The sequence below is a fragment of the Hemiscyllium ocellatum genome, chromosome 7 (assembly GCF_020745735.1).
Source record: "Hemiscyllium ocellatum isolate sHemOce1 chromosome 7, sHemOce1.pat.X.cur, whole genome shotgun sequence".
Classification (NCBI taxonomy): domain Eukaryota; kingdom Metazoa; phylum Chordata; class Chondrichthyes; order Orectolobiformes; family Hemiscylliidae; genus Hemiscyllium; species Hemiscyllium ocellatum.
In genome coordinates, this window is record NC_083407.1 from 24,197,100 (window position 1) to 24,773,815 (window position 576,716).

At 40.0% G+C, this 576,716-nt stretch overlaps 4 protein-coding genes across 28 annotated transcripts; 2 read left to right on the forward strand and 2 right to left on the reverse strand.

Annotated features, from left to right (window-relative positions):
* The first annotated feature begins 1,821 nt into the window (after positions 1–1,821).
* On the forward strand, positions 1,822–33,123 carry arl5a (ADP-ribosylation factor-like 5A). Of its 3 annotated transcripts, XR_009644845.1 has the most exons (8): positions 1,822–2,213; positions 7,943–8,003; positions 15,193–15,340; positions 18,922–19,005; positions 24,319–24,470; positions 24,917–25,266; positions 31,084–31,276; positions 32,236–33,123. XR_009644845.1 is itself a non-coding variant. In XM_060827052.1 (7 exons), exons 4-7 carry the CDS (start codon positions 15,197–15,199, stop codon positions 24,963–24,965), a joined length of 429 nt encoding a protein of 142 aa, XP_060683035.1. In that variant the 5' UTR covers positions 2,011–2,213; positions 4,471–4,531; positions 7,943–8,003; positions 15,193–15,196; the 3' UTR covers positions 24,966–26,941. The 3 variants fall into 3 exon arrangements, 2 of the variants coding, with proteins under 2 accessions (XP_060683034.1, XP_060683035.1); XM_060827052.1 differs by lacking the exons at positions 31,084–31,276; positions 32,236–33,123 and adding an exon at positions 4,471–4,531 and having other exon boundaries at positions 2,011–2,213; positions 24,917–26,941; XM_060827051.1 differs by lacking the exons at positions 31,084–31,276; positions 32,236–33,123 and having other exon boundaries at positions 24,917–26,939.
* A 31,928-nt stretch (positions 33,124–65,051) lies between these two features.
* Positions 65,052–364,862, forward strand: neb (nebulin). 19 transcript variants are annotated; one of them, XM_060827054.1, is made up of 156 exons: positions 65,064–65,106; positions 65,727–65,853; positions 66,058–66,157; positions 75,513–75,581; positions 79,057–79,095; positions 83,717–83,746; positions 83,840–83,869; positions 84,513–84,542; positions 85,367–85,396; positions 85,488–85,613; positions 87,624–87,731; positions 88,535–88,639; positions 88,775–88,879; positions 90,106–90,210; positions 91,986–92,090; positions 93,910–94,011; positions 98,155–98,262; positions 99,079–99,195; positions 103,415–103,516; positions 103,606–103,713; positions 103,814–103,918; positions 109,360–109,458; positions 109,993–110,097; positions 112,774–112,881; positions 116,314–116,427; positions 121,340–121,537; positions 121,736–121,843; positions 124,236–124,334; positions 126,292–126,396; positions 128,045–128,152; positions 130,213–130,524; positions 135,509–135,715; positions 136,414–136,518; positions 138,387–138,494; positions 139,964–140,275; positions 141,158–141,364; positions 142,509–142,613; positions 148,774–148,881; positions 150,822–151,133; positions 153,977–154,183; positions 156,076–156,180; positions 158,707–158,814; positions 160,449–160,760; positions 163,382–163,588; positions 163,683–163,787; positions 165,161–165,268; positions 166,262–166,573; positions 167,244–167,447; positions 168,571–168,675; positions 168,763–168,870; positions 171,015–171,326; positions 172,864–173,067; positions 173,162–173,266; positions 176,624–176,731; positions 176,854–177,165; positions 179,480–179,683; positions 179,774–179,878; positions 187,282–187,389; positions 187,522–187,833; positions 193,933–194,136; positions 194,674–194,778; positions 194,872–194,979; positions 195,104–195,415; positions 198,646–198,849; positions 198,941–199,045; positions 201,368–201,475; positions 201,595–201,906; positions 203,245–203,448; positions 203,540–203,644; positions 208,495–208,602; positions 208,721–209,032; positions 210,249–210,452; positions 213,232–213,336; positions 213,430–213,537; positions 213,661–213,972; positions 217,407–217,610; positions 219,714–219,818; positions 221,460–221,567; positions 222,674–222,985; positions 226,101–226,304; positions 226,419–226,523; positions 227,495–227,599; positions 230,491–230,802; positions 231,987–232,091; positions 234,105–234,203; positions 234,301–234,402; positions 235,959–236,066; positions 236,443–236,754; positions 237,365–237,469; positions 237,576–237,680; positions 240,721–240,825; positions 241,947–242,054; positions 242,154–242,267; positions 244,685–244,882; positions 245,849–245,953; positions 249,222–249,326; positions 251,070–251,174; positions 253,513–253,620; positions 253,773–253,886; positions 254,482–254,679; positions 256,032–256,136; positions 256,262–256,366; positions 257,089–257,196; positions 257,277–257,384; positions 262,206–262,313; positions 262,412–262,516; positions 262,616–262,720; positions 262,820–262,918; positions 263,605–263,709; positions 268,824–268,928; positions 269,265–269,369; positions 269,786–269,890; positions 269,990–270,094; positions 271,486–271,590; positions 272,685–272,789; positions 278,818–278,922; positions 280,630–280,734; positions 281,887–281,991; positions 283,563–283,670; positions 284,368–284,472; positions 287,463–287,567; positions 289,221–289,331; positions 291,979–292,083; positions 293,371–293,481; positions 294,269–294,379; positions 296,276–296,377; positions 296,477–296,581; positions 301,628–301,726; positions 303,108–303,221; positions 305,579–305,683; positions 307,839–307,943; positions 308,699–308,803; positions 310,480–310,590; positions 311,047–311,157; positions 317,234–317,347; positions 324,964–325,068; positions 327,193–327,297; positions 329,423–329,527; positions 329,980–330,072; positions 332,742–332,834; positions 334,076–334,168; positions 335,546–335,638; positions 336,831–336,923; positions 338,299–338,391; positions 339,581–339,673; positions 341,149–341,241; positions 342,384–342,476; positions 343,500–343,592; positions 345,100–345,192; positions 346,315–346,407; positions 348,383–348,490; positions 354,987–355,170; positions 359,443–359,535; positions 360,105–360,251; positions 362,862–362,968; positions 363,990–364,862. In XM_060827054.1, exons 3-156 carry the CDS (start codon positions 66,086–66,088, stop codon positions 364,161–364,163), a joined length of 20,598 nt encoding a protein of 6,865 aa, XP_060683037.1. In that variant the 5' UTR covers positions 65,064–65,106; positions 65,727–65,853; positions 66,058–66,085; the 3' UTR covers positions 364,164–364,862. The 19 variants fall into 19 exon arrangements, with proteins under 19 accessions (XP_060683038.1, XP_060683049.1, XP_060683052.1 ...); XM_060827053.1 differs by lacking the exon at positions 280,630–280,734 and adding an exon at positions 280,980–281,084; XM_060827055.1 differs by lacking the exon at positions 65,727–65,853 and having other exon boundaries at positions 65,052–65,106.
* An 8,262-nt stretch (positions 364,863–373,124) lies between these two features.
* On the reverse strand, positions 373,125–468,423 carry rif1 (replication timing regulatory factor 1). 5 transcript variants are annotated; one of them, XM_060827075.1, is made up of 36 exons: positions 468,356–468,423; positions 462,941–463,069; positions 461,928–462,006; positions 457,377–457,473; positions 450,483–450,613; positions 448,902–448,993; positions 445,665–445,854; positions 444,854–444,946; positions 442,941–443,079; positions 438,935–439,086; positions 438,009–438,129; positions 437,740–437,913; positions 436,887–436,997; positions 436,372–436,437; positions 435,821–435,921; positions 434,686–434,772; positions 421,438–421,511; positions 419,622–419,802; positions 419,325–419,432; positions 417,115–417,264; positions 415,532–415,628; positions 413,967–414,246; positions 406,430–406,478; positions 402,850–403,052; positions 399,795–399,894; positions 397,559–397,684; positions 396,965–397,110; positions 396,385–396,474; positions 392,582–392,639; positions 387,463–390,576; positions 380,595–380,756; positions 379,388–379,465; positions 377,894–378,009; positions 377,308–377,461; positions 375,427–375,535; positions 373,125–374,313 (listed from the first exon to the last, which is right to left on the reverse strand). In XM_060827075.1, exons 2-36 carry the CDS (start codon positions 463,051–463,053, stop codon positions 374,099–374,101), a joined length of 7,356 nt encoding a protein of 2,451 aa, XP_060683058.1. In that variant the 5' UTR covers positions 463,054–463,069; positions 468,356–468,423; the 3' UTR covers positions 373,125–374,098. The 5 variants fall into 5 exon arrangements, with proteins under 5 accessions (XP_060683058.1, XP_060683061.1, XP_060683060.1 ...); XM_060827078.1 differs by having other exon boundaries at positions 436,372–436,434; positions 437,740–437,910; positions 468,273–468,363; XM_060827077.1 differs by having other exon boundaries at positions 437,740–437,910; positions 468,273–468,363.
* Positions 468,424–476,715: 8,292 nt separating this feature from the next.
* On the reverse strand, positions 476,716–528,367 carry tnfaip6 (tumor necrosis factor, alpha-induced protein 6). Its single transcript, XM_060827079.1, has 6 exons — positions 528,224–528,367; positions 520,520–520,657; positions 488,990–489,151; positions 484,998–485,226; positions 483,296–483,336; positions 476,716–480,442 (listed from the first exon to the last, which is right to left on the reverse strand). Exons 1-6 carry the CDS (start codon positions 528,312–528,314, stop codon positions 480,294–480,296), a joined length of 810 nt encoding a protein of 269 aa, XP_060683062.1. The 5' UTR covers positions 528,315–528,367; the 3' UTR covers positions 476,716–480,293.
* Between the last annotated feature and the right edge of the window lie 48,349 nt (positions 528,368–576,716).

Genomic DNA, 576,716 nt, shown 5'->3' on the forward strand with positions numbered 1-576,716 from the left:
GTTTTAGGAGTACTTGTGCATGAAACACAGAAAGCTAGCACACAGGTGCTGCAAGTAGTCAGGAAGGCTAATGGAAGCTTAGCTCTTATTTCAAACGGGTTGGTGTATAGAATCATAAATCCCTCCAGTGAAGAAAGAGGTCATTTTGCCCACTTAGTCTGCACTGAACCTGCAAAGAGCATCCCATTCAGACCAATACTCCACCCTATCCCTGTAACACCACATTTACCATGGCTAATCCAACTATCCTGCACACCCCAGGACACTACGATGTAACTTATTACAAGAGTAGGGAAATCTTATTGCAACAAGGTGCTCGTGAGAGCATATTGGAAGTATTGAGTAGTTTTAGTGCTAATAATGAAGAAAAACTTCTTATTTCATTGCAGGCTGTTCAGAGAAGAATCACTGGAATGATTTGATTGGATTAGATTCCCTACAGTGTGTAAACAGCCCTTCGGCCTAACAAGTCCACACTGACCCTCCGAACAGTAACCCACACAGACCCATTCCCCTACATTTACCCCTGACTAATGTACCTAACACTATGGGCAATTTAGCATACCAATTCACCTAACCTGCACATCTTTGGATTGTGGGAGGAAATCAGAGCACCTAAAGGAGACCCACACAGACATTGGGAGAACGTGCAAACTCCACACAAACAGTTGCTTGAGGCCAGAATCGAACCCGGGTCCCTGGTCAATGATCCTTGGTACAGATGGACTGTCTTATGAGCAACGGTTAATCGAACTCTATCATTGGAGTATAGAAGAATGAGAGATGATCGCATTGAAACATATAGAATTCTTGAGAGAAAATGTTTCCCCCCTGTGGGAGAGTCTAGGATCAAAAGACATGCTCTCAGAATTTTGTCAAGCCACTTTCCTGAAAGCAACCGCTGGTCAGCGACACATGTCCCAAAGCAAGTCTCTACCAGCCTTTATCTTCAATCTCATTTGATGGAGATGCCAACTACACATGTCCAGAAAGCGTGGACATTCATAAACAAATGCTCAGGGGAGAAATTTCCTTTCTCAAAAGACTGAGTCTTGCCACAATGATTCGTAGCTGCAAATGTGTTGCTGGTCAAAGCACAGCAGGTTAGGCAGCATCTCAGGAATAGAGAATTCGACGTTTCGAGCATAAGCCCTTCATCAGGAATATTATTCCTGATGAAGGGCTTATGCTCGAAACGTCGAATTCTCTATTCCTGAGATGCTGCCTAACCTGCTGTGCTTTGACCAGCAACACATTTGCAGCTGTGATCTCCAGCATCTGCAGACCTCATTTTTTACACAATGATTCGTAATCAGTCAGGGAAACAGGAGTAACTGGGTGAAAGGGAAGGTTCAAGTTAGGAATGTAGGATCCCCTTAAATAGCTGAGCGACCCAATGGTCTGACTGTCCTACTCCTGTTCCTTTTCCTTATGGTCTTATTTCAAAGTGCACACATCATGTGCGAGTTGGTGACGAAGAGGTACAAAATCACAGAGCGCAGTCAAATTTGGGGAGGCCATATATCAGTCAAGTGCAGCCCCACTAAACATGCATCCAACTTTCAGCGCGCAGGCGCACTCCCGTAAAGTTAAACCTGCAACGTCAGCGGTTGCGCGAGAGGTGTGACGGCGCGCAGATTGCAGGACCAGCTGGTGAAGCGGTGCAAATGGTCAGAGAAACGGGGCGGCCTGCGCGTGCGCGTTATTCTGCTTCGGGGCGGGTGTCAGGTGTCGACCGCCGGCGCAGCCGCAGTATGTGAAATAGGTTGGATGAGGCGGGGTCGGGAGAAAAGCAATGCAGGCTGCGCAGGCGCAATTGTGCGTCCGGCCCCGGGCTGGGTGCGCATGTGCAATCGGGGTCTCCCGGCGCTTAGCGCTAGCGGATGAGACGGAACGTGAGGGGCTGGTGGCGATGGAATTTGCTTCGGGAGACACGTCGCTGGCCGGCGGTTGCCATTAGGAAAGTGGCTTCGCGAACCAGACGGGTGGTCTGATATTTGTCTTTTCGCTCTGTAAACGGAGAGCACAAGGCGAGAGGCCGGAGTCCGGGACCACAGGCACCAACCTCCGCCGCCGCTGTTGTTGTCATTACAGCCGGGCTCCTGGGCAGGAGGCCCCGGCCTTGTCGCTGGCGAGACCGTTGCTACAGGCCCTGCCTGCCTGGAGAATGGGAATCATCTTCACCAAACTCTGGAGACTCTTCAACCACCAAGGTGGGGCCCAGACCTGGTAATCTGCCCGGGAGACTGCTGAGGATCTGTTACTGCTTACTCGACCCCTTCCTTTTGCACAGTCCAAGAGTGTGGCGTTGGAAAAACACAGCCGGTCAGGCAGCATCCGAGGAGCAGGAGAGTCGACATAAGCTCATCAGGAATGTTCCTGATGAAGCGCGTATGCTCGAAACGTCGACTCTCCTGCTCCTTGGCTGCTGCCTGACCGGCTGTGCTTTTCAAACACCGCACTCTCTTGTACTCTGATCTCCTGTATCTGCAGTCCTCACTTTTACCTTCCATTGCACACTTGGGTTTTTCACAGCTTCACAGTGTACTACTAGTGCACTTAACGCTGACAGTCCCGATAACAACTCAGAGATCCACTAGTTGTTAAACTTGATTCATTCAATACCCCATCTGTTATCTCTCGACCAATCGCATTCCTATCAATTTTAATCAATTATTTATTTCAATAAGTCTAACTTATAGGGTACATGTTATAAGAAATAGGACAGGGGAGTGCAGTTCGGCCCCTCGAGCTTGCTCTGTCATTCACTAGGTTCATAGCTTATCCAATATTCCTCAAGTTTACTTTCCTGCACTGTACCAGAAACCTTGATTCTCTTACTGATCAAGAATCTATCTGTCTGAACTTTAACTATACACAAGGACTCTGCCCTAACTCTGGCAACGAGTTACAAGGACTGTAAATCTCTGCAAAAAGAAATTCATCCTCTTCTCAGCATTAAATTGGTGTCCCTTTATTCTGTAGCTATTTATTAGACACTTCTGGGTAAAAACATTATCTCACTTGTATTTGATTTGTCATATATGATTCACTTAATTTCAGATCCATTGAGCTTCACTGGTATCGGAGATACCCAATCTGTTTCTATTTATTTAACTTTGGTCTAATTGAAATGGTGGAGCTGAACTTTTAATTAGTCTGATTTTATTACTTTCTGTTTCTGTTTGGCTATTCAAGTGCTAACTTTTATATAAGTATGAAAAGGTAAACTGAGTCATTATAATTTTTTGCCACTGCAATGCATTTTTATTGGGATGTGAAATACTTCAAATATTCCAGTGTTACACTTAGCCCTGTGTGAAATTGAAGGTGATTTTGTTATTTGTATTTTGACTTTCTCTGAAGTAAATAGGTTTTTTCCTTTTCTTTCAGTATAAAATTAAACTTCTGCTGGAACTGTAAATAAAAGTCAGAACAGTTCTCTATTATTAGTAATATTAATGAATTCTGTAGAAAATCAGAAATGAGTAACAGGAGTTAGAGGAAATGGAAGCATTGTAATAAATTTTGTCGATGTGGCAAAATAGATAAGACAAGTTCTGATTTGCAATACAGGGCAAATGATTGTCCTTAAAATTCTGGTTTATTATACTGCAATTGGTCACAGCCTGATAGCTGTAGACATCAAAGTGCAACTAATAATAACAGATATATTGCAGGCTGGGAATATATTTAGCTCAAATTGAAGTGTTATTTCCCCTTCAGAAAAAGAACCAGAAGTGATATCGCTCACTGCAACAGACCAAGACACACACACAAAGCAAGCGAGACGGAACACCAGCACTTCATTGGAGGCTTAGATGATGTTACCTAGCATGGTGACAAAATGCATGAGAACAAATCTACCAGTTCAGTGAGCTACTTACAGTCTGGTTATTTCCGCAATAGCTACTTTTTTTTAATGGAGAGGAGGGGTGTGGGTCTCTTTGCTTTACTTGTGCCCTAGCAAAGCCATCTTCACTCATCATCTCTTATTATGAAGTACACCACATTCAGACTCAAATGATCTGAACTCCAGAAGGTCATTCATAATAGGTTTGATTTTAAATTCAGAGGTGATCTGTTTGAGTTAGAGGCCCACATACAAATGATTTCCTTTAATTTCTTAACTGCTATAAATGAGCTTTTAACTAAGATATTTTCTACTTGTATTGATGCATTGTGCCACAATTAGTTTCCTGTAATATATGAGCTACATTTTACAGTAGAAATAATCATGTTATGGTTTTGCCAAGTTAAAGATGTAAAATGACAGAAATTGCTGATTGGATGTGGAATCAGATATTGGCATGTTCAGCCTAATGTTTGTGTGAGGCGACAAGAACCAATTCCCACTTTCCAGTTATTGGTTATTGTCCTCGTGAGTGATCGCATTTTAAGTTCCAAACTTAAGTATTTTAGAAAGGTGTGGGTTTCTAACTTCGTCACTCTCCAACTTTTGGGTTCCAGATCCTTATCAGCCTCTGGGTGAACACGTTTCTCCTTAATTCAGCTTCACTTCTCTTCCCAGGTAAACATCTCCTGTAACTTTAAAACAAATGTAGGTCTGGAAGTATCTGTAAAAAGAGATTAATATTTGGGATACTTTAAACTGACATTCAATAGCATTGGACACACAGAGGAGCAAACAAATTCTACTAATTGCAGATGAGAGGTTTATGGACTGTATATTGCTTATTTGATAAACAAAATTGGTGGATGTAAATGAACATCTATAAAGTAATATAAAGACATTTAAAACAATCTGTGCAGTACTATTGGCAAATTATTGTATATCATAATACAAATTCTTCCATTATTTAATGGTGTGAGTTAAATATGCTGAGCGTTGTTTGTTATATCTGAGAATAACAGTATATATTGTACAAGGCATAAAGGCATGATTGCTCAGGCACACATTATAAACAATGGTTTATGCTAGCTAAACCACTAAGTGGCACTATGAACTTTATATGACTATATTGACATGAATTAGGAGGCCACTTAGCCCCTCGAATCTACTCTGTCATTGAAGAACATCTTGGCTGCTCCAATTACTCCACCTTTCTTCAATAATCTTTCGACAACTTCCTTACCAATAATCTTTATATACCTGCTTTGAAAAGACTCTGTTCCTCAAAAGCAAGTAGAAGCGGAATCCTATGGCCTCCTCACCCTCTAAGGGGGACAAAATAATTCTTCTGTCTATGCATTTAAAGGGTGACCCTTATTTTGAAATAACGACCCATGGTTCTTGAATTTTCCAAAAAGAAAAGTCTTTTCACATCCAACCTGAAAGGATCCCTCAATATCTTGGTGTTTTAATCCGAAATCTTGGAAATCTTCTAAACTCAAGTGGATTCAAGCCCTGCCTGACAATCTATCCATTCAGGGACAACCTCTCCAAACTATTCCCAATACATTTACATCCTTTCTTAAATGAGACCAGTATTATACATGATACTAAAGTAATATTCAATTTAGTATTTTAATTTTCAGTTCATTGGTTTGCATCTATCTGCATACTACTGTTAGGTGTTATACCATCATTCTGGATTGAATTTAATCCTGAGTTAGAAGGATAATTTGAACATCAATTCACATTCTTCAAATGGTAATTTTGTCTTCTGTTTCTAAATCTATCATATTGGTGAAAATGAGAACCAACTGTTTGCTTTAATTATTATACTATGTAATATGCTACATTATTCTGATAACTTCATCTACCAAGTCTGTTCTGCCAATACACAAAGGAGGCTAAGGCTTGAAATGAGCTTTTTGGGGGTTGGGATCAAAAATTGATTTTTCAGATTAAACTTCAAAATGGAAATAAATAGCACTTGCTCGTGATAGACAGACAGCAGTCGACAACCTAATAAATGCATTTAGTTTCTTATCTTCTAAAGTTACTAAGGTGTGTCTGAAATGGAACACTGCACAAAGTCTGCATCACCTTGAATAATGAGCCAAAAAATAGCTGTTGAGTCTTGTAGTCATTGCAGATAGCTACTTTTAAGGGAACGTTTTGAGCTAGATAATTTTGGCAGTGTCTATTTAGTAGTTGTGTTTTTAAACAAAAAAGGTTCAAACACTTGGGAAGTTTACAATTTTCATATTTTGATTAAAATAAAAGAATTGAATGTTTAAAGTTTGATTATTAATCTAACTTACTTTTGAGTCAAGGAATTGTGTTTCATTGTCCTTCTGGATTTGAACCCATCATCTAAACTGACATGTAACTGAGGGTGTGTTCACTGCTGGAAGTATTATATCACCTTCAGGCTTAACTGATCGTTGAAAAAAAATCCTGGCAACCTAACAGCCTAACATGTTGAGTGCAAACTTTGACTGTGATGCGTAGTGATAATGTCAGTGGCCTAATTATCCAGAGGTGGTGGTGGTGAAGGGTGGGGGGGTGGAGAGGAGAGACTAGTTTGACTAATAACTCTTGGAATTGAAAGCCAGTCCCTGTAATAATGCTATAAAACTGACATTGCTGAAAAAATGTATTTGGTTTGCTAGTGTTCTTTGGGGGAAAGAAATCTGCCATTGTTCTGCCTCACTATTAAGCCATTTAGAATAATTGACAAGTCACCGTTTTGAACATTCAATAACAAGCTCCTCCCAGTCTGGAAGTCAATGATGCTTGACTTCAAGAAGAGCCTTTCTTTATCTATCCCTGAATGTATGTCATTTGGGAGTTAAGAAAACAGGACCTGACATAGAAAAATGCTTTTTGGTCATCTGGGCACAGTGTCCAGTTAATTTTGCAGGCGATGATTTCAAGAACATTGATTTGTTTTTAACTGGACATCATTGAATCTATGGAATGCAACCGAGATATTGCTGGTAGAATTCCTCAAACTCTGCACTGCTCATACGCAGTCCAGGTCTTGCTGCAAGAGTGTGGTGACAATAAAATGACTTTGGCTTGTGGAGGTCTCCATTGTCAAATGCTTTTTGCAGTATATAGAAGGCTGAGCAGGTCCAGTGATCGAATGCAGCCAATTTCTTTGTTCAAAGTGGCTGTCAAGGTAAGGGAAGTACTCAACCTATTACAGCATCTCATTCAACAGAGTGGAATACTTGATTGACCATGTCTTGTTGGTGTATTGTTTTGCCAATGTTCAACGATTGGCAGAGTTTCTAAATAGAAAGTTGGAAAGGTTAAGGGTGTCTTGCAAATGTAGAGTGGGTAGCAACATTGCAGTCTTCTGAAATATGGATCATGTAGTCAATTGTGGTCAATTTAGTTTTGGCATGGAGGTGACAGGTTCAAGTTTTCTATCCATAAACCAGAATACTAGAAAGCAACTGAACTGCGAGGTGAATAACTCTTTCAGGTAAATGATAAATCACATCTGGGCTATTACACAGCACCTGTTTTTATCTTGGTCTGGATTGTGTTTTAGATCTTCCCCTCAATGCTGCTGTGGTTATGTCATCATAAAGTAGTTGCATGATTATGAAGTTTCTTGAACACTGAAATTTTTGGAAAACATTCGTAAGAGTCTTGCGATTAACTGATGCTTTAGCAAAATTGAATGCAGTAAAGAGATTCTTATGTTCAAATTTTGAAAACTCTTTTGATAAAGCAATGTAAAACAAACAAAAAAAATGTAGCAATTTGGATTAAGGGGTCATAGATGGACATTTAGATAAGAGATAGCAATATTCCTTACAGAGATCATAAACTACCTATGAACATAGTTTTGATCTTATTTTGATGAAAAGATCTTTAAATCTGATCCCTTGGTACCCACTGATGGTATTGAACTGTCAGACTAATTAACATATCTTTCTGTTTGACCGTTTGTTTCTAAAAGTATTTCCAATACCTATTCACCTACTGGAAAATCTGACATTTTTCATGTTAGTTTTTGAAACAGTAATGTTGATGTCTTTGAAATTCACTAAGATTGTTGATTCATTTCTCTTTCAGAACATAAAGTAATTATAGTTGGGTTGGATAATGCTGGGAAGACAACAATTCTTTATCAGTTGTAAGTATTAAGAAAACCCGAGAACACTTTCAGCTCTCTCTTTGAATGCAAATGTGTGGTGGATAATGTCCTTTCCTATTTTAATTTTTCAGTTTTCAAAGTTAAACTTTATTCTAAAAAGCTCAAGTTGTTGCAGTTATGTTTTGGGTAAAACAAACTAGAATTTAAGCATTTTGTTTTCTAAAAAGAAAAGTTGTTTCTAATTTAATTTTATGCATTTGGTTCAAGGTATAATTATTCAATATTTTTGCTGGCGGTCTAAGCTTTCACCTGTTGAATGTTGGTATTAAAGCAACATTACGACAAAGCTTCTTATCGTCAGGGCTAGTGTTCTTAACCCTTATCTATAAAACTTATTTTTACATTAAATACTTTTAAATACTGCAAGTTTGCCCAATATATTTGTATTTCTCTGCTGCTTCCTGTTTTTCTCATTTTTTAATGTTCAATTTCTTTTACTTAATTCATCTTTTCTAAACTTTACTTCCATATAAACAATGGTCTAATCTTTTTGTGAGACATAAACTGTTGTAATGGTATATCAATGTTTAAGGACCCACTTTGCAGGGGAGAAGTCCCAGAAATTTGGCCTGAATATCACATTTCATGTGATTTTAGTGAATTAATTGCTATTCTCTTTGTTGAAGCAGTGGAATAACTATTGTCAATTCTAATCATTCTTTAAGTTGAATTAATGCGACTGTAATTGCCACTTTGACTGCAGCAGAATAGCCCCAATGGCTGAGTGCGTTTGGAGTTTCATATTTATGTAATATGTGCAAATTTCTTTTGAAAAGCATTTCCTATTAATTTTATAAATTACATATCTTGTGCAAATATTTATTTGTTGCAAATGTTGCTTTGACTGTTACTGTCTTTAAACAATCTTAATATTAGCATGTACTCAATTGATACCAATGCACTAGCATTGCAGTTCTCCTGCTACTAATATTTCCTGTAATAGCGAGAACACTTTGTTAGTCATACCATTCAGTCCGAGCATCAGGATCAACTTTACTAAAAGAAACCCACATTTACTGTTTTGTTAATTACTTTTTCTCATTAATAGTTATTGATATAGAAGTGTAGGCATTTGTTTAGATATTCAGCAGGAAGTACTGTAGAATCTCAATTATCCGAACATCAATCATCTGAATTTTGGATTATCCAAGCACGATCTCAAGGTCCCGTAAAAACGGCATTGAGCAACTCACCATTCCGTTATCAGTTAAATGGCATTTTGGTTTGCATTGCCGGATAACTGAGAAATGTTTGGAAAACTGGCACTCATAAATTGCTGCTTGTTTCCGGTTATCCAAATAATCAATTATCCGAACAAAATACTCTCTGCCTGTTTTGTTTGGATAATTAAGGTTCTACTGTGTACAGGATGTGATACAGCAATTTCACTTGTGTCAATAACTATTACAAGTAACAGTAATCAGCAAAACAGTGAATGTGAATTTAGAAGTCTTCTTTTCTAAATCCGCATTCACTGTTTTGCTGATTGCTTTTTCTCATAATTATTGATATAGAAGTTTTGTTCCTCTATCACATTCTGTACGCTTCCTTCTAAATGTCAAAAAAAAGTGCAGTTCCAAACTAAATTCCAATTTGTATGCATGGAATTCTTACTATTTAGGTCAGGGCTTCCTAAATTGTGGGTCGCAATCATTGTTGGGATAGTGAAATGAAACTCTGGGGGCAGCTTTAAAGTAGCAATAAGTGTCATTGACCTTGATTAGAATGCTAACAGCCCCTTCTAAATGTTTTTTTTAATGGTATGTGTGACCTAACTTTGAGGCTGAATTTCTGCTCCAAAAAGGCTACAGAAAAGATCACTTTTTTTTCTCTCTCAAATCCATGTTAAACATATCCCTCCTTATAATGGATTTATTTCCTTCATAGCTACATATCATTTAAATAAATTATTTCATGAAGTATGCTGATTAATAGAATAAAGATTTCGCTTAACCTAGTGCAAACAACAAAAATGTGGATTTGTCTGCTATTTTTATATGAAGTGCAAGTGGATTAAGTTCAACAAAATTAAATGCAATTATATTGTTACAGCTGAAATGCAAATTTTGTTGCGGTATTTAGTTTATGGTCATGTCCTGATTGTTTGTAGTACCTGCTGATTCAGTTTAGATATCAGTAATCATTTTCAAATAAAAGTGGAAATTCATAACTATTGACACTATATTTTATTTTCTAACTCCGCTGGTTTGTTCATTAATAAGAGAATCTTGTTAAAATGGATACAGATCCCTGATAACAAAGTATATCTAATGGAAAACTCTTTTGTCTCCATGTTACTAAACATATGTTATTTGTATTGCTGTGTCTAATTTGCAATGATATTTGCTGCAGTATGTTCTGATAAGTTTTTTCAGAACATTTAGGGTACCTTTTCCACTTGAGAGCCAAGCTGTAAAATGTCCTTTGTAGCCCCTATAGACCACAGCAATTGTGTTACTCTCATCAACACTCCTTACATTGCAGAAAATTTGTCAAATGTGGCCTTCCCTAAACAAATCCTTGCTGATTAACCATGGTTAATCTGTGTATCCTCAAGTGCAGATATTTTCTTTCCCTTGAATTCTTTATATCTTTACCACCATTTTCCACTTGCCTGGATGAATGTGACTCCAACAATGCAAGGAGAAGCCACGGAGGGAAAAATAGTTCTCTTGATCGGCACCCTGGACACCACCTTCCACATCCACTCTGTTCAGTACCAGTGACCACTAGTAGAAGTGTGTACCATCGACAAAATGCACTGCACGCAGCTCACTAAGGCTGCTGTGACAGCACCTTTCTAACCCATAAACTCTGATACCCAGAAAAACAAGGCTGGCAGATGCATAGGAGCACCACAAATCCATTCCAGCTACACCCAATCCTGACATGGAACGATATTACTACTCCTTTGCTTTCACTGGATCAAGATCCTGGACATTCTTTCCTAATGGCATTGAGTGTTCTTACACTGAGGTTCAAGAAGGCACTCAGATGGGTAATAAATGTTAACTGCATCTCGTGATTGAATTAAAATAAGAACTGCTCAATTTCAAGTTTGTGCCGAGTTTCCCATTTGCATCCAAGTAGGTTTTCAGTGAGGTAAACCTGATTGTAAAAACATTTTTGAAGAGCAAAGATAAAATGCCATGCATCTTCCCAGATGAATTTAAAGTGTACGAATATCAAAGATAAATGAACATACTTTTTAATTATATATTTGTAGCATGACATTTTAGATTAGATGAGTTCCTGATTTTTAATCATGTTCATGAGTGCACCTGGTTTCCTTTTTAAATAGGATGGGTGAAGAAAAAGTAATAAAATGGGTTGTTGTTTCTCCCATGGTTACTCAGATATTCCAGGGAACAAGATGATCGATCTGCTTTCCAGGCAGCAAGTGGTCATTCTCTCAGGATGGAATTGTGCAAGGAAAATGTTTTTAGAAGGGTGTGGGACTCGTATAGAATGATAAACTGCGTCATGGGCTCCTTATTGAAAGCAATAATCCTACTGCATTCATAGAATTACACCAATATTGTTTACGTGGTCAAATAAGATCCACTGTGCTTGTAGCTAGATTGGATTACCTGATCTTTGGCAAACGCGCTCTCATTCCATGACGTTTGAATAGTATTTGCCAGCATTCTCTGTGACATGGATATAGTTGTTGAATGAGATACTTATCTGGTACTCATCTTGCCTGTTTTCTTTTCAGCTTGATAGCTTTGTAGTAATACTTAGTTTTTGGCTGAGTTGATGGTGAAATAATTTTGTATGATTTAAAAGAATGGGAAATATTTCCCATCTGAAGCTTTCTCTCATTTGCTTATTTTTCTTCTTGCATTACTTTGCACATACTAGATTTCAACCACTCATAAACACCTAATGATGAGCAGAATAACCTGTAACTGCAAAATAATATAAATGCACACTTATAATAGTTAACACTGAAAAAATTGCTGTTTGTAACTAGAATTCCTAAAAAAAAGTAAAATATTAAATGCATGCTTGTCATAGTTAAACGGCCGGGGAAAAGAATTGCAAATTTTCTTCGGTTCAATGGATGTAGTGTGCCGGTCAGACTACTTTGAGTTTCATACACGCCCCAAGAAAAATTAGATTGAGAACTACATTTCGGGTATGATCCTTTTATCAATTTTGGTATAATGTCGTATTTGCCCATTTTTCACACTGGTTTGTACAATGAGTGGCTAAAGTCTTTTTGTTGAACTCTTGAAGTTGTGCAAAAACATTTTAGTTCTCATGGAAATATACTACATATATGTTTTGACTTCCCCTGTACAGGCTTGCATAAACTTAAGCAAATTGTACAGTAGGATAGGCAATAGTACTGACTACCTCAAATAATGTTCACAATCCAAACGTTAATATTGCTTGTTAAGAGATCTTGGTCAACTTGGAATGTTAGGGAAAAATCGTCTCTTTCTGCACTTCAGCTTGTTACTCTCTGATTGTCTTGCTTTGCAAAACAAAATTGACAGATTTTCATGTTTCCTTCTGAAGGAAGATCATCTGTACATGTAACAATTTTAAAAAATATCTTAGGACGTATTGGAAATAATCTTGGGATTTGGCAAAATTGTGTAAAAATAAGTGCTTACCACAGCCCATCAGCTCTGTATATAGCTTTTATTTGTTCATAGGTCATCACTGACTTGGCCAGCATTTATTGTTCATCTCTAATTTTCATTGCAAAAGTTATTGGTGAGCTATTGCCTTAAATTGCTGCAGTCAAATTGAGTAAAAACACCCACAATACTGGGAGGAGGGGAAGTCTGGGATTTTGACTCAATGGTAGCGAAAGCCAGAAGGACTAAGTGAATGATCTGTTTCTGCCTTCTGCTGAGGGCTTCAGTATCACAGATGCCACTCTTCAACCAATTGATTCACTGCATGTGATGTCAAGCAATAGCTGAAGGTATTGGTACTACAAAAGGGTCATAAGAGTAATCTGGCAATAGTACTGATGACTTGTGCCCCAGAACTTGCATGCCCTGGACTCAGCCATTCTAGTACAGCTACAACAGCAATGTAGAAGTTCTGCTAATACATCTTTATTACAAAAAGCGCAATAAATAAAAGCCAACTAATTACTGCATGGTCAGTCTGCACTTCATCACTTTGCTGATGGTTGAGAGTGTTGGCCACAGTACTATAAAGCAGTGGCAAAAGAATAACCTGCTCGCTGAATTGCTGGTTAGCAGGTTTGATAACATCTGTGGGGAGAAAGCAGAGTTCATGTTTTGAGTCCAGTTACTATTGATCGTTACTGGATTCAAAACGTTAACTCTGCTTCTTTCCCACAGATGCCTACCGATGTGCTGAGTTTCTCCAGCAATTTCTGTTCTTATTTCACATATCCAGCATTTACAGTTCTTTGTTTTATTTCATTTATTCTCATTTTGGTTTCTGCCTAGAACATTCAACTCCTGATTTCATTGCAGACTTGGTCCAAATATGCACAAAAGGGTTAAAAGTCCAGAAGTAATATGGGAGTGACTGTCTCAATAACAAGGTAGCATTTGATCAGATGTGGCTAAAGGAGCCTGAACAGAATTGGAGTCAATGGGATTCGGGTCAATCCCACTGGTTGGAATCCTACCTAGCACACAGCAAGATGGTTTTGGTAGTTGAAGGTCAATCATTTCTTCAGGTATTCCTCAGGATTCCTCTTTAGCCCAAACATCTTCAGATGCTTTCTTAAATGACCTTCCCTTAATCATAAGGTCTGACGTGGCAAAATTTGCTACTGATTGCATAATGTTCAGAATCATTCGCAACTCCTCAGGCAATGAAACAGCCCATGCCTATGAACAGTTTGACCTGGATAACATCAAGGCTTGGACTGATAAGTGGCAAATTATATTCATGCCTCATGAGTGCCTATAATAATTTCCAATAGACAAGAATTCAGCCATCATTCCTTTAAGTTCAATGGCACTACTAATGCTGAATCCTCCATTATCAACATTGAGGTCACTATTCAGCAGAAATGGAACTGGACTAGCTTTATAAAATATTGTTACCTACAAGATCAGGTTAAAGGCTGTGAATTATGTGGCAAGTAACTTGCCTCCTATCCACAATCTATAAACGCAAATCAGGAGTGTAATTGAATACACTCCATCAATCTCCAAGGAGCTTGACACCATTCTGGAAAAAGCAGCCTGCCTGATTGGCATACTATTCACCTTCAAAGTTCTCACCCATTGAGACGTAGTGGCAGCAGTGCGTTCCATTTATAAGATGATGACGTACTTATGAAGGCTTTTTGATAGCATGCTCCAACCTCGTGACCTGTACCAACGAGGAGAAGGAGGGCTGTAGATGCGTGCGAACATCACTGTTCAAGTCCCTTTCAAGCCACACTCCATCTTGGCTTGGAGCTATGTTGTTGTTCCTTCACAATCGCTGGTCAAAATCCTGGAACTCTGTAACACTACTGTTGGTTTACCAACACTCAGCAGTTCAAGAAGGCAACTCACCTCTGCCTTCTCCAGAGTGGTTAGGGATGGATAGTAAATGCTGATCTAACTACATCCCGATAACAAATAAAGAAAAATCAAGTGGACAACTTTTTTTTTTAAATTCACTCGTGGGTGAGGGAATCACTGCCTGGCCAGCATTTATTGTCCATCCCTAGTTTCCCATGAGAAGGTAATGATGAACTTGAAGTTTCCATATACTGTAGATTGATGCCCAATGCCCTTAAGGAGGGAATTCCAGAAGTTTAACCTAATGATAATTAAGGAACAGCTATATATTTCCAAGTCAGGGTGGTGAGCGAAGAGAACTTTGCAGGTGGTGATGTCGCCATATATGTCTTGCCCTTGTCTTTCAAGACGGAAGTGGTCATGGGTTTGAAAAGTGCTGTCTAAGAATCTTTGGTGAATTTCTGCAGTGCATCTTCTGGATAGTACACATTCCCACTAGTGAGCATCAGTGGTGGAAGGAGTGGGTGCTTATGGATGTGGTGCCCATCAAGCAGGCTGCTTTGTCCTGGATGGTGTTAAGATTCTTGAGTGTTGTTGGAGCTGCACCCATTCAGATAAGTGGAGAGTATCACCCATCACACTTCTGACTTGTGTGTCTTTTTAAAGATTGTCACATTTGCTTATTTGTCATGGTGTATTTTTCTTTCCAGTTCCATGAATGAAGTTGTACATACATCACCTACAATAGGCAGCAACGTAGAAGAGATAGTGGTGAATAATACACATTTCCTGATGTGGGATATCGGAGGTCAGGAGTCATTGCGTTCATCGTGGAATACCTATTATACTAATACAGAGGTGAGATTCAATTTGGGGCTTTTTACTGATCTATCAACCCAAAACATCTTGTGTAGTCTGATGTTCTTTGATTGTATATTCTGTGAATTTTATTAAAGTTGTGCATTAAGATAAAGGTAATGAAGCCATTGTTAGTCCAATGTGTCTGCTAAGAATATGGGGAAGTTATCTTAAATAAATCTGTCTTTCTGTTGCCTCCTTATTATGCTTTTGTTTCATATTCCAACCCAATAAATCATCCAGATCTCATTCCTGTGTTATCTGTCCTATTCTGGAACCACTGAGTATAGATTCAGATCGTAGTTAACTCCTTTACTTATTAATATCATCTTGCACTATTCTACATTAATAACCATTTTTTCTTGATCAGTCTTGAATTCAAACTATCCAGATCTTCTAGTTTGATTTGTTTCCTTTGTATTGTGTACATTTTCAAACAAAGCTAGTTGGAGAAATATATCGCAAGCAGAATTCAAAGGAATATTCACAGATTAAATGAAAGTGCATGAATGTGACGGGGTAGAATGTGGGAAAATTTGGAATAATCCACTTTGGCAACTAAAAAAGCAGATCAAATTCTTTTTTTTCAAAACAAAAAGGTAAAAGATGTGCGCAGGATGGTAGGCAAACACAAAATTTAACATGCAGGTACAGCAAGAAGTTAGGAAGGCAATTGGCATGAAAGCCTTTATTGCAAGAAGACTGGAGTACAACGGTAAGGGAATTTGGATGCATTTATGTAGGGCTTTGGTGAAATCACATCTAGAGTTGTGTGGACAGTTTTGGCCAACTTACCTAAATGAAGATATATATGCTTTTATCTTCCACTCGTAGTTATAGTGGGTCTTAAAAGAAGAGTTTTTATTCATTCCATCCAATATTTCCCTCTTTGAAAAAAATCTAGGGAAACAGATGAAACAAAGTTACAAAAATTAAATCTGTATATCAAACATCTGCCTTGCTCTGAACAATTGCTGTCTAGATTAGAGTGGTGTTGGAAAAGCACAGCAACATCTGAGGAGCAGGAAACGACGCTTCGGGCAATTCTGAACAATTGCTATCAACTTTGTTTTAAATATCTCTCATCAATTTCTTTTCCTCCTTCCTGTTTGTTTGTTTTAATGCTTTTCTGTCTTTATTGGCTTAAATTCTCCCCATTACCTTATAAGCCATTTTATAAAGACATTAAATATGAGGACAGACTTTTGAGGCAAAGTATGACTTCTAGACTCAGAGTTTTATAGCACAGAAAGGAATCATCTCTCCAACTCCTCCATTCCAATCAGACATCCCAATCAGACCTAGTCCTATTTGCTTGTCTTTTGCCCATTTCCCTCTAAACCCTTCCTATTCATATGCCCATTCAGATGCCTTTTAAATATTGTAATTGTAACTGGCTCCACCCCTTTCTCTGGCAGTTAATTCCATAAACTCACCATTCTCTGTCTGAAAACATTGCCCTTGAGGTCCTTTTTAAATTTTCCACTCTCGCATCATACCTATGCCTTCTAGTTTTGGACTCCCCTACTCTCGGGGAAAAAAAACCTGACTATACACCCTATCCATGCCCTTCATGATTTTATAAATCTGTATAAGCCACCCCTCAGGCCAGGGGAAAAAATGCCGCAGTCTATTCAGCCTCTCCTGACAGCTGAATCCCTCCATTCCCAGCAACATCCTTAAATCTTTTCTGCACACTATCAAGAATAACAACACCATTCCTATCGAAGGTTGACTAGAATTATACGCAGTATTCCAAAAGTGGCCTCACCAATGTCTTATACACCCACAACATGACATCCTAACTCTTCTATTCAGTGTTACGAACAATGAAGGTAAGCATGCCAAATGCTGCCTTCACCACCCTGCGACTCCATTTTCAAGGAACTATGCACCTGCACCTTTAGGTCCCTTGGTTCGGCAACACTCCCCAGGACTGATGGTTTTTACGTAACAGGAAGGCTGCTGAAGGATTTGAGCATGCTTGGCAAGTGGGCAAAGAAATGACAGGTGGAATACAATGTGGCCAAGTGTGAGGAAAATTTTGGTAGGAAGAATAGAGGCATAGACTTATTTTCTAAATAGGGAAAGGCTTCAGAAATCCGAAGCGCGAGAGAGACTTAAGACTCCTAGTTCAGAATTCTTTTGTTTAACATGCAGGTTAGTTTGATGATTAGGAAGGCAAATGCAATGTTAGCATTCATTTCAAGGGGACTAGATTACAAGAACAGAGATGTTTTGCTCAGGCTGTATAAGGCTCTGGTCAGACCGCATTTGGAATATTGTGAGCAGTTTTGGGCCCTGTATCTAAGGAAAGATGTGCTGGCATTGGGTGGGGTCCAAAAAAGGTTTACAAGAATGATCCTGGATGGAGGACTTGTCACATGAGGAACAGTTGAAGACTCTGGTTCTGTACTTGGAGTTTGGAAAGATGAGGGGGTGACTTCTATTCTGAGAGTGGCCTGGATGTGGCGAAGATGTTTTCAGTAGTAGGAGAAACTAGGACCCAGGGGCAAAACCTCAGGGTGAAGGAGCTACTCTTTTTAGAACCTGAGATGAGGAAGACATTCAACTAGAGGGTTGTGACTGTATGAAACTCATTGCTTCAGGGGGCTGTGGAAGTTATTGAAGTATTTAAGACTGAGATAGATACGTTTTTGATTAGTAATGGGATCAAGAGTTAGAGGGAAAAGGTGGGAGAATGGGATTGAAAAACATCAGCCATGATCAAATGGCAGAGCAGATTTTGAGCTGAATGGCCTAATTCTGCTCCTATATCTTATGATTACAATTTACCATGATTTGAAAGCCTAGCTATTACAGTAACCTTTTGGTTGTGTCTTTGACTCATCTAATCTGCTTCTCACTCAATTAGATACGTGGAATAAACATTTTAGTTTGTTAAATCCTAATCCTATCATATTTTATCTTAAATTAATTGGTAGATGTATTAATTCCCAGCTGGAAATCAGCCAGACACAGCTGACCCATTAAGAAATTTGATTCTAAAATAGAAATTGCTGGAGAAACTCAGCAGTATCAGCACCTCGAGTGGCAGCATCTGTGAAGAGAAAATAAAGTTAATGTTTTGAGATCAGTGACCCTTCATTGAAATTTGACTTTCTGGGCAGTTTTTAAAATGTCTTACTCTGCATTTAACATGTAACCACCAGCCAAGCTGCACAGTGGTGCAATAAGATTTTCCATGCTGTCAGTTAAATGTACTTGTTTTATTTATTTATGGGATGTGGGTGTTGCTGGCTGGCCAGCATTTATTGCCTGTCCCTGATTACCCTTGGTGTTGGTGTTGAGGGTTTACCCTTGCCATGAAAATAAAACATTAATCACCAATATAATTCATGTTTTTTGGAGGATTGACCCACTCACTTGATTTGGGTATGAATTAAAAATCTCACCCTTTCTGAGTTGGTCCTTTGCAGACTCAGAAGCTTCATGCTAGCTTAGCTTTGTATACTTGCAAGATCTGCCCTAAGCTGGTTCTACAGTTGGTTTATAAGTAGTGTAATTATATTATAAAGAAAAATCAATGCACTCATATTTTTGCTCTTAATGTGTTTCAGTTTGTAATCGTGGTTGTAGACAGTATGGACAGGGAGAGGATAGCAATAACCAGAGATGAGCTTTACAAAATGTTGGCGCACGAGGTAAGGAAGCATTTTGATTATCTGTTTAAACTGTCCAATTCAAATAAGGAACTTAAGAAAAATTGTAGATTGCTTGGAAATAGTAAAGAAGGTAAATTAAACATTCCTCCTCTATCCCATAGAAATGCCTTTTTTTTAATGCATTTTTCTATGTCATATTGCCTGAAACTGTCAATACATATGAGTGTGTTTTTAACATCAGTTATGGAAATAACATTAAAGGAGTCCAAGCACTTCGCAATTCAATGTATTTCCCTTGTTCAGTCTTCTCTGGTTATTTACTGAATGTTGAATTTGTTTATTTATTCAAAGCAGTAAAATGTCCAGTTTAAAATTGTTCCCCAATTTGGTCTGAAGGTCATAATTGAAATGGATTATATACATTTCTCTTTATGCTATGAAAGTAATATGTCTTCATTCTGAAATTGCGCTCCATCTACAGATAGAATGTCTTTTTTTTCCCATCAGATTATTTCTTTCTTGTTCCCTTTTAAGTGTTTCCCAAAAAGCATTTTTCTAACTTTTAAATTTGCATTCACCTGTCTGTGAATCTTGCACTCTCAAAACATCCATTGTGTCACATGCAAAAGTGCTGCATTAGAAAGTGCCCTCAGTTACAGTCTGTGTCATACATACAAATTCATATGTAGTTGAAATGAGGCTTTGTCACTGTAATTTGACATTTATTTGACTAAATGCAAATGAATCTAAAGATATATGATTCAATTAATGTTTAGTAGTGAGAAATAAGCAAGCAGTAGCAAATTGCAATCAAGTCCCTAAATTCCCTCAACCTACATACCAGGAGCAACTTACTGTAAGCTAACTTACTCAACTTGTACCCCCACTAATGTTTTAGTTGGGTCTAAACTTTGATCATCTGCCATATTGGATATTTTGTGTATGTTTATTAATATTATCAGGGTATCATGTTCTCTTGATTTCTTTCTTGAAAGCCCAATTTCAAGTCCAGGTTTTCATCAAATCAATGACACAGAAGGACAGTTCAAAAGAAGAGGGTGTTCGAGTTGTTTACCATGAACACCAGACTGGAGAGGATCAGAAATTGAGGAATTTTGTTTTGAATAAGATGGCTGAGACCTCTCTATGCTGGAGCTTGTAAAGGTTTCTGTCTCAATGGAGAGATAAAAATTGTGTCTTTATGTGGGGGAAGAGGAGAAAGTGAATGTGAAGATCGTAGTACAGAATTGGTTGAGGGAGGGTGACCGAAAGTGAAAATAAAATTGTTGAAAATAGGATCGCTACCTTTGCAGCTTATGAAAGGGAAATATTTGTCACAGAAAATTGATTCTGTTGGAATAGAATTGATACTATTGGTAATTAATTATTTTTCCTGTGATGTTGATAAATGTAACCTCTTCCTTACAGGAATTTCTTTAATCTTGTATTAGTTCCTCAGGATGTCCTAAGGTGCTTCATGACCAGAGACTGTAGTGTCAGTGAACATAGCTGTCAATTTTTAAGTTCTGAGATCTCTGAAACAGCAGCTGAAATGAATGAATGACTGATTTGAAATGAATATTTATTGCATTCATCTGATACTACTTTGGCAATTCTGTTCACATTTTATTTTGATTAATTTTGTCCCAGAATGACAGCATTTCCTTAGTGCAACAGTCAAAGCAAACCAAGTTTCTGCACTGTTCTCTAATCCAGAAGTGGGCCTTAATCTACAGGCTTTTCACTCTTCTAAATATCGTTAGCTGATACAGCCCATTATTTTAAATTATAATTCATATTTTTAGCTCAAAGTTGCTTTATTTAGCCAATTGGGAGTTCAGTTTTTTTGTTCAGAGGAGAAATTATTAGGAAAGCACAAGACTGAAATATGGAGAGAAGTGTTAAGTGTGGAAATTACTAATTGTATACAAATCTATATATGATTTGGAGATGCCGGTGTTGGACTGGGATGTACAAAGTTAAAAATCTCACAACACCAAGTTATAGTCCAACAGTTTAATTGGAAGCACTAGTTTTCGGAGCAGCACTCTGAAAGCTAGTGCTTCCGATTAAACCTGTTGGATTATAACCTGGTGTTGTGAGATTTTTAACTTTGAGTCTATATAAATTTGTTGCTTTGGTCTGGATTAACTGGATCCTAAAATACACTGAACTCACTCCAGCCTCAAATAAGTTGGCGTTAATAAGCCTTATTTTAAAAGTTATAAATAGTATTAGATTTTAACATGTACCCCTGATGGCTGGTTACAAATAAGGGTTGTTCTGCAGTTTTATCTTTTTAATGGGGAGAGAATAGGACAGAATTTGGGAAGGTTGCAACTTCATGCTATTTGGAAGCCATAATTCAAATGCTCATGAGATGTTAAGTCTTGAGCCACTCTTTTTTTATTTCATCCCTGAGCATGGTCTTGAATACAAGGTTTTAACTTTTTAACATGCACCTTTTGGATTGACGCTGCATCTTGGTGGTGGGGGGGGTGGAGTGGTGGGGGGGTTGGAGGGGAGGGTGGTGGGGTGGGGGAGGGGTGGGTGGTGGAGGGGGTGGGTGGTGGGGATGGAGTGGGTGGGGGTGGGGTGGGGGGGGGGGGGTGGTGGTGGGTGGGGTGGTTGGTGGTGGGTGGGGGGGTTTTGACCGAACAAAATTGAAGGAATAATATTTCCGAGTCAGGACGGCGAATGGCTTGAAGGAAAAAATGCAGGTGGTGGTGTTCCTATGTATTTGTTGCCTTTGTCCTTCTAGATGATAGTAATTGTAGCTTTGGAAGATACTGTCTTAGGAGTCTTGGTGAATTTCTGTGCGTTTGTAGATGGTAAAAATGCTGTTGCTGGTGAGGGAGTGAATGTGGTTGTGATGCCAGTCAACGAGGCTGCTTTGCTCTGAATAGTTCCAAGCTTGTTGTATTGTTGGGGCTGCACTCATCTAGTCTAGTGGGGAATATTGTATCACACTTGTGCCTTGCAGATGGTAGACAGGAGAGTCAGGAGATGTTCTATGAGTTGCTCACTGCCAGGTTCCTAGACTCTGACCTTCTCTCGTAGCTGCAGAATCAAATGACGAATTTAGTTCAGTTTCTAGTTAATGGTAATTCCCATGATATTATTAATGGGGATTCAATGATGCTATCACCATTGAATGGCAAAGGTGATGGTTTGATTCTTTTTTGCTTAAGGTAATCATTACCTGACACTTAGCTAATGTTGGAATTTTTTTGCCCAAGTTTGGAGATGGTCCAGGTCTTACTGCAACAGTCCAAACATAATATCTGAGGAGTCCTGAATGATGCTGAACATTGAGTATCAGTGAGCTAATGTGAAAGAAATCAGTCTTTCTGACCATGTGATGGAGAGAATGTCATTAATGCAACAGCTATAAGAGCAGATGATATAATAGGTTTTCTCTATGTTAAAATGTTTCTATGCAAGTTGGTGGTTTGGTCAGACATTTAGCATTGAACTTAATGTTGATTTGATTCTAGGCATTCATTTTGAGAATATGACCTTACTCAGCAACGCCATCTTGCTATTTTACATCTGCAGTTCTGATGTAAAGACGAATTTTTGAATATATGAATGGACGTCCTATGATCAGTATTAAAATATTGAGAAAATAAAAGTTAAGAATCACACAACACCAGGTTATAGTCCAATAGGTTTAATTGGAAGCAGTAGCTTTCTGAGCACCGCTCCTTCAAGTGATTGTGGAAGACATAATTGTAAGACACAGAATTTATCGCAAAAGTTTACAGTGTGATGTAACTGAAATTATACATTGAAAATACCTTGTTTGTTTGTTGAGTCTTTCATCTGTTCAAACTCCATGATTTGTTTCACTTCTTTCATGTGTAAATTACAAAACTTTTATTTTAAAAGTTGCATTCTCAGATTAACTAACAATTGGTGTTAGTGAGACAATATGTTGAAGTTGTTAGCCCCCTGTGTTCTCTGCCTGTGCCGTGATGTTCAGACTGATTCTAATCTAAAAAGTGAGATAAGAGTCTTACATGAATTCATGCAGTTTTTGAGCAAAGTACAATGTAACTCTGCAAGTACAAATTCACCCCACAAACGTATATGTATGTGAGTGCACGTGGGTCTTTGTGTGTCTGTCTGTCTGGGATGGGGGGGTTGAGTGTGAGAGAGAATGTATATATGTGTGTGTATGTGAGTGTAGAGTGCCTTAAGTCTGTGAGGGGGTGCATGAGAGTGTGGGAGTGTGTGTGCCTGTAGGGGTGTGTGTGTGTGTGTGTGTCTGGAGTGGGGGGTTGAGTGTCTGAGAGAGAGTGTGTATGTGTTTGTGCGTCAGTGTACAGTGGTCTAAGTCTCTGAGAGGGTGCATGTGGGAGTGTGTGTGCGCGCGCATGTCTGTGTATATGTGTGTGTATAGTGCAATGGTGGTCACTTGTAGTGTGACATGAACCCAAGGTCCCGGTTGAGCCCTCCCTTTGGGTACGGAATTTAGTTATCAGCCCTTGCTCGGCCACTTTTTGCTGCTGCCTGGCCTGAAGTCTGCCTTGGAGGATGTTCACCCAAAGGTCTGAGGTTGGATGTCCTGGACTGCTGAAGTGTCTCCCAACTGGGAGTGAACAGTCCTGTCTGTTGATTGTTGTGCGGTACCTGTTCATCCGTTGCCGTAGCCTTTGCTCGGTTTCCCCAATGTACCATGCCTCAGGGCATCCTTGCCTGCAACGTATAAGACAGACAACATTGGCTGAGTCACATGAGTACCTGCCACATACATGGCAGTTAACCAGAGAATGCAACTTTTTTAAAAAAAGAAATTGTGATTTACACATGAAAGAAGTGAAACTATCATGGTATTTGAACATATGAAAGACTCAACAGACAATCAAGGTATTTTTCAATGTATAATTTCAGTTACATCACACTGTAAATTTTTGCTATGAATTCTGTGTCTTACAATTGTGTCCTCCATAACCACCTGATGAAGGAGCAGCACTCTGAAAGCTAGTGCTTCCAATTAAACCTGTTGAACTATAACTTGGTGTTGTGTGATTTTTAACTTTGTACACCCCAAACCAACATCAGCGTCTTCAAATCAAGAATATACAATGTAGAGAACATCTATAAAAGAATGAAACTACTTTTTTCTTCCCTTTGCCACATTGAATCTTGAAGCAACCAGTGTACTGTATTTCTTTCATATTAGCTTACATGTGATAGCCCAGAGTTTTAAGGAAAGTAGTTCACAATGCTTTTACTTCAGTCTTCATTGGGGTCTGTTCTTAAAAGTTAAAACTTGAAAATCAAGTCTGTAGAAATAACAAGATATACTGTTGAGAATAAAACAATATTTTGTGTTTTGCAATTCAGGATTTGAAGAAAGCAGGACTGCTGATCTTTGCCAACAAACAAGATGTTAAAGAATGCATGACTGTAGCTGAAATTTCTCAATACCTTAAATTGACCTCAATTAAAGACCATCAATGGCATATTCAAGCTTGTTGTGCTCTAACAGGAGAAGGGTGAGTGGTTAGAATTGTACTATTTAGGTGTTTTCTTTTATCTGTGAACTATATGACAGAATTAAAATCTAGGATTGGACACCATAGGCTATGGGCAACTGTTGGGAAATAGTATTAAGATAGATGGCTGTTTCTTGCCCCACATCATGATGGGCAGAATGGTCTCTTTCAATGATGTAAAAAAAATCTGTCTGATATCTGTTGACATTTTTAGTAGTGCTCAACTGTTCTAAAGTGACTATTTGTAATAATGTCTTTATGGGGGTTAGCTATGGATAGGAGCTTGCTTTTTGTAGTATTCCTATGCACCTAGTTTGATTTTTTGTTCAAGGTACTGTGCATGTGCTTTCTGGGTGAGGGAAGAGAGGAGACTAATCTCAATTTATTTTTCTGTAATTAACCATATTGAACAATATTCCTAGTAAGTGCTTTGTCTACCTTTGCAGGTTATGTCAGGGATTAGAATGGATGACATCAAGACTTAAAGTCAGATGACCTCCATGGATGAGGATGCATGGACCATTAATTTCTGAACTGTATATTTCTTCCAGCGTTAACAGCTCCATGCTTGCTGGATTTATTGGTATTTATTTTTTCGACTGAATAAAGTTTACTACTTTCACACTTGCTTCAAGTACAAGTTTGGAAAGACTTTCCTTAAGGATCAAGATTGAGTTCAAGACTCCAAATTCAATTGATCATTTGTAGCTTTTCTTTTAAAGATGGCTGTGATTAATTGACACTTTTTTTGTTGGAACCAGCACATTCTGCTCAGGGTAGAGTTTTATAATATTTGGTAAGTATTCGGAGGGGAAGAAGTAAATTTGTATTTCAGCATCATCATATTAATTGCCATTTACTTTGTTAAATAAAAGAAACTATGATCTTAATGAATACTGTTATAATGTTCACAACTGGAATCAGCAAGTTCTGGCTGAGCTACCTGTTGCTGTTTTGATCTGGTTATGAATGACATTGCTGTGCTGTGAAGAAACTCAAATATTATAGCCATTTTTGTTGTTTAAGTGAACAAGCAGAATGTTTTATATTATTTTCACTAAACTACATAGGAATGCTTTGGAAATGAATTGCATGATGTAAGAAAGATTAATACTAAAGCCACTAAAAATATTATCAATGTTTAACTGAGAAAAAGGTGTACAAGTAATTTGTTTTAAATCCTCTTCTTGATTATTTACCTAAACACTATTTCACATAAATTATATTAGTGCAATTATAACAGAGAATTTGGCAAATTTTTAATACTTTTGCATACCTTCATACTGAATGTGATAGTTTAGCACAATGAAACTTTGATCCTGCAAAATTTGAAAATGCACTTCGGACTTGGTGATCTTGTTCTGTACTTTCATCAAAGTGAAGATGTGCTTTTAGATTTTGAAATCAAATTTTTCTTTTAGTAAAATGGGATTTGAAACTTGAGGAGATCTGGACAATATTGAAACTGTCAAAGGTGGGATGAAAGTTAGTGTAATGTTTTAACCTGCTTTCTTATAGCTTTATTTGAATTCCCAGCAGAAGTTATTTTCTTGTAATTTAAAAACATTTGGCAATTTTGTGGTACCAGGTTGATTGGAATTGGTATAGAGAATATCCCTTGGGTCCCAATTATAATCTGATAGATCTTTTTTTAAAGTTGTATCAAGCTAGTACATAGCAACTGGGTATGAAATCAAGACTTGAAATTATCTGTTTTTAGCATTTGTGGCCAATATAACTTTGCACAGAAGCTTCTTTCAGGGCTTTGAATTATGTGGAAGGCTGAGATGCTAAATTATTTGTGGTACTGAAAGATGTCGGTCAGAAAGTGGAAAGCTCAATCCCAAATGCCTGAACCCAGAAGTTTTGTGTTATGTTTTGGCCCGGGTAGTGGGATGTTGTTGTGATACATAGTTATTGAATAGGATATCTTGTATTAAACTCTAAATGGAAATGTTGTTTCTAATATATACATATATTTGTATATGGTGATTCTCCTTACTGATATGGGCAGATCTATTTTTCTGATCTGTAACTAGCATCCAAATTGCAATGTTGCGTATTTACTATATTATTTAAAAAAAGAACTTGTGCATATCTTCAAATTTCAGCACGAGAAGGAACAAGCACATTTTAAAGCAAATGCTTGTACTAAAGGCTTATTTATTCTTCTCTCAAGTGTTCAATGCACATTTCATTAGATGAAAAATGTTCCAGATTGGTAAGAAGACATTTAATGTAAAATGATCAGCCTTCCTTTGGTACCAGTACATTACTGATAATGGTTTATGGAATAAGTATTCCACTTCACAGGGCGAGACTGATTTTTATTTTTTTTCTACAATTATTTGTGAAACCAGTGATGTATATTGTAAATCTGACTTCGTGAAAGCAATCAATATGATGAGTAAAATTGGATTTCACCAACTCCGATGTGCTATAATTTGTTTTACATACAGGTGAAAAATAACGTACCAATGACATTTTATTCATGTTGCATATTCAATACATATTTGTGGAAATGCAAGCTAATATTATGATTTTGACATCTGCATTCTGGTATCAATTTGAATTGAGTTTTCAAAAATATCAAAAAAGTTTGATTTTCCTTTTTCTTGAGAGGTAGACAACACAATATAATACGGAGTAACCTTGATTATCCGAACAAGACGGGCAGGGAATATTTTGTTTGGATAACTGAGTGTTTGGATAACGTTTTTACAGGACCATGACATCTTGTTTGGATAATCTGAAATTTGAATAATTGACGTTTGGGTAATCGAGGCTGCCGTGTATACAGTTATCAGTATTATTTTCATTGTGGATTTTGGAATCAGTCTGGCCTGTTAGCCAAACTGGATTTTGGTGGTTGGCACCCTTTCCTAAGGGATATAACTGAACCCGTTATGATTATCCAGCAGTTTTATGGTTGAGAACTTTGCAGGGACCTACAATTCAATACTGATAGCCTTCATACAAATTTGGAAGTCTGAATATGATTTTGCATTGGAGTATGCCTTTGTGCATGGGAAATTGTCTTGCTAACTTGACTGAATTCTTTGAAGAGGTGACAAAGAAGTTTGAAGGCAGAGTAGTAGATGTTTTCTATATGGACTTCAGTAAAGTGTTCGACAAGGTTCCACATGGTAGACTGGATCATAAGGCTAGATCACATGAGGGAGCTAGCCAATTGGATGCAAAATTGGCTTGAAGGTGGAGACAGAGTGGTGATGGAGGGATGTTTTTCAGACTAGAAGCCTGTGACAAGTGGTGTGTCTCCAGGATCAGTGCTTTTTCGTTGTTTATGTAAATGATTTGGATGTGAATATAGGAGATATGGTTAGTAAGTTTGCAGATGACATCAAAATTGATGGTCTAGTGAATAGTAAAAAAGATTGAGTACAATGGGACAGCGCTCAGGTGGGCAAGTGGGCCAAGGAGTGGCAGGTGAAGTTTAATTCAGATAAATATGAGGTGTTGTAGTTTGGTAAAGCAAACTTGGCAGGGCCTTGGGAGTGTTGCCAAACAGACCTGCAGGTGTAACTGTACAGTGCCTGGAAAGTAGAGTCACAGATGAGGTGGTGAAGAACACATTTGGCATGCTTACTCTGTTATGAACAATGAAAATATAAGAGTTGGGATGTCATGTGGCTGTACAGGACATTGGGTGAGGCCACTTTTGGAATAATGCATACAATTCTGGCTGTCCATCTACAGGAAAGATGTTGTTAAACTTGAGAGGGTGCAGAAAGGATTCACAAGGATGGTGCTGGGAGTAGAGAGTTTGAATTAGAAGTTGAGGCTGAATAGGCTGGGGCTTATTTTCCATGGAGCATCGGAGGCTGAGGGGTGACCATATAGAGATTTATAGAATTGTGGTGAGTAGCCAAGCTTTATTGCTTTAGTAGAGGAAGAGTCCAAAACTAGAGGACACAGGTTTAACCTTAGAACCCCTACAGTGTGGAAACAGGCCATTTGGCCCAACAAATCCACACGGACCCTCCGAAGAGTAACCCACCCAGACCCATTCCCCTACTTTATTACGGTACATTTACCTCTGACTAATGTGGCTAACCAAATATTCCTGAACACTATGGGCAATTTAGCATGGCCAATTCACCTAACCTGCACATCTTTGGATTGTGGGAGGAAACTGGAGCGCCTGGAGGAAACCCATGCACACATGGAGAAAATGCGCAAACTCCACACACAGTTGCCGGAGACTGGAATTGAACCCAGGTCTCTGGAGCTGTGAGGCTGCAGTGCTAACCACTGAGTCACTGTGCTGCCATTTAAGGTGAGAGGGAAAGATTTAAAAAGGACCCGAGGGGTAACTTTTTTCACGCAAGGGGTGATGTGTGTATAGAATGAATTACCAAAGGAAGTGATGGAGGCTGGTACAATTACGACATTTAAAGGGTACATGAATACGAAGATTTCAGAGGGATATGGTCCAAATGCTGGCAAATGGGATAGCTGGTCAGTGATTTTGACCAAAGGGTCTATTTCCTTTGCTGTATGACTCCATAACTTGCATCACATTTTAATTACATAAAATATTTGACTTGTTTTTAAATTGCAGAGAAACCAGATTCCATTTTTGTGATTAACAACTAAATACTGGCCAATTGACATTGCGTGCTGTCAAGGTTTCAGATTTTTTCACTTCTTTCATCAGATGAGTGTCCCTCAGCATGTCTTTGATCTTCTGCTTCTGCACATACGCTAGGATAGATAACTTATTATGTCAGCTACACAATGTAAAAACAAGCTATTAGTTCCATTCAGTCCAGGTGAATCACCTCCTTGCTTTCCACAACTAAATGTATCAACATAAGTCTCATTTACTTCACTTTAGTATAGTTTCCAGCATCCCCTTAACCACAGCTAAACTCTAGATCTATACCATTTAGCCATTTCCTGTGCTATATTGTTTCACATCATCTCCACTCTCCAGATTAAGAAGTCGATCTTAATTTTCTGACAACTGAACGCCATGTAAAAAATATAACATACAATCCTGATGCTGCCACAGGTTTTAAAAGTTTAAACATATTATTTGCTAATGTTAGATCAAAATGTGCTAAGAGAGCATGAATTTCAAATTGGGTTAAACTTTCGCAACCTTCTGATTGGTGTTATCAATTAAGTCACTTATTTTAAAACAAAACCTGTTCACTTGTACTTCAAATGTGCTGCCTTGAGAGTTTTTCAACAAATTGAATACTGTAACTTGTACAGAAAAGATAGTTGTATTACATTCAATTTTTTTCTCTGCTAAATTAGTAATTTGACTAGATTGGAAAAATTTCACATCTAACATTACAGCACAATCCCTCTGCATTTTATAAGCTAGTTACTATCTAAGTCCTTGAATTTATCTTGCTTTTCTAGTACTGCAGATCAAGTTGGTAAACTTATGATTTATGTTAGATCTGTGTTCAGTGTGGATGCTAACTAGATTTTAATTAAGACTCCCTTATTGAATTGTTTTTGGTAACATTCTGCAGAAAGTCATTAAAGCTTTATTCATTGTTTTCAGCTCAGGAAAAGGAAAACATTAAAACAAAAGTCTGGAATCATTCCAGTGTACAGTATTTTGATATGTGAATGAAGAAAAAAAAATCAAACTGAATTTTTCTTTTAAAAAAAGTAACCAAAAGTATTTGGTTCACATTTACTCAGCATTCTATCTCAAGTTTGTTTTATTTCAAAACATAGAAACTTACAAAAAGATGATATGCCCACAAGGAAATGATTTTTTTTGGAGGCATGGTTGGGTTATGTAATTGGTTGGGGTAGAAATTTAGTTTTCCTGCATTCTGCATCTGAATCACCGGATATGATCTTGAAATTCACTGACCTCAACCATAAGCAATCCAGCTGTTTTTTTTTAAAACGAGATTTACGAGTGGATTTATGAATCCTCTAAACAATGGCACTTCTGACAATGTAGCACTGTTTGAGTTAAATATCTCAGGTCCTGGAGAAAATGTGGAACTTGACTAAGGCATAGGTATTGTCAAGTGGCATTTAGAATGAAAATGTCTGTAGAAAATTGAGAGCGCGAAGAATAGACTTAATATCATCTGATTTTTTGAGTCTCTGTATAATGTAAAAACAGAATCATTTTTCAGGCTGAAACACACAGCTGGCATTTAACACAGTCAATTATATTGTAGACTAATCGGAGTGGACAAATCTATCTTGGTAGCCACATTGACAGATTGAAAGAGGTAATGGTAAAGCTGCCATACTTTTGCCATACGGCTGTTTTCTCATTCGAGAGAGATGACTAGTGGTGATTCATCCTGACACTCAGCATACCTCAGGCAAGGGGAGAGTTTGAGCAAGAGTCATTCATGGTCACCTCAGTTGGCATGGGATTTGTCCTCAGTTTGAGTTACAAGCCACAATGTCCAGCCAACTGAGCTAAACAACCTCTTGAAAGATGTGAACAACTATATTTAATCTTTAGGGTTAATCTGTAAGGTGTTTGGAATGAGTACACATTTTTCTTTGCATAATGAGCTGAACACCTTGCTTCTTTAATGCAAATTTGAAGCTTCGGTTCCATTAGCATTTTACGATTTACACCTACATTTTTTTTAAGCTCCTGAGGTGGCAACATTTACCAAAGCTTGATGATTGCTGTGTTGAACTGGAACGGATGCGTTTTGTGGGAAAGCAGTTTTGGAATCTTGGAAATTCTTGAGATTTGAACATCACTGGCAAGGCCAGCATTTGTATCTGATCCCTAATTGTCTTTGAACTGAATGGCTTGCTAGTGATGAATTCTGACTGTGGTAAGTTGAACAAAAAACATTTTGTATTATCGACCCTTTTGTATCTTTAGGCCTCCCCACCACATACTTTCTAAAACTAGAGAAAATGAAATAGAAATCCAACCTGCAGATAGGTTAAGTTATTCTAATAGATAATAACGGTATCAAACTGTATTTAAGACCTGCTCCACCATACTTTTAGGGCTCCATGTATGTAGATTACGAGGATAAGGAGATTGTATTGACCCAAACATTACCTCTATTCTGTCACTCCAAGGATGCTGCCTGACCTGCTGAGTATTTTTGACATTCTGTTTCTCGTTTACTGGATATGAGGTAGAAAGATTGGATCAATTTTCTGCCTAACGTTTTTATAAAACATCTGCACTGTATGTAATTCTTCGATTATCAGAAGATACAGTTTTTGTTTGCTTGTTTTGTAGAATCTGTCCAATGCATTGCACAGAGATCCAGAGGAAGACGTCTATCAGATGTTTAAATAATTTTCTGTAAATTACAAGAAATACCCTCAAATATTGCCTATGTAAATGTGTGTATTATCTACATATAAGGATTGCACATGGTTAAACATGTGATAGACTTAACTAGCTCAAAGTTTATTTTTAAATTCTCTCTTTCTCAGTAAATGTTGCTTCTTTTGCGTATACAAGTTCTGGTATTTGAATAAAACCTAAAATGCTGTTGTAATGTAGATCATACTTTCTGTCCTGCAAGGGGTGCACCAGCTTTATATTTTTTTAAGAAACAGAAAACACAAAGAAATCCTCCAAAAATTTCTCCACTTGTGTCCAGTGAGGGTATTCAATGCCTTTGTGGTCTTTTTTAAGTGTAGTTCAGTAAAGACATCTCTTGTGAGACTTCAACAAAAAATGTAATTTAAAACTACTTCATAATGAGCATGAATGATTTCTGTTACTGTTTCTTGGTTTACAAATCACTTAAATGAGGTCTCATTTCAGATTGCCTACTGCAACCTTTCTGCTTTCTACGATCTACTGTAACTGTTAAAGCTATCACATGCAAAACTAAGCTTAACTTCTGGCACAACCTGCTGAAACGTGCTGTATAGCAGTTGGAAGGATGTACTAGCAAGCAAGAAATTGTGAACCACATATTAATAAAATAAATACAAATTTAATGTAGTAAATGAGTCTAATTTGAACATACTTAACATGTTAAGTGTAACTTATGATTCATTTGGATCCTAAATCTACAGAAGGAAGTTTATTATCTATGTGAATTCACTTTATGACCGGTATTTGTTTCTCCTTAATAAGGGACCTGTTGTCACCCCGCAGTTTCTCCTTGTCTGGAATGTACAAAAAGAGCCTGCAGTATGCAGTTCCTCTGTAGCAGGAACACCATGAGCCAGTAGGAGGCATTATAGCCAAATCCAATTTCGCTGTCAGACATGCGTACAGTTTTAATCATGCCATTAACTTGTAATCAAGGGAAACTGTGATTAAAAAATAGTTGATGTCAAAATGGAGGTGGTAATCTGGTATATTTTAATCATGTGAGTAGCAAGAATTTAGTCTCTAAGCCATTTAGGTTGATCAAGTAAACAAACTAAGGAGCTTCATTCTAGCTACAATTTGAATTTGTATGCTGTCAAAATCCAGTGGATTTATGGTTAATTGCTTATTAGCAATCTATATAATCACTCCTTTGGCAACACTGCCTGCAAATACTGTTGATTTGTGTAATACTTGTAATATTTGTGTAAGGGTGAATAATTTTGTGGGTACCTGGGAGTTTGTCCTCCAAGTATTCCGTCTCTTAAAAGACAAGCTAATTCTTTCAGCAAAACTGTACTGCCAGTAAAAGCTTTCTAATTTATTATCTGTTCTGTAAGTATTGTACTGTTAAATACTTCAATGTTTTTTGCTTCTGTTTTTTTTTCAATAAATACGAACTGGTATTTTTAGTCTGTGCATTTTTCTGCCACTTCGACGAATATGGTAAACATCCCACATACTGAGTGTAAATTGTCATTATTATTTCTAGTGCTGAATTAACACCAGAAAGCTAGCATTATTTTATATATATATTAGTGAGTTGGAGTTCTTTTTGTTAACGTGACTTCATTTTGAGAAAAGCTTTGAATTGCTATATTGTTAGGTCTAAACTGAATTTACATATGTTTCTAGTTTTGCTTTTAAGTCCAATTTCAGGACAATTCTATAAATTTTCAATTCTGGAATTGTGAAATTTCTTAATCAGCAATCTGGAAATCTTTCTCTTACAGTATACGAAGACATCCCACTCGAGGTATTTTACTAATGTGATACGATATTGTAATACCAACAGTTAAATGGTAATTTGAAGTGGTAGTACTACCGTTAATTGCATAAGATGAATTAAGCTGAAACCAGCTTATAATTAAAAATTTAATTGATGTGTGGTATTTTTGACAGTATTCTTTAAAACATCAAATGACGGTAGTCCTCATCTGTTTAACTCGGATAGTTAGAAGTATTAGCCTACATTATCAATGTCTTGAATTGGACCTATTTCTTCTTAGTTACCTAACTAACCTTCAGCCATACATATTAAAACATTTAACTGTTTACTGTGTGCCTCTCCAGTTAATTCAGTACATCTTAATCTGTGGATGAAGATGAAGTACAGTAATGTACAGTAATGTGTTTTACTGCTTAGTTTGGAGTTGAACAAAAGGAATGATGAATTTCTTTCGAAAGATAAAAGGTGCTTGTTGCAAAATGAAACTGCGTTCTTTGTTCAGTACTTTATATAATTGAGAGACTAGTTAGAGCAAATTTCATGTAGATATTAAGTTGTTGTAGTAAAGTGCCTTGTTTCTCAAGGAAACTGCCTACAAATGAAATATTTTCTGCAACAAGTTGCTTAAGCATGAACTATGAAAAACTAATTATGAAATGGGAGCAGAAGTAGACCATTCGGTTCCCCTAGCCTATGCCAGCATCCCAAAGATCAAGGCTGATCTGATTTTGTTATAAATCACCCACCTGCCCTCCAACTCATGATTTCCTTGCCTAACAGAAATCTATATACTTCTGACTTTAAAATGTTCAAGAAATCACAAGAGGAAACATCTTCCCATATTCACTCTAAGACCCTTCAGGGTCTTGTATATTTCAATCAAGTCACCCCTCTTCTAAATTCCAGTGGAAACAAGACCAGTCTGTCCAACCTTTCTTGTAAGATAACTAATTTATTGTGATTCTCAATCTAATAAAACTGAACTGCTTCAAATGTTACTCTGCAAGTCACTCAAAATTATGATTTCTACTCCAAGAAAATAACTTGGATATTTACGTTGAGAAAAGGGAATCAGGCAAAGGTCCCTTATGTTTGATTAACTAATAAAATCAGTGCCGATCTTTCTTCTGAACTTCCCTTTCAAGCAATTTCCTGATCAAGCATCTGAATTCAATGGGTTTCAAAAATCTATTGATCCCAGTCCTGAACCTATTCCAAGTTTGTGCAACGGTCTAAAGCTGAGAATTATATAGACAATAGATGGTATCAGTAATAACATTTGCAAATTTGCTGATGATACTAAGCTGGGTGGCAGGATAAAATGTGATGAGGATGTTAGATTACAGGGTGACCTGGACAAGTTAGGTGAGTGGTCAGATGTGTGGCAGATACAGTTTAATGTGGATAAACATACGGTTATCCACTTTGGTGGCAAGAACAGGAAGACGGATTACTACCTAAATGGAATCAATTTAGGTAAAGGGGCAGTACAGAGAGATCTGGGTGTTCTTGTACACCAGTCAATGAAGGTAAGCATGCAGGTGCAGCAGGTAGTGAAGAAGGCTAATAGCATGCTGGCCTTCATAACAAGAGGGATTGAGTATAGAAGCAAAGAGGTTCTTCTGCAGCTGTGTAGGGCCCTGGTGAGACCACACCTGGAGTACTGTGTGCAGTTCTGGTCTCCAAATTTGAGGAAAGACATTCTGGTTATTGAGGGAGTGAACGTAGGTTCACGAGGTCAATTCCTGGAATGGCAGGATTACCTTACACTGAAAGACTGGAGTGACTGGGCTTGTATACCCTTGAGGTAAAAAATGAGGTCTGCAGATGCTGGAGATCACAGTTGAAAATGCGTTGCTGGTTAAAGCACAGCAGGTCAGGCAGCATCCAAGGAATAGGAAATTCGACGTTTTGGGCATAAGCCCTTCCTCAAGCCTTCCTGATGAAGGGCTTATGCCCGAAACGTCGAATTTCCTATTCCTTGGATGCTGCCTGACCTGCTGTGCTTTAACCAGCAACACATTTTCAATTGTATACCCTTGAGTTTAGAAGACTGAGAGGAGATCTGATTGAGACATATTAAGATTATTAAAGGATTGGACACTCTGGAGGCAGGAAATATGTTTCTGCTGATGGGTGAGTGCCAAACGAGAGGACACAGCTTAAAAATACGGGGTAGACCATTTAGGACAGAGATGAGGAGAAACTTCTTCACCCAGAGAGTGGTGGCTGTGTGGAATGTTCTGCCTCCACTGGGCAGTGGAGGCCCAGTCTCTGGATTCATTTAAGGAAGAGTTGGATAGAGCTGTCAAGGATTGTGGAATCAAGGGTTATGGAGATAAGGCAGGAAAAGGATACTGATTAAGGATGATCAGCCATGATCATATTGAATGGTGGTGCAGGCTCAAAGGGCAGAATGGCCTACTCCTGCACCTATCGTCATAATAATCAGTGAACAATCAAAGCTTTTTTTCCCATCCTTCCTTGGTTGTGGAGATCAAAACTGAATGGTCAATATGGACTCCCCAAAGTTCTGTATAATTGTGGAAAGACCTACTAATTATTCTGCACAAAGCTCCTATCAATTTGATTCCTAATTGCTCCTTGTTTAATATGCATGCTAACTTGTTTCATGTAAAGAAAATTCAAATATCTATGAACACCAACATTTAAATAGTTCTTCGTGATTAGAATCTAATAGGGAATTAGAAATCGAGTTCAGAAAATGTGTTTCCCCAAAGAGTAGTAAGAATTGGAACTTGTCCACATTGGAAGTGGTTGAATTGGATAGTACAAATGTTTTAAGGAAAAGCCAAGTAGCAATGAAGGGGAGAATGAAATGGATGGTTACACTTGTTGGTTACATTAAAAATAGGAGAAAAGTTGAGTAAGCATCTTCATGCATGGTTGGGCCAAATGGCCTATTTGTGTTGCATTATCCTACATCATTTCTCATTCTTTCCTTTTTCTATTTCTGCTACTTAAGTAATCTCACATTTCACTTCATTTCGATTCTATGCATGAACTTAATGCCAATCAAGTTATAAATCTGGCTTTTGTTTTGGATACTGATTTGAGTTCTCTTCACAAGTTACTTAAACTTTTTATTGTCAGTGATCTTGCATATATTGCACTTTATCTAATCTTTTTAAATAAAACAAAGTTGCCATAGTCCCATAGGACTTCTCTCTCAGTAGACTGAGACACCTGGTAGTGGTTTAATCTTAGGGTTAGGGTCACCACACCTCAGATGAGGGGAGAGTTTGAGAAAGAGAATCCATCATGGTAACCTCAAACAGTGCAGGAATTGCTGTTGGCATCCCTTTCCATTGCAAACCAGCATTCCAACTAATTCAGCTAACCAATCCCAATGTTTAAAATAAATTGTGAATAATTGATGAAGGGCTTTTGCCCGAAACATCAATTTCACTGCTCGTTGAATGCTGCCTGAACTGCTATGCTCTTCCAGCACCACTGATCCAGAATGTGAATAATTAAAGCCGTCTACCATGCTACTAGTAACAAACTGACAATGACCTGCTAATTCTTACATTCTCACATTAAATGTAATGGAAAGAAATGGTCCAGAGTACAGATATTCAAATCAAAATACTAGTATTACAAGTTAATAAGCTAATTAAAATAAGCAAACAGATCCAGCATTGATTTCTCGATGGTTAGAACTGTAATGTAGTAATGTGCTCAACTTGTGTGGAACCTTTGGTAGACCATAATTAGAATGCTATGCACAAGTCTAGACATCCATTTGTTAGTTTTGCTATTATCTTTGAAAATACTTTGAGGTTATACCCAACAAAAAAAGAGATGTGGCTTTTGGAAAAGTGAGAACTCCCTAACATCATAAAATAATTTGCTAAGGGAGATGAAAAGAGACTACTTCCACTGGGGTGCTCCAAAACTAAAGGTTATACATTGACAAAGAACAAAGAAAATTTACAGCTCAGGAACAGGCCCTCCAGGCCTGAACCGATCCAAATGTACTGTCTAAACCTGTCGGTCAATTCCTAAGCATCTGTATCCCTCTGCTCCCCACCTACTCATGCATCTTAGATGAATCTATCATGCCTGCCTCTACCACCTCTGCTGGCAACGTGTTCCAAATGCCCACCAACCTCTGTGTGAAGTACTTGCCGGGTGTATTCCCCCTTAAACTTTCCACTTGTCACTTTGAAAACATGACCTTTCGTTGCTGAATCCTTCACTCTGGGAAAAAGCTAGTCTCTATCCACTCTCTCTATACCCTTCATGATTTTGTAAACCCCAATCAGGTCCCCACCTCAATCTCCTTTTTTCTAGTGAAAATAAATCTAACCTACTCAACCTCTCTTCATATGTTCCATACCAGGCAACATCCTTGTAACCCTTCTCTGCACCCTCTCCAAAGCGTCCACATCCTTTTGGTAATGTGGCGACCAGAACTGCACACAGAATTCTAACTGTGGCCGAACCAATGTCTTGTACAATTTTAACATGACTTGCCAGCTCTGATACTCAATACCCTGTCCGATGAAGGTAAGCATACTATATGCCTTCTTGACCACTCTATTCACTTGTGCAGCAACCTTCAGGGTACAATGGACCTGCATTCACAGATCTCTCTGCTCATCAACTTTTCCCGAGGCTCTTCCATTCATTGTATAATTTGCTCTAGAATTAGACTTGCCTAATGTATCACCTCACATTTTTCTCGATTGAATGCCATCTGCCACTTTTTTGACCAACTCTCCAGTCAATGTTTATCCTCCTGTATTCTCTGACAGTCCCTTATGCTTTCTGCCACTCCACCAATCTTTGTGTCATCTGCAAACTTGCTGATCATACCAACAGTGCCCTCTTCCAGATCATTGATATATATATTACAAACAACAGTGGCCCAATACTGACCCCTGTGGAACACCACTGGTCACCTTTCTCCATTTCGAGAAACTCCCTTCAACTACTACTCTGTCTCCTGTTGCTCAACCAGTTCTTTATCCACCTAGCTAGAATACCCTGCACACCATGTGACTTAACCTTCTCCATTAGTCTACACTGGGGAACCTTATCAAACACCTTACTAAAGTCCATGTACATGACATCAACGGCCCTTCCTTCATCTAACAACTCGGTCACTTTCTCGAAGAACTCTATCAACTTGGTAAGGCACGATCTCCCCCGCACAAAACCATGTCGCCCATCACCGATAAGATCATTCCTTTCCAAATATCACTGGATCCTATCTCTCAGTACCCTCTCCAGCAACTTTCCTACCACCAATGTCAGGCTCACTGGTCTGTAGTTACCCAGAATATCCCTACGACCTTTCATGTACAGGGGGACAACATGAGCAACCTTCCAGTCCTCCGGCACCTCATCTGTATTTTAGGATGCCACAAAGATCTGTCAAGGCTCCAGCTATTGCCCCTCTCACCTCCCTCAGCAGCCTGGGATAGATCCCATCCGGTCCTGGGGATTTGTCCACCTTAATAACCTCTAGCATACCTAACACATCTTCCCTACTTATGCCAACATGATCCAAACTAATCAAACTTCTATCTCTAATCTCAAGATTCATCATGTCCCTCTCCTCAGTGAACACTGATGTAAAGTAACCATTCAGAATCTCACCCATTCTCTCAGGTTTGGCACACAGCCTTCCTTCGTTATTCTTTAGTGGATCAATCCTTTCTCTGGTTACCTGCTTGCTTCTTATATAAGAATAAAATGCTTTGGGATTTTCCTTAATTCTGCTCGCTAAAGCTATTTCATGACCCTTTTTAGTCCACTTGATTCCTTGTTTAAGACTTGTCCGAATCTTCCAATATTCCTCCAGGGCCTGGTCTGTCCTCAGCTGCCTAGACCTTATGTACGTTTCCCTTTTCCTCTCGGCTAGTCATACAATTTCTCCTGTCATCCATGGTTCCCAAACCTTGCTCTTCCTGTCCTTTGCCTTCAATGGGACATGCCTATCCTGCACTGCCGCTAACTTGTCTTTGAAAGCCTCCCACATCTCAAATGTGGACTTCCCTTCAAATAGCTGTGTCCAATCCACATTTCCGAGCTCCTGCCTAATTTTGATATAATTAGCCTTGAGTAAAAAGTGAGGTCTGCAGATGCTGAAGATCAGAGCTGAAAATGTGTTGCTGGTTAAAGCACAGCAGGTTAGGCAGCATCCAAGGAACAGGAAATTCGACGTTTCGGGCCAGAGCCCTTCATCAGGAATGAGGAGAGGGCGCCAGGCAGGCTCAGATAAAAGGTAGGGGGGAAGGGCGATGGAGGTGGGATAGGTGGAAGGAGGTCAAGGTGAGGGTGATAGGCCGGAGAGGGGGTGGGGGCGGAGAGGTCAGGAAGAGGATTGCAGGTTAGGAGGGCGGTGCTGAGTCCAAGGGAATCGACTGAGACAAGGTGGGGGGAGGGGAAATGAGGAAACTGGAGAAAACCGAGTTCATCCCTTGTGGCTGGAGGGTTCCCAGGCGGAAGATGAGGCGCTCTTCCTCCAACCGTCGTGTTGTTATGTTCTAGCGGTGGAGGAGTCCAAGGACCTGCATGTCTTCGGTGGAGTGGGAGGAAGAGTTAAAGTGTTGAGCCATGGGGTGGTTGGGTTGGTTGGTTCGGGCGTCCCGGAGGATTAGCCTTGGCCCAGTTTAGTACGCTTCCCTTAGGATCACTCTCTTCTTTATCTCCTAGTATTCTAAAACTTACAGAATTGTGGTCACTGTTCCCAAAGAAATCCCCCATTGCAACTTGTACCACTTGTCCTGGCTCGTTCCCCAGGATCAGGTCCAATGTGGCCCCTTCCCTCGTCGGACTACTGCTCTAGAAAACTCTCCTGGACACTTCGTACAAATTCTACTCCATCCAGATCTCTGACGCTAAGTGTATCCCAGTCAATGATGGGAAAGTTAAAATCTCCAATCACCACTACCCTTTTTCCTCTACATCTATTCATAATCTGTTTACCTATTTGTTCTTCTAACTCGTGCTCAATGGTCCGTAATACAGCCCAACAATGTAACTGCACCCTTCTTATTTCTCAGCTCCACCCATAATGCCTCACTACCCAAGACCACCTTTAGCACAGCTGTGATATCATCCCTGACCAGCAATACAACTCCACCCCCTCTTTTACTTCCCTCCCTGTCCTGTCTGAAACATCTCTGTCCTGGAACATTGGTTGCCAATCATCATGCCCTTCCTTCAACCAAGTCTCTGAATGGCAATAACATCATACTCCCAGGCACCAATCCAAGCCCTACGTTCATCTGCCTTACACACTATATTCCTTGCATTAAAGTAGATGCACTTCAGGCCACCAGTTCTTTTGCGCTCACCTGCTCTCTGCCTATTCTTCCCTTCATTACTGCGATCTTCATAATTCTTACAGTCTCCAGTCTCCACCTCGCTGCCTAGTTGTTTTCTCTTCTGGTTCCCAATCCCCTGCCACATCAGTTTAAAACCTCCCCAACAGCAGTAGCAAAAACTTCCCCAAGGACATTGGTTCCGGTCTGGTTCAGATGTAGACCATCCCTTTTGTAATAGTCCCACCTTCACCAGAACCGGTCCCAATGTCCAACAAATCTGAACCCCTCCCTCCTACACCATCTCTCTTAGTCCTGCCTATTTTTTCATTTCGACACTGGCTAGCACGTGGCACTGGTACTAATCCCAAGATCGCTACCTTTGAGGTCCTCCCTTTTTAACTTCTCTCCCAGCTCCCTGAATTTTTTTTCAGAACCTCATCTCGCTTTCTACTTATCAGTGGTGCCTATATGCACCAAGTCAACTGGCTGTTAACCCTCCCCTTTTAGAATGATCTGCAGCCAATCAATGACATCTCCGACTCGAGCACCTGGGAGGCAACATACCATCCAGGAGTCCCGTTTTCAGCCACAGAACCACCTATCTACTCTCCTCACAATAGAATCCCTTATGACTATGGCCCTACGAGTCTTTTCCCTGCCCTTCTGAACAGCAGTGCCCACCACGGTGCCGTGATCTTGACAACTGCTGCCCTGCCCTGGTGAGCTACCTCCCCCAACAGTGTCCAAAACGGCATATCTGTTTTGGAGGGAGATGACTGCAGGGCACACCTGCACTGCCTTCCTCTTTTTCTGTCTTTTCTGATGACAGACCGTAAGGAAACGAAGAGGGAATAGTAAGGATGTGGAACTGGCCACCGTGAGGAGTCATTGAATTGAATGATAGACAAGTTTTAAGTTAGAAGCTTAAACATTAAGGAGATAAAAAAGGTTACAGGGATTGGTTTATATGAAGAAACGAGGAAGGTGGCATATAAATATTGGCATAAACCAGTAGTGGCAATGGTCTGTGGGTGGTATAAATTCTGTAATTTACTTGGAAAGTATGTAGTTTACAGTTACTGTGATGTTCTGTTGCTACAGCTAACTTCCCAAGTGTACAACCTTTCCATGTTCAGGACAAGGATGCACACTGAGTGGTCACATTACCCTCTTGAAACCTTTTTGTTATTTCACCCATTTTGTGGTATGATTTGCTTTACCATGAGATTATAAATAAGGGTTGGAAAACCCATTCTCTTTAAAGAATAATCTGTAGTATTTTGACAACTTGTTGAAAAGTCTAATTTGAATCTTAGAATGAAGAGAACAGAAATGACCTTCAGCATTACTGGACTAACCATAGCCAGCTTTCCATCTTGTGAATATTTGCTTCCATCATTTCAGCTGTCATTTATTGTCTCAATCTTGTGGCCGGATGTCACATTCCAATCCTATTCTGCTCTTTCTATTTTAAATTACTATGATAAATAACAATACTGACATCATAGTCTGCTGAGCAAAATAGATTTCTATGCCATGGTTATCTGAACTCTGATGGGGAGAATCATGATGACTATTGGAAGAATGGTGAATCATTCATACATTTAAAATATTAATCTGTAGATCTCCACTTTTTGTCCAACTTTAAATCTTTGTATGTAGCATTTTTCCATTCCGTAAAGTGTTTCTTTTCATTCAAAATACAAGAATCCATCAGCTTTAGCTTTGTACTGTTTGGAAGCCTTTGTGTCTTAGTTACTGTTATTCTCATCTATTAATAACAAAACAATTTTATTGAGTTGATAGTACAGTCTGAGAGCTATGTACTTACACTCCAAATTCGGGCACTTCACTATAGGTTTTCCAATGTTCTGGCTGGATTGTTTTACATCTTTATGTTTACCTGATTTAGGAACAAGTGACTCTCGGATCTGCTGGGTTTCCCATTATATTGTCACTTGTCCAATTCAGGACAAGAACTGCAGTCAGGGATGCCCTATAGAGTAGCAACACTTGAGGCTCATCAACACAATTTCAACAAAACATAGGCAGTAGAAGCTGCCCAAGTATTTAAGTAAAATAATGCCAATTATATAGGCCTTTTATTGCCCTTGAAGCTTACTCCACTATTTGCTACAATCATAGCTGACCCTGGGCTTCAACTTGACTTTTCCACCTTAATATCTTGAGAGATCAAAAGTCTGTCTATTTTAGCCTTAAATATAAGCAATGATGGAACATTAATAACCTTCTCAGGTACAAAATTCCAAATATATATGTCGAACATTTCTCATCTCATTTGTGACTGATAGCTCACTTTGTCTGAGATCCATTCTCTATTCTAAATTCCCCAGCAGAAACAACCTCTGTCTACTTTGTCAAGCCCCTTGGGATTCTTGCGCATTTTGCAAAAGATCATTTCTCTTCCCTTAACTCCAGACAATGTGGGTCCAATTTACTCACCCTGTCATCACAAAACATCCCTCAGAGGAATGAAGTGAATGTTTGTTATTGTCTTCCTGTACATCCTTTCTTAACTATGGAAACCAAACATTTGTATAAAAATCCTGTATGATTGTGTGAACACTTCTTTATTTCTGTTGCTCATTACTCCCCTTGTAATGAAGGTCACTGTACCATTCACCATCCTAATTGATTATTGGGTCTGCATGCTGCCTTCGCAGTTGCTCATACAACTACATCCAAGTCTCTGAATATCAACATTTACATGTTTAATGGTTTGAAAAATATCTATAACAGTGCATAACCTCACACACTATCTTAAATTTGCCACATTGTCCACTCACTTAACCTGCCCTTTATCCCCTTGTAGCCTTTTTGTCCTCCCAAATTACACTGTACCGTATTTTGTATTGTAAGCAAACTTATGTATGCTACTTTCATAGAAACATAAACATAGAAAAAAAAGTGCAGGAGTAAGCCATCCAGCTCTTCACTACTGTGCCACTTAGACTGTGACCCCTAGTTCTGAACTTCCCCACCGTCAGGAACATTCTTCCCACACCTAGCCTGTTCAGTCCCATACAGGAGACAGCAACGGATACAATAAATGATATTGGTGGATGTGCAGGTAAAACTTTGATGGATGTGGAAGGCTCTTTTAGGGCCTTGGATGGAGGTGAAGGAGGAGGTGTGGGCACAAGTTTTGCAATTCCTGCGGTGGCAGGGGAAGGTGCCAGGATGGGAGGGTGGGTTGTTGGGCATGGACCTGACCAGGTAGTCACAGTGGGAACGGTCTTTGCGGAAGGCGGAAAGGGGTGGGGAGGGAAATATATCCCTGATGGTGGGGTCTGTTTGGAGGTGGTGGAAATGTCGGCAAATGATTTGGTTTACGCGAAGGTTGGTAGGGTGGAAGGTGAGCACCAGGGGCGTTCTGTCCTTGTTACGGTTGGAGGGGTGGGATATGAGGGCGGATGTGCGGGATGTGGACGAGATGAGTTGGAGAGCATCTTTCACCATTTGGGAAGGGAAATTGTGCTCTCTCAAGAAGGAGGCCATCTGGTGTGTTCTGTGGTGGAACTGGTCCTCCTGGGAGCAGAATTGGCAGAGTCAGAGGAATTGGGAATATGGGATGGCATTTTTGCAGGAGATAGGGTGGGAAGAGGTGTAATCCAGGTAGCTGTGGGTGTTGGTGGGTTTGTCAAAAATGTCAGTGTCAAGTCATTAATGGAGATGGAGAGGTCCAGGAAGCGGAGGGAGGTGTCAGATGGTCCAGGTAAATTAAGGTCAGGGTGGAATGTGTTGGTGAAGTTGATGAATTTCTCAACCTCCTCGCGTGAGCGTGAGGTGGTGCCAATGCAGTCATCAATGTAGCGGAGGAAGGGGTGGGGTGTGGTGCCGGTGTAACTATGGAAGATGGACTGTTCTGTGTAACCAACAAATAGACGGGCATAGCTGGGGCCCATATGGGTGCCAATGGCTACCCCTTTGGTCTGGAGGGAGTGGGAGGATTCAAAGGAGAAATTGTTAAGGGTAAGGACCAGTTCGGCCAAACGAATGAGTGTCAGTGGAAGGGCACTGTTGGGGACGTCGGGAGAGGAAGAAACAGAGGGCTTGGAGGCCCTGCTCATGGCAGATGGAGGTGTAGAGGGATTCGATATCCATGGTGAAGATGAAGCTTTGGGGGCTGGGGAAACGGAAGTCTTGGAGGAGGTGGAGGGCATGGGTGGTGTCTCGAATGTATGTGGGGAGTTCCTGGACTAAGTGGGTGTCGAGGTAGATCAGCCTGGTGGACCTTTGCTGGACTCTGACAATAGCGAGATTGTCCTTCCTCAGACTAGGAGATTAAAACTGAACACAGTACTCAGGTTGTGGCCTCACCAAGGCCCTGTACAACTGCAGCAAGGCATCCTTACTCCAATACTCAAATCCTCTTGCTACAAAGGCCAGCATGCCATCAGCTTTCCTCAGCACCTGGTGCAGCTGCATGTCAACCTTCAGCAAGGGTTCAGAAGAGATTTACCAGGATGTTGCTGGATATGGAAAGTTTGAGTTATAAAACTGGGACATAGAACTTTGAGAGATGATCTTATTGAAGTTTCTTAAAATAATGAGGGGTATAGATAGAGTTAATGGTAGTTGTCTTTTCTCCAGGATGGGGGATTTCCAGATTAGGGAGCACAGTTTTAAGGTGAGGGATTTTGAAAAAAAAAACAAGGGTTTTTTTTTACATAGAGTAGTTTGTGGAATGAACTTCCTGAAGGAGTGGAGGATATGGTTATAATTATTACATTTAACAGAATTTGGACAAGTACTTAAAGAGAAAAGGTTTGGAGGGATATGCGTCAGGCAGGTGGGGCTAGTTTAGTTTGGGATTATGTTTGGCATGGACTGGTTGGACCAAAGGGTCTGTTTCTGTGCTATATGACTCCAATGATTCCACCATAAAACCCAGGTCGTGTTGCACCTCATTTTCTCCTAAACTGCTGCCACCATTTAGATAATAATCTGCCTTCCTGGTTTTGCCACCAAAATAGATAACTTTGCATTTATCCACGTTTAATGGTACGTCACCCTGCAGCCTCTTAGCATCCTCTTCACAGTATACAGTGACGTACAGCTTTGTGTTGTCCGTAAATGTGGAGGCATGGCCTTCATTTCCTGTGTCCAAATTGTTAATGTACATTGTGAGCAGCTGGGGGTCTCAGCACTGAAGCCTGTGGTACCCCACTCATCTGAAAAGGACCCATTTATTCCAACTCTCTACCTCCTGTCTGCCAGCCAGCGCTCTGTCCATGTCATTGCATTACCTCAGATAGCACGTGCTTTAATTTTCCTTGCTAATCTCTTGTATGGGTCCTTGCCAAAAGCCTTTTCAAAATCCAGATACACAACACCCACTGATTCTTCTTTGTCCACTGTACTGATCACATCCTCAAAAATTTCCAGAAGATTTCTCAAGTATGATTTCCCTTTAGTAAAACAGTGTTAACTTGGACCAATCCTGTCACCGCTTTCCAAGTGCCCAATTGTCACATCCTTAATGATTGATTCCAGCATTTTCCCCACCATCGATGTCAAGTTAACCAGCAAATAATTACCATTTTCTCTTGCCCTCCTTTGTTAAGAAGTGGAGCTACATTAGCTACCATCTAGTCCATTGGAACTCTTCCAGAGACTGCACAATGCTGGAAAAAAGTCACCAACACATTCACCACTTCAAAGATCACTTCCTTAAGTACTCTGGGATGAGGAGTGTCAGGCCCTAGGGCCTTGTCAGGCTTTTAACCCCAACAATTTTCCCAATTCCATTTCCTGACTAATAAGGAATTCCTTAAGTTCCTCCTTCATGCTTGATCCTCTGTCCCCTGAAAATTATTTGTGTCCTTATCAGTGAAGACAGATCCAAAGTAGTTGTTCAACTGGTGAGTCACTTCTTTGTTATCCATTATGAGTTTACTTGATTCCAGCTGCAAGGGACGTACATTTGACTTCACCAGTGTTTTTCTCTTCACATATCTGTAGAAGCTTTTGCAGTCAGTTTTTATGTTTACTGCAAGCTTTCTCTCCTATTCTACTTTTCCCTTTACAAATTAAACCCTTTGTTCTTCTCCGCTAAATTTTAAAATTACTCCCAAGTCCTCAGGTGCTGCTCTTTGTAGCCAATGTATATGCCGCCTCTGTGGCTTTAACACGATCCCTGATTTCCCTAGTTAGCTGTGGTTCCCTGTTTTACCCCAGGCAGGGATGGACAATTGTTGAAGTTCATCCATGTGTTCTTTAAATGTCTGCCATTAGCCTATTCATCATCCGCCTCTTAAGCATCCTTGAACAGCTTATTCTAGCCAATGCAAGCCATCAAAGTTAGCTTTAACCTCAAAGCAGAGGCTTTCTGTGTCTTCTACTCGGTCATTAAGGTAGATCTTAAAAAGTTGAGTTAACAGACTGCTAACAGTAAAGTATCTTACAAATGCCTACTTTTTGCTTCTTGACTATTAACCAATCCTGTATCCATGCTAATAAATTACATCTAACTAAAAAAGCCCTTATCTTGCAAATAAACCTAGCATATGACACTTTATTGACTGCATTGAACAATCCCTTTATTTAGCCTAATAAATTCCTCTTCAAAAACCTTTAAGAAATTGGTCAAACATTTGTTGACTCTGCCTCATTGTGCCATGATTTTATAAGTATATTATTAAGACTTCCTGAAGATTTGTTCTTATTTTAATTGAAAATGTATGTTCTTACTTCTCTTTGCACTACCTCCACCAAATTAATGTTTCTGAATGCTTAGTATTGTTATGTTCTTTGGTTTATCATGGAATTGATATAGAAAAAAGGAGCAGCTCACAAGATATAGGTCAAATAAGAATTTTGATGAAAAAGATTTTACTGAAAATAGTGATATAATGTTCAATAAAAGTTTGACTTTTAAGCAATTATTCTTTGCATTTCAACATACGCTAATACCTATTCTATTTATAATTTATATTGTTCATACATTTCACTTAGAATCTGATTTACAACGTGTTGCCGTTGACACTGAAAACCTGGCTGACAAAGTTAGGTTGGTCTTTTTACTGCCTTTTAACCACAATTCCAAGTGATTTCAATTGTGCAGGGACAATTAAACAATGGAGAGCCAATGAAAGTAATGCTCAACATGCAACAAATAAAGTAATTTAGGTATCTTAAATTTTACTTTGAAATAACTAAAGAAAACCTAGAAGCAAGCATTTCCTGAAAACAAAAAAGTAGTGCTGAAAATCGCAGCTTCATCAAAGTCATCTAAATTTGAAATGTTCGCTTGCTCTCTCCCCATGATATTGCCTGACCCACTTGTTTCCAGCAAGCTTTTCTTGTCCATTTTCAAAAGAAAGAGCAAGAGATACAAGCCAGTTATTTATTCTATAGGTTAATCAGGTGCTAACTGCCAATATTTTTAATTTGTCATTATCTTAAAAATATTTTTAAAAAGGAATTTACAGCTTAACAACCAATTATTCAATTCCAATAGTCTATTCCACTGATTTTGATCCACACAGGTTTCCTTTGCCTCTCTTCATCTCCACATACCAGTATTTCTTTCAAGTGTTTATCTACCTTCTGTGTTAAATATGCCCTGATACATGGTTCAATTTACTTGTAGAAAGATCCATATTCTTGCTACTCTTTGGACTCTCCTTTTCAATCTTACTATTGACTATTTTGCACCTTCGCCCTCTGGTTTTGATGATAGGTATTTTATTTATGGACTGCAGCACATACAAGTGTCTATATATGTAAGCTTGCCATCTCATATATTCCATTCCAAGTGACCCAGACCATATATTTAGAAGTGCTTAAGAACATTGCTTCTTGAGAACTGTTAATATTAGTGCCCTTGCTTATTCCCATGGAGTGGCAAGATTAGCTTACGCTTCCTACCTTTGTCTGGGAACTTTGCCAACTCTTTAAACTAAAATATCAGATAAAATCTTGATTAATTTCTACAATTGAAACTGCCGATTGTGTATTAATGTTGGGGTTGGCCAACAATGTAAATCTTTGAAAAATCTTACTTATATTACTAGTTTGGTCTATTCTTTTTCTTTTACCCACAATTCCAAGAGATTTCAATTGGACAGGAACAATTAAGCAGTGGAGCCATTTAAAGTAATGCTCATCAGGCAACAATTTTAAAAAAAACGAGAAGAAAGCTTTTCCTGCCCAACTTGAACAGAGAGATGAAGAGACACAAGCTAGCTTTGATTCCAAACCAGTTATTCATCCTGTAGATTATTAGGTGCTAACTGCAATGTGGTTTGGCTGTAGAATGAGTGTTTTATGAGAAGGCATGCAACCCATTGTGGGTTGATTCCATTTACTTTTAGCTTTCATGTGGTTACTTTTCTTGAAAGTTAAAGCCCTGTCGCTTGCACAATTGATTTACTACATGGTATTTTGAATAGAGAGGAAAATGTTGTGGACATTCAATCAAGTCATTTTTAGTCCTGTGGTTAGTTTTTAGTTCATAGCACCTCAAGAGTCACAATCAATAGTCCGGATGCAAATATTTGAACAGTAGGTTCAAGCTATGAAACTGGTATGTCCATTCATACAATATATAGCACAGAGAAACATTAATCCCATAGTGACAATAGGATGCATTTAAAAAAATCTCAAAAAAAATCATTTAGTATATTCTGCATAAAACAAACATTTAATGCAAATCAACAAATATCCATCATGCAGACCTTTTGAAATATCAATTATAGTAATCACAAGCATTCAAAACATCTTTATCATGTGGAAATAAACCTTGTGCAATAAACAGACCAATCTGTCAGACTTTTTTGTGGGTTCAGATGTTTTTTACAGACTAATGGATACCTAGGCTCTTAGTCGAGCCTCCATATGCATTCTTGGTGTTTTTAGAGTTTTACAGCATTTCTTCTATCTTCACTTAAAGCCTAATCTTTATTTTTCACTGCAGGGGTGCAAACAGAAACATAACTGCTAACCCCTCTGGAATGTCCCGAGATTGTTCGGCATCAGTCTGAATATCTTTTAAAAATGCTGTCTTATAGTTAATCTTTGCCTCCAATTTATGCTGCCTAAATCTTCTTCCATTATCCCTGCTAGTTTTCTCTGTTCTATTATTCTATTAATTTTCTTTTTTTAAATTCCAGTTTTCTGAACTGTTTTAAATCATTAGCCAAACCCTAATTCTAAGTGATCTTTTGCATCTCCTGTATCCATCTCACCTACACTCATAGCAGTCTTTACTACAGGTTTTCTGTTTGTAGTGAAACTTACAATCTGATCCATATTTTCCTTTGGAGTTCCCTTTTCAGACTCACTCTTATGAATGACAGCAAGTCCCACGGACTTCACTTTCCAGCATTCTGAATGAAGATATCCCACTTTACTAACAGGGAAATACTTTGGATTTTCACCCATTGAGGAATGGTCACCGGACCTGAAATGTTAACTCTGATTTCTCTGCACAGATGCTGCCAGACCTGCTGAGCTTTTCCGACAATTCCTATTTTGATCCCTGATTTACAGCATCTGTGGTTCTTTTGGTTTTCGTTTTGGATTTTCACCTCACCTTCAGCACCTTCTTTTCTGATCTTGAGGCATGCTGAGAGATCCTTCCTTTAACGAAAACACAAATTGCTGGTTGCATCTGGGGAAAGAAATAGATTTAATGTTTCAGGTCCTGAGACCCTCCTTTCATTATCTTGGCTTTTTGTCTTCCTTTCGCTCTTTTTTAGTTTATGGATCAGATTATCATCAGCAGCTATTATTATTGTCTGTCTAGCTATGACTTCAAAATTTATTCAACCCCATAATAAGTAATAATGATTTGAGGAACACTGTCTACAGCTGACTACTCACATTAAATGGTCAATAACAGCCAACTCTGCTAGATTCTCTGTCATAAAGGCAGAACTGATTAGCAATACTTTAGAGTTGATCAAATGCTATGAAGGTTCAAACTTCTGTCATTGCAAATTCTGTGAAGCCCACACTCAAATGTACATGAAATTAAATCTCACAAAGATGAATTCAACATGTACTGATAGAGAAGTCAGCAGCCTTTCTGGTTAGGCTGTATTTTATTTGTCTGTCCCAAGACTAATAGGCCTGAATGAGTAGATGCAATTTTGTAAATGATGGCAGATATCTCTTAGTGAAAGTAATGTTGCTCAAAAATCTGTGGCACTCTAACAAAGCTAATAGGCAGACTCATTGATCATCTACAGAAATCCTAGTTATGGCTGCTGTCAGAACTCTGGGATAGTGCCCTGGAAATCAAGCCCCACAATTGCTGCAGTCATCACAAATATGGAAAGATTTAATCAAGCTATGCTGGTGAGAAACTAGACAACTCTGAAAGTCAGAGTGGGTACTGGGCAGTTCCAGTTACCTCTTGGTCCTGTGGATCTCTAGCCTGGACAGAATTCACCAATATCTCAGCTTATACTTCATGGACAGCAACTGCCTGCAGCCACCACCACCCTCCCCCCAACTCAGTCCAAAGAGTTTGGCTTTAGACACACACCAGCCTCAGCAAACCATCATGGTTCATCTCCAGTCCACTTAGAATTGAGTTCTCCATTTTAATACTGTCCTCCAGAATGTACTGGCACTACTCATTGTTGCTGCCAGGAAACTTTCCACAGCGATAAACATCCATTTCAAGAATTGGATCAGAGTATTTCTCAGAGCTCCTCGCTTGCTCGCTTTATGGTTACTTATTTTAGACCTACTCGGATGCTCGCATCATCTATTCCTTGCCTTTTTTCACTCTGTGTTGCCTTACCATTTAGTACAGCCACAAAGCCAGGCACCTTGGCATGATTGTCAGCAGTGACCAGGTAAAGAATGTGGATGTGCTGCTATCCGGCTCTGTGCTACATCAGAGTTATATGAGTCATAGAGATGTACAGCATGGAAACAGACCCTACGGTCCAACCCATCTATGCCGACCAGGTATCCCAACCCAGTCTAGTCCCACCTGCCAGCACTGGCCCATATCCCTCCAAACACTTCCTATTCATATACCCATCAAATGGCTCTTAAATGTTGCAATTGTACCAGCTTCCACTGCTTTCTCTGGCAGCTCATTCCGTACATGTACCACCCTCTGTGTGGAGAAGTTCAACTAAATGGCCACATTTCAAAATCCAAGGCAGCAGTATTTTCTCTAATACTTTGTTGAACTATGCAGATCTCTGATGTCTGTGCATGACAGTGAAGGAGATATTGATGAGCTGATATGCTGATTAGAGTACATGGAGGCTGTACATCCTCGAGGGAATACTGGAGGGGGACTCTCATCAGTCAGGGGTAGCATTTGATCTCAATCCAGTGGTATGAACATGGTAAGTCAGCCATTTGGGTCAGGGAGTCTATAAATCAATATAGCTTAGAGAGTGAGCCAAGGTCAGTCCTGCTGGCCTAGTGCAATCTATCCTGAGATTTGTGCTAACTCAGACAGGGAACTGCTCCATGGCAATCAGTCAAGGCTACCTGTCCAAGTTGGTCGGTGGGAGAACAGGGACAATATGTGGAAAACCCTAGTCTTTCCTAGGGGCCACAGAATCATACAGCACAGAAAGAGACCCTTCAGCCCAATCCATGCCAAACATAATTCCAAAAGAAAATAATTCGATCTGCTTGCTTCTGGCCCACATTTGTGAAAAAAATTTCCCCCATGTCTTTTTTAAATCTCTCTTCTCTCAGCTTAAAAATGTACCCCCTAGTCTAAATCCCCCATCCTAGGGAAAAGACAACTACCATTACCTCTATCTATACCCCTCATTATTTTACAATCTTCTATAAGGTCACCTCTCACCCTCCTATACACCAGTGAGGAAAGCCCCAGCCTTTCTTTATAACTCAAACATTCCATACCCGCAACATTCTGGTAAATCTCTTCTGAACACTCTCCAGCTTCATAATATCCTATGTTCAAGAGGAGTTATTAGGGGCCAGGGCCGTCATCTGTGGGGAACGGATGCAGTGGACTGGGAGGGGGAGCTGAACATATTGGGCGGCATAGTGGTTAGCACTGCTGCCTCACAGCGCTAGAGACCCGGGTTCAATTCCCGCCTCAAGCGACTGACTGTGTGGAGTTTGCACATTCTCCCCGTGTCTGCGTGGGTTTCCTCCGGGTGCTCCGGTTTCCTCCCATAGTCCAAAAATGTGCAGGTTAGGTGAATTGGCTGTGCTAAATTGCCCGTAGTGTTAGGTGCAGGGGTAAATGTAGGGGAATGGGTCTGGGTGGGTGCGCTTCGAAGGGTCGGTGTGGACTTGTTGGGCCGGAGGACCTGTTTCCCACTGTAAGTAATCTCATCTAATAGTGGGAGGTGTGATGAAGTTGCTTCTTGGCTTTTCTTTTCAGAGACATCATAAACAACAGACACCGTAATATCTGGGGTTTTAGGGTCAATTCGTTTACAGCTAACAGATACTGCCTCAGGCAGATGGCTTTCTAGTTTTAAAAAAGAACACCTGTACAATGAAAGGGAAGTGGTTTTCAGCTTTTTCTCTGGTTTGGTTTGGCTTTAGCAGTAGTGTCGAAAAAGCTGCTGGACCCAAAGAAGCAGTTCCAGGCTGGTACTCTCTCTCTAACTTCTGTCCTGTAAGAATCTGTGTTTGATTTTATCTTTTGTGCCAAGGGCTGTTTATGGGGAATGTTGCAAGTATTGGAACAGCATCATTATGTTGGGATGATCTATTGGGTTTTTAGAGGGGTAAAGTTATTTGGTATTCTGTTATTTGTATTTCTGTCAGTAATTTTGTAAATAAACTCTGTTTTGTTTAAAACTAAGTGGTTTGACCATTGGCATTTCTCCTGGAATATCCCCGTTACAACTGCTTAAAACAACTAGCAAGGTTAGCCTCTGGGCGACCTTCTTGAAATGTTTTGAGAGGTTCGGCCTAGTCCATAACAGAGGTGATCGTGCATTGAAGGATGTGGATGATTGCAGTGGGAAGGGGGATGGTGAGAGTGGAGATCATCAACGATAACAACAACCTTAATGGGATAGAGCAGTACATCATGATGTTTGGCATGGCTAAGCTGCAGTGAGATGACAGTATAAACTAAAGAGTTAGGCAGAGATGTACAGAAGCTCCGTTTTGATGGAGTAAGCAGGGAGTGAAAGGAAAGAAGGAACTTTGGAGAGTTGGGAGTGGCTAGTTGGTTACTTCACTGATTCTGCAGCTCACTCTGCTAAACATGATTGTGTGCCAACTCCAATCCTTATCTGAATTTCAAAGGTGTGGTTGAATGTGGAAAATGGCTGCAAAGACACTCACTATTTCTTCATGGGAAATGAACATCATTGGCTGATCCAGCATTAATTGCCTGTCCCTCGTTGCCCTTGAGAAGAAGGTGATAAACCTTTTTGAATGGCTGCAGCCCACTTGCTATAGGTAGACCCATATTGCCATTAACGTGGGAGTTCTAGGAGTTTGGTCCAGCAACACTGAAGAAACAGTGAGAATTTGTGGTGGTGAATGGCTTGTAGTTTGCAACTTGGTGATGGTTCAATTTGTTTGCTGCCCTTGTCTCTCTAGGTCATAGTGTTGGGTTTGGAAAGTGTTGTCTCAGAAGATTTGTTGAGTTTCTGCAGTGCATGGGTTGTCCACACAGCTGCCACTGAATGTCGATGGTGGAGAATGGCTGCTTGTGGATGTGAAGCAAATTGAAGTGGGCTGGTTGTACTGCATGGTGTCAAGCTTCTTGAGTGTTGTTGGAGCTGCACCCATCCAGGCAAGTGGAGAGTAATCCATCATACTCCTGACGTCTGACTTGTAGAAGGTGGACTGCCTATTTGCTCAAATACAAGCTTCCAGGTTAAGACAAAACTTCTGGTCTAAAATAAATGCTTTTGCTAAGGCCAAGTCAGAAGAAATTGTAAACAATTTGTACTTTAACTAATATTATACATATGTGTCATAATTAAAAAGTTACCTGACCATTTTATTGAAGTATTTAGAGATCTCATGATTAATAAACAGAAGAGGCAGATCATACTTTGTTGGATTATGAAACCTTCTTTGTCTCTCATCATTTTCACCCTTGACAGCTCTACCTCCTTATTACACTGCATTCAGTATATGTATCGGATGGAAGCCAGCTTTAAGCCATCTTTAGCCACAGTGCCAATGCATCTTTTCCGACAGTAGCAAGGCCCAGACGGCTGCCCCTGTCAATCATGAAAAAAGAACACAGAGAAGTTCTCTTTCAAAAAAACACTATGGTGAGATTATCAAAGATGAAGACATCCTGAATTGTTTATGCTTGTGCAGTCAGTAATCAGTCAACTTGGGAATCAGACTCCAATAATCATTCAGAATATCAAATCTAAAAACTTTTTGATTCTAAACTGAATGCAAACAGCATGGTCTTGATCTCTGAACTCAAACCGAGTTATTTATAAACTCATGCAGCAATGAATTACATTATTTTTATGTAACAGTCTGTAGAGAAAGTTTGGGCAGAGGAGTTTCTGTACTATGTATTTGACAAGTATCTACATGGTAGCGCTGATTTCTAACTGCTGATGTACTTCAACACTGACTATTAACGTATTGCATAGCTATGAGTATATTTTTGTAATGACAAGAAAAAGGTACCCAAAGCAAATAGTAAAACAATTTTTAAAACATTATAAACCTCAGCATAAAAACCATTCAAAGCATTTAGACATCTTTGAGAAACCTTATAATTTTATAGAGGGCAACTTACTAATAGCATTCTTTTGTCACTGATACATGAAGGTTCCAAATGTTAAGGCTCTTAAAATAATTAGATGAATTTCAGGGTTACTCGAGGCCACAGTGCTTCTTGATAATGTTGATCTGCAGTGTCAGGATTTTCATTGTAAAATCCAGATTTAGACAAGATGCAAGTAATTAACCGATACTAGCAGATCTCCCTTGGTGCTGCTGAAAGTGATGTACGATATTAACCTGACAATGTGAGATTGGTGAAGTGATTATAAATGGTGACAGCAATTGGGCTCTAGATAGAAAACTCTTAACACTTTACAAATTAATCTCTTCCATCATTGCATATGGAGACATTGAATATCTTCTGTGAGCATGAATGAAAGTTATTAAGGCACCCATTCTGCAGATATTAACTACACTAAAATGTCCTGCTAAAACTATTAGAATTCATGAAACTTGAAATGGTGTAAATCAGCAGAAACAATTGCAACCCAAGTGCTGAACCCAGACGGAAATATTTGAAGATATATGGAAATATACTTCACAGCACAGAAACAGGCTGTTCAGCCCAAGAGACCACACCAACATATTTACTCCATCTTTTCTCATTTAACTCCATCTGCAGAATCCTCTATTCTCTTTGTTCTCTTATTCTTATGTAGCTTCCCTTTAAATCAGTGCTTCACAAACTATCTTTCAAAATGGTCCCATTTTAACACTTAAAAATTAAGGTGCCAAACAGAAACATTAGAGTAATAAAGTATCAAATTAACATTCAGTATATAATTGTTAAAGTTTGTGTGTTCTCGATCAACATTTAAACACATCATACAAAACATGCATGTGTGCTTTTAAAGTAATTTGTAAAAACATGGTTTTACCTACTCACTGGTTCATTATTTTGAGCTGTTCTTGACTGATCAAGAGCACCATCAAGTTCCCTAAATGCCATCTGGATCTCATTGATTCTAATGTAACACAAGTGAAATAAACTTAATGTTCTACTACTACATTGACTATCTTTGCAGCTACTTCCTTTTAAATCCAAGGGTACAACCATTAATCTTTAGCCCCATCAATTTTCAAAGTACTTTTTCTTTAGTGATAGTTATTGTGATTTTCTCTGCCCTACCTTTAGCCCCTTCATTATTTATATGTATAAAATGCTATTAGTATCTTCTGCAATGAAGACTGAGGCAAAATATTTATTTAACACCATTTCCTGCCTCCCCATTATTAGTTCCCCAGTCTCATTCTTTGACATACCAATGTTCATTGTTGCTTCTCTCTTCCTTTTTATACATTTGAAGATGCTCTTACTATCTGTTTTTATCTTACTTGCCAGTTTACTCTTAGTTTATTTTCTCCCTCTTAATTATATTTGGGTTCCATTTTGGTGCATTTTTAAAGCTTTCCCAGTTCCCTGATTTACCAAATATCTTTGGAACACATTGTATGTTATTTTCTTTCAATTTGATATAATCCCAACTTCTCTGGTTCTTCATGTTTGGTTTGCTCATTCCTGATGAAGGGCTTTTGCATGAAACTGCTCCTCCGATACTGCCTGACCTGCTTTAATCTTGACTCATGTTTGGTCTATCCCTATCCTAGTATCCATCTTCCTCGCTGGGATTTATGTGAGTCATGAACTTTTCTTTTAAACTGGTCATTGTTCGTCAACTGTCTTTCCGATTCACTCCCTTCCTGGGTCGACTCCAATCCCAAGTCTACCCTTATTCCCATGGAATTACCCATATTTAAGTTTAGTAATTGATTCCAACACACGTTTCTCTCTCTCAAATTGCTAGATTCTACCATGGTATTGTCACAGTTCCCTTTTAGTTTGAGGTCATTTATTAAACCTGCCTCATTACACATTGCCAGGTCAAAAATAGCTTGACCCATGGTTAATTCCACAACAATTTGCTTTAGGAAACTATCCTGAACGCACTCTATGAATACGTCCTTACAGCTTCATTTGCTAATTTGTCTTACCCAATTGATATGAAGATTAAAGTCATCCATGATTAATATGGCTTTTTTCATATGTTCTCATTACCTTCGGATATATTCTCTGTGCTATAAAACAGTTATTGTTAGGAAGCCAAGAGTCCTACAGTGTCTTCTTCCCTTGTTGTTTCTTTCCTCCAACTATCTGGATTCTATATCATTAGATCCAAGATCATTTCTTGCTAATGTACTAATTCCATCTTGTACTAACAATGTTACCCCCTTCATCCTTCTCTTCCTGTGTTTTTCAAAAGGTCACATACCTCTGAAGGTTCATTTTGATCTTTTAATTCTCACTCCACAATGATTGTCAGACCATATCCATTAACCCCATTTGTGTCATTAATTTACCTTATTCCAAATACTACATGCATTCAAGGGCCATTGATTTTGTCTTATTAGCATTTGTTTTCCCATTTGTTCCTATTTGCCTTTTTTACACTTATATACTGTGTCTCTTTCTGTCCCCTATTTGTCAAAATAGTTGTCCCACAATACTGTTTTATCCCTTTGTTGTGAAAACTTACAGTTCCCTTGTCTCAAACCTTCTCATCCTCTAATTAGTTTGAAGTCTCTCTACAGCCTTAATTATTTGATTTGTCAGGACTTGTTCCCAGCACAGTTCAAGTGAAGACCATTATTCCACCAAAGCAGATCTTTATATATCAGTACTGGTCTCAGTGCTTCATTGCCAAAACCTAACCAACTGATGCCTGGAGGAAGAATGCCTCATCTTCTGCCTTGGGACCTTACAACCACACAGGATCAATGTGGACTTCACCAGCATCCTCATTTCCCCTCTCCCCTACCTAATCCCAGTTCCAAGCCTCCAAACTCGGCACCACCCCTTGACCGGTCCTACTTGTCCATCTTCCCTCCTTCCCACCTATCCGCTCCATCTTCCCCTCCAACCTATCACTTCCACCCGCACCTTCATCGATTTATCACATTCCTAGCTACCTTCTCCCCAGCCCCACCCCCCATCCCCTCTCAGCACCCTGGTCCACAAGCCTAATTTCTGATGAAGGACTTATGCCCGAAATATCAACTCTCCTGCTCCTCTGATGCTGCCCGACCTGCTGTGCTTTTTCAGTACCACACTCTTGACTCTGATCTCCAGCATCTGCAGTCCTCACTTTCTCTTAGCTTGGAAAGAGGAAAGGCTTATTGGGATGTTATGACATTGGAATCCCAGGTAAGCCAGCCTATGGGTTCACCCTGGATCTAGAATCATCAACTCGTGACATGAACATTCAGAGACATGGAGAAGATATTAGCCCCTTTGGAGGTTAACGTTCTGCATCCAACTAATTGGAGCTAACAATGAGAAACAGTTGCTTCCTCGTACATGTATCTATATATAACACCACAGTATCGATAATCAATGTCTCCATGTGGATTAAGGTACGAAGGGTGAATCTCAATCTGCCAACCCAAAATTTCCCCTGCTGTTTTGTTTCTGAACAAGAAATAAATCTTAGATAGAACCAGTAACTTGCAAAAACATCAGTTAAAAAGATCCTGCAGATCAAAGAAATAGAAAGAAAAAAAGCAAAAAAGTCAGACAAGTGTGCCCCATATTACCGGGTACATAATGTCAGTCAGAAAACTTGGTTGAGGATGTTGGTTCTCTTAGTAGCTGCCAAAGTTTGATATCAACTTTTCTAATAACTTTAGCGTGTTAACTATGATATGCAATCAAGAACTTAGGGAATGAAACTTGTACTTTAAAAGTAGATAGGTAAGTTAAAACTTAGTTGAAAGAAGTCAGTAAGGATGTTTCCTTCTCAATAGGGGACCAGTTAGAAATCTGAACCTTCTTTAAATCTGAATTTATTAGTATTTTCCATGCAACATGAGTGCCACAGCTGAATTTCACCTTCTACAAATGTAAACAAATCTCTAGCATATAAAAACAAAAGGAAAGGTAACAAGAATCACTGAGGTCACCATTTCCTATTGAATTGGTATTAACAGTATAGCATCTGGCACCATATATATACTCTATTATCAATGTATTGTTTGGGAAAACAAGAAGCTTTTGGTCTTAGAAAGAATGGTTAACTAACCCAAAGATAAAGATGGGCAAGGGCTCAATGGTCACTAAGGTGTGTGAGAGAGAGAGAGCAAGAAATGAACAAAGATGTACTATTAAAATCTGTTACCATCAAGCACCGCAAAACCTCAGAACTCCAAAACACATAGGGTGAAGGTCTCAGTTTCTGCATTTTACAGAACAGCTTCAGGATTGGTAAAGCATTCTCAACTGCAATGGGTCATAAATTTCCTTTCGTTGTCATTAAATACTGTTTCATACTTAAACTGCTGCTTCTTAAACTCAATAAACTTGCAAATAATTGAATGTCAATATTGTAGGTAACTGTGAAACCCCTGGCCAAAGCCAAAAGAGCTGTGAAACAGGGGTAGAAGTTTTAACAATACATTCACAGTGATGATAATGAGAGAGCAGCATAGCATCTGACAGTGACTCAGCTCAGGCTTGGAGGGCCGAAGGGCCTGTTCCTGGGCTGTAAATTTTCTTTGTTCTTTCTTCTTTGAATCCTACTTGATTGCTGGGAACATGGACGTCCTGGCATCATCACCTGAGCAATTGCTACCTTCTCCCATGAAAGCAAAGATCTTGATGGAGAAAGATGTCGGGCATCCTATCAACCATCTTGGCTGTCTTTGGTACATTATGGCTGTTTTCTTCTGGAATAAGACAAAAAGAGGAATGGAATGAGATTAAAGTAGCTGCCAGGAATGGTAGTGTATGTTGGGAAGGGAGTGTGGGGGCAAGGTGATTGGATGTCCCGAGTCAGTAGGCAGCATAGCAAGCATGCAAGGTTAGTAGTGTGGGGCTTTGGGGCAGTGAGAACGAATGAGAGAAGATGTTCCAGCAAGAGTGGTGATGAGAGCCTTGGTGGGAGGTGGGTGCACTGGCAGAGTTTGCAGGAATATGGGGTTTTCTGTAGAAAATCTTCAAATTATCAACAAAAGACAGGATTGATTATGATAACTATTCCACTAGTTAGTGATTCTGGAACTAGGCGTGTAGCCTGAGAATTTGAGCCTGACCTTTCAGGAGAGAAGTTAGGAAGCACTTCTACACGCAAAGGGTGGTAGAGGTTTGGAATGTTCCTCCAAAAATGGCAGTAGATGCTGGATCAGTTCCTAGTTTTCAATATGAGATAGATTTGTTTATTTTTAAAATCAAGCAGCGTTATTAAGGGATATGGGCCAAAGGCAGATATATGGAGTCGGGCCACAGAGCAGCCATGAACTCACTGAATGACTGAACAGGCTTGAGGGGCTGACTGGCCTAATCCTATTCCTAGAGAGAAGATGGTGGTCATTTCCCTCACTGAGCATTGAAGGTCATTAGCCATGTTGCAACATTACAGGGTTTTGTCCCCACTGTGGACACTGCACTGATCTAGGTGGCAATTTCAGGCCAGGATCTCGTGCTGTGGTCTCCTCAGATGGACCTGAGGGAAGAGCACAGCCTTCTTCCACCCTACCACGTATAGTAGCCTCTCCAGGTTGGCAAATTAGGGAGCTAACGTCTCTTCCTCAAGTATCTGAGTAATTCTTCACACCCAGGATCTGTAAAGGGCAGTTCCCAATTGACAGCATGTGACCTGATACATGGCTACATTTTAAACGTACTGCTGGGATTCACAGGCAGTCCCTGTAATGCTGAGTACATCCACCATTGCTGAACGTATGACAGCATGAGTGGAGTACAATACAGGGTGCTGCAATACAGGGTGATGGGAGCTGCAGAGAAATTCCTGGCTTTGTGGAGTACTGCATGGGAAAACATACTAGAGTTCATGGGTAGGAACACTTCATGAAATGTAGCTGATTTTTGGTAAAATTCAGTCCATTCTGAGAGACAGTTACAAGCCACTGAGGTTTTGGATAAGCTCTCTATATTCCCTGGCAGCAGAACACTCAATGCATCATCATTCCTACCATCCCCTCACATTTACAATGCAGGCCAGTGAGCTGGTTGAAGGAGAAAGTTAGGGGTTCAGCTCTGATAGCCTCAGCCGGAGTGCTGCTTCTGCCCTTTGGGTAACAATTTTCATTGGTATTCAGAAGAAGGCCAGCAGTGCCTTAATTGGATCCAGTAGCAAGGTTTAAGAGGATAAGGATTAATCTTTTCTTCAACTAGTTTATTTCACACCAATAATGCACAATAATATGATCTGGAGAGAGTGAGAGAGAGGCCAAGAGAAGAACAGGGCAAGTGTTGCTGCCTGGCCGTTATAAGGGCCATTCTCAGGGGAGGGGGAGCTTGCAATTCCAATCACCCTCTCTGCAACCCCAGGTGGGGGTGACCCCATAGTTTTGGGGCCACTGCCTTAAATGCATCAAAAGTATTGACCATTTATGTATTATCTATGTCTACACAACCACTCCCTCTAGTAGTTCTACATTGTCACCACTGCCTAACGGTAAACAAGTTACTGTTCATGACCAGCATGGTAGCACAATGATGAGACCGCTGCCTCCCGGTGCCAGGGATCCAGGTTTGATTCCAGCCCTCTGCTGCCTGTCTGTGTGGAGTTTGCATATTTTCCTTGTGTTTGTGTAGGCTTCTTCCAGGTGCTCTGGTTTCCTCCCACAGTTGAAAGATGTGCAATTTAAGTGGATTGGCTATGCTAAAGTGTCTAGGTGAAAGTTGGTCCTGCAGATGCTGGAGATTAGAGTCAAGATTAGAGTAGAGCTGGAAAAGCCCAGCAGGTCAGGCAGCATCCAAGGAGTAAGAAAATCAATGTTTTGGGCAAAAGCCCTTCACCAGAAATGAGGCAGGGAGCCCCCCCATGCTAAGGTGTCCCAAAGTGTCCAGGAATGCGTAGTCTAAATGGATTAAGCATGGGGTTATGGGATATGGTAGGAGGCTAGGTCTGGATGAAACATTTTTCAAAGGATTGGTATGGACTCAATGGGCTATATAGCCTCCTTCTGCACTGTCGAAATTCTATGAAGCCTGCTGGATTTTCTATATTAATGGCACCTAGTCAAGCAGTTCCTCACTAATCCACTTATTCCAAGAAAAAGATTTCATCATATAGAAGACCTCTTTTAACTCATTCTTTAGTCACCTCATCAAGAAAATGTGATCGAGTTTTCTCAACAGATATAAACTTCCCAATCCCATTTCTTGATATTCTTGTAAATCCTCTCTTTTAACAAATAGGAGTTTCAACTCATTCAGCTACCTTTCAGGTGCACATGTACAGTGCACCTGACCAGTGCAGCTTCAAATTTTTAATTTTTAACCTTGGCTAAATCTCCTTTAAAAAATTAATGAAATCAGGTTGTTATATGAAGGCAGCTTCTTAGTTCATGCAGGAATCTACAACAAGAGAATCTATAAAGTCACATTCTGGCGAGTGTGCACTCATGCTTTTAGGCAGGTGGATGTTGATCAATTAATTAATTTCTTTACTTGTCCTATGTTAAATAAATTATGCCTCAATTGCAGACTAAACGTTGATCTGTTAAGAATGTGTACTCAAGCTGCCAATCAAGTAGAAAGGTAGTCCTGTGGGCAATATATGGTGTATTCCTGTAGATCTGAGTAGGGACCGAGGGTGACTCTCTACCACTTAAAAAATGAACAGATAAAAGAGGCACACTATTTTCTAGGAGACATGCAGCCTGCCTTTTTGAATAGTTGTGGTGCTGAATCTGACCAAATTACCAAACATAGGACATAAAAATTTGACAGTCATCTAATTTAAGTAATTTGCAAGATCTAAAACTCCCCCCTTCAATGCTCCATCTCCTTCTTTAAGGCACATCTTAAAACATACAACTTAAACCAAGCTTCTGAACACTTATTCTCATTACTCTTCATATGGCTTGATGTGATGTTTTGCCTAATAATGCACATGTCCAATGGCTTTGGATGTAGCTCTTGTATTATGGCAGTGAATTGAGAATAGTCAACTGAGAAGTTAGATCATAGTGTTGGCCATTAGCTGTACCCCACCACTGCTTTTGTTTTTAAAAAACATAATTTGCTCAACTTGAACTATATTATCAATGTTTTGGTTACATCTAGTCATTCATAGCCATTCAATGCAACTGCACAATCTCAAAAGGTATAAGCTAGAAAGATTTCAGCAGATGACACAAATCCCTGTCATAGGGTATCAAGAATGGGCAGCATTGATCAGGACTAGCTGTCATCAATTCACCTGAAAATAATTCATTCATAAAATACTATCTCCAAACAGACAAACAGAAATCATGTCCAAACCATAGACCATGTAAAAAATGGTGCAGTTGGGGTGATATGGCATGTTTGAAAATCTAAAGAAAATGAAAGAATGGCATCCTGAAAATAAACAAATACATTTTCTGAAGAGCATTGGGGTGGATGGAATTGTCCAGTGGAAGAGACTAAATAACTTAGAATTTCCTGTCACATTGCTACTAATTCACTAATCCAATTAATTATACTTAACTCAAACATTCCAGAAATTGTGGGCAGCACGGTGGCACAGTGGGTGGCACGGTGGCACAGTGGTTAGCACTGCTGCCTCACAGCGCCTGTAGACCCGGGTTCAATTCCCGACTCAGGCGACTGACTGTGTGGAGTTTGCACGTTCTCCCCGTGTCTGCGTGGGTTTCCTCCGGGTGCTCCGGTTTCCTCCCACAGTCACAAAGATGTGCGGGTCAGGTGAATTGGCCAAGCTAAATTGCCCATAGTGTTAGGTAAGGGGTAGATGTAGGGGTATGGGTGGGTTGCGCTTCGGCGGGTCGGTGTGGACTTGTTGGGCCGAAGGGCCTGTTTCCACACTAAGTCTAATCTAATGTAAGTCTAATCTAAAAATCTTTTTCCGACTAAGTGCACCATATTTATGGAAACAAAAGAAAGTGCTGTGGATACTGGAAATACTCAGCAGACCAAGTGGGCATCTATGAAGAGAAAGAGTTTACCTTCCTTTAGATCTGAAGGAATGTCGTTGACCTGAAGCATTCATACGGTTTCTCTCTGCATACATTGCCTTATCTATTGACAGTTCCAGCAATTTCAGTTCAAATTTTACATTTGTTGAACTTATTTCCATCCATCTTTTACATGCAACTACTGGATCATAAAATGTGGCAAAATTAAACATTAGCAACATGAAGAGAAATGATGAAACATTGTTAAGTTTAATGTTTTGAACTCACTGCCTTATACTTAATATACCAATGAAAATGATGAATTGTAAAATTTCAGAGGGAAACTCTCCACTGCTGCAAATTTGAAAAGAAAGCAACACTTCCCTGGAAGCTTCAGCCACTGAATTTGCATTGTCTGAGGTCATCCGAGCTTTTGACCAGCATCACTGGTGTCCCTCCTCGGGTTTGCTGAACAGGTGGCTATTAAAGGGGTCACTAGGTATATTTAGCAGCTGAAACTTGAGTAAAATCGCTTGGTGATTGGTCTGCCAGTTCACATGTTAATTTAGACGCTGATGCAGCTTGTAGCTCTTGCCCAGCGTTTCTTGGGAGGGGAACGTTGGGGAGGCTGTAGCTGCTGGGGAAAATTACTTTTAAATATCACCGGTAAGATTTTGTGATTTGTCTTCACGTCCGGATTGTAAGATGTTCGTGCAAAGAGGTGCTATACTTACTATGTGCTTTAATTACTATACAGTATATCTGATCAGGACAGAATCGATTTGGTCTTCAATTAGTGTACAGTAAATCTTTGAAGTTATTATTCCTTTGTTTAAGGATATTTCCAACATGGTGTAACAGCCACTGCTTTTGTTGTAATTGTGGAATCGTGTAGAAGATACTGCTTATTTTATTAGAATATTAGAACATCCAGAGAGTTAAAAAAAAGTTCAACGGACTCTGTTCCTAAATTTAACTCTGTGCACTTTGCTTGCCTCAGAAGGAATTGCAACTCAGCTAGCTAAACTAAACCAGCCAATCGCACAGTACCATTAACCTATGTGACAAATTTCTCGAAGCATAGGAGCAGCTGTTGCAAACCCTTGCTACTTGATCTAAACACTTCCCTCCCCTCCCCATGTATTGTGCCATCCATGGAGACTTAATAGTGACAGTGCAAGCAAATCATTCCTTGAACAAAACTTTGCAAATAAATACTTAGATCTTCATTTTATTTAGTTATTTGTCATCAGCACTTAACTTACTTTCCCCCCTCCTTTTTACAGCTGTAAATTTAAGAGTGCAGAAACTGAGGGGAGTACAATCCTACGGTAATTGGACAGTGTCAAGTCTCATTTCTATGAGGTCGTTAGGTATACTTTTTTGCTGACGCCCAGCAAGTATTTTTGTACGGTATGTCTGCCATACATTATTTGTCTATCTAGATGTGTATATAGAGCACCTCAAGGGTTGATTCTTTCTGGATCCCATGACGGAGTCCTTTAAGATAATTTACATTTGCAGATTTTCGTTAATGCATCTTCTTTGACTTACCTGTGCATTTTAATCTTCCATTTGGTGCATTGTACTAGAATCTAACACCTTGCTTTGCTTTAGGACACTCAATCAGTGATAAACAGTAAAAATGGAAGACGATGAGGGAGAATATGAGGAATATGAAGAGTATGAGGAGTATGAAGTGGAGGAGTATATTACGGTAAGAAATGTAAAACGGTTGTGAGAAACAGGATCAGCTAGGAGAAAAAAAAGCAACAAATCTTCTTTCTTTATGTAGTCAAAACTGCAGTTAGTGAACACTTAAAGAGCTATTTTCTAACTATATAGTCCACCAATCAACATAGTCATTTTGATACTGGTTAAATCTTTATAGTAATGATTTTTTGAAAACCATTAATGGTAGCGCAAGTACACTCTCAAGTCTGGCTGTCCAAACCTCGTGATCAGAAAATGGGACTGTTTTATGATTGTTCCCCCCCCCCCATTCTAAATTGGTTGCACTAATGTTTGAAAGTTGTAGAGCCATGCAACTTACTAAATTCATTGTATTTTCTCAACAAACCTGGTCAGAGGTGGTATTACACACCTTTGGAACAGGTGGGACTTGAACCCTGGCACTGCTGCACCACAAGAGCCCTTTTTATGAAAAACTCCATTTTTCTAATCCACCTGTTCAGAGGTGTTATTACACAGTTCTAGAGCAGATGGAACTTGAGCACAGTCCTCCCAGTCTGGAGTATGGACACTACCACTGCACTACAGAGCCCTTATTGAAAAAGTACCTTTAATCAGCCTGTTCAGAATTGCTATAATTCATCTCTGGAACAGGTGGGACATGAATCCAGGCCTCGCAAAAGCTCTTATTAATGGGTCAGAAATCAATTAATATCCGCTGTAATACTGCCATTAAGCTGAAGTGCTTTGCAATCAGGTCATTTGGTTTCCTTCCAGCGCCTTGGGGTTCCGATCTGCACCAATTTATAACTGAAAACGGCCAAGTTTCAGAATTATGCATTGCCTCCTTTCTGAAGCCGTTGGTTGTTATGAATAAGTCTACCTGCATTTAATCTACAAAAAATTCACGTTAATGATCAAGTACAGTTATATGTAATCTCCTGCTAAAATTGGGAGGTTGACCTCAACAATTAAGCGATATCTTTTCCCCTAACAGCACAAAAATGTTTCTTCACATCAACAAACAGCAGTCATGTTGCTATTTCTGTATACAGACTCCAACCCCCCAATAGCAGCAACTCTTTATCTAACAGCTCTTAAATAGAAACGTACGCTTCATGTGAAAACAGAACTGAATAAGATTAAACAAAAAATGGATAATCCCTCACCTCAACAATTAAAATAAAGTTACATTTGCCTCAAGGCACCGAAATAAAAACTTCAAGTCAAGTTATTTTAATTACTCATTGCTGCTTTCTCAGTTCGTGCCAGAGTCATTCGCTGGACTCAGATAGTTTAGCAGTCAGCATTTAATAAAAGGCACGCTGAACATGCAGAAAGAATTCAGCATCCGTGTTCAATCCGGCTGAGCACTCACTTCTCAAGTGGTTGATAGGGTAAAAGCTGCTCTAACAGATCTGGAATAAAATAATCGGCGATCAAATCCAACGGGGAACTAACCGGTCTTCAGTATCGTTATATTTTACATACATATACCCTGCCTCAGAATTGGGCGATGTCCAAAAATCAGACTTTTTAAAAAAAGCTGGACCACGATTTTAAAAGTTATGAATAACGAAGAAAATAACTTAGGGGCCTTTTAGGCTCGGCTAGATGGTACTTTTGGCTTGGCGCCACACTGACTAGTTGTTGGTCTTTTCAGGCATTCCAAATACTCCCAATGACCCTTGACCTGACCCGAACTCCCCCACCCCCCAACACATTTCCCCATCCTCTCACCACTCCCATCCGTATTCCTGCACGGATTCAGTCCCAAGTTTATTTTAGTTTTGAAAAACTGCACTTGTATTGATTTTAGATAAATAATGGACAGTCATAGAGATGTACAGCATGAAAACTGATTCTTTGGTCCAACTTGTCCATACTGACCAGATATTCTAAATTAATCTAGTCCCACTTGCCAGCGTTTAGCCCATGTCTCTCCAAACCCTTCCTATTCATGTACCCACCCAGGTGCTTTTTATATGCTGTACCACTTCCTCTGGCAGCTCATTCCATGCACGCACCACCCTCTGTGTGAAAAAAGTTGCCCCTAAGCTTCCTTTTAAATCTTTTCCCTCTCCCTTAAACCTAGTTATAAATCACATAACACCAGGTTATAGTCTAATAGGTTTATTTGGACTATAACCTGGTGTTGTGTGATTTTTATCTTTGTGCAACACTGGCACTTCCACATCATGGCTACCCTTAAATCTATGCCTTTAGTTTTGGACTCTCCTACCCTGGACAAAAGGCCTTGGCTATTCACCCTATCCATCTGCCACATGATTTTATACAGTAATGTAAGGTCACCCCTTAACCTCAAGTTCAGGGAAAATAGCCCTAACCTTTTCTCTCCCAGCAGCTCAAACCCTCCAGCCCTGGCAAAATCCTTGTAAATCTTTTCTGAGCCCTTTCAAGTTTCATAACATTTTCCTATAGCATGGAGACCAGGATTGATATTCCAAAAGTAATCTAACCAAAGTCCTGTACAGCCACAACATGACCTTCCAACTCTTATGCTCAATGCTCTAACCAATTATGGCAAGCACACCAAACACTTTCTTCATTATCTCATCTACCTCCAATTCCACTTTCAAGGAGCTATGAACCCAGCACTCCAAGGTCTCTTTGTTGGCAATACTGCCTAGGACTTTTCCATTAAGTGTATAAGTCCTGCGCTGATTTGCCTGACCAAAATGTAGAACCTCACATTTATCTAAATTAATCTGGTCCTTCTCAGTTCATCGGGCCATCTAATCAAGGTCCCATTTTACTCTGGGGTAACCTTCATGGCTGTCCATGACACCATATTCATTATTTATCAGGCATAAGTGATCAAATCTTAATTTCTGCCTTTTTTGACAGTGTGCTAATATGTTTTCATAATATTCTGCGATAACTGAAATTTATACTCGGTCAACTTCCTCAATATTTTTAAAATCACTGTTTATTGGCATGGTGAGACTTTGTTTCCTTCTATCTTGTAGACTGCTAATTTACAGCAAAAATCAATCTTTAACTAAACCAATGAATATACATTTGATTTTTCAACCTATATATTTTTACATGCAGTTTGAAATTTTCTGATGAATTATAGGGGCAGCCAATCCTTGTTAGCAGGAGTTTTATTAGATTATTCACTTTAGAAAGCAGGACCATTAGTGATGAATTGACACACTGATAGAGTAATTTCTCCAAATATAAAGCTCACACCAATGGCACAGAGTTCTCCTGTTTAACTCTTGCTATTTAAGTGTACAGATTAATGTTGTATTGAACTGTTAGATGCACTTTGGAGGTTGGTGTAGACTTGATGAGCTGAATGGTCTCTATCTGCACTGTAGGAATTCTATGAATTGGTGGTAGGATTCTGTAATTGACTGTAACATCATGGATTTAGGAAGGAAAACAACTCATGACAATTTTCACTGGTCACCAGGAAGTGACATCTAGTGGAAAATATATGCACGCAGTCAGTGTTTGGCGACTGATCAGGCTCAGTTGTAATTCCCTCAAGAATCAAAACTGCTCACTGAAATTGTCTGCATTCTAATGAACAGGTTGGGAGAAATTACATTGGGCATTTCAACCTTAGAAGAGGACAGAAAGAAATTTGGTCAAAATTATTAATCACCCCTCCCAAATGCAGTATTTGGTGCTGGAATATACCAGCTTTCTTTCTCCCACTTTCTCCTCCAGGAATAAAAATGACAATTGGAACATTGCAACTATTGCTTCAGGTGAAATTAGGAAATGTAGCATAGGCTGAGAATTAAACTTAGTCCCACTAATTCTATAGTACAATATACTACAAATGCAATAATCCACAATCAACAAATCACAGTATGGTGTACTGTGTTTATTTTCAAACACAATAACTAATAAAAATGATAATTGAAATGTATAGAATTCATAGAGTGCTGCATGGATTAGATGGTGTAGGGTTTAATCTTCTGATGATCTAGAGCTGGAGATCATTCAAGTTAATCAATCACATATAGGATTTGAAAGTTTGGAAATCTTTGGAATTCTGCAGCCCAGAGGACCTTGCGTATATCTATTGCGCACTTTCGTAACTGAGATTGTTGGATCTTTAAGCATAAAGGATATGGTGATAGGGGGAGAATGTGGAGTTATGAAGTTCAGCCGTGATCTTGAATCATATGGAGTACTCTTAATCCTTTACCTTATCTTATTAATATGCTTGATTTTTCTCACGGCAGTTATCTAGCTAATCCTTCAGTTCCATTAAGATATACAATCAATGTCAGGGCAATGGGATGGACAATACATTTTGAAATTGAATTTTTCAAGATACAGCCAAATACAAAATTTGAGAGCACTTTTGCCTATCAGGCCATCATAGAAATTGGGAAAAAGGTTAGTCAATTGTATTATTCAAAAATGAGAGCACAGAGAAATATTAGTCTTGCAAATGTTGAGAGGTGGATAAAGTAATAGGACTTATAATAGGGTATATTTTGGTTATGTCAGAAATCTGTCATAATAACATTGTCTTCTAGAAAAAAAATGCCATATTTAGCATAATCAGAGTCAGGGAGTCATGCAGCATAGAAACAGACCTTTCAGCCCATCAAATCTGTGCTGACCACCAAGAACAAGAATAACGATTGGCAGCCCTTATAATATATTCTGTTCAAAATCAAAACTAACAAGATTAATCCAAATAAAAAAGTGATGCTGATAAAGAACTGCGATTAAGTGTTCCCAAATCCAAATGTAAAAGTTGTGAGAATATTTTAAGAACCAAGTGAAAATATGTTAATCTATGTTGAGCTAGTTTTCCTGTTGATTGTGTTGATGAATAAAAAAGCTTTATTCATTTTATTGTATATGTATTGTTTAGCACCCCACTTGCTTGAATGAAGGTGTCATAAGTCACCGCATGCCTCCATTGTGATATGTGTACTTTTTATCTGCTCATTATGCATTTTTCCATACCCAGGATACTGGTAATCTTGTAATCATTTTCCCAGCTACATTCTCCATCATTCAAATAATAATCATAATCATGGCCTTTTGTTGAACACTTTCACATTACTTTCAGAGAAAAGTTTGCAGTGTTGTATCAAGCAATAAATGTTGTCCAAGTCAAAGATTGTTTTTCATACCATCAGCATGATGAGTGGCTCATTTTCATCCATGCCAAATTTGTTCCATGTTGTCATTGTCATCTTGATGATGGCTGAGAACCAGCTCTGGAGCGAGTCCATGCAGTCTTGTTAACTAAATGAATTTGAAATTGCAGCCAGTTACACGACAATGTTTCAAACTTAAAACTGAGTGGGAGATTCTAGTCTAGTGACAGGAGATTGTAGAAAATATGAGTCAGCCTCAGGCCAGTTATAATGAGCTAAATCCACCAAAAATAGACTTGGATACACAATTACACCAGCTTCAAAATGACTGATGTGAATCAGGTAGCTTGCACTATGGGGATTACAAAAGGTCATCTGAACAGTCTATCCATATCCCAGTTCAGCTACTGACAGCATAACAAAATAACTCATGCAGTTGATATTTTCTTCATGATCTACAGATTTTTTTTAAACCAGCTTGTTCAGAGATATTATTACACATGCTTGGAGTAGGTTTGACTTTAAATCAAGCCTCCTGGCCTAGAGGTAGAGACACTATCAGTATACCACAAGGGCTCTTAAATTTGCATTCGATCCACAGTTCCCATCCGAGCAATAAGCAGTCATTCCTTGACTGGGGATCAAACATGGGCCGTGGTGATAGCACCAAATTCCAACCATTAGACCATCAGAAAAACTCTTCATGATTGATGACAGACCAAATGTTATTAATTATAGCTGGGAAAATTGCTGATTTCAGCCATTTAAAGCATTGTCTGCTTTAATTTAATTGAATAAACCTCATTTTATTTTCAATAAAATGACATTATTTCATGCAAACCAAAATAATAAATGAAGCTGCTCAGCAATATTTTGTATGTGTTATTTTATCTAAACATCAAGATTTTAACTAATTTTACAATGATTACAACATATAATTAGATAGCTTTAGATATGTTCTATTGATTAATTGCCTGCACTGGAATAATCCCTTCCCACTGATAATTCTAAAGTTTTGATAAACTTGATTTCTAAACACTCTCTAAGTTGCAAAGTTCAAAGTTCAAGAACCATGCCAGGGCTTGAACACAACAATCCAGGCTGACATAGTTTTGCAATGCTGTGGGAGTGCTGTACTATCAGAGGTGCTGTCTTTTGGATGAAGTGTTAGTCAGAGGCACCATGTGCTCTCTTAGATGTAAATGTGGGCGGCACGGTGGCACAGTGGTTAGCACTGCTGCCTCACAGCGCCTGTAGACCCGGGTTCGATTCCCGACTCAGGCGACTGACTGTGTGGAGTTTGCATGTTCTCCCCGTGTCTGCGTGGGTTTCCTCCGGGTGCTCCGGTTTCCTCCCACAGTCACAAAGATGTGCGGGTCAGGTGAATTGGCCAAGCTAAATTGCCCATAGTGTTAGGTAAGGGGTAAATGTAGGGGTATGGGTGGGTTGCGCTTCGGCGGGTCAGTGTGGACTTGTTGGGCCGAAGGGCCTGTTTCCACACTGTAAGTCTAATCTAATCTAATCCCATGGCATTATTCCAAAGAAGAGCAGGAGAGTTATCCCTGATATTGCGGCCAATATTTATCCTTCAATCAGCATCCCAGCAAAACAAATTATCTGGTCATTATCACGTTGCTGTTTGCGGAAGTTTGCACTGTGCAAGTTGGCTGCTATGTTTCCTATATTACACCAGTGTTGACACTTTAGAAGTTCTTCATAGGCCTACCAAATATAATGGCCAATCTCCATTCCTACTAGTTGCAGTATGCTCATTTCTCTCATTGGGCAGAGAGAAAAAAATTAATTCCCAACCTGCCCATGTCTCAAAAAAAATGGTACTTTTTGAACTATTTTGGGACACTCTGATGCTAAAGGTGTCTATTAAATCTGCTTTTTGAGAGGATAATTGCCTGTAGTTCCCAGGGATGGGGGATTTCAGTTATGTGAGAGCAGAGGTAATCAACGTGTGATTTAACAGAAGTCATCAAAATTATGAGGGGTGTTGATAGAGGGAATAAAAAGAAACTGTTTCCACAAATGAGAAGGTAGTAACCAGAGAGCACAGATTTATGATAATTAGCAAAAGAACCAAAGGGGATATTATCAGAATTTTGCTTTGTACATCGAGTGCTGTGATCTGGAATGGTGGAAATAGATTCAGTAGTATCTTGAAAAATTTGAGGAATTAATAAGCAAGAGTTAACTGTATCAAAATGCCATCACATGGTTGATGAGCCAAATGTCCATTCAGTGTTGTAAGGTTCTGTGATTGTCTTTGCATTCAGTTTAGCACAGAAAGTAAATCTTCACTCATTATCTTCAAATATAGGGGCCCACATGATATTGTATTGAACTCTCATTCTTCTGTCTCCCTTAGTGTAAGTCAAGAGCATTTTTGTCTTGTTGAAAGTATACTCCAGAGATTGCTTCTTAGTAATAAAGAAAATGTTGCTGTCAATATAGTTCAATCAGCCATCAAGCCATAGAGCTTTTATGGCACAGAAGATTATTCAGTCAGTGGAGTTTCTGTATAGGAATCCAATCCGTTCCATTCCTCTCTTAGCTAATTTCCCTCAAGTACCATCTTTATTGAATCATTCTACCTATTATTGTTTATAAAACTTTGCCCATCTCTGAGGTGAAATAGTTCAGTCTATACTTGCTAGGAGAGACCGTATAACCTTTCTTGAATAAATATCACTTCCCATTTTTTATCCCTTTGGCACCTTGAAATGTTCAATAGAAATTGGAAAATTAAGGAAAACCTTTCTTCATTTCCCCCAGCCCATTAGATACATGAATAAAAGAACCAACGCATACTTAAAGATAAGCGATTAACACGATCAATTGTATGTGATCTAAACTGGAACAATAAAAGTGTCTGACTGTGACCTCAGAAGCTACATCCTTTCTTTTGTAATACCAGGAGTTACTGCAGTTCAACTGAGTAGTCATTAATTTCAATCACTCCGTAGCAAGTTGTAAGCTTATTTTAATAAATCTTCTGGCACCAGGGGAGGGGAATAAGATGTTCATTTAAGATACATTTTAAAAAGTCATCTCCGTCACCAATAATATTCAGGAAAGGAAACCTGTAGATTCCCGGTCCATACTAAATGGTTGCTTCTTATAAGCGCGCCCAGTCATTCGATTGCAAACAGTAAAAGAAAGAACTGGTATTTTATATAGTGACTTTCACAACCTTAGGACACAACAAAGCACTTCAAAACCATCAAGTGCTCTTTAAGAATTTTGTTTGTAGGAAATCTGATTTTATGCACAGACAGGTCTAAAAGCAGCATTGAGAAAAATGACAAAATAGTCTGCTTAGTCAGGCCCATTGAGGAATGATATTGTCCCAGAGGCCAAGAATAATTCCTTTGCTTTGCTGAAACAGTGAACCTTTTATGTTCACCTGAGAGAGCAGATGTTTAAAGACTCATCTGTTGGTAATGTAGCACTGATGATCCAGCCGAACTGTTCTGCTCAAGTCTCTGGAAAAGGCCTTTAACCCCAAACCTTTTGATAGAGATCTGAGTAAGGCTGCTGAACTGGAACAAATACATTTTTATCACCATGAAAGGATGGGTAATAAAGAAAGCCTTGAAAGAATTAAGCACATCCCTAACAGATTGCTATAATGGAAACCAGAAAAAGCTTTTAAAAGACACTGATGTTTTATCAGATGTTCGTATTTATATTAGCCCTCATGGAATTACATGAAGAATACAAGATGAAAATCGATGGTTAATCCAATGTAGCATTTTGCATGTCTCCCACATGAACAAAACTGCTAATCATGTGTACCCACACTCCCCATGACAATTTGATTTCTCATTCTTTCAACCAACTATCATAGCCTATTCTGAAAAGTTGACCTGATCTCGCTTCAGTGTCATGGAAATCTGAATTGCTCTCCTCTAAGGTCTGTTGAGCTGAGGTCAGCTGAAATGATAAAAGTAAAATTAATAAGAGTTTTTATCAGCCAAGCATATTCATTAATGAAGGGCAAAGTTGTGTTAGTAGAGTTTTGATACAATACATCCACCACTCAATCTATTGATGGAACAGGTTCATGGGTTGAATAGCCTACCATTGACTCTATAATCCTAATCACAAATGGATGCAATGCAAGTATCCCCAGGCAGTTTGAAGAATATCAATTACAATAAGTCAATCTTGAAGGCTTTTAATGGACTCGCACAGAGTTGGAAAATAATGGGACAAAGTGATAACTTTTTTTGTCTTTGATTCTCTGTGGGATTTGGCCTGTTGTAGTACCATACATATGAAGGTGAAAAGGTGATAAAGGGAAAAGAGATTACAAAGGTTACAGAGGTAACAAAGGTAATTGCCTGTACCCTGTATGTTACAGGCATGCATGAAACAGTTGGTTATGTGGGCTGCTGAGTTAAAAATAGTGGCTGAAGTGAACTGTCTAGCTGGAAAAAAACCAAATTTGCCAACTTGCATGAGAACTTGCTGCTAGTTGTTTTATCATTATTCTTTCCTGAGAAGCACCAGGTGCGCAGTTAAACAGGCTACTATTGATATGTCCGATTCAGATGCTATCTGACTGAAACCCTTACTCTGAAGCCATATGCTTTGCTGATCTTCAAAGCCACCAGAGTGATACACAACACGAGCCAAATGTTAGCATTTCTATGTGAATAAATTAGTCTCCAACAGAACAGGTTGTGAACAGAATTAAGTAAATTACCACGTTCAAATGCACTTTCAAGTCACTTATTGATTACGATCATCATCACAATTTCCTTATGAGCAATTCAGACCAGTTTCCCAATTCAGATAAATGAATGGAATGTTGTTGTTTCAACCATTGTTGTGAAAGACTTGGAATTTACTTGAATCAGCCTTTACTCCTGGTGTAATCAGCCTATGAAAACCAACAAAAGAGAAGTGAATGAAGAAGATTGAATGAACTGAAAGATAGAATGTCACAATGTGGGTAAGAGTTCAATCCGAGAAATGCATAGCATAACAAACTTCAGAGATCTTCATGCAAGCTGATAGATGTTGGTCCAACCTTAGGTGGTATCTTTCCACTGTATACATCCTGTAATAGTGAACACTCTCTCATTGGTGCCGCATTGTAATGTGGTGCTGGTCATACCGGGTAAGTGAAGACCTGATTTGTGATTTCCTAAATGACCTGCTAAAACATTTGGAAACTAATCTGTTTAGAATTGAAAATGCTTGCAGTATCGGACTGTGTCTGATGAGCAGCATTATGTCTTCACAATAAGCTGCATGGATAATGCTTGATGGATTGTCTGGCTAGAGACCAAGATTCTAGTTTATGGTTTGAAATATTGTAGAAGAATTCCTCTGAAGAATTTTTTATCCCCCAGATTTTAAAATGTGTGCATTATTGCTTACTTTGGTTTCAGGCTCACTCTTATATGGCTGGACTATGTAAATTTACAACGTAGTCTTTACCAAGTTGGAAATTAGCTGAAAATGTGTTGCTGGTTAAAGCACAGCAGGTTAGGCAGCATCTCAGGAATAGGGAATTCGACGTTTCGAGCATAAGCCCTTCATCAGGAATGAGAGAGAGTAGCCAAGCAGGCTAAGATAAAAGGTAGGGAGGAGGGACTTGGGGGAGGGGCGATGGAGGTGGGATAGGTGGAAGGAGGTCAAGGTGAGGGTGATAGGCCGGAGTGGGGTGGGGGCGGAGAGGTCAGGAAGGAGATTGCAGGTTAGGAGGGCGGTGCTGAGTTGAGGGAACCGACTGAGACAAGGTGGGGGGAGGGGAAATGAGGAAACTGGAGAAATCTGAATTCATACCTTGTGGTTGGAGGGTTCCCAGGCAGAAGATGAGGCGCTCCTCCTCCAGCCGTCGTGTTGTAATGTTCTGCTGGTGGAGGAGTCCAAGGACCTGCATGTCCTTGGTGGAGTGGGAGGGAGAGTTAAAGTGTTGAGCCACGGGGTGGTTGGGTTGGTTGGTCCGGGCGGCCCAGAGGTGTTCTCTGAAGCGTTCCGCAAGTAAGCGGCCTGTCTCCCCAATATAGAGGAGGCCGCAGCGGATGCAATAGATGATGTGTGTGGAGGTACAGGTGAACTTGTGGCGGATATGGAAGGATCCCTTGGGGCCTTGAAGGGAAGTGAGTGTGGAGGTGTGGGCGCAAGTTTTACATTTCCTGCGGTTGCAGGGGAAGGTGCCGGGGGTGGAGGTTGGGTTGGTGGGGGGTGTGGATCTGACGAGGGAGTCACGAAGGGAGTGGTCCTTGCGGAACGCTGATAGGGTGCACAATGTACTTGCAAGCAACTTTGTTGCACCTCAGCAATTTTTCTTAAATTGCATCCAATAATTCATAGAATAATTAGTATCAAACACTTTAATTGTCTTTGTATGGTATTGACTTAAAAATAACAAAAGAAGAACTGTACAGAAGTGCCAAAATTAGTTGGGGGAGTGGTGACAACATCTCAATCACTTGAAAAAAAAATTCAGACTAGAAAACCTTATTCTTTAAGGCTGATGAACAATTTCAGGAATAGTGTCCACATCTTTTATTCTAATTCTTTCATGGGATGTGGGTATTGCTGGGGAGGTCAGCATTTTGTAGTCCAGCCCTAATTACCTCCAAACTGGTAGAACATTTGAGAATACAGTTGATAAAGAGTCAACCAAGTTACTGTAGATCTGGATTCAGAACATATAAGGTGGCAGACTTCCTTCACAAAAGAGCATTAACGCACCAAATGAATTTTAAACAACAATCAATGATAGTTTCATGGCACTATTACAGAGAATAACTTTACATTCCAGAATTATCCACTGAATTTAAATTCCATCAGCTGTTGCAGTAGAGTTTGAACCCATGCCCACAGAACCTGGAATACTAGACATTTTCCTATGCCATCTCCCTGCTCAAGAAAAAGGCTAATATTAATGAAACAGCTGAAAAAAACGGCATGCCAAAAGTATTGGAAATTCAGAGCTCCAATCAGCTTTTGAGATATATGGATAGGTTAATGTATTAGATGTGCCATTTATTATTAGAATCTTGAGATCAAATGTTTCAAACATATGGGTTGATAGTGTTGCGTAATATTACTAACAAATACAGTGAACCTGATTTTACTCAAGCCCCATATCCTAACATTGTTAAAATAGCTGTCAGCACTGCATTATGAAATTTCCCTTGTCTTCAACTTTAAAAATCCTGAATGGCACATCTGTTGTCAACAGGTTAGAAACGAACTGAAAAATGTAAAGTAAAAATGAACTGAAATTAAAGAAATGAACTGAAAAATGTAAAGTAACCGTAGTCTTACCAGACCTTAAGACTACTCTCTTAATAGATAGAAAAAAAAGACTGGTGGTGGTTTATCCTGAGAGATATCATGCCTCAGGTATGGGAAGAGGTTGAGAAGCAGAATCTTCCATAATTACCTCAGCTGGTGCAGGAATTGAACCCACACTGTTGGCATCACTCTTTGTTGTAAACCAGCCATCCAGCCAACTGAACTTGGACAATGTGTTCAACTTGTTTATGATAAAGCACACAACAATTTCATCCCATTAGCCTTTCTATTCAGGTTTAATTACAGGTAATTTTCTCAGTTTTCAACAAAGAAAGTAAATAATATGTCAAAGTTTCCTGCTTTATGCTTCATAAAAATAAAATTGCCAGCATGGCAATTAAAAAATGAGTTTATTGAATGTTTTGTAACAGGCTGGGTATTGCATGGCTATTCTAAGTAGACTATCTGCCTATCAGCAAAAGTACTGCATGTAAATTAAATGTGACAATGTTTATTTCACTGCTCAGTCAACATGTCTCTTTCCTTGAAGGAGTCAGAGCCACAAACAATCATTCGAGAAGTGAGAACAGTAAGTAACAATTTGGATATTTTGTGAATATCAGCTTTTAAATTAAGTTTAATCTTTTTTTTCCTGCTGTAGATACTCTGAAAGAACTCTGCAGTAACCATGTTATGAGCTGCTGCAGCTAGGTCTATGGAACATGTTTCTTCCACAGACCCAAGATTGCCTGTTGTCCTTTCATGAATTCCAGACTATCTCCAGTCTTTGGTGCATTGGGTCTCTACACTGCACTCTTAGAGGCTGTACTGATGCTGCTCAGAATTCATTGCATCTCTAGCTAACTAGGATTAAGGCCCCCTCACTTGCAGTGATACTGAAAAGTCTTTATTTAGATTATGGTACATGTTTTACACAAATGTAGCTTTCTTGTAAGTTTCATCCTCTGCTCTTTTCAAGTCTCAATCACATGCTTCTCTTTGCTGTGCATTGCTAATGTCAGGTTAGTATGTATCTTCCATCTAAAGGCAAATAAATCTAATGATAGCGTCTGTCAACATCTATCCAGAAGTGGAGACAGTTGGAGGCAGGAATGGCTCCAATGGCGTGGACATTTGATGCCATTTATATGACAAGGTTATATAAAATTCTTTCTTGGTTTTAGAATCACTGGCCTCTATACAAACTGTTGAGTACATGCTCTGTGGTTAGTGATTGTCGTCTGCCATCTACAATTGTGTCATTTTAGGACTTCTTCCTTGTGGACTCTGGTATAATCAATCTGTGGTTTCATCAGTGAAGATGAAGATTTGTTTGTCAGCCTGATCCACTATTGCTCTGGATAGTGCATCAGCTATAACCTGGGCCTTAACTGGGATATAGATTGTCATGTACTCATATATCATCAATCTGATTCAGAATTTTGATATTCCCAATGGCATTGTCAATTCTTCTTGATTCTACCATAGTGGTCATGGTCTGTTTTATCCTGAAATCTCAACCCCATGAGACAATCCAAGAATGTTCACATACCAGTGTGATTACTAATGCCTCTTCCTCAGCGGTAGCATAGATCTGCTTCATTTCTGCCTATGATTGTGATGCAAAGTACACAGGTCTCCTGCTTCTATCATGCTGAACTTGAATGAGTACTGCACCTAATCCTATTGTAGATAATCTTGTGTTGTATTGAAATAACATGTCTGAGAAGAATAGATATTTATTAATCTCCTTAAAAGCTGTAGTTGCTCCCCCACTCCAGTGCGATTGTTACCCTTCCTTTAGAAGCACTCTTAATTGGTTGTGTAAGACTAGCTAGGGTAGAAATTAACTCTCTACTTAGTTAACACTTCTAAAGAATGGCAAACTATGATTGATACATTTCCATTGTGGAACTCACTTATGACTCTTGTCTTTTTGGGATCTATTGCCATGCCATGCTCTTGAGTCGCATGTTCCAAAATCATGATTTTCGTCTTTGAGAATTGACAGTTTTCCATAAGACCATAAGACATAGGAGTGGAAGTAAGGCCATTCGGCCCATCGAGACCACACCGCTATTCAATCGTGGCTGATAGGCATTTCAACTCCACTTACCTGCATTCTTCCCGTAGCCCTTAATTCCTCAAGACATCAAAAACTATCAATCTTTGCCTTGAAGACATTTAGCGTCCCGGCCTCCATTGCACTCTGCGGCAATGAATTCCACAGGCCCACCACTCTCTGGCTGAAGGAATGACTCCGCATTACTGTTCTGAATTGACCCCCTCTAATTTTAAGGCTGTGTCCACGGGTCCTAGTCTCCTTACCTAACGGAAAATATTTCCTAGTGTCCACCCTTTCCAAGCCATGTATTATCTTGTAAGTTTCTATTAGATCTCCCCTTAACCTTCTAAACTCCCAGGATCCTCAGCTGTTCCTCATATGTTAGACCTACCATTCCAAGGATCATCCGTGTGAATCTCCGCTGGACACACAAAAGTGCCAGTATGTCCTTCCTGAGGTGTGGGGACCAAAACTGGACATAGTACTCCAAATGGGCCTAACCAGAGCTTTATAAAGTCTCAGTAGCACAACGGTGCTTTTCTATGCCAACCCTCTTGAGATAAATGACAACATTGCATTCGCTTTCTTAATCACAGATTCAACCTGCATGTTTACCTTTAGAGAATCCTCGACTAGCACTCCCAGATCCCTTTGTACTTTGGCTTTACGAATCTTTTCACCATTTAGAAAGTAGTCCATGCTTATATTCTTTTTTCCAAAGTGCAAGACCTCGCATTTGCTCACATTGAATTCCATCAGCCATTTCTTGGACCACTCTCCCAAACTGTCTAGATCCTTCTGCAGCCTCCCCACTTCCTCAGTACTACCTGCCTGTCCACCTAACTTTGTATCATCGGCAAACTTCGCTAGAATGCCTCCAGTCCCTTCATCCAGATCATTAATATATAACGTGAACGGCTGCGGCCGCAACACTGAACCCTGTGGGACACCGCTTGTCACCAGCTGCCATTCCGAAAAAGAACCTTTTATCCCAACACTCTGCCTTCTGTCAGACAGCCAATCCTCAATCCAACCCAGTAGCTCACCTTGAACACCATTGAGGATAAGGCTGGCATTTTGTTGTGCTTGTAAGACTTCTCTGACTCTGTGGTCATGTTCCTTTCTGGTCTCACCATGGTCTAGTACGTCATCTATATGACAGCTTGTACATTGCTTGCTTTTAAGAAACTGTGACATGGCACACTGGAAGATTTCTCGAGCTGATAAATTTCCAAAAGATAGATGATTGAAATAAATTCATCCAAATAGTGTGGCAAAAGTAATTAAGAATCTTGACTTGTTATCTCGGGTTATTGACCAAAAAACTGTGCTTCACCTCCAATTTCTCGAGTCCTATTCTTTCACATTAGTACCACTGAGCTCCCTCTGCTGGACACTCATTGCATTTGTGATATTGCCTCGAACACATTCTTGTAAATCCTAATATGGGATTGTTTCTCCCTTTTTTTCCTATTTTGTCAGAATTTCTGGAGGTTAAGATACTATCTTTGGGTACTACATTGGAATGAGCCACAGTATTATTTCCAACAATTGATCAGTTCTGGACACTAAGCTTCGCTTATGTGGAATATTGCATCGATTACATGAGCTCATCTTTTGACTGAAGAAAATAGGACATTTCTCATCCCGGATGCCTGCAATGACCTGATCTCTTATTATTCAACATGTTCAGGAATGTTATTACACAGCTTTAGAGTAGACAGTACTTAAAGCCAGGCTTACCACTGCATCACAAGTCCCCACCCTTATCTCTTCTAAGCTTATTTTTAAGAGCTCTGCATTCACAGCAACCCACTAATGTCATTTACAGTGATTCAATCAGATCCTCTTGTTTCTGCAACCTTTCGTTAAATCATAGAATCTCTACAGTGTGGAAAATGGCCATTTGGCCCAACACTGACCCTCCGAAGAGTAACCCATCCAGACCCATTCCCTGACCCTATTACTCTACATTTACCCCTGACTAATGCATCTAACCTACACATCTCTGGACCCTATGGGCAACGTAACATGGCCAATTCACCTAACCTGCACATCTTTGGAATGTGGGAGGAAACTGGAGCACCCAGAGGAAACCCACGCAGACAAGGGGAGAATGTGCAAACTCCACACAGACAGTCACCCGAGGCTGGAATTGAATCCAGTTCCCTGGTGCTATGAGGCAGCAGTACTAACCACTGAGCCACAGTGCCACCCGATCTACTTGTTCTTACCTGTTCTATTACAGATTCCTATGTGGATTGAAATGCACATTAAATGCTTTGATTAGAGATTCAGTGGTGCATGAGAACATAATTGACTATAGGCTCAATTGCTTGTAGGTACATACTAGCCTGATAGTTTTGTTCTTTTATGTGCAACACTGATGCTACCTGGATCTCACCACCTACTGTTCTGCCATTGAATTCTTCCAACTTTCTGTTCATCATGGCGGGGTCTTCTTCTGCTTTGTGGACCATGATCTGGCTTCAATTCAATGATATTGAAGTTTCACATGTTGTCACCATACTTTGAGAGAACTCTGTGCTATCCATGCTTTGTACTACTGTAGCCAAGCGAAAGGATTTGCTTTTCCTACACATGCGAGGCTCTCTGGTTGACCTGTATGAATTCTATGCACTTTTGATTCGCGAGAGCATTGTGTGTCTACACTGCACTCTTAGAGGCTGCATTGTCTTGTCAGACTTCTACTGTTGAGTAGCTAGCATCTCCATTTTATTATATATGTCATTCATTTTTGAGCTTGAATTGGGAACTAATGGTATGTAGGTTTTGATCGAACCAGATTTCAGTCTGAAATCTGACCAGTCCAGGAACAACACCATCTGGGATCAAAACACTCCTAAGTCTCTCTCCTTATCAGTAAAACTGTAATCATTTTAATTATAATGTGGTATACATTATACTGAATGCTCCCCTTGAGTACATTTTCTCTTTTGCTCCCCTTCGAGACTCAGACGTATGATTCTCTTTGCTTTGCTGATGTCAGAGAAGCATGATCTTTTATATAATCATTATCATCATCTTTAACATCATCATCATTAACATATTCACACTCCATTATACTAAAGTAAACATGACCCATTTTTATTTATCTAATCAAAAACATTCTCCTTTCCCCAAGGTTTCTGAACCACAAACATTTATTCGAGAGGTGAGCATTATGAAAACACAATATTTGCAAGTACAAATATTATTAAATAATACCTTTAGTAAGGTGTTAAATGACTTTTATTCTCTCCTAAAGGTTTCACAACCACATAGAGTCACCCGACATGTAAGATATTAGCATTTTAAACATGTTAAAAGATTGGTAAATGGCCTAGATTTTGCTGTGAAATTGTTAGATCTTGTCATCATTGTATGTGTTAATTTTTATTTTGCTTTTGCTAACATGATTAAAAAGAGAAGGCACTAGTGCTTTTACTTAATGTTTTGCTGTCTTTGAGAATTGTTCAAAATACCTGACAGCTTAGCATGCTTAGTGACATAATTGATCCTGGATGCAGGAAAGCTCCATGAAGTGATTAAAAACCGAAAGAACTGTGGATGTTGTAACTCAGAAACAAAAATAGAAATTGCTGGAAAAGCTCAGCAAGTCACGCAGCATCTGTGGAAAGAAATCGGAGTTAACCTTTTTGGGTCAAGTGATCGTTTTTCAAAACTGATGATAGCTATGAAATTATTAGTTCATATGCAGAAGATGGGGTGGGGGAAGAAGCTAAAGAGTAAATGATAGGTAGGGATAAAGCCCAAAGAAAGAAAATAACTGTTGGACAGATGTTAACTCTAATTTCTCCTCACAGGTGCTGTCAGAGCTGCTGAGTTTTTCCAGCAACTTCTGTTTTTGATTCAGAATTAATGCTATTCCCATTGCAATAATTTATTCATCTACTAAAAGACAATTTTTCCTCCCATAGGTCACGCAACCATACACAGTGGTTGAAGAGGTGAGCATAAGTGACGTGTTAACTGAATATTGAAAGTTTGTTTTTTTTTAGTTAATTGTGTAAAACTAATATTATGAAAATGCTGGCTTATGTGCAGAAGAGAGGGTGAGGAAAAGGGGGTAAGGAGTAAACGATAGGTGGGGATAGAATGCAAAGAAAGAAAAGAACAATTCGACAGAAAAAGACATGGATAACGATTTGGTTAGAATGGTGAATGGCTGTTAGTGGAGATTGTTAATGGTTAAAGTGGGTTGTCTGTAATAACAGACTATGTAATAACAAGAACTGATACTGGAATCAAACTAACATTGGGAAGGGGAAATTCATGCCTCAGATCACTGCATCTTTTGGGTAGCTTTCATAAAGTTACCATCATTTTGCCATTGATTTTGGTGGTGCATTTGTTCATTCAAACAGAATTAACATTATAAAATAAAAACTAAAAGAACTGTGAATGTTATAAACCAGAAACAAAAGCAAGAATTACTGGAAAAGCTCAGCGGGTCTGGCAGCATCCACGGACATAAATCAGATTTAACTTTTCGAGTCGAGTGACCCTTCCTCAGAACTGATGGTTCTTATGAAACAATTAGTTCATATGTAGACGATGGGGTGGAGGAAGAGGTTAAAGAGTAAATGATAGGTGGGGATAGAGCCCAAAGAAAGAAAATAACTATTGGATAGATGTTAATTCTCATTTCTCCTCACAGATGCTGTCAGAGCTGTTGAGTTTTTCCAGCAACTTCTGTTTTTGATTCAGAATTAAAACTATACCTGTTGCAATCATTTATTCATCTATTAAAGGACAATTTTCCTTCCCATAGATTACGCAACCATACACAGTTGTTCAAGAGGTGAGCATAAGTGACACATTAACTGAATATTGAAAAATTGTTTTTTTTAGTTAACTATGTAAAACTAATATTATTTTATTCAATTTATTAGGTGGTTCATAAGTCTGGCTCAGGTCTGCCTGTCAGAGAAGTGAAAAGGAGGAAGAAGGTGGACAAGTCAAAGTTTACGACTCCTTACCTTGAACACAGCCATAAGATGAAGGACCTGTTCAGTTCGGTAAGAAGTCTGAATCATCCATTTGCTTTGTGCATCCATTTATTGGTTAAGTCTCAGAAGCACCAAAGGAGCTTTGCCCACTTTGGTCCAAGTTATTAAAGAAACAACTTATAGTGTTAAAGCACATTGAGTATGCAATTGGTACAATGAGAATTGCTAAGGGAAGACATCACTATAAATATGCTTTGTTTTTCTTTTGTAAAATAGTTGGCCAAATGACATGATTACAAATGAGAAGCTAGGAGCAGGCGTGGACCATTAACCCCTTTAAGCCCAAGGAGGCCTGCATAATAAGATTGGTAATTGCACAGTACACAGTCTGGATTGGCCTGTTCCCTGGCTGCTTTCTCAGTGGAGTGGTCTAAAAAACTGTCATGTATACACTCCAGGGAATGTTCCTCCACAATATCATTGCTAGTTTGTTTTATCCAATCTATGATTACAGTTGTACTCTTATTATATGCATCCCTCATTTCTTGTTTAACACCTTCCCTTAAATCTCCACTACTGTTTGGAGACCTATAGCAAAACCCCTCAAACAATTTTTTCCGCCCCTTGGTGTTTCGTATCTTCCTCCACACCGATTTTCACACCATGATTTGTTGTGACAATATCCTTCCTCACTATTGCATTGAATTCTTCCTTTATTAACAATGTTACTCCACCTTCCTCCCTTCATCTGTCCTTCCTTAATAATGAGTACCCCTGGATTTTCTCTTACTATCCTTGGTCACCCTGCAGCCATGTCTCTGTATTTGCAACTATATCATGACCATTTATATATTTTCATCTATCTTATTTCAAATGCTCCATGCATTAAGACACAGAGTCTTTAAAATCTAAGGTTTGTGGAATGATATCCTGCATATTTTAAAAGAAAGTCACTTGACACACATTGCAATTGCTGTTCACTCTATTATTTTTTTGAGCAGTGAATGAGGTTAATCAGGAAAGCAGGAGATAAGGGCATGTATATAGAAGGAAATTCAGTTGAAAACAAATAGCTGATTGGTCTATGGTGTGATAGCTACTTGCTGATGACAAAGGCTTTCTGCCTGCCAACAGCTATGTGATTGGCTCTCAGGCAACTGAACAGCTTGTGGGTGTAGATGTTTGGTCAGAGGACATCAGATCTTCAAAAGGGAAGCAATGCTCCTGTTCTTTGCAGTGAAAATATACCTCAAGCATGAAGAAAATCATTTTATTTTCCCTTATCACATTCTGTAAGCTGCAGTTATTAACAAAGTCTAACATACATGGTCTGAGTGCAGCCATTTGTACATTAAAGTTACAATTGTGATCCTTAAGGCTCTTGTGGTGCAGTGATAGTGTCCCTATCTCTGAGCCAGGAGGCTTGGGCCCAAATCCCTCCTGCTCCGGAGATGTATAATAATATTTCTGAACTGATTGATTAAGGAAAATATCTACAGTTGTGTTCCTACAGCCAATTGACAGGTCCTCTTTTAAAAACCTTGTTGAAAATTAAATCAGGCAGGGAAATGGGTGTGTAAAATGTCCGCTTTAATTTCCTCTGTTGGTCACCAATTGTTTTACACGCAAAGCATAATTTTTCATCTTGTAATTAGTGTTATCTTTTCAAAATAATCAAGTCATATATTTTTCCATGGATTAATATATAACCCATCTCCCTCCCCTAAGAACATTGACTATTGTCGAAGGGATACGAGACCTGAGCAGACCTGTGTTGTGATCTGCAATATGACAGCAGACCATTCCTGATTGTTTCTGCTGTGTCAAAGGCTTGGGTTTGATTAACACTCTGCAGCTTGTAGAATTTGTTAAGATGCTCACATTTCCCCAGAACCTTCTGGGCTATACAAGCACTGTCTGTAGTGTAATAATTTCCCCTGAAATGACCTTGTACCTCAGGGAGAACAGAAGCAAGGAGCATAAAAGCGAATGTTTAAGAAATACTTGTGTATTTTCCCAGCAATTGTCACCATATCAATGGATTTTTTTTTTCAAAACTGACAATGTTGTTATTTTTAGAACAAGTATAAGGAAGAATTTGAGAAGGAGAAAGGAAAGCCTTATGCTGTTATCCCAGACACTCCGGAGCTGAAGAGAATTCGGAAGGCTCAGGAACAGCTGAGTGAGGTGAAGAAAATAGATTTGACAAGGTTGGCTCGTCCATTTGGGCCAGTGGTTATCAAAATTGACCTATACATTGGAAAATGTATATTAACTAACGTTAATTAGTTACCGTTTTTTCTCCCTGTTCCATCACTCGCATTAATCTCTGCTCCACCGTGAACTAGAAACCTTTCCCGTTCATGCAGTACTCAACTCAATGTCCTTGCATCTACGTGAGATGATGAATATTCTCCAAATCAGACCTGTTTGAGATGGGAAAAGCTTTATGTAGTAACCTTGCCAATGGCTGCAGACAGCAATTCCTGAAGGGCAGGTTCTTCCATTAGAGCCAAACAGGAAATGGATACAAGGTAATACCCCTGCTGCATACTTATCATCCTTCAGCTCAGCAATGCCAATGGGAACCAAATACCAACAAAATGATACACCTAAATTTTGATGGAAAGGATCTCTCTCGAGAACTGTTTCTGCACATAATTGAGCTTGATTGGCCTGGGTAGATCATCGAATGGAGATTCATTCAAGTAAAAATCACAAAGTTTAACGTGCAGTTTTCTATTACGGTATTACTCCTACAACTCCATAAGATCATGGAGGTAGGAACAGGAGTGGTCTGTTCGGCCCATCAGGTCTGCTCTGCCATTCAATGAGATGGCTGATCTGATAATCCCCAACTCCACTTTCCTGCCTTATCCCCAAAATCCTTATTTCCCTTACTGATTAAAAATATGTCTACCTCAACCTTGAATATGCTCAATAATCAAGCCTCGGTAGCCTCGGATTAATTTGTTATTTAAATTATAAAGGTCAAGTATCGTTCAGATGGTGACAAGGCAAAGACAATGTGCCACGTTGATGGGACGGCCCGGGATATTGAACACGCCAAAAATGTTTCACAGTTGGTTAGCAAGGTAATATTGCCAACATTAGCTCGTCAACATCAAGACCGGGTTTGGGTTGCACCCTAAGTTATTCTTTTATGTAATACAAATTTATGGCATCTCCTCATCAGCTTAGTGACGTACCTGTTGAACTGTCTGCTTCAGGTGCTGTACAAACAGAAATGGGAAGATACCAAGGATGTTTATCAACTGCCACCAGATGCTCCAGAGCTTGTCCGAGCTGTGAAATTTGCTGAAAATTTCAGTCCGGTAAAGAAATCTAATCAAAATAAGCAGTATCAAATGCCTAGCAAATATCACTCTTGCAAACTTCTTCATCTTTTGCCAGAATTGTGGCATTGTTTTCTCACAAAATTCATTTTTCAAATGAATAACTAAGTTGCCCTGGTGGATAACAGAGGGGTTGAACTGATAGTGGAGAGGTTTAACTCTAGTGAGAGTCTTGCTGGATTGCCTGCAAACCAATGACGCCTAACTTTGAGAATTTGCAGTTTTATTGGATCGCCTTGTGAAGGTGAGGTCTCTGCCAGATCCTGCAAGACCCTTTGGTAAGAAGTTACTGTACCAAGGGAGAAGACTCACAGGTGACCCAGATCTCATTGCAGATCATTTACCTGCTCCTCTGGGGGCAACTGGCTGGTCCAGAACAAGCAGGTCTCTCTTGGGTTCAAGTAACTTTGGGGATCCAGATCTCTGAAAACATGTTAGAGTTGTGCTCAGAAAGCCTTTGTAAAGGTAAGTTTGGGTGAGGGTCTGGGGTGGGGGGAGGGGGAAGGTGTTCATGGGCAGCACATGTATTAAGATAGTTCTGCTACTTTGCTACCTGAAGGTTTTGCACCACCTGCCGCTGCACCTTTTCTCCCCCTTTATCGTTGTGAATCTAGAATCTTCTGTGGATGTGTGGGTGGGTGGAGGTGCTCCAGGATGATCTATAAGTTCTAAAACCATACTAAGACTTGCTCTTGTTTTGTATTCAGTACTCACCAGCTTTGGTGGTATCGATTCACTGTGGTTATGACCTTGGTATATCAGTGAGCTGTTGCCCCCATACATTTTCCAGGTCAAAATGTTTATGATTATCTTCTGGGGAGCCATTTCAAGAATATCAAAGAATGATAAAAGCAAAATATTTGCCAACAGTGAAATGTCTGCTACAGAAAATGCCCACACAATGAAAATTCAAGATCATGAATTGAGTCGATAAATGAAGATTATTAGACCAAAGTTTCCAGCTTCTTAATTCTTCAAAGGCAAATTCTGCTACTCAAGGCACCAATGAGCTATCTGATACCTCTCTGACCCTTACTTTGAACTGTTACTGTACCAGTTACAAGAAGTGTTTCAGTTTCAATATTGGCATTTATTTCATGAAAAAACAATTATTTTTGATGCCAAGTTGTATGCCACTGTTAGAGTTATAACTTTCATTCTACAATTAAGTTAAATTAATATTGACTGTTTTTCTCCCCATGAAGAAATTATATAAAGAGGCCTGGGAAGAAGAAAAGCCTTTCTATTACCCTTACACTGACAGTCCAGAGCTGAGACGGGTTGCCAATGCTCAGAAAGCTCTGAGTGATGTAAGTGACTTGAAAATGAAGTGTTTGGGGCTTTTGAGTGTGTCAGCTTTTAATGTAATGATCACAAAAATTAAAATGATGTTTGATTAGTTCTGCAGTTATCAACAAAGGAAGGACAATGAGGAAGAAATGCTTTACAAGGTTACAGAGACATGCAGGGCAGGAGGCCATTTGATATATCATTCCCGTGTTGGCTCTTTGAGTAAGAAATCCAATCAGTCTCGCTCCCCCAGTTCCTTTACAACCAACTAGAAAATGTCTCCTTTCCAACTACATCTCCAAAATCCTTTTAAAAATTGTGAGTGAGTCGAGTTTCGCACTCCATCATGAGTGCATTACATTGTGGAAATAAAATGGAAATTCATCCTTATAGTTGTAATAAGATAAAAGATTGAAGCTTGTGCTACCTTCTATTACTCTCAGGGTTTCATTCAATAATCTTTTAAAGTCCTAAATATGTTCACTTTAACCCTTCCGAGTTATTTCTCTGAAAAGCTGAAAATACCCAACCTTCTTTAGCTGCTAGTTTCTCTTGACACTCTCAAAGCCAGTCCATATCTACAAGGTACAAGGGGTGGCATGGTGACTCAGTGATTAGCACTGCTGCATTACAGTGCCAGGGACCCGGGTTTGATTCCGGCCTTGGGTGATTGTTTGTTTGTGTGGAGTTTGCACATTCTCCCTGTGTCTGCGTGGGTTTCCTACGGTTTCCTCTCACAGTCCAAAGATGTGCAGGTTAGGTGAATTGCTCATAGTGTTAGGTGCATTAGTCAGGGGTAAATGTAGGGAAATGAGTCTAGGTGGGTTTTTCTCTGGAGGATCGGTGTGGACTTGTTGGCCCGAAGGGCCTGATTCCACACTGTAGGGAACCTAATCTAATCTAAAAATCAGGAGTGTGGTAGAATACTTCCCACTTGCCTAGATCAGTGCAGCTCCATCCAGGACAAAGCAGCCTTCTTGATTGGTATACCACCTTCAACACTCACTCCACCCATCCTGGCAATAGGATGTACCATCTGCAAGATGTACTGCACCAAATTACCAAGGCTCCTTCAACTGCTTCTTCCACACATGTGACCTTCACTACCACGAAGGGCAAGAGCAACAGATGAATGGGAGCTCTGCCATTTGCAAGTTCCTCTCCAAGCCAAACACCACCCTGACTTGGAACCATATCACTGTTGTTGGGTCAAAATCCTGAACCTTCAATCATACCAGCATTTAGGATTTCCTCTAATTCGCGGACTGCAGCCGGCTACAGAAAGCAGCTCACCACCATTTTCTCCAGGGCAATAAATGCTGGCCTGGACAATGATGCCCACAACCCATGAATACATTTTAACAAATTGAGCAGTTTTGATGCTCTGTTTTCCATCCTCCTGACCTGAATATATCCTATCTGATCAAAACTGATGACAACACTCTAGTGATCAGTATACTGTACAATTTAACACAACTCCCATTAAAACTGTGCAGTTTTGTCAATATAGATGGTTGCTGTTCTACAATTATCTGACATATTATAACATCGCCACATCGCTTTCAAATTTACAATCAACTATTTCAGCTTTTTCTATTAAACACTTGTGTTGTTGGTTGCTTGGATCTGTGTGCAGGATTTATACAGTTTAGTACTAAATATAATTTTATTACTAAAATGGCAACTATCAAATCATTAAGCATTGGGAAAGAGGAACTATCCACATCTCAATGAGGAGTCCAAGGAGTCAAGCTATTTATTTTCATTCATAAGCCAATTTTCTCTTTCTACCCAGATTGAGTACAAGAAAAACCACAATGAACATCTGTCAAAATACACCTCATTGCCCGATCCACCAGATGTCGAGATGGCAAAAAAGGTTGTCAATCAGCTCAGTGATGTGAGTACCAGTTATAACAACAAATATAAGAACAAATACTATTCCAAGGCATGTGATAAAACTGGAATCGAGCAACAAATGGATGAGTTTAAGAAGGGGTTATTATACTGACTAATATTGTAGCGAAAGGGATATTTCAAAGCGGACTTTAAAGGTGGAGAGGCTGGAGGATGGTTGAGTAGGATGTATGATTGAGGGATGGAACTTTATCAAGGTTCCATCAATGATCCCTCGTCTGATGCATCCATGTCATGTCCCTTGATAACAAAATTCAGTGACATGGCTTCACCTTTCACATATGTGTTGAAAGTCTCACGTGTACCTCTGCAGCCTTTCTTTCCACTCTTGCATTGATCCTCTTCGTCCATCGACTGTCCAGTAGCCCGCCCCAATTTCCTCCAAAGTCATCGGCTTCAGATTCCAGCTCAAGCTCTCATTTCAATCATTTACAGTAACTAGAGAGGTGGTACTGTATAATTATACCCACTGGTGTTCACTAGAATGACAAGCATGTCAGATTCTGAGGCACTTTGATGGGGTAGATGTGGAAAGGGCGGTTCCTGTTACGGGAGAATCTAGAACTTAGGGCTACTGTTTGAAAATAAGGAGTGATTCTTTCAAAATAAAGATGAGGCAAAAATTATTTTCTCACAAAGTGTTATGAATGTTTGGAACTTCCTTCCTGAAGAGGCACTGGAAGCTGAATCTTTGAATGATTTTAAGGCAGAGTGGGATGGATTCTTGTTCAGTAAAGGAGTAAAAGTTTATTGGGTAGGTGAATTTTAGGTACAATCTGATTAAGCATGGTCTCGTCAGTCAGCTTGAGAATCCGCATAGACTACCTCTGCCCCTTAATTATATGACAATGGCATCAAATGTAAAGGAGAAGGATTGGTTGAGTGGATTGATAGCAGCAGAAGTAACTCAGCTGTTCAAGGCTAAGCAGTTAGTCAGGTTTAATTTTAATTGTAGTGACTGGAGTAGGATTCAACCAGCTCCTGGAGGTTTCATCACATGACCTGACCCACACTCCAGCTATCAGTTGGCCAACCCTTAAGAAATACTGACACACTGTCCAAATTGGAAAGCAAATTGTTTGAATGAACATATTTGGATTTTCCTCATTTGTGTCTCAAATGAACAGGTATTTAGTATGTGGGAGTTAACTTTGCATCTTCCAATATCCAGTGGGCTACTTCATATTGTAGATCTGCTTTAGGCAAAATTTGTCCAGAGAATACTTGTATTGATAGATGTGTCTTTTACATTAGTTGATTTTTTTTCAAACAAACAATCTGAAGTAGGAAGCGTTTGTTCAAGGAATGAACAATTGCTTCAAAAATGTGTAATGTCTCTGAACAGGTTAATTTGTAAATATCTACCAAGAATCTGATTTGGAGCTTTAAGATATGTGCATTGCTCCACTCTTTATTAATCTTAATCCAGTCTCTGGCATCTAATCATTAGGGTTATTTGAGTATCTTAATAATAGTTGAAATAAATATTCACAGATATTGTATTAGAACTGATTAGAATACCGGAGAGAGTGAACCTCATCCAACTTAATCAATCAAGCAAGAAACTATCTCAGATGTGTTTAACAATTGAAAATTCTCTAGTAATTCTTCTGCACTCCTGAAGAGTTATCAAGGAAAAATACCTTTAGATATTGGCCAAATTTAGATTATTTTTCTGTTGTCACTTTAATAAACTCTTTTCATGATTTTTGCATCCATTTTACAATGGCTTACATCAAGTCTGCTTTATTTCCCAAATATAATTAAGAATGACAATAATATGGCCTTCTATTTTCTTGCAGATTAAGTACCATGAAGACTACAACAAAAATAAGGGCAAGTGGAGCCAGACACCTTGCTATGATGTCGCAGTTGCCCGAATGAATGCTGACAATTTGAGCTCTGTAAGTACTCTTTTAATTTCTGTCCTGCTATTCATGTAAAATATGCTGAGGTGAAGAAGAAGATAAGGGAATTGGTATGTACGCTGTCCATTCACTAAACCAGCTCAATGCCAGGTTCAGTTTCCTCTCTGTTGATCTAATTGGCCTCGCATTGCCATAGGTTCCAACCAGAAAGGGAGAAAAACAATTTAAAGTTTTCATTTTGATCTCTATTATTGGGTTCAAAGGTATCTGTCTCCAGTGCATAACCTAATATAAAAATGTGTATAGATTGGCTCCAGTTGTATCCTTCACCAGTTAGTTTATCTGGAGAAGGAAAGGTGGAAATCTACAGATTGTAGGGTAGAACATAGAACAATTCAGCGCAGAACCGACCCTTCAGCCCTCGATGTTGTGCCGACCTGTGAACTATTCTCAGCTCATCCCCCGACATTATCCCATCATCATCCATGTGCTTATCCAAGGATTGTTTAAATCTTCCTAATGTGGCTGAGTTAACTACATTGGCAGGTAGGGCATTCCACGCCCTTACCACACTCTGCATAAAGAATCTGCCTCTGATATCTGTCTTAAATCTATCACCCTTCAATTTGTAGTTATGCCCTCTCGTACAAGCTGACGTCATCATCCGTGGAACAAGACTTTCACTGTCTACCCTATCTAATCCTCTGATCACCTTGTATGTCTCTATCAAATCTCCTCTTAATCTTCGTCTTTCCAATGAGAACAGACCCAAGTCTCTCAGCCGTTCCTCATAAGACCTTCCCTCCAGACCAGGCAACATCCTGGTAAATCTCCTCTGCACCTTTTCCAATGCTTCCACATCTTTCCCGAAATGTGGCGATCAGAACTGTACACAATATTCCAAGTGTGGCCGCATTGGCATTTTGTATATTCGCAGCATGATATTGCAGTTCTGGAACTCAATCCCTCTACCAATGAAACCTAACAACCGTACGCCGCCTTAACAGCACTATCAACCTGGGTGGCAACTTTCAGGGATCTATGTACATGGACTCCAAGATCACTCTGCACATGCATACTGCCAAGAATCTTTCCATTGACCCAGTCCTTTGCCTTTGTGTTATTCTTCCCAAAGTGAATCACCTCACATTTAGCTGCATTGAACTCCATTTACCACCTCTCATTTACCCAATTCTGCAGTTTATCCAAGTCCCCCTGCAACCTGAAACATTCTTTCAAACTGTCCACTACTCTACTGACTTCAGTGTCATCTACAAATTTACTAATCCATCCACCTATGCCTGTGTCTAAGTAATTTATAAAAATGACCAACAGCAGTGTGATCCCAAAACAAATCCATGTCACACACACTCATAACCAGACACCAGGCTGAATATTTTCCATTAACCTCCACTCACTGCCTTCTTATAGAAAGCCAGTTTCTAATCCAAACTGCTAAATCACCCTCAATTCCATTTCCCTACATTTTTCTCCAACAGTTTTACCAGTGGAATTTTATCAAAGGCTTTACTGAAGTCCATGTACACCACGTTAACTGCCCTACCCTCATTTACATGCTTGGTCACCTTCTCAAAAACCCAATGAGGTTTTTGGGACACGACCTGCCCTTGATGAAACCATGTTGACTATCTGAAAGCAAATTGTTGCTAGCTAGATGATTATAAATCTTATAATCCTTTCCAAAGCTTTTTCTACAACAAAAGTAAGGCTCACTGGTCTATAATTACCTGGGTCATTTCTACTGCCCTTGAACAAGGGCACAACATTTGCAATCCTCCAATCCTCTGGTACTAAACATGTCGACAATGATGACTCAAAGATCAAAGCTAAAGGCTCTGCTATCTCCTTCCTGGCATCCCAGAGAATCCTCGGATAAATCCCATCCAGTCCAGGAGGCTTATCTACTTTCACTCCTTCTAGAACTGATAACACCTGTTTGTAACTAACCTCGATCCTTTCTAGTCTAATATCTCGTATATCATTCTTCTCCTCTACAATATTCTCCTTTTCCTGAGTGAACACCAATGAGAAATGTTTGTTTAGCACATCTCCGATCTCGATAGGGTCCATACTCAACTTCCCACTTCTGTCTTTGACTGGCCCTATTCCTACCCTGGTCATCCTTTTATTCCTCATATACCTATAGAAAGCTTTAGGGTTCTCCTTTATTCTATTTGCTAAAGACTGCACGTGTCCTCTCTTTGCTCTTCTTAGCTCTCTCTTTAAATCCTTCCTAGCTGATCTGTAACTCTCCATCGCCTCATCTGTACCATCTTGTCTCATTCCTCTTCCGCTCAGCAAGTGATACAATTTCTGTAGTAAACAACGGTTCCCTTACCCTATCATTTCCTCCCTGCCTGACGGGGACATACCTATCAAGGACGTGCAATACCTGTTCCTTAAACCAGCTCCACATTTCCATTGCCTTCATTCCCTGCATTTTGCTACCCCATTCTATGCATCCTAATTGCATTATAATTGCTCTTGCCCCATCGATAACTCTTGACCTGTGGCATGTACCTATCCCTTTCCATCGCTAAACTAAATATAACTGAATTATGGTCACTCTCTGCAAAGTGTTCACCTGCCACTAAATCAAACAACTGGCCTAGTTCATTATCAAGCACCAGATCCAGCGTGGCCTCCCCTCTTGTTGGCCCTTTGACATACTGTGTCAGGAAACCCTCCTGAACACATTGGACAGAGTGGGATAAGGGTGTTTTGAGCTGAATATTTGGAGGAAGTGGAGATGTATTTAGAACAAAGAACAAAGAAGAACAGGAACAGGCCCTTCGGCCCTCCAAGCCTGAGCCGATACAAATGTACTGTCTAAACCTGTCGGTCAATTCCTAAGCATTTGTATCTCTCTGCTGTCCACCTACTCATGCATCTGTCCAGACACGTCTTAAATGAATCTACCGTGCCTGCCTCTACCACCCCTGCTGGCAACGCGTTTCAAACGCCCACCACCCTCCATATGAAGTACTTGCCGCGTGTATCCCCCTTAAACTTTTCGTCTCTCACCTTGAAAGCATGACCTCTCGTTATTGAATCCTTCACCCTGGGAAAAGCTTGTCTCTATTCACCCTATCTATACCCTTCACGATTTTGTAAACCTCAATCAGGTCCCCAATCAATCTCCTTTTTTCTAGTGAAAAAAAACCTAACCTACTCAACCTCTGTCACATATTTGTCTCACGTTGAATTGCAACTCAGAATCATGGAACTAGAAGGGAGAAGATTGACCAATTGTAACAGTGAGGAGGTATCATTATTGGCAGAGGACATGCTTGAGGAGTTCTGGGGACCACTCCTCTCCATCTTGGTCCACAAGGCCTAGAAAGTACAGGTAGCTCCTTTTTCTGTTTGAGTCCAGGGGAATTCCAGCTATCAGCAGCTCAATTTAAATCAGACTCTCAGTTGATCCTTGAAATGATGAGTCCTCCCTCTCCAGGACAGATACACAACACAATTCACTGCACTCAAAAATAAAGTAGTTGTGTATATGGGATTACTATCAGAGACTCCCTACAGTGAGGAAACAGGCCATTTGGCCAAGCAAGTCCACACCAACCCTTCAAAGAGTATCCCATCCAGACCTATTTCCTGATCGTTTCATTTTACATTTTTTCTGAATGCACCTAACCTATACATCCCTGGACACTACGGACAATTTAGCTTGGCCAATTCCTGCAACATAGCCTGCACTTCTTTGGGCTGTGGGAGGAAACTGGAGCACCCAGAGGAAACCCACACAGACACATGGAGAATCTGCAAACTCCACACAGACAGTCGTCCAAGACTAGAATTGTGCACGGCGGCAGCAGTATTAAACACTGAGCCACCATATCAACCATATGTCTGTAAAGTGAAGAAAACCAAATTTTAAGTCTATCTGAGATAATTAAGATTGAAGCTATGAAACATTCTTGCAGCACCCCTGTAAATCTATTCCAAAGACCTCATAATAATTCACAGTTTGAAGGTAAAACAAATGTGGAAGAAACAGGATTTTGTTTTATGCTGAATGATCTTATTAGTATAACCACACAATTTATTTGCTTTGATAATGGCTTCTCAGCTTCAGTTAGTAAACTATCAGATGATGATGTACCATCTGAAACAATAGCCTGATTTGTTTTTGTCCTTTTTAATTAGAAAAAATACAATGAGGGCTATGAGGAAATGAAAGACCAAATTTACTTCATGCAAACTGAAACTCCTGAATATGTAGCCAACAAGCGTACTCGGGAAGCTGCTAGTCCGGTAAGTGATTCCCGCTTGAATATATTCATCTAATGTTCTGACTGCCACTTCCTTTCTACCAAAATTAATCAATGCTCCTTCTATGGAAATTTGGAGCGGTATTTAGTGGAAGTAATAGGTGCCTCAGCTATTGGCTGGAGAGCTGATGAAAACTGCACATCAACACTTTTTTACTGGGTTATGAGTGAGGTTCAGATAAAACAAATTGATCTAATACAGAAAGTGACACAACACAATGAGATCATTGGTTTGCATTTGCAGCAAATATGAATGGTCAAGTGTGGGAAGAAGCATTTCATTTTGGGTGGGTTTTCAGGTAGCTGACCACATTGAGAAGGTAAACTTCAGAAGTATTTTGTTATTGGTATCCAATGCTCCTCTTTCATCTTTTCTATGATTAAGACTAGAAAGCTGGTTTCTTTGAAAGTTGTCCTTGTGCCTCATAAGTTCAAATCACATTAGATACAGTAGTTCCCCCTACTCGTGTGGGATACATTCCAATACCTACCACGGAAGTCAGAAAACGCGGATATGAGTGAATGCATTCATTTAAATAGGAAACGTACCTTCCCGGCAGCCTCCTGGTCCTTGGTTCTGGAACATTCCCTTTTATATGTTTGGGCCACAGTAAACTATGGATAAGTGAAACTGCGGTAACTGGAACCGGGAATACGGGGCCGTCCTGTATTGGCACCTCTGCACTTCAACCATCAGCTCATCTGTCTCCAAAAACACATGTTGGCTTTGTGCATTAAGTACCAGCTACGTTATAAGTGAAAGAATTCTATTAATTATTAGCCTCTCTTGCTTCTTTAGATCAAATACAGACAAGATTATGAGAAGACCAAAGATAAAACTGATTACAACACCCTACCAGCTACAGAAAATCCTCTGCTTCAGCAGTTGAAGAAAGCCGGTGATATAGCAAGTGACGTAAGTATTTACAAGCACAATGCATCTTTAAACAATGAGCACCATTCCTATTGCACATTATTATGGTGCAGAAAGGGGCCACTTGGTCCATTGTGCCTGTACCGGCTCTATTATCTGGTCTGTTTTCATTATCCCAGGGCTAATCTCCTGCCTGTTCCCCATGTCCCTACATACTATTACTATCCAAATAAAATATCCAATGTCATTATGAATGCCTCAATTGAATCTGCCTCCTCCACATTTGCAGGCAGTGCATCCCATACATGAACAACCCACTTCCTGAAAAAGGCTTTTCTCACATCGCCCTTGTTTCATTTGCACATTACTTTAAATTTAAGCCCTCTTGTTCTTTGTTTTTTTTAACAAGAAAAACAGCTTCTTCCTACTTACTCTGTCCAGCCCGCTCAATGGTTTTGAACACCTCAATCAAAGCTTCTCTCCTCCTCATTCTGTGCAGGGACAACTGTCTCAACATGTTCAATCTATCCTCAGGAGTTTCTCATACCAGGGACCATACTCGTAAATTGTTTCTCTCCAATGTATTCATATGATGTGGAACCCACATCAGTACTCAATATTCCTGCTGGGACAATCCCTAGACAATGCACCAGTGGAAAAAATACAGTTGACAAAGGAATAAAAATACAAAGGAGGCATGGAAAAACTAAAAATTGTTCATGCTAGAGGTCTAAAATAAAAGGCAAACAAGCTGAAAACACTCTGCAGCATTTACAGAGTGAGAATCAGAAATGACTATTCAAGTCAACGACAAACCATGGGAAGATGGAGGAAAGATTTTTAAAATTTATTTTTGTGGAATGTGGGTGTTGCAGGCTGGCCAGCACTTATGGCTTGTCCCTTGCTGCCCCTTGAGAAGGTGGGGGTGAGCTGCCTCTGCAATCCACCTGCTATGAGTTGACCCATAATGCCATAAGGGTGGGAATCCCAGGATGTTGACCCAGTGACAGTGAAGGAGTGGTCAACATAGTGAGTAGCTTGAAGAGGCATTTGAAGATGGTGGTATTCTCATGTATATGCTGTCCTTGTCCTTCCAGATATAAGTGATCATGTTTTGGAAGGTGCTGTCTGAAGATCCTTGGTGAATTTATGCAGTGTATCTTGAACTTAGTACACACTGCTGCCACTGCGCATTGGTGGTGGAGAGAGTGGATGCTTGTCGATATGGTGCCAATCAAAAATGCTGCTTGGTCCAGAATGGTGCCAAGCTTCTTGAGTGTTGCTAGAACTGCACCATCCAGGCAAATGGGAAGTATTCCATCACACTCCTGATCTGTGCCTTGGTAGATGGTGGACAGGTTTTGGTGAGTCGGGAGATGAGTCATTCACTCCTGTAATCCTAGCATCTATCCTGTTTTTATAGTCACTGTGTTTGTGTTGAGTCCAGTTCAATTTCTGGTCAATGGTAACCCCCAGGATATTGGTAGTAGGGGATTCAGTGATGATAACACCATTGAATGTCAAGGAACAATGGTTAGTTTGATGGTCATAGTCTAGCATTTGTGTAGTGCAAATGCTACTTGCTTCTTGTCAGCACAAGCCTGAATATTGTCCAGATCTTGATGCACTTCAACAAGGATTGCTTCAGTATCTGAGGAATCACGAATGGTGCTGAACATTGTGCTATTGTAAGCGAACATCCCACTTCTGATCTTATGATAGAAGGAAGGTCATGGAATGAACAGCTGAAGATGGGTATGCCTAGGACACTATCTTTAGGAACTCCTGCAGAGATGTCCTGGAGCTGAGATGACTGACCACCGACAACCATGACCATCTTCCTATGTGTCAGGTATGACTCAGCCAGTGGAGAGTTTGCTCCCTATTACCCACTGATTCCAGTTTTGCTAAGGCTCCTTGATATCATACTTGGTCAAATGCAGCCTTGATGTCAAGGCTGTTATCCTCAACTCACCTCTGGAATTCAACTCTTTTGTTCATGTTTGAACCAAGGCTGTATTAACATCAGGAGTGGAGTGCTCCTGGCGGAACTGAAACTGGGCGTCACTGAGCAGGTTATTGCTGATCAGGTGCTGCTTGATAGCACTGTTGATGACACCTTCCATCATTTTACTGACGATTGAGAGAAGGCTGATGGGGTGGTATTTGGTTGGGTTGGATTTGTCAGTTTTTATGTTTTTTATGTATAGGATATAGCTGGACAATTTTCCACATTGTCAGGAAGATATCAGTGATGTAACTGTACTGTAAGAGCTTGGCTAGGGGAATGTCAAATTCTGAAGCACCAATCTTCAGTACTATTGCTGGAATGTTGTCAGGGCCTGCAGTCTTTTCAGTATCCAGTGCCTTCATTTCTTGATATAACACAGAATGAAGCGAATTGGCTGGAGACTGGTATCTGTGATGCTTGGGACCACTGGAGGAGGCCGAGATGGATCATCCACGCAGCACTTCTAACTGAAGATTGCTGTGAATACTTCAGCCTTACATTTTTCACTGATGTGCTGTGCTCCTCCATCATTGAAGATGGGGATATTTGTGGGTCTTTCTCCTCCAGTGAGCTGTTGAATTGTCCATCACCATTCTCAAATCTGTTTATGCTGTATGGCATGCAAACGGTCCTGTTTGGTACTTTCACGAAGATGACACCTCATTTTTATGTATGCATCAAGCTGCTCCTGGCATATCCTCCTGTATTCTCCATTAAACCAGGTTTGATTCCTTGGCTTGATGGTAATGGTTGAGTGGTGGATGTGTTGGGTCCTAAGGTTACTGTTTTGTGCTGGAGTACAATTCTGCTTCTGTTGGTGACCCACAGTACCTCATGGATGCCTAGTCTCGAGTTGCCTGGTCTGTTTGAAGTCTATTCCGTTTAGCAAAGTGATAGTGCCATGCAACACAATGGAGGTTATTCTCAATAGGAAGGCAGGATTTTGTCTCAACAAGGACTGTGCGGTGGTTGCTCTTACTGATAATGGAATGGATAGCTGCATCTGCAGCTGTCCGATTGGAAAGGATGAGGTCAAGTATGTTTTTTTCCTCTTGTTAGTTCCCTCACCACCTTCTGCAGACCCAATTAGTAACTATGCCCCTTAGGACCCAACCAGCTCCATCAGTATTACCGTTTCCAAGCCACTCTTAGTAGTGTGCATCGAAATCCCCCACCTAGAGTATATTTTGTACCCTTGCCATCCTCAGTGCTTCTTCCAAGTATTGTTCAACATGGGGGAGTATCAATTTGTCAGCTGAGTAAGGTAAGTATGTGATAATCAGCAGGAGTTTTCCTTGAACATGTTTAACCTGAAGCCATGAAACTTCATAGGGTCCGGGGTCAATGTTGAGGACTCCCAGGATAATTCCCTCTCAACTGTATACCACTGTGCAAATACCTCTGCTGGGTCTGTCTTGCTGGGGGACAGGACATATCCAGGGATGATGATGATAGCGTCTGGGACATTGTCTGTAAAATATGATTCTGTGAGTACGACTATATCAGACTAGTCTGCGAGACAGATCTCTCAATATTGGCACTAACCCCCAGTTGTTAGGACCTTGCAGGGTTGACAGGGCTTATTCTGCCCTCATCTTTTCTGGTACTGAGGTCAAGGCCAGGTGATACATGTGATTTCATTTCTTTGAGACTTTGTAGTGATTGATACAAATCAATGGCTTGCTAGTCTGTATCAGAGGGCAATTGAGAGTCAACTACATTGCTGTGGGTCTGGGGTCACATGCAGGCTAGACCAGGTAAGGATGTTGCAAACCAGATGGGTTTTCCGACAATGGAGAATGGTTTCAAGGTCGTTTGTAGATGCTTTTTTTTTTATTGAATTAAAATTCGACCATCTGCTATGTTGGGATTGAAACCTGGGTTCCCAGAACACAAGTTAAGTTTCTGGATTAATAGTCTTGTGGCAATTCCAAACAGCCATCGCATCCCCAGTCAAAAGCTTGGTGGTGAGAGGTATGGGGAGATAGAAAGGTTTATGGGGAGCATTCAGAAGGTGCAGCTGAAACAGCTGAAGGATCTGCCATAATATTAAAGGTGGCGTTGGGTGCAGTTGATGAAGAAAGAACAAAGTGGGAGTCCAGACACACGTGGGAAGGTATGGTCACAGATATTGGTTGGGCTGATACATTGAGGAGTTTAAAGATGACAGTGAGCATTTTAATTTCTATTGAGTATCAAATAAGTAAATTCTACTTTGCAAACCTGTCACTCGTTGCTTTACTTTTGCAGAAGAAGTACAAGGATGATTACGAAAAGGCTCGCAAAAGTAGCATGAACTACTGTGAAACGCCAAAATTCAAAACTGACCAAACGCTGGCAAATCTCAGTGATGTAAGTATAGGAGTGGTCCACTAAACTAAGGGGTAAAGTACAGTATTTGAACTCAGCTGACATCGCTGCTCTGGATATTTCCATTTTAGGTCAAGTATAAACAGAGTTATGAAGATAATATCAAGGGGCATTATGTTGGCAGTCATGAGGATCCATACATGATTCACTGTATGAAAGTTGGAGCAATGAAGAGTGATGTAAGTAAACAAAATTTAGTTTGGGAACAACCAGTAAATTGATTATGGCTTATCATGTTACCTCTGCCAATAAATAATACTATATTATCTTCTCCTGAAGAAAAATTATAAGGCCGACTATGAGATGGATAAAGGAAGCTGTTATTTCCCTCAAACTGTTACCCCAGAGTATGAAGCGATGAAGAATTCTTACCAGTGTAAAGATGTAAGTATCTAAAAAGTGTATGATCATGAGCATCTCAATTCAACCACTTCATTCAGAATTCTCATTGTCTGTTCACAAAACCAGCTCCTATTGTTTCATTGAACTAGCGCTTTTGAAGAACAGAAGAGTTAACATTTCATGTGATTCTAAGAGTCAAGTGAGAGGGACAGCTTTTCCCTCACTGTAGATGAAGTTCAAAAAAGTTCAGATAACCAAAGATAGGATTGTGCGGAGTTCCTTTAGGACAAGCAAAGGGTTATGTGGGCAGCCTCAGTAATTCTTGTGGCCTGAGAGCCAATTTCTTTTTCCAGGCAAATTCAAGAAATTTTGGAACAAGTTTAAAGGAAACTCTAAGCTTTAAGTCTTATGCATTGTTAATGTTGTACCTTGGTTTCTCCAGTGTCATTTATCTTCGTTATTGTTTCTGCTGACTGCCATAAAGGAAGGAGGACATTGTAATTCAAGGCTTTCAAAAAGGAAAGATTAGATTACTTAGTGTGGAAACAGGCCCTTCGGCCCAACAAGTCCACACCGACCCGCCGAAGCGCAACCCACCCTTACCCCTACATTTACCCCTTACCTAACACTACGGGCAATTTAGCATGGCCAATTCACCTGACCCGCACATCTTTGGACCGTGGGAGGGAACCGGAGCACTCGGAGGAAACCCACGCAGACACGGGGAGAACGTGCAAACTCCACACAGTCAGTCGCCTGAGTCGGGAATTGAACCCGGGTCTCAGGTGCTGTGAGGCAGCCGTGCTAACCACTGTGCCACCGTGCCACCCACAGACTTTTGATAGAGTGATGATTGGTCATATTAACTGTGGCAATAAGCATACAATCAATGTCGATAATGGTCCTCAGCATTTCCTTGGACATGATCAATTTATTTAGCTCTTCTTTGTTATTGGTAGATCTGGAGTGAAAAGTTTGAGAATTTGTTGTTTAGAGGTAAATTCTAAGAATGCCGGAGGTGATATTCCATAATAATAATGCTGTCTTGGAATATCGATTGTAATCCATTTTTAGAAACTTCCAGGGGCTTGGTTAACATATGAATGTCATGTGACCTGTGGCAGCCATCTTGAAAATCAATGTGTCCTTTTCTTGAAAGAGAACATGCAAGTTTAACTTAAAAAAAGTGTAGTCATGTCTATTTGTACATGCATTTCCTAATGTTTTTCGTTACTGATTATGTTTCCTCTGGGAAGTCATAGACAATATGACATTTGGTATTAAACTTTAGAAAATGGTATTGATGAAGAACAGGAGAATGCATCAGCCTTCAACCCTGCTTTGCCAGTTAATAAGATCATGATTGATCTTCAGTCTCAGCTATACATTCCCAAATTATCTCCTTGAACCCTGATTCCATTTGCATCAAATGTCTAATCAGAGAGCTGTTTTACTTACTCCGATTTGTAATGACAATTGGGAAGTACAAACTACCATTTCTCGCCTGTAGGGATAAAGTTGTAGAATATTAAATTTGATCGGGTTCCACAAAAGACTTTGGCTCATTTTAATTATAATTGGTGTTTGGCTTGGAATTTTTTTATTTGACCAGTATAAAATGGAATGGAACAACAATTTTGACTTGAATAAACAAGTTAGATTTAGCACTAATCACAAAATCACCTGATTTTAATATTTGAAGTTTAGACCCAGGCTCTTTGGACTTTGTTTACATGCATTATTCTTTGTATGATATTTCAGTTGTGTTGGTTTTCTTATATCTTTTTGAACATGGAGAAGACTACTGTGCAAAATAAAATGTTAGATGCTTCAAAAATCACTGGTGGAAAGTAGGCTCCCTTATATTGGTTCAAGCAAATGATTTAGTGCAGAAAACATAGAACAGAGAACATAGAACATTACAGCACAGTACTAACCCTTTGGCCTTCAACGTTGTGCCAACCTGTGAAATCAATCTGAAGCCCATCTAGCCTACACTATTCCTTTCTCATCCATATGCCGATCCAATGACCATTTAAATGCCCTTAAAGTTGGTGAGTCTACGACTGTTGCAGGCAGTGTGTTCCATGCCCCAACAACTCTGAGTAAAGAAACTACCTTTGACATCTGTACTAAATCTGTCACCTCTCAATTTAAAGCTTTGTCCTCTTGTGCTAGCAATCGCCATCTGAGAAAAAAGGCTCTCATTGTCCACCCAAGCTAATCCTTTGATTAAATCAATTAATTCACCTCTCACCCTTTTTCTATCTGACGAAAACAGCCTCAAGTCCTTCAGCATTTCCTCATAAGACCTTCCCTCCATATCAGGCAATGCCCTAATAAATTTCCTCTGCACCCTTTTGAAAGCTTCCACATCCTTCCTATAATGCGGTGACCAGAACTGTACGCAATACTCCAAGTGTGGCTGTACCAGAGTTTTGTACAGCTGCAGCATGAATTCATAGATCTGAGACTTGATCCCTCTACCAATAAAAGCTAACACACCATAAACCTTAACAACCCTATCAACCTGGTTGGCAACTTTCAAGGTTCAATGGAGCTGGACACTGATCTCTCTGCTCATCTACACTACCAAGGATCTTACCATTAGCCCAATACTCTGCATTCCCGTTACTCCTTCCAAAATGAATCACCTCACACTTTTCCACATTAGACTCCATTTGTCACCTCTCAGCCCAGGTCTACAGCTTACTTATGTCCCTCTGTAACCTACAATATCCTTCGTCACTATACACAACTCTACCAACCTGAGTGGCATCCGCAAATTTACAAACACATCCTTCGCTGCCCTCACATAAAAATGACAAACAGCAGTGGCCCCAAAACAGATCCTTGCGTTACACCACTAGTAACTGAACTCCAAGATGAATATTTCCCATCAACTACCATCCTCTCTCTTCTTTCAGCTAGCCAATTTCTGATCCAAACTGCTAAATCACCTTCAACCCCATGTCTCCATATGTTGTGCAATAGCCTACAGTGGGGAACCTTATCAATTGCCTTACTGAAATCCATATACACCAAATCAACTGCTTTACCCTCATCCACCTGTTTGATCCCCTTCCCAAAGAACTCAATAAGGTTTGAGGCACAACCTCCCCTTCACAAAAACGTGTTAACTATCCCTAATCAACTTATTCCTTTCTAGACGATTATAAATCGTATCTCTTAACCCTTTCAAACACTTTACCTGTAACTGAAGTAAGGCTCATTGATTTATAATTACCAGTGTTGTCTCTATTCCTCTTCTTGAACAATGGAACAACATTTGCCATCCTCCCTTCTGGCACTATTCCTGTAGACAACGATGACATAAAGATCAAAACCAAAGGCTCGGCAATCTCCTCCCTGGCTTCCCAGAGAATTCTAGGATAAATCCCATCTGGCCCAAGGAACTTACCTATTTTTAAACTTTCCAGAATTGCTAACAACTCCTTTGTGAATCTCAATTCCATATAGTCTAGTAGCCTGTATCTCAGTATTCTTCTTGATGACATTGTCTTTTTCTAGTGTGAATACTGATGAAAAGTATTCATTTACTGCTTCCTCTATCTCCTCTGACTCCATGCACAACTTCCCACTAATATCCTGCTTGGTCCTAATCTTACTCTCTCAATTCTTTTATTCTTGATATACCAATAGAAAGCTTTAGGGTTTTCCTTGATCCTATCCACCAGTAACTTATTATGTCCCCTCCTGGCTTTTCTTAGCTCTCTCTTTAGGTCTTTCCTAGCTAACTTGTAACTCGAAAGTGCCTGAACTGAGCCATGATATCTCATCCTAACATAAGCCTTCTTCTTCCTCTTAACAAGAGTTTCAACTTTCTTAATAAAGCACGGTTCCCGCGCTCGACAACTTCCTCCCTGCCTGACCGGTACACACTTATCAAAGATCTGCAATAGCTGTTCCTTGAACATTTCAATTGTACCCATCCCCTACAGTTTCCTTCCCTATCCTGTGCATCCTAAATCCTGCCTAATTGCATCGTAATTGCCTTTTCCCCCAGCTATAACTCCTGCCCTGTAGTATATACCTATCTCTTTCCATCATTAAAGCAAACATAACCGAATTGTGGTCACTATCACCAAAGTGCTCACCTACCTCCAAATCTAATACCTGGCCAGGTTCATTAACCTGTACCAAATCTAATGTGGCCTCACTCATTGTTGGCCTGTCTACATACTGTGTCAGGAAAACCTTCTGCACACATTGGAAACAAACTACCCAATTAAAGAACTTGAACGTCCTTTCTGCAACCATAATACTGTCCTTGACTAACAGTGCCAAACTACCCCCTCTTTTTCCATTTTCTCTGTTCTTACTGAAACATGTAAATCCCAGACCTTCAATAACCATTCCTGCCCCTGCTCTACCTATGCCTCCAAATGGCCACACCATTGAAATCCCAAGTATCAACCCATGCTGCAAGTTCACCCACCTTATTTCAAATGCTCCTGGCATTGAAGTAGACACGCTTTAAACCAACTTTTTGCTGGCCGATACCTTCTTGCAACCCTGAAACCTTATTTCTGACCTCACTACTCTCAATCGCCTATATACTCCAACTAAAATCCCCCTGCTGAATTAGTTTAAACCCACCCGAAGAGCATTCGTAAATTCATCCCCCAGGATATTGGTCCCCCTCTGATTCAGGTGAAGACCGTCTTATTTGTGGAGGTCCCACCTACCCCAGAAAGAGCCCCAATTGTCCAGGAATACTTTGATTATACAGAACTTACTTTGCAAAATAAATACAATCCCATATTTTAAGTGGAGGTTTTCCTTCCTTTAAAATTATATGTTATGTTTTGCTGATGCTCACAGTTCTACAAAACATGTCTTAGTAAGTCTATTCAACTAAACACAGCTCTTTTTCGTTATCCAAGGGGAACAGCCTCTAATTCTATTATGTGCTATAACAGATCCTTTATGTGGAGAACAGCACCAACTAGTGGCCAGAGTATAGACTGACATGGGAGATAACTTGATCTTCCAATATTCAGAAAAGCTTATTCTTAAAATAAAACAATTAGATTATTTTAGCAATTACAATAAAACATGATGCAATTAAATGTTTGAAACCTAGCTCAATAGGAAAATATATTTGATGTAATGGATAATTTGCTTGATTGGCACATCTCTCCATGTTGAATCTAACCTTATGAGTAGCTTCATTATGAAAACCTAACCCAGCAGAATGTAGCTAAGTTTTCCTTGGCAAAGAATGGTATTACCAAAATTTAATGGGACCATTGGCAAAACTATATAGCTTTGGATCTCCTCATAATTGAGTCCATTGCTTAGTTGAAATAGAGAGATGGCCTCTGCCTAAATCCTCTTTAAAACAAAATAATTTATTGATTGGTATACCAATGTCCATCAATGAATTGGTGCTATCAGTTTGAACGGTATTTGTTCTAAACCATGTACAAACTGTTTTTGTTCCTTTATTTTAATTACAGCAAGTCTATAAGATGCATCCTGATAAAATCAAGTTTACTCAAGTGGCTGATTCTCCAGTGATGTTGCAAGCACAGCTCAATGCTAAACAACTGAGTGACGTGAGTATCTATAAATGCAGCAACTTTCTCACAAGTGTTATTAGTGTTAAATAGTTCTCCTGATTTTGGTCTCATACATTCTTACATATTTGACTTGAAATCTTCTATCAATTCTAAGACCTCTGTGTTTAAGCATTTGCACAATTTTGTGAGTATTGAAATTTATACAGGCTCAAACACTTGCAAGTATATTATTATACTTTCCACTTCATTACTACAATTAGTGATCTGAAGTAAAAATATCATCCACAATTTTTTGTTTTAATTAAGAAGGGAAGGTTTACATTAATCAAGTTTCTTCCAAATATGTGTTGCATGTGGGAAGTATTCAGTATGAACCATCTGTTACCAGTAACTCATAAAGTCAACATTATAGGTTATGTTGTCCAGCCACATACAAGTTTATATTTGCAGTCAATGCTTTTCAAATATTATGTGCTGTGGTCCAGTGCTGCATGAAGTATTTTAGCATGTTCCACATTATTGGCTCAATCATGTTTATCATCCTAAATTTCATTTTGTTATTTTCCACAGCTAAATTACAAAGCAGACTATGAGAAGAAGAAGTTCAAATGCACTATGCCTCCTGACAACCCCTTTTTCATCCAGTCAAGGGTGAATGCATACAACCTGAGTGATGTAAGTACTTTCAGGGCTTCAGATATTTCCTTTTATTCCAGTTTTCATTCTCATTCTATTGTAAATGGAGATTTCTGACTATGGGTGGATCTTGGTTTGCAATATGTCAGAAATACAATTGTTTTTGTAAAATCCCTCTTTAAAATAATTAAAATTATTATCGTAGTTAAAGCTTGGAGGTGTGGGATGGTTGGAAGATTGCAGGATGAGAAGAAAGTTGTTGATCAGGTCCCATTTTGAACTGGACACAATTATTCATTGACCTACTCTTGGGGAATCATTAATACCTGGATCACTTCAATGGGATGAAAATTGGGGAATTTTGGTAATGGTGGGCAATTTGAATCAGCTTATTCCTTCTGGGGATGCATATGCAAATCCCATTCCTTGTCCATCCCATTTCAGGAAACACAGGAGACAGCCTGAGTAACCTGGGAAAGGAGAGAGTGATAGCAAGCTTGGTTGACACTTTGTGACCAACTCCAGATAAGACGTGTGGTCAAGAACCAAAATAGAAAGACAGATGGAAAGCAAGTGGATATGGTCCCATACATTGGAAAGTTAACTGGGGATGTTTACTGAGAAGGCCTATTGCAAAAATCACAGTAGCTATATCAAATCACAAGATGGGTGTTTCAGAATATGGCTTCGGTTTCACCATCATGCTACACACCCACCATTAGCAGATTTTATGCTCTCCCATCAGCAGATTTGAAAGTGGGGAGATAGGTAACATATATGTTTGCTGTTTATGTGAGTTGAGCCCCTTAAGTTGCTATTAAATGGCCTCACCCCAGCATGCAAGTATTTCCCCAAATTGTGGAGGGCCAATACAGGAAAGCCTACTGACATTTTAACTGTATGTTAGAGGATTATAATGGGACCCAGGAAAATCCAGCCCTCTGTCTATAAGGTGTCTTTGAATCAATCTCATGCTTTGCTGTGGAATCTCCTGCTTTTAGTTGAATTCAAAATTATTTGACTAGAGGCTTGCTTTGTTGTCAAGGGGGAGTGATGAACTCATTCTAATTTTACATTGGCTTTAACACACACAGACTTGCAACCCAGCAATTTAGAATAGTTTCCAATGGCCTGTAAGTGATGTTTGACTTATAAACATGGTGACTGTGATCAAATTTATTGCTTTTTAAACATTGATATTACATTTGCATGGTACACATACCTTTTCTGATTTGTCTACTGCAAATTGTTCCCTGTCCTCATCTGAAGGATTTCGTTAGTTTTTTTTAATCCCTTTAACTCACTAAGTAGATCAATGACACTGATTTCAATCTGTCCAGGATACAGTATATCCTACTAAAATTCAACTTATTCTTGATTTTTGCTGAGTAATTGTAGTAAAGTATTAATTTAATATTTTATCAGTTGAACCTTCAGTTCCTATGTCCCTTTCAAAATGGAATTGTAACTCCACCTCTAAAAATTCTTACTCTGTGAATGTTTCAGTGTCAGATTTAACATTCAGCACTCTGCTGACCTCTGGAGCCCTTTAGACACATATAATGTCCTACTTCGCCTATTATGGCTTAACTCAGACACCTTGAGTTCATCTATTCCTTTTTCTTGTACTCTTTGTATGACTTTGTTGTAATATTGGTTTTTAATTCCCCTTAAACTTTATATTTATTTTACTTCCATATTTGGTCTTATAGAGTTTAAAATATGTTCTATGTTTTCTTAATCAAGAAATCTTGCAGGAAAATTCCACAATTAAATTATTTGAATTAATCTTCTGTGCTTTGAAATTTTCCATTGTAAAATCATATATTTTTTGGTTTGATGACCATACTCTTGACTTTTATTGAGTTGTCATTAATGGTACCCAAAATTTCCCCTGTTGACATTTTTCATCACTATGTGTTGGGACACATTTAGCTTCCACGCAAACTGAGAGTTCAAAAATGTGCATGTGAAGAATTTCAAGTACCACCTTGAGTCTTGCTACTCAGGGTAGATCACACACTGTAAAGCTACAGATTGACATTTAAATTTTGAAATCATTAACAATTGTTGAGCATTTAGGGCTAGGTTTTTTTAAAATTTAGTGTCAAAACTCTGATGTTTGAATCATGTCTGGTTCTGATATTGCATTCAGAAAGAAATAATTACCTGACACAATTTGGGAAGGAACAACCAGTTAGTGAATAGACAGTGAACTTGCCTTCCAATTAAAGAGGCTCCAGTGATACTTAGCAGCTACACAGTCCCTAGTGGGAGCTGCTGATGTAGGTCAGAGGAAAAGAAAGGGCACCCTGAACTTGAGGCATTCTTTGGGCACTTTTGAGGTAAAAATATAAGCAGATGAGAAAAGGTCAGAGTTGGCAGGTCATCCTCAGAAGGGGGAGGGCTTGCGTTGGGTGGACTGAGGCCTCAGCTGTGGACATCAAACACAGTATGGTGACTGAGGTGAGATCTAGCCCTGGGATTGTCCTAATATGCCCAATAATGGCCTCAATTAGCTACACATCAGTTGTAGGATGAGTAGATCCTGTGCCCTCTACCTGACCCTTTTGGAAAATGGTTTGGGATTGGAAAAATGCTGACAAAGTGGTAGCTAAGGGATGGGAAATCCCGGTCATCCCCAATTCAAGATCTGCCCCCAACACATTTTGTAAGATTGGCTATTACATTTATTATTTGTTTCTTTCTTGCTAGAATTGTTACAACTATGACTGGAACAGAGAAAAAGCCAAACATTGCAACATCAGAGAGGATTCAATCCCTGTTGTTGCAGCAAAGGCACATGCAGAGATTGCAAGTGATGTAAGTAATCCGGGTGATGTTTAACCTCAATATTTGGAGCCCAAGTGGAAAATTCTTTGAAAAAGCAATCAACAAAGAGGTGCTGTCACAGGGCACCATGCCGACCACAAGAAGTTGAGGTTAATAGGTTAGATGCATTTTAGGACTAGCGAGATAGACAGGGGAGATGGGAATGAAGGGCCATACTGGTGGGGTTAAGTGAAGTAGAGGTGGAAGATTTGGTTCAAATCTATGGGATGAATGCTTTCTCTGTTTACTGGCTCTAAGCGGCAAATCAGATTCTTGTAAGTTTGATTTGTAAAACTATGTGTTTGTAATAATTGGGGATTTTAATGTTCCACACATTGACTGACTGGGACTGCCATAATATTAAAGGTTTGGATGGTGAGAAATTTGTTAAATGTATTCAAGAAAATTACTTTATCAACATATAAATATTCCTACCAGTGAAGGAACAAAACTTGATCTTCTCTTGGGAAGTAAGACAGGGCAAATAATTGAAGTGTTAGTGGTCATAATTCTATTAGTTTTAAAACACTTATGGAAAAGGATAAGCTTTCGATAAAAGTCAAAGTTCTTAATTGGTGCAAGGCAAATTTTAATAGTATGAGGCAAGAACTATCAAAAGTTGATTTGAAGTAGACTGTTCACAGTTAAGTTAAAGGAACGACAGAAAACAGGGAGGCTTTCAAAAGTGAGATAATGAGAGTTCAGATGTATTTGTTCCTGTTAGAGTGAAAGGTAAGGCTGGTAAGATTAGGGAATAATGGATGAATAAAGATATTGAGGTTCTAGTCAAGGATAAAAAAGAATCATATGTTAGATATAGACAGCTGCGATCAAATGAATCTCATAAAGAGTATAAAAGACATAGGGTTATTCTTAAGAGGGAATTCAGAAAGGCAAAGAGGGATATGAGAAAGCCTTGCTAGATAAGGTTAAGCATAATCCAAAGAGCAAAAAAGCAACTGGAGAGAGAGTGGAACCTCTTAAAGATCAACGAGGTTGTCATTGTGTTGAACTTCAACACGTGAGAAAGATATTAAATGAATATTTTTGGTCAGCTTTTACTGTAGAAAGAAATGGAGGCTAGAGAACTCAGAAATAAATATTGATGTTTTGAAAACTGTTCACATTATAGAAGAGAATTGCTGGAATTTTTAGAAAACATAAAGGTGGATAAATCTCTGAGATTATGACCTAGTGTATCCCAGGATGTTGTGAGAAGTTTGGGAGGAAATTGTGGTGTCTCAAGAGAAGTATTTGTGTTATCTACAACCACAAGTGAGGACTGGAAGGTAGCTAATGTTGTGCCTTTATTTAAGAAATTTTGTAAGGAGAAGCCTTGGAACTATAAACCTGTGAGACTGACATCATTGGTGAAGAAGTTGGTGGAAGTGATTCTGAAAGATCGAAATCACATGCATTTGGAGAGGCAAGGACTGATTAGGGATAGGCAGATGGTTTTATTTGAGGGAAATCATGTCTCACAAACTTGATTGTGTTTTTTGAGAAAGTGACCAAAAACTTGAGGACAGAGCGATAGATGTTGCTTAGTTGGACTTTACTAAAGCCTTTTATGAGGTTCAGCATGGTAGAATAATTGGTAAAGTTAGATCACATGGAATTGAGGGTGAGTTTACCAATTGGATACAAAATTGGCTTGATGGTAGGAGATAGAGGGTGGTGGAGCAGGGTTTTTTTTTTGGACTGTAGGCCTGTAGCCTGGGGAGTTCCACAGGGATTGGCACTGGGTACTTTTTTCTATTTGTCATTTATATAAATGATTTTGGTGAGAATATAGATGGCATCATTAGTAAGCTTGAAGATGAGACCAAAATTGGTGGCATAGTGGGCAGTGAAGAAGATTATCTAAGATTGCCAAAGAGATGTTGATAAATTAGGTTAGTGGACTGAGGTGCAGCAAATGAAGTTTAATTTGGATAAATGTGAGGTATTGCATTTAAAACAAACCAGGCTTATACAGTTAATGGTGGGAACCTGGATAGTGTTGTAGAACAGAAAGACCTAGGGGTCCAGATAAATTTCAAAATATTATGTATGTCATAGGCAGAGAGGATGGTTGAGAAGGCATTTAGTATGCTTGCTTTCATTGCTCATACCTTTGAGTAAAGAACGTAGAACATAGAACAGTACAGCACAGTATAGGCCCTTCGGTCCTTGATGTTATGCCAGTGTTCTATCTTACTCTAAGATCAGACTAACCTACATACCCTTCAGTGTACTGACTTCCATGTGTCATAGGAATTGGGATGTCATGTTGAAATTTTATGGGATGTTAGTGAGGCCTCTTCTGGATTGCTGTATGCAATTCTGAGTGTCCTTAATAGGAAGAATATAATTAAAATGGAGAGGGTTCAGAAAAGATTTACCGGGAAGTTGTTGGGAATGGAGGGTTTGAGTCATAAAAATACTTTGGAACTTTTTTCACTGGAGTGTAGGAGGTTGAGGCATGACTTTGTAGAGGTTTATAAAATCATGAGGGGCATAGATAAGATGAATTGAAATTATTTTCCTGAAGATGGGGTAAGTTCAAACCTAGGGATTTTTTTAAGGTGAGAGGAGAAAGATTTAAAAGAGGGGCTACTTGTTTACACAGAATGGTTAGTGTGTGAAATGAACTGTCGGAGGAAGTAATGAATGTAGGCACAGTTACAACATTTAAAAGACATTTGGATAAGTACATGAATGGACCAAATGCAGGCAGAAAAGACTAGTTTAGGACTAGGGACATGGTTGTGTGGACTAGTTGGACCGAAGGGTCTGTTTCCATGCAGTATGACTCTATGACTCTGCTAGTTTTGCATTAGGTCATTTTTCATGGATGTAGGTTTGTTCGCTGAGCTGGGAGGTTCATTTCCAAACATTTTGTCACCCTACTAGGTAACATCTTCAGTGGGCCTCAGGCAAAGCAGTGTATGTGATTCCTGCTTTCAATTTATATGTTTGGGTTTCTTTGGATTGGTGATGTTATTTCCTGGTTGGTAGTTAACCATAGGAAATAACATCACCAACCCAAAGAAACCCAAACATATAAATACAAAGCAGGAATCATCTACGCTGCTTCGCATGAGGCCCACTGAAGATGTTACCTAGTAGGATGGCGAAACATCTGGAAATGAACCTCCCGGCTCAGCAAGTAAACCTACATCCAGAACCTCAACCTGAGCTGCAAATCCTCTCAAAACTCATCATATTTCATGAATACAACCATTATGTGGGAAATGTACTTTGTTTTGTGTTAAACTGTAAAATGTCTTTCCAGAATACTCTAATAATCTTGAAACTGATAATGGCCATTAAAATGGAATTAATGTTTGATTTCTTTTTATCTCATCTTCTCACTTGATACTCTTAAATAAGGTATTGAAATGAAATTCTCACCTTATTAACTCTGTGTCTACCTTTCAGGTCAAATATAAACAAAGCTATGAAAAGGCTCGTGGGAAGCACATCGGGGCTCGCTCAATAGAGGATGATCCGAAGATCTTACACTCTGTGCATGTGGCAAAGATGCAGAGTGAGGTGAGCAAAAGATCTGACTGGAAGATTCAAATGTGGACTTTAAACAAAAAAATAGCATGAGAAGCAAAACATTAAAACAAACAAAATAGTGCACTATTCGACCACTTGGGCAATCAAACCTGTTCTGCCATTCAGTAAGATCATAGTTGGTCTGCCTTTGAGAGAAAGGCACAACCCTTTGAGAGAAATTTAAATTTCTAACATTTCCATCTCAAATGAACAACTCTTAAGTTTAGTACAGTGCCACTTAGTTCTGGATTCACTGCTGCCTCACAGCGCCTGTAGACCCGGGTTCAATTCCCGACTCAGGCGACTGACTGTGTGGAGTTTGCACGTTCTCCCTGTGTCTGCGTGGGTTTCCTCCGGGTGCTCCGGTTTCCTCCCACAGTCACAAAGATGTGCGGGTCAGGTGAATTGGCCAAGCTAAATTGCCCATAGTGTTAGGTAAGGGGTAAATGTAGGGGTATGGGTGGGTTGCGCTTCGGCGGGTCGGTGTGGACTTGTTGGGCCGAAGGGCCTGTTTCCACACTGTAAGTCTAATCTAATCTAAAGAGAAAACATTCTTTCCGCATCTATTTTGTCAGAACCATTCACTATCGTGTATTTTTTCCATTAAGACACTCCTTACTCTTAGAGTCATAGAGTTGTACAGCACAGAAACAGACCCTTTGGTTCAACACGTCAACCAGATATCTTAAATTAATCTAGTCCCATTTGCCAGCACTTGGCCCATATACCTTTAAATCCTTCCTATTTATATACCCATCCAGATGCCTCTTAAATGTTGTAATTATACCAGCTTCCACCATCTCCTCTGGCAGCTAAATTCATACATGTACCACCCTTTGCGTGAAAAAGTTACCCCTTAAGTCACTTTTAAATCTATCACCTCTCCCCTTAAACCTATGCCCTCTAGTTTTGGACTCCTTCACCCTGAGAACACGACCTTTACTTATCTATGCCCATCATGATTTTATAAAACTCTATAAGGTCACCCCTCAGCCTCTGACACTCCAGGAAAAACAGCCCCAGCCTATTCAGCCTCTCTCTATAGCTTAAACCTTCCAACCCTGGCAACATCCTTGGAAATCTTTTCTGAACTCTTTCAAGCTTCATAATTCCAGTGGAAACAAGCCCATCCTGTCTAACTTAACCTTTTGAGACATGTTGAAGGGTATTCCAGAAGAAGGGAAAGTTTGAGGAGATGATAGCTTTCAAGGACACTGGGGTCAATGTGACATGCAAATAAAGGCTGATGGATTAATTATCCATGGTCCTTTTGCTGGCCTCCTTAGCCAAGCACAAAACTCACTGCACACAGGGTGTGCTTAAATGCTTTTGCAAGCATTTGCACGTGGATACAGTTCTGTTGTTGACTTACAACACAAAGCCTAGATTAGATTAGATTAGATTACTTAGTGTGGAAACAGGCCCTTCGGCCCAACAAGTCCACACCGACCCGCCACCCACCCATACCCCTACATTTACCCCTTACCTAACACTACGGTATTGGCATGGCCACTATTACCTACACTATTGGCATGGCCAATTCACCTGACCTGCACATCTTTGTGACTGTGGGAGGAAACCGGAGCACCCGGAGGAAACCCACACAGAAACGGGGAGAACGTGCAAACTCCACACAGTCAGTTGCCTGAGTCAGGAATTGAACCCGGGTCTCAGGCGCTGTGAGGCAGCGGTGCTAACCACTGTGCCACCGTGCCTACTGACACTTTACAGGCATGCCTTAACCAGAACTGCAAAGTTGAGAATGTCACATTATTCAAAACAGATTAATATCAAAAGAGTTATCCCTCTGGACAGTAAACTTAATACCAACATTTTTATTTCAGGTTGTAGTTGAATCACCCCCAAATCTCCTCAATTCCCAGACCGGTTTGTCTATTTTCCTGTAACTCTGATTTCTATTTTGACAGGTTGAGGTCAGGGTCTGATAGCTTGGCACCAAAAGATGGTGCAAATGCATTTGGGTTTAACATTTCAAAAGCCAAGTTCAGTTGCTGATATAATCAATCAGAAAAATGTGTTGCTGGAAAAGCACAGCAGGTCAGGCAGCATCCAAGGAGCAGGAGAATTGACGTTTCGGGCATAAGTCTTTCTTCAGGAATGAGGAAGGTGTGTCTAGCAGGCTAAGATAAAAGGTAGGGAGGAGGGGCTTGGGGGAGGGGCGTTGGGAATGGGAAGGAGGTTAAGGTGAGGGTGATAGGCCGGAGAGGGGGTGGGGGCGGAGAGGTCGGGAAGAAGATTGCAGGTCAAGAAGGCGGTGCTGAGTCCGAGGGATGGGACTGAGATAAGGTGGGGGGAGGGGAAATGAGGAAGCTGGAGAAATCTGCATTCATCCCTTGTGGTTGGAGGGGTCCTAGCCGGAAGATGTGGTGCTCTTCCTCCAGGCATCATGTTGCCATGGTCTGGTGATGGAGGAGGCCAAGGACCTGCATGTCCTTGGTGGAGTGGGAGGGGGAATTAGTGTTCAGCCAGGGGGCGGTTTGGTTGGTTGGTGCGGGTGTCCCAGAGGTGTTCTCTGAAACATTCTGCAAGTAGGTGGCCTGTCTCTCCAATGTAGGGGAGGCCACATCGGGTGAAGCGAATGCAGTAAATGATGTGTGTGGAGGTGCAGGTGAATTTGTGATGGATATGGAAGGATCCCTTGGGGCCTTGGAGGGAAGTGAGGGGGGGAGAGGAGGTGTAATCTGGGTAGCTGTGGGAGTCGGTCGGTTTATAGTTTACTATAAACCGATCAACTCCCACAGCTAGCTAGATTACACCTCCTCCCACCCTGACCCCTGTAAAAATGCCATCCCATATTCCCAATTCCTTCACCTGTGCTGCATCTGCTCCCAGGAGGACCAATTCCAATACCGAACAACCCAGATGGCCTCCTTCTTCAAAGACCACAATTTCCCCTCAGATGTGGTTAACGATGCTCTCCACCACATCTCCTCCACTCCCTGCTCCTCCACCCTTGAACCCCCCCCCCCCCCCTCCAATCACCACCAGGACAGAATCCCACTGGTCCTCACCTACCACTTCACCAAACTCCAGATACATCGTACCATCCTTCGTCATTTCTGCCACCTCCAAATAGACCCCACCACCAAGGATATATTTCCCTTCCCTCCCCAATCAGCGTTCCAGAAAGACCACTCCCTCTGCGACTCCCTTGTCAGGTCCACACCCCCCACCAACCCAACCTCCACTCCCGGCACCTTCCCTGGCCCAACCTCCACTCCCGGCAAGAAATGCAAAACTTGTGTCCACACCCCCCCTCCTTACTTCCCTCCAAGGCCCCAAGGGATCCTTCCATATCTGTCACAAATTCACCTGCACCTCCACACACATCATTTACTGCATTCGCTTCACCCGATGTGGCCTCCCCTACATTGGAGAGACAGGCCACCTACTTGCAGAATGTTTCAGAGAACACCTCTGGGACACCCGCACCAACCAACCCAACCGTCCCGTGGCTGAACACTTCAACTCCCCCTCTCACTCCGCCAAGGACATGCAGGTCCTTGGCCTCCTCCATCGCCAGACCATGGCAACACGATGCCTGGAGGAACCCTCCAACCACAAGGGATGAATGCAGATTTCTCCAGCTTCCTTATTTCCCCTTCCCCCTCCTTATCTCAGTCCCAACCCTCGGACACAGCACCGCCTTCTTGACCTGAAATCTTCTTCCCGACTTCTCCGCCCCCACCCCCTCTCTGGCCTATCACCCTCACCTTAACCTCCTTCCACCTATCGCATTCCCAACGCCCTTCCCCCAAGCCCCTCCTCCCTACCTATTATCTTAGTCTGATAGGCACACCTTCCTCATTCCCGAAGAAGGGCTTATGCCCGAAATGTCGATTCTCCTGCTCCTTGGATGCTGCCTGACCTGCTGCACTTTTCCAGCAACACATTTTTCAGCTCTGATCTCCAGCATCTGCATTCCTCACTTTCTCATAATCAATCAGAAGTAAATGGCATGTCAGAGGCTGAGGGATGACCTTATAGAGGCTTCTAAAATCAATAGGGGCATGCTTGGGAGAAATAGACAAGGTCCTTTCCCTGGGGTGGGTGAGTTCAGAGCTAGAGGGCATAGGTTTAGGGTGAGAGGGGAAAGCTATTAAAGGGACCTAAGGGGCAACCTTTTCATACAGAGGGTGGTGCATGTATAGAATGAGCTGCCAGAGAACTGGTAGAAGCTGGTACAATTGCAGCATTTAAAAGGCATCTGTTTGGATATATGAATAGGAATGCCATTCAGGGGTATGGGCCATGTGCTGGCAAGTGGGATTAGATTAGGTTAGGACATCTGTTCGGCATGGACGAATTGATTCGAAGGGTTTATTTCCGTACTTTATATCTCTGACTCTCTGACTCTAAGTAACGCTCATTACCTTTCAGTGATCAATTGGGCCTCCTTTTGAAAGCTGTCTGGACCGTATTTATATGTTCACTGAGTCCCAAGTAGCAAGACAGAAATCATCGCTTCAACAAGCAGCTAATACAGTTTTATTTAAAAGTCACAATGTATTAGTTCTTGTAAAATTCACATGACAGTTAAATTGACAATTCATGATTTGAACTGAGATGGGTTCTGCTCCTATCAAGAAAGTTGCATGGCTGCTTTCAAATCAGCTTTAGCAGAATAGACAGCATCAGAAAGATTTGACAGTCTTACTTTTGTATTGTATATTTAATACACTCAAATCTTAATTGTGGCTGAAGACAGCAAGCTGAACTCCCCTCAAGACCTTTCATAAGGTGCTGCATTATTGTCAGATCTTATCCCCATCTCTCTCAACTCCCTGTTTTGGTCAAGTGCAATTTGCCAATTCTGTCATGATTTGAGAATGTGTGGCGATCTGAAAAGCACAAAATTTACCTGTTTATTCTCTCATTTCAGCGTGCTTATAAAAAGGACTATGAAGACACAAAGACTAAGTATCATACTCCACTTGATATGATCAATGTCTCCCAGGCCAAAAAGGCTCAGGAAATTGCCAGCAACTCATTCTATAAGCAACCAATAAGTCATTACTGTATGCCTCCTGACAGTTTGCCTCTGAATTTGGCTAAGAAATCCTACAGTTTGCAGAGCGATGTAAGTATTTGGTTTAGTTGTTTAATTTAATTCACTTTGTTATTATTTGGGCTCAAGCTGTTTTTTCCCTATATTATTGGACTCACAGGTTCAAATTAGGGATCCAAAGCCCTACTGGGACTTGAATAGCAGTGTATTGATTATTGATAAGATTGATTATTAGTAAGTAATGTTCCTCTCTGTGTATTTGCTTAACAGAACGAGTATAAAGCTGATTATAATAACTGGCAAAAAGGCATCGGTTGGGTTCCTTTTGGCTCCTTGGATGTTGAAAAGGCTAAGAGAGCTATGGATATCCTCAATGAGGTAGGTCTCAATACTGGAGTATCTTTGTATTTGACTGTTCTAAAGCAGCAATTGAACACATTACATGAGCACAACGGTCATTCAGTAGAACTGCGAAAGGAAGAAACTCTCTCACTGTGGTGTAATAATGTATGTTGAGCTTAATAATACAAACGCTGCAAATGTGTTGCTGGTCAAAGCACAGCAGGCCAGGCAGCATCTCAGGAATAGAGAATTCGACGTTTCGAGCATAAGCCCTTCATCAGGAATAAGAGAGAGAGAGCCAAGCAGGCTAAGATAAAAGGTAGGGAGGAGGGACTAGGGGGAGGGGCGATGGAGGTGGGATAGGTGGAAGGAGGTCAAGGTGAGGGTGATAGGCCGGAGTGGGGTGGGGGCGGAGAGGTCAGGAAGAGGATTGCAGGTTAGGAGGGCGGTGCTGAGTTGAGGGAACCGACTGAGACAAGGTGGGGGGAGGGGAAATGAGGAAGCTGGAGAAATCTGAATTCATACCTTGTGGTTGGAGGGTTCCCAGGCGGAAGATGAGGCGCTCCTCCTCCAGCCGTCGTGTAGTTGTGTTCTGCCGGTGGAGGAGTCCAAGGACCTGCATGTCCTCGGTGGAGTGGGAGGGAGAGTTAAAGTGTTGAGCCACGGGGTGATTGGGTTGGTTGGTTCGGGCGGCCCGGAGGTGTTCTCTGAAGCGTTCCGCAAGTAAGCGGCCTGTCTCCCCAATATAGAGGAGGCCACATCGGGTGCAGTGGATGCAATAGATGATGTGTGTGGAGGTACAGGTGAACTTGTGGCGGATATGGAAGGATCCCTTGGGGCCTTGGAGGGAAGTGAGTGTGGAGGTGTGGGCGCAAGTTTTACATTTCCTGCGGTTGCAGGGGAAGGTGCCGGGGGTGGAGGTTGGGTTGGTGGGGGGTGTAGATCTGACGAGGGAGTCACGAAGGGAGTGGTCCTTGCGGAACGCTGATAGGGGAGGGGAGGGAAATATATCCTTGGTGGTGGGGTCCGTTTGGAGGTGGCGGAAATGGCGGCGGATGATACGTTGTATGCGGAGGTTGGTGGGGTGGTAGGTGAGAACCAGTGGGGTTCTGTCTTGGTGGCGGTTGGAGGAGCGGGGCTCAAGGGCGGAGGAGCGGGAAGTGGAGGAGATGCGGTGGAGGGCATCGTCGATCACGTCTGGGGGGAATCTGCGGTCCTTGAAGAAGGAGGCCATCTGGGCTGTGCGGTGTTGGAATTGGTCCTCCTGGGAGCAGATGCGGCGGAGACGAAGGAATTGGGAATATGGGATGGCGTTTTTACAGGGGGCAGGGTGGGAGGAGGTGTAGTCCAGGTAGCTGTGGGAGTCAGTCGGTTTATAATAGATGTCTGTGTTGAGTCGGTCGCCCGAGATAGAAATGGAAAGGTCTAGGAAGGGGAGGGAGGAGTCTGAGACAGTCCAGGTGAATTTCAGGTCGGGATGGAAGGTGTTAGTAAAGTTGATGAACTGTTCAACCTCCTCGTGGGAGCACGAGGCAGCGCCGATACAGTCATCGATGTAGCGGAGGAAAAGGTGGGGGTGGTGCCAGTGTAGTTGCGGAAGATGGACTGTTCCACATATCCTACGAAGAGGCAGGCATAGCTGGGGCCCATGCGGGTGCCCATGGCAACTCCTTTAGTTTGGAGGAAGTGGGAGGATTGAAAAGAGAAGTTATTCAGGGTGAGGACCAGTTCAGTCAGTCGAAGGAGGGTGTCAGTGGAAGGGTACTGGTTGGTGCGGCGGGAAAGGAAGAAGCGGAGGGCTTTGAGTCCTTCGTGATGGGGGATGGAGGTGTACAGGGACTGGATGTCGATAGTGAAAATAAGGCGTTGGGGACCGGGGAAGCGAAAATCCTGGAGGAGGTGGAGGGCGTGGGTGGTGTCCCGAACGTAGGTGGGGAGTTCTTGGACTAAAGGGGACAGGACCGTGTCGAGGTATTGGGAGATGAGTTCGGTGGGGCAGGAGCAGGCTGAGACAATGGGTCAGCCGGGGCAGGCAGGTTTGTAGATTTTGGGCAGGAGGTAGAAACGGGCGGTGCGGGGTTGTGGGACTATGAGGTTGGAGGCGGTGGATGGGAGATCCCCTGAGGTGATGAGGTCCTGGATGGTCTGGGAGATGATGGTTTGGTGGTGGGAGGTGGGGTCGTGGTCAAGGGGGCGATAAGAGGAGGCGTCCGCGAGCTGGCGTTTGGCTCAGCAGGTCAGACAGCATCCGAAGAGCAGGAGAATTGACGTTTCAGGCAAAAATCCTTCATCAGCATTCAGAAAAAAAATCCTTAATAATACAAACACATTAAAGGATACATGTACCTGAATATGATTTTACTATGAAGCATCCGATGGCACTAAACAGATTGATACCTTAACAAGAATCTTTCTTTATCTATAACAGAGAAAGTACCGCCAGCCACCAGCCACCATTAAATTCACTTCAATAGAAGATGCCCCAGAAACAGTCTTGGCAAAGGCTAACCAAGCACAGAGGAGTGATGTGAGTAGAGCACTTAGTAAATCTCTTCATCTCTGTTCTAAGGAGCAAAAAAATTTGAACCCTGGAGTACTTTGTAAAAATGGCTAAAACTGCTTTGCCTCTCATTCTAAAACATGCTGAAATTAAATGCTTGATTAATTGTTTCTCTGTATGGTATTTGTTCTTCTACTGGTATTCTTCACTCAATGTTTACTTGCATGGAAACTCTAATTCAACAAATAAGTTACGCTGTTAAAAATCAACTAGGTGAAAGTGAGGACTTCAGATACTGGAGATTAGAGTTGAGAGTGTGGTGCTGGAAAAGCACAGCAGGTCAGACAGCATCCGAAGAGCAGGAGAATTGACGTTTCAGGCAAAAATCCTTCATCAGCATTCAGAAAAAAAATCCTGATGTCAAAATTACTCTACATAACAAAAGCTTATACAAAGTAGGAGCAGAATTAGCCATTCAGCTTCTTGAGCCTGCCCTGCCAGACAATGAGATCATCACTCCATGACACTTCCATTTTCCCCCAACCCTTGACTCCCTTATCCATCAAGTTTTGGTCAAGCTTGGTCAATATAGTCTAATCCTCCACTGCTCACTTGGGAGTGAATTCTACTGACTAATGATCCTCTGAGGAAAAAAAATCTTTCTTATCTCCATCTTCAGTGTGAGATTGTTTAGTCTGCAAGTGTGCCACCCAGTCTCTCATTTGTCAGTGACAGGAAACAACCTCTTACCGTGTTAAGCTCCCCAGAACCTTGCATGTTTGAATAAGACCACCTCTCTTTTTCTAAATTTTAATGAGTATTGCTTAACAACTCAACTTTCTTCATAAGACTAGTCCTTCATCCCAGGAATCAGCCTCGTGAATCTTCTTTGATCTATTTTCAATGTTTCAGATGTATGTATGCAAATGCAAGTAACCAAAATTGCACACACCTGTCTCAATAATGCAGTTGTAGCAAGAGTTGCCTTTTTTCACTCTAACCCCCTCCCAATAAACACCAGCATTCTGTTTGCCTTCTTAATTACTTGCTGTACTTTCGAGCTGAATTTTTATTATTCATGAACAACAATAGCTATATCCCATGTACCATAGCATTCTGCAACCTCCGTCTGCTTAAACTACATACTGGTTTTCTACTCTTCCTGCTAAGGTGGACAAGTTCATATTTTCCCATATTATATTCCAACTGCCAAATTTTGTCCATCGACTTAAGCTACCTTTGTTGCTAATTCTTGTATCCTCCTCAGAACTTGTTTTCCAATCTATCTCCAGATCTTCAGTAAATATAGTTATAATACAGTTAATCACTTCATCACAACCATGAATATTGTTTATAACTGTTTGAAGACACAGCAGTAATCCTTTCAATACTGCACTCATTACAATTGTCAACCATAACTGATCTATTTATCCACATTCTCTGTTATGTTTAGTTGGTCAGCCTTGTACCCAATGCTAATATATCACACTCAACATCTTATGCTCTTCTTGTTTTGTCGTCAATGTTTCACTGTTGACAGCATCATAAATAATCACATTGTTGTCCTAAAATTCTGGTGGAGTTGCCTTCTGGAACCACTAGATAATGGTTAAGAGGAGGAACTGTGTTTGCTTTTCTCTTCTACAGAACATTTTCTCACCTATGCTTTAGATACGCTGATGAAGCACAGATCAAGCAACAGCTCCGAAACGTTTATGATCCGTGTGGCATGTTGCAGACTGATCAGTGCTACGTGGTTTTATACATTTGAAACTATTCCATGAGCAATGTAATAATGTGCAACAGACTCAAATCTCTGGAAGACTCAACAATTGTCTCGTCTCCTCATTTACCTGTACAATTAACATGCTTCATGTTTCAATGCTAATAGCCTGTTAACTTATTCTGATTATTAGTTTTGTAATGCTAACAATTTCTTAAAAATCACAGTCTCACATTTTTGAATTTTTGTTTTACCATTTAGGTAAACTACAAAGCCAAAGGAGAGAAGATCATTCACAAGTACACTTATCCACCTGATGTGCCAGAGTTTATTCAAGCTAGAGTCAATGCTATTAATGCCAGTGATGTAAGTATATTTGAGTGAATCTGTTCAAACACTGCAGCCACTTTTTCTACCAAATGGAGTTGAGGTTCTCCATGCCTTAACTGAATGACAGAGTAGGCTCATAGGATTCCATTTGTTGCATTACTATGTAGCAATAGTTGATTATGAACAAACAAGTGACAGTTTGTGGTACTTTATATTCAATAATATTCAAAGTGCAGCTGTTTCAATGTCTCAATAGTATTCAGGACATACACCTAACAAGCACACAAGGAAGTTCCAATATTTCAGGCATATTTCAAGAGTCAGACTCAGGTTCTCAGCTTATCCACTTGCCAGTTTCCATTGATGCCATTTCTTTTAATGCACAGGTAAATCACGGGCTGATAGCAAAGAAGTAGAAAGCCTGAGCCTTCAACTCCAGATATAGAAGGCATGGTTAAAAAAGCACTTGGCACGCTTGTCTTCATTGCTCAGTCCTTTGAGTATAGGAGATGGGAAGTCATGTAGAGATTGTACAGGACATTGGTGAGGCCTTTCTTGGGATAATGTGTTCAGTCTGGTTGCCCAGTTATAGGAAGAATATTATTAAGCTGGAGAGAGTTCAGAAGAGATTTACCAGGATGTTGCCAGGTATGGAACATTTGAGTTATACGAAAAGCCTCGAAAGGCCAGGACTTTTTTCACGGGAATGTAGCAGGTTGAGAAGTATTATAAAGTAATGAAAGCACAGATAAAGTTAATAGTAATTATCTTTTCTCCAGGATGGGGGAATCTTGAGACTAGGGGGGTACATTTTTTAAAGTAAGAGAGAGATTTAAATAAGACATGAGAAGCAGTTTTTTTTACTCCAAAGGTGGTTTGCATGTGGAATGAACTTCCTGTTTAAAAGATATTTGGAGAGGGCCATAAATAGGGAAGGTTCGGAGAGATTTGAGCCAGGAGCAGGCAGGGAGACTTAGCTCCGTGGATGCTGCCTGAACTGCTGTGGTCTTCCAGCACCACTAATCCAGAATCTGGTTTCTAGCATCTGCAGTCATTGTTTTTACTTTAGTTTAATTTGGGATTATATCAGGCATGGACTGGTTGCACTGAAGGGTCTGTTTCTATACAGTGACTCTATGGAATCAACATCAGAGATTTCAGAGGTTTAATATAAAAACCTAGATCTTAATTGTGTTAAAATATAGTTGGAAATGAAAACCTGGTATCAGTAAATGAAACCATGACACTGTCAGATGATCGGGAAAAGACAATTTATTCACCAATGTCCTGCAGGAAACAGTAAATACTGTCTTAAACAGAATTTAGTATGGTTGTCACTTAGTTCTCTCCCTGATGTGACATGGCAACCATTCCATTGTATCCAATCTAGAGATGGCCAGTAAATGTTGGCCTTGTCAATGGTGCCCACAATGCAGAAATGGATATTATTTTAAAAACTCTCCTCGTTGCACAAAACAATAATTTCCTCTTTTCTTTTAATGCTTTGGAGATATAACCAAAGGGGTTGATCACAATATGAGTTGGTAGAGGTCTTTTGACAGAATGATTACACAGCACACCAAATAATATACCAGCTCAGCCCAATATATGGCTTATTTCTTGTAGTCCTGAGTCTACAATGCGATTTTTAAAAAAATAATTTAATGATCATTTTCGTTTGCAGAATTGCTACAAAGAAGCATGGAAAAAGGATTTATCAAAGGGTTGTAGCATTACTTTTGACGCTATTCCAATTATTGCTGCTAAATCTGCCCGGCATAATGCTAGTGATGTAAGTATATAGTATTCATACTTTTAAATGTTCTTTATTATACTATTTCCCCTATAGTATTTTATTTTCCCAATTTTTATTCACCTTATATTGTGTGGTAAGGATAAATTGCAGAAACAAGAATGATAAAATTGATGTCATTGATCTTATACAAGGAGTGTAGGAGGAAAGAACAAAAAAGCAAAATTCACAAGTCTTATGGCAGATCAAAGGAGAGAATAAAATTTAGCCTCCTGATGTAGTCATTTGAAACAAATGTCCAGACAGAGTATTTGACAAAATTGTATTTAAGTCTTTATATAGGTGACAGGGTTAAACCGGACCAATTGTCAGCAAAAATTCTGGGATCATACCTGTTGGAAAGAAGGATTGAGTTCTATCATGATATTAATACTGCAGATGTTATCCACATGGGATAGGGGAGGGAGTTAGTGATAAGGGATCAACAGGGAGCAATGGAGAAGTCCATAAAGGAGGAAATAGGCATGGCTCAGAATCTCCTTAGTATTCCTTATGTTTGTAGTCACAATTTTGACTTCAATGTAGCAAAATCTGAGCATAAATGCATTTCTCTGTATTTTCACCAAAGTTAGAGGGTGAGGCTGGAGAGGTTTGGAGGAAATTTTCACCTCCTCTTTGGATGGAATAGGCTTATTGGACTGGGTGACCGTTATTTACTCCACATCCTCTAATGCATCATGTTCTTGAAAAGACATTCAAACAACCGTGTAGGCCCTTTTCAATGGTCTATCATCACTTGTCTCTTACATTTCCCTAGTGGATGTGAAGGTACAAAGGGATACTTCTCTGATCCACGGGGACCTTCAGAAAATGTGTGCTGGTGAACTCAGGCCTCATGTCACAGATCTATATCCAGTCTATGCTAAGTATAAATCTGGAATTAGTGCGCGGCACGGTGGCACAGTGGTTGGCATTGCTGCCTCACAGCGCCAGAGACCCGGGTTCAATTCCTGACTCAGGCGACAGACTCTGTGGAGTTTGCACATTTCTCCGTGTCTGTGTGGGTTTCCTCTGGGTACTCCGGTTTCCTCCCACAGTCCAAAGATGTGCAGGTCAGGTGAATTGGCCATGCTAAATTGCCTGTAGTGTTAGATAAGAGGTAAATGTAGGGGTATGGCTGGGTTGCGCTTCGGTGGGTCGGTGTGGACTTGTTGGGCCGAAGGGCCTGTTTCCACACTGTAAGTAATCTAATCTGATCTATTGGATCAAGTAATCATCCCTGGTCTTTCTGGTCACTCTTATTGCACTCTAAGCTGGACAGAATGGGTGTTGACTGTGAGCATTTATTTGAACACTGTGATTTGATGCTATTTGACAGAAATATTAGGCTGTTTAATATCTGCAATTTTCTGCTGCAATACTGTTTAAGACTGTACTCATAAGCAAGTTTAATCAAAATGAAAATTCAAGACTGAAGAAATATCCTATAATATCAGTTTTAGTTCACAATCCTCCAATTTTTGTAAAGTAATATACAACAGTGTTTGGAAAATATTTGTACCCTATTTTATAAAATACTACATGAACTAAAGGTGCAGTAGCATGGCAAATATAAACATTTCAAAGAAACATGCTAGGCTTATATTTGAAAAGCAACTTACAATGTAAATGTTACAATGTTTGTTGACAAAGTTAAAAAAATCACACAATACCAGGTTATAGTATAGTAACACCAGGTTATTTTAACACCAGGTTTAATTGTGAGCACTAGCTTTTGGGACACTGCTCCTTCATCAGGTGGCTGTGTCACAAATGTCAAAACCACCTGATGAAGAAGCAGCGCTATGAAAGCTAGTGCTTCTAAATAAACCTGTTGGACTACAACCTGGTGTTGTGATTTTCAACTTTTTCCACCCATGTTCAACACTGGCACCTCCAAATAATGTTTGTTGAGATGTTATTATTGATTGCTTACAGAAACCCAAGGCTGTTAATATTTTTATCTTTGTGTACATACTTTTTATTTTAATGGTGGTGTTGCTGAGATGAATACTTGTGCTGTACCACCTTCTGTAGTAACTTGAACAATTACCTTACAGGTTAAATACAAGAAAGCTTATGAGCAAGAGAAGGGAAAACATTTCGGCTTCCAGAGCCTCCAAGATGATCCAAAGCTGGTCCATTCCATGCATGTAGCCAAGCTTCAGTCTGACCGTGAATACAAAAAAGACTATGAGAAAAGCAAGACCAAATACCACACACCAATGGACATGGTCAACATTACCACTGCCAAAAAGTCCCAGGAAGTAGCCAGCAACAGTAACTACAAGCAGCCGATCCATCACTATACCTATCTGCCAGATGCCATGAGCTTGGAACTGTCAAAGAACATGATGAACATACAGAGCGATGTAAGTCACAATGTTAATTTTTGCTTTCTATTATTATAATATTTAAATATTTATCACTATTTGAATAGGTAAAAAGTACAGAAAGCTGGACCAGAGAGGGATTTGGAGGTCTTTGTGCATGAAACAACAAAAAATGCTAGAACAAAATTCAGTGGGTAATAGGGAAGGTAAATAGAATCTTGGCCTTTATTTCCAATGGACTGGAATATAAACATAAGAAGGTCTCGCTAAAGCTATACAAGACACCACTCAGACCACAGCAGGAATATTGTGAACAGTTTTGGTCCCTTTATCCAAGGATAGGTATACTGACACAGGAGGCAGTTCAAAGAAGGCTCACACGGTTTGGAGTGATTTCTCATGAGAAGAGGTTGAGTAGATTGATCTTGTACTCCTTGGTGTTTGGAAGAATAGGAGAAGATCTTATTCAATAGTATTCAAGATACTTAGAGGCTCAACAAGGTAAATGCTGAGAGATTATTTCTCCTTTTGAGAGAGGGGTCACCCATTTATGACAGATGTGGAGGAATTTCTTCTCTCAGTGGGTAGTGAATCTGTAGTAATCTTCACCATGCAGGGCTGTCGAGGTTGGATCATTAAGTATATTCAAGGATAAGCAGGTTTTTAATCAATAAGGGAATCAAGAGTTTTTTAGGAAAAGGCAGGAAAGTGTGGAGTTGTGCAATATTGTCTCTCACTGATCTTAATAAATGGAGGAGCAGACTCAAATTCAATTGGCAAATGATCCACTTCTGCTCCAACAACTTATGGTCTTTCTTTCTACTGCGAGCTAAGGGGGCTTCGATTTCCAAACAGCTCAATAATTCTTCAGCACTTTTGCTGTGCTCCATTGGTAGTGTGTGTGCTTCCATATGTAGGGAGAGATGTAAAATTAATAATCTGAGAACTTGAAAACCATAGCAGCAGAAATTGTTTTAAATAAAGTGAAGGCTGCAAAAGTTACTCATCTTTCTTTCCATAAAATCAGAGAATCAAATCTTGAAAACAGAAGTTTGCATAGATAGCTCTTGGTATTTTCCAGCACACTGAGAATTGCTCTGAGCTTGTGCTTTATCAAGATGGAGTCATAGAGTCATAAAGATGTGCAGCTCAGAAACAGACCCTTCGGTCCAATTTGTCCATGCTGACCAGATATCCTAAATTAATTTAGCCCCATTTGCCAGCAGTTGGCCCGTATCTCTCGAAGCTCTTCCTATTCATACACCCATCCAATTGCCTTTTAAATGATGTCATAGTACCAGCCTCTACCATCTTCTCTGGCAGCTCATTTCATATATGCGCCACCCTTCACATGAAAACGTTGTCCCTTAGGTCACTTAAATCATTCTCCCCTCACCTTAAACCTATGTCCTCTAGTTTTGGACTTCCCTACTCTGGGGAGGTGTAGACAGTTATTAATCAAGAAAACAGCTATCATTTGTATGTCACTGTAAATGTAGTAAAACATCTGAAATAATTTCTTAAAACCATTAACAGACAAAATTTGGCACTGAGCCAGAGGTTTTAGGGCAGTAGCAAAAAGTAGAAGAAATAAATAGTTGGAAAAGCCAGAAAACCATCTAAAAGAATTAAAAGAAGAAAAAATGTTGAATATGTGGAGGTTTTCGAGACAGTTCTAAAGCTGAGGCAGAGCAAACTGTAGTCTTGTCCACCAATAATGACATAAAAAAAATTAGGATGCACAGCTCCATAACTGGAGAAAGGTCAAGCTCTCACAGGATTGCAGAGCTTCAGGAGGTTTCAGAGATTCAAAGCAATGCAATAATAAACATAAATTACAACAGATTGACGAATCAAGTCAGTTCAAGAGAATGCAAACAGCAAGTCTAATAAGTTGCCTAGGGACCAAGTAGTTAAGGAAACACAAGCCAATGAGGAGGATACACTCAATTGCCCATAAAGGATGGACATGTAATCAAATAACTCTGACTTTAAATGAAAGACCATTATAACACACTGTATTAGTTCAAAGACGAGATAGACAGAAGTCATTAGTAATGACTTAAAGAATTGTGGAGAATTGGCAGGAAAGTGGAGTTGGCGCTGAGGTGAGATAAGCCATTATCGTGTTAAAGGATGGGGTTAAATTGCCGACTCCTGCTCCTGGTTCTTGTATTGGTGAGTGTATGAAAAATTATTTAACTGCATGTTTATTGAAAATAGAACAAATGCTTACTTGCTATGTTTGGTTTGTTCATTTCTACATGCAAAAGTCTCAAAGTCTTTTCTGAGGTATGTTAATGATATGATAGAAATCCTAACCAACATAATGAATTCTCAGTCTTGCTGGACAGGAGCAGATGTTATACATATTGTTAAATAGAATTCAATCCAAAAGGTATGACAGAAACAAAGCAAGACAATACAAATGGATTCTGAGATATTTATAAAATCATGAGAGACATTCATAGGGTGAATAGCTAAGGTCTTATCTCCAGGGTAATGGAGTCCAAAACTAGAGGGCATAGGTTTAAGGTGAAAGAGGACCAAAGTGGCAACTTTTTCGCACAGAGGGTGGTGTATGTATTGAATGAGCTGCCAGAGGAAGTGATAGAGGCTGGTACAATTACAACATTTAAAAGGCATCTGGATGGATATATGAATAGGAAGGGTTTAGAGGGATATTTGCTGTCAAATGGAACCAGCATGGACAGGTTGGACTGAAGGGTCTGTTTTGTACTGTACAGCTCTATGATTCTATGACTGAAGAGAAGCAGGGCCAATCTTGGGGTTGATGTTTACAGATCCCAGAGGATGGAAATCAGTTAAGGAAGATGGTCAAGACTGTAAATGTTGCTTTATTGTCTGAGGCCTAGAATATAAAAGTATGGAGATTGTGACAGAATTGTATAAAATACTAGTTATGTCACAACTACAGTACCATGTAAAAATTTGGTCGCCACATTATGAAAAGGATCTGATTACAGTTGAGGGAGTATGAAAATGTTTGCTTTGTTGTCAGGAATGGAGAATTTTAACTATGGAAAAAGATTGAATCGGCTGTGTTTTTTTTAATATGGAAAATGCCAAAGGGAGATTTAATTGATGTGAAGGATTTGAGTGAAGCAGAGGAGTAGCCTTTTCACTCCGAGTGTGGGTCTGGGTCTAGGACTTGTTGATTCTAAGGGTGACAGAGGCAGAACCCTCATTGCATTTAAATAACACTTAGATCAGCATTTGAGCACTTGAGGTTGTAACCTACAGGGCTGTGGACCATGAGTTGGAAGGTGAAATGAGAACAGATAGCTCTTGTTCAGTCAACACAGACACAAAGTATGCCTAATGGCCTTATGGGCACCATAAATTGTCTTATGTTTCTAATTCACTTTATGGTTAGGCCAATTAATTCTGTGAACTATAGACCGGTGAGCCTGACGTCGGTGGTGGGCAAGTTGTTGGAGGGAATCCTGGAGGGACAGGATGTACATGTATTTGGAAAGGCAAGGACTGATTAGGGATAGTCAACATGGTTTTGCGTGGGAAATCATGTCTCTCAAACTTGATTGAGTTTTTAAAGGAAGTAACAAAGAGAATTGATGAGGGCAGAGCAGTAGATGTGATCTATATGGACTTCAGTAAGGCGCTCGACAAGGTTCCCCATGGGATACTGATTAGCAAGGTTAGATCACATGGAATACAGGGAGAACGAGCCATTTGGATACAGGACATGCCTCAAGGGTAGAAGACAGAGGGTGGTGATGGAGGGTTGGTGGAGTGCCACAAGGATTGGTGCTGGGTCCTCTACTTTTTGTCATTTACATAAATGATTTGGATGCGAGTATAAGAGGTGCAGTTTGTAAGTTTGCAGAAGACACCAAAATTGGAGGTGGAGTGGACAGTGAAGAGGGTTACCTCAGATTACAACAGGATCTTGACTAGATGGGCCAACGGGCTGAGAAGTGTCAGATGGAGTTTAATTCAGATAAATGCGAGGGGCTGCATTTTGGGAAAGCAAATCTTAGCAGGACTTATACAGTTTAAGGTAAGGTCCGAGGGAGTGTTGCTGAACAAAGAGACCTTGGAGTGCAGGTTCTTAGCTCCTTGAAAGTGGAGTCACAGGTAGATAGGATAGTGAAGAAGGCATTTGGTATGCTTTCCTTTATTGGTCAGAGTATTGAGTACAGGAGTTGGGAGGTCATGTTGTGGCTGTACAAGACATTGGTTAGGCCACTGTTGGAATATTGCGTGCAATTCTGGTCTCCTTCCTATCGGAAAGATGTTGGGAAACTTGAAAGGGTTCAGAAAAGATTTACAAGGATGTTGCCAGGGTTGGAGGATTTGAGCTATAGGGAGAAGATGGATTGGCTGGGACTGTCTTCCCTGGAGCGTCGGAGGCTGAGGGATGGCCTTATAGAGGTTTACAAAATTATGAAGGGCATGGATAGGGTAAATAGGCAAATTCTCTTCCCTGGGGTCAGGGAGTCCAGAATTAGAGGGCATAGTTTTAGGGTGAGAGGGGAATGATATAAAAGAGACCTAAGGGGCAACTTTTTCACACAGAGGGTGGTACGGGTATGGAATGAGCTGCCAGAGGAAGTGGTGGAGGCTGGTACAATTGCAACATTTAAGAGGCATTTGGATGAGTATATGATTGGGAGGGTTTTGAGGGATATGGGCCGGGTGCTGGCAGGTGGGACTAGATTGGGTTGGGATATCTGGTTGGCATAGACAAGTTGGACCGAAGAGTCTGGTTCTATGCTGTACATTTCTATGACTCTATGACTTTATGACCTAAGCTCCTACCAATAGAGTGAATGAGGTTTACCACATACTGCTGTGGAAAACTCCATAATATTCTAAGACAGGTACTCTCTTGAACTCACCATTATTGGGAAAATGATGATCCATATCAAAGTCTCCTATCTCTTTGTCAAATACATGAGCAGTGTGATTAATGTCAATTTGGTAGCAGTTTTGCCATAATTAATATTCCACATTTAAATTGATTTCTTTTTTCTTAAAGAACCTGTACAAATCTGATTACAATAACTGGTTTAAAGGCATTGGCTGGAGTCCACTTGGCTCGATAGATGTGGAGAAAGTGAAGAAAGCTGGCCAAGTACTCGATGAGCATAATTACAGACAGCACCCAGGCAAACTCAAGTTTACCAGTGTGCCTGACTCTGTTGAAATGGTGCTGGCGAAAACCAATGCACGACAGCTTAATGATGTAAGTGGATCTTCACAGAATATCATTGTTTATCTTACTTTTCAATTTATCTGAGTATCCTTCAATAGCTTGTGCTTTTGTTAGCATAGTTCAGCTATAGGCAGTCTGGGAGTTCCTGCCCAATTTCTTTCCAATCATTGCTACTCAATGTTCAGTGAGAAGTATGCTTATTATGGGCAAGGAAAATCTTTAACAACTTCTCCCTCAAACACCCAGTAGCATATTGCATTTCCACAATGCTGCTTGTCTGAAGAGAACTGCCAAATCCTGAGAGAATCTGTTTAGCGAGTTGGAATTATAGCTTCTGCTCAGCTATGACCAGGATGAAAGACCTCTAAATTCACCTTCATGGAATACAGGTGTGATGCTACTGGTGGAACTAATTGGGTTTTCTACCGATCCTAATTGACTTTCAAGTCCTCATTGCATTCAGTTTGTACACATGATGACTCATTTAGTTCTTTGGTAGAGGAGGGTCTCTAGTGCTCATGTCTGTCACAGAAGCATTGTCTGGGGTTCCTTTGTTAAACACCTCTTCCTTATTATGTCACTATCCAAAATTTGCAGCAAAATCTATCACATTTGATGATGATCTAAGTGATTTTCCAGTCTCCCATCAAAACTGAGAATCCCCAGGCGAGTTACTGTGTGAAACACGATGTGCACGCAAGTTCTTATGACTTGATTTTACTTTATAGAAACTGTACAGATCTGGTGGAGAAAAGATCAAGCACAAGTATACTTTGCCATCAGATGTTCCACAGTTCATTCAAGCTCAATGGAATGCTTTCAACCTCAGTGATGTAAGTATTAGTCAACTTGAATTATTCCTCTAGTTTGTTACAAACTCTTCCCGCTAACCTTTTCAAAGACTAGGATACTAATCCGAATCAGGGTTAAGTGATCTTTGCCCTTTTACAACCTGTATTCTTGGTGTGAACGTTTGCAAAGCTCTTTCCCACATTAATTTTCAGTTTTCCTTCTGTCAAACTTTAAAAATTTAAAATTCTATCAAATGGAGTTGCATTACCACCATTGATATAATTCAGGACTTTTCTGTTAATCAACCTCTTCTGAGTGATCTTGTTGAAATTCTTGAGAATTACCATTACAATCTGATCAGCTCAATTGAATTAAAAGTATAATTTAACAATGGGTTATACAATTCTATATTAATTTATTCTCTATGAATGTATATTAGACCGCTGCAGAAAAATACCTTTCTGTAGAGGCAAAGTCAGCATTACAAAGGTCATATTTTCAATAGTTTTCATTCAGCATCAAAAGATCTAAGTTGTGTTTTATTAAGTTTCTTAACTTCAGTCTGTGACTCCTAACCAAGCTTAACGGGTAGATTTTAGCTACTAAAATGAACAATTTGATTTGGAAAATTTCTTCACTTGATGGACTTTTCTCGGTAAAAAAAATATGTTGAATCATAATGCGTTTTCATCCTGGATGGGAAGATTGAGGAGAGGTCAGTGGGTATGGAATGAAGACATACTCTCAAGACAGATACTAAATAGCCACAGGTTAGAAAGACTATCTAATTCTCTGGGACTTGGCCAGTTGTTTTAGATGATTTTCAGCCCTCGAGCCCTCATCCCTCGCAATCTTAACCTCCACCCATGCTACGTGGCCCCTTATAGCTCAATGTCAACTGATCTACCACCACTCCACCCCCACCCCAACCCCTGCCCCACCATGACCTTCATAACCCTCAATTTCAGAGAAATAGATTTAGCATTTCAGATCAATGTTTTGATGAGAGGTCATCAACTTAAAACATTATTTATGTTTCTCTGCACAGGTGTTGCTGGCTTGCTGAGTTTTTTTTAGATTAGACTTACAGTGTGGAAACAGGCCCTTCGGCCCTACAAGTCCACACCGACCCGCCGAAGCGCAACCCACCCATACCCCTACATTTACCCCTTACCTAACACTACGGGCAATTTAGCTTGGCCAATTCACCTGACCCGCACATCTTTGGACTGTGGGAGGAAACCGGAGCACCCGGAGGAAACCCACGCAGACACGGGGAGAACGTGCAAACTCCACACAGTCAGTCGCCTGAGTCGGGAATTGAACCCGGGTCTACAGGCGCTGTGAGGCAGCAGTGCTAACCACTGTGCCACCGTGCCGCCCTCGTTTTTTTTTCCAGCATGTTTTTTTGAAACAATTACTGAAAACTGTAGTTATTTATTATTTTGCAGTTTAAAAAACAGGACATTTAGAAAAAAACAGGATATTCAAAAAATAATTTGTATCATGACAGTCAAACAGAACTTATCTGGTCTTCAAGAGGATTATGCTGACTCCATCAATTTGTAATGCCCAGTCTATGGATTAAGGAACAGCTAAAGTGAAATCCATTTGAAATCAGCACTGAGCCTTTCACTCGCTGAAAATATCTGTGCTTAACACAGATGCACCAATGATCTAATATTGGCTACAGGACAAAATTTTAAGATTTTGGTTCTTTTCCAACTCTTAGCCAGACAAGGATACTCAGCTCAGGCAGAGATAAACTAAAGAAAAAGGTAAATCAGAAGGAGATAGAACACCGAAATTAATGCATGAAAACCTCCCCTAGTCTTTATTGCTATTTTCCAATATTTGAGACTTCAATAAACAGTGTATTCTCATTCAAGTTTCTCTAATCATTTTACAGAATTGCTACAAAGACAAATGGAAGAAGTCACTAGCTAAAGGATATCATCTTGAGCCTGACGCAATCCCTATTGTTGCAGCCAAATCATCAAGACGTATTGCTAGTGATGTAAGTGCCCAATGTCATTAGCTCAAGTGTGGCATTTTGTGTAAATACTCGCAGGTCTTCCTTAATTTCCCAAAGAACTGTTAAATGTGAGGAGGGGGTCGTGACTGAAAAACATAAATTAGGAAGAGTTGCAAGTTAAGGTTCTCTGGATGAATTAATGTATTGAATGTGGGTCAGCAGCATAATATCATGTGTTTTAAACTGAACTGGAAATGGAAAAAAAAGACTCAAAAGCTAAAATGACAATGTTAAAATACATTTCAGAATCTTCATGAGTGAACCATTAGAGATAAGATGGAAGGAGAGTTTGGCACACAGAACTTTACAGTGTATGTAAAAGGATATTGTTAACTGTAGGATGAAATCCCTGAAAGAAGATGATAGCCAATTTATAGATGATGATCAAATTGGGGAAGAGATGCTTAATAAATACTTTATATTGGGGTTGTCACTCAAATGTCTAAGAGTGAGATGAATACTGTTTTGCAGAAAAGGGAAATTGTAGCTAAAATAATCAGCCAAAAAGGAAAGAACAACACCATGGTTTGATGGATAGAGGTGAAAAACACAATTACACAGGCCCTAGGCATTGCCAAAATTTATTATGTAGAAATATGCTCTGGAAAACTGGAGATATGCCAACCTAAGTATTGATGATTGAGTGGATATTTGATCAAAATGTCACCTTGGGATTGCATACGATATACTGAGGTTATAATTGCCTGGTCCAACTCTTTCCAGGGTGAGAATAGAAAGTTCAGAGGGACTGGATGTAGATGGATATAGGAGGATACAGGTCATTCTGCTTTAACATGCATTTCAGGAACGTGAATTCGCTATAACACGATTGAGGAATTAGGGACACTGGTCCTAAAACGCAAAGTTTTAAAACCTCTGTTGGCTGTAATGCAATTACATCACCAACAATTAAGCACTTTTACTAAAGTGCAATTTTTCTATAGAAGAAAGCACAAGAACACAAACAACGCGTTATAAAAGTGTTACCCTACAGGAAAATGATCAATGGCTTTACAGGTATCCCCCGCTTGTTGAAATTTCCCTTTTTATGCCACTTTGCTTTTATGAAAGACCTACATTAGTACCTGTTTTCTCTAACTGAAAGAAATCCAAAAAGGATTTTTGATTTTATGGAAAAAGACAATTTTTCCCATATAAATTAATGCATCCTCGCTTTATGTCATTTTGATTTAGGAAAGGATTCATATTCTACTTTCGGATAGCGGGGGAAACCTGTAAATGTAACATTTGCTATTTCTTGCATTAAGTTTGCTTATTCTTGACAACTGCAATAACAAACCCCATCATGCCCATTATCTCTTTGAAAATTTACCTTTTTTATGATTCACAAGATGTCAAGGAATGGTGAATGTGCAGCTTTTGAAAAGAAAGCTCCAGTGAATGAATCTTAAAGCTCCAGTTTGTCACTAAATACATTATTATTGTTCCAGTACAAATACAAAGAGGCCTATGAGAAGGAAAAGGGCAAACACGTTGGTTTTCGCAGCCTGCGAGATGACCCTAAGCTGGTCCATTCCATGCATATAGCCAAGCTTCAGTCTGACCGTGAATATAAGAAAGATTATGAGAAAAGCAAGACCAAATACCACACACCGCTAGACATGGTCAACATTACCACTGCCAAAAAGTCCCAGGAAGTAGCCAGCAACAGTAACTACAAGCAGCCAATCCATCACTATACCTATCTGCCAGATGCCATGAGCTTGGAACTGTCGAAGAACATGATGAACATACAGAGCGATGTAAGTCACAAATTAAAGGAAAATTTTCTATCAGTCATGAGTGCAGCAACTGCCCACTTCCAGCCAAAATAGATGATCTTTTTTATCAAATATGCAGAGAAAATGCTAGAGTAACTCAGCAAATCTGGGGACAGAACAGTCCTAAAGAAGAATCATATTGGACTCAAAAACGCTGATTCTGTTTTCCAAACACAGTTGTTGCCAGCCTTGCGAGGTTTTTCTACCATTTTCTCTGTCAGTTTCAAATTTTCATAGCATTCAGAGAATTTTGCTTTTATTTCAATGTTCCTCAATAAATTGGCTTAACTCAGTCTTGCCTTTTGGCTGATATACGTTTAAAGCCTAAGTCAAAAGTTTGACTTGATCTTTGAGCTGGCAAAAATTGGTAAAGTGGCATGGGAAGACATTGGTGGTGTGTCAGCCATTGGAAAGAAGTCTTGCAGGATGCCAACTTGGTGCCAATTAAAGGCCACTTCCAACCTTTGTGACATTTTGCCAATAGGGCTGGGGTGCTCAGCTGAGTGGGAACACTGTTCACTGGAACCTGGTGGACTTGCATTGGAGAAAGGGGTCCTGCTATTATATGGCCCATGGAGGGCACCACCCCCAGCAGGTTTGGTTTTCACCAATGGCAAAGACACCATCTGACCACTAAGAATCCCCCAAACCCACTCCATAGTGGCTGATCTGTATTTGATATGCATTTACCTGCCTTAGTTCCATGTATATTCATGACCTTACCAAACAAAAACCTGTATCTTCAAAGCTCCAATTGTGCCTGCGTCATACTTTTTGATCATCATACTTTCCTGTAGATGCATCCTGTCCTTTTTAGTGCTGTGAAATTGGCTCAAATATTTCTGTAACTCTTTGTTTTACCAGAATCTGTATAAGCAAGACTATAATTCCTGGCAAAAGGGAATAGGGTGGATCCCAATTGGTTCGCTTGATGTGGAGAAGGCCAAGAAAGCAGGAGAGGTCTTGAATGAACGAAAATACCGTCAGCATCCAGACACGCTGAAATTTACCAGTCTCCCTGACTCCGTCAATATGGTTCTTGCCACAAGTAACACAAAACAGCTGAATGAAGTAAGTGGTTTTGTTCTTACACTCAGATCTGTGGCCTCCAATTGAGTGTTACTGATGGCACAATGCCAAAAGGTAATGATGTTGAAGTGTGAATATAGATTCTTATCGTTGCAAGCTGGATGCTTGAGATAATCATAGCAATATGAAGAAGGCTTGCCCTTGTATTTCCCATCCTGGGTCATTTTCATTGCTCTGGTTCAGGTCCAATCTTGGCTGGACTTAGAACTAGAAGGAGGGAAGGAAACATTTTGCTGTACTCCAGGCAGTCCTGAAATTGTATTTAGGCCACTGCTTAAAGTCCACTTGGATGTTTGGGGATGGTGAATAGTGAGGGAGAGTGGGAGGCTGGGAATGCCTCAAAAATGGTGAGATATTTGTCAATCTGTCCTGGCGTTATATCCAACAACTCTCATGCAAATCCCATTGGTATGTCTCTTGGGCACCGCTGGACCCTCCACAGTGGGTTACCCAATTATAGGAGAAAGTGAGAAGAAATAGGAATTTCATCTCTATTGAACGAGTACAGTGGACCTCTATCTATCCAAGCACACACCTAATACAGTCAATTTGGTAAATCCCAGGAAAACATTGAAATCTGATGTACTCTATCTTCATATTTGTTCCATCATTCCTACAGCCAGGGAACTCAATATATCCCAAGTCCTCTGTAACAGAAATCTCCACTATATTCCTTGGTTTCTATCAGGGAATTTTGAAAAAGGAAAGGATTTTCAAGTGACGACCTTGATTGTGATGACACATTTATAAGACCTTGTAATAAATTTCTGTAAAGAATCCTTATACTCAATTTGTATTGCAGCATATTTGTGGAAAATGATTGGGTGAATATTAGAAAATTAAATCTGTTGTCATTTAAGATTTCATCTAGCAGTGAAGGAGTATTTTAAATGGTCTTCTGGTTCTCTTCCAATGGTCCTGAAATAATTTGATTATTGAGGATTAATGAACATGAAAACTTTTTTTGTTATGAGGGAAAATTGGCAAATAAAGATATCTCAAATTAGATGTTGGTCTTTGGATTTGCTTTGACAAAGATGAATATATTAATATTAGTAGTTTTGTTTTTGCATAGTCCATCAGCTTTCATTCAACTGCTAATGATTTTCACACTTTTTGCTTTCAGTTTAACTATAGAAAGTCTGGCGAAGATGTGAAGCACAAGTATACTCTTGACATTCAATATCCACCATTCGTACAAGCTAAAGTCAACGCTCATAACCTAAGTGAAGTAAGTACCCAGAAGGATAGCATTGAAAGGGTTCATGTGAATATTTAAGAAAGAGTTAGGCCTTTTGCTTTACTGAGGAAAGGAATTACTTCATTCAGATGCTCGAGATGCTCTGAAGTTCTCTATCTCGGAGGATTATGGACGCTCAGTCATTCAGACAGTACAAGACAAATCAAACGATTTCTAAATTTCAATGGATATGGGGATAATAGTTTGGAGGTGGAAGATCATCCAGGATCAAGTTAAATGCTGGAGCAGACTCGGGGATCTAAATCAAAGAATCATTGAATCCCTGCAATGCAGAATGGTCACCTCCTGTTTCTAATGTCTATGCTCCTAGTTTTTTATTGACCAACTGCATATCATTTCTCAATAAACCTGCAATAACCCATTTCTGCAGCACAAAGGGCCACATTTGGCTTGAGGAACCTGGTGGTGAGTAGCTCAACTGATAATATCGCTGGTGCACATTAGAAAGAAAAGGTTGAAAAAATATGCATCACGAAGTGAAAAGGAATTTTGAACAAACTTAAAATTGGCATCCGAATGTGGAAAAGCAAAGTTTACCACATAATTGGAAGCTTTCTTGTGAATTATGGCCTTTCTGTAACTCCTGCATATCCATTATTCTATAAATAATCTCATTATTTGCTATAAATATCAACATAGCACAATATCAGAAAAAGTCCAACGTTCCTTCAGAAGGAAAGTTCATCAGATATTGACAATACATCAGAATGACCAGGTCAATAATGGGGTGTGAAGAATGAAAATGTCATTATTACAATGTATTTTTCTAGAAGTGAACTTATTAACTTATTAATATTAATGTTAACTTATGAATTTATTAATAAAGCAGTTGGTAATTGCACAAAGAAGAAATTGTACAAAATATTAATATCTTTCTAAATTTTTTAATTCACGAATAAACATACAAAAGTCATGAGCTGGGGAAAACCAATCAGTGCAACAGGTAAATTTATCTTTGCTGCCTGGTTGACAATGTAATCAGGCATATTGTCTACCATTGGAGAAACTAATTTTAGTTCATTGGAAACAGTAAACTGTAAATTAAGAAGGTTCTATAAAGGATGGATTATCATTCAGATGCGGAAGTCAAAAATCTACTCTATTAGGCATTTTAAGGAATCTTAGATAAATATTAGAAAACAGAAAATAAATAAACAGGTATCCAGGACATTCATCATTGATTTGCACTCAATGGGATTAGTTTAGGATAACTCGAACAAAATGCTAGCAGCTATGATGGGCCAATGGCCTCCTTCTGTGATGCAACGCTCAATGGTTCTACCTGGACTCTGTTGGCAAAAACTGAATAATTCCAATGTGGGAAAATGTCAACCTGTCTATTTTGGCAGCAAGGGTTAAAAAAAGAAACATATTACTTAAATTGTAAGGGATTGTAGATCTCTGAGTTGTAAATTCATCCAGGGGCCCTTGTAATTGATTCACAAAAACTTAATCTGCATGTGCACCAAGTAATTCAGAAAATGAATGTAATGTTATAGAGTCGTAGAAAAATGCAGCATGAAAACAACTCGTCCATGCTGACCAATTATCCAAAAATAATCTAGTCCCATTTGCCAGCATTTTGCCCATATCCCTCCAACTCCTTCCAATTCATATACCCATCCAGATACCTTTTTAAATGTTGTAATTGTCCCAGCCTCCACTACATCCCCCAGCAGCTTATTCCATTCACGTACCACCATTTGTGTGAAACACTTACCCCTTAGGTCCCTTTTAAATCTTTCCCTTCTCACCTTAAACCTATGCCCTCCAGTTCTGGACTTCCCTATCTTGTGGAAAAGACCTATCCATGCCACTCATGATTTTGTAAACATCTATAAGATCATCCCTCAGCCTCAGATGCTCCAGGGAAAACAGCCCCAGCCTATTCAACTTCGCCCTATCGCTCAAAACCTCCAACCCTGGTAACATCCTTGTAATTCATTTCTGAACCCTTTCAAGTTTCACAACATCCTTCCTATAGCAGGGAGACCAGAATTGCATGCAGTATTCCAAGAGTGGCCTAACCAATGCCTGTACACCTGCAACATGACCTCCCAACTCCTGTACTTAATGCTCTGACCAATAAAGGAAAGTATACAAAATACCTTCTTCACTATCCTACCTACCTGGAACTCTACTTTCAATGAACTATGAACTGCACTCCAAAATCTCTTTATTCAGCAACACTCCCCAGGACCTTGCCATTATGTGTTTAAGTCCTCGAGTAAAAAATGAGGTCTGCAGATGCTGGAGATCACAGCTGCAAATGTGTTGCTGGTCAAAGCACAGCAGGTTAGGCAGCATCTCAGGAATAGAGAATTCGACGTTTCGAGCATAAGCCCTTCATCAGGAATCTTGACGTTTCGAGCATAAGCCCTTCATCAGGATGAAGGGCTTATGCTCGAAACGTCGAATTCTCTATTCCTGAGATGCTGCCTAACCTGCTGTGCTTTGACCAGCAACACATTTGCAGCTGTGTTTAAGTCCTGTCCTGATTTACTTTTCCAAAATGCACCTCACATTTACCTAAGTTAAACTCCATCTGCCATTCTGTAGCCCTTTGGCCCATCTGATCAAGATCTTGTTGTACTCTGAGGTAACCACCTTCACTATTCGTTGCACCTCCAATTTTGATGTTACTTACCAATCATACCTCCTATGTTCACATCCAAATCATTTATATAGATGACAAAAAGCAATAGACCCAGCACTGATCCTTGTAGCACACCACTGATCACGGGCCTTCAGTTAGAAAAGCAGCCCTCTACCACCATCCTCTGTCTTCTACCTTTGAGCCATTTCTATATCCAAATGGCTAGTTCTCCTTGTATTCCATGTGAACTAACCTTGCTAACCAGTCTACCACGAGGAACGTGTTTGAACGCCTTATTGAAGTTCTTATAGATGACATCTACTGTCCTGTCCTCATCAATCCTCCTCTTTACTTCTTCAATGTACTCAATTAAGTTAGTGAGACATAATTGCCCATGCACAAAGCCATGTTGATTATTCCTAATCAGTCCTTGCCTTTCCAAATACATGTAAATCCTGTCCCTCAGGATTTCCACCTGAATGTTATTAATTATTGTGGTAAAAATTGGATACAATAGTTTGGAGACTGTGTGCTTCAGTTGTACACAAGACTATTGAAACCACAGCTGAAGTAATATATGCAATATTGATCAACTTATTTAAGGAAGGAAGTACAGAATGTTTAGACTACTTAGTGTGGAAACAGGCCCTTTGGCCCAACAAGTCCACACCGACGCGCAACCCACCCAGACCCATACCCCTATATTTACCTCTTCACCTAACACTACGGGCAATTTAGCATGGCCAATTCACCTAACCTGCACATTTTTGGACTTGGGAAGAAACCGGAGCACCCGGAGGAAGCCCACACAGACACGGGGAGAATGTGCAAACTCCACACAGTCGCCTGAGGTGGGAATTGAATCCGGGTTTCTGGCGCTGTGAGGCAGCAGTGCTAACCACTGTGGTGCCCATAGACTAGTACCTGGAGGAATGTGTTGTCTTAAGGGGAAAAGTTGGACAGGCTTGGCTTGTATTCTCTGGAGTTTTGAAGAATAAAAGGTGTCCTGATTCAAACATATAAGATCCTGAGGGGAGTTGGCAGAATGGAAAGGATATTTCCTCCTGTGGAAAAACCTAGAACCAGAGGTAACAAAAATAGAAACCCCTGGAAAAACTCAGCAGGTCTGGCAACATCTGTGGAGAGAAAGCACAGTGAACATTTCAGGTTCACTGGCCCTTCTTTAGAACAAAATCCTGTCAGAGAGAGGAGCAGAACTTCTTTAATATGGCCAGCAATTACTGAAGATTACCAACAGGTCTGGGAGATGTGGCAGTGAGTTAAACACTAAACCAAGAAACCATAGAACTGTGGAAGCTGGAAATTAAAAATGAAAACACCCAGCCCATCATCTGCTTTGCCATTCAATCATGGCTGATATGTTTCTCAACCCATTCTCCTGCCTTCTCCCAGTAACCCCTGATCTCCTTAAGAATCAAGATTCTAATTATCTCTGTCTTATATACACTGAGTTATTTAGCCTCCACAGTCTCCTGTGGCAGTGAGTTCCACAGATTCACCACCCTCTGGCTGAAGAAATTCCCTATCTTCTCATTTGTAAAAAAATTGTCACTTCACTCTGAGCCTGGGCCTTCTGGTCCTAGTTTCTCACACTTGTGGAAACATATTCTCCAAATTCATTCTATCAAGGCCTGTCAGTATTCTATATGTTTGAATGAAATTCCTCTCATTGTCCTAAAGTCCATTGAGTATCGACCAGTGTCTTCAACCATTCCTCAAATAGCAAGTGCTTCATTCCCAGGATCATTTATGTAAACCTCCTCTGGACCCCCTCCAAAGCTAGCCCATCTTCCTTTAGATACATATTTCAAAACTACTCATAATATTCCATGGTCTGACCAGAGCATTATACAACCTCAGCAGTGTACCTCTGCTCTAGTATTCTAACCCCTTTGAAATGAATGCTAACATTTGCCTCCAAACTATCAACTGAACCTGCATGTCAATCTTAAGAGGATCCTGAACTAAGACTCGTAAGTCCTTTTGTACTTAAGATTTCTAAAGGCTTTTCCAATTGGAAAATAGTCTACGTGTCTGCTCTTCTTACCAAAGTACATAACCTCACATGTTCCTACATTGTATTCCATCTGACACTTCTTTGGCCTTTCTTCTAGCCTCTCCACTTCTGTAGCTTCTCCGTTTCCTCAACACTACCTATTCCTCCACCTATGGGCAGCACGGTGGCTCAGTGGTTAGCACTGCCGCTCCCAGCACCAGAGTCCTGGGTTCAATTCCTGCCCGTCTGTATGGAGTTTGCACATTCTCCCTGTGTCTGCGTGGGTTTCCTCCGGGTGCTCCGGTTTCCTCCCACAATCCAAAGATGTGCAGGTCAGGTGAAATGGCCATACTAAATTGCCCACAGTGTTAGGTGCGTTTGTCAGGGGTAAATATAGGGTAGGGGAATAGGTTTGGGTGGGTTTCTCTTCAGAGGGGCAGTGTGGACTTGTTGGGCCAAAGGGTAAAAAATGAGGTCTGCAGATGCTGGAGATCACAGCTGCAAATGTGTTGCTGGTCAAAGCACAGCAGGTCAGGCAGCATCTCAGGAACAAAGGGCCTGTTTCCACACTGTAGAGAATCTAATCTATCTCTGTGTCATGCCTTGTATGCAGTGAACAAATTATTAGAAAATTAAGTGCAAGACATATCTGATTTTCTAAATCTCTAATTTTCCAGCTTGCGATAATTGCACCTATATTTGTAATAGATGAGTAACGCTCATATATTTCCGTCATATCAGGGAATATTATGACCCTTAGTCCTGTGCTGTTGGAGAGAAAGACTTGTTTTATCAAATTACATTTTTCCCTCTGCAATAACTAGAGTTTTTCTGGCTGCTTTACATCACCGTACTGTTCTCTACCCATGATAACAAGACAATGGGCGGCATGGTGGCTCAGTGGTTAGCAACCCGGCCTCACAACGCCAGGGACCAGGTTTGGTTGCAGCCTATGGAAAGCTATGGGTAATTTAGCTTGGCCAATTCACCTGACCTGCACATCTTTGGACTATGGGAGAAAACTGGAGCACCCAGAGGAAACCCACGCAGACAGTGGGAGAATGTGCAAACTCCACACAGACAGTCGCCCAAGGCTGGAATCAAACTTGGGAACCTGATGCTGTGAGGCAGCAGTGCTAACCACTGAGCCACCATGCCGTCCTAGTCAGGGAAAAATATAGGATATAGGAATGGGTCTGCGTGGGTTACTCTTCGGAGGGTCAGTGTGGACCTGTTGAGCCAAATGGCCTGTTCCACACTGTAGGTAATCTAATCAAACACAGCTAGATGTGGCACAGAGACTTCAGCATAAACCATCTGACAACTATTTAGTACAATTTACAATTCAGCATGAAATACAATGGTAACTAATTCTCAAGCTCTTCAAACTCCATGGTGTGTGACCATTTTGTGTATGACTTGATAAGAATGTCACATAAATGAGCTTATAATTCATTATGTTCCATAATTATTTAACCAAGCTAGCCTAAAATTATTCTTCTTGTTGTCTTTTCAAGCAACGCTATAAGCAAGCCTGGCTGAAGACAATAGCTCAAGGCCATGATATCCGGGAAGATGCCATTCCAATTGTTGCAGCCAAAGCTTCAAGAAACATTGCAAGTGATGTGAGTAAATTCATTGTTTAGTATAATTTAGACCATCTAATTCACTTAGGACAGTCCTTTCCTCAACTCAATGACATGGGTAAGAGAATCTATTAGTGTCCTATACAAAATAAGACTGTTCCCATTGGCTTCTGAAATAAGGAACATGGGTCTCAGATTTAAGGTTTTGAGTAACAGATGCAGGGCTGATATAAAGAAATACTTTTTTATGTAGCCAACAGTCATCATCTGGAACTTACTGCTAATGAGAAATGGTCAATGATTTCAAAACAAAATTGTGTGGTAATGTCAAGGAGATGAATTTGGGATAGTGAAGAAGAATGGGACTAAATGGATTGCAATTTGAACTGCTAGCATAGATGCGATAGACTGAATGGCCTTCTTCTCTGCCTTATCATAGTCTGTGAAATAGATTTTCAAAAGGCAGCTAGAATTTTGACACATGGAATTTAAGACCATGCAATGACATTGATTAAAAAAAGGTAATAGGAAGCAAACATCAGTTAAAAAGAATATTTCATTTATCAGATATCAACAAGTGATATTTGGCATTGATTGGTGCTGGCGAGGTGATCTGGAATTGGGTATAGTCAAAATGATAGCGAATTTGCAGTTTTTGCTGTAATGAATTGTGAAGCAAAGAAGAAAAATTATAAAGACATAGTTAACAGGTGGGACTATTGACAGCAAATCCAGTTTATATAATTTGGTCCTACAGTTTTAAACATAGGAATGGGAGGTGGGCATACAAATATAGTGTAGAATATATATATAAAACCTACACTGAATAGAAGTTAGCTTAAGGTCCAAAGAAGCTGCCAAAATGTTTAATTGGATGATGTTCTTTTCTCACATGAGGCAAAGCAGATAAAAGCTAGGCCAGATGTTATATTAAACAGTGGAATAATAATACTTACTATTGACATTGATAAAAGCCTACAAAGATCCAACAGTATCTGTGGCATGGATCTTACTTTTCTCTGATGCCCATTTAACTATGAGCCTAAGCCAAGCAATTTGGGTGGGGTCCCAAAAGCACAATCTGTGGTGGAGAGCTGAATCACCAACAGCAATGTCTGCACTTCTGTATTGCTTCACGTCTGGAATCCTGAAGCCATTGTCATGTTCAGTGGAGTAATGACAATGTAGGGTAACACTTCCACCGTTATTGCCATCAGGAGATCCAGACAGCATTTAACAAGGTGGTAATGAGAGGAAAACATTTGAAATCAAAATAAAAGCAATGAAAAGGGAGATTAGAAAGATTAGTTTGCATGGAAGGCAGTTGTCATTTCTACTTCTTTGCAATGAAATATTGCTAAAGAAAAGTTGATGATTTTTTTTTCCATTCAATTCAAATAGCTGCTTCAAATAATATAAAGATATTAAATAAAATGGGGAACAACTAAGATCTTGTGATTTAGAGAAGGGCTTATTTAGGGAAAAAAGCAATTGAATGAAATGTTTCCAAGCTGCAATGTGGAATGGCTTCCTGTTTCATTTTAATAGCTCTATACTCATGATGTCATTCCTAGTGAATTATTTAAATTTCAGTTTTGATGCAAATGTTAATCACAAATTAGTTTCATAGCACAGATGATACACGAAGCAATTCATATAGTGCGTCTTGAGAGTGAATAAACAAAAAAAATGCCCATAAAACCTGTTTGAATCATAACTTAAATAGGCAGAAAACAAGATGCATTGTACATCTCTCCACTGTAGAAAATGTATAATTAAGAAAAAATTAAACAATAAGAGCTCACTAGCATGCATTTAGGTTATCATTAGAGGTAATATTGCAAAAAATGCATTTTGTTGAAACTTTTCATCTTGTACACATTAGGACAATTCACAATAACGCTTAAGCACAGATATAACTGTGAATTGTATAGCACAATTATTCTTGATCATATTAACTTTCTACTTTCTCTTTATAGTATCGATACAAAGCAGCCTACGAGAAGGAAAAAGGTAAACAAGTTGGTTTCCGCAGCCTCCAAGATGACCCTAAACTGGTCCATTCCATGCACGTCGCCAAGATTCAGTCTGAACGTGAATACAAGAAAGACTACGAGAAGAGCAAAACCAAGTATCACACTCCACCTGATATGCTCAATATTACCTCTGCCAAGAAGTCCCAGGAAGTGGCCAGTAACAGCAACTACAGGAATTTAATCCACAACTACACCTATTTGCCAGATGCCATGAGTGTGGCACTGTCCAGGAACATGATGGACATTCAGAGTGATGTAAGCAAACCCACTTTACCACATGAAATAAATCTGTAATATCATTGAAATCCAGGATATCATCTGTCTCTGAGGATGAAATGCTGTCTCATTAATCTCTAAGTACTTAATTAAGGATGTGCAGAAAAGAGGAGATTTTAGAATTCAAGTAAAGATGTGGAATTTTATTTCCGTGTGGAGATTTGGGAGGCCAGGTTTCTTATCCTTGGCTGTCTGACAGAAGGCAGAGAGTTGGGATAAAAGGTTCTTTTTCGGAGTGGCAGCCGGTGACAAGCGGTGTCCCGAAGGGTTTAGTGTTGGGGCCACAGCTGTTCGCATTATATATTAATGATCTGGATGAAGGGACTGGGGGCATCCTCGCGAAGTTTGCAGATGATATGAAGTTGGGTGGACAGGCAGGTAGTACAGAGGAAGTGCGGACGCTACTGAAGGATCTAGACAGTTTTGGGAGAGTGGTCCAGGAAATGGCTGATGGAATTCAACGTGAGCAAATGTGAGGTCTTGCACTTTGGTAAAAAGAATAAAAGCATAGACTACTTTCTAAACGGTGAGAAAAAGCCAAAGTACAAAGGGATCTGGGAGTGCTAGTCAAGGATTCTCTAAAGGTAAACATGCAAGTTGAGTCCGTGATTAAGAAAGCGAATGCAATGTTGTCTCTTATCTCAAGAGGGTTGGAATATAAAAGCACCGTTGTGCTACTGAGACTTTATAAAGCTCTGGTTAGGCCCCATTTGGAGTACTGTGTCCAGTTTTGGTCCCCACACCTCAGGAAGGACATACTGGCACTGGAATGTGTCCAGCGGAGATTCACACAGATGATCCCTGGAATGGTTGGTCTAACATATGAGGAACGGCTGTGGATCCTAGGATTGTATTCATTGGAGTTTAGAAGATTAAGGGGAGACTTAATAGAAGCTTACAAGATAATACATGGCTTGGAAAGGGTGGACGCTAGGAAATTTTTTCCGTTAGGCGAGGAGACTAGGACCCGTGGACACAGCCTGAGAACTAGAGGGGTCAATTCAGAACAGAAATGCGGAGACATTTCTTCAGTGAGAGAGTGGTGGGCCTGTGGAATTCATTGTCGCAGAGTGCAGTGGAGGCCGGGACGCTGAATGTCTTCAAGGCAGAGATTAATAGATTCTTGATGTCTCGAGGAATTAAGGGCTACGGGGAGAATGCGGGTAAGTGGAGTTGAAATGCCCATCAGCCAGGATTGAATGGCGGAGTAGACTCGATGGGCCGAATGACTTTACTTCCACTCCTGTGTCTTATGGTCCTATGGTCTTATGGTTTTATCCTCAAAGCAAAGAGTGATATGGAGAGATTTAATACAGGCGTTCAAAATTTTAAAGGGTTTTAACAGGTTAATTAAGAAGGACCATAACCAGAGGAGACAGTTTTAAGATAATCAACAAAAGAACCAGATGGAAGATGAGGAGAAACGTCTTCACCTGACAAGTTATGTTCTGGAATTTAATGGCTTAAAGCAAGCTGGTTGATTTAATAGCATGTTTTGAGTCTTTCAGCCCTGTAGTGGGCTATATTCTCCTAGAGTGAGAAAGAGGCAGCTATTAATGGAGATGAAAATGCAAGACACACTTGTAACTTTTGATGCAACTGGGGAGGGTCTCAATTAAGTGAGTTGGCAGTGCTGTGGGAATGGGAAAGCTTCTTCTACGAAGACATCCTTGCAAGAGGATTCGCAGTAGGTTAAAATCAACTAGGAGAAAGTGAGGACTGCAGATGCTGGAGATCAGAGCTTAAAAATGTGTTGCTGGAAAAGCGCAGCAGGTCAGGCAGCATCAAAGGAGCAGAAGAATCGATGTTTTGGGCATAAGCCCTTCTTCAGGAATTTTTAAGCTCTGATCTCCAGTATCTGCAGTCCTCACTTTCTCTCAGTGCTGTGGGAATGCAGAGTTAATGACGTGGTAGTTTGGAATGGACAACAGCAAGTGAGAGAAGATGTTGCAGGCAACAGTACGAGTGATAAGAGTATTGGCCTTGGTGGGAGATGGATAGAGTAGCAGAGATAAAGTGAGAATTAAGCATTGGAAGGAAGATGGTGACACTTAGCCTGGCAGAGTGGAGAAGGGCATTGCTGAGCAATCTCTACATGTCTGAGTGTGCACTAATCCAGGTAGCAACCTCAGACCAGGTGCCATGGTTTCCTCTGGTCCTGGTAGAAAGGAACATTCTTTATCTGTATCACCCCATTCACCAGGACCATGCGGTCCCTGTCCATTAAATGAGGCATCAACTTTCCCTCTTTGTCAAGATTGGGCCAAATATCAGGAACAATGAAGGACAGCTCTGGACTAATAATGGTTTGGCCATAGGTGCAACACCTTTTCACAATAGAGCCAGCCCATTGCGGCAGTGGTGAGTTGCTCTTGTAAGGTGGTAGGATGGGGCAGAAATTGCAGGAGAGGAACCATAGTAATGGGTTAGGTAGTTAATATGGTCAGTTTTATAAAATACGATAAGAAAGCTCACTGGGCCTGTGGAGAGATACTCTCCTTGAGACCTGATAAAACCAATAGTTTGTCATGGAAGATGTAAGATTCAGCCCAACATTTCCAAGTTGCTTTGTTAATGAGTATTTTGTTCTATACTTCATCAACTATCCTCTAATGGGACTAACACTAATGGGACTCTGGTCTGAAAGCCAATTAATTCTTAATGTGGCATAATTTTCATCATGCAGCCAACTGTTATGGCTTTTTGTTTTGGATACTGGGCATTTGTCTGTGAGGATTTTAAAATACAAATAAAAGAATCTGTTAAATCTGCATGTTTGTACTATTTCACTCAAAGTGCTTTGTTCTGATTTCTCTTTGCAGAATAATTACAAATTGGATTATAATACCTGGTTTAAAGGTCTTGGCTGGGTTCCTATTGGCTCCTTGGATGTAGAGAAGGCAAAGAAAGCAACAGACATAGCAAGTGAGAAGAAATACCGCCAGCATCCAGAAAAATTTGCATTCACAAGCATCCCTGATTCTCTTGAAATGGTTTTGGCCAAGACTAATGCACAGATAATGAACAAGGTAAAGGTTACCCTGGACATAATCCTCCTCTGCATCAATTTTTAAAGATTTGAATTATGAATTTCCTCTTTCCTCTGAAGGACATAGGTCCTCAGGTGCAACTCAGCTAAGTCATTTGTTCTTCTCGTGCAGTTTCTGCATCTTCTGAATATATTGAGTAGCATACAATAACTCTGGTGATTCATTCCTAGCTCTAGGCAGCTAAGCCAACCGTATAGCTGCAACTGTAACTCTTCCTAGTACAAAAACAAGTCTTGAATTTATATAACACCACCTTCATGATCATCAGACATCCAAAGCACTTTATGTTCAACAAAGTACTTTTTGAAATGTAGTCACCATTTTAAGGTAGGGAGCCATAGTCAATTAAATCTAGTTATGTGTTACCTAAGGGAAACCATTCCGCAAGCATGGGGAAATGTGAGTAGGCAATCTTCATGAAAGACCATAACAATCTACAGAATTGAGTCCACATTATTGGCTTTACTTTGCATCACATCCTAGTCATCTATGCTACTGGCTCCAGTCCTTGTTGAAATGTAGGAAATAGGGCATTTAATTTGCACACCACAACAACCTTCACAAACAACAATTGATACTGACCAAACAATCTGCTTCATTTGTAATATTGATCGTAAGTTATATATTGTCCAGGGCACACACCGGGGATAACACCCCTGCTCTATCAGAGTACTGCACAGAAGTTTCCAATTCCATCTTCAGACAGATGAAAATATCAGTCTTATATCAATTTCATCTGGGGTGGCACTGTGACTCAGTGGTTAGCATTGTTGCCTCGCAGCTCCAGGGACCTGGGTTTGATTCGACCTGGGTTTGATTTGACTGTCTGTCTGTGTAGAGTTTGTACATTCTCCCTGAGTTTACATTGTTTCCTCTGAGTACTCCGATTTCCTCTCACAGTCCAAAGATGTTCATGCTAATTGGATTGGCCATGCTAAATTGCCCCATAGTGTCCAGGGATGTGTAGGTTATGTGGATGAGCTATGAGAAATGTAGGGTTACTGGGAGAGGGTAGGGGATAGGTCTAGGTGGGGCTCTCTTCAGAGGGTCAGTGTAGGCCAAATGTCTTGCTTCCACATTGTATGGATTCTATGATACATTAAAGAGTGCAGCTTCAGAACTGCACTGAAGTTCCAGCCTTGATTTTTGTCCTCAAGGTGAATTTGAGCCAAACACTCAAATGAGAGTTTTTGACTTATAGCTGACACAGACAGACACCGAGACAATTCTGGAGCCTAATGGTACGCTTGGGTTGGTGTCTTTTCTGGCTTTATCAATTGGATCACTCATGGCAGAGGTGGAAGGAGTGAAATTGGGAGAGACTGAGTCTGTTCTTCTGATATTACAGCTGAAAATGTGTTGCTGGAAAAGCGCAGCAGGTCAGGCAGCATCCAAGGAACAGGAAATTCGACGTTTCAGGCATAAGCCCTTCTTCAGGAAACAGAATTTCCTGTTCCTTGGATGCTGCCTGACCTGTTGCACTTCTCCAGCAACACATTTTCAGCTCTGATCTTCAGCATCTGCAGACCTCACTTTCTCCTTCTGATATTACAACAAATTATCCATGGTGAATGACACAGTTGTTGTTACATGAAATACTAAGAAATGCCTGACTGAAGATGAGTGCTCTCCTGATGTTGGAAGGATTCCTGCGCTACCTACACAACCTTCCAATTCCCACCACTCCACAGAATGACATGTTTGAGCTGAGAACTTATCTAGAGATCTAACTGTGGCAGGGAATTATGCTCTACCATAGGCTGAGCTGGAAGGTTCTCCTTGGTAAAGCATTCACAATTGCTGCTATCTTGAGTCCGATTCATTCAACTTTCTTTTAATATCATGGGAACCGTTCTTCTACTTTTTGACAGAAATTATACACTCAAGCTTGGGATGAAGACAAGAACAAAGTCCATGTTATGCCTGATACACCAGAAATTGTGTTATCCAAAGTCAATCAAATGAATATGAGTGAGGTAAGTCATCACTGAATTGTGACAAAAAATGAAAATAATCCATGACTTCTCCTGTGTCTGTGATCAAACTGTGATTGCTGATGAATCCAGCTGCTGAGGGATTATTTTTCAAACTTTGAAAGCTAACTTAGCGAACACTGGTGTTGAAATTGTAAAATTCATAGCTTAGCATGAATGGGATAAACAATACCAGGTAAAGTTGCATGTCGCGAGGTTTGAAGTCATCCATTTGGAAAAGATAAATTGGAAAATAGTCTTAGTAGTGAGATGCTGGGAATCTGTAGAGGAGCAAAGAGATGCATGACTCATTACGAAACCAAAAGGTGATAAAGTGGGTCACAAGAATGAGACCTTTACCAGGAGAGATGAAATCTAAAAATGAGGGAGTGCTTTTACGTTTTAGAATTAAATGGCAGGTAATATTTATTTGCCTTGAACAGCAGATTCACTGGAATGACACCAAGGTTGATCAATGAGGATCAATTGCCTTCTATTCCCTTGGGTTTAGAGGGCGATCAGTTCTAGTTCTCTAATAGCATGAAGAGATTTAATAAGACAGATATAGTTATTTTTCCTTTGGTGGAGGAATACCCAGCATACGTGAGGAATAAGAGGCGAAGGAATGGCCGATCAGGGATAGCGGAGGGAACTTGTGCGTGGAGTCTGAGCAGATAGGGGAAGCCCTAAATGGGTTTTTTGCTTAGGTTTTCACCAAGGAAAGGGAACTTGTTATAAATGAAAACTTGGAGGAGCTGGGATACAGTCTTGACCAGATCAAGATTGATGAAGTTGATATGCTAGAAATTTTGGAAAACATTAAGATTGATAAGTCCCCAGAGCCAGACCAGATTTATCCAAGGCTGCTCTGGGAAGTGAGAAAGGAGGTTACTAAGCCTCTGGCGAGGATATTTGCCTTCTCACTCTCCATGGGAGTCGTACCGGAGGATTGGAAGGAGGCGAATGTTGTTCCTCTTTTCAAGAAGAGTAATAGGGAAATCCCTGGCAATTTCAGATCAGTCAGTCTTACGTCTGTGGTCAGCAAAGTTTTGGAAAGAATTCTGAGGGATAGGATTTATGACTATTTGGCAAAGCATAGTGTGATTAACGGTAGTCAGCATGGCTTTGTGAGGGGCAGGTCATGCCTCACGTATGTTATTGAGTTCTTTGAGGAGGTGTCAAGATAGGTCGATGACGGTCAAGCAGTGGATGTGGTGTATATGGATTTCAGCAAGGCATGGTAGGCTCATTCATAAAGTCAGGAAGTATGGGATACAGGGAGATTTGGCTATCTGGATTCAGAATTGGCTGGCTGACAGAAGGCAGAGAGTGATTGTAGATGGAAAGTATTCTACAGTGTTGAGTGGGACTCTGTACTTGGGCCTCTGCTCTTTGTAGTTTTTATAAATGACTTGGATGAGGAGGTTGAGGGGTAGGTTAGTAATTTTGCAGATGACACAAAGGTTGGAGGTATTGTCGATAGTATGGAGGGCTACTGCAGGCTGCAGTGCGACATAGACAGGATGCAGAGCTGGGCTGAGAAATGGCAGATGGAGTTCAACCTGGATAAATGTGAAGTGATGCAATTTGGAAGGTCAAACTTGAATGCTGAAAATCTGATTTAAAGGCAGGATTCTTGGCAGTATGGAGGAACATAGGGATCTGAGCGTGCAAGTACATAGATCCCTCAAAGTTGCCACTCAAGTGGAAAGGGTTGTTAAGAAAGTATATGGTGTTTGGGCTTTCATCAACAGGGGGATAGAGTTTAAGAGCCATGAGATTTTGCTGCAGCTCTACAAGTCCCTGGTTAGACCACATTTGGAATATTGTATCCAATCCTGGTCACCCTACTATAGGAAAGGTGCAGAGGCTTTGGAGAGGGTGCAAAGAAGATTTACTAGGATGCTGCCTGGACTGGAGTGCTTGCCTTATGAAGAAAGGTTGAATAAGCTTGGACTTTTCTCTCTGGAGAGAAGGAGGAAGAGAGGAGACCTGATAGAGGTGTACAAAATAATGAGAGGATAGATAGAGTCAATAGCCAGAGACATTACCCCAGGGCAGGATTGACAGGTACGAGAAGTCATAGTTTGAAGATATTAGGAGGAAGGTATAAAGGAGATATCAGAGGTAGGTTTTATGCACAGAGTTGTGAATACATGGAATGCATTGCCAGTGGTGGTGATGGAAGCAGAGAAATTGGGGACATTTAAGCGACTGCTGGACATGCACATGGATAGCAGTGAGTTGAGGGGTGCGTAGGTTGTTACTATATTTTACATTAGGATTAAGTCTCGGCACAACATCATGGGCCAAAGGGCCTGTTCTGTGCTGTTCTTCTCTATGTTCTATGTTCTATGAAAGAATATAATGTTAAAAATTAACTCTAAGCCAGTTAGATGTGAAATTGGAAAGCGAACGTAATTCTTGAAGGATTCACAAGTATTTTAGGATAAAGCAGATTACGGGATCCAGTCCATCAAATAACGAACGTTAATATTGATTTCCTATATTCCTGCTCCTTTTTTTCAGAAATTATACAGATCTGGCTGGGAAAATGCAAAGAAGAAAGGCTATAACCTGATGCCTGATGCCATTTCAATAAAAGCAGCAAAGGCCAATAGGGATATAGCCAGTGATGTAAGTTTATTTTCTCTGATATTGTTACCAGATATCATCTGATATACAATTACGCCCTAGGACAGCTAAGTTTCAGTGTTGTATATGGTTTATATGACATGTTCCCATGCAGCAGATACAATTACAGTCATTGTACAGAGGATAATAGATCGTTTGGATTACAGGTCGCTCTGCTATAACACACATTTCATTAATGTGTGTTCACTATAATGATTGACAAATTGGGAACTCTATTTCTAAAGTTTAAACTTTTAAGTGTATACTTCTTATATGCGATTCCAGTTCCATTATTTTAAATGGTGCTACTGTTACAAGATTTTTTTATAACACATGGTTGCACAAGAACGGAACTACCACGTTATTGCAAAACCGACTGTATCTTATTTGTTTTAAATTGACCTTCGTTTGAAGTTGAATGATGACTGCTTGCAAAAACTGAAAAATATTTTTCCTTAGTTTTATTATAATTAATTTTTCAGTTTCAATTCTTTGGGGTTCAGAAGCCCCAGAATTTCAGAACCAAGGTATATTCTTGACGATTGTAATCTTTTGATTATGAAAGTGATATTTATGAAAGTGAGTGCTAAAATCCGAGCATTTCAGTGTTTACCTTTGGTTTTTACCTATCGGATTATTAAATTAATCAGGTTTTGAATCATAATTAGAATTTTATTAGATTTTAGTTTATTCCATTGCAGTTTACCCATGTTCATTTTCACCCCATGACATTTAGGCTAATCCATTGGTCTCAAGTAAATTGGGCTTTTACACAAGTACATATGGTAGAAATTGCAATACGTATATTCTTTGCATTTGATTGAATTATAGCATATAAACTTAATCCCAGCATTCTTATTTCTTATTTGCTTTGCACAGAAGTTCTTGATTTTTATTGGTGTTACCAATTGAAATGGCAGAATTAAAGTTTGTGAACAGAAATGTATGCTTGCTTAATAAGTCAACAACAAAAAAAAGCTTAAATAGATAAGAGATTTCCCTACTTTCCATTACTGCTGATGAACCTCACCCTACATCTGCTCTGCAGATCTGGAAGCCAGTATTGGAAATCAGTATACTGCCTGGGATCTTTTAGTTTTAAATATTAATGGATTAGAATTCTATGGTATCATAGTACCCTTTCCCAATGCATACCTCATAAATAATGATTTAGAGATGCTGGTATTGGACTGGGGTGTACAAAGTTAAAAATCACACAACACCAGGTTATAGTCCAACAGGTTTAATTGGAAGCACACTAGCTTTTGGAGCGACGCTCCTGATGACAATCAGCTGATGAAGGAGTGTCACTCTGAAAGCTAGTGTGCTTCCAATTAAATCTGTTGGACTATAACCTGGTGTTGTGTGATTTTTAACATCATAAATAATGTTTTTTTTTCTCTCTTGAACTCAACATAATCCCAGATACTGAGGTAGTAATCCCTAAAGATCCAAAAGCCTTTGAAATGAACGTGGCCATTACATCACGTATAGCAAATTTCACATCAGAAAACAGCATTATGGTTAGCTGAGAACAATATGAGGAAACAATTATGCAGACACAAGTTAAATGTAACAAACCTATTGTGCACAATAAGAGCTGTCTCAAGTAATACTTGTGCTGTGTTTTTTGTTAGTATAAATACAAGCTTGCCTACGAAAAGGCAAAGGGAAAACATATTGGTTTCCGTAGCCTGCAGGATGACCCCAAGCTCGTCCACTTCATGAATGTTGCCAAACTTCAATCGGATCGTGAGTACAAAAAAGATTATCAGAAGTCTAAGACAAAGTACAATACACCGATGGACATGGTCAGTATTACAGCTGCTAAACAGTCTCAGGACGTAGCCAGCAACATCAACTACAAGCGTCTCATCCATCACTATGTAATTCCTCCTGATGCAATGAACATGGAACTGGCCAGGAACATGATGAACATACAGAGTGATGTAAGTGATTAAAGTGAAATTATTAGACATTTATCAATTCGTGTTGTACATTTTATATCAATGTTTCATGTGCAGAAGAGGGAATGACTCTGTTAGCAAGGCAATGAATGCTTAATATGCACTATCAGCTCGGTTCCCTCTTTCCCATTAGATCAGTTAGTTAAGATAGTGAGTTGCTGAGCAACAGAGAGGATATTTGGACTCAACAACTGGTTTAGGGAATTCCACTGAGTGATTGTCTTCTTTCTTCGGAGTCAAGTAATTGTGGGTTCAAATTCTTTTCTTGCCTGTGCACATAATGTAAAGAGTATGGGCTGGGTCTTGGCAGGTGGGACTAGATTGGGTTGGGATATCTGGTCGGCATGGGCGCGTTGGACCGAAGGGTCTGTTTCCATGCTGTACATCACTATGACTCTAAACATTTCAGTGCAGTAATCAGCAGAGAAAGGACTTGCATTCATACTGTGCCTTTCATCTGCTCAGGATGTTCTGAAGCACTTTGCAAAATAAAAACCATATGCTTTTATTTGATGTAAAGTCACTGCTGACGTGCAAGAAGTAGTAGTGTGGTCATTTTTATGTTACTTGATGAAGTCTGTGTCTTTCAAAGTCTATGCAGGATCCCACTAATTATTTGAAGAAAAGTAAGAAGTTTCCCCAAGTTCCTAAGTGACATTTATCCCTCAAGCACTATGACTAAAAATTACTATAGAGATAATAAATGGACATCCTGTCTGCTTGCTCGAATAGATGTCAAAGATTTAACTAAATGTAGAAATGGTTAAAGAATAGTTTCTATATTAGACAAACTTGAAGTACATTGGTTGTTTTTCTGATAGAACAAATATGTCTATTTTCTTCATTCTGTCAGTGCTTTGTGGAGTTACGCAGAGTTGTTGTAGATCTTTCAAATATATCTGTTATGAAATTGTTAAAGTAAAATGAGGAAAGGTTAAAATGGATCTAAGGGCAAGCTCCATTTACAGTTGCTACTTATATCACTGTGTGAAATTAGTAAGGGTAAGGCTCTGCATATAGTACTCAAACGATATGTTGGGGCCAAAGGATCTGTTCTGCGCTGTATTGTTCTATTGTTCTAAACGTACACATCCCTAGGATTCCCATGCCATTGTGACTACTAATACTAGAAAATAACTGAACAAATAAGCAATTTTTTTGCAATCATTAAATTATAACTTTAGTTTTAGATGAAGGGTTTTGTCCTTCTTGCTGAGTTTGGACTAATGATTTCCATATGATAACCCCAACTGCCTGATGTAATCGTATCTGTTTTTTAGAGTCATAGAGAGTCAGAGTTTTTACAGCATGGAAAAAAAGGTCCTTTGGCCCATTGTGTCCGTACTGGCAATCAAACATCTATCCATTCTAATCCCGTTTTCCAGCACATGACCTGTAACCTTGAATGTTATGGATTTCAAGTGCTCACCTAAATAGTTTTAAAATAACTTGAGGGTTCCTGTTTCTACTGTGCTTTTAGCCTTTGAATTTCAGATACCTACACTTTCTGGGTAAAAGGTTTTTCTTTAGATTCCTTCTAAACCTCCTGCTCCTTACCTTAAAACTGTGCCTCTAGTTAATGATCCCTTTACTAAAAGGAAAGCTTTCTTCCTGTCGTCTTAATCTTCCCTCAGAACTTTGTACACCCCTTCCAGCCTTCTCTGCTCTAAGAAAAATAACCCCAGCCTGTCTAGTCTCTTTTCATAGCTGAATCACTCCGCCCAAGCAACATCTTGGTGAATCTTTTTTGCAACCTCTCTAGTGCAATCACATCCTTCCTATGGTGTGGCTATCAGAACACACAGTATTCCAGCTGTGGCCTCACCAACATTCTCTATAGCCCTAATATAATCTCTCTACTCTTGTATTCAATTCTTGATTAATAAAGATAAGCAGCATCTGCAGTCCTCACTTTCTCCTCCTAATAAAGATAAGCATCCTACATGTCATCTTAACCTGTTTATCTACCTGTCCTGTTGGCTTTAAAAATTCTACAGATGTAAATCGTGGCTATTAGATTTGCTTAAGATATAGACCTGGACAGGATGGTTTAATTGCAGCTAATCATAGTAGAAAACATGAATCTAGCATTTATGTGGTGTCACTACATTGGCACAACAATCTTTGCTGTAATGCACTACAGGACACAGTAATAACAAAGTGGGAATTTTATTCACACAGTGCGTGTACCTTTAATGACTAAAATTGAGAAGTGAAGTGGTCCTCCCTTAACCCAATGACGGGCAGCATCTATGATTTCAGAAAACTTCTGTTTCATTCTGAGTCATGGTGGAATAGGGCCAGATATTTTCCAAGGTGCTGTGATGAAAAATGACAGTCAAGGAAGCAAAGATTAAGAAGAAGACCTCAGTTACCCAACAAACTTGTCAATAATACAGAGTTTGCGGCATATTTATAATTGTCGACATCGTGCCAGCCTCTCTTATGTCAACTTTCATCCTTGCATTTGCTTTGGTGTCTCAACTCTTCTGTCTGACCTTCTTACTCTTTATAGTAATGAGTAATACTTTTACACAAGATGATTCATTTACATATTTTTGGCCTTGTGGCATTCTTGTAACCTTTTCTGTCTGTTATTTCAGCTTCTCTATAAGTCAGAGTACACTGGCTTTTTGAGAGGTATGGGCTGGATGTCCATTGGCTCACTGGAGGATGAAAAGAACAAGCGAGCTTCAAATATCCTGTGTGAGAAAAGATATCGTCAACACCCAGAGACTTTAAAATACACCATTGACATGGAATCCATGCCTATGGAGTTGGCAAAGGTCAATGCCAAAATCATGAATAGGGTAAGAAGATCTTTTCTTAAAAAACATTGATTGTGGAGGGCACTTCATTATCATTGAGAGCACTCATTACTTATCAACAATTATTATCCTGCAGCATTTGTACAAGGAAGCCTGGGAAAAAGACAAGACACAAGTCCATGTGATGCCAGACACACCAGAAATTGCTCTAGCTAAAGTAAACCAGTACAACATCAGTGAGGTAAGCAGAGTGCATTAACCTGAATTCCTCCCTATTGTCTTATATATTGGCTACATACAAGTGGATTGAAAGTCTGATTTAGCAATGTAAGTTACTCCAATTTAAGTTATTACAGGGAAAGTCAAGCAAGTGTGTACTTTAAAATAGATCCAGGAGTATTTGTCTGTAAGATGGTAGCCAATAAAAGTACTTCACATTAATAGTCCCCTTGAATACTCAGAAATAATATACCTGAGTAGACACAAGAGTCATTAACTTTCTGATTCAAAGATCCACTGTGAAATCAAATATCAATAGAAGACAATTTGTACTGAGTGTCACTGAAAAGCCAAAATTGGACCAGCTACAGAGGATGAAGCAACAATTTAATTATTCTCTTTCAGATTCCAGCAAATAAAGAAAAAGTAGAAAGAGTCACTGCCCCTATCCTCTGGAGAACCTGAAACAACAATATTTGAGTTTGAAACAAAATGAAAAAATAGTGACATGTAAAGGGCCTGAAATTACGTTGTTGTACTGTACCTGTCAGACATTTTTGCCCTGTCTGATGAACTGTTCAGTCACTGTCTGGATTTAAATTGTATGCCATTCTTCTAAAAATAAAGTGAAAATATCTTGGTGTGCATATACACAAATCCTTAAAGATGGTAGGACAACTTGATAAAATGACTAAAACCTGAGTATGTAGTAGAGACATAGAATCTAAAAACAAAGAGGTTATGCTAATACTTTGAGTTGCAAACTGGTTCTCAGCTGGAACATTGTGAATCAGCAGATCAGAGGATGATGTTTATCATGTTGTTAAAATGGAGGAGGGCCTCAGTTGTTAAGATTTTCAAAATGTTAGGACACCCATCCTACGAACATTGGAGATTCTGACATAACCAAAGAGATAGTGAGCGATTTTAATAGAAGGGTTGGAGAAAACCTGTTACCTCGGACCAGTGAACCAATAATACAATTCTTGGCAAAACATCTATAAGAGAAGAGAAATTTTCTTCACTTAAATTTGTTGGGCTCTTTCTGAAAAGGTGGAAACTGAGTCCTGAATTTAATTTAGAGGTGATTTAGACAGGTATTTGAAGATGAAGAACTAACCGGGTTATGGACGAAACATGAGAGCAAATGTTCAAAAAAGTTAGCACTAATACAATGGGTCAAATGGCCTTGTTTTGGTGCTGCAGATATGTATGATTTTCTGAAAATTTCACTTAAAAACTGACACAATAATGAATGACAGTGCAGTATGTTTAGTTCTATTTAGTAAAGATGCTTTGTCTCACCTTTTTGTACACTTCCTTGACTTGCTTGATTTAGTTTATTTTGTCTAGAAAAATCCAATAATTTTAGTTTATATTGTCCTCCTTTTATAGAAAATGTACAGGCAGAGCATGGAAGAAGATAAGAAGAAGGGACATGATCTCCGTGCTGATGCCATTCCGATCAAAGCTGCCAAAGCCTCAACTATTATTGCTAGTGATGTAAGTGTTTTGCAGTGGTCATGAAATCCATGACCTCCCTTTGTCTTATTTTGTACCAGCTCCTCCTCTATAAAAATGGTCTTGTGCAAGTGACTACCTGCATGATGTTGAGAATTCTTTCTTCTGCCCCCTTAACATTTTACATACAGTTGCACTTTGCTAGTTAGCGTAATGTGCAAGTGAATTAATCATATGGACTTTATTATTCAATTGCTTCAAATTACAAAAGGTGTGGTCATCTTTCCCACCCTGAAACCAACGGTCCCAGGCCAAACAGTAACCATTACACTGGTTAAGAGCAAAATCAACAGTGATTAAAGATTTTGCCTGAATTTTGTTCTGTTTGAACCAGTTTAAATTGAGGGAATTGTTCTGTTTCAATTTTATAATGTAGGTATGGATAGGGTAACAGGTTAAGAACCTGGCCACCAGTGCAATAAACAATATATTATGTTGCTATTCTTGAAAGCACCTCCTAAGTTTAAAATTCTCCAGTTCAGAGAGCTGTAGATGGTCACCAATTGAGTAAAATCAAGACAGGCATCACCAGATTTTGGATGCAAAGGGACATGGTGATAATGTGGGAAGATATAGTTGAGGCAGAGGTTGATCCATGATCATCTTAAATGATGAAGCAGGCAAGGAGAGACAATTGGCCCACATATTCTACTGTTCCTTATTTTTCTAAAGCATTTTAAAGGTATCTCTTTAACAAACATCACTATGATATAACCGACTGTTTGAGTGTGCAAAGTTTGGATATGAATCAACCAAGCTTTACAAAGCTTGTCAACTTCATAACTTTCGCCATAGTGAGCTGACATTATTTTTGAGTGAAACATTCAAGGTTTGTTTTCTGTTCAAAACTGGAGGAAAATAGTTTCAAAGTGCTGTTTTTTGGCCCAATCAGGGGAAAATGAGATTTGTCATAATTTGGATGGCTTTTTTTAAAACTTGCAAGTGTAATTGTTTTTGACCTTCACTTTCTTACAGTATAAATATAAACAAGCTTACGAGAAAGATAGAGGGAGGCAGATTGGTTTCCAGAATTTGCAGGATGACCCTAAGCTGGTCCATTCCATGCGTGTAGCCAAGCTGCAGTCTGAACGTGAATATAAGAAGGATTATGAAAAGACCAAGACCAAGTACCACATGCCATTGGATATGCTCAGTCTTATGACTGCTAAGAAGTCCCAGGGGGTAGCCACTAATGTGAACTACAAGCAAGAATTCCGCAATTTCACATATCTACCTGATGCCATGAACTTGGAACTTTCCAGAAAGATGATGAACATACAGAGTGATGTAAGCTCACTTTTTTTTTTGTCGACACTATTTTACAATTCTGAACTGAATTTAATATCTTCACTGACAATTCACGTCTGTGATGCTTATTTTTTAAACCTAGCCTGTCCAGTCTTTTGTGGGACTCTTAACATCATCCTCATTGTAACTTCAGCAAAATAAAATACAACTTCAGTGCATTTAATGACCAGTGTTATTTATTTTCCACTTATAATACGTGCTTGTTGTCAAATCCACTTATACCCACAACAATCTATAATAGGTTGCTACATTATTGTTCTGCTTTTATATCCTCAAACTGTTAAATAGAATGAATATATCTGCATTGCTCTTCATCAGAATAAATTGTACACTATTTTAAAAGTATAATAGTAAGAAATAGTAAACGTGTTATAAATTAAGGTTATATTATAGTGCATGGTAATAAAGGTTATATTAGACGCTAAACAAAATTAGGCTATATTTCAAAAATGGAATGAACTCTACAGTATTGTAGGATCAACTTTTATCGTCGCACATGAGAAATCCATCTACATCTCTGTATTGTAATTAATATACAATATATGTTCAGGTTAAACTTGATACTTTATATAACATTGTTTTGTCTTAATTTTATGGAACCAGTGTAGAATTTATAACAATTGAAGTGTTGCTGTCTCTGAATTGCTAGAACAATTATAAAGCCGACCTTCAATGGCTGAGGGGGATTGGTTGGAGTCCAATTGGGTCATTAGACGTTGAGAAGGCTAAGAAAGCAACAGAGATTGCAAGTGAGAAGAAGTACCGCCAGCATCCAGAGGCCTTCCAGTTCACAAGCCCGCTAGACTCTATTGAGATGGTCTTGGCTAAGACTAACACACAAATAATGAAAAAGGTAGGTATTTGGAAAATAAATATTTCAGTGTCATAGTCATCTTTCAATCCCTTTTTTTTAACAATACGCTTCCCAATTCTCCTGAAGATATTCACTCCTCATTTATACATTGTTCCATAATTACAAGTTTAAGTCTCCTCTCAGTGCCCATTACATCTGGGTGAGAGCTGGGGAACGGTGAGGAATCATTCTAGACGATGCCAATTATGTCTTTACCTGACATTCACCTAGACTGCAATCAGGAATAGGAATTCGGAGCTTTCTTTCCCACCCTGTTCTAATTGTAATATTCTTAAATATTTCATCACTAAGATTAGAGATGGAAGCTTCCCATGCTTAACATCTAGATATTAAGCAAACAAATCACGTGGCGGACTTTGGCTGGGGGTTTGGTGTTTGATACGTGCAGGAGCCATAATGATTCCTTTAGAGCTTTCTGCAAGATGTCGAGAAGTGCATTGATAGTTTCAGCAAATTATACAATGTGTCAAATGGTTTAAGATGGAAACAAAGAAACACCATTAGTCATGAGGTGTGGGTATTGCTGACTAGGCCAACACTTATTGCCCATCCCAAATTGTTCTTGAGAAGGTAACCTACCTTTTTGAACTACTAGAGTGCATTGGTATAGATACACCCTCCATCCAGTTAGGCAGCGAGATCCAGAATTTAGAACTAGTGATAATGAAGAAACTGAGGTATATTTCTAAATCAGGATAGCTTGTGGATTAGAAGGGAAGGTGTAGTGTTTTCCTGCATTTGCTGTTCTTGTCCTTCTCGGCAGTAATGATCGTGGTCTTGAAAGCAACTGTCAAAGGTGTCTTATTGAGTTAAAGTTTATAGTCGTAGAGTCATACAGCACAGAAACAGACCTTTCGGTTCAACCTGTCCACACTGACCAGACATCTAATCTGACTTTGCTGCTGCAGTGTATCTTGTCAGAACTACACTCTGTGGCCACTGTGTACCAGTGGTGGATGAAGTGAATGTTGAAGGAGGATTAGATATAATTGCAGTAATTTCACAATTGCTAAATCAATCCTGAGTCTGCAGTATCTCTTTTCAGAGCTCTTACAACAATTTCTAAAGAAACTCAGATGTACATTCCTTTTTATTTTCACAGAATCTGTATACAGATGCCTGGGAGAAAGACAAAACTAAGGTCCACGTGACACTGGATCATCCAGATATCTTACAAGCTAAGGCCAATGCTCATATGTTCAGTAATGTAAGACATTTTAAAATGATTCTAATTTAAAGAAAATAAAGATTTAAGTCCAGGATTGTAAGCACTAAATGTCTTCTCTCTTTGTAGAACATATATAAATTGGGCTGGGAACAATCCAAGAAGAAAGGTTATGACCTCCGACCTGATGCTATATCAATAAAGGCTGCAAAGGCATCTACAAATATTGCAAGTGATGTAAGTAAGAACAATTTTGCAAGTTTATAATGTACAACTTCTAAATAATTTATATAAAGTATTAGTTTTGAATGAATTATTATTAAAATCACAATAAGCTCGATTCAATCTGGTGATGTTAGGGTGGTGAACCAAGCAGTCTGGTATAAGGTTGTAATGGAGGCAGATAGGTCAAATCTGACTCCTGGTAGTTTGTCATTTTGCTTAATGAGTTAATTGCTAAGAGCAATAAACTAAGTTCGTTGAGGTCAGGTCCCAGAAGTGTGAAATAGTATCTTTGAAAATATTGGTTAAAAATATCTAATAAGGACAATTTAGTGTTCTTGTGGTGTAGTGGTAGTGTTCTTACCTCTGGGCCAGAAGACTTGGATTCAAGTTCCATCTGTCCCACAGGTGTGTTGTAGCAAATTCTAACTGATTCATTTTTCGGTCAATGTGGCACAATAACAATGTCCCTGCCTTTGAGCCAGGAGGCCGGGGGTCAAGTTTCATTGCTGCAGAGTTTATAATAAGATCTGTGAACACATTGATTAGCAACTGTCTAGAAAGATGAATTGAGTTAAGTGAGTGCCCGGTGGACTCTGCAGGGGCTAAGGTGCATCATCACCCTGGACAATGATGTTTTGATTTAATAAGTTAATTTTTTTTTTATATAAGCAAATGTTAACCATTTGATTATGTGTTTATTACATTGTCCCATCAGGGGATGTTTAACCATTTGATGGCTTGCTGTTTTTAAAAAAAGTAAGCAGGAAAAAGAACTACCTCAACCATATACCATTATAGGCTGATGCCCAGAGACCAATGTAAATTCATTAAAGATGTTTAGATCCATCTCTAACAATAATAAATGTGGTTTTCAACATTAATTCTCTTTGCTGAAGGCCTTTAAAGTTTTTCTTCAACAGAAGGTGGACGTTAAGTGTAGCATGTGCAAACTGAACTCAGTCCAACATGCTCTGCACCTAATCCTTTACTTTTTCATTTCTACTTAAATGCTTCATCAGCTTATTTAAACTGGTGATTCTGTTGCCTCAGGTACCTTGTCCTTCTTGTTTTATTATTGACTCTTCTCTACTCAAATGTTTATCCCCCATTTGAAACTTACACAAGTGGCCGGAGTGCCTATGATTTTGAATATCCTTGTTGCTCCTTCAACTCCATCTCTTAAATCTGGCTTTCCAGCAAAGAACTTCTTTTGCGTTAATATGGATTTTTGCTTAGCTCTACAGAGGTTATTTGTGATCATGTGCCCCTATTGAGGACTGCCATTTGAAGGAAATGGATCTCGTGAAATCTATACCAATGCAATCCATTAGTCTCCATCCATTGCAGTATTCCTGCATTGTCCTGAGTTTTTCCACCTGTAACAATCCTTTACCAATGGAGTACAAGTGGACAGATTCAACCCTTTAAATGCAGTTGCTACCAATTGTGCTGATCAACTATTCCAACTTGGTAAAATTCTTCACTTTTGAACTAAAGAACTTGGTAGGATCAGGCCTTATTGTCTGTTATATCAACATTCCTATCATAGTAACATAATAGAAACATAGAAACAATAGCATGGCCTACGTTATTTGGCCTTTCAAACTTTCTCTGTCATTCAGCAGAACCATAGTTAATCCTTTATTTCAATGCCACTTTTCTGCTGTTTGCACATAACTCCTAGATGTATTTAAAATTAAAAAAAAATTCAATGCCTGTCTTCCTTAGGAGCTTCCTTCTAAAAGCTCTCTCCTTTACCATCTCTTAAAAAGTGCTATCAATTTTTTTCAACTCATTCTCTGTTTTGCCATCATTACCAACCTAGTTTTCCTCATACTCGTGACTTTTCTGCTTCTGCTTTAGTTATGTTGCCATCATGGGCAAATATCTGTATTCCAGCTGAGTTTTATACTACATCTATCTAACCAGGCCTTTTGTGCTGAGGTGGTAGACCTGATTTTCTTGTAATGCACTCTGAGAAACTATTTTCTACAATTAGAATAAGATGATACTGGTGTATAACCCAAGTTGCCACAAGTATGCACATTTGTCACCATGAATGTAACTCTTCTGAGAAATGCGACCGTTTTGAGATTGCAAAATTGTTTTCATTTCACTGTGGGAAATACCACTAAATGTTCATAACTATTTTTCAGTACAAATACAAAACAGCCTATCGCCAGCAGCTTGGCCACCATATTGGATGCCGTAACATTCAAGATGACCCCAAGATGGTTTGGTCCATGCACGTGGCCAAGATCCAGAGCGACCGGGAATACAAGAAGAACTTTGAGAAGACAAAGACCAAGTTCAACATGCCAGTCGACATGCTGGACATCCTGTTGGCCAAGAAGTGTCAGACTCTGGTCAGTGACATTGATTACAGACGGTACCTGCACCAATGGACCTGTTTGCCTGACCAGACTGATGTGATCCAGGCGAAGAAGGCCTATGATCTGCAAAGTGATGTGAGTATCTCATCAATGGTATAATGGAGTTAGTCATTCTGTTCAAAACTTTTCCCCAATGTTGATCACTCTAAATTATAATGAAGTCATTCCAAATTTGAAAATTCTATACAATCAAGTCTTGGCACCTAAGAACCTCATATTCACTCTTCAACCTTTTTCCTTAATTTTAGCTCAGATAAGTTGATACATGAATGCGGGGACATCAGAATAGCCATTCAATTATGCCATAGTCATGTGGTTATTGGCAATAAATGCTGGCTTAGACTGTGATGCCCTCATCCTGTGAGTTTGAAAAAGATTCAGTAAAATCATGCCTGATCTGCAGTCTCATTCAATCTGGGCTATTCTTAATTCCATGAGTAGCTTTGAAAATCATAAAAAGACCATCTTTCTCAATTATTACATTTCAATTGATCTACTTCAATAGCATTTATGGGGGCTGAACTTCTCAATTCTCACTGCTGTTCACTTGTGTCAATACATGTTCTGCGATATCACCTCTGTATTCCCCACTTTTATTTTTATGCTTAATTGCCCTTGTTTTGGATTTGAATTGAAAAATGTGGTGCTGGAAAAGCACAGCAGGTCAGGCAACATCCAAGGAGCAGGAAAATCGAATGTCAAGCACAAGCCTGAAACATCAATTCTCCTGCTCCCCAGATACTGCCTGACCTGCTGTGCTTTTCCAGCACCAAACTCTTCAAGTCTGATCCCCAGCATCTGCAGACCTCACTTTCTCCTTGTTTGGGATTTCCCCAACTGGAAACATATTTTGTTCTATCAACCTCCTTAGGCTTTTGTTTCAACAGATACCTATCTAACTCAACTCATGACACTCCAGCCAAGAGTTTCACAAAAAAACAGGGAATTTTGTTTGTTGCAAATGAGGAATATTTTGACCCCGACTCTCTACTTTGTTACTTGGACCTCTGCAAGGCAGTGCTTTCTGACTGTCAAGTTAGGTCTTGGATCCAAAAAGAACCTACTCCATCATCCTCCTCCTTGCCACTGCATCCTGAAATTAAATAATGCACATTTGGGAAACACAGCAGAGGCAATGTGTCAAAAGCCAAAGTTGCTGGAAAAGCTCAACAGATCTGGCAGCAATTGTGAAGATAAATCTAAGTTAACATTTCGAGTTCAGTCACCCTTCCTCAGATCCTTCTGAGAAAGAGTCACCGGACCTAAGATGTTAACTTTGATTTCTCTGCACAGTTGCTGCCAGACCTGCTGAGTTTTTCCAGCAACTTCTGTTTTTGTTTCTGATTTACAGCATCAGCAGTTCTTTCAGTTTTTAGAGGCAATGCATTGTTCACTCACTTACCATTATTAGTATTATTGCACATTGGCATCAATATTATGTTGCAAAAACCTGTGAGTAAGGGTGGTGAACTAAAATTTGAGATGGCAGAGTGAAGTCCAACCTTCTCCTTTGTAATTGTCTGAGAAAGAATAAGGGGGATGGCAGACATTTTAGTTCACTATATATTTGCACAGTGGTGCAAGTAATCAATGATTTTTCATTACCTTCCAGCTTCTATACAAAGCAGACCTTGGGTGGCTAAAAGGTATTGGATGGTCTCCTCTGGAATCACTAGATGTGGGCAAAGTCAAAAGAGCTGGAGAGATCCTGAGTGAGATCAAATACCGCCAGCATCCTTCCAAGTTGAAATTCAACAGTTTATCTGATTCCATGGACATGACCCTGGCGAAGAATAATGCACATATAATGAACAAGGCAAGAGTATTTTACACATAAATGGTTTAGTTGATGTGGTAAACATAATCCCATGCCCTTGTTACTCTAATTACATTTCTTATATTTATAACAGCGACTTTACACAGAAGCCTGGGAGAAGGACAAGGTGAAGATTCATGTCATGCCTGACACTCCTGAGATTGAACAGGCCAAAACAAACACACTGAACTTTAGTAATGTAAGTGTCCTTTCTGATGTGCAAATTTCATTAACTTTTCACTCATCTGCATAATAATCAATATTGCATATAACAAGGGGAATATTAATGCATTTCACTCAAGGTGTTAGACCACTGACTTGCTGATTTCTCCAGGGGTCAATATAATTTTCTTTAGAACATAGAACATAGAAAAATACAGCGCAGTACAGGCCCTTTGGCCCTCGATGTTGTGCCGATCCAAGCCCACCTAACCTACACTAGCCCACTATCCTTCATATGTCTATCCAATGCCCGTTTAAATGCCCATAAAGAGGGAGAGTCCACCACTGCTACTGGCAGGGCATTCCATGAACTCACGACTCGCTGAGTTGGCTTTCCTTGATTTTTCTCGAGAGTTATGCTTAGATTTTCTACGATATATTTTTCATTTTCACAAACCCATTTATTAGGTTATTCTGTTACATTTTTGAAAATGCCACCTGTATTTGTGCTGATATATGGGATATATACTTTACACAGAAATGGAAGGAGAAGAATTAATTAATATCATAAATAATTATTAATCCTTCATTCAACTTAAAACTGCAGCATCAACAAAAGCGTTAATTTTCCAGACTCCAGTGTTTCAATTGACATGAGACAAATGCACATATTGTACAAACACTTTTTCAAAATAACCGACATACACATCTACACATAAACAAAAGTGACCCTAAATATGCTCTTTATAGACGAGTGAAGCCCAAGCTAATTTCCATTATAGATCCACAAAGCTGAAATGTTTTAATTAGGCAATTAGTATGCTTTTATTTACATCTCCAATCTCAATCTCAGATTTAAATTTAACAATTAACAGTGTTCATCATCATGGAATCTAATAAACATTTTTCCATTAGAAAGGATCAAGAACTTATGGAGCCTTAACATAAGGTTCCACATTCCTTTTTAAGAAATTCATTACCTCAGTAAATTGAGTTTGTTCTGGTGAGTTGAGAATTCCTTTGTTAATGGGTTTGAAATGACGTTTCCTCTTTTCAACCTTGTAGACTTCCTCTCCTCAACCCTTTTCTCTCTTTCTCTCTTCCTGCAGCCACATTCTTCCTAGTGTACAAGCCCCTTTTCTCAATATTCATGTCACAGCCTGCTAGCCCATGCCTGTTACCACAACTTCCTTCCCTAACCATCCCCCATATTCTTTGGAGCCTCCTTCTCCCCACATCTTTCTTTCAGTCTCCATGTCCTCCATCCAGAACCCCCCAATCCATTTGCAGCCTTCTTCCCACTTCCACAAAGCTATCCCTTTACCATGGCCTCTTCCAACCCCATGCCAAATTATAGAACTTCCCGTTGACACTTGCACAAAATACTGACTGACTATTAATCGTAGGCTACCAATAAACTCGATAATGACAATAGAATGTGTTACTAAAAATTCTTTAAAAATCAGTAGTTCTTGTATCACTTTCTAATACTTTGAAACAAATTGTTGTTTTTTTATGACCACAAAACTTTAAAAATGTCAACGATCCATTATCAATAGCTGAAATTTAGGAGCTTGGAAAATGTGAACTGTTGTGGAAATAAAGATTATGAAATGGACTGCAGAGATCAGGGAGCCAGAGCTACCTACCGATCAGAGATTCAGGTGTTCCATCAGAGTAATGGATGTTTGATCTCTCAGCCAACCCTCATGTTGGGTCGGATGAGGTGCCATTGGATGTGGTGGGGTTGCACTGTCTGGCATGTGACATGCATGTGAAATGAATGAGGGTATTGAGGAAGTGTATTGAATGAGGGCTAGGGGGTGTGATGATTTTCATTATAAAGTGAAAGAAGTTCCACTGAGAAGAGACCAGCATTTTACGCAGCCCAGATCAACACCTTGTAACCCATGTAGTTCTGCGCAGAACTTTCTCAAGTTAGCTGGTCGAATTTCAGTCCATTGCATAACCCTCCTACACCCTTGGCAGTAACGTGCCACCTTTCCAAACGCTTTCTCGAAAGACAGGTATATGAAGTCACCTGCCATGACCAACCTTGACAATGAAATTACAGGTCGTGGAGAGGGAATTCCAGAGCTTATACTATAGATGGCTGAAGGGACATCAGCCAGGTTTGGGGGTAAGGGAGCTAAGTGCAAAAGTAATAGAATTAGAGGAACACAGAGTTCTTGGTGAGTGGATGTTTCTGAGTTAAAATGCTTTGATTGTCTATAATATGCAGGGGATAGGGAATAACAACTGACATAATCTTACTGCAAATCCATCCATTTTGTAATGAGAAAAATGTTTAAAACTTAAAGCATTACAAAGCAATTGTATAAACAAACAGTTGTTTGCCAGATAGTCAGCTGAGGTTGACTTGAATTTATTGGATCTGACCTGACTAGCATTGTTCTGCTTCCAAACAAGGCTCCCTTCATGGTCTTGCTCCAAATACAACTTGCCTAAATGAGTTTTTCTTTCCATATGTTGATGACAAAGTGACTGACCTCCTGTTTAGATCAGAGTGGTGCTGGAAAAGCACAGCAAATTAGGCAGCATCCGAGGAGCAGGAATATCAACATTTCAGGCAAAAGCCCTTCAGCAGTCCTCACTTTTGCCTGCCCGACGGATCTCATGTTGACCATTCTGCATTCTTTGGTTTATGAAATGCATGATTGGTTTGTAATTCTTTCAGTTTGAGCTCTACTTCATTCCAAAATATTGTCAGTTTTCCCATAGGTGTCTAACCACAGGATGTCCAGCCTATTTACCTGTTTTATTTTTCGAAGTTCATACTGCCTCACGAGTAGTTGTGAGACCATTTGACAAATAAGTTTTTGTCTGGACCAAAATCATTTGAGTGAATGCAACAGTAGATTTTTTTTTTGTGGAAGTCCAAATGTTTTTGAGATTCATAACTCATTCCAAGAACTGGAGGATAGCAAATGTTGTTCCCCTATTCAAGAAGGGCAGTAGAGACAACCCTGATAATTATAGACCAGTGAGCCTTCCTTTGGTTGTGGGTAAAGTGTTTTAGCCAGCAGTGTTAAAACGTAGAAATATATTTTAACCAGATTTTCAAGTATCTAGATTACTTCCCCTTTTTTAACCTTGCTCTTCCCACCTCAATGAACAATTTGTTGATTCCTTCAATGATACTTGGCTGGGATGAGCATGTATTAGAGCTAAGGTTTATGTTTGTTTTGTCATTGTGTGGGAACCAACAGTGCCTGTCCCAACCTTGGTTATGCCTTTTTAACTGTAAAGTGAAATGGGGTCTCCACCTACAGCTTACAAATATCTTCCACACAGTTCGGCTAAAATCAGGAACATAAAAGAAAACCACTGTTGGTGTGATCCTGATGCTGAAACTATTATTTCTTCTTCTCAGAAACTGTACAGACTCGCTATGGAGGAGGATAAGAAGAAGGGCTATGATTTGCGCCCTGATGCCATTTCCATCAAAGCAGCAAAAGCATCCCGTGATATTGCTAGTGATGTAAGTGAACCTGCTATTTTGACTCATGGAGTTCAGTATTAAAAACAGAGATGCCCATTCCTGTTCTTTGAATTTAAAGTTAGTGATTCAATTAACCATTATTTGTTTGACCTCTGTTTCAGTACAAATACAAAACAGCCTATCGCCAGCAACTTGGCCACCATATTGGATGCCGAAACCTTCAAGATGACCCCAAGATGGTTTGGTCCATGCACGTGGCCAAGATCCAGAGTGACCGGGAATACAAGAAGGACTTTGAAAAAACAAAGACCAAGTTCAACATGCCAGTCGACATGCTGGACATCCTGTTGGCCAAGAAGTGCCAGACTCTGGTCAGCGACATTGATTACAGACGGTACCTGCATCAGTGGACATGTCTGCCAGACCAGACTGATGTGATCCAGGCAAAGAAAGCCTATGATTTGCAAAGTGATGTATGTATTGGAGATCAAGAGGAACAATTATTTGTGTGATAATACTATCCCACTGTAACAAACGTTAGAAATATATGCAGCTTTTACATGGTTATTATTAGGAACATCTTCAAGGTAATCCTGTATTGAAAAAAATAGTTAGAGCTTTGCTTTATTTATTCCATGAGTCCTTATTTTCTAAATTCAATCATATGTTGAAACGGAGATAGAGTCACAGTGCCGTACAGTATGGAAGCAGACCTTTGGTCCAACCAGTCCACACCTGCAGTGTTCCCAAACTTACACATCCCATCTGCCTGCAGTTAGCCCATATACCTCCAAACCTTTCCTTATCGTGTACTTATCCAAATGTCTTTTAAATGTTGTAACTGCACCTAGATCCACCACTTCCTTTGACTGTTCATTCCACACACTAACCATACAGTGTTAAAAAAGTCGCCCCCTCATGCCCTTTTTAAATCCTTCTCCTCTCACCTTCAGAATATGACCCCTATTTTAAATTCTGCCACCTTAAGGAAAAGATCTTTGCTGTTCACCTTATGTATGCCCCTCATAATTTTGCAAACATCTACAAGATCACCCTTCAACCTCCTACACTCTGCTGAAAGAAGTTCCAATCTATCCAGCATATTTTTATAACTCAAAACACTCCATTCCTAGCAACATTCAAGTAAATCTTTTCTGAACCCTTTCCAGTTTAATATTATCCATCTGATAACAGTGCATCCAGAACTGCACACAGTATTCCAGAAGAGGCCTCACCAATGTCCTATACAACCTCAACATGTTGTCTCAGCTCCTATATTTAAAGGTCTGAACAATGAAGGCAAGCATGCTAATGCCTTCTCAACCATCCTGTCTACCTGTGGCAAAAATTTCAAATAATTGTGTACCTGAGCCCCTAGTCTTCTCAGTTCTACAAAACTACCCATGGTCTTGCCATTAATTGTATAGATCCTGCATGGTTATTTACCTAAACGCAATCTCATTTGTCAAAATTAAACTCCATCTGGCAATCCTCAGCCAATTGACCCAATTGGCCAAGATCTCTTTGTAACCTTAGATAACATTCTTCGCTGTCCGCTATACCACCAATTTTGGTGTCACCCACAAACTTATTAAATATTCTTCCTACGTTCTCATCCATTTCATTTGTTTATATAGCAAATAAAAATGGACCCAGTACGAATTCCTGTGGAACACCGCTGTTCCGACAAAGAACCCTCCACCTTGTGTTTCCCACCATAAAGCCAATTTTGTATCCAATTGGCCAGTTCACCCTGAATCCCATGTGATCTAATGTTACTAATTAGTTGGCCATGCAGGAACTTGTCAAAGGCTTTACTAAAGTCCAACTCAACAATGTTTACTGCTCTGCCTTCATCAATCTTTTAGGTTACTTCCTCAAAATACTCAATCAAATTTGTGAGATATGATTTCTCTCATAGAAAACTATGCTGACTATCCCTAATCATCCCTTGCCTCTCCAAATGAATGTAAATTTGGTCTTTCAGAATCATCTGTTTTGATGTTAAAATGTGAACAATAATATATAATATAACATGCAGAGTTCAAATTTTCCAAAGATGACCCATTAAATTTAAAAATATCTCTTGACATCAATATGTCAATAAGTTATAAATATGCTTGACTAACCTTTGAAGGTAGACTTTATTCTCTACAATTTTTACTAAAATTCCTAACGCACAACTTGGTTATTTTTGATGCTGCAGAGGTGGATTCATCCTTGCATCAGGATGTTGGAATGAATTGTTGATTATTTCAAATATGAAAAAGTTATTTGGTTTATGAAAATCATGAGTTTTTTTTCTGTATGTCACCACAGGACCATTACTGATAGCACAGACTAAACACTAACTGTGGCCTGCTCCTCCTTTATCAGTATTTTTGTAAGCTTTTATTAACAGCACTGCTGTGCAATGTTGCCAGAATTCAAGTTCAGGAAAATTCCCTTTGAATGTGGAAAGTAGTTTTAAAACATCAGGCCACCCTTTTCATTTCCTATTGGTACTCCTTATAGCCCAAAGAAATTGACTCATTACAAATCCTAGCAAACTCTGAAGAAAGCATAAACTTATTTATAAATGTATTTTCTGTTACACAAATAAAGCGTGGTTCGGGACTGCAATCGAAATCAAATCGTTGATGAGAAAATCTTACAATTTAAATAGTATGCCTTTGCCCTCAACCATCCCTTCAACCTTTAACCATTTCACTTGTCGTTATTTAGATGTAACCTCACTAACACTTAAGTTGATGTGAAAACAGTAAATAACTTTTCATTGCTTTCCAGAATCTATACAAAGCAGACCTTGGGTGGCTAAAGGGTATCGGATGGTCTCCTCTGGAATCCCTAGATGTGGCCAAAGTCAAAAGAGCTGGAGAGATTCTGAGTGAGACCAATTACCGCCAGCACCCTTCCAAGTTGAAATTCAGCAGTTTGTCTGACTCCATGGACATGACCCTGGCAAAGAATAATGCACGTATAATGAACAAGGTTGGATCACTTTGCTTTTTAAAATTTCTTTGAAAATACTCATTTTTCAATTGACTTCTTTGTATACTAACACATGTGTATATTTTTCAGCGTGCGTACCTTGAAGCCTGGGAAGCAGACAAGACTAAAATTCATGTCATGCCAGATACTCCAGAAATAATATTAGCAAAACAGAATCAGATCAGCTGCAGTGATGTAAGTGCGTGCAACTATTTTGAAGAAGTAATTCTGTATGTTTCTCTATAGAAAAGGAATGGAGATTCAGGAGCTCAGACTGGTTTTACGTTCATTGATTAACAAAGATCTAGTCACTTTACATGCATGGGGTTGGACCAGAATTGTGCAAATCATGTTTTCAGAAGCCAGTGTTTCAACACTGATGTTGCAAATTTAATAATCTGCTAATTTGTTGGGTAGTGCTGGGAAAATTAGCCATGAATGTAATCTAGTTCACCATACTGAGTTGTATATGCATGAATACAAGTCATTACTGGGCTTGGAGGCACATAAACCTCTGTGTGTAGAAGAAGGAAGTTAAGATAGAATTCGTGAGAGGGCACAACTGTAGCATGTAAAGTTCAATGTTGGGAAATGCTAGGTTATTCTCTTTGGATTCAAACAGCACTATTTGTAATGTTTCCTTCAAAGTGAGAGCCCTGGAGAAGCAGCACAATGCAGATGTCTATGAATGTACATTATTGGTACAGTTAATAGTCAACTGTTAAATGTAACATTAATAGAATTAAAAAGGCAGTAGCTGCATAGATACAAATATGGTTTGGAGGTGGCAAGGGTAATAGAGTATACTGAGCAGTTCACTGAGACCTCCACCAGCAGATGGTGATGGTGCGGGAGGCAGATGGAACAGTTGAAGTGACTCTTTTTGGGAATAAAAATGTGTTGTTGATGAAAGCAGGACTGATAGGAAGGAGGAGCAGAAGGGCTTATTCAGCCCAGTGTAATCCTCCGACCTTGTTACATGTACATAGTGTAAATAGTTCCCTGCTTATCCTTAATGCCCCTTCCTGTTTGGAATGACCTGATGCTGATGAAATAACGAATCATTGCTTTTTGGTCTTTGAGCCTTCCATGTGTTCAAATCTCAGGGATGTTACATAAGGGATGGGAAGCAGAGAGGAATGGTGAATAGTTGTTATCTAGTCTGGGAATAATCGTACAGTCGAATTCCCCAAGTTTCAGTGTTGGGACATTCTTATTTTGAGCTAAGTTAAATGACCTGGATTTAGATAATAAACTGGCAGAGGATCCAAAATTCAAAATGTAGCAAAATATGAGGAGGTGGTAATAGATCTCAGGAGGACTTGGAAACAGGTGATCTGAGCAGACACATCACAAATTAAATATTGATTATTGAGAAGGGATATGACTTTGTAGAAGACCGAGAACAAGCAATATGAAATTAAAGAGGCATGCAAGAACAGGGAGACTGGGAAGTACATAATTCCTTGAAGGTGGCAGGACAAGTTAAAAATGCTCTTTTAATATTGCTAGCTTTATTATTGAATAAAGAATAGAAGTTATGTTAAACCTTTATCAATGCTAGTTCAGCCTCAACTAAGTACTGTTACGCTCTGAGTACTACACTTTAGAAATTGCGAAAGAAATTTCCTAGAATGGTAGATGGAATGAGGAACTTATGTGAAGAAACAGGAATAGCTGGAATTGGTCTCCTCAGAGCAGAAACACATGAGAGGAGGTTTGATAGAGTTCTTCAATTCCACGACTAACTTTGACAGAGTGGGAGAGGGAGAAACTGTTTCCAGTGCAAAATGGCCGCAGGTAAGAGGCCACTGATTAGGAAAAGCATGAATGGCCACAAGAGAAATCAATTTTAAAAAGCAACTTGTTTATAGGATCTGGACATTGTTGGCTAGGCAGCATTTATTACCCTTTCCCCAATTGCCCAGAATGCAGCTCAGAGTCATCCATATTCCTGCAGGTCTGGAGTCACATGGAAGCCAGACCAGGTAAGGATGGCAGATTTCCTTCCCGAAAGGACCCGAGTTCTTAACAATAATTTGCTATCATTAGGTGATTGCTTTGTAATTCCTTTTTTTCATTGAATTTAAATTTCAAATGAAGCAGTTTGAACTTATACCCTGAGAAATTAGCCTGCGGTTCTGGATTGATAGTGCACTGCATCCTTTAGGTTTTTTTTATATAACACATTGAGTTGTGATCTGAAATACATGGCCAGAAAGCCTGGTGAAAGAAAATCAAACAGTAGCATTCATAAGAGAACTAGATAAACGCATGAAGGATGAAAATACTGATCAGGCTCTTTGGAAAGAACAATTGGAAAATACTTAAAAAAAAAAGGACTGGTACAGATACAATGGCCCAAATGGCCTCCTCCGAAAGGAGCCTTCCACATCCATCAAAGTTTTACCTGCACATCCACTAATATCACTCATTGCATCCGTTGCTACCAATGCAGTCTCCTCTACATTGAGGACACTGGATGCCTCCTAGCAGAGCGCTTTAGGGAACATCTCCGGGACACTTGCACCAATCAACCACACCACCCTGTGGCCCAACATTTCAACTCCCCCTCCCACTCTGCCGAGGACATGGAGGTTCTGGGCCTCCTTCACTGCCACTCCCTCACCACCAGACACCTGGAGGAAGAATGCCTCATCTTCTGCCTCAGAACACTTCAACCCCAGGGCATCAATGTGGACTTCAACAGTTTCCTCTTTTTTCCCCTTCCCCCCCACCTCACCCTAGTTCCAAACTTCCAGCTCAGCACTGTCTCCATGACTTGTCCTACCTGCCTATCTTCTTTTCCACCTATCCACTCCACCCTCCTCCCTGACCTATCACCTTCATCCCCTCCCCCACTCACCTATTGTACTCCATGCTACTTTCTTCCCACCCTCACCCTCCTCTAGCTTATCTCTGCACACTTCAGGCTCTCTGCCTTTATTCCTGATGAAGGGCTTTTGCCTGAAATGTCGATTTTGCTGCTCCTCGGATGCTGCCTGAACTGCTGTGCTCTTCCAGCACCACTGATCCAAAACCTGATGGGATATATCCTAGGACGTTAAAAGAAGTAGCTAAAGTGATAGTAGACATACTGCTAGTCATCTTCCAACATTCTGGAAAAGTCTCAGGAATTGGAAAACTGCCAATTTAATACCTATATTTAAAAAAGGAAAGAGGCATAAAACAAGCAACTATAGGCCAGTTTAGCTTTCCATCTGCTTTGGGAAGTTATCAGCCTATTATAAAGAATGTAATAGAAGAGCATTTAAAAATATAGATAAACTTCCAGCAGAGTCAGTATGAATTAATGGAGCGGAAACAAATTCATGAGAATTCTTTGAGGAGCTAACAAGTAGGATAAAGGGGTAAGCAAAAGGACATAATATAATTGGATTTCTAAAAAGCATTTGATAAGTTACCACACAGTGGGCTACTTAATAAGATAACAGCCATTTGTATTGGAGGTCATATGTTAGCACGATTAAGGGATGTTTTTAAGCTAATACAAGACAGAGCTTTGGGCTAAGGGGGACATTTTCAGGATGATAACTTGAAGCTAGTCGAGTGACATGGATCAGAGCTGAATGTAATGTGGTAAAATGTGAGGTTGTGCTGTGTGGCCAGAAGAACAGAGGAGCTGAAAGGGAAAGCAACAGGAAGTATGGAGACAAATACAAAGATAAGCAGCAGGTTAACATGTGTGCAGGGTTTAAGTTCGAGGCAGACTAGAAATGAAGCAAAAAGGAAGGAGAACTTAGGACATATTACTGGAGATGGTGGAAATCATAAGGATAAGAAAATTTGCATTAAGGTACTTTACCTGAATGCTCATAGTGTTTGTAACAAAATTAACAGCACAAATCATGGTGAATGATTATGAGGTGGTAGGCATCACAGAGACATGGTTGCAAGGCTTTCAGGACTCGCAGTTAAACATCCAAGGATTTACAACTTATCAAAAAGACAGGGAGTGTGCAGCATGAAATTAAATCTGTGGCACTGAATGACATAGGGTCAGCTGATGTGGAGTCTGTGTGGGTGGAGTTGAGAAACCACAATAGCAAAAAACTGTAATGGGAGTTATGTATAGATCTCCCAGCAGTGGTCAGGATCAGGGGTGCAAGATTTATCAAAAATAGATTGGGCATGTCAAAAAGACAAGGTCATGGTGATCATGGGGGACTTCAATATGCAAATGGACTGCGTGAATAGTGTTGCCAGTGGATCCAAAGAAAGGGAATTCATGGAATGCTTACAGGATGGTTTTTTGGAACAATTTGTGATGGAGCCCACAAGGGACGAGCCTATGTAATGAGTCAGACTTTATAAAATATCTTAAAGTAAGGAAACACTTAGAAGGCAGAGATAATAATATGGTAGAGGTCAGTCTGCAGTTGAAAGAGAAAAGGCAAAATCGCATGTAATGGTGTTACAGTTAAATAAAGATAATTACATGGGCATGAGAGAGAAACTGACAAAAATCGACTGGAAGCAGAGCCTGGTGGGGAAGACAGTAGAGCACCAATGGCAGGAGTTTCTGTGTGTAATTGAATACAGAGATTCATCCCAAAGAAAAGAAAGATTATCCGTGGAGGGGTTGGACAGCCATGGCTAACAAAGGAAGTCAGGAAATGTATCAAAGAAAAAGAGAGAATCTATAAAGTAGCCAAGAGAAATCAGAAGATTGGGAAGATGACAAAAATAAACAGAAGATAGCAAAGAGAGAAATAAGGAAGGAGAAGATCAAATATGAAGGTAAACTAGCCAGTAATATTAGAAATAATAGTAAAAGTTTCTTTCAATACATAATAAACAAATGAGAGGCAAAAGTAGAGATTGGGCCGCTCCAAATTGATGCAAGAAGGTTAATGATGGGAGATAAGGAAAGAGCTGAAGAACTTAATACTCTCAGTCTTCACAGTGGAAGACATGAGTAATATCCCAACAATTAAGGAGAGTCAAGAGATAGGGTTGAGTATGGTAGACATTACAAAAGAGAAAGTGCTAGAAAAGCTAAAAGGTCTAAAAATTGATAAATCTAGCCCGGATGGGTTACATCCTTGAGGTCTGAGAGAGGTGGCTGACGAAATAGTGGAGGTGTTGGCTGTAATCTTTCAAAAATCACTGGAGTCAGGGAAAGTCCCAGATGATTGGAAAATCACTATTGTAACCCCCTTGTTCAAGGAAGGATCAAGACAAAAGACGGAAAATTGTAAGCTGATTAGCCTAACCTCGGTTGCAGGTAAAATTCGAGAATCCATCATTAAGGATGAGATTTCTAAATTCTTGGAAGTGCAGGTTTGGATTAGAACAAGTCGGCATAGACTTAGTAAGGAGAGGTCATGCCTGACAAACCTGTTAGAATTCTTTGAAGAGGTAACAAGTAGATTAGATCAGGGAAACCCAGTGGATGTTATCTACCTAGACTTCCAAAAGGCCTTTGATAAGGTGCCTATTGGGAGGCTGCTGAGTAAGGTGAGGGCCCATAGTGTTCAAGGTGAGCTACAGGCATGGATTGAAGATTGGGTGTTTGACAGAAGGCAGAGAGTTTGGATAAAAGGCTCTTTTTCAGAATGGCAGCTGGTCACAAGTGGGGTCCTGCAGGGTTCAGTGTTGGGATCATAGCCATTCACTTTATATAATAATAATCTGGATGAAAAGACTGAGGGCATTCTGGCAAAGTTCACCGATGATACACAGTTAGGTGGACAGGTAGGTAGTTCTGAGGAGGTGGGGAGGCTGAAGGAAGATTTACACAGTTCAGGAGAATTGTCCAAGAAATGGCTGATGAAATTCAATGTGAGCAAATGTGGGGTCTTGCACTTTGGAAAAAATACTGCAGGCATGGAATAATTTATAAATGGTGAGAAAATTCATATAGCCAAAGTGAAAGGGACCTGATAGTGCTCGTCCAGGATTCTCTAAAGGTTGACTTGCAGGTTGAGTCCATGGTTAAGAAAGCAAATGTAATGTTGTCATTTATCTCAAGAGGGTTGGAATGTAAAATCAGTGATCTGCTACTGAGACTTTATAAAGCACTGGTTCGGCCCATTTGGCGTACTGTGTCCAGTTTTGGTTCCCACACCTCAGCAAGGACATACTGGCACTGGAGCGTGTCCAACGGAGATTCACATGGATGATCCCTGGAATGGTAGGTCTAACATACGAGGAATGGCTGAGGATCCTGGGATTGCATTCATTGGAGTTTAGAAGGTTGAGGGGAGATCTAAAAGAAACTTAGAAGATAATGCATGGCTTAGAAAGGGTGGATACTAGGAATTTGTTTCCATCAGGCAGGGACACTAGGAACCGTGGGCACAGCCTTAGAATTAGAGGGGGTCAATTTAGAATGGAAATGAGGAGACATTTCTTCAGCTAGAGAGTGGTGGGCCTGTGGAATTCATTGCTACAGAGCATAGTGGAGGCCAGGACGTTAAATGTCTTCAGGGCAGAGATTGACAAATTCTTGACCTTGCAAGGAATTAAGAGCTTCAGAGAGAGTGCAAGTGAGAGGCTTTGAAATGCCCATCAGCCATCATTGAATGGTGGGGTAGACTCATTGGGCCAAATGGTCTTACTTTTATTCCTATGTCTTGTGGTCTTATGGTCTTATTTGAGTGGAGATAGACTGCCAAAAGCAAAAGGAAAGAGTGATTTGGGAATCAATGTGCATTAATTACAAAAATCTAATACCAAAGTTTAACAGGTAACAAGGAAGGCAAATGGAATGTTGGTGTTTATTTCAAAGGGAATGAAGTATGAAAATAAGGAAAAGTAGGGAATTGCTGAAACTTTGCAAGGCACAAGTCAGACTACAGTTAGAATACTGTAAAGGTTTTGGTCCCCTTTGCTGAAGAAAGATATATTGGCATTGGAGGCAGTCCAGAGAAAGATGACTAGGTTGATACCAAGTATGGAGGGATTGGCTTATGAAAAGAATTCAAGTAGGTTAGCCCTGTAATCATTGGAGTTTTGAAGAATGAGAGGTGACATTATTAAAACATGAAAGTTTCTGAAGGGATTTCACAGAGTCAATATGGAAAGGTTGTTTCTCCTTGTGGGAGAATCTAGGAACAGAGGGCATAATCTCAGAATAGGGGTTCGCCATTTAGGACAGGGATGAGATTTTTTTCTCTCAGACTGTAGTAAATCTGTGGAATTTCTTACCACTGAGGGCTATAGAGGTTAGGTAATTAAGTATATTCAAGGTTGAGATAGACAGATTTTTAATCAGCAAAGGAATCAAGCTCATGGGACAAGGGTAAGAAAGTGGAGTTGACAATGATCAGAACAATTATATCTCTGAATAGCAGAGCAGATTTGATGGCCTGAATGGCCTGCTTCTGCTTCTGTGTCTTATGGTCTTCTGATGTTTTGTGTACATAATAAATCAGTTCACTTTTGGATGAAAATTTAACAACCTGAAGAAACACAATACAAAAAGAGGAAGAAGTCAATACAGTGTGAAGGGAACGTCTGATGTTGAAAGACAGAGCCCACTCCAACCCAGCTCCAAAAAGTCAGGTTTAGAAAGTTGTTGGCAGATTGACAATTTTGGACTTTCACTGAACGTGTTACTATTATCCCCACAGAAACTGTACAGACTCGGTATGGAGGAGTCAAAGAAGAAAGGTCATAACTTGAATGCTGACGCCATTCCAATTAAGGCAGCAAAAGCATCCCGAGATATTGCGAGTGATGTGAGTTGAAACATTTATCTGGTTATGGAATGCTAAATTAGAACTGGCAATACTAAGCATTTTCCAATTGCATTTACATCAAATTAAATTTAGTAAATGATTGAGATTATTATTGCTTGACTTCTTATTCAGTACAAGTATAAAACAGCCTATCGCAAGCAACTCGGCCACCATGTTGGATGCCGTAACATTCAAGATGACCCTAAGATGGTTTGGTCCATGCATGTGGCTAAGATTCAGAGTGACCGGGAATACAAGAAGGACTTTGAGAAAACAAAGACCAAGTTCAACATGCCAGTCGACATGCTGGACATCCTGTTGGCCAAGAAATGCCAAACTCTGGTCAGCGACATTGACTACAGACGATATCTGCACCAGTGGACCTGTCTGCCTGACCAGAATGACGTGATCCAAGCCAAGAAGGCTTATGACCTGCAAAGTGATGTGAGTATATAAATTCTTAGTGATATGCATTGTACTTGCCTATTGTTAACAGAAAATTAGGTGGTTTTCTGAGCAGTTGGTATATTGTAGCAAATTCTATCTCTACAACTCAAATCTGTAGAAGTGAACATGTATGCTTCCTAATTTCAGACTGAGAAGATGGGCTGGATTGGGAATCAGGAGAGGTGACCAGCAAAAAGCAGGTGAAACTGCCTGATTCCCAAGGCAAGCTGTGTGGGAAGACTGGGGACTCGAGCACTGTGAAAGTTTAAATGAAGATTAAACATGAAAAATCTCTTCCACTCTCAAAGAATGAGAGGGGATATCATTGAACTCCATAAAGTTCAAACAGGACTAGATGTAGGAAGGATGTTCCCATTGATGAGAGAGTCTAGAACCAGGGTCACACTCTAAGGATATGGTGTAAACCATTTAGGACTGAGATGAGTAGAAATTTCTTCACCCAGTGAATGATGAGCCTATTGAATTCATTACCACAGAAAGCAGTCAAGACCAAATATTATATGATTTCAAGAAAGAGTTGGATATAGCACTTGTGGCTAAAAGAATCAAAGGATATGGGGAACAGGCTATTCATTTAGATGATTAGCCATGATCATTATGAACGGCAAACCCCACCCCAACCCTCGCCTCAAATAGCCCGTTACTGCCGCTATTTTCTATTCTTCTATGTGTCTATCCTCTTTTTTTATCTCACTCACCCTACCCGGTCAACTTCAACTTGTGCCACCTAATGCCCATACATGTTCCATGGCTCATCATGCCCTTCTGACAACCTTAGCTCTAGTCTCCATTCTTCATGGCTCCTGTAACTATTCTCCAAGGCCTTTTACACCCCACACCAATCTGGACCCATCTACCCATATCCCATGGCCTCTCATGCATGGGCTCCAAGTCATCCCAGAGTCCAGGATAACTGATGGAAACTCATATCTCTCACAGATATCCCTCCTTGCCCTTCTCTCTCCATTCCAAATCACCTGTTGTCTATTGTGGACATACACCAGAAGGCAGCCGAGGGTGTGGTGCTGGAAAAGCACAGCAGGTCAGGCATCATCCGAAGAACAGGAAAATTTATGTTTTGGCCCGATGAAGGACTTTTGCCCGAAACTTCGATTTTCCTGCTCTTCGGATGCTGCCTCACCTGCTGTGCTTTTCCAGCACCACACTCTCGACTCCAATCTCTAGCATTTGCAGTCCTCACGTTCGCCTGTACATCCGAAGTCATGCTAAAAGAAAATAAAAATATTATATCGCCACTGAAAAAAAATCCTTATAACATAAAAAAATTAAATGTATCAAAATCAATTTAACTAATCCCTTATGCAAACAGATATTTCAGTTAAGTGTTCACTTATCTGCATTGGTAAACACGTATTTATATTCTATAAGCAGTCAGAGCTATCCATCAAAACGTTCATTTAATATGCTTCCCAGTTTGAAAATGACAGCTTGCAAAATCAACCAACGTAATCCTAGAATGGCTGATGTCAACACAAAACATTAATGTTCTTCATGCTCTTTAAGGACAGCCCCTTCAGTTTTGCCTTTGTCAATCATAATCGCAGTTATCAGCAAAATGATGAAAAGGGTCGCTCACAGTAATGTAAAACAATACTTGCTCAGCAATAACCTGCTCAGCGATACTCAGTTTGGGTTCTGCCAGGGCTACTTAGCTCCTAGCCTAATTACAAACTAGGTCTAAACATGGACAAAAGAGTGGAATGTCAGAGGTGAAGTGAGAGCGGCTGCCCTTGACATCAAGTTTTGATTTAATATTTTGACAGAGACTAGAATCAATAAAATTTGACGGGAATAATTTGGAGTCATGCCTGGCACAAAGGAAGGTGGTTGAGGTTGTCGGAGATCAATCTTTTTAAACCCAAGACTTTATTGCTGGAGTTCCTCAGTGCAGTGTCCAAGGCTAAACGATCTTCAGCTGCTTTATTAATATCCTTTCCTTCATCATAGGGTCAGATGATTACACCATGGTCAGTGCCATTAGCAGCCTGAGACTGAAGCATTCCATGTCTATGTGAGACAAAGTTAAAAATCACACAACACCAGGTTATAGTCCAACAAGTTTAATTGGAAACACACTAGCTTTCGGAGCGACGCTCCTTCACCAGGTGATTGTGGAGGGCTCGATCGTAACACAGAATTTATGCAAAAAAATTTGCAGTGTGATATAACTGAAATTATACATTGAAAAATTGATTGTCTGTTAAGCCTTTCATCTGTTAGAATACAGTGATAGTTTCACTTCTTTCATGTGTAAATCACAAAACCCTTTTTTTAAAAAAGTTGCATTCTCGGGTTAGCTGTTAACAATGGTGATAGCTAGACAATATGTTGAAGGTGTTAGCCCCCTGTGTTCTCTGTCTATGACCTGATGTTTAGATTGATTCTGCCTCTTTAAACATTCACTTCCTTCACCACCAATGCACAGCAGCAGCAGTGTGTACCATTTGCAAGATTCACTGTAGTAATTGAAAATGTGTTGCTGGTCAAAACACAGCAGGCCAGGCAGCATCTCAGGAATAGGGAATTCGACGTTTCGAGCATAAGCCCTTCATCAGGAATGAGAGAGTGTAGCCAAGCAGGCTAAGATAAAAGGTAGGGAGGAGGGACTTTGGGGGAGGGGCGATGGAGGTGGGATAGGTGGAAGGAGGTCAAGGTGAGGGTGATAGGCCGGAGTGGGGTGGGGGGCGGAGAGGTCAGGAAGGAGATTGCAGGTTAGGAGGGCGGTGCTGAGTTGAGGGAACCGACTGAGACAAGGTGGGGGGAGGGCAAATGAGAAAACTGGAGAAATCTGAATTCATACCTTGTGGTTGGAGGGTTCCCAGGCGGAAGATGAGGCGCTCCTCCTCCAGCCGTCGTGTTGTTATGTTCTGCCGGTGGAGGAGTCCAAGGACCTGCATGTCCTCGGTGGAGTGGGAGGGAGAGTTAAAGTGTTGAGCCACGGGGTGGTTGGGTTGGTTGGTCCGGGCGGCCCAGAGGTGTTCTCTGAAGCGTTCCGCAAGTAAGCGGCCTGTCTCCCCAGTATAAAGGAGGCCACATCGGGTGCAGCGGATGCAATAGATGATGTGTGTGGAGGTACAGGTGAACTTGTGGCGGATATGGAAGGATCCCTTGGGGCCTTGGAGGGAAGTGAGTGTGGAGGTGTGGGCGCAAGTTTTACATTTCCTGCGGTTGCAGGGGAAAGTGCCGGGGGTGGGGGGTGTGGATCTGACTAGGGAGTCACGAAGGGAGTGGTCCTTGCGGAACGCTGATAGGGGAGGGGAGGGAAATATATCCTTGGTGGTGGGGTCCGTTTGGAGGTGGCGGAAATGATGGCGGATGATACGTTGTATGCGGAGGTTGGTGGGGTGGTAGTTGAGAACCAGTGGGGTTCTGTCTTGGTGGCGGTTGGAGGAGCGGGGCTCAAGGGCGGAGGAGTGGGAAGTGGAGGAGATGCGGTGGAGGGCATCGTCGATCACGTCTGGGGGGAATCTGTGGTCCTTGAAGAAGGAGGCCATCTGGGCTGTGCGGTGTTGGAACTGGTCCTCCTGGGAGCAGATGCGGCGGAGACGAAGGAATTGGCAATATGGGATGGAGTTTTTGCAGGGGGCAGGGTGGGAGGAGGTGTAGTCCAGGTAGCTGTGGAAGTCAGTCGGTTTATAGTAGATGTCTGTGTTGAGTCGGTCGCCCGAGATAGAGATGGAAAGGTCTAGGAAGGGGAGGGAGGAGTCTGAGACAGTCCAGGTGAATTTAAGGTCGGGATGGAAGGTGTTAGTAAAGTTGATGAACTGTTCACCAAAGATCCTAAGACAACATCTTCCTGATCTGCAACCTCTTCTACTAAGAAGGACAAGGGCAGCAGATGCATGGGAACACCAGCACCTCTAACATTCCCCTCAAGCCTCACACCATCTCAGCTTGAAACTACATTGCTATTCCTGCAGTGTTACTGGGTCAAAATCCTGGAGCTCCCTTCCCAACAACACTGTGGGTGTCTCTACATCCAAAAACTACCGTGGTTCATAAGGCACCTTACCACTCCTCCCGAGGGCAATTAGATTGGTCAATAACTGTAAAAGTCATATTCCATGAATGACTAAAAAAGAGTTTATACACTTCTTACACATAAGCATATCTAATATTTTACAATCCCAAAAGGTGTCTCACCTCCACCAAAAAATACTTTCGCTCTTTTAAAAGTGTCCTAGAATGAGATCCAAAGGGTCTTACCTTTCCAAGAGGATATCTTAGCCATTCAAAAGAATCACATTGAGAATAGACTCGCTGTTAACTGGTTTAACCTGCACAATCAGGGTTCCGTAGTCGGGGTCCAAAATCCAATTTCTTTGGAGTCATTTGGTCATTTCAGTGTCAAGCCCAGCCATCTCCAGACGCTACACTTGTGCAAACAATTTGCCCCCAGTCCTGGCCTCATGATAAAGAGTGATGGTAGGATTAGAGGTGGTGGTAGGGGGTGTCGAACTGGAGATTCAAAACTTCTTCCTCTTTTGCGACAGCTGAGAAATTGGAACCTCAGTCACTGTTATTGAATTTTTCATGCATTGAAGTGAATGCATGAGACTGCGTGGTATGTAATTAAATACATAGCAATGAAATTGTTCTGATTGTATTGCTAGTTTTCTCCATTAAGAACAAATTTTAAAAAGCCACTAAATAGTTTTATCCCAGTTTCACAACATAAAACTGATGATAATTCAGCAGCAAAATCCTTGTCCTTTTCGAAACCAGAGGGTAATTCTCTCTGCTCTTAGACTTACGATATTCCCTTCTGGAGCAAAGTGTGTTTTCCATGAATTGACTCATTTTCACGCCTGCTTTTGAGGTTTTTGATCCTGTACATTTTCTGAAGTAAGGCCTGAAGCACAGAAACACTTTAAGTAGGATCATTGCTCTCCTGATCAGCTTTGGCATTTTAAGCACCTCCCTGCTCCCATGTTGTGGCAAGAGCAGATCTTGCAGACTGAACCCTTAGTAGTGGAAAATTGCATTGACTTGAAAAAAAATCAAATGTGCTTCAGGGACAAAATTCATGGAGTATGCTATAGAACCATCACCTTTTTGATGATTTACCTAAGTTATCAGTAATGAGATATTGAGTCAGAGATGTACAGCATGGAAACAGACCCTTCGGTCCAACCCTTCCATGCCAACCAGATATTCCGACTCAGGCAACTGACTGTGTGGAGTTTGCACGTTCTCCCCGTGTCTGCGTGGGTTTCCTCCGGGTGCTCCGGTTTCCTCCCACAGTCACAAAGATGTGCGGGTCAGGTGAATTGGCCAAGCTAAATTGCCCGTAGTGTTAGGTAAGGGGTAAATGTAGGGGTATGGGTGGGTTGCGCTTCGGCGGGTCGGTGTGGACTTGTTGGGCCGAAGGGCCTGTTTCCACACTAAGTCTAATCTAATCTAATCCAACCCAATCTAGTCCCACCTGCCAGCACCCGGCCCATATCCCCTCAAACCCTTCCTATCCATATATCCATCCAAATGCCTCCTTAAATGTTGCAATTGTACCAGCCTCCACCACTTCCACTGACAGCTCATTCCATACATGTACCACCTTCTGTGTGAAAAAGTTGCCCCTTAGGTCTCTTTTATATCTTTCCCCTTTCACCCTGAACCTATGCCCTCTAGTTGTGGACTCCCCCACCCCAGGGAAAAGACTTTGTCTATTTACCCTATCCATGCCCCTCATAATTTTGTATAAGGTCACCCCTCAGCCTCCGATGCTCCAGGGAAAACCGCCTCATCCTGTTCAGCCTCTCCCTATAGAGTTAAATATTTCAGTAGTTTACAGCAGAGCTACTTGAAACCAATAAGTCTGAGTTAAGATACTACAACAACAGCTTGTTGTGTTTGTAATGGGCTATGTTTCTCCATTATTATGCTCACCTTCAATGATAGATTGCATAATCAGTGTTGCATTAAATTTTAGATCATTTTGGCAATAATTCAAGTAAATTGTGTTGGGTAGACTGGGCAAAAGTGGTATTTGATTGCAATGACTATTGGAAAATGTTTGACAATATAATCTAAGATTGTTTTATTTGTGTGACACAGCTCCAATACAAGGCTGATCTTCAGTGGCTAAAAGGCATTGGTTGGATCCCAACTGGATCTCTGGATGTTGAAAAGGCTAAAAAAGCCAGCGAAATTCTTAGTGAGAGAAATTACCGTCAACCCCCAAGCACTTTCAAGTTCAGCAGTTTGCTTGATTCCATGGCTTTAGTCCTGGCAAAGCATAATTCAAAAACTCTTAACCAGGTAATGTGCTTCTTAATGCAAGAAATTGCCTTCCTTATTGCACCTTCAAGTCTTTCCTATCCTTGATATGTGTGGGTGTTGGTGAGCACAGTTGGCTGATTGGTCTGTTTGTGTTTGTGATGTCAACTTTGTAGGTTCAATTCCTGCACTAGCCATGGTTTTCCTGAAGGTCCCACCTTCTCAACCCTACCCCTTGCCTGAGGCACATGTTCCTCAGGTTAGGCCTCACCATCAGTCATCTCCCATTAATGAGAGAGCACCCGTATGGTCCAGTAGAAAAATGGTGACTTTGTTTTTTACCTCGCAACCAGATTACTTTACAAATAACACATGGTACTGACAAATAATAAGCAGCTGTGAACAGTGAAAAAGTAAGTTACAACATACAGGATTATTCCCTCACTTTAATCTGTGGAGAATAAGAAGTATCATTCAGCATGTATATGTGGGATATATTTAATTGAAAAATTCATTTATGAATGTTTTATCTAGGTCACTGCATTAATTTTTTTACCTAATAATTTAATCTCTTTGCAGCGTTTGTACACTGAAGCATGGGAAAAGGATAAGCTGCAAATCCATATTATGCCAGATACACCAGAGATATTGCTGGCAAGTCAGAACAAGATAAATTATAGCGATGTGAGTAAATAAATTGTGTTTTTTGTTTAGAAAGCCTAACTACTCCACCTATTCCAATGTAATGTTACACTTATTTACAATTTCTATGCCTAGAAACAATATCGACTTGCACTGGAAGAATCAAAGAAAAAAGGATATGATCTACGCCCTGATGCCATTTCTATTAAGGCAGCCAAGGCTTCAAGAGACATTGCCAGTGATGTAAGTCTATTTGTGATAATTTTATTTTAAATTGATTTGATTAATTTTTGGGATGTTATTTCAGATTTTCCTTCATTTCTATTTTTGTCATTTTTAAGTATATTAATAATTTTCTTTTTAACAGTACAAATATAAAACAGCCTATCGCCAGCAGCTTGGCCACCATGTTGGATGCCGTAACATTCAAGATGACCCTAAGATGGTTTGGTCCATGCACGTGGCCAAGATTCAGAGTGACCGGGAATACAAGAAGGACTTTGAGAAAACAAAGACCAATTTCAACATGCCAGTCGACATGCTGGACATCCTGTTGGCCAAGAAATGCCAGACTCTGGTCAGCGACATTGACTACAGACATTACCTGCACCAGTGGACCTGTCTGCCTGACCAGAATGATGTGATCCAGGCAAAGAAGGCATATGATTTGCAGAGTGATGTGAGTACCTTGTTGAAACTGTGAAAATATCTTTGAAAATTCTTGAGAGGCTGGTCAGGAAATCTGAAGAATCATGAACATAATAGGGTATTGATCCTGCTCTGTTGACCAACTTACAATTAAAGGAGAGTGGTGAATATTTCATTAAATTGATGTTCTTATTGGGCCCATATCTAAGGAAGGAATTGCTGGTATTGGAGAGGGTCCAGAAGAAGTTTGCAAGGATGATCCCAGGGATAAAGAACATGTCATATAAGTAACAATTCAGGACTCTGAGTCTGAACTTGATGGAGTTTGAGGATGAGGGTGGGTGGGCCGGGATGGCGGCGGTGTGGACTCTCACTGAAACTTACATAACACTAAGATACTGGATAAAATAGACATGGAAAAGATGTATCCACTAGTAGGAGAACGAGGATGTGAGGACAGAGCATCAGAGTGAAAGGATGACCCTTTGAAACTGAGATGAGGGGGAGTTTCTTCAGCCAGAGGGTGATTAGTTTATGTAACTCATTATCTCATAAGGCTAAGCTATCAAATGCATTTAAGGCAGAGATAGGTTCTTGATTGTTAAGAGGATCAAGGATTATGGAGAGAAGGCTGGAGAATGGGATTGAGAAATAAATCAGCCATGATATATGGGAGGCATGGTGGCTCAGTGGATAGCACTGCTGCCTCACAGCACCAGGGTCCCAGGTTCAATTCCAGCCTTGGGCGACTGTCTGTGTGGAGTTTGCATATTCTCCCTGTGTCTGCGGTGCTTCGGTTTCCTCGTGCAAGCCAGGTGAATTGGTGATGCTAAATTGCCCCATAGTCTTAGGCCAATTAGTCAGAGGGAAATGGGTCTGGGTGTGTTACTCTTCGGAGTGTCGGTGTGGACTGGTTGGGTCGAAGGGCCTGTTTCCACATCTCATGATTGAATAGTGGAGTAGGCTCAGTGGACTGAATGGCTTATTCCTGCTCCTACACTGTGTGGTCTTATGGCCAATGGAGTCCAGTTTCTGAAGAAATGTCAGCTGGTAGAGTCAGTGATGGAATCCTGATATAGAAAGGTGACACAATTGATTGAAGTACTTCCTAATAGTACAAAAATAATTTGAGTATCTGCAGATGATTACCAGCAATGGTGGGCAATATATTTCCTTTCAACCAATATCCAATTGATCATTGTATTGAAGGCAAGTTTAAAGACAGGCCAAATTGGATTTTCATTGGTAGTGAATTCAAACTTTTGATTGGTATTGCTGGATCATCATTTGCTTTTGTATTTGTATGGCAACTTACAAATAATATAGATCTGAGCCTGTGTATTTTCAAATGAAGTTCAAAATGTTCTCCTTCAAATTATATTAAATATAAAGTTGGGGACAGAATTTAAGAAAAGAATTGAAGTTTGTTCTTGAATAGTTACAAAGTGACCAGTGGGAGATATACACACAGTAAGAAATACTATTAAACTGTTAATTGGGCCTATATTCCATTTTGAACATACAAAAAAAAACTATTTCAGAAATTGCTGAAGAAGGGTCACTGGACCTGAAACATGAACTGTTTTTTTTCTCCACAGATGCTGCCAGTCCTGTTGACTTTTTCCAGCAATTTCCATTTTTGTTTCCATGAGGTGCAGGTGCCAGTGGTTGACTGGGATGGACAAGGTTAGAAGTCACACATCACCAGATCATGGTCCCACAGGTTTATTTAAAATCTCAAGCTTTCGGAGCACTTTTCCTTCATCAGGTGAAGTGAAGAAAAGCATACACACACGGAATTTATAGCCAGAGAGATCAAAAGATCATACAAGTGGTGTGAGTGGAGTGTCAATAGACTGAGTAATAAGTCCTTTATTCCTGATGAAGGGCTTTTACCCGAAACATCGATTTTCCTGCTTCTCGGATGCTGCCTATGCTGCTGTGCTTTTCCAGCATCGCGCTAATCTAGACTGAATAATAAGTCTTTGCAGGTGATCATAAGTGTCAGGCAGTGTGAGTAAAGAATCAATAGCTGAATAGCAAGTGAAGGGATGACTTATCATCTGATTTATTGGGGCAGGGAGATAATTACAAAAAAATAAAAATAAAGTGGTGCTGGAGACAAACCAAATGGCTGGAATAATAGGTATAAGAGTCACATACCAAGGGTCTAACCAAAGTAACAGGTAATCCAAAACTGTGCAAACCAATTTAATCCCTTCTCTTGCTTTCAGGTATTGATATTACTCACACCATCTGACACTTAAAATTGCCTGCAGTAACCTATTATTCCACCTATTGACACTCCACTCACACCATTTGTATGATATTTTGATCTCCCTGCTGATTGATCACTCTGCCTATAAATTCTGTGTCTGTATGCTTTTCTTCACCTGATGAAAGAGCAGCGCTCCGAAAGCTTGTGATTTTGAACAAACATGTTGGACTATAACCTGATGTTGTGTGACTTCTGTTTTTGTTTCAAAAGACAAAGGGATTATTAATGTTTGGAAGCAGAGCAAATAGATGTCAAAAGGATGTAAATTAAGATGTGAAGGGGAGAGAATTAGTCCTTGCTACTGAGGCAAAACAAACATTGTACAAACATAAGAAAACTAAAGAACTGCAAATGCTGGTAATCAGAAACAAAAGCAAAAGTTTTTCAGATAGAAGAACTCAACAGGTCTGGCAGCATCTGTGGAGAGAAAGCAAAGATAATGTTTTGGATCCAGTAACCCTTCTTGACAACAAGCATGACAAGGCTGTTGGGGCAGGGTGACAGAATGTAAGAAGAACGGAGAACAAGCATAATGCAGTAAGGCTCTGAAGTTATTGACTTCAATATTGCGACCTGGCACCTATAAAATGCCTAAGCGGAAAATGAGATAATGTTCCTTGATCTTGCATTTGTGTTTCATTAGAACATTGTACCAGGCCTAGGACAAAATTGAAATGACATGTAACTGGGATATCAGGGTCATTCCTTTGGATAGAACAAAAGTATTCTTTAGATCTGAAACAGAGTTATATCATATTCAAAATGTGAGCCATCTATCTCTGTCTATCAATAGAACTTCTAACTTTCTCCAGCATTTTCTGTTTCCATTTCCCAGTTTCAACTTGCCACAGTATTTTGCTTTTATAGCCAAGGCACTGGTTGCATGGATGTTACTGGATGAACTCAAGTTATCTTCATGCTTTATATGTGTGATACCAGTTGTGAATACCAAGTTAGCAGTTATACTTTTCATTACCTTCCAGAATTTGTACAAAGCAGACCTTGATTGGCTAAAGGGTATCGGATGGTCTCCTCTGGAATCACTAGATGTGGCCAAAGTCAAAAGAGCTGGAGAGATTCTGAATGAGACCAATTACCGCCAGCACCCTTCCAAGTTGAAGTTCAGCAGTTTGTCTGACTCCATGGACATGACCCTGGCAAAGAATAATGCACAGATTATGAATAAGGTTAGATTTATTTTTTGATTAATTGACAAATATACTTTAAATGTCAACCATTAAATCACCAATCTTTGTACCTGTCATTCCTTTTCCCTAGCGTGCATACATCGAAGCCTGGGAAGCAGACAAGACTAAAATTCATGTCATGCCAGATACACCAGAGATAACATTAGCGAGAGAGAACCAGATTAACTGCAGTAATGTAAGTCTCTCAATCAATTTTTCATGACACTTTCTTGCTGTGTTAATCTTTGTTGCAAATATAATCCTGTTTATGCAAATTGTGCTGAAAATGCAGACAGCCAGATGATAAAGGTAAAATGGTAGAACCTCTCTCTAGCTACTTAATATCATTTAATTACGCTGATGTCTATCATTTAGCATCAACATGAAACAACACAGAACCTCTCATTCATCCTGTTCCTGTATACATATATAGGAGCAACACCCAATGGATGACCAATTAACAGGAGGGATACCAAACCTGAAATGTGATAACATTGGTGATTTTTGCCTTCCCTTACATGGAATATTACAGCGCAATACAGGCCCTTCGGCCCTCGATGTTGCACCGCCCTGTCTTACTAATCTGAAGCCCATCCCACCTACACTATTCCATGTACGTCCATATGCCAGTCCAATGACGACTTAAATGCACTTAAACTTGACGAATCTACTACCGTTTCAGGCAAAGCATTCCATACCCTTATTACTCTGAGTAAAGAAACTACCTCTGACTTCTGTCTTATACCTATCTCTCCTCACTTTAAAGTTGTGTCCCCTCGTGTTTGTTTTCAACATATTTGGAAAAAGGCTCTCCCTGTCCACCCTATCTAACCCTCTATTATCTTGTATGTCTCTACATTGGTAACAATTTGTTTACCTCTGTTGCTAAGCATAACTACGTGAGGTTCAGTGGGATTTCTGCCTCCAGGATGTGGTGAAGTGGGTTTTCTACCTACCAACTTGCTGGAACTGATTGAACAATCTCTTCTGCAATTCTAAGATGGGTTTCTGGAAGTTTTCCTGCTTGCATCAGGAGCCAGCCTTGTTTATATAGTTTGGAGATGTGGAAAAGTGGAGGCTGTAAGCATCAGCTACCGTCCAGTGTCTTGGGCAATACCAGAACCTTCTAAAATACATCAATTGAGGGAGTGAATTAATTAATCTTTATTGATTGGACTCCATTTAGTGGGGTGTGAGAAAGGCAGAATAATTAAATCATATAATATTTACAACACTATAAGCTGACCATTGGGTTTAGGCCAGTATTGTTTGTCTTGGGTTGTAAAGTTGAATCATATGCAGAGAATGCTGGAGAAACTCTCAGCAGATCTGGGAGCATCTGTAGAGAGGAACACAACATTTCCAGTCTGGTATGATTGAACTGAAAATTCATATTGGACTCAAAATGTTAACTCTATTTCTGCTCCAGTTGTTGCCATACTTGCTGAGTTTCTCCAACATTGTGTTTGTTTCAGATACCCACCATCTGGAGTCAGTTGCTTTTATGAGTAAATTTGGATCATCTGACATTATCTTCAGTTATCTTCCTTCCCCACCCATATATTGGCAGGACCTCTAGGCTGCCACTATCATTTGAATCATTCAATTAGAAAGATTCTTGGGCAGGGATTTGGCATTGTATATTCTCATCCAGTCTCATTGCAGTTGTCTACTTGAAATAAGACCCATGTTTATTGGGATTCTAAATCAAGTTCTGAACATTGTGGGAGCATGCCATCAACTGATGTGTGACAAGTAGAGAAAGAGATGGTGATCCTAGAAATGTGCAGGCAGTATATTCCAGTACAAGGGCATTGGGTGACTGTTAAGTTTCCTAAGTCTTGTTGATGGGCATGGGGTCAGATCTGAATCAAACCCACCTTCGTCCTGTTTTGGGTGGTCAAGTCAAAGGTGCTGATAAGGGCTGAAAATATGTTGCTGGTTAAAGCGCAGCAGGGATGAAGGGCTTCTGCCCGAAACGTCGAATTTCCTGTTCCTTGGATGCTGCCTGACCTGCTGCGCTTTAACCAGCAACACATTTTCAGCTCTGATCTCCAGCATCTGCAGACCTCACTTTTTACTACGTGGTGATAAGGGCACTGAGTACTTGCCGATGAATAAATAGATTGCTTTGGCCAGCAGTGCTAAAACCTAGAAATATATTTTAATCAGATCTCCATGTATCCTGACTATTTCCCTGTTTCACCTCATTCTTTCCATCTCAGTGAATGATTTGTTGATTCCTTTCACTATATTTGGCTGGGATGCACATATATAAGGGCTATGGCTTTTATTTGTTTTGCTTGCAGATCAAATTAGATGCCATTGTGTGGGAGCCAACAGTGCCCATCCCAACCTTGATAATGCCTTTTTAACTGCAAGTTGAAATGCAGTCTCCATCTAAGGCCATCAGCAAACTTATGAATCTCTTCAATATAGTTCGGCTGAAATCAGGAATATAAAAGAAAACCACTGTTGGTGTGATCCTGATACTGAAACTATTATTTCTTCTTCTCAGAAACTGTACAGACTCGCTATGGAGGAGGATAAGAAGAAGGGCTATGATTTGCGCCCTGATGCCATTTCCATCAAAGCAGCAAAAGCATCCCGTGATATTGCTAGTGATGTAAGTGAGCCTGCTTATTTTGACTCATGGAGTTCTATATTAAAAACTTCAGTCTATACCCTATCTATGAACTTATAGTCAATGATTTAATTAAACATTGTTTGACCTCTGTGTTTCAGTACAAATACAAAACAGCCTATCGCCAGCAACTTGGCCACCACGTTGGCTGCCGTAATGTTCAAGATGACCCCAAGATGGTTTGGTCCATGCATGTGGCCAAGATTCAGAGTGACCGGGAATACAAGAAGGACTTTGAGAAAACAAAGACCAATTTCAACATGCCAGTCGACATGCTGGACATCCTGTTGGCCAAGAAATGCCAGACTCTGGTCAGTGACATTGACTACAGGCATTACCTGCACCAGTGGACCTGTCTGCCAGACCAGAACGATGTGATCCAGGCAAGGAAGGCCTACGATTTGCAGAGTGATGTGAGTACCTTGCTAAAATTGTGAAATACCGTTGAAAATTATTGCAAACTTTATGGGAAAACTTGAGGAATTCTGTTTTTTTAATTATGAATTTACAAGGGTGCAGAATTGAGTCAGTTTGCTGTTTTATCAGAGATCTAAAAGTGAGTCAAAAATATTTGACAGTATTTACACAGTGATTGCGGTGACAAGCCCCAAGAACTATATCTAACTACTTAAGAAAACATTCATTACTTTGGTTTCAATTGCTTTCCGTGACAGAGAATTCCACAGGTTCACCACTGTCTGAGTGAAGATGTATCTCCTCATCACAGTCCTAAATGGATTTCCCTGTACCCTTAGAATGTGACCCCTGGTTTGGACTCCCCAGCCATTGGGTCATGCTTCCTGTGTTTTCCTTGTCAAGTCCTGTTAGAATTTAATAAGTTTGTAAATCTGTGCTGATTTTGTCCAATCCTGTCACCGTTTTCCGAGTGAGCATATTTCCTTCTATATAAATGAAAGCAACTGTTATAAATGAACTTGGATTCCTTAATTAAAATGCTACTCTATTCTATATTTAATTTAATTGAACGGAGAGCCACCTTTTGAACTTTTGCTTAAAAATTATTTCACTGCCAGGATAAATGAGATTAATTCTGATCGTTCTGATTTTATTTTTAGACTAAGGAGAAAAAGGATGAATCAGGAAATGTAGCTTTGTTGTGTAAGCTGTTATAATAGTAGAGAAATGGCTTGGAAAGTATAGACAAATGCTTCATGGACTCAGTTGTGTCATCCTGTGTAAATCAGAAACTAATGTTCTTTCAGCAACACTTCACGATCTGAGTAATTAACTTGTGCTGTCAATTCAGTAGAGGACTGAAGGAGTGTTCCCATTTTAATAAGCTATTAATCTGAGATCCAACATGCCTGTCAGTGAACTCGTGGGTTTAGTGAAAGAATGACAGGAAATTCAGAAAATGACCTGCCAAACTTTGCTTCCTCAAGCATCACTATCAAAACATTTCAAATGACCATTTGGCTTAATGCTTTTTTAAAAAAAAAAATTGTCTTAGAAAACAACAGTCATTACATTTCAAATGTCACGTTAACCTGTTTTTTTTTTCAGAAACTCGATAAAATGTTTTACAAATTCAAGCCTTTCATTAACACATCAATGAAGTTTATAATAGTTTATTTTTAATAATGATTTGTCCTACAGCCAGATTATTAATGATCTTAGTTGCACTGATGTTACTGGATGACCAAAACCTACTTCATGACATCTGTTTTATCAATTTCAAGCATCTAGTAGGCAGTTGTTCGTGGCACTAATGCCTTTTCATTGTCTTCCAGAATTTGTACAAAGCAGACCTTGGGTGGCTAAAGGGTATCGGATGGTCTCCTCTGGAATCACTAGATGTGGCCAAAGTCAAAAGAGCTGGAGAGATTCTGAGTGAGACCAATTACCGCCAGCACCCTTCCAAGTTGAAGTTCAGCAGTTTATCTGACTCCATGGACATGACCCTGGCAAAAAATAATGCACAGATTATGAATAAGGTTAGAATAATTTTTTGATTAATTGACAAATGTACTTTAAATGTTAACCATTAAATCACCAATCTTTGTACCTGTCATTCCTTTTCCCTAGCGTGCATACATCGAAGCCTGGGAAGCAGACAAGACTAACATTCATGTCATGCCAGATACTCCAGAGATAACATTAGCGAGAGAGAACCAGATCATCTGCAGTAATGTAAGTCTCTGAAACCATTTTTAATGACATTTCCTTGTTGTTTTTGTCATTGTTGCACATAGAGGACCATCCTGTTTAGGGAAATAGGGCTGAAACAGCACACAGCCAGGTCATGGAGTTAGAGTCTTGGATATTGATATTAAGTTATTTTGAGACTATCATTTATTTTGACCCACATTGCATGTCATAAACATATGGCAAAAAAGCTTTCCTTGAATCTGCTCTTAGATGCATATATCAATGAGCAGTGCTTAACCCCTAAGGTACCCAGCATATGTAAAGCATAGAATCCTTGCAGTGCAGAAAGAGGCCTTTCAGCTCATCAATTCTGCACTGCCTTCCAAAAAGCAGTCCATCCAATCCTGCCCCCTATCCTATCCCCATAACTCTGCATTTAGAATGGCTAATCGACCTCACATGCATTACATACAGTGGGTTTTGAGAAGATTTGTAGCTTATGTTGAAGATCTGGATATAAGTTAGCTCACTGAGCTGGAAAGTTTGTTTTCAGACCGTTTCGTCACCATATTGGGTAACATCAGTGAGCCTACGGTGAAGCACTGGTGTTAGTGACCTGCATTCTATTTATATGTTTCGGTTTCCTTGTGGTGGTGTCATCACCACAGGAAATGACATCACCAATCCAAGGAAACCTAAGCACATAACCAGAAAGTAGGTCACTAACACCAGTGCACCATCAGAGGCTCACTGATGATGTTACCAAGTATGGTAATGAAACATCTGAAAATGATACTTCCAACTCAACGAACAAGCTTACATACAGTTTAGCACAGCTAATCCAACAAACCTGAACATCTTGAACTTTTGGAGCAGACCAGAGCATGCAGCAGAAACCCATATAGGCAGGAACCTCCGCACAGATAGTCGCCCTAGGCTGGAATTCAACCTGGTTCCCTGGCACAATGAGGCAGCACTGCTACCATGCCACCTAAATAACACCCAGTTAATGTATAATTAACATCATGGGGCATTAAAGAGCTGAAATGTGTGAAAGAAGTGGTGACAAACAAGACGTATTTTTGCTGAGTCGCTCATTAGCAGTCTCTACCATATAATCACAAATAGGAAACACACAAATGTTGGTAAGAGCTCTGCTGCCAAACTATCATAGAGTCGTACAATACAGAAGAAGCCCTTTGACCCGTGTGTTGGAGTGGGCTTGCTGCCAATGCATCAAGTCTCTGCACTGGCTCAAAAAGCCATTGTAGTAATTTTCTGACTGGATTTCTCATTGGATTGCTGATTGTTTTCATGGCTGCATCAGGAGTCATCAGGACTTGGATTAATCAGGGTATTGTCATGGGAAGTGTAGCAAGGATTGGCAGTCTCCATGACGTGCCACAATCATATGATAAGTGAGTTTCAGTATGTGTGTGATATTAGGCATGTAGATCATTCACCATCTCAATAACTGTCAGACTGCATCAAACAATATGTGCCTTTGACCACTCAGAGTGAGCAATGTACTTATAACACTCAAATAACCAAGGCTTGCAAACCTCAGAATGCTGTATTCAATATTAGGCGTGATTCTGCAGTTGGCCAATATTTACTAGATAATAGTGATTATGCTAGGAGTTATTCCAGAAACCAATCTAAGATGATCAGTTGGGTTTACAATGAGTTTCATTTGTGTGTGTTAGATATTCCATATACGGACACACAGAACTCTGTTCCCTGTAGGCAAAAGGAATACCTATTTTACTTAGGAAGCTCAATATTCAGTTGATATCAAGACAAAGATGTGCAGATGCTGAAGACATGAAACAAAATAATTGATATTTCTTGATTCTACTTTCATTGACAGATGCAGAGGATTTTTGGGCTATTAAATCCTATGACATTTCCAACACTTCAGGAATGCTAGCCACCTGTTCTGGGATAGTATTTTTGAATTTGGGTGTAAATGAGTTATTAAAGTTGGGAACTTTGACAGGCATACACAATTTGCAAATTACTTTTCCTTACTTCCCCATCCATTATCATTTGAAATACACAATTGCTCACAAAGGATGGTTTCATAAGCGTGGATATAGTTTGCACATTCCCACTCCATTTGATATGGATTGCCCACCTCAGAATCACCACAAGAGTCTTAACCAAAGAGTTTAGAATTCAACTGCAATCCGTATCAGGTCTCCAACCTAAACTAATACAAATATTACACACATTCATTTGGCATCCGCTTAAGCAAAATAGAGGTCAATAGCAGAGATAGTTACTGGAAATTTTTTTAAAAATTGGCTCTTGAAATCTATGTGTCAGTACCTCAGCGCGAAAGACCTTAAGGTTGGAAGGTTTGACATATCTGAAGTCTATCTGGTGGGCTTGGGGATGGGGCTGCTGAAAATGCTGGAAGGTTTAGCTAAAGAAGCTCGATCTGATCACAGAATCATGGAATTATTACTGCGCTGCGGATGGCCATTCAGTCCAACACACCTGCATTGGCTCTATTACCTAATGCCAATCGCCTGCCTTTTCCCCATATCATTCCAATCCCCTTACTCTGTCCAGCCTGCTCATGATTTTGAAAACCTCAGTCAGATCTCCTCTCACCCTTCTTCTCTCTGAAGAGATCAGTCCCAACTACTTCAATCTGTTCTCATAGATAAAGTTTCTCATTCCAGGGACTATTCTCATAAATCATTTCTGCACTCTCTCCAATGTATTTGCACCTTTCCTATAATGTGGCATTTACAACTATACATAAAACTCCAGCTGAAGTCTAACAGTGTTTTGTATAAAATCAGCATCATCTCCTTGCTGCTATGCCCCTGTTAATGAAGCTGAGAAAACTGTATACTTTCTTTTACTGCTCTCTCCACCGTTAATCACCTTCAATGATCTCTACTGATGACGGGAATGCCATGATCCAAATCCTGAGGAAATGGATTCCTATATACAATATATAGGACCACTGCCCCTCTGTTCCCCTCTTTGTTCTGTTGGGAAATGAAGACAAAATTTGTTCAGTGTAGTTGCCTGCTATAAATCTATATCCATCGAACAACCATAGTTTTCCATTAATCCATGTGACTGAAGCCAGCTATCCTTAGATTCATTCTTGGAAATCATTTTTGAACCCTGTCTGAAGCTTTCAGAGCTTTAGTTTCCTAAAAGTGCAATGCCCAGAATTTGGCATTCTGGATTTTTTTTTCCCATTTTTATTCTAAGTGGCGATTATCTGCACCAACGTGAAATCCCGCTAGATTGAAAACTGATCCGGTACTTAAGCATGACTCAGTGGGCTTCCCAGCCAATTAGTCCCTGAGGTAACAATGATCAAACATCCCTGAAGTTGCTAACCAACGAGAGACCAGCAGACACCGTGTGAAGCACAGTGCTGGCTACACAGTGAGTAATGAAGACAAGGAGCAGTGGGAGGCTAAGTCCCATTTTAGAATCATAGGGACATGCAAGCATGGAAACAGATTCTCCTGTCCAACTCGTCCATGCTGACCAAATATCCTAACCTAATCTAGTCCCATTTGCTTGCACTAGGCCCATATCCCTCAAAACCCTTCTTATTCATATACCCATCCAGATACCTTTTAAATACTGTTATTGTACCAGCCTCCACCACTTCCTCTAGCAGCTCTTTCCACACATTCTGTGTGAAAAAGTTGCTGCTTAGGTCTCTTTTATATCTTTCCCCTCTCGCCCTAAGTCTATACCCTCTAGTTCTGGACTCCCCCATCCTCGGCAAAAGATCTTGTCTATTTATCCTATCCATGTTCTTCGTGATATTATAAACCTCTAGAAGGTCACGCCTCAGCTCCGATGCTCCAGGGAAAACAGCCTCTCCGTATAGCTCAAATCCTCCAACCCTGGCAACATCCTTGTAAATCTTTTCTGAACCCTTTCAAGTTTCACAACATCTTTCTGATAGGAAGGAGACCAGAATTGCATGCAATATTCCAACTGTGGCTTAACCAATGTCCCATACAGCCGCAACATGACCTCCCAAGTCCTAAACTCAATGCTCTGACCAATAAAGGAAAGCATACCAAACACCACCTTCTCTACTGCAAATGTGTTGCTGGTCAAAGCACAGCAGGTTAGGCAGCATCTCAGGAATAGAGAATTCGACGTTTCGAGCATAAGCCCTTCACCACCTTCTCTAGCCTATCTACCTGCGACTCCACCTTCATGGTAGAGGGGATTGTATTCAATTCTAATCACTTGCTGTTGTGCATAATAACGTTTTTAAATTTGTGCACGAGGACATCCAAATCCCCCTAAATCTGAGTTCTGTAATCTCTTACCATTTAGAAAATATGCTACTCTTTTATTCTTCCTGCCAAATAGACAAATTCACATTTTCTCATTTTTTACCCTTTACCACATCATTTGTCTACTCACTTAACCTGACCACACTTTTTTTGTAACCTCCTTGGGTCATCTTCACAACCTACTTTTGTACCTACCTTTGTGTTGCCAAGCATATTTAGTAACCATATTTTTTATCCATTCATCCAAGTCATTTGTATAAATTGTAAAGATAGATAAAATCTTCTCTGTCTTTGAAAGTGATACTTTGAGCATCACTTCTCTGCCATAGAAACAATATAAACCTGGCTGTCAGTCAGTGATGATCATGCATAAGGATGCATGATGACAGTCTTTTGAAGGGAAAATCAAATTGGGTGCCATTGCATAGGAGCCAACAGTGCTCAGCCCAACCCTGACAATGCCTCCTTAACTGTAAATTGAAATGGGATCTCCACCTATAGCCATCTCTCCTCTGTGGTTTTGTCGAAGTCAACAACACAGAAGGAAACCACTCTTATTTTGAACATGATGCTATAACTATTATTTCCTCTTCTCAGAAACTGTACAGACTCGCTATGGAGGAGGATAAGAAGAAGGGCTATGATTTGCGCCCTGATGCCATTTCCATCAAAGCAGCAAAAGCATCCCGCGATATCGCTAGTGATGTAAGTGAACTTGTTTATTTTGACTCCAAGAATTCTATATTAAAAAATGCCATATCTGTACCATTTCTTTGAACTTCTTTAATTCAATTGAACCTTATTTGTTTGACCTCTGTTCCAGTACAAATATAAAACAGCCTATCGCCAGCAGCTTGGCCACCATGTTGGATGCCGTGACATTCATGATGATCCCAAGATGGTTTGGTCCATGCATGTGGCCAAAATCCAGAGTGACCTGGAATACAAGAAGGACTTTGAGAAAACAAAGACCAAGTTCAACATGCCAGTCGACATGCTGGACATCCTGTTGGCCAAGAAATGCCAAACTCTGGTCAGTGACATTGACTACAGACATTACCTTCACCAGTGGACTTGTCTGCCAGACCAAAACGATGTGATCCAGGCAAAGAAGGCATATGATTTGCAGAGTGATGTGAGTACTTCGGTATAAATGTGAAAATTCCATTTAGGATTTCTGAGAACCTGTTAATTTTGGTAAATATCATTTTAATATTCAAAGATTCAAATATATGCATAGTTGTGATTAAATAGACCATTGCATGAGCTGACCAAAATGTGAAGATTTGAATTAAATTTTAAAATATCAACACTAGTTTAGTAATGCTAGTTATTACTTCTATAACATTAAAGTATTTAATATTTATTGTGTATCTTTGGATTAATAAATTTTACATTTTTTTGTTCTATTGTTGGATATGAATGTTGCCGGAAAGTCCAGAATTTGTTCCTATCACTGATTCCTCTTGAGAAGATGGTGGGTGTAGAACCATTAGCATGGTAGCTTTGGCAGTACCACCACCAGTTCTCTCTTCATTACAGCTCACTGTCAGCCTGCAACATGAGGGAGAAAACACCACAATGCTCAGGTGTCCTAGAAGGCAGCTAAGTTCTCCCATGGAAGTTGGGGACAGGCAGACGCCCCCTGTGGAGAGAAATGTGTGGTGGGTTCAGTCAGTTAAACAGAGGAATGGCTATTTCATGTGGTACTCCCATTGTAAAGGAAGGATGCTCCACAGTCTGCCTCCTCAACTTTGGGAATATTCTTGGGAGGTGCTAGTATTTATTTACTAGTGTCCCATGCAGCAGTAAGCTCTTTTGATGGTGAAAAAATGGGAGTGGGTCCTTGGTCTTAATTGGGCTTGTGGTTGGTTCCATTGGCTGTCCAAAGTAGCTCACTAGTACAACAAAAAAACATTAAGCTCCACTTCCAACCACACGACCTGCCCTTTCACTTCCCAGCCCATCTACAAAGAGCCGGGGGGTATTTATGCATTGAAGACGTGGACTAAATACACAAAAGGGACTGAGTTACAAACTTTGTTTTATCAGATTTTGATTAAGTAATCCTACACTCCATCAAACTAACAGTTCCAGGAGTAAGTTTTAGTTGTTTTGTAATGCATCAGTGTGAAAATACAAGATAAATAATTGTGTGTAATGTTCGATGCAAGATGCTCTGATTGTTAGACTGACACAAGATACTAATGTAGTTGAGGTTACTTTAGACTGAGTCCTCAGCAGATGCAGTTTGAAGATGTTCAACTTTAAATCTGTGCTATGTACTTCATCAATGGCTATTTTTATGTTCCTCTTCTCCATGTTAAACAAAATAACTCTTGTGACTTCAGCTGTCGTACAAGTCAGATTTGGAATGGCTTCGTGGTATTGGATGGAGTCCTGTTGATTCATTGGACATGCAGAAAGTTAAGAAAGCTGGAGAGATTCTGAGCGAAAAGAATTATCGGCAACCGCCGAGCACACTTAAGTTCTCAAGCATTCTTGATTCTCTTGAACTGGAATTAGCCAAGAACAATGCTAAAAATCTCAACAAAGTAAGTACCACCTTAACTTACTGATAGAAGCAAATATTTTTCCAGGGTGATTTTTTTTTTCCTCAAGATGCATTGATTTTGAAACTTATGGCAAAGACAAAATGACTTTTCATTTTAATATGAAGTCTTTGTAGCAGAAAATACACTAAAGGTTCAGTGCATTATTTTGAAATCATGTTAGTATTGTTTTAATCAGTACATTTATCTATTAGGCAATTTTAACATAATTTCCTAGACTGCTATTCATCAGTGTCATTTCAATGACTGGGGGACTTCAGAAATGTAGCAGCAATATTTGTCAGCAGGAGTCGTCAAAAATCAGTGGCTCTTCTGTCATGAGAATACACCAGAATGACTGCAAAGTAAGGACCCACACAATGTGGGCTCTTGCCTTAGGTGACAATCAAGTTAAAGTATATGTGCATCAGGGAGAAAGCAATAGAATATGAGAATAGAATTAGATGAATAAGGTTAGGAATAAGGTCAGTTGGGTGACAGGTGGTGTAAATTAAATATAAATTAATGAAATAACAATGGTCCCAGCTTAAAAAAAAGTACCCTCATCTGCCTCTTGAAAGGAAGTGATTTTGGAAGTGATTTCAATTTAAGTTCCATATTCCGAGCCTCACGATAACTTAGTGTATTCCTCAGCAGCATCTATGACCAGTGAAACTGGACATGTTAGTTCCAAAGTTGGCAGAACTGGGAGACTCCATGGGAGGAGATCTGGTCGAATATTAGCCCCTTTTAGTCAGGGGCCAAGGAGGACTGAAAAAAGAAAATCCACAGGAAGCAATCACAACTGCAGAGTGCATGCTCCTTAATGGACAAGTGCCGAGAGCACATGAACTGTACAGATGCTCCCCAACCTTCTGTGCATTACGTTGTCAGCCATGAAAGCATTAGTCGAGGCAGAGGTCCCACAGTGATGCAGCATGATCATTTTTGCCTCAAAATAAATTAATTTGCAACAATGTCTAAATCAAGGGTCAGGACAGCTGATCAAGGGAAGGAAATAATTTGAAGTGGCTGCAGTAACCAAATGAGCAGAGGAGAAGCGGGAGGGACTGAGAAGAGGAAAATTGGTTGGTAGGTTTAAATACAAGAGGAAATTCAGGACTGGATTTCAGCAGATCTGGGTCCAAAGTGACTGATTAGATGAAATATAATTGTAAAATATTCAGGAGGCAGAGGCACAGAACTTGGATTTTGGTAGATCAGAGAAGATAACCTAAAAGCTGAAAATGTGTTGCTGGAAAAGCGCAGCAGGTCAGGCAGCATCTAAGGAACAGGAGATTCGACGTTTCGGGCATAAGCCCTTCATCAGGAATGAGGGAAGTGTGTCCAGCAGGCTAAGATAAAAGGTAGGGAGGAGGGACTTGGGGGAGGGGCGATGGAGATATGATAGATGGAAGGAGGTCAAGGTGAGGGTGATAGGCCGGAGTGGGGTGGGGGCGGAGAAGTCAGGATGAAGATTGCAGGTTAGGAGGGCGGTGCTGAGTTCGAGGGATTCGACTGAGACAAGGTGGGGGAGAGGAAATAAAACTGGAGAAATCTGAGTTCATCCCTTGTGGTTGGAGGGTTTCCAGGCAGAAGATGAGGAGCTCTTCCTCCAACCGTTGTGTTATGTTCTGGTGCTGGAGGAGTCCAAGGACCTGCATGTCCTTGGTGGAGTGGGAGGGGGAGTTAAGGTGTTGAGCCACGGAGTGGTTGGGTTGGTTGGTCCGGGTGTCCCAGAGGTGTTCCCTGAAGCGTTCCGCAAGTAGGCAGCCCGTCTCCCCAATATAGAGGAGGCCACATCGGATGCAGCAGATGCAATAGATGATGTGTGTGGAGGTGCAGGTGAATTTGTGGCAGATATGGAAGGATCCCTTGGGGCCTTGGAGAGAAGTAAGGGAGGCGGTGTGGGCGCAAGTTTTGCATTTCTTGCGGTTGCAGGGGAAGGTGCCGGGAGTGGAGGTTGGGTTGGTGGGGGGTGTGCACCTGACAAGGGAGTCACGGAGGGAGTGGTCTTTTCGGTCTCAGTCGATTCCCTCGAACTCAGCACCGCCCTCCTAACCTGCAATCTTCTTCCTGACCTCTCCGCCCCCACCCCACTCCGGCCGATCACCCTCACCTTGACCTCCTTCCACCTATCACATTTCCATCGCCCCTCCCCCAAGTCCCTCCTCCCTACCTTTTATCTTAGCCTGCTGGACACACTTTCCTTATTTCTGATGAAGGGCTTATGCCCGAAACGTCGAATTTCATATTCCTTAGATGCTGCCTGACCTGCTGCGCTTTTCCAGCAACACATTTTCAGCTCTGATCTCCAGCATCTGCAGACCTCATTTTATCCTCGAAGATAACCTAAAAGGCTTTATGGTTTTTAAATGGGGGATTAATACAAGGAAAGTCTTGATCCAGGAACAATGATGAGCTGCTGATTAGGCAGAACAGAGCAGGGTAGGAACAGAAAGAGAGACCGTCACATCAAGGTAAGTTGGAGGCTGCAGTAGCAAAGGCAATGGGACTGAAAGTTGTAAAGGATCTTGGAAATTGGACAAAGGTTTGATAGGGAAACAAGGTGAACAATGCTACTTATTATTGGGAGGTCTATAATGCAATGCAGATTAATAATCCAAGATTTGCAAAATAAGTCAAATAGATGTTATTTGATGTGTTACTTAATACATAGTAAATCAGTATGACAAGAGCTATGCTCACCATGTATTTTGATATAATATATATTATAAGATTGTTGTTATCTGTCTCATTCCTTGATTTTCTTTTCTTACAGCGCTTATACACAGAAGCTTGGGATAATGATAAAACCACGATTCATGTCATGCCAGACACCCCTGAAATTAATCTGGCCAAAAGCAACTCAGCCAACATCAGCCAGGTATGAATCCTTGAGACTAAACTGAGATTTGAGTTTACTAAATGATCAGAAGCAAAATGCCCCAAGTTAAATCATGTACCTTTGTCCATTTAGAAACTATACCGTCAAGCATGGGAGGATTCTAAGCTAGATGGTTATGATTTGCGAGCTGATGCCATTCCAATCAGAGCAGCAAAGGCCTCCAGAGATATTGCAAGCATGGTGAGAATTGTTTGTCAGCTAGCATTAACCACTGAGAATTTTATTTGTAAACCAAATATCAAAATCATTGCTGGTGACTGAACAATGGATAAAGATAAAGTTACATTCTTTCTTCACAATCAGTACAAATACAAAGAAGCCTATCGCCAGCAGCTTGGCCACCACATTGGATGCCGTGACATTCAAGATGATCCCAAGATGGTTTGGTCCATGCATGTGGCCAAGATCCAGAGTGACCGGGAATACAAGAAGGACTTTGAGAAGACAAAAACCAAGTTCAACATGCCAGTCGACATGCTGGACATCCTGTTGGCCAAGAAGTGCCAGACTCTGGTCAGCGACATTGACTACAGACATTACCTACATGAATGGACCTGTCTGCCAGACCAGAACGATGTGATCCAGGCAAGGAAGGCCTACGATTTACAGAGTGATGTGAGTACTTCTCATTCATTTTTCTCTTTATGACTAAATAAGAAAATCAAACAGCATTTGATTAAAGATGAAACAGTAGCTTGAAAATGCAGAAATATATATAAAAGAGGAGCTTTGAAATTGACTGAATGAGAACATCAAATTAAAAGAATGAGCTATCACTCATTGTTTGAAAATAAAAATTGCCATAATTCACTTTATTGTGTGTCAAGATCTCTAAAATTTCTGATGCTTTACAATCACAGAAGCTCACAGTACAAAAGGATTAAACTTGACTCACCTTCTTGATTGTGGCTCCTTGCTAGATCAATCCAAAAATACATCCATCTCTCTCCTGTTTCATGCCTTTTGCAGCTTTAAGTATTTTTCTTATTGCCCCTAAAAGATATATTTGCTTTTACCCTAACTGTCTGTTGTGGCAGAGATGCCCATGTTGAACAACCCTTTGAGTAAACCCATTTTCCTCCTGTATCTCCTCACTTTCATAGCAGCAATCTTAATTTGAGCAATCACCATTCCAAACAGAGGAAATAGTCTATCCTCATAATCTCCTCTTTACCTTCTTTGCTCCACATCTCAACATCCTGCATCTGCCCTTTTACCGATAATTTCCAGTCCCTGTCAATATACTGTTGAATGTTTGATGTATATTTTATGAATCTGTGTGCTGCCTCATGGGCCACAATGAAAATACATCTGCTACCTATCTGCCCATCTGATTAGACATTCTGGTTCCTCTTGAAATCATGTTTGCCAAATCCACTACATTTACTTCACTACTAGAAATTTTCTGTGACATGTACTTTATGCTGAAGTTTAAATAATTTGTATATGTTGCAGTAAAAGTATTCCAATGCTGACTCTGGGTAATATCATTCCTTCCCGAGTACAACCAATACCCGTTTACCTTAATCCTTGATTTTGTGTTCGTCAACTCCGTTTCCTTTTGCACTGTTACATTTCTATTTATACCATATGCCTAAACTTTAGATCAAGTGTTGCACAAAATATATTATAAATTTATTTACATGACATTTACATTTGATTGGTGCTTTAAAAATTGAACACTATTAAAGTTGTCAGATGTAACTTGCTTTTAATCAAATAAAACAAGAAGGCTGAGTCAATGAGTGTATTTAAGACAGAGATAAATATGTTTTTGTTTGGTAAGGGAGTCAAGGTTTGCAAAGAGAAGACTGGTGAATGGGGTTGAGAAACAGATCAACTATGATCGAATAGCAGAGCAGAATCGATGGGCCAAATGGTCCAATTCTGCTCCTATATCTTATGGTCTTCTGGTCTAAAGAACTGCACATGCTGGAGCTCAGAAACAAAAATAGAATTTGCTGGAGAAACTCAACAGGTCTGGTAGCATCTGTGGAGAGAAAACAGAGTCAATGTTTTGAGTCCAGTAACTCTCCATCAGAACTTAATCTCTGCCCGTGATCATGGTCCATGGTCTGACAGCTGGCCTTTAATCAATCCAAGTCCATAACTGACCAGATATTTCTAAATATTTGTTAGTTGACTATCAAATTATGATGGATTATGAGAATTTGCTTACAGGTGTCATCAAAGTAATTGGCCCATGGTTATCTAATTTATCCTTCTGTTTATTGGTGAACAGATTAGTAACATTGACTATTGTCCAGACTAACAGAACTATTTTAATCTCTAAGCAAAATTTTCAGCAGAACTTTCTCAATATTTCAGAATTAATTCATTTTCTATACTTCAATTCAATAATTCATTTCCATCCCTGTCTGAATGTTCTTACTTCCACGACTGTGGCCCAGTTTTTGGTAAAATGATTTTGAAATTTCAGAACTAAGACACTTTAACTCATGGGATATGTCTATGGGATCATGCCAGGAACGAGGGAGGTTATGATAGGAGGGAAGTCTTAAGCATCACTTTCGATTCTGTTACAATCTCAGTTGATGTAACTCCTGGACAAGTCTGATGTCAGAATGAAATAGACTTGATAAGCCATATTTTGTTATTTTTCTATCTATAATGGCAGTCTTTTACTGAAACAAAATCTCATACACTCTCCAATGCCATCATTTCATAGTCACTTAAAAAGCAGGGATATTTTCCTTCCCCATCAAATCTGTAGGCTTGATATAGGTTTTTTTTTATCATTTCTGTGAGCTGTAAATTGTTTTTTGACTGACATTACTGAAAGCTTAGACTTTCTCAGATTCAAATAATCAACACAGGTTTCTAACCAAACACTCGTGGTGTGGATTTATTTCCGTGAACTGCAGTCTTTCAATGAGGTAACTTATTTCCTTAAATTCTCTGATTCTAGGAGAGATTTTTTTTCTTTATATCATTTTTTTGTTTTAGGTTTAATATAATTGCTTTATCTGCAGAACATCTTTCTTAGATAGAACATAAAACCTGGAGCAGGAGTAGGCTATCTGACCCTTCGAGCCTGCTTTGCCATTCAATGTTTTTGTGGCCTCTGCTCCATTTACCCACTCTTTTACCAAAATCTGTAATTCCTTTACTGTTCAAAAAATATCTTCCTTAGCTTTAAAACACATCCTCTTTTTTGCCTACTAGGAATATGCTAATTTTATTTCCTCGTGATCAAACAAATTATCATGGCTGTATTGTTGTCTTCTTTTCAAGTTTGAGTTAGATCAGTTGACTCTAAATACTTGAGTAAAAAATGAGGTCTGCAGATGCTGGAGATCACAGCTGCAAATGTGTTGCTGGTCAAAGCACAGCAGGCCAGGCAGCATCTCAGGAATGGAGAATTCGACGTTTCGAGCATAAGCCCTTCATCAGGAATACTTGAGCTTATTTTGATCAGGACCCTCATCTTTGACTTTTCAGAGAATCACAGAAGTTCAATAACACAGAACCACACCAATTAGCCTATCATGTCAATACCAACTGTTGGAATAAACAATCCCCTTGCCTTTTTCCTGTATACTTGTATACCCTCCCTTTAAAGATAATGATCTGTTTCCCTCAAAGGGCCTCTCTATCCAGACCCTTTATGCTTTTGAATACTTCTATTAAATCTTTTCCCAACCTTCTCGTCTTCCAGGAAAGCTGTCCAAACTCATCCAATCCATTTAAGAATGAATGTTCCTTATCCTGGAACAATTCTAATAAATCATTTTTGTACTCTAAGATCTTCACATTTTTCATACAATGTTTCCAGTACCTTTTTCTACTGAAATACTGAACTTTACAACAATATTCTCTCTTTGTTCTATTCTATTCTAGATTGGTTTCACAGGTCAGCGCAACATCGAGTGTCGAAGAGCCTGTACTGTGCTGTAGTGTTCTATATTCTATTCTATCTTACATTGGTTAATATTAAAGGACATCTGGTTTGATGAGATTAATCGATAATTATTAATAGGAAAAGTTTTATACATTGTGATTTGAGATTTGCTCTTCTCCCTTTACAGTTGCAGTACAAGTCTGATATGGAATGGATCCGTGGCTGTGGCTGGATGCCAAATGATTCTCTCGATGTTAAGAAAGTACAAAGGGCTCAGGAGATTCTCAGTGAGCGTAACTACCGCCAGCCCCCACATAAGTTCAGCTTCACCAGCATTGTTGATGATCCCAGCATAATCCAGGCTAAAATCAACTCTGACCTACTGAGTGATGTAAGCATTGCTGTAGCTTTCTCCTCAATGTGCACTGAAAAAATGCACATGACCCTAACACTCTGTTCACAGATGTGTTTGCCATTAGTTCTGCATGCTACTTATAATGATTCAATTGGATATTTTAAGAGTATTTATTTTAATTAAGAACATTGTAGAGTATTTTACTTCTGGACATTGAAATATTTATTGCAAAGTTGTTCACCACTAGTTAACAAATTCTTAAAGTAGACCATCCTTTTGCAATTACAGGACCTAGGACTGCACAACTTATCAGTGTAATAGAGTCACAGAGTCATAGAGGCATTAAGTCAAATATTACAGAAACAGACCCTTCGGTCCAACTCATCCATGCTAACCAGGTTTCTGAAAGTAAACTCATCCTATTTGCTTGTCTTTGGCCTATTTCCCTCCAAACCTTTCTTATTCATGCATCTGTGCAAATATATTTTAAATGTTGTAACTCTCCCTGTATCTACTACTACTTCTGGCAGTTCATTTCACATATGTACCTCCCTCTGTGTGAAAAAGTTGCTTCTCAGGTCCCTTTTAATTTTTTTCCTCTCTCACCTTAAACCTATGCCATCTAGCTTTGAACCCCCTTAACCCAGGAAAAATACCTTTGCTTTTAACCTTATCGATGCCCCTCATGATTTTACAAACCTCTATAATGTCACCCTTCAACCTCCTACGCTTCAGGGAAAAATGTCCCAGCATATCCAACCTATCTTTATAACCTAAGCTCTCCAATCCCAATAACATTCTTGTAAATCTGCAACCTTTCCAATTTAACAATATCCTTCCTATTGCAGGGCAACCAGAATTGTATACATTATTTCAAAAGTGGCCTCATCAATGTCCTGTACAGCTGCAACATGACGTCCCAATTCCTATACTCAGTGCTCTGACCAATGAAGGCAAGCATGCTAAATGCCGCCTTCAACAGTCTGTCTGTCTGTGATGCCACTTTCAAAGAACCCCTAGGTCTCATTGTTTGGCAACACTCACTACAGTCCTACCATTAACTGTGTGAGTTCTGCTCTTGTTGATCTTACCAAAATGCAACACCACACATTTATCTAAATTGAACTCCATCTGCTAATCTTCAGCCCATTGGCCCAGCTAATCAAATCCCATGGTACTCTTAGACAATCTTTTCTGTTGACAATACTGAGGATTTAAAATTTGAATTTAGGCAACAAGTATATGTAGATTTTTATTAACCACAAAATGTTTTTTCAATTTAAAAGAATCCTATAAAATGGCTGAGAATAGTGATTGAACCCTGTGAACTTGTACAGCTGATTTGCAGAATTAAGCTGAAATTCTAAGATAAGAAGACAATAGAGTTTTCATAAATGAATACTGACACATTAATTGACCATTCGAACTAACCTTGAACCCCTACCATGGTATGATGATTTACGTAAATAAATACTAACCATGCTTCCCAAACAGGTTATATAAATGACAAGCAACAGTGGACCCAGCACCAATCCCTGCAGAACAGTGCTGCTTACAGGCCTCCAGTTTGAAAAGTATCCCTTTGTCTCCTACCGTCAAACCAATTTTGTATCCAATTGGCAAGCTCACCCTGAATCCCTTGTGATCCAAATTTACTAACCAGTCTGCCATACAAAACCTTGTCAAAGACCTTACTAAAGTCAATGTAGACAATGCTACAACTCTGCCCTCATCTATCATCTTGGTCACATCCTCAAAACACTATTTGCTGCACAAAAAGTCATGTTGACTATCCCTAATCAGTCCTTGCCTCTCCAAATGCGTGATCCAATCCTTTCAAAAGTCATGAATTAGTCTTTTAGAGAATACAATATTTTATTTTCCAGACACAAGAATAGGCTGCACTCAATTCTCCTACATTCTGCAGATTGGAATTCAGGCCCTTAGAATTGCATTTAGTTGTCAGCATGCTCATTCCTCCCATCAGAAAGTTGCAGAGGTTTGAGCACGTATTAACTTCATATTTCTCTGTATTCTATGCTACGAGAAGTATAAAAGAGTTTATTGTGTAGATTAAACTTTAATTTTGTCAGATTATTATTGGAAGTAAAATTCAATGATACTTTCTCTTGTCTTTAGCGCCTGTACCATAGTGCCTGGGAGAATGACAAGCTCATAATTCATCTTCCTAATGATACACCTGAGATGGTGTTGTCTAAACAGAACTCTGCCAACATCAGTTCAGTAAGAAATATTCTGTGTCTGTTTGTTAATTAGTGAGAAGCACATTGCGATCATATTTCCACTTTTTGTCTTCACCTTCATTAGACAATTACCTTTGTTGTGAATTGTAACTCTTTAAAAGCCATGAAAGTTTTCTGTTTAATTATGAAGAGTGATGTCCAATGAATATATCTAATCATTTTAAGGAACCCCCTGCAAGGTGGTCAGGTCTCAGCAAGTAGAATATTAGGAGCTCCTTGTTAGTTTCTAGAGAAATGGAAATGTATATTTCAAAAGTTGTGACACAGAGGCTATTAATTAGGCAGTGATTCCATTCCCTATGGGGTCACTAGTTAATAGATAGTGGTGCTGGAAAAGCACAACAGTTCAGGCAGCGTCTGAGGAGCAAGAAAATCGACGTTTCAGGCAAAAGCCCTTCATCAGGAATAGAGGCAGAGTGCCTGCAGGGTGGAGAGTTTTTACCTGGTCACCAATTAATAATCAAGAAGGGAAAACCGGCTTAAATTCCCCCGTCTGGAGATATTTTGAGGCCTTCCTATATAAATCACATCTGAGAATATTTAACCTAATATGAACCAGAGATCAAGAGCTGGTACTTTCTGGTTTGTATCACTCAGACATTGATTAAAACATATGCATTAAAAATAGGAGCATAAATAAGCATTCAGTTCACTCTCTCTCCCATTCAAGCTGATTGTGGAAAATGTTTGATCTGTACATACGTAAGAAAAAGGAACAGGAATAGGCCACTCAGTCCTTTTGAGTGTGCCTTTTGTCAAATGAAAGACTTGAGCAAAGTAATCATAAGGATCTGGGAGAACGAGAGCTTCCACAGCTATCTTTGATTTAATTTCTATGCCATCCTGGTCCCGCTTCATCTTACCAAAAAAGTCAAGATCAGATCATCTCTACTGAAAGTACGCACAATAATATTGAGATTTGTTTCTGGCAACTTGGTGTATAATAATCTCCATTCACGTTAAGGTGAACTGTTTGGTAGATTGATTTGTCAGTCAACTTATAGTGCACAGAATAAGGATGGAATTTTCTAGTCAACAGCAAAGTTTTGTAATTGCCACAATAATTCTACTTAATGTTGCTTTATTAGTTTTAACAGGGAGTTAATAAAACTTGAGAATAAAAAGAAAGCTTTTGAATAGATACAAATGCTAATTTTAACTCTGGGTGAGCAGTGAACATGAGGCCAATGTGGTGTGGGAAGCGCAGAGGGACATGGGTCTGGGGACTGAAGGTGCTTAAAATGTGTTGCTGGAAAAGTGCAGCAGGTCAGGCAGCATCCAAGGAGCAGGAGAGTCAATGTTTCGGGCATGAGCCCTTCTTCAGGAATGGGGCCCCATTCCTGAAGAAGGGCTCATGCCCGAAACGTCGACTCTCCTGCTCCTTGGATGCTGCCTGACCTGCTGCGCTTTTCCAGCAACACATTTTCAGCTCTGATCTCCAGCATCTGCAGTCCTCACTTTCTCCTGGGGACTGAAGGTGTTCACAATGGCATGGTTGGGGGCTGGGTATATTGGATCAGTGAGAATGAGGTGGAATGGGTGCTTTTGGAGTTCATAATGGCTTGCTATCTCTGCTCTCACTTTGAATGACATCTCATTCCTCCTTTTTTCTGCTGTGTAGAAACTATATAAACTCAGTTGGGAAGAATCGAAGAAGGCTGGGTATGATCTAAGGAGTGATGCCATCTCGATCAAGGCTGCAAAAGCTTCCAGAGAAATTGCTAGTGATGTAAGTGAGTTCACACAGTGAGCAGACATTATTAAATTCTGAAGGTATTGCTTAAGTCACGTTTTGATTTGAAGTACTTTTTTTTTACTATTTGCAAATTAAAGGCAAGTTCATATAATAGCAGCATCCAAAAGCCCAGTTGGTTAGTTAGACTTGCTCCAGATGCTTCAGCTTTCTGTGCACAGAAATTAACTGAAACCAGAAGCTGAAAACAGGGCGGTGAGCAAAACAGGGCATCAAAGGCCCAAGGGACCAGTACAATCAAAAGGGCATCTCCTTAACCAACATGAAAAAAAATGGGGAGATAAATAAAGAAAGGACTGAGAAAGATGATAAATTAGACTGGGCAAATTCAGTTTCCAAACAGATACAGAAAGAGAAATCACGCAAAATAAATTAAGATTGGATCAAGAGAAATTTAAAAATGAGCAGCCAGGAAAAGAAAGAAAGACAAATTGTCAAAATAATAAGTTGATATTTCAAAGGACTCCACTATGGCAAAGGTTAATTTGAGATACCAGAGAAACATTGAAGGCAAGAATCACCCTTATTATGTTGTTAAACAGCTACTTACAATCATAATGCCAAGATATAACCTTCTCTGACAAATTTAATTCTTAATTAATGGGTAGGTATAGTATATTGCTGAAAGAATTAGAGAAACTAAGGCCAGAATGCTGCTGGATGTTCATATTTAACCATGCATTTGATCCTGGCCAGAAGATATTGCACCGTTTACCCCGACTGGTGTGATTAGCCTTACCATTATATTGGCAGCAAATTTGGACTTAATGCTGCATATCTATTTTACTTAAAAATAAGAGTTTCAAACATTATTTTTGTGAATATGTCTGTTCAAAAATAAATAGATGTACAGAGGCTAATTTTGATGGACATCAGAAGGAGGTGACAAGTCATAATTTGATAATTGAAGAAAAAGGAGTTAGAAAAGCACAGAAATCAGATTCTGCATCTCATGCAATTCTTAGTACTGAAATTGAATGAAGATAATGTTAAGTATGCAACCTTGCCAGTGTCTCACTTTAATATTTATGATATTAAGAATAATAATGTGCACTAAAGTTGTTATTCTTTCGTATAACCAGTACAAATACAAAGAAGCCTATCGCCAGCAGCTTGGCCACCACATTGGATGCCGTAACGTTCATGATGATCCCAAGATGGTTTGGTCCATGCACGTGGCCAAAATCCAGAGTGACCTGGAATACAAGAAGGACTTTGAAAAAACAAAGACCAAGTTCAACATGCCAGTCGACATGCTGGACATCCTGTTGGCCAAGAAGTGCCAGACTCTGGTCAGCGACATTGACTACAGACATTACCTACATGAATGGACCTGTCTGCCAGACCAGAACGATGTGATCCAGGCAAGGAAGGCCTACGATTTGCAGAGTGATGTGAGTATTATTATATATTTCCACCTCAGTAAAAATATTTATTTGGATAATAATTATTAAAAAAAAGAATAATCTTAGAACAGTGTTTTCCAACCACGTGATGAGATATTAGCATTACTTCATTTATTTTCCAGTTGAGCTAAGGGAAGGAAATGCATCTGAAGACTAATCAACAATCTCTGGCACACAAATGTTTCATGCATTTCCCTCTTAGTGATGTTTTAGCAGAGATATCAACCTTGTAAATTCCCTACATTGTAATGGAAGGGAATTGCAGACAAAGAACAGAAGCAGTTTCTTGTATTATTAATTTTAAAGCTATTGAGATTTTTGAAGCTAAGCCACCAGCAACTAACAGTGCAGGATGATGGCTACAAGTCATCAGAATACATGTGTGGTTTTCGAATGACCAGCCATGAATTAAGATCTGCTTGCATTTATATACATCTTTAACATTCAAAGTTTGTGAGAAGATTTGTAGCTTGGGTGTAGTAGGACAACACTACCATTATAGGACAAGCCAAACAGAACAGCCAGGGAATTCCTAGGGACATGGCACTCATCCACCGATTCAATCAATAAGCACATCGACCTGGACCCAATATACCAACCACTGCAGCGGACAGCTGGAACTGACAACCGGAAGCGGCAGATTCAAACCACTACAAATGCTGGAGGAAAGATCACAGAAGCACTTCACAGGAGGCTCCCAAGCACTGAGGATTTCACCTAGACAGGGGACAAAACGTCTGCAATACAAATTCCCAGCTCAGCGAACAGAACCACAACAACATCTTTAACATGTCACAAGATATTTCACAAGAGCCTTATCATTGTGTGGTTACATTCAATCTTTCTTGTCTGTGACAGGTCCCTACAAAGGTGAATTCCTCTGCCCTTTTCCCAGAATCCTGTAACTGATTATTCTTCAAGTACTTACCCAATTCCCTTTTGAGAATTATACTTGAATCTAGCTCAGTCACACTCCTGCATGCACCTAACCCCTGGCTGAGTGAAAAGGTTTTTACTCACATCATCATTTGTTCTTTTGCTGTTCACCGTATATTGCTGGCCTCTAGTTCTTCAAGCTCCTGTCAATGAGAATTGTATCCTCACACACCTTCCACCCTGCTGCACCCAAAGCGCCTCCCCCGCTCCCATAATTAATCTGTGTGAATCATTCACAACTTTAAACACTTTTATCAATCTTCTACCAATCTTCACTTCTGTAAGGAGCTTCTCCCATCTATCCATTTTACTGAAGCCCCTCACCACAGATCCATTTTCATATGTTGCCTTCACCCTTTCTCCTAAGTATTATCTCCAGAATTAGTCTTTAGTTCCACAGTTCAGGCCAAACCAGTGTTTTATAAAATATCATTTTAACTTCATCGTTTTGGTATATGCCACTATTTATAAACTCTAGCAATGCAACACTTCACACTCAATTACACTACCATCGGATTTGTGTATATACTATAGTCTCGGGTCTCTCTGTCCTGCACCCTTTTGGACTTGCCGCCTTGATTTTATATTACCTATTCCATTTTCTGTTCCAAAAAGTATAATTTCACATGCCTTATGACACAAAGTTGGACATTGACCTGCATAAGAAGTTAAACAGGTTTGAAAGGAGAGTAAGAAAGTGACAGAGGGAGGTAGAAGCAAAAAATAGAAATTGTTGGAAAAACTCAGCAGATCTTACAGCATCTGTGGAGAGAAGGCAGAGTTAACAGCTCTGGTTGAGTGACCCTTCTTTTGAGTTTAGAACGTCAATTCTGAAGAAGGGTCACCGGACCCGAATGTTAACTCTGATTTCTCTCCACAGATGCTAACAGGCCTGCTGAGTTTTTCAGCAATTTCTGTTTCTGATTTCCAGCATTCACAGTTCTTACAGTTTTTTGAAGAGAGGAAGAGGGTTCTGGGGAGGGGTTTGGGGGGAGTTCCACCATTTGGAAAATGAAGACAAAGTCCTGGAAATACTCAGTATGTCTGGTAGAATGAGCCAAGAGAGAAAAGAGTTAATGTTTTGAATCCAATGTTCTGCTTTGGAATTGTTCCAAAAAGGGGTTGTGTTGAACTTGAAACATTAACTCTGAGTTTCTCCAGCATTTTCCACGTTTATTTCAGATCTGCAGCATCTGCATATTATGCATTAGTCCAGATCTTGGAGGCTTGCCAACTGAATGCATAGCCAGCATCAATGAAGTGATTCATATCTGAGCATGTCATAGAGTCTTAGAGTCATAGAGATGTACAGGATGGAAACACACCCTTTGGACCAACCCCTCCCTGCTGACCAGATATCCCAACCCAATCTAGTCCCACCTGCCAGCAGCTGGCCCAAATCCGTGCAAACCCTTCTTATTCTAATACCCATCCAAATGCCTTTTAAATGTTGCAATTGTACCAGCCTCCACCACTTCCTCTAGCATCTCATTCCATACCACTCTCTGTGTGAAAAAGTTGCCCCTTAAATCTCTTTTATATTTTTCTCCTCTCACCCTAAACCTATGCCCTCTAGTTCTGGACTCCCCCACCCCAGGGAAAAGGCTTTGTCTATTTATCCTATCCAGCCCCTCATAAATTTGTAAATCTCTATAAGGTCACCTCTCAGCCTCCGATGCTCCAGGGAAAACAGTCCCAGCCTGTTCAGCCTCTCCCTTTGGCTCAAATCCTCCAATCCTGGCAACAATCTTGTAAATCTTGTCCTTACCACCCTTCTTAAACAGTGGCACCATGTTAGCCAACCTCCAGTCTTCTGGCACCTCACCTGTGACTATCAATGATACAAATGTCTCTGCAAGAGGCCCAACAATCACTTCTCTAGCTTCCCACAGAGTTATAGGGTACCCCTGATCAGGTCCTAGGGATTTATCCACCTTTATGCATTTCAAGACATCCATGTGCAAGAGACCGGAGTTAGAAGATCACAGAGAACATGGCAGGTGTACGGCTGGAGGAGTTCCAGTGTTGGACATTTATATATTTTACTGAATAAATGTAATTGGCTGTGCTAATTGATCCTGTTCTTAATTGTACATATTAAGTAATAAGATTAATCTGACACCCAATTTATTGTCTGTGACCTATGTTTCTCTGACTTTTCCTCTAGTTGCTGTACAAATCTGATATGGAATGGATCCGAGGCTGTGGCTGGATGCCAAATGAATCTCTTGATGTTAAGAGAGTGCAAAGGGCTCAGGAGATTCTGAGTGAACGACACTACCGTCAGCCTCCAGAAAGGTTCAGTTTCACCAGCATTGTTGATGATCCCAACATAGTGCAGGCTAAAATCAATGCAAACCAACTGAGTGCTGTAAGAACACTTCAATTCTCGTAATGATCCTATGCTTTCCTCTTCATTTTATTTTAAATTAACTGTATACTAAGCATATGTTGATTTTTAAAAAAAATTCTTGTAATTGTCTAGGGAAAATACAAAGAAGCCTGGGAAAAAGACAAGACACAGATTCACGTCCTTCCTGACACACCAGAGATTTTGTTGGCTAAATCCAATGCTGCTAACATTAGTCAGGTAAGTGTCAAATAACTAATTGCCACAAACACAACTCAATTAACTACTAAATTGACTGGTAATGTATTTTTATTGTTAAGGAGAGGCAGTAGTAGAGTGGCATTATGATAGTCTATCATTCAAGGGATCCAGGTAATGTTCTGGAGACCTGGGTTCAAATCCTGCCATCACAGATAGTGGAACTTGAATTCCATAACAATTTAAAATTAAGAATCTAATGATGGTCTCAAAATGATTGTTAGAAAAAAAATCCATCTAGTTCTATTAATGTTATTTAGGGAAGGAAACTGCCAGCCTTACCTGGTCTGGCTTCATGTGACTTGAGACCCACAGCAATGTGGTTATCTCGTATCTGCCCTCTGGGCAATTAGGGACAGGCAATAAATGATGGCTAGGTTGCTATTCCCACATATTGTGAATGAATAAAAATGGGTCCATTTAATGGCTGTACGTACATTTTTTTAAAGTCTCAACATTGGTATGGCACATACTTCCTATATTAATGGAAGTATTTTCTTTTATTTTAAATGTGTTACATTTTCAGACAAAGGTCATGCATACAAATTAACTGTTTTAACCTCATACAAACACTATGACTGCAGATGCTAGAAACCAGATTCGGGATTAGTGGTGCTGGAAGAGCATAACAGTTCAGGCAGCATCCAAGGAGCAGCGAAATCGACGTTTCGGGCAAAAGCTCTTCATCAGGATGAAGGACTTTTGCCCGAAACGTCGATTTCGCTGCTCCTTGGATGCTGCCTGAACTGCTGTGCTCTTCCAGCACCACTAATCCAGAATGTGTTTGTACGGTCATCCTAAATAACACTACTTGACCCCAAAAATCAGTCATTGGCTTTTTAAAAAATGTTGTAGCCTTACTGGAAGCAAGTTTATTCCAATTTAGCCAGACTATTTAAAACAAACTGCAGTATTTAGATTGTGAAATGAATGGTGATGATTCTCCTTTACAGAAACTTTACAAGGAGGGCTGGGAAGATGCAAAAAAAAGTGTTGATTATCGTGCTGATGCCATTGATATCAAACATGCAAAAGCTTCTCGAAACGTTGCAAGCGATGTAAGTATGAATCTTTGAATGAACATTGACGTTTTTGGAAGTCCTGAGTGTATCATGTGGACAGCTCATAAAATGGCATCAGCTATTTTTAATATAGGTTGTTCTGTCATAACACGCATTTCATAAAAGCGAATTTGCTGTAACGCAATTGATAAATTGGAGATGCTGTTTCTACAGTGCAAACTTTTAAAATATGCTGTTTTAAGTGTTGTTACTAAAGTGTGATTTTTATAGAACATAGGGTTGCACAAGAACGATATAAAAGAACTGACAGTAGATCCACTAGAGAGCTGAAAAAAATACCAACTGAACTTAAAGCCATGCATTTATAATGTTATCTGCTCACAACAACAAGTTGCGTAAGTACTCAAATTCTAGAATATCCAAGATCAAAAGAAATCAGAGCAGGTGGAGGCAATATGGGCATTGCACCTACTGCAACATGCTGTCCAATCAATCAAAGCTAACCTTGGCTTTCAGCTCCATTTTCTGCCCACTCCCCATATCCTTTGTTCCTCCGGCAGACCAAAAAAACTGTCTATCCCAGTCATAAATGTATTCAAAAATGGAGCCTTCACAACCATTTGGGGCAGAGAATTCCAAAGTTTCAGAAAGCTTTGTGTGAATAACTATCTCCTCATTTCATCCTCAGCCCATTATCCCAAGGAAGTGTCCTCTATTTTGGTTTCCCTCACCAACGAAAACAATCTCTCATCATCCACCTTATTAAGCCCTTCAGAACCTTGAACATTCCAATATGATGGCCTCCCTCTTCTAAATGATCCTGAGAATATTGACCCTATTTGCTTAAGCTCTCATCGTAGGACAATCCTTTCACACCAGGTACTAATTTAGTGAAACGTCATTGTACTGCCTCCAGTGCAAGTACATCTTTTCTTAAATGCGGATACCAGAATTTCATAGGGATTAGTAGTGAGATTTAAATAAAATGCATGTCATGTTAAGACAGAAGTTTGTCATAAGAGTTTGTTGTTTTACTTTAGCCTGTGTCACAATAAATTAGATCAAACTAATAACACATGTTGATGTATTTTGCCCTTAGGCTGGTAAATGAATCATGTGTCCTTCAACACTATTAACTTCAAAAATTTATCCTCACTGATATTAAAATTGACTATTATCAGATTAGATGTAAGAATAAATTAAGTAGATCATCATTCAAAACTGTTGTATTTGCAATGTAACAAGATATAAATGTCACTTCCATTAGCTTTAACAGCATGCTAGTTTCTATTGGTTTCTCTGAGTCATGTATGATTGCTTCTGCAATTTTGAGAAACTTCACAAAAGCAGATAGTAAGGTAGCACTAAAGTAGACAAATGTATCTGAATGACAAGATATTGATCCAGAATTTACTGAGTCCATAATTATAAACAGAAGTTCAAGCCTAACAATGGGCTGATCACATTTGGGGGAAAAAAATGTGAAGAAACATTGCATTAAATGAGGGAAAACTGTGTAAAAATATCATAAATATCTAGCCTGTGAATAAGAAACAAGTGCAGAGGAAGGAACGAAACAAATATTTTTGTAATCAGTTAAGTTTTATATTTTAGCCTGTACTGCCATTGCTTAATTCAAACATTTAATCTGAAAATAATTGATATATTGTTTTAAAAATAACTTTTCTCAATTTCAATTCCAGCATAAAATTATTTATTTAATATGAAATTAATGAAAAGCTATAGGATTGATTCTTAACATCAAAACAGGGTGGGTCAGTGTCACATCAGAAGTTAAATAACAAAAAGTAGAAAAGGATCCCAAGCCATTGCAATACTTGGAATAATATTGGAGATGAGATGAAAGGTGATTATCAGTGCATTTGTTTTATTATATGGAGATGCCGGTGTTGGACTGGGGTGTACAAAGTTTAAAAATCACACAATACCAGGTTATAGTCCAACAGGTTTAATTGGAAACACACTAGCTTTTGGAGCAACGCTCCTTCATCAGGTGACAATCACCTGATGAAGGAGCGTCACTCCGAAAGCTAGTGTGCTTCCAATTAAACCTGTTGGACTATGACCTGGTATTGTGTGATTTTTTATCTCTGTTTTATTATAATGAGGCTACATTTTTTCGCCTATTCTATCTTCTAAATGTTTTGGCTGAGCTATGTTGGCTTCCCAAACCTAACAGCAAGGAGGAAGTGCAAAGAGCTGAAGCCATGATGTAAGTGCCTTTCCAGCACTGCTCATGGGCAAGGAAGAGCACAATTCTCTGTAATGTCACAAGAAGCTACCTATTAAACTTCTCTCTGCAATTTGTCTGCCCCCATTGACTTTAATTGATGCTTCCTGGTCATCTTCTCCCACCCCTTTCCAATGACCATCTCCTCCTCCCTAACTGCTCAAGACCTCTCCCAACCATTACTAGAATTCTCTCACCCATGCAAAATGATTGGACCACACCAACATTTTCTTAATTAGGAGTAGGATTTCCCTACTGGTAAGTGGGTATCCTCAGTTACCTTCAGATTAACACCTAGATAAAATCAAGACCTTACCTCCAGCTTTATTCCCCTTCCCCAACCTCGCACACAATCCATATCATCAGTCTTCCCGCAACTCCTCTGCCACTATCCCTGCCTACCCAATCATGTCCCTCACCATTCTAACAATCTCTCAAATTGCCCCAGTCTATGTATCTGGTCTTGTCAGCTGTGGCCTTGTGAAGATAAACTTCCAAACTGATAATTAGAAAGAGCAAGATATTCAGGAATCCATTCTTCTGGATTACCTCATTTTACAATAATGCACTGTTGTGCATGGAATTCATCTCACAGCTAAACTCCAAGACACATTTATGTTCCTACAATAAGTTAAAACACCAAGCGAAATTGATATCCTTCTGCATTTTCCCTCAGTACCAATACAAAGAAATCTATCGCAAGCAACTTGGTCACCACATCGGATACCGTGACATGTATGATGATCCCAAAATGGTTTGGTGTATGCATGTCGGCAAGATGCAGAGCGACAAGGAGTACAGGAAGGAATTTGAAAAAACTAAAGCCAATATTAACGTGCCAGCTGACATGATGGACATTGTAATGGGCAAGTTATGTCAGACTCGGGTCAGTGAGATTGACTACAGACATTACCTACATGAATGGACCTGCCTGCCAGATCAGAATGATGTCATCCAGGCAAAGAAAGCATACAGTTTGCAAAGTGATGTGAGTAAAAATAAATAATGATGTTTGTTTTTTGCCATGAAATTTCACCTTGAATCATATGTACCTGAATGCATTCCATGTCCAAGTGCAGCAAGACACGGACAATATGCAGACTTGTGCTGAAAGGTGGCATGTAGCATTCATGCCTCACAAATGCCAGTCAATGACCATCCTCCATAAGAGGCAATCTAATCATATCCCCATGACTTTCGATGGTGTCACCATCATTGAATCCCCCACTATCAACATCCTGGAGGTTCCCATTGAATACTGACTGAATTGGACCAGCTATATAAAACCATTGAGGTTTTTGAAGATGTGACAAAGATTGATGAAGTCAGAGCAGTATATGTTATCTGTGTGGATTTCAGCAAAGCATCCAACAGGGTTCCACTTGGTAGACTGATTAGCAAGGTTAAATTGTAAGGGATCCAGGGAACTTAGCCAACTGGTTACAAATTGGGAGAATGGTTAGCAAGGTTAACTTACATAGGAATCGGGGGAGTTAGCCAACTGAATACAAAATTGATAGACTGATTAGCAATGTTAAATTACATGGGATCATGGAGAGTTAGCTAACTGGATACAAAATTGGTAGACTGGTTAGCAAGGTTAAATCACATGGGACTGGGTGAGTTAGCTAAATGGTTACAAAGTTAGCTTGAAAATAGGGGACACAGGATGGTAGAGGGTTGCGTTTTGGACTGAAGGCCTGTGACCAGTGGTGTGCCACAAGGACTGATGCTGGGTCAACTTTTTTTGACATTTTATATAAGTGATTTAGATGTGAATATAGGAGGTATTGTTAGTACGTTTGCAGATGACACCACAGATATGCCTAGTTGTGAGTCCTCCCTTTTAATTGGAAGCCAAATACATCAATCCAGCTGACCACCAGATAGGGAACTTGCAGAATTAAATCCCAACTTTGAGGTTTCCCATCTGAATCTCTTCCTCACGTATCCACCCCAATACTTAAGATCTCATAGAGACATCTTTGTTAAAATTCCTTCTGGCATTCATTTCTCCTCGTATTGAAAATGGAGTGCAACATATAGTTTGAGGGAGAAATGGAAAGAGTTGAAGTGATACAGAGTATTAATAATTCACCAATAACAATAATCATAACTGAGTAATTCAGAAATGGAAAAAAAACTAAGAATAATCGATTTTCTTCTCATTAGGTCAATTACAAAGCAGATATGGAATGGATGCGTGGAATTGGATGGATTCCAACAGACTCTATAGATGTTAAGAAAGTAAAGCATGCCCAGGACATCTTAAGTGATGTAAGTATAAGAAATCCCGAACATCATATGATCAGCAGCATAAGATAGTGCATAATGACTCTCACTTTGGTAAAATGGTCACTGACAGCTATGCCTATGATTTATTTTGATATTTTTGAGTATATTTTGCACTGATCTGCCATGGATATATAATAATGCACAGACATAATCTTCAGCCTCACTGCTTCTTTGGTAAACTGGCAGAGTTAACTTACATGGCCATTACAGACCCACAAATTTACATTACGGTTGAAATCAATAGTGATTTTATTTTTGTAAGGCACAATCTGCCAGAATAGCACGCAAGTTGCAAACATAGAAATTAATTCCAAGTGTTCCTATTACATTCACTCTTCATCTAATTGTCACCACTAGATTTTATCAAATTGAGCTGAAAATCCTCTGCTGCATAATCTTCTAAGAGTTTAAATATTAAAATGTGCCACAGATAGAATTCATTTATTCAAATTTAGTCTTGTATTAAAATGGTACAAAGGAGGTCTTCAACAGCAGCTGAACTGAAACAAGGTCAGCTTCACTAGAATGAGTAATGTTCTAACAATGCTCAAGAATTTCAACTCCATCTAGGACAGAGCAGCCCTTTGACCAGCATCTTATCCTCCAGCTTAAATATTCAATTCTCCCTACCACTGACACACAGTGGTAGTGGTGTCTACTGTATATAGGATGCATCATAGCAACACACTAAGCCTCCTTTGACAGACTTTCCAAATTCATGACTTCTACAATGTAGAAAGACAAGATTTAGCAGAAAGTCTTCAAGCCACACATAATCCTGACCTGGAACTAACTGTTCTGCCACTCTTACATTGTCACTGGATTGAAATCCTGGAATTCTCTCCCTCATCACCCTGCGACATATCTATGCCAAATGGACTGCAAAGTTTCAAGAAAACAGCTTGAACATAGGGTTGGGCAAAAACCATTCCCATGAATGACTAAAAAAGTTGTTGCAGAAGTGAGAATCTGATGGCATGGATATGTGATCAGTAGCTTACCTTGGGGTCAAATATGATACTAAGTTTGAAAACAGACTGATTTAAGTCTTACACTACTGCCAAAGCAAAGAATGGAGCCAGTAGCAGTGAATGGAATGGGCCAAAAGTAAAGGCTTCAATTTTGCCAATGTTTAATTGGAAAAAATTTCTGCTTATTGATTGTGAAACCATGTAGTTTGACAACTTAACAACAGTGGAGGAAGCAAAAGGGTTTTTGATAAGATAGAGCTGTATCTCATCAGGATCCACATGAAAACTAACATTCTAGGGCAGCACTGTGGTTAGCACTGCTGCCTCAGAGCCCCAGGGACCTGGATTTGATTCCAACCTTGGGCAACTGTCTGTGTGGAGTTGGCATGATCTCCCCATGTCTGCGTGAGTTTCTACTGGGTGGTCTGATTTGCTCCCACAGTCCAAAGATGTGCATGTTAGGTAGATTGGCCATGCTAAATTGCCCATAGTGACCAGGGATATATAGGCAAGTGGGTTAGCCAAGGAATTGCAAGGATGGGGTGGTCTGGGTGGGATGCTCTTCAGAAGGTCAACATAGACTCGATGGGCCAAGGGGCCTGCTTTCACAATGTACGGAGTCTATACTGTCAGCTAATGTTGACAAGTGACAGCACATAGATGAGAAATACACGGGTCCAAGGATTAGATGGGAGATGCCAGTCAAAATAACAGGAACAATAAGGGAAGCCTTTACAAGCAATGAACTGGTTATGGTAGATTGATAAGACTGGAAACAGATGAAAGCATTCCCAGCCCCTGCTGGCGGATAGTAGAGAGAGACTTCAGATGAGGACGTGATAGATATGGCAATCTCATCGTCCATGCAACTAATTGAAATAAATTTCATGGAGAGAAGCTTTGAATTTGGAATGATACTTGAAACATTTAGAAAATGTTTCAGTCCATCATGCTTGCGCTGGTTTTGCACAACAGAAGGAACCTTTTATTCTTTCAGTTAATCATTTTCTGTTGTTTTCAACAGAGAAATTACAAGACAAAAGCGGATACTCTCCATTTTACACCAGTGACAGACAGAGTTGATTACGTTACAGCTAAACAGAGTGGGGACATTCTGAATGATGTGAGTGCCTGTCCTGCTGCCTCTAATTATGCTAGTTTCCACTATGGTAAAATCTTGTTGCTGTTATGTCTCATAAGTGCTCCCCTTTAATGATTAGATCAAGTACCGTGAAGCCTGGCACGCCTGTAAGACCAAGTACACGCTGGTGGATTCACCAACAATGGTTGCAGCACGGGATGCAGCTCGAAACCTTAATGAAGTAAGTGCCACAAAGAAATATGGAAGCTTTGTTTTGGACCCCATTGTCTTCACCAGCCAAGTAGACTGAGCTACTTGCTTGGTTCCCAGATTTTTTAAAAGCATCCACATTACCAGCGTCAATAAATCCTGGTTTCAATGTAGGTTGATAACAATATGACAGTCAAATAGAACTCTTTCAGAATTTTCTAAATCAAAGTTATCTTCCAAAAAGTTTTGTGTTAATACAGAACCCATCAATCAAAATAACATATTAACACCTGAGGAAGTCATGAATTAAATGTTACTTTAAGATGTAAACACTTAGCATGTAAAACTTATCGGGTAGGTTTTAACTAACAACAGGCATGTGACATGTACAGTCCTAGGAGGCTTCCAGTCTAGAGAAATGAAGAGTTACAGATTTAGTTCCAATTCAGAAGGAAATTGAAATTCACATGCTTTGGAATTCTGCTCAATTGTCTTTAAAAAAGGATATATTTTTCTTTGCAGGAGGAATATCTATTTTGTCTTGGAAATATTATTGAGAATTTAATTAGGAACTGTATTGTAATTAGGATTATTAGAAACTATTCAAACCAGCCATTCATTTTTCATAAAATTTATAGTGAAAGACAGCAATTTAGCTCAAGAAATCCATATCAGCACATATGTTTACACAAGATTCCCCTCAACCTACTCCATATTGCCCTATCCACACAGCATTCCATTTTTTTCTTCTTCATATAATTCACCAGTTTTACCTTTAAATGCATCAGTGATATTCAGTTCATGATATTTTATTTAAGGCACAATTTTGGTTTTCCCACATCATGCAAATCCCAATCCCTAACCTGCATTAATACTGAAAATCATCCAACATCTTTTTTTTGTTTTTGCAAACTACATTCAGTTAAAATTGACTGATTTCTATTTCATCTGTATGTCTTGGCACATCATGAACCAATGAAACATGTTGCTGACTCACTTTTGACGGAGAAGTACGATGAGTTTGTTTTCCTCACTTTCCCATTAAAAAGATGTCACTCTTAGGAATTATGTAAATCACACCATCAGCTTAGAATCAGAGTGGAGAGTGCAATAGCTCTCAAGATTTACATTTCTAGTTTCGGACTAAATTGCTTGTTCTTGTTGATGGCCTAATGAATGTGTTTTTAAAAAGTATGCTGCAATGCCAGACTTTAGCTAGCAAATCAGTAGGGAACACCACAATTGCTATTCAAAACATTCTTGCTGATCAGAATCAAGTTCCAGCTTAACCAAGAACCTATCGTCCTGCTTTCTTACTTGTACTCAGCAAGATATCCAATAGTTGTCACCCTGTGATAATAATACCAAAACATTTTTATTAATTAACTCAAATGTTTCACCTAAAGTAAAACAAAACAAAAAAAAGAGTTAAATAATAGAACAAAGGAGATAATGATGTTTTCCATTCTTTCATTGCTCTGATTCATTCCCCTTCTCCAGAAGACATGTTAATTATATATTTACCTGTACCAAGATTGATTTGTATCATTCTTTGTCTAATACTTGATTGTGTTTCCCTCTTTTTAGAAATTGTACAAAGGTGGTTGGGAAAAGCTGAAAGCAACTGGTTACAAAATGCCAGTTGATGCTGTGTCAATCTGCCATGCCAAAGCATCACAAGACAAACAGAGTGAGGTGGGTCCTGTTCAGAACAATGTCACTAACAGTTAATTGCCTGACTACAGAGGTATTTCAGCGACTATTTGTATAATAACCGTTTAAGTGTAACACTGAGACAGTCAACATATTCCACCATGGAATGATAATTTCCGAACAAGGTTACAATGTTGCTCAGATCATTGACAGACCTAGTCAATAAAATTGAATTTGTTTGTTAGTGGAATTCCCACGCTGGGAATCTGTGTCGCTAAGTGAATATTAGCTAAAGATAGATAAAACCAGCTTTATGAATGAAAACACTTTCCATTCATGCAGGTTGACTTCAATATCCCTTGTTTACTGCTAATCATTCTGTAACTAACTGGTTGTACCTTATTTTTTTGTATTACAGCTTAAGTATAAAGCTGATTATGTCAAGCAACGTGGCCATCTTATAGGATGCCATGACCTTCAGGATGACCCCAAAATGGTTTGGTGTATGCATGTGGGTAAGATGCTGAGTAACAAGGAGTACAGGAAGGAATTTGAAAAAACTAAGGCAAATATAAACGTGCCAGTTGACATGTTGGACATCGTGATGTCTAAGATATGTCAAGGACGGGTCAGTGAGATTGACTACAGACATTACCTACATGAATGGACCTGTCTGCCAGACCAGAATGATGTGATCCAAGCAAAGAAGGCTTATGATTTGCAGAGTGATGTGAGTATTAGCTTATTTCTATTTAGTCTTTTACCCTACCAATTTTAATGATTCATCCTGCACACTAGCATCCTTCTGGTCCCTTGTCCATTTGGCCCTCCCCCACAATATCCCAGACCCAAGCCTCCAATTCGTTGCCGTCCATCACTGCCTCCTCTGACCTATCACCTTCTCCCTCACCTATCGCTTTACCAGCTACCTCCCCCCAAATCCACTACCCTCCAATTTATCTCTCAACCCCAACCCACAAACCTCATTCCTGATGAAGGGTTTATGCCCAAAATGTCAATACTGCTGCTCCTCCGATGCTGCCTGTCCTGCTGTGTTTTTCCCACACCACAGTCTTGACCCTGAACATAGGTAGCCTCTGTTAACCCTGCGCGTTTGCGAAGCGTGTTTTTTTGGGAGTGGTGCAGCAAATATTGACCCACTCTGATATATTAACATCATCTTGTCACCATCAGTTATTGTGTGATTCATCTAAAGGACCATACAGAGAACATACTGAATAAAATTAAGGAAGATTCAAAGCCAAGGTGTATCTCACTTCATTTTTTTTGCCATTTTGAACTTTTGCCATTGTTTTCATATGCTATTCTTTTGCTTTTAGTTTCTGTACAAGTCAGACCTTGAATGGGTACGTGGTTGTGGTTGGATTCCCTTGGATTCAGTTGAACATAAAAAGGTGAAAAATGCACAGGCGATGTTAAATGAAGTGAGTGAAGATTTTTCCTATTGGTGGCCCACTGTTCTTTCAGAGATTTTCACTCTACATTGACATAAAACATTTGAATGCATTCTACTTCTTTGTTCATTTTCAGAAAGCATATAAAGAAAATGCTGTTGCTAATTTTGCCAAGTTTACACCAATTACTGACCCGCCAGAGGTGGTACAGGCCAAGATAAATACAAACAACTTGAGTGATGTAAGTGTCCTTCAGTGTTTTGTAATGAATACTTAAAACACTTTGCACTGTTCTTCCAAACAGTAATTTCAATGTTGCAATAGCAGTAATGTCAACATGTTTTATCGTTTGATACAGGCTTATGTATCCAGTTTGTCTTTGACTGACTGTCACCTTTATATTTTAACATAGTTGTACTGAAAGTCAAATTCATGACTAAATACAATAATTTCATGATGAAAATTAAAAAAATTGTGAGTCCTTTGTTCACTGATTTTATTAAGTAAATAGCTTAAGCTGATCTTATTCAAGCAATGTGGCTAGTTCTTTAGGAGGAAATCAGGATATACTTTTTCACTCTGGAAGCAAATTAATTGTCAAATTCTCTCTGGCTGCAATTGCCAGAAGACTGCAAGGCAAATGATGAGGTTACCATTCTTGTTCAAGAATGATGGCAGTGGTCAACCAGGGACAATAACATCAGTGATAGGGAAACTCTCCATTTGGAGAGACAAGGATTTTGCAAGGATAGTCAGCATTGGTTTGTCAGAAGAAGCATTTCAGGGGACGTCTCTGGGGCGCACGCGCGTATACACACACACACACACACACACACACACACACACACACACACACACACACACACACACACACACACCAAACAACCCCATTGTCCTGTGACGGACCACTGCAACTCCCCCTTCCACTCTCTCAAGAATATGCAAGCCCTGGGCTCCCTCCACCACCAAATCCAAGCCATCCTATGACTGGAGGAAGAACACCTCACCTTCTATCTTTGGACTTTTTAATCACACGTCATCAACATCGACTTCACTAATTTCCGAATCTCCCCTCCCCCCACCTCCTCCTAGATTCAGCCCTTTAACTAAACACCACTCTGTTGCCTTGTCTTACCTGTCCATCTTCCTTCCCATCAATTCGCCCCATCTCGACTGACCTATCACAATCACTTCCCACCTGCATCTACCTATTGCCTTCCCAGCTACCTTCCCCCAGACCCACCCCCACCCTCCTATTTATCTCTCAGCAACCCCCCACCCACCCCAACATATCTGGATGAAGGGCTTGTACCTGAAACATCGACTTCCCTACTCCTTGGATGCTGCCCGACTTACTGTGCCTTTCCAGCGCCACACTTTTCGACTCAGAAGAAGATAATTTCTGACGATTTGATTGCAGTTTGTGCAGATGAGGGTAATGTTGTTTATATAATCTGCCTGGACTTCAGTAAAGCTTTTGACAAGTGTTGGATGGGAAGCTGATCAAGAAGGTAAAAGTCCACAGGTTCCAAGGCAATTGGCAAGTTGACTCCAAAGTTGGCAGGATACAGAGGATACTGGTCTAAAGTGTGTTTGGAAAACTGTGTCTAGTGGCATATCACCGAGTTCGGTGCAGGATCCATTCCCGTTTGTAATGAACGTTAATGACCTGGACATGAATGTAGGAGGTTTAGCAAGCAAGTTTACTCAGAACACAAAATTTGACAGTGTAGGAAATAGCGAGGAGAAAAGCCTTAAACAGTAGGAGGAAGTCAATGGTTGGTCAGATGGGCAGACAGAGTTCATTCCTGAAAGCTGTAAGTTGTAGGGCAATGGGCCATTTACAGAAAGCTGGGATACAAAAGGGCATCAGCATGCACCAGATGGGCCAAATGGTCCCCTTCTATGCTGTATCATTTCTATAGTTCTATGGTTCTGAGGTGTGAAGTGATGCATTTTGGGAAGACTAACAAAGCAAGAAAATACAGAATGAATGATAGGACCCTGGGGAGTATAGAGGATCAAGGGGACCTTGGTATTTATATCTATAAATCCTTGTAGGCAACATGGCAGATGGATAGGTGATATAAGAAGGCTTATGTGAATCTAGCCTATATTAGTTGAGGCACTTATTAGTTGAGACAGTGAATACAGGAGCATCAAGGTTGTGATGAAAATATATAAGTTACTGTATGAAGACTGGAAAACTGTATGTGGTTCTAGTCACCACACTATTGGAAAAATGTGATTGCATAGGAGGGAGTGCATAGGAGATTCACCAGGATGTTTCCAGGGCTGGAACATTTCACAAGTTACTGTGAAGAGAGACCAGATAGGCTGGGGTTGTTTTCCTTGGAGCAGGGAAGATTGATGGGTGACTGAAGGTCTGCAAAATTATTGGTAAGGAGCAGATGATTAGAGCTGACTTAAGATCAGAAGGTGGTGCATATCGGGCATTCACAGCATGAAACAGTGGTTGAGGTGGGAAGCACCACAATATTTAAGAAGTAATTTGAATACTTGAAATGCCATAGAGTACAAAGCTGTGAGCCAAGTGCTGGGAAATGGAATGGGTGCTTGATGCCTGGAGCAGACTCAGTGGTCCTTTCTGTGCTATAATACGCTATGACTCTGATTGTAAGATTATATAATCTTCTCTACATATGCAACAATTAGCTATGTCAAGATAAAGATAGAGATTTTAATTTTGTAAGGTTATCAGGAGATATGGTGAAAAGATGTGAAAATGGACTTTGACGTAACAGTCAGCCATGATTGAATGGAGGAGCAAATTCCATTGACTGAATAGCTTAGTTATAGTCATCGGATTCTATTAAACCTTATTGTCAAATAATATAGTAACAAATTATTGTGGCTCTGGAAATATGAAATAAAAATAAAGATCTGGAAATGTCTCAGCAGGCCTGGTAGCATCTGTAATAACGGAAACAGAATTAACATTTTGAGTCAAGTAACAAATTTGATTAGTCAATTTTGGCTTGTAAAGCTTTTGACATTCTCAAGCTGAGTAGAAGTCTTGACTGTGTTGAGAATCACCTGCAGGTTATTGTTGATATCTATTAACTACAAGAATGGTACCAGTAACAGGTGAGTGAATGAGTGATATTGGTTACATCCTGAGCCCCAGTTTAGGTTTTTTGCCGTGACAATTTTATCACAGGATGTCAAATTCCTCACATCTGTCTCAATGTTCATTGAATGCTGAAGCCATTGCTACAATGATTTGATTTTAATAAGGTTGCTGATGTTGTTTTTATCAGTTGAAGTACAAAGAGACATTTAACCTGGAAAAGGGCAAGTATATTGGTGCCGCTGACTATCCCCATTTGGCTCATTCAAGGGAAATGGCAAAGCATGTTAGTCAGGTGAGTGTTGATATGTTTTGTGCTGAAAATGTAACTTAATAATTGAAAATCATGTTGTACAATTTTACACATTCAGATTTATTTCAGTTCCAATTGTAGATCAAGTTTGAAAGAATAATGTAAAGTTTATGAAAACGCATCATTACAGAACTGTTTATACAATTTTTACAGAATTTATTAAGTTTGTCATAACCATTGCTTCTTGACAATAAATGGCATTACCAATACTTAATCGCTCACAATCTACATCTTGGGGGTTATCATTGACTATGAACTGTTCTGGACTAGCCATATAAATACTGTGGCTACAAGAGCGGGTCAAAAGATAAGAATCAAGCAGTGACTAACTCAAATCCTTACCCGTCAGAACCTACCTGCTGTCTGCAAAGCACCTTCAGAAATGTAATCGAATGCCTCTACCTGCCTGGATTAGTGTAGCTCCAACAATGCTCTAGAAGCTTGACACCATCCTGGAAAAGCAACCCATTTGATTACAACCATACCTGAACATTCATTCCATCACCACTGGCACACTGTAGCAATAATGTGTACTATCTATACACTGCAGAAATTCATTAAGGCTCCTTGAGTGCATGTTCTAAACTCACAATCATTATCCAGGGCAGCAGATACATGGGAACAACCAGCTGCAAGTTCCTCTGGACAACTCTGCTTCTTGACTTGGAAATATATAACTGTTCCTTCAGTTTCGCTCCCTCCCTAATGGCTTTTTGAGTCCACCTATGCCTATTAGTTCAAAAAGGAAGCTTACCATCATTTTCTCAAGGGCAACCAGGAATGGACCAAAATGTTGGCCACATCCTGTGAGTTAAGTCATAAGCCAATGTCCTTTCTTTCGACTTGGGCACTATGACATTTTCCCTATAGAAACCACTTAACAACTGACAACAATCAAACTAAATCACCTGCTTGATTATGTCAAAATAACAATTATCAAAAATCTTAAAGTTGCTGTTTTTAATTTTTTTTACACTGTATAATTAATGCTATCATGTAATGAACCTCATTTATTGGAAGATGCCATGCAGACTGACTCAGTTATCCGGTTGTACTGTTTTTGACTTTATCTTTTTATATTATAATACATTTATATTCTGCAGAACGTTTATAAAAATGACTGGGATAGCCATAAAGCCTTAGGATACACCTTGCCTCCGGACTATCTGCCTCTGGTTGTTGCTAAGCATGCTGATAACGTAAGCAGCAATGTAAGTAGAGTCTAATTCTCAATTACTTGGTAAATTTTTGTTATTGTGGCATTCATTTATTTGGTATGCTTACTAACAAAAATAAATTTGGTTTCCCAGTTGAAGTACAAGGAACTGTATGAAAAACTCAGGGGACATTATTTGGCTGGAGGAGATATTAAGGACTTCCCTGGTATAATCCATGCCATGGCCATGGATAAATTGAGGAACATGGTATGTACCATTTGAACATTGTAAACCTGTTAGATAAACACAAGTATTACCATTTAGTAATATTATGTCATCTAGTGTGTCATTATTGCAAAACACAAATGCATACCTTCCTTGCAAGCTTTGCTACTGCAACACTCCTGATGTTTGCCCAGACAGCATAACAGGGGACATGATCTCCAGCCTGGTGAATGGTGTTAGGAAAGGGAGTCAAGACGAGACATAATGATTTTTCTGGAGATCAGCAATCATTGTCATTCCACTCAAACATTTCCCCAACTTGAAGTTTCCCTGCATTTTTTCCGGAACCCTTGACTCTGACTTTACCAGAAATGTAGACAATAGCATCCATCTGAAAGTGAAGCAGAGCAGAATATAGGGAAAGACAGACACTCGTTTCTTTTTGACACTAGAGTCCCCATGGTAACTTTAGAGGTTTTGTTTAAACATTATTGAGTGTATAAATGGGTGGGAACAAGCTTTGAGTTAGATGGGTAGTGGGATTAGATGAGTGAGACTGCTTGCCAAGCCAATTCTGCTCACATAGCATGAATAATATTTTTTTAAAAATAGTGCTTAAGGTGACAATAGGTAGGATGGCACGTGGATAATGTGGTATGTGGGTAGAAGTGCACATGAATAAGATGGTAGTGAGGTAGGCCATGAAGTGGAAAAGGTAGCAAGTGGATTAAAGTGGTAGATGTGTGTGGTGGCAGGTGAGTGCAAACGTGTCTGAAGGCATTAAAACTGAGAGAGCCTTAAGTACCACACACTATGATGATATCATTAGGGCATGGTGGAAGAACAAATTTGGACCTGAAAGGACTAAAATCCAATAACAGGTCCTCCTCATAATTTCTGGAGCCATATCTAACTTTATGAACACTTACTGACATGCAATAGTGTTCTCATAGTTATCCTGAACCACATCTTGCTAAGTTTTGAATTTCAATTACAGTGGTGAAGGGAGCCAACGGGCTGGGAATGGCTGTTTAGAAAGAACTTTGAGAAATACAAGCACTTTCAAATAGAAAGTTTTCATTGGGCCTTGCCTCCAGCCTTGTATGCGTTGTATCAGCTGCAGACTTGGAAAGTGATCTGCTTGTAAGCTTATGATCCCTCCTTCTTGGTAGGTATTGTGTATAGTCTGGATTGAATACTCAGGAGAATAACTTGACCAAAATATCATCACATTGTGCAGAAATGAATGAAATCCTACATTACAAGTATCCTCCATAACGTTTTCATAGAATCTGCACAATATGAATTGAGTTGAGATCTTCACATATTATCAAGCTAAGTGAGTAGATTGTATAACAGTTGGAAGAGATGCACATCCAAGTAATATCTTGTATATTTAGAACTTGTCTTTTCACTTAAGGTGGCACAGTGGCTCAGTGGTTAGCACTGCTGCCTCACAGTACCAGGGATCCAGGTTTGATACCAGCCTTGGGTAACTGTTTGTGTAGAGTTTCCAAATTCTCCCTCCATCTGCGTGGGTTTTCTCCAGGCGCTGCAGTTTCCTCCCACAGTACAAAGGTTTGCAGGTCAGGTGGGTTGGCCATGGTAAATTTCCCTATCGTATCCAGGATGTGCAGTCTAGTAAGGTTAGCCATAGTATATGTGGGGTTACAGGGAAAGCATGTGGGGCAGTGTGGGTCCGGGTGGGAGGGTTGTTGAAAACTCAACAGGTTGAGTGGCCTTTCTTGCACTGTAGAGATTCTATGACCTGCATATGACTTTATTTTAATGACAAAGTGACTGGAATAGGCTAAATGTAGTTCCATTTATAAAGCACAGGCACAATGAGAACAACTTCTGAGCAACAAAAAGCACAAACAGTGACTATAGGCTGCATAGTCCTTTCATTGCAACTTTGCTTGATACACTAGTTTTCGGAGCGCTGCTTCTTCATCAGGTAGCTGTGGAACAGGACCATAAGACATAGAATTGTTGGAATTTAACTTGGTGTTGTGTGATTTTTAACTTCGTCCACCCCAGTCCAACACCAGCTCCTCCACATCTTGATCTACAAAGACCAAGAAAGCCCCACACACTTTACAGTTGGAATCATGCAGGTCATCTCCGTACCTCTGGGTAGAGTTGAAACCAAAAAGCTCAACTCAGTAACTTTAGTTAAAGTTGGGGTGATACAGTTAGGATTAATCCATTCTGGTTCGGATGAGGAAATGCAACCAAGATGCTTGTTGTTGATTCTTATTCAACTAACCCAACTTCAAGTATGCACAAGCAGACATTAGAATTTCATTTCAACACACTCTGTGAACCAAGAGTTTGTTCAACATTTTGTAAATTGTCACTTCAGATTCTATTTCAGGAGAGGTGCTTGTGATTACTTTTGGTATTTAACCTCATATTACATTTCCTGTACTTTACATAGTTATTGTTTACTTTTTTAGCTGGATTATAGGAGGAGTTATGAAGATACTAAGGCTGCAGTTCACATCCCCAATGACATGATTAGCAACATTGTGGCAAAGAGATGCCAACATATTCTCAGCGACCTTGAATACCGCACCTATCTTCATCATTGGACCTGCCTGCCTGACGAGCATGATGTAATTCATGCTAAGAGAGCACAAGAGATCTTAAGCGATGTACGTAACAATTTAATATATTCATGGGTCTTAACCATAAATGGTGTAGCACTCGGGAGAGACGTGATTTATTAGGTACCCATGGACAGTCTGTGCTGGAGACTGTAATGTAATGGGAATTAATACGTTGACAAGTGATTGAAACTCTAATGGAGCAGGAGAGAAATATTAAATGAGAAAGCTTCATTCAGTGTATATTCTAGTGCAAATAAAGAGTTTACAGGATTTACTGAGAATGAAGGAGAGGTACTCTGAGTTAAGGATAAGGTAAAAATGCAGCCAACGCAGCAATCTAACTAGATACAGCAGCTTTCACTGTCCAGTGCAAAGACCCAACGACCAAGAGAAGTCATATAAATGGAATCCATGAAGGGGTAAACATGCAGGGTTTAGTCAATAGGAGGAGCACAGTTCATGAGTATATATCCACTAACTACAAACTACATCCTATAAGGAGATTAGACTGATCAAAGTAATTTTATATTTGGCTTTGACCAATATGGATTATAGAGCTGCAAGAAATAATTCCATAGTCTCTCAATCATGGTAGAATTTAGTCAGTACTTGTCATGTTGGTGAAGTGAGTGGAGCAACCATGGAAATGGCAAACAAGCTGGTTTTGCCAGCTTGGAAGCTTTGCCTTTGTAGCTTTCATCGGTCTGCTGTTTAAAGTTGGGCCTTCCTATTAAAATAATGAAACAGTTTAAACAGTTAATCAATATATTTCTTACATAAAATGAAAATGCCTATGAGGTTGCTTTGTTCCTATCATTCATCTTCATCTCCATGTAACAGAGAACACTTGCTACAGTTTGATCTTGGTGTTTGTAGAACAGAAATTTTCAGAGGAATTTAACTTTCTTGGAAGTTCTCTTTGCTGATCTGTGATTTCTCGAATGACTGATTTCAAAATAGCTGACAGAAGGAGATGTCAACATTTGCTAACTTTGGTTTTCAATGTTGCAGTTTGTGTACAAGGATGACCTGAACTGGCTGAAGGGCATGGGCTGTTATGCCTGGGACACTCCAGAAATTCTACTAGCCAAACATTCCTATGACCTGCAGAGTGAAGTAAGATATTCTTAGCTGTGTTCTTTTAAGTTTGATGAAGTAAACCTGTGGAACCTGGAATCAAGTTCAGTTCACCAAGATATATATAAAAAATAATGAATGCCAAGTTAGTCTGTGCTATCACTTTGCATGTTATTAAAACACTTCAGATAAAATTTTGCAACATCTTATTGCTGTTAGTTTTTTGCATTGGGTTTTGGGACTTGAAAGAATCCATTAGGCCATACATTAGAACTTACTTACATAAAAATTTGTAAAATATGTTAAATATTGCGAAAGAAGGATAGGAACTCAATTTTGTTTTTGTTTTATATTCATCAGGATTGAGATTAGACTGTGGCTCTCATTGTTGATGTAATCGAGCCTGTTGACTCTCAAACTGAGTTAACTGATTAACCTTAGATCAGGCAGGTCAACTGTCACTGCTCAGGCCATTGCCATAGGATATGCAGCACTGACTGACAGTCCCCATAACCCTTTGCCACTGAAAAAGGGTGACCAAACTAATTAAAGCCCCATTCCCATGCTGTATAAATTGATGTTCCCTTTCAAAGTTTGGTTTCTTGCATCCCAGCCCTGATGAATGCAAAACTTAAATCTTTGATTTTATATCTCTTTTTAGTAATATTTAAGTTCTGTACTACTAAGCAATTATTTATAAAAGATCACATTGTTTCACGTGGTAAAACAGTTTGTTGAATCCATACTTTGGTGACTAGTGGGAAGATAGGTCAGTGTACAAAAATACAGTGCCATTAAATTCAAGCTCTACTCAGTGATTTTTTCAAATGCTGAGTTTCTAATCTCAACCAAGGCTATCACAAGAAAGTGCTCAGTGGAACCAAAAGGGAAATGTCAGGAAAAATAGCAGCAAGTCTTTGAAGCTTTGTGCTACCTTGCTATAGGATAGTGCATGTAGAAGACTGGAAGCAGCTACTTTTCTTTCCAATAAATTGCAGTTATATATAGCTTGTAGATTAACATGACAAGAAATGAGCATTAGCAAAGCACAACACAACATTATCATGAAAAATAACTAAAAAGCATTTTAAAAAGTTAAATATGATGCAATGCTGCAAATTAGTGATATTTGCAGTGTACAGTTAGACCAACGATCCTCAGTTTAACAAAATATGACTACTGGAAGCTGAATGGAATCTTGTGCTCAGCTTATAGACAGTATGGCCACGTAACCAGGTGCTCTTGTTGTATCCCTGAATTCCTATGCCTTCTACCCGCTCTCCACTGTAATTAGGCTTGGAGCTACAGACATGCTTGATCTGGAGGCCCTTCAAAGGCCAATTAAGTGCCAGGAAAGGGCACCACCCCACAGCAGCTTGAATTGACCAAGGTGTAGGCAGTTCTGTAACAATGTAGTGTGAATGACAGGTAAACTTGGTTAAGTAAACCTGTCAGCTCTTTGGAGGGGGGGTGGGGGGGTGGGAGGTGGGGGAGGAGGAGACAGGAGTCCCTTAATCACAGGCAATTGGAGAGCCAACAGGGAGTCCACTGAACGCTACCCTTCCTCTCACTTTTGATCACCATTCCCGTCCCATTCCTCGATTCAGAAAGCTCCCAACCACATGTTCTCAACCAAGCACCCCCACCCTCCCACCATCCCAGGCCAACGAGTAATTTACTTATTTTTCAACTCGGTCCTTGAAGTTGAAAGTGATGTACAAAGAAAGCAAAAGTCATATAGTCATAGGGATGCACAACATGGAAACAGATCCCTCAGCCCACCTCTTCTATGCTGATCAGATATCCTATATTAATCTAGTCCCATTTGCCAGCATTCAGCCTAAATCCCTCTAAACCCTTTCTTTTATGTATCCATCCCGATGCCTTTAAAATGTAATCATACCAGCCTCCACCACCACCTCTGGCAATTCATTTCAACACCCTCTGCATGAAAATGTTGCCCATTAGGTCTCTCTCAATTTTTTTCCCCTCTCACCTTTAAACCTACTCCCTCTAGTTTTGGATTCCCCAATCCAAAAGACCTTGACTATTTACCCTGTCCGTACCCCTCATGTTCCAGGGAAAACAGCCCCAGCCTATTCAGCCTCTGCCTATAGCTGAAAACCTCCAACCTGGCATTTTCCTTGTAAATCTTTACTGAACTCTTTCTCATTTCACAACATTCGGTGATTGGTTAGAGTATGGAATGCATTGGAAGTATAGTGGAAGCAGGTTCAATTGAGATATTCAAGAGACTGCTAATGATTATTGGGATAGAAAAAAGTGTACACGGGTATGTGGAGAAAGCAAAAGATTGGCACTAAGAAATGAAACTTGTTTGGAGAGCTAGTGCAGGTATGATGGGCCATATGGCCTCCTCCTGCACAGAAACTAGGCAACCTGCTGTCTGTTGCCTCACCACTGCTTGACTAGCATTAGATCTGGTCCTTGTCTTAAGGAGTCAATGGCATATATCACATTCTTTCCAGCTGTCTGACCAGACAAGTTTCTGCCTATTGTCTGAAATAAAATAGAGCTACTAAAGGACACATTCTTCTTGATATAATCTTTATCTTGCATTCAATGAGAAAACCAACACGTGTATTTCGTGAGAGCAGAATACTGATTCGTTGGCAAATCATCTCTGATTGGTAGAGGTGTTGCCACGGAGAATGCATCCATTCATGAGGACTTGCAGTTAAATCTAGCAGTTAATTGTTAATTATCATAAATGAGTGCATTCTCCATAGCAATGTCTCTACATATCAGTCTACCTGCCAATTAATCAGCACTTTCCTCTCTTTTGTTTCATTCACTAGTGGGACATGCCAGCATTTATTACCTCCTTGTCCTGTTGTAGTCTATATGCTACAGGTTAATCCACATGCCATTAGAGAGAGAATTACAGAATTATGACCCAGTGACAGTGAAAGAACAGCAATATATTTCCAAGTAAGAACAGTGAGTGGCTAGGAGAGGCACTTGCTGGTTGTAGTCTCCCCATGTATCTGCTGGCTTTGTCCTTCTAGATGGATCTGGTCATGGGTTCAGAAGGTGTTCTATAATGATCATTGTTGAATTTTTGTAGTGTTTACTGTAGAGAGTACACACAACAGTCTAACTGTCGATCTTCATCTTGGATTGGCATTCATCAGGACAATTTTGTAAGAATGCAAGATGAAAAGTTTGACAAATATCTTATTTCAGGAATACTCAATTTCTGAGTCATCAAACAACTGTTTGAGATGATATATCTTGTTGGCAGGAAAACAACATTTGATAAATTTGTACACTTGATTTATTGCAGATCAAATACAGAACTGATGGAAAGAAAAATTTTGAGAACTATACTGTGATCACAGATACACCAGTCTATGTGACAGCTGTTCAGAGTGGCCTTCAGTTAAGTGATGTAAGTATTTGTCTGCTTTCACTCCAATAGCATTAAATAGCTTGAGTTTAGTCTGCAGGTTCTTCATTTTCTGAGAGGTCTTTCCATGTATACTCCTGTGTGAGCTCTTCTGTCTTTTAAACTCCTTTATGTAGCAGGGCCTGGAGGTTATGGTTGGTCTGACTGGTAGATTAATGTATTTCATTTGCATTCCTCTCCCTGACATTTTAGCTCTGGTTAAAATAAAAGAGTTTAGATTAAACCTTCATTGACAAAGTCCTCTAGTTGAGAAGTGTGGTGCTGGAAAAACACAGCAGGCCAGGCAGAATCCGAGGAGCTTCTGAAGAAGGGCTTATGCCTGAAACGTTGATTCTCCTGCTCGGATGCTGTCTGGCCTGCTGTATTTTTCCAGCACCACACTTCTCAACTCTGGTCTCCAGCATCTGCAGTCCTCACTTTCTCCTAGTTGATTTTAACCTACTGTGAATCCTCTCGCAAGGATGCTTACCTTGAAGAAGCTCTCCTCCTCCCTCATTCTTGAAGAAGGGCTTGTGCCCGAAACGTCGATTCTCCTGCAGTCCTCACTTTCTCAAAGGCCTCCAGGTGTTGTGCCCCAACTATATTGGGTTAGAAACTTTCAATCATCATGTTTGTTATTTGGGTGAAAAAGTAGAATGGCGCAGCAGTGCTGCTGCACAATCTTTCATGTCAAATTGGCCTCAAGAAACTGATGGCTGCAAAATTGGAAGAGGGTAATTTCCTCATGTCTGCTGGCTTCACTGAGAGAAATGTGAAAAACCCAGAACATTTATGCCACAGAAAGAGGTCATTCAGTCTATCATGTCTATGCCAACCAAAAAAGAGTTATGAAGCCTTATCCCATTTTTCAGCTCCCTTTATGTTATGCAATTTAAGTGTGTATCCAAGTACCATATATACTCGAGTAATCGTCAAATTCTTTGGACTACTTTTTAAGGTTAAATTTATGGGGTTGACTATTACATGGATGCTACTTTTGAGGGGCTGAATTTCATATCATATCATTAGCAGAAGCCCAGTTGATCTCTAAACAAATGAAGAAGAAAAAAAGTAAATTATGGTAATTCTGAAAACCCAGAGCAGAACAAAACAGCCAGCGGACTGGAAGACCGGGAATGGAGCGGAACAACCGGCAGACCGGAAAACTGGAGCGGGATGTGACGGCTGGCACACTGATTCAGAAACATTGATCTGCCATCTGTGAAGAACGAGAGTCAACTTTTACATGAGATATATGGAAAATTTTGGGTTATTTGACTAAAAATCAACTCCCTATTTTTGTATGAGATCGACTATTACTCTAGTCTATACGGTATATGATGAGGATTTTTGACTCTACCACCTATTCAGACCGATGCCTTACATATGTAAATTATGCTCACAGCATTTGGCTGAGGACCAACTCCCAATTTTGCATTAACTAAATCGAACTTGCCCTGTACACAACTGGTCCAGAACTATCATGACCTAATCAGCAGAACTTGAAGGAACTGTTGGAGTCTATTCACAAAAAGAGGGTGCAAACATTTTTATGTTTATGTTCTTTGAAGGCAAGAGGAGGAAGGCCTCTATCTGCAGTTTTGCATCCTTTGTTTCACCTGATGGATGGCAATTATTGTCCTTTCTCTGTACTAATTTTTATTGGGAAGATTTCCATGTTTTAGGTCACAATATGTCAAGTTACGTAACCTACAACTAACAGGTGGATTGTTTTTGTTCTTGCAGGTTAGATACAAAGAGGAGTATGAGAAAAACAAGGACAAATACACAACTGTTTTAAACACAGTGGACTACAACAGGACCAATGACCTCAAAACTATGTTTAGCAGTGTAAGTTTTACAGCATGGATATTTTGAAAAAGTAGTAAATGGATTTTCTTTACAAGGGAATAAACCGATATATTTCAGAAATACACATGGAGGTTCAGTGAATAAGTGCACTACATGATGATGCATTTAGCAAAATATTCTTTGGTCAGATGAGCTTGAGTGAATGGTAACCTGGTGTCAGAGTTCCGCTGAAGTTGCAATCTAAAATTAATTGCCATCTTTAGGCAAGTTGAGGAAGAAAGGAGAAGAAATGGAAAAATCTCTTTAACCTATCCTTAATATGTGAGATGATTGGAATTATATTATTGCTGTGTTAGTGATACCATTGCAAAAGTCTCTGTTAACAATAACTGCCAACTATATGAGATGGATATGAAGACATCTCCCAATGAAGACAAGTATGAAGACATGATTGTCCAATGCCCTTGTCTACTCATACATGTTACTATTGATGATATTTTAAACCTACTTACTTATCAAAATTGTAAGGTGTTAGTCATCCCATCAGTTCACCTGTAGTCACTAGACATTCCTTTCCAATGTGCTCTTTCCAGTTTGTCACTCTTCCCTTCATAAGATTTGATTGGGATAGTTTTTCAGATGGTAGTCAAAAACTTAAACTGCAGGACTGGGATGAGGCAGATAACTTAAAAAAAAAATCGGGTTTCTTTTGTAAAAGTAGTATGAACTTTTCATGTATTTTGAGAAACTTGAGTCAAGGGCCAGAACACTCAGAATTAGACACATCCAAAGTGGGATATGGTAAAGAAAAAACAAAATATACTAGGATGCAGCAATCAGATGATTCCAAACTTGCGATTTGCAAATTTGTAGATTAATGGAGAAAAGGAAATCAGAGAAAGGTGAAAAATCCCACAGGTTGAAGTTCCTGGAGGAGAACCAGTTACTAGCGGCGTACCGCAAGGGTCGGTGTTGGGTCCACTTCTGTTCGTTATTTTTATAAATGACCTGGATAGGGCTTAGAAGGGCGGGTTAATAAATTTTCGGACGACACGAAGGTCGGTGGAGTTGTGGATAATGACGAAAGATGTAGTAGGTTGCAGAGACACATAGATAGGATGCAGAGCTGGGCTGAGAGGTGGCAAATGGAGTTTAATGTGGGCAAGTGTGAGGTGATGCACTTTGGCCGGAGTAATCGGAATGCAAAGTACTGGGCTAATGGTAGGATTCTTGGGAGTGCAGATGAGCAGAGAGATCTCGTTGTCCATGTACACAGATCCCTGAAAGTTGCCACTCAGATTGACAGGGTTGTTAAGAAGGCATACAGTGTTTTGGCCTTTATTAATAGAAGGATTGAGTTCCGGAACCAGGAAGTTATGCTGCAGCTGTACAAAGGTCTGGTACGGCCACACTTGGAGTATTGTATACAGTTCTGGTCACTGCATTATAAGAAGGAAGTAAAAGCTTTGGAAAGGGTGCAGAGGAGATTTACTAAGATGCTGCCTGGTATGGAAGGAATGTCTTACGAAGAAAGGCTGAGGGCCTTGAGGCTGTTTTCGTTAGAGAGAAGAAGGTTGAGAGGTGACTTTATAGAGACATACAAGATAATCAGAGGGTTAGATAGGGTGGACAGGGAGAGCCTTTTTCCAAGTATGGGGACGGCAAACACGAGGGGACACAACTTTAAAGTGAGGGGAGATAGGTATAAGACAGATGTCAGAGGTAGTTTCTTTACTCAGAGTAATAAGGGTATGGAATGCTTTGCCTGCATCAGTAGTAGCAAGTTTAAGTGCATTTAAGTCGTCGTTGGACAGGCAAGTGGATGTACATGGAATAGTGTAGGTGGGATGGGCTTCAGATTAGTATGACAGGGCGGCGCAACATCAAGGGCCGAAGGGCCTGTACTGCGCTGTAATGTTCTATGTACTAATTAGAAGGGAAAGGTTTCAATGCAGCGAGGAGTAGGATGGATTAGAAATGTGTAAGGATGACAAATTTTATGCAACAGCTCATTAACTTTGATAAAATAATGCTGTTATGCTCTTGTATTTCATGGCATCATCCAAGACTTTGGTGTATGATTGTGTCTTTTCTTGGGCAGTCAAGTGACGTGCTCCCCATCTCTCGTCATTTATTTAATTGACTGTTCGTGTTTGCATCTTTGTGGTATCAAACACATCAACATTCTGGAACAATGTGCAATGTTTGTCCTAGTAACATGCATTCTTGCCAACTTGTTGAATTGCTTATCTGTTTTAGTATATATGTTAACTTGAATCACCATCATTGTTTTATATGCTGTTTCTGACAATGTTGTTTAATGTTAAAACAATGCTTCTTCGATTTCTACATAATCAGCCATGTATTGTTTCTCTAGAATGCTTATAAACTGGCCTGGGATAAGGTGAAAGCAACAAGTTATACAATGCCAGGAGATGCGTTTTCGATAGCTCTGGCCAAGAATCAGAAAGACATTCTTAGTCCAGTAAGTAGAAAATTGTCATCAAATGTAATTAAGGCCAAGTTGCTGAGGGTACATCCCTACCTTCCCTGGCAGTGGCAAGAAGAATGATTTTTTGCAATTTGTTTTTTTCCTCTCATGCAAGTTTATCAAACTGTGTGCACTCAATCTTTCAGATAAAGTATCGTGAAGAGTATGAGAAGTTCAAGGCTCTCTACACATTGCCACGTTCTGTGGAGGATGACCCACATACCATGCAATGTCTTAAAGCTGGCAAGTTGAACCTTGATGTAAGTAGTGCTCAAGTTGGACCATGAATCTCAAGTGCGTAGGCCTAAATAATTTACAACCCTCCCTAATTACCACTGCACTTCATTCTGTGGCCACTGTAACTCTGTTACAGCCAAAGTATCCTCAGGTATTCCAAGAATTGAGTTGATCGGAGCACGTTTTTAAGAAACAACAGGAAGAATGATTTTGATCTGGGGGTAGGGGTTAAATTCTCCCCAGTGGTCTGTTATTAAACCAGAAACGTTTGATAATTACAGACAGATCAAGTATCACCCAGGGTGCAGTATACTCGCGCTTCATGCAAAGTCCTGTATAAATCATAAGGAACCGCCTCAATTAATTATTTTGCATTGACTTGTTTAAACTTGTATATTTTTTTCTATTCTTACAATATTAAACGTATTCTTTGCCAAACGTTTGTACATTTTACAAATACCAGTTGTCTACTTTGTATCAGGCCATGACAGTAGGAGAATCATTGTTGAGCCTTATTCTTTTTGCTGAATTTTATTTGTTGCTATTTCATTTAATGAGAGTTGACTATTGGGGTGAAAATTCGCTGGGATTAATCTACTTGGCCTGTGCTTTGTGCAGCGTTTGTACAGACAAAATTACGAAAATAACAAAATGAAGGTGCACATCATGCCTGACATGCTGGAAGTGGTTACTGCCAAAGACACCCAAGGCAAAGTCAGCTACATTGACTATCGCAAGTATCTCCACGAATGGACATGCCTGCCAGATCTGCAGATTAACATACATGCCAAGAAGGTCTGCGAGCAACTGAGTGATGTAAGTGTTAGTTTTCGTTTCATATTAATTTTAGACCAAATAGGCAGTTGTAGGAGCTGAAAATGTGTTGCTGGAAAAGGGCAGCAGGTCAGGCAGCATCCAAGGAGCAGGAGAATCGACGTTTCAGGCATAAGCCCTTCAAATGACCTGCTGCACTTTTCCAACAACACATTTTCAGCTCTGATCTCCAGCATCTGCAGTCCTCACTTTCTCCTAGTTGTAGTAGCTGTCCAGTACTGAAGTACAAAGATTCAATGAAAATGGAATCATGAGAGAATGAAAGACATCTCACTGGAATCTTGGCAAAACATATTGGGAAGCAGATTCAGTAGCAACATTTGAATGGAAAACATAAATTGGATGTGCACTTTTATAGGTACATAATTGTAGGAAGTTCTGGAGCAATGCGGGGAGAGCAGCGGGATGGCTAGCTCTCCCAAATTGCTATCACAGGCACCAAACGTCCACCTTCTATGCAATTTCCTGGTTCAATGGATAAAGGCAATGTACCATCAACTACTGATCCATAAAGTCATGGTACATATCGGTATCAATGACATCCGTAGGGAAAGAGAGGAGGACAAAGAGAAAATAGGGAGTTAGATTGGAAGCTAGAAGGTAGGATAAGCAGAGTAGTATCAGAATGAATATGACCCTACTGTTTGTACAGTTTGCTACATGGGCATGTAGAAAACCACAAAGCACACTCAATGAAGCTTACTAAATACTGAGAGGTCTGGATAGAGTGGATGAGGAGAAAATATTTCCACTAGTAAGAGAGACTAGGACCTGAGAGCACAGCCTCAGAGTGAAGGGATGAATCTTCAGAACTGAGATGAGGAGGAGTTTCTTCAGCTAGTGGGTGGTGAGTCTGTGGAACCCATTGCCTTAGAAGGCTGTGGAGACCAAATCATGTATTATATTTAATACAGAGATAGCTAGGTTCTTGATGAATAAGTATAGAAGGCAGGAGAATGGGTTGAGAATAATGTCAAGCATGACTGAATGGTGGGCTGAATGAACTAATTCTGCTACTATCTCGCATGGTATTATGGTCTTATGCTGGAAGCAAGCAATTACATCAGCATCTAAGATTAAGCAATCTTTGGAGATGCTAAGAAGAAGGCCTAATAAATTTCATGCTCTTTATATAGTGGTCTCTATCAATTCCTATCAATGTGATAATTAGACTGCTTCCTACTTGTTGGAAAGGCTGAAGGTTAGAAATTACAGTTGAAGTTCCCTTCTCTTGTATTTCTACTGCCATTTTCCTATCTTTTGGTCAGATTTGAGTTAGATGACAGATAACAAGCATCACAGTGCTAATTATGTTTTTCGTTCTATCTTTTCAGGTTCTGTACAAAGATGATCTCAACTGGCTTAAAGGAATTGGTTGCAATGTCTGGGACACTCCTCAGATACTTCATGCTAAGAAATCCTATGATCTCCAAAGTGCTGTATGTTGGAGGGATTTGTCACTGCAATGTGTTATTGGCATTGATTCTCTCTTTCCTTCTTGTTACTTGCCTTTTAACTGCCACTGATCATTTAATTTCTTTTCCACTTTTATTTATCTCCGCAGATTCAATACAAGGCGAAGGCTGAGGCATCAAGGGACCAGTTCACGCCAGTCATGGATACTCCCACTTACCGGCAGTCTGTCACCAACGCTAAACAGTTGAGTGATGTAAGTATTTTTTGAGCCAATTTATAAAAAGAGACGTTAATAACATAGACTTAGAAATCTACTATCAGCTACAGGTTAAAACCGAATGATAAATTCTAGATAGTGCCGCTTCCATACAAAACAGGTACTGTTTTATTACACTTTAATAATAAGTGTATGGGCAGCATGGTGGCTCAGTGGTTAGCACTGCTGCCTCACAGCATCATGGACCCGGGTTCAGTTCCTGCCTTGGGCAAATGTCTGTGTGGAGTTTGCACATTCTCCCCGTGTCTGCGTGGGTTTGCTCCGATTTCCTCCCACAGTCCAAAGATGTGCAAGTTAGGTGAATTGGCCATGTTAAATTGCCCATGGTGTTTGGTGTAGGGGAATGGGTCTGGGTGGGTTGCTCTTCAGAGGGTCAGTGTGGACTTGTTGGGCCGAAGGGCCTGTTTCCATACTGTAGGGAATCTAATCTCATCTAATAAAATGTCATCAAAGCTCAACCTGATCTGTCATATGTTTTCTGACTTTTGAATATTTACATATATGTCTATTTACATTGTGTATTCATATTAGAAGATATATACTTTTACAGATACACATTGTACTGACATAAAAGCATTTCAAGAGAGATATATATGTACGCTTGATGTGTAATTCAATTATTTTGCTTTCAATATTTTGAGAATATAGTATGTTTGAAAGTGAAATATTCTATTTATTCTCTTCCTTCTGTTTTTCAGTTTGTGTATCACAATGCTTATGTGACAAATATTAGAGGTACAGTTGCTCCAACCACAAAGACTGTGGATCTGGATAGAGCTAGGCATGCCTATAAGTTACAGAGTGAGGTAAGTGTGCGTCTAGATTTTTAAAATAAATTGCGAGAAGCCTCTCCAACTAACTGGACTTTGTAACATTCCTTTTGTAGAATCTTTATCGTGATACAGGCCGAAGCCTTCTCCCCACTGGATATACCATTCCGGCAGATATCCCATTCTTAAAGCATGCCAGAAATGTTGACCATAACCGCAGCGATGTAAGTATTACCCTGAAACCCACTTTTGAATCTCTCGAATCAGATTTCCACACTTGCTGCTGCACTAAATGAACTGTTCGCGAAGTTACAAATCATGTTCTGTCTTCAGGTCTCTCCAGGTCTTCAGCCTTTGACATGGTTCTCAATGCTGTTTTTATCCAATGCTTCTCCACTGCTATCAGGCAGGCAGGACTGAGGTCACATAATTCCATTCTTATTTATGAAACTTCAGTCAATCACTGGATCTCCAGGACCTATCCTTGGCCATCCTACTATTTCTCATCTACATGCTGCCCTCCAGCTACATCATTCAAAGATGCAGAGTTCATTTTTCCATGTACCGCACTTTGCTCTCTCTCACCACCATCTCTCTCAATTCCTCCACTGTTAGTAAATTATTCAACTGTTTATCTCTCATTCAGTACTGGATGAACAGAAATTTTCTCCAATTAAATAATGAAAAGGCTGAAGCCAATGTTTTCAGTCAGTACTCCAGAATTTCATTCCCCAGTCACCATCACCATCCTGGTCTCTAGCAATGGTTTAATATTCAGCCAGTCTACTTTCTTTGTGTTAATTTTGATCTCAAGTCAGATTTTCACCATTAATAAGATCACTTATTTCCATTTCAGAACATCAGCTCTTAACTCATCAGCTACTCTTTCATGCCTTTGTTTCCTCTAGGCCTGACCATTTCAAAACACTCTTGGTTGGTCTCCTATATTCTATCCTTCATAAAGTTTCAAAACTCTGCTGCCTGTAACTTAACACAGCAAGTGTTGCTCCTTTATCCCTGTACTCGCAACATACATTGGCTCCATCAGGATTTAAAAATCCCAATTCTTGTTTTCATGTCTATGACTTTGCCCCTTTCTGTTTCTGGGGTCTCTTCCCAGATTTCTGTGCTTCACCAATACTGAGTGTGCATCTCCAATTTCAATTGCAACTCCACTACTGGTCATGCTTTTAATTACCTAGGCCGCAACTCACCCTTCAGCTCTCTGTCTCTTGAAGACACTCCTTAACTATTTCTGTAACCAAGTTTTTGGCCATTTAACCTAATATTGAAATGACACCCATAGCATGAATTGTTGATAATAACCCAGATAATATTAGGGTCTGAGAACGACTTCTCAGTGACATACGCCCCCACCAGAGATACAAAGTCAGGTTTCTGAAATTCAATTTCAGATTCCTGAAGAAGGGCTTATGCCCGAAACGTCGAATCTCCTGTTCCTTGGATGCTGCCTGACCTGCTGCGCTTTTCCAGCAACACATTTTCAGCTCTGATCTCCAGCATCTGCAGACCTCCCTTTCACCCCAGTTTCTGAAATGGCCAAACAGAAGATTGTGTGAGATTATATAAATTATAACATAGATAGAAACTTATGAATGAACTCAATAAGCAATTCAAGTATAATTGGAATGTTAAACTGTTTCAAAAAAAAGAGAAAATATAACTTTATTTCAAGGGCAGAATCCTGGTTCACATAACGGATAATGTGACAATAAAACATATCAACTACAGTGTCCAGCAAGTCTTAAAACTATCAACTATGGTATCTATCAATTCTTAAAGTAACATTTACTTTAATTGCCTCAGTGTAATTGTCATTTACATAAATGATTTGGATGCGAGCATAAGAGGTACAGTTAGTATGTTTGCAGATGACATCAAAATTGGAGGTGTGGTGGACAGCAAGAGGGTTACCTCAGATTACAACAGGATCTGGACCAGATGGGCCACTAGGCTGAGGAGTGGCAGATGGAGCTTAATTCAGATAAATGCGAGGTGCTGCATTTTGGTAAAGCAAATCTTAGCAGGACTTATACACTTAATGGTAAGGTCCAAGGGAGTGTTGTTGAACAAAGAGACCTTGGATTGCAGGTTCATAGCTCCTTGAAAGTGGAGTCGCAGGTAGATAGGGTAGTGAAGAAGGCGTTTGGTATGCTTTCCTTTATTGGTCAGAGTATTGAGTACAGGAGTTGGGAGGTCATGTTGCGGCTGTACAGGACATTGGTTAGGCCATGGTTGGAAATATTGCATGCAATTCTGGTCTCCTTCCTATAGGAAAGATGTTGTGAAACATGAAAGGGTTCAGAAAAGATTTACAAGGATGTTGCCAGGGTTGGAGGATCTGAGATACAGGGAGAGGCTGAACAGGCTGGGGCTGTTTTCCCTAGAGCTTCGGAGGCTGAGGGGTGACCTTATAGAGGTTTACAAAATTATGAGGGACATGCATAGGATAAATAGACAAAGTCTTTTCCCTGGGTTCGGGGAGTCCAGAACTAGAGGGCATAGGTTTAGGGTGAGAGGGGAAAGATATAAAAGAGAATTAAGGAGCAACTTTTTCATGCAGAGGGTGGTACATGTATGGAGTGAGCTGCCAGAGGATGTGGTGGAGGTTGATACAATTGCAACATTTAAGAGGTATGAGTATATGAATAGGAAGGGTTTGGAGGGATAAGGGCCGGGTGCTGGCAGGTGGGACTAGATTGGGTTGGGATATCTGGTTGGCATGGACGGGTTGGACTGAAGGGTTTGTTTCCATGTTGTACATCTCTATGACTCCATGACTCTAAGTGAAATGTACCTGTCTCAGTTTGGGAGGAAATCATTTTTGCTGAATCTCAACAGTTAAACCTTTATCTTAAGATGAGACTCAAGTGAGGGAAGTTAATCTGAAAAATACATCGATTTCAACCTGTTTAATGTTGTTTGAAGATGGAAAATAATTTCTTATGCATAGGATGGTTTCTTAATTGTAATTAATTTCAGCCCATTTATCATAAGAATTTGGTTTTAATCACTTACTTCCAACTTAAGAACAACATTTTCTGATTCTATGAAAATTTATATAACTAAAATTTACAAAACAATATCTCAGTATTATTGATTCTAAAAATGCTTAGCTTGCGAGGGCTGTGGTGCTTAACTTCCATTAGTTTTTGGATTATGATGTGCTTCTAGATCGTTTAAATTCCAATTGAGTGTGGATTATCAGCACATTTTACCAAATTTACCTACATTGCACTTTTGTTACCTGACAATGTGTAAAAAATATGCAAGTGTACAGTTTTTTTGGGTGTGGATTTCTTACCACGAAATCTGTAAAAGTCATTGTCTTTAAAAAAGCCCTTTTAAATTGTTTTAGCCATTTTTAGCCTAACATACTTAATTAAGGCTGTTTTTGTTTAAATGGATTCTTGACAGCAAAATGTCTTGAGTAGAGCGAAATTAAATATAATATCCTTTATTGTCATGTGTACTCTGTACAGAAGTACTGGAGTACAGTGAAAAAATTTTACTTATTGGTACTGGCACCAGTACCTAGGTACAAATCTAGGATACAAAAGATCAATGAAAAGTAGTATCATTACTTAGTGTCTTAAAAAATAAGTTAGAGGTAAGATTGTTATAACAAACTTGATGGATTGACATTACAGTCTGGTAAAGTATTTCAGATCGACATTACATTGCAGCAGCACATTGAACACATGGTCTGACTCCCCCTTGCAAAGCCCCAACCGAATAACTGTCCCGCTCTATTCCAAGCATCCAGTCCGTTTCAAACTGGCACTCAGCTGCACCAAGGTAAGTTGCGCTGCTCCAAGACTCGCTTTTCCTCTCACGAATCTCCACTACTTGTTTCAGCTTGCACAGTTCTAGGGCTCATACCTATTGTGCTGCACCAACATTCGCTTCCCCTCTCTGCTCCAGGACCCGTTTCCCCTCACTGCTCCGGGACTTGAGGCAGACAATGCACCTTATTAACTTCCTCAAAGTTCTGTAAATGCAGTTTTTCCAACTGCTGTGCCATTTGTGTTTAGTTGTCAACATCCCCATTTGCTTTGCTGCATAACTTTTCCACAAAGCATCCTGTTCTCTTTCTGACAATATTCCATCAGCAATCATTAAAGACCAGTTTTTAACTTTTTAGCCTTTAAAAAATTATAGCTATTTTTCTTTCCTGCCCTTTGCTAACAGTTCTGTAGTAGCACTTATATCAGAATGTTGTAGATTCAAGTCCCAGTCTGGAGATAGTAGCACAAAATCCAGCTGGAAGTACCATGTGAGTACCAGTGACAGGCACCATCTATTGGATGGAATATTATATGCAGCCTCACCTGCTCGATTGGATGGACATGAAAATCGCATTGTATAATTTCAGGAAATGTTATCTTTGGTGTCATGGGTAGTACATATCCATCAAACAGTATAACTGAAATATATTATCTGCTATGGTATTATTCCTGCCCTTAATTACTTCATAGTCAATCCTTTGAAATGTCACTGTAATGAAGGGAAGTATTGCTTGTACTGTTCCTCCAGGGTGAATGCTAATCATCCATTGTTTCTTAGGATAATAGCTGAAAATGTGTTGTTGGAAAGGCGCAGCAGGTCAGGCAGCATCCAAGGAGCAGGAGAATCGACGTTTCGGGCATGAGCCCTTCTTCAGATTCCTGAAGAAGGGCTCATGCCCGAAACGTCGATTCTCCTGTTCCTTGGATGCTGCCTGACCTGCTGCGCTTTTCCAGCAACACATTTTCAGCTCTGATCTCCAGCATCTGCAGACCTCACTTTTTCTTAGGATAATAGTCTCACAAACCCAAATGGTGAATGCAGGTAGTGGCATTAGAACAATATTCACTGTAACTCAGAGAGGTCACTAGACTAAATACAAAAACATGGAATCAAAGGATTTATATGGCACAAATACTTATGTTTGTTTGTGCCTTCTGTTCAAACACTATAACTATAAGATTTTGTTCTTTTAGATGGGCTTGATTGTCAAAAACATTTCTCATTTTCTTTTATAGCTGAAGTATAAGGAAGCTTATGAACATATGAAAGCAAGAGGCTACAAATTGATCCCAGAAACCATTAGCATTACTGCAGCCAAGAAAGCAGATCTTATTTTGAATCAGGTAATGTAGGCACACTGTTAGCATGAACACATTGATCATAAAAGATTACCGTGGGAAAGGTGAATATTTGATGCATTTAATTCCTTTCTCTGATGCAGCGTCTATATCGTTTACTTTATGACACTAACAAAGACAAGATTCACCCAACGCATGACACTCCAGAAATTCGTCAAGTCAAAGCTACACAGGAGGCGATCAGTGATGTAAGTTTAAGAATTGAGTGAACTTGTCTCAGTAAATTAACTAAGCATACTCTATTGGCTGAACAGAATTCAACGATTTTACTTTTTGTCTTCCTTTAGCTGATATATAAGTCGGACTACTTCCGGTTGAAAGGTCAGAAGATTTCCCTTCCCGTCACTCCTGAGCTGCTCCATCACCGATATGTTGGTGTTATCACGAGTGATGTAATTATTAAATCTGTCTTTGCTTATTCATTCATTTTGTTTAAATTTTTCCTTAATGTTTTCTGAATAGTACTAAGTTTGTGACTATTCCTTCTATAGAATAAGTACAAGGAAGAGCTTCAGTGGCTGAGGGGCATTGGATGCTTCCTGTATGGAACTCCTGAAATGATACGAGTGCGTGACTTCCACAAATTCTGGGTATGCTTTCCATTTTTTGTAATCCAGATATACCAATTGTTATGATCTAAAATTATGCCATAAATGTGAGTTTTAATTTAGCCAAAAAAGTTGGTCTAAGATCATGAATGATGCTGAAGGTCTTCAGCCCTAAGGACTTTCCTGCCCTTGGGTGCTCCACATCTATTGACTCTGACTTACAGCATCTGCAGTCCTTACTGTGTCCGAAGCAGTCTGTTAGCAGGATGGCTGTTTGGGATGCACAGTAACGCCAACAGTACGAGTTCAGTTCCTGCAATGGCTGAGATCACCATGAAGGTCCCACCTTCTCACTCTACCCCTTGCCTGAGACATAGTGACCCTCAGGCTAAACAACCACCAGTCGTTCCTCTCTAATGAGCGAGCTGGCCTATGGTTCCCTGGGACAGCGATACCTTTGCCTTATGTATACGTAAATGACAGGAAAACTCCATGAATGTTGAAATTCTGAAATAAAACTAACAATGCTGGATATGCTCATTTGATCTAGCAACATCTCTAGAGTGAGAAAAATGAAGTTAATCTTTCAGTTTGGCAGCCTAGCTTACTGAGGGTAAACATTGTAACTCTTGAGATAGTAAGTAGTATTTCTGAAAATATTTATCTTCCCGATCTAGTAAAATTTATTTGAAAATACTTTAAACTTCTTTTTTGTGTCTTTCTTTCAGACTGGCTATGACAAAGCTGCCAAAAAATTACGTGACAAGCACACTTCAGTTCTTGATACTCCTGAATACAGGCGTGTGACGGAACTGAAAACTCACTTGAGCAATGTAAGTATCCAACCACTTCATGGAATGCAAATAAGAATGGAATTGTAACTCCACCTTTAATCTCAAATGGATTGTACACTTTTATTATGCATGAATAAGGGAGGACATGGTGGCTCAGTGGTTAGCACTGCTGCCTCCCAATGCCAGGGATCTGGGTTCGATTCCACCCTCGGGCAGCTGTCTTTGTGGAGTTTGCACGTTCTCCCATTGTCTGCGTGGGTTTCCTCCCACAGTCCAGAGATGTGTAGTTTAGGTGAATCAGTTATGAGAAATGTAGGGTTACAAGGAAAAGGTAAGAGGTTGGGTCTGGGTAGGATGCCCTTCAGAGAGTTAATGTTGGCTCGATGGTGTTGTGCTGGAAAAGCACAGTAGGTCAGGCAGCATCTGAGGAGCAGGAGAATCAGCATTTCGGGTATAAGCCCTTCATCAGGAGTGAGGCTTGTGGACTGGGGGGCTGAGAGATAAATGGGGAGGGGTGTAGGGGCTAAAGGGAAGGTAGCTGGGAATGTAATAGGTAGATGAAGGTTTTGGGTGAAAGTGATAGATTGGAGTGGAGGGTGGATGGATAGATGGGAAAGGTGATGGACAGGTCAGGAGGGCGGTGCCCAGTTGGAGGCTTGGGACTGGGATAATGTGGGAGGGAGGGGGATTGAGGAAACTGTTGAAATTCACATTGATCCCGTGTGGTTGCAGGGTCTCAAGGTACAATATGAGGTGTTCTTCCTCCAGGCGTTGGGTGATTAGGGTTTGGCGAAGGAGGAGGCCCAGGACCTGCATGTCCTTGACCAAGTGGAAGGGGGAGTTGAAGTGTTCAGCCATGGGTCGGTGGGGTTGGTTGGTGCAGGTGTCCCAGAGATGTTCTCTGAAACGATCAGCAAGGAGGCATCCTGACTCCCTGATGTAGAGGAGATCACATTGCGTGCAATGGATGCAATAGATGACATTGGTGGAGGTACAGGTAAATCTCTGTTGGATGTGGAAGGCTTCTTTGGGGCCTTGGATGGAGGTGAGGTTTTGCACTTCCTGTGGTGGCAGGGGAAGGTGCCAGCAATGGGGTGTGGGCTGGTGGGGGATTTAGACCTGACTAGGCAGTCGTGGAGGGAATCGTCTCTCCAGAACATTGATAGGGGTGGAGTGGGAAATATCGCTCTGGTGGTGGGGTCCGTTTGTAGGTGGACCTAGTGGCAGAGAATGATGCGATGTATGCAGAGGTTGGTGGGGTGGAAGGTGAGAAGCAGGGGGATGTTCTGTCCTTGTTGCATTGGGAGGGGTGGGGCTCAAGGGCAGTGATGTGGGAAGTGGAGGAAATGTGCTGGAGGGCATCATTGACCACGTGGGAAAGGAAATTGCGATCTTGGAAGAAGGAGGCCCATCTGGGATTTTCTAAGGTAAAATTGGTCATCCTGGGAACAGATGTGTTGGGAGCGGAGGAATTGGGAATAAGGGATGGCATTTTTACAGGAGGTAGGATGGGAGGAGGTGAAATCTAGGTAGCTGTGGAGGTTGCTGGGCTTGTAGTAGATGTCCATGGTCAGTCAGTCGTCGGAGATGGAGAGGTGCAGGAAGGGAGGTTACCGAGATGGTTCAGGTGAATTTGAGGTCAGGGTGGAAGGTGTTGGTAAAGTTGATGAACTGTTCAACCTCCTAGTGGAAGAATTAGGTAGCACCGATATGATCATCGATGTAGCGCAGGAACATGTGGGGGGGTGGTGCCAGCGTAACTGTGGAAGATGGATTGTTCCATGTATCCGACAAAGAGGCAGCATAGCTGGGTCCCATGCAGGTGCTCAAGGCTACCCCTGCGTTTGGAGGATGTGGGAGGAGAGGTTATTTTGGGTGAGGACCAATTTAGCCAGGCCCCCCACTGCCCCTTAACCATAACCTCATCACCCATCACCAAACCATCATCTCGCAGACCATCCACAAACTCATCACCTCTGGGGATCTCCCATCCACAGCCTTCAACCTGATCGTCTGTGAACCCTGCACCACCCAATTTTACCTCCTACCGAAGAGTCACAAACCTGACTGCCCCATTCGACTCATTGGCTCAGCCTGCTCCTGTCCCACTGAACTCATCTCTGCATACCTTGACACTGTCCTGACCCCTTTAGTCTAGGAACTCTCTACCTACGTTCAGGACACCACCCACGCATTTGACATACTCCAAGATGTTTGTTTTTCCAGCCCCCAAAATCTCATCTTCACCATGGGCATCCAGTCCTTGTACACATCATTCGCCATGATGAAGGCCTCCAAGCCCTTTGTTTCTTTCTCTCACATCGTCCCAACCAGTACTCTTACACCAACTCCCTCATTCACCTGGCTGAACTGGTGCTCACCCTTAACAATTTCTCCTCCCAATCCTCCCACTTTCTCCAAACCAAAGGGCATGGCACCTGCATGGCCCTCAGCTATGCCTGCCTCTTTGTCAAGTACATGGAACAGTCCACCTTCTGTAGTTACACTGGCACCACCCCCACCTTTCCTCCACTACATTGATGAATGTATTGGCGCTACCTCGTGCTCCCAAGAGGAGGTCGAACAGATTCAGCAACCTCACCAACACCTTTCACCCCAACCTCAAATGGTCTCCTTCATTGCCAGATCCTAACCACCCGAGGTCTGGAGGAATTTGAATTGAATGGAATTGAATTGAATTTATAGTCACATGTACCAAGGCACAGTGAAAAGCTTTGTCTTGTGATCAATATAAGCATATCACAAAGTTAAGTAGCATAGATAAGTAAATAATAGGTAAACAGCGGCAAAAACCAAAACACAGGTACAGGTGAATGCTAAGAGTTTGAGAGTCCATTCAGTATCCTAACAACAGTAGGATAGAAACTGGCTGATGCGTGTGTTCAGGCTTCCGTACCTTCTCCCCGATGGTAGAGGTTGTAGAAAAGCATTGCCAGGGTGGGATGGATCTTTGAGAATGCTGGCAGCCTTTCCTTGACAGCAGACCTGGTAGATGGATTCTACAGATGGGAAGTTGGCCTTTGTGATTGTCTGGGCCGAGTTCACCACTCTCTGTAACCATCTCCGATCTTGAATGGTACAGTTGCCATACCAGGTGGTGATACATCCAGCCAGAATGCTCTCGATGGCGAACCTATAAAAATTGGCAAGGGTATTTACCATCATGCCAAATTTTCTCAGCTGTCTGAGGAAGAAGAGTTGTTGTTGGGCCTTTGTAACCAGTGCGTCCACACGAAGAGTCCAAGAAAGCTCTTTGTTGATCATATTCCCAGGAGCTTGACACTCTCCATTTGTTCCACCTCTGTGCTGTTAAGGTGTAGGGAGGCATGAGTAACATCCCACCAAAAATCAAAAATATTCTGCCTTGGGACCCTACAACCAAATGGGATCAATGTGGATTTCAACATTTTCCTCATTTTCCCCTCCCTTCACATTTTCCCAAGCCTTCAACTCTGCACCTCCCTCCTGACCTGTCCATCACCTTTCCCATCTGTCAACTCCACCCTCCTCTCCGACCTTCTCCCTCACCTTCACCTATCTGTTGCATTCTCTGCTATCTTCCATCTAGCCCCACCCCCTCCCATTTATCTCTCGGGCCCCCAGACCCACAACCCTAATTCCTGATGAAGAGCTTATGCCTGAAATGCTGACTCTCCTGCTACTTGGGTGCTGCCTGATCTGCTGTGCTTTTCCAACATCACAGTCTCAACTCTGATCTCCAGCATCTGCAGTCCTCCCTTTCTACTTGTGGACTCGATTTGCCAAGTGACCTGCTTCCACACTATCAAGATTCTATGAAAATGTTAAGTGACTTCAGGAAAATGATCTAGCGTTCTATGCTGTTATTTGAAATTAAGCAATGTAAAGGAAATATTTCTTCAGTCTATAATCAACCTCTGATGGGAATTTTTGACAAAGAGGAAAACTGCAGGGAGACAGAGCTGTAGAGTATACCAATTACACCTCAGAACTCAAGAAAGGTGATCTACCTCATAATGGGCACACCTCTCTTTCCATCCCCAACTTCCTTCCCAGCCCTGCCCCCTCCCTTCTATTCCTCTGATTGACCCTTCCTTTCAGCTACCAAAGAGATTCATTCCTCCCATCAACCAACCAGTTCGTACCCTCTACCTGTGTTCACCTATTCCTACTTCACCACCGCATGCCCCACCTCATCCTCTTTTTTACAGCTCCTCTTAGACCCACCCCCAGTCCTGAAGATGGGTTGCATCCAAAATGTTGGCTTCTCCACCTCCTGATGCTGCCTGATTTGCTGTGTTCTTCCAGCCTCCTGCTTGTCTACCTTGGATTCCAGCATCTGCAATTTTTTTGACTCTCATCCCCTTTTCTGCCAAGATCACAATAAAAAGATCTGAATTATTCAGCAGTTGATGTGTAATCATTGCACTCAGTATTGAATTTAATGCAGGGAACATCAAGATGGTTGCTGAAGGTTTTGTGATTTGTTTGATGTTATGTATAAAACTTTGTGATCACACATCCTGAGATTTCTCCAAGCTAAGAATTTATTTTTGCATCTGTACACATCCAAGTTAAGGCACTAAATTTTTTATGCCAAAATACATACTCCCCTCTGTTTAGCCAGTCGTGTTGCTTTTGAGGGACCTCTATTATCCTACATGCTTGATCATGAGCTTTAGTCCTTAATTATGAACTTTGCATTGATCAGCTTGTTCTTTATAAAGCAGGAAGATAAGAGCATTTATCTCAGGGTTCATTTCGTTCTAATTTGACTTGCTTGCTAATGCAAGATTGGGACTCAATCAAATTTCTATGACACAATTGACAATCCAATGCCTGACCAAGGAAGTCCATAGCCAATCTTAATAATGCCGTAACTCCATATCTCTACATTCTGTTTTCCAACAAAAATCGATAAAGATCAGTTTTGAAAGGTTCGCTTGTCACAGCAATGATACAGATAAACATTCCAAATTGAGCAAAATGTGGACACTGACAGGATTAAGGTTCTGGAGACTCTTCAAGCATCATGACAGATTTGGTAAACGGGGACACCCAAACCTATCATAGATCTAAGCAAGAACAAAACAGAACATGTGCCACATTTTAGTGAGATAATTGATCTTTCATTTGCCTCTTGTCAATTTTAGCTGGTATACCGTGCTCAGGGAAATAAAGCAAAGACGAAGTACACAACAAGGCTTGACACTGTGGATCTAAACCGAGCCAAACACGGTCAGAAGATACAGAGTCAGGTGAGGCCAGACAAGCTGTTAAATGGAAATGATGGTTCTTATAGTGAAAAGCTTCTGAGTAGAAACTAAAAGGAGGCTTTTAAGTATGGTATCAAAGCAAGATATGTATTGAATGTAGTTGAAAATTACTGACCACAGTAAAATTTTTTTTATTATCACTTCAAAGGAAGTGTTGTATCAGTGAGTAACATGATAGAAAATTCAGGAACCGTTATATTCTTCAGTGTGGAAAGATATGACAAAATTTCTGTGCTAGTTTGCAAGTATTGTGAAACCTGCCAAGTACTGTCTATTATCACACATCTTATTAAAGATGTTTTCTTTTTCCTTCTGCAGTACCTGTATGTTGAATTAGCTAGAAAAGATAGACCGCATTACATTCCTCATGAGCATACTACATCCCTGAATCATGCCAAGCATGTCAAAGATTTTGCCAGTGAGGTAAGACACAAATAAGCAGTTATTTGGAAAACCTCTTACACAAGTAATACATATATAAATATGTTGTTTCAACTTATTTTTAAATGCACTCAATTTCGAGGAAATAAGTTGCTTACATTTGCAAGTCAAGAAAATGCACAGGATTAATTAAAAAACATAATGAGTATGAAATTATTTTGCTGCCATTTAAACAGGGCAGTTAACAAATTGAAAAGAGTACTATAGCAGTCTACACCTTCATACAAATAGTCGTTCATGGCTTTTCAATGATTCATGTGCAATACATATCACTTCTCAATGTGACATGGATTCCAGGGTGCAACATACTAAATGTGTGAAAAGTTAAGATAGAAAGACCTGCTTTTATTCAATTAAGTTCATGATTCTAATCTATCTTTTTTTCTTTCCAATGTTAGAAAAAATACAAGGAACAATATGAGAAGTTCAAGAGTAAATACACTACAATCCCAGATACTCCAACATTGTTGATTTCTAAGAAAGCATACATAATTGCCAGTGATGTATGTATTGAATAATTCCTTCTTACTGGTATATAAAGAGATTTCATAACCATCTGTGATTTTTTCACATTTTGAGGACACTCTTTTTGCTTTTAATAGTTACGATATAAAGAAGCCTTTGAACATGCAAAAGGTCATTACCGTACAGTGAAAGATGCCCTGAACATTGTCTACCATCGCAAAGTCACAGATGATATCAGTGAGGTACATGATGTTTATATTTAAGTAACTGAAATCTTTGAAGTATTTAAAAGCTATTCATATTGTGTGAGCATGTTACATAGAGTAATGAGACTAACATTGTAATGCATGGCGACCTTTTGGACTTGCCTCTTTTCTACAGAAATATGGGTATCTTTAACTTGTTATCACTCTCTGACAATAAGACAGAGACCATGATCAGGCTTTCAGCTATGGCCCAGATCCCCCCAGCCATTCTAATGTCTTGTGAATATGTTGTGGGTGATGGTGTGGAAGGCTTTACAGTTGTGTGGAATGATGTGTTTTCTTGCCCATTGTCTTCCCACTTCTGCTGGGATGTTACCATCAGCAACAGAGATGTTGGGTAACTCTCTGGCCCCAAAGACCAGTGAAGGCCTTTAAGTTGCTAATTAATCATCCCCATTCACCATTTCTCCAGGTCTCCTCACCATTCCCAGGACCTGTTGCAATCCCAATACAAAAGGGGCCCATCATCTTAAATGGAGTGCCCCTTTTTACTTTGTGCATTACCAACCACATAATGTTCTGGATCTGAGTTTGGATCCTGTCAACGCAGATGGTGGAACTTGACTTCAATAAAAAAAAAATAAAATCTGGACTTAAAACCCATCCGGTTCACAAATGTCCTTCAGAGAACAAAATCTGCCATCCTCACCTGGTCTGGCCTACATGTGACTCCAGACCCGCAACAATGTAGTTGACTCTCAACTGCCCTCTGGGAAATCAGGGATAGGCAGTGATTACTGGCCCAACTAGTAAAAGCCACATTCTGCAATTACATTTTTTAAAAAATCCCCCCAAAATATTTACCCCTTTTTTTTTCCACCTTCAAATGAACTTGGGTAAAAGGCCAACCTTCTCCCTCATGCCCTTTGTCTACTGTCCAGAATATAATGCTGAAGGTGTATAGACCTTAATGTTGGCACGTTAGTGGTCACTTTGCCCACCTCGTGTGTTATGGGACTGGTTTGGAGTGTGCACAAAGGAAGATGGTTAAACAATTGATGTATTTACATGAGGCCCTGCCAAAAACACACCAAGCCCATAAAATCAAATCCCAGACCTTTCCAAGGAGAAATTATTAAAACAGGGTTATTATTGTAAGCAGGGTCAATTAGAATGAAGAATCCAGTAATTGTACCCATACTGTGTTCCTTCATCTTTGTTCTGCATACACTGATGGGATGAAAATTCTCAAATATTGCATGGCATTCTCAACTGACACAGCTTCAGGTTCAGCTAAGCATTCACAGGCAAGGGAAACCAGGTCCATTTAGGAATATTTGGAAACCTTCTTCGTCCCAGTGCAGTCCTGCTTTCTATCAGTTTCCTCATTTCTGGTTAGTGACTTTTCATTAACATTGTGGTCCTAGGTCAAATACAAGGAGAAGTACATCCAACAGTTGGGTGTGTGGAGATCAATCCCTGACCCACCTGAACACATGCACCACCGTATGGTAACCGATGCCATCAGCACTGTGAGTCTTTAACTTTGTCCTCTTTAACTTTGTATTTTTGTTTAGAAATATAGTGCAAATATAGTACCACTACAATCTTAAATTTGTTGCTGTTGTTGACTGTTAAACATATAAACGCATAATGCTTTCAATGATAATCTAAATTCAAAATTGAACAAGACAATGTATGCAACTTTAAGATGTGCCCACACACAGGATGTCTCACTTAATGAGATACTATTTTTGACTTTCTGACTAATAGATCGGGACTGTAAGTGACATTTTACAGATTCTTAATGCTAGAAGGTGATTTTGTCCTGTAGCTTGTCATAATTAGACATGCTATTTTTGAATTTTTACTGTAAAATCCATGCCATATCTCTTCTCTTCTTCCTCCCCTGCTGGGCTGGTAAATACTTAGGTGCCTGGTGACCTTTTGGTACCACATCCAAAAGACGATGGGGTGGGTGATAGCCTGGTGGTGTTATTGCTAGACTATTAATCCAGAAACCCAGGTAACATTCTGGGGCCCTTGTTTCAAACCCTGCCATGCAGACAGTGGAATTTCAATTCAATAAAAAGTCTGGAAATCAGAGTTTAATGATGACCATAAAGCCATTGCCAATTGTCAGGAAAAAACCTATCTATTTCACTAATGTACTTTGGGATGGAAATCTGCCTTTCCTACCAGGCCTAGCCTACATGTGACTCTGGCCCCACAACAATGTGTTTGACTCTTAACTGTCCTCTGGGCAATTAAGGATGGGTGATAAATGCTGACCTAGCCTGTGACACCCACATCCTGAGAATGAATGTTAAAAAAAGACAGATAGTCAGGTGTGAGCATGGACATGCTTTTTGTCTGTCTGGGTCTCACATTTGCATACAACCACCCAAGGCTAGGAAATAAGTGTTTCATCAAATTTCACAGCCTCTCAAGAAAGCTTCATAGTTTCAGGGACCAGTCGGATTACCTTGATTTTTTTCTCTCTGGTCCTTTGCAATAGTGTATTCTTTGTGTTTAGTATTTAAAGTACTGAAATTAACTGTTTGAAAGTTCGTTTTGTCATTTTCAGATCTGATGCCTGAAATGAAAATGATTATTTTCTAACTAGGTTAAATACAAAGAAGACTTGGGATGGCTGAGAGGAATTGGTTGCTATGCATGGGACACACCTGACTTGACATTGGCTGGAAAGAACAAGGAGCTCTACAGCCAGGTAGGGATGAGCAGCTTCACTGTATGACCTGACATGCTTATGTGAGTGAGTTGGACACCTAACAGAACCAGACATCTCTTCATCTTTATTTAGGGCCACACATCTCAACATTTGCTGCTGTATGAAGTATATTTGTCAGTCTTCACACTCTTATTGACCATTAGGGATCCTTTTTATTTTGGTAAAAATCCTTTATTTCAACTTCACTTTCATTTTCTCTTCTCTCCGAAGGTATTCATGTTAATTTATCTCATTCCGCATATACCTGCCTCACTCCTGTTCCAGTGTCATATGGCCTTGTGTAGAAAGCAAGCTACTCAACTGTGGGATTACAGAGATGAGCCTGATTCTGCCTTTACCTAATAGTTTCTCATCTCACACACGTATCTAATTTAAGGGAATACAATTTGAACATAAGATGTAGACAGGAATAGAATGCTGAAAGGGTGAGATGAAGAGTGGTGCAAGCAAGGTCCTCTGGAACGTCAGTGACTTGGGTTGAATGGCCTATCTCTGTGCTCTGTTTGCTATTTAATTTCATCAGGATTCACTCATTTGGATCAAAGGATTAAGGCTTGAAGGGCAGAATCTCAGAATAAGGAGTTATAGAACATAGAAGAATGCAGCACATTACAGGCCTTTCAGCCCTTGATGTTGTGCCAATCCTTTATCTAATCCTAAGATCAAACTAACCTTTCTACCCTGTGTTTTATTATCGTGTATATGGCTATCCAAGAGTCACTGAAATGTCCCTAATGTATCTGACTCTACTACCACTGCTGGCAGTGCATTCCATGCACCCAAAAACCTCTGTGTAAAGAACCTACTTCTGACATCTCCCCTAAACCTTCCTCCAGTCACCTTAAAATTATGCCCCAGCATGACAGCTATTCCTGCCCTGGAAAACAAGTCTCTGGGTATCCACTCTATCTATGCTTCCTATCATCTTGTACACCTCTATCAAGTCACCTCTTATCTATCTTTGTTCCAATGAGAAAAGCCCTAGCTCCCTCAGCTTTCTTCCTATGACACGCCCTCCAGTCCAGGCGGCATCCTAGTAAATCTCCTTGCACCCTCTCTAAAGCTTCCATATCATAGAACATAGAACATAGAACAGTACAGCACAGAACAGGCCCTTCAGCCCACAATGTTGTGCCGACCATTGATCCTCATGTAAGGTAAACCTAATGTACGAACCCTCAAATTTCTGTGACCATATCCATGTCCAGCAGTCTCTTAAATATCGCCAATGTCCTCGCTTCCAGAACTGCTGCTGGCAATGCATTCCATGCTCTCACAACTCTGCATAAAGAATCCGCCTCTGACATCCCCTCTATACTTTCCACCAAACAGCTTAAAACTATGACCCCTCGTGTTAACAATTTCTGTCCTGGGAAATAGTCTCTGGCTATCAACTCTATCTATGCCTCTCATTATCTTATACACCTCAATTAGGTCCCCTCTCTCTCTTCTTTTTTCCAATGATAAAAATCTGAGCTCAGTCAACCTCTCTTCATAAGATAAGCCCTCATTTCCAGGCAGCATCCTGGAACTGACATCCAGGCACCTCCTCTGAACCCTCTCCAAAGCATCCACATCTTTCCTATAATAGGGTGACTAGAACTGGACACAGTATTCCAAGTGCGGTCTAACCAAAGTTTTATAGAGCTGCAACAAGAATTCATGGCTCTTAAAGTCAATCTCCCGTTAATGAAAGCCAAAACACCATATACTTTCTTAACAACTCTGTCCACCTGGGTGACAGATTTAGGGGATCTATGTACCTGCACACCAAGATCCCACTGTTCCTCCACACTACCAAGAATCCTGTCTTTAATCCTGTACTCAACCTTCAAGTTCAACCTTCCAAAATGCATCACTTCGTATTTTTCCAGGTTGAACTCCATCTGCCACCTCTCAGCCCATCTCTGCATCCTGTCAATATCCCGCTGCAGCCTACAATAGCCCTCTATACTGTCAACGACACCTCCAACCTTTGTGTCATCTGCAAACTTGCTAACCCATCCCTCAATCTCTTCATCCAAGTCATTAATAAAAATTACAAACAGTAGAGGCCCAAGAACAGAGCCCTGTGGAACATCACTCACCTCTGACTTCCAGGCAGAATACTTTCCTTCCACTACCACTTGCTGTCTTCTGTCGACCAGTCAATTCTGTATCCAGACAGCTAAATTTCCCTGTATCCCATTTCTCCTGACGTTCTGAAGGAGCCTACCATGGGGAACCTTATCAAATGCCTTGCTGAAGTCCATATACACCACATCCACAGCTCGACCCTCATCAACTTATCTAGTAACATCCTCAACGAACTCAATAAGATTCGTGAGGCATGACCTGCCCCTCACAAAGCCGTGCTGACTGCATTTAATCAAGCCATGCTCTTCCAGATGGTCATAAATCCTATCCCTCAGAAGACTTTCTAACACCTTGCAGATGACAGATGTGAGACTGACTGATCTGTAATTGCTGGGGATTTCCCTATTTCCTTTCTTGAAGAGACGAATCCTTCTGATAATGAGGTGACCAGAACTGAACACAATATTCCAAGTGTGGTCTAACCTGGGCTCTATAGAGCTGCAGCATAACCTCAAGGCTCTTAAACTCAATCCCCCCCTGCTAAGAAAAAACAACACAACAGATGCCTTCTTAATAACCTGATCAACTTGGGTGCAATTCTGAGGGATCTATGAACATGGTCCCTAAGTTCCCTCTGTTCCTCCACACTGCCAAGAATCCCACCTTTTAACCCTGTACTCTGCATTCAAATTTGACCTTCCAAAATGAATCACTTCACACTTTTCCAGATTGAGATCTATCTGCCACTTCTCAGCCCATGTTTGCATCCTGTTAATTTCCCGTTGCAACCTACAACAGCCCTCCACACTATCCAAAACTCCACTAACCTTCATATCATCGGCAAACTTACTAACTCACCTTTCCACTTCCTCATCCTGGTCACTTATAAAAATCACAAAGAGCAGACGTCCCAGAACAGATCCCTGCGGAGCACCACTGATCACCGAGCTTCAGGCTGAATACTTTCCAACTACCACCACCCTCTGTCTTCTATGGGCCAGCCAATTCTGTATCCAGACAGTCCAGTTTCTCTGTGTCCAATGTCTCCTTACTTCTGAATGAGCCTATCTTGGGATCCTTATAAAAAGCCTTGCTAAAATTCATGTACACCACACCCACTACTCTACCTTCATCAATGTGTTTTGTCACATCCTCAAAGAATTCAAAAAGATTTGTGAGGCCCTCGTAAGACCTGCCCCCCCCCCCCCCCCAAAGGACAAAGTGAGGACTGCAGATGCTGGAGATCAGAGTTGAAGAGTGTGGTGTTGGAAAAGTACAGTAGGTCAGCCAACATCCAAGGGGCAGGAGGATCGACATTTCCTGATGAAGAGCTTGTACTTGAAATGTCGACTCTCCTGCTCCTCGGATGCTGCCTGACCGGCTGTGCTTTTCCAGCATTACACTCTTTGACTCTGTCTCTCATAAAGCCATGGACTACCTCTATTCAAGCTATGCTTTTCCAAATTATCTTTAAGTCCTCTTTCTCAGAATCCTCTCCAATAATTTGTCCATCACTGACGAAGACTGACTGGTCTTTTAAGTTAGATATAAGGAGGAACTTTTTTCTTTCAGAGTGTGATGAATCTGAAGAATTCTTTATTGCAAAGGGGTGTTGAGGCTGGGGTGTTAACTATACTCAAGCCTGTTAAGCATATTCATATACACATTTTTAATCATTAAAGGAATTGAGGCTCATGGGAAAATGGCAGGAAAGTGGAGTTGCAGATTATTAGATCAACCATGATCTTGTTGAAAAGCAGAGCAGATCTGAATCACCAAATTCTGTTCTTGTCACTTCTGAGTCTTATGGTCGAAGCAAATACTGCTCTGCAAATACTACTATCCCAGCTGCATGTGGTTTTATAACTTGCAAGCCTCTTCTGATCACCTGACAGCATCCTCCAACGCACAGCCAGTGAGCTTCCTACTTTGTCATCTCTGCAGTTCTTCTTCTGAGCTTTGACTCTTACACTTATCTGCCTATTGGTTTCCAGAACGTCTCAAATTTCTAAATAGCATGGAAACATCCAACTGCTCTTGACTTCTGACTGAATGCCCTTCACAGAATCTGTGTAATTCAGCTGCCTCTCTAGCAATACTAACTGCAGCACATCTAGACAGTCTACATCCCTTTGTCTACTGTCACATACTCATTTGCCGACCCTCATATCCTTCTTCAACTAAATGTGACCCAGAACTTTTCTTCAGTGACCAAAACTATTTGAGTTACCAATTGAAAACCTGGCAATAAGCCCCACTCCTACTGGTGGGTAGAAATGTCACATTTCTTTGGTTGCTTGTTTCTGGGATCTCAAAATACTTATGTAAAGAAGAATTCTTCACACCACAGATAGTGTATTCTTCCCAAAGGATCTTTATTTTTTCAATGAACTGTCTCCTTTCTGAGAGTTATGAGATCACTACTTAAGTGTCTGCTACTGCTTCTCTACCATTTAATCTATTAACCTGATCCACACTAGCCATCTTAATCTTCATACCCCTGTAATTGTCTTTAATTGTGTTTACGATAATAGGTTAAGGCTCACATTTCTCACCCTCAGTCTGAATATGAAATTCTATCATGTTACCCAGAGGGAACCTTTAGTATGAGGAAAATAATTAACCCTGCCTCATTATACATTACCAAGTTTAAAATAGTCTATTCTATGTTTGGTTTCAGAATGTATTATTCGATGTAACTGTCCCAAACACTCTCTAAACTCATCTATCAGGCTAATTTTTTGATTCATCCAATCCATACGATTGCTAAATCTCCCATAGTTAATTCAGTACCTTTATTACAAGTGCCAATTATTTCTTGATCTATTCTCCATTCTACAGAATAGGAAGGGTTTGGAGAGATATGGGCCGGGTGCTGGCAGGGTTGGGATATTTAGTCGGCATGGACGAGTTGGACCAACAGGTTTGTTTCCATGCTGTACAACTCTATGACTATAATGCAGAAATTGACAATGAGGTATCAGGAAAAGTAGAGTAACACTCTAAACATGTACTATGTTACAACCACCACCATTTCACTGGTCAGGTCCTATCGTCTGTTTGGTTTGCCATCTGATACATAGAGTCATAAAGTCATAAAGATGTACAGCATGGAAACAGACCCTTCGGTCCAACCTGTCCATGCTGACCAGATATCCCAATCCAATCTAGTCCCACCTGCCAGCATCTGGCCCACATCCCTCCAAACCCTTTCTATTCACATACCCATCCAGATGCCTTTTAAATGTTGCAATTGTACCAGCCTCCACTACTTCCTCTGGCAGCTAATTCCATACATGTACCAACCTCTGTGTGAAAAAGTTGCTCCTTAGGTCTCTTTTTTTTTATATCTTCCCCCCCCCCACCCTAAACTTATGCCCTCTAGTTCTCGACTCCACCACCCCAGGGTAAAGACTTTGTCTATTTATCCTATCCATGCCCCTCGTGATTTTACAAACCTCTATAAGGTCACCCCTCAGCCTCTGACGCTCCAGAGAAAACAGCCCTAGCCTATCCACCCTCTCCCTATAGCTCAAATCCTCCAACCCTGACAATATCCTTGTAAATCTTTTCTGAACCCTTTCAAGGTTCACAACATCTTTCCGATAGGAAGGAGACCAGAATTGCACGCAATATTTCCAATCGTGGCCTAACCAATGTCCTGTACAGCCGCAACATGACCTCCCAACTCCTGTACTCAATACTCTGACCAATAAAGGAAAGCAAAATATGATTAAATGTTGTGAACAGTGGCCTAAGCTGCATGTTCTGAAACTATAAATTTAACAAAACCTTAGAAGGAGCACACTATGTTCAATAATTCCAAACATAAACTACTTAGTGAAAATAAAGTGGATGTTTCATTCTGTTGTTCAGCTTTTAGAGAAGGTTTGCTGTCCATCTTACTTATCTGTCAAATTTTCTTTTGCAGTACAAGTACCGAGAATCAGTTGCAAAACTAAGAAACAACTTCAAGTATACGGCCGATACTCCACACATCCGGCACGCTAGGGCGGCAACAGCAATGTTAGATGAGGTTTGTGCAATTGGGATAGAGTTAATAAGACAATATTACAAATATCCAACCTATGTTGGAGCCTTCAAGCCCTTGCGACCCAACCTTGAAAGCCCAGGCAATTCAGTCCTGTTCACATTGCATCTCGTACTTGTTAATGGCTCCCATTTTGTATTTAGTGACTCTGAAGAGTTTGAAAGTACTGCTTTTAGCACTGTTGCCTGAATAGTGGACGAATCCTTAGTCAGAGCACTAAGATGTGCTTGTATCAGTAACTGAATATAGGGACATGGGTTTCAACTTTATACACTGCTCTCAAGGCTCTCTGGTGCAAACCTTCCAACGTAAAACCTGGACATTCTTGATCTATATTTTTGTCTCAAAATATATAAAAATACTAAATCTGTTAATAACATCATCTCTTTTTGAATTTGCTTTCAAGGAAAAAAAATAGAAAATATAAATATTAGACTGAGTAAATTCTGTGAATGGGTATTAACATTCCTTTAATGTACCATTAGGTTTTCTTATTCGATCTGGTACTTTGTGGCAACTTGGGATTTTCTTTGATAATGTAGAGCTTGAACTCTTCACTGAACTGTATTGTGTTTAAAAAAAAAAGTCTTTTTAGGATAAAATGACTCAAAATCCAAAGGATAAGAGATGACTTTTAGCTTTTACAGAGGCATGTATTACATTATTCCCTTACCACTCATTTTTCTTTGCGATTTTCTTAACTGCTACCTAGAGGAGCCTAGAAATTATTATAAGGTAAAAACAAAGGTAAGATTTTCCCATTACCACAAGTATAAATAAATCTGCTTCCCTAAAACAGTTGTTCAACTTTTAATTAAATCACTTCTTCCAGAATGTTGAAACTGTTCATTTCAAAAACTGAAATGAGTGATGGAATTAAAACCTCTTTGATCTATACTGTGCTTGAGCGAATAATTACGAACAAAGATAAAATGTATCATAAGGCTGTAGATATCCATGAAGATAATGAAAGTACATATTTTACAACTTATCTGACCAAACATTACCTAAACATTTTTTGACAGATGCAAAAAAGAATTTTAATATCTATCATTTGCTTTATCTGAGTTACTAGGCAGTTCATTAATTGTTACAATCCTCACTTCCAAGCTGCTTAAGGCTAAAAGCAACACAAGTAAAATTCAAAAACACTCTAGTCTCAGGCAAAGAGAAAACATGTTGATTATTTTTATGATTAGGATTTCCATCATTACAATTTGTCAGTTAAAGTAATATCATTTTGATTCTCAATCCTGAATATTGTCAGCATTATATATTTACTTCCATTCTATTTTGAGATACATCTTTGCAGTAACTCCAATGAATGCAAGCAAAGTACTAACAAATGCTCACTTTTGTAGGGCCTGTTGCCAAGAATTTCAGGACATGGATGTAGCTCTTGTTAAGCAGCATATTTGTCATTCACTCTCTTTACTTGCAAATGACTGGTTGTTGGAAATGGGAACAACATTTTGACTCTGACTTCAGGTGGTCAGAGTCAGATTTTCAGACAAGGCTTAGAAGATTGAGAAAATCTGACTGCACTGACTTGTCCTAGAGCCAGATATTGAAATATTTCATCCCCATGCAACAGTTAAATCAGTTAATTCCCTCACCTCACACTTCCTTTACAAAAACATTAAATCATTGAATAGAATGCATTATTTTAACTACATCTCATATTCTGAGCAGAAGTCATACAAAGCTTTCTATGAGAAGCAGAAGAGCAAGTATACCTTGGTTTTGGATGATCCTAGAAACCTTCTAGCCAAAAGGTCGGGGCGACTAAGTAGCCAGGTAATTCTGTGGAGCTTGCACTAGAATGCTAGCCATCTACAACATAACCAGCAGTCATCTGCTGGTATGCTTTATGTGGATGTCATCTACCCAAATAAATGTTTTATTGGGTAGGCCTGCTGCAGCTTATAAGAACCTTTTCACTTGTAGAGTGACTGAGTTCGAGGATGATGAACACTGGTGTCCTTTACTGGCTTAGCTTACGTTCCATCATCCTTTGCATGCATGTGCATTTTTATTGACAGCAATCATATAAGTCTGAAGCCAAATTCAAATTAAGGCGAGGATGCAATGAACTTCTACGGCCTGATATGCTGACTGCCATATACAACTCAATCTTAGGGAGCCAGGTAAAAGCGCTTGGTGTTGTGCACTATTGTATCTTCTTTATATTTTTTGGATTGTCTTAAACTAAAGCATTGAACACTAAGCATTAATCATTTTAAAAGTTCATTTGGAAATAGATTAATCAATATTTTGGTGAATTTCAGTTGCAAACCAAGTTGAGATTAATTTCTAAAATGTTCCCTACTAATTCAAGCACAAGTAATTTTGCTGTGTGCATGTGTGGCACTGTCTTCTTTAATAACACTTACTGCATGTTTTTTGATTGATATTCTATTGATATTGGGCCAGATTTTGATAAAATGTGGCATTTTGTTTCACCTTCTTAGATGCAAAATTTTAGTTTTGGGCTTTACAGAGACGTGGGTAGAACAGGGGCAAGAATGGCTGTTGCAGGTTCCAGGGTTTAAATGTTTTAGTAGGGTCAGACATGGGGGTAAAAGAGGGGGAGGTGTGGCATTACTTGTCAAGGATAGTATTACAGCGGTGGAAAGGACGATGGAGGAAGACTTGCCATCTGAGGTAGTTTGGGCTGAGGTTAGAAATAGGAAAGGTGAGGTCACCCTGTTAGGTGTTTTCTACAGGCCTCCTAATAGTCCGAGAGAAGTAGAGGATAGTATTGCGAGGATGATTCAGGAGAAGAGTGAAAGTAGCAGGGTGGTTGTTATGGGGGACTTTAACTTCCCAGATATTGACTGGGAAAGCTATAGCTCGAGGTCGTTAGATGGAATACAGCTTTTCAGCAAGATCTGGCCCATTGGGTTGACATTGATTGCTCTACATTAATTATTTGCTCGCTGTATACAGTGGATTTATCGGAAGGACTACGAAAAGGTGAAAGACAAATACACTTCAATTTTTGAGACCCCTGACAATCTCCGAACTAAGAAAGTGACGAAGTTCATCAGTGATGTAAGTTAAGTTTTTTTAATGCAATGCATATGTGTTTAAATTAAATCTGTTTAAATAGTAGTTACCGTGACTGAGCACAGAAACTAGCTATACCTGTTATGCATATACAGAGTTGTTCAGATTACTGATCTTTAGTTAGGGGCAGCACATTGGCTCAGTGGTTAGCACTGCTGCGTCACAGCATCAGGGTCCCAGGTTTGATTCTAGTCTCAGGCGACTGTCTGTGTGGAGTTTGCACATTCTCCCCATGTCTGCGTGGGTTTCCTCCGGGTACTCCGGTTTCCTCCCACAGTCCAAAGATGTGCAGATTAGGTGAATTGACCATGCTAAATTGCCCATAGTGTAAGGTGCATTGGTCAGAAGGAAATGGGTCTGGGTGGGTTACTCTTCGGAGGGTTGGTGGGCCGAATGGCCTGTTTCCACACTGTAGAGAATCTAAAGCTTTCCACACTGTAGAGAGATAAATACAGCTATTACAATCAGCTACAACTGGGTATATTCAGAACTTTGTGTTCCTTTCCTATTACCTGGATAAAAAGAGCAGAGTTACAGTGAAACCACTGGTAAAATTCCCCAATTTATTATAGTTCCAGACAGGATGAAGGGCTTATGCCTGAAATGTCAACTCTTCTGCTCTTCAGATGCTGCCTGACCCGCTGTGCTTTTTCAATTCCAGCATCTGCAGTCCTCACTTTCTCCCAGACAGGGTACTCCAAGCTGTCCCCCTATTCACCCTCCTCCGCCGCACCCCACCCCCCAATCCCCCACCAATTGGCCACAACGAGGTTAATTAAAAAAGATCCATCCTTGTCAATACTTTTCTCCCAGAAAAAAATGAATTTGTGATTTAAAAGGAGCTAATTAACCTGGCATCCTTGAGTAAACAAAGAATGAGCATATTAATACAGAGAAGAAATGATAACTCATATAGATACAGATTAAAGAAGTGAGAAAAGAGTCCAAAAAAAGAGAAAAGTTAAATGACATGTGAATCAGTCTCTGGTTATGTGTGAAGACTAAATAGTGTAATAATGATTGTTGAGTAGTTAATTTCAAGATACTTGGGTTTGCAGTTTAGCTGAAATTCTTTTGTTCTATTCCCTTTTTATCTGGCTTGCTGGATGGCATCCAGCACTGAGTGAGAAATTCCTCTACCTGCAACTCCACTTTCAAGGAACTACGCATCTGTACCCCTAGGTCTCTTTGTCATACTTGCCTTTAAAACAACAGCTAGCATGACATGTTAGCATTTTAGTACTATTGGTTGAATCCATATTTTGTTAAAGTTACAAATGGTTCCACATTTTCCGTTCTTGATCTGCTGCATGGTTTCTAACTTCAAATGTTTGAACTCAGTTAACTACAATTAATGCCAGTACAAAATAATCATGAGACATTTGTCATGACAATTATCTACATTAGTTTTGGCATTAGGGAAATATTCATGATATTTAATTGCACATCTATAGAATGGAGCAATGTAAAGATGGATCTTCACATAATTCAGAGAAAACAACTTGCATAATAATCACATTTTTATATGAGAACCTTCCTTTTTTGTGTTTTTGCAGATTAAATATAAACTGGAGCATAACCGGGACAAAGCTAAGGGCTACACTACTATCCATGACACACCAATGCTGCTACACATGCGAAGTGTGAAAGACAAAATTAGTGATGTAAGTATTCACCACACCCAATAATAGAAATAAGGTTGCCTTTTGCTTTAAAGCAATTTCAACTTTGCAATCTCCTACCAATACTGGGCGTTTTGTAGAGCACTGTGGGGAGAAATAGGTCAGAGTTATGAAAGCCAGGAGCAGGTAGGTAGTTTTCAGATATCAGCCCCTTGCTCAACATCAGCAACTCCAAATGTCCCAGGTTAGGGCAACTGGACATCCCCCTAACCTAGCAGGCAGGTCACCTTAGTTCCTAGTTGGGTAACCAGTTGTTTTCCTTGCATGCTGGGAAGGAAATTAAATGGCGAGGCAGAGATTTAATCAACTTATGACCACTTCAGGGCCTTATTTGATGATAGATCTAGAGAGTCTCCAATAGACCTTCTTACAAACTCGCAACTAAATTGCAGAAGATGGTGAGAAGGAGGTGCGAGGACCAATTAATTCAATTCCTTCCCCTTCTTGTTACCTCCGGGTAAGGGGAAATTCTGCTTTATGTTTCGCCTCTCTAGGAATGTCAAGATAGTAACCTTCACCATCAGTTGCTAATTAGTTATACAAAAATAAAACTTGCATTGTAACCCACTCATGCCATCTAAATAAGTAACTCTCAAAGTGCACTAAACACGAAACTTTACCTGATGGAATGACTCTTACGTGATTGGCAGGATTTCAAATATTGCTCTTTTGTTGACAGTTGAAATACAAGGAGAATTATGAACGCAACAAATCTGATTGCAACATTCACGGTGATGCATTTTCAATCAGGGCTGCCAAGAGTGCGTACAAGAACACAACCAACGTAAGTGTCTTTTGGTGTGTTTTGATCTGAAATTATGAAAGACACAGCATCTTCCACAACCTCAGCAATGTGTTTTATTATCAATATAAGTACTTTTAAAATATAGAGTGCATCAAGGCTGTGAAAAATACATTTCTCTCATGTATTTTTCACTGTTTCATTTGAAAAGCATGTTCTACAAAGGTGAACAAATGTTGCAAAGATTTCTCCATTTTCAAACAGATAGGGCTAGATTTAATGCAGCTTGTCATGAGGGGAAATATGGTGGCTGTGCTACTTTGATTGAAGGAGAGGCCTCACCCCAATCTCGCAAAAGCAAGAAACCCTCCCACACCCCATCCATCACTCTACCCAATACGTTTCAGAGTGGAAGTTGCTGAGGAGGGATTCATGACCGCTATCGTAAAATGTCAATTAATGGCGGCTGAGGGATTAAATGGGGCCACACGGCTGTCTTGCAAATAGCAATATCATCCAGAAAAACAGGTTCCCTTGAAAGGATGCCTCACTATCAGCCACTCTGTTCACTAACCAGCAGATGAGATCCCCACATCAGCTGACAAGTCATAGTCATTGTGATATTTGACAGTGATATTGTTATAATTTAGGAACACTTGTGTTCTTTAAATATCGGGCAATGTCAATATACTCGAGCAGTATTGCTTGGATACCTAGGTTTAAGGAAATTGATGTATCAAGGTCAATTTTTAATCTAACTCACTTGGCATCAAATTAAATGGAATGCTGGATTCACAGCCCAATCCTACCTTCTATCACCTTTACCTTACCTCATCCCCATAATATTACTGTTCCCTGACTTCACTGGAACAGAAAATTGACCTGATATCAGCATTGTACCTGATCCTAAGCACAATACAAGCTGAGGGAACAGCACCCCATTTTCTCTTTAGGCACTTTACATCTTTTGGATTCAACATTGAATTCAACAACTTTATACCAAGAACTTTGTTCTCCGTTTTGTTTCCCCTACTCCTATCTGTGTGTCTTTTAATCCCTTACCCTCTAACTTGCTCCTTCTTCCTTTCTGTTCAAATTGATGCCCACTCCACCTGCCCATTCAACCACACCGCCACACACACACACGTACGCACATACACACGCTTCCTACACTGGAAAAACGGTGGTTTAAGCTAAAGTTGCCCCAGTGTCATTGTTGTATCTTGAAGTGAAAAGGTCTTTTCATGCAGGTCTGAATTGTCTACAAGTTGTTCAGGTGCAATTACATCATGATCATAATGCTTCACGTGTGAGAAAGATTACGAATGTGGCTTTGGTGCTAGTCCAGCTGCTCAACTAGATATTTTGCTAAGTTACACCAGCCACTTGCAGTCACTTGCACTAAAGACATACTGTTGCTTGGAGAAATATTTTACAAGGTAATTGACTTATCAAAAGAACGTCGTGATATTTTCTACAGTATAAAGTCCCTATCCTTATTGTCTCACAGTTTCTATAGCCCTTTGTAAATTTTCTGATAGTTTCACACTGGTTAGTTTCACCAGCAGGGACTCCGGTTCTATTACAGCTTCAGATGGCTGTCTGTGTGGAGTTTGCATATTCTCTCTGTGTCTGTGTGGTTTCCTCTAGGTGCTCCGATTTCCTCCCACAGTCCAAAGTTGGGCAGGTTAAGTGGATTGGCCATGCTAAATTTCCCACAGTGTCCAGTGATATGTGGTTAGGTGGATTAGCCATGGGAAATGTTGGGATGGGGTAGGGGGTGCAGGTACAGAGTTCCTTGAAAGTGGAACCACAAGTAAATATGATAGTGACGAAGGCCTTTGGTATGCTTTCCTTTATTGGTCAGTGCCTCGAGTATAGGAGTTGGGAGGTGATGTTGCAGCTATATAGGACATTGGTTAAGCCACCTTTGGAACATTACATGCAATTCTGATCTGTCTGCTAGAGGAACGATGTTGTGAAACTTGAAAGGGTTCAGAAAATATTTACAAGGATGTTGTTACGATTGGAGGGTTTGAGCTAAAGGAAGAGGCTGAATAGACTGGGGCTGTTATTCCTGGAGCACCGGAGGCTTAGGGGTGAAGTTATCGAGGTTTATAATATCATGAGGGCATGGATAGGTAAATAGACAAGGACATTTCCTTGGGGTTGAGAGTCTCTAGGCATAGGGTGAGAGGGGAAAGATTTAGAAGGGATCTGAGGGGCAACTTCTTCATGCAGAGTGTGTATTGAATGAGCCAGAGGAAGTGGTAGAGGCTGGTACAATTATAATATTTGTGGGCGGCACGGTGGCACAGTGGTTAGCACTGCTGCCTCACAGCGCCTGTAGACCCGGGTTCAATTCCCGACTCAGGCGACTGACTGTGTGGAGTTTGCACATTCTCCCCGTGTCTGCGTGGGTTTCCTCCGGGTGCTCCGGTTTCCTCTCACAGTCCAAAGATGTGCGGGTCAGGTGAATTGGCCATGCTAAATTGCCCGTAGTGTTAGGTAAGGGGTAAATGTAGGGGTATGGGTGGGTTGCGCTTCGGCGGGTCGGTGTGGACTTGTTGGGCCGAAGGGCCTGTTTCCACAATGTAAGTCTAATCTAAAAAAAAATTTCAAAGGCATCTGGATGGGTATATGAATAGGAAGGGTTTTGAGAGGTATGTGTCAAATGCTGGCAAATGGACCTAGATTAATTTAGGACATCTGGTTGGACAGAAGAGTCTGTTTCCGTAATGTATATCTCTATGACTTTTATGAACGAGCAATCACTGGTACATTGTATAACACGTCTGCCAGTGCCCATTTAGCAGTACCATCGCAAGTTGCTGTCATGATAAGTGATAGAAGGAAAAAAGGAAATAAATTTTAGGTCAGCTTGGTGGAAAAAAAAATAATAATTCTGGAGAAATTTTCAGAATTTTCGGAATAAAGTTGAAACAGATAACTCACTGAAATTTTTCATCCAAATTATCGTATTGGGACTTGGTTCTCTGGTTTCAATGATATTTCCATTACTTGATTTGTAGCTTGATTACAAGAAGAAGTATGAGGCCACCAAAGCCAAATGGATGTGGACTGTTGACAGACCTGACTTTGTGCAGGCTCACAAGGCCTCACAGCAGCAGAGTGAGGTAAGAGGAACAAAAATTACTGTGGTGGTGCAAATAACTCAATCCTCTGTGTGCATTGATATAATGTATTTCTATAATATACAATCAATTCTTGTCAAACTAACCTCAAATTCACTATAAGATTAAGTTAAAACCAGGTGGAAACTATGATTAGTCAATAGCACAGATTGGATTTCAAATTAGGAAATTATTCTGGGGACTAGCTAACTTATTCCAATGATTCTTTGACAACAAGCTGTACCTGTAGGTGTATACATACATCATATTAAATCATGGTAATATACAATACTGGTATCTCATTTTAAAATTTTTGTTACTCCGGCTTAAACACAGCCAAGCAGATATTTTTTTCATTATTCTGACGTGGGATCTGGGTGTCAATGCAGAGGTCAGCATTTATTAAACATCCCCGTGGTATTTGAACTGAATGTCATGCAAGGCCATTTCAGAGGGAGGTGAAGTGCTGACCGCATTCCTGTGGGTCTGGTGTTGCATGTAGATCAGATCATGTTAGTGAATCATATGGGTCTTTATGAAAATGGACGGTAATTGTCATGATCACAATTATTCCAATTAGCGTTATATCTCAGTTTTATTAATTGAGTTTTAAGTTTCACGAGCTGTTGTGGGAGATTTGAACACATGTCCACAGAACGTGAGGCTAGGCATACTGAATTAGTAATCCAATGACATTTCCAGTATATCATCCTCTTTCCTCCCTAGTTGATAACATTGCTATAGTCCCAGAGGACCATAGGGCTAATCTCTCATTGAAGAGAGATGACTGGTAGTGGGTTTAACCTGGAGGTCACAATGCTTGAAGAGAGGGGTGAGATTGAGGAGGTAGGACCATCATGCTTGTACAGGAATTGAACCTGCACTGTTAGTTTCACTCTGCATCACAGAAGTAACTAGTAATGCAGCAATTAATTTCTAGCCTTTCTGAGGAATGATACTCATATGCTACATATTACTGAATATTCACTTTGTTCAATGATGTGTGAAATAGCTTAGTAACTTTACACATGATCCAGCAAAAATAGAGCAATTAAGTCACATAATATTCAGATTAATTCTGGCCAATATCGAGCTGTACTAATCGTTGACAGAATGTGTAAAACAAGAAGATAAGACTGAGGCCAAATGCTGGCAAATAGGATTAGAATAAGTTAGCATGGATGAGTTGGACAGAAAGGTCTGCTTCCATGCTGCACATCTCTATGACTCTGTAATAATAACTTAAAGCTCAAAACTGGAAGAAATGTGCTAAGACAGGGAAAGAGAACCAACAAATACAATATTTACCATAAAGGATTGGTTTTATGACTTGCAAACTGCCTATGTGCACATCGGAGCCACTGGGTAATACAAGATCAAATGCCACCTCATTTGCCTTTGTTATTCTGCAAATCAATGACAGTGGAGTTGTGACTAGTCCAGAAAATTAATTGTTATTAATAATGCTATAGGAAACACAAATTTTTAGATGGAATCAATGAAATGAAAATGAAAGTAATGTTCAAATAGTTTGAATTGTAAAGATATAGGAGAGGAACATTTGTTTGTTAGATTCAAACACCCTATATTGAGTTACTGCATGATGCGGATGTTTACTTACTGTTACTAACTCCATCTCTTTGTCATGACTAATAGGTGGATTACAAGTTGGACAGAGAATATTTGAAAGGTTGCAAGATTTCAGTGCCTGTCTATGGAGATAAGAACATGATACTAGCTGTAGAAAATACAGAATTGGCTAGTGGGGTAAGTACTAAGGTTTATCAATTTGGCACTTGATTTCTATCATTGTTGAGACCTGAGCACAATTCAGCCTTTTACTGACAGGATTACTATCTCTTTTCTGCTGACTATCCCCATTTAGCATTTCTTGGTCATGAAAGTACATGTTATATCTGACGTCAAGCTCTACCTGTTCTCTTCCAATAACGTGGTTTATTGCCAATCTCAGATGGGTAACTTTGATACATTAGTGGGATGAGTCTGTAGCTATCTCAAAGTAGTCTCTAATAGATGTGGGTCTGTAATACAGCATTATGATGATTTAACACAAATTAACGTTTCAATCCCAGAGATGAATGTAAGGATTGGGTTAAAAGCACACTTATGCATCAAAGATGATCAGCTGATATTTTCAACAAGGCACGTTAGTGGAAGACAGCAGCAAAAGCTTGACACCATGTAAAACTCATTCATTCCTGACAAAGTAATGTCTAATGTTGATAGCGATTGCCAAAATTGGGAACGCTTACCATCCTGTCTCTCTTATTTTATAAACCGGAATAAAGCACGATGAAGGAAAATCTTGGCATTTTCATTGTTTTTCATTCCTGGTATGTAAAAATGGGAAAAACAAGATCACAATTAGAATCAGTGCAATGTACTCTGCTTAACAAAGTTTAACTCATTGCTCTAGTATTGTTTCCAAAATTTGCTGTTTGGTTTTCAATTACCAGTCAGGAATTCAAAGCAACAACGTTTTTATTTTCTTGTCAGGTAGTGCCCATCTCTCCAACTCCAATCTGCTACACAGACAAATTTAGAAGAAAGATTTTTCTGTAGAAGTTATAGATTAAGCAAAATTTGATAGGCTACTGCTTTTTCTTATTGTCAGGCAAGGTGTATGTTGGGAGGGGGCGCTGGGTTTGTGGTGGGACGGGAGAGTTACTTTTTCAAGTGTAACAGAATGTAAAGCATGATTAAGAAAATGTTCAATAATCCATTTGTAGAATTACATTGGGGGAATTCCTACCAAAGTTTAGGGGAGCCGTTAGCTCAGTTGGCTGGTTTGAAATGCAAGGCAATGCCAACAGTTTGGGTTCAAAACCCGCACAGGCTTACATTGTCATGAAGGAACCTCCTACTCAACGTTTCCCCTTGCCTGAGGTGCTGGTGTTGGACTGGGGTGTACAAAGTTAAAAACCACACAACAGGTTATAGTCCTACAGGTTTATTTGGAAGCACTAGCTTTAGAAGCGCTGCTCCTTCATCAGGTATTTGTGGAGAATAAGATTGTAAGACACAGAATTTATAGCAAAAATTTACAGTGTGAGGTAACTGAAATTATGTATCGAAAAATGACCTGGATTGTTTAAGTCTCTCATCTGTTAGAATGACCATGTTGTTTCAGTTCTTTCATGGGTAAATTGCAAAACATTTTTTAAAAATTACATTCTCAAGTGAACCTTAACAATTCGTGTCATGTCGGTCCAGATAATGTATTGAAGGTGTTAGTTTCCCTGTGTGAGACTGACTGCCTGTGCCACAATGGTCAGATTGATTCTAATTTAAAAAACAGATTTACAGAATCTTACATGGATTCATGCTGTTTTTGAGCAAAGTAAACTGTAATTCTGCAAGTACAAATTCACCCCACAAACTTACATGTGTATATGTGCATGTGGTGGTTTGTGTGTGCATATATGTATGTGTGTGTGGAGGGGGAGGCTATGAGTCTCTGAGAATGTGTATGTGTGTGAGTGTGAATGTAAAGGGATGTGTGTGTGTGTGTGGGGTGGGGTCACCTGTAATGTGACATGAACCTAAGGTCCCCGTTGAGGCCATTCCCATGGGTACTGAATTTGACTATCAGCCTCTGTTTGGCCACTTTTCATTGTTGCTGGTCCCGAAGTCTGCCTTGGAGGATGGTCACCCGAAACCCCTCTCCACCACATGCACACACACACATAAGTTTGTGGGGTGAATTTGTACTTGCAGAATTACAGCTTACTTTGCTGTAAAACTGCATTAATCCATGTAAGATTCTGTAAACCCGTTTTTTAGATTAGAATCAGTCTGAACATAATGGCACAGACAATCTCACACAGGGCATGTCATATCTTCAATACATTATCTGGGCCGATTGTTAAAGTTCACTTAAGAATGTAACTTTTAAAAAAGTTTTGCGATTTACCTATGAAAGAACTGAAACCAACATGGCCATTCTAACAGATGAGAGACTTAACAAACAATCCAGGTCTTTTATTTTTCAGTTATATAATTTCATTTACATCACACTGTAAACCTTTGCTAGAAATTCTGAGTCTTACAATCTTATACTCCACAACCATCTAATGAAGGAGCAGCGCTCCGAAAGCTAGTGCTTCCAAATAAACCTGTTGGACTATAACCTGGTGTTGTGTGATTTTTCACTTTGTACACTCTCAGATCAAGTCACTTCCAGTCTTCTCTCTCTAATGACAGAGTCCTATGATTTGGTAAGACCACAGTGACTTTACCTTTTACCTGAGTTTAATAGAAGAAAGAAAACATTTGCAGGGTTCTGGTGGGGAAAGCAGAAGAGGAGAACTTATCAGATAGTTCTTACAGATTTTGCAGAGGCACGAGGGGCCCTTTTTATCGCAAGATACTAATCATTTTGTGCCATTCACAGATAAAATACCAGCTGAAACACAAGAAAGAAAAAGGCATTTTCCAAGCAGTTCCAGACACACCACAGATGCTCCATGCCAAATCTGTTGCTCACCTAATGTCTGAGGTACTGCAGTCATTTTCCATCAAGTGTTGCTAACTGTTGAATTAACCAAGGTTGCAGAAATGTCGTTCCATAAAACTCCATTTAATCTACCGATGAATTTACTATGTTATTGCTCATGATGGCTTGGAAGTCAGGACATTACATCAGCAATTCAGAATAACATTATCTGGAACTTAAATTTAATAAATAAAACGTGAAACTAAAAGCTAATTTCTGTAATAGTGACCATGAAACCATTATCAATTATTGTAAAAACCCATTTGATTTACTGATGCCCATTATGGCAAGAAATTAGCTGTCCTTACCAAGTTTATGATTAATGGTCTAGCAAGCTGCTCAGTTCATGGGTGTTTCGGGATGGTAACAATGATGCCCTTGCCAGCATTCCATCCCATGATGTAATTAAAAATTGCAATTTCATGCATCATGTATGACTGGGAGGTTAATCCACTATCACTTTAACTTGACATCCTAATTTAGGCCTTTCGGGGTCCATTAATTAGAATAGAGTGCACAGAGGAACCTTGATTATCCTAAGGACATGGGCGGGAAGTACTTTGTTCAGGTAATCCAGTTCCGGATAATCGAATGCCGGATAACATAGTTTAGCCAAGCATCTAGACCTTGCAATCTTGCCAGATAATCCAAACTTCAAATAATCGAATGCTGGATAATTGAGGTTCCTCTGTACATGCTTCTGGGATTGTTATCTTTTCTCATTCTGTGCTAGATCTTAAGTTTAACTCATTGGTAACATATTACATCCTTTGTGTCTGATGTTGAAGATTGAGGATATGCTCTGTACTGATAGATCCATGTGTCATGAGGACAAAAGAGCCTGAGTGAAAAAAAGGCCAGGGATGTACAATTTCCTGTCAAAGAGAAAAACACCACAAAAATGAAATAACCACTGCCAATTATTGTAAAAGTCCATTTAGTTCACTCATGTCCTTGAGCAAAGGAAATCTGCTATTTTTATCTGGTCTGGCCTACACATGGCTCCAGAACCACAGCATTGCGGTTGACTGTACAGCTCTCTGGGCAATCAGGGATGGGCAATAATTTCGGGCCTAGCCAGCAACATCCACATGTGAAAGAATTTTTTAAAATAAACTTAGTAAATTTTGGTATTGCAGTTTGATCAAACAATGGAGGGATTGTTTACTGTCTATTTGTGGCTTTGGAATGATTATTCTCATTTTCATTGAATGCAAGAATTTCTTTAACAGTTTTTGTTTCAACTGCTCTTAAGTTACTCATTCATTCCTTCCTCATTCTGCTTTGCAGAAAAAATACAAAGAAGCTGTGAAGAAGGAACTTCCCAAAGCTGCTTACATGAAGTTGCCTGAGACCCGTGGGACTTCACACGTTAAAGAGGTGTCTAAGTTACTGAGTGGGGTGAGTATTCACACATTATCATATTTTATGTGAGAAGCTTAGATCATCAATTATCTTTCTATATGTGGCCGCACAAAATTGCCTTGTGGTCTCTGTTTAAACAAGTCTGTGACCCAGTTAAAATTAGGCAGAGAGATAAGTTTAGACCTAATTACCCCAATGATATGCCAACCAGAAGTTTTCTTCTGCCATGACCATCAGTGACTGAACGTTCCTCACCCATTTCTTGCAAGTTGTAGATTTATTCTTCCCTCCTTGTCGGTTCCGGTTCCACTTCTCAATATTCCAACAAGCAAGTTACTGTAGTGCTGGGCCTCAGGAAATGGAGGTTAGTGCTGGATGTGCCTCTATGGCAGGCAAGTGCCTCGCTCTCCATTCTGTCTCCATCAAGAAATCCCATCTCTGCCAATGTCTTCACTGGTTTTGGTTCTCTGTCATTAAGATTTCTTCAGTATCCTTTGCTGGATTCTACAATGCTGTTCTATTTTCCCAGCTATTGAGTTTCCACCCTTGCACTTATTATATCTCAATTAAAATTGAGGACTTTAGAGGCAGAAAATGAGGGTCATGCATCTAAGTAGTAGGTACAACAGACTTGTTTATTTTAAGCTACCCCACCTCAGTTATACTGTAGCATGAAAGGACCTCCCAACTGTAGGCCACGCTGACTGGCTTCATTTACAGTCTAAACTTCTGTATTATTCTTGGATGTATTATGGAGTTTTTAAAAATGTAATGGGGACTCAAAGTATTATCTGATTGTTAATATGAATTTCTTTGCCCACAGAAACTGTACAAGAAGCAATTTGAGAAAGATAAAGGCAAGTCCTCATATTCCATTATGATGGAGCCTCCAGAAGTAAAACATGCAATGAATGTGGCCAAATGTCAGAGTAACGTAAGTATGCTAATCATTTTGCATCTTTTCTTTCAGTTGCATGTTTTCTTAATCTCTGTATTGAATTAAATGTTGGTCAATTTCTTTTCCCACGAGGCCTGGACTCCATTTTTAATGTTAACTAAACTTTTGTACCGCTACAATGAGCAGAAAACAATCCAGCTCTGCTTTATTCAAAACTGACCAATTAATGGTCGACTGGCTCAGAAAGAAAATCATTAGCTATCTGCTCCTGCGGTTTCAATGGATGTCATTGTTAATTTTTCCCCAAGGGTATGATTGCAGCTGTGCCTGCTATGAATGCTTTGTTGAGTTTCAAAAGCTCAAAAATCATTTGTCTGAGTTGAAATTTATAAGCTATAACTCAAAATTTGCATTTGAGAGGCCAATACAGGATTAGCTATCTTTGTGTTAATGAATAAAATTTTTGTTTTTACAGCAGATTGACAACTTGAGATTTAATTCTTTTCATGAAATAGAGATCTCTTATCAAAATTGGGTGTATAGTAGTGGGAGCTCTCTTTGGGTAAACTGGATGAGTGGTTATGGAAGATATGAGAGAGAATGGAACAGGGTATATGAGTGAGGGACACATGTGGTGGAATGGAGGTGAAGGATCAGGGTTTCAGATCCTTAAGGCCTTTCAACAACTGGGTCAAAGTCTCAGAGAACCAAAGTAGGCCTTTTAATAACCTCACCTTAGCATGTGCCCAGCTCCATGGCTACTCTCAAATGCCTTCATCCTCCACTCCCCTCTCCACCCAGCTCCCAGCTTGGCTAGAAGGAAAATATGGATGGTAGGGAGAGTTTTTAAAAAACTAGATGTTCCACAATTTAGCCCACAATCTCTTCAAACCTTTTAACTTTAAAATAAACATTCCCCATCAGCAGCCAAATTTTGTGGCTGTTTAGAGGTGCGAGGAGTCTCTCTGCAGAGTATCTTGTGAATGCAGTTTTATCCAGGCAGGGGGATCTCCTCAAAGCCTGGCAGGAGAGCTAACTCCCAGTCTGCTGCTCAAGCCGACCTACAGGCAGCTCAACTGTTCCCACACAACTCCAGGATCCTAGAGACTAACCAGAGAATTTTGGTCAGCTGATGAAAATAGGTCTCATTCTCCAGGCCTTTAGCATGCCCAATTGGCTCTCTGCCACTTAAGGGCAGCAGCAAACCCCATCCAACCTTCAGGAAGATGTCCCAGAAGCAGAATGGAGCCAGAAAATTAGCATGCCAGCCAGAAACGCAACCTCCTGTGATCTTTTGTGTTCTGCATTCTACTGGGCCTTACAAATTAAGCTGCCATTACAGAGGAGGATCTCCAAGATGTTTCTATTAGGCTATGTGAACCTACATGATGCACAGGAAGGTTAATAATCAGATGCAGGTTATTTTCCCACTAATACTTTCAGAGCCACTTGCCTGGTGTGTGTGGAGAGGATGAGGCCAGCTTGAAATGAAAGTGCCTCCACTGTCTAACTTGCAATCTTCAAGATCAGATAATGATTTGAGATTGGTCAGCACATCCTCTTGCAGTTGATTCAATTCAGGCCTTGTGATCCTTCCCTAATTTCCAAACTGATCTTTTCCACTATGATTTCAGTTGGTCTCTCTTGTATCGCCCTCTACCACTCCGTGTCTGTTCCTTTACCTATCACAACATATCTTTGGTCTCTCTCCACATCACCACTACCCCAATCCACACAGCCTCCATACTGCATAGGACCATGATATATTGTCTGCATTCGAGGTATTATATAATTCCAAGCTTGCCATATCAAATTGGGAAATAGAAACTTTAGAACATATGGAATGAGCAATTTATTTGGAATGTATTTCTCAAATTTCAATCTTTAGCGAAGCAGCATATCAATGATGATAAAACGTTTTCTGTTCTGCAGATCGATTACAAGAAAGATGCTAAATCCAAATTGGCTTACACATCTGTGGCAGATCGACCAGATATTCTTAAAGCCACTGAAGCTGCCAAGTTAATAAGTGATGTGAGTATGTTTCTTTCATTTAAGCAGTATTCCTCAAGATATTATCTGGGCTCAGGTACAGCCCATCACATGAGTTTTGTCTGGTGTTTTTTTTTTCAGATTGGATACAGGACAAAAGCACGTGAGGAGGCTAGTCGCGGTATAATCAGCCTTGGACGTCCAGACATTGAACTTGCCAAAGAGGTTTCCAAACTCACCAGCCAGGTAAAACAGATAAGGGAATTTGTGAAAAGCTGAAGTAGATATCTGAATAACCTCACAAAGAAAACAGGATTGTAAAATTGTTTGAGACTCCAGATTGTGTCATACTGTATCGGCCTATACTAAGTCACATAAGATTGTAGCAAACATGTTAAATTGTGCTATGTTGCGTTAGACTGTATCCAACATTACATTGTAATAGTGTCATAAACTATCAGAAAGGAGAAAATCAAACCAATGAAACTGAGAGAAATGGTTAAGCTGACTGACTGGAGAAAGTCTGATGAATCATGCAAGATGCAACTATTCTAGAAGTTTCAATATTTGTTCTCCTTAAGAATTTCAATGTCATTTTAAATCAATAACTTCTTTCTTGTGTTCATTCATGCACGTTGATTTCTATCTCCTTTCTGCTTTACTGTTTATTTTGCAAGTTGTTTGTTGTGATTTTATGCATTTATCTTAAGGTTAATTTTGATGCTGTGTCCAAGTTGTTACTCTCAACTTGTCATGTGTCTTAGTGGTAGCACAATCAACTCTATAAAGGCATTGGTCCCTTTTCTTTCCTGAAAAGATAAGGGTGATGGGTGTCAAAATGGACGTGTTTAAAATTATGACTTTTTTTGGTAGAGAATGTTGACTTAATCAACATAAGATAGTCCCTAAGAATTCAAACAGAGAATTATAAAGAAGCTACTTATCCAGAGAGTGAGAGAGTATGGAATTCTCTACCACAGAGTGTAGTTGAGGCATATAATGATGATGCAACTAAGTGGGGCTAGACAATTCTCTGAGAAAGAGGGAGATAGAGGTTTCGGCTCATGGAAGTTGATGGGAAAGGCAATGGAGCATAAAACACTGGCATGGACAAATTGGGCTAGTTGTCTGTGTTTGTGCTGTATGTTCTATGAAAATTTTGTAGCATGAAAGCAAATAATAGGAGCAATTTACACAGGAAAGGTAGTCAATCAGTCGCAACAGCACCCTGCCTAATAAACTGTCCTTTAGGCGATAGAAAGCCCAGCGATAGAGAAGAGGCAAGTGATGGCTTTGTAGGTAATTTTAAACACTTCTCTCTCCCTAAAAATGGGTGGATCATGGTCAGGTAAGAAGTTAAAATCTTAAAAATGCAAAACAAGAACCAAGACCTGGTCTGAATCTGCAAACTCCCAGATTTAAAGAAGAGAGAGAAAGTAAGAACAGAAGAAGAATGAATTATAGACTCATGATTAGATTAGATTCCCTACAGTATGGAAACAGGCCCTTCTGCCCAACAAGTCTACACTGACCTTCTGAAGAGTAGCCCAACCAGACTTATTCCCTACCCTATATTTACCACTGACTAATGTACCAAACACTATGGGGAATTTAGCATGGCCAATTCACCAGATCTGCACATCTTTGGGTTGTGGGAGGAAACCCACGCAGACATGGGGAGAATGTGCAAAATCCACAGACAGTCACCACCCGAGGTGGGAATCAACCTGAGTCCCTGGTGCTGTGAGGCAGCAGTGCTAACCACTGAGCCACTGTGCTGCTCTGTATTTAATGTTTTCAGTTGAGTGGTGCTTTCTGTTTGATTTTAAATGCCTCTGTTAATCAGACTCAGCTGATTCTTGGTTTCAAGAAAAAGTCATTCAAACTAATATTTTTGGGCTTTCAACTGGTAAAGCAATTGTCATTTCCTAAATGCCACCTCAAGGGTCATTCTTCCGAATCCAACATGTATCATTCCAAAGACACTCAATCAAGTGTACAGAGATAACTATACCCATTGTGACCCCAAGGTATAAGATTACAGGAGCAGAATTAGGCCATTCGGTCCTTCGAGTCTGCTCTGTAATTCGATGATGACTGACATGCTGCTCACCCCAATTTCCCTGCCATCTCTCCATATCCCTTCAACCCATTACCAATTACAAATCTGTCTAACTCCTCCTTAAATTTACTCACTGTCCCATCATCCACTGCACTCTGTGGTAGCGAATTCCACAGATTCACAATGCTTTGGGAGTAGTTTCTCTCAACTCTGTTTTAATTTGCTACCCCCTTATCTTAACTTGCCCTCCAACATCCCACAATTCATGTTCTTCTTGCTTGGCTTTTTCCTCTGTCTTGTGGTTTCTCTGTCTCAATGCCCTGTTATTAAAAGATACTCATTATTTATTTCCCATTAAAGTTGGCACTATTCTTTCTCAATATTGGCAAATATCCTCCATCCTCACAGAATCTTATGTTCACTTTCCTCCCTTCCTTGGTTTAGATGCAACAGACCTTCATTAAAGAATCATAGGAGTACAAAAGGGGCCATTTGACTCATTGTTGCAATGACTTTCCAAATGAGCATTCTAATTTAGTTCTTTCGCCTGACTTTTCCCACATACCATTGTACATTGTTTCTACACAAATAATCATCCAATTCCCTCTTGAATGCCTCAATTAATTCTCTCTCCACCACACTTCCAGGTAATGCTTTTGACATTCCTGGTCAGTTCAGGAAGATACTCAATCAAGTGTACAGAGATGACTGTACATATTGTGACCCAAACTCTCTGACTCAGCAAGGGTTCAAACAACTTTGTACATTTTTTCAAAGATTGCATTTTTATTCTATACATAATATGATTGGGGATTAAGTATTATCAAGGGACCATTCCTTTATATGTTCTGACACATTGTGCTGGGCCCCACTGGGTATGGGAAGGAGGACCCCTTGGCCTTTCGCCAGTTCCTTGGCTGCACCTTGAATCCCAGGTCATTTTCCAGAGGGAGGTTTGATTGGGGGCAGGATAAGATGATAGAGCTAATTAAAAGCCTGTTACTGATTGAAAATGAAGACCAACTGTGCTTTGACACCACATTGGATTTTCCAGGGAAAATCACATTGAATTCTGTAGCCTGCATAGTGCAGTTATTTAATCCCCATTTCAGCCTAACAGTGAGTTTCAGAGCCTACAGGAAAAGGTATTGCTCCTTGTTTGTGATGAGTTCAGTTATTTATGAACAGCTTGAACACGGAAGACCAACTTGCCTAGTTTTCAGGACGACTTTTCAACATAAAGCTGTATATTTCAAGAATGTGCCTACTAACTTAGAGCAAATTGTTGAGAGGACTTTCGGACATTTATTCTATTATGTCACATAAATAGATATACAATGGGTGACCAAAGTTTGATAAAGAGGGAAGTTTCGAGTAGCAATTTAAAAGGGGAACAGGTGACCAAGAGAGGGTACAAGGTTTAGGGAAGGAATTCCAGAACTTGGGCTTCACGCATCTAAATATCCAACCAGGAATGGAGGAGCAATGGTCATGTGCAAACGGTCAAATTGTAAAGATTTTGCAGAGATTTCCGAGGATGGTCAAACCAGAGATTGTTTCTGAGATGGGGGAGGATGAGAACATGGAGGAATGTGCAAACAAGGAGGAGAACTTTAAATACAAAATTGCAGTTGAATGGGGAGCCAATATAGGTCAGAAACACAATGGTCACAGGTAATTAGGCAAAAAATTGTTTTCACACAAAAAAAATTCACTTATGTACCCCACAGCTTCAGGGTCAAGAGTGAAATGTTGGTTTAAACCATGAAAAAAATTGTGCAGCATCATACATCTTTCCCTGCAATTTCCATTTTATATTATGGTAACATTTTGGAGGGAAATGAGATTAAATTAGATTCCCTACAGTGTGGAAACAGGCCCTTTGGCCCAACAAGTCCACACCAACCCACCCAGTCCCATTTCCCTCTGACTAATGCACCTAACACTATGGGCAATTTATCATGGCCAATTCACCTAACCTGCACATCTTTGGACAGCGGGAAGAAGCCAGAGCACCCAGAGGAAACCCACACAGACACAGGGAGAATGTGCAAACTTACACAGGCAGTCACCCAAGGCTGGAATTGAACCTGGGACCCTGCTGCTGTGAGGCAGCAGTGCTAACCACTGAGTCACTGTGCTGCCCTTAGATGTGACCATAAAAGTGCAAACTTTCCAAGGAGAATTGGTTAGATATTTGCAAAGGAAAAATGTGAGCTAGAGGGATAAGGTGGGAATGTAACACTAATTTAGGTAGCTCTTGCAATAAACCAGGGCAGCTAGGATAACTAGATTCCTTCTGTGATGGAAAGTTTGATGAACTGCTTAAAACGACATATCCATGGCCCAAGATATTATTGCTTTATTTGGGGTATTGCGTCAATCTAATTTTCTTCTGGTTCAACTTTGTGACAACACATCACCTCTAACATGTTCACCTGATGCTGTTGTAAAATATGTCTCGAGCAAATTACTACTCAAAGGGCTCAAAGAGTGCTTCAAGAAAATACACGTTTTATTTCATAATACCATATATTGTAATGCATAATTCAACCTGGTGTTTAAGATGATTCCATTTTTTCAGCACCAAGATGCATGTTTAGACAAGTAAGCACTTAAACATTTATTATACATGATACACTTAGTGTATCAATTACCCACCATCACCATTTTTCATCTAATAAATACATGTTTAGGGAAATACTGGCAAGAGACTTCAATATTTCAGCTCAGAGGTGAATATTTATGGTTAATCTCCACCCAATGAGTTGGTGCATGGGATCAAGCAGGTGATGGATTATGTTGCCAAGAAAATGTACAGGGGTTTAAGATGTCCATAGAGAGCATAGTGAACAATGAACAGAAGTTAGCCGTCTACACCAACATGCACAGTTCACGTTTTATATTCTGCGAATATGTGAGTCCCATTCAAAGAAGGATTTTGGGAAGCTTCAATGTTGATTTGTGCATTGCAATCTCTGGTATATGATAATAGCCAAAATCCATTAAATTGTGAAATATATATAATCTATCATTGTATGGTAAAACTGAGCTGAATCCTGCTTCTAACTAGTCATTTGCTGAGTGGAGTTAAATACATATCTGCTGCTGTCTACGTATTAATTTGTTTGTTCCAAGCTCTTCTATCTCATGCTTGCAATTCCATCCAGGCTACCCATTACTTGCTAATTAATGTTGCTCTGACCATACCATCTTGCTACGCTTCATAGGTGGAATATACCAAACAGAAACTCAGAGGTCATGGAGCTGCTTCATATGACACTCCCACGATGAGGCTTGCAAAGAAAGCAAACATCCTCTCAAGCAACGTAAGACAACCATAAATACCAGAAATCCCTGTACAGTGTATCTGCGTTTTATATTCTGCCCTTGCCCTTTGTGCAAATTACCTTTTTGTTGTCAGGGGGGAGTGGGTGTGCCTTCCAGTGTAAATGGTATTCTAGTACCAAATATATTAATACGCAGAAGTCAATCCAATTGAAGATTAAGATGAAATCAAAGGACTGAATAGGATTGGTCCTAAACCAAGCCATCATGACTGGGTTGTTTTGCATTCATGTTTCTGGCACAATTCACTGTATTGGATTCCAAGTTTTCAATTCAGTCTTCTATTTCCCCCAGTCTCTACCAAAGGGAAAACAGAGTTCTAAGATTCAGCAATTTCCACGTTTTGAGCCTAGAGCTACAAAAATGTGTCTTCCTCCGAATTGCTTATCAACCATGAACATTTTTTAATTCTCCAAGAATGGTCAAAGCTTCCGAGCCTTCTTGAACCGCACCCCCCACCGCCCCTCAAGTTGTCAGTAATGCTAATCCATTTCTCATTACATCTTCAGCTTTCTTCTTCTTAATGATTCATTCTGCTTCAGCTCAAGATCATACTTGAATGATATGCTTTTTCTTAAAGTTCTGTGCTTAGAAAGGTTGTGCATATGTATCTCTGACTCTGGAATTCTTTTTGAACTATGGTGTTGTCTACTTTCTTTGATAAGAGAGAAAAAAGTTTCCACCCAACTGCATTTTGTATTTTTCTTTTGTTTGATTATCTTTTACTCTTGAAATTTTACACCCATTTTTTGTAGGAACCCAGGCTTTTGAAATGGTGAACTTTGCCATCTGTGTTCCAGGCCTGGTATCTGGATGTGGAAGTAGACAATCTAACAGTTTCACCTTTTAAAATATAATCTGTGCACATATTAATATTTCAAAGATAGAGTTAAATATAAACAAATTGATATGAGTATGAAAGTAACTCAGGTCTGTGAGCAATTGTTAAGCTAACACTGCATTCAAGAAACTGATATTTTGTACATCAAGTTGTTTTCAGGATCTGATCACTGGAATAGCCCTATTATCAGTTTTTATTTTATTTTGATTGTTCATTTGTTAAACATTGCCAACTTTTTTTGGCTCACCACTCTGTCATTCCTATTATATACCACCTCCCCAGCCTACACCTTCTTATGTCTATCCCTGTTTGTTGTATGTTACTGGACAATTGTGCGCCCCATCTTTGTCATTGTGAGTTTTAAGGTAGTTTTCGTCATCCTTCTTAATCAATGTCATTTGTCCAAACTGTTCAACTGATTTGTTTATTGTTTATTGTTTCTTTATTGTTACTCTGAGTTACAGAGCTGATTGTATTCATGTTGGGATAATTAAGTAATATTGTTTTTAATTCATGCACAGCTTAAGTACAAAGAGAAGTTTGAGAAAGAGTTTAAAGGACAGAGGCCGAAGTTTGATTTGAAGGAAAGCTCAGGATACAAGTCAATGAAAGATGCAACTATTTTTGCTAGTGAAGTGAGTATCAAGACACTTCCAACTACAATTACTAAACTATTTGAGGTTGGTTGATGATGCCAGTACTTCAAGACAAACGAAAGCTGTATGGTTATAGAAATATTAGATAAGAACCACCTGTCTGTGAGCTTCTGAAATTTAAAATATATTTCCATTGCGTATTCACCCAGGTACATGTTAACTTTTGATTTTAAAAAATTACAGGATCTGAAAATGCAATAATTAGGAGACTGGAGAACACCCAAAGCCATGGTGGGGACTCTATTGCAATAGTCCTCAGTGTCTGGAGGTTTCTCACATTTCAAAGTGATGCAGACCAACCATCCATCTCTTTGTCTGTCTGTCTATCTATCCTGGATATGGAGTAGAACGTCTCTACACCAGAATTCTCCATTTCCCGGCTGAATTAGGACTCATTGTCCATCAGAAAACTGAAATGTTATGTGACTTTAGGGTGACACACCTTCAGGAAAAATGGCCTGGAGCCCTAATAAAAAGATGCATGACTTGTATCAGACCTATTTTACATGAGGAGGAGATGGGGACTGAGTTGAGGAGGACACCATGACTAAGGGAGGGTCTCAGCAATCTACATTACCAGGTGGGCAGCAACCACAACAGCACATTTTTCTGCCCTTCAACTTAAGTGACCTCCAGCTCACACTGCAGACCCCAGCAGGGTTATCGCTGGGGAACAACAGCTGCTGGCATCCACCAAAACAAATAACAGGCTTATACTTTTCAGAATTTCCAAGACAGAGAATGTGAGCAAACATTAATTCAAAATTCTAGTAATTTCATCTTCTGAAGGCCTACATTACCCAATCCTTTTTCACCTATCCAAGTGGGCTTTGCAGACTTACTATGGTTTGAAAGGGAAAGGGACATTGACTAGAACAGACAGGACAATTGAGTTTGGGCCACTTAAAACAGCCATGACTCTATTAAGCAGTTAGAAAGAAAAAAACTGCAGATGCTGGAATCAAAAATAGACAGGCAGAAGGCTGGAAGAACACAATAAGGAGTTAGAGGACACTGGAAAAATCTTCTAGTCACTACCCATTTCAATTCCTCTTCCCACTCCCTTTTCGACATGACTGTCTTTGGCCTCCTCCATTGCCACAACGAACCAAACTGCAAATTAGAGGAGTAACACCTCATCTTCCACCTGGGCAACCTACAGCCTGGGGGACTCAACATTGAGTTCTCCAATTTGAAATAAACTCCCTTTCCATCCCGTGACTCCCTTGCCAGCCCCTCCCCCTCCTTCTGCTCTTCCCTGCCTCCAGCTGGATTCATTCCTCCCATTGACAACCAGGTCATACCTTCTACCTGTCTTCACCTATCCCCACTTCATCACCTTGCCCCCACCACTTCCTTTACCTGCAGCTCCCCTTACACCAACCCTTAGTCCTGAAGAAAGGTTACAGCCAAAACATCAACTTCTCCACTTCCTGATGCTGCCTGACTTGTTGTGTTCTTCCAGGCTCCTGTCTGTCTACCATGCACCTATTAACAAGCAATGTAGGGGCCTGCTCTTACCTTTAAACTTCTTAACACCAGCCCCTTCTCCCAATGGCCCACATGACCCAAAATTTCTAAGATGGTCAAAGCATCTAAGGCAGGAAATAATGGTATATAACATGAATGTTTAGAGATTTTTGAGAAGATTTGTTGCTCAGGTTGATAAGTATGTAAGTTAGCTTGCTGAGCTGGAAGGTTTGTTTTCAGATGTTTTGTCACCATACTAGGTAACATCATCAGTGAATGTCTCTAGTGAAGCACTAGTGGTATGTCTCACCTCTCTATTTATAGGTCTTGGTTTCCTAAAGTTGGTGATGTCTTTTCTGCTTTTTTTTCAAGGGAAGGTAGATGGGATCTAAGTCAATGTGCTTATTGATGGAGTTCTGGTTAGAATGCCATATCTCTAAGAATTCCCATGCATGTCTTTGTTTTGCCTGTCCTAGGGTGTGTCCCAGTCAAAGTGGTGTCCTTCTTTGTCTGCATGTATGGAAACCAGTGATAGTGGGTCATGTCTTTTGGTGGCTAGTTGGTGTTCAAGTATCCTAGTGGCTAGTTTCGTGCTTGTGACTCTCACTAATGATGTTACCTAGTTGTGGTGACGAAACAAACCTTCCAGCTCAGTGAGCTAACTTAGATACTTATGAATGTTTAGGTTTTTAGCATACATTAATTGAAGATTAAGTATGTCAGACATTAGAGTGAAATGTTGTGGAGAACAGGAGAAACTTGAATTGAATCTCACCAGTGTTGTCCTGCAGTCTAAATTCTGCAGCTAAAATACTTTGATACCTGTCAGAAGAATAATAGTGTTACTGTTTTGCTTCACATTTCAGGTTATATACAAGCAGGACCTGAAGAAGATGCACAAACCTGTAACAGATATGTCTGAATCCTTACAAATGCAGCATAATCTTTCCACTAGCAAGCTATCGAGTCAAGTAAGCAGTTGAACTGACAAACTCACATCCACTTTCATAACTTGTCCTGTCTCATTATAATCTGAATGAGTTAAGGATTAACACTTTTCTCCTCTTCTCATCACTGAGGGGATATCACTGGTTGTGACCTACTCATCTCTTACCCATAGTTGTTCTCATCAGCCTCAATGACCATTTTGAACATTGTGTCATAATTTTTTCTAATTAAAACTTCTTGTATTTTTATCAAGTTACTAATTAGCCACTTCACTGAAAATTTGTTGGTTTTCATCTTGTCGTTAGGCTTTTTTTAACACTAACAAATGTTTTTTTTTAAATAAGTCCATTTCATTATTCTCATACTACTTCAGGAAATGAATGAAATCCTTTTTCATGTGCGTGAACATTAACATCTTCAGATGGTTGAATACTTATGCTTTTGTAAGGGAAAGCACACATTGACTGAAGCCAAAATGGCACTCTGCCTATTGGTGGGCCAACCATTAACAAACCAGAGTTTCCCCATGAATCAGACGCAAAGAGATGCTCAAGAAATTTAGAGGTTATAAATGGTTTTCATTAGCCATCATGTGATCACCCACTCAGGTGATGCTGGATAATAAAATATCATTTGAGGATGAAAGAAATCAATATTGGTGCTCATACTATCTCAATGCAGTTCTTAGTATCAGTTTACCTGTAGAATAAGTCAACAATCACAAAGTCTTGCATTTGTGTAGTGCTTTTAATGTAGTAAAATAATTCAGGTTGCTTCATAGGAGCATTATCAAGTGAAATGGAAGGATGCAATAAAGGGACATTTCAAAAGTACCAATGATATTATACAAATTCAACAAATATATGTCAATGATTTTGATGAGGAAGGTAAGTGTAATATTTCCAAATTTGCTAATGACACTTTGGGAGTATAAGTGATGAGCAGGGTGAAAAGGGACAGATGTAATCTAACATGGAAAAATAAGTTGTCCACTTAGTATGGTGTCAGCTATGGTGCACGTGTTAGCACACTTGAAATTGTGGATTCAAGTCCCATTCCAAGACAAGAACATTGTATTTGATACTCCTGTGCAGTACTAAAGTGTGCACTAAGGTGCCATCTATTGGATGAGATGTTAAAATAAGATCCTTTTCACACACTCAGGTTGATAAAAAAGATCCCATTGCATTTTTTTTTGTCCTGTCCAATTTTTATTCCTCAATTAATAATACTTAAACAGATTACCTGGTTATGATCATATTGCTGTCTGTGAGTGCTTGATTTATGCAAAATGTCTGCTATATTTCACATATTACAATATGGACTATCCTCTTTTTATTCACTTTTGAGATGTGACACTGAAGGAGCGATGATATAGTTCCAAGTCAGGATGATTTGTGGCTTGGAGGGAAACCCTTGGATGTGGTGTTCTCGTATATCTGCAGCCCTTGTCCTTCCAGGTGTTGGAGGTTGTGGGTTTGGGACAGTAAGCACTTCAAAAGTACATAATTGGCTGCAAAAGCACTTTGAGGCATCCTGAATCATGTAAAGCACTGAATAAATGCAAGCCTTTTTTTCTCTTTTATGAAAACTCCATAAGACTTTCTCAACTATAGTTACTTTAAAAGTCTGTCAGATTGAAATATTTTTTCATCCTCATCAAATATCTTCACAAATAAAATTACGTAAAATGGAAGAGTAATCATAGGGAACTTATAGGATTGTCCATTAAAATCTTTTCTCTACAATAGAAATCTTTCTTGGATTATTTTCAAATATATTATTTTTTGCTTTTCACACAGTATTACGTTTTGTAATTGTTATTTTATTTTTAAAACCTCTTCTTTTGTGGTTCTTAACAAATCATGATAGTTAACATCAAAGGATAATCCATTCAAATGAAACCAGCTTGTTAATGGTTGTTTTATTAGCTCTTCAGTGTCAATAACATTTCTCAGTGGCTTTTTCTGTTTTCATTAGAAATGTCCATACCTTTGTGTGTAATCCCACAGCCACAATCCATCCACCACATCCCATTTTTTGATTGGATTTCTTTTCTTGCTTTTCCATTTTATTGTTTAACGGAATATTTTTTGTGAGCACCTTTTTGTAGATGGGTCACAATATTCAGACTCTGTAGTCTCTCTGTTATTGAGGTGGTTTTTGACCCTCTCATAGTACCAGTACAAGAAGGAGTTTGAGAAGAGTAAAGGTCACTACCATTTGGTATCCGATTCACCTGAACAAATTCATCTAAAGGAAGCAACTGAGTTACAGAGCCAAGTAAGTCAGCTGAGGAAAAGTGAATGTATGTTCATATGCACATTTAACTTTGTCTCCAGGATTCAAACTCATCCAGTACTAATGTGCAGCAAGTTCTACAGTTTAATGAAGACGTGACCTATAGCAATGTTCTAACATAAAGCAAGAAGGCATATTTTTCTATAGCCTATATTTTAAAATGTTAAAATGGTGAAAATGAAGGTCAAAGCATCCTTTCTTCCTTTGTTGAGCCTGTGAGTTTACTTACTTACTGTTTTTTTAAACTGTGGTTTCTTGTCCCACTCCGATTTTATTTACAATATTAACTTGGTTCCTTTGTGCCATTAAAAGCTCCCTTACTGAAGTACAATGAGCTAAGGCAATTGTCAGACAATGTTTCATGTCAGTTTATTTTGGCTTTATCATGGTTATTCGAAGAAAATGTTTAGCTTCTATTTGACACTGCTTCCAGATAATTTGGTTGAAATGGATAAATGCCACATGAGCCAATATAGCGATTCCAAAAGTTCTTAAATGATGTTACAAATTGATAGGGAACTATAGGATTATATCATCATATGTTAATGAAAGGGGTGGTTTTAACACACAACTATAATCTGAGCAGTTCCAAACAACTTTTTCAGTTCATTTATACAATAGCGAGTGTTGATTTGCAGAAGTTCTATTATTAGAAATGCCATATTCTACAATGAAAAATAATATCAATTATGTAAAGCTTATTCTGTTATGTAGAGTAACCATGTTGTACATTTCAGATAAAATACAAGGAACTGTATGAGAAAGAAAGAGGCAAGGCAATGCTGGACTTTGAAACACCTGTTTATGTTACTGCTTTGGAAACGCAGCATATGCAGAGTGAGGTACGGTCAAGGAATAACTTCATGAGGGCCCTGTTGTTGGTTTTATTGTTGAATAGCATGTGTTTTTGAAGAGAATAGGATTTATGAACGCCTGTGTTTGGGTTCTTCAATCAATTCATGTGGCCTTGGAAAATGTCATGTTTATTTGGAGGTGAAAAGGAAACTTATATACAGGTTGTGCCAGACTTGTATTAAGTTATATAACTGTATGTTGTCACATTGGCAAATACTTAAAGTTGATTTGTCTCCCAAAATATTTCATCTGCTCTTCAGCTATCTTAATCCCTTGCTCCTTGTGCACTGGGAAACAACACAACATTGTCCAGCCAGGCTATTGAGAAATGTTCAGTTCAGCATTTTCACAGTCTATCAGTTAGTCAGCAAGCAGCATAGTTACAATGAGATGCTAGACATAACAATGTGTTCCTTCCTTAATATCCACTACTTTACCTGCAATCTACTAAAGATTGCCATAATTGAAGGCAAACTTCTTCCTGCCATCACTCACTTGTGGCTTGGATACCTCAGTGGTTCTGTGCCTCAGGTTGGTATTGTACCAGCAATTGCCATCATCCATTATTGACAATGCTATTCAGTGGAGCAGCCTCCCCTGTCAAATGCCTGAATGACACAGTCGGGGAGTCTTCCCAATAAAGAGCAGCTGAGATCCTCGTTACCTCAGCAAGATTCCATCCATCCTTTCTGAATGCAATCCCTATTGAACGCAATGTTAGCTTGATTTGTCCATGTTCTTTCTTGTAATGTTGTCTTGTTAGTTAACTTATAAATAATGTTCTGACCATAAGACTTAGGATCAGAAATAGGCCATTCAGCCCATAAAGCCTGCTCTGCCATTCAATGTGATCACAGCTGATCTGATAATCCTTAACTGTACCTTCCTCTCTTTTCCCCAGAGCTCTTAATTCCCTTACTGATTAAAAATCTAACTATCTCAGGCTTGAATATACATAATATACAATGCAGCCTTGACAGCCTTCTTATCTCAGCATTAAATGTGGTTTTCCTTGTTCTGAGATTATATCCTTTGATCCTACACACTTCCATAAAGATATACAACATCTTCACCCAGACCAGTTCACTAAGAATATTGTATGTTTCAATAAGGTCACCTCCTATTCTTCTAAATTCCAGTGAATACAGGCACAATCTATTCAACCTCTCCTCAAAAATCAATCCTCCATCCATGGGATCTGCCTAGTGAACCTTCTCTGGATTGCCTCCAACGCCAATATATATTTCTTAGATTGATATGTGCAAAACTGTTTGCAGTATTGCACGTGGAGCATGTCTTGTGTCCTGCATAGTTTTAGCAAAGGCTCCCACTTTTATACTCCATTCACTATGAAATAGAAGCCAACTAAGTTGGATGCCAGCTTTTTGTGATTTAGAAATAAGGGCTCCCAAATCCCTTTCTCTACAGCTTTCCACAGTCTTTCTCCATTTAACTAATATTCAGCTGCCAAAGAGCTTAACTTTGCAATAGTACATTTGGTGTTCCATAAAAATGTTGAACTGTATAAAAATGACTATATCCACCAAGAATGTTTTAAGAATTTTAGATTGTCTGTTATATACTTTTATACATGCTGACCACTTATTTTTAATTCTGCTGCAAATTTCTTGTCTACTTTATTTCTTCTCCCTATCACCAATAGAAAAAATATAAGAAGGATTTGGAAGACCACATAAAAGGCAGGAATCTTTCTGGTTTGGAGATTACGCCCGCAATGTTGCATGTCAAATATGCAACTAAAATAGGCTGTGAGGTATCCAGTCTATTTCTTTGTTGTTTAACAATTTGAAAAGTAATTATTGCTTTGTGTTGAAACAAATAAAATTTGGAATATGTCATGAGTAAGTTCATGCACAACCGTGTTTTCACTAATCATGAAAGAAATTTTCTGCATATTTTTAAGCATTTTGTTTATAATTTGTAGAATAATTTAGTTATTCATTGGCTTGTACTCTATCTTTTTGCTGGTGTCTCGCTCGGTATTTGGCAATTATGCATCATGTTCATTCAGAGCATTGTCATGCTAATTTCTTGTAATGGTAATGTAAAGAAACTTGCATTTCAGTCAATTAATTGTGCTTGAAGTGTTTTATCTATCTTAACACAATGAAAGATGCGTGTGTCATTCTGTTGTCTAGTCTCAGTTTACTGTCTGGGCAGAGATGTCATATAGTCAGTATTTCTGTAGCTATTTTTTCCATTTCTTTAGAAAGAGTACAGGAAGGATCTTGAGGAAGGTGTGAAGGGTAAGGGCTTAACGGTGGTTGAGGAGACTCCTGAGATGATGCGAGCAAGGAATGCCACGTACATTCTCAATGAGGTAAATATAACCCAGTGTCAGCAATGTGTGTCCTGTGCTCAAGATAACGAAATGTTACATTCTATTGAGTTATAAAAATACTGTAGGGCACACTTTCCTACTGTAGCAGATAAGTCAAATTTGTCATAATAGCAGAGGACCATAGGGCTACTCTATCATTTATTGAAGGTCACCATGCCTCAGGTGAGGGGTGAAATTAAGAAGGTGGGACTTAATGGTTATCTCAGCTGGTATGGGAATTGACACCATGCTGTTGGCATCATTGTATACAGCAAACCTTCCATCCAGCCAACTGAACTAACAAAGAACAAAAGAACACTGTGGTTAGCACCGCTGCCTCACAGTGCCAGAGACCTGGGTTCAATTCCTGCCTCGGGCAACTCTCTGCGTGGAGTTTGTACATTGTCCCCATGTCTGCATGGGTATCCTCCGGCTGCTCTGGTGCCCTCCCACAGTCCAAGGATGTGCAGGTTAGGTAAACTGGCCATGCTAAATTGCCCGTAGTGTTAGGTGAAGGGGTAAATGTAGGGGAATGGGTCTGGGTGGGTTGCTCTTCGGAGGGTCGGTGTGGACTTGTTGGGCCAAAGGGCCTGTTTCTACACTGTAAGTAATCTAATCTAATCTAAAAAAAGTACAGCACAGCAACAGGCCCTGCAAGCCGTGGAAGCTTGTGCCATTCCAAATCGTCTATCTAAATTTGTTGCCTATTTTGTAAGGATCTGTATCCCACTGCTCCCTGCCCATTCATGTATCTGTCTAGATACATCTTAAATAATGTTATCGTGCCCACCTCTACCACCTCCTCTGGGAGCTCATTCCAGGCACCCACTACCCTCGGCCTAAAGAACTTTTGATGTTAAGCTCATACCTTTAGCTCATACACTTTACCTGTTAGAAAGTTGATCATTGCAGAATATATTAGCAGATTTCTCAGAATGGCCTAGTATGATTGAACTATCTAAATGCACGATCATATCCTTTATATCTACATGTGCTTATATTTCTGTTTCTTTCCATAATTTGGAAATGGATATCGGAATTGACAGGAAGTATGTTTGACTTTTCTTTCTGTCCCATGCCCGAGGATTGTTGAAGCCAATTGTAGAGGTAGCACTGCTTCCTACAATAATTCATGGATATTTATCTGCCTCTTTTAGATTTTAAAAAGTGATGATACCCTTTTCTCTCAGTAGTTTAGAGTCCTTGAGAAATTAGACCAATTTTGCGTACAGTTTTGGTCAGATTTAAACATTAATTTGACTGTCTCAAAGGAATTGTTGACATTGATTGAGTTTTTTGAAGAAGTAACAAAGAGAATTGATGAGGGCAGAGCAGTAGATGTGACCAATATGGGCTTCAGTAAGACATTCGGCAAGGTTCAGAAACATGGCTCAGGAATGAGCAGGACTGGCAGCTTAATGTTCCAGGATACAAATGCTCCAGGAAGGATAGAAAGGGAGGCAAGAGCGGAGGGGAATGGCGTTTTTGATAAGGGATAGCATTACAGCTGTACTGAGGGAGGATATTCCTGGAAATACATCCAGGGAAGTTATTTGGGTGGAACTGAGAAATAAGAAAGGGATGATAACCTTATTGGGATTGTATTATAGACCCCCTAATAGTCAGAGGTAAATTGAGAAACAAACTTCTAAGGAGATCTCCGCTATCTGTAAGAATAATAGGGTGGTTAAGGGAGGGGATTTTAACTTTCCAAACATAGACTGGGAATGCCATAGTGTTAAAGGTTTAGATTGAGAGGAATTTCTTAAGTGCGTACAAGACAATTTCCTGATTCAGTATGTGGATGTAATTAATAGACAAGGTGCAAAACCTGACCTAATCTTGGGAAATAAGGCAGTGCAGGCGACTGGTGTGTCAGTGGGGGAGCACTTTGGGCCCAGCGACCATAATTCTATTAAATTTAAAATAGTGATGGAAAAGGATAGACCAGATCCAAAAATTGAAGTTCTAAATTGGAGAAAGGCCAATTTTGATGGTATTAGGCAAGAACTTTCAAAAGCTGATTGGGGCAGATGTTCACAGGTAAAGGAATGGCTGGAAAATGGGAAGCCTTCAGAAAGGAGATAATGAGAATCCAGAGAAAGTATATTCCTGTTAGGGTGAAGGGAAAGGCTGATAGGTAGAGGAAATGCTGGATGACTAAAGGAATAGAGGGTTTGGTTAAGAAAAAGAAGGAAGCATATGTAAGGTACAGGCAGGATAGATCGAATGAATCCTTAGAGTATAAAGGCAGTAGGAGTATACTAAAGAGGGAGATCAGGAGGGCAAAAAGGGGACATGAAATAGCTTTGGCAAAAAATTAAGGAGAATCCAAAGGGTTTTTACAAATATATTAAGGACAAAAGGATAACTAGGGAGAGAATAGGGCCCCTCAAAGATCAGCCAGGCAGCCTTTGTGTGGAGCCCCAGGAGATGGGGCATATAGTAAATGAGTATGTTCTGTGGAAAAGGATATGGAAGATATTGAAAGAAGCGAAATAAATGGTGACACCTTGCAAAATGTCAATATTACAGAGGAGGAAGTGCTGGATGTTTTAAAATGCATAAACGTGGATAAATCCCCAGGACCTGATCAGGTGTACCCTAGAATTCTGTGAGAATCTAGAGAAGTGATTGCTGGGCCTCTTGCTGAAATATTTATATCATCGATAGTCATAGGTGAGGTGCTGGAAGGCTGGAGGTTGGCTAACATGGTGCCACTCTTTAAGAAGGGTAGTAAGGATAAGCCAAGGAAGTATAGACCAGTGAGCCTGAAGTCGGTGGTGGGCAAGTTGTTGGAGGGAATCCTGAGGGACAGGATGTACATGTATTTGGAAAGGCAAGGACTGATTATGGATAGTCAACATGGCTTTGTGCATGGGAAATCATGTCTCACAAACTTGTTTGAGTTTTTTGAAGAAGTAACAAAGAGGATTGATAAGGGCAGAGCGGTAGATGTGATCTATATGGACTTCAGTAAAGCATTCAACATGGAGAGACTGGTTAGCAAGGTTAGATCTCATGGAATAAAGGGAGAACTAGCTATTTGGATACAGAACTGGCTTAAAGGTAGGAGACCGAGGGTGGTGGTGGAGGGTTGTTTTTCAGACTGGAGGCCTGTGACCAGTGGAGTGCAAGAAGGATCGGTGCTGGGTGCTCTACTTTTTGTTATTTACATAAATGATTTGGATGTGAGTATAAGAGGTACAGTTAGTAAGTTTGCAGATGACACCAAAATTGGGGTGTAGTGGACAGCGAAGAAAGTTACCTCAGATTACAACAGGATCTTGATCAGACGGGCCAATGGGAAGTGGCAGATGTTGTTTAATTTAGATAAATGTGAGGTGCTGCATTTTGGGAAAGCAATTCTTAGCAGGACTTATACAGTTAATGGTAAGGTCCTCGGGAGTGTTGCTGAACAAAGAGACCTTGGAGTGCAGATTCATAGCTCCTTGAAAGTGGAGTCGCAGGTGGATAGGATAATGAAGAAGGCATTTGATATGCTTTCCCTTATCGGTTAGAGTATTGAGTATAGGAGTTGGGAGGTCATGTTGTGGCTGTACAGGATGTTGGTTGGACCATTGTTGGAATATTGCGTACAATTCTGGTCTCCTTCCTATCAGAAAGATGTTGTGAGACTTGAAAGGATTCAGAAATGATTTACAAGGATGTTCCCAGAGTTGGACGATTCGAGCTATAGGGAGAGGCTGAGCAGACTGGGGCTGTTTTCTCTGGAACATCAGAGGCTGAGGGGGAACTTTATAGAGGTTTACAAAATTATGAGGGGCATGGATAGGATAAATAGACAAAGTCTTTTCCCTGGGGTCGAGGAGTCCAGAACTAGAGGCCATAGGTTTAGGGTGAGAGGGAAAAGATATAAAAAGGACCTAAGGGGCAACATTTTCATGCAGAGTAGTACATGTATGGAATGAGCTGCCAGAGGAAGTGGTGGGGCTGAAAAATGTGTTGCTGGAAAAGCGCAGCAGGTCAGGCAGCATCCAAGGAGCAGGAGAATCGATGTTTCGGGCATAAGTCCTTCTGTTCCTTGGATGCTGCCTGACCTGCTGCGCTTTTCCAGCAACACATTTTTCAGCTCTGATCGCCAGCATCTGCAGTCCTCACTTTCTCCTAGAGGAAGTGGTGGAAGCTAGTACAATTGCAACATTTAAGAGGCATTTGGAGGGATATGGGCCGGGTGCTGGCCGGTTAGACTAGATTGGTTGAGATATCTGGTCAACATAGACGAGTTGGACAGAAGGGCCCGTTTCCGTGCTGTACATCTCTATGACTCTGAGAGTTATTGCAAGTATTTATCTCCTTGGAATGGAACCATGACAAGGTGCATGAGAATAAAGAGGAGGTCATTTAGTCCACAGGGTTGGCTCAGCTGCAGTTTAAGCCACTTGTGAACTTTTAGGGCTTACGGAACCAAATGAGAACAAGAGAGAGAGCGCCTTTAGCTGCTTGGTACTATTTCCACCAATGAATCCAAAGGTGCAGGAATTAAATCTTACTGAAGACAGTTCTGGTGAGTGGAGATTGGTTCTAACTCTGATGTCTAATTTCCTTCTGGAGGTTGGCCCAATCTACCTAATCTAATCTAAAAGATTTGTTATCAAAGAGAGTTTTGATCAGGTGACCACCAAATCAAATGCTTCTATTGTCCAACCAGATTGTTTTAAAGTTCAAAGCCTTAATGAATGGAAGGAGCTCTGGTTACACCTACTTATGATAAACTGACTTCTTTTTTCCTTTCTTTGTTAAGAATCAAACCCACTGATACAGAATCTTGAGGTTCTGTCATTTGAGTAAATTCCACAGAAGAATTTTGTCTTAGTATGCCCATAGAAGAGGGAGACTGCTGCCCATAGTTAATCAATTAGGAAATTTCTGGAGACTAGAGATAGTCTGTGTAAAATAATTTTAAAAACTCACCTGATTTGCAGAAACCACGTTAGTCACACTTTTTTGATATTATTTCTTTTTCAGAAAGTTCACTGTAAAAACAATCCATATAAAATTACGAATATGGGAAGCCTTTCTTGGGACAGAGCAAACAAATGGTGTTTAAGCAGATAGATAGAGCTATCACTAACTACAATGTTCACAGGCATAAGACTTTTCTTTCAGTCTGTTTATCTCCAATCACCCAGACCGAGAATCAACCAGATTGAACAAATCAATAATATATGTAAATAGCCAGATGAGCTCCTCTATTTAGATCAATAATCCTTTGCAGTTAAAATTAGAATGGTGCTGGAAAAGCACAGCAGATCAGGCAGCATCCGAGGAGCAGGAAAATCAATATTTTGGCAAAAGCCCTTCATCAGGAATGAGACTGGGAGCCTCGGGGGTGGAGAGATAAATGGGAGAGTTGGGCTGGGGGGAAGGTAGCTGAATATGCAATCGGTGGATAGAGGTGGAGGTGAAGGTGATAGATCGGAGAGGAGGGTGGAGTGGATAGGTGGAAAGTAAGGTGGACAGGTGGGATAGGTCATGAGGGCAGTGCTGAGCTGGGAGGTTGGAATTGGGGTAAAGTGGGGCGAGGGGAAATGAGGTAACTGGTGAAGTCCACATTGATGCCATTGGGTTGAAGGTCGCCGGGTGGAAGATGAGGCGTTCTTCCTCCAGAGGCTTTGCAGTTGCCAACATACCAAGGTGAACTGGTGGTCTTGGCTGTGGATCTGGTTTTCCGAACAGAACAATAGAGTTCAGGTAGCACATTGGGCCATAGAACCTGTCTCTGAATCAAACCCTCCAGATTGAAACCTGCCCAGCACTTGCTAGCCAAGGCATATATATTCCAAACAGATGATCAAATCCTTTCAACACCGGCCAGTGACAGGGGATAAGAGTGCAAGAGATCCCTGGTCAACCATGTGAAGAAAGAATGTTGGATCCTTTATTAACACTACCCATTGCTCTAGAGTAAGGCATGCCAAAAAAAGTGCATGTTGCCATCCCATAGTGTGGTAGAGACAATTCTTGACTATATTGCAATTAGATTTTCAGTAGGGCTATTCCCACATATTAGTTACAAAACTATTGATGAGTGGCCTTTTTTTGTCTAACTCAGAAAGAGTACAAGAGATCATTGGACGAAGAAATCAAGGGTAAAGGGCTCGTGGCACTTGCTAATGAAACACCAGACTTTGCCAGAGCCAAGAACGCTACAGAAATTTTAAGCGAGGTGAGTGGGTATGGGCACAATAGATTAATTCTTCCACATAATTAAAGATATCCTATTGGCCTTGCCCTTGACAACAGTAAGTTTGTTTTTCATGTCTTTGTTCATTTGTGTGAGAGGAGAAAGATTTAAAAAGGACATGGGGACAACCTTTTTACAGAGAACGGAAACAACTGCCAGAGAAAGTGTGAATGCAGGTTCAGTTATAATATTTAAAAGCCACATAGATAGGTTCATGATTAGGAAAGGTTTAGAAGCATATGAGTCAAGTGCAGGCAGATGGGACTAGTTTAGTTTGGGAACATGGTCAGCTTGGATTGTTTGGACCGAAGGGTCTGTTTCTGTTCTGCATGACTCTGATTCTATGGCTCATGGGTTACAGGGTTATAGCTGACAAATTCTGAAATTACTTAATTGCATTTGAGAAAATGGTGGTGAGTTGCCTTCTTGAACCATCTGGTGAATGCATATCCCCCTTTGATGAATTCCAAGATATTTGACCCGTGATAATGAAGGAATGTGGATGTATTTCCAAGTCAGGATCTATGTGATTTTGAGGGAAATTTGCAGAATGTGGTCATCCCATTTTCCAGCTGTACTTGTTCTTCTGGCTGGTAAATGTAATGGATTTGGAAGATGCTATTGAGTCAGCCTTGATGAATTGCTGCAGTCATCCTGTAGGCAGTAAACAAGAACTATGCATTAATGGTGGAAGAAGTGAATGTTTAAGGTGATGGATGGGGATCAATCAAAGCTGATTTGTCCTGGATGGAATCGAGCTTTTAGAATATTGTTGGAGCTGTATTCACCCAGACAAGTGGGGAATATTCCATCACCATCCTGACCTCTAAATAGTGGACATACTCTGGTTTTAAAAAAAGGTGAATTACTCTTAGCAGAATTCCCAACTTTAGCTTGCATTAATAGCCACAGTGTTTTTATGGTTGGTCCAGTTATGCTCTGTCAGTGGTAACATCCTGCATGATGTTACTGGGGGATGCAATGATAGTATTATTCAATATTATGAGGAGATGGATAGGTCTCTCTTGCTGGAGATAGTCCTTGCGCAATACTCATATGGAATGTATGTTATTTGCCCTTTCACAATCTTAGCCTCAGTGTTGTCCATGCAAGGATAGACAGTTTCTGTATCCCAGAATTCACAAATCGTATTGAGAACTAGAGTCTGAACTTTTGATCCTGGGTTGCAAGTACTGAGTTAGGAGACTTGTTGGCTGCGTAAAAGCAACCAGAGATAAATCGCCTTAAATATTTCCATTTTCATTTGGGGGTTGGTGGTTAGGGGAGAGTCATCTAAGGCAATAGAAGTCATGGTCATCACCCCACAAAGAGTTGATTGCTATAACAGACAACAACAATACAGTCTTCCAAACTTCATCACTCACAGGTATCAAGCTTCTATAACTTACATCTTTGCCAATCCATACCACTTCATGCCCCCACCCAACCTGTACTACCTACCCACTCCCATTGCCCTTTGCATCTCCATGCCAACAGTGCCAAGTCATACCATTCTCATGCCTCTTACAAACCTTAGCCCTTACAGCCTCTATGCCAACTCATCCATAATCCTCATGCTTATGTCAATGAACAGAGTGAAATAGCAAGCACTGATTCTTTTTTTCAAAACTGTAGACAGTTTTAAATGCTCGACAGCATTTTTACAATGTGTTTGACTGTTCAAATGCATTTATTCACTTCTTTTACATCCAACTATTGAAATTTGCACCTGACCAAAGGCAGCAATGCTTTCAGATGTGCTATTGCCTCTGTAAATCACTCACATACAAACTATATCCCGTGCCTATTCCCTTCCCATCATATGGTGAAAAATGCCATTATTAGGTTCAGAGATGGAACTTCCAGAATTAGGTGCCATTTTGGCTCAGCCAGAAACCCTCTGCAACATGACAAAAATTCAGGCTTGCATAGCATCAGCAAGCATTCTGACCTTGTGATGGAGCAATATTATTGATAAGGCTGTTGAAGCTGTTTGAGCTGAGGACACTAACTGTAGGAACACGTGCAGAGATGTCCAGTAACTGAGATGACTGACCTCCAGCAAACACAACCATCTCCCCTTGTGCCAGATCTAATTCTAACCAGTAGAGAGTTTCCCCCTGATTTCCTTCCATTCCAGTTTTGCTAGCGTCCTTGATGTCTCAGTCAAATGCTTTGATGTCACGGGCAGTTACTTTCACCTTATTTCTGGAAGTCAACTCTTTGGTTTGTCCGTTTTTGGACTAAGGCATGTTGAGGGAAGGAGCTGAGTGGCCCTGGAAGAACTGAAACTGAGGATCAGTGAGTAGCTTAGTGCTGCTCAATACATTGCTGATGGCATTTTCCATTGTTTCCTGATGTCTAAGAGTGGACTGATAGGGCAATAACTGGCCCAATTGGATTATCCTGCTTTAGTGTAAAGGGACTACCTGCGCAAATTTGCACATTGCTACGTTCAAGAAGGCAGCCCACCATTACCTTCTCAAGGGCAACTGGATTCAGGCAATAAATGTGGGCCAGCCAGCAACACACATATCCCATGAATAAATAATAATTTATAAAATTGCTAGTTTTGTAGCTGTACTGAAACATCCTGGCTGGTCAGGGAGCAAGTTCTGGAATGTGTTGAGTTCTATTGCTGGAGAATTATCAGGGCCCACAATCTTTTCAGTTTCATAACTGGTGAACAAAGGCTGTAATAAAGAACATGGCCAAATGATCCAAATGAAAGCAAAACTGAGCATTAGTGAGTATTTGGCCATCTCAAGAATATATTGTTATTTTACTAATGGCTGCTAGAACATAGAACATAGAAAAATACAGCGCAGCACAGGCCCTTCGGCCCTCGATGTTGCGCCAACCGAAGCTACCTAACCTACACTAGCCCAATAACCTCCATATGCTTGTCCAATGCCCGCTTAAATGACCATAAAGAGGGAGAGTCCACCACTGCTACTGGCAGGGCATTCCATGAACTCTCAACCCGCTGAGTAAAAAATCTACCCCTAACATCTGTCCTATACCTACCACCCCTTAATTTAAAGCTGTGTCCCCTAGTAACAGCTGACTCCATTAGCGGAAAAAAGGTTCTCACTGTCAACCCTATCTAAACCCCTAATCATCTTGTACACCTCTATCAAATCTCACCTAAACCTTCTTTTCTCCAATGAGAACAGCCCCAAGTGCCTCAGCCTTTCCTCATACGATCTTCCTACCATGCCAGGCAACATCCTGGTAAACCTCCTCTGCACTCGTTCCAATGCCTCCACATCCTTCCTATAGTATGGCGACCAAAACTGCACACAATACTCCAGATGAGGCTGCACCAGAGTCTTATACAACTGCAACATGACCTCAGGACTCCGGAACTCAATTCCTCTACCAATAAAGCCCAGTACACCATATGCCTTCTTCACAGCACTATTTACCTGGGTGGCAACTTTCAGAGATCTGTGTACATGGACACCAAGATCCCTCTGCTCATCCACACTACCAAGTAGTCTACCATTAGCCCAGTAATCCATCATCTTGTTACTCCTACCAAAGTGAATGACTTCACACTTAGCTACATTGAACTCCATTTGCCACCTTTCTGCCCAGCTCTGTAACTTATCTATATCCCGTTGTAACCTGCCACATCCTCCTTCGCTGTCCACAACTCCACCGACTTTCGTGTCATCCGCAAACTTGCTCACTCAGCCTTCAAGCCCCTCTTCCAGGTCATTTATAAAAATGACAAACAGCAATGGTCCCAAAACAGATCCTTGTGGAACACCGCTAGTAACTGCGCTCCAAGATGAACCTGTACCATCAACTACTACCCTCTGTCTCCTTCCAGCCAGCCAATTCCTAATCCAAACCTCTAATGCACCCTCAATGCCATACCTCCGTAGTTTTTGCAATAGCCTGCCATGGGGTACCTTATCGAATGCCTTGCTAAAATCCATATACACCACATCTACTGCTTTACCCTCGTCCACTTCCTTGGACACCTTCTCAAAGAACTCAATAAGGTTTGTGGGCACGACCTGCCCTTCACAAAACCATACTGACTATCCTTGATCACATTATTCCTATCCAGATGTTCATAAATCCTATCCCTTACAATTCTCTAAGACTTTGCCCACAACAGAAGTGAGACTCACTGGCCTATAGTTACTAGGGCTATCCCAACTCCCCTTCTTGAACAAGTGGACCACATTCGCTATCCTCCAGTCTCCTGGCACTGTTCCCGTAGACAACAACGACATAAAAATCAAGGCCAATGGCTCTGCTATCTCCTCCCTAGCTTCCCAGAGGATCCTAGGATAAATGCCATCAGGCCCAGGGGACTTATCTATTTTAATCCTTTCCAGTATTCCCCAGACCTCTTTCCTACATACCTCAAGGCCATCCATTCTAATCACTTGTGACTCAATATTCACATCAGCAACAGTGTCCTGTTCCTGAGTGAATACTGACTAAAAGTATTGATTTAGTGTCTCTCCAATCTCCTCCGCCTCCACGCACAACTTCCCACTACTATCCTTGACTGGACCGATACCTACCCTAGTCATCCTTTTATTCCTGACATACCTATAGAAAGCCTTTGGGTTTTCCCTAATCCTACCAACTAAGGACTTTTCATGTCCCCTTCTCGCTGCTCTTAGCTCTCTCTCTTTAGATCCTTCCTGGCTACCTTATAACTCTCAATCGCCCCAACTGAACCTTCACGCCTCATCTTTACATAGGCCGCCCTCTTCCCTTTCACAAGGGATTCCAATTCCTTATTAAACCGCGGCTCCCTCACAAGACCCTTTACTCCCTGCCTGACTGGTACATACTTATCAAGGACAACCATGAGCTGTTCCTTGAACAATCTCCACATATCATTTGTGTTCTTCCCTTGAAGCCTATTTTTCCAATCCACGCATCCTAAGTCATGCCTCATCGCATCATAATTTTCCTGCCCCCAGCTATAACTGTTGCCCTGCAGTGCACACTTATCCTTCTCCATCACTAGAGTAAAAGTCACCGAGTTGTGGTCACTGTTCCCGAAGTGCTCACCTACCTCCAAGTCTAACACCTGGCCTGGTTCATTACCTAGAACCAAATCCAATATAGCCTCACCTCTTGTTGGCCTGTCTACATATTGTGTCAGGAAACCCTCCTGCACACATTGGACAAACACCGACCCATCTAACGAACTCGAGCTATAGCTTTCCCAGTCAATATCTGGGAGGTTAAAGTCCCCCATAACAACCACCCTGCTACTTTCACTCTTCTCCTGAATCATCCTCGCAATACTTTCCTCTACTTCTCTCGGACTATTAGGAGCCCTGTAGAAAACTCCCAACAGGGTGACCTCACCTTTCCTATTTCTAACCTCTGCCCAAACTACCTCAGATGACAAGTCTTCCTCCATCACCCTTTCCACCGCTGTAATACTATCCTTGACAAGCAATGCCACACCTCCCCCTCTTTTACCCCCATCTCTGACCCTACTAAAACATTTAAACCCTGTAACCTACAACAGCCATTCCTGTCCCTGTTCTACCCACGTCTCTGTAAAGGCCACAATATCGAAGTCCCAGGTACCAACCCACGCTGCAAGCTCACCTACCTTATTTCTTATACTTCTGGCATTGAAGTATACACACTTCAAGCCACCTTCCTGTTTACAGGCACCCTCCTTCGAGATCGATGCCATGTTCCTAACCTCCCTACACTCAAGGTCCTGTACCCTAAAGCTACAGGTTCCCATGCCCCTGCAGAGTTAGTTTAAACCCTCCCAAAGAGCACTAGCAAACCCCCCCCCCCCCCCCCCCCCCCCCCCAAGGATACTGGTGCCCCTCAGGTTCAAGTGTAGACCATCCTGTTTATAGAGGTCCCACCTTCCCCAGAAAGAACCCCAGTTGTCCAGAAACCGGAATTCCTCCCTCCTGCACCATCCCTGTAGCCACGCATTTAACTGTTCTCTCTCCCTATTCCTCGACTCTCAATCACGTGGCACGGGTAACAAACCAGAGACAATAACTCTGTTCGTTCTAGCTCTGAGCTCCCTGAAAGCCTGCCTAACATGCTCACCCCTCTTCCTACCTATGTCGTTGGTGCCAATGTGGACCATGACCTGGGGCTGCTCCCCCTCCCCCTTAAGGACCCGGAAAACACGATCAGAGACATCACGTACCCTTGCACCTGGGAGGCAACATACCAATCGTGAGTCTCTGTCGCCCCCACAAAACCGCCTATCTGTGCCCCTCACTATTGAGTCCCCAATAACAATCGCTCTACCTTTCTCCACCCTTCCCTTCTGAGCAACGGGGACAGGCTCCGTGCCAGAGGCCTGAACCTCGTTGCTTACTCCTGGTAAGTCATCCCCCCCACAAGTATCCAAAACGGTATACTTGTTCTTGAGGGGAATGACCGCAGGAGATCCCTGCACTGGTTGCTTCCTCCCACTCCCCCTCACTGTCACCCATCTCTCTATAACTTTCGGAGTAACTACTTCCCTAAAGCTCTGATCTATGACCACCTCTGCCTCCTGAATGATCCGCTGTTCATCCAACTCCAGCTCCAGTTCCCTAACACGGTCTTGGAGGAGCTGGAGATGGATGCACTTCTTGCAAGTGTAATCAGCAGGGACGCTAATGGCTTCCCTCACCTCATACATGTTGCAAGAGGGACATTGCACTGCCTTCGCTGCCATCCCTCTAAAAGGTAAATTTTAAAAACTAGATCTAAAGAAACAAACAAGCAAAATGCAGCACTTACCTGCTTACCACAACAGGTCTTGTTATCAGGTTAGAGGAGGAGGGCGGGTGGGAGGCTCTACCCCTGTAGTGCCTTGGGTTCCTCGCCTGCGCGCTTTTATAAGAAAAAAAAACCTTCCCAGGTAAGCTAGCTCGACACCAGCTTCCGGGTCCGCTAGGCGCTTAAAAAAAATTTAAATTTTAGCCGTTAAAAAAACCAGAAACTGGACTATACCTGCGACTTAAAAAAAACACCACCAGACAGCCGTTACCTGCTCTGCCGAGAGATTTGTCCTGCTTTTTGTGGAGAGGACATACCTGATCAACCTTTCACTTTGGGTCATTCAAATGTTGTAACTGTATTGTAATTTCTTGTGTACAGTTACAGTTACTTCGGGAATACAAGTCTTTAGCATTAAAAAAATGTTGTTGTGGCCTGTAATATTTACAGCCTTTAGCATGTTTGGCCATTTCTTGATATCACTTAGAATGAATCAGACTGACTGAAAGCATTCATTGTAGTGGTTGGTGCTTCAGAAAGCGACTCAGGCAGATCATTCACTTTGCACTTGTGGCTGTAGATGACAGCAGATACTTCAGCCTCGTCTTTTGCATTTGTTGCCTGTGCTCTATCATCATTGACAATGGGGTCTGCCTCTGGGGGCTGCTCCCGTTCGTTCTCTGTTGCCACGTGTGGCTTGATGTAGTAGGTTGAGAGCTCTGGAAACAAATGACTGATCCAGTTCTCTCTCATAACCTTTCAAATCTGTAAATTATAACTCCATCCCAACTCAGTGATGTTCATTGATTAATCAAATGGCTGAAATGGTATCAGTGTGGTTAACATTGACCTCTCATTCTTTTTAGGTAAAATACAAGCAGTTGGCTGAAATGGACAGGCCAAATTACACGACAGTTGTAGATACACCTGATATAATTCATGCTCATAATGTGAAGTATTTGAGCAGCCAGGTAAAGCATTTCTTTCTCCAGCTATTTTCAGTTCTGCCCATTTTCACAACAGATCTGACCTTTGCTGGCCAGGTGGAGGATGTCTGCAATGTTGATGCAGATGTAACAGAGCAGAACCACAACTGCCCTCACCCCAAGCCATCAATTCCTGAACTTTGTTGGTGGCGGGGCCACTTTAGGAATGGATAGGTACATTTGCCCTCTTTAATGCAGGTATAACATACTAGATATTCACAAATGGCTGAGTAAACATGATCTTACATGTTAAATTATAGAAAACTGAATGGGAAAGAATTTATTTTTTAATTAAGAAAAATGTCTCAGGCAATACGAGGCAGGCAGTGGTATTTACTAAATATTGGAACTGCTGGTGAATGTTCCCCAACTTCTCTAATGTATCCTTGTAACAAGTGTCCTGATGAAGGGCTCTTGCCTGAAATGTCGACTCTGCCGCTCCTCGGACGTTGCCTAACCTGCTGTGCTTTTCTAGCACTACATTCTCGACTCTAATCTCCAGCACCTGCATTCCTCACTTTTGCCTACATTAGCAACAAGTGTCCTCCAGCAGTAATCCGTGACCTGGTAGGAATCAGGGAAACTTCTCCACTTCTAACCTTTTGGTCTTCAGTATCTTCTAATTACGTTGTATGTCTTAGTAACAATTTGAAGTCTATATTGGGATGAGAACAATCTTTCACTTCTCATCAATGTACACCAAGCTAACTTCCTGGGGACGGCCAGGAGCTGGACAATGGAACACCCCCTTGCTGATATTTAAATGTAATGGACATAAGATGCACATAATTGCAAGGTGTCCCAGTCCTCACCCCATGAAGGCAAACTGGGATTTCTGCCTTCTCCAGCCCCAAATAATTCCAAAAGCTTTCTTTTTGACAGAACTTGTTTTTCCAAATCTGTTGGCTAGCAGTTGCCATGTCTTCTCAGTGATATTACAGTATAAATCATTTCATCCAACATTCCTTTTGTTGAATATGTCAATTGCAATTAAGCACTTTAAAAATACTCTCAAATGTTCATCAGCAATCCCAAGAATGAGAAACCTCTGTTACAAGGATACATTAGAGAGGTTGGGGAACATGCACCAGTAGTTCTGATATTTAGTAAATACCACTGCCTGCCTCATATTGTCTGAGACATTTTTCTTAATTAAAAAATAAATTCTTTCCCATTCAGTTTTCTCTAATTTAACATGTAAGGTCATGTTTACTCAGCCATTTGTGAATATCTAGTATGCTATACCTGCATTAAAGAGGGCAAATGCCATTATTCCTCCAGCTTTTGTTCACTATATGTACAGCTCCACTTTGATATTGTAGTACTTGGCTGGGGAATTTATGCATTTGAAATTATCGTGTTCTTCAAATTTGTTTCAAGTACTTCAGGTTTCCATCACAAGTGATTAGCAAAATCCCCAATGTAAAACTATCAATGAATTCATGTAACAGAGTAGGTTGAAACGAGTGCAATTAAGATTTAATACAATAAATTCTTATGTTCACTTCCAGTAATGCAGTACATTCCTGTCTCCTCCAAATTTATATATAATTAAAGGGTGGCATGGTGGCACAGTGGTTAGCACTGCTGCCTCTCAGCGCCAGGGACCCGGGTCCAATTCCAGCCTCGGGCAATTGTCTGTATGGAGCTTGCACATTCTCCGTGTCTGTGTGTGTTTTCTCCAGTTGCTCTGGTTTCCTCCCACTGTCTAAATATGTGCAGGTTAGATGAATTGGCCATGCAGAATTGTCCATAATGTTCAGGGATTTGTAGGTTGGGTGCATTAGTCAGAGGTTAAATATAGGGGAATGGGTCTGGGGTGGGGGTTTACTCCTTGGAGGGTTGGTGTGGTCTTGTTGGGCCAAAGGGCCTGTTTCCACACTATGGAGTTTCTATTCTAAAGAAGACAATGAAAAGTAAATAGTTTAATTTAAGTACACTGCTGTGTTTTTTACATAGTCCAATTTAGACCCTGATGAGTTTTAGCCTGGGCTTAGCCACTTGACATCCTTTATTGTTATGAAATGTCTGAACTGTAGCCGATTCTGGTGCAGTGTAATATGCCTTTCCATTGCCATCTATTAATGTTGTTCTGAATTGCTTATGTAGAACCAATATAAGGCAGATGCTGTGAAGACCATGTCTCAATATGTCTCAGTAACGGATACACCTGAGATGCATAGAGTCCGTGAAAACCAGAAGAACATCAGTACAGTAAGTCAATAAGTTTCACCATATCTGGCACTCAGTTCGATCATGTGGGAACCCAAGGCCTTTGCTTTCTGATTTGAAGTGTTGACCAAGTTTTCAGTCAACGTTTTCTGTGCTCCATGGTTGTTCTGCAGCAAAACCATAATACATGCCAAAAGAACAAAGAACAGTTCACCGCCAACATGTTCTCCATTCAATGTAATCCATGTTTAGCAAAAGCTAAAAAGATTCAACCCTATTTTTGGACACACTGCAGAAATGCTGATGTTGTCTTCAAAGGGGTTAAGTACTGTGTCACTGTTGCCTGTCTGGACAATCAGTGTCCAACATGTTTACTGGGAACAGTAAACATCAAAATTGTTTGTGTACTTTATTTGCTTTATATGTTCTTTATGGAATTCAACAGGGCTGTAACAAAATATTATTAACATTCTAGCAGAGTGATAGTTATTTCCCTTCTTCCAAATCCCACATATTTTATAATATATTATTGCTATTTGTCTCTTTTAGTCCCCTCTTCCTCTCTGTTCCATGACTGTGAGTGAAGCCAATTCCCAGGTCAGTGCCCAATACTGCTTGGTGAGCTCTCAGGTCTGAGGTTGACTCTCCAACCTTTTGGGACTGGATGGCATATCAGAGACAGTGATGGGGAGATTTTTGGAGTGATCATGAGACCATAAGACATAGGAGCAGAAATTAGTCCATTCTGCCAATCAAGTCTGCTCCACCATTCAGTCATGGCTGTTAAGTTTCTCAACCCCATTTTCCCACTTTCTCCCCGTGACCCTTGATCCCCTTGACAATCAAGAACCTGTCTATCTCTGTCTTCAATATACTCAATGACCTGGCCTCCACAGTTCTTTGTGGCAATGGATTCCATAGATTCACCACTTTCTGGCTGACGAAGTTTCTCCTTATCTCTGTTTAGATTAGATTTACAGTGTGGAAACAGGCCCTTCGGCCCAACAAGTCCACACCGACCCGCCGAAGCGCAACCCACCCATACCCCTAACCTAACACTACGGGCAATTTAGCATGGCCAATTCACCTGACCTGCACATCTTTGGACTGTGGGAGGAAACCGGAGCACCCGGAGGAAACCCACGCAGACACGGGGAGAACGTGCAAACTCCACACAGTCAGTCGCCTGAGTCGGGAATTGAACCCGGGTCTCAGGCGCTGTGAGGCAGCAGTGCTAACCACTGTGCCACCATGCACCGTTCTAAAAGGTCTTAGATTTTAACCCCCTTCCTACAGAGAAGACTGCATAGGAGAAGATTTAAAATCAGGCAGAGTCCACTGAATGGTCTAAGGACATTCCTGTTCACACTATTTACACCTGGTGACTTCTGAGTTTCACCGATTCGAAACCAGTTGAGGCCCCCCAGTGCAGACCGGTACAGGCCTAATTTAAATGTGAGAGTCTGAATCCAAAGACATAATCAATAATGTCACTGAGAAAATCCATTTAATTGGGGTTCAGCCATTTAAATCAGTAGTGCCTCTGTACTGTAGATTCTCCTGGGGCACTGCCTGATTCAGGGATCATGTGAACTCAATCTTCCCTCCTCCTTTAAACCTTGCATGCAAAAACTCACCTGAAGGTGTAGTGGTGCAATGAGTAGTGCCCCTACCTCTGAGCCAACAAGTTCCCATCCAACTCTAGGACCTAATGGCCATGGAAGGTGTCTTCATGGTGCAGTCAAATGGGTTAATTGCCAACTTGTAACCCTGCCAATGCACCAATGTGAAGAATGGGAGACAGTCTTGGTCAGTCATGTTTGATATACCATAGTGTCCCTCAGCTTCAGGCTGTTCCTAAACAAATGTAACCATGGGCTTTGTCTGCTTTCAAAGCCGGATCCTGACATGCTTTTTGTTCATAATGAACTTTGAACGAATGTTATTCCAGCTGTTTGACACCTTGTAGCCTCAGAGAATGAGAGTTGGAGAGGCAAAAAAAAGTAAGAATCATCTAAGTATTTAGACCAAGCATATGAATGTAGAGATAATCCCATGGAAACCTTTTGTTAGAGCCCTGGAATTCATCAGCTTGGCCTGGTCTTATCAATGTTCCTTTACTTGTTGTTTCTGTTTTCTTACTGCTGATTTTCACTCTGTTTTATAGCTTCAGTACACTTCAGAACTTAAACACATTAAAGGAAAGGTTACCACAGTAAAAGACACACCTGAAATCCTGCGAGCTAAGGAAAACCAAAAGAATTTCAGCTTGGTACTACTTTTACCTAAATATTTTTCCAATGCTAACCTACTCACCATTTGTAATTTTTAAAGCCATTTTCTACTTTTCTCCTTACCCTTTTATCTACACATTTTATTTCTAACAAAATTCAGCAATTACAGTAATATAACAATTTCCATTTGATACCTCAGTAGTGCAGATATTTTCCAATAATAGACTTGTATATTTATTGCATATGATGTCTTTTAAAGGTTTTTCATGCCCTTACTTGTCTTTTGGTTAAAATTAACTCTACTAGGTTTATTACTATATATCAACCTCTTACAGGTTTCTGATTTAATTGGTTTGTTACTTGTAACTTCTGTCAATTTGTTATTGAATTTTTGCCTGGTTTGGATCTATGGTTTCTGAGTTCCATTGCCAAATCAAGGCCATCTCTGCCCTGCCCTTCATTCTAATATCTTGCTTCTGTGTGTGTAAAGATCGCATATAAAGAAGAGGTTGGTACAGGGACATCAATAAAAGAAACACCAGAGATGGAGAGAATCAAAAAAACACAGGAGGCCATTAGTTCGGTATAATCCTTGACAGCACCAATCCTCCTCTTCCTAATTCATGCTAATCCTTTTATTTACACTATTCTCAAACTTTTAATCTTTCACCTGTGTGAAATTTGTTCTCCTTAATAACAATAGTTACATAATCCGTTATATTCACAGATAACCCAGGTTATGATGCAGCTGGGATTTGCAATGCAATAGAAAACACCCTGAAAAATTATTTCCAAATGTCTGTATTTCCAATTAACTGTACTGAGGACTGTGTTCACAATGTGGGCACAGTAAGGTAGTGGCTATGGTACGTGGCTCTCAACCAGAGGTTCTTGATTATCAATCCGAGAAAAGTGGGTTCAAAAATAAAAACAAAGTGTTGGAGAATCTCAGCAGATCTGGCAGCAAGAGAGAAACAGTTAGCATTTAGAGTCCAATATGACTCTTCTCCAGAACCATCCCCGATGTGTTTCTCCAGCATTTCCTGTTTTTATTTCAGATTTCCAGCATCTGCAGTATTTTGTTTTTATTTTAGCATGCATTCAAATTCCACCAAGGGAATTTGGACTTTGGATTTAGCAAGCAAAAAACTGTGGAAATAATAGCTGATGTCAGTAGAAATGACTGTGAAGCCCAAGTGGTCTTTATGGAAACAAACCTGGGGTCCTTATTGGTCTGGTCTTTGTGACTCTTACCCCTGAAGTGATCCACAAGGGGAAGCCACCATTATTTCCTTAGGGCAACTGTACACTGGTTGATATGAGGTTGGTGAGAATATGGAAATTAGTACCACCAGAAAATGTTGAGGCAAACAGAATTATCGCAGTTAGGGGGAAGCCAGGTAGTTGTTCGAGAAAGAAGGGACTTGAGTGTTATGATGATACATTAGCTGAAGTTGGATGGGAGAAGACAGGCTCCAGTAAAGCATAACAACAGCAAGGACTGGTTGGACACAATAACTTGTTTCTACATGTTATATGGAATTAAGGAATGCCAAAATACTGGATTTGTCAGTGTAAACCTGATCCTGAGAATGATCATTGAAATTAATCAGCCTTGGTCACTCAGTTATGTTTAACTATTGTTGATTTTTAGGATAAACAGTTATTTTGGTCTAAAACTATTCAGAGGGATAAAAGACTCCAGAGGTAATGATTACTGAGTGCTGCATTTGTATTGTCACATTGTGACCAACATTAAGGATATCTGATTAACACAAGTTGCTCTGAGGCATTTGGATACCCTCTGCTGGTTTCTACAATGGTGACAAATGTCAATGGGCATCCCAGATGACATTAGTGACTTGAACCGCTATAGATTTGTACGTCGTCCAAGAAATCTAAGGTTACTTGAGAACTACTCTGAATCCCTACTCGCTTTTATAGTCACAACCGCAGATTTTATTCTTCGATATAACGTTCGAGTAATATTAGTATTGTTACCAGGTTCCGAGTTCCACGTCTCAGGAATCAATGGGGTAAATTCACTGTACCCAGTGTTCCTGACATGTTACAAAACTACTCAGGTGCAAATACAGCTAAGACAGAATGTACTGGATGCTGTACATATAAAACGAAGGCATGTTATAACTCAGTCAGAAATGCTTTACTACTCCAATCCTCTGAGAAAGGCAGACAATTTATTACTTATAATCCAGTATTATAAAGCTCTAAGTAGTTGCATTTAAATATTTTGATGGATTGTGCCAGCTGAAAAATAGCTTGCCTTTTTTCAAAATCTAAAACGTGGAACAAATGATGAAAAATAATTTACTGGAAGTTTTTGCAGCTACTGTTTTGATCTTAACCAATAGAAGATCCTATATCATTGAGATCAGGAACGTATTGATCTTTACTGATGCCCAGAGCTCATAAAATGCTTTTGATAGCTAAGTGTTGCAGTCTGAAAACACGTGCCAGCCATATAGTGATGGAATGTTATTATCGTCAGCAAGGTGGATTCAAGACATCCTGAACTCTCAAACCTGCATCATGCTAAAGCATAGCCTGGGTTACTCTAGCAATGATGAAAGTCATTACACTATTCTGGTTTTCTTTCAAGTTTTAACATAATTTATCTTATGTTTATCAAGTTTAAAGACAGTTATATTTGAAATAAACCTTGAATGTGAGTTTCAACAAAATCCCCCTGCTCATCCATTGTAATTGTTCCAGAAGAACTGTGAAAAATGAAAACAATTGCGTCGACACTCTTCAACCACTCACACTGGATGTGCAGGAGGATCTGTGGAAATTCATTCTTTCCTTTAAAACAAATGCAACAAAGTCAGTGGTAACACAAGGTTTAATCTATCTAACCTTATCCAGAGCTTCCCACTAAAATCTTTAATCTTTTGGTTATGTTCTTTTCCTTCAGCTATTCAAACTATATTCTAATTCACCAACAACATTTAACTAAATAATTCTTATGAAATAATAAGTGTTAATACATATTAAATGAAATGAGTTAAAACAAATATTACTCACAAATGCTTTGGCTGCACGGATCTCGTTACCCAACTCGTTAACGACTGGCACACAATTGGTAGCGTATCTGATTTATTTCACGTCCTGAAGTGCAGTTTTTTTGTAAGCTATGATCTGGTGCAGTGTGTGATTTCAATTTGGTTTGCAGTTTGTCCAGAATACCCACTGACAGTTTGTCCTTTCCTCCCCGATCTGCACGCTTTGTAGATCAAATACAAGGAAAATGTTGGTCAAGGAACAGCAATCTCTGACCTGCCCGAGGTGAAGCGTGTGAAGGAAACACAGAAGAACATCAGCTCGGTAGTTGCTGGTTACATTCCTTTATGTCACCTCATGACCCATCTGGACCACCTAACCCATTCTGTCACTAAACTAAAGTTCATTCGTACGGTTTCTCACTCATTTCTGTTTCATTTTTCTAATCATTCAAATTCATTTGCTTTTATCTTTGAAACATGGACATCTTTGTGAGGACATTTTTTAAGATTTATTTTTAAAATAAGTTTCGGAAGAAAACCGTTGACGTGGTAGCGAGTCACCTGGGGAAAAGAGCTTTATTATAAATACACGCATACACATGGTTGTGGTAAGTTATTATCATCAGAGGGAGATAGTCAAACAGTCAAGATTTAAAAGACCAACCCAGAGTAATGCTTTTGACTGTATTGGGAGACTCTGGATCGGTATTTAATGATACAAATTTAGATCACCACTTTTTGAATCTTAAAATCAAGATTCATTTTCAGTTTTATGAATTTAGCTTCACTTTGAAATTTTCCAAAAATGAATTATAATTATTTGGAAAAATGCTGTTTTGGAATTTTTAAGTCAGATAAAATATGTGCGGATTTAGCACTCGGCATCAGCCCATCATCATATCAAACTTAAACACAATTTCAGGATTTAGCTTTGCTTCATCAGGTTTTTTTTATAAAAAAAATTGATTGCAAGCAATTTTAATTTACATGAACTGACCATTAACATGTCTCCAACATTTAACCATATTTGTAAGGACCACTATAATAAAATAGTTATGAATTTTGAATTCATACCTTACATATTGCAATGAAGCAAGCAGACTGCCATTATTCTTGTTAACAGTTTAGTTCCTATTGTGGGACCTGGGTATTGCTGGCTGGGCCAGCATTTATTGCCCACCCCTAGTTGCCCGAGAGAAAGTGGTGGTGAGCTGTCTTTTTCAACCATTGCAGTTCATGTGCTGGACTAAGATATATATCATATTGGTTCTGAGGTTCAAACTAATTACCCATTTATGTAAGAAAATCAGATTACATATGTTGGTATTCCTTAATATTGCACATAGCAAATTAATTTAATTGCAACTTTAAAATATCCAATTGGATTAAAATAGATTAGATTTGATTGTTAGCTGATGCATTATTAGCCTGCGTGACACAGGTTGCTCTGTGTAGTTTGTTATGGCAGTGTTTATTATGTTGTGATATGTTGTTCTCACAGTCTACTTGTCATTGTTTGTCACACATTTTTGTCCTTTCCTCTCTGATCTGCATACTTTGTAGATCAAATATAAGGAAAGTGTTGGTCAAGGAACTGCAATCTCTGACCCACCCGAGGTACAGCGTGTAAAAGAGACACAGAAGAACATCAGCTCGGTAGCTGTCAATTTTATTCCCCCCCCCACCCTCGTGTTATGCCATAATCCCTTTTTTTTTTACCCCTTTGTCTCCCTGGCACAAAACACACTTCACGATTTCTGTCATCTAATTTATTTTGACTTAACTAGAACTTATTCTAGTGTTCTAACGATTGTTAGAATTGCAATTCTGATTTTTATGAAATTAACCAAAAGGTTTTCAAGTTCAAAGAAAAATAAGTAAAACCTATTCACAAACCCTAACAAAAAAAGAAACAAAAACAATTAGATGACTTATTTAACCTGCAGTTGCCTTTTTGTTGTTTGCAGTGTGTAGTGTGAATGTAGTGTTTTTTCTTTCATTCCCTTCACTGTCCTCCACTGAAGATGAGCAAGTTTGCTGTCGGATAGGGAGACATGAGCACATTCCTTCAGTACATTCCTCACATCCTCATTATCCATAAGTGGAATCAAACTTAGTTCTTCACCGATTGGAACAGGTTGCTAAAGATCGGGGGTATTTCTTTCCTTTGCTCACTTGAGGAACCTGACGCTTGTTTCTAATCTGCCAGAAGCATTTAATTAAGAATGAAGATGGGGCTTTACTTTCAACTTAGAGTGGGACTGATGTGTGGGCATAGGCCCATAGCAAACTACAAACTCACCTGCTAAGGCCCAGAGAAATGTTAAGCCGAGCACTGTACTTATGTATGCTCTGAACTTGTCAGATATCACTGACCAGTAGTGGGGAGAGTAAGAACTGCGGAGATGAGTGACCAGCTACTGCCAGAGATCAATGGGAATGTTCTCAATACAATGCATCCCCATTGGTGGGCAGGGGACGATCGAGCTCAAGGAGGGTGAAGACGAGCAGGGAATAGCTTGTTGCTTCCTGTTGATACACAAAGAGAGAATAAGCAAAGGTTGTCTCTTTCAGTCCTTGCTGATGCTCCCTGGCAGGTTCAGCCGCATGGGGAAGCCCTCACCCCTATCTGATGAACTGCAATTGTACCTTGTGAACTAGCTGGCTTGCCATAGTTAAATTGTGACCTCTAGCCTTACTGGGAGTTGTTTCCATTTCAGCTTGTGGCACATTACTTGAAGGAACTCAGTTTTAGATTACCTTGAGATACGTGACTTGCACACTGAAAGAGAACTCCAATTTTTCTATCCCATTTTAATCATGGCCTCCCACTCCCTTACATTAGCAATGTGGGAGCTGAATTAATATCTCGGTGAGGGAACTACTACTTTGTGTACAGTGCACAGGTGGATGGCCAGTGGAGGATAACTCAAGTCAGTACAATGTGTGTTGTTTGCAGAAAGTATGTGTGCTGTTTGTTTGTCATGTGCTTACAGTTTGTCCTTTCCTCCCTGATCTGCACACTTTTTGTAGATCAAATACAAGGAAAATATTGGTCATGGAACTGCAATCTCCGACCTGCCTGAGGTGCAGCGTGTGAAAGAGACACAGAAGAACATCAGCTCGGTAGTTGCCAATTTATTTCCCCCTTTTTTTTAACCCACAGCCCCAACGCCTTACTACCCTACATTTTCTACCACTAAACATAATTAATGGTGTTTCGACTTTTTTCCTTTTTTATTTAAGTTTGATTTTAATATTTTTCTAATCCTGGAAACACTTCTTTTGTCAATGTTGACATTTTTATATCATTTATGGTGGGAATGGAGTACTGCAAACAACTTGTAGAGCTGTGCAGCATTAAAGACAGCAAAAAAGGTAGTATTGAAACCATGATTGTGGTTTGAATGCATCACTTTTTGGATAATTCACACCACTTCCAGCAAAACAACAGATAAGCAAGTTTTATAATATGATGGAATCTTGATCAGAATCCCAAAATTAACACTTAGCAACATACTTTGATTCTCTTAAAAATCTGATGTTTTAAGGCCAGATTGGTTGTTGAGACTTCCAAATTTCAATTTAAAAACTTGTAGTTGACCTTTTTGGCCTGCAGTCTGGTGTAAGGTATACTTTATTTCTCTTTCTCTGCCCTTAGTTGTCAAAGCCAAATGGTATTTGTGGATTAGGTTCCTGCTCCAGCCGACCCTCACCCTCTCAAGCAAATGGCCCTCCTCTTCTAGATTAGATAATGGGCTATTCAACTGTGGAACCATCCCTAAGCTGCCAGTGCAGAATTTGCAGGAATGGAAATTGATGAATAGGCATCAACACTGGCCTTTTGGAATGAGTTTTCAATCCCTATCACAGAGTGTCTGAAGCTGGTTATGGTTTCTCTATATGTTGCTGTAACTAAACTAAAATTGCTATGATTTACCAGAGTAATTCTGTCCACTTGGTCACTGAGGAAGATTCCAATGTGCAATGTTATTTGGGAGAATGTAATGTACAGTGTCAGTCTGTGACTTGTAATTGTTCATATAAAGTATACGTGTTATTGTAGAACTGGAATTCCCTCCTCTCTCTGTTCTTATATGTTCTTTTGTCCTTTGAAGCACCCTTAAAACTCACTTCACTTCAGTTCCCTGTTGCATTATGTGCTTCAATGTTGAGTTTTGTTTTATAATAGTTCCTCTGATGCACCTTCGGCAGATTTTACTACAATAAAGGTGCTATATAAATACTGGTATTTTTGTTGTTTGTTTGTCATGTGCTTACAGTCTGTCCTTTCCTCCCTAATCGCCACACTTTGTAGATCAAATACAAGGAAAATATTGGTCAAGGAACAGCAATTTCTGACCTGCCTGAGGTGCAGCGTGTGAAGGAAACACAGAAGAACATCAGTTTGGTAGTTGACAGTTTGATTCCCTTTTTATATAAACCCATTATCTTCCCACCAACTCTCGTGATTTTTGATCCAATGTTTTCTTCTTATTAATTACATTTTTACCACCTGCTTTCAATACTATTTTAACATTCATCAGTTGATTTTTTTTTGGCATATGCAGGCTTTTTTTTAATTTTAAGATTTATATCTTACTCAAGGTGAAAAATAATTGATTAAGAAATGCTTTGCCATGCTTTACTGTACAATAAGCAAAGTAACCAAACCATGATCATAAAGTGAGTACAGCATCTATAGGTTCTAAAATTGTAGTTTCCAGAAATCAGCAAGTAAACAGACTTGAGCATCTTTATAGATTTTGTATCAGAACCACAAAATTGAAGTCCAGTTCTGTACTTCTTGTCATCTCAGAGTGAGAACTTATAAATTGAGGTTCGTGAATCGGGATCAATTTTGAAATATCATGAAGCTTTAGGAATTGAAAGTGTTATCTGTGCAGCTAGGGATGTCTGGAATTAGAACTGCATGAGCTGTTAAACATAACCTTTTTTTATTTCTTTCTAGTAGACTCCCTCTGCTGATACATGTGTGTGGTAGTATCAAGTGGACAAAATGCACAATGCCATTTTCAGTATATTACAGGATATGCAATCAGAATTTTACTGAAGAAACCCATCATTTTTGTTGTGTCTATAATGCATGGTTTGTTATAACATGTACTTTCTTTCCTCCTTTGGTGAAGAGGCTAACTGATATTGTAATATAGACACATGAATCAACAGCCTAACACCCATGTCACCCAAGTGGCTCTTTCAATATGGGTAGGCTATGCAACAGTGGGAGTATCAGTATAAAGTTTCATTCTGGCTTTGCAGAAGTGGAAGTTTCTGGTTAATCATCCACCATTGAGATTCCCTTCCAGCCTTTGATATACTAAAGCTGGTATAGCTCATCATGTGTCTCAAATTAATCTCACAAAACCACTTGGGAATTAACGTAATGGCACTTGCTAGTTTGTATGAATTAGTTCGAGACTGGCTGTTACCTTTACTCACTTGGTAAAAGGGGAGAATTCTGTGTTGGTTAGTTCAGTATATGACTTAATCTTGTTTGTAAAATGTTTACATGTTACTGCAGCTCTAGATTCTCTCCCTAAACTTCTCCACCTCTCCACTTTTCTGCCCTATTTAAAACACTCCTTAAAACCTATCTTGTCTGACTTAATGTTGCATTATGTTTTTCCACTGTCTAATCTTGTTTGATAAAGTCTCCTGTGAAATACCTTGAGACATTTTATGGTGTTGCATAATAGCTGTCATTGTTTGTTTGTCATGTACTTACAGTCTGTCCTTTCCTCCCCAAACGACACATTTTGTAGATCAAATACAAGGAAAATGTTGGTCAAGGAACTGCAATCTCTGACTTGCCTGAGGTGCAGCGTGTGAAGGAGATACAGAAGAACATTAGCTCGGTAGCTGCCAATTTTCCCCCTTTTTTTAACCTAAGATTTACCTCACATTTTACTACCCAACATTTCCTATCAATAAGCACAATTAATGTAAATGTTTTTCAAGTCAATTTTTTTCACTTTCAATTTAACTTTTTCTAATTCTTGAAACATTTTGTGGAACTTACTCAAAAAGATTTTTTATTAATCAGTTTTGACATTTCTATATTATTGGAGTGAAAGAAATTTCTTTTGCCATTAAATGCAATGCATTGAAAGGAAATTAATATCTACATAACAAAAACCTGATTGTAATATGAATACAATAACTACAACATAGATTTATACAGCTTACAAAAAAGATTTTTTAACCAATTTATATTATAATCTCAAAGTTAATGCTTATTCTATTAATTTTATTATTTCCACATCAGAATTTGATTTTTATGGTTTTAAATCGACATTAACTTCGAGAACTACAGTTCAGAATTTAATTGGTGAAACCTACTGTTCCCTAATACACCTGCACAGAATAATTTGACGTAAAGTAATATATGCTTAAATGCTCATCCTCCTGATGTCCTTTGTTAAAGGGGCTGCCTGATATTTTGGGGTGGAATCACACTCCAGTGACCAACATCATCTCACTCAAATAGCACTTCTTTTTGTGAGCTTGAATCATGGGTGGACTATTAAAATGCAGAAACATCAATTCAAGGCTTCATCCTGGCTTTGAAGAAGCAGAAATTGCTGGACAGATATCTGCACTGGCGTTTCCCATTAAAGTGCATCATATTTTGCTATCACTAATTGTTCAAAACTGATCTGCAATTGAACGAAGGCTGTTTATTGGTTTGTGTCTGTTCATGCTAGACTGACTGATCCCTTTACCCGTGAAGCTAATGAAATAGATTTCAATATGTCACATGATGCAGGTTGTATGCCTGACCTCATTTGTATATAATGTCCACATGTTACTCTAAATCTGGAATTCCCACCCTAAACCTCTCAATCTCTTTTATATGATTATAAAAAACCTCCCTCCTCTGTCCTTGATTGTTTAATGTGCTTTAGTGTCACATTTCCTTAATGGTTTCTGTTATGTAGGTCAATGTGAATGTACAATGTTGAAGGTGCTATGTAAGTGCCAGTTGTTGTTGTTTGTCATATGCTTACAGTTTGTCTTCTCCTCCCTGATCTGCACACCATGTAGATCAAATACAAGGAAAATGTTGGCCAAGGAACTGCAATCTCTGAGCTGCCTGAGGTGCAGCGTGTGAAGGAGACACAGAAAAACATCAGCTCGGTAGCTGCCAATTTGATTTCCCCCTTTTTTAACCTAAGATTTACCCTTGCTTTTTTTACTATGCAATATTTCTTACCACTAAACGCAATGAGCATCAATTAATTTTTTAGCCTTTCTTCAAGTTTATTTTAACCTTTTCTAATTTTGCAAACGTTTTTGCAAAGCTTACTTCAATTTTTGAACTTCTTTATATATATTTGAAGGAGAAAGAGTTAATGTGTCAGCTTTGATCAGAATTCCAATACACTGCATTAAGAAAGTAAGGAAAATTCAATATCACAAATGGTGATCTTAATAGTAATACAGTAATTATTGGATATATTACACAGTTTCCAGCAATCAGTAGGGAAAACAGACTTTAACATATTGAAATTTGAAACTGAACCTCTGTTTGTAGTATGCTAAGATCCACTTTAATCCACCCTTTCTCCTCTCCTTTGCTAAAGGGGATGACTGATCTTGTAGGAAATACTAATTTAGCCCCTAACTTTTATAATCTCTACATCAGAGTTTAGTTCATTAAATGCTGATGAATTTTTGAGATCTATCAATCAGAATTCACTCAGAGATACAGAACTCCAGACCTTCACTTTTAGCATCTCAAGAATTTTAAATAATCCATATCAAGCCACAAGTTCTTAACAAAGAAATCTGTTTGAAATTGTTATTATTTCTTTTATGATAAGGTTGCACTGTTTTATCATGTTGTTTTCTTCATCTTAAATACAACATTTTGTATTTTGTTTTTCTACTAAAATTCAAATGATCAATTTCAAACCTGTGTTAGGTCTATGAGTTATATGAAGGCAAATTAGTAAACAAACAATGCAATTCATTTTAATGAAAGAGCTAGACGATTTTTAAAAGTTAAATTATTAGTGCTGAAGGTACTCAGCAATTTGCAACTACATACTGAAAATATTAATTGCAAACTTGACTTGCAGTCCCTTTTATATGACTAGGCATGTATAGTATGATGTTACATAGATGTTATTTCCCTCTTTCTGCCTCCCTTTGCTGAAGGGGCTGACTCATACTCATACATTCTGCCAACCGCCCATCAGGAACCCCAGGTCACCTTGCATCCATAATCTTACATAATGGGTAATAAGTTCAGATAGTAGGTGTTCAAGCTACTTAACTCTGTTGGTGCTAGACTGAATGATGCTTTTACCTATCAGGCCAATGAGGGAGATTCCAATGTGTGGTGTGTTGCAGTCTGTGATTGACATTTACATGTTACTATAGCTCTGAAAATACCCCATAACCTCTGTCTTTCCTCCTTTAATCCGATATTCAAGCTCTCCCATTTCTACTCTAATTACTTGTGTGTTTCTTTCTGTTTGATATTGTATCCTGTGAAATGTGTTGCTGCAGTTTACTATGCTGCACTTTAGCTATATAAATGCTAGTTGTTGTTTGTTTGTCATGTGCTTACAGTTTGTCCTTTCTTCCACGATCTGCACACTTTGTAGATCAAATACAAGGAAAATGTTGGTCAAGGAACAGCAATCTCTGATCTGCCTGAGGTGCAGCGTGTGAAGGAGACACAGAAGAACATCAGCTCGGTAGCTGTTGATATGATCTCCCTTTTAACCCATCTCCCACCCATTGCTTTTCCTCTTACCATTTGAAAAAACTTTTTTGAACGTTTTGATGGATTTTTTTTCAATGTTCCTTTCAGTTTTGAAACTTATACATTTTCAAAATTGAAAAATAAATAACGCATTTTTGTCAGATTTTAAGTTGCAGATTGCATTCAGAAAGTACACCAAAAATAACATAACAAACCTATGAGTAGAATGTGAAAGTAGCAGCTAAAGTGTGAATTATGCAGCTCTGAAAGAAACAGTAGGAAAACAAGTAAATCATTCCATTTTGATGGGATTGAATCCGAAGCTCAAAGTTTTCATTTAATCCTTTTTTACTGCTGAATCACAATTTTAACATTTAAGATTTTTGAATACAGATTAATTTTGGCCCAAACAAATCATATTTTCATTAGCAAAAGCTACAATTCCCCTTCTGGCCTAGAGAGTGCAAATTGATGCAGTGCATATTTTATTCCTTTTCTTTCTGCTGTCCTCCTTTGCTGAATTGCTGACATTGTGGTATGGATTCATGCTTCTGTACCAGTTCATCACGGTAGTTTATCAAATAGCTTTCCTTGATAAGTAGACCATTCAATACTGTGAATATCACTATGAATCTTCATTCCAACTTTGTGGAAGCAGACATTGCTGGATTAACTCCATCATTGGTAATGCTGATGTAGATTTTCTCCTGTAGCCTCAGGGATGCTAAGACCATCCCTGCACAGGATATTTGTTGTTGTGGTAATATAGATCGGGATTTAAAGCACGTGTGAGTCAATGTAAAAATGCTTGATGACCTTATCCACCTGGCCAAGGGAGAAGAATTCCACACGTCGTTTGGTGCAGTCTGTGACTTGAGTTCATTTGAGTAAAAAGTCAAGCTGTTACTGTGCCAGGAATTGCATACCTTTCTCCTCTCTTTCCTCCTACGAGTTTTCCTAAGCTGTCCCTTCTGCCCTAATGTTGGTTTGTTGTCAAAGTTTGTTAATTGGTAATAGGTCCAATGAGGGGTACATTGGGACATTAAAGGCCAGATGTAAATGCTGGTTGTTTTGTTTCTTGTTTGTTATGTGCTTACTGTTTGTCCTTTCCTCCCTGATCTGCACACTTTGTAGATCAAATACAAGGAAAATGTTGGTCAAGGAACTGCAATCTCTGACCTGCCTGAGGTGCAGCGTGTGAAGGAGACACAGAAGAACATCAGCTCGGTAGTTGCTAGTTTGATTCCCTTTTTTTTAAACTCATGATTTCCCCCTATCCAAAATTCCTACTAGCAAACAGCAATGGCTTTTGAAATTTATGTAACTTTTTGCAAAATCTGTGAAACTATTTTTGTGAAATATACGCTTTATCAATTTTGAGATGTATATTTCATTGTGGGGTGAAATCTTAATGTGTAAGCAATATTTTTTCAAGAGCTTACAAAGCTGTGGAGAGAGAAAATAAACTAAAAAGCAGCAGTAAAAAAAAAGCCACAATTGCAATATCAGTGCAGCATCTAAAATGTGAATTATATAGGTTTCAAGAAAGTGGCTGGAAAGCAGGCTTTTGAACGCTGATGGAATTTGAATTAGAACCTCAAAGCTAACATTTAAGTCGTCTTATCTGCAGATCAGAAGTTAAAAGATGTTTTAAAGATTTTTGAATCCATATTGATTTTTGAAATGTACCAATTTGCATTATATATTCATGCTCTGGCAGCTATCCGCCATGTTAGACAAGGCTGTGTGCTTAGATTTTAGGATTGCCATTCAACTGTGCAAACGTACCATCAAGCTTCACCTTGACTTTCAGAAGCACAATTGTAGCTCCTTCCTTGTTGCCATGGCATGAACACACCTCAGAGTGAGAATGAAATAGAGACTGCTTTCTGGTTAATGATAATTGATGGCAAACTAGTTATTGTTCAGCACTGGATAGAGAATCCAATCTACAGTGTCGTACAGATTGTGACTTGACATTGTTCATTTGAAATTTCTGTTATTATAGTTCAGAATTCCTCTTCAAATCTTTCTGTCTATCTCTCTTTCCAATGCTAAGAAACTCATTAAAATTTACCTTCTCTATTTTTTTGCCACTTATGTAGATCCATGTCAAATTTTGTACAATATTTGCTTATCTGAAGCACCATGGGACATTTTTATTGTTCAGGTTCTATGTAAATGCACATTGTTGTTGTTTGTCACATGCTTATTGTTTGTCCTTTCTTCCCCGATCTGCACACTTTGTAGATCAAATACAAGGAAAATGTTGGTCAAGGAACAGCAATCTCTGACCTGCCTGAGGTGCAGCGTGTGAAGGAAACACAGAAGAACATCAGCTCGGTAGCTGTTGGTTTGATCCCTGTGTTAACCCATGATCTTCCCTCTTTGTCACCCAACTATTCAAAGCACTAAAACATCACTCATACAATGTTCTCCTTTTCTGCAGTTTCCTTCTCACTGTCATTTTAACAGATTTCCCCTGATTGCTGAAACAGAATTTTTGAAATTATTATCAACTTTGTTTTTGTCAAGGTAATGATGTTCTAACTTGTTGAGATTTTTGTGGAACTAACTGAAGTTTGTGTGTCTCTGTGAAGACAGTTTCACTGAGAGACAACTAAGAATGCTGGTTGTGATAGGGGTATGTTGGTTGGCCTGATCTTCTTCATAACATGCTAGAGTTACAGTAAACAGCAATGCAGCTTTATTGCACATTACATCTAGAGTACACCTGTCAATTAACTGAAAAGGCTTTTAAATACAAAATCAGTCGGAGCATGTTTGTAATCTAAATTTGAATTTCAGATGCAGAACTCCTTGGAATTAAAGTTCTGCTTTTGAATTGTTCACATTGAAGTTTGGTTTGACATTCTTTCAAAACTATTTTGACCGTAGCAATTAACCATCAACTTGAATTGCAAGAAGTTGCCTCAATTTCCTGCAATTAGTTTTGGCATTGAAAGCAATATATCTAAGGAATGGCCAAGGGGAATTCTCCACATCAATTTTGACAACCTCCTTCTGTATCTGCAGCAAAACCAGATGAAAATAAAGGCTACATTTCTTATCATTTTATAAAGCAAGTAGGGACTGGGGCCAAACAGAGGGCATGAGAATTTCTGCTCCTGAGCCTGGAGGACATATTTTTCTAATAAACCTGTTCAGAGATGTTATTGCACACCTCTGGAGCAGATGGGACTTAAACTCAGGCCTTCGGGTCCAGGAGCAAGGACAATACCACTGCCACAATTCCTCTGAGCCTGGAGGGGGTGTTTGTGTGTATTTGTGGCAGCTGGTATACCAAGTAAGCAGAGATTTCATGGCCTCTCTACATGTACTCTTGGACCTTATCAATAAAATCCTCAACAGTAAATTTATTGCATTCCAGCTTCAGTATTTATGGTTATGTAGGAGTCAAGTTGTCAGTGAAATTATGCCAATTATGCTGGAGGGCATTGTGGGGCATAATTGTGAGATTTCTTTCAGTGATGGAAATATCAGGAATTTCACCGTGACTGGTTGTCTCCTTTTTAAAGTGATCTTTCTGCAAAACATGTTCACAAGTTTGATTTTAACTAACTAATTTTCCAACTAATGAACTTTTTATTGTTAATTTGCTTCATTTCATATGGACATCACATTGAACTTCAGAACTGCATTTTCCTTTGATAGTTTGTGATTTCTTTGGCTCTAGTTAATTGATGTTTCAGTAATGTACCAATTCATCAGTTCAACTCCTTACTACTTGAACTTGTGTAACTTGTTGCAGTTTATGTGGGTCTGTGTGTTCCTGTTTGTCATGTGCTGACAGGTTGTCCTTTTCTTTTCTGATCTACACACTCTGTAGATCAAATACAAGGAAGGTATTGGGAAAGGAACTGCAATCTCTGACCTGCCTGAGGTGAAGCGTGTAAAAGAGACACAGAAGAACATCAGCTCGGTAGCTGTTGGTTTTAATTCTCTGTGCTAACCTGTAATTTCAGCTTCCCACAGCACTAAACACAAGTCACACCATTTCAATTGTTTTCACTTGCTTAATATCCTGTGTGTTTATATTTACATTTTTCTAATGAGTATTTTTTGTGGAGTTTAAATCAGGGCTGTGCCAACTTTAAGGGATTCTCTAAAGAGAAAGAAGGCAGTTTTCAGAATCTGTTTTTTCAAATAACTTTTAGAAAATCAATCTGTAACGTTATCCAAAGATCAAAGGTAGCACAAAATATTGTTGCCCTTTCAGAATCAGTACTTCACTGGACTTGACATCTTTCGAACTAGCTGTTCACTGGATTCAGGCTATTTTGAAATCGGCATTCCTCGGGATTCAGAGATTTGATGAATTCAATTCTCTGTTGCATTCAGTGCTCAATGCTTGATATGCCAAGCCATATCTTCAGTTCCAATTTTTTTAATCAACTATTTATAACACAGTATTAGCCCTTTGCTGCTTCATCAGCACAAACAGGTTCTAGCTACAATAATCTTCTGTGAAATCTGAAATGATCCTAGTTCACATATCAGTTTGAATTCCAAATATTCTTGGGCATGCATGAGAAAAGCATACTAGGAAAGCAGCAAACAAATTTGCCAACATCAGAATACAAATTCACTTTGTCTTTAATCTACCTATGTTCAGAACAACATAAATTCTCATTCATTAAAAATATCTGTGTATGATTGTTCTATCTGCTATCTGGGCAATGTAATTGTTGTTTTTACCTCCAGAATAAACACCATCTAAGATATTTTTGATTCAGACTAATTGAAAGTACAGATAGTGTACTGCAAGTGCTTGCATTTGAATTTCTGACTGCCTCCTTGGGTAGTATTTGTAATCAGGAATGGGTAATTCCATTCTCTGAAACCAAGTTTTGGCATAGTCCTGACCACTTTTTCTCATCCACTACATTTTCGCTAAAGCTGTTTCATTTTTACTTTAATAGAAACTAATTTTTGTTAACATCTTATTTTTTTAAACTTCTCAACCTTCATTTTTAACCTCGTCGAGTTTTATTTCTGGTGAGTATTGAACACAATCTTCATTTTGGGTGCTTTGCTTCTGCAGGTCTTATACAAAGAGAACTTGGGTAAAGGAATCGCTGTGGTGTACACCCCAGAGATGCAGCGCGTTAAACGCAATCAAGAAAATATTAGCTCGGTATTTAAGTTAAAACCATATTCACTGTTTTCCTTTTGCATTCTAACTTTTCCCTATTTTTTTGCTAATGCTTCTTTCCTCCTTTCTCATTCTTAATACCATAATGACCGTGGCATTTTTACTATAACTACTGGTACTCCAAAGGCCCACTGACAAAAAAAAACTAAGATTATACATAAGAGCGATGCGATGTTTAATTGGTGCCTCTCAAATTCAGCTCATTTTGTTAATGTGAGAGGGAAAACACATAAAGACATCTTTAATTGAGGTGTTATTACTTAGTTGTCTGTCATTTACTTAGCTTTTCAAAATAAAATAAAACATCATGGAAAATTAGACACTATAAAAAACATGGGAAACAAAATAATACCCATGAAACTTTGTGGTTGGTTCATGACCCCACTCTTGAAGTGTTTAGTTTTCTTGCTAGCTGGGAGCTCTCTCCCAATCTTGTCCTTACATCTGTGTGCAGGCCAGTTGATTACAAGGAAAGGGAGGGATGAGAAAAACAAAACATAGTGCCCACCAATGTGTATCTTTATTATGTTCTAACACTCAGTTTACTATTAAATTGTGACTTGAATGCACCTAAAATCGGTTTGTCAGAAGGACATTCCATTCTAGTCCAACAATTGGTCCTGCTTAATCCAACCCCATTTCCTTGCACTTTTACCTTTTGGAATGTGCCTTTTTCATTTCTTTTTAGTTTTCTAATTCCTAATAAATAGTATGTTCTCTGTTTTAATGTCATCTTATGGCTTTCATGTCCTACAAATCCTTTGGAAGCAGAATTCTCGTGACGAATAACTTAACAAAATTGTTTGCTATCATGCTTACCTGTTATAGAGACGTACAGCATAGAAACAGACCTTTGGTCCAACTCGTCTGTGCCGACCAGATATCCTAACCTAATCTAGTCCCATTTTGCCAGCATTTGGCCCATATTCCTCAAAACCCTTCCTATTCATATACCCATCCAGATGCCTTTTAAATGTTGCAATTGTACCAGCCACCACTACTTCCTCGGGCAGCTCATTCCTTCACACACCACCCTCTGTGTGAAAAAGTTGTTCCTTAGATCCCTTTTTAAATCTTTCCCCTCTCACCCTGAACCTATGCTCTCTAGTTCAGGACTCCCCCACCCCAGGGAAAAGGCTTTGTCTATTTATCCTATCCATGCCCCTCATGATTTTATAAACCTCTGAGGTCACCCTTCTTTGGTGCAGGGTCCTTGTAGTTTGCAATGCCAACCTCATAAACAATGGCAGCACCAAACTGGGACAAGGTGCCTTCTGTAAACCACAGAGGGATAATCAAATAATTTATGGCTAAGAATGTTGGCAGCAGAGACCAGAAACAGTGAGTCATGAGTTCATGGAATGCCCTGCCAGTAGCAGTGGTGGACTCTCCCTCTTTATGGGAATTTAAACGGGCATTGGATAGGCATATGGAGGATAGTGGGCTAGTGTAGGTTAGGTGGGCTTGGGTTGGCGCAACATCGAGGGCCAAAGGGCCTGTACTGCGCTGTATTTTTCTATGTTTCTATGTAACATGTTTTTAATTTAAGCAGCAAAATCTTTTCCATGTTTGATAAGTGAATAAATGAAATCACGGTCCTAGTTTGATTGGCTATTTTTAAAATTTATTTTACATAAAAGTACCCGTAAAAATGCAAAAATATTGTGTAATAGACAAAATAATTCTTTAAAAATTCATCTCCACTGTTAATACGAATTGTTTTTGGAGATCATTCATGCTGAGGAGGCCCATAGCATTATAATATAAGTCAGAAGCAAAGTTTTTTTTCCCTCTTATACCTCAAAACCAAAGATTGAAAATTAATCTCATTAACTTGCTTAAGTCTTATTCCTAACAAAACAGCTAACCCTATCATCACCACAACTCTGCACCTAGGTAAAGTAAATATGGAGAAATGAGATACCCTAGTTCAGCAATTTCCCCCTTCCTCTTACAGATACTATACTCTGACAGCTTCCGGAAGCAAATACAAGGTCGAGCAGCTTATGTGTTGGACACACCAGAGATGAGACGTGTCCGGGATTCTCAGCGCAATATATCAACGGTAAGTTAATATCAGTGCCTGCCTCCTTCATGTGTTTTTTTCAGTTGTTATTAAAATGTTCCAAAAACTTTTTTGTTATCCTTCCAATTAAGCTACGTATTAAGTGCAGCATACACTCAATAAAAATTACATAAGCATATTCAGTGTGCTCCATAAATCAAAGTTAAAACTCACACAAAACAAGGTTATAGTCCAACAGGTTAATTTGGAAGCACTAACTTTCTGAGCGCTGCTCCATCAGGTGGCTGTGGAGAAGAATTATAAGACACAGAATTTATAGCAAAAGATCACCGTGTCATGCATGCAGCTGATACAATATGTTGAACAAACCTGGATTGCTAGGAGAAAGTGAGGACTGCAGATACTGAAGATCAGAGTTAAACAGTGTAGAGCTTATACTTGAAACGTTGACTCTGCTGCTCCTTGGATGCTGCCAATCCTAGATTGCTGTTAAGTTTTTCATGTTTTAGAATGGGTTGCAGGTTTTGGTTCATTAATATGTAAATCCCAAAACTTCTTTCAAATCACATTCTCAAGCTAAGTTAAGGTTTTATATAAAAAAAAGTGACATCTCAGCTCAGACAATGCATTCAAGGTGTGAGGTTAGAGTCTGTCTGTATCCCAATCTTGATTCAGATAGGTTCTATTCCCAAAGTAGGAATTTATAAAATGTTATGTGGATTGATTGCCTGCAGATTGTGTGCTTTTTGAACAAAATAGAATGGTTCTCCAATTCCAATTTCAGAATTGCAAATGCTGATTCACCCCGCAGACGTGTGTGTGTGTGTGTGTATGAGTCTGAAAGAGAACTTGTGTGTGAGATAGGGTCTGTGTGTGTGTGTGTGACTATGTATATGTGTGAGTGTATAGTGTAGCGGAATCACCTAAAGTGTGAGACACTCTCACACTCGCACAAACTCTCTCTCAGACACACATATACAACCCCCATACACACACAACACACACTCCACTCTCACACTCTCTCCCACACACAAACACACACATACTCTCTCTCTGCTTCCCTCTCCTTTATATACATGCACACACAAAATAAGTCTATGGAGTGAATGTGCATTGGCAGAATTGTAATTCCAGATACATTCTATTTTGTTCAAAAACTACATAATCTGCAGGCAGTCAATCTGTTTAACATCTCATAAATTCCTACTTTGAGAATAGAACCAGTCTGACTTAAGATTGGGATACAGACAGACACTATCTTCAGACCTTTAATGCATTGTCTGAGCTGAGATGTCACTTTTGTTTTTTTTAAAACCTTAACTTATTTTGGGCAGCATGGTGGTACAGTGGTTAGCAATGCTGCCTCACAGCGCCAGAGACCCGGGTTCAATTCCCGCCTCAGGTGACTGACTGTGTGGAGTTTGTACATTCTCCCTGTGTCTGCGTGGGTTCCCTCCAGGTGCTCCGGTTTCCTCCCACAGTCCAAAAATGTGCAGGTTTAGGGAATTGGCCATGCTAAATTGCCTGTAGTTGAAAAATGTGGTGCTGGAAAAACACAGCAGACCAGGCAGCATCTGAGGAGCAGGAGAATCGACATTTCGGGCATAAGCCCTTCTTCAGGAATGTGTGCCCGAAATGTCGATTCTCCTGCTCATCGGATGCTGCCTGGTCTGCTGTGTTTTTCCAGCACCACATTTTTCAACTCTGGTCTCCAACATCTGCAGTCCTCACTTTCTCCTAAATTGCCTGTAGTGTCAGGCAAAGGAGTAAATGTAGGGGAATGGGTGGGTTGCGCTTCGGCGGGTCGGTGTGGACTTATTGGGCCGAAGGGCCTGTTTCCACACTGTAAGTAATCTAATCTAACCAATCACGAGAATGTGATTTGAAAGAAGTTCTGGGATTTACATATTAATAAACCAAAACCTGCAATCCATTCTAAAAGATGAAAGACTTAACGGCAATCAACGTTTGTTCAATATATTGCTTCAGCTAGGTGCATGACACTGATCATTTGCTATAAATTCTGTGTCTCATGATCCTGCTCCACAGCTGCCTGATGAAGGAGCAGTGCTCCAAAACCTAGTACTTCCAAATAAACCTGTTGGACTTTAACCTGGTGTTGTCTGATTTTCCTGCTCCTCAGATGCTGCCTGAACTGCTGTGCTTCTCCAGCACCACTCTATCTCCAGAATCTGGTTTCCAGCATCTGCAGTCATTTTTTTTACCTAGTTGATTTTTAACTTTGCACATCCCAGTTCAACTCCAGCACCTTTATATCATAAATCAAAGATAAAGTAGAAACTAAATTTGTCTGAAAACTATTCTTCAATTTTCTCTCCTTTTTCTACTTTATACCTTCAGAAAGTGATCATTCATGAGGGTTAATGCTTCAGTACCTTGCTAAAGCTTCCATTCTCCAAAACACAAGCCTAATAATGGGTGACAGGCGATTTGGCAAAGGAGGGTGGTCAGAGTCCAACATCTCAAGTCCAAACATAGTCTTTCCTTATACATTGCCCTCACATTTTCCAGTTGGGTTCTCTGCTTTGTGATTATAATGGTTGGTGTCTTGCTCTACTTATGCCAGAGTTAACTATTATAGCATAGACCAAGGATTTTGTGGACTTTAATAGAGTCATAGAGATGTACAGCATAGAAAATGATCCTTTGGTCCAGCTCATCCATGCTGATCAGACATCCTAAATAAATCTAGTCCCATTTGCCAGCATTTAAACCGTATCCCTCTAAATGTTTCCTATTCATATACTCTTCCAGATTCCTTTTAAATGTTGTAATTGTACCAGCTGCCACTTCCTCTGGCAGCTCATTCCAAACATGCACCATCCTCTGTGTGAAAAAGGTGCCCTTCATGTCCCTTTTTAAATCTTCCCCCTCTCACCGTAAACCTATGCCCTCTAGTTTTGGATTCCCCCACCCCAGAGAAAAGACCATGTCTGTTTATCTTATACATGCCCCTCATGATTTTATAAACCTCTGTAAGGTCGCCACTCAGCCTCCGACACTCCATGCAAAATAGTCCCAACCTCTTCCTATAGCTCAAACCCTCCAACCCTGACAACATCCTTGTTAATCTTTTCTGAACCTTTTCAAGTTTCACATCCTTCCTATAGGAGGGAATCCAGAATTGTACGCAATACTCCAAAAATGGCCAAACCAATGTGCTGTACAGACACAACATGACCTATCAACTCCTATACTCAATGCACTGACCAGTAAAGGCAAGCAAACAAACTTGTAGTTTTAGACCTGTCAGTGAACAACAATCCAGATATAAACCAAGTTCACTTCAATAAAGTAATAAAGCAACACAAAGTCACCTTATCTACTATTGTTCCTATCACACTTCAAGTTAAAACAAAATGAATGTGAAATACTTAATATTTCCATTGCAGTTAACAGCCTGCAAGAAGTTATACAAATTTGAATGAATTTTATGCTCATAATCCAATAACTCCCATTAGAATTTATTTGCTTATCAGATGTATTGGTCCATTCCACAAGCAAAGCAAATATTTCTAACAAGATAGTTTTGTTCAGGCCTAAGGAGAAAGTCAGGACTGCAGATGATGGAGACCAGAGCTGAAAATGTGTTGCTGGAAAAGCGCAGCAGGTCAGGCAGCATCCAAGGAGCAGGAGAATCACCGTTCTGGGCATGAGCCCTTCTTCAGGAAAGAAGGGCTCATGCCCGAAACATTGATTCTCCTGCTCCTTGGATGCCGCCTGACCTGCTGCGCTTTTCCAGCAACACATTTTCAGTTCAGGCCTAAGGACAAATCCAAGTATCCACAGCTCTCTGAAATTCATTTCAGTTTGTCCCCTCTTCTAGCTTTTCTCTGAAGTACAAAATTTCATGGGATCTTTTTATTGGCATTTGATTAAACAATCTGCCAACTTTTCTTCAAAACTCACAACTATGGACTTCTCAACTCATGCTTAGGTTTCACTACATTCTCCAAGATTATTTTCATTTTGAGGGTTACTGTAGATATTTTCCTCTTCTATTAACCTAGGAAAATCTTCCAGCCTCTTTTTCCCTCAAACTTTGTCTCTAAGTTGAACACCAGCTACTATACATATCTCAAATAATTGATGTATTTTCTCTGTTTACACTGTAGGTCTTGCTAACATTTATCTCTTTCATTCCCACAACTCATGTTAGTTGATATCCTCCACTCCTGCTAACTGCCTGCTTCTGGGTGCAAACTCTTCCACTGATAAATTACATCTAAGAAATGTTGTCTCCCCAGAGTCGACATTCATGGCAATGTGGCATATGAGGAATATTCAAAACAGAAATGTGAATTACATATCTTTCCTTTTCAAAGCAATCCATACTTTGTGAGGCACATGATTATATCTTTAATGGGCATAATTGCCCTGTCTTCAGACTCCTTGATTCTTCCAAGAGGTTCTCTTATTTTCAAAGATGTTCTTAGCCAGTCTGCGCTGGGAACAGCATGAATAATTTAAATTCCTTACAAAGACAATTATCAAAGTCTTGTTTCTATCAAGAAACTCAAAAGAAAGTCAATTGGTTTATCTTATTAAATTTTAACTTCATTAAATAAACATGGATGACCCTTTGAACTATAATTAACTCAGCTCTGTTTACCAATTCCTCAGCCTAATGTTTCCATTCATCTACAGTTAACATTTTACATCCTAAAACTAATTCCGTGGAAACACGTGAATTATGGAGTCGGATATTTGAGTTGTAGAATAATAGGAAGTGTGTGTTTAAAAAAACATAGTTGATAAAGGAATTATAGTAAAGAATATTAATGTATTAATTTACAACTTTGTTTTCCTTATGTTTTGTAGTGGATGTGTTTTAAAATTCTCCTTTTTTCCTTTTCCATGTGGTCACATAGCTTTTAATTTAAAAACAAAGACTTCAACACTAGTTGCCATATTACTGATGGTAGGCCGTTACTACTGATTGCCCAGTAATCAGTAATGCTAATGATCTCCCATACTCTATACAGAGGAACCCCGATTATCCGAATGAGATAATGGGCAGTATTTCGTTTGGATAATCGATAATTCAGTTAATTGATTCAATGCCTCTTCTCTGGGGCCCAGAGATTTCTGAAGTTTCCTTTTTCCTCACTCTGCCTGCCTTGCTCCCCCTCTGTCTCAGGGTTTGTTTCTGAGCAGACACACACTTTTGTGTGTAAGGGACCTGCAGCATTGCCGAATCCTACCCCTGCAAACCCCCCCTCCCCCCCCATCAGTTCAATGGGATTGACACCGTGAGCACTTGCTACGTCTGCTCGAGTTCAGAACACTAGGCAGCAGCACACCACACGTGAGCTCCCATCCCCTATCCGCTCCCACCCCCACCCTCCGTCTGCCCCCCAACCCCATCCAACCTTGCCCCCATCCGCCCTGGCTACCCCCTCCCCCCAAGGCCGCTGGACTGAACACTTACAACAACAAGACTGCTGCTGCTTTTTTGGTGGGGGGGAAGAGTCTCAAAAAGCACACATGTATCCACACCTTCTTATTGCAACCTTTTGACAAGTTCCACCTTTGCCCTGTACAGGACAATGTTGGAGAGATTATCTGGGGAAGGGGAGTTTAGGATACACCCCTGTGAAGAACTCCAGGGAAAGTGCTCTCGGCAGTATTTCAGTAATCCGGGTTCATATTTAATCACTGTAAACAAAAGATGTAATCAGTGTTGAAACACCTCTTTGATGTAATGTTTCTATCAGGACTTCAAGACTTTCTTCAGATAATCTGAAATTCGGATAACTGATATTCAGATAACCGAGATTCCTCTGTACTTGTTATGGTTCAGATCAGGAACCATTTGGAATGGACTTGGAACAGTCCCTACTCCACTGCTTTGAACCTAGTTGCAATAACATTTTGCAATTGACATGTAATTTCTTTTTACTTGCCACTTCATCTTAATTGGTCATATTCTACCACTGTCATCATTTTGTGGAGTCTAACTTTGTTATGTCAAAAATATAGTGTATTCATAAAAAATATCATAGTCACAAACACAGTTCAGTTCTACACAGTAGCATATCATCTCTATCCAAACAAACCAAAGGCATCTCTTGAAGTAGACTATATTTACATGTATTTGAGGCATTAGGAGGGTCTGATATTTGAATGGACTCCCACTTCAGTAGGAAGACGGTGGTCTTTCCCACTGCACCTCAATAGCAGCCTTTTTTAAATTTTAAAATGTACTTTATTCATAAAAAATCTTTGTATATATACATAGTCAAAAATGCAGTTCATTTCTGTACAGTAGCATATCAATGAAGCAAAGACATCTCTCACACATATAAGGCTACATTTACATGCATTTGATTGCCCCACTTCAGAACATGAGAGCATATTGGAGACTGACATCTTCTCTTGCAGTCTCTCTTGCCTTGCAGAGGGAACAGTGTACCTTGTAGGAGATGCTGGCTTTTGTTGCTTGTTCCATTGACTGACCTATTTTAAGAAGGTAGGAATTACTTCGTTTGCTAAGTATTTTCCAACTTCAAAGGTAAAATACCATGAAGACTTTGAGAAGACCAAGGGAAGCTTCACGTCTGTAGTCACTGATCCCATTACTGAGCGCGTAAAGAAAAACATGCAAGACTTCAGTGACATCAGCTACCGCGGCATCCAAAGACGGGTTGTAGAGATGCAGAGGCGACGTGTGGAAAATGAAGCAGAGAGCCTCACAGGTTGGTGACTGCTTTGAACACCTCTGTAGCTTCTATTACAACCATGACCTAAAAAATCAAAGCACTGTGTAAACTAGCTTTGGCTTCAGGTGATTGTGGGTGCCATCTTATCAAAATGTTTAAAATGTTAAAAGGAGTTGATAAGGGTAGATGTGAGAAACTCTTCCCCTCTGATGGGGAGCCAAAAACAAAGGCACAACATCTTAAAATTACAGCTGGATTATACACGAGGCGAATTAGGAAAATCACTTGTTCCACAAAAAAGGTGGTTGAAATCAAATTCTCTCTCCATATATCTGTGTGAGGGCTGGAGCTTTCAAGGTGTACTCAATGGAGTTTTATCAGTTGATGGTATCAAGGGACATGGAAGTAAAGCAAATAAATGGAGTTGAGATTCAGATCAGCTGTGATCTAATTGAATGGTGGAGCTGTTAATAAAGCCATATAAGTTCAAGAAGGCAGCACACCACCACCTTCTCAAGGGCAATTAGGGATTAGCACTAATTCAAGATTCCCCTACAGTGTGGAAACAAGCCCTTTTGCCCAACAAGTCCATACCAACCCTCTGAAGAGTAACCCACCTGGACCCATCTCCCTCTGACTAATTCACCTAACACTGGGCAATTTAGCATGGCTAATTCACCTGACCTGCACATCTTTGGACTGTGGGACGAAACTGGAGCACCCAGAGGAAACCCACACAGACACAGGAGAACGTGCAAACTCCACAGTGAGGCCTCAGTGCCGCCATACTGTCCAGCCAGTGTCGCACAAATGAATAAATAAAGTTGATGTTTAATGTTTTCGAAGCAAGTAATGCATTTAAGAACATTGCCTTTGCCACATTACCTTATCTGGCACACAAAAATTGCTATCTTTTCAACACAGGATTTTACAGCTATCTCTGATTTGGGTGACTTACATTTCCCATGTGATGTTTTCACCATAAACAATGTTATTTAATTTCCATACCTTTATTAATAATATTACTCTCATATTTTTCCTGACTATTCTTCTGGATATTGCAGGTATTGTACATATTTGATTCCACTGCTGACTACTACATATCTCGGAAGATACTTCTGAGATATACGTTCTGCAAGAAAAATATGAATTCAATATGTAGCACTGTACAGCTGTAGTGACGATTGAATACGTTCCTATTCCTTAATTCTACAAATGTACTTCATTCCAACGTTACTGTAGTAACTATAGATTATTGAGGTATAAATAATGAATTGCCCTCACCTTGGTTGACAAATAATAAATGAATTCTCCTGACTAGTAAATAATTCATACGTTTTGCCCGATACAGATGTGTAGATGATTAATTCATTCTGCTCCTTCATATTTTAATAAGTCACCGTGAGCTACATCAGCTCCAAGAAGAATATCAAATGCAGGGCGAGGTAAAGGAAGAGGACAGATGCAGGAGTAAATGACAGGAGATAAAGGCTGGGAGTGGGAAAAAAGAGGAGTGGGAGGGAATGATAGATTTGAGAGTGAGACTGGACTGGGAAACATTCAGGGAAAGATGGCATTAGAGTAGTGAGGAGGGGGTGGAAGGAGGACAGCAAATGGCCACTTTGGGGAGGACTGGTAAGATTTCTGAATGAAGAAGGTCTTGAGGTATTCTGATAGGTTAGGAGATGAGAGCAGGGGATAGGGGATGGAAGAAGTAGTTATTTGCAGTGACCGGGTGTTTCAACCGAGTAAAAGTCAGTCTTAATGAGTGAGGTGAACTGAGAATTATTGGACCAAGGTAAGGCAGGTTTGTGAACACAATCTTGTCGTCTTAGAAAAGGGATTCGGGGGTTCTGCTGAAGACACTGGCTACCTTCCAAAACTCAGGTTCTCAGGCCTGTTGGGTGGACAAGACAGTTAAATATCTCAAATACTTTGGCTCTTTCCAGGAACATTAGGATTGCATCCATACTATATGTTTAAAACACTCACTTTCCTCCACCACTTTGTACTGTACATGTAGCCCAAACTGATTCCTTCACTGTCACCCAGTGGTTCATATAGGAATTGCAGGCTGGCTCATGATTTTTAAAAAGTACTGGGTATTTGGATTTTACAATTTTTACATTTCTCAGTCTTCAGTAATGAGAAGATTTAGAGATTGATTCAAATTAAGAAAGGTGAACCCATGAATACTCTCTCTCCAGGGTCATAACGATCTTCTTATCAGCCAATAAGGTAACTAGTTCCATATGACAGAAGAGATGTCTGATCTCCCAGTAACCGTACAATTTGGACACATCAATTCTCAACCATGCTCTGGTCTCCAGGCACTAGAACTGTCTGGTGTAGGGATCAAACACTCTGCATCTTCTGACTCAGGGACAGGGATATTATGACTAAGGGAAGAGCTTGCTCCAGTATTAGCATGATGGGTCTCTTACTATTTATGATTCTGTTACAGCTCCATGCAACCAATTCAGACCCTTTATTAATAGATATTGTCAGACTTGCAGCGCTCAAATGCATTTTGCAGCAGAATATTGCAACCACTTAACAATCTGAGTATTTATTAGACAATACCCATTACTGTTTTAATCTTTTAAATTGAAATATGTGGAGAATTTTACAATTCAAATTGCACAATTCAAATCCAAGACCTTAATGACATACCATATAATTCAATGAAGTAATTTTATTTTTTCAATCACTACAAATGGTGTCCAAAAACAATGTGTTATATATTTTCATATAGCAGAAGCACACTGTGGCACCAGCCAGCTCAGAGTCAGTGCCCGAAACTGAGGGGACTTTAAATCTCCTGGTTATATATATTTTCTCTCCTTTACCCCTATGCTACTGCCTAACTGTGGTAGTGCTTATTTTTCCCAGCACCCATATTGTGTGTGTGTGCAGGTGTGAGACACAGTGAAAGACACAAGGTATACAAATCTTTGTTTCTTCCTGATGTGGAAATTGAATAATGTGTTATATTGTAGATAAGTCCATTTATCTTTGATCTTGCACAATGCCAGGTGTAATTATAAATAAATAATGAATCTTATTTCTTTCAAATATTCAGATATATTTTTCTTCCATTTATAAAAGTTAATTTAAAGTTAAGATGTTTCTATTTATCTATGCAATTCATATTGTGGATTAAAAGGGAGGAAATTATAATGTGATCTCTTTGAAAAATCAGTGTGCACCTGCATTAGATTTGTTTTACATTTCAACCAACTAACCTGCAGCTTCACTAGTTGAAAGTTGGGAGTATCTGTAAAACCAAAACATTTAGAAAATTAAGGAAACTGGAATGTTAATGAGATATGGTCATGATACAGACCATTGGGTCTGTATCTTCTTGTGTGGCTATACGTTTATTGAACACCTAATTGTAGTTTTCACCTACACTTTGACCAGTCTCTCTTGTATGATAATCTTGTACCCCACACCCTCACACACACGCACAGTGACTAAACATGTTAATGGTTAGAAATAAATTTAGTCCATGATTGAGAAAATGGGAGGTAGGGATTTGGAAACAGAGCAAATGCATGGAGGATCAACATTGTCCTGACAATCTATTTCTCCTGTTGCAATTTCAACACCACTTATTTGCACAGGAATCAGCCATCCATTCATTTGTTTCATGTGTATTTCTGATTTCAATCTTTTCCTTACTCTGATAAAGTTCTATGGACCCAGGTTCGAATCCTGCCTTGGCAAATGGTGGAAGCTGAATTCAATCCAAGTCTGGAATTAATAAGAGCCTAATGATAACCATGAAACTGCAGTTGACTGTCAGAAAAAAAAGAGTCTGCTTCACTCCTGTCCTTTAAGAAAGGAATCTGTTGTCCTCACCTGGTCAGGCCTTCATGTGACTCCAGATCCACAGCAATGTGATTGACACTTAACTGCCCTCTGGGCAATTGGGGATGGGCAATAAATGCAGGCCTGGCCAGTAACATCCACATCCCGTGATTGAATAAAAAAAATTAAACTTACTAAATTTTGCCAGACATGATTCAATGAGTGGAATGAACTTCCTGAGGAGATGGTGGATATGGATACAATTACAATGCTTAAAAGACACATGGATGAGTACACGAATTGGGAAAAGTTTGGAGGGATATGGGGCAGGAGCATGGCAGGTGGGACTAGCTTAGTTTGAGATTATTGTTGGCATGGAGTGGTTGGAGTGAAGGGTCTGTTGTCCAGTTGTACAGCTCTATGATTACAGCAGGAATAATGAAATAATGTAAAGTAAAAACTTATTGTCCATCTAACCCTCTAAATCTTCGACAGATCTGCGTGTGTGGCGCACCAACCCTGGCTCAGTGTTTGATTATGATCCAGCTGAAGACAACATTCAGTCCAGGAGTTTGCACATGCTAAGCAGTAAGTCCCTGTTAGTTCTATTCTTTATAACCAACTACTTTGTAGGATGTGTTATGAAGCAGGACTTTGTTACTCAAAGACTGATGATTTGTTTGGAATAAAGCAACTAGCTGAAAATGTGTTGCTGGTTAAAGCACAGCAGGTTAGGTAGCATCTCAGGAATAACCTGCTGTGCTTTAACCAGCAACACATTTTCAGCTGTGATCTCCAGCATCTGCAGACCTCATTTTTTATTCGATAATAAAGCAACTAGCCCAGATTTACCATAAATCTTAAAGCAAATATCAGCCAGTCAAATTTGATGAAATTTCAGAAGTCTGATTATAATAGAATTGAAGAAATTGGAAATAGAAATGGGAAGTAAATCTTAGATATCTAGTGGTAGTTTCCCTACCTCTGGACCAGAAAGCTTGGCCTCACATCTTATTTGCTTCAGACCCATCTGAGCAGGCCAATTTAAAAGAAAATCTGGAGAGAAACAAAACAATTTGTTTGTGTTTTAAGAGACTAAAATGTCTATGTATCTTTTGCAGCTATTTATTCACTTACTCCAATGTTCTTGCTTCCAGTTCAAGCCCAGCGTCGCAGCCGGGAGCACTCACGCTCTGCTAGCGCTCTGAGCCTGAGTGGCGGAGATGAGAAATCAGAACTCTCCGAACCTGACCAGACCATTACTTACTACAATGGAAACAACTTCTTCCAGACAACCACCACTAGTTTGTGACCAATTTACTTGATTTTAGTACCACAGTATTTGGAAAATGTTGCAAGCCATTTATTCCCTTGTTTAATGCTCTTCTTTTAGTTTATAACTCATCACCAGGTTTTAAGAGTTTCATGTGTTACGAACCAGAAGAAAGGTTTCCATATTAAACATACGACATAACTCATTAGACTGAAGGCTGGGAGAAGGGACAGGAGACTCAGAAGAGATGTGGGGAAAGAAAAGTTTTCACTCAGTGAGTGGTGGAATATCTATAATGCACTGCCTGGGAAGGTGGTGGAGGCTGAAAACATTAAAAAAAATTTGGGTGACTACTTCAAGATATCACAACATTCAAGAATTTGGGACAAGTGCAGGAAATTGGGATTATCGCACCTTTTACTGGTAGTTACATCAGTGTAGACTCAAAGGCACCTTTCTGCTCTGTATGAATCTATGAAACACCTAAGAGGGAAGATTGGTCTGGTTAGATTAGTGCTTCCTTTTTTTATTCTGTAACTTCAATTCATGTCTTGAAAATTGACCTAATTTGAGGTACTCACTCCCATTTGGTTAAAAATCACACAGCACCAGGTTATAGTCCAACAAGTTTAATTGGAAGCGCACTAGCTTTCAAAGTGTGCTCCTTCATCAGGTGGTTGTGGAGGACACAGTTGTAAGGCACAGAATTTGTAGCAATTTATAGCAATTGTGTCCTCCATAACCACCTGATGAAGGAGCGGTGCTCCAAAAGCTAGTGTTTCCAACTAAACCTGTTGGACTATAACCTTGTGTTGTGTGATTTTTAACTTTGTAAACCCCAGTCCAACACCGGCATCTCTAAATCATGACCCCCATTTGGGGAAACCTTGGGCTCTTGGGTGTACTTGTATATCATTTGACAGAAAATTTGGCAACTTGACAGACAATCCTGTGAACGACAGTTTTCCCCATACACTCCTTGATGACAGTGATAATTCACTTCTTAACCAATGTCAAGAATGAGATTGTATCTTGGAAGCTTCCGAGCATCTAAACATCAGAGATATTTAGGTTTCAGTGGCAAATATATTGACAGAAGTTTACAAATTATGGGAGTCATGGATAGAATGGACAGTCGGAGTCTTCTTCCCAGGGTAGAAATGTCAATTACTAGGGGATATAGGTTTAGGATAAAAGGTGGTTAAGTTTGAAGGTGGTGTGAGAGGCAGGATTTTCTCACACAGGTGGTAAGTGCCTGTAATTCACTGTCAGGTAATGGTGGATGTGCTTACAGTAGCAACATTTATGAGGCATCTTGCCAGACATGAATAAGCAGGGAATGGAAGGATAATGACCACGTACAGGCAAAACATTTTTAGTTTAAGGCACTATGTGTCAGCGCAGTCTTGATGGACCAAAGGGCTGGTTCCTATTCTATACTGTTCTTTGTTCTAATGGAGATGAAATGCATGAAGTTTGGATTTGACCATAGGAGGTATGGTTAGTAGGTTTGCAGATGACACCAAAATTGATGGTATAGTGGATAGCAAAGGTGGTTACCTCAGTACAATGGGACCTTGACCAGATGAGCCAATGAGCAAGGAAGTGGCAAATGGAATTTAATTTAGACAACCATGAGATGTTGCATTTTGATAAGGCAAACCAAGGCACCACTATGGTATGGTCTTGGAGAGTGCTGCCAAAGAAAGAGACCTAGGAATGTAAGTGTAAGTGCATAGTCCCTTGAAAGTTCAGTTGCAGGTAGACAAGGTGGTGAAGGTAGTGTTTGGCTCGTTGCCTTTATTAGTCAACTCCTATAGGAGTTGGGATAGCATGCTAGGGCTGTGCAGGACATTGGTTAGGCTACTTTTAGAATACTGTGTTCAGTTCTGGTCTCCCTGTTATAAGAAAGATGTGACTTGAAAGGGTTCAGGAAAGATTTACAAGAATTGGAGGGTTTGAGCCAAAGCGAGAGGCTGAATAGGCTGGGCCTGTTTTCCCTGGAGGCTGAGGGGTGACCTTATAGAGGTTTATAAAATCATGAGGGGCATGGATAGGGTGAATAGCCAAGGTCTTTTTACCAAAGTAGGGGAGTCCAAAAGTAGAGGGCAGAGGTTTAGGTGAGAGGGCAAAGATTTAAAAAGGGAGCTGAGGGGCACTTTTTCACACAGAGGGTGGTGTGTGAATGTAATGAGTTGCCAGAGGAAGTGGTGGAAGCTGGCACAATTACAACATTTTAAAGTCACTTGGATAGATAAATAAATAGGAAGGGATTGGAGGGATAGGGGCCAAATGCTGACAAATGGGACTAGATTAATTTAGAATATCTAGTCAGTTTGGATGAGTTAGACTGAAGCATCTGTTTCTGCATTGTTTAACTGACAACTAAAATCTAGATTTATAGAATCAGTTAGTTCACTACACTTAGGTGTAGACTAGACCTTTGCAATTGAAATGTTTCCTGGTAACTGGAAAGGTTTGCAATTGTAAATCTCTTTTCTAAAAAGAAAATACAGAATGGTACATCTTGAACTGCAGCTGAAATAATTATTTAAAAGCTGCCTATCGAAGAAACTATTTGTGCATTAATTGGCATCAGCTTTCTAACACCGATTTTTTTTTTTTCTCTGGTTTATTCTAGGCTACCAACACACCAAAACCACTGTCCTGCCACAGCAGAGATCATCCTCTGTTGCTACACAGCAGACCACAGTGTCATCCATTCCCTCTCACCCTTCAACAACTGGCGTAAGTGGCTGATGCATCAAACCTAAATTTATATTGCACAGCAAATAATATGGTAGTGGTGGAAGTAGTGTGGATGCAAACTTAAGTACTTTCAACTCTTGCAACATCCAGTCTTAGAAGTTACATGTGGTTTTCTGGTCAGTCATGATGCAATTGTGCTGTTCTTACGAGAGTATGGCATACTATTCCTACGTGTTTCCTAAATCAACCAAGAGATGTTTTCTATCGCCAAAGAGAATGGATGCTCTGCTTGTACACACTCTTTGCTATGAAAATACATTAGTGTTCGGCTGTGCTTTTCCATAAATGTGGTAAACTGTGTTGAGAATAAATGCACATAAGTACATTACTGTACAAACCACCTATTATCTTAAGCAATTTATCATCATGGGATTTGCTCTTTCATGATTGAGGTGATAGACCAGTCATCATTCCCAAATTACAGGAGGATTATCTTTTCTGCCATCTGTCATCAAATTTGCAGATTCCTTTCAGAATTGACCAAAAAGCAGTACTATTCATTGGAAACCAAATGTGAGTTTAAAACATTTCTTAGAATCACAGTTGAATCTTGCCCCTCCTATGATTCATGTCCAATCCAGAGAGGTTAATGGCATAGTAAAATGAGAACTTTGACAATGCTTTTCTTTCCAGCCCAAGAATATAAACCCCAATTTTAAGAGCTGTTCTAGCAATGTACTGATCAAAAAAGATCAGTACAGGGATCATGCAATTTTCTCAAAGTCATGGAGCTCTGCACAACACCACCACCTTCAAAGTTGTTGAGCAGTGACAGATGTATTATCTCCTTGATTATATAATATCACATACTTTGTCTCTAACTCCCACCTGAAACAATATTTCCTTAGTAGTCATGATGCCAGGATCTTATTGTCAGCTTCTGCTACTGACTTACTATACTTCAACACATTTTTTTACTATAACGTGGTTATATCAACAATTTGTGCAGCTCAGTCGCAACTACAGAGCAGATTATCTGAATTCATTTATTTTTCCACAGAAAACCTACCGTGCCATATATGATTATTCAGCAGCTGATGCAGATGAAGTCTCTTTCAAAGATGGTGACGTCCTTATGAATGTGCAGTCCATTGATGAAGGATGGATGTACGGTACTGTGCAAAGGACTGGGCTGACAGGCATGTTGCCAGCCAACTATGTGGATGCTATCTAAGTTACATCAATTCTTCCGTAGAGACTTCCCACAGTCCCCTCCTAAAACAAAAACACAATTTACAAGTAAAACCATAAAACCATCATTTGATGTTTTCAAATGGAATTTAATTTCTTACAGGACAAAAACATTCTCCCATTATCCATCCAACTCTTATTAACCTATGTTACAAGACATGATAAATCCTAGGCACATACAAAGAAAAAGTGGTGCCTAAGTTGTTCACTGGTATAACTGGTACTTCTGCTGTATTGAAACTAGTAAATAGTGTTCCGATTCTTTTCACCAACATTTAACTCTACAGACCATTTAACTTGTATTCAGAGATGTACTCCATAATGTTATATCCAAACTAAACCATTTGGTCTCATCTGATGTAGGAAAATGTATTATCTAGCATAACTTGCTCATGACAAATGTGATATCAGTACAACTCTACTTAATCAACTATAATATTGTTTCTGTATCCTGACAAATGTGTAGTTAGTATGCAAATTCATTACAAGAGCTTTTAAAAAAAACAGGTTGCCACTGAAAGACTTGATTTTCATAACTGGAGACCCTTTTGATGGAAGTTATTAAGGAACTTGATAGCCTCCCTACTTCACTGCTCAAGGTGAACTTGTACATGTATTGTCTGTTTTCTCAACACCAGATTACTAGCTGTGGGGTCAAATAAAGCTCAGTTTCTGCAAAACATTTCCAATTGTGGTCATTTTAAAAATGAATACATTGCAGTATTGGAATCAGTTTTATCTGAAATTTTTAGTTTTCATTTCTCTCTTGAGATCTGATACTAACAAGGGTGAGGTGATGGTGCAATAATGTTGTCACAGGATTAGTAATTTAGTAACCCAGGTAATGTTCTAGGAATCCACAGATGGAATTTGTATTCAATAAAAATTTGGAATTAGATTCATTCACTTAATGACCATGAATCCATTGTCAATTGTCATGAGAATCCATGTGGTTGACAAATGCCTTCAGTGTCCTTACTTGGTCTGCCCAATCTGGGACTCCAGACCCACCGCAGTGTTGTTGACTCTTAACTAGCACTCAAATTGACCTGACAACCACCCAGTTGCATCAACTGTTAAAACAAAAATTAAACCACACAAATCATTTGTCAACAACTGAAGCACAGTGGCTCAACGGTTAGCACTGCTGCCTCATAGCACCAGGGACCCAGGTTCAATTCCATCCTAGCACAATGTCTGTGTGGGTTTCCTCCTGCAGCCCAAAGACATGCAGGTTAGGAGGATTGGCCATGCTAAATTGCTCGGTGTCCAAGGATGTGTAGGTTAGATAGATGGGCCATGGGAAATGCAAGATTACAGGGATTAAGGTAGGGCAGTGAGTCTGGGTCGGATGCTTTCTCCAGAGAGCCAGTGTGGACTTGTTGGGCTGAATGGTTTCCCCCTCCCAGTGTAGGGATTCTGATTAAACGACAATGGTAAACTTAGCTCTGTTGATTGTGCAAAATTGGCTCTTCCCAACATTACCAAAGGATGTGGATGCTTTGGAGAGGGTGCAGAGAAGGTTTACGAGGATGTTATCTGGTATGGAAGGCACTAGCTATGCAGAGAGGTTGAGTAGGTTAGGATTGTTTTCATTAGAAAAAAGGAGATTGAGGGGGGACCTGATTGAGGTCTGCAAAATCATGTAGGTTGTAGACAAGGTGGATAGAGATAAGCTTTTTTCCACCTTGAGGGATTTGGTAACGAGAGGTCAAAAAAAAAGAAAAAAAAAACAAATAAATACTGGAAAGGATGAAAATAGATAAGTCTCCTGAGCCTGATGGCATTTATCCTAGGATCCTCTGGGAAGCTAGGGAGGAGATAGCAGAGCCATTGGCCTGGATTTTTATGTTGTCATTGTGAACGGGAATAGTACCAGAAGACTGGAGGATGGCGAATGTGGTCCCCTTGTTCAAGAAGGGGAGTAGGGATAGCCCGAGTAACTATAGGCCAGTGAGTCTGACTTCTGTGGTGGGCAAAGTCTTAGAGAGAATTGTAAGGGATAAGATTTATGAACATCTGGATAGGAATAACGTGATCAAGGATAGTCAGTATGGTTTTGTGAAGGGCAGGTCGTGCCTCACAAACCTTATTGAGTTCTTTGAGCAGGTGACTAAGGAGGTGGACGAGGGTAAAGCAGTAGATGTTGTGTATATGGATTTTAGTAAGGCGTTCGATAAGGTACCCCATGGTAGGCTAATGCAAAAACTACGGAGGTATGGCATTGAGGGTGCATTAGAGGTTTGGATTAGAAATTGGCTGGCTGGAAGGAGACAGAGGGTAGTAGTTGATGGTATAGGTTCATCTTGGAGTGCAGTTACTAGCGGTGTACCTCAAGGATCTGTTTTGGGACCATTGCTTTTTGTTATCTTTATAAATGATCTAGAGGGGGGGCTTGAAAGCTGGGTGAGTAAGTTTGCGGATGACACAAAAGTCGGTGGAGTTGTGGATAGTGAGGAAGGATGTGGCAGGTTACAGTGGGATATAGACAAGTTGCAAAGCTGGGCAGAAAGGTGGCAAATGGAATTCAATGTAGCTAAGCGTGAAGTCATTCACTTTGGTAGGAGTAACAAGAAGATGGATTACTGGGCTAATGGTAGGCTACTTGGTAGTGTGGATGAGCAGAGGGATCTTGGTGTCCATGTACACAGATCTCTGAAAGTTGCCACCCAGGTAAATAGTGCTGTGAGGAAGGCATATGGTGTACTGGGCTTTATTGGCAGAGGAATTGAGTTCCGGAGTCCTGAGGTCATGTTGCAGTTGTATAAGACTCTGGTGCGGCCTCATCTGGAGTATTGTGTGCAGTTTTGGTCACCATACTATAGGAAGGATGTGGAGGCATTGGAACGAGTGCAGAGGAGGCTTACCAGGATGTTGCCTGGTATGGTAGGAAAATCGTATGAGGAAAGACTGAGGCACTTGGGGCTGTTCTCATTGGAGAAAAGAAGGTTTTAGGGGAGATTTGATGGAGGTGTACAAGATGATTAGGGGTTTAGATAGGGTAGACACTGAGAACCTTTTACCGCTCATGGAGTCAGCTGTTACAAGGGGACACAGCTTTAAATTAAGGGGTGGAAGGTATAGGACAGATGTTAGGGGTAGATTCTTTACACAGCGGGTTGTGAGTTCATGGAATGCCCTGCCAGTAGCAGTGGTGAACTCTCCCTCTTTATGGTCATTTAAGCGGGCATTGGATAGGCATTTGGAAGTTATTGGGCTAGTGTAGGTTAGGTAGGATTCGGTCGGCGCAACATTGAGGGCCGAAGGGCCTGTACTGCGCTGTATTTTTCTATGTTCTATCTGAGGGCTATCATTGCAATCTCACTGATAAGTCAAACACCAACCTGTCTTTCATACTCTCAATTATACCTTACACACAATGTCCCAGACTATATAATCCTTATTGTGGGGTCTGGCCTATCCCAAAGGCAGAGGTGGCAGCAGAGTGGTTATACACATTACAAGGGAGTTGCACTAGGAGTTCAACATTGGACCCCAAATAGTCTTGTGGCATCAGGTAAAACATGAGATCTCCTGATGATCACATAACCCATTTCTCATTTATGGATCAATGTTCCTCCATATTGAGCAATACTGAAAGTGGAAAGGGTGCATAATATATTCCAGTGGACATTGAAGTCATCGACCCAATGAGTGTCTCAACAACACTATTGACTGAAATGGTCAAGTCCTCAAGGATCTAACTGTTAGGCTGGGTCTGTGACAGCTCCTGAGGAAAGCAAAAAACAAACTTTACTTCATTCTTACCACTCTGCATGTACAGGTGTATCTGTCTAATAGTATTGGTAACATGGTCTGTACGGGGATGACAGTTGTCACATTGAGGATATCCTCCATCATTGGATCTCAGTGCTAAATGGAATATACATTGAACAGAATTAGGAACTCAAGATTGGTATCCAAGGCATTGTGGGCCATCATCAGCAATAGAATTGTGCTTAACCACAATCTGCAACCTCATGGTCTAGCATTTTTCCCACTTTACCATTAAGTCACGGTATCAACCTTGGTTCAACAGCGTGTGTGCAGGAGGGCATGCCAGGAATAGCACCTGGCATATCTAAAAATAAAGCATTAATGCAGTGAAGCTACAAAGCAGCAGGACTTGTGTGCTGAATAGCAACTCTTCATCTGAGATAAGATAGTTGTGGAATTGCTCAGCTAAGTTCCACAGTTCGGCTGCACCTAGTTGCAAGTGGTATTTGACAATAAAACAACACACCAGAAGAGACAGCTCCACAAATATCCCCCTTAATGATGGTGCAAGAGAGAAGACTGAAGCATTTGCAACAATCTTCAGCCTGAACTGCCAAGCCAATAATTCACCTCTACGCCTCTAGAGATTTCCAATATCAAGAGATGCCAGTCTTCGGCCAATTCAATTCACTGCACATCTCAGTAAATGGTTGGAGGCACGGAATACCACAAAGGCTATGGATCCTGACAACATACCAGCAATAGCATTAAAAATGCAACATCCAGAGCTTAGCACACTCATGACCAGGCTGTTCCAATACAGCTACAACACAGGCAATTTACCCAAACATATGGAAAATTATTGATATGTCTTCTATACAAAAAGCAGGGCAAAACCAAAACAGTCACCACTCCATCAGTCTACTCAATCACAAATTGAGGAGTGCATTATTAACAATGCTATCAAGCAGCATTTGCTTAGCAATAACCTGTGCAGAGTTTAGCTTAAGCTACACCGAAGCCAACCAGCTCGTGACCTTATCACAGACACTTAGCATCAAGGTGTCCCAGCAAAACTGCAGTCAATGACCTCCTCGGACAAGGAAGATGAGCAGGTTGTTGGAGGTCAGTTAGCTAAGCTCCAGGACATCTCTGCACGAGCTCAGCACAAACTTCTTTGACGGCTTCATCAACAATTCCTTCAATATAAAGTCAGAAATGTTGAACATTCTTCATTCATCAGCAAATGTCCCCACCATTCACGATGGAGTCAGATGTATAGCACAGAACCAGACCCTTTGGTCTAACTCATCCATGCTGACCAGATATCCGAACCTAATCTAGTCCCATATCCCTCTTAACCTTTCCTATTTACACACCCATACAGATGCCTTTTAAATGTTGTACTGGTACTAGCCATCACCACTTCCTCTGGCAGCTCATTCTACACATACACCACCCTTTGTATGAAAATGTTGCTGCTTAGGTCCCTTTTAAATCTTTCCCCTCTCACCATGAACCCATGCCTGCCTTCTAGTTCTGGACTCCTGCACCCCAGGGAAAAGACGTTATTTACCCTATTCATGCCCCTCATGATTTTCTCAGCCGCTATAAGGTCACCCCTCAGCCTCTGACAGCCCAGGGTAAACACCCCAGCTTATCCAGCCTCTCCCTACAGCTCAAATCTTCCAACCTTGACAGCATCCTTGTAAATCTTTCCTGAACCCTTTCAAGTTTCACAACAGCCTTTCGATTGGAGATGAGGATTGCACACTATTCTGAATATGGCCTAAACAATGTCCTGTAAAGCCGCAAAATTATCTCCCAACTCCTATACTCAATGCTCTAATAAAGAAAGCATGCTAAATGCCTCCTTCACTATCCTATCAACTGTAACTCCACTTTCAGGGAACTAAGAACCTGCACTCCAAGGTCTCTTTGTTCAGCAACACTCCCTAGGACCTTACCATCAAGTGTACAAGTCCTTCTCTGATTTGCCTTTCCAAAATGCAGCCCCTCACAGTTATCTAAAGTAAACTCCATCTGCCACTTCTCAGCCCACTGGCCCATGTGATCAAGATCCCATTGTACTCAGAGGTAACCTTCTTCGCAGTCCACTGCACTTTCAATTTGGTGTCATCTGCAAACTTAGTAACTATACTTTCTATGTTCACTTCCAAATCCTTTATATAAATGACAAAAAGCAATGGACTGAGCACTGACTTGAGGCACACCACTGGTCACAGGCCTCCAGTCTAAAAGGCAACCCTCCATCACCACCATGTCTTCTACCCTTGAGCCAGTTCTGTAACCAAATAGCTAGTTCTCCCCATATTCCATGAGATCTAACCTTGCTAACCAGTCCTAGATACTAAAACAGTCCAAGTTCGAATGCAGCAACAGCTGGACAATATTCAGACTCTCTTTCTTCTGAATCTGCCTTTCCATCATCACACTTTATTGACTGACTTCTCCAGCATCCCCCAGTCTGACTCGAGATTGGGATACAGACTCTAACCTTACATCTTTAATATATTGTCTGAACGGAGATGAAACTTTTTTTAAAAATAAAACCTTAATTTATCTTAAGAATGTGACTTAAAAATAGTTCTGGGATTTACAGATGAATAAACCAAACCTGCAACCCGTTCTAAAAGATGAAAGACTTAACACCAAACTAGATTTGTTCAATATTTCGTTTCAGTTGCATTACACTGTAATCCAATGCTACAAATTCTGTTTTGTGATCCTGCTCCACGACTACCTGATGAAGGTGCTGCGCTCTGAAAGGTAGTACTTCCAAATAAAGCTGGTGTTGTGATTTTTAACTTTGCCCACCTGAGTCCAACACCGGCACCTCCACAACCCAATATCCAAATAACTAACACTTATGTTGCATAAATGCAAGGTAATGACCATCTCTAATAAGACAGAACCACTTTACTTTGACATTCAGTGGCATTACTATAACTTAATCCTCCACTATCAATATCTTGGGGTTGCTGTTGACCAGAAACTAAAATTGGGCTAGCCGTATAAGTAGCAACTATAAAGGGCATGTCAGAGGCAAAGCAAGCAAGCAACATGCTTTCCGACCACTCAAAGCCTGCCTACTATCTAAAGGAACAAAACAGGAGTGTAATGGAATATTCCCCACATCTCATGAATAATAAAATAAAAACAGGGACAGCAGAAACTAGGCCACAGTAAGATCAGCTATTATCTTAATATATGGAAGCGGCTTTAGGGGTCAGAAAGCCTACTCCTGCATCTTATATTCTTAGAAGAATATTTGGCAATACTTTTGACAGATTTTTTTTGGATCAGATGAGATCACTTACAGCGTGGAAACAGGCCCTTCGGTCCAACAAGTCCACACTGACCCACTGAAGCGCAACCCACCCATACCCCTACACCTAACACTACAGGCAATTTAGCATGGCCAATTCACCTGACCTGCACATCTTTGGACTGTGGGAGGAAACCGAAGCACCCGGAGGAAACCCACGCAGACACGGGGAGAATGTGCAAACTCCACACAGTCGCTTAGAGGCGGGAATCGAACCCGGGTCTCTGGCGCTGTGAGACAGCAGTGCTAACCACTGTGCCACCGTTCTAGGAATGGATCTTCAGTTTACATTTGGGTTAATTCAGAGCCCACACACCATGCTTGCCATCTGTAAAGTATGGCTCAAGGCACTCAATACATGCTAAAAATAGTGAAGTATGCCATTCTTTTCTCAAACCTCAACAGATATCCTAACTACATACCCAACTCCCTTCTTTCTGTATCCTGAAATGCCATAATTCATACTAAACCAAGCAGACAGATGAAGTTCTACAACTAGGCTTCCCCTATCCTGCAGTCATACAAATAGAATTTGTAGGCTAATATGATGAAGTTACCCAATACTGAAGTCTTTGATAGAAACATTAACCTTTTTAAATATTGATCTACGAGTTGCATATTTCCAGCATGCTTTGCTTTTAGTAGCATTGTAAGTGCTGGAGAACATCAATTTCCCAGAAATTCCTAATAAGGTCAGACCATGCTTTTTATACAAAGATGGGCACATTTTGCTTAGAAAAAAGTTAAAGGCAACTGAACTATTCAGATTACATCTGTTGTTCAAGTTATAGTGAAAACTAAAAATCATTGATTTCCATAGAAAACAAATTTAATTCCACTTGCTACATATCCACTTCAATAGATTCTCATGGTGGAGTTTTCTCAACAAAATCTGAATTCGTCTTATAAAAATTAAACACCCATTGTACAAGATGGATGGGAAGGAGCTCGCATTTCATTAACTACATCAATGACTGATGTCCCATAAAATACATCATTACCAATTCAGTTTAGCTTTTAACCAGGTAACTGTAAACTATAAAAAATGTGGCTAAAAGTTTTAAAATAGTGCCACAGTACATCCACTTAGAAGATGGAGAATCCATAATAACAGTTCATCCAAAAGACACCATCACTAACAGCGCAGCAAAATTACCAGAATGAGCCCACATTGATATTGGAATGGTTTTTGAATTCATAACTTTCTAATACTGGAGGTAGGATAGTGATCACTAACAAACCTGGATTCTAGTTATTTATTATATTCTAGACAAGTGTGGATACATTTTCCCCATATTGCTTATCATTTGTTTTCAACATAGATGTTGGTGCCAATCAAATAGAATTTATTGCCCATCTCTGACTGCTTTCAAGCTAATGGTAATCTTTATTGAACTACCGTAGCCTGTAATGAAGGTATTCATACAGAGCTCTCAGGACTCATTCCCAGCTATGATGTAGGAACTGCATTATTAGTCCAAGTCAGGGCAGAAAGAGACATGAAGGAGATGTTCTCACAAAAGTCTTTAAAAAAATAAAAGAAAATTTTGATGGTGCTTTCAGAGTAATGGCAAGTTGTGGCAAATTTGGAACTAGAAAGCTGTCAAAAATATTTTTGCACCGATATCCAGGCTCAGACCAGTGCCCTCCAATATTCAAAACCATTGCAGAGATTTCAGCTTTGACACTGGACGGTCAAATACATCGTTAATATTATTGCCATCACGTGTACCTCTGGAACACAACTCCAAGGCTACTTTTTTCACCAAAAAAAAAACACAAGGTTACAATTCAAATTTGTGAAAAAGTCTTGAACCAAGCAGTCCTAGCAAAACAAACTAAAACTGAGCATTGAGCAAAGTAAGCCAACTAAACACAAGATTTCAATTCCTTTTATTTGTACAAGAATGAGTATCATGGTGAGCTCAAACACAGCTTTAATAATAATAAAAAAAGTGCAGCTCTGATTCCATTTCTGTGCACTGATTTACTCTGGCATCTATAAACAAGGTCAAGTAATGGCCAGAGATACAGAATTAGCAGCAATATTTCACTGCAAATTCCATTGACAAAAAACTCCATTTGGTAAAACGTTATAATTTATCACAAAATTATTTTCCTTACAGGAAATTTTATTTTTTTAAAAACTAGTTTTACCAATTTACATAGCACGAATGAGTCTCTCAAATGAAAGCTCCATGTGTGGTCCTCTTCCTGCATAGATTCTGCCATCCTGTTTTTAAGAAACAATCATTTTCACCGAGTGAGACCCTCTCCAGTTACCAGCACTTTATTTGCTTTTATGTAAAGAGATCCACCAAAATAAGACTAGAAGTTTTGGTTTACATTTTTGTTTTAGAAAATTAATTCTTAATCTCTGCACAAAATTCCTTTCAACCTCATTCTTTAAATATAAAACATCCCTCCATATGTCCTTCATGGAAGCCAGTCTCCCATGATTTTGGCATAGCTGGTGACATTCACTCTGGATCAGCCAGAAGGAATGAGTTCTCTAGAACAGGTAGTGCACATTGCTGAATTGTTACTCCCATTCTGACCAGGCCACTTATTGCTGTATTTTACCAGGACACCTCCACAAGAGGAGGACAGATGGGTTTGAGCAGCAGACAAGACTGCAATTCAAATTCTTAATCCTTTAAGGTAGAGGGAAAGGCTCAGGTTAGAGCAGCTGGATGTTAACGAAGGGGAAAATTACACCAATCTGAAAGAATGTGGCAAATTATCAAAAAGTAAGGAGAGATTAAGTCCATTGTGAAGAGAAAATAGTGCGAGGGAGTCAATGATCTCTATTCTTTTGGTTGTACTTTCCCAGTCCAAGTGACTTAGAAATATCAGTCAGCAGCTTCATGTGGAGGTGACCTCCAGCGAGACCGTAAATTTCCCATGATACAGTTCATCATGCTGCTCAGTTGTTGATGCATTGCAAAGAGTTGACTCCCAGAGTGTTCATTCAAGTTCTCAGAGAAAAACCGAGCAGAAAGGGCATTAACCTCAGTAACCAGAGCTGTAGAAGGAGTAGTGGCAGATGGCCCAGGTTCAACTAAATCTGAAAGAATACAAAAGGCCAGGTCAATACAGCTTTCATATTTAAAACACGCAACACATAATTAAGGTATGGGCAAAAAGCGGATATGCTTTTAAATGACCATTATTCATACTGGACAGTTGTCAAAGGATTGGAGTGGGAGATCTACTGGAATGGCACGAAGGATAGAGGGACTTCAGTGAGAGAGACTGGACAAGCCGGAATTACTCTGCTTACAACAGAAGTTAAAAAAGACCTTTGATAAAGATGTTAAAATCATGAATAATTGCTGTCACTAACTAATGTGAGCTTTGAGCATTCCTTTTGTAGAAGTTTAAAGTTTGAATCTCGGCAGTGGGACTGGACTTAATCCTAGTCACAATGAGTTTCACCAATTACCCTATGAAAAACTCTCAACGCCCTTCTTTATAAAAAGATTTAATTTAAAAAGAAATATTAATGGGATGAAGACATTGTTGGCAAGGCCAGTATTTACTGCCCATCGCTAATTGAGGGCAATTAACACATTGCTGTGGGTCTGGAGTCACATGTAGGCCAGACCAGGTAAGGATGTCCATTTCCTTCCCCAAAGGAAATTAGTGAACCAGATGGGTTTTTCCAACAGTCAATTCATGGTCATCATTAGACTCTTAATTCCAGATTTTTATTGAATTCAAATTCCACCATCTGCTGTGATGCATTTGAACCTGGGTCCCCAGAATATTATCCTAGTCTCCAGACTTACAGTCGAGCGATAATACCATTAAATCACCACCTCCCCATTTTTCCCATGTAAACCTGAATGGAATTTCTTTTCTGGCTTTTCAGCGACTGCTAAGTTGTTTTGAAAACATGGTCAGTTGGTCATGCTAGATAAGTAATGGGGTTGAGATTGTTCTCCCTTAAGACTGTTGATTTCAGATAATTCATTCAGCATGGCTGACCCAAATCTAGATCCTGAAAGTGAAATCCCATGGTCTCACCCAGTCTTATTCTGAATGGCTCTGGGATACAGATTCTTAACTCTTCACTTCAGTTTAAAAGCATAAATAAGTATGAGCTTTAAAGTGGATTTTAAACATTTTTAAAAATTAATTTAACGAAGAGATCCAATTGAGACAGCTTTAATTTTACCTGTTGCTAATTTCTCATCATCGGCATTGGAGTAACTGCTGTCCTCCATCCCATTTACTATCTTCTCATTTTCAAACACATTATCTTCATCTAAACCAAGGGATTTCTTCTGAAACAGAAAAAGAAAGCACTTAGTACAGAACTACAAACCATTCTTCTAATCAAAAATGCAAATCAGAGCTGAAAAATAATGAATTCAAAAATAGTAATATTGTTTTATTCTGGAACTATTTATAAGCCATGAAGATGAACTAATCAAGTTAAAAAAAATTGAAGCCATTTAAAAGCCCTGTTTAAACCAGAGGTTCACTGGATAAGTATTAATGTACCGAGACTTCTGTTACCTGTACAAACTCTCAACTGTCTATCAACTCATTCTTTTCCAAAGTAGATTGGTTCCTAGTTGAAGGCCTCAAAATTAGGAATACTCGACATTCACTTTTAATTTCTTCAGGCCTGCCAATTACCGCAACATTCACTCCTCTAATCTCACAAATCCTCCATAAGTAAACATTTCTCCGAATTCAGCCTTATGCCTGTTTGCTTTCAGCTATTGCAGACAGGCAGAAGGCTGGAAGAACACAGCAAGCCAGCAGCATCAGGTGGCACAAAAGTCGATGTTTCAGGTGTAATCCTTCTTCAGGTCTCAGCTATAAACAGTTTCCCTTCCGTCCCACCTTTAAGCATCCTTTACCCACTGTTTGCTTTGCTGACAACCACAATATCCAAAGAAAGTTGTTCAGAGAGATCAAGTCATCCCTGTGCTGCTGCTTTCTTCATTACGGAGGAGTGTTTAAAATCAGGCATCAAGTCAAGGGGATGCCTTGGCATTCAGCAGTAGGGATGTCAGGAAGATAGACATGTAATTACAGAAAACCAGAAAAATTAAAAACACATTTTTTAAAATCAATCATGGATTGGGCATTGTGTAAGGCCAACATGTGCAGCCCATCCCTAAATGGTCTTGAACTTATTGACTTGCTAGGCCACTTCAGACGGCAGTTAAGAGTGCTATGGATCTGCAATCACATTGAGCGCAGACGAGGTAAAGGTGGCAGATTGCCCTCCCTTAAGTGCATGAGTGAAGCAATTGGGTTTTTTTGTAAAATCCCATGACCATTGTCATAGTCATCATTATGGTGACTTGTTTTTAATTTCAGATTTATTAACTGAATTCAAATTTCACCAGCTGCCATGGAGGATGTGAACACGTCCCCAGAGCATTCATGATGACTTTTGAATTACAAGTCTTTTACTATTACCATGATGCCACAATTGCCAAACCTTGGTATTCATGCCTCCTCAGAGCCCTTGAGTTGCTAACCAAGACTTGGTATCACAATCAGCCAATAAAAGAAACAAGAATCACATTTCCCTATTCTAGAACTGCTCCCAATGGTTCAAGTGGCAAGAATGAGAAACCACTAATTTAAGGTGCCTGGTAAAAGAAAAGAATCGATGAAATAGGAGCAAACAAATCCCTTAAATTAAAAATAAAACTGCGTGTAATTTCAATCATAACATTCAAATGGGAATTGGAGTAGGTACCTGGAAGGAAAAGAAAATGCTATGACACTGGCAAAGGGCAGGAGGATGGGACGGTCATATTGATTTCGCAGAGAACTAACATGAATTCAACAGGCCAAATGACCTTTTATGTATACCATAACCACACCATCATTCCAACATGGAAAAGTACTTCGAATAAAATTAGATATTAATCATGGACACAGTACTATTGGCAAATACTTTTTGAAATATTCTGGACTAAGTTTATGAACACAACCTGACGACTTGCATCAGTATATCATGCATAAATAGCTGATCTTTAGCAAAGTTGAAGTTCAGATAGGACTTATCGATTTACAGGAAATAGCTCACTTGCTGTTCGTAGAAGGATTTGAGAGCCTTTTTTACAACAAAGACTTTTGGAGAACGAATTGGAAGCAACTTAATTTCAGCTGCTGTAAGCGAGCTCAGGTCACCGATTGTCTTGATATTTTTAGCTCTTACAAGCTGCCCCAGACCTCGGGCCCTAGTAGGAGGGAAAAAAAATGTTTAGGTATAAATAAGAGACAGATTGCTTGGCAACATCTTGACTGACACCGACTAGAAGTTTGGTTGCATGATTTTTTTTTTAAAAAGTAAAACTGCAAGTTTAAAACTGGAATTCAAGAGCAACATTTTAAAACATGGGTCTTGAAATGCAGAAGAAAGTGAGGACTGCAGATGCTGGAGATCAGAGCTGAAAATGTGTTCTGGAAAAGCGCAGGTCAGGCAGCATCCAAGGCGCAGGAGAATCGACGTTGCAGGCATGCGCCCTTCTTCAGGGCTCCTGAAGAAGGGCTCATGCCCGAAACGTCGATTCTTCTGCTCCTTGGATGCTGCCTGACCTGCTGCGCTTTTCCAGCAACACATTTTCAGCTCTTGAAATGCAGGACAACTAAGTGCATCAAAGTTTACTTACCACATGTTAGAAGCAAGCTGGGGTAGAATGGTTTCTACTGGTAAAGAGCAGCTGATCAGAGCTGGATACACACCAGCTGTCGACAAGCCCGTTGGCTCTTTGCTCATCTCAGAGATCTTGAGAATAAAAAAAGTAGTTTTATGTTTTAAGTACCATACTTTAATTCAATATTTTGTAAATGGTATTATTCTGTTTAAATGGCCTCATCGTCCTCTACGCCATCCTGAAAGGTACAATTGTTCTATTCAGAAAAAAAAAGCTTTTTATTAAAACAAGTTGGAGTCAAATCTAAAATTGCTGTTTCCAGGTATTAGTCACACCAGTGCTTTTGTGTCTTTGGCTTTGAAACACACATCAGCAGAAATTGTAACTTACATACGTATTTCTTTCACTTTAGTATAATGCATACACTGCGAACAATACAGGCTGCTCTATATTGTAGAGATCAAACATCAAGGATCTTTATCTTATTTCTACAAAAGTCAGCTATGGGAGTCACAAGAAAGGTTAACATTTCTGGCCTATCATAATTGCCCATGAACTGAGTGAATTGTTGAGGGCAGTAAAGAGTCAACCACTTTGCTATGGGTCTGGAGTCATATGCAGGTAAATTGGTAAGGATCATTAATGATTATATTTGTCATTAGACTAGTGTTTTTTATTTTCAGATTTTTTTTTGAAAAATTGAATTCAGATTGCTGTGGTTGGGTTCAACCTCAAATGTCCCAAGGATATTCAGCTTGGGGTTTTGGATTATTAGTCCAGCAGTCTTACCACTACATGACAACTTTATGAAACAGATTCCTGATGAAGGGCTTATGCTCGAAACGTCGAATTCCTTATTCCTGAGATGCTGCCTGGCCTGCTGTGCTTCGACCAGCAACACATTTTCAGCTGTGATCTCCAGCATCTGCAGACCTCATTTTTTACTCAACTTTATGAAACACCTTGGTTCAGTCCATAACAACAATTCTGGCCATTTTGTTGCCTGTCATTTTAACTTGTCACCTTACTTGCCCATTGAGGACTCAACACAAGTTCACCAATTCCAGACTTGAACCTCTTCCCCATTTTGTTTCCTTCAGCTTTGCAGATTTCAGTTTTACTCTCATGCAAGCTTTCAGATAACAGCTGCAAAATGCCATTCAAAGCTCCTCCTCTGTTGTGTTTATTAATTTAAACTACAGGTCTTGACCCATCATCCTTTGGAGCTGCACACCAGCTCTTATTTAATCTCTCCCAATTTATACTCTAGTACTAATCCTGTTCGGCTGCTCTTTCTCCACTTCCCCTTTCACTTGCTTATAGAGAAAACCACTAACTCTACCCCATTCTTAAGAAAAAAATCATCGACCTTAAGCATTAACTGTTCATCTCTCTCTGGATATGCTGCCGGTACTGTTCAATGTTTTGCATTTCAAATAAGAAATGGAGAATACAAAGTAGTACATAGTGTAACTTAATCACATGATAACTAAATTGCCTTCAACTTACCAAACATTTCTTTGAACTTTTATAGCCAGAGCTGCGAGCACTTGGAGACAGGAAGCCTTTTGTTGGAGTGGTATTGTACTGAATGAATTAAAAATACAAAATTGAAAGTCAACATAAATATAGCAACCCCAATGTTTCAATATACACCGACTAAAAACAAAATGAGCTAATACCATAAAGATCATACATTTGTAAAATCGAAAAAGGCAGCACAAAACAAAACAAAGGAGTGCATGTATATAGTGCTGTTGACGGCCTTAAAACAGATCAAAGATTTTTAAAACTAAGTAAATACTTTTGAACAGCAACAACAATTCTTATAACATCGGCAATGTTGCAGGAATTTTGAATTTCTTTTCACTGGCAAGAAATAAATATTAGCTAGATACAGGGAGAAAACCCTGGTCCACTCCGGTGACTAAAGAAATCATGAGTTTTCAGAGTACAAGCCACCTGGGTATATGTTATCTGAAAGATGATGCCTCAGTGCAAAATTCCCTCAGTACTACACTGAAATGCTAACTTACATTGCATGACAATATTTAGAGTGGGACTTTAATCAACAACTCCCAGCTTCACAAAGATAATAATTGGAATTTACAATGATTATTTCTATTTAAAGGTGAAAAAAAATCACAAAATGTGACAGATTACCAGCAGACAATATGTTTCTGAATTATTTTGTAGTGATATTGCTAGTGGGCTAGATGTCAGCCAGGATACCAGAATGCTTCTGGTCTTCTTCAAACAGTTTCATGCATCTTGCATGCCAACTTGAATAACAGAAATGCCTTAGTTTACCTTCTCATTCCAAACATGGCAATTGTGTTATTTGAACTTCCTCAGCCCTATACTGAAGAACCAGCTTAAAGTAGAACTTGAATGAGTGATTTAAAAAAGTTAACCACTAAGTCAAACTAATCTCGGGTAAATTGAAAACATACTGGCTCAATTTACTGTCTTTCTTATACAAACGGCTTGAATTCAAAAACTCATTGTGCAAATAATTATGAGAATATGGAATTGGGTGAGCCAGTTCAGAAATGGCAATATGTAAGAAAATTCTCATGTCTTTTTCATTTAACAACTTTCTAGCACAGCAAGTAACTGGATGCAAGAGACTTAATTTATTCATCCAAAAAAACCTAATTCACCATCTATAACTATTTGGTAGAACGGAGATGTGAATGAGAAGAATGAACCTTACCTTGGATTGATTATTAGGCTGGCTGCAACCATTTGTGACAGCATAATTTAATCCAGGAAAACTTCCAGAAGAGGCATGAGATCGCACTACCGGGCTACGACGATCAATGTCATCTGCTAATCCTTCCCGCTGAATTGGATCTGCAAACGAAACACGACGAATCTACAGAGAACGCAGAACACAGGAAAATTTGAACTCTCATGAAGATGTAAACGACAGGGCACCTTCTCACAAGATTCTAAACTGCAGGACTATCTTAAAACAAACATTGTTCTGGGTTTTTAAAACTAGTTTATGCAACCTTGCATAGAATGTTGAATAAGAATGCTTGTAACTTCTGATAAATATAGTCAGATTGGGAATATTCAAACAATTCAAAAACAAAGTATTGCATATTCAGTCACACAATTAACTTTTGTCTTTAATTGGTGTGGGAGAAATAGATTCTGGTTCAAGGGGCCACCCCTCAGAGGGAAATCACCTCACCTGGAATCTCCTCATGGCCAATCTTTTTGTAAACTACATAACCAAGGAAGTAGAGCAGATTTTAAACTAAATGGTGGGGACAAGAGATCACATATACAAATATGTGGAAGAAAGAGTAGGATCACAGTTAAGAGAAGAAAGTCACAAGACAAGAAACAAGGGTCACTGAATAACAAAGGGGCAGAGGAAAATCCTAGGAATATGCCAACAATCAATACTAGATGTTACAAAGTGGAAGCAAAAGCTCTGTAGCTGAATGTATTTGTAGCAGTTGCAACTAAGTAAATGAAATGATAGTGCACACTGAAGTAAACAAACATAACCTGACAGCCATGACAAAGATAAAGCTTCAGGATGACAGGGATTGGTCAGGCAGGTGGAATGTAATGCGAGAAAATTGAATTATTTACTTTGACGGAAGAATGAAAAAGTAGAACAGTAATCAAATGGAGATCAATGTGCAATCTTGAAGATGGTAGATTTCAATGGGATGAGGGGGACATGGCCAAATAGAATGGGACCAAATATTTACAGGAAAATGGCAACAGATAGGGAAAGCATGATTCTTCAAAATGACAAGAGAAAGAATACGATGAAATATCTTCTTTTAAGAAAAAGAATTAGATCACGTGATGGTGAATTCTTCGAGACAGACAGACAGACAGAGAGAGACAGGTAAAAAACAAATAATTGATAAGGATTGCCAGTCTCATTGTCCTCTTTGAAAGAGGATGAGAATGCAGTTGCAGTCAAAAAGGAATCCAAAATAGTGACCAGTAGCTAGATAAGTGAGCATAGAGGTGACTGGAGAACAGGATTCACTGCTGAGTTATGATGCAAGCAGAGTTTTCGATGACTTCAAGTTTACATTGGAATAGTTGAATCTAATGGTAATTAAGGCAATGACAACAGTTTCAACAAGAGATGAGCTAAGACAAGGGAGAAGTCGAACAAGCTTACTTAAGTACAAAGAATGTTTTTTTTAAAGGAGGTATAGGGTAAGGCTAGTTACACTGCTTTATTTTGATATTTATTAGATTACTGATCGAGCAGTAATAGGAGTGGAGATGGTAGAGGAAATGGATAGGATGAAAATTGGTAGCCAAGATGTCCAGTAAAGGCTAACTATGCTCAAGACAAGTTGCTGTTTTGGAAGGCTTACATGCTAGGGTAATAAACAAAGTGGTTGCAGAAACAGCAAAAGGATTACAATCTTCCTCATTAGACCTATAGGATTGGAGAAGAGCAAATGTGACATGCAAACGAGAAAACAAAAAAGTACAAAGAAAAATTCCTTGTTCCTCAGGTGTGATAAACTTAATATCAGCAGTAAGGCTTAAAAAACACAATAATTCAGCAAGAAAGAAATTAACAGGCACACGAGGAAGCAAAGAAAACCAGTAAGTCTAAATAGTTAATCTAAATGACGTTAGAGTGAAGTTACGCAGAGGATGTTGTCTATACAGATTAAGAAAGTTGGCTGACAAATTGAAGCTCATTAAATTGGAGGGTCAAACTAAACTTGGAAAGAGCGACAAAGCGATGACAACAATCAACTGCAATAGAAAACGAACAGGCAAGTCGAACATGTAAATTCAATACACAGAAGTGTGAGCTGATGTGAAGTGGCAGAGGGAATGGAAAATATAGACTTAATCACACAATTCTAAAAAGTGCACAGAGGCAGGTGCCACTGGGGAGTTCATGTGCATACATTACTGCGTAAGACAAGGTACATTTGAGCAAATAGTTAGCAAATCACAGAATCACAAGCTTCATAAAGTTAAAAATCAAACACATCAGGTTATATCCCAATAGGTTTATTTGAAAGTATAAGCTTTTGGAGCACAGCTCCTTTGCCACGTAGCTAGTGGGGGGATCACAGGACACAGAATTTATAGTAAAAGATCAATGTGTCATACAACTGATGCAATGCATTGAACAAACAGATTGCTGTTAAATCTTTAATCACTTAGAATGGGATGCAGGTTTCGATTGATTAAAATGTAAATCCCAGAACTGCTTTCCAGTCACATTCCAGAGAACTTGAAGTTTTATAAAAAGGTGACATCTCAGCTCAGACAATGCATTAAAGATGCGAGATTAGTGTCTGTCTGTATTCCAATCTTGAGTAGAACCAGTTCTATTTCCAAAGTAGAAATTTATAAAATTTTACATGGACTGACTGCTGAGAGATTGTGTGCTTTTTGAACAAAATAGATTGTACCTGTAAATGTAAATTCACTCTACAGACTTGTGTGTACGTGTGTATGTGAGTGAGAAAGGGAATGAGGGAATGTGATTTTTAACTTTGTCCACCCCAGTCCAACACAGACACCTCCAACTCAAACAAAGCAACTGAATGAATAAGGAGAACAGCTATGTTTCACTTTCAAAAAGGTCTAGGTGGGCCACAACTACAATATTGCATGTAGTGCTGATCACCATACTTTTAGTGTACGAAGTTTCCTGAGAGGACATAGAGAAGATTTACCAGAACAGTTTCAGGGATAAGGGAATTTAGTTACAAGGTGAGGTTGGAGATGCCGCGTTTGCCCCACCAACAGCAAAGGAGATTGAGGTGGGATTTGAAGGTTTAGAAAAGGTTTAGCACAACTGTTCTCATAAGCTTATGATACAGGTTTAACATTTTTAGTGAAAATACAAGAGGTACAAGGAAAACTTGAATAACTTGTATGATCATGTAATGATACTGAAACTACAGTGATATATTTTCAGTCAGGATGGTATGGGACTTGGAGATAGTGGCTTTCCCAAATATTAGCTGCCTGTGTTTCGAGAAGGAAGTGGCTGAGACTTGGAAGCTGCCAGGGACTTTGGTGAAATTGTTGGAGATCGTAGACATTGCTGCTACTGCGTTAGTAGTGGAGGGAGTGGATGTTTATTGATCTGATGCCAATCAAGATGTCTACTTTGTCCTGGATATTGGTGGAGCTGCACTCATCTAAACAAATGGTGAGTTTTCCATCATTCTCCTGACTTGTGCCCTGTAGAAGTTGGACAGGCTCTCAGGAGTCAGGTGGTGATTCATTTGTTGCAGTATTCCTAGCTGCTAATGTGCTATTACAGCCACAGTATTTACATAGCTAGGCAAGTTCAGTTTCTGATTAACCCCCAGGATGTTGGTAGCGAAGGATTCAGGATAGCAACACCACTGAATGTCAAGGGGTGTTTGAAGATGGTCATTACCTGGCATTTGTATAACGACTCATTGGCTGCTTTTCGGCCCTAGCCTAGATATTATTCAGATCTTGTTGCATTATGATGTGGACTGCTTCAGTATGTGTAAAGTCACAAATGGTGCTGAATATTGTTCACTGATTATTACAGATCCCCACATCTGATCCTATGATGGCGGGAAGATCATTGATGAAGCAGCTGAAGACGGATGAGCCTGGAATACTATTGAGGAATTCCTAAAGATATCCTGGAGCGGAGATAAATAGACATCCAAAAACCACAAGCATCATCCTTTGTGCAAGGTTGGACTCCAACCAGCATATTAAAGTCATGAGTTCAGTGGACCTGGTACAACCAAAACTACTGACAGTTAGCAGATTATTACTAAGTAGGTGCTGACTGACATAGCAATGTCATTTGGGACTCAATCAGTAGTTCTGCCACCAAGTCAAACAGTTATGGGCACTGAAATCGCCCAAAATACATTTTGCAACCTTGCTATCTCAGTGCTTCTTCCAAGGTTTGGGGGAGGTGGTATGTGGTAAATCAGGAGGTTTCCCTACCCATATTTGATCTGGTGCCACGAGACTTCATGGTATTCAAAGTCAACGTTGAGAACTCCCAGGCCAACATCCTTCTTCCACTATATACCACAGTGATGCTACCTCTGCTGGGCCTGTCCTGTTGATGAGAATGGACATACCTAGAGATAGCGATGTGTTGCCTGGCACATTGTGTGTAAGGTATGATTTTGAGTGTTTGACTGTATCATCCTTTTGCTTGACTAGTTTGCAAGTAGCACTCCCAATTTTGGCACTACCCCTCAGAAGTAAGGAAAGAGGACTTTGCAGGGTCACCACGACTGGTCTCATTTCTTGCGGGATACCTGTGAGACTGTTACAGCTGAATGGCTTGCTCGGTCATTTCAAAAGGGCAGTTAAGTCAACCAATTGCTACAAGTCTGGAGTAATATGTAGGTCAGGTAGGTAAAGATGGTAGTTTTCTTCCTCACAGGATATCAGTGAACCTCTTTCCAAGCTACAATTCCTCTAGGACCCTTTCACTGAAACTGTTATTGTCACACTTTAAAAATTCTGACTACAAAGGGAAACTTAAACAAAAGGAAGCCAAATCAGCTTAAGGTGATGGCTTTGGAACTTAAATTTAACTAACCGCAAAACTTTATTGGAAAAAGCCTTGACAAATGGTACTTACTAATACTGTAAAAGTTCAAAAACTTTTAAGAAAAACAAAGCAGGAGTCTCATTGTCCACTCAGGTAGTTGACAAAACGGATATATTATACTCATCACAAAGTTGTTCCCACATCAAATGGAACCCAGGTTTTTTTTTAAGATTAGATTATTTACAGTGTGGAAACAGGCCCTTCGGCACAACAAGTCCACACCGACCTGCCGAAGCACAACCCACCCATACCCCTACATTTACCCCTTACCTAACACTATGGGCAATTTAGCATGGCCAATTCACCTGATCAGCACATTTTTGGACAGTGGGAGGAAACCGGAGGAAACCCACGCACACACGGGGAGAACGTGCAAACTATACACAGTCAGTCGCCTGAGGCGGGAATTGAACCCGGGTCTCTGGCGCTGTGAGGCAGCAGTGCTAACCACTGTGTCACCCACTTTTCCAAAGACTGAGAAAGTGAATTCTTTCCAAAAAAAACACATGTCCAATTATTTTAGATTAAACAGTGCCATTCAACCTCGGGTTTTGATTGGAGCAAAACTTGCAGAAGTATGAAGCTTTGGTCAATGAATACGCTAATCTAGCACAAGAAAAGGAGTCACCTGATAGGCAAGACCCTAGAAATTACATAGCACCTTATTTTGGAATCCAGATTCAACAATCTTTGAATTAGTCTGTAGGTAGTACTGCCCATCAAAATATCTTTTATATAAATTTCTCCCCCACTATGCAAACCCAGTTAAAACATACCAAAAAAGGTTCCCCACACTGGGCAGAAATGAATCCTTACACCAGTGAACAAATCACTATTTTTATCCAAAGTTTTACACAACTAAGTTGAGGAAACTTGGTGAACTTGTAAACATTTAACTTTTGTAGCCACTATCAGAATGATGAGGCTTGATTTCCAGCACACCACCTGAGTGAGGAATGACATACTTAATCCTTGCTAAATTCATTCATCTTCCATATATGTCCATACCCTAGCAGCAGTACAGTGTTATCTATTCCAAATGGTAATCAACCCTATTGATTTAGTGAAAGTGACTATTGTTTAGTCATTTTGTAAAGTAGGATTCCAATTCTGGTTTCTTCAATCAATCCACAGGATTCACATAAATTGTTTGGAAAATGGAAATAAAATCAGTCACTCCTTAGAAGGGCTAGAAAACTCAAAATTTGTTTTTACGATTGAACTTTTACTCTGCTTTTTTGGGCAGCCATGGTCATGGCTGAAACAAGGAAGGAGAAATTTAATTCCCCAATTGGGGTTTCCAAGGCATGTAGGAAATAGGAGTTCAATAGCAATACTGACCCGATTAGCAGAGTCTCAACAGTCAATGTTTGAACTGCAGGGTACAGGCACTGGCTGACGAACCAGGCTGCGCTGCAACTGGATACTGGAGAGGTAGATCAGTCACTGGAAGCTGACATTTTACCCTTCAAATCTGTTCTAGTGAACACCTACCATCATGCTAGTTTGCAGTATAGCTGTAGAATCACCACAGGGTTCAATGCTTGGTGAGTTTAGCTAGTTAAATTCCAACATGTTGAGACTTAAACTCAAGGTTTTACAGGTGTACAGTTTTCTATAGCATAGTTTGGTGATTCAGCATGAAAACTCAAAAGGTAAAGCACTGGTCTATGTAATTCCCAATAGTAACAGGCTTTCATCAATTGTTACAAGCAAACCTTAAAACGCGCGAGTAAGTTACTTGACTTTGACAGTCATGCAGCTAAACTTGCTTCAATATACTTCACGCAGAACTGATTGGGATTGTATCTTAGCTTATGTTTCACTCCAAACTAAGGACTGACATTAAATATAACATTACCTACATCATGCTCAAGGTTAGCCAATTCAGCATTAGCCAATATGGGTCTGTTATTCAGTGGACCAAAACAAAAAAAAGAGTAGCTGTAAACTTATCCAAACTGAAAGTCATAAGTATTTGATTTATTTTACAAACCTTAGTCATTGGAGATGGAGAATCATTTTCAGATGGTCGTTTAATTCCCTTCTTGAGAATACTTGTAGAAGGTGATGCTGTTGGTGACCATACACAACATGCCTGCATTTCAGAAGGACTGTGCATTGATCCAACCAGAAATGAGGCATCATTTTTAGTCTTTTGTGGTGATTCCATGAGATGCGCTGATATGGGTTTGGAGACATCAACTTGTGTGGTTAACTCCACCTCAGGAGGAGACTCTTCAGTGCCAATGGTCTCTGCATCTTTAAAATGCTCTGCAGTCACTGGCTCATCTTGTACATTTTTTTGGTCAAGTGGGATTGGAACACTTGGCCTGCCCATTTGATCAGTTTCAGCTTGTACAGTGGTCACTCCATCACTTGGGATAGTTACACCTGTCGTGCTAGGTTGATCTTGATCCAACTCATAGGCAGCTAGTGATTCTTTGCTTTTTAATGGTTCATCCTTTATCAAAGCAACATCGTTGGAAACTGGTTCTCCTTCTGACATTGACAATTCAACAGTGCCAACATCTTCCTTCACTGATTTTACTTGTTCATTTCCTCCATTATTGAAATATTCCTCTGCTTTTTGCTCTGTTGAGGACTCTTGCACCACTTTCTGCTCTGTGAAAGAGGAATTGATCATTTCCTGCTCTGTAGAGGATGACTCTGGTACTGCAGTTTGCTCCACTGAAGAGCCATCTGTCACCTGTGCACCAGTGGAAGACTCCAACACTTTCTGTTCCATGGAAGAATCATTCACTGCCTTCTCTTTCCTAGAGAGCTCCTGCTGCCCCGCGGGGGGCTCCTCCGCCTCCTGCCGCCCCGCGGGGGGCTCCTCCGCCTCCTGCCGCCCCGCGGGGGGCTCCTCCGCCTCCTGCCGCCCCGCGGGGGGCTCCTCCGCCTCCTGCCGCCCCGCGGGGGGCTCCTCCGCCTCCTGCCGCCCCGCGGGGGGCTCCTCCGCCTCCTGCCGCCCCGCGGGGGGCTCCTCCGCCTCCTGCCGCCCCGCGGGGGGCTCCTCCGCCTCCTGCCGCCCCGCGGAGGTTTCAGTCCTTGGGATGACCTTTCTTTCTTCTGTCAAATCCACCTCTGATGTAACAGTACTAAGAGAACCACCAAAAAACTGAATTTTGCTATCTCCAGACAGAGGTGTGCTGAATGCACAAGGTCCATCATTTACAGTGTTGTTAAACCTGGGGCTCTCTAATAGCCTCTCTGTCGAAGAATAATTAACTGAAGAGCTTAGGAGCAAAGTATCTTCTTTTTGATCAGATTCTGGCTCTTGTTTGGTGGAACTCTTTTTATTTTCTAATTGCAATTTCCCATGCTGTGAAGAGCCTTTGCAGCAATCACAATTTTTAGTTTTTCGAGTCCTTTTACTTCTCACATGGCACTCATCCGACTTCTGGCTCTTCTTGACTGAAAGCTGTCTATCTGAAAGATTTGAACAATCAGCTGATAAAACCCCTGTGTCATAAGGTAAATGGTGAACATGGACAACTGTGAAGGCTTCTTCAGTTTTGTCTGGTTCTAAATAAAGCTCAGTTTTTACACTTTCAATATTTTCAGATTGTTCTCTTGGGTTTTGTGCTGTGTTGTGTGCTTTAAGATCCTTTTCTGTGTTTGACTCTTCGACTGAAGCATGAAGCACTGGAGACATCTGTGAACTATGCATTTCACCAAGATTTTCTGCACCTTCCACTTGGGTCATCACTTCAACATCATGCTGACTTTCAACCTCCAACTCTCTTTCTGAATCTTTCACCTCTACATTTTCATTTTTTGAGCACACCTGACTGTCTACAGTTGTTTCATCTTCCATCAGACCTTTGGTCTTGCTGTTCTTGAGGGATAACTCTTTGGTCTTTGTTCTTCCCTTGGACATTCTCCTTTTCTTCTGACCATCCTGAAGTTTTGGGTTGCCTTCAGAACCCTCCGATTCAGTAATGCTACAGCAACTGTTCTCTGCTTCAGTCAAGCCTTGGGATGCTCTACGAGTCTGGTAGCGAGGGCGGACTTTGTCACCAGCATCTGGCGTATTTTTGGTGGAATCAGACTCCTGAGAAACATTTTTTGAAGTCCTGCTTTTCTCAGTTGCTGACTTATCAGATAAAGATTTAGAATCATTTGCTTTGAAAAGCTCATTATGCTGGAGAGAATTTTGAAGATGTTCCTCTCCCTCATTTTGTGATTTTTTTCCTAGTTTATCGTCTCTTTTTTCCTTGCTGTCATTCTGATTTGTTATTGCCACATCCAAGTGCTTCCTAGAAGAACGCCTTAGCATTTTTTTTGTTAGTACTTTAGAAGAATCATTCTTTTCTTGTACGCTCGAAACATTTTCAGACGAGGCTGTCTCTACAGGAGTAATTTCAGAATTTTCTTCATTAGAAACACTATTTTTTGTCCCTTTGTTACTTGTCTGGCTCTCAGAATCCTGGCGACATACAGCTTCGCTTTTATTAAGATGGTCCCGATTATTAGTTGAAGAATTTTCTTTTGCATCCAATGATTCAATTGTAGAAGTCTTAATACTTTTTGGTGCCTTAGTGTACTTGGTTGAATTTTCTACAGTTGACCTTTGCCTACGTCTACCATGTTTGCTAGTTTTTGTTGTACTCAAATTGACTTCCTGGCAAACTTTGCTCTTCTCATGCTGTGATGCAACTTCCACCTCCATTGCTTCAGCCCGCTGAGGAATGAAAACTTCAGCAGCTGCTTGTGCCATTTTAACCAAAGGCGAGTTACTGAAGCAACATGTAGTGGAGGGATCAAACTTCTCCAGAGTAATAAATGACTGCCTTCTGCTGCTAGTTTTCTGTGGCGTTCCAGAGATGATGTCAGAAGAGGTAGAGCTACCACTGACATCAGCACTGCTAACCCCTGATTCAGAAGCACAACCAGTGCAGTTTGATTTAGATTGAGCCACCATGTTTCTCATTTCCTCCTGTTTGCCACTGCAAACACAATCTACGGAATCTTCAACGTTCATTCTACTTCCCTCGTGGTCAGCACCTTCTTGGTCAGTTCCTTGATGAGGCAATTCATTTTCCTTATTTGCCTCAATGGCAATCTGGGTATCAAGCTCATTTTCGGTTTCCATATTTTCATCCTGGGGAAAACAAAATCATTTTGAATGTTTAACAGATGCAATAAGGCATAATTAATCAAATCCTTGCTCTTCAGAAAAGAAGCCATCTTCAAAGTGTAGCATATCACTACAGACTGGCTTTGAAATCTTACAGTCCATTAGCAGCATTGACCACGACAAGTTTAGCAGCACCAAATACAGACATTCTACTTCTTTGCTGAATACAATGAATTACGAAGAATGCCCCCTATTGCAATAGTATTCTACTAAGAAATACCTGTTTGTCAAGGTTAACATATTTGTACTTAAGCAGACCAATTCATGAATTTAACTCCAAGACTCATCCTTACAAGTGTATTAATTGGGTTCAACATTAAACCATGATCTGGCCTGTGAAATAACCTTTTGGAAAGAATGCACAAGTAAACCTTCACAATCCAATTCATTGATCACAGTTGTGGAAAAATGTAAAGGTACACTGCATATCTTGTATTCATTTAGATTTTTTAAAAAAACAATGAATCTTAAGAAAGGTCCCTAATAATCAATGACAAACTTTGTGGATTCAGTTGGTACTGGGATCAGATCGCAATTACCTCAAGGTGATGGTGTGAATAGCCATTCTTATATCACCAACTTGACAACAATCGCAAGTCAAGCTAATGACTGAAAAGTTAAAAAAAAGTAATTGCCTCAACTAAAAGACAATTATGTATCTGCATCTCAAACTTACACTGGCCTAGTACCAAACATGAAGCATGGTTTAACAGTTTTGGGATAGCAACAGCTTTAAGTTTCGAACTGTCTAAAAGTCCTGTGAGCAACCATTTTGTGCAGACATCTTGACAGAATCACTGTTTCACAACAGGGCGACAAGAGAATGATTTCAGGTCTGTGTACTAAACCAAGCTACCATGGGCCATCAACTAACTGCCATAAAATCACTCAATCCCAGGACCTGTTCTGCTCTATCCATCTATGGGAACAGTCTTCAACTATTTGACCACAGAAATCATGATAGTTGCTGAATTAAACTCTTCAAACTTTCACTTTGGAAAGAGAATCTTCAACAATCTTAGATACTGGACACACTTTCACCTTCATAACTATCTTTTATTCTAATTTTTAACTTTTGCATTTGTATTTTCGGTTAATATCGGTCACTTTCACTTGATTAACTACAGCAGTGATTTAGCAATAAACTAACCTTTATTTAAACAAATTCTTGCTTCTGGTTGCTTTTAAATTGAAATAATTTTTGCTGCAAACGTTTCGTTCCCTGGCTAGGGAACATCATCAGTGCTATTGGAGCCTCCTGTGAAGCGCTGCTTTGATGTTTCTTCCGGTATACCAGAATACCGGAAGAAACATCAAAGCAGCGCTTCACAGGAGGCTCCAATAGCACTGATGATGTTCCCTAGCCAGGGAACGAAACGTTTGCAGCAAATACTTCCAGCTCGGCGAACAGAACCACAACAACGGACACCCGAGCTACAAATCTTCAACCAGACTTTAAATTGAAATAAGTTGAAAGGGGCCATATACAAACTTACTTAAATTTATAATTCACAAATGCCATGGGTTTGGAACAATCAATTTATACTGGATTCCAATAATAATTTGTGGGTAAGTTGAATAGGCCATTAATTAGTCAAACACTCAAGCAATTGGACGCATATCTGTATAACAAGAGTATCTAAGGACAAAGAGATCTCTTTAAATCCTTCATGGATTATCTCTTAGCAACCAATTTTAATCTCAGTTGTTTCATCAGTTGAATATCAAGATTTGAGCCCAGATGTGATAAAGACTAATTAAAAAATAATAATATGGCCTAATTAGACTATAACATACGGAGGAATCTTTCAGGGATACATCCATCTCTAGACAAAATAGAATCAACTCAAATTATCCATTAGGACTGCAGTTCTTATAATTAACGTTCAATCTTTTGTTTCCTTGTGACTAGGTTACATTTGCACCTAATCACTTCAAAGAACAATTTTGCTAAAAAGCTATCATTCACCTGTGGTAGGTTTTCAGAGGCTTCCGCTGCTTCTCCAAGTTTTTTTGCAGGATTATCTCTGGGGGGGGGGGGGGGGGGGGGGGGGGGGGGGAGAGAAAAAAAAAAGCACAAATCTGGTAACAAAATTAGATCACTGTATAACGAAGGGATCTTGGTTACATTTCAAGTCTCGTTAGCCTGAACTTAATTTGAAAATAATTAAATCAAATTTTGCTTTTGAGGCACAGGGTTATGGGATGGAAAATAAAAGCTGTTTTTCCAAATGCAAAGAATGAGGCTCAAGTCAAACCAGAACACATCTGAAATGGCCTAATTCATTATAATTCTGCCCAAATAAGTCATTTCCTTTTCTGCTCTTTTGGTGCTACTTTGTCAGGATGATGGATCAAAACCTTGAAGTATTTTAAACATTTTAAAATTTCATTCCAAAATACATTTGGTAAACAAAGAGGACTGAAACAGGCAACCAAAAAATAATGCAGATGCAAATTCAGTATGGTCAGACAAAGTCCTGTTTGTTGTGCATGTCACATCTATAAAAAGTGTCAGGAAAGCAGAGATGCAGCTGCAAGAGACAATGAACTGACTATCTTCCTTCTTGCATTTTGCCCTTCCAGAAATATTTTAAAAACTGGTGTTAAAAAGCAGACAGCAACTCTGGTGTGCTCTAGCACACAGACACTCTTATGTGCTGGCCTGGGTCTGAGCACCACTATATTGTGAAGGTCTCAACTGAATAACAATCAATTGTTTTACGTCAGTACTGCACGTAAACTAACTCTTTCACTCTTAGTGCCATCCGCTAACCAAAAGGAAACAGGGGGGATAAAAAAGTAAAATCACACTAACAGACAAAAATCCCAAATACTTTCCACAACTATGTTCTACTACACAGACGTCACTAATAATCCAGAGGTGATGTATATATCTGTACATCTTAACTTTTATGGACTTAAATGTTTCTAATTTATGTGTGAGACACATTAATTCTTCTCACAATTATTATAAATCTATAATAAATCAATTATAATAAATCAATTTTAGTTAAATGAAGAAAGCCTGTCTAACAGAGGGAACATGATGATAAAGAGCAAATTCACCTTTCCACACTTGGGGGGTTCAATAATTTGGGGACCTTGCCTGAAGTCTGGGCTTAACATGACAGTTTAAAAAAGGTTTCAAAGAGCCATTGAACTCAAAACTGTAATTGTGTTTCTCTCTGCTCAGATAGAATCATACAGATGTATAGCACAGAAACAGACCCCTTCGCCCAACTCGTCCATGCTGACCAGATATCCTAAATTAATCTAGTCCCATTTGCTAGCACTTGGCTCATATCCTCTAAACCCTTCTTATTCACATACCCATCCAGATGCTTTTTGAAATGCTGTAATTATACCAGTCTCCACCACTTCCTCTGGCAGTTCATTCCACACAAGCACCACCTTCTGCGTGAAAAATCTGCCCCTTTTTCCCCCCCTCACCATAAATCAACACCCACTTGTTCTGGTCTCTCCAGCCCAGAGAAAAGACCTTGTCTGTCCATTTACCCTTTCCATGCCCCTCATGATTTTATAAACCTCTAAGGTCACCCCTCAGCATCCGACATTCGAGGGAAAACAATCCTAGTCTATTCAGCCTCTCCCTAAAGCTTAAATCTTCCAACTCTGGCAACATTCTTGTAAATCTTTTCTTAACCCTTCCAAGTTTCACAACATCCAAAAGGAGGGAGACTAGAATTGTACACAGTATGCCAAAAGTGGCCTAACCAATGTTCTGTACAGCCACAACATGACCTCCCAACTCAAATGCTCAGGCCAATAAAGGAAAGCAAACCAAACGCCTTCTTCATTATCCTACCTACTTGTGACTCCACTCTTAACCTGCACTCAAGGTCTCTTTGTTCAGCAACATACTGCCAAGACATTGTATTTCTCCAACACTTTTTCAGTTCCCTTGCACCTACAGTACTTTGCATTTGTTTATTAAGCTCACTATTCCTTCATGCAAAATGAGGTGAAGGAAAAAGGAAAAAATACACAATGAGGCAGTGAGCACATAGGCACCTTGAAATCTGTATTATTCCCAAAATCTCCAAATTATCACCAAACCAAGCTCCATGTTCAAGATGCAAGTAGACAGGAACCTCGATCATCTGAACGAAATGGGCAAGATAACTGCACGGATAACTGATTATTTGGATAATCGATTTTACCTTAAACAAGGGAAGCCACACTGATCCAACAGTGTGCTCTACCAGAGAGTTTGATTAAATATCTAATTTTAATGTACTGAGCACGAAAGGTCACAGATTTCACACAATGTACAAAATAAAGCAATAACACAAGAAAACTTTTTTTAAAAATGCAGTAGTTAGCATTTGGCAAAGAGTGGTGAAGACTGCATTAATCAAGGTCCCAAGCAGCTTCTACGATTGCAAGAGCATTTGTCAGTTTCTAGGAACTCAGTCTCGTGATAGAAAGACAGAAGCATGTCTCACGCATTAGTGTACGTTCTTGATTAAGTGCCGGGAATACTGTAAACATTTATTTTTTATATAGGGCTGTATAACAATCCTTACCTAAAAAGTATCCCATCGGTGATGCTTGAGCTGCTTGTGTTTTTGTCAGTGTTTTTGCATGTTCTTCAGTAGAGATAAATCAAATACACTTACTTCTTTGATGCAATGTTTTTGCGGGACACTGAAATTCGGATAATTGATATTTGGCTAAGCGAGGTGCCTCTATAGCCAGTTTAGATCAAATATTAAAAGAAAACCAAACTGCTGGAGATACTCCGAAGTTGAATTTGTGGGCATTTGGATTGTGATGACATAACGGTAAGGTCACTGAACCAGCAATCCAGAACCCCAAGCAATATTCTGGAGGACTTAGACTCAAATCACCATGAGTGAAATCCAGGTTTTTAGTAAATTTAGAATAGGAAAACTAGCCTAATGACAGTCATATAACCAGTGTCAATGGCTGTTAAAACACAGATGGCTCACTAATGTCCTGTAGGAACAAAATCTGTCATCCTAATTTGGTCTGGCCTACATGTGACTCCAGATCCATAATAATGTAAAATCGACTCAACTGCCCTCTGGGATGAATAAATGCTGGCCCAGCTAGTGATGCTCACATCACTATTAAAATGAGGTAATTAAAGTAAACCATAAACCAGTTGATTGAATGATTTTGAATCATAGAATTCCTACGATGCAGAGAGAGGCCATAAAGCCCATCGAGTCTACACTGATCCTCCAAAGAGCTCCCAACCAGACCCACGGCACCATCTTGTCTCCACGAACCTTCATTTACCATGGCTAATCCAAGTAGCTTGCATGTTCCTGGATACAATAGGGTAACTTAGCATGGTCAATCCACATGACCAGCACATTTTTGGAATTCGCCCTGTGTTTTGCTGGTGTTGCAAATTCTAATCTTGCATAAAAGAACAACTCTGGTGAGGCAAAGAATTCTGAAAATTCTGCTAGACTGTAAAGTAAATATTTATCAGTAAATCTAATATCAAAAATGCAGCCCTATCTAAGTCAGATTTCAGCAAATGGTCAAGTTTGCTAATTGCAGTAAGCTTTTTTTAAAATAACCCAAAAAAAAAAGAGCTGCTGAGAGTTGCTTCAAATTGCGATATGTATTTTCAAGCTGGGTTACTCAAAATAGAACAGTATTATACAATTCAGATGCCATACAGACAGAACAAATAGTGCTTGGGTGTTAAAGCATTTTATTAGCGTGCAAACTAAATGAGCTTGTGGATACCAAGTGAAATGATTTACTTACAAATTGTCCTCCTGAGATTGTGTATACTGGGAAAACAAATGAGAATCCTGAGATGCATCCAAATTATTGTACATGGCAGGAAGGTCAGTCCTGTTTTGGAGAAAATGAATGTTAAAATGGAGAAGCCCTTCAAAATGCTTATTTTGGCATTCAAATGTTGAATGTGTTACAAGTGAAGGTAAATCATTAAAATTAAAGTAATTTTACAATTATCTGATCTGCAGAAGTGAATAGATACTGTTCCAACATTTTCACAAAATAATGTATAAAAGCCTGATTTTTTTTAAACTAGCAATCAAATTGCATTCTTAAAATAAACATTTATAAATAATGGTAAAACACAAACAGTTTTCATGCACAAATAAAGAGACAGCCATTCTTGTTCTGATAATGCTAGGCTGAATAAGAACTCAGATACAGCTACAGACACAAGAGGGCAACACACTGTCTCACCTCATTCCCACACAAACAGCTTGTCTACAAGTCTAAAGAGGGTGAAGATCTGATATACACTGGATCAGTTTTTCTTTCCATAGCCCATGAGAAATAAGCAGATAATGACTTTCTTCCTTCAACCTACCTCTTTGTCCATAACACCTCTTTCTGATGCTCTGTCAAAATCCGCTCCTTAGGTTCAGGTGGTATAAACACAAAATCTATTGATTTCTCCTCCTCCAGCAGTCGCTCTTGTCGTGGCATTTTGGGAGAAGAAAAATCTAGCTTCAACTAGAAAGGGGGAGAATGCGCAAGTAGTAAAAGGTAAAGAGGTTTGATTGGTCTCAGCCTTAGAGCTTACAAAAGAAGAGCAGTATCAACAAACTTGGTTTAAAAATATTTTCACTGCAAAATACCAAAACATAAAATTGGGCTTCCAAACATAAGTGTAAGCAATTACAGACAGACAGTCATACATCAATCATATCTACTGCATTGAGCAGCTCACCAATAGAAGCATTTTTGAAGAAATCTGCATTAGCTCTCCAAGATGATACTTCTCAGGAAAAAAAAAGCTGCAATCCCCTTGACTCATTTAAGTTACAAATACTCAATTTCTTTCTCCTCACAATCTTTGAAGCCATAACCTCAAACAACCATTTGAGTTTATCGTCCGATATACTCCAGACTCAATGTTCTATAAACACAACCTCATTCAAAATATTTGCACTCAACTTACTTTTGCTGGAGTTTGAGGCACACACTTTTCTTTCAGATCTTCAGCTCTAGCAAGCAATGACTCTCTTTTTCCAAATGAATTAACTTGCACACCACTGACTTTAGTGTCTAACTGGGAATGTTCAGACTGCGAGAAAGAATACATAAAGAGTAAACACATGCTGGAAATCGGAAATAAAAAAAGTGTGCTGGAGAAACACACAGGTCTGACAGCATTTGTGAAGAGAAAACAGAGCTAACATTTCAAGCCTAGTGACGTTTCAGCCTTCATGTGCAAAGGGTTACTGGATTTGAAAATGTTAATTGTGATTTCACTCTAAAGAGACTGCCAGACCAGTTGTTTTTCTCCAGCACATGCTTTGTCACATGAAAAAGTGCAACTGATGCAGCTGAACACTTATTTTCTGTAGGATATTTAAGTTAGCACGCATTCTCGACCTATGGCAAAGAATCAAAATAGCAGCATTAAAGCCAAAACATCATTTCATATTTCACACTGTCACTTTTATGTTGCTATTTTGATTCTTTGCCACTGCAAACTGAACGTCGAAGATGTCCCAAAAATGCTACAGCAATGCTATAACTGAAAAGTCACTTTGAAGACCATCAAATGTGGGGTGCCAGGTCTTGTCAATCCAAAGGATCTTGCTCGATAAAAAAAATGTTAAAAATCACAACACCAGGTTATAGTCCAACAGGTTTAATTGGAAGCACACTAACTTTCGGAGCGACGCTCCATCAGGTGATTGTGGAGGGCTCGATCATAACACAGAATTTATAGCAAAAATTTGCAGTGATGTAACTGAAATTATACATTGAAAAATTGATTGTCTGTTAAGCCTTTCATCTGTTAGAATACAGTGATAGTTTCACTTATTTCATGTGTACATCACAAAACCCTTCTTTTTAAAGTTGCATTCTCAGGTTAGCTGCCAACAATGGTGATAGCTAGACAATATGTTGAAGGTGTTAGCCCCCTGTGTTCTCTATGACCTGATGTTTAGATTGATTCTAATCTAATAAGTGAGATAACAGTGTTTTACATAAATTCCTGCAGTTTTTGAGTTCAGAGTTCTACATGAATGCATTCAGTTTTTGAGCAACGTGCAATGTAACTGTGCAATACAAGTTCACCACACAAAATGTGTGCGCGCATGCAGGTCTTTGTCTGTGTGTGTTTGTCTGTCTGGGGTGGGGGTTGTGAGTGTAAGAAAGTGTGTGTGTGTGTGTGTGTGTGTGTGTGTGTGTGTGTGTGGTGGGTGCAGAGTGTTTGCGAGAGGGTGCATATGTGAGTGTAGGAGTGTGTCTCTATAAGAGTGTGTGTGGGTGTCTGTGTGTATGTCAGAGTGTGTGTGTGTGTAATGCAATGGTGATCACCTGTAATGTGACATGAACCCAAGGTCCTGGTTGAGGCCCTCCCTATGGGTACCGAACTTAGCTATCAGCCTCTGCTCGGCCACTTTCCTCTGCTGCCTGTCCCGAAGTGCAATTAATCCGAGAATGCAACTTTAAAAAGAAGGGTTTTGTGATTTACACATGAAATAAGTGAAACTATCACTGTATTCTAACAGATGAAAGGCTTAACAGACAATCAATTTTTCAATGTATAATTTCAGTTACATCACACTGCAAATTTTTGCTATAAATTCTGTGTCACGATCGAGCCCTCCACAATCACCTGATGAAGGAGCGTCACTCCGAAAGCTAGTGTGCTTCCAATTAAACCTGTTGGACTATAACCTGGTGTTGTGTGATTTTTAACATTGTACACCCCAGTCCAACATCAGCATCTCCAAATCATAAAAAAAATGTATTAGTGAAGCAGCTTTGTTTTCACAACATCCAGCTGTAGAATGCAGTATTTTACTTTTTTATTGTAAAAAAAAAGTCAATTTCAAACTACCATGTTGACAATTAAAACTGGTATTCTAATCCAACAAAGGAAAAGTTTAAGCCATGCAAATGGGTTGAATGTGCAGAAGTATTAAATATTCTGCTCCAATATTTTTTGTGCTTTGTAGGATATAGACACATTAAGGGTGAACAATTTAGTATGCTGGCAGTTAGGAACGTTAATTTGCTTATGAAGTTAATAAAAATATTCTCAAAAACAAATGAAATACTGAAATCTTATAAAGATATACAAATCTTAAACTTAGAATAAGTATTTTGGATTTTAAAAAAAAATCAGACTATGCTGTTACAGCAGAAAGATAAACTGTGCTTAATAAATGTACCAAATCAGAATAAGGCCCACTTGACTCTTCTGTCAATTCCAAGGTCTCAAAACCAGGCAATATTATGGGTGTCTTCTGCTTGACCCGACTTAAGACTGACCTATAGTAAAGCAAAAACTTAATATGTCATATCATATACACTTTACAAATAACCCTGGAGACACAGTCCAAAGGATGAGGAGGAATATGTCTCTAAGAGAAATAAATTTACCAAAAGAATATCAATGAAAAAGAGTTAAAAATTAGAACATCTTTCAAAATTTCAAATAAAAACAGCAACTGCCTTTAACTAGATCGATGCAACAGGAAGAGCAAGATCCTGTCTTAAGTGATACTGCATTATTAGTTAATGAACACATAAAATTCTCAAAACTAAATGGAATTATCTTTGCACATCATATCTGACATGGGCTGGCATGACACACCCTATGCAATCCAACATGGCTTCAGACTGAGCTCACCCGCTCAACTAGTTTCCTTTCTTTCCCCCTCTTTTTTTTAAAAACACTGGCGTTTCTTTTCCCCTCCTCCTCTCTTCTTTCTTCTCCTGACCATGGACTCCCAGACTCGGACTAGGCAAACCCCAGTGGCCTAGTGTGGAGGTATCTAGGCACAGCACGGCCTCAGCGTGGACTTCCAATCTCAGGGAAATTCCTTGAATTGTGGTCCTACCGTGGCTATGCTGTAATGTTTGAACTTTAAACTCTTTTTATTTAAAACTGAGCAGGTGTTACTGTACTATAGTTACTGCAATGTTTAACTTTTAACTTTGTTCTTTCTACCTTGTTTTAAAATTCTGTACCTAGGTACTTTTACCCAAGATGGTGCCTTTTTAAAATCAAAAATCATCAGACATGGACATAATCGGGTTGTGCCAGCTTTTTTCCCCTCATCTCTAAATGTCCTCGAGACGATGGTGAGCTGCTTTAGCGAACAGCTGCAGTGCATGTGCTCTAGATAGATCCATAATGCCATTAAGGGCGGGAATTCCATGACTTTTGACCAGTGACAGTGAAGGAATGGCAAGGTATTTCCAAATTTGGATGGCGAGTGCCTTGGAGGGGAATTTGCAGGTGTTGTTCTTCTAGATAGATGTAGTTGTAGGTTTAGAAGCTGCTGTACAAGGATCTTTGGTGAAATGCTACAGCGCATCATGTAGATAGGACACACTGCTACCGAGTGCAGGTGGAAGGAGTAGGAGTAGAAGATTGTGGATATAGTGATAAACAAGTGGCCTGTTTTGCTCGAGATGGTGAAAGTGAGGACTGCAGATGCTGGAGATTACAGTTGAGTGTGGCGCTGGAAAAGCACAGCAGGTCAGGCAGCATCTGAGCATTCCTGATGAAGGGCTTTTGCCAAAAACATCTACTGCCCGCTCCTCGGATGCTGCCTGACCTGCTGTGCTTTTCCAGTACCACATTCTTGCTCTAGATGGGGTCCAGCTCTATAGTGTTTTGCTAGAGCTGCACTCATCTGACAAGTGGAGAGTATTATCACACAACTGACTTGACTCATGTTGTTGCTGGACAGGTTTTTTGAAGTCAGGTGGTGAGTTACTCGACAGTATTCCTAGCCTCCAACCTGCTCTTGCCTTTATTTGGCAAGTCAATTCAGGTTCTTGTCTGTGGCAACCCCAAGGATATTGATTGGTGAGAGATTCAATGATGGTAATGTCATTACGCTGAATGTCAAGGGACAGTGGATAGATTGGTTTTTTTTATTAGAGATGACTATGGCCTGGCATTTGTGTGACATGAATATCACTCGTCACCCCAAGCTGGATATAGCCCAGTTCGTGTTGCTTTTCAACATGCGCTGCTTTAATATCCAAGTTGTGAATGGTGCTGAATACTTTGCAATCAGCCAACATCACAATTTCTGACCTTACAATGGAGGGAAAACCACTGAAGGTAGTGATTGGGCCTAGGACAGTACCCTGAGAACTCTTCCAGAGACATCCTAGAGCTGAACTGACTGAACAACCACACACACCTTTCCACTTGCCTGGGATGCCTCCAGCCAAAAAGTTTGCCCCAACTCTTATGTTTTGCTGGAGCTCCTTGAAACCGCAAATCAGTCAAATATGGCCTTGGTCTACAGGTGCCACTATCATCACAGGAATTGTCCAGTGTTTGAACCAGGTCTGTAATAAGATCAGGAGTTGATTGTCCCTGGCAATTAGGTCAGTGAGCAGATTATTGCTGAGAAGTTGCTGTCTGATAGCATTGTTAATAGCTTCCATCACTACAAAGATGATTGAAAGTAGACTGATAGGGCAGTAACTGGCTTGGTTGGACTTGGCCTACCTTTTGCATACAGGACATACTTGCGCAATTTCTCCAATTGGAGGTAGATGCCAGCATCGTAGCTGTACCAGAACAGCCTGGCTAAGAGTGAGTCAAGTTCTGGAACACAAATCTTCAGAACTATTACTAAAGTACAGTCAGGGTTCATATACTTTGCAGCATCTCAGTGCCTCAAACTGTTTCTTGATATCATCATATTGATTGAATCAAATTGGCTGAAAACTGGCACCTACGATGCTGGAGACCTCTGGAGGAGGCAGAGATGAATCATCCATTCAAGCTTAAGGGCTTCAGGCTGAAGACTACTGCGAATGCTTCAGCCTCATCTTTTGTACTTATGAGTTGGGCTCTTGCATTATTGAGGATGGGTGCAGGAATGGAGCTTCCTCCTCCAGTGAGTTGTTTAATAGTCCACACTATCTATAACTGGATGTAACAGGACTGTAGAACTTAGAGTGGAACAGTTGGTTGTAGGATCATTTAGATTTGTCTATTTCTTCCTGCTTATGCTGTTTTGTAGTTTCATCAACTTAACCCCTTATTCTTAGGCATGCCCTCTTGCACTTATTGTATAGTCATTTTATAAGAACAAATAAGCTGAAATAGTACGTAATACAATGGAGGTCTGACCAATATCTTGAAGCACGTTAAAAATAACGTTTGACAAAGCTTGAACAAAATGGCTTTCAACTCAAAAGCAACTGATAAGGTTATATCCAAAAACATGTTTAAAACAAAGTCATGCTCACTTAATTTGCTGTGGATAGTGTAACAATGTACTTTTGGCAAACGTAGCATTCCAAAACTGTGCGGTCTGGTTCCTGATCTGCCGGTTCTTATGTAGGAAAGTGATACTGAGCAGAGATGACAGTTGTTCCAAGACGTCACTATCAAAGGACGATGTGTAACGGGATTGCAAGCAAAGGAGAATATCTGCATACAGTTTTTCCAACTACAGGAAACAAAGAATTTGACCATAAAACCAGTCAGACACTTGATATATTGAAGACTAGAATTTAAACAGGTCTGCCACTAGAAAGAAAATGTTAATCCACAATAAATTGTTTTTTTAAAAAAAATGGATCAGTTCAAACCAAAATACACAATGCTCATTATTAAAATGACTCCACTACTGCATTCTGGAACAGACAGCACATGCAGAAAAAAAATAGGAAGATCAGCCATTGTTTTATATTCTAGAGGAAACTTCTAATTTGGAACCACACAAGCAAATGGTCACATCTGGTTTCCCTAATGATAGCTAGCATGGCGATTTACACCAACGATGTAAACATTTTGTATCCTATTGTCACAGTAAAACAAAGTCAGGTGCAATTTGTCAATGCCATGTTAGGAATTAATTAAATTACTTAGTGTGGAAACAGGCCCTTCGGCCCAACAAGTCCACATCGACCCTCTGAAGAGCAACCCTGCTAGACCCATTCCCCTATATTCACCCCATTCACCTAACATCACAAGCAATTTAGCAAGGCCAATTCACCTCATCTGCACATTTTTGGACTATGGGAGGAAACTGGAGCACCCGGAGGAAACCCACACAGACATGGGGAGAATGTGAAAACTCCACACAGACTGAGGTGGGAAATGAACCCGGGTCTCTGGCGCCGTGAGGCAGCAGTGATAACCACTGTGCCGCCCAATCAGAAATCAGTTAATGTGTTAACAACCAACTGTTGTTCCACCTAGCTCTTTTTAAAGAGTAAGCATCCAAAGCCTAACAAGTTGAAAAATCTGCACAGTTCAGAAGGAACAAATGATAGCCAAGCAATTTATTACTTGGGAGAGCAACTGGAAGTGTCAATATGGAAAAAGGTAATTTTGAGAATCCTTTTGAAGAAGTTTCAGAAGTGGTGATGGGTGTCACAAAATGTAGGATACAGACCTCTGATGGGAGTTCAGGAAGATTGCTTCAATGTAACTGTCAATAGTGTGTATCCCCTAGTGAAATTGGCAAAATTACTGGTTCAACGTGACTTGACGAAAGAAAAAAATCGCAAAAGACAGACAGTACCTGAACCGATTATAAACACTCAGTGGTGAAGCAATTGGGTAAACCCCAAACTTCAAAATGTCAGAAAAATTAATATTACTTTTGGGGTTATGGTAAACCAAGTAATTCCATGCAATTTTTATACTTTAAAAATTCACTTGTGGGACATTGACATATCTGGCTGACCAATATTTATTGCACTCAAGAGGGTGGTGAGCCTCTGGCAGGTTAAAGATTCTAGTGAAACCACAGCCAAGGGAACAGGCTTGGCAGAATCAGCAAGGAAAGACAATGTTCAACTTGACTCTCATCTGGCACAGTGAAGAGACAGGAGAGTGAACTGCTGCAGTCCACATGATGTAGGTTGGCTCACTATACCCTTAAGGAGGACATTTCAGAATTTTTACCCTGCATTAGTGAAGGAACAGCAACATATTTCAAGGCAAAATGGAGGGGAACTTGGAAGTGATAGTGTCCCTTTTTCTCTGCTGCCCTTGTCCTTCTCGGTAGAAATGGTCATGAGTTTGGAAGATACTATCTTAAAGATCTTTAATGACTTTCTGCAGTGCATCTTGTTGATAGCACACACTACTATTACTGCTGTGTATTGGTGGTGGAGGGAGTAAACATTTATGGATGTGGCGCCAATCATGTGGCTGCTTTGTACTGTATGGTGTCAAGTTTCTTAAGTGTTGTTCAAGCCTCACCCATCCAGACAAATAGGGAGAATGCCATCACATTCCTAATTTTTGCCTTGTAAATTGTAGACAAGCTTTGGGGAATCAAGTGGTGAGTTATTTGCTGCAGTATTCAAGTCCTCCGACCTGCTCTTCTAGCCAGTTATGTGGCAGATCCAGATGAGCTTCTGGTCAATGGGAAACCTAACAATGCTGATAGTGGGGGGATTCAATGGTAGTAACAGCACTGAATGTCAAAAGGGCCGCAGTTAGATCGTCTCTTATTTGATATGGTCATTGTCTAGCAATTGCGTGGTGCAAATGTTGCTTGCCACTCGTCAGCCAAAGCCTGGATATTATCCAGATCTTGTTATATTTGAACATGGGATTGCTTCAGCATCAGCACCACGTAGAAAACCAGGAAAACCGGAAACAAGTGCAATTTAAAATATTAAAAATCACAATACCAGGTTATCGTCCAACAGGTTTATTCCATTAAATCAGTTGGACTGTAACCTGGTGTTGTGATTTTTAACTTTGTCCATCCCAGTACAATACCAGCAACTCCAAATCATGACTGTAATTTAAATTGGCATCAAGAACAAAGAACAAACTAAAATTTACAGCCCAGGAACAGGCCCTTCGGCCCTCCAAGCCTGAGCCAATCCAAATGTACTGGCTAAACCAGTCAGTCAATTCCTAAGCATTTGTATCCCTCTGCTCCCCACCTATGCTTGCATCTGTCCAAACGCATCTTAAATGAATCTATCCTGCCTGCCTCTACCACCTCTGCTGGCAACGCATTCCAAACGCCTACCCCCTCTTTGTGAAGTACTTGCTGCGTGTATCCCTCTGAAACTTTCTACCTCTCACCTCAAAAGCATGACCTCGCTATTGAATCCTTCACCCAGGGAAAAAGGTGGTCTCTATCCACCCTGTCTACACCCTTCATGATTTTGTAAACCTCAATCAGGTCCCCCCTCAATCTCCTTTTATCTAGTGAAAATAAACCTAACCTACTCAACCTCTCTTCATAGCTAGCACCTTCCATACCAGGCAACATCCTTGTAAACCTTCTCTGCATTACCCTTTTGGTAATGTGGCGACCGGAACTGTACACAGTATTCTAAATGCAGCCAAACTAATGTCTTGTACAATTTTACCATGACTTGCCAGCTCTTATACTCAGTACCCCGTCCAACGAAGGCAAGCATATGATGTGCCTTCTTGACCACTCTATCCACCTGTGCAGCAACTTCAGGGTACAATGGACCTGCGCTCCCAGATCTTTCTGCCCATCAACGTTTCCCAAACCTCTTCCATTCATTGTATAATTTGCTCTAGAATTAGTCTTGCCTAAATACATCACCTCACATTTGCCTGGATTGAATGCCATCTGCCACGTTTCCGCCCAACTCTCCAGTCTATCTATATCCTCCTATATTCTGACAGTCTCTTATGCTTTCTGCTACTCTACCCATCTTTGTGTCATCTGCAAATTTGCTGATCATACCAACAGTGATCATTCTGCAAATTAAACATATATCACAATGTCCCAGGACACATTAAATAGCGTTCCATTTCATACTACTTTACTCCTTTCTTCAACAGCTCCATGCAGTCTTTTTCAAAATTACTTACCTTGTTACACAGTTGAGCGTTGTACACTTTTGAAGTCCCATTAACTGGACTGCAAAAAATAGAAACAGGTGAGAAACAAAATGCAGTGACATAAGCAAACTGACAAAATATAGCACTAGCCAATGATATCAAACACTTTTCATTTTAATAAACATAGCTACATAAGCCCCACTGGAACAAAATAAAGCAGCTACACAAAAATTATACCAGTGGAACAGTTTTATCATCTCTTCCTTCAAATCATTTATCTGATTTATTTTGAAATGTCAGTTCTCTCTTCAAGCCTTAAATCCATTGATGCTTCCAGTCATATAGTTATATGTACAGCAGCTTCTTCTCCACCGTCATAAACCTGGTTAAAATTAGTTATATACTTTGACCCCTTTGTATAATAGCCTTAACGGTCAGTGTTTTTCCTGCCTCATTTATTCATTCAATCAATTTTAAGCAGGTTATATCAAATTACCCATCACCTATTCTTACAAAAGTATCCTCAATTCCTGATGCCTGCATATTTGCATTTGATTCTTCTAAATTGCGATAGTTGCGTTCCCAGTTGTAGAAAATTGCACAATAGAAATAATGGCGCCTATGGGAAAAACAGGGCTGGTCCGAATCAGTAAAAATCAAAACAAAACAGTAGTTAACCTAAGGCAAACAGTAGCACAAAGTAAATGTTAAAGTCATATTTTAATGAAATAATACAATAAATTTAACACTTCATGGGTTTCTGAGTTTGCTAAGTTTAGCATTGTATTAAGATAGGGGCTGAGGATCATCGGTAGTAGAAATAGCACTTTGATGTTTTCAGAAAGCTCACCAATCATGGGAGGATGGTTTAGTGTCTTACTTCCAGGTGCAGTTCTTGGGTGCAGGTTATGACGACAGAAAATATTTAGTCCAGAAGTGGATAGCTTGGTGGTTGATTGGCCTCACCTGTTTCTTGGGTGTTGGCTTTTTTAAAAAAAAAGGCACCTAGTTTTAGCTGCTTTGTCATTTTCCTGCTTTCACGAGGAGGCTGTTCATAGGTGCCAGATAAGACACCCCACTGCTATACTGCTGCATTCTGCATTGTAGTCACTGTCTAAGAGCTGCAACTGCTTCTCAATTTCTCTTAGGATAGAAGACAAAAGGGAAGTGGAAGGTTCTCTTGGCGTTCTATCCTGGACTTCATAGCCTTCATCACGAACTTCAAATTTCCCCCACAGCAACAAGTTGCTGTATATCAGCTGTGGAGAAGCATGCACAATGGGACTCAAGCAGCTCCTCAACATCCTCAGGTCTCTACTTCTTGAAATCTAACTTGCTTTGCAAGAGCAACACAGTGTTCTTTGATTGCTGGAAGCTTCTGACTGTTCAATGCCTTTAAAATTATTAAGAAAATCTGGAAACAGTTTCCACCAAACTACATGCAAGCAGCCCTTACTTGATGTCACCCCAGCCTTCCACGATAATGTCAACAGCATTTGTAAAGGTAAAGCTCTTCCAAACTTGAAGAACACTGTCCTTATCATTACCCTCAGTAGCTGCAATCAATTCCTTGAATGTGCGCTTTGAATAATAACCTTTAAAAGCTGCTATTGCACTCTGATCCATGGGTTGAATGACAGGTTGTGTTCAGTAGTAGAAATAGCACTTTGATGTTTTCAGAAAGCTCACCAATTGTGGGAGGATGGTTTAGTGCATTGTACAGAATGAGGAGAATCTTGAAATCCAAAATTTGCTCTCTTGCAAATACATCAACAAGGTCAGAAAAAATTTGCCCCGTCATCCAACCATTTTTTGCTTGACCAGAAGTCAACACCTAAAGGACTTAATTCAACCTTTCAAGGCTCGCAGAGTGGTACAACCAAAACAGGCTTAAGCTTTAATTCTCCACTAGCACTGGCATCCAACAACACAGCCATACGATCCTTTGCGACCTTAAAACCTGGAGGGTGTGCTCTATTCTTAGAAATATAAAGTTCTGGAAGGCATTTGCTTCCAGTATAAGCCCATCTCATCCAAATTGAAGATTTGATCTAAGAAGTAGCCACCTTCCTCAATTTTTTTCACCATGGGAGTAAATGACAGCATACATTTCTTGTCTCCACTAGCAGCTTTGCCACATAAAACTTTACGTAATAAGCATGGCGGTTCTTAAACCCAGCAAACAAGTCACTACCAGCACTGAAGGCAGATATATCTGCAGAATTTTCACCCTTTTTCCATAGGTGCTCATAAATTGATAAGGCTTTCTGTTTTATGGGAAGAATGGTGGTCTCAGATCACTTTTTCAATTGACTTTCTATCCATACACTTAAAAGCTGTTCCAACTCAAGTTCCTTTTTGAAGATCTTGCAAACATACTAGCACTCAGATTTGTTCCAGCAATGCAGCCTGCTTTAACTCTTTTCGCATCGTCTCTAATGGTGCGTAACATAGACTTCTTTATTTCTGTTACGTGAACAACATCACATGCTCTTTCATTATGCTCAAAACGCTTTTTAACTAGCCTCTATTCAAATGTTATAGCATTGTTATGGTCACCACCCACAATTTTTTCACCTGGATGCTTCTTGTCGACATTCTTGCAACTCTGTCCTTCCATATTCATGGGAAACACAGCGGGATTTGCAAAAAACAGACCTAAATTACTGAGTTGAAAAATGTGGTACTGGAAAAACACAGCAGGCCAGGAAGCATCCGAGGAACAGGAGAATTGACGTTTTGGGCATAAGTTCTTTTTCCTGAAGAAGGGCTTATGCCCGAAACTTCGATTCTCCTGCTCCTCAGATGCCGCCTGGCCTGCTGTGTGTTTCAACTCTGGTCTCCAGCATCTGCAGTCCTCACTTTCTCCTAAATTACTGAGTACAGCACTGTGCCGTTCACAAAGCTTTTCACCAGAAAGTGCATGGGCTGACTGACCACATGACGTCAGCACAGAGTCCAGTCCTCCACACACTGCAACAGCTAGTGCCAGGGATAGAATCATGTAATAGCGAATTTACAGAAAAAAAAAGTTCCCCAATTCACCAACAGCAGCAATGAAACACGTTATAGAATGACCTGCATTTTCACCATACAATTTCTTAATAAATCCATGCTTGTTTCAACTCCCTTTGGTGTGAAATCCAGAACTGATGTATTCATGAGTGATGCTCAATTCTTATACAATGTACCTTTGGCAAACCATATTCCTTTGTTTTTAAATTCCACAGATTCATTACCATCATAAGGAATTCTTCATCTGTTTTAAGTGGGCAAATCCTTACTGACATTAATGTGCTCTGGAACTAGATTCTCCCACAAGTGAAAACAATCATCTACACTGTCAAACCCCCAATGACTGAGATTCAATAAAAGTAATCTCTCAATCAGAACTCCAATGACCCCAAATGTGCCTACTCAATCTCCTAAAATCACTACACATCTAGGATTTTATAAACTGCAGATGTTTCCCCAAGCTGTGCAACAATTTTTTTTAATTCATCTGTGGGACCTGGCATCGCTGGCTGACCGGTATTGATAGCCCATCCCTATTGCCTTTCATAAAGTGGTGGCGAACTGCTTTCTTGAATCACTGCAGTCCACTTGCTGTGAGTTGACCCACAATGCCAGGAGGGAGGGAATTCCAGAATTTTGAACTAACGACTGAAAGAACAGTGGTATATTTCCAAGTCAGGGTGCTGGGTGGCTTGGAGGGGAACTTGCAGGTAGTCTGTCCCCAAGTACCTATTGCTCTTGTCCTTCCAGATGGAAATGGTTGTGGGTTTGAAAAGTGCTGCCTAAGGACATTTGATGAATGTCTGAAGGCCACACACTAATGCTACCGAGTGAGAGTGGTGGAGGGACTGCATGTTCGCACGTGTGGTGCCAATCAAGCGGGTTGCTTTATCCTGGATGGTGGCAAGCTTCTTGAGTGTTATTTGAGCTGCACCCATTCAGGCAAGTGGGGAGTATTCCATCACGTTCCTGACATGTGCCTCATAGGTGGTGGATAGACTTTGGGGTGTCAGGAGGGGAGTTACTCGTCACAGTTTCCTAGTCTCTGATCTGCTCCTGGAGCCATTGTGTTTATGTGGCGAGTCCAGTTGTAGTTGCTGGTCAATGGTAACCCCAAGGATGTTGACAGTGCAGGATTCAGTGATGGTAATACCATTGAATGACAGTGGCTGTGGTTAGAGTGTCTCTTATTGGTGATGATCATCATCTGGCATTTATGTGGCACAAATCTTACTTGCCATTTATCCAGGCTTGAGCGGGGATGTCCAGATCTTGCTGCATTCGAGCACTGACTGCTTCAGCATTTGAATCGTCGCAAATGGTGCTGAATACTGCAAATCAATCAATCGAACATCTGCACTTCTGACCTTCTGACAGAAGGAAGGTCATTGATGAAGCAGCTGAAAATTGTTGGGTCGAGAACACTACCCTGAGGTGATGTCCTGGAGATGAAATGACTGACCCTTCACAGCCATCTTCCTTTGTGCCAGGTATGTCTCTAACCAGTGGAATGTTTGCTCCTGATGCCCAATTTCCAGTTTTGCTAGAAACTGCAGCCTCCTTGATGCCATACTTGTTGAAACACACCCTTGATGTCAAGGGCTTTCACTCTCACCTCACCTCTGGAATTCAGTTCTTTTGTCCATGCTTGAACCAAGGCTGAAATAAGATCAGGAGCTGACTGACCCTGGTGAAACCTAAACTGGGCGTCACTCAGCAGGGGCTGCTTGATAGCACTGCTAATGACCCCCTCCATCAATTTACTGATGGAGAGTAGACTGACTGGGCAGTAATTGGCTGGGTTGGATTTGTACTGGTTTGTGTACGGACATACCTGGACAATTTTCCATATGGTCGGATAGATGCCAGGTGTTGTAACTATTGGAAGAGCTTGGCTAGGGAAGCAAGTTCTGGAGCACACATCTTCAGTACTATTGCTGGAATGTCATTGAGGGCCCATTGCCTTTAGAGTATCCAGTGCCTCCAGCAGTTTCTTGATATCAAGTGGAATGAATCAAATTGGCTGGAGGCTGGTGTCTGTGATGCTGGGGACCACTAGAAGTGCCAGAAAGAGATCATTCACTTGGCACTTCTGACTGAAGATTTTTGTGAATGCATCAGCCTTATCTTTTGCAATGATGTGCTGCAGTCCTCCATCATTGAGAATGGGGATATTTGTGGAGCCACCTCCTTCTGCGAGATGTTAATTATCCACCACCATTCGTGACTGGATGTGGAATGACCGCAGAGCTTAGATATGATCTGTTAGTTATGGGATTGCTTAGCTCTATCTATTGCCTGCTGTTTACGCTGTTTGGCATGCAAGTAGTTCTATTTGGTAGCTTCACCAGGTTGAAAGCTCATTTTTAGGTGTGCCTGATGCTGCCCTTGTCATGCCCTTCTGCACTCTCCATTGAACTCGGGTTGATCCTCTGGCTTGATGGTAATGGTTGAATGGGGGATATGCCAGGCCATGAGGTTGCAGATTGTGCTGGAGTACAATTCTGCTGTTGATGGCCCACAGCAGCTTATGGATGCCCAATCTTGAGCTGCTAGATCAGTTCAAAGTTTGTCCCATTTAGCACGGTGTTAGTGCCACACAACACAATGGAGATTATGCTCAATGTGAAGGCAGGATTTGGTCTCCACAAGGACAGTGCAGTAGTCACTTTTACCTATACTATCATGGACAGATGCTTCTGTAGCCAGCAGATTAGTAAGGATGAGGTAAAGTATGTTTTTTCCTCTTGTTGGCTCCATCACCACCTGCCACAGACCCAGTCTAGCAGTTATATCCTTAAATCCCGACCAGTTAAATCAGTAATACTGTTGCCAAGCCACTCTTGGTGGTGGACATTGAAATCCTCCATCCAGAGTACATTTTGCACCCTTGTCACCCTCACTGCCTCCTCCACATGGAACATGGAGGAGTACTAATTCATTAGCCGAAGGAGGACAGTACATGGTAACCAGTAAGGTTTCCTTGTCAGTGTTTAACCTGAAGCCATGAGACTTCATGGGGTTCGGAATAGATGTCAAGGATTCCCAAGACAGCTCCTTCCAGATTGTATACCACCGTGCCTCCTGCTGGGACTGTCCTGTTGGTAGGCCAGGACATATCCAGGGATGGTAATGATGTGTCTGGTGTGTTATGTAAGGTATAATTCAGAAAGAATGGCTATGTCAGGCTGTTGCTTGACTATTCTGAGAGACAGCTCTCCAAATTTCAGCACTAGACCCTAGAAGTTGGTAAGGAGGACTTTGCATGGTCGATAGGGCTATTTGTGTTTCTGCCATTGTCTTTTCCAGTTCCAAGGTCAATACCAGGTAGCCTGTCTGATTTAATTTCTTTGTTGTGACTTTCTAGTGATTGACAAAACTGAGTGGGTTGCTCAGCCATTTCAGAGGGCAGTTGAGAGCCAATGACATTGCTGTGGCTGTGGAGTCACATGTCGGCCAGACTACGATGGCAGATTTCCATCCCTAAATAACATTAGTGAACCAGATGGCTTTTTTTGACAATTGACAATGGTTTCATGGTCATCAGTCGACCCTCAATTCCAGATTACTTTTATGGAACTGAAATTCCACCATCTGCCATGGCAGGATTCAAACCCAGGCCTCCAGAACATTATTCTGGGTTTCTGCATTAATAGTTGGGCGACAATACCACTAGGCCATCACTGCCCGTTACCATGAATAGTTCAGTCTATTTTAGGCTTTCTGAAGCTCTTGCAGAATATACAACACACTTCAACTAGAAATGTCATCTATTCAACTATCCTAATCTTGCTGACTGCTTACACTTAGATGAAGAGAAAATAATTATACAAGATACTTGCTCTTTCATTCAAGACCCAACCCCACAACCCAACCAAATGAGTTCAACTTTTTCTCATGACTCCTTCTAAAGTTTTCAGATAATTACTTATTGAATAATTAGATTACTTATAGTGTGGAAACAGGCCCTTCGGCCCAACAAGTCCACACCGACCAGGTGAAGCGCAACCCACCCATTCCCCTACATTTACCCCTTTACCTAACACTACGGGCAATTTAGCATGGCCAATTCACCTAACCTGCACATCTTTGGACTGTGGGAGGAAACCGGAGCACCCGGAGGAAACCCACACAGACACAGGGAGAATGTGCAAATTCCACACAGTCAGCCGCCTGAGTCGGGAATTGAACCCGGGTCTCTGGCGCTGTGAGGCAGCAGTGCTAACCACTGTGCCACATGCAACCTTTTGTAGATTCATGATATCAAAGTAAATGGGAACATTTCCAAAAAAAGAGAAGCTTCCCAAAAGACAAAAGAACCTTTCCGAATGAACTGAAAGAAAGAGCAATTAACCTAGCCAATTGAATTTGGGTATAGCAATTAGGCTTTGTGGCAAAACAGGGTTACAAACATACACTATGCAGCAGATTAACAGTCCATTGAGTGATAAAAAACACTGCTTGGTCTTAGACATCACTCACTAACTATCTTTTAACTCATTAAAGTGAAACTGTCAATGGTGAACTTAAAACACAAAATTGTAATACATACCTTGAAGTCCTTTCGTAGAAGGTTGATATAGAGCCCGTCAAGTGGGCTAAAACTGCTTTAATTGCTGAAGCCAGGGATAAGTGATTGAAGATACTGGACAGAATGTTGACAATACCAACTCCAATGGATACCAAGCATGCTGTTGGTGTTTCAAATTGAAATTCGTTGGAACTTAGTTCATGAAAAGCATCTGTGATTTTCACTAAAAGTTTGAGCAGTGAAGTTAGATTTCCTAGAGGTTCCTGTTTCTTCGTTAGCCAGTGGGTAGGGGTGTGAGGTGCTAAGAGAGAACACAATTGATAGGTTGAGCTATTCATGGTAATAACAAATGCAAAAAATACAAGTGGCCTTCCAAATTTAGTATTCTTAAACTGTTTGAAAATATTGTGGGGAACCTTTCCAATCAAGCAGAAAAACGTCAGCCCTAGAAAATAAAAACTGAAAAAGTGTTTTTCACAGGTCAGGGCCCCTAGTTAAATAGTAAAACCATATTGGCCAACAATATTACTGAGACCTCAAATTAACAAGATCAATGGTAATTCACCAGAGACATGCTGTTAAAGATCAAACTATTATTTCTACTGTGAATTTAGCATCTAGTTAGGACAGCATCTTATTCTGAATCTATGTTGGCTAAAATTTGAATGTGACTGTCTGAAAGCCAGTTTTGACCTGGATTCAATGCCCTGGGACAAATGACAGCATGCTAACCCTTTCCAGCAGTGTCAAAGTAAATATAAAATGCTTTATGAGACAAATATCTTAGCCATTATTGAAAAACAAATAAATAATTTTACAGCAAGTATAAGACCATAAGACAAGAGCAGAAATTAGGCCATTCTGCCCATCAAGTCTGCTCCACCATTTAATCATGGCTGAGAAGTTTCTGAACCATTCTCCCATTTTGTCCTTGTAACCGTTGATCCCTTTGACAATCAAGAACTTCTCAGTCCTAAATACACTAAATGACCTAGCCTCCACGGCCTTTGAGGCAATGAATTCCACAGATTCACCACACTCTAGCTGAAGAAATTTGTCTTTACCTCCACTCTAAAGGATATTCCCTTTACTCTTGGGCTGCACCCTCAGGTCCTAGTCTCCCCTACCAATGGAAACATCTTCCCAACATCCACTCGGTCCAGACCATTCAGTACTCTGAAAGTTTCAGTTAGATCCCCCTCATCCTTCTAAACCCCATCAAGTATAGACCCAGAGTCCACAAACGTTCCTCATATGTTAAGCTTGAGATTAATCAAAATTATCCTGAAATCTGAAGTGAAGTACCTAGATTGAAAATGAACAGAAAATTAGATTTATTAGAATTGTTAATAGGCACAAAGATGAGTTATCCTAATGTATTGCCTCTTCTAGTTTCACATATTAGTTGCCTTTGGAATAAATGGGTAAGTAAAATTCTTCAGGGATTCACCTTAGCTTGACCTCCTGAAGCACAGGGAAACTTGCTTGGATTACATCTAATTTCCAAATATATTACACCACAATTCTCTCCATTTACAACAATGCATATGGCAGTGCAGTTAAAGGTAAGAAAGTAGGATACTTACAGTTTGATTTTTGCTGAAACTTTGAGAACTGAGAGAAATCAACAGAGTCAATCATCACATTCAGAACATGAACGATGGCATCCAATGTGGATAAGCTCTGAAGAAAGGAGAGAGAAAAATCCTCAATTAAACTATTCTTCACTTAGTTGTAATATATTGTTTGCATAAGAATGCTCAAGACTTCAATTATCCATCCAGAAATTTACTAGCCTCCCACCATGCTACTTGAACTTCCATAATTAGCAAATAGTACATCTTATTAGCTGATTATACTCAACAATCAGCCACTATTCACATCCCTCGGTCATCGATTATAGAGTCATAGAGATGTACAGCATGGAAACAGACCCTTTAGTCCAACTCGCCCATGCCAACCAGATATCCTCACCTAATCTAGTCCCATATCCCTCCAAACCCTTCCTATTCATGTACCCATTCAGGTGCCTTTTTCATGCTGACAGCTCATTCCATACACGCACCACACAAGTCTCTTTTAAAATTTTCCCCTCTCACTCTAAACTTATGCCCTCTAGTTCTGGACTCCCCCAGCCCAGGGAAAAATACCTCGTCTATTTACCCTATCCATGCTCCTCATGATTTGATAAATCTAAGATTACCACAGCCCAGCCTATTCAGCCTCTCCCTGTAGCTCAAATCAAATCCTCTCAAACAACATCCTTGTAAATTTTTCTGAACCCTTTCATAGCAGTAGTAATATAGATTTACTATTTTTACACTGTTTGCCACTTTGCTTCCCCTCAGCTGTCTTCAAAGATTGAAAAGTCTAATTTTTCCCAACTTTCCTTCATAAATTATGTAATAGTTTGAAGTTATAGATTCTGTCCAAACTACCTTGAACGCATTTCCACTGGATCATGAGAAAGTATACTGAAATTAGCATTGTTGCCTGACTGCAAACTATATGGAGTCAAAGCATGACATTTCCCAAAAAGGTAGAATATTTAGGTTATGTAGACTGTTTTGCTGTTTGCCTGATGGAGCTGATAGAGGTGATTGAAGAAAGATGCATTAATTTTCCTACATTTATCCCTAATTTCAATCTTCTTATTATTACAGTAAATTACTCAATTATCTTAAATTCGATGATTAAAAAGGTATATTACTCCTGCACATTTGGTATATCTTCATCTTGGGATTCATGCTTCCAAGCTATTAATTACAGCTAACCTGGAAGTTGGTTAGGGTTATAGAACATAGAACAATACAGCACAGAACAGGCCCTTCGGCCCACGATGTTGTGCCGAACATCTATCCTAGATTAAGCACCCATCCATGTACCTATCCAATTGCCGCTTAAAGGTCGCCAATGATTCTGACTCTACCACTCCCACGGGCAGTGCATTCCATGCCCCACCACTCTCTGGGTAAAGAACCCACCCCTGACATCTCCCCTTAAAAGAGCCGTTTCCTAGATTTTATTTCAGAGCAATTTAAAACCAGATAAGAAGCTGAGAAGTTGGACTGCAGACAACAAATGAAAAGAGTAATTGTTTCCAGACCGAAGATAGCATTCAATGATCATAGACAAATCAGTCCTACCTGTTGTATAAATAACTACTTACAGATAAGGTAGCATCATCCAATGCTGATAAGATTTTGGCACTTAATTCCTCACAGCAAATGTTGGCTTCTGCTGTTGCCACAAGAGCTGCACAGCGTGCAAATGTTTTATACAACTCAGCCCACGTTCTCAGTAGTGACTTCATTGTAGACTGAAGGACAGAAAGAGAAACAAAAAACAATTCTATAACTATAAAATTCATTCCATAAAAATTACACCCATGACATTTTTTCATATGGTGGCTTTAACCATTAAACAATTCTTAAAGCGCATCTGTACAGCTTATAGAAGTCACCAGTTCCATAGTGATTATAGTTGCAACTATTTCTGCTTAACTGGCCAGACACAAGAGGGCTACATATACCATTCTATAATTCTCACTGCCTTTTCAAATCTTTCTCCTCTCGCCTTAAAAATATCCAGAAGGTCAACCCTCAATCTCCTATGCTCCAGCCCCGGCCTCTCAGAGTCCGAGATGTACAGCAGGGAAACAGACCCTTCGGTCCGACCAGTCTATGCTGACCAGATATCCCAACCCAGTCTCGTCCCACTTGCCAGCACTTGACCCATATCCCTCCAAGCCCTTCCTATTCATATACCCATCCAAATGCCTTTTAAATGTTGCAATTGTACTAGCCTCCACCACTTCCTCTGGCAGCTCATTCCATACACGTACCATGTTGCGCGTGAAAAAGTTGCCCCTTAGGTCTCTTTCCCCTCTCACCCTAAACCTATGCCCTCTAGTTCTGGATTCCCCAACCCCAGGGAAAAGACTTTGTCTATTTATTCTATCCATGCCCTTCATAATTTTGTAAACCTCTCAGCCTCCGACACTCTAGGGAAAACAGCCCAAGCCTGTTCAGCCTCTCCCTATAGCTCAAATCCTCCAACCCTGGCAACATCCTTGTAAATCTTTTCTGAACCCTTTCAAGTTTCACAACATCTTTCCAATAGGAAGGAAACCAGAATTGGATGCAATATTCCAACACTGGTCTAACAATGTCTTGTACAGCCGCAACATGACCTCACAACTCCTGCACTCAGTACTTCGACCAATAAAGGAAAGCATACCAAACGCCTTCTTCATTATCCTATCTACCTGCAACTCCACTTTCAAGGAGCCATGAACCTGTACTCCAAGGTCTCTTTGTTCATCAACACTCCCAAGGACCTTACCATTAAGTGTCTAAGTCCTGCTAAGATTTGCTTTCCCAAAATGCAGCACCTCTCATTTATCTGAATTAAACTCCATCTGCCATTTCTCGGCCCATCTGATCAAGATCCTGTTGTAATCGGAGGTAACCTTCTTTGCTGTCCACTACACTTCCAATTTTGGTGTCATCTCTCCTGGCAACTCGAACATTCTGGTAAATCTTTTCTGAACCCGCTTTGGTTTAATAATATTCTTCCTATAACAGGGTGACTAGAACTGCACACATTACTCCAGAAGAGGTCAGTACAACTCAAAATGACATCTGAACTCTTTTATTCAAAGGTCTGAGCAATGAAGTCAAGCGTGCTAAACACCTTCTTAAGCATCCTGTCTACCGGTGACGCATATTTCAAAAAACTATGTACCTGAACTCCTAGATCTCTGTTCTATGACACTACCCAGGGCTGCACTATTAATTGTATAAGTCCTGTCCTTGTTTGTTTACCAAAATGCAATTTAAATTCCATCTACCACTCAGCCCAACTGGTCAAGATCATATTCTATTAGACTGCTTAATTATTTGCTGTAATTGACACTAATCATTAGTGACTTATGCACTTAGATACTTAAATCCTTTTACACATCAGAATTGTGCAGTCATTCTCAATTCATGTAAATACTCTACTTTTACTTCTCCTGCCAAAACGTGAACAATTTCATATTTTCCTACATTATGTACCATGTACAGACTCACCTAAACTATATCCGTCACCATACTCTGATCCTGCTCACAAGATAACTTTTGAAAAAAACTAAAGTTGCAGATGATGCAAAGACAAATGATCATGTCTTATTAAATTTAAACAGTTTAATACATACTACCTCTTAAACCATAGTGTCCTCTTTTCTAAGCATTTATTGAGTGATAGAAGTGCTTGGCTCTGGTTTTAATCTTGTACAATGTTTTTGTCAGTCCCTCGACATATTTCATCATTGAAGACCAGAAGTAGTGTACATTACCAAACTAAATTACATGCTTTTGTCTAGATTATAGTTACCTGTGGAAAATTCTGGATTGAGAACAAATGAGTTATGGGTAGCATCAATGCAATGTATAAAGCACTGAAATTATGCTCAAGTGCATCCCCTTGATTTACTTCATTGGTCTAAAGAAACAAAGAACAACAAAAATCTCAATTTTGCAATTAAACATTGACACAATATCTTAAGTTTAAGAGTGTAGAGATTGATGAATGTCCTATGTACATTAGAACAGCCTAGAGAATAGTAATTTTGTAAATCACAAAAAACAAGAATGGAATGGGAAGAAAGATTCTAGTTTATAATCATCATACCTGGGTTACCCGATCAATCAATGGATTAACAACGATGCTCCACATTCGCCAAAGGTGCTCCTTGTTTATGACCAGTGTTGCAGATTGGTTAATAACATTTAAAACGGACTCACTGAATGCTAATGAACATGTGGGACCAGATAGTCCATATTCAACAAGTGTCTCGAGTATCATAAAAAACCTGAATTAAAGATTAAAAATAAAAATCAGTCAGCATAGGTACTTGTAGAAACATTCCAATGATTCAAATTTCCCAGCAACCAATTGCAATTCATTGAGAAATTATTTGTAATCTTGCTACAACCTGAGCTTCCATACTAGATACATAACTCCAGCACTGTCTCCCAAAACAGTTTTGAAAAATCCACGAGAAAAGTCACATGTAGTGTTTAGCAAAATAGGGCATTAGATAAATTCAGTCTAAAAAGCCCACATCACCATTTCTAAACTCCAGTGAATTAAGTGCATTACCCTATAAGGCAACTCCTAATTCCAGGAATCAGTCTAACGAACATTGCTTGAAATGCTTGCAGTGTTAAGTATTGCTTCTACAAAAAAAGGACCAAAAATATACACAGTGCAGTCTCAACAATCCTCCAGTACAATTGCGGTGAGATTTCCTGACTGGCATATTCTACTCTCTTTGCAATAAGAGACAGAATTTCCGTAACTTAATTTTGATATACAGTGGTGCCTCGGAATCAGACTTTAACTCGTTCCAGGAGGCTGTTCAGATTGCGAAAAGTTCGGATTCCAAAACTATCTTCCCAACAAGAAATAATGGAAAGTGAATTAATCAGTTTCTGGACCCAAAAAAAAAAACATTTTCAAGACACTTTTAACTCAACTGTCGTTCTCACTGACTTACTCTTACTCTTATTTGCTTCACTGCTCTTCTTGGGTGCCATGGTGAATGCACAAGGGTGATAATTAAAATAAAACCCAGCACAAATCAAGACGAAAACAGGAGGTAAAGTAGTGATGAACACACGAGAGATGCTTTCACAACTACTTCCCGGGACGAACTGAACAAACAACGTGCGACCTGAACGGTACGTGGTGTTTGGATTCTGAAAATGTGTTCGGATTTTAGGGCAAAAGTTTCTCAAAATAATTGTTCGGATTCCAATTTGTTCGAACAATAGGGCGTTTGGATTCCAGGAGACTACCCTGACTGACTCCTGCAATGACTTCTGGAGACTGAGATAATCAACTTCTGACGACCACAACCATCTTCCTCTTTTGCGGGATACATTCCAATCAGTTGAGAAGTTTCCTCCTGATTCTAACTGACTTAGTTTTGCAAGGGCTCCTTGATGCCAAATTGCCTTGAGATCAAGAGCAGATTCTCTCAAAATTAGAAATTCCACAACACCAGGTTATAGTTCAACTTATTTATTTGGAAGCATTAGCTTTTGAAGTGCTGCTCCTTCAACCACCAGATGAAGGAGCCGTGCTCTGAAAGCAAGTGCTGCCAAATAAACCTGTTGGATTATAACCTGGTGTTGTGGGATTTTTAACTTTGTACACCGCAGTCCAACACCGGCATCTCCAAATCAGATATTGAGTAATGGTTGACTAAATACTAAGAATCAAGCAAATGTATATTCAGATTATGAACAAGAACCAACAATTCAGTTTCTTTTGAAAAGTGGGGAAAGAAAAGGCAGCTACTGAACATGATACCTAGAAAATAAAAATCCTCATGTATTAAATGAAAGTCAAGATAAAAAAGGTACATGGTACTTCAAACATATTTAGGAAACAGGTGAGAGATAAATCCTTTAGGTATTGGTAGTAAAGTGCAAAGACACACCTTTCTTCAACCACACAATCTTCCAGCAAACCGTTGTGAAACAGCAGGATGATCAAGAAGAGGGCAGGAGTACCCTGAAATTACAATACAATTTTGATTAAATTAAGTGCCTAAGAGATTGGAACAGTAACATTTGATTCCTTAATTTCTAATAGTGTTAAACAAAATAAATTATAAGACCATTGACACAAAACTGCAACGGTGGTGATAAAGTTATACTTGCTGTATATTTCATGCCAATCACCATGCCCACATACAGGCAAGTCAACTACAAATATTGCTGCTGAAAGGTTTGTTTGCACTCACCTGACAACTCAAGAAATAACATTTAGACTGTATGAGGAGTACACTGATTAGTAAAACAAACGATGTGACATATAGAGAGGAATGACATGGAGAATGACTGAAAGTTACCTGCCAAGAAGTGTTACACGACATGGGGTAAACACTCCTGCTTAATTTAAAGCAGCAGATTTGTCCCATGCAATAATCTGTAAAAATTCAAAGGCCGAGAACTATTTAAAGTAAAAAATTAACTTTATTTTTTTTTAAAAGTATGTCAGAATAATAAAGTAACAACCACTTACAACTCTTTCCTTTCCTATCTTTTACCTACCCGTTCCACAATACTAGATCAATGAAACTCAATTAGAATTTAGAGTATAAAACTTGTTATCACAAAATCACGGTGGCTCAGTGATTAGCACTGCTGCCTCACAGGGCCAAGGACCAGGGTTCAATTCCTCAGGTGACTGTCTGTGTGGGGTTTGCACACACTCCCAGTGTCTGCGTAGGTTTCCTCCGGGTGCTCCAGTTTCCTCCCAATTCCAAAAGATGTGAAGGTTAGGCGGATTACCCAGAATGTTCAGGGATGTGTAGATTTGGCAAGTCAGGGATAAATGTAGGGGAATGGGTCTGGATGGGTTACTCTTCAGAGTGTCGGTGTGGACTTGTTGGGCCAAAGGGCTTGTTGCCTCACTGTAGTGAATCTAATTTAAAAATCTATTAAAACCAGGCAGCTTTCAGTTTTCTTTGTATTCCTGTCTTTTCTTCGTGGAGATTTTGTTTCACAGGTTACTGATTGATAAAGGTACTTTTAAGAGAGCTATTTTTCAGACAATCTCTATATGCTGGTAGCTTGGCAGTTCTCCTCCCAACTGTTCAATTTTCCCCGGTCTTACACCCCCAAAACATTGGATTGTGACACTGTCTTTTAAGATGGTCAATATATTAAATTCCAAGTGCATTGGAGATTTTTTTGGGATATAATTTAAACTGACCTAATTTGAATTGGTTGCGTTGTTTCCTCGCAACCAGCTACCCTAGCTACTCCAAGCAGCTGGAGCACAAGTGACATTGTATCTTAGAGAGAATACCTGGTGCTATCACTGCTAGCTTTTAATTCTCAAAAAAGGTACAGTACATCCAGATTTTCACAACCTCACCCCTTAAGAAAAAAAACATTCTTTTTTTTCCAGACACATTACCCTAGCATACAGATGACTTTTAATACAAGTTCACCTTAACTTTCAGTGAAATCCACAATATCGCATCTGCCATTACATTCTTACGAACTGCAAGATTTATGATTTTTAAATTTAAAGTCTGTAACATAAAATTCCAGCAAAATAATCTCATTATCTTTAAAGCATTCTAAGAATATAAGCGGTTTGTGACTTGTGTACACAACATTCTCCAACACATTCTTTATGACATGCTTATTAAAATGTTGTAAAGCCAGTACCAAACTCAGTAGTTCCTTTTCGATTGCGGAATATTTCCTCTGGCGGACATTGATCTTCTTTGATTAGTAACCAACTGGCAATTCAATCCCATCCTCATCTTCCTGCAGGAGTACAGCTCCAACTCCAATGTCACTGGATACTTTAAACGGTTTTGAAAGGTTGGTTGCAGCTAAAACTGGTTTAGTGGTTAATATGGCTTTCAAGTGGTCGAATGCCTCCTGGCATGGTTCTGTCCACCAAAACTATGTGTTCTTCTTCAGCAAATTGATTAACGGTGCCGCTGCACTGCTGAAGTTTGGAACAAACTTCCGATAGAATCCACCAAGTCCAAAGAATTGAAACAACTCTTTCTTCAAGGTTGGGAGTAGAAATTCCTCAATGGCCTTCGTCTTTGTGTTCCGTGGGGTCAACCTCCCATGACCAATACTATGTCTCAAGAACATCACCTTTGCTTTCGAAAATTCTATTTTAAGTTTATCACCAGTTTTGCGTCTCAGTCAAAGAGCTTTACTAATTGTACCAGGTGATCCTTCCAAGACTTAAAGATCACTACATTGTCCAAATAGACTGCAGTTTGTCAACCCAGCCACAACTCTTGTTCATATGTCTTTGGAATGTAGCGGGTGCGCTCTTCATTCCAAGTGCATCACTTTAAACTGATATAGCCTATTTGATGTAACAAACACAAATGTGTTTTGCCATCTCTGACAAAGGCACCTGGCAGTAACCACGTATTAAGTCTAACTCGTGATGTAACTGGCTTGTCTGACTTTCTAAGTACAGTACTCCAATCTAGGAAGAGGATACACGTCCGATTTCGTAACAGCGTTGACCATCCGATAATCTAGCCAGAATCGTTGAGACCCATCCACTTTGGGAACTAAGATGACGAGCGTACTCCACTCGCTCTGGTTTGGTTCAATGATGTCCTCTACCTCCTTTTGGACCTGTCAAGCTATGACAGGATTCAGCCGATAGGGGTGTTGTTTTATCAGAACAGTATTCCTTACACCCATTTCATGTACAAAAGCATTAGTCCTCCCAATCTCTTCTTACATATGTCCTTACACTGCAGTAGTAAATCTTTCAACTGCATTCTATACTCCTGAAACAGATAGTTAAGTAACCTATCCCACTCAAGGACTTCATTTTTAAATCTATTTTGAGGCACATCAAAAGCCACATCATCTGGATTTGATTCCTCACTCTGCGGGGCAGTAACTAATACTGGTTTCTCCAGTTCCTTCTCTCCAGTATAATTCGGTTTCAACTTGTTCACATGACTTAGCAGATACCTTTTTTCTCTATTTGGCATCTTTACTAGATAGTTCACCTGACTCGACTTTTTCTCAATCTGATAGGGATAAATAAATCTAGCTTTGAAGGGATCTCCTATCACACGTCATTCCCTCGGGAAAATGTCAGTCTCTGAGCCATCTGCCATTTGCTTCATTCTACACCGTGCCCTCTAAGTGCTGTTTAGCTAATTCTCCTACTCACCCTCACCTCTAATACATCATCAAAGTGTGAAATCGCTGAGTTTGGTCTTGTCAATTCTTTAATTTCAAAGGGTCTCTCACTTCATGATCGAATATTAACTCAAAGGGAATGAACTGAGTAGATTCATTTGGAACATCTTGAACGGCAAACAATACAAATACGATACCTTTATCCCAATCATTTGGGTAGTCCTGACAGTATGATCTCAACATGGTTTTCAAAGTCTGAGGCGACCTTTCTAAAGCTCCCTAGGATTCAGGATGACATGCACTGGATTTGAAGTGTTGTATACCAAAGCTATCCATAACTTCTTTAAAGAGCCAAACAAAAAAATTTGACCCTTGATCTTACTGAATCTCTGGGTAGCCTATATCATGTGAAGAAAGCTACTAACTCCATACCCAGTCCCTGCCTAGGTTGTGCACTCTCCTCTGCTCTTCTTGGTGTCTCTTCTACTATCTTCACTAATGACACTGGCTTAGCTTCTTTTACCATGTTTTCCCACAGCGCCTTTATTTAAATGACCAGCACTGTGACTTGACATGTCCCACTTTACCACAGTGGAAACACCTGACGCCTTTCACCTCCTTTCCACCTTCTTGGGCTTTTATTTCATCCTGTGGTAAACTCTTACCAGTGTTCTCTACTCTTGATTTCATAGTGTCCCATCTCCCCTTCTCCCAGTTTCTATCCCTCACAGGACGAAATGCTGGCTGGAAGCTCATCTTATGCACCAACATGTACTCATCTGCTAGTTCTGCTGCCCTTCTCACTTTCTGAATTTTTTGTTCCTCTGTGAATTCTTATCATATCTGGAAATGAATTTTTAAAAAACTCTTCCAGCAGAATAATCTCCCACAGCCTCAAAGGTCTGATCTATTTTCATAGCATGCACCCATCGATCAAAATGACTGATTAATTCTTTCGAACTCAAACTAAACCTAACCTGGTTCCTCCTTCGAGTTTCTGAACTGCTGTCTATGCGCTTCTGGTACCAATTTTTAAGCACTTTAAAATAGCCCGTTTAACCTCCACAATCTCTTGATCCCTCATCTGACAGTTCAGCAAATACCTCACTAATTCTGTTTCCCAGTTTAGTCTAAACTAGCATTACCACTCCATCTGCCTAGACAATTTTTCAAATGAAATAAAAGGCGGCTTCAACATCTTTCTCAAAATGTGGCAGAGTTTTGACATAAAGCACTTCCATTCTCTTTTAAATCTCCATCTTGTTAACTTGACTTTGCTAAGTCGCAAATTCTCAAATTCAAATTCTCTGTCTCTCTCCTTTTCTTCTCTCTTTTTGCTCAACTAAGAGCTTTAACTCTATCTTCCTCAATTGTAATTTGAAGATAAACTAAGAGAGAGAGAGAAAGAGAAAGAGAGAGAGAAAAAAAAGAGAAAGTTTTTCTACCTCAACTGCACTTATCTGTTTCTCTACACACCTAAGTATTTGAGTAACCCCCATATAATTTCAGCTTTGCTTTTGTCCTTGATTAAACCCAAATCTAATTTTTTTTGCTAATTCTAAAGACATGGCCTTTTTCTTTCCTTCTAAGCTTTGCTGGCAAATTTGGGAATCATCTTCAAATCTCAGAACCTCTTTAGCAATTTTAAGAGCCATTTCTCTCACTTTTAATTTAATCAACCACAAGTCACCGAAATTAAAAAAATTGTCGATGTTTTATTGAAAGACTTAGGACACTAACCTCCAAGTGATTAAGTCTGCTGGGATTTTTCACACCCCCAAATCTATTCAAATCTGTCTAAACCAGTTCAAATTAGACCCAAGCCCAATCCCCCAAACTGTTACAACACGAGGGAAGCCCTCCTGCTTAATTTAAAACAGCAACACAGATAAACTTTATCCGTGCAGTAATCTCTGAAATTCGAGCTGCCAAGAACTATTTGAAGTTAAAAATTAACAACTTTATTTTTTACGGTCTAACAGAATAATTAACAAGTTTTACAACCCCCTCCTCTCCCATCTTTTACCTTCTCCTTCTACAGTACTAGTCCAATAAAACTCTCAATTAAAATTTACAAAACAAAACTTTTTATCTCAAAACCAGGTAACTTTCAGTTTTCTCTGTATTCCTGTCTTCTTTTCTTCTTCTTCTGGATTCTGCTTCACAGGTTACTTATCGATAAAAAGGTACCTTTAAGAAAGCTATTTTTCAGTCAGTCTTTACATGCCAATAGCTTGGCAGTTCTCCTCCCAACCGTTCAATTTTCCCCAAGTCTTATTCCCCAAAAGCATCGGATTGTGTCTGGCTTTTAAAAAGACTGTCAATATACTTAATTCAAACTAGATTGGAGTTTGGTATTTTTCGGGATATAATTTAAACTGATTGGTAAAATTATATCCGTTTTGTCATTTCCAGGCAACCAGCTAACCTAGCTGCCCCAGTAGCTGGAACACGTTACATTGTATCTTACGGAAAACACTTGCTAGCTTTTAACACTCTTAAAAAAGGTACAGTACATCCACATCTTCATAACAAGTGCACCTTTTACCAAAGTCTACTCACCAACTAGCCAGCACTCTCCTTGTCCAGAATAAACCTTGATTTTGTTTAACACTGGTATTTCTTGCCAGTTGTTCCAAATGCAAGATAAAGGACTTCAACAAAATTTTAAGCTTTGAAATGGGAATTCCAAAGAAGTTCATATTGGACTGCAAACATTAACTTTATTGTTCTCTCTGTAGGTGCTGCCAGACCTGAACACCTGATTTTACTTCAAAATAAAGTGCCTTGTTAGGGCAATACTGTAGACCAAGCTCTGTACAACTAGAGTTATTGTTAATTCAATTCGAATGTATTCCTTAAAAAAGGCACTGTTGAAGCTGCATGTTTTACACTCATCAGGACAATTTGCAAGAACAATTCAAGGGGGATGAATGAGAGGAAAGGCAAACAAATAATAGCATTCATACTGTATGAGGAGTTTATCAATTGGTGCATGCACCATGGCAATGCCACCTACCAATTAAATAATGACCATCAGTTAACTATTTAAAACCAGCCAGACTGACTGACTGATCAGGGCAAAGAAGAGAGATGATCCAGCAAAAAGCTGTCAACTATGTCGCTGAAATGGAACAGGCATAAGTATAAGTATATTCTGTTAGGAAAGCGCTTTGTGTATTAATATATGCAACTTCTACTACATGCAGGTGCACCACTTAAAAGCCTGACTGACAAGCCTAAATCGGTTGCAACATCATTCTTGACAGGATTATCCAACAAATGTCGCCCAATTGCAGAATCACATCTAATAATGGAAACACGTACAATTTTTTTTCGAACGCAAGCTGATTGGGGTATAGCAAGTACCATCCTTGAAGGGATATGCTGCTTTATGCAATCAAGTTTTTGGGATAATGGCCTACATATCTGGCATCACACTGACACTGAAATTCATACATCACGTTATTAATTTGCTCGATAAATAGAACATCTTTTTGTTTAGGTGGCAGCCTGCATTCCCTCTACTTTTTCTTCCACTGCATGTACCTCCATAATCTCTCCAAATTTGAGTCTGATCAGACTCAATATCAGAACCAGAGTCCTGAATAGCTCTGAGGAACAGTCACATTGGCTTGGAATAGTGTACTTTGTTTCACTCTCTCTGCAGATGTTGCCAGATCTACTGAGTTTCACTAGTACTACCACTGTTTAAGATATCTTACCAATTGGAGATAAACGGGAACTTTTCAAGATCAAAACGGAATGCGAGTGTCTTTTAGGAATTGCGTATATATGAAAGAATGATCTGATCTGGAAGCCAATATCCCAACATGATGGCTTTGATGTGATCTATTTCAGCACTATGTTTACAGGAATGGTTCAGGCACTATTTATGAGAGACTGATTTTGCGGCACCAATTAGGACTGTCAGGCTCACAGAATGGCAAGTTTATTACATTAACATTCAGGTCCCTGTTCTTGGCCAACAGGGAGAACACTAACATGCATTATTCCTGTTTCAACTCAACAAAACATCAGACAGGTAGCTAATTTCTCAGGGCAGTTTCTTGACTAGTGTTAAACTGTCAGGCAGTAAACTGTCAGGTTAGGTTTGAAGTTTAAACAAGTCATTAATTGATAGAACCACCTAGCAATGCCTCTACCAAGTCTACTCGCCAAATAATGAGCACTCTCCCCTCATGCAGTAATGTTGTTAGCCATCAACTCGAATTAACATTCTTGCAAACTGCCCTGATGAATGCAAGACAAAAAACGTTAAAACAATGAAACCAAGAACCATAGATGCTAGAAATCTGAAACAAAAACAGCAACTGCTGAACAAACACACAAGTTCTGGCATCAATGGAGAGCAACACTCTTCAAGTTGAGTGATTTTCTTTCAGATTTGAAGGAGGGTGTAAAATGCTGGTTTTTATGTTGTTAATGATGAACACATATTTATCTTTACTAGCCAATATTTTTAGTGCTATAACAAAGAGGCAGAAATAGAAAATAACAGATGCCATTCACAACATTAGACTGGAGGCTGAAGCAGACTAGGGTTTTATTATTGAATGATTTGTAACTGAAACTGCTATTTATGTTATTGAAGACTAACTGTTCCCAGTGTGAAGGAACTCTCTTATGAGCAAAGGCTAAATAGGTTGGGAACCTACTCACTGTGGTTTAGAAGAATGAGGTGTGAAAACATATTAGGATTCCTCAGGGGCTTAATAGGGAAAATGCTGTGAGAATGCTGCCTCTCAGGGAAGAGTCAAGATTGAGAGGGTAGAGTGTCAGAATAAAGGTGTGCCAATTTAAGGCTGAGGTGAAGAGTTTCTTCTTTCAGAGGGTTGAGTGTCTGTGGAACTCCTTGCCACAGAGTTGTAGCAGAGAGTCCTTGTGGATATTTAAAGGACAAGATACACAGATTATTGATTAGTAGGGGAATCAGGGGTTTACGTAGAGGAGGTCGCAAAGTCAAAACGGCAGAACAGTCATGATTCAATTGAACAGCACAACAGGCCTAGGAGCTGAGTAGACTATTCCTGTTCCGATTTCTTTTTTTAAGAAAAGAAAACCCAACAATTCTTGACAGATAATTATTTTTTCAAAAAGAATTGCTTTTTTGTCACAAGACAAAACTGTGGTCCATTTGGCCTAAAATTGGTCATTGGGAAAGTGCTAGAATACATTACTAATATAGGAGGATACAGGTCATTCTTCTATTATTTAATGGTTGCATTTTTATGCAACCCCAGGTTAATAGAAAAGTCATGCTTTAGAACAGCACTTCAAGTGTTGACAATGTAATCGCATTACAGCCAACACGTGTTAAAATTTATCGCTTTAGAAACAATGGTCCTAATTTGTCAATCGCATTACAGTAAATATGCTAACGAAACACACATTATGGCAGAACGACATGTATTTGTAAAATCATAATATAATCAGGCCGAATCCACACAATTGTTAGAAAGAGCAATTATACTTGACAAATTTTCAGTGTTCTTTGAAAATGCAACAAGCAGGGTACAAACTATTAGTAAATGTAATAATTTAGATTTCCAGAAGGTATTCAAGAAGGTGCAAATCGAAGATCAGGGTTGAAGGGGACATATTAACATGGATACAGAATTAACTAATAGGAAAACAGCGGTAAATAGATCATTTTCAGTTTGGCAGAACAATTGCTAATGGAGTGATAATGCGGAGGGGGTTTAGTCATTATGATTCATCTTTAAGCTTTGGAAGAAGGGACTGACTGATATACCAAATTTACAATACAAACATAGGACCTTTCTGTAAATGATAGAGTTTGCAAATGGATGCAAACCTTCCAGCTCAGCGAGCAAACTGACAATCTGAACATCAACCTGAGCCACAAATCTTCTCAAAAATCACAATGGATACATATCATCCATATTTTGAAATATTTTACTGACCCTTTGCTGGCAATGGGTCAAGATCCTGGAACAGTACTATTGGTGCACCTACTCCTGGCACCACACAGTGGAGAGAGGACAGCTCACCATTACTTTCAGGGCAATTAGAAATCAGCAATAAATTCCACCCTGGTCAGTGACGCCCACATTGTGTGATCAAATTAAAAAAGGAGGAAAAAAATCTGGCAGATGAAATTACTTTGACAAGGAGGACAGCAAAATTAAAAACATATAGCGACAAAGTTAAAAATCACAACTCCAGATTATAGTCCAACAGGTTTATTTGAAAGCACTAGCTTTCGGAGTGTTGCTCCTTCATCAGCTGCCTGGTTTTGAAATAACCTGCTTATGTGTAATTTCTAACTTTGTCCACCAGAGTCCAACATTCATTCCTCCACAGTATATAATGGCAAAACAGTGAAGAGTGTCACGGTATACAGGGACCTGACAAACCATAAAGTTAACTTGCCAGTCTAGCTAGTAAGGGAATATTGTTCTTTACTGCAAGGGAAATGGATGGTTGGAAAGTCTTGCAACAACTGTACAAGAATCAGGGTTTATAGTATACAGTTTTTGATTCAAGAGTACAATTGCATTGGATACAGTTCAGAGAAGATCCACCAGGCTGATTTCTGAGATGAAGGGGTCAGCTTATGAAGTAAAAGGTGAGATAGTTAAAGCCATACCCATTACGATTTATAAGAATAAGAGGTGGTCTTACTGGAAGGTAAGATGTTGAAGGGACTTTGATGGAGCAGATGTTGAAAGAAATTGTTCCCTTCATTGGGAATCTAGAATTGGGGGCAGATTAATAAAGGAGTTGCCCATTTAAGATAGAAATAATAAGAATTCCTCCTGAAATCAGTAAGTACTGAGTCAATGAACACTCAAGACCGAGTTAGAGATTTCTGATTGTCAAAAAGATTATGGGGGCAGATAGAAAAATAGTTATGGCTGTAACCAGATCAGCTTTGATTGTACTGAATGGCAGAGCAGGCCCCATGGATCAAAAATGGACTGTTCTTGTTTTTTTTAAAAAAAAACATGTTATAAAGCTAACCATCTCCCGATTGCTCTCAACTCAACAACATTTGGGTTAAGATAGTACAGGTAACTGTTTGTCTGGACAGAACCTGAGATTCCTGATATATCAGTGCTGGTTTTAGGGTAGGTACAACCTGTATGGAACTAGAACCAACCTCTGAGCCACATTTGCAAGAGTGTTGGAATATGCTGAAACCAGTTTAGTAGTTGAATGGGAGTCAAAGTACAGATTCAGGAATCAGAGGCTGCAAGTTAATGAGTAGTGGCACAAATGCCATTCAAGGAGTCCATGAATAAAAGAAGTGAATTTGGTTACAGGTAAATACTTGGAGGGCTGCTATTATTAAGATGTTAATGAAAATGAAATACTTAAACAAGTAGCAGGAATGGCTGCTCAACATTTCCATTAAGAGGATTTTCTACAAAAAAAGGCAATTAAAAACTGGACTATACCGGTCATGAGCAACAAATCAATTCAGGTTGTGAAGAGGGATTATAGAGTAGAAGGAGAATTAAATGAAATGAAATCATGTAGGTTGAACTAAAAAAGAAAAAGATATTCAAATTGTTCCAAATATACTGTAGAGCACCAGAGACTCAGGTGGAAGAACAAATGTGGCAAATTGCAGAAAAGGCAGCATTAGGGAATATCAAATACCTCAAAATAAATTGGAACAATTTCATTGAAAAGATAAGAGAACGCAGAATTTCTAAAATGCATTCAGAAGAGCTTTTTTGGTAGTGCTTGCAGCAAGTACAAGGGAGGTGACAGTTCTGAATTTTACTAAGCTGAAAGTTGGTGCAACAAAATAATGGACTGATCTTTCAAGTTGTTGTTTTCAGTGTCACTTCCACAAAGTAAAAAATTATGGGACTCAAATCTCGACCATCCTTGCTGCCAAAGAACATAAAAAAATAGAATGGAATAAGGGAAAGGAAAGAAATTCTGTCAGATATTACAGGTGCACAAAGCAGGACGATTATAGAAAAAGCAGTGAAACCGTACAGCAATAAGGAAAGCAAAAAGAGGCCATGAAAACATGTTCACCAATAAAACCATTGTAACTTCCAGCCTACAGAGAGGACTGGAAAGAGTAGACATGGGGATGATTTTCCAATAGAAGGAAGAGAGACTAAAACCAGAGGGCACATCCTCAGTGAAGGGAAGACCCTTTTGAATTAAAATAAAAACTTTCTTTAGCTAGCAGGGTGGTGAATTTGTGAAATTCATTGCCAAAGAGGGTTGTGACTGCAAAGTCACTGAGCATATTTAAGACAGATGGATAGCTTCTTGATTAGTAAAGGGAATTGGGTAATGAATAAAAGGCAGGAGAATGGGGATGAAAAACATATCAATTACAATTGAAATGGTGGAGCAGACACGATGGGCTGAATGACCTAATTCTGCTCCATTTCTTACGGTCTAAGCAAGGGAACAAATAAGGAATTTTTCACCAATCTTTTCAATCTTTGCTGGCTATAGGAATACTCCAGTGCTCTAATTAATGTCGTATAAAAGAGGGCAGAATGGATAGTACAAGTTATTGCAGGCCGCTCAGTCTAATCTCAATATTGGGCAAGTGAGTGGAAGCATTTCTGTGATGATACAAATTAGTAGAGAAGCACAGACTATTCAAGGGCAGTCAGCATGGTTTATTTTAAAAGAAGGATTGTACCTTACGGAGAGGATTAATTTTTTTAAAAATGCTCATTACAAGTTTGGTCAATGAGGGTAGCACATTTGATGTGGCCTACAGAGGCTTTGGCACAATTTGACAAGGCTCCATATTATAGGCTTGACGACACCTGAGATCCAAAGGAAATTGTCAAATTAGATCCAAAATTGACTCAGTGGCTGGAAGCAAAGAGACATTTGTGCAACTGGAGGGCTCGGTACTTGGCTCCTTGCTCTTTATGGGATTTGACAAGGATGTGGATTTAAATGTAGGAATATCGTCGTCTGGAAAATTTCGTAATCAAAAAAAATTGACATGCAGTTGATAATAAAGGATGAAAGCAAGATATTTTTGAAAATAGCAATGAAAGAATCACATGGACCAAAAATAATCAAATACAATGCAAATTAGAAAAGTACAGAGTAATTTATTGGGAAAAGGAATTCTAAGATTTGATGAACAATTGCAAATACATGCAGTGTACATCTATAGATTTGAAGATGGTAGGACAAGAAATAAAAATGATTTAGATGGTATACTGAACTTTATTTGACAAGATCTAGAGTTTAACAACAGGGAGATCATGCTAGAACTATGCTATTGTTGTGGTTCTGCTCGCTGAGCTGGAAGTTTTTGCTGCAAACGTTTCGTTCCCTGGCTAGGGAACATCATCAGTGCTGTTGAGGTTCCAACAGCACTGATGATGTTCCCTAGCCAGGGAACGAAACGTTTGCAGCAAAAACTTCCAGCTCGGCGAGCAGAACCACAACAATGGATACCCGAGCTACAAATCTTCAATCAGATTTTAAGAACTATGCTAGTTAGACTGCAGCTATAGTACTGTGCACAGTTCTGGTCACTACTATACGAATGATGTGATCTCATTAGAAAGGGCACATCCCAGAATAACAAGAATACAGACAGAAATGAGAACCTGTCATAACACTGGATTGACTGGGTTCGATCCCTTTGGAACAGTGCATAATGAAGAGAAGACTTGATGGGGGTGATATTAAGGATAAGAGAAGTCAAAGAACTGCAAATGCTGGAGATTTAAGACAAAAACAGGAATTATTGTAGAAACTCAGTACGTTGGGCAGCATCTGCAGGGAGAAATTAGAATTAATGTTTCAAGTCCTGATGAATAATCAGTGCAGACTCAAATCGGTCAAATGGCTTTTTTCTGCATTGTCAGGTATTCTATGATTCAAGACTTATTCAAAGAATACTTAAGTTGACCCAAACAGATCTACTCAAGGAAGGGTACTTGCATTGATTAGGGGTTGACAAAGAGTAATGGAACTTTACTCAACGCTCTAGGCGCATCTTTTTTCACATAACAACTTAACACAAGGTACATGCATACGTTCAGAAGGTCCATGTTGGCGACCTGGTATGCTGGTGATCCCAAAATCTTTTGAGGGAGTCCTCTGACAGTTGCCTCTATAAGAGCCTAGAAAGAAAAGCAAGCAAAATAATAGCATTATTCATCTATAAATCGCTCTACCTGTATTGGTGAAAGTATATGACCAAACCAAACAGAATACAAGATTTAAGATATAAATTTCAAATACGCATCAAATGAGGAAGACAGCAAGGGCTGCGTGTCAGGTCTCAACACTACAAGCGTACACAAGGATTTAATGAGAAATGAGCATCAACAGTTGAATGTTAACACTGTCTATGATCAAGCATGAACAATCCTGAATAAGGTACCAGAGGAAAACAGGTGTAAGAAAACAAAGGGAGATGAAGAGGACAAAGAAAAGGAGTTTTAAAATCCTGGGGAAAATAAATTAAAATTGTATATTCTTCATTTAGCAGCATTTTATTTCAAGTCGAGATTTGTAGTTTCTTTTAAAAAAACTGCTTGCATTAGTACAAATTTCAGTGTTGACTTTTTAACAAAAAAAAACAGCTTTACTATTTGGATGCACCACACTACACTGAATGTATAAGTTTATTTCAAAATAATAGTCATTACAGTCCAACTGGTGCAATTCGTATTGTCAAGAGCCAAGGTCAGGGTCAGAGGAAATAAAAACAATTGGAAAATGTAACTTTTCACTGTCTAATATAAAGATTGAAGCAAGTGATGTTTGGAGAAAACAGCTGGATTCAAACACAAAAGTGTTTAGGAATTCAAAACAAACAAGATGATGGAGAAACTCAGCTTTTATTACTTTAAAATAAAAAGTAAAAAGTAAGAATTCAGCCACACAATTATACCCAAGGTAAACTGAACACTTTGTTCATGAAGTGTCAATTGAAATGAAAATGCATTCCAGGTAACTGGTACATTAGGACTTGAACAATGATAAAATATTACAACATGCCTCCAAAGCAAGATTTTAATTTTGATACAGTTAGAACTTAAAAGATACTTATTTAAAAAATGTAATGTAGACTACCCTTTTTTCCTAAAGTAAAATGAATAAAAAAATTTTTTAAAAGACACAATTGGCTAAGTATTTCAAAAACAAATAATTTAATGTACTTACCAAAGCTTTCTGTGCGGAGATTGCATTTGAATTCACTATTTGTTGCAATGCTTGCAACAGGAGTGTCAATACTTCTGATGGCTGTCGCTCCTTCTTTGAGCCTTAAGTTAAAAAACTAAGTCTTAAGATTATAAAGAAATGCTTTCACATTGTTCTGCATAATTCAAAGTTCTTGACAGTTTTGCTTAACTATTTACAGCAGTTTAAGATATTATATAACAGTTTAGAACAATAACAGTGCCTTTTCTCACATGGCAATATCAGGGCAACAAGATGCTTACACACAACCATGCAAATTAGCAGAAGCAGGCTGCTCGGTTGCTTCTTGTGGGCCTTTTCTCACATTCAATACCATCCACATTCCCACTCACTCCAATGACATTTCAACCACTGCCTGTGAAGAATCTACCTTTACTTCTATATTCAAAGACTCTGATTTCACTATCTTTTCAGAAAGCGGGTTCCAGGTATTAGTCTAGTAAATCTTCTCTCTACTTCCATCACAACTTCATCCTTCCTTACAGGGTGCACTATTTTCAGAATTTACTGACCTGACTCAATGGCATTTTTCACATAGCTGATCAGATGCTTCCAAATAAGATTAAGCATGGCATCTACTGAAGATAAGAAAAGGAACTAACATTAACACAGGCATAAATTATGAACAATGGAAATCTGAAAGAAAACCCATTAGCTCCACTTAAGTTCAGCATCATCTGAAGGCAGTAAGATTTCAATGAATGATTTTTTAAATTAAGAGTTCATGAACCGAAACATTAACTCTCCCTCTCGTCAGTGATAGTGCATGAGCGGTGGTGTGTCCCCAGTGTTTTCCATTTATATAATATATTTAATTCGATCAATTTATTATTCCAATATTTATCTCAAACACAGCCCCCACCCCCCCAAAACAAAATGTAAACACTGAAGAGCCCAAGTTAACTTTCTAGAGATAAAAGGACAGGACCTAACTTCAATTAATTTTGTGATTGACAAGTGCTACACTATTATATGAAATGAGGGTAAGTACAGTACATCAAAACTCCTTTGCTAAAAAATGACTTACCTTCACCCAGCTTGCCAACAGAAAGAAATGCATCTCTAACTGCTGTTATAAGGGTTCCAGCATTTTTGCAAAAGAATGACGAGCTATTAATTAATGGGTGCTGCAGAGGATCTGTAGGAGACAAGAATGGCACATTTCAGAGAAAGCAAGGAAAAAAAGCAGTGCAACTGTTTAAATATACAAAGACACAAAAAATGTGTTCATTAAGCAAAGTTTAACATGTTAATTAGTGCAGAGAAAACTCCTTACAAGATAATTCATTGGTTAATTTCGGATAAATATCTAAATCAGCCAGTTTCAAAATGGTGCCTTGGCTATGGTTATATTTCATTATTTGCTTCAGTTTTAGTTTCTTTAACTAAAGCAGAAATTAGCTTTAGCTGCGCCCACTTTGAAACAACTGTCTTGCTGAATTAAGTGATTTATTGAGCACATTTATAAATTTGCTTTGCTCACATTCTACACACATTCTACACTCAATTGGCATTACCTTTTGGGTAATGGAACTTTCAATGTATCTAAACAAGTTCAAATTGAGACCTTCAGAGGCAACAATGTTGACATTTGGATCAAGATCAGCTGAGACACCCACAGTCAATTACTAAATGAGATCAATCTGTCCGTCCTCTGAATGTTAAGTCAGAAGCCCAATTTCGACTGAGACAACAGAGTATTCTCTGCCCGAGAATCATACAATAACAGACTAGGCTCAACACATCTCTAAAGAAAAGTGAAATTCACTGTTCCAAGCAGACATCCAGTGAAATCCATAGAAACTACAGCTCCAGATGTGTTACTAATGCATTACAGTACAGGTGAACAAAGCACTGTAAAATAAACCAATTAAGCATACCTAAACTAAGCTGCAGCTTGTTCTGTTTAACCAGGTCAGTGACCACAGGACCCACCAGGAAATGAAGTAATACTTCGACTCCTACAAGCTGCACCGCTTGCATTACAGGCAACGCGGAAAGGCTAGAATTCAGCTGAAACCTTGGCACTGTTGGACTTGGTGAAGGAAAACCTGCTGAAAGAAAGTGTCCACGGACAATGAAAGATAATATTTTATTGTGTTTTATTGCAGCATCATACACACTGCCTGAAATATTTATCAAATTTTACCTGGTTTCTGAGCAGAAGCCGGGGTTGTATTAGGAGAGACCATTGCAGTTCTGCAAGGTGTTCCTGATGGTTGCACAGTTCCATCAATGCCAAATGCATTCTGTAGCAGCGGGACACAAACCTACCATAATATTAGAAGATTGCATCAAATATTTAATGTTGAGAAAATATAGTTAATAATATCAGACATAACTTATTTTCAATGATGTTATTTCATAAACATTATAAAACCTGTTTAGCATCAAAATACCTGGATAATATTCTATTCAAGTAAGTTTTAGTCAAAAGACTGAAAGCAGTTCAAACAAACAACTTTGAACAAGTGGGAACCCTTTTTACATTTGAGGGCAGCTCCAATCTGGAGACATTTTTTAAAAAAACTTTTTAAAATATAAAGGAAACAATAAAGGAATGAAGACAATTTAGTTTCAGAATGCAGTTATGTATAGTTTTTAACCAACTGCATCTGCTTCAAAGGTAAATGGGTTCTAAGAGTGCAATGGAACCTTTCTTGTAATCCTAGTACTTGAAACCAAAATATAGAAATAATGCTACTAGTGTACATGATGCAGCAAAGATGTAGCAAACTGGACAAAGATGTAGCAATAGCCCAGAAGATCTTGGCTAGCCTATCAAAAGATTACAAGGTTCCCTTTATTACTGACCGTTTCCATCACAAAGTAGCTGTGAACAAACTCAGACTTGGTCAAATTTTCACAAACCTTGAGTAAATGTTTTCAAAGTCAAGACTGATAAAGTTTAAAAATCTCTAGATATTATTAATCCACAAACTTTCTCACCTCAGTAAATTAACAGTAAGCGATATTTCTTTCCTATTTACAGCACCATACAGGAGACAAACAAACCGGTCAGCGAATAGGACATGCAAACATAGCTGCACTCCTCAGACTGTTGACTTTTCTTACCTGATCAAAGTTAGCAGAAAGCTGTGGTCCTAGCCGAAGAGCCAAGTACCACCAAACCTCTAGTTTGGCCAGGCCCAAAATCTCTGTTCTTACATGAATGGAACTCAGTGGCTGCATGAGCAGCCGGAGCCGTTTTGCACTGCAAAGTATATCTGCACAATAAAAGAAAATTTAATATATATACATAAATCACTGAAAGAATGGATGACTAAAATATTTGAAATAATTTTTTTTATCAACAAAAATTTCTGTACAAGCACTGTGTTAATACTGTTTCTAACAAGGGAGGAATATTGCCAAGTCAAAATCAGAGTGCAGGTAAAAAGGCATGATGCCAAGAAACCTTCATACAAAGTTACATGCACATCAATGTCAGGCAATGATCTTCTCTAACAAGAGATAATTAATCATCTCCACTTGACGTTATAAGACATTACCATTGAAGCCCTAATGTCAACAAACTGTTTACTTTTGACCAGAAACTTAACTGGATCAGCCTTAAAATATTGTGGCTACAAAAGCAAAAAACTCCCCCACAAGCACACACCATCCTGATATGGTTACACAATTGCCTTCAGTAGCAAAAGCACAGAAGCTGACTAAGCCATGCAGCATATGGAAATGGTGCACTTCAGAATCAAAGGAGCCATAAATGGGGCTAAACAACTGTCATGTCTATGTAAGTGTACTTTTCTGGTGGGAGGGTCATTGCTGAAGTAGCTTAAGGTAGTTGAGCCTAGTGGTATTATTGCTAGTCTTTTTAATCCAGAAACCGAGATAATGTTCTGAGGTCTGTAGTTCAAATCTACCAAACAACTAGCAGATGGTCTCTAGAGTCCTCAAATCACAAGCCAATCAGAGTCTCTACCTCTATACCAGAAGGTCTGGCTTCTTGTCTCACCCGCTTCAGAGAGCTGTCATAACATCTTGGAACAGGTCAATTAAGATGATATCTAACCAAAACAACTGTTGCAGTGAAGCCCTGAATAGAGATGACTGACCTCCAACTAACCCAAAACATCTTCCTTTGCCCTAGGTCTGACTTCAAGAAATGCAGAATTGCTTCCAACCCCAAAGCCTGATTAATCGGAAGCTACTTAAAGGTTAAAAAGCGGACTTCAGTTTTGCTACGACAACTTGATGTCACATTCAGTCAAATGCAAGTTTTGAGAAGATTTGTAGCTCAGGTTGAGGTTTTGGATGTAGGTTTGCTCACTGAGCTGAAAGGTTCATTACCTTACTAGGTAACATCTTCAGTGGACCTCATGCGAAACAATGCTGAAACTTCCTGCTTTCTATTTATATGTTTGGGTTGGTAATGTTATTTCCGGTGAAGTCACTTCCTGTTCATTTTCTCAGAGGGTGGTACATGGGGTCTAACTCGATGTGTTTGTTGATAGAGTTCTGGTTGGAATGCCACGCTTCTAGGAATTCTCACGCACGTCTTTGTTTGGCTTCTTCTCGAATGGATGTATTGTCCCAGTCGAAGTGGTGTCCTTCCTCATCCGTATGTAAGGATACTAGTGAGAGAGGGTCATGTCTTTTTGTGGCTAGTTAGTGTTCATGTAGCCTGGTGGCTAGTCTTCTGCCTGTTTGTCCAATGTATTGTTTGTTACAATCCTTGCATGGTATTTTGTAAATGACATTAGTTTTGCTCATTGTCTGTATAGGGTATTTCAAGTTCATTAACTGCTGTTTTAGTGTGTTGGTGGGTTTGTGGGCTACCATGATGCCAAGGGGTTTGAGTAGTCTGGTAGTCATTTCCAAGATATCTTTGATGTAGGGGAGTGTGGCTAGGGTTTCTGGACGTGTTTTGTCTGCTTGTTTGGGTTTGTTGCTTGTTCATTGGGTACCCATTCTTTTTGAACACACTGTATAGGTGATTTTCCTCTGTTCTGCGTAGTTCCTTTGGGCTGCAGTGTGTGTTAGCTCGTTGAAATAATGTTCTGATGCAGCTTCATTTGTGGGTGTTGGGATGATTGCTTCTGTAGTTCTGTATGTGTTGTTTTCGGTCTGTATGTGTTGCTTTTCTGTAGACGCTGGTTCGAAGTTAGCCATTGGCTGTTTGCTCTACTGAGACATCTAGGAATGGCAGTTTGTTGTTGTTTTCCTCCTCTTCAGTGAATTTTATGCCAATAAGAGTATTATTGATAGTCTTGAGGGTTTCCTCTAACTTACTGCCTCTGCTATGAACCCTGATATCGGAGATCCCATGAGTGTTCCATTGGTTTGTCTGTAAGTTTTGTTGTTGAAGGTCAAGTGGGTTGTAAGGCACAGGTCCACTAGAATATCATCAAGCTAGGTGATGAGGAAGAACACCACTTCGACTGAGACAATACATCCATCCGAGGAGAAGCCAAAGACAGACATGCACGAGAATTCCTAGAAGCATGGCATTCCGACCAGAATTCTTTCAAGAAACACATCGAGTTAGACCCCATCTACCACCCTGAGAAAAAAGGAACAGGAAGTGACCTCACCACAGGAAATAACATCACCAATCCAAAGAAACCCAAACATATACATAGAAAGCAGGAAGTTTCAGCATTGCTTCGCGTGAGGTCCACTGAAGATGTTATCTAGTAAGGTAATGAAACGTCTGGAAATGAGCCTTTCAGCTCAGCGAACAATCCACTCCAGTCAAATGTTGTCTCCATGGAACCTCACCTCTGGGGTTAATCTCTTTCACTCATATGTGAATCAAGGCTGTAACAAGGGGAACAGCAGAATGAGTAGAACCCAAAGCAAGTACTGAGGGGTATCACTGGCTAACCATCACATGATATAACTATTGATGAATCCTCCCACCATTTTTTTTATGCTTTAGAATAGACTGATGGGAGAGTATGTTATCATATTGATTTGTCTCACTGTCAGTGGACATTTCTTTCGAATGTGCTGTCGTTGGTTTCATGTTAACCAATTACTTCAAGTTCTCTCTCATGACCAGCTCTCTAGATTGCTTCACTGTTATTAAGTTATCAGACAACCAGGATTTACAGAACCTCTTTGCAATTGAATATTGGAAAGACTTAAATCATTGTTATCAGCCCTTAAACTAAACTCCATTCTTGGCTATCAATCTCATCCTTCTCAACACCAACAGCTGAGATTATGCTAGCTCATTCATAACAGTAAATGTCACGTTGAATTCAAAGATAAACTTCTGACTTCACATTTGTGGAATTTGAGTGCGACTTTTTCACTACCAAATCCATTTCACCCATTTTAGCTCACCTGTGAAAATTCTCATTTCGTTTGTTACATCTAGTTCAACTACTCAAATGCATGATCTTAATTTTACAGTTTTCATTCATGGTTAGAAATGCTCAATGTCCTCAGCCCTCTGAATCCTACTCCATTCCAACAATTGAGAGAGAGATATCTGCACTCCTTTGATTCTGCTCTCATGCATGATCATTTTTAATTGCTCTATTGTTTTGATTCCTGCACTCAAAACTCCAGAATGCCATCTGCATGCTCGTTACCTAGCTTTTCCCTTGAATATGTTTCTGGAAATTACCTCTTTGACCAGGCTTCTGAACAATAAATATTATCACCTTCTGTGGCTCAGTGTTATTTTGTCTTACAATGCTCTTGCACTGAAGCACTTGAAGATGTTTCACAATATTAAAAGAGCACTACATTGCCTTTTAAGTAGTTGTGCACAGGGAACAGAGATCAACCACATTGAAAAAGAGAAATCGGGTATCCAAATGCACTGAGAGCACCTTTTACTATCATAAATTCAAGACTCAGACTTTGCACTTGCTCATTACTTCTTCATAGCCCTCAAATAAAAACAGTATTAGCTCAGGAATAGTTTGTTGTGATGGTAGTTAGGGGGTGAGGCAAGTCAGAAGAAACAATTGCTAGCAAATCCCCCAACACTTCATATTCTAAAACAGTTAGTTAATTTATCAAAAACATCATACAGCAAAACATTTTAAAAATATTAGTACTGTTCTATTTCTCAAAGTAATAGATTAAGCATGTCTTCACATACCAGGATTCAATGCAAAATTATCGATCAAGCTTTTCCAAGCAATAAAAGCTATTTTCTTGACAACTGGAGAGCCACTACGAAAACCCAATTCTTCCAAATGCAGTAGAGAATTAATGAAACTTCCTCCACGGTGCAATGACTTGTACAGGAAAGAGATTAATTTGGTAAATTAAGAGAAAATAAAATGCAACTGTGGGTTAATCTGTGTTGCAGGTTTGACAACTTACAAAACAAAATGGATGACATTTTGTAATCCCCATTATGCTAAACATACAAACACAATCTATAACTTTAAAAAAATTAATTGACCATAATAATTGAAGGGAAAGGAATGGAAGAGGACAGTTCTTGCCTTCATACCCATTCTAGATATGGATTTCAAAGCTGCAGATGAAGAAAAGGACATGCAATTAAAGCTTAATGGTTAATAGCTCAGAGATGAAGTGGTTCATGGCTCTTCTTCCTCACTTAAGTGAACATGGGTAACGTCACTGACTAAGTAATTCAGTTGTCAAAACCAAAAAAAAGGTCTGAAGGCAAGAGTCTAAAATTCAATAGCAGTTGAGAAGAATTTAAACCTAATAAATAATTCTGGAATAAAATGCTATGCTCAATAATGACTATCAACTACCAGATTGTTGTAGAAACCCAACTTGTTCACTACTGTCTGTTTATCAGGGAGAAAATCTACCATCCCTACTGTGACTCCAGATTTATAGCATTATGTTGCTGACTCTCAACTGACTTCTGAAACTGTGCTGCGCTGTATCAAACCTCTTCAGAAAAAAGGTACCACTTACTTCAGAAGCTCACATCACGAGAAGAATAAAAATTAACTACCTTTGGGGGTTTAAAAAAAGATGTTTTTAACTGTGATTGGCTCAATACTCTTCTTTAGCTTCTTGGTCTTCAGTTCAAAGGGATTGCAGTGCAGGAATAAGGACATCTTGCTACTGTTGTAGAGGGCTTTTGAGAGACACACCTGGAGTTTTGGGTGTAGTTTTAGTTTCATATTTAAGAGAGATATACAGTGCCACAAATGTTCATTAGATTGGATCCTGAGGTTAGGGCATTACTTTGTGATGATTCTAGATTTAAGAAGAAGGAATGATCTCATTGAAGCGCTCAATTCTTTCAATGTGCTTAGTTAAAAATCAAAACATCAGGTTTAGTCCAACAGGTATATTTGGAAGTACTGGCTTTCAGAGCACTACTCCTTCATTAGGCAGCTGTGGAGCAGGACCATATGACATAGAACTTATAGCAAAAGAACAGTGTCATGCAACTGAAATGATATATTGAACAATGATTTTGCTCAATATATCATTTCAGTTGCATGGCACTGTGTCCTTTTGCTACAAATTTGGTGTCTCATGGTCCTGCTCCACAACTGCCTGATGAAGGAGCAGTGCTCTGAAAGCTAGTGCTTCCAAATAAACCTGTTAGACTATAGCCTAGTGTTGTGAGATTTTTAACTTTGTCCACCCCAGTCCAAAACTGGCTCCTCCATTTCAACGGGCATGACAGGATAGGTACAGGATGTTACTCTGGTTGCAGGAACAAGAACATCTAGGCAGAGTATCAGAGTATGGGCTGTACAATGAGGACAGAGAAATTTCTTCACTCAGATTTAGGATTCTCTGCAATTATCTACCCTACTGGCTGGTCATTGTGAAAATGTTCCAAGTTGAAGAATGAATGGATAAAAGGAACCAGACAGGACACACATGGAATTGAGAGGATAGGGTGGGGGATTCCACGGTCAAGTCCTTTCTCACGACTTTCAATATTCTAGAGAAATACATTTGGATTTCAATACTTAACAGCTTTAAGCAACATAAATTTGTTATTTTTTCAATTATATGGCTGATTATCATCTATGTATTTAGAGGCAATGTCCAGAATAATCTTACCTTTCCCAAAAGTTTCACAAAGAGAGGCCATAATTTCAACACATAAGTTTCATTTTTTGTTGTGAAAAGTTTCTGGAGCTCTGGAATCATTTTCTGAAATGGTATAAAAGATTTTTAAGTCGTGACTACAGCCTTCATCTTTTTAAAAGGCAAGTATGAAGAAACAAGGAGACACATTTGTTGCACCAACTTGTTGCCCCACAGAATGAGGCTAAGGCTTAGGCTTGCACTTTGCCTTCCAAAACGGCAAGTCCAATAGTTCAGTAGACAGGATCCTCTTTAGTAAATCTGACTCAGCCACAGCAGGCTTTTATTTTTAAAGACAGATAAGAGACAAATGATCAATTACGACACCAAAACAAAATTCTCAAGGTCCTTTGAAATATTGCCATGAATTTTATTCACCCACAAGAGGGCACGGAAAAGCCTCAACCTAATAGCTCACCTGAAATACAGTACCCAAGACTACAGAAATGTCAGGGACCACACTCCTCATTATCTACCTGTATCTGTGCTCAAGTCTCTGAACCCACAACTTTCTAATTCAAGAGGCAAGAGTGCCACCACCAAGTCAAAGCTGATAAAGACACACAGGCACATCAAACAGACATGCAAATAGTAATGAAGATAAAATGGACATTCACATGTATTTCCTCTGGATTGACACCCAAAGTGGACATTTACTTGGCAATCACCAAAGAAAACTTAAAATTAAAAATGCTTTGACATTCCAATGTTAATCACTTAGCTAAAGAAATTTTGATTAAAAAGCAAAAGTGAAAATGGCAAGGATTCTTACTCTCATACTTACTGAGATCATTAAGGGCTCAATTATGCCTGCAACCTCCTGCTGTTTTTGAAGGAGAAGTGGTAGGCCCATTTCAAGAGCTGTTGCTGCCCGTAACCGCACTTTGGGGGCTGAATGAACTACGAGGGGAAGTATTAGCTTGGCCCAACGAACAGCATTTTCTCCCATCTGAACAGGTGTCTGTTCTATCAGCCTTCAAAACAGAAGAAGCAAAAGTTTATAGAAGATACCTACAGAAACTTTTCTTAAGCCACAAATAGATCTCACATGCTTTGAATAAAAATGTTTACAAATACTATTACATGACATGTTGAAACATCTTGATGGACCAATTAATTGCAAAGAGATTCAGAAGCTGCACCAATACAGCATCCAACTTTTGTAAAAATATTTTAAAAAGATCTTAAACAAAACAGGAAGAAAGAAAGCTTTTGGTATGCTTGCTTTCATTCATCAGAGCACCTACTTTAGGAGCAGGGACATCTTATTGCAGCTGTACATGACAGTTGTGAGGTCACATGTGGAATACAGCATGCAGTTCTGGTTGGGGCCCAGAGTGGCAATTTTTTTCTGCACAGGTGGTGGTGAGTGGCTGGAATGGGTTGCTAGAGGTACTGGTGGAGGAGAGTACAATTTTGTCATTTAACAAACATTTAGACAGGTACATAATGGAGGGACGTAGACCGAATGTAGGTAAATAAGAAGTTGTCAAAACTAAGCAACATGGGCAAGTTAGGCAGAAGGGCCTGTTTCCATGCTGCAGACCTCTACGACTCTGACTGTATTTACCACCAGGAAACCATTGGTCATGCCCTGATAAAAGATCATACCAACAGTTAAGAATCAGCAGCTTTTCTAAGCTAATTGTGAGCCAAAGAGGTATAGTTAGCAAACTTGTACATATCACCAAAATTGGAGGTGTAGTGGACAGCGAAGGTGGTACCTCAGATTACAACAGGATCTGGACCAGATGGGCCAATGGATTGAGAAGTGGCAGATGAAGTTTAATTCAGATAAATGCAAGGTGCTGCATTTTGGGAAAGCAAATCAGTGCAGGACTTATACACTTAATGGCAAGGTCCTAGGGAGTGTTGTTGAACAAAGAGACCTTGGAGTGCAGGTTCATAGCCCCTTGAACGTGGACTTGCACGTAGTTAGGATTGTGAAGACGGCATTTGGTATGCTTTCCTTTATTGGTCACAGCATTGAGTATAGGAGTTGTGAGGTCATGTTGCAGCTGTACAAGACATTAGTTAGACCAATACTGTGTGCAATTCTGGTCTCCTTCCTATCAGAAAGAAGTTGTGAAACGTGAAAGGGTTCAGAAAAGATTTACAAGGATGTTGCCAGGGTTGAAGGATCTGAGCCAGAGGAAGACATTGAATAGGCGGTGCTATTTTCTTTCGAGCGTTGGAGGCTGAGCGGTGACCTTATAGAGGTTCACAAAATCATGAGGGGCATGGATAGGATAAATAGACGAAGTCTTTTCCCTGGTGGGGGGTCCAGAACTACAGGGCATAGGTTTAGGGTGAGATGAGAAAGATATAAAAGAAACCTAAGGGGCAAGTGTTTCACACAGAGGGTGGTGCGTGCATGGAATGAACTGCAAGAGGAAGTGGTGGAGCTTAGTACAAATGCAACATTTAAAAGGCACCTGGATGGGTATATGAATAGAAAGGGTTTGGAGAGATATGGGCCAGGTGCTGGCAGGTGGGACTAGATTGGATTGGGATATCTGGTTGGCATGGAAGAGTTGGACCGAAGGGTCTGTTTCCATGCTGTACATTTCTATGACTCTATGACATGCACCAAATCATCTTAATATGTTCAAATTTGGTCAGTTTTGAGAAATATAAAGATTTTGTTTCTGAAGATTCAACTTTTAATCTTTTAGCTATGACAAGCATATATGCGAAAGAAAATCTTAAAATTTACGATGTCATCAGGTTTGATGTTTGTTCAGATATAAACCAAGCACCAATGTCTGTGCAGACTTGCAATCATTTTATTATATAACACTGCAAAAGAATCTTTACAAAACGTAGGACAATATTAAACCACAGTATTTGATATTGTAAAATGCTAGATGTAGGTTTGCTCGCTGAGCTGGAAGGTTAGTTTTCATAAGTTTCGTCACCACACTAGCCAACATCTTCAGTGAGTCTCCTACCTGCTCGTCCAATGTAGTGTGTTTGTTACAGCTCTTGCGAGGTATTTTGTAAATGACATTAGTTTTGCTTGTTATCTGTATAGAGTTTTTCAAGTTCATTAGATGCTGTTTTAGTGTGCTGTTGGGTTTGTGGGCTACCATGGACAAACAGGCAGAAAACTAGCCACCATGATATATGAACATCAACTAGCCACAAAACTATATGACCCACTCTCATTAGTATCCTTGCATATGGATGAGGAAGGATACCACTTCGACTGGGACAACATATCCATCCTATGACAAGCCAACAGAGCCACATATGAGAATTTCTAGAAGCATGGCATTCCAACCAAAACTCTATCAACAAACACTGACTTGGCTCCCATTTACCACTCTGAGAAAAAGAACAGGAAATGACATCACCATAGAAAATGATGTCACCACAGAAAATGATATCACCAACCCTAGGAAAATTAAACGTGTAAATAAAAAGCAGGCTAGACCACCAGTGCTTCATTCGGAGGCTCACTGAAGATGTTACGTAGTATGGTGATGAAACATCTGAAAACTAACCTTCCAGCTCAACAAGCAAACTTGCATTCATAACTTCAACCTGAGCTACAAATCTTCTCAAAGCTTGCCAATCGTTCAATGTTCCCTGTCAAACACTATATTCCCATCCCATTCAAACAACACTGAATTCTTCTTTCGTGCAAAATACCACTCCATCACTAACTTCCTGGATCTCTTCAAAGTCTTAGAAAATGTTGCAGGCTCCTAAATCTGTACTCACTCCTGCAATTCCATGTCAAAGTCTCTTCAATCTGGCTTTTAGCCACACCTCAGTATTGAAACGCTCTTGTTTGAAGCCTCATGACATTCTATCCCTTACTATCCTTCTCAATATACCTGCACCATATGTAAACCAGAGATCATCAAAAACTTGGCATACAGTAACTCAAGTTATTCCAATTCTTATTCATTCATTACCTACTAAAAAATCCATCGAAAAGAATACTTCCTTACTCTATGAAATCACTTTTTAAAATGCCAATTTTGTGACTAATTCTGTTTTGGTCCATGCTTACCTTATTATAAGATTTAAGGCTTCATGTTCAACAACCATTGACTGTTGATCTCTAGTTAATATCGTTTCCATTGCTGCAACTATATTTTGAACCTAACAGAAAAGCAAAACGTGAACATTTTGGTAACTCATCAACACAAGCTCAAAATAAGCCTAAAAATAGTAGAAAGGTTAGGCTAAAATTGTCTTGTTGTTTTAAAGTTGTACTGAATTAATAGTTCAAAATTATGTTTGGAGTTGCACGTATGCTACAAATTAGATACCGAACCAATTTTAACCAATTGATCAACTCACAGGCCACTAATTGAAATTTGTCAGGATTTTGTTTGTTACTTGTGACATTTTCTAATGGAAAAATTGAGTGATCTACTTTCTGGTTAAGTGAAGTTTGATCACGTGCTGGAATGTGGATTTGAATTACATTTAATTCACCTTTCAGCTGGGCTGAAACATTTCAGGATTTAAGAATTACTTTATAGATCTTGTCACATTAATAAATGCAGCAGCCAGTTTACAGATGAAATCCCAGGTGTGTTGGTGGTGGAAAGCACTGGTCAGAATACAGGTGAACACACGGTTCTTCTTCAAACTACCTTGAAAGGAAGCATGCGACTCTCAGAACATGAGTAATAGTGAAGCTTTTATATTTATAGCATTATAATTTGATTATACCTTAAATTGTTTAACCTATGAAAACATTTACAAATTGGCCAATGCAGCAGAAAAGATTTGTCAAGAACTTTCAACAGTGGTAGCAAAACAAATCAAGGACTGCATGTGAATTGGATACTAGATATGGAGGCAGGGCAGAAGGAGGAAACTAACAAGTTACATAATGGTATGAATGAGATTTCCTCCAGATATCTTATAATAGGGACGTGCAGGAATGTGGAAAACTCAAGCAATTTAAATTCCACTTTTCTTAATATTAGTTATTTTCTACCAAAATTATACATGCAAAGATGGGGACACACCTTTCTAACTTATGCTCAACATTACTTTCAACTTCAGTATTATTAGATAGTTTTCATGACTATTTCCCATACCTTGGACAGTAGCCAAATGAAGCTTAAGTTTAATTGTTATATATCTACTGTAGGCATATGTTCATAAACTCAACTTCCATTCAGCCCAACTACTGAAACTAACAATTTTCACTCTTAATCTTATTGAAATCTAAACAATTTTAATCGTTCCTTGGAAATTCACCTTCTAGAATTTCACAACTAACAGTTAGGCACTTCAAAGGAACCCAACCCTAGTATGAATAAGGTAGTTCCTTTTGTATCCTGACAAAGGTGGATTTGAAATATCACACCAAACACATTTATATTGAAAAAAGTAAACTGTCACATGCAAACCTATAGAACATTAAATCTGAATTATTAATGAAACATGGTATGCAAAGCATTATAATCTGCTTTAGAGATTTGAACCATATTATCCATCAAATTTAAAAGCTACCAAATTTGAACAATCATGCCTACTTATGCCAGAGAAAGCTGGTGTCATTTAATATCCAGAGCACAAGACATATAAATACATGAGGTAAGAAACATCTGCTCATTTGCAGGAAACTCACCTCCTTCTCGACCACTTTGGTACAAAAATTTTGTTTTGATATAACCCACAGTGCTCTTGTACATGTGTTCTTATCAGTTGATTTGATTGCAATATCACAGAGTGTAACAATCAATTGCTTGGCTTCATGTTCTGCAAGTAAAATAAAGTCATTCTTAATTATATGGGAGGTCAACCCAAAAAGGTAATGACACTATTATGTATCAACATATTATAGCATTCCCACAATCCAGCGAACAGACTATCTTAAAACAGGTTTCAAATAAAGGCAGTTAGGCATTTTGTCATCATATATAGTATCTTTACCAGAGTCAGAGTCAATCATTCCAAGACACTTTAACAGAATTATTAGAAAATCAGGTATGACTAAAAGATGACCAACAACTAGACCACAGAATTAGTTTTTTAAAAAGATTTTTAAAGTGAGGTGAAGAGATAGAGAAATGTAAACAGAGCATTCCAGAATTTGAAGCCTAGTCAACTGAAGGCACAGCCAATGGTGGAACAATTAAAATTGGGAACTCATAAGACCAAAATTAGAACAGTCCAGATATCACAGATTGAGAGGTTGGAAGAGACTTTAAAGACAGGGAGGATCAAGTGAAAGGAGGAGTGCAAGAATTTTGAGAATCACGATACTGTTGACAAGGAGGCAATGTAGAATCAGCAAGCAGAGTTGTGAATGGTACTTCATGCAAACTAGGAAAACTGGCACTGTATCAGAGGATAGAATGTGGGAGACAAGATAGAAGTGTGTAGGAATAGTCAAAACAAGGTAATGAAGGAATGACTGTGATAAATGAGCAAAGTTATGAGCAAAGTTGGGCAAAGTAATGGTGATAGAAACAAGCAATCTTCCTGAAGACTGGATGCTCTTGGAAGCTCATCTCAGAGTTAAGCGTACTAAAAAGGATGCAAACAGACTGGCTTAAACTTAACAGATGCTGCACTAAAAGACAGATTCCAAGCTAAGGAAGAGCATTTGGAGCAGCGCCAAGATACAATACAATAGAAAACTACATATTATTAGATTTTGGGAAGAGTGCACTGAAACAAATTTCCGTCATCCAGTATAGGATGGCAGATGAGCAGTCTGACTATTTAGCAACTAGAACTGGGAGATGGTGTGAGAAAATTAATGGTGTACTTTTGAATGATGTTGCTCAGGCCTAGCATGTAGATAAAAATGTGAGAGCAGTCCAGGGAATAATCTCTGGGAGACACCAAAAGTAATGGTGAGGGAGCATAAAGAGAATCCATTCTTATCTAAATGGTTCTAGTCAGAGTGAAACCAACTGAACTACCCAAATCAACAAGAGAGAGACTAGAACACAAGTCAAACCTGTCAGTTGCTGGAGGCAATTCAAGAACGAGGAAGGAAAGATGGCCTCAGTCTCCTAAGATGCCATTTGTGACTTCGAAAACATCTCTTCTGGCTCTGTAGGACTGGAAACCTAACTGGATGGATTTAAACTTGGAGTACCAGGAACGATAGACACCAAGAAGGCAGGTTACAGCTAGGATAAATAGACACTGTCTCTTCCCTGGAGGAGTGGGAGCCCTACACTAGAGGGCATAGGTTAAGGTGAGAAGGGAAAGATTTAAAAAAGGGACCCAAGGGAAAACATTTCCATGCAGACTGTGCTGCATGTATGGAATGTAGACAGGCAGGAGGCTGGAAGGGCACAGCAAGGCAGGAAGCATCAGGAGGTGCAGAAGTCAATATTTCAGGTGTAACCCTACTTCAGGGCTGAGGGTTGGTGTGGGGGGAGCTGCAGATAAAGGGGGAGGTGGCAGGGGCAGGGTGGCAAAGTGAGGATAGGTGAAGACAGGGAGGGGGTACAGCCTGATTGGTCAACGGAAGGAATGAATCCGGTTTGTGGCAGGGAGTTGTGGAGGGGTGTGGGAGGGGCTGGGAAGGAAGGTTATTTGAAATTGGAGAACTCAAAGTTGAGCCCTCTGGACTGTAAGCTGCCCAGGTGGGAGATAGGTGATATTCCTCCAAATTGTGATGCAGTTCATTGTGACAATGGAGGCGGCTAAGGATGGTCATTTCGAAAATGGAGTAGGAAGGGGAATTAAAAATGGGTGGTGACTGGGAGGTCCGGTCAGCCACAGTGGGCCCGGCTGAGATGCTCGGCGAGCCATTCCCTAAGTTTACTGTTGTGGCAATGGAGGAGGCCAAGGACGGTCATACCTACTTTGCCTGTCTACTTTGGATTCCAGCATCTGCAAGCTTTTTTTTGACTCTAAGCATGTATGGAATGAGCTAACAGAGGAAGTGGTGAAGGCTGGAAGAATAACAACATTTTAAAAAGGCATCTGGATGGGTATACGAATAAGAAGGGTTTGCAGAGACATAGGCCAAATGCTTGCTAATGGGCCTAGATTAATTTAGGATATCTGATCAGCAAGGATGATTTTGACCGAAGGGTCTGTTTCTGTGCTGTACAACTTTGAGGAAAGGAAGGTTGGAGATTACTTCTGAACTGCAGTTTGCAAGACAAAGGTTTTTTTTAAAACAAGAGGTGTAATGACAGCACAGGAAAGGGACAACAAATCAAGAGAAGAACAGTATTGGCTAACATGGGACCAGAAGAGAAAACAGAACGGTCAAACATTCAGTGCAATTAGTAATGTGGAAAAAAATTGAAAGTTTGTGAATTACGTTGCTGCAGTAGGAGGAGGAGAGACTGGAGAGAAATTAGATAACGTTTGTGCTCAAGTCTAGTCCAAGAGGAGCACAACAGAAAATTTGGCCAGCTCAGTCCATGCAAGCAAACAATATGATAACGTCAGTGTATCAGATAATTTAGTTTTCTGTATTTTATAGTGAGCATTGCAAAAGACAAGTCACAACATTTTGTCTTGTGCTTACTAGGGCAATTTGCAAGAACGGTTTTCCTTGTAAATTTGCCAATGCTTACACTATATGGAGAAATGAGTGCTCAATAGTTGGGAAGTGAATTCTGCTTGGTAGAGGCATTATCATGAAGAATGCATTAGTAATGATGATATAATAACCTGTCAGGCTCATGTAAATGTTAAACAAGCAGGTTGACCTCCAGACTTCCTCTCAGCCATTTTTGGAGTTGACTGGGTGAGGTGCATGCATGTATTTGTTCATTCGAGAATGCTTGGCCTCATTCCTGATGAAGGGCTTTTGCCTGAAACGACGATTCTCCTACTCCTCGGATACTGCATGACCTGCTTTTCCAGCACCACATTCTCCACTCTGATTTCCAGCATTTGCGGTCCTCACTTTCACTTGTATGTTTGTTCAACCTGTAAAGAACAGTGTCAAGATGACTGTCGTGCTGGAAAAGCACAGCAAGTCAGGCAGCATCCAAGGAACAGAAAAATTGACGTTTCAGTTGATGTACCTGCTCCTTGGATGCTGCCTGACGTGTTGTGCTTTTCCAGCACCACTCCAATCTTGACTCTAATCTCCAGCATCTGCAGTACCCACTTCCACCCTATAAAGAACAGAGCCTTGTGTACGAATAGTTTCCAGTACACACAGGTGTATCTTTGCAAGCCCAACTGACAATCCTAGATTGGGTTATCAATTGAACACCCACATCTAATATTGGGATACTATTGAAAGTTTTGCAAGGATGAGCTGATTCCACCTTGTTTGTTGCTAACAATCAAAGGTTTATGCTGTTTGATACAATCCTTCAGTCTTCAGAATGTACGCCTACATATATCTGGCACTACATCAGCGCTGAAATTCATATGCCCCAATATGAATGCACAATGGGCAAAATACAATTTAGTCTAGTGGCTGCATCCTGTTTATGGTGAACACGGCTTAGATTAGATTACTTACAGTGTGGAAACAGGCCTTTTGGCCCAACAAATCCACACCAACCCTCTGAAGAGCAACCCACCCAGACCCATTCCCCTACATTTATCCTCTCACCTAAGACTATGGGCAATTTAGCATGGCCAATTCACGTAACCTGCACATTTTTAGACTGTGGGAGGAAACTGGAGCACCCGGAGGAAACCCACACAGAGAATGTACAATCTCCACACAGACACGTTGCCCGAGGCGGGAATTGAACCCAGGTCTCTGGCGCTGTGAGGCAGCAGTGCTAACCATTGTGCCACCGTGCTGTCCATTAGCTTGTGCCGCTACTGCAAATAAGTAGTGTCAAACAGTTAGTTTCACCTGTTGCTCAGAACTTTGCAATACTTTACCCTTCATCTTAGTTAAGATTGGGTAGACTTAGACTTTTGGAGCCCAGAGTGACTTCCTTAGGATCATTCATGACTTTACAAATGTATTAGTAGGAACTAACATACTAATATTTGGTCTCTTGAACCTATTCAGACATTTAATAGAATGATGGTAGATATGTCTGTTTTGAATTTCACTTTATCATCTACTCCAATAACCTTTGATTCCCTCAACAAGAATCTACCTCTGCCCCAAAAGTACTTAATGAACTTGCTTCTACCACCTTCGGAGTTAGAGTAGTGAAGATTAAGAGGTGACCTTACTGAAGTGTTCAAAATTATGAACAATTTTGAGAGGGTAAAGAAGATGCCCTGTTTCCACTAGTTGGTATATCAGTAATGAGGGATCACAATTTCAAGATTGCCAGCAAGAGAATTAAGAGTGAGAGGAGAAACTTCTTTACTCAATTATTAGGATTTGAAATGTACTACCTGGGAAAGTGGTGCAGGTGGATTCTACGGGAAGTTTCAGAGGAGCCTGGATATATATTTGCAAGTGATGAATTAGAGGGCAATATAAAGACTTAGGACTGGAGAATGGAATTGGCAAGATAGCTCTTTTGAGAGACGATACAGATATGGTGGGTTGAATGGCTTCCTTCTGTACTGTAAAACTCTGATTCTACTTACGCACACTAGTTTTATGCCAGTCAAATAATCAATACTATCCTCCATGCCACGAGCTTTCAATTTTCAATAACTTTTAATGTAACACTTTATCAAATACCTTCTGAAAATCCATGTATTGCATGTTTATGCCTCTCCTTTACATAAGCATGGGGAAATCCTTCAAAGAGTTCATGTGACCGGATCAGGATGTCTATTATCCTGCATGAAGCCTTTGTCTTTTGTTCCAGTGTCAAGCGTGCATGATACAAAAATGGTAAGGGATTTCTTTTCAAGGCTACAATAATGGAATCAAACACAGAGTCCCAATGTGTATACTGATCACTGGGAGCAGGATTACAGTGACAATATGAGAGAACTTCCAGCTGATTCCTCAAGTGTACTAACTGAGGAAAAGGATTATTTGACTGATCCACTTTGAAGGTGAATTTGAACACAGCATATAGCACATTAAGACATTTGAGGAAACTCTGTGGTTTAAAATACTCTCAACGTGCCCACAGATCAGATTTTTGAGAGGCAGAATTTCAGAGTAATTCCAAGGACATTTCTTATGGCATCCAACAAAGATGTTTGAAAGAGTAGGGCTTAGTGGGGATACCACAGCAGCTCCATCTACATAGTCATACAGCTATACAGCATGGAAACAGATCCTTCAGTCCAACTTGTCCATTCCAATCAGATATCCTAAATTAATCGAGTCTCATTTGCCAGCGTTTGGCCCATACCCCTCTAAATTCTATGTATTCATACATCTATCAAGAAGCTTTTTAGATGTTGTAATTGTACCAGCCTCCACCACTTCCTTTGTCAGATCACTGCATACTCACACTACCCTCAGTGTGAAAAAGTTGCCCCTTAGATCCCTTTTAAATCTTTCCCCTCTCACCTTTAGCCTATGCCCTCTAGTTTTGGACTCCCCTGCCCCCTGAGAAAAACCTTGGCCAATCACCCTATTCATGCCCCTCAATTTTATAAAGTTCTAAAGGTCACCTCTTAACCTCCAGGGAAAACAGTCCCAGGCTATACTGCATTGCAAAATAGCTCAAACCCTCCAACCCTGTAAATCTTTTCTGAACCCTTTTAAGTTTCACAACATCTTTCCTATAGCAGGGAGACCAGAATTGAATGCAATATTCCAAAATCAGCCTAACTAATGTCCTGTATAGCTGCATCATGGCCTCCCAACTCAATGCGCTGACCAATAAAGGCAAGCATGGTAATGCCTTCTTCACTATTCTGTCTCCTGCAACTTCACTTTCAAGAAACTATGAACCTACATTCCAAAATCTGGCCATATGGTGTCATTAAAACTGGACTCAAATACAAGGAATTGCTGAGAGTTAATTCAATGAATACTGACTCAAGACAATGATGGCACATCTAGATTGCCATGATATAATGCTACAGTGCCATGTATTGGGCTTCTTGAGTGGCACATTGATGAATGGGCTAGCCATGTCAAATGATCAAATGAATACTTCAGGTCTATCTATATGCAAGTGTAATCGCAAATGTGAAGAAATCCCTTGCTTCACAAGCCAAAAACCTGCTCAAAACTGGTTGCAGTAATTCACCCAAACATTTGGCCAGTTCATGTTGTCTCGAACTGGTCACAAAAGAAATATGATTTTTGTGTGGGCTGTCCAAGATATACATATGCAGACGCAATGAGCCACAAGGACAAACTCTACCATATACATCAGTGGGCTCGGTAAATATCTTGTTTAAATGTTCCATGGCAATGCCTTCATCAATCAGAGCCTAATTGCCAACCAATCAGTACTCTCTTTCCATACAGTGCACATGTTGATTTCGCCTTGAAACAGTTTTTTTAAATTGTCCAAAAGATTTAAGGACAAAAAAAGTTTGACAAACTACATCTTTTTACAGCAATACTCAAGTATTGTACTACTAAGTGACTAAAATTAGTAATTACTTTCACATGTTCAGGACATAAAAATATATAGCTGAAGTTTTATAATGACTTTAAGTGCATGAAGATAATTTCTATTAACAGTACCTGACAATCCAGCACTAATATTACTGTGAAAAACACAGAATCCCAAGGCCTGTAGTGCTGCGTTACAAAGTTCTGAATCCGAATTTGAAACATGAGTCTTGATGGAAAGAAAAGAGACATGAAGAGGAAAATTTCAACAACCCAGAAAGTTTTTACTTACAAACTATATGTAATTGATAAAAGCAACTTTTAGAACAATAATATCAGCAATAAAGGTCCTTTTATCTTTAAAAGAATAGAAGGAGGCAGAATAGATGTTCTCTATTCAGGGTTTATAGAGTTTGACAATAAAATGCTAGTTAGATTCATAGAGATAAGTATATAAAAGTTTGCTTTTCAAAATTCTCCCATTGTCATTTTTGAGTAAAGGTGCATTAATTCTCATTTTGACTGTATAATTGTTGTTAAATCACAATCAACAGCAAATAAAACCATTTGGTAGAATAAACAATGTTGGCGAGAGGAGAGAAGGGGTGGGTTGTCTTATGAAGGCCAACTCAAAAGCGAGTTTACTAAAAACAGAGTACAGCAAAGGAACAGGCCCTTTGGCCACTGTGTCTGTGCTGACCACAATTACATTCTAAACTGATCTCATCTGCCTACACATGGTCTGTATCCCTCTGTTCCTGGTGTGCTCATTTGTCTGTCCAGGCATCCACCATCCTCTGGACAAAAAAAATAAATCTGCTTACATATTGCCTTTAAACTTTACTCATCTCACCTTAAACCTGTGTCCCCTAGTATTTAAATTTCCACAGGGAATACAACTCCACTATCTATGCTTCTCATAATTCTACATAGACCTATCAGGTTTCCTCCCCCTCTAATGACACTTGTGAAAACAATTAAGCTTGTTCAGCATCTCTTTATTGCGAATACACTCCAATCTAGGCAACATCCTGGTAAACCTCTTTTGCATCCTCTTCAAAGGCTCTACATCTTTCCTATAGTGTGGCAGCCAGATTGGTGCACAATACTCCAAATATGGCCTAAAGTTTTGCACAGCAGCAAAATGACTTGCCAATTTTTCCTGATGAAGGGCTCTGGCCCGAAACGTCGAATTTCCTGTTCCTTGGATGCTGCCTGACCTGCTGTGCTTTAACCAGCAACACATTTTCAGCAGCTGCCAATTTTTATAGGCAAAGCAAGGCAAGCATGCCGTACAAGGCAAGCACAGTCAGGCGACTGACTGTGTGGAGTTTGCATGTTCTCCCCGTGTCTGTGTGGGTTTCCTCTGGGTGCTCCGGTTTCCTCCCACAGTCCAAAGATGTGTGGGTCAGGTGAATTGGCTATGCTAAATTGCCCATAGTGTTAGGTAAGGGGTATATGTAGGGGTATGGGTGGGTTGCGCTTCGGCGGGTCGGTGTGGACTTGTTGGGCCGAAGGGCCTGTTTCCACACTGTAAGTAATCTAATCTATTCCTTATCAACTTGTGTTGCTACTTCCAGGGAGCTATGGACTAGCCTCCCCAAGATCCCTCCGCATATGAATGATCCAAAGGGTCGTGACATTTACTGTATATACTCCTCTTGCATTTGACTTCCCAAAATGCCTCACTTCACACTTCTCTGGATTAAGCTTCATTTGTCATTTCTCCACCCATCTTTCCAATTGATCTATATCCTGCTATACTCTGGCAACATTCCTCACCAACCTCAACTTCACCAACTTTCAGTTTGTCTTCAAACTTATCAGCTAATCTACATTCTCCTCCAACTCTTTTACAAATATGAGAGGCCCCAGCATTGATCCTCGAGGACCTCCAATGGTTACAGACCTCCACCCAGATCACCACCACTCCACAATACCCGGTCTTCTTTGACCGAGCCAATTTTGTACCCATTAATTACCAAATGCAAACAAATCCTGCCTTGAAAACCTTCTCTAATAATTTATCTATCATTGATGCAGGGCTCACTCCATACAATAATAATCCAAGACCATCTTACTGTCCTTTTAAAACAAACTAACATGAGTAAATATTCTCCAGTCTTCCAGAGACCTCATCTGTGACAAGAGGATACAAAGATCTCTGGTAAGGCCCCAGCAATCTCCTCCCTTGCCTCCCTCAATATTCTGGGATAGATCCCATCAGGCCCTGGTGACCTATTGACCTTAAATGTTTTTCAAGATACCTAATATCCTTCTTAATATCGACATGCCTTAGAACATCAAGATACCCCTATCTAAATCTTATCATTATCCATGTCCTCGTTCTTGGTCAATACAAATGCAAAGAACTCATTAAGGACCTTTCCCCATTACCCCACTCCTTTGGCTCCATAGATAAATTTCTTCTTTTGTCCTCGCATGGATCTACTTTTTCCCTAGCTACCTGCTTGCTCCTAATGCATATATAACATGTCTTGGGATTCTCCATAATCCTACTTGCAGAGGACATTTCATGGTCCATTTTAGTCCACCTAATTCCTTGTTTAAAGTTTCTTCTTGCTTCTTTTGTATTCCAAGAAATTTCATTTTCCCGTATGCTTCCTCTTCCTTTCTGACTGAACTTTAATATCTCTCAGAGTTCCTAAATCTTGCCATCGTTATTTTTCGTCTTCAAAGGAACATACTGCTCCTGAATTCTAACCAACTCACTATTAAAAGACTCCGTCAGACCCAGGTTTGCCCTCAAACAGCTGATCCCAATTTAATCTCTTCAGTTCCTGCCTCATTGTTTAAAAAAGTCTTCCCCCAATTTAGCACTTTCACTAAAGAACCATTCTTAACCTTCTTCATAACTATCTAAAATTTACAGAATTTAGATCACTGTTCCCAGAATGCTTCTCCACTGATGACCTGGTCAGGCTCATTCCCCAATACAAGGCTATTAAGACCCTTTCCCAAGTTGAACTATCTACAGATTCTGCCTCTTCTAAACCCCTGACACTAAGGGAACCCTAGTCAAAATTGGGCAAGTTTAAAAAGAATCATCCACTAAACCAACCCTGAAACTTTTATACCTCTTCATGATCTGCTTACATATCCATTCATCTTCCTCTTGCTCGCTATTCTGATTTCTATAATATAACCAAAAAGTGATTGCACCTTTCTTATTCCTGAGTTCTAGCCATATGGCCTTGCTGGATGAGCCCAAGATGTCCTCTTTTAAATGGAGCTATGACATTCCTCTTAATCAGTAATGCAAAGCCTCACCAATTTTACATCTCTCACCTGAAATATCTAAACCCTGGAATGTTGAGCTGCCAGTCCTGCCCTTCTCTCAACTAAGTTTCTGTAGTAACTATCTCATCATTGTTCCATATGTAAATCCATGCTCTAAGCTTATCTGCCTCACCTTTTTATATTTCCCACATTGAAATTAACATACTTCAAACTGCCTTGGCTTGGTCCTGCCTGTTTTTCCAGTTAGACTTACTTAACATCTACATTCTCCTCAATCCCTTCACATGCTGACTTACTGCACTTGTTCTCAACTGTATCACTGCTTCAAGAACAGCTCAAAAGAAAATTTTAAATATTTTACGTATTATATGTAACAATGAATTTCTGAAAAAAAAAGAGTTGACCTGAAAGAACTGTAATATGCAAATATTGAATAGACCAGACATGCCCATAATAAAAAACAAGCAAACATTCTATGGCAGGCAATTTAAATATTTATTATCTGTCCTGTTAACAATTGACAACTGAATCTCAACATGAAAATAAAATCAAATTTTAAAATATGCCACCCTGAACTAGATTTTTAATATATACTGGTTCACAAACAAAATATTTCTACTGGTCAACATACAAAACATCACGTTTCTCAGATGTCAGATTGTTACTGTTATATATACTTTTCAAACTATTTAAGATCCATTCAAAAATGTAACATGGAGTGACATCTCAGAACATAACAGAGAAAAAGCCATTACATATCAAAGTAGTCTCAAAGATACAATATTATACCTCTCAATTGGTTTTGTTCCTAAATATTCACCCAGACTCTGCCAGAACTGAATATCAGATTTGAAAACGACAATATTCTTGTTGTATTTTTAAGAATTTAAAAACAGTTACAACTTCATACAACGATCCTGTTCTGGTGACACACCCCACTAACAGTAGCAGGCAACAACTTTTTTTTTAAAACTTTGAACCACATAAATAAAGCAGTCAAAATCCCCGTGTATAAAGCTTTTCCAAACAACTTTAAAATTCTCTGTCAGCAAGAGGAATATTAATTGTTTAGTTTTTCCCAAGCTCTTAAAGGTGTTGTTCCATCTAGTCACCAGAAAGCAATTAAATATAGTCTGGTGATTGCTCTCCCTAGAAAAGTGCCTTTCCACAAGGTACCTCCACTCAGGATAGCATGACAAATCCAGAAATAAGTGACTGACCGTGAATATCTTATGGTCATAATCTAAGAGAGAGAGTGCAAATCATGACCTTGACAAGATAGCAAGAAAGGTACTCTCCAAATAAAATGTTAATACACATTTGACAGAATACAGCTTCAACAATTTCATCAAGAACAAATAATGAGAAACTAATATTGCTCTGATTGTTTCACTGGTGTGTATTGGGGTGAAAATAACTTACTTTGAACACTCCACAGATGCGAGGAAACTGTTTGCCAACTGCAGTTGCAAATTCTTTCCCATCCTCTCCACTCAGACGGCTGAAATACAGAATAGATACAAATCAGTTAATCAACATTTACAAGTGTGGTTTAGATTTGGAAACAACTGTATTTATATTTTCAATGTGAATCAGCACCCATATGATATTTGCATATCCAGCATCACTTCTGTAGATCATCAGAAATCACTCCCATCAAGTCAATGTCCAGACTTATTTGCTTTAGACTATTTGGACTCAAAAAGGAAAGAGGTGATCACTAATTGAAGTAAACTCTAAACAAAAGGCAATAGGTTTTCCTTTCAAACAGAAATTTGCAATATAAAGCCTTTCTGCGAGGCATACTTTGCTTTGGGGATGGGTAAAACTTAACCTTAAATATATTCCTTTTAATATAATTTTGTCATTGCAGAATTAATTTTAGTGAATAAACTCAAGTCTGCAACCATTGCCACCCAAAAGCCAAGGAAGGGAGATGGATGGAAACACCACCACCTGAACGTTTAAGTCACAAACCATCCTGACTGGAACCATATCATTCCTTCAGTGTCACTGGGTCAAAATCCTGGAACTTCCTTCCTAACAGTCCTATTGGTATACCAACACCATACGGATTGCAATGGTTCTGGAAACCATTCACTGCTACTTTCAAGTGCCATCATGAATGAGCAATAAATGTGGCCTAGTCAGCATCATCTATATCCAGTGAAAGAATAACAGCGTGACTTGGTTGTTAACTGGCTGAAAAATTAAAATGTCCCCCATATATGCCACTATTATTGCAATGGAACAATTAATGTGATACTCTTAAAGTTCTGTTTAGTGTCATTAAGTTCTTTCCACCTCAAAGAAACTGGTGAAAACACACCAAATTATTTGCACAAGAGATTCTGTATATCATTTCTTCTAAATGTGCTGAGGAAGGCAGCAATGAGCCTATTACTTAATATTGCTGAATTGTTTTACATACTGACCTGGCAATTGTAAGGTAAGCATCCACTTGCTCCGTGGATGAAGCAGATATATCTTCTAAGGTTTCCAACAGCGGCAGTAAGCCAGAAACTACCGGGTGAGCAGTAGCCATCATTCTTGTGCTTGTAATTCTGCCAGGTTAGAGGTTAAAGAAAGGGCACTGATTAATCAATCTTTTTATAAATACATCTGAAAATTTTCTATTCTCCATATACAGAATGTCAATGCCACATTCCAATTACACTTTTCTAACTTCAGCCCTAAAAAGAACAAATTTCAGTAAATCCTGATAAACTTTACTTATAACAATTTAAATTTACGCATTTTATGTACAATTAACAAATCATTCTATAGCTATGCAACTTGAGGACAGCAAGAACTGCAGATGATGAAAGGCAGAGTCAACAGATGTGAAGATGGGGAAAAGTCCACCAGGTCAGACAGCATCCAAATAGCAGTAAAGTCAAGATTTCAGATCAAAACCCTTCATCAGAGCTGAGGAAGGGGCGAGAGCCCGATACTTCTGGGCTTCGTTTTGAAGATATGTAAAACATTTCAAAATTAAAAACTTTCACTGGTCATTAACAAACACTAGCATAACATGATTCTTGAAGAAGCATGAAGAAATAGTCAATCAGGAAGACTGATTTGAATCTGAGGAAGCTGCAAAGCTAAAGTCACCTAAATAGCAGTCACTTCTTAACTTTACCCAGGGTTAACTAAATAAACTCAGCATGTATACTTTAAAACATCTCCGACACACTTCAAATAATGGGACATTTGAAGTAGCAGTGAAAAGATCAACATTTTGATTCTACAAAGCGTAAGAGTAAAGAAACTTGCAATAGATATGCACAAGACAATAATGAAGCCACTGCTGACTGTAACTTTTGGTTGTTGTTAGGCCATGGAGTACTCTGCTTAGTTTTATGATAAAGTTATCATGAGATACTTGGAACTATAAACTGTTAACAGAAAAGGTTAAAAGAAGTTTTTTAGTTGCTTATAAAATTACAAAGAATTTAGTAAACAAGAAAACAGAATTTATTTCTGTTTTGGATTTAATGGCAAGAGCTTATCAACCTAAAAATGAAAGTTGAGAGCAAGGATTAGTAATATAGTGTATTTCCAACAGTTAGTTTAGTTGAATATTTGAGGCACAAATTTCATTCTTCAAACGGTAACATTTAATCTTCTCGATAGAAAATAGATTTTAAAAGCTTTCCTTTCATATCCAATAGTATTTAGAAAGAAAGTTAAGGTAGATAGTGACTTGCAGAGAAAGAATAATGACTTCAAAAATAGACCATGACGGAGGATCTTGTCTGTGCCACTAGAGCCAGCAGAGCTAAAGAGGAACAAATTGTTTCCTTAAACTGTGAATTCCCAGGTAATTTGACGATCTGATTTTTCTCTTTCATAAAGCTTTCAAGTAGCATTCTAGTGGACTTTCACCTTAAACCACTATAGTCTTTATGGTGCTTTTCCAGTGCTGCCAAGCAGAAAATTATAGCGACACATTAACAGCAGAATGACAACACATGACTACAGGAATGGTGCAGGAAGGAGGGTTTCAGATACCTGGATAATTGGGGCTCATTCTGGGGTAGGTGGAACATTGACAAACAAGACTGTCTACACCTGAACCAGAAGGGTTGAAACACAGCATGTCAGACACTCTTTGTCCACAAAAAGAGTGTTAGTGTCAAGTTCAATATGACTTATTTACAATTCCTCAGGTGAAATCGATAGGAACCATGCTTGTGGCACTGCAGTGATTCATCAACTCGGAAGGAGAGGAAGAAGAAAGGAGGAGAACAGTGATAGGGGACCCATTCATTCATTTATTTGGGGAGCAGACAGGCAGATGGCATGTTGTCTTCCTGCTGACATGGTCTGTATTGGTCCTAATGACTAAGGTAGGGAGATGACTGAGGTGTCAGTGGGGGAGCACTCTGGGGCCAGCGACCATAATTCTATTCGTTTTAAAATAGTGATGGAAAAGGATAGACCAGATCTCAAAGTTGAAGTTCTAAATGGGAGGAAGGCCAATTTTGATGGTATTAGGCAAGAACTTTCAAAAGCTGATTGGAGGCAGATGTTCACAGGTAAAGGGACGGCTGGAAAATGGGAAGCCTTCAGAAATGATATAACAAGAATCCAGAGAAAGCATATTCCTGTCAGGGTGAAAGGAAAGGCTGGTAGGTATAGGGAATGCTGGATGACTAAAGAAATTGAAGGTTTGGTTAAGAAAAAGAAGGAAGCATATGTCAGGTATAGACAGGATAGATCGAGTGAATCCTTAGAAGATTATAAAGGAAGTAGGAGTGTACTTAAGAGGGAAATCAGGAGGGCAAAATAGTGACATGAAATAGCTTTGGCAAACAGAATTAAGGAGAATCCAAAGACTAATGCCCCTCAAAGATCAGCAAGGTGGCCTTTGTGTGGAGCCACAGAAAAAGGGGGAAGAGACGAAATGAATATTTTGCATCAGTATTTAATGTGGAAAAAGATATGAAAGATATAGGCTGTAGGGAAATGGATGGTGACATCTTGCAAAATGTCCAGATTACAGAGGAGGAAGTGCTGGATGTCTTGAAACGGTTAAAGGTGACAAAATCCCCATGGCCTGATCAGATGTTCCCAGAACTCTGTGGGAAGCTAACGAAGTGATTGCTGGGCCTCTTGCTGAGATATTTGTATGATCGATAGTCACAGGTGAGGTGCCAGAAGACTGGAGGTTGGCAAACGTGGTGTCACTGTTTAAGAAGGGTGGTAAGGACAAGCCAGGGAACTATAGACCATTGAGCCTGACGTCGGTGGTGGGCAAGTTGTTGAAGGGAATCCTGAGGCACAGGATGTACATGTATTTGGAAAGGCAAGCACGATTAGGGATAGTCAACATGGCTTTGTGCGTGGGAAATCATGTCTCACAAACTTGATTGAGTTTTTTGAAGAAGTAACAAAGAGGATTGATGAGGGCAGAGCATTAGATGGGATCTAGCTGTACTTCAGTAAGGCATTCGACAAGGTTCCCCATGGGAGACTGATTAGCAAGGTTAGATCTCATGGAATACAGGGAGAACTGGCCATTTGGATATAGAACTGGCTCAAAGGTAGAAAACAGAGGGTGGTGAGGAGGGTTGTTTTTCAGACTGGAGGCTTGTGACCAATGGAGTGCCACAAGGATTGGCGCTGGGCCCTCTACTTTTTGCCATTTACATGAATGATTTGGATGCGAGCATAAGAGGTACAGTTAGTAAGTTTGCAGATGACACCAAAATTGGAGGTGTAGTGGACAGCAAAGAGGGTTACCTCAGATTACAACAGGATCTGGACCAGATGGGCTGAGAAGTGGCAGATGGAGTTTAATTCCGATAAATGCGAAGTGCTGCATTTTGGGAAAGCAAATCTTCGCAGGACATATACAGTTAATGGTAAGGTCCTAGAGAGTGTTGCTGAACAAAGAGACCTTGGAGTGCAGGTTCATAGCTCCTTGAAAGTGGAGTCGCAGGTAGATAGGATAGTGAAGGCGGCGTTTGGTATGCTTTCCTTTATTGGTCAGAGTATTGAGTACAGGAGTTACCAAACCAGACCTCAACTATAGCAATTTCTGGAGTACTCCCAGTGCCAGATGCAAGTGAGAAAAGAACTAAGAAGAAAAAGGAGATGGATTTATGACCAGAAGGAAGGTGCAGGAGGAAGAAATCTAGATTCCTGGGACAGTAGGACTGGTTTTGAAGAAGAAGGCACCAATACAAGCTGGAACAGAGATCCTTGCAGGCTGTTTTGCTAGTGCTTTAAAGGTTTTTAAGGTAACTTTGCAGAAGTGTGAGAACCAAGGGAGAGAAAATCTGGTTTCACAAATCACACATACAACTGGTACCCGTATAGACAACAGCAACTTTGTAAGTGAAGTCAAAATAAGAAAGAAAAAAATTGAGTCTAAATGAGGGTTTCTGTGCACAAATGTAAATAACAATGGGGCGTTTCAGGTGTTGATTGCGATCGGAATTTTGGTGCTGTGATGGTAACAGATCTGGCTCAAGGAAAGCGAAGACTTGATGCTAAATATTCCTGGGAAAAAGGATATAGAAAAAAATAGATGAGGTAGGAAAAGAAGGAGGACATTGGTTAAGGACAGCATTAGAGTTGGAGAAATAAGTCATCTCAATATGGCTAGAACAAAGGAACAAAAAGTTGCTAGATGTAGTCCATAAACTAAAACTTTCAGAGCAGGGGCTCCAAATGTTGAGGTATTAAAAAAAACTGTTGGGATTATAAAACAATATAGTGTGATTTTTGACTTTGCCGACACCAGTCCAACATTAGCATTTCCACATCATAGTCTATAAACCATCAATTTGTGACACGAATATGAATTGCAATTTGTTAAGGCCCCTCCCACCCCATCACCCGAATAATCAAGGTTCTTGTGTATGTGGGAATTCCACAAAAAAGTCATAAAATCATAGATATGTACGACGTGGAAACAAACCATTTGGTCCAACTCGTCCAGGCGCAGGACAGAAGGAGGACGCTGGCAGAGTGCTGGGGCAGGCTGGTGGGGGACATTGGGGGGGGGGGGGGGGGCAAGAAGAGGATGCAGGACAGTGGGCATTTGGGGGCAGGGTTCAGGACAGGGACTGTTGCCTGTGGGATGGTTGCAAGATGGGGGTCATGGGAGCAGCAGTGTGGGGAAATGAGGTTAGGGATGTTAACGGGCAGCGGTTAAGGGCCAGGATGTTGGGGGGGCTTCAGGACCAGGGTGTTTTGGGGGGAGGGGTGGGGGGTGAGGAGGTCAGGTCAGGCCCGGGGTGTTTTGTGGGGGTGGGCGGGGTGAGGAGGTCAGATCAGGCCTAGGGTGTTTGGGGGGGGGGGGGGGGGAGATGAGGAGGTCAGGTCGGGGCCGGGGTGTTGGGGGAGGGGGGTGTGGGGAAGGTCAGGGCGGGGGTGTTGGGGGAGAGGGGCGTGGGGAAGGTCAGGGCCGGGGTGTTGGGGGGGGGGAGGAGATCAGAGCCGGGATGTTGGGGGGTGGGCGCGGACGAGGGAGGGGGGGAGGAAGGTCAGGTCAGGGCCGGGGTGTTTGGTGGGGGGGGGGGGTGAGGAGGTCAGGTCAGGGCCGGGGTGTTTGGTGGGGGGGGGGGGGGTGAGGAGGTCAGGTCAGGGCCGGGGTGTTTGGTGGGGGGGGGGGGGGGGGGTGAGGGGTGAGGAGGTCAGGTCAGGGCCGGGGTGTTTGGTGGGGGGTGTCGGGGGCGGTCAGGGCCGGGGTAGAAGATAGGGCGGGGAAGGCGTGCGGACAGAACGGCCTCCCTCTCTCTAGCACACACTCACCGCCGAGCTGGCCTCCTCTATCCACACATCGCCCGCCTCGTACAGTCCGTAAGGACGATCGGTCGCTGAAGCCACCGCCTCACCGTTTCTCCCCTCCCGCTGTCGCCTGAAGGAATGTTCGCGAACACTCCGCACCGCCCGACACAAGCCGCTCGCGCGAACCCGCGGGAAAGAAAAATACTCGCGCCAAAGAGAGCGGGCAGCCTGGGTAACGACCTTTCACCCCAGCAACCATCACCGCCTCCCCACCCCCAAAACACAAATACGTTTGAAATGAAGAGAAAAGAAAAATAAAATCCAACCACGCACGGGTAGAGTTGCGTCTCGGGTTAAAGCGAAATTTAAAATATCAAAGAAATTATACAATCGCTCAGTAAGAGTTGGATGGAAAGTTGACCATTTGTTGGCGCGCATGCGCCTGGTTGTGCACTCTGTGTGTATGTTCTCGAGCTTGGGAACTGGTTGCTGGACTGAAATGTCGTACTGTCGTTAGACTAGTGATTCAGAACCCTAACTCTAAACCAGAGGTTAATGTTGTGGGAAACTAAAAACAGAAATTGCTGGAAGGAACCCTGCCACCACAGTGAGGAAGAAACAATTAATTGAGTCTGGTAGGACTCTTAAAGTTACAGAGATGAGCAGCAGAAAAACAGACCCTTCGGTCCAACCGTCCATGCTGACGACATAGCCCAAACCAATCTAGTCCCTCTGCCAGCGTGGCCCATATCCATTAAACTCTTCCTATTCATATACCCAAGTAAATGCCTCTTAAATGTTGCAACTGTACCAGCCTCCACCACTTCCTCTGGCAGCTCATTCCATACCTTTGCATGAAAATATTGCCGCTTAGGTCTCTTTTATATCTTTCCCCCCCTCACCCTAAACCTATGCCCTCTAGTTCTGGATAACGCAATCCCAGGGAAAAGTCCTTGTCTATTTATCCTATCCCTGCCCCTCATGATTTTATAAACCTCTATGAAGTCAACCCTCAGCCCCCTCACGCGGCGGGGAAAACAGCCCCAACCTGTTCAGCCTCTCCCTATAGCTCAAATCCTCCAACCCTGGCAACATTCTTGTAAATCTTTTCTAAACCCTTTCAAGTTTCACAACATCTTTCCAATACGAAGGAGACCAGAATTGCATGCAATATTCCAACAATGGCCTAACCAATGTCCTGTACAGCCGCAACATGACCTCCCAACTCCTGTACTCAATATTCTGACCAATAAAGGAAAGCATACCATAAGTAATCTAATCTAATCCAAACGCCTTCTCCACAACCCTATTTACCTGCAACTCCACTTTCAAGGAGCTATGAACCGACACTCCAAGGTCTCTTTGTTCAGCAACACTCCCGAGGACCTTACTATTAACTGTATAAATCCTGCTAAGATTTGCTTTCCCAAAATGCAGCACCTCACATTTATCTAAATTAAACTCCATCTGCCACTTCTCAGCCCATTGGCCCACCTGATCAAGATCCTGTTGTAATCTGAGGTAACCTTCTTCGCTGTCCACTACACCTCCAATTTTGGTGTCATCTGCAAACTTACTAACTATACCTCTTATGCTCACATCCAAATCATTTATATCAATGATGAAAAGTAGCAGACCCAGCACTGATCCTTATGGCACTCTCCTGGTCACAAGCCTCCAGCCTGAAAAGCAAACTTCCACCACCACCCTCTGTCTCCTACCTTTGAGTCAGTTCCGTATCCAAATTAGTGAGTTCTCCCTGTACACCATGAGATCTAACCTTGCTCACCGGTCTCCCATGGGGAACCTTGTTGAACGCCTTATTGAATCCATGTAGACCATATCTACCACTCTGCCCTCATCAATCCTCTTTGTTACTTCCTCGAAAAACTCAAGTTTGTGAGACATGATTTCCCACACATAAAGCCATGTTGACTATCCCTAATCAGTCATTGCCTTTCCAAATACATTTACATTCTGTCCTTCAGGATTCCCTCCAATAACTTGCCCACCATCGATGTCAGGCTCACTGGTCTATAGTTCCCTGGCTTGATCTTACCACCTTTCTTAAACAGTGGCACCACGTTAGCCAACCTCCAGTCTTCCAACACCTCACCTGTGACTATTGAAGATACAAATATCTCAGTAACAGGCCTAGCAATCGCTTCTCTAGCTTCCCATAGAGTTCGAGGGTACACTTGATCAGGTCCTGGAGATTTATTCACTAATATGCATTTCAAGACATCCAGCACTTCCTCCTGAGTAATATGGATATTTTTCAAGATGTCACCATCTATTTCCCTACATTCTATATCTTCCATGTCCTTTTCCACAGTAAATATTGATGCAAAATATTTGTTTAGTATTTTTTAGTATTGTTTAGTAGGGCGGCACGGTGGTTAGCACTGCTGCCTCACAGCGCCTGAGACCTGGGTTCAATTCCCGACTCAGGCGACTGACTGTGTGGAGTTTGCACATTCTCCCTGTGTCTGCGTGAGTTTCCTCTGGGTGCTCCGGTTTCCTCCCACAGTCCAAAGATGTGCAGGTCAGGTGAATTGGCCATTTCAAATCGCCTGTAGTGTTAGGTAAGGGGTAAATGTAGGGGTATTGCGGGTTGATGTGGACTTGTTGGGCTGAAGGGCCTGTAAGTAATCTAATCTAATCTACTTGCCCCATCTCCTGTGGCTCCATACAAAGGCCACCTTGCTGATCTTTGAGGGGCTCTAGTCTCTCCCTAGTTACCCTTTTGCCCTTAATGTATTTGCAAAAACCCTTTGGATTCTCCTTGACTCTATTTGCCAAAGCTATCTCATGTCCCCCTTATGCCCTCCTGATTTCTCTCTTAAGTACACTCCTACTTCCTTTATACTCTTCTAAGGATTCACTCGACCTATCCTGTCTATATCTGACATATGCTTTCTTCTTTTCGTAAGCAAACATTCAATTTCTTTAGTCATCCAGCATTCCCTATACCTACCAGCCTTTCCTTTCACTCTAATAGGAAGAAACCTTCTCTGGGCTCTCGTTATCTCATTCCTGAAGGCTTCCCATTTTCCAGCCATCCCTTTACCTGCGAACATCTGCTTCCAATCAGCTTTTAAAAGTTCTTGCCTAGTACCGTCAAAATTAGCCTTGCTCCAATTTAGAACTTCAACTTTTAGACCTGGTCAATCGTTTTCCATCACTATTTTAAAACTAATAGAATTATGGTCGCTGGCCCCAAAGTGCTCCCCCACTGACACCTCAGTCACCTGCCCTGCCTTTTTCCCAAGTGTCGGTTAAGGTTTGCACCTTCTCTAGTTGGTACATCCACGTACTGAATCAGAAAATTGTCTTGAACACACTTAACAGATTCCTCTCCATCTAAACACATAACACTATGGCAGTCCCAGTCTGTGTTTGGAAAGTTAAAATCCCCTACCATAACCACCCTATTATTCTTACAGATAACTGAGATCTCCTTACAAGTTTGTTTCTCAATTTCCCTCTGACTTTTAGGGGGTCTATAATACAATCCCAATAGGGTGATCATCCCTTTCTTATTTCTCAGTTCCACCCAAATAACTTCCATGAATGTATTTCCAGGAATATCCTTCCTAAGTACAGCTGTAATGCTATCCCTTATCAAAAAGGCTACTCCCCCATCTCTCTTGCCTCCTTTCTATCCTTCCTTTAGCATTTGTATCCTGGAACATTAAGCTGCCAGTCATGTCCATCCCTGAGCCACATTTCTGTAATTGCTATGATATCCCAGTCCCATGTTCCTAACCATGCCTTGAATTCATTTACCTTCCCTGTTAGGCCTCCTGCATTGAAATAAATGCAGGTTAATTTATCAGTCCTACCTTGTTCTCTGCTTTGTCCTTGCCTGCCCGGATTGTTTGACTCACCTTTGTTCTCAACTGTACCAGTCTCAGACTGAAATCTTTCCTCACTATGTCCCTGGGTCCCATCCCCCAACCTTACTAGTTTAAATCCTCCCAATCAGCTCTAGCAAATCTCCCTGCCAGTATTTTAGTCCCCTTCCAATGTAGGTGCAATCCGTCCTTGTACAAGGCACTTCTATGCCAAAACAGTTTCCATTGATCCAAAATGTGAATCCTTCTCCCGTACACCAGCTCCTCAGCCATGCACTCATCTGCCCTCACTAGCTTGTAGCACCGGGAGTAATCCAGATATTACTACTATCAGGACCTCTTTTTTAAAATTCCTGCCTAACTATCTGTAATCTTCCTTCAGAATCTCAACCTTTTCCCTTCCTATGTCATTGGTTCCAATGTGTACAATGACCTCCTGCTGATCTCTGTCCCCCCATGAGTACATTCTGCACCCTCTCTGAGATATCCTTCATCCTGGTACCAGGGAAGCAACACAACATTCTGATTTTCCGCTGCTGGCCGCAGAAACATCTGTCTGTATCTTGGACTGGAGAGTCCCGTAACACAATCGATGCTTGCAACCCGATGTACCTCTTATTACGTCAGAGTCAGACTCAATATCAGAAATTTAGCTGTTTGTGCTACGTATTGCTGAGTGTCCATCATCCCCTACATTTTCCAAAGCAGCTTACTTGTTTGAAATAGGGATAGCCACAGAAGACTCCTGTAATACCAGCCTACATCTCTTACCTTTCCTGGAGTTAACCCATCTGTGTGACCATATCTGAGACATTCCCCCCTTCCTATAACTGCCATCCATCACATCCCCATGCTCTTGTAAATTCCTCATTGCCTCTAACTGCCTCTCCAACCAAACTATTTGATCTGATAGGATTTGCAACGAATGGCATTTATAATCCTCAGTAACCCCGTAAACCCCCCTTAAACTCCCACATCCGACAAGAAGAGCATATCACTCCTCTAAGAGTCATTTTTGCTTCTTTCAGTCTACAGACCCAGAAAATAGCACTGTCTTATTCCTCTACTAAACACTGCTCCAGGTTAAATTAATATGTATGGCTTATATTTTAAGTTTAATCAAGAGGCATAGCTCAGTAAAACATATAATCAAGAAAGAACCCACTCTACTCATTACTACAGACTTATTTTAAGGCAGCACTTCAAATCCACTTATCCACAGCCTCTGTGCTGTGACCTTTCCCAAACAGGTTCCTCCAAGGTCAGTTGTGAATTTCATTTTTTTAAAATTTTCTGAGATGCACTCCGATGTCCAGCGATACATGAATTCAATAGCAAAGGCAATGTGGGTATCTTTCTCGCTCTCTCTCCTGCACTGACCTCACCATGTACTTCCTTTGTTCTTCTCCCTTTTAAAACTGCTGTTGTTTTGAGTGTTTTCTTTTCTCCAAAGTTACAAAACAATGCAACAGCATATAAAACAGTAATTGTTACCCCTGGAATTCGAGGAAATCACCTTCAACACCTAAGATGCCTCAAAGAAGGAGCTGCTGTTACAGCCAGAAATGTTTCCCGTCCTCCATCTTGGATTATCCAGAATCCTGTCTTCAGAACTCATTTTCTAGGGAGCACTAGGTTAAATCCCATCCATGGCGGATGGTGAAATTTGAACAGCTCATGTGGTGCAGCGGTAATGCCTCTACCTCTGAATCTAGAGGAACCAGCTTCAAGTCCCACCTGCATAATGACATCTTCAAACAGGTCCATTGGAAAATAGATTGTTCTGGAGCCCTTCATGGCCCAGCGAGTGCTGGGCATTGGGAAATTTATTTGCTTTCCTTTTGTTCCTGTATTTGTGCAGGGACTTGCTTTCTCAGGGATGTGATGGAATACTCCCCATTTTGCCTGGGCGACTGCAGTTCCAACAACACCCGAAGCTTGACACCATCCTGAACAAAGCAATCCACTTGATTGGTGACCACAAACATCCAGTCCCACTCCCAGTGATGCTCAGTAGCAGCAGTGTGTACTATCTCCAAGGTGCACTGTAGAAATTTGCCAAAGATCCTGAGACAGCAGCTTCCATACCAATGACCACATCCATTTAGAAGGACAAAGGCACCAAATAGATGCATACACCACCACCTGCAAATTCCTCTCCAAGCCAATCACTATCATGACTTGGACATATATCACCTTTGCTTCATTGTCACTGGGTCAAATTCCTAGAATTCCCTTCTTAATAACATTGTGGGTCTACTAACAGCACATAAACTCCAACAGTTGAAGAAGGCAGCTAACTACCACCTTCTCAAGGACAACTAGGAGTGGGCAATAAATGCTGGTCAGGCAGGGACATACATGTCCTATGAGCTAATTTTTAAAAATCTCTTAAGACAATGAGCAACAGAGTGAATTCCCATTTATCTTTCTACCCCCTTGGCTCACAAGCCTCATTCCTGATGAAGGGCTTATGCCCAAAATGTCGATTCTCCTGTTCCTTGGGTGCAGACTGACGTGCTGCACTTTTCCAGCACCACACTCTCAACTCTGATCTCCAGCATTTGCAGTCCTCACTTCCTCCTGAAGTGAATTCCCTGTCAGCAGTTATTTGGACTTTCTGAAGGCTTTTGATAAAGTCCCTCATGAGAGTATGAGATACAGGATCTTACATACTGATGACCAAAGTTCAAGCTCAGCATGGCATTTGAAGCAAATGATTTCCCCACTTAGAACATTGAACAGTATAGTCTAGAGTAAAATCCCGGTATTATAATTAAGATAGGACTAGTGATATCCCTCCAGGATTAGTGTTATAGCCCTCAATTGTTCATCTTATCAAGGAACAAGACTAAGCCACTTGGTCCTTTGAGCTGCTTTGCCACTCAATAAGATCATGGCTGATCTGATTTTAACTTCAACCCTGCATTTCTGTATATCCCTGAAAATCTTTAACCTTTGGTAATCAAGAAGCGCTCTACATCTGCCTTAAAGTTATTTAAATATTCTAAGTCCATTGCCACTTGAGGAAGGGAATGCCAAAGATTCAAACATCTAAGAGAAAAAAACAATTCTTCCTTATCTCTTTTAAATAAGGGTGCACCCTTATTTATAAACTATGACCCCTAGCTATAAAAAGAAGTTAAACAGGCTAACTTAATGCCTGACTGAATGTGAACAGTCAGTTATTAAAATTATTTTAAAATGGATTTGCAGTCAGGAAAGAAAATTGTTGTTTTAATGATTAGTATCTTTACAGTATTTGCCACATCCATGTGGGATGAACTTACTGCAGCAAGTTTAAATGGACAATCATACATAGGTAACTACATTGCAGAATACCTACACTCTGTTGGCAAAAAAGGCTCTCAGCTTCCAGCTGCCTGCCTCTTCAACACACAATCCTATTCCTTGGCCAACATCTCTGTCTCAGACTTGCTACAGTGCTCCAGTGAAGTTCAGTGCAAGCTGGAAGAACAGTATTAGGGATGAGCTGGCAAGATGGATACAGAACTGGCTTCGTCAATGGAGACAGAGGGTAGCGGTGGTAGGGTGCTTTTCGGAATAGAGGGCCAGGACTGGTGTTGTTCCATAGGGATCTATGCTGGGACCTCTGCTGTTCATGACCTATACAAATGATTTGGAGGAAAGCATAGCTGGTCTAATTAGTAAGTTCGAGGATGATAAAATGATTGGTAGAGTTGCAGATAGGTATAGATCAGTTGGAGGCATGAGCAGAAAATGGCAGATGAAGTTTAATCCGGACAAATGTGAGATGATGCCTTTTAGAAGGTCAAGTACAAGTGGAAATTATACATGATTGGCAGAACTCTTAGAAGTATTGAAATGCAAAGGGATCTGGATGTGCAGGTCCACAGATCACTGAAGATAGTAGTGCAGGTAGATAAAGTAGTTGAAAAGGACTATGGCATGTTTGCCTTCATTGGAAAGGGCATTGAGTGTGAGGATAGACAAGTTATGCTGCAGCTTTATAGAACATCAGTTAGGCCACACTTGGAATATTGCGTACAATTCTGGTCACCACACTACCATAAGGATGTAGATGCTCTGGAAAGGGTATGATCAGCAGGAAGTTGACTACTTGCTATATGATGGTATATTTAATTCACTATTTTAAATTTTGTGAATCATTGGTATTTTATTAAATGGTATATTGTATTGTTTATACCTAATAAAAACATTTGAGTTCACTATTTTTTCATGTCAAAACTTTAGCATAACCTGTTAAACTAGCAGGCTAGAAGGTTACATCTTACATAGATATGGTTCAAAAAGCAGTGCCAAATCTTTCAGGCCTGAAATTAGGAAGTAGTTATTCATGCAACTGATGTAGAAGTTTGAAACTATCTTGTGCAAACAGCAATTGATGCTAAATTTAGACTCAAATCGAGAGATGTTTATTAGTTAGATTCTTTTTATTCATTCACAGGCTGTGGGCACCACTGGGTATGCTAGCATTTATTGCCCATGCCAAATTGTCCCGAGGCCAGTTAAGAGTTAACCATATTGTTGTTGGTCTGGAGTCACATGTAGGCCAGGCCAGACCAGGAAAAATTGCATCTCAATGAAAGAGAAAAAAACTTACATAGTTTGTGAATTCTTTAATTATTTATTAATATCAATACCATACATATATATTTTCATAGCCATCATCCGTATATTAAAATGCTTTGCTCTTACATGTTACATAAAACTTTTACTATTGAAAGGTAGGCCCATTAAGGACAGGATCAATATTACCCTTTTGCCTGCATTTCCTTCCTCTTCATTGGCATTCATCCCTCCCTCCTTCATTGTTGTCCAGACAATTCAGCTCCCCTCTTCAGTATCTCTGACATTTAACTGCTTTCTGCCTTTCCCCTTTTCACCAATCACCTTACCATCCATTCCACCTCCTTCAGCAACCTATCTATTTCCTACATAAGAATACATTCAGTTCAGGTGATGGGAGTTTTACTTGTAAACTGAAGAGCCATCGACCTGCAATACCTTCTTTGAGAAAGGCCACCATATCAAATGATTCTTCATTGTGTAAGTGACCATTGGAAGGCTTTCATTGTGATCAGATACCCTGAAGAGTTCTTGGCCGATCAGAGACTGGCAGCTCTCCATTGCAGGTAGCAGCACTGTGAATGTGGTGTTAGCTGTTGGCAATATATCCAAAAGGCCCAGAATCAGCAAAAGACCCATGCCTCAGATGAGAAAGAGGATCAAATGGGGATTGCTGGGTGGGAATCACTCACTGTTGAGAGAGAGGGTTGTTGGGAGTTTGGAAGAAATGTCAGGGGTTTGTACTTGTCACAGTGAGTAACTAACAATGGGGGACTCCTCCTCCTCCACCACCATCACACAAGTGACCACCTGACAGAGTTTGCTTCTCAGACATTCTGTGTGGCAATTGCTCCCTTGTGCTATTGGTTGAATGACAGCAGTTGCATTCTGAAGACTGTAAGTGGGTGTTACTACCTACTTAGTGGCTTCACTTGGCATCAGGACAAGAAGGCTCCCACCCCAGTTTAATCAGGGCAAAGACAGGAATTTAGCAGGGTACTCACCCCACATCTTCCAAGCCAATTTCCTTCTCTTCCTCCTATCTTAAACTCACCTAAGGGGAAAGCATTAAATTCTCCCCGATGTATCTTATGATGGTATAACATAGAACAAGGCCATTCAAAACATTATGCCCATGCTGACTCATTACAATTAGGTTCCACTGCCTTACATTTTCTCAGTAACTGGAGTTTTTTTTTCTAATTCAAATATTCAACTAAATATCATTGAATCTGCCTCTATCACCATTTGAGGGAATGTTCTCCATATCATAACCACCCACTACATTTTGTTTTCCTAAAGTCACCTCCGTTTATTTTGTCAACTACCTTATATCTATGTCCATTCATTAACTGTCATATATCACTAGGAACAATTTTTCTTCATTCATACAATTGAAACCCTTATCACTTTGATCAGCTCTTTCAAATCTCTGTGTAATTCTCCGTTTTATTGAGAACAATCTTAGTTTCTCTATATTTTGAACAGAAAGTTTTCATTCATGGTACCATTCTGGACACTCTCCAAGGTTTTGATACTTTCTCTAAAGTGTGATAATTAGAAATGTCACAGTGCTGCAGCTCAGTGGTTCATAAAGATTTGGGAAAATATAATTGCTTTCACACTTTATTTATAAATCCAGAGATCCTGGATGGCATCTTTAGGTCCCTCTCAACATGTCCTACCACCTTCAATGATTTGTAAAGGTACAATTCTAGATATCTATATTCTTGAGTCACCTTAGGAGCTTTAACTTTGGACTCTCTTCCTTTCCCCACATGCAAATAGGTTTAGTCTGAATCCAAACTACATGCTCCTTGCAGGCTTCCCATGTAATGTTTTATCAACCAATTGATCCTATCTAGCTGGGGAAGATTACTTTTCAACTCACTGAAATCATCTTTCAATTGAATAGCTCCACCTTTTATTGTACCTTATTGTTTTGTATACCTAAACCTAGGTATAGTGAGAAGGGGTGAATTGCAATGCCTGGGAGTTTTAATTATTTGCAATACGAAACTATATTAGCCTTTAGTTAAAATTTAGTACTGATCAATTTAAGCCAATTACAAGTTTCTTCTGAGTGAAGGAATGAGAAGTTTTATTACTTGCTAACCTCAAAAAAATTAATAAATGCAGCATGAAACACAAACACAAGTATAAGGTTAAAAAAGGGGAGAGTTCTACTACTAGAAAGATTTTTTAAAAATGCATTTTACGAAATTCTTATAGCTCTTGAGTTGTTATAGTTGTACCTGAGATCATGGCTGTTTAATATGTCTTGAAATCTGTAGAATCCTTGAGTTTTCAATGAATGGATGTTTTACCAGTTTGATTTATTACTAAAACCGACTTTTTGAGATGATGAGAAGGAAACAGGAAGAGAGTCTTCCAGATCTTGCTATTACCAATTGATTTTCCTTTCCCTCTATTTGTTTCTGTACAAACAACTACCAAAACATGGTGCCTTTGTGTATTTCTGAATCTGCTTTCATATTCTCTCCAAACAGGCAACTTTCAAATTAAATACTTTTTAATAGGATGAGGGCATCACTGGCTAGGCAACAGAGAGTCAAACACTTTGTTATGGATCCAGAGTCACATGTAGGCCAGACCAGGTAAGTATGGCAGTTTCCTTTCCCTAAGAGATGTTAATAAACAAGATGGTTTTTCTGACAATGGATTTATAGCAGTCATGAGATTCTTAATTCCAGATATTTATTGAGTTCAAATTCCACCATCTGCCATGGTGGGATTTGAACCCAGGTCCCCAGAATATTGCCTGGGTCTCTAGATTAACTATCCAGTGATAATGCCACCAGACCATCGCCTCTGATATGTGCAACTTATCACCTTTAGTGTAAATTTATTGTAAATTTGTTGTAAGTTTCTTGATAGTTGTTACAACTGAGATTTTTCTGTTCGATAGATTCAGTTGTGACAAGCACAATTCAATTATTTAATTAATAATTTTTAAGAGCAGAAGTGAATAGTTATTTGAATATTTTATTGGGATTTAAACTATAAAATTGGGAGTTACGTTCTGCCTGAATAGCTGCTCTGATGGCACCTCTCAAAAACAAATCGAAAATATTTTTTGGAAGTATTTTTGTATGAAGCACAACTTTAAGACTCATTCGCAGTTAGGGGGAATAGCAAGTTAACTGGACACTTGGTTGACAAAAATAAGAAAAACAAATGAAAGGAAAGCTCAATACCTCTGATTTCCTTGGACTCAGGAATTGAGACATATATTGGAAGTGGTGGTGTTTTTTGTTGATATATGTTAGATTAGAAACTCAAACTATCTTTTAAATAAGATAAAATTAAATGTTAGATAGAGGGGCATTGAATATCCCTAGACTGTTTTCTCAAACTAAATAACAGTGGCACACATAAGCTTTTCTGTCAGTAGCTAGTCTGTGCATTATGTTTTAACCAGTTATAGAGAAAATGTGGAAAATTTAAGGAACTCTACTATGAAGAAAAACTAAACCTAAATCAAGTTTGTGTTTCATGCTAGGTTAAGAATTGGATATAAGAGATTCCAAGTTATCTGTGATCATTTTCAAGACAATTAACTAAATTCATTAAACAATGAGTTTCGTTTGACTGCCTAGGAAACAGTGTAATTTATTTCACTTTTGCTGTCTTCTGTCCGGTCAGTTGAGGCTGGAGACGATGGCATGATGGCCTTGTAAGTAAGTTGGAAACCTTTAGCTGTAACTGAAGAATCTGACAAGAACTTCAGAGTCATAACATTGCCTATGGTAAAAGGAAAATAAAATTGTGAATTAATTTCTTGGTAGTAATTTGCTCTACATTTGAAAAGTTGACATTAAGTTAATCATCATCAATTTTTCCCATTTTTTAATTTTTGTAGCAGAATCAAACTTATACGAACTACTGATACGAATGAATAGAAAATATTGAACATCCATAGAAGGATTGAAAATCTGTGGCATAGTTGTGTTCCTGTGGATAGAGTTCTATATAGCTTGAGAAATCCAAGGCTTAATTGAAAATAGTTCACAAAAGATTTAAATGCTCCTTTACATACATTTACGTACAGTGCTGTTGTTATGTCTTAAGGGCAGTATGTTAGTGTGAATTTACTCATGGTATCATCACTGTATTACAGCATGGGACCTGCAATTACAATTGTATTATAGCATGTGACCTGAGGGTATAAATGTACAATACAAGGAACAATATTAGGCCCTTCAGACCTGCTCCATTATTCAACAGATTAACTTGGTCAGTGACCAGTACATACACAGTACTCCAAATGTGGCTTCACCACTGCTGTCTATAAGTGAAGCATAACCTCCTTATGCTTGCATTCAATTTCTCTCACCTTCCCAAATAACTTGCTGGACCTGTATACTAATCTTCTGCAATTCATGCACAAGGAATTCAGATCTGTATCTCAGAGCTCTACAAACTCACACTATTAAGATGATAAGCTTATTTGTTATTCTTTTTGCCAAAATTTTCCCACTTTCCCACATGGTACTCCATTTGCCAGAACTTTGCCCACTCGCATAGTATTCCTTGCAGGCTTCTTATGTCCTCTTCATGACTCATTTCCCTATTTATGATTGTGTCATCAGCAAAGTTAGTTACTATACTTTCGGTCCTTTTAACCAAATCTTTATTATAAATTGTAAAGAGTAGAAGGCCCAGTACTGCCGCTTGTGGGACACGACTCATAACATCCATCCAGCCAGAAAAGGCCCATTTCTTCCTACAATCTGGTCCCATTTAGCCAGCCAATCTCCCAACAATGCCAATATATTATTCCCTACATCATTTGCTTTTTACAAATAAACTTTGATGTGGCATCTTATTAAATACATTCTGGAAACCTAAATACAATACATCCACTGATTCTTCCTTATCTACAGTATAAGTTACTTTTTCAAAGAATTCCAATTATTTAATTAAACATGACCAAATCATGTTGTCTCTGCTTGGTTACCTTGAACTTATCCACGTGTTCTATTATAATGTCTTGAATAACATTTTTCTTATGATAGATGTTAAGCTAATGGCCTGTAGTTTCCTGCTTTCTGCCTCCCTCCCTTTTTGAATAAAGAAGTTGCATTAACTCTTTTCCAATCAAAATGAACTTTCCTTGAATCTAATGAGTTTTAAAAATTAAAACCAATGTTGTTTGGTCAGCTGTGTTTTTTTGGGGGGCTCTGCCTTGTATTTGGAACCAGATTAACTGCACATTTATGTCCAATATTCCATACACTTTACAGATTTAAAGAAAAGCTGGATAGCTTTTGGGAGTTGAGACAAACCACACCTTTTACAGATTTTGTTGTTGGGTACACTTTGCAGATCATTACTATATTTGTTTCAGGAGAGGGGCATTAAAGAGGAGAAGAGAGGTTTATTGATTTAGCAATCACCTTCATGCCAAATAGAGCCTTTAGGTACGTTCTTTAAGACGAGAAAAGTACCAGGTCATTGATGCAATGCTTCAGGACAAAGCATAAAACCATACTGGCAGGCCATCAAAAATTATATGCTTTAGGTGCAGCTGAACAATATTCATCACTGTGTCATAGCAAATGACTTGAAGGTCTAAAGTTCTCATGCTAAATTTTACCTTGACTGTTTTAAACATAGCACGCTAATGGGAGCAGATTGTCTGTTGTAAATTCTTAGCTTCATATTAGCCCAGACAGTGTTCTTATTCAGGAATGAAATATAATAGCTGCAACAAATGTCCTTTGGATCCTTCAATCTCATGATATCCATGACTAGTTTCTTGTGTTGTAGGAGATAACATTAACATTGCAATGTCAGGTAAAATACCCTATTGAAGGCAAGCTCACACCAAATGCTGCCATTTATAACCAACTGTCTAATCCTACTAATGGCATTTGTTTAGTGCTGTAGAATCCCCACATTACCATTGTTACTGGCACCGAAATTGTGTTATGGATGTTTGTACCTGATAGTCAATTCAGCTGAAGAATTGACTATTGCAAGTGTTTGCAAAATGTCATACATCTGCGGTTAATTTCTCTGATGTTTATGTTTTCTGCATGTCTGTTAGATAAGTGTTGGTCTCAAGTCTTATCTGTTGGGCTGACCTCTAATTGCACCATGGGAAATTTGTTGGGTTCAGAGCTGAGTGTCATGCCACTTTAATACTGCTTTTTCCAATATTAATTGTAATTCAGAAAGCAAAGGGATTAAAATTCATTAACGTCTTAAGATCAATGTCTTTCTTCCTTGCGTCTAAAAAATTGGTTTGAGATTGGTTAGTTGTGATGGCTACTCAATGGATCACAGCAGCAATCTGTGAGCTGACTAAATTAAAGGCACACATTTTCTGCAGTTGTATTGGACTAGGTATTGTCGTCAGGAACTAGTGCCTCTTTGGTTGGAATGAAATTGATACATAAGGAACTTGTAGTAAAGGAAAATTTGTTCAGGAAACAATGTCACAAATAACTTGAGCACTTTATATGCAACACTATATGAAGAGAATTTGACATTTTTTCAACAAATCTTAAAGAAAGTTGACTTCAGAAAATTCTAAAACTTTGAGAAGTATTTCTAGTTCAACACACAAGCATTATTAAATTATATGGTTACCTGTACTAATGATGTCACTTGGTAATTTGTTTCCACAAAACCTGAGAACACACAAAATAGGAAGATTGAAATTGAGCAGTAGAAATGGATGATTCCCTAGTGAAAAATATAAACTTAAAGATGCAAATTGGATTTCCAGTCTACAAAATAATCAGAGACATATTTTGACTTGAAGCATATTTCCCAATGCAGAAACATTGTCTTTACATTACAGTCTTTACATATGTAATGTTTTTCAGGAGACAGGAATATATCTTGATTCTGGATTTGGAATCAATTATTAAGCAGGTTACAACTGTTAGAAAAATTCAAGGTAATCTCAAAGTCAGCATTGCTACAGGAAAGGGTAATTGTGTTTAATCAATTTATTGGATTTTCTTGAAGGAGTAACATGATGTGGATAAAGGGGAGTCTGTAGACATGGATTGTGGATTTCTAGAAGTCATTTGACCAGATACAACATGAAAGGTTTTTGCACCAAGTAGAAACACATGATGTTGAAGGTAACATGCTAGAATGGATCAAAGTTTGTCCGACTGGCTGGCTGGCAGAAAATAGAATATGCATAAGTAGGTCATTTTCTGATTGATAGATGTGAAGTGTGAAGTTCCATCGAGGCTTTACAATTTATAATATTGACTTAGAGAAGAGAAAAAGAGGAGCAGGGTAACTAAATCCGTGGCTAATACAGAGATAGGTGAGTAGGTATGCTGTAAAGAGGATATAAAGAGGATACAGATAGACATAGATAGGTTGAGAGGGCAAAAATATGGTAAATGAAGTTTAATATAGGAAAATATGATATCTGGCAGGAAGAATAAAAAAGAGTATTAGCTAAATGGAGAAATCTGAACAGAATTCCAAGGTGTAGAGGGATTTAGGTATTCTAACACATGAGTTACAACATGTTAGTGTGTTGGTACATCAAGAAATTAAATTGACCAATAGAATGCTATTGTAAGTAATTAGACGAATTGAATGTAAAAGTTAGGAAGCTATGCTTCAGTTACACAGGACATTGGTGAGACCAAATTTTGAATACAGTTTATAGTTTTAGTCTTCTTATTTCGAGAAGAATGAAAATACATTGATGGTGGTTCTGAAAAATATTACTATATTGATATCTGGACTGAGTGGCTTGTCTTATCATAGAAAGGTTGGAGAGACTAAGCATGCATTCTCTGGAATTTAGAAATATAAGGTGTGGTTTGATTGAATTCGATAAGATCTTGAATGGTCTTGACAAAGTGAACCTGGAAAAAGTGTTTTCTCCTGTGGGCCAGTAAGAGCTAATGGCTCTGTTTTAAAATTAGGTGTCACCCTTTTATGACAGAAATTAGATTTTTTTTCTCTCAGAAATTGTGCGACTTTGGAACTCCACCTTAGAAGGTGGTGGACACAGGTTCACTTAAAATTTTTAAGGCAAGAAGAGACAGATTTTTGTTAGGCAAGGGAATCAAAGATTGTTGGAAGCATAGATATGTGAAATTCAAAACACAAACTATGATCTTATTGAGTTGTACAATCAGCATAAGGGGCCGAATGGTCCAATTATGCTCCTAATTCATCTATTTCTATGTTTATTTAAAAGCAAAAACTAAATCTATGTGAAACTGGAAAATTTGATATTTACCCAATCTCACTGTGTTACCACAGTACTGTTCTCATATATTATTATCCCATCATCCCAATAAACATTTACCTGCCAACAAAGCCTAGCAAATCATCATAACTGTCATACACTTCAAGGTAGTCAGATAAGCAAGATGGGTCATCTTCTATATCAAATTCGAGAAACTGTAAATGGATGCGTTGCTTGTATTTAAGTCGAATGTGCCAGTAACAGACTTGTTGATCCTCATAGTCATCTGGGAAATTTGGGGACTTAATAATCCGTTCTGGATTTGTTAGAACACCGCCACATTGTTTTGCTGAAAGTAGAAAATATAGGCAAAGAGATTATACTCTGCAAAAAACTTGAAACATTCTTCTATGAAATATATTGTCATGGTAACAGATCATAATTCTGAATTATTTATGGACATATTTGAACTTTTAAGTCTGACAAGTTGCTTCAGTTCTTTGTTGAAAAAGGGCATACGAGCCAGACATGGCTGTATTGTAATTCAGCGGCTGTCTGGAATGTTCCTGTTTGGATTGCCCTCAGCGTCAATACAGACCGTGGAATATTGAATAAAAGGATGTCAAAGGATTGCAAAGAAACACTACAAAAGAAACGACACAATGAAAAAACCTGAACCATCTCCATGTATTACACCCCCAGATGATGGATGTTATGTGAGAGATTAGAAATACAGTGTGGGCAAAAGAGATGTCTGTGCTGTAACTGCCAGGAATATAAAAAAGATGAGGTTAAAAGCCATTATTGCATTTCTTGTGAAATGGAAAGATTATTAATCAGCAAGGGAATCAGGGTTACGAAGAAAATGGAGCTATCAGATCAGCCATGATCTCATTGAATGCCAAATCAAACTCAATGGGCCACCTTCTGCTTCTCCTGAAGAAGGGCTCATGCCCGAAATGTCGATTCTCTTGCTCCTTGGATGCTGCCTGACCTGCTGCGCTTTTCCAGCAACACATTTTCAGCACCTTCTGCTTCCCCCATCTAAGGCTGTGTGTGTGTGTGTGTGTGTGTGTGTGTGTGTGTGTGTGTGTTTAGACTGTCATTCTGGTGTTACAAGGATAAAGTATGGTGCTGTGATGGTAACAGCTAAGGACATCCTTTGAGTTTGAAAATAAGAAGGATACAATGGGAACTCTGTCTCTCTCACTTTCTGACTGCTGAAGCAAGTTACCAGCCAAAACCCAAACCGGATTACTCTTCCAGCAAACCAGAAAAATACACAATCACCAAAATAAATGGTCGACTACCAGAATCAATGCTACCAAAATTACCCAATTCAATGCCACAACATTTCACTATCTACTCCACAAGGACCTCTCAAAGGTTGATTGATTTGTCTTTTTTAAAAAGTTATCTTTTTATTTACTACTTATTTCTCATTTGGGTTTATGTGGGTTGTCTTTTATTTTTCCTCATGTTTTTGTAATGAATAAACACACTCTTTGCATATTAATCAATTGAAACATGCACCTCATTTCTAACTGATTAAAGTTTCAACAGTCATCTTAGATGTGTTGTAGGTAATCTAATCTAATTCATTTGCATCAGTTGAATGACCCTTTGATCTTTTACTTATAAATTCTGTGTCTATGGTCTATCTCTGACTAGCACCTGAAGAAGGAGCGAGAGTCCAAAATCTTGTATTTTCAAATAAATCTCTTGGACAATAATCTGGTATTGTGTGATTCTTGACCTTATCCAACACAGTCCAACACCGGCACCTCCATAATATGGAAAAGGATGGAGGTAAATGAGGAGTAAAGGTTTTATACAGGGGGATGTGGTTTGGCTGAAGTGGACTAGATAGGACTGCCAAAGGATAAATCAGTGCTGAATCAGTGGGAGATAACTAAAAAGTGAGAATCTAGGGCACAATGCAGACATGTCCTCTCCCAATATAAGAATGGTACTGCCAAATTTAGACCTCATGGTTGTCTAGAAAAATACAGGGGAAGATTAAGCAAAAAACAAGTTTATGATAGTCTCAAAAACTCAACACTGCAGATATTCTAGAACAGCAGAAAGTACAGGGATCAAGTGGAAAAGAAATGAGGAAATCAAAGAGAGGGCATGAACAACTATTAGCAACATGATAAAGGAAAACTCAAACATGTTTTACTAATAAATAAAGAGCAAAATGATAATTAAGGAAAATGTGGGGCCTACCAGAGATGAGAAAGGGGAATTGAGTAAAGATGCAGAGGATATGGGAAGAATTTTAAAATCATTTTTTGTTTCTGTATTCACAAGGAAAAAGATGATGTGGATATGGTTGTCTAAGAGGAATAGTGTGAAATATTGGACAAAATAATCATAACAAGAGAGAATGTGTTAGAAGTGTTGGAATCCTTAAGGTACCAGAGTCAGATGGATTGTTCGCTAGCATATTGAAGGGGGTCAGGAAGGAAATAACACGTGTTCTGAGGATTATTTTCCAACCTTCACTAGACACAGGTGAGGTACTGGAGGAAAGCAAACATTGTTCAGTTGTTTAAAAAGGGCACAAAGGAAATGTCAAACAATTATAGGCAAGTTAGCCTTACTTTGGCGGTGGGCAAATTGTTAGAATCAATCCTGAGGGGTTGGATAAACTGTCAGTTAGAAAGGCGTGGACTAGTCAGGGATAGTCAGCATGACTTTGTTAATTGAAGGTCATACCTAACAAATTTGATTGAAATATTTGAGGAAGTGACAAGGAGGATTGATGAGGGTAATGCAGTGGGATGTTATCAATGTGGATTTTAGTAAGGCATTTGACAAGGTCCCACATGGCAGACTAGTCAAAAAAGTAAAAAAGCCCATGGGATGCAGGGTAATGTGTTGAAATGGATTGGAAATTGGCTGAGTAACAGCAAATGAGGGGAATGGTTGATGGCTGCCTTTGCGAATGGAAAGCTGTGTGAAGTGGTATTCCATAGGGTTCGGTGTTGGGACCCCTGCTATTTGTTTTCTACATTAATGAATTGGACTTTAACAGAGTGGGGTTACAGTTGGAATATTTATAGACAAAAATTGGATGTGTAGTGGATATTGTAAAGGATAGCTGTAAGCTCCAAATTATTATAGATAGGCTGGTGACGTAGGCAGCAATGTGGTAGATGGTGTTCAACTATGATGAGTGTGAAGTAATGCCATTAGGGAGGTTAAACAGTAAAAGGAATACAACAAAAAAATGAGAATATACTGAGAGGGGTAGATGAAGTAAGAGATCTTTGTGTCCAAGTGTACACGTCTCAAAAGATTGCAGTATGGTAGGTAAGGTTATAACAAAGGTATATAGAATGCTTTCCTTCAGTGGCAGAGGTACAAAATACAAAAGTAGGGATATAATGATGAAATTGTATAAGACACTGCTGAGGCCACAACTGGAGTATTGTGTGCCAGCCTGGTCACTACACTACAAGAAGGATGAAATTACTCTGGAGAGAGTGCAGGGAAGATTGACTAGAAAGTTGCCAGGGCTGGAGAATTGTAGCTGCAAGGAGAGATTGGAGAAGTTAGGGTTGTTAGCATTGGAACAGAGAAAGCTGAGGGGTGACATGATTGAGGTATATAAAATTGGGAGGGGTAATGATAGAGTAGATGGGGGAACCTGTTTCCCTTAGCAGAGAATTCAATAACCAGGGGTCAAAATTTCAAGCTCAGTGGCAGATGGATTATAGGGGACATAAGGAAAAGTTCATTTACGCAGAAGGTGGTGGGTATCTGGAATTCACTGCTTGAGTTGGTGGTGGAGGCAGAGACTCTCAACTTTTTTAAATACTACCTGGATGTGCACCTTAGGTGCTATAAGCTGCAGGGCTTTGGGCCGTATGCCGGAAGATGGGATTAGATGGCATCTGGGTGTATTTGGGCTGCATGGAGAAAAGGGCTGAATAGCCCCCTTTTGTTCTGTTTCATTTCTATGATTCTAATCCTGTGTGATTGTAGTGATGCTGTTATACTGTCACAATATGCAACAGTTGTAATTGGTTGCGTTCTTCATTGCTATTATGCAAATATTGATAACATTTTAAAGATTAAGAAAAGTGTAACTCTACTGAACAAACCATGTGGATTGTAGCAGTAAGCATCCCATAATTCTGATTTATTCACTCGATGTCCATAGTCAATTATACCAGTTTTTCCACCTCCACAGTTGGCTCCAGGTTTTACTATTGGATATCCAACTCTCCCTCCTGAAAGCCATCCAGCTGCACATACATGAAATCCTGCAAAATTAATAAACAGCAGAGTTAACCTAATTGGTGTAGGGTACTTCAATCAGTTTAAAGCAGGTCTACTGATTGGTCATTCAGGATTATTAATTCTGATGAAAGGTCACAGATTTCAAACTTTAACTCCATTTCTCTCTTCAGAGGTACTGCCCAGATCTCCTGGGCATTTCCAGTATTTTCTGATTCTATTTAGGATTGATTAGCAGTTTTTAAGTATTATAATCACAGCTGTTGATAATACTGGACCATTCAGATCTTAGAGTGAAACCTGACTTGATAGAGAAAAAGTTTTTCTTTTCAAGTTTTGTTACCATGCTGCTCAATCATTTAACATATCAAGTAAACATATTCTTATAACAAAAGAACACAATGTTTTGACAAAAGAAAAAATAACAATAATCACAGATATGTGATAATTTAGATCCTGACATAAACAGCAAAAAGAATATTTTATCTCTTTTCCTAATAATATTTTTTAAAAACTCTCAACCCAACTGTAGTATCTCTCCAATCTTCAGTCTTTAATTTCTTATTTGTCTGATGAGGTTAGAACATTTTCCTTTCTGTGATAATGAGGTACACAGGAGGTGGTGCATGGTGGCTCAGTGGTTAGCACTGCTGCCTCACAGCACCATGGTCCCAGGTTTGATTCCAGCCTTGGGTGACTGTTTTGTGAAGTTCACACATTCTCCGTGTCTGCATGGGTTTCCTCCAGGTGCTCCGGTTTCCTTCCACAGTCCAAAGATGTGTAGGTTAGGTGAATTGGCCATGCTAAATTGCCTGCAGTGATAGGTGCATTAGTCAGGGGTAAATGTAGGGAAATGGGTCTGGGTGGGTTGCTCTTCGGAAGGTCAGTGTGGATTTATTGGGCCAAAGGGCCTGTTTCCACACTGTAGGGAATCTTATCTTATCTTTACTAACATTTCTGAACTGAAATATAAGAAACACCCTGTAAACTAAAACTGCAAGAACAATGTAAAGACCTCTCTTTGGCTCTGGATGTCTGGATTGCCACAAATTGCCTTTGTGTTAGTGATAGCATTGTTTTCTTAGTTGAAACCTGATTACAGCTCCTGGTCAGTCTTTCTGCATGGTATTAAAGTTCAACTATATCTTTTCACCAATTATCTATCACGTTTGAACTCATTGTTCAAAATTACCTCTGACCTTTGTTAAGACCATAAGATTTAAAGGAAACAAATCAATTATACAGAAATTTAGTTTACCTCTAAATCTAAATTGCCAAATGATCTGAATATTTTATAAACCTTGATTATATAAATATAAACACTGCACCTTTTAATTTTTCTATATTTTGAATTATGATATAAAATGGGGGAAGGATTACTTAAAAACCAGGTACTGTGGAAGGAATTGTGGCTGTTCTGAAAATAAATAATTTATTGTGTGTTGTATTTACACGACTGATTTGGAAGAAGTGGAGGTGAGATAAGATAGCATAGCACCTGGGAATGTGTCCAAAGTGATATTCAGCCAGCAACAGGTAGCTGATTGGTTTGTGCAATTGTGATCACTTGTGGATTTCAAAGGTCATCAACTTGATGAAAACTCTCTGGTTCCTAGTCAGCCAAACAGCTTGTGTGTATGGACAAGGTAGTGGCAGATGATTTTCCACATTGGAAGACGCTGGGGTCTCTCTCTACATCTGTTTTGAGACTGACAGTTATTCTCTCTCACCATTTGCTATAAACTGTTGATTCTAAAGTGACTACAAAACTGTGAAAATCAATGTTATCTTTGGCAAAGAACTGAGAGCCTGGAAGGATGGACATCAGAAAACAGAAGATTTTGTGAAAAAAATGGAGATGTCATAGAAGCCTCTAGCCTGGCACTACTGAAAGGTAATTTCACAGCATTTTTCCTCCATTCACAACATCCACAGTTCTTGTCTGTCTGTATGTATGTGGAGAGATTTTAAAAGGACCTTTGAGTTTTAACTAGTTGGGTCATATGTTGATAGTTCATAGCTGTTTACTTGTGATTAGAGTTTACTGATTTGTAATAGATAATTGTTAAGTACAGGAATCTAGTGAGCATGATTCCATAGATAGATAAATTGGGAACTTTGCATACCTTGATTTAAAATATTAATTTTTCTGGTGAACCATGAGTAATGGGGCTTGAGAATCAGTGCACTTTCCCAAAAGTCCTGGTAGTGCCAAGTTTCTCTGTCACTGGTGAACTGAAGAGAGGATGAGCATGGAACATAGCTAATGAGTTGAGCTGCAGGGAATAGTAGGAGTAAAAGTCACTACAGCTCATGAAGAGAAATAGACACGAATCTCTGAAATTAACACCTAGCCTTTTCGTATTGAAATTTGTTGTATTCAAATGTCTAGATTACAGATTACAAAGGACGTAAAAGCTTTGGAAAGGCTGCAGAAGAACTTTATTAGAATTGTGCTAGGATTAGGGATTACAGTTACATGAATGGATAGGTAAACTGATTTGCTTTCCTTCAAGGAGAGATATCTAGAAGAGAAGTCTAAAGCTAAAGCAGAAAATGCTTGAATTCCAGGATGAAATACTAATGATCTGAAGCATTGACTCTTTTTCTGTCTTCACAGATGCTGCCTGACCTGCTGATTATTTCCAGCATTTTGTTTTAATTTCAGAAAAGTTGAGCTACCTGGACGATGACTGGGAAAAAAGGGATCAAAGATAAAAATAAGATTCAAAAACAAAGATAAGTAATTTTTTGAGCTATTTATCAGTGCGCATCTGGACCGATTCCATTCAACAGTTTACTTAATTATCTTCTTTCATATTGTTTTAATAACCAGTTACAATTTTAATCACACAGACATGAAACACCAATCCCCAAATCCACTCAAATCTATTGTACTCAAAATCATTATTTGACAAAAGATAGAACATAGAACATTACAGTGCAATACAGGCACTTCGGCCCTCAATGTTGCACTGAACTGTGGAACCAATTTGAACCCTGTCTAACCTATACTATTTTATTCTCGTCCATATGTCTATTGAATGACCATTTAAATGCCCTTAAAGTTAGCGAGTCTACGACTGTTGCAGGCAGTGCATTCCACGCCGCCACTACTCTCTGAGTAAAGAAACTACCTCTGGCATCTGACCTATATCTATCACCCATCAATTTAAAGCTATGTCCCCTCGTGCTAGCCATTGCCGTCCAAGAAGAAAGGCTCTCACTGTCCATCCTATCTAACCCTCTCATTATCTTATATGTCTCAATTAGGTCACCTCTCAACCTTCTTCTCTCTAATGAAAACAGCCTCAAGTCCCTCAGCCGTTCCTCATAAGACCTTCAGTCCATACCAGGCAATATCCTAGTAAATCTCCTCTACACCCTTTCCAAAGCTTCCACATCTTTGCTTTGCTGGGTTTGGTGGAGTCTAAATAAATATAGAAGGTTTCATTTATAATTTTCATTAATCATTCTCCCGACTCTGAAGAGTCACTTTCAAAATCATCATGAGCAAATCCATAACTCAATGGATTTAGAGTCATAGAGATGTACAGCATGGATACAGACTCTTCGGTCCAACCCGTCCATGCTGACCAGATATCCCAACCCAATCTTGTCCCACCTGCCAGCACCCGACCCATATCCCTCCAAACCCTTCCTATTCATATACCCATCCAAATGCCTTTTAAATGTTGCAATTGTACCAGCCTCTACCACATCCTCTGGCAGCTCATTCCATACATGTACCACCCTCTGTGTGAAAACGTTGCCCTTTAAGTCTCTTTTACATCTTTCCCCTCTCACCCTAAACCTATGCCCTCTCGTTCTGGACTCCCCGACCCCAGGGAACAGACTTTGTCTATTTATCCTATCCATGTCCCTCATAATTTTGTAAACCTCTATAAGGTCACCCCTCAGCCTCTGACACTCCAGGGAAAACAGCCCAAGCCTGTTCAGCCTCTCCCTGTAGCTCAAATCCTCCAACCCTGGCAACATCCTTGCAAATCTTTGCTGAAGCCTTTCAAGTTTCACAACATCTTTCCAATAGGAAGGAGACCAGAATTGCACGCAATATTCCAACAGTGGCCGAACTAATGTCCTGTACAGCCACAACATGACCTCCCAACTCCTGTACTCAATACTCTGGTCAATAAAGGAAAGCATACCAAATGCCTTTTTCACTATCCTATCGACCTGCGACTCCACTTTCAAGGAGCTATGAACCTGCACTCCAAGGTGTCTTTGTTCAGCAACACTCTCTAGGACCTTACCATTAACTGTATAAGTCCTGCTAAGATTTGCTTTCCCAAATACAGCACCTCGCATTTATCTGAATTAAACTCCATCTGCCACTTCTCAGCCCATTGGCCCATCTGGTCCAGATCCTGTTGTAATCTGAGGTAACCCTCTTTGCTGTCCACTACACTTCCAATTTTGGTGTTATCTGAAAATTTACTAACTCTACCTCTTATGCTCGCATCCAAATAATTTATGTAAATGACAAAAAGTAGAAGGACCAGCACCGATCCTTGTGGCACTCCATTGGTCACAAGCCTCCAGTCTGAAAAACAACCCTCCACCACCACCCTCTGTCTTCTATCTTTGAGTCAGTTCTGTATCCAAATGGCTAGTTCTCCCTGTATTCCATGAGATCTAACCTTGCTATTCAGTCTCCCATGGGGAACCTTGTCGAATGCCTTACTGAAGTCCAGCTGGATCCCATCTACTGCTCTGCCCTCATCAATCTGCTTTGTTACTTCTTCAAAAAACTCAATCAAGTTTGTGAGACATGATTTTCCACGCACAAAGCCATGTTGACGATCCCCAATCAGTCCTTGCCTTTCCAAATACATGCACATCCTGTGCCTCCAACAACTTGCCCACCACCGATGTCAGGCTCACTGGTCTATAGTTCCCTGGCTTGTCTTTACCACCCTTCTTAAACAGTGGCACCACGTTTGCCAGCCTCCAGTCTTCTGGCACCTCACCTGTGACTATCGATGATACAAATATCTCAGCAAGAGGCCCAGAAATCACTTCTCTAACTTCCCACAGAGTTTTCGGGTACTCCTGATCAGGTCCTGGGGATTTATCCACTTTTAACCATTTCAAGACATCCAGCACTTCCTCCTCTGTAATCTGAACATTTTGCAAGATGTCACCATCTATTTCCCTACTTTCTATATCTTCCATATCCTTTTCCACAGTAAATACCAATGCAAAATATTCATTTAGTATCTCCCCCATTTTCTGTGGCTCCACACAAAGGCTGCCTTGCTGATCTTTGAGGGGCCCTATTCTCTCCCTAGTTACCCTTTTGTCCTTAGTATATTTGTAAAACTCTTTGGATTCTCCTTAATTCTATTTGCCAAAGCTATCTCATGTCCCCATTTTGCCCTCCTGATTTCCCTCTTAAGTATACTCCTACTTTCTTTATACTCTTCTAAGGATTCACTCGATCTATCCTGTCTATACCTGACATATGCTTCCTTCTTTTTCTTAACAAAACCCTCAATTTCTTTCATCACCCAGCATTCCCTTTACCTACCAGCCTTCCCTTTCACCCTGACAGCAATATACTTTCTCTGGATTCTTCTTATCTCATTTCTGAAGGCTTCTCATTTACCAGCCGTCTCTTTGCCCGCGAACATCTGCCTCCAAACAGCTTTTGAAAGTTCTTGCCTAATACCGTCAAAATTGGCCTTTCTCTAATTTAGAACTTCAATTTTTTGATCTGGTCTATCTTTTTCCATCACTATTTTAAAGCGAATAGAATTTGGATTTCTTTAATGTTTGTTAATATTCTGATTTCTTAAACATCTGTGTAAAAATCAGCATCTGTCATCTCAATTTGTACATTATCATTGCCACTTGCTTTCATTTCCAGTGTTGTTTAAAATATTAAATATTTCATGACAGACCACATTTAAAGTTTGTTAAGCCAAAATAAACTTATTTTTTGGCAATACAACTCAGCAGTTATATGTTCAGATGTTTTCCAAGTGTTTTGATTTTGTCTTTGTTCCTACCCACAAGAAGAATATTCAATGTATCAGATGGTTTTATGGAGTCATAGAATCATACTGCATGGAAACAAACCCTTCGGTCCAGTCAGTCCATGCCGAACATGAACCCAAACTAAACTAGTCCCACCTGCCTGCTCCTGGCTCATATCCCTCCAAATTTTTTCCATTCATGTATCCATCCAAATGTCTTTTAAACGGAATTGTGACCACATCCATCACTTCCTCAAGAAGTTTATTCCACACATGAATCCGCATGGTGGCACTGCTGCCTCACAGCGCCTGAGACCCGGGTTCAATTCCCGACTCAGGTGACTGACTGTGTGGAGTTTGCACGTTCTCCCCGTGTCTGTGTGGGTTTCCTCCAGGTGCACCGGTTTCCTCCCACAGTCCAAAGATGTGTGGGTCAGGTGAATTGGTCATGCTAAATTGCCCGTAGTGTTAGGTAAGGGGTAAATGTAGGGTATTGGTGGGTTGGTGTGGACTTGTTGGGCCGAAGGGCCTGTTTCCACACTGTAAGTAATCTAATCACTCTCTATATAAAAACTTTGACTTTTATGTCTGTTTCAAATCTCTCTCCTCTCACCTTAAAAAAGTACCCCCTTGTCTTGAAATTACCCATCTTTGGGAAAAGACAACTACCAACAACTCTATCTATATTTCAATATTTTATAAATTTCTATCAGGTCACCCCTCATCCTTCTACACTCCAGTGGAAAAATGTCCCAGCTTATCCAGCTTTTCTTTAGAACTCAAACCTTCCATACCCAGCAACACCCTAATAAAACTCTTCTGTGAAGATGGTTAGACTGTCTGCTGTTGGAGGTGACAGATACAGATTTGATATTAGCATTCAACAGAAATCGGATAATTACGTGAAGCAGAAAAATTGCAAGGATATGAGGAAAGAAGACAGTGAGACTTACAGTATTACTCTTGATCATAACAAGCTCCCCAATTTTTAAACCCCAGTCAGTCACAACAAATATTTTCATTTCTTTTACAGAATGTAACAATCACTCTACAATTAACATTAGTTAATCAGATTAAAGATAAGAGGAGAGCCATTTCCAAGGTTTGTTTGGGTGAATGAGAGTAAGTAGAGTTTTATTATCCATTCAATCCAAGAGAAATAAGAAATCTCAAATATATACAGAAAACACAGGTAATAAGCTTCAAAAAGAGGAGTAAGCAGTACATCTATACAAACAGGAAGATAAAAGCAATGCAATTGCAGTGCATAGTGTTTAGAGTCCTTGAGTTACAAGAATGAAACCTGAGAGTCAATTGTTTAACTGCTGCACTGTTTCCTTACGAAGGGTCAAGCTTGCAGATAACTGTGGTTTTGCAGTGAGCGGGGGTTTTCACAAGTTACTTTTTCACTGCACTGGTTTCTGGGACTTAAAAGAAGAGTTTTCAGATTCCCTGCATTTATTCATGCATGTTGCTTTCTTTCACACTTGTTGCTCAAAGGCTGTTGATATATGGTTCCTCTGGGGATTGTGTCATTGTTTCACTCCAAACTGAGTGGTTGTAAGCAAGATTTAATCTTCCAACATGCGAATTTATCATCTAAGTGTGAATAAACCAGGAGATGTGAATTTCTTGACATCTCTCTGAGCTTCAGTGCCTCTTAATTAAAATGGTAATTCTGAGGCAGCTGATTTCATGTGGGTTTCCTGGGGTTGGCAGATGAACACAGCAGCTATTTTACATGATAGATTTTTTAAAGATTGGATTTGCTGATACTGCAGAGCATGCATGCTATTCCCCATGAATTTACACATTAACAGATGCAAGCATAAACAGAAAGGGAAAAGGACCAGACAGAACCAGACCAAGGGGAGATAAGACCAGGCTAAGGATGACAGGAAGGCTTTGTGGGGAAAATCATCAGGCTGGTGGGCGTGAAGGGGAAAGGTTGGGAATGTGGGCAAAGGTGGAGGAAACCAGAGTACCTAGAGGAAACCCATCCAGACACAGAGAGAACATGCAAATTCCATGTAGACACTGGCCCAAGGGTGAAATCAAATGGCTCCCTTGTGAGGCAGCAGTGTCAATGACTTATCCCAATGCCGCCCAATCATTCTTGAACCCTATACAGCACCAGCAATCAAGTTCAAGAACATTCACAAAGTTTTTATGTAATATTCATCCTGAGAGACTTCCAAATGCAAGATTTGGCATGCATTGGATTATAATTTAATATTAATTATTTGGAAATAATTCTGTCAAAGCCTTTTGATACATGATCATTCTTTTTCTGTTTTGAGGTTTATAATTTACCTCACTTTTCCAATTGTTCTTCAGGTTTCCTATGTTTTACGACAAATCTGTAATCGTCCTATCTTTGGTAGCAGAATGCCTGTTTCTGTTAGAAATATAATAGCAAACTGGAATATAGAATCACCACATTTTAATATAAAATTGGATAATAATGCCAACCACAATCTGTTTGTAATAAAGCCCCATTGTTGAAAATATATTGTTCGTCTTTATTCATGACAGTTAAGAGAAGATTTTAATAAAATCAGAGCAATTAGAGTCATAAAGTCATAGAGATGTACAGCATGGAAACAGACACTTCGGTCCAACCCGTTCATGCTGACCAGATATCCTAAACCAATCTAGTCCTGCCTGACAGCACCCGGCCCATATGCCTCCAAACCCTTCCTATTCATATACCCATCCAAATGCTTCTTAAATGTTGCAATTGTACCAGCTTCCACCACTTCCCCGGCAGCTCATTCCATATACGTACCACCATCTGTGTGAAAAGAGTGCCCCTTAGGTCTCTTTTACATCTTTCCCCTCTCACCCTAAACCTATGCCTTCTAGTTCTGGACTCCCCGACCCCAGGGAAGACCACTTTGCCTATTTACCCTATTGATGCCCCTCATAATTTTGTTAACCTCTATAAGGTCACCCCTCAGCCTCCAATACTCTAGGGAAAACAGCCCCAGCTTATCCAGCCACTCCTATAGCTCAAATCCTCCAACCCTGGCAACATTCTTGTAAATCTTTTCTAACCCTTTCAAGTTTCACAACATCTTTCCGATAGGAAGGAGATTAGGATTGCATGCAATATTCCAACAGTGCCCTAACCAATGTCCTGTACTCAATACTCTGACCAATAAAGCAAAGCATACCAAACACCTTCTTCACTATCCTATCTACCTGCGACTCCACTTTCAATGATATATGAACAAGGTCTCTTTGTTCAGCAACACTCTCACGGACCTTACCATTAAGTGTATAAGTCCTGCTAAGGTTTGCTTTCCCAAAATGCAGCACCTCGCTTTTATCTTAATTAAACTTCATCTGCCACTTCCCTGCCCATTGGTCCGTCTGGTCAAGATTCTGTTGTAATCTGAGGTAACGTTCTTTGCTATCCATTACACCTCCAATTTTGATGTCATCTGCAAACTTACTAACTTTTGTACTTCTTATGCTCACATCCAAATCATTTATGTAAATGTCAAAAAGTAGAGGGCCCAGCACTGATCCTTGTGGCACTCCACTGGTCACAGGCCTCCAGTCTGAAAAACAATCCTCCACCACCACCCTCTGTCTTCTATCTTTGAGCCAGTTCTGTATCCAAATGGCTAGTTCTCCCTGTATTCCATGAGATCTAACTTTGCTAATCAGAATCCCATGGGGAACTGTGTCGAACGCCTTACTGATATCCGTATAGATCACATCTACTGCTCTGCCCACATCAATCTTCTTTGATACTTCTTCAAAAAACTCAATCAAGTTTGTGAGACATGATTTCCCATGCATAAAGCCATGTTGACTATCCCTAATCAGTCCTTGCCTCTCCAAATACATGTACATCCTGTCCCTCAGGATTCCCTCCAACAACTTGCCCACCACCGACTTCAGGTTCACTGGTCAAGAGTTCCCTGGTTTGTCCTTACCACCCTTCTTAAACTGTGGAATCATGTTTGCCAACCTCCAGTCTTCCGATACCACACCTGTGACTATCGGTGATACAAATATCTCAGCAAGAGGCCCAGCAATCATTTCTCCAGCTTCCCACAGAGTTCTCAGGTACACCTGATCAGGTCCTGGGGATTTATCCACTTTTAACCATTTCAAGACATCCAGCACTTCCTCCTCTGTAATCTGGACATTTTGCAAGATATCACCATCTATTTCCCTACAGTCTATAGCTTCCATATCCTTTTTCACAGTAAATACTGATGCAAAATACTCATTTAGTATCTCCCCCATTTTCTGTGGCTACACACAAAGGCCGCCTTGCTGAACTTTGAGGGGCCCTATTCTCTTCCCTAGTTAAACTTTTGTCCTTAATATATTTGTAAAAACCCTTTGGATTCTCCTTAATTCTATTTGCCAAAGTTATCTCATGTCCCCTTTTTTGCCCTCCTGAGTTCTCTCTTAAATATACTCCTACTTCCTTTATACTCTTCTAAGGATTCATTCGATCTATCCTGTCTATACCTGACATGTGCTTCCTTCTTTTTCTTAACCAAACCCTCAATTTCTTTAGTCATCCAGCATTCCCTATACCTACCAGCCTTCCCTTTCACCCTGACAGGAATATACTTTTTCTGAGTTATTTGAGTTTAACTTTAAACTTTGAAAGTATTTATTAACTAGTCATTGAAGATGGCAGAGAATCAACAGAATTAATACCTCGTTCCCAAAATGTAATTTCCATCGAACAACTACTGCTTGTTCTTCTAGATCAGACACTCGTAAATGTAATTTGAATTACAGGGGTTTTGTTTTGTAATAGTTTTGGTCCTGTTCTGTCAATGGCATTTAAGACAAATTTGAAAGTGAAAAATATTTATGTTTACATTCATTTCATCAATATACTCAAAAGAATAAAAACAAATGAAGTTTACATTCTGTGGCCAAAAAAACTTCCTTAACTCTTCGTATTTTGATAGAGAAGTTATGATCAAGTAGTATCCGTTTCTGATCACTCGATGTGAGAATATAATTCTTTTCAAATTCCAACAACAAAAATTAACCTTGAAGAATTTGTCACAGATAGGAGTTAGTCAAATGGCTTTCTTTTTTATGCATGATTCTATGATTAAAGAGTCTTTACATAGTACACATGATGCAGGAGCAAGGTATTCAACCTAATTAGCTCATGCATATTAATTCTTAATTCTAGCCTCCCCCTACCCTCCACCCCAACTACCCCTATCCCCCCCCCACCAACCACCATCCACCACGTCAATCTACCATCAAACCCACACATTGACTATTTCTTCAAATGCTTGTGCTGATTCCCCTTAATATAATCTCTGATATTTGCTCCAGTTACTCCTAGTTGTTGAGTATTCCGTGTTCTTGCCACTCTCTGTGTAAAATAAGCTTCTTCTGAATTCCCTATTGGATTCCCTATTGACTATCTCATATTGGTAGCCTTTATTTATGTTCTTTTCCATTAGATGAAATATTCTCTACTGGATTTTATAACTGATCAGAAAATTGTGAGTGAATCCATTTCCCAATATCATATTCCTGAGATCGGTATAAATATGCACATACTGGTAATTTTCACTCTAAGGTGTTGAGTTGGTCTGGAATCAGGGTGACTACAGCTCAACATATGGCTGGGATGGAGGCAAGGCAAGAGTGAAAGGTCAGAGCTGAAAAATGTGGTGCTGGAAAAGCGCAGCAGGTCAGGCAGCATGCAAGGAGCAGGAGAATCGACGGTTTGGGCATAAGCCCTTCTTCAGGAATGAGGAGGGTGTGCCAAGCAGGTTAAGATAAAAGGTAGGGAGGAGGGACTTGGGGAAGGGGCATTGGGAATATGATAGGTGGAAGGAGGTTAAGGTGAGGGTGATAGACCGGAAGGGGTGGGGGCTGAGAGGTCGGGAAGAAGATTGCAGGTGAAGAAGATTGCAGGTCAAGAAGGCGGTGCTGAGTCCGAGGATTGGTTAGAGATAAGGTGGGGTGGGGTGGGGAAGGGAAATGAGGAAGCTGGAGAAGTCTGCATTCATCCCTTCTTTTTGGAGGGTTCCTAGGCAGAAGATGAGGCACTCTTCCTCCAGGCATCACGTTGCCATGGTCTGGCAATGGAGGAGGCCAAGGACCTGAGTGGGAGGGGGAATTGAAGTGTTTAGCCACAGGACAGTTGGGTTGGTTGGTGCGGGTGTCCCAGAGGTGTTCTCTGAAACATTCTACAAGAAGGCGGCCTGTCTCCCCAATGTAGAGGAGGCCACATTGGGTACAGCCGATGCAGTAAATGATGTGGGTGGAGGTGCAGGTGAATTTGTGATGGATATGCACAACATATGCACTCTGTCTCACAGACACTCACAACCTCCCACCCCAGACACACACACACTCCCACATGCACCCCCTCACAGATTTAAGACACTTTACATTCACTACACATACTTATACACTCTCTCTCACACTCACAACCCCCAACCCAGACAGACAGACACACACACACACACAGACAGACAGACAGACACATACACACATATATTTTGTGGGGTGAATTTGTAATTGCAGAGTTACATTGTACTTTGCTCAAAAACTGCATGAATTCATATAAGTAAAAAATGAGGTCTGCAGATGCTGGAGATCACAGCTGCAAATGTGTTGCTGGTCAAAGCACAGCAGGTTAGGCAGCATCTCAGGAATAGAGAATTCGACGTTTCGAGCATAAGCCCTTCATCAGGAATAAGAGAGAGAGCCAAGCAGGCTGAGATAAAAGGTAGGGAGGAGGGACTAGGGGGAGGGGCGATGGAGGTGGGATAGGTGGAAGGAGGTCAAGGTGAGGGTGATAGGCCGGAGTGGGGTGGGGGCGGAGAGGTCAGGAAGAAGATTGCAGGTTAGGAGGGCGGTGCTGAGTTGAGGGAACCGACTGAGACAAGGTGGGGGGAGGGGAAATGAGGAAGCTGGAGAAATCTGAATTCATACCTTGTGGTTGGAGGGTTCCCAGGCGGAAGATGAGGCTCTCCTCCTCCAGCCGTCGTGTAGTTGTGTTCTGCCGGTGGAGGAGTCCAAGGACCTGCATGTCCTCGGTGGAGTGGGAGGGGGAGTTAAAGTGTTGAGCCACGGGGTGATTGGGTTGGTTGGTTCGGGCGGCCCAGAGGTGTTCTCTGAAGCGTTCCGCAAGTAAGCGGCCTGTCTCACCAATATAGAGGAGGCCACATCGGGTGCAGCGGATGCAATAGATGATGTGTGTGGAGGTACAGGTGAACTTGTGGCGGATATGGAAGGATCCCTTGGGGCCTTGGAGGGAAGTGAGTGTGGAGGTGTGGGCGCAAGTTTTACATTTCCTGCGGTTGCAGGGGAAGGTGCCGGGGGTGGAGGTTGGGTTGGTGGGGGGTGTGGATCTGACAAGGGAGTCACGAAGGGAGTGGTCCTTGCGGAACGCTGATAGGGGAGGGGAGGGAAATATATCCTTGGTGGTGGGGTCCGTTTGGAGGTGGCGGAAATGGCGGCGGATAATACGTTGTATGCGCAGGTTGGTGGGTATAAACTCTGTTATCTCACTTTTTAATTTAGAATCAATCTAAACATCATGACATAGATAGAGAACACAGGGGGGCTAACACCTTCAACATATTGTCTAGCTAACACCAATTGTTACAGTTAGTCTGAGAATGCAACTTTTAAAAAAAGGTGTTGTGATTTACACATGAAAGAAGTGAAACTATCATGATATTCGAACAGATGAAAGACTCAACAGACAATCAAGATATTTTTCAATGTATAATTTCAGTTACATCACAATGTAAATGTTTGCTATAAATTCTGTGCCTTACAATTGTGTCCTCCGTAATCACCTGATGAAGAAAGCTCGTGTGTTTCCAATTAAACCTGTTGGACTATAACCTGGTGTTGTGTGATTTTTAACCCATTACCTATGTGGACAAAACTCAGCACTAGGAAATCATTGAAATGCACGGGAAATAAAAAAACATGATCCACTCAAACTTCAGATGAAACAAATGCATCTCTTGGAAACTCATTAAGCTGTTAACCAAACACACATTGAAACCATTAAAACCTACTTGGAAATGCAACCTTTGCTCTTAAGTGCTTATAAATAAGTTAAGGTAAATAAAGCTGCCAAAACAACAAAGAAAACCTCCACAGCTATGTAAATGAAACTTGCTGAGCTAAATGCTTTCGTGAGGATTAGAATTCAGTTGTACTTTCATAAGATTCAGTTGTACAACTGAGAAATACTCTGGCGTTCAATACAATGAAATTGCTGGAGTAAATGACTTGACCAGTCATCTGTTTACACTTTCAAAAGTTCAGCTGGTGGATCAAAGAAGTATTGTATCTGTTCATTTTTTTCAGGGTCAAAAGATGATTGGAACTTAAATCAATGTAAACAGCATGCAAAGTGGTATGATTACACATTAAAAACAGAACTTGAGAATTGCTGAGAACTGATACAAGAAAATTGCAAGAATATTCAGATAATTCCTAATGTCTTCCCTTTACATTGATCTATTTGGAAATTGTCTTGAGGAGCGAAAGGTGAAAAGTTTCAACAAAATTTGTCAATTATCAACAAGTTTGTAATACTGTAAATTGTAGACAAGCACTTTATCCACTGTAAAGTAATCTAATGCATGTAAATAGTTGAACAGTGCTGGTAAACCATTGACTTGTGTCACTTATAGTTTAAGAACTATGATCAATTGTTATATTAAAACATACTTAAATTATTATACATCATGACTTGGGGGTGCTGATATTGGACTGGAATGGACAAAGTTAAAAAACACACAACAACAGCAGGTTTATTTGGAAGCACTAGCCTTCAGAGTGCCACTCCTTCATCGGGTGGTTGTGGAGGTTAAGATCATGCTCACAGAATTTATAGGTAAAGGAGTCCAGTGTCATGGAGATGTGATACAGTACAGATGTAGTACAGATGTTGGCCTATTGCCTGGTATTGTGTGATTTTTAACTTTATTATATATCTATCAATTATGACATTTGAATTCAACAAGAGCTTTTAAACTTACCGAACTTTTTTTCTAACTCACCTACAGGCTTCCTTCAAGTTAATGAACAAACAGATTTGATGTGTTTCACACAGGCATCACAAACTTCCCTACCTCATGAAGATAGCAACCTCTGGAGAATTCAAAACTGAGGCAAGCATTTGAAAGTTTAAACAGATATCACTTTGAATTAACTTTCCTGCACGAATCAAAATGGTGGCTGACAGAAATCAGGTGAGAAGTTTGAATTTAAAGTTCGACTTTCTCAACTTCCGAACATGGATTTGTTGAGGGCCGAACTGTTAAAATGTCTGTCTGTAATCACATGAACAAAATTTTCTATTAATTTAAAGTTCTAATAGGTCATCCATCAACCTTCTTTCTTTCAACAGAAAAGAGATGCAGCTAGCCAATCATTTCTTGATGTATGTTCCCACGTACTTCTGGTATCATTATCCTTCCTTGAATCTTGTCTGGTATCTCTATATTTTACTTAACTACTCAAAGTGAAGTCTAATCCAAATTTAATACAGATTATAGCAGTGATTCACTCAATCACTTCTAGAAATAAAGCTAAGTATTTGATTTTTTATAATATTTGTAGTGATCTGTGTATTTGTACACCAATATCCCTTTGCTCTTGTATCTTTATCTCGTCCTCAAACTGACGGAGCTGATTTGTTTGTTCCCTGTGATAAAGGAACAAATATCAAGGGGGCTTAAGTTTGTTAGTTAGCTCCAAAATTTCAACTCAATTCAAGTTTTTCAATTCAATGCAGCACAGGATCAGGCCCTACCGCCCACCAAGCCTGTTCTAATTCCTAACTTAAAGTATTTAGACACGCTACTTACTGTCCACATGCGGTTTCTTTCCCTCTGTTCGCCTTCCACTCATGTGTCTATCAAGATTCACCCTAAGTGTTGCTAACATGCCTGCTTCCAACATCTCCACTGGCAGTATGGTCCAGGCTTCACACAACCCTTGGTGTGAAAAGGAACAAAAAAACAGAAGTTGCTGGATAGGCTCAGCCATCTGGCAGCATCTGTGAGGGGAAATCAGAGTTAACATTTCCGGTCCAGTGACCTTTCCTCAGACCGTTCTGATTGCTCATCACAAATGCTGCCAGACCTGCTGAGCTTTTCCAGCAACTTCTGTTTTTATTTCTGATCTTGCAGCATCCGCAGTTCTTTCAGTTTTTATTCCCTCTGCGTGAAAAGTTTTCCCCACACTACTCCCGTAAACTTTCTCCCTCTCACCTTGAACCTGTGCCTTTTTGTAGTTGCTGAAAATGTGTTGCTGGAAAAGTGCAGCAGGTCAGGCAGCATCCAAGGAACAGGAAATTCGACGTTTCGGGCATCAGCCGTTCTTCAGGAATTCAGGATTCCTAAAGAAGGGCTTATGCCCGAAACGTTGACTTTCCTGTTCCTTGGATGCTGCCTGACCTGCTGCGCTTTTCCAGCAACACATTTTCATCTCTGATCTCCAGCATCTGCAGACCTTCTCCTTTTTGTAGTTGACCTTGCCATGCTGGGAAAAAATCCTTTGACTATGAACCCTCTCACGCCACCCCTCAGCTTCGGTCTTTCCAACGAAAACATTCCGAGTTTATCCAACCTCTCCTCAGAAATAAAACCGTCCAGAGAATAGATTGGACGATCAAATTGTGTGTGCGGTGATAATTCTTGTGCTGTAAGGCATCTGGAAATGCCAAGGAAATAGTCAAGGATGAATAAGTCAGAAAATAAGTTCATAAAAATATTCGGAGTTTTGCCACATCGTATTTTCAGGTGGTAGAGAATGTAATACATGCCAGCCTTTCATTAAGAATTAAAATGGCTGAAGTAGAGCTCACTCTGAATAATATTGTACAAAAACCATAAGGTTAGTAGGATGATTGGCTTCTATTATTCTGTGCTCCCTTACACTGTTCCTCAGAGGACTTTTTTCAGATATCATGAACATGATTCTAAGCAGCCAGTTGAACATACTCCAGAATATGTACAATTGAAATTCATCTAACGTACTCTCTGGGGAACTTTAAATCTATTCTCTAATTGACAACACATGGACTTGGCAATACAATTCCTGTGTGGAAAGTTTCATGTCAGTTTTTCTGTCTATGACATGAAATTTGTGCTTATCTCTTGCTTGTGTGAACGGATGTTCAATTAATGCTTTTATTTTGGTTGTTTCTTTCCCCAGCAGAGATATTTGTATCTACAGCCACAGGTGAGGTGCTGGAGCACTGAAGGGTGGCTAACGTTGAGCCTTTATTTAAGAAAGGCTGTACAGACAAGCCTGGGAACTATAGACTGATGAGTCTAACATCAGTGGTGAGTAAATTCATAGAAGATCATAGATTCCCTACAGTGTGGAAACAGGCCCTTCAGACCAACAAGTCCACACCGACACTCCACAGAGTAACCCACCCAGACCCATTCCCCGAACCTATTACTCTACATTTACCCCTAAATAATAACATCCCTGAACACTATCGGCAATTTAGCATGATCAATTCACCTAATCTTTGGTGAATTTGGATTTGGGAGGATCTTGGATCGTGAGAGGAAACTCACAGGGAGAATGTGCAAACTCCACACAGACAGTCACTTAAGGCTGGAATCGAAACTGAGTCCCTGGCGCTGTGAGACAGCAATGCTAACCAATGAGCCACCGTGCCACCCAAAAAGTTGTTGGAGGGGACTCTGAGAGAAAGGATTTAAATAGGATTTGGAGAGGCAAAGACTGATTAGGCATAGTCAGCATGGCTTTGTGTGAGTTTGTTTTCCAAACTCAATTGAGGGCGGCACGGTGGCTCAGTGGCTAGTACTGCAGCCTTACAGCGCCAGGAACCCGGGTTCAATTCCAGCCTCAGGTGACTGTCTGTGTGGAGTTTGCACGTTCTCCCCGTGTCTGCGTGGGTTTCCTCCGGGTGCTCCAGTTTCCTCCCACAGTCCAAAGATGTGCAGATTAGGTGAATTGGCCATACTAAATTGCTCATACTGTTAGTTGCATGGGTCAGAGGGAAATGGGTCTGGGTAGGTTACTCTTGGGAGGCTCGGTGTGGACTTGTTGGGCCAAAAGGCCTGTTTCCACGCTGTAGTGAATCTAAAAGAAACCCAAGAAGATAGATGAGGGCAAAGCGGTAGATGTTGTCTACATAGACTTTAGTAAGGGCTTTGACAAGGTTCCGCATGATAAACTAATTCGTAAAGTTAGATCACATCAGACTTAGGGAGAGTTTTGCCAATTGAATGCAAAATTGACTTAATATTAGGAGACAGAGGGTGGTGATGAAGATTGTTTTCGGACTGAATACCTGTGACCAATGGTGTTCCACAGGGATCGGTGCTGAATCCACTGTTGTTTGTCATTTATATAAGTGATTTGGATGAGAATTTAGGAGGCATGGTTAGTAAGTGTTCAGATGACAATGATGGTATGGTCAACAGTGAAAAGGTTGTGTAAGAGTACAGAGGGATCTTGATCAATTGTGTCAATGGGCTGAGGAGTGGCAGATGGAGCTTAATTTGGATAAATGCAAGGTATTACATTTTGGTAAAACAAAAAAGGGCATGTCTTATACAGTTAATGGTAGGATCATGTACCTCTGTTGTAGAACAGAGAGATTTAGGCATTCAGGTACATAGTTCTTTGAAGTTTGCGTCAAAGGTAGGCATTTAGCATGCTTGCCTTCATTGCTCAGACTATTGAGTATAGGAGTTGGGATGTCATGTTAAGGTTGTACACGGCATTGGCGAGGCCACATTTAGAGTACTGTTTTCAATTTTGGTCATCCTGCTACAGGAAGAATATTATTAAATTGTAAGTGTTCAGAAAAGATTTATCAAGATTTGCTAGGACTGGAGGGTTTCAATTATAAGGAGGGGCTGAATAGGCTTGGACCTTTTTCACTGGAGTGTAGGAGGAGGTTGAAGGGTGACCCTATAGAGGTTTATTAAATAACGTATAGCAAGGGTCTTTTTCCCTAAGGTGGGGGAGCTCAAAATGAGGGAGCTTATTTTTAAGGTGAGAGGTGAAAGATTTAAAAAGGATCTGATAGGCAACTATTCCACACAGAAGGAGTGAACTGCCAGAAGAAATGGTAGATGCATGTACAGTTACAACATTTAAAAGACATTTTGACAGGTCTATTAATATGAAAGATTAAGAAGGATAGGCAAGGGAGACTAGTTTATTTTGGGAAACTTGTGTCAGCATTTATGAGTTGAACCAAGATTCTCTTTCCGTGCTGTCTGACTTTATGACTCTCTATGACTCTGATTCACTCACCGTGATTTACAGTTGATAAACTTCCCTCAGTTGTCTAAGTATTGCTGCCTGAGTTGTAACTCTCACCTTAATTCAGAGTCATATTAATAAGCATTTAAAAATATCCAACAAATATAGTGGCATTGAGTTGTGAAGGTAAGTTATATTTGAGAAATCTATGTATTTTTATAAAGAGGTGACTCATTGTTTGAGACAATTTAATTGCAGTGCAGTTTTTTTGCATTTTCAGATGATGTTGGATAAATTATCTATCAGGGGTTTTTGGAAGAGATCAGATTTGTGGTATACAAGAGATAAAGCAGTGTGAATCCAAAGTTAGTTAATGGATTGCAAGGAAAAGTGTATATGCTCAGACTACAGGATTTTGGGAAGTATTATAGTGAGTGCTGAAACATGTTGGGTTCAATTTATTTGCAGTTTACATCATTTGGACCTCCGTGTAGAGGAGAGAGAAAAAAAATCAAACCTTGCAGATGAGACAAAAAGGAAGATTTGGACAACAAATGAAGTTGATTGTAAAAGACTGGCAGACAAGTAACAGAATGAACAGACATTGACTGATGTAATTTGATATGAGTGACAGCAGATTATATTTTTGAGAGGAAAAGGAAGGAACTAGAGTATACACTTAGAGTCATATAGCACGGAAACAGACCCTTCAGTCCAACCAGTCCCAAGCTAAACTAGTCCCACCTGCCTGCTCCTGGCCATTATCTTTCCCACTCATGTGTTCATCCATATGTCTTTTAAATCGTGTAATTGTATCCGCAACCACCACTTCCTCAGGAAGTTCATTCCTCATGTAAACCATCCTCTATGTAAAAAAAATTGCCCCTTATGTCTTTTTAAAATCGCTCTCCTCTCACCTTAAAATGTGCCCCTAGTCTTAGGAAAAAGGCAATATTGGAAAATATGTAGATGAAGAGGAAAAACTGTTTTCTGTCTTCACAGAGTCACTGGGAAAGGTCTAATTTTTTTTTTGTAAAGACAGCACATCTCTTAACTATTATGGACCACAGGAGTATAAGTTGGCATGGACAATGTAAGGCCCACATAGGTGGAAGGATAGAGGTTTTCATGGGGTAAATAACGGAGGTCATGAGGTGGCATTAATGGGGCATGGGTAGCCTATGTAGGTGTAGTGAGCAGTTGTGAGGGATGCAGGTTAGAGGCTGTCCGCATTTTTCAAATGTTTGATGAAGAGTGAGTTCACTAAAACATCAACTGAAGAATTTTTCAGAGAGGCAGGTGGGGATAGAAGAAATGTCTCTATCTAAGAAAAATGGATCATGGACTGTTTTGCCAAAGTAAGCAGTTCAGATAGAAGTTCTTGCATTCTTAAAGGAAAACTGGATAACTACTGCATCTCAGATGCCGTGAAGTTAATTGTAGGTCACCGCTGTTTAACTAGGTCTCCGGCAGAATTGGTGAAGTTAAGAAAAGGCAGCAAGCAGAGAAGCCAAACAATCAATCCCTGTGGATCATCAATGAATGAAGAATATCTTGGTCAGGTTGGGAATGGAATGAGCGATCTGGTGGAGGGAGAAAATTAGGGGCAAAGGATTTCTGAACCAAAATGTACAATTACTGGCACAATCTAATGAAAATATTCTGTTTTCCTCTATATGCCATTAATTTCCCTTAACATTTATAAAGGCATGACACTAGTGGAATAAAAGAATCCCTGCTCTATAATTTATAGGTTGTCTATTTTTGTAAATTCATTTACGGGATGAGGTCATTGCTTGTTAGGCCCATCTCTAATTGCCTAAAGGTCAGTTTGAAAGTCAACCATAATGCTATGGGTCTGGAATCATTGTAGGCCAGCCTGGGTAATGACAGCAGTTTCCTTCCCTAAAGGATATTAGTTGGCCAGATGGGTTTTGCCAATAATTGGCAATAGCTTCATGGTCATCATTAGACTCTTACTTCCAGATTTTCTTTTTGCATTCAAATTCCACTATTTGCCATGACAGAGTTGGAACTCAGGTCCCTGGGTTTTCTGGATTAATAGTCTAGCAAAACTACCACACAGCCATTGCCTCCACTATGTGTATGTGCTGGAACCTTACGTAACACCCAGGTTTAATCGGTAGACAAATAATGAAGCCTGGGTTTCATGGTTCACTTCCGATTACTTTCACCAGTTGATCCAACAGAACAGATTATCATTGTTTAATTGAAACAGTGCAAATGCCTGTGTTTCCAAGGCAAGTTATATAGAGAGACTGGAAAAAATGGTATTATTCCACTGGACGCAGAGAAGGTTAAGAAGTAGCTTGATGAAGCTGCACAAAATCATGAAAGGTTTTGATAGAGAATTGTTTATAGGTGCAGAAGGATTGTTGATACAGATTTAAAATAAGTAGCGAATGAGGTGATGTGACAAAATACGTTTATACACAATAAGCTTTTTGCAATGTGGAATGTACTGCCTAAAAAAAAATTGGAAGCAGATTTATTAGTGATTATCAAAAGATAATTGGATAAATTCTTGAAGAGATAAACATGTGCAGAAAGAATAAGAGCATAGGATTAACTGGATTATACAACTGGCTATATCAAAAGAGCTGACACAGCTACAATGGGCCAAATGACTTACCTCTGTGCTGTATCATCTTACGATTCTGTGATAAGTTAAATTAATAATTTACAATGGAAATTGTTAATGTAAGTTGACATATTACAAACATTCCCACATTCTACTTTGATGTAGGGCTTTGTGTTTTATTTTCATTCCCACTTGACTTCCTAAAACCCTATTTCAACTCTGAAATGACCACAATCCAGAATTAAGGCTTTGTTGATTCCTTGGAAATGTCTTGTGAATTTCAGCAAGAGGTGTGAAATTAATTATAAACTCTGGGGATTGATGGGTTTGTTTTGAACAGAAGTAAATTAAATTCACAACAATGCTCAATGAAAATATTGCAGAGAAATTAAAAAAAAACAGTACATGTAAAATATGTCCCTTTAAATATTTCAGCTGAAGTTTGAATACGAGTTTGTGTTTGGTCTGATCTTTTTGAGTCATTTTTTGTCAGATCTTGTTAGAGCCAAATTTTAGAACATAGAACATAGAACAATACAGCACAGAACAGGCCTTATGGACCACAATGTTGTGCCGAACATTTGTCCTAGCTTAAGCACCTATCCATGTACCTATCCAATTGCCGCTTAAAGGTCACCAATGATTCTGACCCTGCCAATCCCACAAGCAGCGCATTCCATGCCCCCACCACTCTCTGAGTAAAGAACCTACCCCTGACGTCCCCCTTATACCTTCCACCCTTCACCCTTCACCTTAAATTTATGTCCCCTTGTAACACTCTGAGACAGGGGAAAAAGTCTCTGACTGTCTACTCTATCTATTCCCCTGATTATCTTATAAACCTCTATCAAGTCACTCCTCATCCTTCGCCGTTCCAATGAGAAAAGGCCTAGCATTCTCAACCTTTCCTCATACGACCTATTCTCCATTCCAGGCAACATCCTAGTAAATCACCTCTGCACCCTCTCCAAAGCTTCCACATCTTTCCTAAAGTGAGGCGACCAGAACTACACTCAGTACTCCAAATGTAGCCTTACCAAGGTCCTGTACAGCTGCAACATCACCTCACGACTCTTGAATTCAATCCCTCTGCTAATGAACGCTAATACACCATAGGCCTTCTTACAAGCTCTATCCACCTGAGTGGCAACTTTCAAAGAGCTATGAACATAGACCCCAAGATCCCTCTGCTCCTCCACCTTAATAAGAACCATACCATTAACCCTGTATTCCGCATTCTTATTTGTCCTTCCAAAATGGACAACCTCACACATGACAGGGTTGAATTCCATCTGCCACTCCTCAGCCCAGCTCTGCATCATATCTAAGTCCCTTAGCAGCTGACAACAGCCCTCCTCACTATCCACAACTCCACCAATCTTTGTATCGTCTGCAAATTTACTGACCAACCCTTCGACTCCCTCTTCCAAGTCATTAATAAAAATTACAAACAATCAAAATTACATTTTGATTGTTAACATTCCAGTGGAACATTTTACTGTGCCATGACATTCTATTTGATGACAAAGTAAGATGTATACTTCATCTTCCTTGACATGTGTACAACCTTTGGCACATTTGCCTGCATGATCCTCCTTCATAAAATGAGGCATCAATGGTCTAGCAACCCAGAACGCCCAGTAAATGGCCTGAGGGCATGGGTTCATATTGTGCCACATCAGATTATGAAATTTGAATTCAACATAAAAAAATTCAAAATAAAGCCCCAACCCTAACTCATCCACTTTGCCTGGATGGTGACTATGTACCATTGTCAATTTCCATAAAAATCCATCATAGAAAAGTACAGCACAGAACAGGCCCTTTGGCCCATGATGTTGTGCTGAGGTTTAATCCTAATATAATATACAATAACCTACGCACCCCTCAACTCACTGCTATCCATGTGCATGTTCAGCAGTCACTTAAATGTCCCTAATGACTCTGCTTCCACCACCACTGCTGGCAACACATTCCATGCATTCACAACTCTCTGCAGAAAGAACCTTCCTCTGATGTCCCTCTATACCTTTCTCCTAATATCTTAAAACTATGACTCCTTGTAACAGTCAATCCTGCCCTGGGAAAAAGTCTCTGACTTTTTCTGACCCTATCTATTCCTTTCATTATTGTGTATACCTCGATCAGCTCTCCTCTGTTCCTCCTTCTCTTCTAGAGAAAAAAGTCCGAGCGTATTCAACCTTTCTTCATAAGGCAAGCCCTCCAGTCCAGGCAGCATCCTGGTAAACCTTCTTTGCAACCTTTCCAATGCCTCTGTATCTTTCCTATAGTAGGGCGACCAGAATTGGACACAATATTCCAAGTGTCATCTCACCAGGGACTTGTAGAGCTGTAACAAACCTTGCGGCTCTTAAACTCGATTCCTCTGTTAATGAAAGGCAAAACATCATATGCTTTCTTAACAACCCTATCCAGTTGGGTGGCAACTTTGTACGTCCAAATCCCTCTATTCCTTCACACTGCCAAGAATCCTGACTTTAATCTGATGTTCAGCATTCGAGTTCGACCTTCCAAAATGCATCGCTTCGCATTTCTCCAGGTTGAACTCCATCTGCCATTTCTCAGCCTAGCTCTGCATCCTGTCTATGTCGTGTTGCAGCCTGCAATAGCTCTCGATAATATTGACGGCACCTCCAACCATTGTGTCATCTGCAAATGTACTAATCCACCCCTCAACCTCCTCATCCAAGTCATTTATAAAAACTACAAAGGGCAGAGGCCCAAGAACAGAGCCCTGCAGGACCCCACTCAAAACTGACCTCCAGACAGAATACCTTCCATCTACAACCACTCTCTGCCTTCTGTCAGCAAAACAGTTCTGAATCCAGATAGCCAAATCTCCCTGTATCCCATACTTCCTGACTTTACGAACAGTCACTAATGTCCTTCAGAGAAAGAAATTTTTTAGATTAGATTACAATGTGGAAACAGGCCCTTCGGCCCAACAAGTCCAAACCGACCCGCCAAAGCGCAATCCACCTAGACCCATTTCCCTACACCTAACACTACGGGCAATTTAGTAAGGCCAATTAATCTAACTTGCACATTTTTGGATTGTGGGAGGAAACTGGAGCACCTGGAGGAAACCTATGCAGACACAGGGAGAATGTGCAAATTCCACACAGAGTCGCCTGAGGCAGAAATTGAACCATGGTGTCTGGCGATGTGAGGCTGCAGTGCTAACCACTATACCACCGTGCCGCCACTTTCTGCCTTCCTTACTTGGACTAGCCTACATGTGACTCCAAACCTATAGCTATTAGGGATGGGCATTAAATGCTGGCCTAGCCATTGATGCCTGAATCCATTTCATGAATAAAAAGAGTCCCTCCACTGAGAAAAACCCCTCTCATCTACTTCTGTTCCTATCCAACTAATTGATTTCAGAATATAATTTGCAAAGGATTCTCTTCCTGCTCACAAACTATTCCCACAAATAACAATGACACCACAAAAGTGCCAAGTAATGGTCATCTTCAGCAAGTATGGCACAGTGGTTAATACTGTTGCCTCACAGCGCCAGAGACCCGGGTTTATTTACCGCCTCATGTGACTCTCTGTGTGGAGTTTGCACATTCTCCCTGTGTCTGCGTGGGTTTCCTCCGGGTGCTCCGGTTCCTCCCACAATCCAAAAATGTGCAGGTTAGGTGAATTGGAAATTGCGTGTAGTGTTAGATGAAGTGGTAAATGTAGGGGAATGGGTCTGGGTGGGTTGCGTTTCGGCGGGTCGATGTGGACTTGTTGGGCTAAAGGGCCTGTTTCCACGCTGTAAGTAATCTAGTCACGTTCCTTTGGAATTCAATGATATTGCCATCTTCATGCCCTCCACTATCATCATGTTGAAGGTTACCATTGACCAGGAACTTAAGTGGGCCAGCTATATAAATACTGGGACTACAAGAGAACGTCAGAAGCTGGGAATTCCGCAAGCCATAACTCCTGACTCTGCACAGATGTCCAAAATCTGGAAGGAAAAAGTCAGCAGTATGATGGAATATTTTCCAACTTACATTTAAAATGTTCCTGCATTAGAAGGGCTGTATAAATGCATGCAATTGTTTTGTGAAAGAATTGCTGCAATTCATCAGCTCTAGTGTGAAGTATAGAATCATATAATCATTAATATAAAAGGAATGAATAACATTATGCATTCACAATGGCATATGTTAAATGGCAATATTTTTATAATGAATTATAATGTATATTTATAAAATATGATGTTGCCTGATATTGCTTTATTCCATAATTGCTGTTATATTTATTTTTTGATCCTATTAGTCAGTACCTAGTTATTTTGTGAGAAATTTGCCAACCCCCACTCTTGACAGTTATACAGTACTCTAACAATTTACATGTGAGTCCTACTTGATAGAAAAATAATTTTAAAACTAACAAATAAAGATATGACTGCATCACAAGGAAATAATTCCTTGTTTTTAGAGGAAAGTTGTTCAGAGTAATTTTCAAAACCGATTTTTTATTTTACGAATGCCACAATGAAATGAAACTGTTGTCAAACTATGCAGCAATTATTTTGTCTCACTGACCTGGAGGCTATCTGGTGGTATTGAATGCAGGTATGCCAGTGAATCTACTGACACAAACCTTCAAGTCTCTAACTTTCAAAACATGGGAAGCAGATAGTTGCCTGCCTTACCTGATAGATTATACCCTGTGCAGAAAAGAAATGCTCACTGCTTCTCTCTGCAATGTCTCCACAACCCCAGCTGTAGCCTTTGTGTGGGGTAGTAAAAATAGCCTGTCAAGAAAATCTGTGCCAATTACACATAACTGTTCAGTATCAGGCAGAACAAAGTGTTCCTATCACTTGCTAATGAGACACATAAATGAGGATACACCAAAAGTATGAAAAATAACTGTACCTTCCATTTTTTAAATAAGTGAGCTTTCAATTAATTTATTTAATGCAGCTACCATGAGGTACCAGATCAGATTATTTGCCTCTTATACTTTAAAAACTGTCTTTCAGACCACTGTCTTTTACCGTACCATCCCACAAAATTGCAAATTATTGTGCATAAAGTTAATTCAAAATTGCAAATTTACCAATTAACTCATAAATGTGAGGTGATGTATTTTGATAGGAAGTATGTGGGCAAACAATATGAAATAGCGGCTTAAGGGATGCAGGAGCAGAGAGGACTGCGTATTTATGTACATAAGTCACAGAAAGCAGTAGGATAGGTAAAGAGAGTAATTAATAAAGCATGGGCTTTATAAATAAGGACACGCAGTACAAGTAAAAGTAAAAACACAAAGAATGTAGAACAATGTAGCGCAGAACAGGCCCTTCGTTCCTCAATGTGAACTAATCTAAGCCCAACCCCTTACGCTATCCATCATCATCCATGTGCTTCTCCAAGGATTGTTTAAATCTCCCTAATGTGGCTGAGTTAACTACATTGGCAGGCAGGGCATTCCATGTCCTTACCACTCTCTGAGTAAAACAAACTGCCTCTGACATCTGTCTTAAATCTATCACCCCTCAATTTGTAGCTATGCTCCCTTGTATAAGCTGACGTCATCATCCTAGGAAAAAGACTTTCACTGTCTACCCTATCTAATCCTCTGATCATCTTGTATTTCTCTATCAAATCCCCTCTTAGTCTTAGAGTCATAGAGTCCTAGAGATGTACAGCATGGAAACAGACCCTTCGGTCCAACCTGTCCATGCCGATCAGATAGCCCAACCCAACCTAGTCCCACCTGCCAGCACCCAGCCCATATCCTTCCAAACCCTTCCTATTCATATACCCATCCAAATGCCTTTAAAATGTTGCAATTGTACCAGCCTCCACCACTTTATCTGGCTGCTCATTCCTTACACATACCACACTCTGCATGAAAAAGTTGTCCCTAAGGTCTCTTTTACATCTTTCCCCTCTCACCCTTAACCTATGCCCTCTAGTTCTGGACTCCCTGACCCCAGGTAAAAGACTTTGTCTATTTATCCTATCCATGCCCCTCATAATTTTGTAAATCTCTATAAGGTTCCCCGTCAGCCTCCGATGCTCCGGGGAAAAAAACGCCCCAGCCTGTTCAGCTTCTCTCTATAGCTCAAATCCTCCAACCCTGGCAACATCCTTGTCAATCTTTCCAATGAGAACAGACACAAGTGTCTCAACCTTTCCTCATAAGACCTTCCCTCCAGACCAGACAACATCCCGATAATTCTTCTCTGCACCTTTTCCAATGCTTCCACATCCTTCCTGTAATACCACGACCAAAATTGTACACAATATTCCAAGTGTGGCTGCACTAGCGTTTTGTGTAGTTGCAGCATGACATTATTGCTCCAGAACTTAATTGCTCTACCAATAAAACCTAACACACCGTATGCCTTCTTAACAGCACTATCAACCTGGGTGGCAACTTTCAGAGATCTATGTAGATGGACTCCAAGCTCCTTCTGCACATCCACACTACCAAAAATCTTTCCATTTACCCAGTATTCTGTCTTCCTGTTATTCTTCACAAAGTGAATCACCTCACATTTAGCTGCATTGAACTCCATTTGCCACCTCTCAGCCCAATTCTGCAGTTTATCCAAATCCCCCTGCAACCTGCAACATTTTTCCACACTGTCCACTACTCCACCGACATCAGTGTCATCTGCAAACCTACTAACCCATCCACCTGTGCCTGCGTCCAAGTCATTTATAAAAATAACAAACAGCAGTGTTCCCAAAACAGATCCTTGTGTCTCACCACTAGTAACCGGACTCCAGACTGAATATTTTCCATCAACCACCTTCTTTCAGAAAGCCAGTTTCTAATCCAAACTGCTAAATCACCCTCAATCTCATGCCTCTGCATTTTCTCCAGCAGCATATCATGTCGAACCTTAACGAGGGCTTTACCGAAGTCTATCTACACCACATCGACTGCCCTACCCTCATCCATATGCTTAGTCATTTACATGACCTACCCTTGATGAAAACATGTTGACTATCTGCTTTCTGGATAATTATAAATCCTATCTCTTATAATCCTTTCCAAAACTTTTCCTGCATAAACATAAGGCTCACTGGTCTATAATTACCTAGGTCATCTCTACTGCCCTTCTTGAACAAGGGCTCGACATTTGCAATCCTCCAGTCCTCCAGTACTAAACCTGTAGACAATGACGACTCATAGATCAAAGCCAAAAGCTCCAACACCTCCTCCCTAGCTTCCCAGAGAATCTTCGGATAAATCCCATCTGGCCTAGGGGACTTGTCTACTTTCACTCCTTTGTGAATTGATAACATCTTTTCCTTACTAACCTCAATCCTTTCTAGTCTAGTATCTCGTATCTCATGCTTCTTCTCTACAATATTCTCCTACAATATTAGTTGAATAGAAACGAATGCTGAAGAAACGCAGTAGGTCTAGTTGCATCTGTGGAGAGAGGAACAGAATTAATGTTTCAAGTCTAGTCTTACTCTTCTTCATAACTTAGAAGCTGTTAACTCTGTTTCTGTTTTCACCGATGCTGCCAGATCTGCTGAGTTTTTCCAGTAACTCTTTTTTTTCAGATTCCCAGCATCTGCATGTTTTGCTTTTATGTAAGTACAACTAGTTGTTTAAAATTCTTTAATATATGGGGACATATAATTTAGCTATATTAAGCTAATTTAGAGGTTAGCTAAAAATGATGCAACACACTTGTTAGATCTCAACTAGCGTGTTGTGTACAATTCTGGAAACCATACTAAAAAAAAAGAATGTAAACACATTGGAGAGAATGCAGTGGAAATTTATGAAAATAGTTCCAGGAATGAGAAATTTCAGTTATGAAGATAGATTGGAGAGGTCTGGAAAATTCTCTTTGGTGAGAAGAGGTTTAAGAGGAGATCTGGGCAAAGCTTTCAAAATGAAGAGAGGTGTGGATAGAGTAGATAGGGAGAAGCTGCCCCTGCTTGTAAAAGGATTGAGAATATACTGGCACAGATTTGATGTGATATACAAATTTGGCAAATGTGAATTGATAGAAAACTTATTCACACAGTGTTCGAGTTTGTTATGCACAGTCTGGAAGTCTCATCGAGGCAGATTCAATTTGGGCATTAATTAAATGATTAGTTGAATAGAAACAATGTGTAAAGGTGTGGGGACAAAGAAGGCAAATAGTATTCATATAGAATCCGTGTCATACAGGCTATTTGACCCTTCCAGTTTACACTGTTCCTCCAAACAGCACCCGACCCAGACCCACCCCCTTAATCCTGCATTTCCCCTGGTTAATCTTCCTAGCCTGCACATTCCTGGACTCTATGGGCAATTTAGCAAATCCATCTAACCTGCACATGTTTAGACCGTGCGGGGAAACCAGAGCAAGCCCATGCAGACCCAGGGAGAATGTACAATCTCCACACAGACAGTCGCCAAAGCTGGAATCAAACCTGGGTCCCTGGCACTATGAGGCAGTAGTGCTAACCACTAAGCCACTGTGTTGCCCAGTCAAAGGTTTGGTCTTCATGTTTGTTGGAGAGCTACTTCAGACATGACACTGAATGGCCTCTTTCTGCATTATAACAGTTATGAGATTCTGTGGTACTGATGAATGTACTTCACCAGCAAACAATCAGACTGCCAGTTGAAAGGATGAGAAACATTGCTGTTGCACAATGTGCTTATGTCAGTTATACAAAATTAATCTCAAGGATTGATTTGGTTTTGTCTATGACACAACAACGGAAAGCTTTGAATCTCTGAATCAAAACTAACAGAAAAGAATCATGTGACTTTCAGCCATTTGTATTACAATTTTATGGTGCCTTTAATTTGAGAGACCGGCGAAACAGAAGAAAAGTATTTAAATAAATACGAGGATAGTTTTAAAAAAACAGGTTTGTCAGGCGTACAATTCCAAAATAATAATTAGGAAACAGAATGAGGAAAAAGAAAAAAAAATAAGTAAAAGTAAGCTGTTTAAAATTGTTTACTCAATTGGCTTGGATGGATTGTTTAACATTTTAAAGCTCATTTTAGGTCATAAAATTTCTCCTGAATAAGGACAAAAGAAAAATGCCCAGCAGGTCAGGCAGGATCCTCGGACTGAAATAAAATTTACATTTCAGATCGATAATTCTTCAACAGAAAGTTTCCCTTGTCATTGGGCTAATTTTTAACTATAAAGCAGATATTATTTTAGTTCAAAACACGTTTGTAATATAAGATGGTTTGTCCAATGACAGTGAGCTGCTTTCAACCTCAGAACTAATCAAGTGTTGCAATCGTGGAAAGTTATTCCTTTATTTTCCTAGGGAAAATTAATTCTAGGAATTTGATGAATAAGTGGTTCATGTAAGTGATGCATGCCTTTATCATTACTATCATGATTATGCAACAGAAATTTGGTATTATTTCCACAGTGAAGTTCTTCAGTTCTGTTCTTTCACAGAAAAAAAGCAATATCATATTCATAAAAGTCACTGTTCATTGTGCAATTAATAACACTGTGCCAATCACATGTTTAACTTAATAACATTTCATCCAAAATGGTAAATGCACAGACTCTTTCCTACCTATACGCTGAGCTAACTCTAATTGTTTATACGTTGCAAGGGTGCCTCCTTCATAGTTACAGACCACTTTAGCTTCTTTCAAGGTGAGCTGATATTTTCCTTTGCGCGATTCTCTGTGATAAACACCAGCTGCTTGTTCTGTAATTACATGACAAAACAATACATTGTACAGAATTTTTTCAAAACCAATCTACTTTCTATGCATTAAGAAGTCAAACCTTTCAGTTTAGCTTCCAATATATAAAAAGATACAAAAAAAAAATTGCAAATGCTGGAATCTAAAATAGACAGGCAAGAAATTGGAAGACACAACAGGCTGGGTGGTGTCAGGAGATGGAGAAGTCAACATTTCAGGTGTAACCCTTCTTCAGGACTGGAGAAGGGTTACACCTGAAATGTTGACTTCTCCACCTCCTGATGCTGCCTGGCTTGCTGTGCTCTTCCAGCTTCTTGCCTGTCTATTTTATATCCAATATATAAAAAGATAAGCTTGCTTTTGTTTCCTACTTCTGTCATTCTGTTTTACTGCAGTGGAAATGAAACAACAAATACTTTTATAGTTCAGAATAAGTAGATGGGCATATGAATAAAAATGTTAAATACAAGATAATTTTAAAATAGAAGTTGTGGTGCTACTTTTCTATCAAATTAAATATTGCAATATGAGGGGATATGACTCATAATATTACAGATAAAATAGACAAGGACACCGAGGGCTATGGTTGTATCTACTGTGTGACACATTTAATGAAACTTTTAAACAAATATTTAAAACTTCCTTGGGAATGGTGGAAACTCAGATTTTGGAGACCAAAGGTCAAATTATCTTTCATTGTAAGGGGAATAGTCTGAAAAAACTTGAGTCATAACACAAAAAAACATGTTTTTGAATATATTCATATTCCCATATCATAAAGTTGGTTGGAGTGTTTCACTAAAAGGTGAATCTTAGTATGAAGAAATAATATTGGTCAAGAGTAAGCTATCTATGGTCAGGAATGAGAATCCACAACCAGAGTGAGACACAACCCCAATGAATATATAGTTTGAGGGACTTGGAGGCAGCATAGGAATGGAACAGCTAAATGTTTCTCCATTTTAAAAGTTTAAAACTAAGTAGTCTGTTTAAAAGATTAATAAAGTAGCTGACTCAGCTGACTGATGAACAGTTATGAGTCAATTACTGAAAGCCTGAATGGGGCCTCAACATGCGTTGGTTATTATTGAAGCTTAACTATTGCGAGTCATCTCAGCTTAGTTCAGCTCTATTTAAGAGAAGGCTTATTAAATGTGCATGACCAGTAGTCTGCACATGGTCAAGGTGGAGAGATCACATCTGAAATGAGACATGGCCTGAGTTAGTATTTAGTTTGGCGAATTTGGAGCAGTGTGGGAATTTGGTGCAGAGGGGACCAGGTGGTTTTGTTTGCTATTCTAGTTCTTAGTTTGTTAGGTCTTTATACTGGATAAATTGAAGCCTCGGAATGGGGTCCAGCACAAAAGAAAGAGTGACAAAACTGTAAGTTCATTGGTTGGTAATGGCTGCTAATTTGATCATCTATTGTAGGTTACTTTCACATTGAAGGTAAATCGGGAAATATTTACAGGTTACAAACTAAAAGGCAAGCAGGATTTTTAAAAAAATTAAAAAACTAAATAGAATAGAGACGTAGGGCCAGGCTATGTATTGTACTTCATGATGTGGGAGGTGATAGACTTCATTGTGCTTCATAGTGACAACATCTGTAGAAAGTGTTGGTTGCTTGAGGGACTCTACCTCAGATTTGATGCGTTGAAGTCTGAGCTTCAAACACTGAGACACATCAGAGAGGGGGAGAATTACTTGGAAATTGTGTTTCAGGAGGCAGTCACATCCCTGAGATTAACCTCCTCAAATTTGGTCAATGATCAGGGACAAAAGGATGTGATTATGAGCAAGGCAGATCCACAAGATAGTGCTGAAAGAACTTCAGCCCCTGAGCTTGTCCAAGAGATTTACGATTCTTCCTTCCCACGTAAATGAGAGCAAGGCCTGCAGGAAGGATTAGCAAACCATCCTAGCACCATGGTACTGCAAGCCATTCAAGAGGGAGGAGACAACAGAAACGTGGTTGTAACTGGGGACAGTATAGTCAGGGGTATAGACACTATTCTCTGTGGCCAGGATGGAGAGTCCCGAAAGCTGTCTTGCCCACCTGGTGCTCTCATCAGGATATTTCACTTGAGCTTCAGAGAAATTTGGAGCCAGAGGGGAAAGATTTAGTTGTCATGTCCCACATTCGGACCAACGATACAAGTTACAAAGAGGAAAGAGGGTCTGCTGAGGGAATTTTGAGCAGCTAGGGACTAAATTAAGAAGCAGTGCTAAAAAGGTAATAATCTCCAGATTACTACTTGAGCCATGAGCTAATTGGCACAGGGTCAACAAAATTAAAGAGATAAATGTGTGGCTTAAGGGTTGGTGTGGGAGAAATGATTCAAACTCATGGGGCAATGGCATAAGTACTGGGGGCAGAAGGAGCTGTTTCAATGGGACTGGCTTTACTTGAATCTTGCTTGGACCAGAGTCCTGGTGAATCTCGTAACTAGGACTGTGGGTAGGACTTTATTGGGTTCACTTAAATGGAAACTAATTGAAATACTTAGAAGGGGAAGGTTCAGCAGAGGTTATCACAGTTTCCACAACAAGTATTAGGACAGGGAGTATGAAGAAGCTCAGGAGAAATTCAGGCACAGCAGATAAGGGGACAACTATGAGAAAGGGGGCTGTCAACACAGGTCTGAAGGTGTTGTACTTAAATGCATACAGTATACAAACAAAGTAAATGATCTTGTAGCACAGATTGAAATTGACTGGTACGATGTTGTGGGCATCTCAGACATATGACTGCAAGGGTATCAGGGCTCAGAACAAAATATTCAAGGCTATGCTGTCTTGAAGATGGGTAGGGGGGATGGGTTTGCATTATTAGTAAGAAATTAAAATAATTCGATAGCAATTGGTGATATAGAGTTGGAAGTTGTATAATCTGTGTGGATAAATTTGAGCAACTGCACAAGAAACCTTTTGGAGCAGCTTGTTGTAGAGCACTATAGAACAGGCAATTCTGGATTTTGTGCTGTTCATTGAAGCAGAGTTGATTCGGCGAAGGAACCCCTTGGGTGCAGTGACCATAATATAATAGATTCACGCTGCGGTTTGAGAAAGAGAAGCTTGAATCAGATATATTGCAATTGAGTAAAAGTAACGACAATTACATGAGGGAGGAACTGGCCAGAGTTGATTGGAAAGGGAACCTAGAAGGGAAAATGGTAGAGCAACAATGGAAGGGGCTTTTGAGGTTAATTTGGTAGGCACGGCAGAAAATCATCCCAAGGAAGAAAAGTTATTGGGAAGCCTTTAAAAACCAGCAGAGGACAACAAAAGAAACAATAAGGGGGGAGAAGATGAAGTATGAGGGTGAGCTAGCTAATAAAATAAAAGAAGATAGCAAGATGTTTTTATTTGAATATGTAATAAGAAAGAGAGAGGCAGAAGTGAATATTAGACTGCTAAAAAAATAGGCTGGAGAAAGTAAGAGGATACAAAGAAATGGCTGGCATGTGAATAGATACTTTGCATCAGTGTTCATGGTGAAAGATCACAGTAGCATAGCAGAACTTCAAAAGAATCTGGGCAGAGGTGAGTGTAGTGACCAAAGGCTGAGGAGAAGGTGTTGGGGAAGCCGAAAGGACTGAAGATGGATAAATCACCCGAACTGGATAGAGAACACTCTAGATTTCTGAAGGAGATAGCCGATAAGATTGTTGAAGTGTTGATGGCCATCTTCCAGGGAAAAAAAAACTGGAGTCAGGGACAGTCTCATAGGACTGGAAAATAATTAATATTGCACCTCTGTTTAAGGAGAATGGGAGGCAGAAGACACAAAATTATGGGCTGCTTAGCCTGACCTCATTCATTGGTAACATTTTACAGTCCATTATTAAGGATGAGATTGTGGAGGTTTTGGAAGTGTGTAGTAAAATACGGTTGAGTCAATATGGCTTCGTCAAGGGGACACCATACCTGACAAATCTGTCAAAGTTCTTTGAAGAGGTAAAAAGAAAGTTAGGTAAAGGAGAGCCAGTGGTTGTGATCTATTTGGATTTCCAGAAGGCCTTTGACAAGATGCCAAAAAGGAGGCTGCTAAATAAAAGAAGAGCCCACAGTGTGAGCGGAAAGCTACTGGCATGGATAGAGGATTGGTTGACTGGCAGAAGATAGAGAGTGGGAATAAAGGGATCTTTTTCAGGATAGCAGCTGGTGACTAGCGGAGTTTTGCAGGGGTCAGTGTTGAGATGACAATGATTCACATTATGCATTAATGATCTAGGTAAGGGAACTGAAGGCATTGTTGTTGAATTTGCAGATGACACAAAGATATATGAAGGGGCAGGTAGTGTTGAGGCCAGGCTAGGACACTGAGAAAAGAAATGGCAGATGAAATACAGTGTGGTAAAGTATGAGATTATGCACTATGTTAGGAAGAATAAAGGCGTGGACAATGTTGTAAATTGGGAAAGGTTTCAGAAGTCTGAAGCATAAAGGGACTTCACAATCCTAGCCCAGAATTGTCTTAATTGGAAGTTAGGAATGCGAATGCAACATTAGCATTCATTTCAAGAAGACAAGAATACTAGAACAGAGATGAAATGTTGAAGTTACATAAGGCTCTGGTAAGATCACATTTAGAACATTTTGAGCAGTTTTGGGGTCTGTTTCAAAAGAAGGATATAGTGGCATTGGAGAGAATCCAGAGGACGTTCACAAGAATGATCCTGGGGATGAAGGACTTGTCAAATGAGAGGCGGTTGAGGACTTTGGGTCTGTACTCAGTGGAGATTAGAAGGATGAGGGGGATCTCATTGACACTTACAGAATATTGAGAGGCCTGGACAGAATGGTCATGGAGAAGATATTTCCAATGGAAGGAGAGACCAGGACCCAAGGGCACAGCATCAAAGTAAAGGGACAGCCCTTTAGAACTGAGATGAGGAGGAATTTCTTCAGTCAGAGGTTGATAAATCTGTGGAACCCATTGCCACAGAAGACAGTGAAGGCCAAGTAATTGAGAGTATTTAAGACAGAGATAGATTGGCTCTTGATTAGTAAATGGATCAAGAGTTATAAGGGAAAGGTAAAAGAGTGGAGTTGTGAAATGTATCAGCCATGATTGAAATGTGGGGCAAACTCAACAGGCCAAATGGCCTAATTTTGCTCCTGGATTTTATTATCTAAAAGCTTTAGTCAAATGAACTGAATATGAAACATAAAAACAGTTAAAATCACATTGTTAACCTGTAGTATCTTGTTTCTTAAAACATAAAGTCAATATTGAAGAATTGCCAATACCCAAATAATCAAACAAAAAGTGAATGAACAGATTATGATCACTCTTTCCACTTTGCCCTCTTGTTCTAATGAGAGAATTATTTCACAAGACAAGAAAGAGAGTGGAATGTATATGTGTACAGATGTGAAAGTCTGGTTTGTGAATGCATCACAACAGCATTGTATCTATTTGGTTTTCCATCACCAATAAACACTAAATGTTTAGAAAGGAACATCTTTTTTAGTTTAATGCTGAAGAGCAATCTTTTCATTTGAATTTTGTTCCTCATGTGCAGTTAATGCAAACGTTGGAAGTACTGTGAAAATAATAAGAGTTCAAAAGGACACAGACAGGCTGATGGAATGAATGCCAGATGACATTTAGTGTGGTGAGAAGAGTGAGGAAATGGAGTTTAAAATAAATGAAAGTAATGGTGATAGACTCCTTGCCAAAACTGCAAGTGATTTCAAATGTCACACTTTTTCATCTATCCTACCCTCAGACGTAATTGCAGGAATGGTAAGCTGCTACACTCTCTGTATCTGACTTTGCATGATACCAGATGCAAGGAGGATCCGAACATCTGTACAGATTGGCAACTGCAGTGCATGACCGGTACAGGGAGTTTCTCTGCTTTCATCCTTCACTACAGTGTACCAAGCATTGCTAATCATGCCTTATTTAGACGATGATACCATGGGATAAGGTGGGGAAATACTTCAGACGGAATGAGGAATTAAACTCATGCAATGGCATTAATCTGCACCACACCAATTGAGGAACTGGCCTCCTATCATAAAGGGTACAATTCTAAAGGAGTGCTGGAACCTGGGGGTATATGTATGCAAATCAGGGAAGGTAATAGGGCAACTTTTGAAAGCTGTTAAAACATCATACAGAATCCAGAACTTTATAAATGCAGTCATAGAATACAAATGAAAGGAAGTTATAAGGAACCTTTACAAAACTCTCGTTCAATCTTATCTGGTGTATTGTGTCCAATTGTGAGTGCCATTCTTCAGGAAGGATGTGAGGACTTTGGAGAAGATGCCGAAAAGTTATACAAAAAATGGTGTCAGGGAGGATTTCAAGTAAGTGGATAGACTGGAGAAGCTGTGGTTATTTTCCGAGAATAGAGGGTGAAAAGAGACTAAATAAAGGTGTGAAAGTCCTGAAGGGTCTAGCCAGAGTCAATAGGGAGAAACTGTTATTGTTGGTAAAAGAGTTGAAAACTCAAGGAAATGGACATAAGGTGACTCACTCCCCCACGCTCCCCCCTCCCTCCAATCCCTCCAACCCGCCCCCCCCCGCCCCCCCCCCCCCCCCCCCCCCCCCCCCCCCCCCCATGCCCTGGCCTGGTCCAAAAAGGCAATGAATGAGGAAATCTTATTTTATGCACTAAGTGATTTGGATCTGCCTGAGAGTGTGGTGAAGGTAGATTCAGTTTTGGCTTTGAAGTAAGCACCTAACAAGAAAAAGGTTGAAGGGCTATAGTGAAAGATTAGAGAATGGGGCAAATTAAACTGCTCTTGCAGGCACACGCACATGGTCTCTTTGTTTAATCTAAGCATTCTCTGAACCAAAGATTTATGAGCTGTGAAACTATTCTTTGTATGAGACTGAAAATGAGTGTGATAACTGTTTGGTAGTGATAAGGATCACAGAAATCACAGACACTATCCTTACTCCACACGTTCTAGCTAGGACTTTTGGAAATTGTAAAATTTTACATCATTTAAGGAGGTCTTTTGTAAATGTATCCACCAATTCCCAAAGTATTTCTGCTATATTTACCTATTTCCATTTTAAACAAGGAATGGGATCACTTTTTCTTTAAACATTCCCTGAGCCAAAGTACTGCTGAGGTCAACCCTTAAGCCTCTATTAACATATTGGTAAAACAGTATGTATTACAGTATACTGTAATTCCGTCTACTTATTCACATATAATGTTTGTGATTTTTTTGACATGAACTTTAAAAATTAAAGAAATCTTTTAGACAATGAGTTATACAAAAAATGAGTTGATCATCTAAAAGGTAATAGTTTGGACCCCAATAAGAGGCACATATATTTTGGTAGATTACAGGATTTTGAAGCATCAAAAGATATGCCAGTCGCAGATTCTCAATAGTTTGAACATCAACAACAAATGAGCCAAAAGGTTCAGGTTAAGAAATTAAAACCCAATTTTACAGCACCAAATGAAGTAACAATCTTCCTCCTGTTTTAGAGCACCAGATGAAATAAAGATCTTGCTCTGTGCTGAAATTAATTTGTCATTTTTAAAACAAAATAGGAGATATAACACAGGAAACAACCACAGCCTTACCTAACCATATTGAGTTGTGCAGTACTCCATTCTTCAGCCCCCAGGCGACTGTCTCATGCCATAGTAAAACAAAAAAAAATGTCAAAAGCATGGTAACAGTCGTACCTCAAGGTTTGAGGGTGTTCTAGTAAATGTTTTGTGCTGTAATAGTCTCAAATAGATGTAGCTTCCAGTAAATTACGTTGTGCTCCAACATCTGGTCTCCAGACGTTATTTCCTAACTGTTTAATTGCTGTGAGGTCATTGTAGTTGTTAAGATTGCAGTTGCTGTAGTACAACAGTACTCAAATTGTAATGTGGACAATTGTTCTTTTAATTGGTTTCAGAGAAATATCAAATGTGCTATTATTAATGAACATTTTAATTAAAATGAGAGATGTGGTTATACGTGCGGTGGTTCTCTGAGTAACAATTCAGCATTTATTTCCCCTTTATTCTAGTTTAGTTTCTGGAAAGATGCATGTAGACAGGGTTGGCAGCTGGTTTACCATAGCTCAGCTGAGACAATGCAGTCACTGTGTAAGACATTAGAATTATAAGCACATCTACTTCAATTTTGTGGTTTTCTGTTTCCCCATCCCAAAAATCCAAGAACAAGTATCATGTTCTTGAGCTGTGTAGGTATGAATTCCAATCCCAGTATTCTAAAGAGGGGATCTTATTTTGTTTGCAGATTTCACTGCTTCTGTACTATTTCAGGGCATTATTGTAAATGATGCCATGAAAACAATTTATTTCCAAAATTGAAATCACCTAAAAGTTGGTCCATTTTCAACTTTCACAGCAGACATGTAGGACAAAAGGTTGCCAGACCACATACATTTAAATAAAAACAAAAATCATATTGCAAGCTTTATGAATAGTGTAAAAGAGAGAAAAATGGTCAATTAATAGCAGAACACAGACGTGGTCCTTAATTCCATATTTAATACTTTTATTTCTGATTCTCAGCATTTATATTCTACTTAATACAGCCTCTTTTTAAACATACAAAAGTCCATTTTAGAGTTGTGCCCATCTTACACCTGTAACAAATTGTCACCAATCTGTGAGTTTCTAAACTGTACATACCTCTTCTAGCTATCCAGTAGCAAGGGATGGGTTTTACAACATCTGCTGGCTGTCGTTTTGGTGGTGGCGGGGAGTGGTGGTGGTGCATACAATAGAGGGGTGCCAATGATCCCACCTTCCAGCCATTTCAGACCTGCCCCCTCAACTGCAAACCACCACCCTCCTCCCAAGAATATATTAAGTTGGAGGGCGCTGCAATTGGCAGCCCAATCGCTATATTTAAAACCAAGAATTAAAGGTCAGTTGAGCTTGTCACCAGATTAACATGTTGACAACACTATAATATGGTTAGTGGGTAGGAAAAAAATGGGGAGTATTCTTTTGAAGACAACAAGGAAAGCAGAGTACATAACTTGTTGGAGTTGTCCTGCGAGCACCAGAGAATACCCCTGCCAAGATGCCAACATTGCCTCCCTACATTCCTCACTGCCTGACCTCTAAATCCCAATTTGGACTCTGAGGACTGCATATGCTGGAAAATCACAGTCAATATGGAGCTGGAGAAAGCACAGCAGATCAAGCATCATCAGAGGAACAGAGAGTTGATGAAGGGCCCCGCTCAAAATGTCAACTCTCCTGCTCCTCTGATGCTGCTTGACCTGCTGTGCTGTTTCCAACTCCACATTTTATCGACTCCAAATCCCAATCATTCAATCCTTCTTCCCCTCCTCCCAGGACTCTTAGAATTCCATCCCAGTCTTATTCCCTCAGGGCCTAACTGGTTCCATGCCCAATCTTATCTTCTTCAAAGGACTGCTGCAGTCCCAGCAGTTTCAGCCAGCTGAGCTCTGCTATCTCATCTCGGCAAAGTAGATTGGCTGGCACTTCTTGAAGGCGACACTTTTTCGTATTAAAGTGCGAATGTATCGCTTTCTCCTCAGTTAGACCCCTGAAGCATGTAAGTACTATAGGGTGGGGCTCTCTCTCATGTGTTGGCTGCTGGCTTACTTGCCTTCCACAGAAATGAACTATCTACCCTTCCCCAGCCCACTCCACCCATCACCACCACACTGGTCCAGCTTAAAATTGAGTCTCACACTAGCAGAAATGCAATACTAAAGAAAACTGTCAGCTATTTACTTCAGAAAGTTAGGTAATACATTTATTTCCCCTTAAGAAAGCCTCTATTGGGTAAATTATTTCTTGGCTTGAGTAGTCTATGATTGATGATAGCCAAGTTTGAACTTTCTTGAACTTGCTTTTATTTACTCAAAGCCACATAGAGAGGATTAATTGAGTCATGATTAAACAAAAGAAATATTGTCCTGACAAATGCAAGATATTACAGATGCTGGAAATCTAAAACAAAATCTGAAAATGTTTGAATCATTTGGTATGGGTGTAGAGGCTGATAATATTTCATATTAATCTCCATTCCTCTGTGTCCAAAGATGTTAGGGTTGATCAATAAGACAGGGCTCTGGAAAGAACAAAAGGGAGGAGGGAACAATGGGGTATTGAGGAGTTATAAATGATAATGGCAGAACAGTTCAAGGGCAGGAAAGCATGGAGAATCCAATAGGATAGAAAGGATTATTTTACTTGGGACTATGGCCAGGGTAAAGCAATTAGATCTCAGCTGTGTACTGTGCCAATACAGAGAGGTCCAATGCTGGCATCAATCCACACATTTCTCCATTCCAAATGGCTCTGGCATAGCAGTGTTTTATTAGCAGCTTCTATCCCTGAGACAAAATAGGTTTGTGATCTGAAGTTGCTTAACTCAAGGTTAAGGCCAGAGGCTGTAGTGTACCCGGTAGAAAGAGAACATAATATTCATTGTTTTTGCAATGAATTTCATTGAGACAGTGAGGTGGTCAAGAGTTGGGAAAGCAGTGTTGGAATGTAATAGAGAATTGAAGAAGGAGAGAGTCAGAGTAATGCAGTGCAGAAAAGGCCCTTTGGCACTGACAATAACTACATTGAAGATGCATTAAATCCCAATTCCCAGGCAGTGCATTCCAGATTCCCACCACCCTCTGAGTGATATTTTTTTCAAATCCACTCTGAATCTCCCCTCCTTTACCCTAAAACTATGCCCACTCATGACTGACCCTTTAACCAAAGGGAACAGCTATTTCCTTTGTACCCTGTCTATACCCCTCATAATCATTTACACTTCTGCTCTAAAGAAAAAAATATAAGCCTATCGAATCTCTCCTTATAGCTCAATTGCTCCATCCCTGACAACAACCTGGTGAACCTTCTCTGTATCCCCTTTAGTGTTATCACATTCTTCCTATGAAATTTCCTGCCTTGCATCCCCCAACTGCCTGGGTGCAATTCATCCAGGTCTCACTGATGTGAGACTCACCAGTCTGTAATTTCCCACTTCATTTATACCACATTAGTGGAACGTGGAACCATGTTAGCTGACTTCTGGAACTTTCCCTCTGACAAGACAGATAATAAAAATTTGTATCGGAGCCTCTGAAATTTCCTGCCTCGCATCCCATAACTGCCTGGGATGCAATTCATTCAGGCCAGAAGATTTGTGTGTTTTTAAGCCTGAGCCTCCAACACCTCCCCATTTATCAAACTATGCAAGTTCCTCACAGTTCCTTTTCCTGAATTCCGTACCTATGTTCTCCTTTTCCAGAGTGCAGACTGAAGAGAAGCATTCATTCAACACCCTTCCAATATCCTGCAACTTCACACGCAGATTGCCCCCTTGGTGACTAATGGGTTCTATTCTTTCCCTGGTTAACCTCTTTCCTTTAATGCATTTATAGAATATTTTAGATTCTCCCAAATCCTGCTCGTAAGTCTTTTCTCATGCCCCCTTTTTGCTCTTCTAATTGCTTTCTTCAGTTCCTTCTTACACATTCTATGTTCCTCTAGGGCTAGAGCTGAATTGGTCCCTTTGGACCTACTCAAAGCTTTCTTCATTTTCTTCCTCAACCAGTTCTGAATTGTCCTAGATATCCAGGATATCTTTCCTCTCTCATCCTAAACCTATCCCCTCTAGTTCTAGACTCCCCCACCCCAGGGAAAAGACTTTGTCTATTTATCCTATCCATGTCCCTCATGATTTTATAAACCTTTATAAGGTCACCCCTCAGCAGATCTCGCCAAATGGCAGAACAGACTCAATGAGCCAAATGGCCTATTTCTGCTTATGTCTTACGGCCACACCATCTCACAGTCAACCACGTGCTCACTATGCTTCAAATTTAAAGTTTTTCCCTCTTGTTTAAATTCCTTCAACACTTTACCTCTTAAGATCTATAATCAAGGTGGCCTCTGCAATTCTCAAATATGTTCACCTGTGCCTCCCCGCCCCCACTTCTTTCACTCCACCACTGTGGCTGTCTCTTCAATCATGTAGATGCCATGCTCTGTAATTAACTTAAACCCCTCCTTTTTCTTACCCAACATCTCTCTGTCTAAGCTTTCACTCATATTCTATCTCAGAACTCAATTTTTGTCTGATTATGTGAAGCAGTGTGATCATTTTTCTGTAAATTAAAGTCAAAATTTAATTCAAAGTCTAAATTGTTTTGCTACAAGAATACAAGTTGTTTGTTTTCTGTGGATTAGTGTAGCATCTGGTTCTGCATGGCCAAGTACAATGAATACATCAGGCTTTTCGTGGTGTTAGAAGTATTAGGAACGTTGACTAAGACAAGTCATACTCTGATTAATAAGATTTACAACTATTTTAAAATTGCTTGTTATCCATAAGCATTTAATTGAGTTTTAAGCCCACATCCCTATACAGTCCCATACCCTATGTATTTCTTCCTCGCCGTACCGGTGTGGAAAGTACAGGGGCAGGTATGGGTTATGTTACCATGGTAACTGCCCCACTCTGTGCTGTGGATGCAGTGGTTGTGGTGTTTGTTGTTCCTGCTGTTGCTGTTTCACCATGCACATTTTCAGGAATACCTTGTGCATTCATAGCAGGTGGCTGGATTTGATTTAATGGAACTCTGTGAACTGTCTACATATTTGCTCCTCTATTTCCCTCTGACTCTTTGGGAGCCTATACTACACTCCCAGTAATGTGACTGCTCCCTCAACATTCCTAAATTTTACCCACAAAGCCATGATTGAAGACCTTTCCAAGATATCTAAGGGTTTGAGCTTCAATGAGAGCCTGAATAAGCTGGGGCTATTTTCCCTGGAGCGTCGGAGGCTGAGGAGTGACCTTATAGAAGTTCATAAAATCATGAGGGACATGGATTGGGTAAATAATCAAGGTCCTTTCCTCAGGGTAGGGGAGTCCAAAAGTAGATGGCATAGATTTAAGTGAGAGGGGAAAGTTTTAAAAGGGACCTAAGGGACAACTTTTTCACGCAGGAGGCAGTGCATGTATGCCAAAAGAAGCGGTGGAGGCTGGTGCAATTACAGCATTTGAAAAACATCTTGATGGGTACATGAATAGTAAGAGTTTAGAAAGATATGGGACAAATGCTGACAAATGGGACTAAATTAATTTAGAATATCTGGTCAACATGCTTGAGTTGGGTCTGTTTCCATGCTGTACATCCTTATGATTTGATATCATTTCTCCTTATTCCAGTAATTGATTCCTTAATTAACAGTGCTACTCCACCACACTTATTTACACCCTCCTCTGTCTTGCCTAAAGATTTTATACCCCGGTATGTTGAGTTGCCAGACCAGCCCTTCCCTTGACCATCTTTCTGGAGTGGCAACAGTATCACGCTTCAATGTATTAATTCACACACTAACACATCAGTCTTACCTATTGCACACCTAGCATTACAATAAAGACTACCCAGCCTTATCTTACTCTCAAAACACTCAATGTAGCTGAATTCACTCTGACTTATTTTCTTTACTGTTGCACGATGTATTGTCATTTCATCAATTAAGGTCAGTGACGGAAAACTCAGGGTCAGGACGGAGAGGAGATATTAAGGAAAGTGTTTTCCCAGTCTAGTCTCACCAGTGTAAAGGTGATTGCATGTAAGCAGTGAATGCAGTACACCAAGCTGAAAGAAGTACAAGTGAATCATTGTTTCATCCTGGATGAAGTTACTGGATAATATGAATGGACGGCATGAGAGTGCATCTTCAGCACTTACACAGGAATTTTTAGGGAAAAGGAAAAGGATCTTAGGAGTGATGGATGAGTGGACAGGGTCCCTTAACAGACAGATCCTATAGAATGTTGGAAGGATTGGAGAGGGTAGGGGAAAGTAAATACTTGATATTTGCGTGTTGTGTTCTCCTCCAATTATAAATTCCTCTAGGATAATATTGATCTAAAATGATAGAGATTTTAACAGTCCGAACTTTACAAACACAGCACCTCTCAAGGCATCCACTGTATTTTATAGTTAATTTTCCAAGGACATCAATATTTGGTCTTTCAAAGCCTTTATATTTTTTGACAGCATTAAAAAGAATACAATTCAAAACTGCCTGTAGCCTTTTGTCATGCTGGTGAAGATTGTGTCTGTCAGGAACTGGGGCGAAAATGATGCAGTCTTACCTGTTGAGATTTTCAACTTTTTGAATTATTTATGATAGAGCATAACTGTGTATGCAGGTTGAGATTCAAAATCAAAATATATGCTCTGTGGATAGACCTAGAGCCAACCAGACTGTAAACAGTGTCAGTCAAGGTCACCATCATCTTCCGACTTTATTCCTCCAGTTTATTCCAGGCTGTAATAGAGGGCCTCTGGGATATCAATTTTCTCTCCCAGGTATGTCAAGCCAAGTAACTGGCATTTTCAAAGAAACCTTGACATTGAACCACATAAAGTTGTTCATAAGTTCAGTCAATGATTGTTTTTAATTTGTTTAATGGACGTAGACATCACTAGCGAGGCCAAATCTTTTTTCCATATTCAGACCAAGGCTGTAATGTATTGCCCTGGAGGAATGCAATGAAGCATGAGTGAATAATTATTGTGAAGTAAGTGTCATTTAATAGCATTGTCAACAACATCTTCCATCACTTTGCTGAGACTTAACTGATGACAATTTGCCGGGTTACATTTACACTGCTTTTCATGCATATGACAATCTTTCACATTCCTGATTATATGCCAATGCTGAAGCTTTACTGGAATTGCTTTGTTAGGAGTGTTATTGGTTGTAGAGTGTGAATCATCAGCACTGTAATGAGAAGATTGTCAGCATTTATAGCCTGTGAAGTATCCAGGATCTTCAACCATTTCTTGCAATAATGTGGAGTGAATTGGAGTGGCATGATGGCTCACTGGTTAGCGCTGCTGCCTCACATCACAAGCAACCCAGATTTGATTCCATTCTCAGGTGGCTGTGTGTGTGGAATTTGAACATTCTCCCCATGTCTGTGTGGGTTTCGTTCAGGAGCTCCAGTTTCTTCCCATAGTCCAAAGGTGTAGTAGTTAGGTAGATTGGCCATGTATAGGCTCGGTGGGTTAGCCATGGGAAATGCAGCCTTATGGGTTGTGGATCTGCATGGGATGCTTGTTAGAGGTGTGGACTCAATGGGCAGATAGGCCTGCTTCCACGCTGTGGGAATTCTTTGAAATGAGTGACTGACAATGCTGGGTGCCTCAGAGGAGGCTGAAATGGATTACCACTTTGAATGTCTGGGGTGAGATGCTTGCAATGTTTTGTGCTTTGCATTGATATGTCAAGGTGAAAAATGTGTTGCTTGAAAAGTGCAGCAGGTCAGGCAGCATCCAAGGAGCAGGAGAATCGATGTTTCGGGCACAAACCCTTCTCCTAATTGATATGTCAAGCACCCACATAATTAAGGATGGAGATCTTACTCACTCCAGTTCATTGTTTAATTGCCCACAAGCATTCACAACCAGATGTGACAGGACTGCAGAGTTTAGATCTGATCCATTAGTTGTGGAATTACTTAGCTCTATCACTTGCTACTAATGCTGCTTGACATACAAGTAGTCTTGCATGTTAGTTTCACAAGGTCTTTGGTCTGTTAAGGGAAGCAAGGAATACAGGAGTGGACAGGAAATGGAACTGAAGCCGAGCATCAGTCATGATCGTCTTGAATGGAGCAACGTTGACAGACTATATGATCTCCTATTTGTTATGCTTTTAACCATGAGCCATTCAGACAAAGTAGGTAAGAAGATCAAATTTCCTTTGATGGATCAATAACTGAACTCAGAGCCAGGAAGGTTAGAGGGAATTTGGAGGATCTTGTTTCACCAAGAGGGTGGTGAAAATCTGGAAATTGCTGTTTGAAAGGGTGGTAGAGACAGGAATCTTCATCACATTTAAAAAGTAGTTGGATAAGCACCTGAATTGATATAAATTACAAAGCTTGGGACCATGACCTGAAAATTAGCATTTGGCCAAATGGTTACTTCTTGAGCAGCACAGACGTTACTCTGGTCTGGAAGCATGGTTGTTCAGTGCTTCACAGCACCAGGGACTCGGCTTCAAGTCTATCCTCATGTAACTGTCTGTGTGGAGTCTGTATGTTGCTCCCGTGTCTGCGTGGGTATCCTCCAGGTGCTCTGGTTTCCTTCCACAGTCGAAAGATGTGCAGTTCAGATGGATTGGCCATGCTAAATTGTCCACAATGTCCAGGAATGACCAGGCTCAATGAATTAGGCATGGGAAATGCAGGGCTACAGGAATAGGGTAGGTGGGGATGTGATTCGGAAGGTCAGTGTGGACTCAATGGGCCAAATGGCCTGCTTCCATACTGTAGGGATTCTATGACTCTGGCAGTGGGTTTAAATGTGAGAAGCATGTACAATCTGGTGGAGTAGTCTGCTCAGCTGCTCCAACCCAAATGTAATTTTACCGAAAATAGGATGGCATCAAATAGCCTGCCTGCCACTGAGCCAATTGAATCTCATTTAAGGGCCTCATTGTGCCATCAGCATTTTGCTTCACCAGAGGTGCCTGAGGCCCACGTCAGGAATTCATTGTTTGCTAAATGGGCTGATGATGAGCTGGAGGGGAATCATTCAAAGGAGTAACCCTCCTCCCAAGATTCCTCTGCATTCCCCCTGCAAGCCCCTCTCCACTCCACCATCCACTTCACTGGGACAGAACAATATGGCATCCAGAGAGACTGCTGATTTACCTGCTGGGCTACATCCGACACAGCAGGCCTTATCTTGGCATCATTTGTGTGCTGGCTGTGGTCATTCTTCCTGGATACGCTGCTGGTAACAGAGGATTGCAGGTTTCTGATTTCTTGGAAGCTCTCTAAGGCATAACCTCTTGTTCCTGAAGGGTTGAAATCCCATCTCAACTTTCTTCATTGTCTACCTGACATATGATGACAATGGGCACCGGCATGGATTCCCCACTCGGAGTGATAGTCATACAGCACAGAAACAAACCCTTCACTCCAACTCATCCCCACCAGCCAGGCATCCCAACCTGACTTAGTCCCTTTGCCAGCACTTGGCCGATATCCTTCTAAACCCTTCCTATTCATATAACCATCCAGATGCCTTTTATATGTTGTAATTGTATGCACCCCCACCACTTTTATATTCCTTCTAGTTTTGGACACCCCCTCTCTCCACAGAGGAAAACGACCTTGTCTATTTATCCTATCCATGCCCCTCATGACTTTATAAACTTCTATAAGGTCACCCCTCAGCCTCTGACAGTCCACGGAAAACAGCCCCAGCCTATTCAGCCTCTCCCTACAATTCAAACCCTCCAGTACCAGCAACATGTTTGTAAATCTTTTCTGCAACCTTTAAAGTTTAAAAATATGTTTCCTATAGAAAGATAATGGTGTCTTTCCTCCCCTTCCTCCTAAAGCCACCCAGATCAACAAAAAAAAATGCCAAACACAGAAGATAAACTCCTGTGTGAGAGGAAATGAAGATGACCAGCTCAGAGGAAGTGCCATGGACTGTAAGCGTGGACTGCGAGGCAATGCGTTCTTCTGCAAGGTCTTTGAAGATTATATTCATGTCAAGTTTAATGTGACTGTCTGAATGTGCAGGTGCCTCATTACCATTAAGTGTTGGATATGATTCTGGACCTTGAGCCCAATGAGGGACTAGAGGACAATCCAAACCAAAGCGACCTTATCAAGTAGGCTGCCGAGGTGCTGTATGGATTGATCCATGCCTGCTGCATTCTTACCAACCAAGGGATTGATTAGATACTCGAGAAATGTCAACGGCAGCACGACAAGAATTGTATGCCGTATTCTAACAGTGGCCTCACCAATGTCCTATACAGCCGTAACATGACATCCCAACTGGTATATTTAATGTTCTGACCAATGAGGGCAAGTGTGCCAAATGTTTGTTCAATGTGCCAAATGCTTCTTCACCACTTGTCGGTAGGAAGGTAGCAGCCTCTTCAAAGGCAGCGTGACTAACAGTTAGCTGGACGGTGAAGCCTGGTGTGGGACTCTTGATTCTGTGTGGTGTGGGCCCCTGGCAGCAGTATGACGTGGGCTGGTGTAGCCCAGGGCAAGACTTTGGCAATGGCATGGTGTGGGCTGGTGTAGCCCAGAGTGGGACCGTAGCAGTGCAGAAGAAAATCTTGAAGTTATCTTTCTCTATTTTTGATTTTATTTTCAGTTAATGGGCAGCATGGTGGCTCAGTGGTAAGCACTGCTGCCTCACAACGCCAAGGACCTGGGTTTGATTCCAGTCTCAGGTGACTGTCTGTGTGGAGTTTGCACATTTTCCCGTGTCTGCATGGGTTTCCTCTGGGTGCTCCAGTTTCCTCCCACATTCCAAATGATGTGACGGTCAGGTGAATTGGCCATGCTAAATTGCCCATAGTGTTATGTGCATTAGTCAGAGGGAAATGAGACTGGTTGGGTTACTCTTTGGAGGGTGTTAGGGACTTAAAGTCATAGAGATATACAGCATGGAAACAGACCCTTCGGTCCAACTCATCCATGCTGATCAGATATCACAACCCAATCTAGTCCCACCTGCCAGCACATGGCCCATATCCTTCGAAACCCTTCCTATTCATATACCCATTCAACTGCCTCTTAAATGTTGCAATTATACCAGACTCCGCCACTTCCTCAGGCAGCTCATTCCATACACGTACCACCCTCTGCATGAAAAAAATTACCCCTCTCACCCTAAACCTATGCTCTCTAGTTATAGACTCCCCGATCCCACAGAAAAGACTTTGTCTATTTATCCTATCCAAGCACCTTATGATTTTATAAACCTCTATAAGGTCACCCCTCAGCCTCCGATGCTCCAGGGAAAACAACCCCAGTCTGTTCAGCGTCTCCCTATAGCTCAAATCCTCCAACCCTGGCAACATCCTTGTAAATCTTTTCTGAACCCTTTCAAGTTTCACAAGGTCTTTCCAATGGGAAGGAAACCAGAATTGGATGCAATATTCCAACAGTGGCCAAACCAATGCCCTGTCCAGCTGCAACATGACCTCCCAATTCCTGTATTCAATACTCTGACCAATAAAGGAAAGCATACGAAACGCCTTCTTCACTATCCTATCTACCTTCAAGGAGCTATGAACCTGCACTCCAAGGTTTCTTTTTCAAGCAACGCTCCCTAGGACCTTACCATTAAGTGTATAAGTCCTACTAAGATTTGCTTTCCCAAAATGCAGCACCTCGCATTTATCTAAATTAAACTCCATCAGCCACTTATCAGCCCATTAGTCCATTTGAACAAGATCCCATTGTAATCTGAGAGAACCTTCTTCACTGTCCACTACACCTCCAATTTTGGTGTCATCTGCAAAATGACTAACTATATCTCTTCTGTTCACATCCAAATCATTTATATAAATGATGAAAAGAAGTGGACGCAGCACCAATCCTTGTGGCACTCCACTGGTCACAGGCCTCCAGCCTTAAAAACAACCCTCCACCACCACCCTCTATCTTCTACCTTTGAGCCAGTTCTGTATCCAAATGGCTAGTTCTCTCTGTATTCCATGAGATCTAACCTTACTAACCAGTCTCCCATGGGAATCTTGTCAAATGCTTACTGAAGTCCACATAGATCATGTCCACTGTTCTGCCCTTATCAATCCTCTTTGTTACTTCTTCAAAAAAAACTTAATCAAGTTTGTGAGACATGATTGTAGACTATCCCGAATCAGTCCTTGCCTTGCCAAATACATGTGCTTACTGTCCCTCAGGATTCCCTCCAACATCATGCTCACCACCGAGGTCAGGCTCACTGGTCTATAGTTCCCTGGCTTGTCCTTACCACCCTCCTTAAATAGTGGCACCACATTAGCCAACATTCTGTCTTCCGGTACCTCATGTGTGACTATCGATGACACAAATATCTTTGTAAGAGGCTCAGCAATCACTCCCCTAGCTTCCCACAGAGTTCTAGGATATACCTGATTTAGTCCTAGTGATTTATCCACTTTTATGCGTTTCAAGACATCCAGCACTTCCTTCTCTGCAATATGGACATTTTGTAAGATGTCACCGTCTATTTCCCTACATTCTGTATCGTCCATGTCCTTTTCCACAGTAAATACTGATACAAAATACTCATTCAGTATCTCCCCCATCTCCTGTGGTTCCAAACAAAGGCCGCCTTGCTGATCTTTGAGGGGTCCTATTGTCTCCCTAATTACCCTTTAGTCCTTAATGTATTTGTAAAAAACCCTTTGGATTCTTCTTAATGCTATTTGCCAAAGCTATCACATATCACCTTTTTGCCCTCCTGATTTCTCTCCTAAGTATACCCCACACTGTAGGGAATCTAATGTAATCTAATGTGAGTAGTGCCTATGCATGGAGATGGAACACAATTTTCACTGTATTTTATACTGAATATACATGACAATGAAAGATTCAAAGTGTCACACTGTCTACCCGTTACTCCACTTTCAAGGAACTGTGCACCTGCAAGAAACATTTTAGCTGTAAAATAATATCAAGCCAGCTAAGGCATTCTACAAATCCAATAGGCACATAATGTAAATGTACTTAATACATTTTTCTTTACATAGTGAGCTATTTCAATTGGGACAAAGAAAATTATGAAGAGCAGAAACGACTGTGGTAAATACAAACATTAGACAGCCAATTTGGGTGCATTTTTAATGCAACTGTCAACTTCAAAACAAAAAAAAATTTTTAAAGCAATAATATAGAACTTCCTTCATTAAATTCAAGAGTATAAACTGAAAAGGACCACAAGGGTGAAGGTATGAATGTAAAAAACATAAAGTCACCGCTAACTATCTAACATCCTGGGAAATTCAAAGACAGCATTTGAATTTTGGTTTATTTGTACTGGAGGTGCAGTGGTAGCTCAATCTTTGAGTGGAATTAGACAGGATCTGACATCAGATGTGATATCAGACATCCTTTGAAGGGTTCTGGTTTGTAATCAGTAATTCGAGTAAAAAGTGAGGTCTGCAGATCAGAGCTGAAAATGTGTTGCTGGTTAAAGCGCAGTAGGTCTGGCAGCATCCAAGGAACAGGAAATTCAACGTTTCGGGCAAAAGCCCTTCCTGATGAAGGGCTTTTGCCCGAAACGTTGAATTTCCTGTTCCTTGGATGCTGCCTGACTTACTGCGCTTTAACCAGCAACACATTTTCAGCTGTAATCAGTAATTGTCTGCTTTGTAAGTGGTTCGAATCACCCCCAGATCCCTGGTTCTAGACACTGGACACTTTTAGGGAATATGAAATGAAGGCAGCAGTAGATAGGTGTTTCAGGGCAAAATAAAAATCACTGTGTTTAATGACAATACAAAAGGTAATATAATATACGTAGTAGGGTAAATGCAATAAACAGGGAAATTGACACAATCAATTCTACAAAGGAATACTATTAAATACACTATTAGCTCGATTGAACACTATTAAAATCTAAAGACAGCAGTTTTTAATCACAAAACCTTTAATCAGGCTTCCTACTCTAGGGGTCCCATGCACAGCCACCACCCACCTTCCCCTCCCTGTTTGCTAGGTTGGAACCGTGGGGTCACAGGAGTTTCAGCTCACTACTGAGGGAATCGCAGTTAAAGTGCATCCGGTTGTTGAAGTTCTTGCTGTTGGTTTTCTTGGTTTCTTGTGCCTGGGAGCTGTTGTTTGGGAAGCTCTGGTTGGCTTTCCACTCTCGGATGTCTTTTGTTCTGATGAGTCCTTTGCTTCTCTGTTCTTGGTTCTCAGTTCAGCCTCTCTAGTTCTTGATTCCAAAGCTGTTTGTTGCAGCTGGCAGCCCGTGGAGGAACTATTTCTGTGGACGTTTTTTGTTGAAAACGGCCACCTCCAGGTGAGCTGAAAATGTGTTGCTGGAAAAGCGCAGCAGGTCAGGCAGCATCCTGATTCGATGTTTCGGGCATAAGCCCTTCTTCAGGAAAGGTTCCTGAAGAAGGGCTTATGCCCGAAATGTCAACTCTCCTGCTCCTTGGATGCTGCCTGACCTGCTGCGCTTTTCCAGCAACACATTTTCAGCTCTGATCTCCAGCATCTGCAGACCTCACTTTCTCCACCTCCAGGTGAGATCAGGCAGTTATATAGAGTGTCATAGAGAGGTACAGCATGGAAACAGACTCTTCGGTCCAACTCGTCCTAGCTGACCAGATGTCCCAACCGAATCTAGTCCCATTTGCCAGCACCCGGTCCATATCCATAGAAACCTTTGCGATTCATATGTCCATCAAGAAGCCTTTAAATGCTGCAGTTGTACCACCCTTCACCATTCCCTCTGGCAGCTCAATCCATACACACATCACCCTCTGCGTGAAAAAGTTACCACTTAGATCTCTTTAATATCTTTCCCCTCTCACCCTAGACCTATGACCTTTAGTTCTGGACTCCCCTACCTAAAGGAAAAGACTTTGTCTATTTATCCTATCCATGCCCGTGTTACAAAATGGGGTCAACCCTCCTGCTTAATTTAAACCAGTAACACAGAAAAGATTTAGCCTGTGCAGTAATCTATGAACATTCTAAAGGCCAAGAACTATTTAAAGTAAAAATTAGCAACTTTATTTCTTAAAGTATAACAGAGAATAGTTACCTTACAACTATTTACAACTCCTTCTTCAAACCTATTTTTTTACTTACCCATCTACAATTCTAATCCAATAAAAATCCAGATTAGGATTTACAAAACAAAACTTCTTATCTCAAAACCAGTTTTTGGTTCCTTTCTGTATTCCCGTCTTCCTTTTGTTCTTCTTGGGGATTCTGCTTCACAGGTTAACTGATTGATAAAGGTATCTTTAAGAGACCAATTTTTTGGGCAGTCTTTACATGCTGGTGGCTTAGCAGTTCCGCCCAAAGCATCAGATTGTGTCATTGGCTTTTAAGATTGTCAATATACTAAATTCAAACTTGATTGAAATTTGGTACTTTTTAGGGTATAATTTAAATTGATTGGCCTAATTCGAATCTGTTTTTGTCTCCAGGCAACCCAGCTCATCTAGCCCAAGTGTTAAATTGTTACCTTATTGAGAACACATGGTGCTCTCAGTCAGTTCTGCTAGCTTTGAACTCTCTTAAAGATACAGTACACCCACATCTTCATAACATCCGTCATGATTTTATAAATTTCTATAGGGTCACCTCTCAGCCTCTGATGCTCCAGGGAAAGCAGCCCCAGCCTATTCAGCTTCCCCAATAGTTTAAATCCTCCAACTCTGGTAACATCCTTGTGAATCTTTTCTGAACCCTTTCAAGTTTCACAAAATCCTTCTGATAGGAAGGAGAAAAGAATCGCTGCAATACTCGAAAAGTGGCCTAACCAATGTCCTGTACAGCCACAAATAAACCTCCCCAACTCCTATACTCAATGCTTTGACCAATAAAGGAAAGCATCCCAAATGCCTTCTTTACTATCCTATCTACCTGTATCTCTACTTTCAAGGAACTGTGAACCTACACTCCTAGGTCTCTTTGTTCAGCAACATTCCCTGGGACCTTACCATTAAGTGTATAAGTCCTGCTCTGATTTGCTTTTCCAAAATGCAGCATCTCGCATTTATCTGAATTAAACTCCATCTGTCACCCTCAGTCCATTGGCTCATCTGGTCAAGATTCCATTATAATCTAAGGTAACCTTCTTTGCTATTCACTGCACTTGATTAAATGCAGTCAACACAGCTTTGTGAGGGGCAGGTCATGCCTCACAAACCTTATCGAGTTCTATGAGGATGCGACTAGAAAAGTTGATGAGGGTCGAGCTGTGGATGTGGTGTATGTGGACTTCAGCAAGGCATTTGATAAGGTTTCCCATGGTAGACTCATTCAGAAGGTCAGGAGAAATGGGATACAGGGGAACTTAACTGTCTGGATACAGAATTGGCTGGCCAACAGAAGACAGCGAGTGGTAGTAGAAGGAAAATATTCTGCCTGGAAGTCTGTGGTGAGTGATGTTCCACAGGGCTCTGTCCTTGGGCCTCTACTGTTTGTAATTTTTATTAATGACTTGGATGAGGGGATTGAAGGATGGGTAGGCAAGTATGCAGATGACACAAAGGTTGGAGGTGTCATTGACAGTATAGAGGGCTGTTGTAGGCTGCAGCGGGATATTGACAGGATGCAGAGATGGGCTGAGAGGTGGCAGATAGAGTTCAACCTGGATAAATGCGAAGTGAAGCATTTTGGAAGGTCGAATTTGAAAGCTGAGTACAGGATTAAGGATAGGATTCTTGGCAGTGTGGAGGAACAGAGGGATTTTGGTGTGCTGGTACATAGATCCCTTAAAATGGCCACCCAAGTGGACAGGGTTGTTAAGAAAGCATATGGTGTTTTGGCTTTCATTAACAGGGGATTGAGTTTAAGAGTCATGAGATCTTGTTGCCGCTCTATAAAACTTTGGTTAGACCGCACTTGGAATATTGTGTCCAGTTCTGGTCGCCCTATTATAGGAAAGATGTGGATGCTCTGGAGACAGTTCAGAGGAGGTTTACCAGGATGCTGCCTGGACTGGAGGGCTTATCTTATGAAGAGAGGTTGACTGAGCTCAGACTTTTTTCATTGGAGAAAAGGAGGAGGAGAGGGGACCTAATTGAGGCATACAAGATAATGAGAGGCATAGATAGAGTCGATAGCCAGAGACTATTTCCCAGGGCAGAAATGATTAACACGAGGGGTCATACTTTTAAGCTGGTTGGAGGAAAGTATAGAGGGGATGTCAGAGGCGGGTTCTTTATACAGAGAGTTGTGAGAACATGGAATGCGTTGCCAGTAGCAGTTCTGGAAGCAAGGTCATTGAGGACAGTTAAGAGACTGCTGGACATGCATATGGTCACAGAAATTTGAGGGTGCATACATGAGGATCAGTGGTCAGCACAACATCGTGGGCTGAAGAGCCTATTCTGTGCTGTACTGTTCTATGTTCTATGTTCTACCTCCAATTTTGGTGTCATTTGCAAATTTGCTAATTATACTTTCTATGTTCACATCCAAATAATTTATGTAAATGATGAAAAGTAGTGGACCCAGGACCTATCTTTGTGGCACTTCACTGGTCATAGGCCTCCAGTCTGAAAAGCAAAAGTCCACCACCACCCTCTGTATCTATTTCTGTATCCAAATGGCGAGTTCTCCCTGTATTTCATGAGAAATACAGGGAGAACCTTGCTAACCAGTCTCCTATGGGGAATCTTGTTGAACGCCTTACTGAAGTCCGTATAGATCACGCCCACCGCTCTGCCCTCATCAATCCCCTTTGATTCTTCTTCTGCCCACTTGTCTCCCCTGAAATATGTGTTGTCCATTGTGCTTTGGCTTTTCCTTCTAGGGAGAGGCTGAACAGGCTGGCATTGTTTTCCCTGGAGCATCGGAGGCTGAGAGGGGACCTTATAGATGTTGACAAAATTATGAGGTGCACGGATAGGGTAAATTGGCAAAGTCTTTTCCCTGGGGTCTGGGAGTCCAGAACTAGAGGGCATAAGTTTAGGGTGAGAGAGGCAAGATATAAAAGAAACCTAAGGGCCAACATTTCACACAGAGGGTGGTATGTGTATGGAATGAGCTGTCAGAGGAAGTGGTGGAGGCTGGTATAATTGCAACATTTAAAAGGCATTTGGATGGGTATATGAATAGGAAGGATTTGGAGGGATATGTACCGGGTGCTGGCAGGTGGGACTAGATTGGTTTGGGGTATCTGGTCAGCATGGATGGGTTGGACCGAAGGGTCTGTTTCCCAATAGTTAGAGTTTGTGTGAATGAGTTTGATTGAGGTAGAATGTCCAGTATCTCTGTAGACCCCATACTATGTGCACTGGGTAACCCAAAGTGTAAAGGTTAGGGAGGTATAAATTGGAATTCTAGGGTGAACAATGATTCCAGATAGTCATCTCAGTTCTGTGAGTTTTGTTTGTATATTCTTCACAGAACTCATTCCAGCTTCCATTTCCCTTTTAAAGTTTCTGACAAGTCCAAAGGTTTTTCCAGTATTTTAGAGGATGGAGATTTTTGCTCAATCCTGCACCTTCAAATTGCATTTCTTTACAAATCCTGAAATTATGTAAGGACAAGTAACATTTCTTTTTGGAGCAAAAGGATGATGCACTGTAACAAAATCCACAGCTAACATTGATAAAAGAAACTTGCAGTCTGATCCTTACATAGTGGTGCAGAAAATGTCTAAAGCAAATAAATTAATATCAGAAAGCTAAGGGAACAGGAGGAAAAACAATGCAAAAATGACACCATCAAATGACAAGCTGATTTAACTTGAGAGGACATGGTTTTGGAGATAATGAGGACTGCAGATATTGCCAAGTTGATAAAATGTGGAGGTGGAAAAAGCATGGCAGGTCAAGCAGCATCAGAAGAGCTGGAGAGTCGATGTTTCAGACAGGATCCTTCATCAGGACAATGGTTTTACAGTGCGTTGATCAGGTGCGTGGAAATGATTGCTGTACCAATTGCCCTATCTAATTGCCCATTTATGTGAAATAAAGAAATTAATGCTGTTTTTAGATTAGATTAGATTAGATTACTTACAGTGTGGAAACAGGCCCTTCGGCCCAACAAGTCCACACCGCCCCGCCGAAGCGCAACCCACCCATACCCCTACATTTACCCCTTACCTAACACTACGGGCAATTTAGCATGGCCAATTCACCTGACCCGCAAATCTTTGGACTGTGGGAGGAAACCGGAGCACCCGGAGGAAACCCACGCAGACACGGGGAGAACGTGCAAACTCCACACAGCCAGTCGCCTGAGGCGGGAATTGAACCCAGGTCCCTGAGGCGGGAATTGAACCCAGGTTCCTGGCGCTGTGAGGCAGCAGTGCTAACCGTGCCACCGTGCCGCCCATGAGTCTTTTACAAAAGGCTCATGTCATTGAAAAAAGTCAGATGATATGTTTGAAAAGATGATTTATGGCTTTAGCACAAACCAGTTGAACAAACTGCATTGATGTTTGCACTGATAAAACTGTTTGCTGTAGTATTTGCAAAAACAAAAAATTCCAAACATTTTCTGCACTTTGTCATGTGTAGATTTCCTGTGGCCAGATAATTGTTTCTGCATCATTAGTGGGAGTTGAGCATGGGAACTTTGTGGAATCCTTGAGCAAGGTTAGATTTCACAGAATACAGGGAGAACTAGCCATTTGGATACAGAACTGGCTCAAAAGTAGAAGACAGAGAATGATGGTGGAGGGTTGTTTTTCAGACTGGAGGCCTGTGACCAGTGGAGTGTCACAAGGATCGGTGCTGGGCACTCTACTTTTTGTCATTTATATAAATGATTTGGATGCGAGCATAAGAGGTACAGTTAGTAAGTTTGTAGATTACACCAAAATTGGAGGTGCAGTGGACAGCGAAAAGGGTTACCTCAGATTACAATAGGATCTTGACCAAATGGGCCAATGGGCTGAGAAGTGGCAGATGCGAGGTGCTGCATTTTGGGAATGCAAATCTTAGTAGGACTTATACACTTAATGGTTAGGTCCTAGGGAGTGTTGCTGAACAAAGAGACCTTGGAGTGCAGGTTCATAGCTCCTTGAAAGTGGAGTCGCAGGTAGATAGGATAGTGAAGAAGGCGTTTGGTATGCTTTCCTTTATTGGTCAGAGTATTGAGTACAGGAGTTGGGAGGTCATGTTGTGGCTGTACAGGACATTGGTTAGGACACTGTTGGAATATTGCATGCAATTCTGGTCTCCCTCCTATCGGAAAGATGTTGTGAAGCTTGAAAGGGTTCAGAAAACATTTACAAGGATGTTGCCAGGGTTGGAAGATTTGAGCTATAGGGAGAGGCTGAACAGGCTGGCATTGTTTTCCCTGGAGCATCGGAGGCTGAGAGGGGACCTTATAGATGTTAACAAAATTATGAGGTGCACGGATAGGGTAAATTGGCAAAGTCTTTTCCCTGGGGTCTGGGAGTCCAGAACTAGAGGGCATAGGTTTAGGGTGAGAGGGGCAAGATATAAAAGAAACCTAAGGGCCAACATTGTCACACAGAGGGTGGTATGTGTATGGAATGAGCTGTCAGAGGAAGTGGTGGAGGCTGGTACAATTGTAACATTTAAAAGGCATTTGGATGGGTATATGAATAGGAAGGATTTGGAGGGATATGTACCGGGTGCTGGCAGGTGGGACTAGATTGGTTTGGGGTATCTGGTCAGCATGGATGGGTTGGACTGAAGGGTCTGTTTCCATGCTGTACATCTCTGTCACTCTATGACTCTATGCCAAAGACTCTTAGAAAAAATGAAGATTCTGTTGGACAATTCCCCTATGCCTGGAACCCTCCAAAAGTATCCGTCTAAATTGGTAAATTCAGGGGGTTTCCTTGTATTGAAGTGACTTATGTATCTCATCTAACCCTGAAGTAACTATTGAACTGATGCTTCTGACTTACCGCATGCACCCCATTTAGATCTTGTGGGATCCCTTATATCTCTCCCCAACCCCTCTCCAGACCCTGAATCAACAACTCTCTCTCCGTTTGGGATCTCACAGCTCCATCACCAACCGTCAAGTGGATCTGATAGATTCTTCACCAACTCACAATCCCAGACCCAAAACCTTCCCTCTATATCGTAATCTGATCTATTCTGAATACTCCCTCACTTACGTGGTCCAATTGACACCTTTCATTCTGACGTTCTACCAATTTGGGATTCTATCCACCTGGCATTTTACCCTCCCAACATTCTACCCACCTGGATTCCTACCCCTTACTAATTTCACATCCAAACCAACTGATACCCAAGCCCAGCTCACCTGGCACCTTACTTGCCAGGTTGCCTGCACCTCGACGTACCTGGCACCCTGCCCCTACACACTTGGCATCCTTCTCTCCTTGAACCCTAACCTCGCAATTATCTCGCACACTTACCCTTTTACAGGAACTGTCAAAGTGACAGTCTGAAATGCTGCATATGACAACTGACTGCTATAAAAATAAAGACATGATTTTCTTCCTCGAACTGTTCTGGACTATTTACAACCCGTTGGAGTGAATGTACAGCTCTGTGTTTCTGAAGGAGGCCCAATATATATATCTCCTGTAAGAAATGCAAAACTCTTTCATTACATAAAGAAGAAGGAGCAGTGTGGTAATCTGTGAATGTTTACTGGTTCTTGGAAAATCTAGCCCATTGTTTTTTATACCAAGAGACTTTGCTGCGAGAGATATTAAACCAGATCCTCCCATATCCTTGATATGGAGGTTCCAGTGTTGGTCTGGGGTGGACAAGGTCAGAAGTCACATGACACTAAGTTATAGTCCGACAGGTTTATTTGAAATCACAAGCTTTTGGAGCGCTGCTTCTTCATGAGATGGCTCACTTCATCTGATGAAGAAGCAACACTCAAAAGCTTGTGATTTCAAATGAATCTGTTGGACTATAACCTGGTGTTGTGTGATTTCTGATCCTTACCAAGTCCACAACAACAATATTCATTTAGGAAAATGTTTACCTATATATTCTAATATAGCATCTCAGTGGAGTGATATGTATGTTCATTAGCCAATGCAACCTTTTCTGGCTGAGGTGCTGGATTTTGACATGTGACTGACTCAAATGGGTTACATTGCAGACATGTTCATTGAAATTAATAAATAGAGTAAAACTAGTGCAAGACTAGGGAGACATCAGGTTTTTGGACCAGTTTGGTAGAACTGATGTATTCAAAAGAATCTGCAAGTCTGGATAATCTCTGGGGGACTACAAAGACGATAAAGCTTTTATATTCTTTCATTCAAGAATGAAAAATATTGCCTTTGATGTAATCAGGCCACAGCTGTCAGCACACATTTCTGCCAGTGCCACTAATTCAGTGTTTACTTTCCAGAATTCACAAGAGTTCCAATATTCCTGTGGCTGCAGACCCTTATATGAGAACATTGAGGTCAAACCACTACCCACCATTATATTAAATCTATTCGAAGAATTCATTTATCAGACAGCTTCCTTGGTCTCAAGTTCAGTGAAATGTGGCTGGAGACACTTTGGCATGAATGGTCCAAATCAGCACTGAAAATGCTGGTCTTCCATAATACAACTTACTTATTCAAGGCTGGACTTTCAGCAATCACACCAATTAAAACAATGTCCTGAGCCAAGATGAAGATAACCCATGACATGCATAAGAAGTTACTCCCACCTCTTAGTGTCATACAGTTTTAGAGATGTACAGCACAGAAACAGACCCTTTGGCCTAACCTGTTCATGCCAATCAGATATCCTAATCCAGTCCCATTTGCCTGCATTTGGCCATTATCCCTCTAAACCCTTCCTATATCCATCCAGATGCCTTTTAAATGTTGTAATTGTACCAGTCTCCTCCACTTCTGCTGGCAGCTCATTCTATACATGCACTACTGCCTTATGTCCCTTAGTTGCCCCTTATGTCCTTTTTAAATATTTCCCCTCTCACCTTAAACCTATGCCTTCTACTTCTGGACTTACCCACCATGGGGAAATGACCTTGCCTATTTACCAGATCCATGGCCCTCATGATTTTATAAACCTCTATAAGGTCACCCCTCAGCCTCCGATGCTCCAGGGAAAATGGCCCCAGTCTTTTCAGCCTCTCCTTATTGCTGAAACCCTCCAAACCTGGCAACATCCTTGTACATCCTTTCTGAACCCTTTCAAGTTTCACAACATCCTTCATAAAACAAGGAGACCAGAATTGCATGCAATATTCCAATAGTGGTCCAACCAATGTCCTGTATAGCTGCAACATGACCTCTAAACTCTTATACACAATACACTGACCAATAAAGGCAAGCCTGCCAAATACCTCCTTCTCTATCCTAGCCACCATTGACTCCACTTTGAAGGAACAAGCGCCTGCACTCCAAGGTCTCTTTGGTCAGCCACACTCTCCAGGACCTTACCATTAAGTGTACAACTGCCTGATTTGCCTTTCCAAAATGCAGCACTTCACAGTTATCTAAATTAAACTCAATCTGTTGCGTCTCTGCCCATTGGTCCATCTGATCAAGATCCCATTGTACTCTGTGGTAACCTTCTTTGTTGTCTTCTAGACCTCCAGTTTTGGTGTCATTTGCAAACTTTCTAACTATTCCTCCTATGTTCACATTCAAATCAGGGTCCCGCTCTGAGATACACCAGTCTGTGCCATGCTGCTACCAGTGTCCAGCTCCAGGTTACACCAGCTCACGCCATGCCACTGCCAGAGTCCTGCTCCAGGCTACATCAGCCCATCCCATGCCACTGCCAGTGTCCCACTCCAGGCTACACCAACCCTTCCCATGCCATTGCCAGAGTCCTGCTCCAGGCTACACCAGCCCATCCCATATCACTGCCAGTGTCCCACTCCAGGCTACACCAGCCTATCCCATGCCACTGCTAGAGCCCCGCTCCAGGCTACGCCAGCCCATTCCATGCCACCACTAGCATCCCACTCCTGGCTTCACAGGTCAGCTCACTCTGTAGCTGAACAAAGTGGACAAACCGAGCACAGGAGCTTGAATGCTGCCTGCTCTGCCACTGCCGTCTTCACTGAGGAGGAGAAAGTGATGACTGCAGATGCTGAAGATCAAAATCAAGAGAATGTTGCTAGGAAAGCATAGCTGGTCAGGCAGCATCCAAGGAGCAGGAGAATCGATGCATTGGGCGTATGCTCTTCATCATTCCTGATGAAGGGTTTATGCCCGATACGTCAATTCTCCTGCTCTTCGGAGACACACTGTATTGCACAATAAGCTTACATCTATAACAATTTCTGAAGCTAAATCGATGTTTTCATTTGTTAACAGGCATGCTGTTTATGATTGAGTTTGGAAATCATTTTGTCTGCCTGCCTGCCCCAAGAATTTTATAGTTCACAATTTAGCAAACTGCATAAAATTGTAAAATGAGGGATATGCATCTTGCTTAAAACATTCAAAAATATTAGACTGTACTCAGTACTCCTGTTTATGATATCAACTGAAATATCTGAGTTCTTAATGTATCTCCAATACTAAGAAAGCAAAGGCTTGTATTGTTAAGCCACATAAGCCACAGAGCAGGTCTGACTCATAATATGTCCTGAAGAAATATCATGTTGAGAACTGAAAGAATGTTGGCAGCAGTCATTAATATCAGCTAGAATTTAACCTATTCACAATCTTCCTATTACTACTGCTAGCAGTCTGACCAGTTCCATGTGCAAGTACCAACAACATTACAATCCCTTAAAAATAGTTTTGTGGAATTAGTTAAGTTAATTGAAACAGTGAGGAAATGTGAGGAAAGAAACATAGTAGATAGTACACCAAAAATAATAGAAGTGGTAAGGCAAGTAGTTGAAACTTGTTAAAAGGTAGAAAGCAAACATATATTATGAGATTATTGTATGCGGTTTTGGAGTTCATTTTCAAGTATTGTCATTTGTTTGGACTGAAATCCAATCAGCTAACATTGATTTGCTGCATACATGGCTGGTCTATTGCTTTTTGATTTGATGTGGAGGTGCCGATATTGGACTCTGTTGTACAAAGTTAAAAATCACACAACACCAGGCTATAGTCCAACAGGTTTATTTGGAAGCACTAGCTTTCGGAGTGCTGCTCCTTCAGCTACCTGATGAAGCAACAGAACTCTGAAAGCTAGTGCTTCTGAATAAACCTGTTGAACTATAACCTGGTGTTGTGTGATTTTTAATATTTTTTGATTTGTTCTACATGGATGTCACCTCATCACCAACCAACAAGGCAATTCATAAGAAAGTGTTCATTGGATTTTTAAAAATCTGACTGTCAAAATATTAAATTACCACAGTCATTGTGGTGAATTCAACGCAAAAATGTGATTAAAAATGCTTTTTCTCCCTTTATAAACTACAACACAACTAAATGCAAACTAAAGAACAGAAATATGCCTAACGTTCTGGCCAATGATCCAAAACTCCTTCACCCTACATTCACTTAGCTCCAATAGCTTGCCTCTGACTTCCATGCCAAACACCCACAGTGCCTTGTGAGTATTACACCATGATCCATTTGGAGAAGGATAACATCAGTTATCAATGTGTAATAAAGAACGAGGAGAATGTGTGGTTGGCATAGGGCGTGTTGTTATGAACCTAACTGATATCATTACCAGAAAAGTCAGATTCTAGACAGAAAGCTGTTTAGGTGAATGATATTCTATATTGTTTTGGTTTTAATGAAGTGGTTGCTCACTGAAAAATAAGCATGAAATCCTGAAGATCTTGCTTTATTCAAAAAGCCGAAACTTAATAACAAAAGAAATTCAGAAAAAATAGAATAATCCAAACTATATACTTATCATTCATATTCAAAGATGATTAAACACACAGTGCCTATACAATTAAAAAAAACTAACTTATAAATTGAAAGAAAACAGCTTTTGTGCAGTACCCAAAACACCACTGGCACTCATATCCAAAACACTACTCATACAATACTCATACCATCATTCTTTCATCGAACTCCTCAGTATAAGTCACATGTGATTTTAACTTTTAGATTGCAACCACAATAGCTTCTTCTTGGAGCTATCACCTTCTGCTTGGAAGTACTTTGTTTTAAGTAATTTCTTCCGGGTTTCATCTGAACAATCTGGATTGGGACTAACAGTAACTCCTGACTCTAAGGTGACCTAGTTCATTATAAAACATTCCCTTCTCAGGAACATCATTCTACACTGTTGTCAAATTCCAAGGCCTTTATAGAACTTTAAAGTCAAAAGTGAAGCTAAAATCATTCACTCTTAGTTATGTGACTTTCCCTTAAACGTATTTAAAGATGCAGGTTCCAGAACAAGCATTGATGCCAAACTTTTGCTATTCTGGGCCATAAACAATATAAGTGAACAGAAATCTTTTAATGGTGCACAAAAACCCATTTATTCTCAAACCAGAAGAAATCACCATGGAGTGCTGATGAGTTAATATTTGCATCAGACATATAGATAACTCACAGTTAGATAACACAAAAACCAGGCATCCAAACTTGCAACAAATAACATTAAAAATTATACATATAAATCCCACAGTTTATATCACATTGTAACAAAGCTCACTCTCTCCCCCTTTGTTTTCTGGATCTCTAGATTGTTATTAATTGCCTCAATTCAATAATGATTTCCTATTTTGAACCTATTCAATGCTTTCTGGGAGACGATGTATTCTCCATCCATAAATATCCCGTTACTTTTATCCACATTTTTGATTATTTCTTCAGAAATTCAATTAAGTTTGTTAGACTTGAGAAATTCTTGAAGGATAGAATCAACCATGAATCTACTTTTAAGTTTTGAATGTTTGGTGTTAATCTTTGTTGCAGAATATTATAGGATGCTCATATTGCCTTCCTTATTAATCAAAGGCTAGAAACTGATCATGCACACTGTCACCTTGGATCCTGCTGAAGCATCAACAAAAACAACATTCCACTTTTTTCTCTGTTTCCTTAAATCTGAATAGTTGATGTTTTATCCATTCTTTGTCTCCCATTTAATTCAAAATTATCAGGAGAATTCCCATTTTGACATTATTCTTGGTCACTTACAGGATCACTTTTTGTGGCTTTATATCCAATTTTGTTTCCTGACATCATTGTGAAGCATATTTGAACACTTCACTCCTTCAAATGTGCTACATAAATGCAAGTCTTTAAGTTTAGCATCTGGCAGTCGGGAACATCCATTTGACAGCCAGAGAGAGGGTAAAGGGTGCACTGGAACCTCAGCAGATTCAACCTTTTACAGGTTGGCAATAATTGATCATTTTAAAGTACACTAATGAGCCAGAGTTTCCAGTGATTGACAATCACATGCACATTGCCATCCAGGCCTTCGTTTTTACAAAAATAATCCCTATTTTTGAGCAGAGATTTTGTCCATGCCTTGACAAGAAACGCAAAGGCATAATTCCATTCCGATACCAAGAATGATATAAGTAGTGAGGCAAGTAGTGTTTTTTTTAATAAAAGAAGACAACTCTCTATTTCTGAGAGGAGATTTCACTTGTGCCTTGATCAGAAGTGCAAAGGTGTAATTCCATTCTTACAATTCATAGTGTAGAACTGTCGAGGAGAGACAAGCCTGATGTATTCTGAAATGTCAAGGTTCTGACAGCCATTTGATAACTGATGTCAAACTGTATCTACACGGCATGGTGGCACAGTGGTTAGCACTGGTATTTCACAGTGCCAGAAACCCGGGTTCAATTCACACCTCAGGGGCAATTGTCCGTGTGGAGTTTGCACATTCTCCCCGTGTCTGCGTCAGTTTCCTCCGAGTGCTCTGGTTTCCTCCCACAGTCCAAAAATGTGCAGGTTAGGTGAATTGGCCATGCTAAATTGCCCGTAGTATTAGGTGAAGGGGTAAATGTAGGGGAATGGGTTTGGGTGTGTTGCACTTCAGCGGGGTGGTGTGGACTTGTTGGGCCAAAGAGCCTGTTCCACACTGTCAGTAATCTAAGGCAAGTGTGAGCTCAGGGTAAGAGAATAGGGTGCCAAGCAAGTCGGTGCCAGAGAAGTAGGATGACCATTGGAATCATAAAATTATCGAATCTCTACAGTGTCCAATTGAGTCCACACTGACCCTCTGATAGCATTCCACTAACACCCACACCCCTACACTGTCCCTGTATCCCTGCATTTCCTATGGCTAAACCACCTAGTCTGCACATCTGGGCAAGTTAGCATGGCCAATCTACCTAACCTGTATATGTTTGGACCTTGGGAGGAAACTGGAACACCCATTGGGAACCTACCAGGGAGAATTTGCAGACGCTACACAGATAGTCATCCAAGGCTGCAATCAAACTCTGGTGCTGTGAGGCAGCAGTGCTAACCACTGATCTACCATGCCGCCCCAAGAGGAGAAGGGGTAGGATGTCAGGTTTTGAGATGCCCGATGAATAAGCGGTAGCATAAGTCAGGTGCCAGGTGAATACAGTGTCATCTGGTGTGGGGGATAGGTGCCAGGGAGCAAGATAGGGCAGGCAGGTAGGTATTTAGGGCAGATTGGCGTAGGTTGGAGAAAATGAATCCAGAAGGGAGTAGTTTGGATAGGTATTCAGCCTAAGAGGTTCAGGTCCAGTGGAGGGAGGAGGAGAGTCAAGTCTGGTCCGTCCGAAGGACGGGGTGGTAATAGATGTTTGAGTCCAGCAGTAGTGATGTGGGATGGGGTTGGATTGGGTCTGACAGTAGGCTGAGGGGAGGTGGAGGTCAGGTCTGGCTTTGATTTGGATTGTCAGTTACAGGGTCTGCTAGCAGTGGAGTGTGGAGGAGAGCAGACTGGTGGAGGGTTGTGTGAGTGTCGATTGGGGTGGAGATGTCATCATTGGGGGGAAAGTGTTAAGTTTTAGGAATGGGTGTGTTGCCAGGTCTTGGAGTGGGAGGGGTATGGTGAGGGAGAATATTAGATCCTGGGCTGGGATTGGTGTCAGTCTCTGAGGCTGTTGGTCCTGTTGGAGGAAGTAGGTCATGGGGTGTGTCAAATTGGGGTGGGGGGGGCGGTGTAGGTAGGTTAGGAAATTTCGTGTCTTTTTTAATAGTTATTCGGGAAGTAGACAATGTAATTAACAATCCAACTTAATTATTGAGTAGCTATTTTACTTAATTTCATTAAAACCATCCACAATCTCTCAGGTAAATGGAAACTTTCAGAGGGTTCCAGATGTTGAGGACCTGTCCTGAAGAAAATCCAATTCAGCGTTTGCTATGATGGGGATTCCATACCATCCCCATGCGCCAATTCCACACACTCTGGAATAGTGATCATCTGAACTGTCGGATAACACCAAACGTTTGCAATGTTCTCAAACATATGATCATATTTGCAAGCTTTCGTTTTCGATTAGGAGGTTATTTTTCAGCAAATGCCCCGTAGAAAACCCTGAGCTGTGAACAAGATCGTTCTCCTAAGAATTTGGACAGAACTCCCCTCCTTCCCAGTAGACTGATCTCATTCACCTCTGACCAGGAGTAATGGCAGAGTTCCCGGTGTTAGTGGAGGAGCTACCTGTCGAGCTGAACTCTGTCAAAAGTAAACTCCACTTTTACTTCCAAAGCAAAACAAAATCCAATGTAGGAGGATGTGAGATCAAAGCACATGAAGATTGGAAAAAATTTGTGGTCTACTTTAAAAATAAACAGGGTAAGAATTTAACTTGATAAAGAAATTTAAAGGCTCCAGTTTCTTATAGTGATAAAAAGAGCACAATTTCTCAGTATTAAGTTGACAGAAGTGTGAATATTTTCAAGTACTTTAAGGGCAACTTAAATGGGGGACATGTTTGCTGGTGCTCTTAATCAGAGAAGCCAGAATGAGGCAATTTTTAATGTCTAGGGAGTGTCACTATTAGGATTGAGTTAATCAGATTATTGCAATTACTTTTAGCTGAGTTGGAGCCCCAACTCTGATCAGTCTATGTATTATTAGGACATTTTAAGTTCTAAATGTTTTTGCGGAATTCCTTGAAAGCAATCACTACTATCAGTGTAATATTTAATTTGAATTATTCACGTAGATACAGGTGAAATAACACTTCACTGTTTCGATCTCACACACAACTCAACACTCACTCCCATGACATTCGAATCTCAGTTCGAATGCATCCATTGACCCCTGACTGACAGTACACAGCAAATCTGGGATGTTTGCCAAGAATCTAAAAGAATTAAGAAAACATAATTTTAAAATTACATGAGTGAAATTAGGAATGGATCAAGAATAGTAGACATCTTGTGCTGTCACCTCCACTAGCTTGTGGATGCTAGATTAGTTGAAGATTTCAAGATTAAATCATACAATTGACCAGAAGATCATAAAGAAGGATTTTTTATTCTACTGGCATCAGGTCTTTCCAAATGTGAAGTGGAATTAAGTTTAAACAGTATTTTCATGGAATTAAGCCTTTAGTCCACGTCAGGCTAAGAAAACCCTTTGTCTGTCTCCCTGTGTCAATGAGGCCTCTTTTTGACCAAAGACACTGTTTCCTCCAGAGACGATCTTCTCAACTCTTTGAGCTCTTCTGCTCACTGTCGTCATCTGTTGTTCACGGCCCTGTGACCCATTTCCGTATTTTGACTAAAGTAAGTCTCTCACAATTTTGACAGGAGTCATTGATATCAGTTGCCAACTCAGGCCAGTAAACACCACTCTTGATCTCAGCAGTCATCTAACCTATTGTTTGGTGTCCTGTTTGATTATGAACTGTTACCGACAATTGACACTTGAGGCTGTCAGAAATGTTGAGTTGCTTCACTGCTCTTTCATTGTCATGAATCGGCTGATCCTCTTCCAACAGTTTCTTTGTATGTTAGGACTCTCTCACAGCTCACACTGGGTTAGTAGATGTTGGGCCTTCTAGCAGTCTTATAGATGTCCAGCTCAATCATCTGAAATTAGTTGAGGTCTTTTTTTAAGAGAGGTGGAACAGGTGAAACCACATCTTACTATTTGGACCTCACTCATAACTTATCACTCATGGTGACACTCCACTGAATCTTACTGGGAGAAAGTGAGGACTGCAAATACTGGAGATCAGAGTCGAAAAGTGTGGTTTAGAAAAAGCACAGCTGGTCAGGCAGCATCTGAAGAGCTCTTGATGAAGAGCTTATGCTTGAAACGTCGATTCTTCTGCTCCTCAGATGCTGCCTGACCAGCTGTGCTTTTCCAGCACAAAACTCTTCAACTCCACTGAATCTTAGTTCAAATGTCTTAGGCAATTGGCATCAGAAAGCTGACTTTGATTTCAGGCATGGGCATAACATCAGCTGCTATTCCATTTAACTAGGCACAACTGGATTGCCTTCCATAGTCAATCTTTTGATTAAGGGCATCATCACACAAAAACAGAGAGTCTCAAAGACTTTGTTTGCCAACTTTGTTCCAAGCTTCAGGACAAAATTCTGGTTGGAGAGGACTTTGAAGTGGGAGGTTTTGTGGGGTTGACATGGTACAGCAGAGAGGAATCTGGGTGTTCTTGTGCATAAAACAGAAAATGTTACCATGTAGTTACAGGAAGTAATTTGGAAGGCAAATTAAATGCTGATCTTTATTGCCAGGAGGTTGGGGTTTAAAAACAGGAAAATCTTGTTTCAGTTACACAATGTAGTGCTGAGGCCGTATCGGAGCTACTGAGAACACGATATTCCTGATGAAGCTGAAAATGTGTTGCTGGAAAAGCGCAGCAGATCAGGCAGCATCCAAGGAGCAGGAGAACCGATGTTTCGGGCATGAGCCCTTTTCATTCCGGAAACGCCGATTCTCCTGCTCCTTGGATGCTGCCTGACCTGCTGCGCTTTTCCAGCAATACATTTTCAGCTCTGATCTCCAGCATCTGCAGTCCTCACTTATTCCTGATGAAGGGCTTTTGTCGACTCTTCTGCTACCCAGATGCTGCTTGACCTGCTGTGCTTTTCAATGGCCACACTTTTTGATTCTGACTCTCCAGTCCCTGCTCTCCAGTCCTTGTAGTCCTTACCTTCTCCTACTGTGAACAGTGTTGGTCCCTGAATTTAAGAAATGATACATTAGAATTTTAGGCAGGGTAAAGAGATAAACTGGACTAATACTGTGTTAAAGGGGTTGACTTATCAACAACGGCTAAACAGGTTATGCCTTCATTCATGAGAATTTAGAAAAAAGAATGGTGATCTTATTGAAACATTTGAGATTCTGAGGGGGCTTGACAGGGTAAACATTGAGAAGATGTTTCCACTAGTGGGGGAATCTAAAACTAAGGGACCTAGTTACAGATTAAGGAGATACTCAGTTAAAACTGGCATACAAGCTGGCATAAACACTGGAGACCCCCAGGGTGTGTACTCAGCCCCCTACTATACTCACCATATAACCCATGACTGCATTGCCAAATACCAGACCAATGCCATTTACAAGTTCACTGATGACACCACCATAGTCGGTTGAATCTCAGCTGACGACAAAACAGACTGCAAAAGGGAGGTGGAGGATCTGGAAAAATGGTGTACCGAGAACAACCTAGCTCTCACTGCTGGCAAAACTATTGACTTATGGCAGGATGTTACTCATGCCCTCCTACACATCAACAATGCTTACAGTGAGTGATGAACTTGGCCCAGACAATCACAAAGGCCAACCTCCCATCTATAGACTCCACCTACCAGGCCCGCTATCAAGGAAAGACCGCCAGGATTCTCAATGATTCATCCCACCCTGGCCATGTTTCTCGACAACCTCTACCATCAGGGAGAAGGTACAGAAGCCTGAGCACGTGCACCAGCCGGTTTCACAACAGTTTCTACCCTACTGTTGTTAGAATACTGAATAGACTCTTAACATTTGCCTGTACCTGTGTTTTTGTTTTTACCGCTGTTTACCTATTATTTACTTATCGATGCTACTTAACTATATGATCTGCCTGTATTGATCACAAGACAAAGCTTTTCACTGTGCCCCATGTGACAATAAACTCAATTCAATTCAAAGGAATTTTCTTTTCCCCAGATTATGGTGAGTGTCTGGAATTCTCTATCTCATCAAGTTGTGGAGGATAGATCAATGAAATTATTTAAAGATGAGGTTGATAGATTTTTAAAATATTAGGGAATTAAGGGCCATGAGGAGATGGCATGAAAGAGGAGTTGGGGCCTGGGACCCATCATCTTGTTTGATGGTGATGTGAGTTTGAGGGATTGAATGGTCTAATCCTTCTTTTTCTTTTGTTGTTATATATAACTTTTGCTTGAGCTGTACCAGATCTGGAATTGAAACTGACAGGGTTCAGTGGCCCAATGAGCTCTGTTGCTCCAAGCCTGGTTGACTTTTGAAAGTAACTGACCATGTTCTTGTCAGTAAGCATTTCAAAATCTGCCCTGATTCAAATGTTTGGGAACCTCTGGGAACCTCAAAGCTAGCAGTTAGCATTTCATTCTGAAGTATCTCTGCATGTTCCTTTCTTTCAGCTTCAAACTCTGAATAATATATGTAATAGCCATTTTTTTCCTGCCCTTGATCCTGTGACAGTAATGCTGCTTGGCCAAGGAAATTGGCATTTTTTATTCCAGAATGAAGCCAAGAACAGGTGATTGCCTTCTGCAAAAGCGGTCCTTTCATTGCAGGGTCCAACTGACTGTGATACCCTGTAAAGTACAATGCCTTTATATCCTTTCCAATCAGCTCCTTCAGCTTTCTCTGATTTCTTTGGCAAATCATAGTTTTGGCCAACTCTGCACAATGTTGCACGGATTTCCCATAACAATCCACTAGATTTAGGCATCACACAAATCCAACTTCATCTTAGTCTGGAACTACGCCTGTAACCGTGTTTCACTCATGGGTTTCTGTAACAGGGTCACAAGACTCAATACATTAACTCTGATTTCTCTCCACAGATGCTGCCAGACCTGCTGAGTTTCTCTAGCAATTTTGGGTTTTGTTTGTTTCAGATTACCAGCACCTACATTTCTTTGTTTTATTTCACTCTGGTAATGCTTGCGTTTTCTCAAATACAAGAGTAATGCTTTTCTTGGTAACGAAGTGCCCATTGTGTTGTCCTTTTGTCTGGATAAGGTGGCATTTCTCCCATTTGACATTCAAGCTAAATGCTGAGAGTGAGCTAAGATAGTGCATAGTCTTTCTGGATCTCCAAAAGTTGAACTAGCTATGGATATATTGTCCAGTTGCACAAGGAACGAAGGTCACCAAAAGCTTTATCTATCACATGCAAGAAGGTCACAATCCAAACAACCTCCTCCTCTATTAATAAAGTGCTTTTGTACCCATTTGGAATATGTTCTTTTCAATATCCCATTCAGTGATGGGAGCCGGTTATAACTGTGTGCCAAATTGAGACTGGAGAAGTACTTTGCACCTTTGAGAACTTGTAATGCTGCTTCAATTCTTGCTACAGACTTGGCACCTCTTGTAAGACATAGAATCCGCAGAGTGGAAACAGGCCCTTCAGCCCATCCAGTCCACACTGACTCTGAAGAGCATCCCAACAAGGCCTACAGCTGTATGTCCCATGGCAAATCCACCCAACCTGCACATCTTTGGACTGTTGGAGGAAACTGGAGCACCCAGAGGAAACTCACACAGACAGGGGGAGAATGTGTATAGTCCACACAAACAGCCACCTGAGCCGAGAATCGAACCCGAGTCTCTGGCACTGTGAGGCAGCAAGTGCTAACCACTGAGCAACCATCTTGCCTCAAAGCCTTCAGCAGGTAGCTCCAAACCTCCTCCCAGTGATAGGCTGGCATCTGTCCAGAAGGAAACTTCACTGGACAGTCACCTTTAGTTACAATCAGGTTGCAATACCCAGCGTCATTGTCAGCTTTGCTGAAAGCTATTTTGTATTTGATGTACAAAGTTAAAAATTACACAACCCCAGGTTATAGTCCAACAGGTGTAATTGGAAGCACTAGCTTTCGGAGTGCCGCTCCTTCATCAGGTTGTTGTATGAGAGTAGAAACTCTTCTGAATCTTCTCCAACTCCAATGTCCATCTTTGAAATACATTCAGTGATGTCCCCTCCAGTCCATTCCATGACAGTGGTACATTTAAGGATATTTATGGCTGTTCTTTTTTGGAGGTAAACATCTTTGTTAGTAAATTTGAGAATCTGGATGGGTAGCTGACCTTTTTCTCCCACAGTGTTGAGGGCATTCTCCAGAAGCATAGAATCATAGAGTTACATAAAGTGGGCACTCTGCTAAATGTGACAAGTGATGTTCTAGGAGGACTTGATGTTGACCATTTATAGATGAATGGTATTAACCTTCAAGAAACTGAGCATGCAAGTAGGTAAAAGAACAATCCAATTCCCTGCTACTCAAATAAAGTTCTGTACTGATGATATGCTCTGAGTGCATGGACTAAGGTCAGAGACTTGAGATTCCCCATCTGCTGATCTTGTATTATGGTACTTATACCAATTACTATATATGCTTTCCAAGGACACCCAGATACCTCTAATGAATTCAACTTCAACATCATAGGTAATCTCATCTTCCTTACTTCCACTGGAGTATTGGTTGGGTCACAAACTACCAGAAATTGCATTCTATGGCAAGTATGATTCAGGATAGATAGGGAGAACTTTATGTAGCTGTAATAAGGTAGAGGCAGTCTCATTTGAAGTTTTCAACCTGTCACAATTCCAATACCTCTTTGGAGCATCCCTTGTTTGCAATCAGCTTGCTGTTGCAATAGAACATCAAGGACTGTTCCTGTGCCTGCTATGGAACAATCTGTTCCTTTTTCCTCATCAGCCTTAACTCTACATGCCCATCTACATCAGAAGTCACTCCTTTCCCAGTCTTTGTCCATTTTCCAAATGTGATCCCATGCTTCAAAGAAGGACAATTGAAGTTTGTCACAATTAAGTCTCCTCAGCACCACCTTGACATTTCCACCCCTCATTCCTGAGAAGAGTAACCCACCCAGACCCATTTCCCTCTGACTAATGCACCTAACACTATGGGCAATTTAGAATGGCCAATTCAGCTGATCTGCACATCTTTGGACTGTGGAAGGAAACGAGAGCAAACCCACGCAGACACGGGGAGAATGTGCAAACTCCACACAGACGGTCACCCGAGTCTGGAATCGAACCAGGGACCTGGGACCCTGGTGCTGTGTGTTAGCGATGCTAACCACTGAGCCACTGTGCCGTCCCTAACTACTTTGGGTAACAGATTATAGGTGTGACAGTAGGAGAGGAAGTTCTGTGAGCCCTACTACAGTGACAGAAGACACCAGCACAGCGATGAAACAAAGTCAGTTGCTGACCAGTTCAGAAAAACATAATGAACATATAAGTCACATTCTCCTTTTTTTTTCTGCTGAGCTGTTTCCATTAAATGGACTTTAAAGGGAGGGCTACTTTTCCATAATCTAAATCATATATATCTCATTTTGTTGATTTATATTCAAAGGTGAAAATTGGAATTTAAGTGAAAATGATCTCAGAAATTTTAACTGTTTAGCTGTACAAGAAATAATGTCATAGAATTTAAACAGACATTGTAATTATGAATATAAATCCTGTCATGGTCAAAGCCAGACAACCTACCACTCAATCTCATTGTAGTAAGATTATCAGGGTATTTGGTACTCAGACTGTTTTGTTCTTAAAATAAATGGTACTTTTCGAAAGAATAAATTGTCCAGATAGCATAAAAACTTTACAAGCCATTGTTATGATTCCAGCTGGTGGTAATACTGAACAAGTCAGAATCCAGATTGAAAGCTGGCCTCATAGACCAGAGGAGAAGATGAGGACTGCAGATGCTCAAGATCAGAGTCGACAGTGTGGTGCTGGAGAAGCACAGCAGGTCAGGGAGCATCCAAGGAGCAGGAGAATCGAAGTTTTGGGCATGATTCCTGATGAAGGGCTTGTGCCTGAAATGTCAATTCTCCTGCTCCTCAGATCCTGCCTGGCCTGCTGTACTTTTCCAGCACCTGACTCAATTCTTACAGACCATGGCTTTTATTGTTGCAGTTGGGTACCATGGTGGTCAATATAGGAGCAAAACCTCGCACCAAGGACAAAGACTCAAGAAGCAGGCAGAATTCAGGCACATGGGTAGCCTTTATTAAGGCAGTCACCATTTCAGGCAGAGCAGGATTCAGGCAGGTGTTATTCTTTATTCAGGCAGTCACCAGATCATGCAGGGACAGGGCCACAGACTGCCCCCAAATCTGGCCTTGACGTGAGGATGCAGTTATCCCTTAATCGTTAGCTCAGATTGGAAGAGAGGTCAATAATGATCTAATTTTCACAGTAGGATACCGTGGTTTTATACATTTTGTGTTACATTAATCAATACAACAATACAACATGTTCACTGTACCCTCCCCGCCCCCCCCCCACCCCGCCTTATTCTATTCATTCTGTGAAACATCTAATCAATGCTGGAAACTCCTATGAACAAGCCTAGCTTCCCCATGATCTCATGAGTTTGAGTAGACATTGTAATTCCATGCTTTGGGATCTTTCAATGCATCCTATTAATTCATATTGCAAGGTTACTGGCTATCCTCCTTCGAACATGTTCCAGACTTACTTATCTCTAAGGATCTGCTTGAATTCTGTTGTTCATTGTGTTCATTTGCTATCCCTATCGAATTCTGTTAAACCTCTTGTATTTCTCACTGTCCTAATTATAAAAGATACAAAAGTCAGTTAGTTCTTACTAACTGCTATAAGATTCATAATATTAATTATATTGTAAAGTTAGTTATATGTAAAGTTTTTATATCGACCCTGACTGTTAGCATTCTTTAGCTAATGAGTTGTGATCAATTTGTTTCTTACAATGTGCAGTAAACATTGCTTTTGTGATAAAGAGAAAGCTTCTCAAGATTAATTAGCTTTCACATCTATATTTGAATCTTTTTCCCTTTAGTTATCTTTGCATTTTGTTATAGATGTGTATTTATGTTGAAATCTATCTGTGATTATCTGAAGAATCTTTAACTAGAATCTATTTCTTAATATTGTGAATAATTTCAAAGAAACAACCAATTGCTGCAAAATGTCATTATCTGCTGTTTTCACAGCTGCGTGATGAGCTAGGCTGATCACCTACTGTCTTCTGGGATGAGGACCCTTGTCCTAACTAACACTGTTCACCAATGACACAACATCCTTTCATTGATGAGACTAGCATCGATCACTATCGTAATTTAATACATTTGTTTGATCCTCTAGATTTTTTACGAACCATAATCCCATTAATTCATCTGTGATTGTTATTACAAGAGTTTACTTTCTCCTTCAATGTTTGTTACAAATCTTTAACTTGTCTGTCCTTGGACGTTTCTTATCAAACTATCTTTAACAAATATTTTTGCAGCAGTTGTGTGTGCAAGACTTCCTTTTGCCTCAGATTAACCCCATTCTCAACAGTATCATTGTGTCTCACCTAAATGCTGGAACAGGCTTTTAATTCTGTTCAACCACTTGTCAGCCATTTTCTGCAGGGCGAGAGGGATAGCTTAGCTGCCAGCCATTTTGTATCTCGCAAATATGGGCATCCCTAACAGTCAGCCACTGAACATATTTACTGATAATGTATTTTTATTAGTAAAAGGAAAATTAAAAACAAACTATATGACAATTTGGATTTATCATAAACAGCAGAAAAACAACCACTTTTGAAGCGATAACTTTTAAAGACACTCAAACCCTGTGAAGTATCATCCCTTTCTTCACTCATTAATTTCTTCCTCAACTCTCTTCTTGAGACATGGGTGTACATGTTAATTCACTGCTCTCTCCTCACTGAACTGTAAGAAAAGCTCAGGATTTTTCCTAAATACTTTGTCTACTTTTAAGTAGGTAAACAGCACATATGATAGCACAAGTTTTTTGCTTCTGACCTCTGGCCTGTCTTTCTCTAAGTCATAAAGTCTCAACTTCAGTAAACACATCAGCAATCGCCTTATGATGTAATTTGTCTGTGCAGTTAGCTGAAGTCATATGATTCCTTGGAAATGCTGTTTTGATCCCTTGCAGAAGAAAGAGTTTCAGTCCATTTCTAAACAAAAAGTCACCTATACAGGACTAAAAATGAAAAACCTGATTGGCTCTATTTAAATCCCAAAATATAATAACTACAGGGCTGCACTTGGCTCAGTATTCAACACTGCTGCCTCACAGTGCCAGGGTCTTGTGTTCATTTCCAACCTTGAGCATCTGTCCGTGTTGAGTTTGCACATTCTCCCTGTATCTGTATGGGTTTCCTATGGCTGCTCCAGTTTCCTTCCACAGTCCAAAGATATGCAGGTTAGGTGGACTGACCATACTAAATTGCCCATAGTGTCCAGGGATGTGTAGGGATTCTATGATGAGAAATCTTCATCACATAAAATTCCAGATCCAGTTCCTGATCTGAGCTCATTCTATAAATTTCAGTAGTTCAGTTTCTATAATTTGTTTCTCTGTCTACACACTGAAAGGAAAAAAGAAATTAGTGATGTAGAGTCCCTCACAACCCTATTATTCATTGAAACCGAGTAGAAAGTATGAATGTATGGCTTTGTCTGAGAATGTGAATGGCCTTACATTGTTAGGTTGATCACAGCCAAATAGCTGATGGAAGTGCTGTCTATCCTCACACATGAAAAATGTCCACTTAACTTGGATACCAAGTGAAAACCATGTGAAAGAATCATGAATCAGCATTCTCAGCTAAGAACAAGAGAAATCTAGGGCAAAAGTAGAAAGCAAATAATTTTTCTTTGGTTTTATTTACATTCTTTACTTTCGTATACTCTTCATCTAATATCCATCAATTTATCCAACACAATTTGTTAACCCATTGCATGCAATGCTCTATTTCTGTTTTCTCATGCAGAGCCCAGCAAAAGGATTTGAAAATCAAGGATCCCTGGTAGCGGTGGAAGAGTAAGGTATAGACTTTATTTCTGAAGAACTAAGTACATCGTGTCACAACCATCGTTATGTTACAATTGTTATCTGAGAGGAAAATTGTTCTTCATGATATATTTTTCTTTTTCAGGTTTGAAGTCCTCCGTGAAAAAGCTCTTCTAACCAGTTGCTGATTAGCAGTGATGGTCCAGTTGCTACAGATTATGTTGCAATGTATTTCCAAACATTTGTACCTGATGTGGAAACTGTCGAAATTGGTGAAAGTCTTTAGTTTTTCAACTGCCCAAGCAGTGACGATAAATATTTACAACATTAACAGGAGTATCTGAGAAAACCAATGAGATAGAACATGTGGCAGTCTTTTCTTTTGTACTGATGTGCTAGGCTCCCCCTTTATTGGGAATGGAGTTATTTGTGGAATCTCTGCCTCAGTAAGTTGTTTGATTTTTGACCTCAAACATAATGGCTGTGGCAGGACTGCAGATTTTAGATCTGTTCCATTGATTGTATAATCACATAGCTCTATTAATTGCTGCTTATGCTGTTTGGTACAGAAGTAGTCCTGTTTTGTAGCTTCACCAGGTTGACACTTCAGTTTTAGGCATGGTACTGCTCCTGACGTGCCTTCCTGCGCTCCCTATTGAACTAATGTTGATCCTCTGGCTTCATGTTTAAATGCTGTGTGGTGAAATGTGAGAGTGGAAGTTGTACCAGGTCATAAAGTTGCATATTGTGTTTGAGTACAATTCTACAGCTGCTGACGGCCTACAGTGTCTCAAGGATACTGAGTCTTGAGTTGCTCTATCTGTTCATTTTTAACTCCGTGATAGTGCCACAAAACACAATGTGGAGCATTCTCAATGTGAAGGACATTTTCTCCACAAGGTCCATGCCATGTGGTCTCTTTGTGGGCGGCACGGTGGCACAGTGGTTAGCACTGCTGCCTCACAGCGCCAGAGACCCAGGTTCAATTCCCGACTCAGGCGACTGACTGTGTGGAGTTTGCACGTTCTCCCCATGTCTGCGTGGGTTTCCTCCGGGTGCTCCGGTTTCCTCCCACAGTCCAAAGATGTGCAGGTCAGGTGAATTGGCCATGCTAAATGGCCTGTAGTATTAGGTAAGGGGTAAATGTAAGGGTATGGGTGGGTTGCGCTTCGGCGGGTCGGTGTGGACTTGTTGGGCCAAAGGGCCTGTTTCCACACTGTAAGTAATCTAATCTACTCTCTTGCCAATTTAGTACGATTGGTAAGGACTAAATTCAAACTGGATTGGAGTTTGATATTTTTTGGAGGTATAAATTAAACCGATTGGCCTAATTTGAATCTGTTTCTGTCTCCAGGCAACCAGCTACACTAACTGCTTGATCACATGCTACATTGTATCTTGTTGAGAACACTTGGTGCTGTCAGGTAATTCTCCTAGCTTTTAACTCTCTAAAAGGTACAGAACACCCACATTTCATAACACCTCCACCCTTAAGAAAAAAAGAACCATCACAATGAAAAGATGGCTTCATTTTTTTCTTCTTTTTTTTAAATACATTACCCTAACTTTAATATAAGTTCACCTTAACCTCGTACCATATACCTATGTATATATACATTAAATAAAAACAAATTTCATTTAAATTTTACCCGTTAACTTCATGAAAACGCATCTATGATTACGTTCTTACAACCTGCAGCATGTATGCTTTTTAAATTAAAAGTCTGTAACATAAGACTCCAACAAAATAGTCTCATATTCTTGTCTTTAAAGCATTTTAAAAATGTAAGAGGATTGTGATCTGTGTACACAACTGTCTCTGACACATTGTTCATGACAGACACATTATAATGTTATAAGAACAGTACCAAACTCAACAGTTATTTTTCTGTGGTAGAGTATTTCCTTTGGTGGACGTTGATCTTCTTCAAAAAGTAACCATTTGGCAGTTCCATCCCATCCTCATCTTCCTGTAGGAGTACAACTCCAATGTTAATGTCACTAGCATCAATGACGACTTTAAGAGGTTTTGAAAAGTTTGGTAGAACTAAAATTGGTTTAGTGGTTAATATGGCTTTCAAGTGGTTGAATGCCTCCTGGCATGGTTCTGTCCACCGAAACTTTGTATTCTTCTTCTTCTTCAGCAAATCCACACAGCACCTCTTTCTTTGAGGTTGGTTGTGGAAATTTCTCGGTGGCCTTCATCTTTGCGTTCCATGGGGTTAACTTACCATGACTGATGTCTGTCCCAAGAATGTAATCTCTGCTTTTGCAAATTCAGTTTTATTTAAGTTTAACACCTGTTTTGCTTCTTGTAGTCATTCAAACAGCTCTGCCAATTGTACCATGTGCTAAAGATCACTACATCGTCCATATAGACTGCAAATTTGTTAACCCAGCCACAACTCTGTTCATGACTCTTTGGAATGTGATGAATGCATTCTTCATTCCAAACTGATATAGCCCATTTGGGGTTACAACTACAGAAATTTATTTTCATTAAGTCCACCTTGATGATGTAACTGGCTTGTCCCGACTTTCTCAATACACTCCTCCAATCTAGGAATTGGATATAAGTCCGAATTTAGTCCCTCCTCCCTACCTTTTACCTTAGCCTGCTAGACACACTTTCCTCATTCCTGATGAAGGGCTTGTGCCCGAAACATCGAATTTCCTGTTCCTTGGATGCTGCCTGACCTGCTGTGCTTTAACCAGCAACACATTTTCAGCTCACTTCCGATAATCCACCCAGAATTGTTGAATCCCATCTGGTTTGGGACTAAGATGATCAGCAAACTCCACTCACTCTGGCTTGGTTCGATGATGGCTTCCACCTCCATCTGGACCTGTCTGGTTTTGAAAGGTTTAAGTTGATAGGGGTGTTGTTTTATCAGAGCAGTATTCAATGTGTCTACTTCATGCACAATAACATCAGTCCTCCTCATCTGATTCTGACATTTGTCCTTATACTGCAGTAACAAATCTTTCAACTCTGTAGTATGCTCCTGAGACAGATAGTTTACTAACCTATCCCATTTCTCAAGGACTTCTTTATTTTTTAACCTATTTTGAGGCCCCTCAAAATCCACATAATCTGGATTTGATGCCTCACTTTGTGGAGCAGTAAAGATTAGATTACTTACAGTATGGAAACAGGCCCTCCGGCCCAACAAGTCCACACCGACCCGCCGAAGCGCAACCCACCCATATCCCTACATTTACCCCTTACCTAACACTACGGGCAATTTAGCATGGCCAATTCACCTGACCCGCACATCTTTGTGACTGTGGGAGGAAACCGGAGCACCCGGAGGAAACCCACGCAGACACGGGGAGAATGTGCAAACTCCACACAGTCAGTCGCCTGAGGCGGGAATTGAACCCAGGTCCCTGGCGCTGTGAGGCAGCAGTGCTAACCACTGTGCCACCGTGCCGCCCGTAACTAACACCTGTTTCTCCAATTCTTTCCCTTTCATAATACACAGTTTCAACATGTTCCCATGACATACCTGATACCTTTCTTTTCTATCTGGCATCGTTAATAGATAGTTCACCTGACTCAAGTTTTTCTCAATTTGCTAAGAACCACTAAACCTGGCTTTGAAGGGATCTCCTATCACTGGTAACAGTACTTTTCAGTCATCCCTTGGGAAAACATCTGAGTCTCAGAGCCTTTATCTGCCACCTACTTCATTCTACACTGTGCTCTCTTTAGGTGCTGTTTAGCTAACTCACCTACTCGATTTAATCTCTCCCTCACTTCCGATACATGATCCAAGTGTGAAATCTCCAACTTTGGCCCTGTCAATTTTTCTTTAGTTAATTTCAAAAGGCCTCTCACTTCATGACCAAATATTAACTCAAAGGGAGTGAACTGAGTAGATTTGGGCATCTCTAATGCAAACAATATGAATGGGATACTTTATCCCAATCTTTCGGGTCATCCTGACAGTATGCTCTCAACATGGTCTTCAACGTCTGATGCCACCTTTCTAAAGCTCCCTGGGATTCAGGATGATACGTACTGGATTTAAAGTGCTGTATACCTTAAGCTATCCATAACCTCCTTAAACAGCCGAGCAGTAAAATTTGACCCTGGGTCTGCCTGAATCTCTCTGGGTGGCCCATACTGTATGAAGAAAGCTAGTAACTCCTCTCCCATCTATTTTTGCTATGACACGCCGTAATCGAATTGCCTCTGGAAATCTGGTAGACACATCCATTATGGTTAACAAGTACTGGTTCCCACTTTTAGTTCTTGGGAGGGGGCCTACACAATCAATTATAACCCGCATGAAAGGCTCTTCAAAAGCGGGAATTGGCAACAAAAGTGCTGGTTTTATTCCTGCCTGTGGCTTACCTACCATTTGGCATGTATGACACATATGGTAAAAGTTAACTACATCCTTTTGCATTCCAGACAATACCTTAGCCTGAGTCTTTTGTACCCATAGGTGACCTCTTACAGGTAATTCATGTGCTACCCATAACACCTTCTGTCTGTATGCTACTGGCAACACAATCTGGTGCACTTCGGCCCATTTCTCCTCTGCACTAACTTGCCATGGTCTCCATTTCCAATGTACGATTCTTTCAGATAGAACCAGTACCCTTTGGAATATTGCTTGCCTCCTTTTCATAGTGCGCATCCACATATATATCTTTTATCATCTTGTCTTGCTATTGCTAGTCTCATAGTCTTTCAGGAGTAAACACTTCTGTATGACTCTGAGCTTGTTCAGGTTTTTTTCTGCACTATTACATCAAACAATGTATCTGCGAACTGAACCTCAACTCCTTCATCTTTCTCTTTACCTTTCACTTTATGCTTTCACTTATGATAGTGGGATTTGGTTACCACACAGTCTGCAAAAATACCAGGATATTTCTATTTTAACTCCTTAGTTTCTTGGTCTTCCTTGGGCTTCTCCACAACAAGGGTGTCATTCCCTTGGATCCTGCCAAATCATTTCCAAGAACAAACTGAATTCCTAGAACTGACACGCTGTCAATCACTCCCACTGTTACTTTCCCAGTCTTGAGTTGGCACTCCAATCTGATCTAACATAGGGGAATGTTAAATTTCTGTCCATCTATCCCACAAATTACCACACCCTCAGGTAACAGGTCAGAAAGTGTGCATATTTGCTCATCTCTTACTATCAGCCACCGGTTAAATCCTGATTCTCTCAAAATTATAATTTCTTGTCCTTCTCCTCCTGTTCTTTCTGAGTAAACTTTAACCAAAGAGACAAATTCTTTGTAGAATTCAGGTACTAACCCCATACCCAGCCCCTGCCTAGGCTGTGCACGCTTCTGCAACTCCTCGGCTCTTCTTTTGGGGTCTCCTTTACAACCTTCACTAATGTCACTGGCTTAGCTTCTTTTACCACATCTTTTTCCACAGTGCCTCTCTTTAGTGACCAGCATTGTGACTACGTGTCCCACCGTCTGGCAGTGAAAACACATTTTCCCAGTGCCCTTCTGAAACCACCAGCTCTGTAATTTTCTGTGTCCCACTTCATTACAATAAAACATTTCAGGCCTTTCATCTCTTGTCCAATCTCTTGGGCTTCTTTAACCTGTGATAAATTCTTACCAATGTTCTCTATTCTTAGTTTCATAGTGGGGGATCTCCCCTTCTCCTAACTTCTATCCCTCACAGGATGAAATTCTGGCTGGAAGCTTGTCTTACACACAAACATGTACTCATGTGCTAATTCTGCTGCCTTTCTCACGTCCCAAACTTTCTGTTCCTCAACATGAATTCTTATCATCTCTGAAAGTGAGTTTTTAACTCCTCCATCAGAATAATCTCTTGTACGACCTCAAAGGTCCAATCTATTTTTAAACATGCACCCATCAATCAAAATGACTATGTTTAATTCTTTCAAACTCAACACATGACTGACCTGGTTCTTTCTTTGTGCTTCTGAACTGCTGTCTATATGCTTCTGGTGCCAATTCATAAGCATTTAAAATACCCTGTTTAACCTCTACAAAATCTCTTGACCCCTCATCTGATAGTGCATCAAATACCTCAGTAACTCTGCCTCCCAGTCTAATCTGAACTAGTATTACTCAAATCCTTGGACTACTCCATCTGCCTAGCCAATTTTTCAAATGTACTCAAGAAAACGTCAACATCTTTCTCGTTAAAATGTGACAGAGTTTTGACATATTTGTATATATCATTACCTTCTCTTTTAATCTCCAAGCTGTTAACTTGACTTTGCTGACTAAGTTGTAACTTCTCAAGTTCAAATTCTCTCTCTCTTTCTCTATCTTCTCTCTCTCCTTCTCTCTCCCTTTCTTCTCTCTCTCTTTCTCGCTCTATTTCTTCTCTCTCTTTGTTCAGCCAAGAACCTTCTCTCTGTCTTTTTCCTCTCTCTCTCTTCTTTTCCTCTCTCTCTTTCTTTTTTTCTCTCCCTCTCTCATTTCCGCTCTGTGTCCCTCTTTGTTTATCTTCTAACTGCATTTTCCTCAAGTGTAATTTAACTTTTTCTGTCCCTTCTGCACTTGTCTGTTTCTCTGATGCACCTAAGTGTGACTCCCTTACAAATTCAGCTATACTTTTGTCCATGGTTAAACCCAAGTCTAACTTATTTGCTAATTCTAAAAGCATGGCCTCTTTCTTTCCTTCTAAACTTTCTTGACAAATTTGAGAATCATCTTTAAATCCCAGAAACTCTTTAGCAATTTTAAAAGTTAGTTCTCTCTCTTTTAATTTAATCAATCAGAAGTCACCAAAATTAAACAAATTGCATCACCTACATTTTATTTAAAGATATAGGACACTAATCTGCAAGTGTTTAAATCTGCTGGGATTTTTCGTACACCCAAATATATTGAAATCTGTCTAAACCAATTCAAATGCCAATGACAAGCCCCCAAACTGTTAAGACATGGGATAAACCCTCCTGCTCAATTATAACCAGTAACACAGAAAAGATTTATCCCATGCAGTAATCTGTGAAAATCCAAGAGACTAAGAAGTATTTAAAGTAAAATTAACAACTTTATTTCTTCAAATATAACAGAGAATAATTATCTAACAACTATTTACAACTCCTTCCTCTAACCTATCTTTTACTTTCTCATCTACAATACTGGTCCAATAAAAATCCCAATTATGATTTACAAAACAAGACTTCTTATCAGAAAACCAGGCAGCTTTTCCGTATTTTGGTGTTCTTCTTCTTGGGGATTCTGTTTCACAGGTTACTGATCAATAAAGGTACCTCTAAGAGTGCTGTTTCTTGGGCAGTCTTTACATGCTGGTGGCTTGGCAGTTCTCCTCCCAACTGTTCAATTTTCTCTGGTCTTATACCCCAAAGCATTGGATTGTGTCATTGGCTTTTAAAATTGTCAATATACTAAATTCAAACTGGATTGGAGTTTGGTATTTTTTGGGGTATAATTTAAACTGATTGGCCTAATTCAAATCTGTCTTTGTCTCCAGGCCACCAGCTACCCTAACTGCTGGTCCAATGCTACATCCTATCTTGTTGAGAACACTAGGTGCTATCAGGTAATTCTCCTAGCCTTTAACTCTCTTACAGGTACAGTACACCCACATCTTCATAACATATGGGCCTGGACTCACATAAAAACAAGGTAAGGATGGCAGTTTTTCTTTCCTAAACTACGTTAGTGAACAAGTGGTTTCTTACCACAATCAGCAATGGTGGTACTGTCATCATAAGACTTTTAACTTTTGATAATTACTATTTAATTCAAATTCCACCATCCACTGTGGCAGGAAACAAACCCAAGTATCCAACAACAATTCCCCTATGCTTCCCCTCCCCTTGAATATTGGTGTTAAGCCAAGTGTCTTCAGCACATTTTTAATCACATGTCAGCAAGAAAGTAGTTATTCCTTTATACGGAAGTCTATCAAAGCAACAGATTATTTGGTAAGTGAGATTGACAATTTGAGGGAAAATGTCTTAGTGCAGTCTTTGCTGTGAATGCATAATGCTCTATATGCAAAAACACTATTCTGATGCAAATAATGAATATAGTAAATGCTTAAAGAAAAGTGAGAATTTGCTGGAGAAACTCAACAGAATTAACATTTCAAGTCTGGTGACTCTTAATTGGAATGAAATCTGATGAAAAGTCACTGGCTTTGAAACACTAACTCTATTTTCTCCCAACAGATGTTGCCAAATCTACTGAGTTTTTCCAGCAATTTCTGTTTTTGTTTCAGATCTGCAGTTCTTTGTTTTATTTTAGTAAATGTTTGAACTCTGTGATTCCATTTCCACAAGTTCTGCACCAGATTGAAGAGCTGTGTGAGAGGTGTTTCACGTGATTATCACTTTTTGCCTCTTACAGCTGATCATGGAATGGGTTGTTTTGTCAAAACAAGTGGCACTTGTGCCATTTCTTAAGAGTGGAATGGTTGTTAAGAATAGCACAAGGAATATAAGATTCATACAAACACCAGTTTAATTGATTTACTGATTGTGTTGAATTTATCAAGAACAAATAAAAAGAACAAAAAACAAACACCTAAGAAAATTACAGCACAGGAACAGGCCATTCAGCCCTCCAAGCCTGCACCGATCCAGATCCTTTATCTAAACCTGTCGCCTATTTTCTAAGGGTCTGTATCTCTCTGCTGTCTGCCCTTTCATGTATCTGTCTAGATACATCTTAAATGATGCTATCGCACCACCTCTATCACCTCCGCTGGCCACATGTTCCAAGCACCCACCACCCTCTGCGTAATGAACTTTCCAC

Bases quoted from the DNA above. Each gene is read 5' to 3' on its own strand.
- rif1 (XM_060827075.1), bottom strand. From the start codon at position 463,053: ATGATGGCTACTGCTCACCCGGTAGTTTCTGGCTTACTGCCGCTGTTG. The intron at 462,007-462,940 runs GTCAGTATGTAA...TCTGTATTTCAG, and splicing joins GCTTACCTTACAATTGCCAG to CCGTCTGAGTGGAGAGGATG. The intron at 375,536-377,307 runs GTGAGCTATTTC...TTTCTGTTTCAG, and splicing joins AATCCTTCTACGAACAGCAA to AAGAAATCCCTTGGTTTAGA.
- neb (XM_060827055.1), top strand. From the start codon at position 66,086: ATGGAAGACGATGAGGGAGAATATGAGGAATATGAAGAGTATGAGGAG. The intron at 187,390-187,521 runs GTGAGTTGAAAC...CTTCTTATTCAG, and splicing joins CCCGAGATATTGCGAGTGAT to TACAAGTATAAAACAGCCTA. The intron at 348,491-354,986 runs GTAAGTTAATAT...CCAACTTCAAAG, and splicing joins CTCAGCGCAATATATCAACG to GTAAAATACCATGAAGACTT.
- arl5a (XM_060827051.1), top strand. From the start codon at position 2,168: ATGGGAATCATCTTCACCAAACTCTGGAGACTCTTCAACCACCAAG. The intron at 15,341-18,921 runs GTGAGATTCAAT...AATGTGTTTCAG, and splicing joins CCTATTATACTAATACAGAG to TTTGTAATCGTGGTTGTAGA. The intron at 24,471-24,916 runs GTGAGTGGTTAG...CTACCTTTGCAG, and splicing joins TGTGCTCTAACAGGAGAAGG to GTTATGTCAGGGATTAGAAT.
- tnfaip6 (XM_060827079.1), bottom strand. From the start codon at position 528,314: ATGCTTTTGACATTTTTTTTTGTTTTACTATGGCATGAGACAGTCGCC. The intron at 520,658-528,223 runs GTAAGGCTGTGG...ATGTAATTACAG, and splicing joins GCACAACTCAATATGGTTAG to AACAAGCAGCTGGTGTTTAT. The intron at 489,152-520,519 runs GTAGGAAAGAGT...TTAATTTTGCAG, and splicing joins AGAGTTAGCTCAGCGTATAG to GATTTCATGTATGTGCAGCT.